The 497,600-nt window shown below is 41.4% G+C and overlaps 2 protein-coding genes across 5 annotated transcripts in view; both read right to left on the bottom strand.

The window, feature by feature from the left end:
* Positions 1-13,905: 13,905 nt before the first annotated feature.
* LOC308608519 (neuroligin-4, X-linked-like) lies at positions 13,906-339,073 on the bottom strand. 4 transcript variants are annotated; one of them, XM_081221709.1, is made up of 6 exons: positions 338,975-339,073; positions 336,650-336,777; positions 312,186-312,273; positions 222,245-222,447; positions 148,260-149,061; positions 13,906-14,297 (listed from the first exon to the last, which is right to left on the bottom strand). In XM_081221709.1, the coding sequence occupies exons 5-6, from the start codon at positions 148,729-148,731 to the stop codon at positions 14,137-14,139; spliced, it is 633 nt and encodes a 210-aa protein (XP_081077835.1). In that variant the 5' UTR covers positions 148,732-149,061; positions 222,245-222,447; positions 312,186-312,273; positions 336,650-336,777; positions 338,975-339,073; the 3' UTR covers positions 13,906-14,136. The 4 variants fall into 4 exon arrangements, 3 of the variants coding, with proteins under 3 accessions (XP_081077835.1, XP_081077836.1, XP_081077837.1); XR_014014188.1 differs by lacking the exons at positions 13,906-14,297; positions 148,260-149,061 and adding an exon at positions 189,022-189,142; XM_081221710.1 differs by lacking the exons at positions 312,186-312,273; positions 336,650-336,777; positions 338,975-339,073 and having other exon boundaries at positions 222,245-222,554.
* Positions 339,074-466,525: 127,452 nt separating this feature from the next.
* LOC308608562 (pseudouridine-5'-phosphatase-like) overlaps positions 466,526-497,600 on the bottom strand; it is a 442,308-nt gene continuing 411,233 nt past the window's right edge. Inside the window, exon 8 of the transcript XR_014014194.1 lies at positions 466,526-466,637. The gene's annotated coding sequence lies outside the window, so the exon portion shown is untranslated. The remainder of the gene's footprint in view (positions 466,638-497,600) is intronic.

Genomic DNA, 497,600 nt, shown 5'->3' with positions numbered 1-497,600 from the left:
GAAGTTTTCTTTTAAAAATCTAAAGTTAATTTTCCTTATAATGGACACTTTTATTTTCACTGGCCAAAGAGTCTGCTGGTAAAGCCATAAGATGAGGTCACCTTTCAGAAAAAATGGACACTTTTATTTTCACTGGCCAAAGAGTCTGCTGGTAAAGCAATAAGATGAGGTCACCTTTCAGAAAAAACATCACCCCTCTGTGAGCAGTGGGCTAAGGTCTCATGGGGTTCAGGCATCTTTGTTCCCCATCTTGTCCTGTTATCCATCCTCTAAGTTGGACCTCACCAGAGTGCAGGTCCCACCACTAGTGAGGGTCACGCCAGCATCCGTGAATCAGAGAGCAAGGGTACCAAATTCTTCCACAATACCTGGTTAAGTCTCTGTGCAAGAAACAATCCTCACTCACCAGTGTCTAAAACCAGAATAGAGTGTTCAGTGATCTCTTTGAATCAACAGGGAGCAAGAGTGAAAATAAAAAGTAAACAACACCCACCTCACAAATCCTGGACTCCAGCAAACCAAAGCTGCTCTAAGGGCAGTGTGTAAAGCCACTGAATTTGAAAAGTAACGGCGAGGCATGAGAAGAAAGTCGCTCATTTTTTGAAAAGTCTAGGAGTCACTTTAAAACTTGAGATGTATTGAAAATCCCTTCTTAAAAACCCACATGAATCAAAAAAAAAAAAACCCACATGAATCTTGTTAATTTTTAGGAGCCTCCACTTAGAGATGGCTTGTGCCCACTTTGCAACTCCCAGATAGGGCATCAAGGAGCATTTGTAATTGGATTTCATAAGAGAGGGAAAATGTGGACAGAAAACAGCACAGCAGCGGTTTTTGCTTTATATTTACAGCTTCATAATTTAAGAAGAAAATGTGAGATACGGCCCCGTGCATTGCTGGGACAAAGGGATATGTTCTGTAGCCAATGAGGAAAAATGCTTTTGCTTCTTTTAAAACTAGTAGGGAAGTTTTAAAGGTTCAGAATGATCATAATTGTTTGAAATACCCATGCAAAGAGTTGAAGAAGCAAACCTCTATTAGATACCTCTACTGTTTTGGTTTGTTTTTATAACTGTCAAAATCTGATAAAAATATAAAGATATGCAGATTTAGGGCTTCCCCGGTGGGGCAGTGGTTGAGAGTCCGCCTGCCGATGCAGGGGACACGGGTTCGTGCCCCGGTTCGGGAACGTCCCACATGCCGCGGAGCGGCTGGTCCCGTGAACCATGGCCACTGAGCCTGCGCGTCCGGAGCCTGTGCTCCGCAACGGGAGAGGCCACAACAGTGAGAGGCCCGCGTACCGCAAAAAAAAAAAAAAAAAAAAGATACGCAGACTTAAAATACTGTTTAAAACCTTCAGTTTTCATTCAAGGTCAAAGGCACACCACCAGCAAAACTGTCTCCATTGAAGCTAACCTACATGGAATGAAAATAAATCCTCCGCTGATGAGACTAGCATCAGTACATGTTTCGAGGAAAATGAAACCTTTAGTATTTGCGAAAAAGCAACAGCTGCAGAAGGGTTATTAAGCACGATTTCCATAAAATTAGGATGTTGGATGTTGACCACTAGGAGTTCACTCATTCTGCAGTAAAAAAAAAAAAAAAAAAAAAAAATGTTGACGCTCATATACTCTCTCCTTTGTGACTGAGATTTCATTTCACAATGTGAAGGCCAGAACACTGCCAGGAGAAATCATCCAGAAGATGTTTATTCTCTGGTAAACGCTCAGGAGACAAAGACACTGTGAGCTATGACCCCAGCCGGCAAGGAGCTAAGAAATCGGTTACCGGAAGTAAACATCATGCACGTGAAGAAACAAACCTGTACAGAACGGAGTGTGGATTTTTCGGTACAAAACGAGAATGCCATGGTGCCCCCTCATTCTCAGAGAAGGGAAGTATAAATCAGGTGAGTGGTTCTCAACCGGGTTGATGCTTCCCACCCACTCCGCACCAGGGGCCTCTTGGCAACACCTGGAGCCATTTTTGGTTGTCATGACTGTGGGCTGTGAGGTGTTACTGGCATTCTAGAGGGCAGAGGTCAGGGATGTTGTTCACACCCCAAAGGGTACAACGGAAACCCTCCACAAAGAAGAGACACCCATTCTAAATGTCAGCAGTGCAGAGGTCCAGAAACCATGAAATCGACAATATACTTAGAATTAGAGGTCATTTCTTTCCCCAGAACCAGAAGTTAAACAAACAGACAAACAAAATCCTCAAAAATACTAGCAAACCAAGTCCAGCAGCATGTAAAGTGGATTATACACCGTGACCAAGTGGGGATTTACTGCAGGATGCAAGGGCAGTTTAATAGTCAAAAATGGATGAATGTAATATAGCAAGAGAAGAAAAAAAAAAAAAACCACATGACAATGCTTTAAAAAATGAACTCAGGGGCTTCCCTGGTGGCGCAGTGGTTAAGAATCTGCCTGCCAATGCAGGGGACATGGGTTCGAGCCCTGGTCTGGGAAGATCCCACATGCCGCGGAGCAACTAAGCCCGTGCGCCACAACTACTGAGCCTGCGCATCTGGAGCCTGCGCTCCGCAACAGGAGAGGCCGCGACAGTGAGAGGCCCGCGCACCGCGATGAAGAGTGGCCCCCGCTCGCCGCAACTAGAGAAAGCCCTTGCACAGAAACGAAGACCCAACACAGCCATAAATAAATAAATAAATAAATAATAAATTTATTAAAAAAAAATGAACTCAAAAGGGATCTGGTCTAAAACAAGAGCTAAAACTGTATAACTCTTAGAAAAAAATATAGGAATAAAGTGGTGAGCGCTTAGGTTAGGTGAAGACTTCGTATAAGCGACACAAACAGCAAAGGCAGAAAGAGAAAAGAGATAAACTGAACGTCATCGGAATGAAAAACATCTGTGTTTCAAAGGGCACCATCCAAAAAGTGGGAAGAAAACAAAACGAGAGTAAATATTTGCAAGTCCTGTATCTGCTAAGGAACTTGTATCCCGAACACGCCATTTAAAAAACAAGCAAACAAACATAAAAACCCTCTTAACTCAATACTAAAAAGGTACATAGCTCACTCAAACACGGGGAAAGAATATGAGTACACATTCTCCAGGGAAGATACACGAATGGCCAATACTCACATGAGAAGATACTCAATGTCATTAGCCATCAGGGAAATGCACATCAAAAATGGCACCACTTTATACCCACTAGGATGGCTGTAGTCAAAAAGACAGACAAGAACCAGTGCTGGCAAGGATATGGAGAAATTAGAACCCTCAGGCTGGTGGGAATGTAAAATAGTGGAGCCACTTTAGAAAAGAATTTGGAACTTACTTAGCTGATTAAACAGCTTTATCATATGACCCAGCAATTTTACTCCTAGGTTTGTACCCAAGAGAAGCGAATACATATATCCCCACAAAAAACTTGTACATGGATGTTCATAGCATTTTATTCATGATCTCCAAAAAGTGGATACAAACCAAATACAAATCAGAAGACGAATGGATAAAGAAAACATGCTGTATCCATGCAATGGAATAAATATTTGGCCATAAAAAATAACCAAGTACTGATAATATGCTACAACGTGAATGGATCTTGAAAACATCATGTTCAGTGAAAGATGTCAGACACAAAAGAGCACACAGCATATGACTCCCTTTGTATGAAATGCCCAGGAAAGGCAGATCCATAGGGAGAGAGTAGATTAATGGTTGCCTAAGTCTGTGGAGACTGAGAAGAATAAATATTGGGGTTCTCCTTGGAGGGATGAAAACATTCAAAAATTAGGGTGTGTTGATGGTGGTACAACTTTGTGAATATACTAAAGGCCATGGAACTGTACACTTTAAATGCACAACATGGTATATAAACTATTTTAAATAAAGGACACAGACAGTGAAAGGCGGGAGTGGAGACGAACCAGTGGGTCATTTGCAAGAAGATGAAGAAAAATGAGGATGCAGCAAAGGCCACTGAAAGAATTCGGATCGTCCTAGAAAAGGCTAACAATGTATGAGTGGTCCTCAGGAGAACCGTGTTGGTGAACTCTGATTAAAATGGAGGAAGTTAGCAAACTAGAGATAAAGGGGGGAGAAACAGATAAATAGGACTAAAATAAATATAACTAAAAAAGTGGATAGCATGGGGAAAAAAGAAATGTAGAAATGGATAAGGCCATTTGCACAAGATTCTTTTTTGGAAAGATGTGAACTCTTATGCCTGGTTTAACAAAGAAGTATTACAGGAAAAGATGGGTGATATTTCCACATGGTATTATAAGTTTATGTTATAAAGACGGGACAAGAGGATATATATATGTATATCCACATATATCTCTCTACATATATCTCTGTATATATATATCTATATATACCTATCTCTATTTATCTCTATAATATATATATACCTATCTCTATGTGTATCTTTATATAATATATACCTAACTCTCTCTATATATCTACATATTTTATATACATATATACCTATCTCCCTATATCAATATCTATCTATCTGTCATATGCCTAAGAAAAAGCACAACTGAGTCATCTAAACCATTATTGGGATATATCAGTAAAGATGTAGCAGCCACTTTGAGAGACAGAAAACATTTCTCAATCCAAACTGGAAACAATTCTTTATTCCAAAATTGTTTTCCCAACTCCGGTACAAATCTTAGGTGTCTTTGGTAGAATTGGTAGTGTTTCTCAGGGAGATGATCTCATACCTCTGTCTAGAGTGAAATGTGTCTCCTTATAATAATGCATGTATTCAAGCCACCTGTGGATGACTAGCCCCACTGCACAGGACACAGCCTTTTTCCCCATAATATCAGAGCCTAGAATAAAAGCCTCTGTACTGAACACAACAAAAACCAGTGCCTGCAGTCTCAAATAATTAAAGGGATCAAGAGTCTTGCAATTGATTTATTTGCATGAAGACCCCAGCTCATCCATGTCTAATGGCTGTTATGTCAGAAGAATGCTGCATTTACCATTCTAAAATAGTTCTGATTTTTTTCTTTTTTTTTGCGGTACGCGGGCCTCTCACTGTTGTGGCCTCTCCCGTTGCGGGGCACAGGCTCCGGACACGCAGGCTCAGCGGCCATGGCTCACGGGCCCAGCCGCTCCGCGGCATGTGGGATCTTCCCGGATGGGGGCACGAACCCGTGTCCCCTGCATCGGCAGGCGGACTCTCAACCACTGTGCCACCAGGGAAGCCCTATAGTTCTGATTTTTTATACTGAGAATTGCACACTTCTTTCCAAAGAGCTATTATTATTATTTCTTTTAATCAAAGGAAAAACTGCCCTACCCATTAGATGGGACTTACCCTATCCCTCTGTTACTATGTAATCTTATTTGAAAAATACATTTTACATTGTTAAATGCACGGTGTATCTGCCGTTTCTGCATTACGTTTTGATGCCTAAGACATTCACTTCGATCCTTATGCCCCCAAGGATTTATTTTCATAAAGCCCATGACTGATTGACGTGTGACTGGACAAAACTAGGAGAGTTATATTAGAATAGAATATGCCCTTTGCGGTATCACTGCCGTGGTGAGTGTGGACATGTGCATATTCATTCCACGCTTCCTGTAAACACGCAATCCATACTTCCAGGCAAATGTGCGGGGGAAAAAAGAGAAAAATGATCTGCAGGCCACAATTTGTATAGTCCTGGAGTGTTTCAGCCTCTGTGGTCTTTAAAAGTCCCACTCTGATTGCCTCTTAGAGATTTTTCAATGATCTGACTTGGAAAGATTAATTCCTTGAATACACCTAGGGGAGGAAGAAAACGTACATAGGAAGAATGCAGGTATTTCTCTTTCAGGCATTGTTTAAAAACCATTTATCTGATGGAACGATTGCCAGAGACTTAATATCTAGCTCACCCCAATCAAGCTAATGGATCTTGGCTCTTAAATTCAAGACTCCTCCTTGGAACTTTCCAGTTTCTACGCTGCCCCATACTCAAATGCCCACCACACCTTTCCCTTTCATTCAGAGTGATGTTTATGTGTGTTTTTCCCCATGAAGACAGACACCCCTTTATCCTAATCAACGAAAAATGATCAACCCTTCTTTTGCTAGGTGAGAAGCAGAATGAGGAAAGCATACAAAGCAGAGATAGTGGTTTCTTTCATGCAGAATGGATCATCTTAAGAGACTCTGTTTTGGATGTAAACATGTCCAGGAAAAGAGCATTTTAAAAAAGTGTATATACCCCGTGTGATTATTACTGACATGACACCCTGGAATCAATTAACTGGAAAATGCGTGCTTATTAAATATAATAAGAGTATCCAAGCATCAAGTGCATCGGGGCATTGTGATTTCCAAAAATGGCTACGCATGTACAAGTAACAGGCCAACTTCTTTTAAGAAATTCTGAATCGTTCATAAAGAGATCGAGGAAATTCCCCGTCGCACACGCTAGTCAATAATTTTGTGCATTTGAGATTGAAAAAAAAAGTCTTTTCTGCCTCCTCATCACCACCCGCATCCTTTCACATTGTCTTTATTTGCTGCGGACTTTTACTTTCCTCTGTGGCCTCTGTCAACCTCACAGCGAGGGATGCTTTTTGTTCTGGTGCTCATATCAACCTCTGCATAAAAGGCATCTGTCTCATGTCAGGGTCTTTATTCCACTGCAGAGGCTTCCACATCTACCCCCCGCCGTGTGCCTGCAAAATCCCAGAGGCAAGAGGGATCATCCACAGCCAAGCCAATTCCTTAATTGCAGAACAAATCAAATTAATGCAATGGGCATTTTTAGCCACCAGGAGGCAGAAGAGGAAAACCCAAGTAAAGGATCATGGATACAAAACCTGGCTATGATGTTTTTGTCCAGAGTTCTGGTTCTCATCAACACACGAGCAACAACAGAGTCCAGACTACAGCATTTCCGAATGAGTATTAAATGCACAGAGAGTTGTGGATGAAGATGATGAAAGACATTGGGGGGGGGGGCCGGGCAAAGGGGAAGCATCTTGTTTATTTTCTTTTTTGCATAACTTTAGGATCAGGGAAGCTATGCCAGCCCTCCCTTCCCCCATGCACATGTGTCCATCCTATGACTGTGCTATCTAGGGGGTATACCTCCCTCTAACCCTCAGTCCGTCTTGAGCCACATCAGGGAGCTTTGCAGAAATGAGTCCAGGAGACTGTTACCACGCTGGCCGATCACCTCCCCCGCCCACCACAGAGGGTCTTATTCTAAGGGCTTTCAATCTTTCCGTCCACCCTCTTTCCGTTCTGGGGCTGTGACTGGTCCCACGTCAAGTGCCTGGCCTCTGCCTCCCCCATTTTCTCACACTTCTCCCAAACTCCCTGTACGTTTCCACTTTATCTTTTCCCTCAGTGCAATACTTCATCCTTCCTGTCTACCCATTTAGCTTCTTACAGCATTCTTCCATCCCTGAATAATGCACAGTTTCTCTCTGAGGATGGATAAAGGAAGCTTTTCCCGGTCACAGATCTGATCAGGGGAAATCTGAGCAGAGAGGGAAGAGGATGGACTTAGGGGGTAGCATGGAGATCCTTGAAGGGAAAGACGATATTTTTTTCTTTATAGATACCTTGATGAACTTTTGACTTGATAAGGAAGATGTGTTCCATGAGTGATTTAAAAGAAAATCCGACCCAATCGAAAAATGGGCAGAAGACCTAAATAGACATTTCTCCAAAGAAGACATACAGATGGCCAACAGGCCCATGAAAGGATGCTCAACATCACTAATTATCAGAGAAACGGAAATCAAAACTACCATGAGGTACCACCTCACACCGGTCAGAATGGTCATCACCAAAAAGTCTACAAACAATAAATGCTGGAGAGGGTGTGGAGAAAAGGGAACCCTCCTACACTGTTGGTGGAAATGTAAACTGGTACAGCCACTATGGAGAACTGTATGGAGGTTCTGCAAAAAACTAAAAATAGAGCTACCATACGATCCAGAAATCCCACTCCTCAGCATATATCTGGAGAAAACCATAATTCAAAAAGATACATGCATCCCAATGTTCACAGCAGCCCTATTGACAATGGCCAAGACATGGAAACAACCTAAATGTCCACAGACAGATGAATGGATAAGAAGTTGTGGTGTGTACACACACACACACACCACACACACACACACAATGGGATAGTACTCAGCCATAAAAAAGAATGAAATAATGCCATTTGCAGTGACATGGATGGACGTAGAGATGATCATACTAAGTGAAGTGAGTCAGACACAGAAAGACAAATATCATATAATATCACTTATATGTGGAATCTAAAAACATGGTACGAATGAACTTATTGACAAAACAGAAATAAGAGTAACAAATGTAGAAAACAAACTTATGGTTACCTGGGGATGGGGGGTGAGGGATAAATTGGGAGATTGGGATTGACATATACACACTACTGTATATAAAATCGATAACTAATAAGGACCTTCTGTACCGCACAAGGGATTCTACTCAATACTCTGTAAGGACCTATATGGGAATAAAATCTAAAAAAGAGTGGGTATATGTGTATGTATAACGGATTCACTTTGCTGTACAGCAGAAACTAACACAACATTGTAAATTAACTATACTCCCATAAAAATTAATTAAAAAAAAGAAAATCTGTAGTAAAAGATAAAAACAAAGAAAAGAAAAGAAAAGAAAAAGAATTCTTAGGGGAAAAAATGGTGAAAGTACCCAATAGTAAACGTCTTTAACTCCCAAGTGAAAGAGAAATATAAATCGGAAATTGACATTTTTCAGCAGCGGTACATAAGGCATGTTAGAACCACTAAATACCCCTGATGCAAACTGCTTGTGCACACGTGGAATTCAGATCATAGCTCTTTGAAGGCAGGTATCAAGCCTCTCCTCCAATGATTCCGGACCCCTTTTATGAACGGAATCTGACATGGAACAGCAATATATCAAACAGGTAAAGGTGAAACTGCTCTGGCCGATGTCAAAGGGCATCCTCCCAATGCCAGCCCAGCCAGCTTCCATTTCAATGGAGACTAAGACCCCACAAAGGAGACCAGAATGCCACGTGGCCACGCCATTCCAGCATGCATAGAGCTCAAGTCATGCGCCTTTCATTCAAATGCTCTTCCTGCTCTGCATTTATTTCAAACCATTTCCATCTTACATTTAAAGTTATGACACCAATGAACAAAAGTAGTCTTATGCAATTAATAACCTTAAAGAGAAAGGCAACTTCAGAAACACCATTACACAACCTTCCCTGAGACAAAAACTTTGAGGGTAGCTACACTTCTTGAAAAAATGAATAGGTCTTTCTGATGCTTTTTTAATCCTTGAAAAAGTCAGTTATATAAACCTATGGACAACATTTCAAAAGACTATAAGATACCTGTCAGGTGAGAAATCCACTGAAGTTGACACAGCAGGGAAGGGGACAGGGCACAACCTCTGAAAGAATGACATAGCCCTTAAGGATTTGACATAAACTGATGAGAATCAATTAGGTCCAAGATGGTGGAAGATTTGACTTCCAGTGGACCTTGAGCCTCGTTAAATGCCCACTGTAATACATGAGCATCTAAACGACATACCTATAGGCACCAGGACAGTTCCGAGGCCAACCATAAAGGGCCAAAATGTCGGTGGTGGCCCAATTCCTGGAAATCTCCACCACCTCCCTAAAATACTTGGAATAATCCTCCCACTCATTAGCCTATGAAATTACCCAGCCCATAAAAACTAACCACCCCATATTTCGTGGCCTCTTGCTTTCTGAGATGGCCCACACGCTGTCTGTGGAGCGTGTTTCTCCCAAGGCTGTTCTCGCCTTTTGAGACAGACTGCATTCTGTCTATGGAATGTGTATCTCTCTAAATAATTCCACTTCTTACCTATCACTTTGTCTCTCACTGAATTCTTTCTGCACTGAGACATAAAGAACCTGAGCTTCATTCAGTTCTGAGACCAGGTGTGTGATCTCAATCAAAAGACAGTGGGTTCAAGTCCTATTGTGGGTTCTGGCTGAGTTTGAGTCCCGGCCCATAGGTTCAAGTCCTAATCTGGGTTATGCGGTTTCAAAGTCATTCTCTGGGTCAACTGTCTTAATTCCATTTATTGGCCACAGACAGCAACAAGGCAACAGAATGGGCGTAAGAGGTTAGACACCTGACTAGCTGATAAAGCCTTAGATCTACTGTGTCTGAGAGCTTTGATTTTACAAATGCCATCGTTGGGCCCATGCACCATAGTAGACCATCAATGATGATTTGATGAAAATGCATCAGCGATGAAGGACCCACTTTGAGGAACATAAGAATACAGTGTAAGCATCGAATCACAATTTTGTATCTAGATCAACCATAGGCACATCTGACGTTTTGTGCGATGAGAGAAGCTGGATCTGATATAAAGATTTGCACTGTTTCCTACGGCAGTTCGGCTAATTAACACTGTTAGACCAGGGTTCCAATCCCTGTACCACTGTGAGTCCATCCCATCACCTCTGAGCCTTTGTTTCCCCAAAAGTAAGATAAGGGAACCCTTCCAAGGGAGTGTATGAGGATTAAATGAAGGAGCATCGACAATGTCCAGGGATGGCCACACCACGGGCTCTCCATGAGTTTCGTGGTAAGGCATATAGAGAAGACTGTTTCAAAGCAAAATAGTTTAAAGCCTGCAGGAGGCACCAAATCATAGGATAACCAAAAAGGTAATACCCTCTCAGCTAAACTAAAATCAGCATTTGAATGGAGGTCTAAGTAACCAACTGAAGATGCAAATTAGAGACAATTAACGAAGGAAAGCAAAGGTAAGAGCCACCCATAAATAAATTCCAGGTATTTCCATCAATAAGCCTCAGCCAGGAGATTCCTCTTATATAGCAATGGTCTTTGAACAATCATCATGAACAAAAATAGAGGCACTCAAGTTTTAGCTATGTATGCTTTCCTAATGACAAAGGTATACAGCAAGACCAACAGGAAATATGCTTTAAAAAGAGATCTCCTTTGAAAATAAATGGACCACCAGTTTGTTCATTAGACCTTGTGTGGGTATGAATAATTACTTTATAGCTGTGATGGTGCAGCCCAGTTGGCCTGGAATAATCCCAGTTTATTAAGAGCATTATTAACCATTTTCAAAGTGTCCTGGATTAGATAATAAATTACATGCTCATTGGCTAGCAAGGTTGTGTGACGCACTTCTGATTGAAGAAAATATTCATTGTTCAAAAAGCACGTGTGAAGATCCTGTCATCTGTGTCTTATTACGAGCGTCTTATCATTGCTTTTGTTTAATTAAGCTGGCTCCGTTGAGACGTCAGTATTGGACAGATGTTACCGTTTCGGCCAGTCGCAATTTTTTTCAGGGGATCAACAGTGATGTCAATAAGATGTCCAAGGCTATTAATAACACTGGAAGTGATCACCTGTCTGGGTTCACTGGTTCCTAGTGCTGGGCTATGAAACTTCACGTACATAAACCCATTGGATGTTTATATGGTACGTACAACAGCCTTGCCAGAGAGAGAATGGGACTACCTTTCAGAGAGTCTCCGAAAAAATCAGCTGACTTTCTCAATGTCACACCACAGACACCAAGTCGTTCATTCTCATCTCATTATAAAAATCTATGTTCTCTCCACGCCAGCCTCCTGCTTCCCTCTGACTATCATCCGTCTTCCTAAACCTTTCTTTTGGGTAGGAAAACAGCATTTGTTACTCTGTAAAAGAACGGTCCTCATCGCAAACGATGCTTTTCCATTCCTTGGGCAGAAAAATAGCATTTATGCATTTATTACTTTTGAAAAAAAAACCTCAAACACTATTTCAACATTTTGGTAAAAAAACATCTATTCCTATCACAGTGCTAATGGACAGGATCATGACCGTGCATGCTGTACCATTTTACTGGATCCTTTCTAAAAATATCTGGATGCCAAGGGTCTGAAATAGTTTTCGAGAGTGGTACTAGTGATTTCCTACAAGCAAAAAGTAAATGTCCACCGCACAGTTCTCCAGAGGATGGTAGCCCATGCAAGATCCCTGACGACAATAAACCAAGTCCCATTTAAAAAATCTCTATCACCCTGTATAATCAGCAAAGTTGGCACACTGCACTCCATCAGATAAAAGGGGGTCTGTGGTGCTGAGCTTCACACTAACTCATTCGCGGAATGTAAATAGACTGGCTTGGAGATGCTAAATTGCTTCTTTTATTTCCATGCCATAACTCTCACAGCCCTCTGTTATCTTACCAAGATTTTTTCTTTTTAACTCTCGGCAGCAAACGGTAAAATTAAAATTGTTCAATGAGAAAAGTTCTATAAGCAAGCTTTTTTCTTCTTTTCTTAAAAAAAAAAAATGAAGGTGTATATAATTCCCACAGTACTTTTCCAGATTCACAAATGGGCCAAATAGATAAGAGATCACTGTGTAAAGCTGCTTAATACCAGTTTGGCGTTAAACGGGGGAGAAAATCGATTTCTTTTGAAACCTAACCTTTTAAGTCACATCACCACCGTGTTGTGCAGGCAGGAGGATGCTTTGTTGTTCCCCTGAAGCAAGGACTTACCCAAAGCCCATTGCTTTGTTCAGAAAGCAGCGCCCAGGGCTGGTGATGCTACCGAGGGACACCCACACTGCCCTCTTTGAAAGGGCTGTTAGCAGGAAGCCCCGGTCCGTGGCTTCCTTGGCCCACCTCTTCCTTAGAATGGACCTTTTGTAAAACATCAAGAAACAGCATTTCCGGTTTCAAACACCAGTAGCCAAAGCAACTAGCCAGAGGCTTCTGGAAAACATTCAGAGAGGCATGCCATCCTCTCTGTCCAACACGAACGGAAATCATTCCAGAGATCTGGCTCCTAGCACCGACAAGAAAAGAAAAGGAAATAAAAACCACAAAACACGAAGGCTCTAGACTCTGAGGCTTTTTGTTGCGTTTCATCCTAAAACCCTGAAATTTCCAGTACTTTATCGATGCTCCAAAACGCCCAACTTTGCAAACATCTGTGGGTGATGTGCGTTTCTAAATTAGAAGGTCATCTACAACTCATCCCCTTACTCCAAGGTCTTCCATAGGTGAATGTTTTCAGTAGTGAATGAAATAAAAGGCTCAGAACAAAATTAAAACATCAAGTTGAAAATAAAATATTCTTAGTGATACTTGCCTCTTTGGAGAAAACATTTCAGCCCTGTTTCTTATTTGAAACCGGTCCGTTGGTCCATTTTATTTTTCATATCTTTTACCATAACCATCCTGTGACATACAGATCTCATTCTCATAGCCACCCTGCTGTAAACTCAATTTTCTGCATCCCCTCAATGCATTTTTGCCTTGAAAACGAACGTTGTTACATAGGCTAGGAATATTATTCATGAACTGACCAAGAACACGCTAAACCACAGAAGAAGGTAAGCTTCAAAATATTAACTTCAAACTATGTTATTTTTTTTTCCAACCCCCAGTTGGGGAAAAACGAATTTAACACCGAAACAACGCAGAGCTGCTCTTGAATCCCTATGCACTTGGCCAATGTCCTTTCATCATAAATCATAACATTTACATAAAATGAAAAGCCATCCAATTACAAAATTCAAATAGGAGGATTCCATCTCACATAAACGCAACAGCCATGCAACTCTTCAAGATACGACAGACACAGACAACGCATTAAGGAATTAAGTAACAGATTTTCTGACCAACCATTAACTGATTAACACACCTACAAAACCACAAAAGAAAGCTAATGTCTGTGGCCATTATCGACCATTACCAAGTTATCACCTATGACCAAATGCGTTATCAGACATGTCTCCAGACTGTGTTCATTCCACAGGGTTAGGTCGGCTAAGCCCACAGAAAGAAACGTGCTTTCAATAAAGTATCATGTTCATTTGATCACCCTGGAGGCTGCATGTGTTTGAGGCGGATCCTAGGAAACGAAATTCCTGGATTCAAAAGTGCAAACTTTAAACAACAACAAACAAACAAAACAGACGGCGCTGCATGAACATTAAGGGACACATATATCTTGCAGCATGAAGTGAGCTCTGTGTAGTAGAAATTTCTAGGAATTAGAGTAACACAGTTGGAATCAACGAGCCCCAAACCAAAAGCAGAACTTCCTCACGGCCTCCTGTGCGGTGCTCAGCACGACGGAGTCACTCACCGAGAATCCCCAGGCGGTAGTTAACTGTGATCACGATGACGTTGCCGTAGCTCGCGAGAATACTACCGTCAATCAAGTTGCCCGTGCCCTCCATGTAAGACCCGCCATGGATGTACACCATTACTGGCTTCTTACTGTTCTGATCATGGATGTCTGGAAAAGAAAGCCAAGTAAGGAAACACAATAAAACATCATGCTGATTCACCGATGCTAAATCAAGGGCAAAGGACGTGGGTGACTTTTCCTAGTTTAGACTGGACTCAATCACATGGCCCTTTTAAAATTAGGTATGTTCTTGGTAAGATGGCCTAACGAAAATGGTCAATGTTGTTATATTTTCTACTCACAGAAATGATGCAGGCATTGGAAGGAACGTGTATGCAGGTGTAGGTTTCTGTATGTACCTACAACACTAAAAATGCAAGGATGGAGATGAAATACATCTTCCCTAAAGAGTGCTCAAACCCTAGAAGGGCATCTATTACAAAATATATTTTTTATCATCTAACTAAGTGTGAAATCAACGTCAAAATTATAATTTATTTTTACTGTAACTTCTATCTTCAGTCAAAGATGAGCTTATAGATTCATTTTCAACTTAACAATGAGAACAGAAAACTAGTAGTGAAACTGTAAAGCTCTCAATACAGGGCACATGATGACAAAAAATAAATAAATGGTTAAACATGATCAACAGGACAGAAATGTGTAAAAACAAAACAAAATGTCCAAGCAAGTGTTTTTTCTCTAATTTACTGATTGCAGTAATATCCCAACTTAAGTGACAAAAAAAAAAAAAAAAAAAAGAGAGAGAGAGAGAGGAGAGCTGGAATAAAAATGGCACAAGATTCCAACCTCAAGATGAAAGTTTGGCAATGCTACATATTTTTACAGGGAATATAAACTCCCATTGTTACTTGCAACCAGAGTACCCAGAGTCATTATTATTTTATTTAACAATGATGTGAAAATCCTATTTTGCAATGTTCTGGGACAACAGAAGTTTGGAGACCATATGTCCATTTGTAGAGCCTACTTTCTGAAAAGTTGTGATTAAGTAACTTGTTTGGTGTAGATCATTCCTTGGGCTTTACTTTTAATACTGAAGAATCCTGACCTGGATTCTAATGATTTCTGGATATTTATGTATGTATATACATATATATGTGTGTGTCATTTAAATATCTGTATATCAAAAGAAAACCAAATGTATCCATGTACATTTTATTTTCATTTTTTCTTAAATAAAAACTTTTTTTTCCCTAATTCATGGAGACACTTTTGAACGATCAGAAAGGAATTTTAAGGAAACAAACCACCCTTTGGATGGTGGCTGCATATAAAAGGAATTATGATCATGATCTCAAAACAGGGTCCTGGCTGCCACCATACAGCATCCAGAAGGCAAAAGAAACCCAGGGGTCACAGTCAAGTGCAGAAAAAAGTGTCAAGGTGCCCATGTGTCTGCAGATATTTAATCTGCCGCAGAACACTATTTTCTCCTGTAAAACTTAAATAGGAAGTAAAAATCATTTTTTAATCCTTCACTTATCATATGCTATGTGGAATTTTTAAACAAATCACTGTCCCTATAGGCGTCTGGCATTTTACACTATCCACCCCTCTCTCTGGACTCTGATTTGCTGTGTCGGCCCTTATTTATGTTACCATGCTGCAGTAGGCTGCACGCTACTCCACTGTGGGAAAGGAAGAAGTTGAGATCTTGAGGGCTGCTTTACGGGGTTCCCTCAGAGAAAACGTTAGGGTAACAGCTCTTACCTCCGAGACACAAAGAACAAGGTTCTCATGACGTTGAGGAAGAAATAACCAGATGCCAGATTCATTCAAAGTTAAAAAAATAATCACAGTTTCTTGGTATTAAAGGAAAACTAGATGGCATGGTAACCGTCATAAAGGTGACTGGTGAGCACTGTGAAAACAGATCCTAATGATCAAAAGGGAAAAATACACTGAAAAGCCAGAAAAGAGCAAGATGCAAATTAACACCCATAGTTGGCTATATAGGTATACGGAGAAAACTACAGGTGTTCTGAGGCCTCACAAAGGAAAGGCTAGCTGCTGATTCAGGTGCAGGTATGATACTACAGGGCCATCAGAAGAACTTTCTTAGAGGGTTATTAGAAGCAGAAAGAACCCTATGAATGCAGGTTAGAAAAAAAAAATTAACTAACAGTAGTGTTGAGAGAACAGCGGGCATGAGAAAGCGACATGGGCAAAACTTCTTTTCTTGTAGAGCCACTGATTGATGAAAAAAATCAAAGAGGGCAGGAAAACCAAGCAAGTGACAAAAAGGGACTCTGAGGGCAGTTTTGCTTCCCAGCAAGGATAGCTCCCCACTGCACTTTAAACTGCCTTTCAGCCAGAGAACCAAAGGTCCATCGAGGGCCTTCAACATTTTAAGGTAAATAAACGGAGATCCATGCATTTTGCTACTCGGATGGGAAAAACATGTTTTCACCCAGCCTACACAGCCTTAGAGCCAGCAAAGCCTGACTTTAAACATTTTTTTTCTTTTTTCTAAACCATTTATTCTGCTGAAGGAAGAGGATACAACACGTTAATGATGGTTTAGATGTCATGTTAGCTTCCATCTTTAAAAATAAAATCACTTTACTTCTAGTGTATAATCTGTCAAACAATTTGAGATCCTTCAAGAAGAAACTCTCCACAACAGCTAAACATTTTTTTGGGGAAAAATGTTCTTAAAGCAGCTGTGGTGTGAAGACAAAGATGCATAGATTTAACTTTTTGACAAATTTCAATTCCACGCCCCCCCCCTTTTTTTTTCTTTAAAGCTGCTAAAAGGCAGTTCTGAAAGAAACAACATCTCTTTAAGACACTTTTTTCATGTATTTTACTGTGAGCCAGAGAAGATTCTTTGAAAACCCTATTTTGGAATCAGTACATTTGAAAAAAAAAAAAAACAGTAAAAACAAACAAAAACGGAAATGCCAGCCCCCTGAAAAGTTCTACTGAGGTGTCTCACTGTCCACAGAAGAAATTAAGACCAAAGCTCCAAAATACAAAATTATAAAATAACATTCAGAAGGAAGAAAAGAAAGCATACATGCATGTTTTTAAAATTTCATTTTCTCTTCTTGTGACCAAGCCAAAAAAAAAAAAAAAGAAAAAGAAAAAGAAAAAGAGTTTCCTTGTAAATGGCATTTTGTTACCCACTTCATACTGAGAAACATTTATACATGTTCTCCCAGGTGATTTGCAGTCATCTACATGGTCATTGGGATTAAAAATGACAGTGGTTTCCAAACAAGAAGAAAATAAAGCACACAAAAGTGTACTCACTGCAGATAAGGGAGGAAAAACAGGTTGAAATGAAAAAAAAAAAAAAAAAAAAGAACGATAGATATAAAATCATGCACCAAGGTCGAGCTTTGAAAAAAACAAAAAATACCTTCATCTTCACCACGGTCATTACTGGTTATATCATCAGCGTTTTTCTTTGTGTTGGCTCCTGGTGTCATATTGAGAAGGAAAATAAAGGGAAAAAAGAGAATTCAAAAACAACAGGTTTGCAAAAAAGTCAGAAGAAAGAGAGATACTACCCAGTAAAAGAAAAAATAATAATGTCATACAAAAAGTTGAAATCTGTTACATTTGGATTTCAAAAACATGAAATAGGGAGATGCAAAATGCATATAAACATAAATATGTCAACAAGAACAAATTCAAAATGTTACTTGCAAAAAATATTAGATACTCTGTAAAAATGCAGTTTGGGGGTTAAAATGATACTACTGCAAAAAAAAAACACAAACTAATGTGAGTTGAGAAAAAAGAAAATTATTTTAAAAAGGGTTTCCCACATTTTATAAAGAAATGCATATGAAGTATTCAAATGTTCCTCTAGTTTTAACATGTTATAATCTAGATAAATTTTTGAAATGTCACTGATACAGTTTGCTTAGGAAATTCCATAATGTAAGAAGAAACACATTTAAGCAATAAACATGAAAGAACTCTAATCAAAATATCTTAAAACCAACATTAGTTTCATGCATAAGAACTTAAAAGCACAACATTTATCATAAAAATCAGAAATGTCGCTACTTAATTTAAATCATGAAGACTCACCTATCCCCAGTAGCTAGAGAATACTGCACATTATTTATTCCTTTTGTCTACTGTAAACAAACTACCACTTTCAATAAGTATTTCTGAAGTCAAGATAAAACAGTATAAATAATTTTTTTCTGTGTTTGAAACACTTAAATATTGCTTGAATGTTATTGCTATTTGTATAAATAAATAAATAAATAGATAGATAGATAAATGAAGTCACCTACCTGGATGACCTGAAACATAAACCGCTTTGAAATTTCCATGTAGGCAAAATGAACAGAGGGTCCCTTAACCACACCAAAAAAAAAAAAAAAAAAAAAAGGAAAAAAAGGTAAAAAACAAAACTCTCCTATGCTCTCTATGCAGTGTGCCATTTTGGTTTTTATATTTTCCAGATACAAGAAGCTAAAACATTTAGTACCACTTGAGTTGTTTAATTAGCTCAACTGCCTTCTTTTTATAGACAGGCACAGCCCACAGGTATGCCTATGGCAGTTCTGGGTAACTCGAATTGTGGCCATCAATTAAAATGGTCTTTGCCTTCCTCCACGGATACACAGGTTAAGGGAGAGGAAACTTAGTCACTATCACCCACAACACTTGTAGCTGGAAAGCCTCTTTCAGTTCCACATACCTGAGAGGGGTTTAAACATATTTTGAAACCAAGATCTGAAGTTGCTGGTTTTATAGCTCAATACGGGTTATGGTCAATTTCATGTGGATAAACAAGCAGACCTGGGATGGTAGGTGAAAACCTGATTCCTTGTATTTGTTGATTTTTGAGATTTAAAATTTCCCACTGTAGACAATTTCAAGTTACCAATCTAAAGTCATTGACAAGAGCTTGGAAAAGAAATGCCCAAGACCTTTGAAACTCAAGCCTACTACTACTAGTTTCACGTCATCTACTTGAAAGTAGAATGGAGTCTTCTAGGAGACCACCTTTTTTCCTTACAGCACGTTCAAGTCCAATCTTTTAGAAAGTACCATGACACGAACGTGTCTGCCTATTATAGTCATCAGCTTAATATGGAAATCAATTCACGTCCAACAATTCCACTGCACTGAAAGAACTTAAAACAAACTAAAAAAAAAAAAAAAGAAAAATCTCATCAAATTAGCTCTATTGTCTTTGGGTTGTTTTGGTCAGAGTTTATCAATATAAAACTTATTTCAAAGCTATCTCATGGGCTGAATTTATGGCAAAATCATGTTAAGAAGCGTATAAGAAATGCCCTTCTTAGAGAAACAGGCTACACGGATGATCGAACTAAAATCCTTCTCAGTTCTGAAAAACATTTCAATTTTTTGAAGAGTTTCTAAGTTTGTAGAGAAACAGGTCACCTCTTTTATTAAAAGAGAGAAGACACTAGAAAAATAAAGGTGTAGTCAAAACACAGGCAATGGATTAGGGGAGAGAAAATGTTGTCTGATGAAGCTGATTCCCTCACAGAAAATGTGTCCCTTTAAAAAGTTTGACCAACTCTCCTGAGCACCAGCCTTCCCACAGCAGTCGGCATTAAGAAAGGTCTTTAGGGCTTCCCTGGTGGCGCAGTGGTTGAGAGTCCACCTGCCGATGCAGGGGACACGGGTTCGTGCCCCGGTCTGGGAAGATGCCACATGCTGCAGAGCGGCTGGGCCCGTGAGCCATGGCCGCTGAGCCTGCGCGTCCGCAGCCTGTGCTCCGCGATGGGAGAGGCCACAGCAGTGAGAGGCCCGCGTATCGCAAAAAAAAAAAAAAAAAAAAAAAGAAAGGTCTTTAATTAGGACTCCATACCTGGACTTTGCCTTTCCCATGAGCCTGTCCTAAAATCCCTGCCTTCTTCTGGATTTTCTTCTTATAAAACTCTTCTGTCTTCCCAGCTGCAGCTGGAAACTCAGGCGAATGACCGCTGGCCTGGCTCAAACCCAAACAAAGGCCATTCTGCAAGGTCTGGGGTGAGTTAAATGCCAGAGCTCTTTCCCAAGACCCAATTCTCAATGTCTTCAGGCTCACCATCAATGCGTGAAATTTGAGTAATCTGAAATTCTTCCTGGGGCAGGAGGAGAGGTAGTATTCAAGGAAACTTCCCTCCAAAGATGGAGGAAGACGTTCTAAAGGTTTACAATGCTTTGAAAATTGGTATAACCTAGATACATCACTGATTAAATGGTAATCCAGGGTAGTCTCTTTGACTCTTTACCAAATTCCTTTGTTCAACCAAGTGTGATTTTTAAGGGCTCTACGGAGGTATAATTTTAAATCATAAAATCAACTCATCAAGGTGTAAAGTTCAAGGACTGTTTTTTTTAGTCAATGTATGGAGTTGTGCAACCATCAGCATAATCCGAGTTTAGAATATTTCCTTCACCCCATAATGATTCCTGGTTCCCAACTGCAGGCATTTGATGTTCCTAACCTCAGTCTCACTTAGTCAACTAGTGACGTAGTCTAGATTTGCCATTTCTGTGCATTTCCTATAAATAAATTCATATAGTATGTAGTCTTTTGTGTCTTGCTTCGTTCACTCAGTATAATATTTTCAAAGTCCATCCGTGTTGTAGCATGCATCAGTATTTCATTCCCATGACTCATACAGATGAATAATAGTCTACTGTATGGCTACACCGCATTTTGTTTATCCACTCATCTGCTGACTGCCACGCCATTTGTCTTATTTCCACTTGGTGGCCAGTATGAACAACGCTGCTATGAACATTTATATGCAATATTTTTTATGGATGTGTATTTTATCTTGGATGGATATCAAGGAGTGGAATTGCTATGTCACATGGCACATTTATGTTTAGTACTTTAAGAAACTGCCAGACTGTTTTCCAAATCAGCTGCATCACTGTATAGTCCCATCAGCAGTATATGCAGGTTCCAATTTCTCCACCTCCTACCCAAGACGTGTTATTATCTGTTTGATTATATACATCCTAATAGGTGTCAGACGGTGCCTCACTGCGGTTTTAATTTGCATTTCGCTAATGACTTAATCATGTCAAGGATCTTCTCCTGTACTATCTTCTTTGGCGGATGTCTATTCAAATATTTTCCCCATTTTTTAAATTGGGTTCTTTGTTCCTTATTCTTGAACTGTAATTATATTTTTTAGAGACAGGTCTTTTGCCAGAAAGATGATGTGCAAATCTTTTCTCCCGGTCTGTGTCTTCTCTTTGGATTTTCTCAATGGTGTTTTTTTTTTTTTTTTTTTTTTTTTTTTTTTGCGGTAGGCGGGCCTCTCACTGTTGTGGCCTCTCCCCTTGCAGAGAACAGGCTCCGGATGCGCAGGCTCAGCAGCCATGGCTCACGGGCCCAGCCGCTCTGCGGCATGTGGGATCTTCCCAGACCGGGGCACGAACCCGTGTCCCCTGCATCGGCAGGCGGACTCTCAACCACTGCGCCACCAGGGAAGCCCTCAATGGTGTTTTTTGAAGTGCAAAATTTTTTAATTCTGATGAAGTCTAACTTATCGACTGTTTTTTTTTTTTTTAAAGCTTGTGTTTTTGATATCACTTCTAAGAAATTCCACCTAATGAAAGGCCCTGAAGATTTCATGTTTTTTCCTAGATGTTTAAAAGTTTTACTTCTTATATCTTTCATTTATTTTGAGTCAATGTTGGCATATGGTATGAGGGAAGGTTTGAAATGCATCCTTTATCCAACTGTCTCAGCACCATGTATTCAAGACACCCTCCTTTCCTCAGTGAATTGCTGTGACACTGTTCTTGCGAGTCAATTGCAAATAAACGTGAGGGTTTATTTCTGGACTCTTTAATTATATCCCCTTCTATATTTCTTTTTAAAAATATTTATTTAATTAATTAATTTAATTTATTTATTTGGTTGCACCTGGTCTTAGTTGCAGCTGGCAGGCTCCTTAGTTGTGGCATGTGAACTCTTAGTTTTGGCATGTGGAATCTAGTTCCCTAACCAGGGGTAGAACCCAGGAAAGCCCAATTCAGGCTGTGTCCAACTTTTTTTTTTTTTTTTGGTACGCGGGCCTCTCACTGTTGTGGCCTCTCCCGTTGCAGAGCACAGGCTCCGGACACGCAGGCTCAGCGGCCATGGCTCACGGGCCCAGCCGCTCCGCGGCATGTGGGATCTTCCCGGACTGGGGCACGAACCCGTGTCCCCTGCATCGGCAGGCGGACCCCCAACCACTGCGCCACCAGGGAAGCCCAAACTACAATTTTAAATTAATTTTATAGAGCAGAGTCTGACCCAGAAACATAATTAGATATCGCCTTTAATGTTCTATGTATATTTCATTTCCCACCCTTTTGCTCTTTTTCCATAAGCTGCTGCAATATTTGTTCTCTCAATTATAACTAATTAAATGGCCTAAAACCCAACTGAGTTCTCTTGAGTATCTAATTTAGTAACAATCATGAACTATGTAAACACAGGTGTTAGAGGACACAGGGAAAAAGATTCTGCTGTAATTTATTCCAGAGTAAACCCATCCCGTGGCTGCCGAAAAGGCATTTCAAAGTCCAGACAGGCCAGGAGTTTTCTCCTGGTCCCCAAAAGACCAGAACAATATTCCTTTACATCTAATAATTAGCATCTCCAGCAAACCTCAGCGGGGAAATGGCTAAATATTAAAGGGAACACTGAAATAACTTCAAACAAATATATTCCATTATTAAAATTTAAATGATTTTATACATAAAATATCTCAATGTCCCAAGTCCTGAAGGATGTCCATGTTTTTTACACCTGTTCTTCTGATGTTCCCTTTTAGTGCTTTATCTACATCATTTTCAAAAGTCAAACTATTTAAAATAGTACTTTGTATCATAAATGTAATAGGAACCCTCTGTAGACAACTTGGAAAACGTAGTCCAACCAGAGTCATTGAGAAAATGAAAGTCTATGGAAAACTTCTAGATGCTGCAGTTAACAGTTTGAGGCGGGAAACTAATTTTATAAATGTTCTTTTTAACATACATTAAGTTATGGTGCCACCAAACTATGCAAATCATGAAATAAAGTCACCAATGGTGTTATGTGATCACATTATCTACACAATATAAAGAAATGACAGAACCCCCCAAAAACCTTTCCAATTATTGCTCTTAATGCAAGATATCCTATTAAAATGTATTTATCAGCTCATATTGGTTTTTTTTTTTTTTTTTGGTCCCTTCCAAGGGCAAATTCCAAGCCCTACTTAATCTTGGTATCTCAAGGAAATATCTTAAACAGAGCCTGGCTGGCTAAATGCATTGTTTTCCATATGGAGGAAGTTGTATACTGGGGTATGGGAGAGATAAATGCTTTCTTGGCCATCACAGAGAGGTATGGGATGGATTAGTTAGTCACTGGGCTCAGAGGACTACTTCTTTAATGTAATCAATCCCGGTAGGAGACCAGCAAGCAAGTAAGATACCCCGGGCTGGCTCCAGCAACGAACTGAATGGGACCTGCCCCACCTCAAGCTGTCCTCATTAGCTTATTCACTGGTACACCCATTCCTCCTGCAAACATGTACTGACACTTCAGGTACGCTGGCCCCGGCCAGGGGAGGAGAGGCAGCTGAGGCAGACACATCCATCCTGAAGGAGGTCACTCCTCTCTGAGATAGGCTTGCACAGGATGACTCGGATGGGGGCTGATGAATGCCTTCATCCATTTACTCTCTTGACTGGGAGTTGTCTATGATGGGAAGGTGCTTGCTTGCTGAGGACGTGGTGGGTACCAGTAAGTAAGCACGCATGGGTGAGCTAGGGTGGGGGCTCCCTTGCTATAAGCAAAGGAGGTGGGCTGCTCTGAGTGGGAGGGGAAGGCGAGCAGGGGCCATCAAGACCCCAGGAGAGGGAAGCAAGGCAGGAAGCCCACGGGGATACCTCTTTTGTCACCCCTACACCTTGAGGATGGGCTGGAACAGAGACAAACACTTGTGGATGAAGAACGCCGCCTGCCATGTCAGTCAACAAAGGATGCTGCAGCCATCCAGCCCTCAGCCACTGGCATCCAGATGGGATTCAGGAGGGAGACAAGTTGGAAACTGGCCCAGGACAGTTCATGTGACATCAAAGGAAGGACTTCAGTGAGCCCACACTCTTGCATCTCCCCATACACAGAAAAATACTAAATTCATTAACTTGAGGTGCCTGGTTTTCATTAATTAACAGTCATCTTTTTTTTTTGTATTCAAGTGAAAATATACAATATACTATATGTTATATATATCAATGTCATAGTTATATATAATTATAATGTTATATATGTTATATATATTTATATTATGTTATATATAATACATTATATATTATAATGTATATATTTATAATGTCATATATAACACGTTATATATTAAAATGTTGTATAACATATAGTGTATTATATATTTTATTTATTTATTTATTCCCATTTTTTAAAAATTAGTTTCTGCTTTCTAACAAAGTTATACGTATACATCTGTTCCCATATCCCTTCCCTCTTGCAGTCATCTTTTGATGTTCTGACTACTTGGTCTTTGTTGCAAAAACTCCTATACATCCAGGCTCCTCCCCTACCTCTTTGGGGCAGCCCCTGAGTGCTATCTGAGTTGCCATGTCCCACACTTAAGTTCTCAGAAAGTCTGCCCAAGAAAACAATTCTCATCTTTTAGGTTGTGCGTTTTTATCAGTCCACACTCTCCACACATAAATCATAACACAGGTTCCAACCTCCACAGTAATTCACAGTAATTCACATTAATTAGCACAGTGAATCTCAAAGACAACATGAAACATTTTATCTGTGGGCCCATCCAATGTATGTGCCCCTTGAAAACTTGGCACCTACAGAAAAGCTCAACTTCTGCACTTGAAGGAATCAGCATAGCGGACTCACTCCTTCATGTGTGCTTCTCCCTGAAATCAGAATATCTAAACAAGACCGAGTTACATGACTAACAAAAATACATGTACATCTGGGAAGCTTGTCTAATGGAACCTTCAACAAAGTGATTCCCTGAAACCAGCATTTGGAATGATTTATCTCTCTTTTTTTTTTTATACATGCCATGGCAATGCAGGAAGGTCACGTTTGTGATCAGTCCTGAAGGCCCCTCTTTCATAACACGGGGGAAGGGTTTTGGTGACCAGAAAGCCTAGAAAAAAGAACACCTACAAGGGGAGTGTATGGAAATTTATTGCCCTAAAGTTATCAGCAGAGTTATACTTTGAAAAAAAAGGTCAGAAAGCTATCTCTGAATTTGAAGATCTCTGCTCCAGAATATATAAAGAGATATAGAATCACTGAGTTATAGAATGTAGTTGATTGGCAAAAGTTCCCCAATTTTACAATCCTCCCTGTGATTTTGTGAGTCTGTGTTCCCACCATTTGGATCTTGAAAGGCTTTATGATTTGTTTTTCCAACAGAAAAAAAATGATGATGGACCAGTTCCAAGTCTGGGACCCCCAAGTTCCCCATACCTGTGGAGTTCATAATCCAGGTGTGCCAGTGAAGCACAGATGAGCATCCCTGTTGAGAAAAACCTTGTCCAATGGGCACCTGTGACCTGCAAGCTGATCCCAGACACAAGAACCTCCCAGCTGAGGACACTCAAGATTTCCAACCCAAAGCACCATGCACTAAATAAAGGATGATTTAAAAAGCTGAGATTTGGTATACAAACAGCTCATACAACTCAATAACAAAAACCCAAAAAACCCAGTGGAAAAATGGGCAGAAGACCTAAATACACGTTTCTCCAAAGAAGACATACAGATGGCCAACAGATGCTCTGAAAAAGAAACAAGGGCTTTTCTACTCAGGAAAATCTGCATCAGGCAACACAAAGCAAATATTTATTTAAGAAGAACCTTTCTAGAAATACAAATAGACAATAGGCACATGAAAAGATGCTCAACATCGCTAATTATTAGAAAAACACAAACCAAAACTACAATGAGGTATCACCTCACACTGGTCAGAATGGCCATGACCAAAATGTCTACAAACAATAAATGCTGGAGAGGGTGTGGAGAAAAGGGAACCCTCCTACACTGTTGGTGGGAATGTAAATTGGTGCAGACACTATGGAAAACTGTCTGGAAGTTCCTCAACAAACTAACAGTAGAGCTACCATATGATCCGGCAATCCCACTCCTGGGCATATATCTGTAGAAAACTCTAATTCGAAAAGATACATGCACCCCAATGTTCAAGACAGCACTATTTACAATAGCCAGGACATGGAAGCAACCTAATTGTCCATCAACAGAGGAATGGATAAAGAAGACGTAGTACATGTATACAATGGAATATTACCCAGCCATAAAAAAGAAGGAAATAATGCCATTTGCAGCAACATGGGTAGACCAAGAGACTGCCATACTAAGTGAAGCCAGAGAAAGACAAATATTATATAATATCATTTATATGTGGAATCTAAAAAATACTACAAGTGAATCTGTATGCCAAACAGAAACAGACTCACAGACACAGAGAATAAACTTATGGTTACCAAAGGGAGAAGGGGGTAGGGATAAACTAGGAGTATGGGACCAACAGATACAAACTGCTATACATAAAATAGAAAAGCAACAAGGATTTACTTTATAACACAGGGAACTATATTCAATATCTTGTAATAACCTGTAATAGAAAATAATCTTAAAAATATAGATGTTTATATATATATATATATATATATATATATACTATATCTGAATCACTTTTCTGTACACCTGAAACCATACTTTAAAAAAAGAAAAGAAAAAAGGAATTCTGCCGCTTAATTTACCTTGGATTGTCATTTCAGGAAAATTAAAGGCATCTTTTTGTGATTACAGTAAAAATAGGTCTAATTCTTTCTAACATTCTGGCGCTTCAAAATGCCTCACTGCAATCATGGGAAAAATAAGAGCAGTGGTTTCTTTTTTTGGGTGGGGTATGTTTTCTTTTTCTCTGAGTGGCTTTGGAAGACAGACGGAGAAAAATATGAATAATAGTTTTCCTTTCCTGTTTAGCTGGAATTAGGAAGCATTGATTTCACACTTTGCCTGGTAGGAATCAAAATAAATCTAAAACTTTATAGGTGTCTAATATATGTCTATGCTTCTTATTAAAATCTCAGGGCACTGCACAGACTTCCATAAGCATTTTTTTTTTTTTGGCTGCATTGGGTCTTCGTTGTGGTGCACGGGCTTCTCATTGTGGTGGCTTCTCTTGCTGCAGAGCATGGGCTGTAGGAGCGCAGGCTTCAGTACTTGTGGCATGTGGGCTCAGTACTTGTGGCGCACGGGCTTAGCTGCTCCGCGGCATGTGGGATCTTCCTGGACCAGGGCTCGAACCTGTGTGCCCTGCATTGGCAGGCTGATTCCCAACCACTGCGCCACCAGGGAAGCCCCCATAAGCATTTTTTGTTACAAACTGTGCTACTGAAATATTTCTGCTCACAGGAATGATAGACAAATCCAATTAGATTTACATCCATCTCCCCCAATTTCATTAGCATTTTTACCTGACAAAATGTATTCCCCCTAACAGTCTCTATGAGTTTGAGATTAAATGACAATGTATTTAAAACTGGAACTAATTTAGTATTGAATTAAGCTTGACGTTTTTAATGCATCTTTATTCAGAAAACTCGTGTTGAAAATGAAATTGGCTTTAGTTTGCCCTGAGACACCTCTTGAAATATAGTTGTACCAAAAAAAAAAAACAATAAACCTGTGTGTGTGTGTGTGTGTGAGAGGGAGAGGGAGAGGGAGGGGGAGAGGGGGAGAGGGGGAGAGAGAGACAGAGAGAGACAGAGAGAGACAGAGAGACAGAGAGACAGAGAGACAGAGAGAGAGGGAGAGAGAGAATACACACACATATTCTTGCTAAGAGAGTCTGGAAGACTTTCAGTTGTTTTCCTAGTGTTAACTGTGATCAAGCTTCTTTATGTAGCCAGAACATACACCACTGATAATGGGTGAAATCTCTATGTGAGTTTTTGGTGTGGAGGACAAGAATTATGAGGAACTGGAACCTTTAGCTTATTCTCCTTTTTCTGTCTAGGTAAAAGAATAAACTGAAAAAGATAGAAATATAAGTATGTATAACTGAATCACTTCGCTATATGCGTGAAACAGACACAACACTGTAAATCAACTATACTTGAACAAAATAAATAAATAAAAGAATAAACTGTCTGTCTCAAAAGTGGCTTGTCTATCTTTACCAGACAAATGAGTTAAGCTGTCTTTGGCTTTCCTTGACTCTGCGTCTAACATGGGGACCTAGCAGGCAATCATGTCCTCAAAATCAAATGAAGTCTAGATTTGTACAAAATCATCCCACTCTTCAATGCCTGACTCTGTGGAAGCAGAAGATGCAAATGATATGACCCCAGTTAAAGGCCCCAAGAAATATATATTTTTTTAAGAATCACAAGGTCTCTGAGGAGTCTTTGGAATGTATGATCGTCATTACTTCAGATAAGGACTATGGCCACTTTATCCACTTTTGAACTTAGCTGACTGGCCACCATAGAGCTGTTCCTTGTTCTGCTCAGTTGGAAACTAAAGGACGTACTGATATAAACAACAGAGATGTCAACCAGAAAACAAACCTAAGGGAAATGACTCTCAACCCTTTTCCTTTTTCTTTTTTTTCTTTTGGCTGCGTTGGGTCTTCATTGCTGCATGCGGGCTTTCTCTAGTTGTGGCAAGTGGGGGCTACTCTTCTTGTGGTGCGCGGGCTTCTCATTGCGGTGGCTTCTCTTGTGGAGCATGGGCTCTGGGTGCACGGGCTTCAGTAGTTGTGGCACATGGGCTCAGTACTTGTGGCGCACGGGCTTAGTTGCTCTGCGGCATGTGGGACCTTCCCGGACCAGGGCTCGAACCCATGTCCCCTGCATTGGCAGGTGGATTCTTTGTCACTGCACCACCAGAGCACTCATTCTCTCTCTCTCTCACACACACACACACACACACACACACAGCCATGTGTACACGCAGACTGGTATGCAGCCTCCTAACACCCCAACACACACCTCCATCAAAGAGGTCGTTTTAGATCAGAAATGTGTCTGGTTCCCCAGCATGCTTGATATTTGTAAAACAAAGCCAAAGTGACGGTTTCCCTTAAAAGTGCATGCCTCCTTTTTCTATTAACACCCTAATTTTGTTTTTGTGTTATAGAAAATTAACATTCCTGTACTTGGTACTAACTACTGTACGACTAGAGTGGAATAAAAATAAATGGGAACATCGACATAGAATATGAAGTACCCAAATATTTATGGTGACTAAGCAAAACACTACCATGATTACACCCTAAAATAATGAAGACTAGGAAAACATTATACTATTTCCTTTAATCCAATCATCAGGAATTTTCTGACAGGGGAGCTTAAAAGAATCACTTAACCAGAAATAACCTGCCTAAGTCTCCCTCAAATCTACTGGTTCCGTAGTAAGATGTGAACGCTGCCTTGCACACAGCCAGTGATTCGTAAGTGCTGGTTCATATGAGTGCCAGGTGGTATTGTTTTAATGGCTCCCCAAGTATTTTCTGCATGTTTCTGCCTCCCAGATTCTGGTCACGCAGTGTTCTCTTACTAGATTCTGAGACTGTGATTCATCGAAATCTCCCTCCTGAGACTCACTGTCTAACTTTGAAAACCTCAGAACACCCAGTGCAAGTGCCAGCAACTGTATGGCATGCACCCCAGGGTCCACTCCACAGGAGGAAACCACCTCTTGATTCCTGTGTTCCAGCAATGTTTCGTGGGTGTCCCTGATGACACTATGCCTTGCATGACAATTACATGGGCGTGTCACTTATATGCCCCACAGTCCCCAAGGATGGCAGGTGTGTATAGATTCTTTCCTGTGCAACGAAAACCACTGAGCAGAGGAAGACCTTGATCAGGGAGGTGCCAACATAGTGCTGTGTTAGCATGAAGCGACTCATAATCCCTTGTTTTCTATATGACTCAAGGCTGATGACATGGAAGGCAAGATGTTTCCTTAAGCAAAATCCCATTTGGATTTTAAATGCAAGACATTTTCAAAGCATTTTCATGCATATCGTACATTGGGATGCTCAAAGCATCCTTGGGAATTACAGACGAAGGTTTGTGATCTGCACTTTTTGCTTTCTTTTATTTTTCTCATAAATTTAGATTTTAGGGGAGTTGCACATGTCAAGAAAGATTGCAAAGACAGTAGAGAGAGCTGCCATATACCTCATACCTCTCTTATTAACATCTGGTCCATGTGCTATAATGAGTGAGCCAATAGTGAAATATTATAATTAACTCAAGTCCATACTTTATTGAGGTTTCCTTCATTTTTACCAAATGTCCTTTTTTTTTTTTTTTCTGTCACAGGATCCTACATTCTATTTTAATCATTATGTCTCCTTAGATTCTTCTTGACTATGACAGCTTCAGACTTTTCCTGTTTCTTCTGACCTTGACACTTTTGAAGGGCTCTCAGCACGTCTTGGGTAGAATATCCCACAATTGGTTTTTGGTTTGTTTTTCCTTGACTTTTTTTGTGACAAGACTGGGGTTGTGAATTTGGGGAAGGAGGCTTGGAGGTCAAGGGTCCTCATCACATCATATCAAGGGTGCATGTTCTCAATATGACTTATCACTGTGAATGTTGACCTTGATCACCTGGCCAAAGTCACATTTGTCAGGTTTCTCCATCATAAAGTGACTCTTTTTTTGATACTGAGCTCCTTGTATATTTTGGAGATTAATCTTTTGTCAGTGGTTTCACTTGCAACTATTTTCTCCCATTCTGAGGGTTGTCTTTTCATCTTGTTTATGGTTTCCTTTGCTGTGCAAGAACTTTCATTAGGTCCCATTTGTTTATTTTTGTTTTTATTTCCATTTCTCTAGGAGGTGGGTCAAAAAGGATCTTGCCTGTGATTTAGTGTCCATCGACAGATGAATGGATAAAGAAGAGGTGGCACATATATACAATGGAATATTACTCAGCCATAAAAAGAAACGAAACTGAGCTATCTGTAGTGAGGTAGATAGACCTAGAGTCTGTCATACAGAGTGAAGTAAGTCAGAAAGAGAAAAACAAATACCGTAGGCTAACACATATATATGGAATCTAAAAAAAATGGTTCTGAAGAACCTAGGGGCAGGACAGGAATAAAGATGCAGATGTAGAGAATGGACTTGAGGACACTGGGAGGGGGAAGAGTAAGCTGGGATGAAGTGAGAGAGCGGCATGGACATATATACACTACCCAAATGTCAAATAGATAGCTAGTGGGAAGCAGCCACATGGCACAGGGAGATCAGCTTGGTGCTTTGTGACCACCTAGAGGGGTGGGATAGGGAGGGAGGGAGGGAGATGCAAGAGGGAGGGGATATGGGGATATGTGTATATGTAAAGCTGATTCACTTTGTTATACAGCAGCAAGGAACACACCATTGTAAAGCAATTATACTCCAATAAAGATGTTTTAAATAAATAAATAAAGCGACTCTTTTCTCCTCCTTGAATTTCATAATCTCTGAAAGGAAGTCAGCATGCAGACAAACCCAAGGAGCAGAGATTCATGCTCCAGTGCCTTGAGGGAGAGGATCTCCATAAATTATTTGGAATGCTTCTGCATGGGAGGTGTGTCTTCTCTCCCCAGTGGTAGGGAGAATCATGTCACCCTTTCCTCAAGAGATCCACGCCCTAACCCCCAGAACCTGATAATATGATATTATACACAGCAGTAGGGAATTCAATTTGCAGATGCCGCTGAGGATGATAATCACGTGACCTTAAAATAAGGAAATTTCCTGGATTATCCCTATGGAATCCCAAGAGTCCTTTAGAGTGCAAGATGAAGGGAGAAGACAATCAGAGTTAGAGAGAGATTGGAAAATGCTAAACTGTTTGGTGGGTTTTATTTTTGTTGTTTGTTTTGTTTTGTTTTTTGCAGATTAAGGAGGTGGCCTTGAGCCAAGGAATGCAGGTGGCCTCCATAAATTAAAAAAAAAAAAAAGAAAAATCAAGAGATAAGTTTTCCCCTAGATCCTCCAAAGGAACTCAATCCTGCCTACACCTTGATTTTAGCCCAGTGAGACCCACTTGGACTTTTTTTAATTAAATAAATAAATTTATTTATTTATTTATTTATTTATTTATTTATTTATTCTTGGCTGTGTTGGGTCTTTGTTGCTGTGTGTGGGCTTTCTCTACTGCAGCAAGCGGGGGCTACTCTTTGTTGCAGTGCGCAGGCTTCTTATTGCTGTGGCTTCTCTTGTTGCGGAGCATGGGCTCTAGCCGTGCAGGCTTCAGTAGTTGTGGCACACGGGCTCTGTAGCTGTGGCTCGCGGGCTCTAGAGTGCAGGCTCAGTAGTTGTCACACACGGGCTTAGTTGCTCCGCAGCGTGTGGGATCTTCCCGGACCAGGGCTCAAACCCGTGTCCCTTGCATTGGCAGGCGGATTCTTAACCACTGCACCCTCAGGGAAGTCCCCCGTTTGGCCTTATGACCTTGAAAACTCTATGATAAATCTGTGTCATTATAAGCCAGTAACAATGTGGTCATGTGTTACAGCAGCAATGGGAAACTCATATTTCCTGTTTATTTTTTCAGTCATTTAGGTCCATATGGGATTGTATGTATGTATGTATGGGATTGCATGTATTTTAATACAACAGTACTTAATTTTGTTCCTCCAGTTGTTCTAGCTTTGGCCAGTCAGAACTCTTTCAGCTGGTTTCTGTACCCCTTCAATACACCCCCATCGTTGTGGGTTTTTTCTTTGTTTTTTAAGCGCTGCCTTGCTTCCTGGCACAATAAGATGCTTCAGGATCTTCTTGTATCTCTTCTGCCCCATTTTTTTCTAGAATCAGACATTTCTCCAAGGAGTCCCAGTTCCTCCTATTTGACATCTTTATCTTGTAGGTCAAGAAGCTAAAGGAGATCAAATGAGCATGATTTGCCTAAAAGACACTAGGACTACTTGGTGACCCAGCTAATATTTACATAACAGGCTTTACATACATAGCTGGGTCTATCATACATGCTAGCCAGTTACAGAATGCAAATTACCACATGGCACTCCTTACCCTCACCGTACTGGTCCTCCTATTACTACAATGGTTATTTCAGTAGGACGCTATGGTTAACTAAATTTCCATGTTGGCTTAATACATGCAGGGCCCTGGTGCATATACTTTGTAACCATGTGAAAAACTTGTCAGCAACTATTTTTGCCCCAACGATAGAGATGACACAACTGTACCCCCAAACAGATACGTAAGTTGGTCCAGGAAAACAACTTGCCACAGTCTGGGTATTCAAACCTAGAACTCAAACCCATCCTGGCAATGCAACGTCACCATTTAGCAAAGAGTGAAAAGCATTTTATGCAAGGTGGTAGGTTAGTCCCTGACAAAGTGATTTCTGTTTTGCTCCCCCAAATACTGGGTTGGCCAAAACCCGAACAAACTTTTTTGGCCAACCCCAGTATATTATGACCCACAGATGAAGAAGCCAATGATGACATCCTGGGACCACTGGTCTAGCAAAGAAAATGAAAATTATATCTAAATAACTATGTAGACGAAGGACAACTCTTGTTCTGGGAAAGGCAAGAACCAGATGTCGGAATTTGAGTTTCAAAGGAGGGATGGGGAAGAAACGGTGCGTGCAAAGAGACCCTTTTGACTAGAGGTAGAAGTCTTAATTATCAGAATATCCTGTATCAAGGAAAGCCCATTCTTTAGGCAAGATTGTGGCACTGAACTTGAAAAAAAACGCTTGTGTTCTGAATACAGTCCTAGTTGTTACCGATAAAGAGATTCTTATGCTTTTCAAGCCACTGTCCCCAAGGACTCAGAATCTACATAAACAGTGTGATCACAAAATATGACCCAGCTTTATTAAACACATTCCAATAATCTCTGATTTACTTCCATTTTAATATTCTTATACATTTACATTAGCAAGATAGTGCTTCAGAAAATAGTCCTGGGTGGTGACTGCAGGATGGGGTTTTCTTTAATACAAATTAATCCCATAGGCTTAATGACTCTAAGCCAACCAATCCCTTCTATTGTAAATCCACAAAGCATTTGCTTCAGGCCAAGACGTAAGCTTACTATCTACCTAGGTATCTACAGATTTATGCGACATGAGTTTCGTTTTTGAAAGCATGATCATTTGAGAGCCACAGACAAAGTCATTGCGAGCCTAATGATTTCATTTCTTTGGTGATTATATGCAATTTCAAGTATTTATGGACATCTCCAGGTTATGGATTTTGGTTATGATTAGTCTTACTTTCAGTTGAAGAAATAGGGAATTACTAAGTCCAGCTCAAAATATTTAACAGCGTGAAGTGAGTCAATAAGAAGATGGTAAACAATGTTAAAATATATTCAACTGCCATCCTACACCAAGAAAAGCCATTCTCGCTCCCATGATTACATCTGCTTGCTGGTCAATATCCCAACCAGCTTTCACGATTTGGATGAAACTTCTCTGCAGGAACCTCTCTAAAGAAGTGACTTCCTAGGGACTTCCCTGGTGGTACAGTGGTTAACACTCTATGCTTTCACTGCAGGGGGCACGGGTTCGATCCCTGGTCAGGGAACTAAGATCCCACATGCCATGCAGGGCATGGTCCAACAAAAAAAGAAGTGACTTCCTGATATGGTGTCCAGGTAGCACCCTCAGATGCAAATTCCCCAACTTAAACACTCATGAAAACAAACAAGAAGATCTGAACGTCACAGCAAATCCACAACGGCAGAAAATCCAAGGCTGCTTCTGGTGGGTTTTCTATGAACCCATTAACGACACTGAAGAGAATTCAGTCTACTACTCAGGAATCTTCTGATGGCATTACGACACTGAGAATCATTCTATAAACCTTACAGGAAATCAATCAGTGAATCATTGAAATCTCCTCTCCCGCTGAATTCAGCCACCTATCACAAAGAAGAGTGTGTGTACAAACCACAAAACTGGGGAGATGTGCTCCTACCTCAGGGGGTTGACTGGTCATTATTTCAGGAAACCTCACTCCAACAGCTGTATATATACCTTCAAATTAAACAAATTTTACAGGAACCAAAACAAACAGCAAAGAGGTAGGGTTGGTGCATGGAAACGGCCAGTTGCTATCTGCTGCAGAGTTGGACAGTTCAGGAAAAGTCTTAGATGTCCAGTGAAGTTTTTCACACTCTCAGCAAGTACAGAGTATTTGAATGTTAAAACCTACTGAGATTGTCTTAGTAAGGGACCATACTGCCTGGAGATGAACATCACATTAGAAATTTGAGGAGTCAAACAGATCAACAATTGCAAAGGGTCTGCATTTCTAAGGAACCCCCAGGTATGTGTGCAGGTGCTCTGGGACCACCCCCACTGAATGACGAGGACCTCTGAACCCTTAGCAAAGGAAAGGACCTTTCACATATATATCCCTTCTGTTGGCAGACACCTTATCTGGGTGAATCTTGACTTGCTCCAAGATGAGGAAAGAGAAAAAATGAAAGACAGTGTGTGTTTTGTGTGGAAATAAAAGCAGCGCGGAACAAAAGATAACCAAAGCCTTTGGAAGATGCCATGGGAACATTTAGATAACCGTTTGCAGTTTTTCATGGAGCAAAATAAGATGCAGTTTCCTTGGTTCAGAGGCATGAAAAGGGACCCGTCTGAGACAGAAAGAAAAGGCTGAGGTGATAAAGGCTGATGGGAAGAAACAGCAAGTGGAGTGAAGGAATTCAAATCCAGACTCTTTGGGAGGAAAAAGGCACAAATAGGTACCTTAGATATGAATACAGGGAAATGGACACCGATATACAATATACAAGAACCGCATCGGTGTTTCCTCAGGTGTAAAGACCTTCAGAGTCTCCAAACACAGAAGATCCCATTGGATTTTTCCTTCTCTCCCCAAAACGTTCACACAAATGGCAACGATGAACTAGAAAGTGACCTCACACATTGTGATGTCCTCTGGCAACCAATTTGATAAACCACACAACATGTTAAACTGAACAAAAAAGAAAGAAAAGTATGTTGTCATCCACTAAACAATGAGGGTTACTCTACAAATGTTGAAGACCAGATCCACAGGAAGAAATGTAATACTTTGCTTGCTGCCAACAGTGGAAGGAGAAAAGTCAAACGGTAAGCAGTGGAATACGGTCAAAGGAGAAAACAGTATTTGCAGGATGGCAAATCACATTTGATACCATTAAAAGATTTAATGAAAGGATCAGCGGGTCGTCAATATCTATTTTGACAGGGATTCCTTTTTTAATCCAGTTAGTAAGGAGCTGATGTAACACTGCAGGGAACAGGCTTTGGGAAAGGCTGAATTTTCTGAAAATAGTAAAGAGGAAGAGTGATTCCTGTCTAAGATTATCTAACCAGAGAAAAACAATTTAGATCATCAACTAAGTAAGTTAGAATGGATGACTTCTTAGTTCTAACTGGATGAATACAACACACAAAATCAACTTCTATACATATGAATATTAACATGTTTAGAAAGAAATACTTTTCATAGTAATAATAAACCATTTAGTAATAACCTTAAGACGTATATAACTTAACACACTGTATAAAATATACAAAATTATGAGAGATATCAAAGAAGACTTGTACACATGTGGAAGCATTCAGTGGCAGAAACTGAGTAACAATATTAATATATTTTCAAAGTAACTTATTAGTAACTAAATTTGGGGGTAACTGAACAAAATTATTCTAACGTTGATTCTAACAAAACTTGCAAGTGTGAATAATTTTGGCTCAAATAAGGTATAAGGTTTTGCTGCTCTCATTATATTATTTATTGTATGACTACTAATGTTACAATGAGTATGATAAAGTCTTTCTTTTCAAAAAGTACCATTAACTGAATATTTGAAAAGAGAGAAATATAAAAACTTCATCGTAAGATAAAATTAACTCTGGATTAATTAAATATTTATTATATAAAAAGACAATGAGCATGTTTGTGAGACTATAACGTTTAGGTTCGTATTCTGAGCTGAAATTACATTTACTAATAAACAAAGGCAGCACTTATTAATAACGATGTTTGTATTATATATATGCACAAAAATAATTACGTAGCTTTTACAGTGACATTGTTTGAAAGCGGCCATGTACACACACACACACTTATATGATGTATATACACATACATATATAGGCATATACTTTTATCATTTACTAAAAATTACACAGGAATACCTTGTTTTATTGCACTTCACTTTTTTGTGCTTTGCAGATACTGTATTTTTCACAAACTGAAGGTTTCAGGCAACCCTGCATCAAGCAAGTCTGTTGTGCCATTTTTCCAACAGCAGTTGGTCACTTTGTGTCTCTGTGTCACACTTTGGTAATTTGTTATGGTGATCTGTGATCAGTGATCTTTGATGTAGCTATTGTAATTGTTTTGGCATTTTTTAGCAATAAGTTACTTGTAAGGTCTGTACATTTTTTTAGACATAATACTATTGCACACCTAATAGACCACACTATAGTGTAAACAGCACTTTTATGTGCACTGAAAAACCAAAAAACTTGTGTGACTTGCTTTATTGCATCACTCATTTTGTTGTGGTGGTCTGGAACCAAACCTACAATATCTCCGAGGTCCACCTGTATATTTATAGGTATACAAACATGTATGCGTATATATAAAAAAATATATTATTTAAATATAAATGATAGGGACTTCCCTGGTAGTGCAGTGTTTAAGAATCTGCCTGCCAAAGCAGGGGACACGGGTTCGAGCCCTAGTCTGGGAAGATTCCACATGCCGCGGAGCAACTAAGCCTGTGTGCCGCAACTACTGAGTCTGCACTCTACAGCTCGCAAGCCACAACTGCTGAGCCCGTGTGCCACAACTACTGAAGTCCATGCGCCTAGAGCCCGTGCTCCACAACAAGAGCAGCCACTGCTGATGGGAAGCCCGCACACCACAACAAAGAGTAGCCCCCGCTCGCTGCAACTATAGAAAAGCCCGCGCACAGCAATGAAGACCCAACGCAGCCAAAAATTAATTTTTAAAAATAAAATAAATAAATAAAAATAAATGATAAAAGCAAATGTATGTACATTTAAATAAATAACTGAATCACACAGGAAGTATGCATATAACCATATATATCTGTGCACACACATACATACGTATGCATATATATTTAAATAAAGATTAGCATAACTTAGGGAATATACATATTTATATATATTTAAATTAAAAAATATATATATGGTCAGAAAAGGAAGGGACCCAAAGAAGAAATGATATTGAGTGTTAGTAAGTCAGGAAGAGAGCAAAAGAAATCAACCCATAAAGAACATAAAACGTAAGAGGGAAGATGAAGAAGGAAGACCCAGATCTGTGTGGAATTAAGATAAAGGTTAAAGACCACATTCCTGAGATTAACAGCCCTGTCATTTCCAGAATAATACATGAAAAGGGGTAGACGCGGAGACCTAGGCTGGTAACTTTCTTCAAAATTAGTGACGCAAAGAAAACCAAACAGAATGACAAGGATCCCAGAGAAGAGCACAAATAGCCTCTGTGCAACGGCAGACATTTTTGGAGGCATCCGTCTGGACTGCATGTCCCCGCATCCCAGTCGAGGTGGGCCACGTCAAAGGCTATGCTGGCCCTCCCTGCCCTGCTCCCACCCCCGCACTTCTGGCTGTGATGTGAGGGTCAGGTGTGCAGATATCCTCGGATACTCATTTTCCCAAAGGAGCCAAAGGAACCAGGCAGTCAGAAACGCTCAAAGAGTCATGTGGGTACAGGTGCCATGAGGAAGCATCAGACTCAGGACGGGCAGAGAGCATTCTAGGCGGTGTTGGTCCACCCATTCCTGGTTCTTGGTCCTGCGACACTCCTTATGGACCCCCATCCTGCGCTCCAATGCACTTCTATATTCTTCATACAATCTGGGGTCTGTCTGCTTGTGATAAGCTCCCTAAAATGTCTTTAGGACCATGACAAACACGAAAAGAAAAATCTCTCTCACCTTACATTCTTTCTCTGGAATAGTTAATGGAGTCAGATCTATCATATTTTGGCAGAAAAACCCTTACCAAGCTGTCCTGTGAGAAAGTATTTTCTGAGACGCAAGTGTGAAGAAACTATATCCTACCTGAGGGAATCTTGTAAAATTCATATGAAGAAATGCTCCAATAATGGAACACACTGAGGAGAATGAAACTCCATCGAGCTCAAGAATTCAAGGAGAACCAAGTCAGAATTAAGCTTAAGGATGGGGAAATCAGGGCAGAGAAGTACTGAAAATCATACACAGAAGAATCATCATTCTAGATTCCTTATGACACAAAGTAAGAATGTGAAATAAACATTATTTGCAAAAAAGAATATTTTAGCTAATAATGTAATAAGAAACCATGTATAAAAATCACGTGTGATATTAAAAAAAAACACAACTGAAAATTTCAGGCAGTAACAGGAGAAAGTAGAGATACTACGAAAGTCACAAATTATCTTACTAACCTACTCAATTGGGGAAATTAATGCCAAATAGTTTTTTAAAATCTAAAAATAATCGGTGGTAGAATTCAGGGTACGATACTGTCATTGTGCTATATGCCTAATGATGTTTAGGCAGACAATTATTCTCCGTTTCATTTACCTTAGTACATGTTACCTTCCTCAGAGATGTTATTTTAGTCTGTTTGTGCTGCTATAACAGAAACAAATGTTGTATCTATACATATATATGCAAAAGAAAATGTTATTATAAAACACACACATATATTTTATTTATAAGCCGCAGACTGGGTGGCTTATAAATAACAGAAATTTATTTCTCAGAGTTCTACTTCGAATTTCTTTTCTCTTTAAAATTTTTTTTAATTTTTAAATTAAAAAACAATTATTTTATATTGGAGTAAAGTTGGTTTACAATGTTGTGTTAGTTTCAGGTGTACAGCAAAGTGATTCAGTTATACATATATCTATTCTTTTTCTAATTCTCTTCCCATGTAGGTTATAGAGGCTAGAAGTCGGAGAACCAGGTGAGCGCAAATTTAGTGGCTGGTGAGGACCATCTTTCTGGTTCATAGATGCCACATCTTCTTGCTGTGCCCCCACATGATGGAAGGGGTGAGGGACCCTTCTGGGCTCTCTTTCATAAGGGCACTAATCCCATTCATAAGGGCTCCACTGTCATGACCTCATCACCTCCCAAAGACCCCACCTCCTGACACATCAATCTGGGAGTTAAGGTTTCAACAAATGAAATTTGGAAGGGGACACATTCAGACCACACTACAGAAATATTTCTGTGCATGGATTCAATTCATACCATGGAATATTCATCCTTCAATGGCTAATGCAAAATCCCCATGTTGGAAACACTTCACGGAGCCCAGATCCAAGGTTCTAAAGGAGTGGCAGAGACTCTCCATTTATCCCCAATCACAGTGACAGAATGCTTTTCGTAGGAAGGCAAGTTGGGGTTTCCTGCAATCCATTTATTCTAAAACCCTAGAGACACAAAGAGACACTGCCTTTGCCCTTATGAAGCCCATCGTCTCCTGGAATATGCAAGAATTAATTCGATAATCACACCCCATTTTAAAATTCCTCCTGTGACAATGTGATGCATAGACATGGCACTATGTGAATGAATATATGACATACATACATCCTGGTGACCCTGTCTGCTCTGGTGGTCAAGAAATTTTCCCCTGAAGAAGTAAAGGAGCTATGAGCTGAGCTGGGAATTAAGAAGACCAAAAGAAAAGTGGGAAAAAAAAAAGGTTTCAGAAAAGGGGCAGGAGGGTGTCTGATGCAAGATGAGAGAAGAGGGTTTGGGTAGCATCGGACCACGGGCAATGCTTGGTCACTGCAGTGAACTCCAAAGCATCCCCAAAACTCATAACCACCTAGACTCAGAGTGTGACCTCCTTGTTAGGTATGGTCTTTGCAGATGGAATTAGTTAAGGATCTGGAGGTGAGGTCACCCCAGATTCAGAGTGGGCCCCAAACCCAGTGATGGGGTCCTTCTAAGGACAGGTGAGGCCAGTGGGAGGCACACAGAGAGGAAGATGGAGAGAAGATGAAGGCAGATAAGGATGTGCAGCATCTACAAGCCCAGGACCACCAAGAGTTCCTGGCAGCTGGGAGAGAGGCTGGGTCAGAAGGAACCAACCCTACAGACACCTCGATATTGGACTTGTGGGCTCCTCAGCTGTGACAGAATACATTTCCGTCACATTAAGCCACCAAGTTTGTGCCCATTTGTTGTAGAAGCCCCAGGAAACGAACGTGCCAGGCATTTAACAACAGTGAGGTGGACATCCCTTAAGGCATCCCCTAAGGACTCCTGCCCTCCTGCAATCCCAGCTGCCTGGATATGAGCTGGGTCTGCAAAGACAGTGCAAGAGTCATCCCTTGAGTAGGGACATGACCTGGGACATGGGATGGGGGGCCATGTGCCCGATGAGGGCATGCTGGATCAGATCCTTTCCTAACCAACTAGAGCAGAAGCGTCTCCTGCTGGCCTTGAAGAAGCAAGCAGTGGTGTAGGAAAGGGGCTTCGAGCAGCCCTCTGTGACAGCCCGCAAGAAAGGGGACCTTCATCCCACAACTACAGGGAACTGGATCCTTCCAACACGTGAGCGAGCTTGGGGGAGCAGCACAGGCTCCAGGAAGGAAAGCAGCCCAGCAGACACCCTGATGGCATCTCTGTGTCACTCTGAGCAGAGGACCCAGCGAAGAGGTGCCCAGATGCCTGGGCCACAGGAACCGTGAGAGAATTTGTGGACGTTGTTCTAAGCTACTGCGTTGGTGGCTTTCGTTTAAGTGGATGGCGTTTTTCTTTCATCTGTTCTCTCTGACGCACGTCTCAAGTTGTAGAAGGAATTTGTTGAGCCCACCCCATGCATTCCCTCAATTTCCAGGTAATGGGAGTTCTCGTACAGACCCAAGGACGGCAGGACTTGGAGGAGTGCCAGGGGGCACCAGCCAGCCATCTGGAGCCCAGCCGTGTGCTGGGGCATTTGGCCTGCCTGTCAGCTGCCCTCCTGCAGCCTGGAAGCGGCCCCAGCGCAAGCAACCCCGTCTGTTCAAAGCACACCCCGTGGGGCACCTCCAATGTCCATGGGCCAAAGAGTGATGTGCGTGCTTCTTGATTGGAACTAAAGAACACTGCATATTCCACGATCCAGCCATTGCTTCTAAATGCATAACAGATCAGAGGCATAGCCACCGTGCAGTGATTTCTGAGCAAAGGCATACATTCCATATGAGCCACTGACATATTAAATTAGAACACGGCTGAAACATGGAAGGCATCACTGGATCCCGTCTGAGTTTTCCTGGTTGCTTTGAAAACCCTGCGTGGCATGCCTTGCTTCTTTATCATTGCCTTCTTTGCTTTTTCATTCACTTCCCACCATCAGCATTCAAGAACCTGCCCCCCCACCCCGCCCAAGGCACTATCTTCACCCAGACACCCACCCACCCCAAAGTCCACCTGAGATTAATTGTCAAGGCTGGAAAGCCTGAGACTGAGGTTGAGAAAGGAAAGAAAGGTCCCAGGAGCCTGCATGTCCCCTCATGTGCCAAGCCCCCCTATGCCCTTTTAGTCTGTAAACATAGAAATCTGGCCTAACATGGGAGGCTTCAGTAAGGGTGCCTCCGAAGGTACACAGAGCAACCACTCGGTGAGAAGTGAGCATTCTCGCTTACAGCATGAATTCAAAGGGAACACAAGTCATTCACTTAGCAGCTTGTGAGCAATTTGGGAAGACGGTGTGTCTCCACTTGCTGTTCATGCAGCAGACTGGAACTCCAGAAGCCTGCTGGCTATCCCCGGCCAAACACAAGGGGAGCCAGCCAGGTCAGTGGGTCCCTTGCCACTCAGATGGCACAGAATCATCATGTCAGTGAAGGGGAAAAGGGTTTTTTTTTTTTTTTTTTTTTTTAAAGGTCTAATCCCTGTATTTACAGGTGTACGACTCTACGTTTCCATCGGGAGAGATGGCAACTTCTCAGCTGTACAGCATAATCCCACTGCCCTGAAGATCATTTAGAAAACACCACCAAATTTTCCAACGGCATCTCGTAAACAGAATCCAAACGAACTCTGGCCCCTGACCAAAGAATCTTTCCGTGCCTGGCACCATGCTTTACTGAAGAAGCTTTCCCCCCAAATGGCAAGCTAAATAAGCCATTTAAAGCAGAAATATTCCATTACGGTTGGATGCTTTCACTGCAATTAAAACGCAGCATCAGGATATAATGGCTCCAGGCACCAGGCAGTACCATGCATGTTTTACGTTTCACCTGGAACGCTGCCGTTTCTTTTATCATTAGTCTAGGATGGACCACCTTTGTATTAAAATGCAATCTGCAAAGGGAAAAATGATCTATATTAAGGGACGCGCAGAAGTTACGAAAAATCAATAGATCCCATGCACCGTTGGCATTAGTTAGGAAGTAACGATTATTTTCAAATAAAATAATTTTAGCTGCCATTTGTTCAAGAGGGAGTTAATACAGCAATTTTAATGTTTGTCCCTCAATTAGAACATCACATAATTTTTGGAGGAATCACAAGGTAAGCTGCATTCTGAATTTTATCACGTTGAACCATAGATCAAAAACCATTCTTCCAGCCACCCTTTTAGAACTCCTGGATGGGGGCAAAGGTACACATCTGGAAACAGCAGTGAAAGAGGCACTGCATTTTGAGTGTGGATCTCCATGTTGATTCCACGCCTGATAAAACTGCCAGGCTTTCCCTCCTCTGCAGGCTTCTGTGGTTCTCCCATGACATCAAACGAACATTTGCAGTTTGCCAATAGGCATCGGCCCACATCGTTCAGGTGTGGGAAGGGTCAGCTGTTCTGCTGTTAAGGCAGACACACGCTACAACGACAGAGGGCTGGTGGCCAGTAGCTATCCTCACTGAGCAGGAAAAAACTCTTCACTGCCTACAGCTCTCGAGCGTGTGGCATTTGGCCTTTTCTGCCCTGCCATCTTGGGTCCAAATCCAGCCAAATGGAACTATTCCTTTGCCCACTTGACTAGTCCAGTCCTATTTGAAAGGATGATAGTGCCGATGCAGACAGCCTGCTGCCAACATCATGCTTCTCACATGCCAGCAAGATCATGAATGAAGGATGCAGTACGTTTGTTATTCATAACCTATCCCTAGTTTACTAAACCCAAACGAAGCGTTTTTATTCCATCAGTAAAAAGCTACCATTTTAAGTGGTCAAACTCGTGCTGTGGAAAGACGGGTAAGTGAGACATGGGATGAAACTTAGCCTAAGAGATTTAAAATGAAGCAAACTTCAATGTCACGCAAGTGTCTTTTTAAATTTTTATTGAAATATAGCTGATTTACAATGTTGTGTTAGTTTCTGGTGCACTTTTAGCAAAGGGAACTCAATATCATGTAAAAACCTATAATGGAAAAGAATATAAAAAGGAATACACACACACACACATATATATAACATATGTATAAAATATACATATATATGTGTGTGTGTGTGTGTGTGTGTGTGTATATATATATATATATATATATAACTGAATCACTTTGCTGTACATCATGTAAGTTTTTTGATTTGTTCTCTGTGGGCTGAAGGATGAAGAGTCAACCTCCCTATCAGAATGGTGGAGCAACATGTATTAACTGGACAGAAATGATTATGTGTGACGTGCACTATTGCTTTGAAACCAAACAATTAGGGAGAGATGACTGGACATGAGCCAACAATGCAGGAGCATCTTTTCAGCCAGGTATTATGAGCTGACGGGCTGAACAAAAAAGAGCAGATTGGGACCAGTCCACTGTGAAGATAAATTCTATTAAGGAGTCTAACATGCACTGCTTTGGATACAAAGTCACAAAATATTTCATACGTCTCCAGGAAAAGGAGGCTATTGACAAAAATCAGCAGAAAGAGACGCACGCCCTCCAAATCCAAGCAAATGTCAACGGTAATTGGATCGGCCCAGAAAGCAACACATTCCTTAGCTACTGGGGAGTGGCTTCAGTGATGCTGTGAATATTTTTAATGATACAGAGTTAATGAAGTGAAGCAGCAAAGGAAAACAGAAACAACAGGACAAGACACTTAGGATTATCAATGGTGCTGGCTTAAAACTTTCAGGTCGTTTGAATAAATGGAACATGTCTTCACAGGGTCATAGTGGAAAACACGAAATATGCCAGAAAGCAGGTGCATAATGTTGATTAAGTAAGGTGCATGCGTAGTGGCTTTCTGCCTAGACCAAGCAGCGGTGCTTTGCCAGCTTTGGAAAAAGGGCTCCAGGAACCCAGTCAAAGGAAAATGGGTTCGGTTGGCTGTCGAGAGAGAGTTTGATTCTGCAGAATCAGGTTCAAGGAGTGAGGGCTGCACTGGGGTCATGGGATAACCAATGATTCTCAAGCATACCAAGGTCAACATGCCTACACAGACACTCAAAAGAAAGATAGAGTCAAGATGAAAACCATTAAGAGATTCCAAATTATTTAGAATAAGAATTAGTAAATGCCATGTTAATTGTTCATCAAGCAGATTAAATTACAAAGTGCCTAGATGGACAGATGGATGGATGGATAGATTAGATAGATTAACAAGTGGATAGATAGATAGATAGAAGAATGGATGGATGGATGGATGGATGGGTGGGTGGACAGATAGGTAGATAGATAGATGATGGATAGATAGATAGACAGACAGACATAGATGGATGGTTGGATGGATGAATGGATGAATGGATGAATGAATGGATGGATGGATGGGTGGACAGATAGGTAGATGGATAGATGATGGATAGATAGACATAAATGGATGGTTGGATGGATGGGTGGATGGGTGGATGGGTGGGTGGGTGGGTGGATGGACGGACAGACAGATGATAGAGATAGAGAAATAGAGATATCTTTTTCATATTCAAAGTTCATTAAAATGCACAGGTGTATATATAAGAATCACAGACTTTATGACCATGGGATCACTGTTGCAGACCATCAGGCTAATTTAACTTCATGCATCTCCATGTAGGCTCAACATTCTAATTTTAAAATAATCTACTTAACTTCTTCTGTAATTAATTACATGATGTTACCTAACAGAAGATATTACATAAATTGACAGAACTATTAACAACCACCACCAAAGAAGATTTTATTTGCAAATAAAAGAATGAATAGTGACAGGCAAAAAAAAAAGCCTCCAGAGGAGTCAAAAGCAACTCACTGACACTGTACTGTAAGATTCTAGTCAGACAAGTTCAAGTTCTTACCTAAAAAGTTCCCAATGTGATTGTCTGATCAACTTATCATCACAAGATAAAACTTGCATATATGGGGTAATGAACATTTCAAATTTTGAAATACCACAAAAAGATGTTATAGACACATGGAAATTGTCCAGTGGAACACAGAATCCTAGGGTATGGGGCAGAATTTCAAGTGTTACAGTCGCAATGAAGAGAAAAAGAGGTCTTTCATTCAGTAAAAGTGAACTATTACGTTAAAAGTATGTGTATGTGTATATACATACATACATGTAATAATTGAAGCACTGACAGGTTGGGTATGGGATAAATTAAAGTTTTCACCTCTAAGACAAATTTTTAACAGTTGCCATTTGCTGTAGACAATTTTGATATCCACATACACAAAAGACAATGTAATGTGTTCAATGTATTCACCTGTATGACTGAAGAAAATATACGATACAAATGAATGTACTTAAACACAGAAACAGACTCACCGACATAGAAAACAAACTTATGGTAAAAAGGGGAAAGGGGGGAGGGATAAATTAGGAGTTTGGGATTAACAGATACACACTACTATATATAAAATAGATAAACAACAAGGTCCTACTGTAGAGCACAGGGAAGTATATTCAATATCTTGTAACAACTTATAATGGAAAAGAATCTGAAAAAGGATATATGTGTCTGCGTGTGTATAACTGAATCACTTTGCTGTACACCTGAAACTAACACAACACTGTAAACCAACTATACTTCAATTTAAAAAATAAAAAGAGGGCTTCCCTGGTGGTACAGTGGTTGAGAGTCCACCTGCCGATGCAGGGGACATGGGTTTGTGCCCCGGTCCAGGAAGATCCCCCCTGCCGCGGAGCAGCTGGGCCCGTGAGCCATGGCCGCTGAGCCTGTGTGTCCGGAGCCTGTGCTCCGCGACAGGAGAGGCCACAACAGTGAGAGGCCCGTGCACCGCAAAACAAACAAACAAACAAACAAATAAATAATTAATTAAATAAAAAGAAAATTTAAAAAAGAAAATGAATATACTCCTAAATTTACTACAAACAGATCATTAAAAACTCCATGAAAATTATTTACCTGAGCAAAAAACAAAAGCAAAGGAATATGGAACAAAATAGTTACAGTATTTTGTTAAAATCCTGTTACTGAATTGCCTACTTGTGTTTTCTGCAGGTTTATAAAAATGACCCATTCGTTATTAGAAATTTTTATTTTTAGTATATGAGACACAAATGAAGTATTATGTTTTCTTTTTTAGGAAAAGACCTATTAAATTAACAGTTATTTAAAAAATAAAAGACTGACACTGGGCAATTGATACAAGTGTTTACTTGTAATTAAAATCACTGAACATGGGACTTCCTTTTTGGTGCAGTGGTTAAGAATGCACCTGCCAATGCAGGGGACATGGGTTTGAGCCCTGGTCCGGGAAGATCCCACATGCTGCGGAGCAACTAAGCCTGTGTACCACAACTACTGAGGTTGCACTCTAGAGCCCATGAGCTACAACTACTGAGCCCTCACGCCACAACTACTGAGCCTGCACTCTAGAGTCCGCGAGCTACAACTACTGAGCCCGCGAGCCACAACTACTGAAGCCCACATGCCTAGAGCCCGTGCTCTGCAACAAAAGAAGCCACCGCAGTGAGAGGCCCATGCACTGCAGTGAAGAGTAGCCCCCACTCACTGCAACTAGAGAAAGCCCGTGTGCAGCAACAAAGACCCCACACAGCCAAAAACAAATATAACTAAATAATTTTTTTAAATCACTGAACATGATTTTAAACATACAAGAAAAATTATGAGCACCGTACTTTTTATGTCAGCTATTTTGTTCATCTGAAGTCTGTGCCAACTGTATAACCTGCTTAAAAATAATAAAAGACAAGTGAGAATATACAACCAAACGTGCTATGGATTTAATATGATGGATGTGTCTATCTCTAGTAAAGGATGAATCATTAAAGATTTAGTATTAGTGTAATTCCCAAATCCCTGACCTTTGCTCTATTGATATATTAATCATGGAAATATAGAGAAGAAAACACGGAATTCATATGAGATTACTGATCTAAGTGAATTACATTTTGGAATTGGCACGAAAATATGCACAGGACCACAGTGGACTTAAGAATGTAGTTGGGCAATTTTCAGAAAAGCAGTGAATATGATTTGGTTTTGTTGGTAGTTCTACTTCACCTACCAGTGAAATGGAAATTCATGACCCATGTGTTTATCTATGAATGAATCTCTCCATTTACGGCATGGAGCAATTCTGGTACAGGAAGAGAAGCTAAGAAACAACCATTTATGGGAATCATATGAAACCCAGCTAACACTGGTTAGAGGGTAACAATGCAAGAGAAACACAAGACACCCCCTGACAATTTCAGCCCACGTGGATGATATTTTCCTCAATTTTCCCTTATTGTCTAAAAACCACCATCAGCACCTTAAACTATCTGTGTCACCTTCTTCTCTAATTATGTACCCCACACATGCTTGGTGGTTAATTATACATTCTCTGATTCCCTAATTGCAGCCTTGTTGGTTTTCCCGACAAGACTTTTCGCTTCTCGTGAGCTGCATGGAAATCTATGCTCCTTTTCTAAGCCAGTGCCTCACCTGCCCAGCACGATACATATTCGACAAACAGTTTGGGCTAAATAATAATTCACTGTCACAACACTTGATGAGTTATGATGAAGGCCAACTTCAGCTGAGACACCAAGATAAGATCTGGACCGAAAATGATGAGAACTTAAGCCGGCCACTTCTTTACTGAAAACATCTATTTTCTGCTCCTTTCTGTCTCCACAATATATGACACAAGGACTCTTTCCTGAGTCAAGGCATTTCAACCAATCACCTACTAGTTTAGCAGTCACCTAACTGATTATATAGCTGCCTTCATCACACTCTTCTGGGGCACAAATCGAACCCATGACAAATGTCTTCCGTTGGTGTGCAGACACAGCTGTGGCCACTCTCTCTAATTATGGAAAATACAAAAGTGTATCCTCATCCCTTTCTCTTATTTATTGCTTTCGTTCCAAGAATCTACATGGTTCACATTTTAGGGCAAACCCTGAAAGGCGTTCTAACTTACACATGGAGAATTATATGGGAAAAAGGCAACCTAGTAACTCTTTCCAAAGTCCTGTGCAAACTGGCAAATACATTTCTTTCATTGTCATTTCCAAGATGGGAAGGGTGATATCCGATCATTCCTTCTTCCAGTTATAGAGGCGTAAATTTGCATAAACCCCAATTCCCACACATCACTCTCTCAAATTTTGATTTTTGTTTGGCAAAACCCTAAACCTAGTGAAATCCAACTTTCCATCCAGTGCACGCCTACACCTTTGCTGGTGAGCAAAAATGAAGGAAAATGTAGACCCAGGATGGCTGGTCTCACTTTCAACTGCTGACCAAAAATCTGCAGTAGGTTCAACCAGGAGATCATACTAAATTTCCCTAATAAATTTCCTTTCACGTTTCCCTAAATCACTAACACCTGCTTCCTGTGTCCTCCAGTCTCTGATGCCCCTGGTCCCATCTTCATGGTTGGTGTATGAGCTTCCTTCCAACTATAATGAAAAAGTGACACTAATTTGAAGAAACTATCCATACATCTCCATCAACCCATTTGCCCACATGCCAGTAACTACCACAGCTGCTGTGCCTCCCTCCTTTCACTATAGGGAAGAGTGGGCTCACCATCTAAGGCTAAGTATCACACAACAAACCCCATCAACTCTTGTCAACCCAACAACAAAACACCTCTCTTGCTATGTGACAGCTGTTTTCCTCTTGTGTTATTGTTATACTGTGTTATTTTTCAAAGTGCTTTCTAACTCTCTGGGTGGGAAGATACCCCCCCCTCTGCTTGATGGCAGGGGTGGCCATGCCTTGCAGTGTCTCTCCCTGGGAAGAGTGTTTACTGCCCCACCTCAGTGACATCAGATAAGAGTTAGTTGATTTGCTTTGGTCAACAAATAGAATTGAGGAGTGTTACTTCTAAGGAAAAACCTTCAGAACCCTGTTGTGGTTCCACCATGTTTTCCTTCCCCTTTGCCATAAAGTCTGAAATGTGTCTGCTCCCTCGGCCTGTGTCCTAGAATAAAGACACGGAGAAAAGCCACAACCAATCCCTAGAGAACATGTGACATGAGAGAGAAAGAACACTTTGCGGTCACGTGTCACTGACATTTTAGGGATATCTGTTAACGCAGCATGGCTTATACCAAACAGATTGATACAAGATGTTGTTAGATCGTTCCGACGGCCTGCAGACATGCTGTGAGACCTTCCAAGTTGAAAGAAATACAATCATTTTCTCTTGGGTCTGTATATCCCTCCAACGACTGCCTAGTTTTCTACTCCCTTAGAGAAAAGCTCCTCAAAATTGCTGTCTTTACACCCTGACTCCAATTCCACTGCTTGGATTCTCTATTAAACCTGTTACAACCAGGCTTCTGTACCTAATAGTCTGCCAAAATTTCTATAGCTCCAGTAAAAGTTACCAGTAGCCTCTGGTTTGCTGTGCTGGTGAACTTGTTTTTCATTCCTCTATCTCCAGAACTCTCCTGGCGACCCCATTCAGTCTTGTGACTTTAGATACCATCTATGTTGGGACTTCGATGGCAGGCCAGTGGTTAGGACTTGGTACTCTCACAGCCGTGGCTCTGGATTGGGTAACTAAGATCCCACAAGCCACATAGTGCAGCCAAAAAAGGAAGAAATACCATCTACGTTGACTAGTCCAACATTCTTCTCTTTACACAGATCTCTCCCTTGAGCCGCAGACTCTGACATCCCCCTGCCTGTGGGATGTCTCTTCTCTGATGTCCCATATACATTTTCAATGTGAACTTCCAAACCCTACTGAATCCTCAAGATTCTCTCCACCAGATCTTTCTCCAGTTTCATTTGTGGGGATCTTGTGCTTGGATCAAAAACACTGGGAGTCCTTTCCTTCCCCCACATTCCACAAATGCAAATCATTTGCAAATCTTATTTTTTAAAAAATCTAACAACTTTTCTTCCCAATCTCCACCGCTCCCATCATAAACGTGCAGTCAAATCTCTCATGTTGACTCTGGTGTTCACCTTCTAACCTATCTCCTGCTTTCTGTTCTTGCCCCTCCAGGCTAGTCGCAACAAGGCAGCTAAAGTGGTCCTTGAAACCACACCTCCCCTTATCCTTCCTCTGCTAAGGCCCTCTAAGTGTTCTCCTTTTGTTCTCAGAATTAAAATCCAAGTTCTTCATGGCCTCATACCACCTTGATCCCCGTCGTTCACACTGGCGTTCCCCAATGCAACAGAAATGCTCCCACCCCAGGGCCTTTGCACTGGCTGTTCCTTCTGCGTGGGACACCCTTCAGGTACATCATCCTGGCTTCCTTCCTCACCTCCTTCCATTTTTTACTCACAGTCTTCCTTCTCACCGAGGAGTATGTTGACCACCGCACTTAAAAATGCACTTTCTGGTGCAATCCTAATCTACGTTGGCCTCTTCTATTCTTTTCACAGCACTCATCACTTCCCCCAAATAATACATAACGTATTTAATCCTTAAGTTTATTTTCCATCCTCCACATAGAATATAAATTTCACAAGGCAGGCAACTTTGTCTGTTGTGTACACTGATGCACCTGCAGTGCTTACAACAATACCTGACACATGATAAGCACTACAATATTAGTTGAAAGATCGATAGTAAAAATCAATTATTATAAGAGAGTATACCGTGAATATTGTTTGGGGGAATCGTACACGGCTATACTAATGTGTAAAGCATAAAAATGAATGTTTAAAGATTTTAGAGACCAATTTATTTGAAAAGTCAGATTTTCACATTAGTTGAGAGATAATCATTGAAGGACAATTCAAGAAAAGGTACAGATGTGCTTCACCAAATATAGAAATACTTGAGAAGTCCTTCCAAGGTTACTGAGGCATGACTCAGGCGGCTGCGTCCAGGGCTGCAGGTGGCTTTGACGTAATTTGCTCATGTGGCTTCTTGTTTCTGTCACAGGTGAACTTATATTTTATTTCTTCCCCATTTCTGTCCTATTTTTAGATATCATCAGTGAATCTAATATACTCCTTCAGCGTAGACATCTAACAAGTTGCCGAACTGTATCCATTCTCTGGTTTTCTAACAGTTGTTCCTTTATTTCTGTCACCTCCAACCCACGCTGTGGCTACCTACCCCCAACTCCTTCCTCCAGAAATCTGAAGAGTCCCAAAAGGCTCTTGAAAAGCAGGATTCACGTTTGCCAAGATTCGATCAACATTTTCTCTGCTGTCCTGCAGGTTGGTAGTGAAGCTTTCCTGGGAAAGGTGTTTCAATGATTATGAAGCCAACCTCTGACTTTCACAGGAGGACAAATGTCCACGTTGCCTCTGAAACACAGGAACCTCTGCTATTCCTCACCGTTTCTGGGACAAACGTTATAACTTTTTCCTGGGAGGCATTCCACTCCAGGAAACACATGTAGAGTCATCTCATCTTAACCCCAGGTAGGGAGGGGCATGCTCCAAGCTTGATGGAGACCATGACTGGGGAGAGAGAGGTGGCATCTTTAGGTGAGGTGTGTGTGCATTTGTGTTTTTGGGAACATATGCGGGAACAGGGCCCAATGGTGTAACCAACAAGAGATGCTAGGGTGTGCAGATAAAGCAGGCAGAAATAGCCAGGGCAATCAAAAGATGGATGAAAACTACCAAGACACAAATGGATCAGCAAAGAGGAAAACATCATAATTGCTTCCAGTTAAAAGCCACTATGGGGCTTCCCTGGTGGCACAGTGGTTGACAGTCCGCCTGCCGATGCAGGGGACACGGGTTTGTGCCCCAGTCCGGGAAGATCCCACATGCCGCGAAGCGGCTGGGCCCGTGAGCCATGGCCGCTGAGCCTGTGCGTCCGGAGCCTGTGCTCCGCAACGGGAGAGGCCACAACAGTGAGAGGCCCATGTACGGCCAAAAAAAAAAAAAAAAAAAAGCCACTATGTTTGAATTCAAAACTTTATGCAATACACAAAAGTAAAAAAGAAAGGACAACAGGGCACTGAATTGCACACAATGATCACTTTTTTCTTTGGCCACATCACATGGCTTGCGGGATCTTAGTTCCCTGACCAGGGATTGAACCCAGGCCCTCAGCAGTGAAAGTGCCAAGTCCTAAACCCCTGAACTGCCAGGGAATTCCCAATGATCACTTGTATCATATTTTATCATCCAAGTTTTTTGGGGGGAGGGTGGAAGATTTAGACACGGTTTCCTCTTTAAAGCTGAATTCCATATATAATCTCTGGAAATTTTGCTTTGGTGCCCGAAAAATAGAATCTGTTCTTTCTTTCTTTAAAAAAAAAAATCTCTCCATCCAAATCACATAAGACAGGTCAGAAAACGTGGCCTCAATGATTTGGTGCCTAAATGTTTATCTTGCACTTCTTGACACACCAAGATTATTTTTCTGTTGTTGCCAAGGCTGCTTTTTAAATAATTACATTTCTAACTTTAAAATGTCAACAACAACCGCAAAAAACAACAAAATAAAACATGCCAAATATTTTTCACCATCCAATTTAATTATATGTTCACTGAGGAAATAGAGTAGGTGGTCTCAACAAATTATAATCATAATCTTAAAATGGATTATTAAGTATACTACTCATTTTTTAAATGACACTATCTGTACCAGGTTTAATAATGTCATGACAGATAAGAGGTTTTAGTAAAGTATCTGTGGTTTTAGTAAAGAGAAGAGGTTTTAGTAAATTATCTGTGTTTTAATATGGTGTAGAATTAGGCGTGATGTACGCCATTCACCCCCAGGGTTGCTCTAGTCAACAGTGCGACTTAATTCTCATTTTCTTCTTCCTCAGTGATGACCTTTCCTTATGGACTTCCTCTACTTTTGAGATGCTCAGTGTCCTACCATTTTTGTCATTTGCAATTCTTTTCTTTTCTTCCTCTGTCGATCTTCTGGCCATAACTTTAATGTCACTCTCAGACCCTACCGATTTATCTCCACTTTCTCCTCTGCATCCCCTCTTCAGATCCTTGGTGGTCTTCCCACATGGGTCTACCCTGTTAACAGTCACTTTCACTGTTTAAATACTAGTCAAGACCATAAACAAGCAAATGCCCACAATTTTGCTTAAGTAGAAATCTCAGGGGACATGTAATTTGACAACCGTCCCACACATCAGCCTGACAGTTCTCAGTGTTCATCCTTAAGTGGACATGGCCTTCTGGGGAGTTTCAACTTCCCTGGCTCATGTCGACAGTTTGCAATGACCTTGTGGTCCTCATACCCTTCAGAGATGCCCATGCTCTTCCCATCTTCTCTTTTTTCTCATCTTTACATTCCTGCTTTGATTGTTCCTTCTCTTCCCTCTTACCTTTTCACCACTATTACTCTCATAGTATGGTGTTCTCCTGGCACCTTGGCCCCAGAGAGACCACACATATATACACACACACACACACATGCTAATAATAAAGGTTTTGTCTTTGTAGATCCCTTCATTCCAATGTTACCCTTAGATTGAGCTCACTGGAGTCAACTTCCATTGCAATGTTGCGTGTCCCTTCACAATCCAGTGACACTCCAGGTCCTGGCATATCTCTGAGCACATGCCTGGGTAGAATAGCTCCCCACAGTCCGGTGATGCCGTATCAAAGACCTCTGCCCTCTCCTCTCACGTGGGCAATAGATGGAGGACTTGAGATGATCTGCATTTGATGTTATTATTTTTTATCACTTTCATGAGGTCTAACTCATCCTGTTTGCAAAAAAATTAACACAGATGGATACAGATGGCACACATGTGCGTGCTGGAATCACTCATTTAAATGAACACTGCAGTGACAATCCTCTTCCATGTTCTGCTAGATTCTGTTCTTCTCCAAAGCTAAAGAGAGGAGAAATGATCTGTCTTCTGGCTCCATTTATTTTGCTTAAAAACTAAAACAAAAGCAATATCCTGTTTCAAATCTCCCATAATCCATCCACATATTCATGGCATTTTGCCCTCTCTCTGATCCGTATTTTGAAATCCAGTCTCTTTGTGTTTACCGTTTACAGTTTATGTTGGCACATAAAATCTCATCTCTGAGGAAAGCTCACAATCACAGTCAAGAAGTATTACACAGCGTGTATTGGAAAGCCCAAAGGGCTTTTATTAAAGAAAAAGGAGACATTTTTTTACTTGATGAGGAGGCCAGTGAGAGCTGTTTATGGATCAGCTGGTCAACTATGCCTACAGGAGCCCAGGTCATCTCTCTCTTGCTCGTGACTCCGCCATGTTTGGTGTTGAGTCTTACCCTGTCTTCACGCTTGCAGCTCCTGATGTAAGATGACCCTGCAGGTCACCTACAACTAGGTAAAGGGAAGGGAGGTATCTGGTGCGAGATGTCTTGTCCCTTTTATTAGAAGAAAGGAAGCTTTGTGAGAAATAGCCCCCAGTAGAGTCCACAGGTGTCTCCTTGGCCCTATGCATCTCTGATGCTCCCCCACAACGTACGCAGGTCGAGAGAGTGTATTGGGCCAGCCGACCAAGACGTGTCTAGTTCTAAGGACTGTTTTGCTCCAAATGGGAAATGCCACTGTAATGCCCAAATGTCACTGAACTAAGATTCGATCATTTTTCCAATTCATCACATCCTTCATCTGAAAGCAACAATGTAAATGAATGCTCCATCGCGAAGAATAAAGTCAAATGACACAGATGTATCTAACATCCAGTAGGGAAGGGTATCCTGCTTAAGTGCTACACGAGCTGTAAAAGAATTAAATGGAGAGTTCTGGTGCTGAGCCTTGAAGGGACAAGACTTATGAAAGCAAAAGTTTGAATAAAATTAAATAACAACAAAGATCCAGACCAGAAAATAATATTATGAAAGTACTAACAACTGTCAAAAGAAACTGCCGTTACAAGAAAGGTGAACTATCACTAATGAATATCAGTACTATTTTCTTGTAGGTTTCAAGCTTCCAAGATTAATGTTTCAGAAAGTAAAACTGAAAATTTAAGTAAAGCACCAACAGTTTAAAAAAATCAACTGGAAATATATCAAATAATCCAGGAGCTTATTCAGAAAGAGAATGTATAAACGATCTTTAATCATTTTAGAGAAGATGACATCCGTTACATGGATGCTATTTGCGATCGTAACAAGACGTGCCCTTTGGTGAGGTGAGAAGCTTCATTGTGAAAATTTATAATAATTTTATCATGTATCATACTGAAAGGCAAAATGGAGGGAAACTTCCTGGATGCCTAAGATAAGATAACTGAGGTAACTGAGCAGAACTGTTGTTTCCATTGATGGAAAATAATGATGCAGGAATGAAATAGGCATGAATCTAATACAATAAAAAGCCACTACAATCGTCAACAAGCTCAAACTTAATATTCATTAAGTTTTTTCCCCCTAAGTACCCGAGACCACACTATTTGTTAAAATGAGACAATGCCCCCATTCTTGAGATGTTTCCAGATTAACAGGGCAGGTAAATAGCAGAAACAACTATTTACAGTTTATATATTTACTATATATGCATATATATATGTATACGTATGTCTGTATAACTGAATCACATTGCTGTACAGCACAAATTAACACAAGATTGTAAATGCACTATACTTCAATTTGAAAAATAAAAAAGCCAAGAGTTGTAGCCAAGAGTTGGTATTCGTGGTCTTTTTGGATCACTGGTGGTGGAGGGAGGGAAAAATACGCCCCGTTAAGACTAGTTTAAGCTGAAAATTAAAGCCTTTATAACAGTGAAATGTTCTAGAATAACATCTAAAAGCAGTGGAGCCAAAGTTGTCCAATAAGGAGAACTGTTCTTACTGTGAGGAAGATGTGAACTGAAGATGCAGCCAAGTTCCATGTTTGCAGTTTTGTTCTTCCCGCTATGGCGATGGGACAGGAAGGAACCCCTCATCCGATGGAGAGCGTCCTAATTCTGGACACAGCCAGCCTCTCTGCACCTTCTTACACAGCATGACATCACTTACACACACTGGGCGCTTCATGTGGCTGGAGAAATACCTGAATGTCTGTTGACATCCTGCCCTTGCTCTGTGACAAGCAAGATCTGAGTTTGAACCGGGACAACAAGACTTCCTGCCCAACATCATTAATGGACATACTTGGAGAGTGCTTTTTAGCCTGGCTGCTTGAGAGCATAAAAGCAGCACCCAGGGAACCTTTGGAGCAGCCCAAGGATTAGGCTTGTCAATGCGACATCTCCATGACACATTCAGCACCACAGAGAGCCCATGACTACTCAACAGACTACCAAAACATCCACAGCAAATGCATGTCCTTTTGTCCCCCCCCTTTTCCCTGTGAGCAGAGACAAGTACTAGGGTCCAGCGGATGGTGTGGAGCACTTACGTGTCCTCTCATTTTCAGGGACCGTGAGAGAAAGCTGGACATAGATTTCCCTGATGTCTGAGGGAGCTTTGGCTGCCTGCATAACCTAGATGCCAGGGATATTTATCTTCAGCTTGTCTTTGTCTTTTCCCTTTAAAACAAAAGGCACTAATAAAGACCACAGGTGTGAGATTCTGAACTGCGACTAGTAGCCCTCCAACGGTTCCATTTCTAGGGGACTCCTCCATCTTTCTAGCCTTCGGGTAGCTTTACAAGTTATGTCCAGTGATCGGCTAATTCGAGCCCGTCCTCCCGACGTGAGTATGTGTGTCCGCTTCCCCTTAGCATCTGCCTTTGCCTCTCCCTCCCGCTTGCTGAGGTCACGTTGAGTCCCCCTTTTGAATCACCCTTGTGCGTATTAGCAGAGCTCATACTCTAGCCAGGGAAGCAGAGAAAACAGCTCCCTTGCACGGCTGCCTTGTTACCCTTTGTTACTCGTGCCTCATTCCTCACTGAACTTCTGCCCTAAGACCTTAAAGTGAGGTGTCCGACCCCCCCTCCTCCACCTTGGTCCGTTGCTACTCGGTGTCGACAGAGCCACCGTTCCAGAAACTAGGGCTGGTCACACCTGCAGCCCAGATGAGCCCCAGACTCTTCACTCTCACATTCAGGGGACTCCGGATCATTCTCAGATCTAGCCCCAGGTTCACGTTCTGCTCCCTCCTGGCACATACTCCACGTCCGATGATAAAGACCCCTTGGCTCTTCCCAAATTCCGTCTCACGCTTTCTTCTTCTGCCACTCTCCCACAGTTCTGCTAGAAACCGGTGAAGACAGCACCTTTTTATGACTTCTTTCCTAGCGCTACAATCTAAACAGCATTAAGCCTCCCCTGTATCCCCCCAGCACGAGTCTAGATCATCCCCTTGCCCTACCCTAGAGTTAGTGACATCCGTATCTTATTTCCCTTGCGGTAGAAAGTGAGTTTTTTACTTTCTTCCCCAGGGGCACCCATTGCACTGCTTTGTACAGATTTGGAACACAATAAATATTTGCTGTTGGAATGAATGAATGCCTCGTATAGAATGACAGCAATAGCAGCAAACTCATATATTTCAGAATTAGTATAAATTAGAATTAGACTTAAGAGTGTTGGTGGACTTTAGCATTGTCCCCGATGGTGAAGTTTTACCCAGAGGACCTATGCCATCTTTGCTAAATCTGTGTTACTGTGTACAAACAAAAACAGGACGGAGGCTCGTGAAAGAAAATTTATTCTGCCATCACAGTATTTTATGCTTTGAAGAAGAAAGATGAGGAATACATCTCTACCCTCATGAATACAGCAGAGGAGGAAAACACACACGGATGAGATGAATCAGGGGCGGTTATGAGACAGTATATAAGAAGTTCTGTCATCAATTAGGAAAGACGAAAATGAAGACACAGAGGAAAAAATTTTCAAAGCGTGGGGTGAAAGAAGATCAAGAAAGAATACTGCAAGAGGTCAAGGTTGGGCTGAGTTTAAAAAGTGATTACTGATCCCACATGCCGCGGAGCGGCTAGGCCCGTGAGCCACGGCCACTGAGCCTGCGCGTCCGGAGCCTGTGCTCCACAACGGGAGAGGCCACAACAGTGAGAGGCCCGCGTACCGCAAAAAAAAAAAAAAAAAAAAAAAAAAGGGATTACTGAGGAAGTACTAAAGGGTTTCTCTGGAAGGGAACAGGCATCAGAGAGAAAACTAACCGCTAAGCCAGGATGCTGTGACAGGGACTCTGCTCGCTGTTCTTGAATGCCCACTGGGGATCTCCATGGGTTCAAAGGAACACGATCCTCCAAGGCCACTGGGATGCCAGCCAACGTAGAAGGACACAGGAGAGGAAGCTGAGCTGGTCAGCAGAGCTGCAGCAGGCATCTGAGAGGTATTCCCTCCCAGGTGACAACTCAGATGCAAAGAGACACGATCTCTACAAGGTCCGAATCCATGGGGCTTAGCTTCTCCCTAGTGTAGAAACCCCAGACTTCACAGGAGCCAAGACTGCCTACAGATACCCCACGAGCAGAGATTCCAGAACCCCATAGGGAACCTGACAGTTACAGAAGGCAAGGCCCTCAGAGACGTCTAAGGTTGTGGCATCCTTAGATGTGAATTCTTTTTGTTCTTTATGGCTCCTCCCGGTCCAGATGTCTGAGCCCATTCGATCATCACAGCGATGGCAGGCAGTAGGGACAAGGATCCCAATTATACAGATGAAGAAACTGAGACTCAGCCCTTGGCCAGGCAGGAAAAAGCAGTGAAATCAAGAATCGGGAAGGAAACCTAGGTCTGTACGATGACAGAGCTCTTGTCCATATCGGTTCATGGAGAACCAACAGTCAAGATACAGAGGAAAGATGCTCAGAAAAAGTGTGACAGCAAAGGGACTTCTAGTAGCTAAAGAATCATTTCTGGAGAGCTTGCTGCATGCCAGGCACTGGACTGACACACCTAGCAGTCCATGACTGTACAGGCAAGACTGTCAAGGAAGCAAGTAATGCAACACAAACGCAACGCCTTTGGAAGTTACTGAGAAAGATGCACCTGAGTTGACATGGCTCCCCTGACCAACGTGGAGATAGAGACCTTCACAGAGGAGGTTTCATCTGTTAAGAATGTTGATAAAAGGGGTCCAAGGTCCATTGGATGCTGCCCTGGTCTTCACAGACTTGCTCAGTAGGGATGTAGACAGAATTAGATGCTAAAGAGCAGGGAAGCACTAAAGTGTTTCCAGTGGGAAAGAAAGGGACCACGCCTGCATCTTGTAAAGATAACTAGATGAGTCACTGAAGATGGAGGTTCCAGAGAGGGAGACGCGGCAATCACATAGAAGGAAGGCAATGGGAACGTGAACGGGAGCAGGAGAAGAATACAGGGAGGAGAGAGAAGAACTGAGGTCATGGGCTTCCCTGGTGGCGCAGTGGCTGAGAGTCTGCCTGCCAATGCAGGGGACGCGGGTTTGTGCCCCGGTCCGGGAAGATCCCACATGCTGCGGAACGGCTGGGCCCGTGAGCCACGGCCGCTGAGCCTGCGCGTCCGGAGCCTGTGCTCCGCAACGGGAGAGGCCACAGCAGTGAGAGGCCCGCGTACTGCAAAAAAAAAAAAAAAAAAAAAGAACTGAGGTCACTCTAGGAGCACAACCTGTAACTCCAGTGCTTTTCATTCTCTCATGGAATGGTTCCTCAAGCCAGAAACATGAAATCTTCCTAGATGTACCTCCTTCTTTCCCTCCCAATGCTCATCATTAAAATCAGTCTCCAAGACACACCAGCTCTACCTGCAAAAAATCTCTGCATGAGTCTAATTCCAATAGGATACCATGATATCTACATGACAGACTGAAAGGTTGGTTTAGCATGAGTGTCTGGGGGAAGCAGGAACATATCTTGCTTACCCTTTAGAAACTATCACAAGGGGAATTAATGTTTGGCATCATAGGCCTCTTACAATGTAAATACAGTGCAACAAAAATGGCTTCATAAACAGCCCCATAAACTGGTGTTACAGCAATCCTATCAAACTCAGCCATGACTGTTGGGAACTCCGTGGTGGTCCAGTGGTTAGGACTCAGTGCTTTCACTGCCTTGGGCCCGGGTTCAATCCCTGGTCAGGAACTAAGATCCCACAAGCCGCGAGGCATAGCCAAAAAAAAAAAAAAAGTCAGCCATGACCACAACAACTCTGGACACATACATGACCCCAAAATAGATTAAAAGGGCTTAATGCAGTATCATTTAGGAAGACAGAGCTTTTGATTGAATCTGGCAATTTTTCTGGTGGTTCCGATGTACTCTTTTAGAGTTTCATGGAAGCAAATGTCTTACGTATGTAGAATGGTCCAGTTCTGCTCATTTCTTAGCAGCTAAGCTTGCTCGATCGATGATGGAATAAATGCTCTGGGGCCAGAGTTGGGACCCTCTCTTCACCAACTCACAGATGAATTCCATGTGAAACTTTACCACACAATACAGTCTGCCATGTGATTTGAACAAAGTTGCAGATGGAAATGCTGGGTGTATTCAACCACACTCATTATTTCACCACTGACATAAAATACCAATCAATTAGACTAAGCCTATTGGTCTTTCTTATTTCCTCGACACAGGAAAACTGGGAGAAAGGAAGTCCCTTCGGCTAATGCCCTTTGCTTCTTTATGTTGTTGCTTCTCAGTGTTTAGCATTTATTTCAAATGGATGCCAAAAACAATTGAGGGATTATTTTTAGCATCACCTGTGATCAGAACCTGAAAGAACAAAGTCCTAAAAATATTTTCATACTACCAATATGTTCTTTCCTTAAAATTCTAAATTTAACTTTTCTTTTTTACCTTTCTCCTTTCACTTCCACCTACCTCTTAAATGTAAAAAGTGATGTACCACCTGCCATGCCTGACATTTGCACCGATGTGTGTTTGAAAATGTTTCTGTTCCAATTTTGGTAACTAACACAGAGAGAGAAATTTATATAATGTGGCTCAACATGTTTTTATATGATCTTATTTCATAATTCACTTTAGCATCAATATTAGTACATTCTGAAATTTTACAGTTTATACACCAATATCACCTCATTCCTCCTTAAAATGCTATCTAATCAACTTTTTTCCTAGCATGAAATAGGAATTGCCCTTTATTTTTTTTCTCACGCACCTTCTTCTTATTTCAGAAAAACTGAGCTAATTATCCAACCACCAACCCACTCAACCAAAATGGAAATTAATATCGAAGTCTGGCTTAAGAAAAGACAAGGAATTGCAGGAAGACACTTCTTCACTGCATGTTTCCTTGCTTGGCAAATTATAAGATGCTCTTAGCCTTAGCCCATCACCAGCTTTGGAAACTGCAAATGGGATTTACAGCAATGCATCTTTTCTAATCCCAAGAGCCACAGAGAAAGTAGTGTTCTCCATAGAGTGACCCTGAGCTCTTAACCGTCAAGTTTATTAAATTTCAGCAAAACCTGCAAGGCTCTTTCACGTGGTGAAAAGACAAATGTGTAGCCCAGAATCCTTGTCTGGGATATATTTGCCCTGCTCTTTGCATTGGTATATTTATGTCCTTCACCCATCACCATAAATTCCTCATCCTCACGGAGACCTTCCCTGGTCAGGCAACCTTCAGTGTCCCCATCACTCACGTAAGTTACCCTCTCAGTTCTCAGTTCCCTCATCATGGCTCTTATCACAAGCTGAAATTTGTTTTTCTTCAAATTTTCGTCTTTAAGTATAGCTTACTTACAATGTGTTAGTTTCAGGGGCACAGCAAAGTGATTCAGTTACATATACGTATGTATGTGTGTATGTGTGTGCGTGTGTGTGTGTACACTTTTTCATATTCTTTCCCATTATGGTTTATTATAAGATGTGGACTATAGTTCCCTGTGCTATAGAGTAGAACCTTGTTATTTATCCATTCTACATGTAACAGTTTGCATCTGCTAACCCCAAACTCCTAATTTATCCCTCCTTCACCCCCTTTCCCCTTTGGGAACAATAAGTTTGTTTTCTATGTCTGTGAGTCTGTTCTGTTTTGTATTGGGTTGGCCAAAAAGTTTGTTAGGGTTCTTCTGTAAGATGTTATGGAAAAACCCAAAGGAACTTTTTGGCCAACCCAATAAATAAGTTCATTTGTGTCATATTTTAGATTCCACATGTAAGTGATATCATATGATATTTGTCTCTGTCTGACTTACTTCACTCAGTATGACAATCTCTAGGTCCATCCACGTGGCTGCAAATGGATTTGGTTCTTTCTTATGGCTGAGTAATATCCCATTGTATACATGTACCACGTCTTCTTTATCCGTTTTTCTGTCAATGGACACTTAGGTTGCTTCCATGTCATGGCTATTGTGAATAGTGCTGCTATGAACATTGGGGTGTATGTATCTTTTCAAATTATAATTTTTTTCTGCCTATATGTCCAGGAGTGGGATTGCTGGATCATACGGTAACTCTTAATTTTAGTTTTGTAAAGAATCTCCATACTGTTCTCCATAGTGGCTGTACCAATTTAAATTCCTACCAACAGTTCAGGAGGGTTCCCTTTTCTCCACATCCTCTCCAGCATTTGTTATCCGTAGACTTTTTACTGATGGCCATCCTGACCGGTGTGAGATGATACCTCATTGTAGTTTTGATTTGCATTTCTCTAATGATTAGTGATATGGAGCATCTTTTCATGTGCCTTCTGGCCATCTGTGTCTTCTCTGGAGACATGTCTATTTAGGTCTTCTGCCCATTTTTGGATTGGGTTGGTTGGTTAGTTCAATAAGTGGAGGGACTCCAAAAGGTTCGTTTAACCTGCTCCCACGCACCTGTGCTGTCCCCGTTATAAGGTACTCTTCTCCTGGTCCTTCTCCACGAACTTCTGATCTCTTGTGACTTGTAGCATCTCATGACTGAGTATGTCCATCCTTGCCATGTTGGTTGTGACGGGGGATGAAGGGAAAGGCTTGTTTCCATGACGACAAAGCACTGCAACTCTAACTACATTCTCATAACAAAGTATCATCCCCAATGTTCGCTGTGTTATCCAATGATCCCAGCCTCTGAGACGAGATTCACCATTTCCTAATTAATAACACACTACAAGTACAGTATGGAGAATTTTAAAATCACACTGAAACCATTCAGGAGTGTTTTTCTATTGCTCCCTTAGAGATGGTTTGGGGGCAGCTGAACGAGGTAATTAAATGGTGGACATGCCCTTGTAAAGAAAACTGAGGTGTGCTCTCTTCTTTTATCCTGGTTGCAGGTATGATGCTAACTGTATGTGCACAGTAGCCAGAGAGTCTAGCTGTAAAAGCTGTTAGTCCCAGCCCTACTCTGAAGACTGCTGAGTCATTTCCTTGCCCTAATATTTTCCGTGTCCATGTCTACAAAATGTCGTCCGTCACTAAATAATCTCATGTTCTGGCCTTACTAGGAAAATTCAGATAAGGTTGCCTTTCATTGTCTACTCAAAAGCCAACTAGCAGAGACGCACGTCCTAAGCTCCTTATTTCATCTGGCTCCACCTCAAGCCCTGCCAACCCCCATCCTTCCTTAATCATCACAGGAGTCCCTTATGACCACCTGACCCACTGTATAGTCCCGAGTCTACCTTTTCAACTTCATTTCCCCACGACAGAACATGCAAGTCAGGATGGCAGGGAGCCACTGGAGCTAAGGCCAGCTCTGTCCTCAGTATTGGGCACATAGTTGCAATTAAATAAACCCTTGTTTCATATAAGAATAAATATCCTAACACACTTAATCGTATCTGGCACATAGTAAACAATCAATGTGAGTTGCATTTATGTGTCTAAAATACCAAGGAGACCACTGGCATCATTCTCTACGTCATCTTTGTCACACAAAGGGAAAAAGGAACTTAGCTGTATTGTAAAATTCACAGCTTCAAGGAATGCTTACCACAGTCCTATGATGTCTTATTGTCCCAGTGTTCCAGGGAGTTGCATTAATTCACCCTGGATCGCACAGGGGAGATTTCAAACAAGATCAATCTGAGTCAAATGTACACTTTCCTCAGGGTGAAAAGGCTCTCTGTTCTAGGCCATCTTCTCTACAATGAGTTGGGTGAAGCAGATATATCCCCACGTCATCCTGAGGACCTATCTACTTATTTAGGAGGGGAGATGATGCGAATGTATGAAAAATATAGTATGAGTCCTGTGAACGTGAAAATATTTGAGTTTTAGGTCCAAGCAAATATCAGTTCCATACAGATCAATCTCATGTGTACCAAGAAGAAAGCCTTATGTTTCAAGTGAGTGGTCCTGACATTCAGAATCCAAGTCAGAGGTTCTTCATCCTTTCTGGGTCACAGACTTTTTTGAGGAGACATTCCTTTCAAGGGAGAATACATTCTCACTTACTGAAGTGCCATAAATGTTAGGGGGGCTTCTTAGGCCCCCTGGGGATCCATGGGGCTTAGCTGACAACATCTAGTTCCAAGGATGCAAAATTATCTTTGGTTTGACTGAAAGGTGATATATAAAAGGTTCATGGTGTCAGACTTTTAGGACTAAGTGGAAATTTGAAACCTAAATGAACACATTAAGAGGTACAAACTACCAGTTGTAAAACAAATAAGTCACGGGGATGTAACATACAGCACAGGGAATATGGTCAATAATATTCTAAGAACTTTGTATGGTGTGTAATCTATAAAAAATATCAAATTACTGTGTTGTACACCTGAAACTACCATCGTGTTGTAATTCAACTATACTTTAATAAAAATAAATAAATAAAAGTAGCACATCTTTCTTTTCTGATTTAAATGTCTTCTCAAGGGGTCGGCATGTTTACTGATAGCCATTCAGGCCATAGAGAATAAAAGCAAACTCTCTATTATTTGGAAGGAGTATATTTAGCCTGGAAATTCTCCCTGGGAAAATAACAACCATGGTGCCTTTCTTTAGAAAACAAATTGACCTAGTTGATACCAGATTATAGTATTTAATGTCATACTGAAGCCTTGATAAACAATGGTCCGAGCGTTTCAAAACTCACAGACAGAAAAAGTGACTGTGCAGTAGACAGACAGAGGGGAAGATCTCGGGCAAGGATTTCAGACCAGAGGCTTGTCCATAACACTTCCCTCCCCGGCCACCAACTACTCGTTTGTCTATACGTAGGATCCACATCTTTATGATAAGGTTTAGACTACAGGATCTTTAGAGATGATTGGAAATCACAGTCTAAAGTCAGGGGTGCAGAGATCTGCATCACTTTTAAGATAATCAACTCATAAGAACCCTGTTACACTGCTGGTGGGAATGTTAAGTTGGTGCAGCCACTGTGGAAAACAGTATGGAGGTTCCTTCAAAAACTAAGAATAGAGCTACCACGTGATCCAGCAATCCCACTCCTGGGCATGTATCTGGAGAAGACCATAATTTGAAAAGATACATGCACCCCTATCTTCACAGCAGCTCTACGTACAATAGCCAAGATGTGGAAGCAACCAAAATGTCCATCGACAGATGAATGGATAAAGAAGATGTGGTACATATATACACTGGAATATTACTCAGCCATGAAAAAGAATGAAATAATGCCATTTGCAGCAACATGGATGGACCTAGAGATGATCATATGAAGTGAAGTAAGTCAGACAGAGAAGCACAAATATCATATGATATCACTTCTATGTGGAATCTAAAATATGATACAAATGAACTTATATACAAAAGAGAAACAGACCCACAAAACATAGAAAACAAACATGGTTACCGAAGGGAAAGTGGGGGGAAGAGATAAATTAGGAGTTTGGGATTAACGGATCACACTACTATTTATAAAAGAGATAAGCAACAAAGACCTTCTGTATAGCACAGGGAACTATACTCAGTATTTTGTAATAACCTATAAGGGAAAAGAGTCTGAAAAAAAATAGCTATTTATGTACGTATAACTGAATCACTTTGCTGTACACCTGAAACTAACACAACATTGTAAGTCAACTATAGTTCAATTTAAAAAAAAAGAGGCAGATAAAAGGTGGTCCAAAAAAAAAAAAAAAGAATATATGTAAGAGTCACCAGCAAAGCAAAAAGTCACCTGACATTACAGTATGAAACAGCAGAAAGTTGTGAATGTAACAGTAATTCTCTTTCCCCAAGGCCTACATGCACACTTTCACAAGCAACATGTATGTTGTCTGCAATTATTTTCCTTTTTGCTAGGTTATATTTGTTCTGATTGCCTTTATTGAAAAGCAATTAGCTGTCTGTTGAGTCTAATAAAAACATTTAGCTTGCTAAAAAAAAGTCATCTGATGAAGTAAAATAAAAACAGACTGCCACCAATTAATATGGTAAATATACTCTGCGTTTAGACTGTTAGAATAAAGCTTTTTAATTTTTATTTTATGTATTGGGTTGGCCAAAACTCAAATGAACATTTTGGCCAACCCAATACAATTCTACTTAAACAGTGTGGGTACCAGGTTTTCTTTGCTAACAGAAACAAAATACAAGGTGGGCAGAACAGCAAACAAGACAGCTGGTCTCCCTCATGGTGGAGAGGTGGCTAAGGCTACGTCCAAACTCCATGGACCACTTGATACTGTTCCCTGTGGTGGAAGGTTCCAGAATCACTCCAGGTTGGTAAAGTCCAGGCATCAGGGTGAGAAGGTACGTCTGGGCGAGACCTTCCGCCCAGTCAGCTGGTCTGCTGGACAGTGTGGTCCTGACAAGAGGAAAGGATTTGCTTCCCTGGGGAAGGAGGCTGAGAGACATGCCAGAGGCAAACCACTCAATTAAAAGCACAATGTCAAGGGCACAAAAGGACACCGGGTCTGGAAGGCATGACGCCATCTCATTAGAGCAAATATTTTCCTTTCATCATTAACTCCACCTCCTGCCCATGCTCTAGAAACCAGAAACCAAAAACCTGGAACAAATCCCAAGAGGAATGAAATGCGAGGTGATGCAAGAGAAATGAGGAAATGTTACTTTCCAACATTTGGATTATACTCCCAACAGGAATTATTCTTATTGAAGACTGAGAAGAAACACCAAGAGACCCCGTATGCTTCTTCACCTCTGCTATGATGCGTAAAGGCTTGCACGATTCATGTCTCATTCTCTTAAATTCTCAACACTTCACACAAGTAAATATTTTAATAATTCACTGAATAATTTTCCAAACTAACTCCACACACACACACCCCTTTTTTTTGACCTGAACTCACCCGAGGGGATCCTATGGTCCTAATATTCTGTAATTTGGCAAAAAAATGATCTCTCTCATGCATTTGTCAATCCAGATATTATTTGCTAAGAAATATTTAAGATAAATGAGCTAAGCATCAGAAACACAATGATACATCAAAACACACACACAGGGGCTTCCCTGGTGGTGCAGTGGTTGAGAGTCCGCCTGCCGATGCAGGGGACATGGGTTCGTGCCCCAGTCCGGGAAGATCCCACATGCCGCAGAGCGGCTGGGCCCGTGAGCCATGGCCGCTGAGCCTGCGCATCTGGAGCCTGTGCTCCACAATGGGAGAGGCCCACATACCGGAAAACACACACACACACATACACACACACACACACAAAACCCCTTTATCTCTCTGTCTCCAAAAAAAAAAGAATTCTCTCTCTCTCTCTCCTGCCTCTCTCTCCTTTCCCTCCCTCCCTCTTTCCCTCTTCTCTCTCCAAAACAAAGAAAAAAAATGAACAGGAAAAAAACTTTTTACTGGATTTAATAAGTGACTGGGAGCTTCCCAGATGGACAGTGGGGTGAGGACATCTGAGTACAGCTCATCAGAAGGAAGGCTGGGGGCGTACGGGAGAGCAGGGTGTGCTCAGGGGCCTGTGAGCTGTTTGCTCCAAGGAACAAGAGCACAGGGTCGATGGGAGAAAGCGGAGGGAACCGAACTGGAAGTGGGAGACACAGGCATATTTTAAAGCTCCTTCTGTCTTGTGCAAGGGTTCTCCCAGGTGGTAAACAGGGAGCAACTGGAGAGATTCGGTCATGATTTGCCTCCAGTTAGGAAATGAAGTCATCGGCTCTGAGAAGCTGGAAGACGCTTATGATGGGAGCATGGAGGATGGACTGGAGGGGCAGGAGTGACAAATTAAGGAGCCACCCAACTGAGATAATGAAAACTAGAAGAATAGCAGTCGCCATGGGCATCGAGCAGAGGGCACGTATTCAGGGATCTTTCCCAGGGTAGAAATGATGGGATATCAGAGGCCATTTACATGAGAAGTAAAACACAACTGAGTTCATACCTTGGACATGTTGATAGATTGGGTACCAATGACCAACCTGAGGGTGCAGAGAGGAATAGGTTTTAGGGGAAAATAATCGGTCAAACATATGGACATGTTGAGTTTGGAGGGTCTACGGAAGCTTCCAAGAGAGGCTTCTAAGAGCAGTGAAGGATGCAAAAACTGGAAATGAAGTTGGTAGTGTGGGTTGCAAATAGAGACAAGAATCGTTCACGTAGAGGTGGCAGCTGAAGCTACATGGATGGAAGGAATCACTGAGAGATGGAAGATCAAGAGGAGAACGGAGACAAGAACAGAATCTGGGTGAGGCCAATATTTACGAATAAAAGCAGAAGAGAGTGAAGGACCTCTCAAAATTGTGGAAGAGAAACAGAAGCAGACTGACAGACACAGAGAACAGACTTGTGGTTGCCAAGGGGGAGGGGGAGTGAGGAGGGATGGATTGGGAGGTTGGGGTTAGCAGATGCAAACTGGTATATACAGGATGGATAAACAACAAGGTCCTACTGTAGAGCACAGGGAACTCTATTCAATATCCTGTGATAAACCTCAGTGGAAAAGAATAGAAAAAAGAATATATACATGTATAACCGAGTCATTCTGCTGTAGAGCAGAAATTAACATAGCACTGTAAATCAACTATACTTCAATAAAATAAGTTAAAAAAAAGAATTGCGGAATAGAACCAGAACATAGTGATACTATGAAAGCCAAGGAGGGAAGACAGGGCAAAAGTGACAAGTGCCCATAAAAATGAGATTTTTAAGACCATGACTAAGGAGTTGTCACAGGGTTTGGCAGTGCAAACTTTCCCGGTCACGCTGCAGTGAGATTATTTAGCATGAGATGGGGGAGGGGAGCCAGTTTGGAGGAACTGGAAGAGGAAGAATGAAGTGAAAATTGTGATTTCGAAGAATATGACTATTAATGGAAGGAGAAAGATATGTCATCATGTGAAATGGTGCAGCCACTACGGGAAACAGTATGGAAGTTCATCAAAACACTAAAACGAGAGCTACTGTGTGATCCAGCAATTCCACTTCTGGCATTTGTCCACAGAAAATGAAAACACTAATTCGGAAGGATATCTGCACCCCTATATTCACTGCAGCACGATTTACAATAGCCAGGACATGGAAGCAACCTAAATGTCCATCCACAGAGAAACGGATAAAGAAGATGTGGTATTTATATATGCAGTGGAATACTACTCAGCCATAAAAAAGAATGAAATAATGCCATTTGCAGCAACATAGATGGACCCAGAGATGATCATACTAAGTGAAGTAAGTCAGAAAGAGAAAGACAAATGCCATAGGATATCACTCATATGTGGAATCTAATTTTAAAAATGATACAAATGAGCTTATTGACAAAACTGAAACAGACTCACAGATTTCAAAATCAAATTTGTGGTTACCAAAGGGGAAACATGTGGGGAAGTGATAAACTGAGAGATTGGGATTGACACACACACACACACACACACACACACACTACTATATATAAAATAGATAATAAGGACCTGCTGTAGAGCACAGGGAACTCTACTCAATACTCTGTAATGACCTATATGGGAAAAGAATCTAAAAAAGACTGGATATACATGTATGTATAACTGAGTCATTTGCTGTACACCGGAAACGAACACAACATTGCAAGTCAACGATACTCCAATAAAAATTAAAAAAAAAATATTCGGAGTAGAACTTGGACTTCAGTGATGATCTCCAGGGTGATGATGAAGACAGCTCAGATGCAATGTTGGGGAAGGGGTTAGGAACAGAAAGGGGAGAAGTTTGAGGAACGATAACACCCTAATGAGGACGTGGGAGATGGCTGAAATCTTCCAAATAGAGATCAGGAAGCTTATATGTGTCCAACCTTTCTAGTTCCTTTGAGTCCATGTTGATTTCAGAGAGAGAACACCAATGTTTCAACATCCCTATTAGGGATTTCCCTGGTGGTCCAGTGGTTAAGACTCCGCGCTCCCAATGCAGGGGGCCCGGGTTTTATCCCTGGTTAGGGAACTAGCTCCCGCCTGCCGCAACTAAAGATGCTGCAGGCTGCAACTAAGACCTGGTGCAGCCAAATAAATAAATAAATGCTTTAAAAAAAATTCCCTGTTAAAGGACTGAGGGACCCTCATCCTTTAGTTGTATGATGAAAGCACCCTTGCTCCAACTATTTATGTTATAGGCGGGGTTTCGGGCATTTATTGTTACCTGAGGTTCCCCTAGCCAGAGTTCACACTGCATTATTCCAAGTCTGGAGAGAGACTCTGTTAACACAGGCTCGGGGAATGTTTCCCAACGTTTTCAATACCGTCTCTGACGACGCTCCTAGCTTGCTGGACCACTGAAGCACATGGCGCCTGGCACAGAGCAGGGCCTGAAACAGGCTCTGGTTGATGATGTGGATCAAGCCAGACTTCAGAAAGCTAGCGATGCTGATTTACGGTGCCCCTTCTCAGGGGTGACGGACAGCTCAGGACCACTCTTCTTTAAAGGATCTGAGCCAGGCAAAGGGCAGGGTCAAGAAGCAGCCCACACACTGTAAGGTTAACCTGGAGGAGGGTGAGGGTAGCCTGGGGGGTTTTAGAAGAGCAGCACTCTGCTTGGGCGCACTCTGCCATTTCTTAGTTCCAGTGTCTTTATTTTATTTTTTTTTAACTTTTTATTTTACAGTGGAGTAGATTTGATTAACAACGTTGTGTTAGTTTCAGGTGTGCAGCAAAGTGATTCAGTTATACATAGACATGTATCCATCCTTTCCCTTTTAGTTGTCTGGGTTGTTACATGGGACCCTGGATGTTACACAGATTCACACGGGCTATTTCACAGCAGCGCTGTAAAAAGCAAGCCGGGAAACTCACAAAAGCACTAAAAAGGTTTTAACTAGTATTATTGTTACCACCACTATTACAATTACTTGCTAGAGGGTGGAGTATGTTTCCATAAACCTCAGAGGGAATCTGTCCAACAGACTGGATGCTGGTGGAATTATGAGAAGCATGCAGATGTGCGTCAACTCCCTAGGTCTGGGAAAGACAAACTGATGTGGAAGTTAAAGAGTGGCTTGGGGGAGGCCAGGGAAATAAGGTTTAGGGAAGAAAGAAAATGTTTTCATGTGTAATGGCTGCTTTCAGGATATGAAATATCATTTTTGAAAGCTAAGATGTTATAACTTATGTAGTACATTGCTCATTTCTCCAAGAACTGAGCCAAAAGAAGCAATGAATAATAGGAAACGTTATAATAAAACAGAACTACATGCAAGCCATAGGGTCCCCTGAGTTGATTCCCCTGAAATGATGAACCACAGGAAAACTGGGAATTTCTGAGATCCCTTGCCCAAATCTCAAAATCAGAGTGATGGATACAATCCATCCATCTTTCTCCGTACCGTTAAGGGGCTGGTCTCATTTATTGCAACGTATGGCTTTCCTCCACGCACAGAAACTTTGACTAAATTGATCTGGGCAGATATTATCCCATCAGCTGAGTCCCAATCCTAACCTGTGTTATTCTTCTCTGACCTATTAAAATACCTGCTCTGTCCATGGGTTCTCACACACACATAGATCTGCAGAGCCTTCAGTATGATCTTAAAAATATTCACATGTATAGTGAAGAATTCAAAAAGCACACAGGCGTAGGAACAGTTATAGTTTTCACTTTCTCTGCCAATCTCTACCTCTCCCCAGTGCAGACTACCTTACTCCACTTCATAGAGGTAAAAACCGTTAAGGCGTTTCTGGGCTTTTTTCCAGGCAGTGACATGCACAAACATATTCACGCATGGAACATTTTAAATATGTATGTGTACCTACCTGCACGTGCATGAATCTGTATATATGTACATACACAAGTAACTCTCTACGCACACACAGATTTCAGAGGTTGGTATGAATATTATGTATCTTCATATTTTGCTTTGTTTCTTCCCTTTCAAGTGAAAACTAGTTTACAAGTGTACACAGTAATTCATGTACTCATTCCCGGACTGAGAGAAATTTCAGTCTCAATGGACACTGAGGTCCATGCATGCTACAGACTGAATATTTGTGTCCCCTCAAAATGCGTATGTTGAAATCGAATCCCCAGGGTGATGGTATTTGGAGGTGAGGCTTTTGGAAGGTAATCAGGTCAGGAGGGAGGAGCCCCCATGAATGGAATTAGTGCCCTTAAAAAAGAGACCCCAGAGAGCTCCCTCACCCCCTCCACCATGTGTGGACACAGTGAGAAAATGGTCTCTGTGAACCAGGAATCAGGTTCTCACCATACACCAGATCTGTTGGCCCCTTGATCTTGGACTTCCAGCCTCCAGAACTGTGAGAAATAAATGTCTGTTGTTTATAAACCCCCCAGTCTGTGGTATTTTTGTTACAGCAGCTCAAAGGAGTGAAGACAGTGAATCTCTGCACTTAATTATATAGCATAGATTCCTGGGAGAGAATTGCTGAAGGGAAAAGTAATCTTTTTTTAAATTTTAATATATAATATCCAGTTTCCTTCAAAATTCTCCATCAGTTCATCCACCCAACTAGCAAAGTGTGAGAATGCTCATTTGACCACGCCCACAGATAAATGAATTTAGCTTTGCCATTAAGCTAGGCAAAAGTATAACAGCATCAAGTAAAATAAAACAAAATTGATTTGCCTTTCTTTAAATATGAATGGGTTCGGGCATTTCTACTGATGAGTTTTAGACGTTTTACTTCTTCAACTATGAGCTTCCTAATAGTTCTGACAGAGTCACTTGCAAGTTATTCCTCTCTATATTTTTGGTGCTATTTAATTTCCTGCTTTTATTCTCAATTTGCTGTTCTTATCTACACACAACTTCCGTATCTTCCCGGTAGCATTTCTCTGTCTACAATTCACAGTGGGGCAGGTATTTTGCACAAGCCAAAATTTGCAAATCCATGAGAGGGGAAAGGTGAAAAATGGCCAAAAATGCCAATGAAAGCAGTTTTGTTTTCTATGTGACATTTGTCATGCTCCACGCATGGAACGTTTTAAATTGCACATCCGACCTTTTTAACAATAGCAGCAAATGCCAAGAGGAAATGTTACGGTCTTCACTTTGTATCCTGACGCCCCTGCAGATGCCATTTTTCACGGTCCACGGCTAGAGTTTATGATAAGACCATCAAGGTACCTGAAACTAGCCATCAATATGTGAACAGTTTTCCATCAAGGGGAAAAGGAGGCACACATAGGGCACCGTGTCGGGGAGCGTGCCTGCCTTCCTCTGCTTTTATTCAGGAACGGTGCTGCGTGATACCACACAACTTGATCCGTGATAAAAAGGGAATCAGCTCTCAATATGGTGTTATGTAGTATAAACCAAGCAAATCCCTCTATCGCCATTTTAAGAACAGAATTATTTTATGCTATTAGGTGACTAAAGAGGGCTTGTGTAAGTCTTTCATCAATGACCCTTAGGGATGTAAAACTGGAAAGGAAAAAATAATCTTCCACTTTCTCCATCCAAGCACCAAAGCTACTATTTTATATGTAGCTTTTAAACCAAAGTAACGATAGATGCTGTTGAGTTTTGAATATGTTTGATGATAATATAAAAATATACAGATAGTGAATATAATGCCAGGTTCACATAGATAATGATTTTAAATTAACGAACACATCTCTTTACAAACAATGGGAGAACAATTCACATCAATACAATGAAGAAAAGGAATACGTCTGGTCATTTACATTTGGGTACACTTAACAAGGAAAGAAAAATAAATTAACTGTAAAAATTGTTGTGATTTAAGAATTAATGACCTAAAATGAAGTATTAAGAAGTGCCTCTCAATTATTTGAACTACATTTTCTTTAAGGAGAATAGATTTCTGGTTATATGGATTTGGTATTAAAGTAATTTAACGATACTGTGTAATAATCTAAATGGGAAAAGAATTTGAAAAAGAATAGATACATGTATATGTATAACTGAATCACTTTGCTGTACACCTGAAACTAACACATTGTTAATCAACTATACTCCAATATAAAATAAAAATTAAAAAAATAAGATAAAATAAAAGCCCTGGGCCTCCCTGGTGGCGCAGTGGTTGAGAGTCCGCCTGCGGATGCAGGGGATACGGGTTCATGCCCCCATCTGGGAGGATCCCATATGCCGCGGAGCGGCTGGGCTCGTGAGCCATGGCCGCTGGGCCTGCGCGTCCGGAGCCTGTGCTCCGCAACGGGAGAGGCCACAACAGTGAGAGGCCCGCATACCGTAAAAAAAAAAAGAAGAAAAAAAAAAAAAAAAAAAAAAAAAAAAAAAGCCCTATCTTTCTGAGTATAAAATAAATAAATAAAATAATCTAACTATTTTTTTGAAATATTGAAAAAAATAAACTAACATGGACATGCATTCTAAACTGTGAATTTACATGTGAAATTAAGGAAAACACAACTATTTAAAAATTTTTAAGTTTTCTAGGAAAACACATCTTGACAATCAATTTTTTTCCAAAACGTTTATCCTTTATTTCTTTCATGTATTTTAACTTTCAGTTCATGAAGCTAAAGCATCAGTGTAGGCACTGAGATTTTGTTTTGTTATAAACTGACCATGAAATGCAACCATCTTAATGATGACAACAATTATTGCAACGTCAAGAATCCCAGGGACGGAAATTCTCAAAGATAATCATTATTATTCAGCATAAAGAAATAAGTCGTTCTTTTGGTAACTGGCAGGACAGTACCCTAAGATCTGTTTTGATGCTTCTTAGTAGCCAATCAAGTTAAAGGTTTAAACTACTGCTTTCCAGAAGAAATAAACTAAAGAGATATCACCTTACAAAAGTAAAGCACGTACAGCATGTATCAAGTAAGGCCACAGATCCTTCAAATTAACAGGAGCATCTGTCCTGATACTGACCCATAAAAGTCCAGGAAACATGAATTTTACATCTAAAATGTTTCAACTATCTTCATTTCCTCATTTATCAGAGGAAGAAGATCAGCACCTATATGACATGAAAGGGCATATGCACCATCTTGCCCAGACCTACTTTCCCATTCGGGATCCACCATCCTCCCACTGCCCAGAGCTACGTGCCACCCTGGGTTTGCTCATGCCCAACAATGGGAACTTCACCCCGTTTGTTTGTTTGCACTCTGTTCTTTCCACTGAACCCTTTTTTCACTGGCTCATCAAAACCTGATTCAGCCATCAAATCTGAGAAGATAACATATGGAGCCTCCTGTCTGTCTCCACAACTCTTGTTACATGGATTCACACACAACGTATAATGCAACATCTCATTCACAAGAGGATCTCAAGCCTCAGAACTGTCTTGATCTGTCTTATGACCAAACTCTCTGCCCTACACCACGCCTGGTACCTAGAATGCGATGCATACACGTCTGTTGCCTTGGCTTTGTTTTATCACAGAAATTAGATGTGAGATTAAAGGAAAATAAAACTACCAAACCATCTTTCGGTTATGATCAAAATGCTTTGCTTACACAGGGAAGAAGTAAATAAACTATTTCCTCCAAGAGTATAATTGAGGGAACTTCTCCTTTTGAAATATTCACTGGGTGACAATGATTATGTCACCTGGCATCAGGGTTCATCCTATCTGAGACAGTGATGTAACCCATGGCAACGCCACGCACACATCACGGGGCAGTAGTGATGGAGAGGGACAGCTGTTTGGCTTTACCATCCAACCAGTCCAGGGGATCATTCCCCTCACCATGAAAACTGTGTTGTATCTCCTTGATCCTAGCTGCAATATCACATTTTCAAAGCTTGCATTGAGTTCTTTTGGTTGTATCCTCACAAATACAGTAGCACACCAGTAAAATTTATACAACTCAAAACATGCATGTTTCTGTACTATGTTTTAGGATTTTCTATTAACTGTTACCCCCTTAGGTATTCTATCTTAAATTATTATTTATCATTTATATTATTATGTGACATTTATATATTATATAGTTATATTATTTGTTATACATACTATGCTTTTTGTTGATTTATCCCACTTAAAATATTACTACTGAGTAATATTTTGCAAAGAGAGGACGCCTGTCATGATGGAAAAAGTTTTCAACATCGTATAATCATCAAAGTTTGCCAAGGTCCCTAAATCATTAGCACTTCCCTGATTTTCTTTTCAAATACGTATCATGCCTATGAGCATTTATTACAGAACATTTTCATAATATATATTTATTTATTTGTCATATATACATGAACTATTATTGATGTTACCATATTTAGATCATTATTCCTTGAGTAATATATTGCACCAAGCATGACTCTTAGAGGGCGCTTGCCCTAAAGGCAATAGCTTCTGAAATCATAAATCAAGAGGTTGCATGTGGTAGATAACAATGCTTTTTTAAATTTTTTTTAAAATTGAAGTACAGTTGATTTACAATGTTTTAATTTCTAGTGTACAGCAAATGATTCATATATATATTTTTTTCTTTTTCATATTCTTTTTCATTATGGTTTATTATAGGATATTGAATATAGTTCCCTGTGCTCTACAGTAGGGCCTTGTTGTTCATCTATTTTATCTATAGTAGTATGCATTTGCTAATTCCAAATTCCTAATTTATCCCTCCCTCACCCCTGTTCACCTTTGGTAACCATAAGTTTGTTTTCTATGTCTGTGAGTCTGTTTCCGTTTCAAAAATAAGTTCATTTGTATCATATTTTAGATTCCACATATAAGAGATATCACATGGTATTTGCCTTTCTCTGTCTGGCTTACTTCACTTAGTATGATAATCTCATGGTCCATCCATGTTGCTGCAAATGGCATTACTTCATTCTTTTTATGGCTGAGTAATATGCCATTGTATATATGCACCACACTTTCTTTATCCATTCATCTGTCGACGGACACTTAGGTTGCTTCCATGTCCTGGCTATTGTAAATAGTGCTGCTATGAACATAGGGGGTGCATGTATCTTTTCAAATTATAGTTTTCTTCAGATATATGCTCAGAAGTGGGATTGCTGGATCATACGGTAGCTCTATCTTTAGTGTTTTGAGCAACTTTCATACTGTTCTCCATAGTGGCTGCACAAATTTACATTCCCACCAACAGTGCAAGAAGGTTCCCTTTTCTCCACACCCTCTGCAGCATTTATTATTTGTAGACTTTTTGATGATGGCCATTCTGATTGGTGTGAGGAGATACCTCATTGTGGTTTTGATTTGCATTGCTCTAATAATTAGCCGTGTTGAGCATCTTTTCGTGTGTCTGTTGGCCAGCTGTATGTCTTCTTTGAAGAATTGTCTATTTAGGTCTTCTGGCTATTTTTTTGACTGAGTGGTTTGTTTTTTGATATTGATCTGCATGAGCTCTTTGTATATTTTAGAAATTAATCCCTTGTTGGTCTCATCTCTCCCAGTATGTAGCTTGTCTTTTCATTTTGTTTGTTGATGGTGTCCTTTGCGGTACCAAAGCTTGTAAATTTGATTAGGTCCCATTTGTTTACTTTTGCTTTTATTTCTATTGCCCTGGGAGACTGACCTAAGAAAATATTGGTACGACTTAAGGACAATGCTGTTTAAATCTCAGTTCAGATAGGAATTTAGAAAAGGAACACTTTTGATGTGAACCTCTACTTGCGTCTGCTGTAATCGTCCAATGTTTTCCATCTGAGTTTCCCGTGCTAGGAGGTAGTCTAGACAGAAACAAAGGGGAGGTTCAACCTAACTTTCCATTCTCTTTCCCAAAGTCTAAGTAAATCATTAACACCTCTCAGATTTCCTTCCAAAGTGTCTCTTAAATGACTCCATCCACTTCCCTTCTTGGCCGTTCTGGTCCAGGTGACCAGTTCCTCTCTGCACGAAGATCATCTCTCCTGGAGACACGAAGCTGGAACATGTTCTAACCTAATTTTAGTTTATACTTTGTCAATATTTCTAATAATCTTAGGGTTGAGCTAAACTTTTAGTGTTTGGTCTTCCCATGTTCCACTGTTACTATAAAAATCAATAGATAGATAGGTAGATAGATAAAGAGGCAGATAGATTCCACTATTAATATCGATTATATATTCCACCATTAATATATTTAGAGAAAAGCTAATTAAAATTATTTTCATCTTAAGAATTCCAAGAAGCTACCAGAAATAATAGAGTATAAGGTCAGTATCACATACCTGAGATGGAAAAATCAGTGAATAATTATAATGCCATATCTTTACCGTCCTATTTACTTTTGCCCATGTTTTTTCTCTTATCACAGCTTCATTTTAAGAGATGTAAAAGTACTTAATATAATTAGATTAAGGCACATGCTCATTCCCATAAAACACCAACTTTATGCTGCTCTATGAGGGGATATAAAAATAGCAATACAATTTCCTCTTTTTTCCATCAGTGGTGGATGTAAGATTTTAAGATTCAATCAAAGAGCATCTCTAGAAACTTTGTAAAAATACCAACATCTTATAATCTTACAACTTTAAAGTGAGTGAAATATCTAAAGCAGGATGTTTATAATATATGGTACATTTTAGAGCAGGGGCTATCAAACAGGGAGGGGTTTGCTCCACGGGGGATATCTGACAATACGTGGAGACGTTATTGGTTTTCATAACTTAAGGTGGGGGTGCTATGGGGATCTCATGGTGGAAGGCAGGGACGGTGCTAAACATCTTACGATGCACAAGTAGCCCCTCCCCCCATAATAAAGAAATATCCAGGGTAAAATGTCAGTAGTGCCAAGGCTGAGAAATCTAGTATTACGGTGAGGAGGCGGAGGGAGGGAGGGAGGAAAAGGAAGGAAGGAAGGAGGGAAGGGAAAAAGGAGGGAGGGAAGGAAGGAAGGAGGGAAGGGAAAAAGGAGGGAGGGAAGGAAGGAAGGAGGGAAGGAGGGAGGGAGGGAAAGAAGGAGGGAGGGAGGGAGGGAAGGAGGGAGGGCAGGAGGGAGGGAAGGAGGGAAGGAAGGAAGGAGGGAGGGAAGGAGGGAGGGAAGGAGGGAGGGCGGGAGGGAGGGAAGGAGGGAGGGAGGGCGGGAGGGAGGGAAGGAGGGAGGGAGGGAAGGAGGGAGGGAAGGAAGGAAAGAGGGAGGGAGTGAAGGAAGGAGGGAGGGAGGGAGTGAAGGAAGGAGGGAGGGAGGGAGGGAGTGAAGGAAGGAGGGAGGGAGGGAGGGAGTGAAGGAAGGAGGGAGGGAGGGAGGGAGTGAAGGAAGGAAAGTGGGAGGGAGGGAGGGAGGGAAGGAAAGCGGGAGGGAGGGAGGGAGGGAAGGAAGGAAAGAGGGAGGGAGGGAAGGAAGGAGGGAGGGAGGGAGGGAAGGAAAGAGGGAGGGAGGGAGGAGGGAGGGAGGAGGGAGGGAGGGAGGGAGAGAGGGAGAGAGGATGGGGAAATGGAGGGAGAGAAGAAGAGGACAAACCACTTGGTATTATGACGTCTAATATGTGTAAAACACAGATCATTTATTCCTAAAAGTAACTCTGAAAACCAGAAATGTTCATCTGCATGTTACTGTGAGGACATTAGTACCTTGTGAGATCAATGACTTGCCCCACGTGTGGCCGGTTCCAAGATTCTCCTACCTCAAGACATTCTATTTACATAGTCAAGAATGAGAGTCAGTGACGTGGCATCCTCACTGTTATAAGACTCGTTCTTATGTCTCTTGTCTTTATGTTCCAGAAAACAGAACCCTCCCAAAAAGAATATACATTTTCATATATGGACACAAAACTCTGGTTTCTAAACATGCCCCGTCTTCACACGATATTAAAGGAGATGCTGTTAACGGTGGAATATCTGCTCCTAGAACTTAGGCATTATGCAAAATCAATACTGGATGAGTTTTATCCACACCCACACAAATGGAATTACCCTTTTAATGCTATTTTTCTTCTCAACCTCCTATTTGAGATTAATATTCATTATTACAACATGGAGCTCTATTCCTGCCAACTGCTTAATACCACAAAATCCCTTTTCATGAAACCTATTCTCTTATGGACCTGTATTACAGGGTAAGAGACAGTCCAATTCTGTTTGAAAAAAAAAATAAGTGGCTCATAGGGTAAGAGCTTATGAGAGCTGGTTTTCACACCTGGCTAGGATAAACATCATTATTTCTCCCTCCCTCCCTTTCTTTCTTCCTTCCTTCCTCTCTTCCTTCCCTCCCTCTCTCCCTCTCTATTTCTTTCTCTTTCTTTCTTGATATGGTGAAACTTTCTGAAATGAAAAGCTTCCACTTACATCATCAGCAGATAAAACAATACTCCAAGAGAACCTCCCTCTGTAGAACAATTGCACCTGGGCAAGTCATGTTGTTAGTGAATTTCCAGGCTTTCTCACATAAGGGAAATATCCAAAGTTGATCTCCCCGACATATGCTGCCCCAACAGCATGGGCTAAAGAATACTTGAGTGTCCTGAATAATGAGAAAACTGGAAAGGGGGGTTTGCCATGAGAGAGCATGTCCATGGTTGCACTGACATCAGGGCATGGGAGCAGGCTCCTGAGGGCAGTCAAGTCAGTAAGCCGGGAGGGGGGGGTGCATTCTACCAAGGTGGAGAAGCTGGATCCCCAAACAGGCTCAAATATCACCCTCGAGCTCCCATCAGAAGGGCTAGCAAACGTGTTTGGGGAAAGAATCACCAATGGAGTCCTGAAAGTTCCCATACATTAAGAGCAAACAAACATGAACTCACAATCAGAGATCACTGACCACAAGAGCACTGAGATGTTTAAAGTACTGTATATAAAATATCAACAGCTATGTAGGAAATGTTTAAAGCAATAAAGGATGGAATGTAAAAAGATAAGCAAGATGTAGGAAATTACTGGGAAAGACAAGACTTGCAAAATGACCATGTAGAAATTAAACAAGTGGAAACTACAATTGTTGAAATAAACACCAATCAATGGACTAGCCAAAGAGAAGATCAGACACAGTAGAAAAGAGAATAAATGGAAGATAAATCTGAGAAAATTTTACAAAACACAGCAGAGATATGGAAGTTAACAATATGAAAGTGAAATTAGGGGACACATGTGCAAATGAGAATGCATATGATATATGAAGTTCCAGAATGAGAAAACAGAAAGAATGGAGAAGAGACATTATTTCAACATTCCTTCAATGCCTAGGTAAGTATTTAGAAAGTTCTGGTTTTATATATATATATATATATGTATGTATACATATATATATATATACACACACATATATACATATATATGTGTATTATTATTTTATATATATATATAAAATACACACATGTGTGCATTTAATAACTTGAATAAGTTGAACTATATTTCCCAAAGTAGATACTTCCTATTATTCATTTATACATACACATCCTAGCACTGAAAGGGATGACCTTAGTGTGTTTTATAGTTCACAAATAACAGAAATACCCTATTGAGAAGATAAAGCCAATAATGAAAGAATAAAATACTCTTTTTTTATGACCATTCATTTTTTCACTCTAGTCGTAAATAAACATCAAACACGTTCCAGTGTTCTTACTTGAAAGTTACCAAAGTTTACAATTCTAGTTCTAATCAATATTCTACTGACTGTGCGCCATGCAAAGTGATTTAAGGCATGGTCTCTTTCACTGTCAGCATAACCCTCAGAGAAGGCAGGTTTCTTTTCTCATTTTACAAATACCACCACTGAGACGCCAAGAGGCTAAACAGGTTTTTCTAGAGTCACATAACATGTAAGTTTTGCTAAAGAACATTTTGTTTTTATCATCACTCTACCTCAAAGTGTTAGAAATGGAGTCGGGCATCTAAGAGAAGAGAGCTGAAAGTCACTGCCCAATTCCAGACAGCTTTCTCTCAAAGCTGTAGGGACCCACTGCTGCTTCCACCAGACCTAAAATTAGAAGGACCCCACATACCCAAGCTTGTTTGGGATGGAGGCACTCCCCATGTCACAGGGCTTTCAGTGTTAAAGATGGGAAAGTCTTACGCAAACCATGATAAGTTAAGTCACCCTCCTGGAGATTTCCATCGTAGGCATGGAGGAGATGCTACAGAGGGTATGCGTTTCATCTCAAATATGCCTGATAATGGGTGAAGCAAATATCCCATAGGACATTTACAAAGAAGACCCCAGGGAATTGATCTCAGGATTAAATAGCTTAAGTCATTAAGTCATTTCTCTTTGTGGTCAGGGACTTGAAGACATAAATTTGGTAAGGAGTCAACAGGCAGTCTCACAGTGGAAATGGAAATCATTACAACCTCTGTGGATATAAATTTGGCAATATCTACACAGAGTTAAAATGCCGCTCCAGGTCTACGATTTTCCCACAAAAATATATAGATACTACTGGGTTCATTGTCATGGTTTGTGATAACAAGAAAAGTTTGTGAGGAGTACACTGTCATGGTTTGCAAAATTAATTTTTTAAACGTATCAAAAAGTAAACGTCCAGTAGTAAGGTGAAGGAATCTTACCAGGGACTGTGGAAGAATCATCAGCTGTGCGCATCTGTGTTGAAGTGTGAGGGAAGGCGGGGCTAGGGAGCATGAAGTTGCCATGTCAGGGTGTATACTTCCAGGATGCAACCTGAGGTGGACCACGTGTAAAGGCGTAGTGTTCATGAAAACAGTTGCATCCAATTAAACAAAAAGAACAGGTAACTGCTTCAAATTTTCAGTAGAGTATTATTTCCTAGGATATGTTTACCCTACTAGAACATCCAAAATGGCACAGTGTTCCATGTTTATGAGGTTTAGTTGTTACATTCTGTTAAAAAAGTAGCTAAGGCTTTAAGTGTGTGTGTGTGTGTGTGTGTGTGTGTGTAATTAAGGTAATGTTGACAAGTGCATAAACATAGGCTCTGAATTCCAGGTTTGAGTACATTGTACTCAGGCTTCACACTGTCCATCGATAATGTTCTACTCTGGAGAATACATGTCACTCTCTACTCCTGAAGCAGGTTTTTAGATGAGCATGAGGATAACGATGCCATTGAAAAGTAACAGGTTCAGTATGCAATGTCTCAATGCAATGCACAAATCCGTGCTTGTTAAACTCATAAATGGCACTTTACCTTTCCAGCAATGGCCACCTTAAAGAAGACGGAGCCTTTTCACAAGCCTCATTGCTTAAAGACTAAAACAGTTGTTTTTTGGTTTTTTTTTAATATGAAGTGTTATTGTCTGGTTTCTGTAGAGAAGAGATGTTTACCTTTTGAGATGATGTCATATAATTGCAATGACTATCAATAATTATTCAAAGAAATTCATGATCATGTAGGGTTTTAGACCAATTCTACCGATGTGTGCTAAGGAATCATAACAGAATTCAATAGATTATTGGTGCTCCACGTGTCAGAGGACAAAATACCGCCCTCTCAGCTGACAGGAGACATTTCTGGTTGTTACAACTGGGGGGTAGAGTAGATGTGGGCAGCAGCCTCTAGTAGGTAGGGGTCATGGATGCTGCTAAGCAACCTGCAATGCTCAGGACAGCCCCCTCCAAATGTCAACAGCACCCATGTTGATAAGCCTTGCATTTGGGAAAAAAATAGGTGGAAAAATCCCAATGGCCCCTGGCCTGGCTCCACACCTCCCCTGTGCGTAGCATCTGTATCTGGCCATGGAATCTCCTATGTCCAATGATTTGGAGTTTCAGATAGACATCTGGAAATATTCCTCACCATGAAGCTGATTATTCATTATACAAGTGAAAAAATAAAATACAACTGTCTATATATACAAGACAACAATTATTTTATGTCTTCCAGCCCAGGAAGAAGCTAAGTTTCACAGACAAATCCAGACTGCAGGGGACAAGTCTAGTTGACTCCAAATGGGATGCTGCTACTAAAAGTTCATCCTAGTGAGGGTCTGGAGAGCAGAGAGGTCAACCAGCTGCGAATCTAACATAGTCAAAGCCTGTCAAAGGGCAAGTCCTTCAATCTCCCTCACACTCTGTTTTTTGTGGGGGTTTTTTGTAATATATATTTTTTATTATTATTATTTTTTTGGCTGCATCAGGTCTTAGTTGTGGCACGCGGGATCTTTCATTGTGGCACGGGGGCGCGGTGTGCGGGCTTCTCTCTAGTTGTGGCACGCGGGCTTAGCTAACCCATGGCATGTGGGATCTTAGTTCCCTGACCAGGGATCGAACCGGCATCCCCTGCATTGCAAGATGGATTCTTAACCACTAGACCACCAAGGAAGTCCCTCCCTCACACTCTTTTCTGTGTTGTCACGGTCCATTAACATGGGTACTTTCCTTCTCATCCAGCCACACTGCCTGCATATCAGAGCCAGACTCTCCCAGGGATTAGCGGCGAAGCCGGAGTTGGAAAATGGAAACAATAATCGCATTATTTGAAATCACTGGCATCAAAAATCCACTCTGGAATGTCCCGAGTCAATGTCAACCTTTACCGTGTCATGCCCAGAATTCACCTTTAGAATACGCATCTTGTAAAAGAACATTAATGCCGGTAAGTTATCTCCCAGCACAAGGATTGAATGGACAATGCAATCGGCATTCTGTTTTGAAAAGGAAAGCTCATGTGTCCCAAGACTCCCCAAATGCCTCTCGTAGAAGAATGGACAGTGTAAGTCATTATGTGAGGAATTCAAGGTCAAAGATGTTAATTTGCTGAGAGCCTCTGTCTGTCTGACACCAAAATCTCCTGGTCAGAAGCAAGAACATACCATACAACCACGAGTGTGTCATCTTACCAAAGAGAAAACGTTTCAGAAATGGTTGGCTAAAACCAACCAGTTCTGACCTAGAAAAAGGAGGTTTCCGAATCACGTTATAAATAAAATTAATCTCTGAACTCATATGTTCTACTAGTTATGTAAACACACCTCAAGAATGCTTTCCTTATTCCCGAGCAGCTGGATTCCTATAAAGGATGGAAAGATTCTGTCTAATCACTGGGATCTGAGCTGTAAGTGCATTAACTAGACCTCCTGTGAGTCACTAACCTCACACAGGGTTACCTCAGCTATTAATGACGGATTCTCGCTATCCACGTGCTATGAAGCAAGTAATACCATTGAAACAGTTATGTGGCAGTTGGGATACTGAAAAGTTCTATAAAAATGTGACGAAAGATGGTATAACTTATATATTTATAAAATGCTGATTTCAAAGACACTTGTCCTTTTAGTCTATGGAGCTGTATAAAATAGGGCTACAGAAGACAGCATAGATTTTAAGATGTATTTACTTCAAGAAAGGATGATTGTGGAAAGACAGCCTATGGACTGGGAGAAAATATCTGCAAATGATGCAACTGACAAACAGCTCATACAACTCAACATCAAAAAAAAAAACAAAACCTCAATTGAAAAATGGGTAGAAGACCTAAATAGACATTTCTCTAAAGAAGACATACAGATGGACAAGGGGCACATGAAAAGCTGCTCAACAGCACTAATTATTAGAGAAATGCAAATCAAAACTACAATGAGGTATCACCTCACACCAGTCAGGATGGCCATCATCAAAAAGTCTACAAATAACAAATGCTGCAGAGGGTGTGGAGAAAAGAGAACCCTCTTGCACTGTTGGTGGGAATGTAAATTGATACAGCCACTATGGAGAACAGTATTGGATGTTCCTTAAAAAACTAAAAATAGAGTTACCATATGATCTAGCAATCCCACTCTTGGGCATACATCCGGAAAAGACAAAAACCCTAATTTGAAAAGATACATGCACCCCTATGTTCACTGCAGCACTATTTACAATAGCCAAGACATGGAAGCAACCTAAATGTCCACTGACAGAAGAATGGATAAAGAAGATGTGGTACATATATACAATGGAATATTAGTCAGCCATAAAAAAGAATGAAATACTGCCATATTCAGCAACATGGATGGACCTAGAGATGATCATACTAAGTGAAGTAAGTCAGACAGAGAAAGAAAAATACCATATGATATGACTTATATGTGGAATCTGAAAAATGATACAAATGAACTTATTTACAAAACAGAAACAGACTCACAGACATAGAAAAAAACCTTACGGTTACCAAAGGGGAAAGGGGGTGGGGAATGGATACGTTAGGGATTTGGGATTAACAGATACACATTACTGTATATTTATAAAATAGATAAACAACAAGGTCCTACTATGTAGCACAGAGAACTATATTCAATATCTTGTAATAATGTATAATGGAAAAGAATCTGAAAAAGATGCACATATATATATACACACACATATATAAATCACATACATACATAGATAAACGAATCCCTTTGCTGTACACCTGAAACTAACACAACATGGTAAATTGACTCTACTTGAATGAAAAATGTTTCTTTTGAAATTATTGGTCTAAATGTAGAAGGAAAGGCAAAAGACTCAAGATATCAGGGGTTAAGGAAGAGCTAGGTGGAGAGACAAAGAATAACAGTCAATTAAAAGCCATGAAAAGAGTATTCTACATGGTAGAAATCTGGGAAAGTATAGAAATTATTCAACATTATAAAAAAATAAAATCTATTCAAATGGGGGGTACAGTGAATTTGGCCCTTTGCTATAAAAACCAAAATAAGATTTGTAAGACAGGTTTCAATAAGGATTATTAAATATTAAATACATGACTGTTATTTGGGGATTAATATTTCAGAAGAGACAAATTCAGTAATAATATTAGTATATTAGTTTATCCAATTTTACATCATTTTCAGATATAAAATTTAAGATGTATTATTAGTTTAATTTTATTTTCAGCAGGAAAATGATGACGGTTTATACATGTCTCAGAATTGTAGTCTTATTGTGTGGATACATTTTGATATAGGAATAAATTTAACAAAAATGGGCAAGATTTCTACATTGAAAATGACAGATTTGCTCAAAAAAATTAAGAAGATTCAAATAAAGACAGCGCTAAAGCATGTTAATGAATTGGAAGGCTCAACAGTCTTAAAAGTTGTCAAGTTATTTAGAGTCATCACCATTTTAATTAAAAATCCCCAAATCCCATTTCTTTGTTAAAAATATTATACATTCTTTAAACATATATGGTCTTACACAAATTTTGCTAAACGTATTTCCAATATTTTATCCTTTAGGTTGTTATGATTAATAGTTTATTGTAAATTTCATTTTCCAATGGTTTTTTGTTGAATACAGAAATTAAAATGTGTGTGCGTCTTTAATCCTGAGATCTTGCTAAAATCACTTAGTGTTTTAGCTGTTTGTAAATGCCTTAGGAGTCTCTATATAAACAAACATGTCATCTGCACGTAAAGTTGACTGCACATATGTAATTCCCAACTGCATATATGTAATTCTTTTTTTTTTTTCTTTAACCTTACTGCCCAGGTGAAGACCTCTGATTCACTGTCAGATAGCAGTGGGGAGAGTGGACATCCTTGCCTTGTTCCAGATCTTAAGAGGAAAACAATTAATAGCCTGTAATTATGTTTTTGTTGGTTACTCTCTTGAAAATGCTTAATGTTCCAAAACATAAGTCATAGGACAAATAAAATCTAACAAGAAAGTCTTAATGGTATTGCTGAGATTGTTAACAGTTGGAATTCTGGAGATTCCCCCGCCCTAATCCCAACCAGCTAGCCTCTCTCTGTTGACCCTAGAGCAAAAAATTACGGAACCCCCAAAATGAGAGACGTGGTTTAACAACATGGGGGAAGAGGTAGTGAAAAGCTAAAAATGAAGAGAAACACAGTCAACTCTGAGCTTTTGTCCCAAACATGTCCCACGACCTTCACGTACTCTAAGAGGATGACTTCATCACGGATACTCTCCATTTGAAAAAAAATCCACATCACGCGTCAGTTCAGAGAGGCACTCACACATGACAGCTTAGCAATCACATACAACTCTAATCAGTTCAACCTCAGGCTTCAACAAAATGACAGAAGTCCTCAAAACAGAACTCGTAGCAAGATGCCACCTGAAGAATCAACATCTAGCATTTCAAACGCGTGACTGACAAGGTTTGACTGTTTGCCATCTGACTTTGGAAAGGCAAAAAAAAAAAGAAAAGAAGAAAAAGGAAACACTTCCACGGTGAGGACTCAATCACTCTGACCTAAACATGTGAAGAACAGAAACCAATGGAAAGCTAGAAAAGCACAAGGTATGAGGATGAAATTACACGCATTTGAGATTCATGAAGCCGGCCCAGCAAAGGTCTTCTGAGAATACCAACTCCCTGACACAGGCAGCATTTTCTAGCTGCCTCTATATCCCCAAGGTTTTTCATTGGGTTAGATGGTAGCAGACGACAAAAAATGTTGATCCAAAGGTTGAATATTACAGGAAAGAGGACAGGAGTTCAAAGCCTCATGTCTCTGCCCTACACTGTTAATGGCAGGTAAAATTCAAACATCTGGCCCCTCCCTGCTTTTCTACTTTTCCCTCTTGCCCAGCTCCACCTCTGCCCTTGTACCACACCTGTACTCTCAGATCCTGGATTATGCCAGCCCCTCTCTGACCCCGGGGTCTTTGTACATGCCAGTCTGTCTGCCACCAAGACCTTCCTACCCTAATGACCCACCACGATCCTTTGGTCTCCCTCGTTTTCTCAGTATCAACGCATGTCCTGTTGACCAGACCCCGGAAATGAGCCCCACCAGCACCAAATGCTTATCAAAGTTTGTAAGTATCCTTGTGGGTAATTAGTTGATTATTCTTCCTCCAAAACTAGACTAGAGTTTCTTAGCCTCCCTTGGCGCTATGGACCTTTGGAGTCAGAGAGTCCTCACTTTTTTAAAACTTTTATTGAAGTACAGTTGATTTACAGTGTTGTGTTAATTTCTGCTGTAGAGCAAAGAGATTCCTTTATCCATATATATATATATATATATATTCTTTTCCATGATGCTTTATCATAGGATATTGAATATAATTCCCAGGGCTCTACAGTAGGACCCTGTTTATCCATCCTGTACATACTAGTTTGCATCTGCTAACCCCAAACTCCCAATGCTTCCCTCCCCCACTGCCATCCCCCTTGGCAACCACCAGTCTGTTCTCTATGTCTGTGAGTCTGTTTCTTTTTTGTAGATAACTTCATTTGTGTCATATTTTAGATTCCACATATAAGTGATATCCTACGGCGTTTGTCTTTCTCTGTCTGACTGACTTCACTTAGTATGATCATCTCTAGGTCCATCCGTGTTGCTGCAAATGGCATGATTTCATTCTTTTTTATGCCCGAGTAGTATTCCATTGGATGTATGGACCACACCTTCTTTATGGGTTAGATCATTCTTTCTTGTGGGGATTGTCTGCTAACTTGAAGGACGTGAAGTGGCATCTTTGGCTTCTACCCACTAGACGCCAGTAGTAAACTAGATGACAATGCAAACTGTCTCGAGACATTGCCAAGTGTCCCCTGGGGGAAAAATCACCCCTGGTAATCTAAGGTACAAGCTACATCAAATTAGAAACTATGTCTGTTTTGTTCAACGTTCTATTCTCAGAGTAGCTCCACAGAGGACACATAGGAGGCACTCATGACAGTTTGGTGGGCAAAGGAATCAATCGGAAGTGACCGTGGGTTAATTTCAGATTTGGTTCTAGCTGGTGAAATATTACGGGACAGACAACTCACATCATCAGGTTTTATTTTATCAATTTCTACCAAGGTCTGAGCACTTCGTGGTTCTGAAGAATCTACAAAAACGCACAAAAGCCTGGCTCGTTTCCTCCCATAACTTTTGTGGTTGTCACGATGATTCTGTTCTTCCTTCCTGTCTCCCTGGTTCCTGATCACTCTCCCTGATGGCAGAACACATCTGTTCATTCCCTCGAGTACTCCATGCCATGAATCCATCACCAGGCATCCGCCTTTCAAAGTAGATGGGGGTAAGAAGTCCCCTGCCCACTCTGACATTATCCAGAACGACTGACATCATCATGTCTTGTGTAAAGCAAGTGCTCAATCAATATCTGTAGCCCTGGATTGAACAGAATAAATCAGCAGTATTTAAGACTTCCACACGAAGGAAAGTTAAGGATGCTGGAAAAATGATCAGAGGACCCTGTGACGCAGTCGATATGAAGGGAAGAGACTTGTCTCTGCTTATGTGTTGGGAAAAAATTCCTGCTTCATCCGTCTCTCTGAGCTTTGTTTTTGACACCTTTTAAGTCGTGAATGCCTTCCACACCTCGTTCACTGTGTGCTGGGCAAAATCTCTGTGAATGGCTCGTGCTTTGGTTTTATGAAAACAAAGCCAGAATCTTCAAGTAATCAGGTCTAATCATCTGGAAGGATGGAGTGTTAAAAAAATACAACATTATGTATGATGCACATAAAAGTCAATGGGAATTCAGTGGAGGCAGACTTATCTCTACCCAGGAGCAGCTGGCAAAGGTGTCTTACAGAAGAGTTATCTGCCATCAGTTTTTTTTTTTTTTTAGTTTGCGTTCTTTGTCTTTTTTTATTGTTGACTAGTAAGAGTGCTTTACTTATTTAAAATTTATTTATTTATTTTTTGGCTGCCCTGGGTCTTTGTTCCTGGGGGCGGGCTTTCTCTAGTTGCGGCGAGCGGGGGCTACTCTCCGTTGCTGTGCGTGGGCTACTTATTGTGGTGGCTTCTCTTGTTGCAGAGCACGGGCTCCAGGTGCGCGGGCTTCAGCCGTCGTGGCACGTGGGCTCAGCAGTTGTGGCTCACGGGCTCTAGAGAGCGGGCTCGATAGTTGCGGCGCACGGGCTTCGTTGCTCCGCGGCATGTGGGATCTTCCCTGACCAGGGCTCGAACCCGTGTCCCCTGCCTTGGCAGGCGGACTCTCAACCACTGTGCCACCAGGGAAGCCCTGCCATCAGTCTTAACATGTGGGAACGAGATACTGGAAAGCAGGGAGGGGAATCAAGGTAGAAGAACATCAGCCAGACCATAGCGATGACAATATTCTGATTCATTTATCCATCCGTGCACCCCACGTGTATTTATTAGGCAATTTATATGGACGAGGAACCACAAGTATGGTATTGAAGAAGAAAACAAAACCCTATGGTCTTGCAGTGTAGATCCTGGGGAGGACTGGCAGAGAGAACATACACATACAGTAAAGTGATCTCTCTCAGGAAATATGATCGCCTTCCTCCTGGCCCTACTCTATACCATCCCCAAGAATGACATGTTTACACCTGACACAGACTAGAGACTGAGTGTATTTCAGAAGACAAGGGACTTGCAGGAGCCCCAGGCAGCAGGCAAATTGTGTCATCCAGCGGGGGCATTTGAAAGGAAGAGGGGCATACAGCTAAGTGAGAAGAAAAGAAAAAGAAAAGCAAAGATCAGCAGAGCTTTTAAAAGGGAAGGCTGATGTGGCCGACACACGGCCCTCACGTGACGTCTGTCACGGTAAGCTTATTTTCACATCAAATATTCAGGGATGGATAGACAGACAGATAGATATGATAGACAGAGATGATGGATGGATGGATGGATACATAGATAGATGACAGACAGACAGATACATAGATAGATACCTATATAGATAGATACATAGATAGATGGATAGATAGACAGACAGATAGATAGACATGGATAGAGATGATAGTGATGATGGATGGACTGATAGATACACACAGACGTATGTATGCCTGTTTGTAGATGAGATCATATATATGCAAATATAGAATCCTGTATATACATATGTATACATATGGTATATATGTAAACATATGTACATATATGCACATACAGGATCATATATATGTGTGTGTAGACAGTGTTACTAGGTTACTTAACAAAGCCCTGTAAATCATGTGTTCATCTAAATTTCCAGTACATGTATAAAGACTCATTCACATGCAGAGAGGCTACTAATTAGACAGGGCCAAGATATTCAACCAATTCTGTAGGTAAATACTTTGATCATCAGCAAGTCCCTCAGTTGACATCACGTAAGGGTCTGACTTGCTGTCTGAGGAAGCTGAGGACTTCCTGTTTTGGGAAATTATTAAGGTTTGAAAAGACAAGAGAGCACTTCTTGGAAGTATGCAAGACTCACCTCCAGGGGGTACGAGTCGGGTGTTCCGAGGCCCCTTTCCTTTGGGGGCTTTCTGATACTAAACCCAAGAGAGTAGATATTCATTGAGGTGAATGTTAAGGTTTACTTACTTTGGTGACACATAAAATACTTATCGACACAAAACAAAGGAAGACAAAATGACATCGTGAAGCTCATGGGGTCGCCTGCTCTACGAGGTCGGGTGATTTGCCCGCTGTCTCCCTCTCTCCCTGGAGGATGCCCTGGACTCTAATTGATCCTTCCCTCCAGTTCCTGCGAGTTGGTACAGATTCCAACTTTCCCTCACCCTTCTTTGAGGCTGAAAATCCAGCTTAGGGTAACTGGTATCCAAGATAAATGCTTCCCCCCAAAGGGTGAGGACCCTGAGGCAAAAATAAAAGTTTACACATCATTCTGGATGGTCTGAGACTCAGGAAGCAGGGAGACTTCATGAGCCCAATGTCACTGCCTGCAACATCTGCCCAACTGTCTTACAGCGGATGGAACCATCCGTACCAGCTCTAACACAGCACTGATGCAGAATGCGAGCACCGTCACCTGGATGGACAGGTGGTCCGCCATTGGGACATAGGGCTTTCCTGCAGGATACAGTTACAGGTGGCCACCTGCTAACTGCTTCTGCTCACTACAGCTCAACACCTGTGCAACTGGATTTCAAGATGTGAATGCTTGGGTGGGGGAGGGAAGGATTGGGAGTTTGGGGTTAGCAGATGCAAACTAGCATACATAGAACAAATAAACCACAAGGTCCTACTGTACAGCACAGGGAACTCTATCCAATATCCTGGGATAAACCATCACGGAAAAGAAGATGAAAAAGAATGTATATATGTGCAACTGAGTCACTCTGCTGTATAGCAGAAACTAACACAACATTGTGAATCAACTATACTTCAATAAAATAAATATTTTTAAAAATGTGAACACTTAATACGTCATCATTTTATTTCAAAGTGTATTCCAATTTTATTTTTAAACATTAATACTTCATAGTCCTGCACTACAGGGGAATTCACACTATCTCTACAGTATGTGAACTGTTAGGGTGTTTCTACCCAAACCGTAAGGTTGGTATACTACACTTATTCCAGAATTCTGTGCCTATCAGAAAACAATAGTTATGGACTGTATCTGTGTAAGGCGTGTGTGTGTGTGTGTGTGTGTGAGGGATGCCTTTGTGTCTGAGTGGAGTGGGTGTAGGAGTGCTCTCTGTGTATATATATACATTCCTACTCACTTTAAAATCTATTCAATGTTTTTCAGATACTACATAGATCTCCACTTGAGGTTCCGAAACTTGTAGCATTTACCCTGAAATTCACCTCCTCTGCAAACTATTATAATTGCACATTTATTTTCTATGTATTCATAACCAGCTCAAATGCATTCTTGGAATTGCAAGTACCTACACATTTCTAGAAATACAGCGAAGAAACCTTATGTTCCCAAATGAGTAAAGAGAAGCTACTGCATAGCTGTGAAAGCTGTTAGCTTTCTTTGTAATGTTCCGTAAAGGCTTCAGACAGTATTACATACGGAGAAATATATTGTTTGCTCGTTTCACAGGTGGGTCACCTCTAACTACACGTGCCCCTGAGTTAGCCTGGGAGGGTAATATCTGAGCGCATTCATCATGTGTCTGTTTCCTTCCTCCTTTTCTCTCTCGCTTGCATCCTGCAGGTCTTTCTGAGAAAAATACCCACAGGAATGCCTTCGGGACCTCGTTTTCTCCTGGGAATGTTTACATGATGAGACTAGTGTCAGGACAAGAAGAGAGAAAGGATGCCCAGGTAAAGGGAGAGCGATGCTAGACCATCTGGAGAGACCCAGAGCTCCCATCACCCCTGGTTCTCTACGTATTTCTGGGGGACACGCACTGTCATTGGTAGGTAGACAATTGTGAACCACCCGCATGGCGGGTAAGGTACAAAAAACGATTTATATGGGGATGGAAGCGGGATCAAAGGCCCTCACGCACTGACCCAAACGGAACCAACAGATCTAGTGGGTGAATTGAAAAGGGCAGGCACGAAACACAACTGTCAGACATCTGTGCTGCCTGAGCTGGAGCAATAATGCATATGAGTGGGCGCAGAAATTGGATTAACAAAACCAAATGACTTTAGAGCATTTAATCAACGTTGGTTTACAAATATCTGCAAGTGTCTACCTCCGTTTTACAGGAACTTAACTAAGAGCCTCATATGTGTGAGTCTATCCATGTACAGCTTAGAATATGGAATAAAATGTTTAAGCTGATGTGATTTAAGGAAGTCAAACCACAAGCCAAAACCAGTGGCTTCAAAGAAGTCTTGCGTTAAGACCGTAGATAAGCGTGTTTTTGTTTTTTTTTTCTTTTTTTTTTTTTCTTTTTGCGGTATGCGGGCCTCTCACTGTTGTGGCCTCTCCCGTTGCGGAGCACAGGCTCCGGATGCGCAGGCCCAGCGGCCATGGCTCACGGGCCCAGCCGCTCCGCGGCATATGGGATCCTCCCAGACCGGGGCACGAACCCGTATCCCCTGCATCGGCAGGCGGACTCTCAACCACTGCGCCACCAGGGAGGCCCAAGCGTGTTTTAAATAGACAAATGGCCTAAAGATCCTCTGTGCTCCCCTTACTTATGAAGTCCCCCCCCAGCGACCGCCAAAATCTCTGGCATCCACTGATCTTTTTACTCTCTTCATAGTTTTGCCTTTGCAGACTGGCTTCTTTTACTCAGTAAAGCTCACTTCTTGGGAGCAAATAATATCCCACTATGTGAATGGACCGCAGTTTATTTATCCATTCACCTACTGAAGGACATCCTGGTTGCGTCAAAGTTTTGGCAATTATGAACAAGGCTGCTATAAGCATTGGTGGGTGGGTTTTTGTGTGGACCTAAGTTTTCAACTTCTTTGGATAAAGTCAAATGACTTTCGAATCCTCTTATTTTTAGCTCATCTGTGCTGTTTTGTTTCAGATGTGCCTTTTGTAAGCATCACATAACTTGGCATTTTTAAAAGCCAGTTTGTGGAGAGACAGATAATGAAGCAAATATAGCAAAATATATATATATATATATATATATATATATATATATATATATATATATATTTTTTTTTTGCGTTACACGGGCCTCTCACTGTTTTGGCCTCTCCCGTTGCAGAGCACAGGCTCCAAACGCGCAGACTCAGCGGCCATGGCTCACGGGCCCAGCCGCTCCGCGGCATGTGGGATCTTCCCAGACCAGGGCACGAACCCGCGTCCCCTGAATCGGCAGGTGGACTCTCAACCACTGCGCCACCAAGGAAGCCCTATAGCAAAATATTAATTGTAGAATCTAGGTAGTATGCATATGAGTGTATACTGTATAATTCTTTCAATTTCTCTGTATGTTTGAAAAACTTCATGAGAAATGTTGGGGGAAAAAAATGAAAAAACAAAAAATAAATAAATAAATAAATATTGTATGTGAACAGATGTAAGTGGGCCCAACACTTCTTGGTGCTTAGAAAGTATCACCTCACCTGCCTTATTAAGTAAATGATTACTTTCTTAATTAACGCGAAGGGGGAAATGATCATCTTGCTCTAACTGCCATAGAATCCCAGAACCATCCCTTGGATACCCTTCCCAACGATGAAGCGGGAGCTTAATTTACAAAGTGAACTCACGTGGAGACTCATCCCACCCCTTTCTCCGCAAGGAAATGTCATTATCTCGATGGGTGCCACTTCTATTTTTCAGCTTGCATAATGTTCTATAAACGCCGCCCAGACATCAGTCCTGAGAACTCAGGGAGGGAGACACATGACTTGCCACCTTTTGGAAATCAGCAAATATGACTTCTTACTGCAGCTACTGCATGGTTTCCAGGCTCTGTTGCATCTTTCTGCACATCTTATGTCCACTTGACCACTGACCACCAAGACACTGGACCTGGTACCTCAGGTCCACCACCGGTGATCTAAAACCCTTGAGAATGAAGATGCTTTGGGGGAAAAGGAGGGAATTTACAAGTTTTCATTTTTTTCATATATAATTGCAACAGCCCTAGAGGAACCTGGAAGCTCATCCCGTAATCAAATTCATTAATAATTCCACAGCAAACTATCTAAATGTCCACCACAAGTTGGAAAATAAAGACCTAATCCATCAGGTCAGTTTTGCCCCAAATGAGTCATAAGATCATTTTCACGTTTTGAACGGGTTTTGATCTCAAATTGTGCACAAGGGACTCAGGAGGTATATATCTCCTGATCTCCATGGGCCAGTCCTAAGAAAGCAGGCAAAATAAGCACCCAAGAACATCCCGTTTAGAAAAAGGGCTTTAGGTTAGGATCATTGAAGTTGGTTCAACACTTTGACAGTGGAAAGCCGTGCACGCTGCATGGGATCTGTTATGATGAATATGAATTAATTAATTAGGCCATAGGAACTTTCTCCAATCGTGCTGTAGACACACACAGAGGTGGAGAGCAGCAGTGGTCAGGGGCACAGTTATCCCTGCCTCACGACTTCCTGCATCTGAGTCCCTGAACAGAACATAGGACCCTTCTGAGCCTCAACTTCACCTCTGCAAAGGACAAGACACAGTTAGCAGAGGACCCCAAACCACTGGTTCATCATTCAAATAGACTGAATGAGTGATCCCCAACTTCCCCAGGTTGTAAGTGTACTGAACACAGTAAGCCCTGGAGCAATGGTAGCTGATGTTGCTATTGCTGTTACAGTAATATTTTCATTATTATGTGTGATTAAGTTTCAGCAGCATCCGGAAAACTAGATGTGGAATCAGAAGACCAGGGCTTATAATAAATGCTGGAATGGGTGTGAAGAAAAGGGAACCTTTGTACACTGTTGGTGGGAATGTAAATCGGTGCAGCCACTATGGAGAACAGTATGGAGGTTCCTTCAAAAACTAAAAATAGAGCTGCCATACGATCCAGCACTCCCAATCCTTGGTACATATCCAGAAAAGATGAAAACGCTAATTCGAAAAGATACATGCACTGCAATGTTCACAGCGGCACTCTTTACAACAGCCAAGACATGGAAGCAACTTAAGTGTCCACTGACAGATGAATGGATCAAGAAGATGTGGTACATATATATGATGGAATATTACTCAGCCAGAAAAGAATGAATTAATGCCATTTGCAGAAACATGGATGGACCTAGAGATTATCATACTGAGTGAAGTAAGTGAGAAAGAGAAAGACAAATACCATGCGATATCACTTATATGTGGAATCTATAAAAAGGATACAAATGAACTTATTTACAAAACAGAAGTAGACTCACAGACATGGAAAACAAACTTATAGTCAGCAAAGAGATAAATTAGGAGTATGGGATTAACAGATACACACCACTAAAACAGATAAACAATAAGGATTTATTGTATACCACAGGGAACTATATCCAATGACTTCTAATAATCTATAATGGAATAGAACCTGAAAAAAATATAACATAACTGAATCACTATGCTATACACCTGAAACTAAAACAACATTGTAAATCAACTATACTTCAATTAAAAAAAAAAAAAAAAAAAGAAGACCAGGGTTTACATCCCATCACGTCTCGTTTCCATGCTGCCCATTGGGAAATCGATTTCCCTAAGATCATCTCCTCCTACGTCAGCACCATTGGGCTCAAAAGAGCCTTGTTTACTTGCCCTGAAAGTCAGTTCATCAGGGCCCTGATTTCTTCGAGAGACGGTGACAAGGAACGGGAACAGAAAATGTGTTTCTTGGCGTTTCTGAGGACATGTGAAACATTCAATCTTTAGGCAGAAATTTCATTTCTCTTTAAGACAAACTGGAAATTAGAACACCTTGAAAGGAAGGAGTTTATCTAAGGCTGGGCTTGCTTGGTTACTCTTTTTGGCCATACTCAAGTCACTCCTTCAAAGTGAGGTTGCCTCTCGTTTCTGGCAAGGGATCTGCTGAAATACGGGAAGCTTTTTTGATTTTTTTTTCATTTTATTGGAGTACAGTCGATTAACAATGTTGCATTAGTTTCAGGTGTACAGCACAGTGATTCAGTGATACATAGACAGGTATCCCTTCTTTTTCTCATATAGGCTTTTTTGATCTTCTCACTGTCTAAAACATGGAGCTGCTTTGGTGACGTCCCAGGGCCAGAAGCATTGCTTCCCTAACCAGAAGGCTATGGTGACAGATCAAAGAATCGCCATTGAAAACACGTGCAGACACCTGGAAGAAACTGAAGAATTCTTGGAAGTCACTGTGGTTCGGACGACCTAAATGCTGAGGTGTGGATTTATTGTTTACCCTCTCCTTACTCACACAGGGGCCCATGGGTCTAAGGGCAAGTCAAGGATGAGCCTAAACTCAACACAAAGCATCTTTACGGTGAGCTTGAATTCGACACAAAGAATCTATTAGACTTTGATACATCTGAGCCTCACTCAAGCACAGCAAGCAGAGTTCTGGCTTCACTGGAGAGTTGCACTGGTTACCTCCTGGCCACCTGGCTTTTTTCAGCCATTCTTGTGGTAACCGGGGCTGCCCAGGCTTCAGCCAGCTTTCTGGAGGTGCAAGCTCACCTCACACCTGCAAACCTGTCTCTCTCTTCAAGCCTGAGGTTTCTCTGATGACTCCCAGAGAAACTTGTGGAAACCTACTTACACTGCCCAACAAACAGGCTTGGGGGAGATCACCTCCAGTGGACTCAGGAGAGAGGAAAGCTGTTGAGGAAACGGTCGCTCCATTTTTCCCCTGGGAAGGTCCTTCACACTGCTGGGTCCCTCACTGCTACGCCTGACATGTTATTCACAATAAACTGGTACAACATTTTCCCCGAGGCGTCTGCTTTTCGGGGAACCTGGGCTAAGAACATACTCTTCAAGTCAGCATTTTCTGTATTGCCATGAAAATAAAAAACCAAGAAGGACTGGATTTCCAAAGTGACAGCCACGTAGCCACGTCAAACACCCAAGTCTCATTTTGAATGGAACTTCCAGGCAAATCAGTTTTCACTAAAATGTAAGTGACGTTCGCTTCTTGTGGAACTTGCACTGGGAGTCACTGTTTCATAAAAAGATTGTTGGTGCGTGCGTGCAAAATAGGATTCCACTCCTGGTTATATATCCAAAAAAACCCCAAAAAGACTAACTCGAAAAGAAACATGCATTCCGATGTTCACAGCAGCAGTAGTTCCAATAGCCAAGACATGGAAACAACCTAAATGTCCGTTGGCAGATGAATGGATAAAGATGTGGTACAGGTATACAATGGAATATGACTCAGCCATAAAAAAGAACGAAATCATGCCAGTTGCAGCAACATGGATGGATCTAGAGATGATCATACTAAGTGAAGTAAGTCAGACAGAGAAAGACAAATACCATATGATATCACTTATCATGTGGAATCTAAAAAATACAATAAACTAGTGCATAAAATGAAAAGGATGGAGAAAAACGAGTAGTTACCCCTGGGGAGAGGAAAGGAGGAGGGGCAAGATAGCGGAAAAAAGAAAAAAAGTTATTACGGAATTATATGAAATCGTGTGTGAAACCTTTGAAAACTGTAAAGCACTCTAGAATTTAAAGAATCTTTTTTTTTTTTTTTTTTTTTGCAGTACGCGGGCCTCTCACTGTTGTGGCCTCTCCCGTTGCGGAGCACAGGCTCCGGACGCACAGGCTCAGCGGCCATGGCTCACGGGCCCAGCTGCTCCGTGGCATGTGGGATCTTCCCGGACCGGGGCACGAACCCACATCCCCTGCATCGGCAGGCGGACTGTCAACCACTGCGCCACCAGGGAAGCCCCTAAAGAATCTTTAATTCAATTAAAAAGACACAGAAAAAATAAATTAAAACAAAAGAGCAGAGGAAACATAATGCTTAGATGGAGAAATCCCTTTTCCAGACCACCCAAGGTATTGACTGCAGAATTTAGTGTGTGTGTTTTTATTGCCTGGTATTCCCCCCCTTCTCATCTCTCAGGTTTTGGCCAAAATTGTTCCTCCTCTAGGAAGCCCTGCAGGCTGTCTCCAAGATCAGCTCAGACGTGGCTACCAGCTGCTCCCAAGCAGATCGTTGTTTTAAAAGCAGCATGAGACCAACCTCATGTTAAACTAGTATTTATTTATTGTCTCTCTTCCTTTCTATCAAGAACTCTAACACCCGATGCATCACACAGACAATGTTAGAGACCTTCCAAAATCAAGTTAACACCTGGCCGCATACTGTACGTGTGGCCTGAAGCGGTGACTCACATAAAAGATGGGGGTTACGTAAGGGTGAAGCCAATAGAAGGAAAGCAAGAAGCACACAGAGGATGGGGTTAAACAGGACACGACCCAACTTTCGTAATGATGGGAAATATCAACAGGTTTTCCTGTATTAGTTGACTGGCTAATCCTAATGAACAAGAAGAATGTAGGAACTGATTCATCGATTCATTCTTCTTTTAAGTCTTCTGATCTCTAACTTTTGGGCCCATCGATTATAAACCCAGACTCTCGATAGTGGCAAACATGAGACGTGTGTTGATCACACGTGAACTTTGGGTTTATTCTCTTAAGCAGTCTGGGTGAAAAATGATGCCAAAAAAAACCCCAAGCAAAAAAGAAGTAGAATGTGCCAACACCGTAGCTAAATCTACTGTATATTTCTCTTTTGAAAGCAATGTTTTATTTTGTGACTGCAAACCTTTTCCGGATCCATTGGTAACAGGTCTCCTAAAGAGAGTAGTAACACCCCAGAGGGAAGGTTTCAGAAATAAGCCAGGTGAGATTCCAGCATCCCCTGATGGGTAGATGTGTCCTGGGTCTGGCCAGTCAAGCAGCAGAGAAAACACTTTTCTGAAGCAGAAAAGGGAAACTCGCAGGTTTCACTCCACCACAGGCAGGGCTGTGGATGTTTATACTCTCTTCAGCCAAGCCACATGGAAAGGTAAACGTGCAGCCCCAAGGAAGAGACCAAGAGCCACTGGGGAATGACAGCAAGATCTCTGTTAGCAGACAGGTGTGTCGCTGAGACAGATGGCACTGCCAGAAGCTTTGCTTACAGGTAAAGAACAAATCTTGGGTTAGAGGGAGCTGGAAGGATGCAGTGTAGACAACAGCTTCCAGAGTGCCCTGGCGTGGAAAGGCATCCGCAGCGCTCTCCCCTGCCTGCCGAGGTCCCTCTGCCCTCACACCCCCCACACAAGAGAATCCAGCCCACCAACAGTGAAGCTGAGCAGAAGAAGGATGCTGGGGACCCTCGCATGTGTACAGCTGAGCTATCAGTGCCCTGGGTGTCTGTGAGTCCCCCATAACTGGGCTCCCACCTTACTGGCAGGTACCCCTGGCAGGTTGGTACTTCCTGATGTGCTGCTCTAGCCACAGGGAACCTTCATTCCTGAAATATATTTAACTGTAGAATCCTGAAGTAGCAAAGCAGCAGTGAAAAGCATCATCTTCAAAGCCCGGGTTCTACGGAGTTAAGAGGACTCAGAAGGACCAGTCTCAGTAGAAGCATAGCTGGGCAAAAACGCTGGCAAGAAAGAATGAAAGAAATGCTGATCTCGGTCTTGGAGGTGCTCCTAATGTCCAGCCAAGAGAAAGAGGTTCCATGTGGCGTTGGGAGTCATGGTTCCCAAATCTTCGAGTGTCTCCTGTTGGCTGTAATTCTAAATAAAGACGTTGCAGGGATTGGGAATGGAAGTGAAAGGGAAAGTGGGAGCGGAAATACAGGTTTCCTCCGCTCTCCAAAAGTAGAGCTCGCCTATGGAACCTTCCAGAAGCCGAAATGGCATAAAGCCAAGAAGCAAGGTCCTCAGGGCACACCTTGCTCAGGGATGCACACGAGAAACCGAAGTAAAGCACGGACGTTCACAGACACGGTTCAAGGTTACGGCGGCTGGATGCTGGGATACGGAGACGCTGAGTGTGGTCCCCGGGGGAAAGTGCTCGGGGGCGCCCCCTGGTGGCCGGGGAGCACGCTGCCTCTTTGCTCATCCTGAATGCCATTTTTGCTTTTCGCCTTTTCTCTTCAAAAATGAAAATCGGGGCTTCCCTGGTGGTGCAGTGGTTGAGAGTCTGCCTGCCAATGCAGGGGACATGGGTTCGAGCCCTGGTCTGGGAAGATCCCACATGCCGCGGAGCAGCTAGCCCCGTGAGCCACAATTACTGAGCCTGCGCGTCTGGAGCCTGTGCTCCGCAACAAGAGAGGCCACGATAATGAGAGGCCCGCGCACCGCGATGAGGAGTGGCCCCCACTTGCCGCAACTAGAGAAAGCCCTCGCACGGAAATGAAGACCCAACACAGCCATAAATAAATAAATAAAATTAAAAAAAAAAAAAAGAAAATCCCCCTCGAATTCCTTTAGGTGAGCGAAAACAGGTTCTGGTGTAGGTCTTCCGTAAAAACACGGTGGTGTAAAGCGAACTTTCAAAAGTGGGGAGGCGGGGTGGTCCCTGTATTTATTCCACTTAACAAAGCCAAGCACCTCATGATACCCACAAGAGGGGTAAAGCCCTAAAAAGGTCGTGATGCACATCCCGGGGCCATTCCCAACTGTTATTTTGCGATTTACAAAGTGCTGCTGATTTCCTCAAGCGGTTGTGTTTCAGGGAAAGAAAAACTATCTGAAAGCGCGCTCAAGTCCAAGACACCCCTAACCTAATGTATGCCATTAGATCTTAAATTCATCATAGATAAAATATCATATGCTGGGGATCTGTAGAACTCTAACCACATCTAAACCATGACACAAATGAACTTAATGTATGAAACAGACTCAGAGACAGGGAACAGACTTGTGGTTCACAAGGGGGAGGGGGGTGGGGGAGGGATACAGTGGGAGTTTGGGATGAGCAAATGCAAACTGTTACATACAGGATGGATAAACAACAAGGTCCTACTGCACAGCACAGGGTGCTATATTCAATATCCTGTGATAAACCATCATGGACAAGAAAAAAAATACATATATATAAAAAATTTTGTTTACAGATTATTTGCTAAAACCTGCTGTAGATAAATAACACAATACTGGATTATAACCCAAGTATGAAATAAATATCCATTGGGTCCACCTTTGCAGAAGTACATGATTGAATAAATAAATGGGGGGGGGGAAACGGACACATCTCTCAGGCAGCAGAACTTCAAATGATTTAGCTCATGTGAAGATACTCTGCCCTCAAGGAGAGAGAGCGTTAAGTCCCATTCCTGAAGTGTGGACCGCACAGTACCGACTTCTTTCCAAAAAGGACAGCAGGCAAAGGCGGAAAAGTCCCTTCGTGGTAGAGAACCTGAGGAACGTGACCTCAGCCAGGTGATCAAGGTCACACCATCAGTGATAAGTCGCGTTGAGGACAGTATACCCCCTTGCTGCGATGTGACCAGAAGGGCAGTGCACCTCTGTGGGCTTCCTCTGCAGATCCACAGGCCCCGTCTAAGCATGAGGAAAACATCACACAAACCCTGATGGAAGGACATGCTACAGGATACCCGATCGGTCCTCCTCGCAACTGTCTAGGTCACAAAAGCAAAGGAGAGACTGTCACAACCAAGAGCTGTCTAAGGAGCCATAAAGGCTAAATGATCCTTGAACAGAACCACATAAACGAAGAAAACTGAAGCAACCTGAAAAATGTGTGAACTTCAGTCAGTAACACTGTATAAACACAGATTCCTTCATTGTATCAAATGTACCTTAGTGCTAGGAGATGTTACTAATAAGGGAATCCAGGGTGGTATATGGAAACTCTGTGTCTCCGCAACAATTTCGTAAATCTAAAACTAGAATTCAAAGTTTAGTTTAAAAACAATTTTTGACAATATTTTCTCAGGAGTGTAATTCTTACGTAGTGTGTTTTCTCAGGAAATAATTCACATACCTAAAAACTTAAAAGAAATATATTTCAATTTTATATTTCAATTTATATATAACATATTTCTTTAAATTTTAAACTTGAATATTTTAGTAGAAAAGAAGAATCTAAAAATAGAAAGTAGTGGAAAAAAGTATTTATAAAGGAAATCGGTAGTTCAGGTTTTTAAACTTACTAAGTATTACAGGAAAAAAAAAACCTAGAGGAATTTACAACTTTGCAATAAATCTCAAATTCTGAAAGAATAAAAAAGACCCACATTTATAGCATCTAGCATCATCAGGGTCCTTTTGAACACCCTGGCTCTGACCAGGTCGCTAAGGGTTACTTAATTCAGGTTGGGACATGCTTGGTTCTCAAAAAATACATATGATATGATTAACAGATAGACTTGGAGACTCCCCTCAGATCTGAGCTACTGTAGATTTTCACAGAATTAGAGCTGCTTCTCTTAAACCTATGAATCTTAAGGTGGTCAGCATTTTCATATTCCCTCGGTTTCTTCTCCCCTGTTTCACAATCACAGATTTAAAGCTTCAGAGACTTTAAACTGCTTTTGGCAAGAAGCGTGTAGGAAGGAATAGTCTCAGCAGGATATGCGTCACCTTTGTTTATTTATTGAATATACACTTACTGATGGAATTAATTATTGAGACAAATCCCAATGCTCAGCTCTTGTTTATAACCTGAGGCAAAAGCATCCTGCTGACCCATTCCCATCTGGGTCATTACCAGGTGCTGCTGACTTTTAAGCCACATCCTCCCATCTTCCCTGACATATGCCATCGGTGTTACAACCAAGTTAAACCTCTAATTAATGGAAAGCTCTTAACAAGAGCTGGCCTCTGTAAAATCTCTTCCTATCCAATTTGGCAATCTCTCTCTCTCTCTCTCTCTCTCTCGCACACACACACACTCCAAAATTTGATGACCTGAACTACTGAAGTTGAATTCTTCTGTTCATTATTGACTTTTCTGCTTTGTTACTGCAGAGTCAGGGAAACTAAATATCACATTGCAGAATATTTTCCTTCATACATACAATGACTAAAATGAAGATACTTGGTACAGTTGTCGGGGCTGACTGCAGATGGACAACGTATTGGTGAATCTGTGAATTACTTGATCCTGCAGGAAGTTCAGTAAACATCCTTGCCCACGTTCTAAACGTCTGCCTTCTCAGAAAGCATCACCTTCACCTTGCAAACCACACAAGCCCTGCTGATAAACTGCGACACGACATGTTCTCTCCTTCATTCAATCCAGAAAAACAATCCCTAACAGAAATACACACCGGCCACCATGTCTACAGCTGTTGCCATCTATAACCTAGTTTTGAAGATCAACCCATTTTCTAAAGTGGGTTTTCATCTCTAAGTGGCTTCCGGGAAGAAAAAAAAAAATTGAGGGATAAGGACCCTGTGATGACAGAGTGTGCTCTTTTATGAGCCAGCGGCGGAGAGGACCCTTTAATAATTCAGCAACAGGTACTCCAGGACACACTCATTACTAGGGGTGGAGGTGGGGCTGGGAGCAAAAGGGATGAATTTCACATGATTGCAGCCGTACAGAGGAGAACAAAACCATCCCACGCCGGGGCTTGAAAATATAGGCTGTGGCATGTGTCCTTTTCTTTTTTTTTTTTTTTTTTTTTTTTGCGGTATGTGGGCCTCTCACTGTTGTGGCCTCTCCCATTGCAGAGCACAGGCTCCGGATGCACAGGCCCAGTGGCCATGGCTCACGGGCCCAGCCATTCCGCGGCATGTGGGATCCTCCCAGACCGGGGCACGAACCCGTTTCCCCTGCATCGGCAGGCGGACTCTCAACCACTGCGCCACCAGGGAAGCCCTGTCCTTTTCTTTTGATAAAAAGCTGGAAAGGAAATCTGCGTTCAGTGCATGCCTTTCTCTAACAGAGCTTATGGAACGTCTGTGCTATTTCAGGTGAAGCTGGGCGAAACCACGCCTATGTTTTCAGGGGCTTTGAGTCTCCTTGGACAAAAAGACAAGTCAACCCAAGACCTAGCATCCCAGTGATCGAGTGGGAGCTGGAACAGTAAATACCAGGAAGAAGCATTCAAGAATAGGGACGTGCAGAGACCAAAAAAAGCACAGAGATGGATGGTCCCCATAGCGAGAGAAATGCTTGGAGGAGTGGGGAGGGTGGGAGGCCAAGGAAGGCATTTTGGACTTGGTCAGAATGTTTCCAGGCAACACTCAGAATCGCCCCTGCATCAGGCACATCTGACCACGCGACCTCCCCGCCCCAAGGCATGCCATCTGGGTGAGATGTCCAGTGGCTTCCTGTAAGCTGTTAGGATGTAGAACAGGGTCTACAGTAGGGTGGTCCCACCATCCCACACGGTTTTACCTTGTCGGTTTGCTCGTTGAGTTAGGGTTATTCTTACACAAGTAATAAAGAAGTTGATAGACACTATGAAAGAACAGAAGGTGGATTCACACACTCACTCTCATTCAACAAATAGTTATCAAGCCTTACTAAAGGCCAAGTTATCCAGATTCTGGGGCTGTGAGTTCTACAATTAGCACACTTCATTGTTCTAGCTGTGTGTGTGTGTTTAAACATTATAACTGTGGTTTAATGGACTAAACGCATTTGTTTCTTAGTACCTTTTGGTGTAATTTTGTGGCGCTGGCTTTTCCACATAACAACATCACGACTTTTCTCTGTTATTCTACGAGGACATTTCTACCCCCACAACTGCACTAACGTATCAGTTTAACAGCATCAGTCAGTGACTCTGAGAAGCTCACCTGCATTCCACACCTTCCAATCCCACCCCCTCCTGAAAGTGTACCATTGGCCACAATGTGGATGGACCTAGAGGGTATCAGGTTTAGTGAAATAAGGCAGACAGAGAAAGCAAATACTCTATTATCATTTCTATGTGGAATCTAGAAACTAAAACAAACAAAGGTATGTGTCGAAACAGAAAAAGACTCACAGAGAACAAATTAGTGGTTACCAGTAGGGAGAGGGAAGGGAATAGGGGACTAAGAGATACAAACTACTCTGTATAAAAGATACAAGAATGGATTATAGGGCTTCCCTGGTGGCTCAGTGGTTGAGAGTCCACCTGCCGATGCAGGGGACGCGGGTTCGTGCCCCGGTCCGGGAAGATCCCACATGCCGCGGAGCGGCTGGGCCTGTGAGCCATGGCCGCTGAGCCTGCGCATCCGGAGCCTGTGCTCCGTAACGGGAGAGGCCACAACAGTGAGAGGCCCGCGTACCGCAAAAAAAAAAAAAAAAAAAAAAGAATGGATTATACAACATAGGGAATCTAGTCAATATTTTATAAAAATTTAAATGGAATGTAAACTACAAAAGTATTGAATCATTAAGTTGTACACCTGGAACTAATGTAACATTGTAACTTAACTCTATGCCAATATAAATAATTAAATAGATACATAAGTAACCGACACGAAAAGAAGAATCCTAGCCTTTGCCCTCCGCTACCTGCCTCGAGTCTGCCCACAGCTTGGTTAGGTTTCCGGATCCATCCTTCTGGACGGCTCTCAAAGCATCACCTGTTGCCGGTTCCGTCCAGCTCCTGCCTCCCCGGCACCTGAGCAGGAGGGTGTGGCTGGAGAAAGACCTCATCTCAAGGCACGTTCCGGAGCCTGGCACAGTGCGCTCTGTCAACGCATCTCCCAGAGGACTGTTCTATACCCTCTTCAGCAGCTCAGCCTCAGTGTCAGCTGAAGCTCTGAGAAAGCGGAAGCACTCAGAAGAACACTGCTCCAACCTCCTGCCAGCCCAGCCTCCTGCATCTCAGCCCCCTCCCTTCCCAGGCATATGCACAGAAAGGTCCCGTCTTTCCCAGCTCCCCACTCCATGGGAGCACGCAACCCGTCGAACTCAGGGACGTCACCCTGCAGTCGTCTCTTTCCTCCTGTATTTTGACCTCCTGTCTTGACTCGATCACACACACGTGCTCCAGCCTTTTCCACCTTTGAAAATCTCCCCTCCTCCAACCCACCTTCCCTAAAGCTATTGATGGGCCCATCTCTCTGCTGCCATTTACGGCACAACCGCTTGAACGGATTGCTTTCAGTTTCTGTTCTCTTCTCTTTGCTCACCCCTTCAAAGACACTTCAGCCCTGACAAATCGATGACATAGCTCCTGCCAGGTCACCGTGACCTGCAAACGACAGGCTCAGTGGTCAGTCAGTCCTGACCCTCAAACCTTTATACTCATCCGCAGCAGTCAGCACAGTCAATCCTTTTTTTTTTTTTCCTAGAACACAGCAGGCATTGCATCATCGCATGCCTGCCAGAACCTAAACTGTTGTTCCCGTGTCGATCAACACCCACTGCCAGGCTCCTTGCAGAACCACCCCAGAGGAGGGGCGTGCGGTCTGAGCAGCCTGACGTGCGTGGACATGGCGCACCCCACACCGAAGCAGAAGCCTGAAGGATGGTTGCACGTTTCCCCTCTGCCACAGGTGCAGCTTCCTGGATTTGGGCGGTTCCCCCAGCTTGGATTCTGGAATGAGGACAAAGTGCAAAGGGAGGAGGGCTGACAGCGACCCATCACAGGGGTGACATCAACAGAAAGGAAATAAACCACTCGTACTGCAACTAACTGGGCTGTTGCTCTGGGGTTCATGCCGTTGGACTCCATGTGTCTCTTTCTCTTTCTCTCTCTCCCTCTTCCACTTCTTCCTTTCTCCTCTTCCTCTTTCTTTTTCTTTGACCACACGTGCTTTTCTACACTCATGTCTCTTGAACATTTGATTCGGTATCATAACGTTAAATCCCATATACTTTCTGACGTCTCTTCAACGAGCATCTCCAGCCTATGCCTCTTGCTTCCCGTCCACACTCCTACAGCCAGGTACCAATCAGACACCTCTTGTGGTTGTCCTTAATTTGTACACAGTCAGTCCCCATATTTCTACACTGCTCCTCCTACAGCCTCCCTGTCCTCAGGAAATGCCAACCCCATCCTTTCAGATACTCTGGACAGAGGACCTAGCATCAGCCTTGAGTTGTCTCTCATTTCACATCCACCATCAATCTCTTGGTTCTTCCTTGGAAACACTCCCAGAATCCGAACACTTCACCTGGCAGCTCCCTATACCTCCATCATCTCTTGACTGCATTATGACAAGGTCCACCTGAGTGGTCTCCCTACGTGTGCCCACAGCTCCTGAGAGCTCATGTTCCAACCAGAGCTCCAAGAAAAACGTAAGTCATAGCTTGTCCCTCTTCTGCTCAGAGTTCCGCCGAGGCTTCCCATCCCCGTCACTGGAAAACTAAAGCCCTTTCAGTGGCGTGCAAGGTCGTGCACGGTCTGACGGCAGGCATCTGTCTACTCTCATCTCCACTGCCCCCCCTTCATCCTGCAGCTCCAGCCACATGGTCCCCACGATAGTCCTTGAACACATCATGGTCTGTACCTCTTCAGGGACTTTGCACATGCTGTTCCCTACTTCCAGAAAGCTCTTCCCTCACTTCCTTCAGACCTCTCGGGGTGGCTTCCACCAACCTCTGCACTTAAAGCAACAACGTGTCAGCCCATTCGTGTTATGCCGCCTTGTTGAATCTGCATTATTTTCCTCCACAGCATGAATCGCTATTGAAAATACTAGATATTCTTTTCTTTATTCATTTAAATTCCCCAAAGGGGAAAGACACTGTCCACTGTAGTCTAGTATTTTATTACCTAGGAAAGTGCCACGCTCATAGTAGGTGCTCAATAAATATTTGGTGAATGATTAACTGAATGTCTATACTTATGGATAAAGTAGCTCACAGATAGAAGATATAGGAAGATAGGGATCTTAATCATACTCAGTGTCTACTTGGATAATTATATATATATATATATATATATATATATATATATATATATACACGTTAGGTCTCGATGAAAATATCAAGAGAAATGTTGTACTCAGTGAAGCGAGCTGGTGGATATGAAAATTTTTGAGTCAATACTTGGTGTTGAATTACTGATTTTTTTTTTCAGTGCAAAACAGCCGTATGAGAAAAATATAAATTCAGAGGTATTTTCACAAGAAGTACAAGAGTCAGGTAAGAATTAAGGAGAAAAAAAATCAGGCAACACACATTCAACCTGAGCGTTGGGAACACATTAGGGAGTGGTGGGGACTGTGGCTATGAGGCAAAGGGAATGCTGCCTCTGAAGGAAACACCCCCTCCTCATCCCCAGTCAACCACTGGCCCAGCATTGCCAAACCTTACATAGTTTCGACACATGTTGTAAATGTGGATTTTTTTTCTTTTTTTTTTTTTGTAAAAATTTTCAGCATCTACATATGGCCAGGAATTTTAAATCTGTACACTGCTTTTTCAGGGCTTGCAAAGCTATGAAAATGTGACCTCTGTAAGATACGATCAGGGCACCGTTATACAGATCTGCCTCAACTTATGACGGGGTTACATCCCAATCAACCCACCGTAAGCTGAAAGCGTCAGAAGTCGAAAATGCATTGAATACACCTAAGCTGCCCGACATCATAGCTGAGACCAGCCTGCCTTAAATGCGTCCACAACACTCACATGAGCCTACATTTGGGAAAATCAACCAACACAGATCCCACTTTACAAGAAAGTGTTCACTGTCTCATGTAATTCATGGCATACTGTGCTGAAAGTGGAAAACAGGATGCTTGGATGGGTCTAGAAGGGCTGTCAGTGTATCTCTTGTTTACCCTCGTGACCACATGGCTGACAGCTCACCACCACTGCCCAGCAACACGAGAGAGCACCAGACCGCACAGTGATAGTCTGGGAAAACCCAACATGCAAACTATGATTTCTACTGAATGCGGGGCACTTTCACACTATCAGAAAGTCCAAAATTGTTTTGCAAACTATGGTTTCTACTGAATGAAGATCGCTTTCACACTATCAGAAAGTCCAAAATTTTTTTTGCAAACTATGGTTTCTACTGAATGAGGATCGCTTTCACACTATCAGAAAGTCCAAAATTCTTTTGCAAACTACGGTTTCTACTGAATGAGGATCGCTTTCACACTATCAGAAACTCCAAAATTCTTTTGCAAACTACGGTTTCTACTGAATGAGGATCGCTTTCACACTATCAGAAACTCCAAAATTCTTTTGCATGTTCAACCACTGTTGCATCAGGACCGTCTGTATTTATGTTACCGTTGGTAGTGCTGGCGTACGTATTATGAGGAGAGCGACACTCCAGAACCAGCCCTAAGTGAAGAGGAGAGCAGTTAATTAATCCCCAGGAAAAAAAAAATATGCATTGTATCCTGTTACTGATTTGCAAAGTTGCTACCTAAGCTTCACTATACAGAAGAGAGGCAGGAATCAATATCTAGAGTACAAATGGGCATCTCTGAGAAGGACAGAGAAAGGTCAGTCCACAAAAAGATGGGCACTTGGAATGCAAACACTGCTTTAGTTGCCTTCACTGACCCAGCCCCCAGCACAACGCCTGGCACTTACTTGGAGCACAAGAAAAAACTCTGAGAGTCAGCTGAATGAAAGAACAGTATGGGAGCGGGGAAGTTCCTTAGTAGCGCAGTCAAGGCATCGTAAGGCTCACCGCTGCTAACTTCTGGCAGATGCAAACTAGTATATAGATGATGAATAAACGACAAGAACCTACTGCATAGCACAGGGAACTATGTTCAGGATCCTGTGATAAACCATCATGGACAAGAATATGAAAAAGAATGTATATATATGCATAACTGAATCACTTGGCTGTACAGCAAAAATTAACACAACATTGGAAATCAACTATATTTCAATCAAATTTTTAAAAAAATAGTTAACTGCTGGCATTAATTAAAAACCTCCCATGAGTCAGACGCTGTGCTACGAATGTGCACAAATTATCTCAGAAGTCCTTACAAAAGCACAATTTTTAGCTTCCCTTTACCATCAGATAACTGAGGTTTTTCAGAAGGCATCTCCACCTGCTGAATGCCGGGCCTCAGAAGAGCAAGGGTATTCAAAATTGGACTCCCTCACCGCATTTCCCCTGCACTTTTTTTTTTTTTTGGCTGAATCGGGTCTTAGTTATGGCAGGTGGGATCTAAGTTGCGGTGCGTGGGCTTCTCTCTAGTTGTGGTGTGCAGGCTCCAGAGTGTGTGGGCTCTGTGGTTTGCGGCACACGGGCTCTCCAGTTGAGGCGTGCAGGCTCAGTAGTGGCACACGGGCTTAGTTGCCCCGCGGCATGTGGCATCTTAGTTGCCCTGACCAAGGATCGAACCCAGGTCCCCTGCATTGGAAGGCGGATTCTTTACCACTGGACCACTAGGGAAGTCCCTCTATTCTATTTCAAGTGGGATGCTGGTGAGCTTATTGATCAGATTTGGGGGCACAGATCATGTTGGGAAGAGCAGTAAGCACTTGTATGAAAGCAAAGAAGAAGAAAGAAAACAAATACAAAGCAGGTGTGAGAATGACAAGTCTGCAATTGTCTGATGCCATGTAACACATGCCCAAGGAACTTCAGAGAATACAGTTGGTCCTGCAGGCATCACTCACAATAAATAATATCTGTGATGACAAACCTCAGTCAACAAGTCTGGGTCTTCTATCTTCTCACTTCTCTCTAAGGAAGCATGAATGTATCTTTCAATGAATTACAAAAAGCTTCATCCAAAGTCTTTACATTCCAGGGAAAATCCTGTTTAAAGGGCTAAGGCCTCTAAAAAAATACCTAATTGAAATAAAAAGCGTATTACCCTAAGGGTTTCAGGTAGGAGAAATCTTACTGTAAAGCACCGCCTGGGTTTCAACGTATAATATTCTAGAATATTCAAAATGCTTTCTGTGATGATCATCTTACGACTAAAGCCCACTGCACTATTTGTCTCAATTCAGGTCTTCGAGATGGTCATCAGGTCATTAAGTTCAGGATATGCAGACACCAATAGCAGGGCAACGATCAAAACACAACCTGACATAAGACAGGCATGTCAGGTTCTAATGCAACGAAAACTGTTGGCAATCCAAAAGCCCCAGACTTTTGTAGGTCTGTTGGTCCACAAGTTAACAATACAGGTGGAGATGCAACAAGATGTTGCAAGAGAATCTTCTTGGAGCCAGAATCAATTCTTTTTTTTTTTTTTTAAAGACATCTGGAAACTGTTTCTTTTTATTTACAGAAAGAGCAAAACCACTCTTCAAAACCCCTTCAGTCACAGAATTTTCCACTCCATCTTCTGAACAAGCCACCTCAATTCCTTTCTCAGTTTCTGTGATCCAACTCCTTACCTCTTCTGAGATCACTACCAAAATTGAGAAACGCTTGGAGAAATAAATAGCAGTTGCGTTCTGTGGTGAGATGAAGGTGGTGCCTAGGACCTGAGCCGCCCAAGATGAGCAAGATGGGTGAGCTTCTGGATTGTGTGTTCATCTTTCCCTCTTGCTGGGTGTAGGGATCGTGGCTTTGCCTCTCATCAGGATCCTGAATCAGGAAATTCATGGGGCAGATCTGGGAAAACCAAAGGTCCCAAGGTTCCCAGGAACTCAGTAGACATCTGGTTTCCCACTGGAGTTGTAACCGAGCAGGACCCTACAAAGCCTTCCCAGAATAGACCCCCGCCTGTGTCCTTCACCTGCCTTTTGTCTGTAGAAAAACTTCAGTCAAAGAATACATTTAATCAGAGAAGTGAGAAGACGCAGAAAGACAGGAAAACAGTCAAGCAAGACTAAAGGGTAATACTTTAGCCATTCAACAAAGTCAAGGACCTTTAGTTCTTTCTCAGGGTTACAGATCATATTCCGAGCCACGTCCTTTGAGCTATTTTGCAGATACTGAAACCTCCACCGGGCGGGAGAAGTTAACTGCATGCTGCCCACCAGCACACAGACCTCAGACCGGTTGGAACCAGAAGGTTGATGATGCCGACTCCCAATGACCTCACCACCAACCAATCAGAAGAGTGTCCACAAGCTGACCACGCCCTGCTCCTTGAACACTGTAAGACTTCTCATGACACCCTCCAGGGCGGGATACACAGTCTTGAGGGCGTTAGTCCACTGTGGCCCCCTTTGCCTGGCAAAGCAATACAACTATGTCTTTCTACTTCACCCAAAACTCTGTCTCCGAGATGTAATCCGGCCCCGATGGCAACTAAAACAACAGGCTAGTGAAACACTGGAGCATTCTCTCCCCATGCCCTCCGTGCAGCAGGCTGCATATTTACGACTCAACTTTGTGGGTTTCTCAGAGAAGAACCTGCCTGTAGATGGGAGAGGGGAGAAAAGAGCACAAAGTCCTTGGTTCAGGATCCAGAACAAGGATTCCAGAGGTCCTCCTAGGGGGACCCCTCTCCCTTCTCCAATATACCCAGAGGCATTAAATCGAGAGCAGGGCTTTTCAGTAGTCAGTGTATATAAATTACCCACCAAGGTATCTGCTAGCCCCAAGGAAATACATGATAAACTCATAGGAAATATTGTGGAGTCAGTCAGGAGCACAAACATGACAAACAAATAGAATCACCTATTTATTAGAAAGATGGATGACTGGAATAAATATCAGGCATTCACTAAAAGTATATTAAATACCCCCCAGTGAATAGCAACAGAAACAGTTATGAAGGGGGTCAAAAGAGACACCGGGCAAGAAAAGTAAGATGGGTGAACTGAAAATTTCAAAGAACTGGCTGAAACGAAAGAATTCAGCGAAATCAGCCAGTGAATACATGTGTGAACCAAAAGATAAAGTTATTTTCCCAGAAGACATCTGGGATGGAGAAACGGGAAAAAAATCCCTTAATGCCAAGATATGGAAGACAAATATACACATCATCTAAGAGGACATTCATAAAAAGACAGCAACACAGATTAAAAGGCTGAGAGGAATTCTATTAGAAATAACGGCCAACACTCAACTGTACACTTTTTAAATGATTAAAGTGACTCATTTTATGTTTACATGAATTTTACCTCAATAAAGAAAAAGACCAAAAAAAAAAAAAAAAAAAGAAAAGGAATAACCAAGCAGTAAAGAAAAATGTGTAAGGCTTAGGACTGAAAACTTGCAAGTTAAAGAACGAGCTTATTTTAAAAATAAAACCAAAAAATCAACTTCTGGACCAATTACCATGATTTTTAGTAACATTAAGGACACACGAAATATGTTTCAAGCTTCCAGTGAGAAAAACAGCAAATAATGTGCAAATGAAGGGAAATCACAGTAATACGGGCTTTTTCACACCAACACAGGATAGAAACGGCAACACAGGATCTAGGTGGAATATTACTTTCCACAAGTTAAAGGGAGAGGAAGGAAGCCTAGGATTTTATATCCAGTGAAAGCATCTTTTAAATGAAAAGGAAAACAAAATTTGCAAAAGTCTTATAAAATTTACTGCCTTAAGCCCTCTTGAAAATACTCTTGGAATGATTTATTTCTGCAAGGAGAGACATGGGTCCAGAACAAAGCATTATAATAAAGGTAAACACAGAGCATTAGTAGCCTCAGAAAACAGTCACTTAGAGCCCAAATTCCCTTAGCATCCAGCATGGTTGGGGGTGCAGGGGGCTTGAGGAGAGACATGCAAAGAACATAGTAAGTCTGTACCTTGTTCTGGGGAAAATTATGAATATTGAAACGTCTGATAGGCAATACTAAGAATAGTTATAGGTTTTAGGTTAAAATATAATTGCAGACTACAATGCAGAGGAAAACTGGATGAATCCACCCTATAAGAAGACAGAGGGAAAAAAACAGTATAACAATGAAGTTAGCAATAGAAACTCAGAGCTGTACAATGCAAGTTAGGAAAAGCCAAGAAAATAAATGAAAATCAGGCAAGCGTGGTAAACAGACTATACCAAAAGATGACATGAATTATAAGCTCTAGAAGAACTGTTACTGCAAAAATATAAGTGGGATAAACTGATACGTTAAGATTACAAGCAGTTTTATCAACCTATTGTTGACAGTAGATATATTTAAAACCGAGGGCCAGGTAAACGAGACAGAAGAGACTAAAAAGATAAGAGTATAAGATAAATTCATTGAAAAAATATCTGGGATGCAAATTTAGTATCAGATAAATAAATCATAAATGTCATGATGGGATATTAAACGCTGGGGCAAGAAGCAGATGACAGAAAAGATGTAAATGACAAACGTATGTGAGTCCCTCATAATAAAGCCTGAAACTGTGTAGAAAAGTAAATACTATATGTTATACATGCATAGGAAGTGTATGTAAGGTATATTATTAAATAACGTATTTATATATTATTTAAATATTATATTTGTAATATTATGAGAATTATACATTATACATAGTTATATATGTAATCTATAATCTATCTATATAGTATATAATAATTTAATTATATATTTATTTATAGATATTACATTTAATATTATATTATTATATATTACATATAACATATATTAGTATATATTATATTATTATATATTAATATATAATATTATTATATAATACATAACATTTAAGATAAAAGAAATGTAAGAAAAATAAAATATTACGAGAAATTAAAATAGCACCTTCTTGGAACCGATCAAATTAGGAGAGAAAACGTTATCTGATAGATATATATGGAAATCTACGCCCCTCAAAACACACCCGCAGACACATATTTGTAAATATGCATATGCATGTGTATAGCACAGTGTATGTGAGTATGTGTGTATGTGTGTGGCTTTCAAGCACACACAGAATGTTTACAAAATGTTCCACTCATAAGTCATACTTTAAAGAAGCAGCATGATACACCAATATATTCTTTGACCATAATTCAATAGAATTAGAAACCAATAGTTTAAAACATCCCATAAAAGTGTTAGGACAGGGCTTCCCTGGTGGCGCAGTGGTTGAGAGTCCGCCTGCCAATGCAGGGAACACGGGTTCGTGCCCCGGACTGGGAAGATCCCACATGCCATGGAGCGGCTGGGCCCGTGAATCAAGGCCACTGAGCCTGTGCGCCCGGAGCCTGTGCTCCGCAACGGGAGAGGCCACAACAGTGAGAGGCCCATGTACCCCCCCCAAAAAATAGTGTTAGGACATTAAATATGTCTGTGTGTACACCTTTAAGGTCATTCAATGATAATTTAGGCATCAACTATAAATATTTGACAGCTCTAAAGAAATGCTTACAGGAATAATTAAAACTTCAAATACATTTACAAGATAACAAGAAAGATTGGAAATAAATGAGCCATGGAGGCAAATAAAAAACTAGAATGACAGTAAAACAATAAACACCAAATGAATAACAAAATCATGTCTGACAGAGATGAGTAGAAATCTGTGAAATAGGGAACAAGAAAACAGTTAATTATGAAAATGAAACGTAATTTATTGAAAAGCTTTGTAATATAAGTGAACATCTGGTAACACTATTCGAGGAAAATCAAGAAATAATGAAAATAAATGAACGAACGGGGAAATCAGTGTAAGTAATCCTACATAAAGTAAAAATACAAACAAAGAAAACTTTAATAATATAAGCAATCCTGCTAAAAAACCTAAATTTAAATAGATGTTTGAGAACGTACCAATAAAACTTATACACCAATAGATTTAAATAAACTAGATAAAGACTATTAATAACACGAAGTAAATAAAAACAATCTCCCACATAAAACTCACCAGCCAAGATAATGTTCAGGCAATTCCTAGTATGCCTTTCTATTGACATTTTGTTCAGAAAATATAAAATGAAAGGAAGCAGCCACATATTTTCATAAGATTAGTTTAACATAGGTATCGAAAGCAAACGAGGACTGTGCGAGATCAGAAAACCCAAGTCTAGAAAGTGTGGATGAAAAACGTCGCCTGCCATATCAGTAAACGCAGGGTACTGTAGTCATCAAGCCCTCAGCCACTACAGCACAGCCCCACTCCCCCCGCCGCCCCAAGCTGAGCCCTGAGGGGACTCAGGATGGGAAAGAACATGATGCTCGCCCCCAGGTAGCTGAGGTGCAGATCAAAGGAATGCTTTCTTTTTTTTTTTTTTTTTTGGTGGTATGCAGGCCTCTCACCGTTGTGGCCTCTCCCGTTGCGGAGCACAGGCTCCGGACGCGTAGGCTCAGTGGCCATGGCTCACGGGCCCAGCCGCTCCGCAGCACGTGGGATCTTCCCGGTCCGGGGCACGAACCCGTGTCCCCTGCATCGGCAGGCGGACTCTCAACCGCTGCGTCAGCAAGGAAGCCCCAAAGGAATGCTTTCAATGAGCCCAGACTCTTGCCTCACCCCATACATACAAAGTGCTAAATTCATGAACTTGAGGTGTCTGGTTTTCTTTAATTAACAGTAATCTTTTGGTGTTCCAACTACCTGGATTTTGTTGCAAAAACTCCTCTGCATCCAGGCTCCTCCCCTACCTGTTTGGAGCAGTCCCTCAGAGCCACCTGAGACACTGTCTCCGGGGCTTGAAGTCCTCAAAAAGTCCACCGAATAAAACAAAACATAACTCTTAACTTTTAGGTTGGGCATTTTTTTTTCAGTCGACAAAATCAAATCAAATTCAAATAATATGATAAATCAAATTCACTTATGAATGTACTGCTATAAACATCCTAAGTGAAATATTAACAAACCAAATGTAAGAGAGTACTGGCCATTTTTTAAAAGTTTGCATTATGATCAAAATGGGTTGTTTCCAAAATGCACTAATGCAAAATAAATATATTATTCAATCAGGTGAATAGAAAAAAATAGAGAGAAATCATGTAATCAACTGCAGAGATGCCAAGATGTGTTTACAACATTCACTACCTATTTATACTTTAAAAGAAAACTTTCAACTTAGTAGAAAACTGGAAATCAAAGGTAATTTCTTTTATCTGATAACAGCCATGTGTAAAACATCTCTAGCCAAAATCACATTTATTTATCAAAGAGTGTTAGACTCATTTCCTATAAAATCATGAACAGGGATATAAGTTTGCACGAATGCAGTTCAATGCAACACTGGGTGTCCAGGGTCAATGCAATGACACAAGAAATAAAGGCAATCAAAGTATAAATATACAAAAGGAAGGGAGAAAATGGTCGTTATTTGTGGATAGTTTGATCACTGTTTTGGAAATCACACACTTTAATAGCTAAGGCACTACAAATAGTAGACCATCCAAAAAGATTGCTCAATGTACAATCAACGTACCAAAAGTCAAGACATTCTTTTATACCAGGAGCAGGAAATGACATAGAAAAGAAGGTAATATTTACCAAGAAAATAAATTGCCTAACGTATAATGTTAATAAAGCTAAAGTTAGAATTCAATCAGTAGTGAACTATGCCAGTTTATGGATGGGGCTACATGAATTTGGAAAGGTATCTGTTCTTCTTAAACGAATCTTTCAATTCAGTGCAGCTCACAACAAAGACAGCAGACGTTTGCAGAATTTGACACATTGATTTTCAATTGTATGTGAAAGAATAAACATCTTACAAAGAGGAAAGAGAACATTAAAGAAAGAAAAATAGATTATTCTATTTGATTCACATCTTGCTCTACTGCAGGAACTCACTGATGGATGGGACCAAATACAAAACCCACAGGTTGCCCTGTGTATATGGGGTGGACGTTAGTTTTTATTGGGTTAATTTTGGCAGGCTCTTTTTTTGAAATTTATTCTCTCTCCGCTCCACAGGGCTCTCTGCCCTGAACCCACAGGGGATCACTCTTGCCTCTGGCTTCCCCTGGCTTCAGACAAGGCAGATAACGAGCAGGCAATCTGGAAAGCAGAAGGAGACAGTGCCCTATATCTGTAAGACCTCCTGGCAGGTATGCCTAGCACAACCTCAATGGGTATTTGTAACTTCACATAAGGGCTCCCTACTATAGCTATTTCAGGGTTACTGCATGACCCTGTGCTGGTTTCCCTATACCCTGCCCCCAATCTTTTAATATACTCCTTTGTATGTGGATCATCTTTCCCTATCAGGACCCAGGCTGACACCACAAATCATTGGGAAGGGATACATTGTTTACCTTATATGCTGAACACATTGGTTCACGATTTGGAGGAAAATAACAGTGGATCCCTACCTCACACCATACATACAAATAAATTCTGTTTAGATTAAAAATGCATGGATCGGGGGGAGGAGTTGGGAGATTGGGATTGACACATATACACTATTGATACTATGTGTAAAATAGATAACTAATGAGAACCTACTGTATAACACAGGGAACTCTCTACTTAATGCTCTGAGGTGACCTAAATGGGAAGGAAATCCAAAAAAGAGGGGATATATGTATAGGTTATTCATTTTGCTGTACAGTAGAAACTAACACAACATTGTAAAGCAACTATATACTCCAATAAAAATTAATATAAAAAAAGGCTAGGACAAACCCTAACACTCCCAGAAAATTATGCAGGAAAACAATTTTGGGATCTCCGGGGAGATCAGGATTTCTTCAATATGTCCTACTTCGAAAAAGAGGTAAGGGAGGGAAAAAACGTCAAGGGTTCGTCACTAAATCGAAACTATTCATTTTTGTTTCAACAAAGGGCATCAGAAATAGCGATCGTGATGGGAGGAACTGGGGGAAGATATCTGTACTGGAGAAAACTATCGACGGTTGACCTTTTAAACCAGACCATGCTCACCTGTGTGCCTGGCGCCCTGTATGTCTTAGCTGGAGAACCAAGACATGGGGTCATGAAGGCAGGTGTGGCCTGAAGGATACACAGCTGCCTGGCAGGCTCCTCCTATCCCTGGCAGCCTCTCCTGTTTACACCATTGTAAATATTCTCAATATATAATGTGCCACCCTGTCATTGCTTTCTATTCTTGTCATAATAAGAAATAAAACTGAGAAGCCCTGGAGTAGATTATACAGGGGAACTTAAAAAGACTGCAAGTGCACTAGAAAATAACACTATTAAGATGCTTTTACAAAACAATACACTGAATATTTCCCCTATCACTAAATATTATCCTATAATGCAATTTTAATGGCTTGTATTCCATGCTTACATTGTATCTATAATTACATAACAAATTCTAGACTGTTAAAAACTGTTGCATCCATTTTATTTTTCTTTTTGCTACCCTAAGCGCTTGGCAATGAAAATCCCATATCCCGGCGTGTTTCTGCACATGTCCAATGACCTCCTGAGAATAAAAGTCCTTGTCGTGCCATGTATTCCTGGCAGACATTCCTAGCATTTGCTACCTATTGCCATGCTTTCTCCCAGGAAGATTAAGACAATGCGCAAACTGTCCGGCACTGCGTGTGTAGGCATTTCACCCCTCCGCAGCCCATGGGATGGAAGAGGAAATGATTCCGTGAAGTACAACAGCTGCAGAGAAAACTGAAGTCCTCCTTCCAGACACAAAAAGAAAACACGGGTCTGATATTTATGAAGAAATTTATGTCCATTTAACAGATAATTAGCATCTGCTATACTTTGCATGCCTCGGTCATTAGCAACTTCAAAGACTTATAGGGATGCATACAACCCTTGCCTGTCGGTGGAGTACTACTTGTTGGTTTAGAAGGGAAGCGGGTCCCCTAATGAAAACAGGAAAGGATGGAGAACAATTCAAAGGGCAGATAACCTCCCATACAGACAGGAGGTAGCTTTGAGGTCAGAGAGGCAGAAGAGGCATTTTGGAAAGAAGCTTAGTTGAACCCATTTATTGATGTGTGATGTTGCCTGTCTACATTTACAAGCCACACAGACAAACAGGCATCCCTAAGTATACTTGTGCCTCCAAAACATTCCACTCACAGGTAGCAGACTGCTTTTTAACAAGGTCTTTACCTTGTCCTTATTTTTCGCAACATTTCTCTCTTTCCATTAAAAGATAAAAGATGGCAAGTGTAGGAGTTGCATCTCTGTGCCTGAAAGAGAACTCTGCTTCCTTCCTGGGTCTCCATCAAGGGTGGGTGAAAAACTGAAGAAATCTGTCTGTGTGGAGTACTTTGTGGAAAAAATGTATGTTAACATTTCAAGATCCAATGAAAGAGTTCCCTCCCCTGCAAAAAAACCCCACAAAGCAAATATAAAACAAAATCATACACAAACACCCAAGACCGACAATTTTTCAATACTAAAATGTTTAAAAAATCCTATTGGGGGAAGGAACCCAAGTGCCCATCAACACTTGAATGGATGAATAAGATGTGGCCTGTATACAATGGAATATTACTCAGCCACAAAAAACAGTGAAATAATGCCATTTGCAGCAACATGGATGGACCTAGAGATAGTAAGTCAGACAAAGACAAATATTATATGATATCACTCATGTGAAATCTAAAAACATGATACAAATGAACTTATTTACAAAACAGAAATATACTCATCGACATAGAAAACAGTACAGAGGTTCCTCAAAAAACTAAAAATAGAATTATCATATAATCCAGCAATCCCACTCCTGGGAATATATCCAGACAAAACTCTAATCCAAAAAGATACATGCACCCCTAGGTTCACAGCAGCACTATTTACAAGGGCCAAGACACAGAAGCAAACTAAATGTCCATCACCAGAATAATGGATAAAGAAGATGTGGTACAAATATACAATGGAATACTACTCAGCCATAAAAAAGAATGAAATAATGCCATTTGTAGCAACATGGAAGGACCTAGAGATGATCATACTAAGTGAAGTAAGTCAGACAGAGAAAGACAAATATTATATGATATCACTTCTACATGGAATCTAAAATATAATACAAATGAGTCTATATACAAAACAGAAACAGACTCACAGACATAGAAAACAAATGTATGGTTATCAAAGGGGGGAGGGATAAATTAGGAGTTTGGGATTAACAGATACACACCATTACATATAAAATAGATAAACAACAGGGACCTACTGTATAGCACAGGGAATTCTACTCAGTATCTTGTAATAGCCTATAATGGAAAAGAATGTGAAAAAAGTATACACACACACACACACACACACACAGCTTTATATATATATAAAGCTGAATCACTTTGCTGTACACCTGAAACTAACACAATATTGTAAATCAACTATACTTCAATTTAAAAAACCTATTTGACTATCAAATGTATGGTATTCAATTTCTATACCAATTGTGGAAAAAGCTTCCTAATCTTTACAATATTCCCCATGGCACATTTGTTTCTAGAAATGTCCATCTTATAACTGGATTTTGCCTCAGTCCCTCATACGACAGTGTCATTATATTTTACCCTATTGAAATTCCACAAGAAACCTTCTGAAATGGAGAAAAGTACTCAGTGTGAATTCACTATTGCTGCTGTTTTTAAAGGCCAGACGCTTACCTAAAGCAGACGTGGTTTTGCAACCAAGCTTTCTTTTCATTTTTCAGATTTTGTGCCTCAGCTTTTTCCCACTAAACTCTGCTGCTGGCGGCATTAATTCTGTTTCACGCACTCCTAATAAATCACTGCGGCTCCACTCTCCTGGCTCTTCTGTAAATCTGGCAACAATGATGTTAATTGTGCATGAAAAATATATTAAAACTGTAAATCATCGCTATTTTCAAGCAGGATGGGAGGAACGAATCTAAAGTAACAAATCAATCCCTCTTCCCTTTGTCCGTATTTGGCCAGAGGCCATTATATTAAAAGCACAAAATCACAGGCTGTCTTTCATCAATTAGGCCTTATTGTTCTTTTCTGAATCTCATCAAGAACAATATAAAATGTACCACAAATCCCATGATAATGACCCACTGACTAATTTTGTTAATGCTGGTGGAAGATTCTCTTTGTATGGTGCATTCTTTGGAGTATTCAGATACGGGGACATTTCTGTACCAGTTGTATATAAAAGGGCCAGAGTATTTCTTTTTGAGGTTTCCTTCGAGCTATAATCATGGCAGAGAGGAAGGAGCTCTTGGGTAATTCTCTATCACTGCCTAACGGCAACGGCTAAATTCTGCTTTACATTCCATGCAATAGTAAATAGATTATTTTTTTCTACCAAGGATGAAAGACTGATCTTTTATTTTTAAAGGTACCTATAGATATTCCCTTCGAATCCTGCTACACGGCTCGATATAGACAGCAGCACAAAAAAATTTTTATAACCTAACTTGGGAAGCAGAAGCAACCATATATAATATCTACCAATAGACTTCTCTATGCCAAAATTAAAAATAAAAAGTGGTTGAAACAACAGTCTCCTGTTTTTCTTGCATGCACTCTCTCCTCTAAATGCTCCATGTCTGGATAAAGAAGCTCGGCAAACTAATCATCAGATAAATTAACCCATCCGTCAACTTGCTGGATGGGTGATCTAATCCATTCTCCCTTCTCTGATGGTCCTTGGAAAGGAGGTGCCCCAATGGGAACAAGTAAGTCTTTCACGGTCAGAAATTCAGGCTTCAGGCCAAGACAACGATGGGACATCACCTCTCTGCAGAATACATCAAATGACACCATCTAGATGTCAGCTGAGGCCAAGATGAACGAGTGAACAAAGAACGGGCCGTCTGAGTAATTCATCTCCAAATGCAAATCGGAGTTTGTCATCTGACTGCTTAAAAACGTTCCTTCACGGGACTCTGCCTGTGGACAAGACAACGCCCAAAGAGGATAAAGGAGATCATATGTGAAACACGCCTGCCGTAGTGCCCGGCACTTGCGCACGTGGTCAGGCAACGCTGGGCTCTCTCTCCCCTTGGTTGCCCCGCTGGAAATCTACTGCGAGTTGGCTGCAATCTGCCTCTGCGGGAAATTATCTGACGGGTCACACTGCTCTCTGTCTTCAGCGTTCCCCAAGCAGTCCAGCAGGTGGGCACCAGGGAGACCCCTGAACGCGCACAGTGCACAGGACAGCCGCTCACGACAGGGGATGTCAGCAGTGCTGAGGCTGAGAAGGGCCAATGGCGGGAGAAACAGTGGCTGAGTGCTGAGATATAATCACTTTGCCACCACGAACGTTTTAGGAACGTACGCGTTTATCCATGAGGAATGTGGACTTGCTAAAGATACTAGACCTACATATATATATATACTCTGCACATGTAGGTTTTTTTCATGCTGTTGTTCAGTGTTCTGCGATGAAGTCACATGAAGAATTCTTGCAAAGATGCCAAGAATGTGTTCCACAAAGAACAGAGTGAGGTCACCCTCCTATTCCACACTGAGACGGTCTCACCGTACTGATGCGGCCCCCGTGCAGAGGGCTGTGGATGAAATGGGAGACACATATTTATACAGTCACATCTCCCGTGCACCACACGTTAACCCGGGTACAGAGGATGTAGGGATCTCTAACATGTGAAAGAACAGTGCCCGTTGAATATCCTCTTATCCTCAGAGCAACCCCGTATCCAACACACCAGCCCTGGGTTCACTCCTAAAGCTTGCATGTCAAAGTCTGACATCTATTATTTAATCATCTAATCATTTAGAACCTAAAGATGATATTACGGATCGAGCCGTGGATGATGTATGTTAGAGGCCATGGGAAAATGACGGAATGGGTCTGTAATCTGTCCATGGTGTGTCTCAGGACATGCAGCGACCCATGCCTGAGGCAGGTTCTGAACACAGACCTCAGCTCCTTGTTCCTTCACGGTCAAGGAGTTCTAAGGAGACCCCTCTGTGTCAACTGTCAGCAGTGGGTGTGTCCCCAGCTACCACCTTCCATTTTCCATAGCTTCCGTCTATCACCTGCTAAGTTCTGGATTTGCTGGTGCCAGGGCAGGCATATGCTGGTTAGGCTCCCTGGCCGGATGTGTGCTAGCCACAGCAGGGCCCTGATGGGCTCCAAACAGATCCATGCTCCAGAGCCTGGACGCACAAGCTGCGGTCCAAAAGGAAGAAGAATTCAAGGCAGACTGGTTCTGCTCTCTGCCCTCGACTCTGGTTATAGCCAACTTGCCCCCGTACTTTAGATATTATTCATAAGCATGTACTTACATGCAATAAGTGAAAGCAGGCTACGGTGCTTCATTCCATGAATATATCATCAATTACCTCTCACCTGTCTTATTTATCTTTTATTTCCCCTATCATAAATGTAAATTCTTAGCCATAAATCTCTAGGAGCATTTAAAAAAATGATTTTGTTAACATGGACTGCTTGAGGCAGACCTACTGGTTCAAAAGTTATGGACATTTTTACTCTTTTCACACATCCTGCTATGTTGCTTTCCCAAAAGACATGCTTTTGCATATACCAATTTACAAAAATGCCTACCAAGAAAAGTCATGCAGACACCATAAAACTCTTAAAAGAGAACACAGCCAGAACATTCTCTGACATAAATCATAGCAATGTTTTCTTGTATCAGTCTCCCAAGACAAAAGTAGTAAGAGTATAAATGAACAAATGGGACCTAATCAAACTTAAAAGCTTTTGCACAGCAAAGGAAATCATCAACAAAACAAAAAGACAACCTACGGAATGGGAGGAAATATCTGCAAACGATGCAACCAGCAAGGGGTTAATATCCAAAATATACAAACAGCTCACACAACTCAATATCAAAAAAAAAAACCAGAAAAAAAAAGGGCAGAAGACCCAAGTATACATTTTTCCAAAGGAGACATACAGATGGCCAACAGGCACATGAAAAGATGCTCAACATTGCTGATTATTAGAGAAATGCAAATCAAAACTGCAATGAGGTACCACCTCACACTGGTCAGAATGGCCAAAAAGTCTACAAATAATAAATGCTGGAGAGAGTGTGGAGAAAAGGGAACCCTCCTACACTGTTGGTGAGAATGTAAATTAGTGCAGCCACTGTGGAAAACTAAAAAACTAAAAATAGAACTACCATATGGTCCAGCAATCCCACTCCTGGGCTTATATACAGAAAAGAGGAAAACTCTAGTTTGAAAAGATACATGTACCTCAATGTCCATAGCAGCACTTTTTACAACAGCCAAGACATGGAAACAACCCAAGTGCCCATCAACAGACGATTGGTTTAAGAAGATGTAATATATACACACAAACACTGAAATATTACTCGGGCATCAAGAAGAATGAAATATTGCCATTGGCAGCAACACAGATGGACCTAGAAATGATCATACTAAGTGTCGTAAGTCAGACAGAGAAAGACAAATATTATATGACATCAATTATATGTGGAATCTAAAAAATTGTACAAATGAACTATTTACAAAACATAAACAGACTCAGATATAGAAAACGAACTTATGGTTACCAAAGGGGAAAGGTGAGAGGGATAAATTAGGAGTTTGGGATTAACAGATACAAACTACTATACATAAAATAGATAAACAACAAGGACCTATTGTATAGCACAGGGAACTATATTCAACATCTTGTAATAACTTATAATGGAAAAGAATCTGAAATATATAAAACGGAATCACTTTGCTGTATACCTGAAAGTAACACAATATTGTAAATCAACAAAAAAACTCATGCATACACATTACCTTTGGCATAGAATATTGTTTTATTACACCTTTGCTGATATTATAGGTGAAACCGTGTTTTCTTTTATTAAAACACGTTTAATTACTCTTAAGAAAATTACATAGGCAAGAGTTAGACAGACAAAGTCAAATGCTGGTTTTTTCCTTTTACAAACTGGCCAATTTAGGTGAAGTATGAACCACCCCTGGCTTCACTTTCCTCACTTGTGACATGGTATTGTGGAGTGCTATTAAGTGTCCTCATTGATAGGGGATGTCCAAGCTTTAGTGCAAAGTGTCTGCTATACAAGCTCACTCACTGAATGCCACCTACTATCATCTTCATTACCATCACCATCATCAACACCCTCCTCACCTCTCTCACTGTCATTGTCATCATTTCCATCATCACCATGACCACCAGAATTATCAACACAAAATCATCATCTTCATTGCTGTCATCAACACCATCGTCAGTATCATGAAAATTATGACCATCACTATCATCAGCATCATCACCACCATCATCCTTATCATCATCACCATCAACCTCTTCATTGCCATCATCATCATCATCATCATCACCATCATGGTATCATCATCTCCGTCACCCTCATCTCTCCATCACTATCACCATCTTCATTGCTCTCAATAACACCATCATCAGTATCATCAAAATTATGATCATCACCATCATCACCACCATCATCATCACCATCATGGTATCATCATCTCCGTCACCCTCATCTCTTCATCATCACCATCACCATCTTCATTGCTATCAATAACACCATCATCAGTATCATCAAAATTATGATCATCACCATCATCACCACCATCATCATCACCATAATGGTATCATCATCTCCATCACCTTCATCTCGTCATCATCATCACCATCACCATCTTCATTGCTATCAATAACACCATCATCAGTATCATCAAAATTATGATCATCACCATCATCACAACCATCATCATCACCATCATGGTATCATCATCTCCGTCACCCTCATCTCTTCATCATCACCATCACCATCTTCATTGCTATCAATAACACCATCATCAGTATCATCAAAATTATGATCATCACCATCATCACCACCATCATCATCACCATAATGGTATCATCATCTCCATCACCCTCATCTCGTCATCATCATCACCATCACCATCTTCACTGTTATCAATAACACCATCATCAGTATCATCAAAATTAAGATCATCACCATCATCACTACCATCATCATTGTTATCATCACCATCATCTTTTTCATTGCTCTCATCCTCAGCATCATCACCAGCATCACTACCACCAGAATCATCTATTATTACTACTACTACTACGATTATTATCTATATTTATTCATCTATGGGTTGGTTGTTCACTTTGGTCACTGGGATGTTAGTCTTTTATTTAAATGGATTTGATTTTAAAGATCTACCCAAATAAACCCTTGTTGCATGTCCGTTAATTAAGCTGCCTACACATACAGTTTACAACTAGATCCCCTAGGAGGTCACTTCAAGAAGTTACCCTAGGGTAGGCTATTTGGACCATGGTTTCTTTAATTATTTCATCATTTTTTTTCCTATTTTTTTCCTAAGAGCAGAAAGGAGTATTTGTTTACACTCGGTTTAAAAATGTGTCAGGTCGAATTTTCTGAGGTCCTTTCTGTGCCTATTATTCATACAATTTCACATATCATGAAACATATGATATTTAAGTAGTGATATAACAGGACTATTATTATTATATATAAACACATCTTGCTCATGACTATTATAGAAAAGATCTTTGTCAGCATCACCTTTGGGGTCATTACAATGCATATTCTTGGGGCCCATCTATCATCATCGTCTTCAGGGTCATTAAAATGCAGATTCCTGGGGCCCACTCCCCCAAGTTAATGAGCCAGTGGGGGCCTGGATGAAGCCCAGGAATCTGCATGTGAAAAACTTCCTGGTTAGTTTGGGAACGACTGCTCTGTAGCATGAACCTCTGGACTCTGTCCTGCCTGTCTGTGTGCTAACTAGGAGATTCCCAAATGACTTCATGAAGGTATTTCTTTACATCAAAGGCCAGCAAACTTCTTCTATAAAGGACAAGATAATACGTACTTTAGATTTTTAACCTATATGGTCTGTTTTGCAGCTATTCAACCCTGCCACTGTAGCGTGACAGGAGCCACAGAAAGTGGGCCAATTATTGGGTGACGTTTTTTGCAAAGAGAAGCAGTAGCAGGATGCACTCAGCCTCTGAGTTAAGACTGTCCACTCCTGCTTCACGTTTTCCGCAAGGCAGTGAGGCCCTCTGTTAGCGCAGTACTTGTCCTTGCTGGGCTTCTCAATTTCCGTAAGAGCACATCTGCCGATATTCTCGGTAGCTCAGTTGATGACAGACCACGTTGCCGTGCAATTAACTGATCACAGTAGCGGCGCTTCGGAGGCTCGAGCAAAGACTTCCAGTTCACTCACTCGGTCTTTTAAACAATGCTCAGCTCAGAGAATCAGTATGAACATCAGCCTCTGGGCTCCATCCTTGAACACGTGATTCATGCTCCCCACAGCCATTCGGTCAATCACTGGTCCTTCCAATTCCTCCTTAGCGTATTCTGACCCTGCGAGTCTGGAGCCCATGTCCCTCTGGATAGTTCCATATCTCCCCAACTTGCTACGTCATAGCGTCGATTATACTTAATAGCGATTCCAGTCGGTTGTCCATCTTCTCCTGTGTCGTTGCAAGACAAGGGGTGGGCCCACATTCAGCAAAGTGGCCTGACAATTAGAAGCTGCCCAATAAGTAATGCACTGAATGCATGAATCCAAGGAAAAACTGTGTATGTGTTAATGTCAGGGTCCATAGAGTAGGAAATGTTAACAAACAAAGCCAAAGGAAGTCGGCGATGTGAGGTTACTAGTGGTGCCTGCTTGGATTTACAGAGCTTCAGGAGAACAGAAGACCAGGTTTGACCACATCCTGAGGAACCGCCCACCTCAAACCCTCACAAAAAAAGCTCAATGAGCAGCAAGCAGCAGCCGGGTATGACCTCCTGTGCTTCTTGCAGAATCCCCTAATAGAGAACGGAGGAAATGAACTAACTTGTCAACCAGTTTCCCAACAGCCGCCCACCACCCGCCATTGCAACTTTTCCCATTAAAGGCTTAGGCTGGAAGTCGTTCAAATACAATTTCACTTTCCACCAGATCAACTCCCCAAACTGGCTAATCCTTCAGCAAACCCAACCCTTTAGCTGGAATTTTTTTTTTTTTTTTGTGGCTGCACCAAGTGGCCTGCGGGATCTTAGTCCCTCGACCAAGGACTGAACCCGTGCCCCCAGCCGTGAAAGCGCACAGTGCCAACCACTGGACCACCAGGGAAGTCCCTAGCTGGAACTCTTAAAATAAATGGTGGGCAGATCAGGTTCCACCCTGTCCTAACCGGTCTGCCCCATGTCAGGTCACGTTTTCCATCTGGAGTGACAGCGTATGGTACCCGATTTTGCCATCAGCGAACACGTTCCAGACCCAGAAGTGTCTCTGGAGTGTGATGCCCAATGTGGATCACGTCTCAACGCAAATGTCCTCATCGGCTGGATGTTCCTGTCACTTTATACATATGTCACCAAGAGGTCCAGATGCTCACAAAACAGCAGTAACACCTCATAAGCAAGGTTTCTCATTTTCAAATCTCTAGGTCCTTCTTTTGGCTGAAAATAAAACAGTCTAGGCAAGGCTTTGCCACCCGTGCTCACTTCCTCTCCCATTAAGCCGTACTACCCGTTCTTGTCTGGCTACTATCCCGAACATGAGGAATAACAATGAACATCAGTGAGTTTTGCTCGCTCTGCATTTGACTTCCCTTTGGAGAACTGTCTTTTCTGAATCTACCCTAAGCTAATTCCTGCTGGACTCACCCATCCCTCTTTCCCATCCAGAAATGTCTACCTAACCCAGGCCATGCCAATCCAAGGGACTCTTCCCTCTAGATATGGAAACTGGTTCAAAGTTGGTCTGGGATCCAAGCTGGGTCCAAAAGAAAATCATCCCCAGGCCAATACGCTTCTCTGAGTTCAATGGTGACGTCACAGGGAAATGCTGGTGACCATTTTTTTTGCCACCAAATGAAGACAGCCTCTCTGAGAGGGAAGTCAACATAGAGAAAGAAAGATGGACCCAACCTCTCCGGTGACTAATGGCAATGATTCAGATCCGTGAGCACCATCTCTGAAGCTACAACCACTGCTAGAACTCTCAGTGCAAAGACCCAATGAATCCCTTTTTCCCCTTAAGTGAACTGAACTTGAATTTATTCACTTGCCATCTAAACATTTCTAAGTAATAACCAGTTGGATGAGCTCAAAATCCACATCCCTCCAACCAGTGGGACTTGAGTTATAATTTGGCCAACGTTTGAAATCCATTTATTTTACCTATCACGTTTGCATCCGTTATTGAATGCTTCATAAAAAATGAGCACAAACCTAAATGGCTTACAGCAATCTATTTTTTTTTTAATCACAGTTTCTGTGTATCAGGAATCCAGGTACAGCTTAACTGGGTTCTCTGTTTGAGCGCCTCTCATGAGGCTTCAAACGAAGGTGTTGGCCAGAGCTGGGGTCTCTTCTGAAATCTGAGTGACTGGGCAAGATCACATTCCAAGCTCATGTTGTTGTTGGTTGGATTCAGTTCTTTGCAGCCTGTTGAACTGAATGCTTCAGTTCCTTGCTGGCTGTTGATCACAGGCAGCCTTCAGTTTCCTTCCATGGGGATCTTTCCGACATGGCAGTTTATTCCAACAAAGCATGAAAACCGAAAAGGCCACAGAAATGATCTGCTGCTAAGACATAAATTCCAAGCCAGTGCAATGTAATCATGGCAGTGACACCCTATCCCCTCCATCATATCCCATGGGTCAGAGGGAAGTCCTATGTCCTGCCCACCCTCAAGTAGAGGGAACTCCACAAGAGCATGACTACCAGGACGCCAGGGTAACAGGAGGTCTTGCTGAGTCAGTCCACCACACACGTCTGCACCAGGTGGTGGTGATGACTGGAACTTTCCAGGGAAAGATGAGAACACTTAGGGCCTGACAGATATGGACTGAGATGTCTCAGAGGGGAGAGTTGGGCCTGCTGATGGCCTGAAGTGGATTCTCAAAGAAGAGAAGCAAGTGTAGGATGCAGTAGTCGGGTCAGTCTTTCCTCAGGAACGAGAGCTCAGTAGAAGGATGTCCAGCTCATTTTCTGGATCATTAATGCATAGAATCTTCCATTTGGAAAACCACTGCCTTGGGGGATGGGAAGCCAAGATGTTTTTCTCTGGTGAGGAGAGGGGGAGAAGACATCCAGGAGACCACGAGGGTGTCAGGAGAGCTTCCCAGAGACAGAGATGGTGTTAGGAACCGTGAACGTGGACGACAGCTGTTCTGGCTTCTTCTGGCCGAGGCAGGAGGTAAGGACAGAAAATACAAAGTCCACGTTGTATTAACATTGCTAGCACTGTTGGAACAAATGCCTGCCAACTGGGTGGCTGAAATCAACAGAAATTTAAAGGTCACGCTGTTCTGCAGGACAGACATCCAATATTAAGGAGTCAACAGGGTTGGTTCCCTCTGTAGGCTCTGAGGGAGACTCTGTTCCTTGCCTCTATCTCAGCTCTGAGTTTTTGGTGTTTTTCATCAATCCTTGGTGGGTTTGGGCTTGCAGATGCATCTCTCCAATCTCTGCATCTCTGCCTCCATCATCCCATGGTCCCCTCCCTGGGAATCTCTGCTGTCTCCATCCTGCTCTCCTCTTCCCCCCCTACTCCCTCTTTCTTCCTTCTCCTCCTCCTTTTTCCCCTCCTTCTTCCAATTTAAGCACTCAATACCTATGTATTAAATTCACCATTTGGTCATAGGGCAGGTGTGAACACCTGTGCTAAGACTCTAAGATCCAGGCTCTTACTTTTAAGAGCCTTTTTCCCCAAGAGAGACGAGAAGGGCAAAGTGTTCTTGGTGCTGTGTTGGACTCTCTTTCCTAGGAAGGAAAGATTTAGTTTCTTTCTGACGTGTTGAGGAAAACATCCACTTGGATGCCACAGGCGAAGCTTCACAGAGAAGGTATGGCTTCCTGGAAGTTTGTTTTTTCTTTTTATGGAGTCCTAGACATGAAAGAAGTGAGACTTACAGGGCTCTTTTTCTTCTTCTCCCACTCCCAACACCCACCTCTGGTAACCGTCAAACTGTTCTCAGTAATTATGAGCTTGGCTTTTTTGTTTTTTGTGGGGTTTTTTTTGGGGGGGGGGTGTTTAGATTTCACATATAAGTGAAAAATACAGTATTTGTCTTTGTCTGACTTACTTCACTTAGCATCATGCCCTTGAGATCTGTCCACATTGTTGCAAATGGTAGGATTTTCTTCTTTTAATGGCTGAATAATATTCCACTGCATATAGATCACATCTTCTTTATCCACTCATCCATCGATGGACACTAGACTGTTTCCATACCTTGGCTATTGTAAATCGTGCTGCAATGAACATGGGAGTGCAGATTTCTTTCCAAGTTAGTATTTTTGCTTTCTTTGGATAAATACCCAGAAGTGGGTTTGCTGGATCATGTGGTAGTTCTATTTTATTTTTTCAGGAACCTCCATACTGTTCTCCATAGTGGCTGCACCAATTTACATTCCCACCAACAGTGCAGGAGGGTTCCCTTTTCTCCACACCCTCGCCAACACTTTGTCTTTTCAACAGTAGCCATTCTAACAGGTGTGGAGTGGTATCTCGTAGTTTTGATTTGCATATCCTTGATGATTAATGATGTTGAGCATCTTTTCAAGCACCTGTTGGCCATCTGTATGTCTTCTTCAGAAAAGGTCTATTCAGATCTTCTGCCCATTTTTAAATTGAACTTTTTTTTTTTAAACAAATATGGTGTCTTAAAAGGACACCAGTCGTAAGGACACCAGTTTTAATAAGGACACAAGTCATAATAGATTTAGGGTCCTTGCTAATACAGTATGACCTCATCTTACCTTGATTACATTTGTAAAAGCCCTATTTTCAAATAAGGTGACATTCGTAAGTATTGGGGGGTGGTAAGAACTTCAACATATCTTTTGGCGGGGGACACAATTCTACCCATAACTCAGGTCAAGTCAGAACCTGTGACAAGAGAAAAGTCTGAAGACTACATACCCATGGCATGGTCTGTAAAAGTCTTTAAAAGATTCCAGCTGATATTCTGCAATCTTAGAATAACCATTTCATATCTCACAAACCCCCAAATTCCTCACAGTACCTTCTCATAGCTTATCTAATTTAAATCATGACCATAGTAATAATAAAAACAACTACACAATCTTCATTTGAAGAAAATGCTAGAGGAAGTTCATTTCCCCCTAAGTCTAGAGAAAGGCATATGAGATGTTGAACTCTTTTCCAACCTGTGAACTTTAATTAATTTCTTGGAAATGATTCCACCTCCATTAAATCAAATTATAGATGACTGCATTTATTTTTTAATTAATTAATTAATTAATTTTTGGCTGCATTGGGTCTTTGTTGCTGCATGTGGGCTTTCTCTAGTTGTGGTGAGTGGGGGCTACTCTTCGTTGCGGTGCGTGGGCTTCTCATTGCGGTAGCTTCTCTTTTTGAGGAGCACGGGCTCTAGGCACACGGGCTTCAGTAGTTGTGCCATGTGGGCTCAGTAGTTGTGGCTCGCAGGCTCTAGAGTACAGGCTCAGTAGTTGTGGTGCCCAGGCTTAGTTGCTCTGCGGCATGTGGGATCTTCCTGGACCAGGGCTCGAACCCATGTCCCCTGCGTTGGCAGGCAGACTCCCAACCACTGCACCACCAGGAAAGCCCAAGATGACTGCATTTAAAATCAGGCAACCTATGGCTTTCCCCAAACTAGGAACCCATTACTGCGTTGGCCATTCCGTCACAATTTTCCACCTCCTTCCTTTGTAACACCTCTGGGACATTGTATTTCAGGGAAACATGCAGTAAACAGATTTTGGCTGGGCTGCAGCTGGTAATTCTTGTGCAGGTGACGTCCTGTGAGAAAATCCAAGCCTCAGCTGCAAATTTCTTCATCCTGGTGCATGCGATCCATTTGCCATAGGAAGCAGAGGGACCATATTTTCTTTCATGTTCTAACTCGTATTGTAAAATATATTATTGTTTTCCAAAAAAAATTATGAAAACATGCAGTTTCAGGTTCAATATAGATGAGCCAACAGCTGAAGGCATTTGCCAAAAAAAAAAAAAAAAAAAAGAAAAAAACTAACATGAACTCCGGGTATACACAACACATATCATGATTTAAGAGCAAATGCATGCCTATGGGTTGACATTGGCAATAATTCTTGGTACCAAGATATCCACCTAAGAGTAAGACACGCAATTGATAGGCTCTCCACAGTTGGCTAGGGAGGAGGATGAGAGGGTCCTGAAGGCATCTGCAGGAGGAAATGAAGCCTGCTGAGGATGCTTGCAAAGAGACAAAGTGGAACATAATATCTTGTCTTCAAAGATTACCAAAGCAAGAGGCTGGGAGAGGAAGGAATCCTTTTGGCTTTGCTTTAGCTCTGTTGGTAGAGATGGCACATGGATAGATCACCAGCCCTTTCCAACGGTGAAAGGAGCTCCCTTACAAACCTGCAAATGTCTTCATCGGCCAGGTGCAAAAAGGGCTGCACGTCCAGGAACTGTCCATCATCCATTTGATCCATACATTCAAGTAGATGGTTCATTAAGTTCACAAATGCTTTCAAAGGTTTACAGTTTCCTGGGGTGTAGCCTTGTAAAATGACTGGAGTGAAGCTCTAGGAATATGGAGAAGGATGTTTCATCTCTGCTTAGGGCTTCAGGAGGTTAATGACCAGAGGAATACTGCACTGAGAAAGTCTGGGTGAAATGGGTCCCACAGCTCCTTCTATGTGGAAGATTTCACAGTTCTGTGATTTATGTGCTAGTTGATACCATCACTCACCCCCAGGTAATATGATGACTGGGTAGTAGGATATTCAATGTACCACAATACCTTTCTTTGAAAAAAATGCATGAGATGCAAACATCCTCATACAACGTGCTACAGTGGAATCTGATCTCATTATCTGATTTAAGCTCAGAAGGAACTATCTAATCTAAGCTACTATGTTTTTACTAGTGTAATTTTCTTAGGGAAGATAGTTTTCTAAGGTTTAATACTCTATTTTTCAATGTAAACTACTTTTTTAAAACACACCAAATATTATAGCAATATCACATTAGTTATCTGGAGGTACACACTATAAAATACAGAGTTATGAAAGTATTTCACCAGGTAAACATTTGGGGGGAGCAGTAAAGCTTTTAATGATTTTTAAAAAAAATTCCAGGCGATAAGTACATCTGAATTTGGTAAGAAAGGAACCTCGTGTTCTTTGAGTTAACCTTATTGCACAGTCTGTTGAGAAGAAAAATACGCATTAGCATTCCTTTGGATGGAATTCCATTTATGAATCCTCCAATGTCAAAAATATAACAATGCAAAAAATACCCAAGTGAGTACTTTGCATGTTAAGCTATACCATCAAAGCACCTTCCTATAATTCTGTCGTGACTTTATCCCTCCCTCTTTCCCCATTTTATACTTTTTATGTCTTGGTCCATCTAGAGAAGCAACAAACAAGAAGCTTCATTTTGGGGGATTCAGAAAGCCCTTATTCATTCCACAACACAGGAGTATATGCCTTGGATAGTCATCTCAAGATTGGTGGACACCTTTCCATCATGGATCCTCAATGGAAAACATAACTTTCAACCTCTTTTCTTTTTTCTTTTTCTTTTTCGTGGAAACTTAAAGCATTCCCTGCTTGAATTCACTGTGCCTACTGATCCGTTTCTGAAACTTTAGTTTTTGTTCGGACTCATTTACTTTCCCATCAAAGGGCTTACATTTCTCTACATCACCTCTTGGACTTACCCAAAGCCTTGCATATGTTAAATGCAAATAGTGACTTATCGATAGTTTTCAATGAATCACCTAAAGAGGTTGTAAAGAGAATAAGGAATGGAGGAGAGAAGAAAACACACAAAGATTCAGAGTTGGGATCTGGAGATCCACAGACTATCTGGCTGGGGTTAGAACTACAGTGAACACATGGGATGTGCAGATAGGGTTGATGGGATGTCAGGTGAATACGCTCATTTTTTGATGGAAAGATGGATTATGTCATGTCATAAAACAGATAGAACAGAACACAGCTCAAAGCATACATTTTAAAGAAAACTGATAGGAGTGTTTCGGAACATGTAATTTTCAGGTTGTGTCGAAACCAACTACAAAAGCTCCTTTGCTTGAGACAAAGCAATACTTTCAGTGTTCCTCTCTTTCTGATGGGAACACACACTCTTCCCCAGGGCAAACTTTGACTATTGTACACACAACCACATTCACAACAGACGAGAGAGCATCTTGATTAAGGGAAACTTCAGAGTGTTTGGAATTCAGAGAGGAAGGCAGAGTCTTGTCATCTCCATGTGCTTTTTGGCTTTTTCCAGAAAATTGTAACACATTGGATCTTAGGAATTACGGATGTTTTTTCCTGTGGGCTTTCTTCCAACATCCTACACACAAACACAGCCACGCAGACACACACACACACCAAAAACTATATACCAATGCTAGTCATCACCACTCAAAATAATCAGACATGTGATATCTAACAAGAAAAATTCTTTTCATTTCTTTTCTCTGTTTCCAATTGTGGAAACTCACTTCGCCAAGCCTAAATAGAATATTCGATTGAATAAATAAGACAGAGACTACCGTGTCTCTCGTCTTCATTTTGTCTTAACAAGTGGTTAGCACGTGAAGAGATCATTCTCTTTCAGACTCTCTCTCTGCCTCGGTTGCCTGTGAGTTCCTGGGTGATTTGTAGGTCTGATTTATTTATGCAGGGCTGCTGTTTTGCACTCCTCACAAATCCCCCACGGTCCTCAAATCCAAAGCTAATGAATTCTCAGCTCTGTTCACTTGCACTGCAGTTTGGATGTCACTGCACCCAAAATAAGGATTCTTAACCATAATGGAGAAAACATGAAACTCATTCTTTATGAAGACAGCAGCCTGGTTTAGGAAAACCAAACAACAGACTAGATAGACAGGAACCTACTCCCCATCTTGGCACTGAAGGAACTTCAGTGTTCGAATGACAGATACTGTAATGAGATGAGCACTGAAATACCCGAAAATTAAAGTTAAGAACATACTGATCTTTTCTATTTTATAATCATTTCTTACACAGTCGCTTACTCCAAAATCACTATAACTCTAATATTCACAGGAAGTACAGTACTATTATTATTCATAGCTGAGGTCACTCAATATTAAAAAGGTTGAAGGCTCTGCCAAGACAGTATGCAAAATAAACAACAGTGTCCAAACCAGCAGTGTCTTTGGCAACAAATGAATCTATTACATGTCCTGGAGGCAAGACTGCAGGAGTAAATAAGGAGGAGATTTCTGGACACCAATACATACTCTAGCAGACTAACTGCACCTCAACTTTCTATCTTGAACAGTTTGTTTGTAATGTTTATAATATGCATGCATAGCAAAGGGGTTTTTTAATACATCCTAACTCATTTGGACTTTACTTGTGAAAAAAATTATAAATTGCTAATGGAATTGAGTTAAAATTCATGTTTTGGAAAATGACAAGTGTAAGGGGAAATTCTCTTCTTTAGAGAACAGTTTTTCTGGATTACTCTAACAAGTATAAGGCACACTAACCAAATAGCATTATTCATAATATATATAATTTCTAAACCCACCACAGGATTATTTTTCTATTGGTGAATCTCTTAAGCTGGGAGAGAGACACATGTTGTCAGAAATCTACTCTAGTTTAACTGTGTTCACAAAATACTAAATTCTTTTCAATTAATCCTTGTCAGGGAGATATTTATTAAATAATCTTTCCTAATTATCTTCACTTACAAGCCACGTCTACACAACATCAAAAATCCCCCCTGACAGATGAAAATGGGAATCATTTAATGATTTTCACATAGCTGCATGCTGATGTGGATTGGCTAAAACATCTTTCTCACTGTGTTAACTTAGTCAGCTTTTAGTTTTTGCCACTAAAACTAAACTTTGCCACTCTGCATACAACTTTGCCACTCTGCCTACAACTGAACTAGACTTTGCCACTCTGCATACAACTGAACTATTTGTGACTTGATGAAAAGAGAAAGGCAATTAATTTTTCCGTTATCTCACAGGAAAAAATAGTGCTATTGTCGTTGGATGTTCTCAGATCCTCTTCCAAGAAATGAATTTTAATGCTTTCTTGATGATTAATTTCTGTACTTTAAACAGGATGCTAAAAATCCATTTGACAACTCAGGCTAAAAAAGATAAAGCTTAGGAATAATGCAGAACAAGATAATACTCTGCTCTTTAAAAAAAAAAAAAAGCCATTCCTGAAATAATGCCATTTGCAGCGACATGGATGGAGCGAGAGATTATCATACTAAGTGAAGTTAAGTCAGACAAAGACAAATATATCACTTATATGTGGAATCTAAAATATGACACAAATGACCTTATCTACGAAACAGAAACAGACTCACAGACAGAGAGAACAGACTTGTGGTTGCCAAGGGGGAGGGGGATGGAGGGGGGGGATGGAGGAGGGATGGAGTGGGAGTTTGGGGTTAGCAGATGCAAACTATTATATATAGGATGGATGAGCACCAAGGTCCTACTGCAGAGCACAGCGAACTATATTCAGTATCCTGTGATAAACCAAATGGAAATGAATATGAAAAAGAATATGTATGTATAACTGAGTCACCTTGCTGTATGGCAGAAATTAACACAACATTGTAAATCAACTATACCTTCTATTTTAAAAATGCCATTCCTCAAAATTCCCTTTTGTTAAAGCCATACTAGGAACTGTCAGAAGTGATGGAGGCTTGGTCCTGTTTCTTAAGCTGACCCCTCCAATACTACAGTAAATACTTATGTTTTAGACAATACACATTTATTATGTACTGGACATTATATTAGACCAATATGCATATGCAAATTAGCTGAAAAGTTCTGGTTCTCTTTTCTACTATTAACTATGCTCTACAAACATCAGATTACAGAGTCGTTATAGGTCAAGATACTAGACAAAGCACTTCGTATGGATTAATACCTTAAATCTCCCAGCTCATCGTTATTTTACACACAAGGAAACTGAGGCATGTACTAGCCAAGGAACTTGTCCATAATCACTCAACTGATGAGGGAACAGGCTGGCATTTGCACCCTGGCAGGCAAGTTCCTGACCAATCCTCCAAGCTGAGCTGAAGGAGTGAACCAAATTGACATTAGAAAGGGTACAGAAAAAGTATCTGCACCCCTCATGTTCATAGCAGCACTCTCCATAACAGTCAAGCAATGGAAACAACCTAAGTGTCCATCTAGGCATGGACAGATAAAGAATTTGTGGTGTAGATACATAATGGAATATCGCTGGGCCATAAAAAAAGGAAATTCCTGCTATTTGTGGCAACGCGGATGGACCTTGATGGCATTATGCTAAGTGAAATTAGTCAGAAAATGGCAAATACTGTATACACTTCTATGTGGAATCTACACAAAAAACACATGATGTCACTTGTATGTCTACATTACAAATATTACAAATGAACTTATTTACAAACAGAAATAGAGTCACAGATGTAGAAAACAAACTCATGGCTACCAACAAGGGGGAAAGCGGGGGAGGGGTAAATTGGGAGATTGGGATTGACATATACACACTATGTATAAAACAGATAACTAATAAGGACCTGCTGTAGAGCACAGGGAACTCTACTCAATACTCTGTAATGGCCTATATGGGAAAAAAATCTGAAAAAGAGTGGATCTGGGCTTCCCTGCTGGCGCAGTGGTTGAGAGTCCGCCTGCCGATGCAGGGGACACGGGTTCGTGCCCCAGTCTGGGAAGATCCCACATGCTGCGGAGCGGCTGGGCCTGTGAGCCATGGCTGCTGAGCCTGCGCGTCCGGAGCCTGTGCCCCACAACGGGAGAGGCCACAACAGTGAGAGGCCCATGTACAGCAAAAAAAATAAAATAAAATTAAAATAAAATAAATAAATAAAAAATAAAAAAGAGTGGATCTATGTATATGGATAACTGATTCACTCTGCTGTACAGCAGAAACTAACAGAACATTGTAAATCAGCTATACTCCAATAAAAAATTGATTGAAAAAATAAAAAAATAAACAACAAACAAACAAACACACCAAGCTCGTAGAAAAAGAGATCAGATTTGTTGCAGCCAAAGGTGAGGGTAGAGGAATGGGAGATGGAATGAAGGTGGTCGAAAGGTACAAACATCCAGTTCCAAGAAAACTAAGTACTAGGGGTGTAATGTACAGCGTTGATGACTCTAGTTACCACTGCTCTAGGAGATACAGCAACGTTGTCAAGAAAGTAAATCCTAAGACTTCTCACCACGAGGAAAAAAACTACTTTTCCTTTTTTTCTTTTTCTCGTACCTATATGAGAAGATGTATGTTGGCTGAAACTGCTGTGATCGTTTCACAATATGCGGAAGCCATACCCTCATGCTGTCCCCCTTAAACTTGTACAGCAATGTATGTCAACTATATCTCAATAAAATCGGGGGGTGGATAAGAATGAACGGACATTCTGTCAAATAAGTTCATCAATAGATTATTTTTTCAAAGGATAGAGAATCACTTTCCCCATAACAGACCAGATCTTGAGGTCTAGAGGGAAAGAACGGGGAGCCCAAAAGATTTTGCTAACATAGAAGAAGACATTTAGAGGTACAGCTGCTATCGTGAGGGACATTTTGCAGAGACAGATGAGGAAAGACAACCATTTGGATGTTTTGCTGTATGCCATTCAGTGACACCTACTCTGGACATCTGTTTTAGATGCCTGGGAAATCTTAAATGCCTGTTCATTATGTTGCTGTGTAAAATCAGTGTATCTTTTGAATATGACATTTAGGAAGAGTTGCCATAAATCTGTTCTAAAACGAGGAACCAAAAGTTGGGTATCTACTTTCTACAGGTTAAACCTCAAATCTGCAAAATATCCACCCACCAATTGGAACCAACTTTGCCTCCTTGATATATATAAGGGAAAGCAGCAAATTTTAACTACCCAGTGTTAAAATTAGTGTGTGTGTGTGTTTTTTTTTAACCAGTTATTCTGGAGGTCGAAAGGGTAACAAACGAATTAGCATCTCAGAATGGGTAGTAACTCAGAAAGCTCAGAATAACTCTTTAGTGATGTGTATGTTGTTTTCAATTAGGGTATTTATATTAAAGGCTGGCAAAACTCTATGAGTTTCCTGTTGCCGCTGTAACAAATTGCCACCAATGTTGTGGCTTCGAGTGGCAGATATTTAGGATAGAGTTCCACTGGGCTAAAACTGAGGGGTGGGCAGGGCTGTGCTTCTTTCTGGGGCTCAAGGAGAGAACCCAATTCTTGTCTTTTCCAGCTTCGACAGGCTTCAGGGTTCCTCAACTCTTGGCCCCGCCTTGTCCTCAAAGGCAGCAATGGCCACTGTGCCTTTTTTCCATGGCTTCCCTCTGGCCCTCATCACCGTTTCTGCCTCCTTATTCACGACAAAGGGTCTTTGTTTTTAAATATGGACCCACCCAGATAAACCAGAATATATTCACTCCATCTTAAAGTCAATGGATAAGCAAATATCACAACAATAGGGACTGAGTAAAGGGACAAAGTAGGTAATTAAATAGTTAATCCCACTAGGGGATTGTACGTAAAGAAGAAAGTATGGGAGACCCTGTAAATTAATGATCCCTCAAGAAAGCAGGCGTGCTGAACCACAAAGCCAAGCAGCCTTATTAGCAACAAAACCATGCAACAGAAGTACAAGACATGCCCCAAAACAATTAAAAAAAAAAAAATGGTGGCATGAGACCCACATCCTGCCCGGTGAGCTCAGTAAGTTAATGACCCCTAGGACATGCTCTCTGCACACATAAAAAACAATAATTTATGGAACGGTGACATTTCAAAGTGAAAGACCCTCACTGTACTGAGACCTGAAATAATTTTTCCATTGTGCCATGACAGTCCCAGCTTGACCATGTTGGGGACAAGAAAACTCCCCTGCCTGATGTGGAGGAGGAGCTAAGGACAGAAGCCTGACGTCTACCCAAGAATGAGGAAGAGGGGGGTCTTCTCCCCCTCCCCACTTTTCCTTTGATTATAAAACTGCAGCCCACTAAGTTCTCAGTGGCTCACAGCACCCTCTCGCCTACCTGCTTGTAAGGCTCACAAGTGTCCTATTCTGATAAATCACTTCTTATCTATCACTTTGCCTCTCGCTGAATTCCTTTTTTTCTTTTTAATATTTATTTATTTATTTGGCTGTGCTGGGTCTTAGTTGTAGCATGCAGGATCTACTTCCCTGACCAGGGATTGAACTCGGGCCCCGTGCATTGGGAGCACGGACTCTTAACCACTGGACCACCAGGGAAGTCCCTCGCTGAATTCTTTCTGCACTGAGACATAAAGAACTGGAGCTCCTCAGAGCCCGCCTGAAAATGCCACCTAGCAGTTTCAATTCCATCAGCAACCTTCATCCCCTTGGCCCTGTAAGGTAACATATTCAAAGGTTCCAGGGATTAGGACGTGCCCTTCTTTGGAGGAGGCATTATTCTGCCTACAACAAGTCTCTGTGTGTCTCTCGAAATTAAGCATGCTTGTCTCTGTTGCCATGCCAACATGTGAAGCTTGCCTAGCACAGGATAGGAACTCAGAACTATCACTGGTAGGGAAGTCAGATGGCCACACTGTTGCATGAATGCATCACAACAAATCTAAAAAAAATAATGGGGTACCAAAGTGGAATACTGAATTCCAAACAGCCAATACGGCTGTGCACACATTTAATGAAATGCACTGTTATGAATTAAGACATGCCCTAAAGCGAGGTCTTTGGAGAAATAGGCATGACGCCGTCATTTCCATGTGTTATTGTACAAGTGGGGTTTATTCATTTCGTAATAACCAATAATTAAATATCTCAACCTCCATGTTGATTCACAAATGGATGCAAATCATCTGTTTTTAAACCCTCAAAACTCCTGACCCAATATAGGCTGTGATTTTCTGTTTCTGCAAACACACGGGCATAGAGCTTCCCTCACCAGCAAAATTCCATTATTTATCTATTGTAGGGAGATCAAATTTACCTATTCAGCCCCTATTAGATTTCTGATTCTCCTGCCAAGATGGTGTGAGGTATCGCGTGCCAGAGTGCTCTAAAAAGCCCAGAGGAACCAACAGGTAGCACTGCCTTTATTCTTAAATTTAGATTGCTTCTCTATTAGGTGGCTTCTTTCACGTGTTTCTATTCCCAAATGCCTATTCAATCCTGAACCACAAAGAAACGGCCGAATCGTTTATGGGTTCAATCCACACAATTGCACATCTATGGGTCTGTCATCAAGGAAGCTACTGATTTGTCTTCCTGGGCGGTGTAACTGTACCCCGACTTTCAGAAGCAGGCATTCTATTTGAAGTGCATTCCTTGTTTGGAAGGCTAACGCTATAAAGTCACTGGTTCAGAGACACCAGCATATCAAATTTATGATGAAAGCAATTTTATTGTATTTTTTAAAAAGATTTTTTGTTTGATGTGGACCATTTTTTAACATCTTTATTGAATTTGTCACAACACTGCTTCTGTTTTATGTTTGTTTGTTTGGTTTTCTTTTTTGGCCATGAGGCATGTGGGATCATAGCTCCCCGACCACGGATCAAACTGCACCCCCTGCATTGGAAGACAAAGTCTTAACCACTGGACCGCCAGGGAAGTCCCATGAAAGCAATTTTAATCCTTTACCCTGTTTTGTTTCCACCACCCTGTCTTTGTTTCTTTTTCTTCCTTTCTTTGAATAGTTCATGATGAGAGAGACCATGACCCAGGTGGCTTTGAAATGAGAACTCTAATTGGTTTGGGTGGGGTCATCCGTCCTCTTACATACGCACCAAGCAGCTATTGCGCAGTAGGGCGGCTCAGCACAGGGCATGGAAGTAAGGCGTCCAGTGTCAGTTTAACCCCTTGAACCCTATTCAAGACCTAGACTTTACAAGGTCCTTGTGAGATCTGTCACCATAGTGACAATAGCCACATGCCAGACGCTACTAACATAAGGAAGCTCAACCCTTTCACTTTCTCTGGGCATTCTTTGTCATCTCCCTAACAGACACCCCCGTCCCGGTTTCTCGAGAAAGGTACCCATGCCACCTCTTTGCATCTGCACGGAGAAAGAACAATATGGCAGATGCGATCCGGCTTTGGAGATCACTGAATAATGTCATCGTTTATGGCAGACTTTCAGCCAAAGCTCGCTGACAAACATCTCCCAAGGATTAAAGGTCAAAAAAGGAAAAGACATGTCTGCATGAACGTTACCAAGGACAAGGACACACTTCAGTTTCTACAGTAGACAGTGGTGGCTAGGATTCCTCTCAACTACTTTTTTTTAAGTTCCAGGAAGATTTCATTCTATGTTTTTCCTTCTCCTTGTATAAAAAAGAGCACATGCAAACAAGAAACGAGAAATGGACTTTCATTGTAGACTAACTTGAGTCTGGTTGGTCTTTAGCAAACATTTTGATTTAAGGTCTACATGAACAAGGAGATATCCAAGTTTTACTAGTATTGGATTAAGTTAATATATGGAACATGATTGTTTCCACAGATTTTTACTGTTGTGTTATCCAAAAGAAAAGGGGCATTTTGTTCAAGCAAGAAAATCATTTTTCTAACGCAGTTAGAATCATCTGATGACACACACACATTTGCCATTTGATTGCAGTGAATACTGGCAGGAAATAAAGTCCAAATTTATATCAACAACATGGATTCTAAACAATCAAGTCCAATTGTTTTTATCAAATATCCCTTGCTTGTGTACTTAAAACAATCAGTGGTTCCCTTTAAGACTCAAAAAGTGCTAATATCTTCAGGCATTAAAGCCAAAGGAACCACTCCTTATATAATTTTCAGGTGCTCATTTCAGCATGCTAATGTTCTTAATTCTATTAGTTTCTCTAGATCCATTCCTTTACCGATGATTCAGGTATAACATAGAACACTACATGCTCACACTGGTTATCACCTGCAAATAAAGACTACAGCAATGCTAAAAAGGCAATCTATGCAAAGAATTAAGTCATTAATTATGATACTCTCCATCGATTAGACACTGTGTAAATTCAAGTCGAACAAATGGTACGTTACTGAGATAACTGAATATGAAAAAAAAAGAATGGTTATAGAACATATCATGCACAGGACATTATACAACCCTCTTGGCAAATCTGAGGCTGAGCGAGCAGGTGTTTTCTGTTTAGAATAAGTACTTACCATCCTCCGTGGGCACATAGATATTCAAATACAGGCAGTCTTCATTCTGATCTTGAACGTAGGTCATCAGAGTATCCAGATTGGCAGTAAACCAGATGGGCAGCATGTCGTGCAAGAGAGACCGCTCATCCAGGTGCTGGGGGCACACGGCAGCAAACTGAGTGGCGTTCCGAACGCCAGTCCATGAGGAGGGGGGTTCCGGGGGCTGAAACCGCCTCTCCCCAGTAGGAGGCGAGGCATAAGGGACCCCCAAGTATTGCTCCACCGGACCCAAAATCTCATTGGGCAGCGGTGTTCTCAAGCCCCGGATTTTGCCGTAATTGGTGTTGACCACAGGATACTGCGCCTGGCTGTCGATGAGCGTGAACTTGATGGCCAGGGCGGTGATCCACAGCAGGACGTTGGAGTTCACCATGACACAGACCGGGGTGAAGACCAGCGGAAGCCATAACAGTCCCTGGGGTCTCGACATGGTTCACCACCACATCCGTGGACGTCCGTGCGATGCAACTCCAAGCAAAGCAAGCCGTGAAGGGAGCCTGCAGAGAGAGACGGCTTTCCAGGGACCAAGACCCTGGAGAGGGGAAGGGCTTGCTGGGAAGCCTGTCCGATGGGTCATAGACAGAGCCCAAGGTTAACAGCAAACCCGGCGGTTTTCTCGGCAGCCCATTACAGGACAGCAGCCCTCTCTTAATCCTGGTGCTGAATTCCAGCCCGTGCGAGGCTCCAAGGAAGCGGTGACCATCCAACACCTCCCCGGGGCAACGATCACTTAGGAGACCTCCAAGGCAGAGCGGTCAGCCTAATGGGAGAAAAAAGCAGACAAGGCTAAGGAAGGCAAGACCACTGCCACCAAGGGCGTTTGCTGTGTCTTCCATGCAACCCTCAACATCACGCAAGGAAATTCTCATTCACTGATGAATTTGTATAGCGGCATCTGCGGACAGTAGAATTTCACCAGACAATCGCTTGTCTTAATTTCTACAGTGAGTCGCATCAGCGAGAACGATGCCAATACTCTAGAAACATTCAAGTCTTTGTTGAATGAACAAACACACTGCCAAAAGTTACACACATGACTGTACTGATATCTCCTAATTGCACTATTATTGATAATATTAGCCCATTCATGGACAGGCATTCCCAAAACACTGTTTCTCAGATGTTTAAGAAAACTGTCACTTTATATATAAAATAAACAAGGACCTACTGTATAGCACAGGGAACTATACTCGGTATTTTGTCATAACCTATATGGGAAAAGAATCTGAAAAAGAATGGATGTAGGTATATGTTTAATTGAATCACTTTGCTGTACACCTGAAACACAACGTTGTAAATCAACTATACTCCAACATAAAGTCAATATATTTTCTCCCATTCTGAGGGTTGTCTTTTCACCTTGTTTATGGTTTCCTTTGCTGTGCAAATCCTTTTAAGTTTAATTAGGTCCCATTTGTTTATTTTTGTTTTTATTTTCATTACCCTAGGAGGTGGGTCAAAAAAGGTGTCACTGTGATTTATGTCAAAGAGTGTTGCAAAGCAGAGACAGAGATACAGATGTAGAGAACAAACGTATGGATACCAAGGCGGGAAGGAGGGTGGGATGAACTGGGAGACTGGGATTGACATATATACACTATTGATACTATGTATAAAACAGCTAACTAATGAGAACCTACTGTACAACACAGGGAACTCTACTCAATGCTCTGCGGTGACCTAAATGGGAAGGAAATCCAAAAAAGAGGGGGTATATGGATACGTATAGCTGATTCACTTTGCTGTACAGTAGAACCTGTAATACAACACTGTAAAGCAACTGTACCCCAATAAAATTTTTAAATAAATTCATACATACATTAATACACTAATAAATACATAAATAAATGTAAAAAAAAACCTGTCACTTTTTCCTAAGGTATTATGAGTGGAGCTCTAAAAGTTTTCCAAGATGGGTAAAGGGAAGTGTGCATCCAGACCAGACTGGCTTCATGCCATGTGGATATTTATCAGTGAACATGAAGGGAGCAACATGCAATGGAAAGGGCATTGACACTGGATACTCATCCTTCTCGAGCCTCGCAGTGGCACGTGTCTGTAGGCTCCAGACATCATCGCCCTGAATCTCAGCTTCCTTGTAAGAAACTGAACAAGATGGTGCATCTCAAGTACATGCCGTAGTGCGTGTCACATCAAGACACCATTCATAATTAAGAGTGTTGATACAGCAATCCTGATGTTCACGTAAAGCACTGCATGCCTTCAAGGGTAAAACCTGCAGCCTATTTAAGAACCTTCTGGTACATTTGAGTCATCTTCCTACTGAGTCTGGGAGGAATTAACTTTTAAACAGTGACCTCCTTGGGAATTCCCTGGCGGTCCAGTGGTTAGGACTCCGGCGCTCTCACTGCCAGGGCCGCGGCTTCAATCCCTGGTCGGGGAACTGAGACCTGCAAGCCACGTGGCACCACCAAAAAAAACAAAAGGACCACCTCAATTTGTCCCTACGGGGATCACATGACAACTCTCCCCAGATAAACCACTGCGTGTATGACATTCAAGAATGTCGCACGTGAGTATTATAAATGATGCATTAGAGAAAGAAAACATTTCATGAGGTGTTGCAAGGACTCTACCTTTTTTTTTAATCAACACTTTTTTACTGAAGTATAGTTGATGTACAATGTTGTGTTAATTTCTGCTGTCCAGCAGAGTGATTCAGTTTTACATACACATAGTTTTTTTATATATTCTTTTCCAGGATGGTTTATCATAGAATACTGAATATAGTTCTCTGCGATACACAGTAGGACCTTGCTGTTTATCCTTCCTATACATAAAAGCTCACATCTGCTAACCCCAAACTCCCACTCCATCCCTCCCCCAACCCCTCCCCCTTGGCAACCACCAGTCTGTTCACTACAGGACTCTACCTTTAAATACAGCATTCTTCAGCCAAAAATAGACAGATGTGTTTCTAAGGACACAGATTATTCTGGGTTATCCAGAGTCTTTCTGGACTAGAATATAATTATGCATTTCATTTCAGGGAATGGTTGAGTAGAATATGTCAAACAGCTAATTTATTTTCTAATGAAACATATCTGAGCCAGATCTATCACGGAGCTACAATACGTCTGGGGGAAATTGTGTCATCCGTGACATCCTGGGTCACGTTAATCAGAGTTAGATGAAAATGCACTACAACACGGGATGGTAGCATTGAGAGTGAAAATTTGCATCACACCCGATGGCTGATTTATGTGTTTGCTTCTATCTTTGTACTGGAGACAACATTTGGATTTCTGCCACAGCATGATGCAATTGCTGAATAATTAAGAGACAGACAGAAAACGTGAAAAAGGTGTTGACTTGTCTGAAGTCTTGTCTTCCTGAAAGCCCTTCTGGCTTAGAACCAGCACCAGTACTTCCTTCTCAAGCTTTCCTCATGGTCATAGGAGATGCCAGTAATTTCTGATTCTGATAGACCTGGGTCCCCAGATGCTACCTGTCTGTGAGCTGGAGAAGTGAGTCAACCTCTCTGAGCTTTAAGGAGATGGCATGTCATGCCTCCCTTGTGGGGATGGGCTGAGCCACAAGTGAGCAAAGGGGCAGGGTAGAGAAAAGGTCTCCTCAATACCCATGAAATGCTGGGATTTTGAACACAGACCTGCTCAAAACACTCCCAGGTACAGAGACAAAATGCATTGAAGTCAGCCCAGGGTTGGCATGAAGCAGGTACAGAGCAAGTAGTTTAAATTCTTTGAGCCTCTCTTTACTTATTTGTTTCTAACTCTCTGGGAATTAACTGAGTTGGTCCACACAAGGCATCACATAGTCCCTGGACCACAGAATTCCATAAAGGTAGAATTCAGTTGGTGGATTTGTCCCAGGACTTACAACGTGAATGCCTTGAGGAAGTCTGGTCCACTCCATCATTTCTCCAGCTCCATGTGGAAGACAGCACCACTATGTCACATATTCGTTAAGACTGAGCAAGCGACGGCACACACAGACTTCATGCTTCACCTGTATGATCAAGCCTACCTCCCCACAAGGTTCTGAGGGCCAGAGAGAGACCATGAACCAGCCGGACCTAAGAGGAGGGGAATGGGGGGGGGGGCGGGTATCTGGACACTCATGAAGTCCAGGCTAGGCATTCAAAATAATCATACGTTCCGAGCTATCTTATTTCCTGATGCTTTGGAATTTGGCAGTTTGCACAAATGGAATACCACCCATGTCGAGCACTGTTTCTCAGACTCTGCACTGCCGACATGTGGGACCACATGCTCTTTGTGGTGAGGGCCATCCTGAGCCCTGTAGGGCATGTAGTAGCACCTCTGATCTCTACCCACCCGAGGTTGGTAGCACCCGCCTCTCATTTTTAACAATCAAAAATGTCTCCAGACATTGCTAAGTGACCCCTGGGGGCAAGATCATCTCAAGGTAAGAACCACGGGTGTAAATCATCAAATATGGGATTATGGTGGCCATGTAAATGACTAAGCACCTGTGGGTACATTTGAAAATTATCATCAGTGGCACTAGATTTATGTTTGTGTGTGTATATATATGTATATGTGTGTGTTTGTGTGTGTCACATTCAAATATTTGGCAACTGTAAAAGTTTTAGCAATGAAGATTTAAAAAATAAACCTATTTTAAATATGCATCCTCATCCTCATTTAAAAATCATTATAAATTTATTTTGGGGAGGACCAAAAAAAGACTTCTCATGTAAATGTCACACTGAAAATAATTTTACAAGGAGTGAAATGTTGTTATAGCTACACATAATATATGTGTACAGTTAGGATATGTATAATACACATATTTATAAATATGTTATCTATTTTCTCTATAATATGTATTTATATATTTTCAAATGTTTCCAAAATAAAAACAAGATACTACAAACGAAATTCTTGAGGAAAAAATGAAAAAAATGAGAACAAAAACTGTAACTTCACTGCATACATACAACTGGGGAGGTTAGGAAGGCCTCGATAGCATGTTCTCCCTGCAAAAGTTGCACACAGACTAATTTCTCAGAGTGGCATTTCGACTTGATTTATAAGTTGATTAGGTAGTTTAGAATGATCTCTACAGGACAGTCATTCTGTATGAGGTTGTAATGAAGACTTGGCTCCAACTACTCAGGCATGCTAAACTATAAATGAGTCAAAATAAAAATTGCAATAAATTTCTTTCCAAAGTGCGGATCACTCAAATTGAGATTGGTTTAATTTTACAATATATATTTAATTTAGGGGAGCCCTGATCAAATTTATCTTGGTGTTTTGGCCTTCCAAGGAATAAAATCATGTCTCCTGGGTGTTCACAGCCTCATCTTTCTGTGGCTGCGAAGTACATTACAAGACAGAACTCGGTGGATGCATCTACCAAAAAAAAAAACAAAAAAAAAAAGAAAAGAAAAGAAAGGAAAAAAACATGAGAGGATGAATGAGGTGGAAACAGCTCTCCCCTGATGTGACTCTCAGCTCCATCGAAGGTGTGGGACTCGCTATCTGCTACCAATAGCCTGCTGACACCAAGAGGCACTTGGAATATTCACTTTCATTTCACATCACAAAGCATCAGGAAACCAAGAACAATAGATGCTGGTAAAGTTAATGAGCTTGTACAACAATCCTGCCACACTGTTTCCTAGACAGTCTGCAACAGCCATTCCCCAAACTACAACCTGTAGACCTCGCTGGTTTTTTCTTTTGCTTTTGGTGAGGACACCAACGTTTCATGGTACCCAAGTGGGGTATGGTTCATCTTTTATCCTACAACACAGATGTCTACCGTGAGGTGGCCCAGGGCACCTGTTACCTACGTGAACAACCTCGACACTCTGCACATGGGTTGACAACACACACGCGCACACACACACACACACAATCCCTATTCAAGATTCGTTGATGCTGGCAATCAGCCAGTTATTATATTTTTTGTGTATTTTTTAATATGCTGGCTTTGATTTTATCTCCCAGATGGGCACAGTCACAACCTACTGTGTCTTTTGTCAAATCTTCTAGCTCTCCGCACATCTATCCATGTACTTCCTTTCAGTTCTAAAAACCAGATCCCATCAAAATCCACCCTTTTGAACCAAGAAGCTTAGATGTAAATAATTACAGAGTGAAGATGTCATATGTATTATCTTCAAGGTCGCTGTATGCCCAGAGGGGGCTTCAAAGCATCAACTCCATCACCTCCGTCACCATTTCTGTTCTCACGCTGAAGTTTAATGGCTCAGGAAAACAACAGGGCCACAGTTGTAGGAACTGAGTTTGCAACAAGAGCCAGAACCCAGACTAAACCCAGGAAAAAGAGTTAATGGCTTATATGTGGTCCAGTCAAGACACTGGACTGGGCATATATCTGGACAAAACTATAATTCAAAAAGATAGATGCACCCCTATGTTCACAGCAGCACTAGTTACAATAGCCAAGGCATGGAAACAACCCAAATGTCCATCAACAGAGGAATGAATAAAGAAGATGTGGTATATATATATACAATGGAATATTACTCAGCCATAAAAAAGAATGAAATAATGCCATTTGCAGCAATGTGGATGGACAGAGAGATTGTCATACTAAGTGAAGTAAGACAGAGAAAGACAAATACCATATGATATCACTTACATGTGGAATTTAAATATGACACAAACGAACTTACCTATGAAACAGAAACAGACTCACAGACATAGAGAACAGACTGGTGGTTCTCCAGGCCAAGGGGGAGGGCTTTGGGGGAGGGATGGATAGAAAGTTTGGGGTTAGCAGATGCAAACTATCATATATAGGATGGATACACAACAAGGGAACTATATTCAATATCCTGTGGTAAACCATAATGGAAAACATAAAAAAGAATGCATACATATGTATAACTACATCACTCTGCTGTATAGAAGAAATTAACATTGTAAATCAACTATACTTCAATTAAAAAAGGATTGACTGGATAGAAAGATACACCATGGATATGTAGGCCAGAGATATGATCAGGAATAAAGCATGGATGTTTTTTCTAAAGCAATTATGTGGACAACAGAATCTACAGTGGTCACCGAAATAAGACACCAAAACTTCGTCATAGATCAGTAAGTATTTCATAAAGATCACTATTCTAAGTTACTGGGACATAGTGGGAGATGAGACAGAATTCCTGCCCACCTGAAGATTATACTCTCATGAAAGTGTCCCTAAAAGGGGTGCTTTTTTCCTTATTCATTGTGTGTACACCTAAAGCAAGCACAAGGACTGTATGTACTAAAAGCTCATTAAATGCTTGACTTTCTGTGTCTAATTCAACTGATACCTAACATGATTTCCAAATCTAAATCAAATGTTCATAGAAGCAATACTACTTACAATAGCCAAGACATGGAAGCAACCTAAATGTCGACAGACAGATGAACGGATAAAGAAGATGTGGTACATATATACCGTGGAATACTACTCGGCCATCAAAAAGAATGAAATAATGCCATGTGCAGCAACATGGATGGACCTAGAGATCATCAAACTAAGTGAAGTCAGTCAGACAGAGAAAGACAAATATCATACAGTATCACTTATATGTGGAATCTAAAAAAAACATGATACGAATGAATTTACATACAAAACAGAAATGGACCCACAGACATAGAAAACAAACTTATGGTTACCAAAGGGGAAGGGGGGGAGGGATAAATTAGGAGTTTGGGATGAACAGATACACACTTCTATATATAAAATAGATAAACAACTAGGTCCTACTGTATAGCACAGGGAACTCTGCTCAATATTTTGTAATAACCTATCAGAGAAAAGGATCTGACACAGTATATATATATGTATATATACGTGTGTGTGTGTGTGTATATATATATATGTATATATATATAAAATGGACTCACTTTTCTGTACACCTGAAACTAACACAACATTGTAAATCAAGTATACTTCAATAAAAAATAAATTTCAAAAAATCTATTTTGATCACTATAGCCCTAGGGCAAAGAAAAATGTTCAACACTTAACAGAAAATTTAATAAATACATGTTTAATTTTTTTTAAACTATTTAGTACCAAACATGATGCCCAAATCTAAATCAAGTAATTTGCAAATATGTCCAGGGTTTGTGTGGAGCTCTCTCACCAAACTCAAGTCACAGATCACCAAGGTCAAACTGTCCTGTCGTCAAGACATCTGGTCTCTGAAAAATCTCATTTCTGTGCTCCTCTGTCTCCATGCTTTTGTTGCACAGTTCAATCATTAGTACCATCCCTTTTCTAGTTATTTAGGTAAATTCAAAGCCACCTGTGGTGGCTCCCTTTCCAAGATTCCACTAAGTCCTCACATCTGTTGAGGGTCTCAACACAGGACCAGAGATGTGGTTACTGGTAACCTCACTGGTTACTGGTCAAAGAGAGGAGAGATCACAAAGGTTTAGCGAAAATGCAAAAGCCCAATGGCACCAAGTGCTGAGCAAGGATGTTGAACAGTTCCCATGCCATGCCGGTGACAAGCAGTGTGGCCACACAGGAAAAAAATTTTGTGTCCCAGAGGAAAGTCGAGCATGCAGAAGACTTTGGTGTAGATAAGCATACACACACATATACACAAAGTATATAGTTCAAATAGTTTGTATCTGTCCCATAGAGCTTCTTGACTATTCATGTCGGGAGATATACACAGACATTTCCATTTGCAGCCTTAGTCATAATAGGAAAAGAACTGGAAGCACCCAGACACCCACGAAGAGGTGAATGGATAAGTGGTGGCATATTAAAACAGAATACTACACACAGTGAAACATGAAAAACGGATCTGTAAGTTAAAATGGATAAATCCCCCAAATAAAAAGCAAGTCACAGAAGAATACATATGGTGTGATGTTACTGATATGATATTACATAAAACTAAACAGTACATTACTTAGAGCTGTATTTGTACTGAAATACAAAACACAGGAAGGGTATTATTAAAACCAAATTCTGGGACAGTTAACTCCTATCCAGGGTCACAATTCACAACACAAAGATATTGGTAATGTTCTATTTTCTAGTATGGCCGTATGTATATTTGTTTAGCTTCTATGTGGGTATTTATATATTTCCATGTAGTGCACATTTTATGAGCATGGTTATTTCACAGTGCAAATTTCCATCAAGAGATGCATGTCTATACAGGTTTGCCCTCACTTTATTTTCCCAAGCACTTAAAAAAATATCTGAAATTTTAAATGAAAATATCTGAAATTTTAAAAGGGAAGGAAAAAGATCGACGCCAAGGTCACATGCCAAGCCCAAGGCAATGGGCCATCCGCCCACACAATCCATAAAAAGCAGCAGTGGCTGACAGCATTGCTACTAGAGTCAGGTCACCTAAGACGTTACTGCCTGGTCGCTAACTAGCCAGGCGACCTTTGACCCATCACTTAGCGCCCAGAGCTTCGGCTCCCTGGACCGCGCCATGAGGACCTGGAGGACGTTCCCTCTGCTGTTGCCTTCATCCTGAGGATCCTCTGAAACCACAGACGGCTATCCTCAAAGCTGAGTGTACATGAAATAGGGAAGCGGTGGGGAACAGAAAGTTCTCCAAGGAGGTAGAAAGCCATAATTCAGGGGAGACCATTGGCACTGAAGAATACGGGAAGACGCGTGGTGTCAGAAGCAGATACAACAGGCTTACAACCCTAGTTCTAAAAAATGGACTCTTCAGGACCACAAAACCTCTATGGGCAGGATAAAAATGTCACTAGATTTACATTCACCTGAATTCTACACCCAGATTCATAATGAATATTAATTCTTGTTTTCCCCGATATTCATGGATTCCTTGGACTCACTATCCTATACAAATAATCCATTGCCGGGCTTCCTTGGTGGTGCAGTGGTTGGGAGTCTGCCTGCCGATGCAGGGGACGCGGGTTCGTGCCCTGGTCTGGGAAGATCCCACATGCTGCTGAGCAGCTGGGCCCGTGAGCCATGGCCGCTGAGCCTGCGCGTCCGGAGCCTGTGCTCCGCAATGGGAGAGGCCCGCATACCGCAAAAAATAAATAAATAAATAAATAATAATCCATTGCCGCCTTCTCACATCTGACCATATGGAGTTATTTTGTAAGTTCGTACTGGAAATTATGCATACATATATATAACTATATGTATATAGTCTTAAACTATACACATATCTACATCTAAGCTAATATATGATGCACGTGTGTGTGTGCGTGTGCATATGTGTGTGTGTGTGTCTCCAAATCAACCCACTGAGGTATTAAGTTCCTTCTATTCAGGCACTATGCCTCCTCCATTCTTTGTAAATCTCTCCGGCACCTTGTGCAAGGCCCTTCATGCTGTACCTGATCAATAAAACATATTATACATGATGCCGATTACCCATTGCTAGATACTTCGGTCTAACTGTGAGCAATCTGAAAAATAGGCTCAAATACACATCGCTGGGCATCACATTTACTCATCCAGCTGTTAAATATCTGGAAGGAGTATGGGCAAGGATTGGGAACGTGCCTTCTGGACTTGGGCTGCCTAGAATTCAACGCCATCAGCCACCACTGAAGGCTGTAAACCATCAATGCCTCCACATTCTTACCTATAAAATGGGCACAGCATAGGATGTAACTTAAGGATATTACTGCACGTAGGTATATGGGCATATACGTGTGTGTGAATATATACACCACATATGCATATGTATGTGTACGTAAGTATATATACATTTGGAACAAGAAGTGTTCCCCAAAGAAACGAAAGCTAATTATAACTACCTCCTGAGGTTTTACTCAAGGCTTCCACTATGACCCACTTTGATCAATATGACGGTACATAATCAAACTCCCATCTGAATATAGTCTACATTCCAGATGATGAGGTCAAGTCTGTATTTAAATGACTACAATTAAGCAAATGCATGGTCCACTTCTTCCCATCCCTTCCATCTGTGGGACTGTGGGCTTCTGCAGGTTGGAATTTGGGATGGAGCGTCTAAGAGATGCATTGAAACTTCTAGATATGTAGAGAGAGCTGGCCCCAAGGGCTTCTGTCAGATGGCAACAGAGGGGTGAAGGACTGAAACTCAAGAACGTGAATACAAGCCTACCAGGATTTACAGACAGTGGGAAAGAGGTACCAGAAGGAACACACATTATTTCAGAGTCAATTCACATTCATTGCTAGATGATGAGCAATTGAAAGGCAAAGACCACAGACGATTAATAGTTAAACTTGGGAAAGAGAAGGTCCTCAGCAAAGGTTATTCAATCAAACGGAAGAGACAAGATACCAAAGGAAGTCATAAGGAACCTGGACAAGGCAGAAAAACGGCAAGTCAGCATTCACGATGCTCTCCTTAGCGGATTTCCTGTGGGTACCGTAGTAAACCCCCCTACCAGCGACTCCATTCGTACCCCCAACATAAACCTCCTGTGGGCCCCATGATTTAGTCCCTACGGTTTCTGCCTGTATGAGTTTCATCGTGAAGACAGTGTCTTGGGTTTGCCCTTTGACACAAGAATAAAAAGTGTTAGTCTGTGGCACTTTACCAGTTTCAGTCCATTTTGATGGAACCTAAGTTTAAAAACTAAGGTACAGATCCATTTCCGAGGATCTATTTGTGAGATCTCTGCAAGTAAAGGAAGGAGTCCCAGAGGTTAAGCACTCTTTATTTTTTTCTGCTTATTATATCTCTTTTAGTCATTTTTTAAATTGAAGTATAGCTGATTTACAATGTTGTGTTAATTACTGCCATATAGCAAAGTGATTCATTTATGCATATATATATATGTTCTTTTTTATATTCTTTTCCATTATGGTTTATCATTTATGGTTTATTGAATATACGTCTCTGTGCTCTACAGTAGAACCTTGTTGTTTATCCGTCCTGTATGTAATAGCTTATCTCTATCTGCTGACCCCAACTTCCCACGCCATCCCTCCCCCAGTCCCTCCCCTTTGGCAACCACCAGTCTGTTCTCTATGTCTGTGATTCTGTTTCTGTTTCATAGATGGGTTCATTTGAAGCACTCTGAATACCGTTCACTCTAAAAGGCGTTCCCAGAGCTGTATCACAGGGGCTGAAGTGATCTTGGTCACCAAAAGGAGATATTGATGACGAGACGTTGAGTGAGTTCTCCTGCAAAGGAAAGCTACTAGTGTGAGCAAAACAGAGGCGTCTATTTATAGACAGCCCAGTTTGACCTGGGGTTAGTACCTGAGATGTGGTTGGCCCTCACCCAGTCAGATGGGGGGCCTGGCGATCGACGGTTGAACACCTGGACACGTTGGGGTTAGTCTGGATGAGACGAACCAAGCCTTCCCAAAGGAGACAACAAGCAAGAACCATTTCAGGTGATGATGGTAAGGGTGTGTCTTTGGGTCTTTAACAAGTAGCTTTGAAATGGCTGTTTATAGCCTCTACCGATGAACTGAACAGTGTCCACCAATAGAGAGTGTCTTCAGGATGTTTCCTGAGACACCATCCATGACTCAAGGACTGGCTCAAGCTTATACAGACCCCAGCTGGAGGGTCCCACTTTTCCTCTGAAGCCTGTATCCTATTTACCTAAAGCATACTTCATCTTATGGGGAAGGCTGTTTCATCATATATGGGAGACCCTGCATCTTAGAAATTACTATTTTCAGTGTGATGCTCACTGTGACAGCTGGGACTCTTCTCTCCTGTGTTTCTGATGGTGCAGCGTCACTTCAAGTGATGCGAGCTGATGTGCTTATACACTGTAGGACTCTGGGTGATTAAACAATCCTGTTGCCACACACGGTACTCGCCAAGCATGACTCTGTCTGAGCTCCCAGAAGAGGCGGGTTTGTTTTCCGTCTTGACCACCACCACCTCCACCCGTTCCCCAGCACGCTTCCTCTGCCTTCCTCAAACAGGAAGATTCATCTGTGAAAACCAACCCTTTTCCCAGGGATTGAGACACTCCAGAGAGGTTTCCTGTCTTAGCATCAGAAACTACCTGAGCTGAGACCTTCCATCTCTAGGAATTGAGATGGTGTGGAATGTAGGTACTGAAACTCAAGAATGTCAGTTTCATCATCCAAGATGTGGAACGCAGGCCAGGGTTCTGCTTCCCTGAAAACCTTTGTGTCTCACATTAGCGTAGAGAGGGAGGAGAGGAAGGAAGAAAGGAGATGCAAAAGCAAGGAGAGGATTCACAAAGGGAGGAAAGAATAAGAAGTCTGTAGTCAAGAGACAGGGTCTGGGTCAAGACTCAAAGGCATCTCCTCATTAATCTAGCCCCAAAGCCTTACAAGCATTATAACAAAAGTAAAATCCATGCAAATGAAATTTATTGTGCCAATAAATGCAGTAAATAGCATTCAACTATCATGGCTCCTGACACCTTTACTTTTTTAAATAAAAAGGGGGGAAGATTGTAATCCACTAGATTCCTTACTTTATCTTCACACTCAAAGACTCTCACACTGTACCCTCTCTATTGGAGCCTAATTACTCTCTCATCCCCAGCCTCTAGCAAAATTCCTAGCAGGTTTTAAAAACAAAACCTGAATAAAGTAAATTTTAAAATCCCTTCCTCTATGCAGTTCCAAATTCAGAGTTTCTCTACCCAGAGTACCTGATTCCCATGCCCACCCAGGTGCCCCTGAATAGAACCCAGGGGTTCTATAAACTAGAACAGATGAGAGAGATTATATCTTTGTTTTCAGTAAATGTGAACTGAAATTTAGGCTTTGCTTCAATTATGAATGTAGGTGTAACATACACACAAACACACACTCAGTAACAGAAGTCCCTGTAACTGTGCCCCAACAGAAGTCACATATTTTCTTATCAAATTAATGCTATGGCAGATATCACAAAATGCTGTCTAGAGTCACCACTACTTTCCAGTTGTGACAATTATCAGCCTCCTAACTAGATCTGGTTACTTAATACACAAAAGAGAAGCACATAAAATACTATGACACATCTTACAATCCAGCAATCCCACTCCTGGGCATATATCCAGAGAAAACTCTAATTCAAAAAGATACATGGGGCTTCCCTGGTGGTGCAGTGGTTAGGAATCCGCCTGCCAGTGCAGGGGACACGGGTTCGAGCCCTGGTCTGGAAAGATCCCACATGCCATGGAGCAACTAAGCCCGTGCACCACAACTACTGAGCCTGCGCTCTAGAGCCCACGTGCCACAACCACTGAAGCCTGCACACCTAGAGCCTGTGCTCTTCAACAAGAGAAGCCATCACAGTGAGAAGCCCACACACCTCAGCAAAGAGCAGCCCCCACTTGCTGCAAACAGAGAAAGCCCACGTGCAGTAACGAAGACCCAATGCAGCCAAAATAAATTTATTAAAAAAAAAAAAAAAAGATACATGAAGGGACCTCCTTGGTGGTCCAGGGGTTAAAACTCCATGCTCCCAGTGCAGGGGGCCCGGGTTCAATCCCTGGCCAGGGAACTAGATCCCACGTGCTGCAACTGAAACAAGATCCCGCCTCAATGAAGATCCCGCATGCAACTAAGACAGAGCACAGTCAAATAAATAAATATTAAAAAAAGATACATGCATCCTAACGTTCATAGCAGCACTATGCACAACAGCCAAGACATGGAAGCAACCTAAGTGTCCACTGACAGAGGAATGGATAAAGAAGATGTGGCACATATATACAATGGAATATTACTCAGCCATGAAAAAGAATGAAGTAATGCCATTTGCAGCAACATGGATGGACCTAGAGATGATCATACTAAGTGAAGTAAGTCAGAGAAAGACAAATACCATATGATATTAGTTATATGTGGAATCGAAAAAAATGATATAAATGAACTTATTTACAAAACAGAAACAGACTCACAGACAAAGAAAACAAACTTATGGCTATCAAAGGGGAACGGGGGGAAAATAAATTAGGAGTTTGGGATTAGCATATACACACTACTATATATAAAACAGATAAACAAGGTCCTACTGTAGAGCACAGGGAACTATATTCAATATCCTGTAATAAACCATAATGGAAAAGAATATGAAAGATAACTGAGTCACTCTGCTGTACAGCAGAAATTAACACAGTGTTGCAAATCGGCTATACTTCAATAATAAAATACTATGGCACATTTGAAGAATATCTTGATAACTACATCAGTAAAACTGGTTTACTATTTTCAGAAAGGGTGTACATTTTTCCCCAAACTGACAAAGGGATCACACACACACACACACACACACTCCCGAGTAGGCATGGTTAAAATCCCTTGACGAATTGCCAAACTACCTGATGCCGCCTGCATCTCCAGCTACCCTGACCTGGTTACAGAAGGGCTTTCTGCTGGTGGATAAGGCACATGTGGCTGAGGGAATAAAGATCACCCGCCCAGCAGTCCTGTAACAAGGCTTTTCTGGCTCTTCTGCCCTCCCTTCAGAAAAAGCGCCCTTAGCGTAAGTCCCCTGTGAGAAGGTATGACACCTCCACCTGAAGGTCTTGCTTTGCTGTGGCCACATCTGTCCAGCTCAGGGAAGTCTTCCTGGGCATCCCTCCCCACAGACCTTGGCTGGAACCTGACACCACCTCAGCCTGGCTTCCCTAGTGGTCAAAGCTATGCCCACAACAAGTGACTGACAGGAATACTGGGGCCAGGAATTCACCCTTTAACTACACCACGTGTATACGGAAGAGGCAGGGACCAACTCCAGGGCCAGGGCACCCCTTCACCTCTGGAATGACTCCAGCAAAGCCAGGGTCCTTCTCTCTTTCTGAACCAAAGCCCCTTAAATTTCAAACCTAACACTTCAGAATAAAGGAATGTTGAAAACTCACACGTCTTTCTAATCCTAGATACATAGAACACAACAGCTAATGTGAGTTTCCATTTGAAATACCACAAGTGGACGGAGGGAGGGAAAGAGTCAGAAGAAAAGTTAATTAATTTGCCACTGGACTCAAACCGGTCAGAGAGGCCATCATCAAAATGTCTACAAACAACAAATGCTGGAGAGGGTGTGGAGAAAAGGGAAGCCTCCTGCACTGTTGGTGGGAATGTAAATTGGTGCACCCACTATGGAGAACAGTATGGAGGTTCCTTAAAAAACTAAAAATAGAGTTTCCATATGACCCAGCAATCCCACTCCTGGGCATATACCCTGAGAAAACCATAATTCAAAAAGATAGATGCACCCCAATGTTCACTGCAGCACTAGTTACAACAGCCAAGACAGGGAAGCAACCTATGTGTCCACGGACAGATGAATAGATAAAGAAGATGTGGCACATACACACAATGGAATATTACTCAGCCATAAAAAACAAACAAAATAATACCATTTGCAGCAACATGGATGGACCTAGAGATGATCATACTACGTGAAGTGAGCCAGACAGAGAAAGACAAATATCTTAGGATATCACTTACAGGTGGAATCTAAAAAAAGGGTACAGATGAACTTATCTACAAAACAGAAACAGAGTCACAGATGTAGAAAACAATCTTACGGTTACCAGGGAGAAACGGGGGGAGGGATACATTGGGAGATTGGGATTGAAACATACACACTACTGTATATAAAATAGATAGCTGATAAGGACCTACTGTATAGCACAGGGAACTCCACTCAATACTCTGTAATGACCTATGTGGGAAAAGGATCTAAAAAAGAGTGGATATATGTATATGCATAACTGATTCACTTTGCTGTACACCTGAAACTAACAACATTGTAAATCAACTATACTCCCATTAAAAAACAATTTGCCATTGGATGCTGGGTAACCAGAGTCTGAACTCATTAAAGCCACCGAGAAGAAATCCAGGGATGAACAGCATTGATGGAGGCGTGCATAAACCCACTGCTTCTCTATGTGTCCTACCTATTCCCTTATGGTCCATTTCCAAGACAAAGGATGCAGGAAGACTCAATGTTACATAAGCTCCAAAGTGTTTAACAAATGACAAAATCCTGAAACTCTAAAAAGGTAAGTCTATCCCTTTTGACTTATAACCTATACCACCTCCCTTTTGCATGTGAAAACTCTGTTGCTTTTCTTCAGTGTATATGTGGGAAGATTTCTTTCTTCCCTTCACCTCTTTCTGTACAGAGAAGGATATAAAAAGGTTGATTTTTTCTTTCACTACAATAATCAGATGCCACAGATTTTTTTTTCTGCGTTGAATGCTTTCCTTGGCTATTTTCAGACCTCCTATTAAGAGCTATTCTTTCATTCTGGCCTATTCCTCTTAACCCAATTAAACCCAATTAAATCCTCTGCTGTGATGGATCTATTTCCCCTACGTTTAATTATCCTTTAACTAGTCTCTGCTGCTGCATGTTCTTTTCCACTGGCCCACCCCTGACAGTATCACGAAGAGGACGTGATACACACACATATAAAACCTTGATGTTAAATTTTCATCTGGCAAATTCCCCTGAGTGGAAATTTACCAACAGCCAGGGTGCCATTTGAAGACTAAATTCCTTTGCAGCTTCAAATATTGGAGGAGCACAGGCTGTTTGCGTCAAAGAGATTTTAAAACGACCACATGCAAAACAATTTGCCTCTGTTAAGAATGACCTTTGAGTTAATTAGGTCATTAGGAAAACACTGAATTTATGGCAGCTGAGATAACTGCCTTCAATATGTATTAACAAATAAACTTTATGTGTGTACGTGTGTACGTGTACGTGTGCGTGTGCGTGTGTGTGGCTGCTTTCCCCGAGATTTTTAAAATTAGAAGCCTCCTTCTGAGGAGGCCCATTTGGATGCTTAATTTTACTCACAAATTAAGAACTTTTAAAAATATACTCAAGAACATCAGAAATTCATTAGCTTTAAGGATATTCTAAGAGTAAAGTTAGGAAGCCCGAACTCTTCAAAACAGGTAAAGGAAAACCATAAGAGGCAGGATGGAGACACAGCCCTGCATCCAAGGAGAACCATCTCCTGCTAATAGGCTGGTTTTCCAGATCACAGGACGGGACCTCAAGGCAGGAGGGAACACAGATGTCTGTAACCAAAGCCCAAGTACATAAGTTCCAGTGACATCCATCATTTAAGGCTCAAGGATTAGATCATATCACAAAGCCAGCTCTAACTGTCAGCACTGCACGGATTTCATAAGTGGGCTTCTCCTGGGATAAAAGGGACTTTTCAAAAATAAACACTTCGGGGATTTCCCTGGCGGTCTAGTGGTTAAGAAAGACTCTGTGCTCCCAATGCAGGGGGTAAGGGTTCGTTCGATCCCTGGTCGGGGAACTAAGATCCCGCATGCCACGTGCTGCAGCCAAAAAATAAAATAAAATAAAAAATAAACTTTGGTGAGTCCCTGGCTTCTCAGCTAATAATATAGAGACCTAAACCCCACCTGATATTTATTTATTAAAGTGCATTGAAGAAATGTAGGCTATACTAGCTGCAAAAGATAAAGCATGCTATTCATAATGGCCAGTGCTGACTGGTAGAAAATACTCCTCACTGGAGAAGCTCGGGAAAGGCCAGATTATACTGAAAGGAGTTTTGGCTTCCACGCCAGCATGCTCGACCACTGAACACATTTCTAGGGCCGGTAATGATGTCTCTCACTCCCGAGTGAAAGGACCTCATGGAATCAGACAGCACAATGCAAGGAGCTCCCCCAAGGAGCCACTTAGGATGACCAACTGCCCGGGAAACACTAACTGAGATAATTGTATTTAATTCAACTTCATGCGCCATTCCAGAAACAGGAAAAAGTGGAACAATTAAACTGCAACGGTGCCATTGAACCAACCCAGTGGGCTTCCTGTAGGACAGACAAAGCGCTCCACAACGAGAACATTCTGTGACTTCAGTTTAAAAAAAAGAAAAAAGAAAACCACCAGAGAAATGAAAGGCTTTTTGAGAGAAGCATTAGGTCATTTTTCAGCAATGACTGCCTTTCTATAAAGAACACATCCGATAATAAGGAATAAAAAACAACTGAGTAATGAAGTTTGCTCAGGTTATATCCTCATTTTATCTTTTAAGGGAAAGCGCCTTACCTCGGTGAAGGGAACCGTGGATGTGATTTTTAAAGAGGCAGGAATCTGTGTGACTGTAGGTCCCTGGTTCTCAAAGGTGGCTGTTTATTAGAATCCTCGGGGAGAAGTGAAAAACGCCACCACTCACGCTGCACTCCAGACGGACTCTGTCAGCGTCTCTGGGCTGGGGGCGGGTCGAGGCACAGGTGTTGGTATTTATCAAATCCTCCAGGTGATTCTAATGGGTCGCCCGATTGGCCAAATGATGCTTTAGAAAAGGGTATCCACCTGGGATACACCTGGGGCAATTGGGTCTTGTTTTATTTTATTTTTCCTTTAGAAAAATTTCGTTTCAACAAAGAAAAGACTCGTATGCTGTCTTCAAAGCCAAACTGTAAGTATTATTTCAGCAGCAACAATAACATCAAACAGCAAATTCCTCCCCCAAGGTCCACGCGCTCCCCCATCACCATGGCTACCTCACGAGGCAAAGATTCTCAGGTGTCTCAGCTTTACTTCTTAAACGATGCCCCATCGTAGTTCTAAACAGTTTGCTCCTTTTTCCTGACAAGTCTTTTTTAGATACTATCTAGAGATGATCCATCCTATGTGCCTCTAAATTTCCCAATACGGTTCCAACACTTTTGCTTATCTCATTTTCTAGTACAAACATCATTGTAACCGTGCAATTAATGGTCACTCTTGAACCAAGCTCTGTACTCTGTAACAAAATCTTTTTTTGAATCACCTGTTTTTACTGGAGACAATAACAGCCTCAGTTTCACCTTCATACTTTCTGTGAATCTACTGTTCATTTCTCTAAACGCTCCCAGAGAAATAACGCTCATCTCAAGGACTGTCTCCACGGGATCAAATGCTTCATTTCCTTTCCGTTTATTTTTTTTCCTTGATGTCTCGCTGGAGCATCCTTTTGTGCCCCAGTCTCCGCCCGGAATGCACTGGGGACTCAGTTCCTCTGGCTATTTTCTGTGACGTCCATTGTTTCTTGGAAACCATTTCCATTCATTATGTATTCTGCCATTTGAAGGAACACACGGCCTTCTGAGAAAAAAGGCATGAAAAGTGGATCTTTGGAGACCATACATGAGTTCAAATTCTAGACTCTGACGTCACATGGATAGTTTGGTTCAGAGTGGAGTTCTAGGTCGGAAATCAGTTCTATCTAGGGTTGTGGAAGTTTCTGTCGTTGAATCTTTGGGAAACACTTTGAAGGGCCTGTGGCATTCTAACTATTGATTATTCGGGGTTTTTTCTCTTTTTCTACTTGCCCTTCCAACCGCTCTGAGGATCCCAAGCTCTTAGGATCTTCTCTGTGTAGCTGCTGTTCGGAAATTTCACAGCAGTGTGCTTCGGGCGTGAATTTCATTTCATTCTCATGCTGGGCATCCAATGTGCCATGTAAGTGTGAAAGCTTAGATGGTCCAATGATGGGGGTAAAATGAAAATTATTTATAAGTCTTTTGTGCTCCTCTTATTCTTTGTCACCCTTTGCTGGAACCACTGTTTGGATGATGAATTCCTAGCTTGAGACTTAATTTTCTTTCTTTCCTTTTTTTTCCATCAGGTTTTATCCACAGGAAATATCTTCATATTTATGTCTGAATCCATTTTTTTTTAATTTGGCTATTATGTTACTTTTTCATAGGATTCCCACTTTTTTAAAGGATTGGTATTTTAGCATATCTCCCACAAGTTATAGATGAGAGGGTTTTTTTTTTTTCTTTTTTCACATTTCTAGTTGGTGCTGTGTATGTTTCCTCCAGATAACTTTTTTCCATTTTTCTTTTTTTTTTTTTTAAACTCTCTTATTGGAAGCTACCCTAAAATATCTAGGATGTGAGGCTATCTTTTCTCACTGATGAATAAGCTCTGGGTCAGTAGGCTGTGGTCCTCAGCAGGTGGACTTCGATACAGTGAAAAAGCAAGTTACTCAAATGGCTTTCAAATGCTACTTATGGAATTCTTTTCACTGCTCATTCAGTTTCCCCCTAAAAAGGTGCCTCCCATACGTGTCTGGACAAGTCTAGTGGCTTTCAACTTGGGAGGGAAGTAGAGGGCAGTAGGGTACCACCTGCCACTGGGATGCAGAATGTATGTAATTCCCTAATTGTTTTGTCTGGTGAATGAGTCCTCACTCCACTAATTCTGAAGTCCCTGGGTCCTTCTCTCTTGCATTCAGTTCCTCCAAATAAACACCTATTTCCTTGGCAGTAGGGGGAGAAACAGTGCTTTGCCACATGGATGGAAACCTCTGGTCTAACAGAAGATCAACTGAGTTTAGAGTTTTAAAAGAGGCTAAAAAATGCTTGCGTTCAATCGAACTTGGATTAAAAAAAATACGTGTGTTCAATCCATATTCTGTAACGTCCAAGGAAGTCATTTAGTTTTCTTACTCTGAGAAAAATACCACTAGACAAGGACCTGGATTTAATATAAATGGCATATAAATGGCAGGATGGCATAAAATTAGGTAGTATTAACAAACTAGTGAATACAACAGAAAGGAAGCAGACTCACAGATAATAGAGAATAACCTAGTGGTTCCCAGTGGGCAGAGGGGAGATGGGAGGGGAGAGATGGGAGGAGGGCAGTAAGAAGAACAAACTCTTAGGTATAAAATAAGCTACAAGGATATATCACAGAACATGTGGAATATACCTAAAGTTTTATAATAACTATTAATGGAGTATAACCTTTAAAATTGTGAATCATTATGTTGTACACCTGTAACTTATATAATATTGTACAGCAACTATACTTCAGTAAAAAACAAATCAGGTGGTATTACACCACCTTGAAGTAGGGAGGATGCACTTCATGAAATAGAATTCATTACACTGAATTAAATGCTTTCCAAAGTCATTGAATAAATAGCTGGATGTAATGTTTTTCATGTACATATCAAATCCTAAAGCATTTAATTTCTTTTCTTCATTTTTATCTGGCAAAGATGCCTCTAAGAAAAAAGGAAAAAAAAAGGGGGGAATTCCCTGGTGGTCCAGTGGTTAAGACTCTGTGCTTTCACTGCAGGGGACGCAGGTTTGATCCCTGGTCTGGGAACTAAGATCCCCCGTGCCGTATGGCCAAACAAAATTTTAAAAAAGGATTAAAACAATTTTTAAATAAGTAAAAAATTGGACATCTGCAGAAACATGGATGGACCTAGAGATGATGATACTGAGTGAAGTAAGTCAGACCGAGAAACACAAATAACATATGATATCACTTAAATGTGGAATCTAAAAAACAAGGGTACAAATGAATGAACTTATTTACAAAACAGAAATAGAGTCACAGATGTACAAAACAAACTTATGGTTACCAGGGGGAAGGGAGGAGGGATAAATCGGGAGATCGGGATGGACATTGACACACTCCTATATATAAAACAGATAACTAATAAGGACCTACTGTAGAGCACAGGGAACTCTACTCAATACTCTGCAATGGCCTACATGGGAAAAGAATTTTTTTTTTTTTGCAGTACGCGGGCCTCTCACTGTTGTGGCCTCTTCTGTTGCGGAGCACAGGTTCCGGATGCCTAGGCTCAGTGGCCATGGCTCATGGGCCCAGCCGCTCCACGGCACGTGGGATCTTCCCGGACCGGGGCACGAACCCGTGTCCCCTGCATCGGCAGGCGGACTCTCAACCACTGCGCCACCAGGGGAGCCCCGGGAAAAGAATTTTTAAAAAAATAAAAGAGTGGATATATGTACATATAACTGAATCACTTTGCTGTATACCTGATATTAACCAAACATTGTAAATCAACTAAACATTTAAACATGTTTTTTAAATGGGGAAAAGAAAACCAACCTCAAAAAAAGTAAGAAATAGGACTAAAAGTGAAAATTTACACAGAAAAATGATCCGGAATCAGGAGTGAGGGTAGGGATATGAGATGCTCAGCAAAATACATTTGGCAACATTGAGCTCTGACGTTTCCTCAGTGAATTTCCTCACTTTCTGCCATCTTTGTCACCCAAGCAATTCAAGATCACAAGCTGTATCTTCTCCTGTTCATTTTACTTCTAAAGGGTTCATAATGGCCATGTGTGTTTTCACTCAGCCCAGGGGTCTTTACTCAAAAACTGAGTGAGCATAAATATAGAGAACAGACTTGTGGTTGCCAAGGGGTGGGGGGAGGGGTAGGGATGGACAGGGAATTTGGGGTGAGCAGATGCAAACTAGTATATATAGGATGGATACACGACAAAGTCCTACTGTAGAGCCCAGGGAACCATATCCAATCTCCTGGGATAAACCCTAATGGAAAAGAATATGAAAAAGAATATATATGTGTATAACTGAGTCACTTTGCTGGACAGCAGAGATTGGCCCAACATTGTAAATCAACTATACTTCCATAAATTTTTTCTTAAAAAATTGAGTCGGAATCTCATTTATATCTCTAGCAAATACAATATTCAGGGACTTCCCTGGTGGCGCAGTGGTTAAGAATCCGCCTGCCAATGCAGGGGACACGGGTTTGAGGCCTGGTCGGGGAAGATCCCACACGCCACAGAGCAACTAAGCCCGTGAGCCACAACTACTGAGCCTGCGCTCCAGAGCCCATGTGCCACAACTACTGAGCCCACGTGCCACAGCTACTGAAGCCTGCGCGCCTAGAGCCCGTGCACTGCAACAAGAGAAGCCACTGCGACGAGAAGCCCGCGCACCTCAACGCAGGGTAGCCCCTGCTCACTGCAACTAGAGAAACCCTGCGCGCAGCAACGAAGACCCAACGCAGCCAAAAATAAATAAATAAATTTATATATATTTAAAAAAAAAAGGCACTTGGAATAGGTCCTAGCACAGAGGAAGAGCTATGTAATTGTTAGCCTCTGCTATGACTGATAACCCAAAGAGAGAAGGCTAAATTCAGGAGGCAGAAGGCTAGGGTGGCAAAGTCCAAGGGGAAATGACGATATGGGGGCAAAACACTTACCCTAATATGGTTCATTTAAATAAATACCCTATTTGGAACCCTCCTGCACTGTTGGTGGGAATGTAAGTCGGTGTAGCCACTATGGAAAGCAGTCTGGAGGTTCCTCAGAAAACTAAAAATAGAGCTACCATATGACCCAGCAATCCCACTACTGGGCATATATCCAGACAAAACTCTAATTCAAAAAGATACATGCACCCCTATGTTCACAGCAGCACTATTTACAATAGCCAAGACATGGAAATAACCTAAATGTCCATCGACAGATGAATGGATAAAGATATGGTACAAATATACAATGGAATATTACTCAGCCATGAAAAGCAATGAAATAATGCCATAATGCAGCAACATGGATGGACCTAGAGATTATCAATACTAAGTGAAGCAAGTCAGACATAGAAAGACAAATACCATATGACATTGCTTACATGTGGAATCTAAAATATAACACAAATGAACCTACCTATGAAACAGAAACATACTCATGGACATAGAGAACAGACTTGTGGTTGCCAAGGGGGAGGGGGGTGGGAGCAGGATAGACTGTGAGTCTGGGGTTAACAGATGCAAACTGGTATATATAGGATGGATAAACAAGGTCCTACTGTAGAGCACAGGGAACTATATTCAACATCCTGTGGTAAACCATAATAGAAAAGAATATAAAAAAGAATGTATGTAAATGTACAACAGAATCACTTTGCTGTACAGCAGTAGTTAACACAACACTGTAATTCAACTATACTTCAATAAAAAATAAATTAAAAAGATAATACTCTGTTTATCATCATTTTTGATGACACAAGCATAATACCTTGATGTGTGGTCAAGATGTATGAATAATTCTAGTCAATGGTCAAATCACAGCAGACAACGCAGGCAGAATCATGTCCTTTGAACACGAAACAATTGCTGGTTGATGGTAGGAACTCCAGAACTTTGTGAAGAACACCAGGAGGCATCTTTTCAATTTCATACACCCAGCATTTAAAAGGTGGGAAGATGACTGAGGCTGACAGAATTCAGATGGTTTCTTGGAGATAGGTAAGCCTTAGCTGTCTTCCTATGTGTTCTCACATATTACTGTGGATTCTGTGCCCGCCTGCAATAAAGCACGGATGCCCATCTTTTGGTCACACAAATGCAGAAAACTTGTGACTCCAAAAATAACGGCTGGGGTACGGATGAGGATACATTACCAGAATTCCATGTTGTAAAACATCTTAAGAAGGGTAGTTAGGCCATCTTGCTTATATGACATAACTTAGCGTGATTAAATGTGATCATGTTTACCAACTGAGTTCTCTGATACTTGACTAAGGATCACAATATGTTTTACTGTGAATACAGGTGGATTCCTATCTGCATTAATATATTGATTTTCCCACTCTCAACTCCCTGTGGGAAGGCACCAGCTCCTAGGATCCTTCTGTACACAATGGAGAAGATAATCACTGAAAAGGAGCCTACGGTGACTTTTCTCCAGCAACCATTTCAAGCCCTTACACCTCAGGATGTACTCCTGGAAAAGGGACAAGATATGCCAGCCGAACCTGTTGCTAGAATCCAATAAGACCACGACTGTGAAGGCAGGTTTGAAAACTGTCAAGCAACACATGCATGTAAAATCATCCTAGTGGGCACTGACTCATTTATTTGAAATAAAGTATTGCAATGTAGTGGTGGCCACCATCAGAACCACTGTGCAGGTGATTCCACATCATGCTTGGAGTCCAAAAGAGCTTGGGAAGAAAACACTCCTTCAATGACTTTTTCTAAAAAAAGGGTAAAATATAGAAATGCTAAGCATATATTCATCTTTGTAGGGGTCTGGTGTGGTGTGGTGTGTGTGTGTGGTGTGTGTGTGTGCACACACGCACACGTGCTAAAATAGTTTACTAACTCAGGTAAAATGACGGAAACCTAAATTCCATGGGACTGGCAAAGAGAGAACATCAACTCAATCTTCTGAAGTCCTGAGCTAAGAAAGCTCCCACAGACTGACTAAGAACTAAAAAACACCAAACCACTGATTATAGCATGACAAGGGAAAAGGGCAGATTTTGTGCACCAAGGTTACAAAATATTAATAAACTCAAGGGCAATGGGTAAGGCTTCAGCTCATGTCATCTTAGCATCAAGATCATTCCAGACACATGGGACTGGAGTATCCTAAAGGTCAACCACCTCCTGTGAGCGTCAAGGGCTCAGAGTAACTCATTTTTTAAAAGCATGAGAGTAGGCTAAAATTTAGAACGTTGTTACTTGTACAAATGTTGTGGCATTCCAATACGAGGAGAGCTATCTCGTGGTGTGCATGAGGGGGCACCCTGGTCTGATAACTGGATGAGGCTGCTCTGACTGTAATGTCCCAATGTAATCAATGCTGGGTTCACACCCTATTACACGGCTGTCACTGATGGCAGGTTTATCCGTCATGACCACTGGGCACTTGAATCCCGACCTCTCAGATCCGTCAGCTGGAGGGAGCAAGTACGTCTTTCTCAGGACTAAAAAGTAACTGCAAATCACAGAGATGAAAGCAAAGCTCGGGTTCATGTCGTGGGCAGAAAAGACGACGGAGAAAGAGGTGGCTTGTTCCTGCCGTACAGGGCTGGGCTGTGGTCTCCCTTTGATCCTTTCTTCCTTCCCAGAGACATTTCCTTATTATTCCCTGTCATCTAATAGTTACCATGCTGAACGCAGCTACCTTTTTTTTTTTTTTGGCTGTGTTGTGTCTTCGTTGCTGCGTGTGGACTTTCTCTAGTTGCGGCAAGGGGGGGCTACTCTTCATTGCGGTGCACGGGCTTCTCATTGCGGTGGCTTCTCTTGTTGCGGAGCACGGGCTCTAGGCGTGCGGGCTTCAGTAGTTGTGGCTCGCAGGCTCTAGAGCACAGGCTCAGTAGTTGTGGCACACGGGCTTAGTTGCTCTGCGGCATGTGGCATCTTCCCGGACCAGGGCTCAAACCCGTGTCCCCTGCACTGGCAGGCAGATTCTTAACCACTGCGCCACCAGGGAAGCCTGGCAGCTACCTTTTTAAGAGCACATAGGAAATGACTGATAATGTCCAGACACTAAGAGCCCTTCAAGTTTTAAGTAAATTTAGCTCCTTTTGTCTTAGAAAATTAAATGTGTAGCTTTAATTCCAATCCTGGCTCCACCACTGTGTGCTGTGTGCCCTTGGGCAAGTTGATTAACGTCTCTGGGCCTCAACTCCCTTATCTGTAAAATGGGAATAATAATAATAATAATAATAATAATACTTAGCTCAAAAAAATGTGTAGCTTTAGGAAATAAGTTCAGTTTAGAAATTAAAACAAGAGCCATTCGAGAGAACAAAAGGACTAAGTGAACTTCCACATGGGAGAGGCCTCAACTAAACCTTCCTTTATAAAACTACACCAGGGACTTCCCTAGTAGTGCAGCGGTTAAGAATCTGCCTGCCAATGCAGGGGACACGGGTTCGAGCCCTGTTCCGGGAAGACCCCACATGCCACGGAGCAACTAAGCACGTGCGCCACAACTACTGAGCCTGCGCTCTAGAGCCCGTGAGCCACAACTACTGAGCCTGCGAGCCACAACTACTGAAGCCCGCGTGCCTAGAACCCATGCTCCGCAACAAGAGAAGCCACCACTCACAGCAACTAGAGAAAGCCCGCGTGCAGCAACGAAGACCCAATGCAGCCAAAAATAATAATAATAATAAATAAATTTATAAACAAACAAAAAGCTGTACCAGGATACAAATTCAGATGAACGTGTTCCAGTGTAATGTGTTCGTTTATTATCATTAACATCGGACATGTCTGTTTACTATTTATAAAAAGAAAGTTAGCAGCAGAACTGGGTTAAGGAAAAAAAAATCTTTGGCTAGGCCATTCCTCAAAAAAGAAAAAGTTAGTGCTCATAGTTGCAATAACTCCAGTTAAGCAATTCTCCACATGACCTTCAGGAGGTCTAAATTGCTGACAGCATTTTTTTTTCTTTTAAAGTTCACTTTCATCTCTCGATGGTATTTTGAAAATATTACTCTTTAGTCTCTTCCCTGGAGCAGAATCCTATCCACCAGCACAAGGTTAGCCGTTCATTTCCACCACCCTGGCCGACATTTTTCTTTAAGTAAAGTGAAGGCAAAGCATTCTTGGAGGAAAACACTATTGCATTAGGAGACACCAATATTTTGCCTCATTCCCTTGGAGTGACAGTAACAATCATTCTCTGCGCTCAGGATGGAACATAATTCTCACCTCCCTTGGGGCACCGACAGTTCTCAGGAATATGAGGACTAACCCGTGTGGGATGAGGACTGCTCAGGTCACTTGGAACACCTGCCCTCTTTTGACAACTCCGTGTAGACTTGCTCAGTTTTAGCAGGAGGCACAAAGAACTCCCAAGAGGATCGTGACTTCTTCAATAATCTATTATAATTTACACAGATACACGCACTACGGAAATAATACAAATACATAAAAGTATAAGACACGGATGGCAGCGCAGTGAGATTACCTCTAAACACAGTCTTTGTCGCTGCTGTTTTATCATGACATTAATTTGATCAATATTTTTTCACTGTGTAGGGGACACTGTGTCAGATGAGGTGAAGGTTACAGCAATCTAAAATATCTCCAATACTTAGATTTTTCGTCTAGGAGAGAAGTGAGACACTAAAGAGGCAGGGGGACCCCATCATCACGGAGATGCTGTCTTCAGGAATGGATTTTAGGGGGGGAGCAAGGCTTCCCTGAGAAGTGACGTCCGGGTGCAGATGGAATCAGAAGGTTGAAATGAATTTTTCCAGCTGCAAGAACGGTCAGCTGAGGGAGCAAAGGGGGGCATCCCTGCAAGAGACATGGAGGTCTGAAAGGGAACAGGGCTGGGTCTGGAAGGTTCTGAATGGCATGATATGCCTGGGACAGGGGGTATGTGGATGGATGTCAGAGATGGGGTAGAGAGGGGAGCCTGAGGTCAAGTTACCAAAGGCCCCCAGTCTTTGTTCACACACGTGAGGATCTCGTACACACAGCCTCCATCGAGGGCAGAGGGCGAGATTCAAAGGGAGAGGAGAAAAGAAGAAGGAAGGGGCGTGGGGAAGAAAGGAAGTGAAGAGAATGCTAGCAAGCGGGGAAAACGAGGAACAAGGATGCTGGCAAAGAGGTGGAGGAGAGGGGACGTCCCCGGCGGTCCAGTGGTTAGGACTCCGAGCTTCCACTGCAGGGGGCGCTGTAGGTTCGATCCCTGCTCGGGGAGTTCCGATCACGCATGTCGCATGGCACAGCCAAACAAAAAAAAAAAAGAGAGAGAGAGAGACAGATGGAGGAGAGAGCATGCCAATGAAGGAGATGGATGGTGTAGGGGTCCCTGAAGGTGACAGGTGACATGTATCTCCTGGTCCTCACAGGCTCATAGCCTTCTAAGGGTGGCAGGTGGAACAATGCCCTCCAAAGTCATCCGCTTCTGACTTTCCAGAATCCCTGAGAACATACAACCTTCCCTGGCAGAGAACGTTACACGGACTGTGCAGACGGGATTAAATGAAGGGTCTTGAGATAGGGAGATGCCCCCGGGTTATCTGGGCAAGCCCAGTGGAATGACAAGGTCCTTTAAAGGAGGGGCAGGGGTCAGAGTCAGAGAAGGAGATGTGAGAACTGAAGCAGACAGAGGTGGTGATGGGATGTGGGACCATGAACCAAGGTACGCTGGAAATGAGAGAAGGCAACACAATGGATCCTCCCCATCGCCTTCCAGAAGGAACCAGCCCTGCTGACACTGGTCTTTGCCCCAGACATCTGACCTCCGGAACTGAATTTGTTAATACTGTGTCCTGTGTGTCAAACCATTAAGTTTGAGATCACCAGTTACAGCGGCGGTAGGAAATTAACAGATTGCAAAAAGAGTGGAAAGTGAGGAAAATGCATTTTCACTTCTTCCTTCAACAAGACTGGCTGAGAAAAATACAGCAGATGTAGCGGTGAGGCTTCAGGAGGGTGCCTTTCAGATGTGAAAGACGGACATTGCATCTCCCCGTAGAGGGGCCCTTAGAAAGAACTTGATCAGAAAGATTCTCAACCAGCAGCTAGCGGAAAACATTTGTGAGAAGCCTACACCATCAGAGCTTTAGAGTGGTCTCCCTAAGTCCTGAAACATTACATCATTTTGATGTTTCTTTCCAAAGCAGTTTAGCCGTTTCAACATGAAAAAGAATTATTCCAATTTATCCTGAAGATAGAAGATCAATTCATTGATCTTCAGCTGTGCAGAAACAAGATGGCGCCACTGTGGAAAATGACTTCCAATGTTGCCTCTGTACTTTGAAAGGCAATGCAATGAAATGGACTTTATCCTCAAATCAGTTCAATTCTGGTCAGATATCCCTGGATCCTCACTCATTCTGTGCTACTTTACTCCTTTCAAAAATTTTTTAAGTGGTTCACGTCACATCATTTCAGAGACGGGTTCAAAGACTTGACCACTGAAATGGTAATGATTTAAAAATACCTGCGAAGATTAAGCTACAGTAAACAACGGTCAATACTGGGATTGGTTTCAGTAAAATGCTCCAACAATAATCTGACATTTCCAAGCATAAAATAACAAATGACCATGATTCCACGCTCAGCCGCAATTTACCCTCATTCATTGCTTTTTGAGCAAGTACTTGGTTTAAGTATTTTAAAAATATAACTTACAATATCAAAAGAATTAAATTAGTTGAGATTTTAAAATAACTATGGATTATAAAAGACTCCATGTAAATACCAGCAGCAAAAGAGACCAAAGGAACACCTGTTGGGAAATTTAAACTCTGTAGCTGATGTATTTCCCATTTTCCCAGTTTACCCTCATGATGAATCTGCAACTTTGGGAAGGTGAGAAATTAATCAGGACACGTATCCAGGACGCAGAGTGCTCATCGGACACCATTTGCTTATTACCTTGCCAGATTTTGTTAACCTTCTTCCCAGAACAGCATAATTTGAATAAGCCAGTCAATTACCATTAAAAGGACAAGTGAAAGACTAACCATTCCCCAAGGACGGCTTACATTTTCTAAGTAATTGAGAAGAAAATATATCAGCTAAAAATCATAGTCCATTTCGAAGACTTAATTACAGATAAGCCAATGCTAAATAATTTATATTCTTCCATGCATATTAACCAGACCAGAACAAATAGCAGGAAAAAAAAAAAATCTCTAGAATCAACACTCCACTGCTTCCAAGTTGTTATCACCCGTAGCAAAATGTCATGAGACACGGCATATATTTTCTTCTCCACCCAGATTCACAAAATGCAAGGAGTAAAATAATACCGATTCATCCCTGGGTCAAAAGAAGATGTCTGGTTTCCTAAAGCATAACTAACATGAGCCGGACTGACTTTGTTTTCTCCATCTGATATGAAAGAATCACAGAAGGATTTTCTGCACGATGGAAAAGAGCCACATCCACTCAGAGGCTGGGCAGCTCTGGACCAATGTGCAGGGAAACGTCTTGCACAGGATAGGACCTTCTGTAGTTGGATAAAGCTGGCATCACGCAGGCTGAGGGCACAGGAGGGGGTAAGAGGACTAGTCCAAGGTCACTTGCCCACTTGCGCTCCTCAGCCCGGGCTAGACCTTATGGCTACTGGTTTCCAGGAAGCACCTGTCCCTGTTAAACTACAGCGTGAAGTTGACCTGCATTTATCCAGCATTTACTGAGAACCTTCTACGTGCCTTGTGCTGTGACAGGAACAAAGAAGACTGAATTTTCTCTACTTAAATTTCCAATCGCCTGCCAAGAAGGACCCTGGGAAGGTTCACGTAAAGGAACAGGACCATTTCTCCAGTCCCATGCGCTAACAGTACTCATGTAGATTATGTCACATGCTGCCTCATTTAAGTCCTAAGTGTTCCATATTCCCCATTGCCCCACATCATGCTTGAATAAATATTTAGGAACACAACGGAAAATCTTATTTCAGCAGAGTCATCGTGGAAAGGGAAAGAAGTAGGGCACATTAAAGGCGTGTGTTTAGGCAAACGATCCTTAATCATCTACAAGAAAAATATACCTTGTTAATATTTACTACAGGTCCACAGCACGCCCAAGTGTGTGACATGCAACAGCCTGCCACAGAAAGACAAAACAATTCCACTCCCTCTTCATATTAATTACCCACTTCAAGGAAGCATGCTGAGTCAGAATTACCTGGCTTGCAAATGCTCTCACGCACACAAAAATGGAATCAGTGAACTCCCTGGTTTTAACGGTATGGAATGCACTTCATTAAAAAGTTGAGCAAGGGACTTCCCTGGCGGCACGGTGGTTAAGAATCCGCCTGCCAATGCAGGGGACACGGGTTTGAGCCCTCGTCCGGGAAGATCCCACATGCCGCGGAGCATCTAAGCCCGTGAGCCACAACTACTGAGCCCACACGCCACAACTACTGAAGCCTGTGCGCCTAGAGCCCGTGCTCCACAACAAGAGAAGCCACTGCAGTGAGAAGCCCGTGCACCGCAATGAAGAGTAGCCCCCGCTCGCCACAACTAGAAAAAGCCCACGTGCAGCAACGAAGACCAAACGCAGCCAAAAATAAATAAATAAATTTATTTTTAAAAAAGTTGCTTGTGCTTAATCAAGCATTCCCTTCCTCTAGATCATGAAACAAATGAACAAAGGCATGGCAAAACCAGTCAAGATGGTTCCCCATGGTCAAGGTACGTAATTATGAACCTTAGCCTAAAGGATCAGAGAGCCATGGGAAGCTATCACTACAACAGCTAGCGGCGACCCACGCTAATCAGTGTGGCTGCACCATGTATGCTTTCTTGTGGATGGCCATAGGTTCTCCCCCTGGTGCATATACAGTCGGTTCACCTGTAAACTTCCAGGGAGCTCCCAGACCCCAGGGATGCATGCATCCCAGATTCCAGATTACAGACACCTGCTGTATGAGACTAGTAGTGCATTCATAGAACTCCTAATATGAGAGCAGATATCTAGAGTATTGATAATTTGTTATATGTTAATATTTGTTAGCAGTTTGTGGATCCAAAATAATCACCATGAACTACCCTCCCAACTCCCCAGAGAATCCGGTCATGTCCTTAAGTATGGATCAGCAAACTCACTGTAAAGGGTCAAAGGACGTAAAGGGTCAAATGACGGCCATGCCGTCTCTACTGCAACCATTGAATTCTGGCACTGTCGTATAAAAGGCGCTACTCCTAAAAACTGAGTCACCCACAGGCCACAGCTGGCTCACCTTAGCCTAGGTCATGTTCCATGGTCACTTACTCAAGACTGAGTTTATTGATCGCCTCCAAAAGTCAAACAAAATTAGCTTATGCATAAAAAAAAAACTTATAGGGACTTCCCTGGCGGTCCAACGGTTAAGGCTCCGCACTTGCACTGCAGGGGGTGCAGGTTTGATCCCTGGTTGGGCAACTAAGAACCAGCATGCCACGTGGCATGGCCAAAAAAAAAAAAAAATATATATATATATATATATATATATATATATATATATATAAATAGTGTAAGATGATCTCTTTAATGATACATTTGCCCCTTTTTTCCAGTCTAACATATACTTTTTTGGCAGAAAGGAAGCATTAAACTAGGAAAAAAATAGGCAGTGTAGTATTAGTACAAGGTAATATTACGGGTTTGGATAATAGTTAAGTAGAAAAGGATCAAGGAGGCCCCCAAATAATTCCTATTTATATTAGTTTATTGTTATATTTGTAACATATTTATATTATACATAATTATATATTACCTATATTATATTTATATTATTATTTTTATTTATTTATTTTTTTGCGGTACGCGGGCCTCTCACTGCTGTGGCTCTCCCGTTGCGGAGCACAGGCTCCGGACACGCAGGCTCAGCGGCCATGGCTCACGGGCCCAGCCGCTCTGCGGCATGTGGGATCTTCCTGGACCGGGGCACGAACCCACGTCCCCTGCATCGGCAGGCAGACTCTCAACCACTGCACCACCAGGGAAGCCCTATATTATTTAACATTATTATTTTTATCATTGTATTTAAGTCTATAACTCAGCTACTATACCAAATTGATTTACATAACTAATCTGTGTTCCTCGGAATCACAAAATGTTTTAATAAAAGATTCATTTGGACAATGTGTGTCCAGAACAAAGTAGCGTATAAACAAACTACCTCAATGTTCGAATGTATTAGCCCCTAGCATAACCCTGAGTGTCAGGATCTTCAATAGACTAGCAAATTCAGTCCAAACATAAAATGCCAAACATCCTAATTCTGGTTCATCCCTGGATCCCTTCACTTAGAAATGAAAATCATAGTTCCAGGAGTGCCATGAAAGGCATTGTTCTTGGTTGTCAGTTTTGAACTGAACTAAGCCATCTTTGGGAAAAAATTAAGGAATGTCTAACATGAGTTCACCAACAGCATCCCCGATGACCACGAAAATCCATTGCAAAGCACTTCCTTTAACAGGGTTACAAAACCAGAAAGGGTTCATTCAACGGTGTATGGAAAATTAGATGCAACGGGCATAAGTTGAAATGTTCAAGTATTCAGTAGGCTTAATGAATTCTTTCTGCTTCCTAGACAGATGTTTTTCTTCATTTATAATCATAAGTTCTTCATAGTGAAAAGGGAATGAATACATACATCTCTATTATTCAAGCATGTCAGAAGCCTGACCATCGAAAACATGCTAATGAGTAGCAAACCTGGATAACAACATAACTGCCCTGATTCACAGGTCTTTGTGTTTCCCCACTGAACCCTGTACCCCTTGTAAATGACCATCAGTCCAGTTAAAGAGTCACAGAGACTTTAGTTGTCACTTGGGGTCTTGAGGTTTCTGGGAAAGGAAAACTCAAAATTTTGTCTTTAGTTTTTCAGCCAAGCCATCCTTGGGAGACAATAAAGTTCCAACATAGCATCACCACTCATCAAGCCCACCCCAAAAGTGGCACTCCAAAGGCCTCCCCTTATCAGAGAAGCAGTCAGACTCTAGCACAAACGCGCAGATGGATAAACACCCAGTGCTTGCAAATGCAAGAGTATGGACACCAAGGGGGGGAAAGCGGGGAGGGGGGTGGTGGTGGGATGAATTGGAAGGTTGGAATTGACATATATACACTAATATGTATAAAATAGATAACTAATAAGATCCTGCTGTATAAAAAATAAATTAATTAAATTAAAAAAAACAAAAAAAAAGTAAGGAGTCTTCCCCAGTTCATAAATTCTCACTTCCTTCCCCCGATGGTGCGCTTTATATCACATTCCCTTCGGCTTTCATAATCCAAGCTGTCGTATTCGGAGCTGTGCCGTCTACAGCTCTGAGCCTGATGCCAGACCCATTACGACCACTTCTCCTCAGAACCAGGATGGGCTGGTTACATTAAACTGACTGCTCCTTGCACGGCAGCTCCGGAAATGATTACAATCAAGGCTGCATAGGCTTATTGTTCGAAAGGCTGGTGGTGCGACAAAGAAGACAAACACTTGTGCACCTTCAAGCCTTGGTTATATATTAATGCTCCTCCAGATTGAAAAAAGAAAATGACAATGAAAAAACAAAAGGGGGTTTCGAAATTCAGAAGACAAAGGGATTTACATAATGTGCTCTTATGGATTGTTGAACTGTATATCCTCACCTGTTTCATCTTCCAAATTTGCATGGTAACCCCCAAAAAAGGGGGACAGGAGTAGTCTTTCTTTATTCATTACAAATTACCTTTGGAGAAGAAAAACCTAGCACTTTGTTAATAGCAGGAAATAGGAAAAGGAGTTTGGAAATCTAGTTTTTAGAAAGAGGAGTACAATGAAGGATGTGACCTTGACAATTTTTTAGAATCCAGGAAAGGTGCAGAAGTTTGTTACAGAGTAAAAATAGGGAAATTAGGTGGTTAACTGTAGATACTCAAAAGCCACTGGTGGTCTAAATTCCGAAAAATGTTTAGAAGTTATGGCACTCAGAATGGTAAGAAAGTAGGTAAACAGCCAGTATTTAATCCATGTAATCATATAAGCGGCCTCAGCAGGGCTTGAATTGACCATTTACTTGAAATATATTAAAACACATCCTTTCTGAAATTTAAATGGGGTGAAAGGGTCCCAATTTTGACTTGTAAAATATCTTCATTAATGTATGCTCAGAAACAGAGATCGTCAAAGTATTCTACCCATTTCCCCTTCCCTGGGCTATGCTCTATTTCTGGCTTTCAGAGAAAGAGAAGGATCCCGTGGCCTCAGTGGGCCCACAGCCTGCATTAGAAAGTATGTCTGATGTTTTGGATCACACTCTTCAGGGGCAACACACAAAAAGTGATCAAATGAAATGCTGAGGCCATTCAAAGGCCCTGGTGGCTTGAGATGCTTACTGTAGAAGAAAGTGGGTTTTCCGTGGCCAGTGGGGATGAGGGTGAATTTCAGAAGGAGGGCTGACTTTCTTGCCTCATCAATGAGCTATACTCTGCACTGTGGCTATTTGGAGAAACAAATAATTATTGTGCAATCCTAAATTCACAAAGCATGCCAGTATGTGTGCTCCCAATGAGCTTAAAATCTCTGCTTTGTACTTCGGTGAATTTCAAATAGATTTTTTTTTTTAAAAAACAAAACAATTTTTACCACGAAAGTACTCTGAAAGCACTGCCAGATTTGAATTAACCAGGCTGTAAATGCATCCACAAAATAAGGCAGCGGAGATCAATGACTTTTTGTCATACTTACAATTACATTGTCCTTCTAAGAAGATGCTTTTAAAAACGCCACCATGGAAAATCTACTTGATTTCTTTTCCATCTCAGCACATTTTTCCCTGTTAAAATAAAACAGACAGACAGAGACAGAGAGAGAGACAGAGAGAGAGAAATACACTCAGTAAAAGAGTTGGTGCCATTCTTTCAAAACCCTTGTTACATTCCTTCTAAGCTTTCTTTTGGGTAATTACAAAAACTAGCTAGTAGTGTCATAAAGTAATTCTTAACTGATGCCCTAATAATTCAAGCAACTAGTCAAGAAAGGACACCTACACAGTTATGGTAAATTGTAGATTCTATATCCAACCACTTGAGTCCACAGGCCATTTGAGAATTCAGAATAAAGGTTGGAGGTCACCAATCTACTTCTCACCTGCTTTCACCTGGCCACCATTAAATTTTCATCGACGATGAATAATCAATTTAGTCCATGTCTCTGTTCGATGCAGTTTATCTAAATTAAGAATTTAAAATCCTTGCACAGTTTATTTTGCGAAAGCCACTCAATATGTTAGACGTCGTTTGTTTGCAAGAACTGATCCTCAGCCTGCAGAGATTTTTTTTTCCCCCTTACAGCAGTGGGTCAGATGGGCAAGATCCAAGCTGCCTCGTTCTCTCAGCTCTCATACGACAAGACGAGGCTCTAACTGATCAGTTCTCATCTTAGGACCATTTGGTGCATTTCTTGTCATCTCACCATGGAACCTTCTCTTTAAAGGATGACTCTCAAGCAACCCTGCTTCTTTCTGCTTACGAGTGAGAGGATCACAACAAAGCAAGTGACTCCTTGTGAGACATTTGGACAGACTACCCACGTAATCACTCACCATTTTACATCTCTAGGAAGGATGGTGAGCGGGAAAAAAGGATAAACCACTGAACGCATTTCGAGCCTTAAGGAATATTAGTACCAAGCACGTAAAGTGTTTGGGTTTCATAGCTAATGAGTCAGCCCATTACTAAGTTGTAGGAAGGTAGGGTCATAGTCTGATTACGGTTTTGATAGAACATGTAGTTACTATTTCATACATATTGTGGGTTATTTTTTTGGGGGGCGGTTTGCGGTACGCAGGCCTCTCACTGCTGTGGCCTCTCCCGTTGCGGAGCACAGGCTCTGGACTCACAGGCTCAGCGGCCATGGCTCACGGGCCCAGCCGCTCCGCGGCATGTGGGATCTTCCCGGACCGGGGCAGGAATCCATGTCCCCTGCATCGGCAGGCGGACTCTCAACCACTGTGCCACCAGGGAAGTCCCAATATTGTGTTTTTAAAAAAATTTTTATTGGCGTGTATAGTTGCTTTACAATGTTACGTTAGTTTCTGCTGTACAGCAAAGTGAAACAGTCATACATATACGTATATCCCCTCTTTTTTAGATTTCCTTCCCATTTAGGTCACCACAGAGCACTGAGTAGAGTTCCCTGTGCTATATAAGTACATATTGTTGGTTAAAATATATTTGTGGAAATGACTTCATATGTACCAACCATCTTAACTGCATTCATTATTGCTGACCCTTCTACAGCCGCGCAGGGTAGGTATCATAGCATGTATTTTGCATTTAGGAAAACTGATACTCAGACGTTAGCTCCCACGATACATTTAAGCCATGAGGCAGAGTCAGAGCTACGTCTATCCTGAGTTCAAAGACCACACGCTTTTCACAGAATCAAGCCGCCTCCTCATCCAAATCGAATAGGAACTGTTATAACAGGTGACATGTATATGGTGGGTCAACCTTTAAGATACCGTTTTATACATGGACTCTCTACTTAATTTATTGATTTATTTAGCTATACAGCATGGCTTGAGGGATCGTAGTTCCCAGACCAAGGATGGCCCCCGGGGCCCCCAGCAATGAAAGCGCTGAGTCCTAACCACTGGACCGCCAGGTAATTCCCATACAGACTCTTTTTAACCTTCTCAGTGAGCACAAAAGGGAGCGTTATCTCCACTGTTTGAAAAAAACGAAATCCAGGAGGTATTAGCGAACTGGCCAAGATCACAAAGCTGTCAAGGGTCCAGTAGGGCTCAAAGCAGGTAGTTCGGCTATCAGCATACATTGTCTCAAGTGGAGCCACTAATGTCTTTTCTCTGTGCCATGCTCAGTCCCCAGTCTGTGCGAATCTACACCTGACACAGTTTTCATCAGGGACAAAAAGGTTATTTGGTATCAGGACCAAAGACAGTCTCACTGCACGCGTGATGCATACAGCAAACACACACGTACTATTAGCTATTCTAACATTGCACGATTAATATCACAATTTCGAAACTGGCTCTGTTTCTGTTTCACTTGATCAGAGGTCATATCTTGGCTCACACCCACAGGTAATTGTCAAATTCACAGCTGCCAAGTTAACTAGCTGTGTGTCAGGAGATGTCTACAAAAATTAGTGAGTTATGTCTGGTAGCTGACTCTTTTCTGCCTTGGGATAGGGTTGAGAAACATGTATTTGAATTATTATTTTAGGGTGAGTTTTTGTTTGCCTCTTGGCTTGCTGGGTTTCGTGTATGTGTTTTTTAGGTGCACGAGGGAGAGAGAAACATTCAGTAACTAGTATGTGCATGAGTTTCCTTTTTTTTTTTTTTTTTTGCAAATCTGACACTGATGGAACAAAATATTCACATCCTGTAGGATTTAATTCCCATGTCAGGAATGATTCCATCCACGCTGCTTGCCTACCTCACCAACTCCACTTCTCTTAATGGGCCCCGGTCACTACCATCAGCACAGATTCCGTAACCCGAGCAGGACCCCAGGGGCCCTTCCCGGGACAGAGACCCCTCCCCCACATCTCCTGTGGCAGCTCCTGTCTGAGGTGCTATAGGTCTTGTATCTCAGGCCTTTTTCCTGAGTTTTTTCAGATGCTAAAAACCAGCACAAGGAAGAAATTAACAATTTGATGACCTCTAGCACACAGCCCCCAGACCAACTGGCACCCTTGTGACACTGCCCTGTGACCTCATCATCAACCCGTCAGAGAACCGGGCACGAGCTGAACACACACCCTGGGATGCCCCTCCCTCACCGGGCCTTGAAAAATGCTTTGCTAAAAGTTGTGGGGTTTTTGGAGAGAAGCCACCTGTCTCCTTTCACGGCCCTGCAGTAAACCTCTGTCTGCTCCAAACTCCGAAGTTTCGGTTTGTTTGGCCTCACTGTGCATAGGGCAGACGGATTTTTTGTGTTCGGTGACAATTCTACTATTTTTCCTGCTATGCAAGGCGAAATACATTCTCTCTCTTTTTTTTTTTCTTCTCAAAGGATAGCCCCACATGTGTGAATTTGCAACATAACATTCTCTCAGACGGCTTTTGGTATTAGAAACCTCCAAACACCAAAGGGTCAGAGAAGGAAAATGACCATTTATTGCGCCCGCCTATTATGGCATCTTGCTGCTAAGGACTGGTATCTAAGTAGAATGCTGATCACTAACACTGACCTATGTTCAAGTAATCACGTCTTCATTTTTCTCATTTGTTTTCTGCTATATGATTCATGGGGGGTCCATGAAGTCATAAGCTTTGCTTCATGTATCGGAAGCTAAGTTATAAGATAGAGCCGTGTGGCTAAGAAGATATTTCAAAGGTTAAAGGCTCAGTTCTCTAGATTAAAACACTGTTGATGTTACCAGTAAATTTGGGCTGGATGACCTATTACAGAAGTCCCGAAGACAGATAAATATGATGACAGATAGCTGATTATTTGGAAATTAATAAGAAATTACATTTTATGATTTGTTTTCATGTGAAACTACACCCTACCATATACAGACCACTTGTGAAGACTTACGCTATACTTAGTATGTTATTGACTCATCTATAAAAGCTTCTTGTAAAAACAAATATTGCCTGAGATGATTCATATTAAATGCTCAAGGGAAACCAATATTTATGAGTTACCAATATATTAGCAAACATTACCATAAATATCTTATGTCATTTTATTGGAATTTTACCATACAGAGAACACATTAGTCAAAGCATACAGACCTTTGGCGGAATATCAGACGTAGAAGCTAAGAATGATCTATTCCACGCTATGACAATGTTTCAAAGAAGCCTCTCCACATAATTTCACCTTTACAACTAAAGACTTGGGGCTTCATAGAGACATTCACAGCCATTCCAATTCGCCCTGGGTAGTAGGTCAAACAGATACCTAGAACATAAGGTGAAAGCGTATAAATATTTTCATAAAGGAGGACACTGACGGAGTTAGGACTTTTCAATAGGTTACGAATATGATTTTATTCTCTGGTACCTAAATAATGTATAGGAAACTCTGTCTAGAAATCCTAAGATATTTCACTTCGCGAATGCGCGTTGAACACAGGCTGTGCACAAGATATGACGATAGAAAAGAAATTCCAAAGATGAATGTGGCACAGTCCTTGTTCTCAAGGAGCTTGTGGTCTCCTGGGGGAAAACGTCATCAAGGCAAGGACTTAGATACAATTGCAGGATTTCCTATATCCAGAGATAAAGGAATAGAGAGGGCCATGCTCAGAAGAGGTAGCAACTCTGGGACACTCTTAGGATATGGCATGGAAGATGGCTTTGAAGGAGGACCACGTCTGTCATGGGGAAAGAAGGAGATGGTAGCTACGCTAGACACTCCAGGGTCCTCACGAAGTCTGTGCCAGGATTACACCTAAGGGGTCCCAAGGTTTCGACATCACTCATGACCAGTGTCTGCATCTAGCCCTGCACACACATACACAAAAACACGAAAATGTAAACTTCTTTTTAAAACCTAAAGATAGTTCAGAGGTATTTTCAATTAAAAAAAATAATAAAACTACTATCATTCATCATTTATTTAGTTGTCTTTTGAGTCACAGTGACCTGCTAAGTTTCTAAAAGAACAATGGGAGAAATAAGTTTAATTTTGATAGACGTCCATGAGTAGCTAAAAAAATAAAATAAAATGCATGCTCAGATGGGAAGAGTCCTTATCGGTAGGTTGTTAGCAGGGTTGTCCTGGATATGTCTAGATGTATATATAAATGTTCCAATTAACATAAATCACTTGAATTTGCACCCAAATTTTTCTAACCCAGACTTTATGTTTCTCTCAAACAGAACAATTTTCCAAACCACATTCATTTTTAAAAAGATGCATATTTAATAAAACATCTGTTTTCTGTCTTGGATTTGCTTCCAATTTTATGCAATGCTCAAATTGTTTAATTTTTACCATTAGGAAAATCTGGGGGGTGGAGAGAAACAGAAAAAATTTTCCTGAGAGTTTAAAGTGAGTAACTGAAAATACAGATAATCAACTTTACACAGTTCCACTTCCTCACGAATCAGTGCAGAATTCTGATGAACTCTCAAGAAATTAATTTCCTGTCCACGCTTCTAATTTTGATGCAAATCTTTACAACAAAATTAAAAAGTACTAAGGTCATCATCCAGTGAACAGTAGAAACAAACAGTGCCACAGAGTATATTTACAGCTTTCATGTAAGACTTAAAATAGTCAAGGTCCAAAATCCTTGACATTCCTAAAATGTATGCCTCTAAATTTTCTAGGCATGGATTAGAACGGGAAATTTTTCTATGACACTGTCTTTAAAAGAAAAAAATACAGAAAAAAATGTGTACAAATTCTAGGGATGTGAATACTGGCAAAGATTTTAAAAGATAAATAGGCATTTAGAAACAAATCACGTAAGTACGCTGAATGACCCATACATTTCAGTAAATCAGGCTAGCCTATAACCAACCTGAACCATCAAGGAAGAGCCCATCTTCCCGTAGACGAAAGACCAACTCCTCCGACCACAAATTGATTCAGTAATCAAAGGTGTTCTCTCAGTCTCTCTGACTTGGCTACATGTCTCAAAAAACTGTGATGCCTTGGTTGCTAACACTTGCTAACACGCAAGATTTGATGTCCTCTTTCCCTCAATGAATATTTATAGAGTGCCTAAAAACTACTCATTTCTTCAACAAATACCCAACGAGTACCCCATCTAGGCTGCACTCATGAAACGCACATTTTAAGGCGAAGCCGAAAAACATTTGAACACACACCACACGTGGTCAAAAAGGAAAAATGCAGTCGAGTGTGGGTGAGCACAGAGAAGGAAGTAAACAGCAGATGAAATATGAGAAGGATAGAGCATGCAACCCACTCGAAGTGGGAAGAGGGCAGGGGGAGTGGCACAGGCCGTGGCTAATTTGCTTAGTTGGAAACCGAAAGACAACTGGTAGACCAGCAGCGCAGTCATCAGAGAACACTGCAGGATGGAGCTTGCAGGTAGGCAGGAAGCTCATTCTGTGCAAAGCCGAACAGGTCACTGAAAGGAATTTGGAGTGAAGGCTAAGCATAATAAGAAGCCATTCTTTGTGAAATATTTTAGGCTAAGAAGGCGGAACATAAGGTCAAATAAATAATCTGGAAAGTCTGCCTCTACTGGCTATGTGCCTCTATTTTAAAGCACATTCGATGCTTCATTAACTTATTTCGCAAACATCTCTAGAGGTAGGTACTCTTGTATAACCCTCTTAACAGAGGAGAAAACGGAAATGTGAAAAAATCAGCTACTGCAGTTCAGACAGCTAGGGAGTATCAGGTGGTCTGGCTCCTCTGGTGGAAACTGGTAAGTACCACAGAGGCCTGCCAATAATGCACGTCCAAGTGAGTGGGTGGAACAGAACCGTGGCCCCATGTGATAGGCAAAGGGTGGTTACGTGTGAAATAGTGGAAAATATACATAGAAGTCCTGCCCCCTGTTCTAGCATGGAGCTCCTAAAACCCTTGTAATTTCCCAAGTGCTAAGAATACTAGCAGCATCTTTTGGTCTACTATTTGGTCTTTGGTTCCTGACTCAGAGCTCCTAAATCCCTTGGAATTTCCAGGGCGATAGGAGTGTGTTTTGTTCTAATGAGATGAGCCCTGGTGGGGTCCTGGGTGGCTTCAGGATGGGGGCTTAGCACCAGAAAGACCAAGCCATAGTGAGAAGCTTGGAACTGTCGGCCTCACCGTCCACAGTCTGGACAGGGAGATGGGCTGCAGACTGAGTCCATGATCAGTAAAGCCCACGTGACGAAGTGTCCATGAAAATCCCCAAAGCACAGAGTTCAGGGCGCTTCCTAGTTGCTGAATACATCCCCCTGCGGAGAGGTTGGGGCACCCCACCTCCGCGAGGGCAGAAGCTCCTGCTGTCAGGCTCCTTCCACAGCTGGCTTTCTGTATCTCTTCATCTGGCTGTTCATCTGTATCCTGTATCACAGCCTTTATTATAAAATAACCAGGGAAGCATTAAGGAAACGTTTCCCGAGTGCCATGAACTGTTCCAGGAATTAACGGAATCCAAGGAGGAAGTGATGAGACTCTCCGATGCACAGCCAAGTGAGTGAAAACTTGTGGGTAAGCTGGGGACCCACTGCCTGCAACTGGCTTCTGAAGTGTGGGTGGCGGGGGGGCATCCTGTGAGTCCTTCATCTGTGGGGTCTGTACTAACTCCATATTAGTGTCAGGCTGAATTGAATCACAGAACACCCAGCTGGTGTCACAGAGAATAGCTTGGTGTGCGGGGACCCGGGGTGGGAGGGGTGGGGGAACACCACACACATCTGTTGTCAGAAGTATTGTTGACTCTATGAGTAAAAGAATCACAGGAGAGTTTTTCCCAAGCAGTATGGGAGAGGGGAATACAAGGGCAGAAAGTAGAGACGTGGCGGTCTCCGGGGTGGAAGGTGTTGTTAACCAGGAGGGAGTAGGTGCCAACCTAAGCCGGATGGTCTGGAAGCTGGAACTTACGGAGCAACGTGAACTGCAGCAGCAGGAAAGTCAGAAAAGCTAAGTACAGCAATAGAGAGCTAGTAGAAGAAAGCCGGAGAGGAGAGTTCTGGAACGAAAGGCAGGATAAGTCCCTTAGCGGAGGGTCAATGAACTTGTCAGAGGCTGCAGAGAAGCTCCAAGGAGGAAGAGGGCTTTGCTGAGTGGTCAGCGCCCCCCCCGCCACAGAGGGCAACTGATGGGGCCCAGGGGTGCTGTCCGAAAAGAAAGCAGAAGGGATGTGAGGGTAAATAAAGAAACGTTCCTTCTTAGGAGTCCCCTCAGGGCATATGTGTCCGGACACCAACAGGAGTTTGGAAAGACGGTTAGAGCCATTGAGAAGGTCTGGATAATGAAAATGTCAGACCAGTTTCAAAAGGAAAAGACTATCAAGAAACTAGGTAGGGGGCTTCCCTGGTGGCGCAGTTGTTGAGACTCCGCCTGCCAATGCAGGGGACACGGGTTCGTGCCCCACTCCGGGAGGATCCCACGTACCGTGGAGCGGCTGGGCCCGTGAGCCATGGCCGCTGAGCCTGCGCGTCCGGAGCCTGTGCTCCGCAACGGGAGAGGCCACAAGAGTGATAGGCCCGCATACCGCAAAAAAAAAAAAAAAAAAAAAAAAGAAACTAGGTAGGATTAGGGACTTTCCTGGGGGTCCAGTGGTTGACTCTGCACTTCCACTGCAGGGGGCGTGGGTTCGATCCCCGGTGAGGGAACTGAGATCCCATGTGCCGCAGAGCGTGGCCAAAAAAAAAAAAAAAAAAAAGAAAAAGAAAAAGAGAGAGGGAGAGAATAGGTAGGATTAAAAAATGATCATCTGGGACTTCCCTGGTGGTGCAGTGGTTAAGAATCCGCCTGCCAATGCAGAGGACAAGGGTTCAAGCCCTGGTCCGGGAAGATCCCACAGGGCACGGAGCAACTAAGCCCGTGCACCACAACTACTGAGCCTGCGGTCTAGAGCCTGTGAGCTACAACGACTGAGCCCGTGCACCTAGAGCCCGTGCTCTGCAACAAGAGAAGCCACCGCAATGAGAAGCCCACGCACCACAACGAAGAGTAGCCCCTGCTCGCCACAACTAGAGAAAGCCCGCACGCAGCAACGAAGACCCAACGCAGCCAAAAATAAATAAATAAATTTATTTAAAATAAATAAATAATGATTATCTTTTACAGTCTATCCATTTCATTATAATCACCAAAAAACAGCACGTTCCCCATCCGTGTCATCGACGTGAGGATGTGGCATCTGACAGTGATGGGCGCCTCCTTGGCTTCTGAGCCTTCTCTCTTCCCTTCGGTAAAGTACCTAAAATATCAGCCCAACTTCCGACAGTTACTTCCTTGGCTCGTTCTCTGTCCAGTAGGAGGCCAGGTCCCGTCAATACCATATTCCCAGTGCCTCTTGGGAATGTGAAACCTTCTCCGTTTCTGCAGTCTCTGCCACCGTTCCATCTCAATGTACATTATTAGCCTGATGTCTTCGATGTCTACCTACATTGCTACCTGCCTCAATCCTATTCACCAGCACAACGGTGGCATTCCATAGATGATTCCACGCTGCTGAAGCCCTGACAGGGCTCTCACAGCCCACAGAAGAACATCCATTGGCTTGACCACTGAGTTCCACCACCCACAATGCTCTGATGTCAGTTTAATCGTCTGTACCCAACAACAGGCACTTGAAAGCGCGCTCAGCCCATCCCTCCACTCAACACTTGATGTGTCCACGTGTTTACTCACTGTCCCCTCTGCCCTTCTGAAAAAATCCTCTCCATCCTCTGAGATGCAGCTCACAAGCTGTCTCCTTTGGAAAAGCTTTGGTGCTAGCCTAGCTCGCAAGGTGTATCAACACCCTCCCGTTGACCCCTTCCCCAATGTACCTGGTCTGGACCGTGTGACCGGTAGCGTGCGGCAGAAGTGACGATGTGTCTCTTCCAAGGTCAAGGTATCAAAGACTACGGCGGGTCCTAGGATTCCTCTCAGCCACTCCGTCTTACTCTCCCTTTTCTCACTGCCCAGAAAGCCACTGCCAATGCCGTGTGACCGGCCCTAAGGTGAGGTCCACAGGACAGCTAACTGAAGCCCTCTGCTGATGGTCACACACGTGAGGCTCTCTTACGCCTTCAAAGAACTGCATCCCTGGTCCACAAGTGGACGGCAGCATCCTGAGAGGCCCTGCATCAGAACCACCCAGCTATGAAGGTCTTGAATCCCTGACTTACAGAAAATGTATGAGATAAGAAATATTGGCAGTTTGGGGTCATTCTTTAAGCGGCCATAGGCAGATACGGAACTGTCCTACGTGATACCAGTTTTCTAGTGGAAAATAAGATTCTATATTCTTCTCACGGCACGTAGATGTGCTTGCCTTGTGGTGTAGGTGTTTTCAAGGATTATTTTGTCTTCTCTAGTAAAAATGTTATCTCGCTGGGATCAGGGTCAGGGGTTGAATTTTATCAGTGTTTCTATGTTCTCTGGTATCTAGCACGGTGACCTTCTCAAAATAAGATGTGAACACATGGCTATCAAATGAATGAATGGATGGATGAATGCATGATGAGAAATGAATGGTGAGAAACTCTATTCAGTTTCTCACTCTCTGAAGGCGGAAGAGCTCCACACAGCCCAGAAGGACCAGAACTTTAAGACAGAAAGTGCTCCTGGATCCCTGAAACGGGAAACAATCACTGTCTTCAAGTTACTCTACTGCTTTGAATTACGAGCCAGGCATTTGGAGGCCACGGAGGAATAAACAACTTCTAGCCTCTGATGAGGCTTGATGGTGGTTATTATTAATCTTTACACCGCTCACGGTCCATAGCACATGGCAGACGTCCAATAAATATGCATTGGCTTGAATGGTCCGGGGACCTGAGAGCATAAAGATAACCTGTAAGTCCAGAGCAAGCCTGAATGCCAAAAGCAAACGGGGAGACCCAGAGATTTTAATACCACCTTCTGAACAGGGAAGACCAACATAGGAGGTGGCCGTCAAAAATCAAACGGGATGTCTGTGGACATGCAGCCTGAAAGGACTGGAATGCAGTGGTCCTCACCATGTGACCCCCGCACCGGCAGCAGCAAGTTCACGTGGGAACATACTGGGTCCCACCTTTGATCTGGCGACTCGGACACTCAGATGCGTGGATCCCAGGGGTCTGTGTTCAACAAGCCCCCCAGGGGATACTGATGCTGAATTTGGAGAAACACTGCATTCCATCATCTGTTCCAAAAGCAATAAAGATTTAAGACTTGAAGCCTTCTTCCAGGAATCATCTTTCCATTATTCTGAAATCAGATTACAAAATGGATGGGAATTGACCCCCAGGCCACAGACCTAAGGACACGGCAATCAGGCAAAACCAGGAGACCAGAAGCCAACTCTTTCATCCACATCACTTAGGTTTTTTCAGCACCTGCTCTGAACTCTACCCGCTTCTGTCCCCCAAGTCTCCCCCTCTCCCACCATCCCTTCAAGACCCTCCCAGTTGGTGGTTTCAGCTCCTTCCGAAGACGCCCCGTGAACCAGACCTAAGGCAGCATCCCCTACCAGGAACCCTCCCGTTCTCCTGGCTCTGTACGCATTGACTTTGCTACCTTAATTAAAGGAATGATGTCACCTGCACGTATGTCATCATCTGAGAAGCGCCACGCTCCTCCAACAGACCACGTTATCCGTGACGGAGCTGGTGTCGCCCTCTCACCTACCGACCGCCACGGGAAGTCCAGAGCCTGCCAGGCATCAGACACTCAATGCCCCACATATTAAACATACGATCGTGCTTCTAAAGGTTCTGACATTCACGCCGACTGGGAGATTTTTAAAGTTCCCATTCAGCCACTTTATAAAGGTCAAGAAATACCTCCTCAGGGAGAAGAAAAGAGAAGGCCTGAAAAACCGGACAGTAGGTCACGTCGTGCACACAAGCAGGGGAAAGACAAAATGCTTGCTCTCTTGCTTAATTGTTTATAATGCACAAGCTACAAGCGGAAAATATACTGAGGCAAACGGACGTGGGACCCTGTATTTCCTCAGCACCAGACACAGCAGAAAAAGAGGCAAAGATGAAATACGACGAATCGTACCTCCCTCCAGTTTCAATTTTAGTGCCATTTAGATGTTCTAACATAAGTGCCACCCTGTGCTTTACGATCCAGGCTTTGAACAGACTACATGTCACTCAGAGGTCCATCCCTCTGAATTCACTTTATTTTTTTTTTCCTTTTATTTATTTATTTGCTCTGTATTTTTTAAATTTTATTTTATTGGAGTATACCTGAATTACAATGTGTGTTACTTTCAGGGGTACAGCAAAGTGCATCAGTTATACATAGACATGTATCTATTCTTTTTCAGATTCTGTTCTCATATAGGTTATCACAGAGTATTGAGTAGAGTTCCCTGTGCCACACAGTAGGTCCTTATTAGTTATCTATTTTATATGGAGTAGTGTGTATATACCAACATGAATTTGTTTTAAATGACACAATTGTGAGTTGCAAACCCCCTCCCCTCCCAGTTTGCCTCTGATGTTTCACCAGGTCACAAAGACGTTTATTGAGAAAAATCCCTGAAGCCTGTGGTCTCGCTAATTATGGTGTAAAACGAGCCGTATTCACATCAAGAGTCTTAATTACAATGATCATGGCTCTCGATTCAGGTGGAATTAGAATGGGAAAGGACTTGGAGATGGGTCCCACCCGCTCATTTTACAGTTGAGGGGCAGGAATTTGTTTCCCTTCCAAGGACAGTGCTTACAAAGGGGGATCCCACGCTGTCCCAGAAGGCGTGACGCTGTGACAGGATGCAGCAGCATCCTTAAAATCTGAAGGAAATGGAGGTGATCCTGGGAGACAAGTATCCCCCCCGCACCCAACCCCGACTGGAGGAATGTATCGGAGAGACAGGACCAGGCTGCGAAGAGGCACAAAGCTGGGGCTGAGGGGTCACCTCAGCTCTACGCCAACGGGCTGCGGCATCTTGGATAAATCCTATAGGGAGCTTTGCATGCTGGTGTATGAGACTCCTAAGGCTGCTGTAACTAAGGGCCACAGGCTTGATGGTTTAAAACAACAGGAATTTATTCTGGAAGCCAGAAGTCCTAAATCAAGGTGTCCCAGGGTCTCCCTCCTTTTTGAAGGCTCCCGGGGAGGGTCCCTCCTGGTCTCTTCTAGATTCAGGTGGCTGCTGGCCATCCTTGGTGTCCCTTGGCGTGTAGCTGAATCCCTCCAATCTCTGCCTCAGCACTCACGTAGCCGTCTTCTCCCCCTGGGACTCTGCCTTCACTCCGGCTCCCGCTACGCATGCCCGTGTCCTCTCGCGGCAGTTTCCCCTCTTAAAAGGACCCTGGTCGTATTGGATCAGAGCCCACTTCGATGACCTCATCTTCGTTACACCTGCAAAGACTCTACTTTCAACCTCACGTTCTGAGGTCCTCAGGGTCAGGAATGCACCCTATCTCTTGGAGAAACACAGTTCAACCCACCATACTGGGTTTATTTGTGAGATGAGATGGTCGGGCTTATGAATTTTTGGCTTTAGTTTCTAAGCGTTAAACCTGAAGAGAAATTTACGAACACTGCTCAGTTCTCTCTTTCTCTCTTTCTCTCTCTTCCTCTCCTTCCCTCCTTCCTTCCCTCCCTCCCTCCCCCCACCGCACCTCCCACACACATTTGGAATTGTGGAATTGGAACACTCGGATGACTGGCTGGATGGATTTACCTTCAACCAGGTATTTATTGTATTTTTTATACAAAAACCACCTTCTACACATTTGCATGAAACCAGAATGTGTGCTATCTGCAGAATTCACATCCACACATGCATCCACCAGAAATGTGAGGATAACTGTTACCAGATTGCATGTGGGAACCATACACGTATAGGCATCAAAAGCAGCATAGCACAGGGAGATCAGCTTCGGTGCTTTGTGACCACCTGGAGGGGTGGGATAGGGAGGGTGGGAGGGAGACGCAAGAGGGAAGAGATATGGGGATATATGTACACATATAGCTGATTCACTTTGTTGTACAGCAGAAACTAACACACCATTGTAGAGCAATTATACTCCAATAAAGATGTAAAAAAAAAAAAAAGCCCTTTGCAATAAGTGCGTAATCAATTGACTTTTCCTTGTCTCTTTGTACTTTCCTGGAGCCCAGCTTCTTCATCTCTTTCCTTGTGGAGCAGACACTTATTTTAAGTCTGTTCCATTGATTAATTTGAACATTGTAGCCATGGCGTCAACATCTCAAACATATAACCCAGTCTTAAAAATGTAGACAGGGAAAAGTAAAACATTTCTATTTAGGAACTATGAAATGAATACAATGAAATAATATTCATTGTAGCAAACATAAATACTGAAGAAATGTGTAAGGAAGAAAGAACAGCATATGTCTCCACAATCTAATTTTACAGAATCAAAGTCTTAATCATTAGTTAGGGTATCTCATCCATTCTTTCAGGAACAATTATGGAGTTGACATCAGCAGTTTAAATGAAGCAAGGCAACGTACTGCTATTTTATTACCATCTGAATAAAAATCGCTGTTTTTGCATAATCCTTTTGTCATAAGAAGTGTAGACGGTGCTCATTTATTATTGAAATTTAAAACAATATAAAGCAACCTATTCTGCAGTCATTTATGACAAATCTTACACTGCCTTCTTTGGGGTGAGGGATATTAACTGAGTCTCTAAGGTTAACAATACATTTCTCAAAAACACATTTTTCCATACAAATCCATCCCATATTCACTCACAGAATATTAACTCTTCTTAGGTTGAAGGATCTAATTTTAATCCATCAATGCAACGGCTCAGAAAACATAACACCGTTTTCAAGGAGTCTGAAATTCTCTGCACAGAACGTTTCTACCGTTTCCACGGATGCCAATAACTTCTCAATAACGGACAGCACTCACCAATCTGTGCTCATCTATAGAACTGCAAATCATATTCTGGGCGTCAGATGCTCACATACTGTCTCCCCATCTACTGAGCTTTCCGACTGCAATGCGCTTTTGCCCAATTTTAGATAAGCTAGCTGCGTTTCGCTTGGCCCTTTGTTCTGAGAGATACCTATCGAGGATTTTTCTGTTCTTGTTTTCTGTTTTTAGTTGCTCGAAAGCTCTCCCTTACGTAAATCAATCCCATCTTCCTCTGTGATCAAGTGTGTGATAACCACTATCCGCAAACATCACCCTCATTACAACCGACACAATTCATAAAGTCGACTCTGTATGAAAAAAGAGCTTCCAAAATAAAACGGTTACTTCCTCTCATTGTGAATACTTTGCCCAGGTGTTCTGATCACACCCAGCACACATACGGGCTAACAGAATCCCAAAGACAATGAAATTCCCTGTGTAAAAACTCATTTTATAACAGAGGTCCTTCACTTTGATGCATTTTTACCCCCAGGGGACGCATGTGTCACTGACACCTCGAGGCTTGAGGGACACGACTAAGCATGTGACAATGCACAGGCCAGCCACCTACAAAAACGAATTAGCCACCCCGATAGCAAGAGCACCAAGGTGCACACATCTTTCATAAGAAAGGTGTATTCCTGCCGTATCTGAGTAAATCGAATCACATTTTAAATATTATACGGCACCTACTAGATTGCAAAATTCTCTAAAGCATCCTTCTGTAATAGACTCCAATGATTTTCTACCAACGGTAGTTTAATATCCCTAATCCATGTTATGGGAGCGCGGGTTTATGAAGCATGTGCATGTGTGTGCACACACACACACACAAACGTACAAATATGTGTAGGGCCTATCTTGCTGTTTCTTGCAAGACCATTTTTTAGAAAGGTTGACATGTCCTTCATTTTATTTTGCTCTGTAAGTTAAATATCTAATAAGTATCATTTTTCTCAAATATGCAGTCTTTTACCGAAAGGCTCTATGACATTGTGCTAAAGGATGAAATAAACTTAGAACCAAACAGCACAACGGTACTTGCCAGGGGCTGGGTGGGGTAGAGGAAGTGGGAAGATGGTGGTCAAAAGATACAAACTTCCAGTTAGAAGATGGATAAGTTCTGGGGTCTAATGTACAGCAGGGTGATTCTAGTCAACAATAATATCTTAGACATTTGAACATTGTTGAGAGTAGATTTTCAGTGTTCTCACCACAAAAAAAGACACGGTAATTATGTAGCACGACCAGGGTGTTAGCTAATGCTAGGGCAGTAATTATTTTACAATATATAAGTGTATCAGACCATCACATGGTACACCTTCCACTTACAACGTTGTGTATCAATTATATCTCAATAAAATGGTGGGGGAATAAGGATGAAACAAGCCAAGAGGGATGAGAGACCATCCTGGTCAGACACCTGCGCCTAAACTGTCTTAATCTGGGGCATAACTATGGCAGCATGAGAATGATGTCCAACTATAATTGTGTAGATTAGGTTGCTACTGCTTAGTCTTTATTTTTGTAAATGTGATACGTAGCACGGACTTCAATCAAACTGATATAATTTGGTTAAGTATGAGTTGGCAAAGGGGAAAAAATTGCAGGGGTATGTGTGTGTGTGTGTGTGTCTGTGTAATGATGAAACAAAGGTTACCCTCCCCCTCTCTCCATCTTTGCCGGTCTACAGTACTATGGGTACCAGATTAAATGAGGTCCAGTAAGCCCAGAGGGCACCCACACACACCTGGCCACATTTACACAGCTTTCCTTCTGGGGACAGCACTGCCTCAGGTAAGGCAGGCTTCCTCCCTAAGGAGCTGGTAAGCTAAGACCAAGTGTTATGGAAAACACTCAGGTTCTTTTAAAAATAACTTGAGTACTCCATTTTGCTGAATCTATAACCTACTTTCATAGAGAGTAAAAAGAAAGAGCAGTTCCTTCAAGAAGAATTTGCATGAAAATGATGGAGAGGGACACAAGCCCATGAAAAGAAACTCAAACGATGAATCAACCTACTGCGATGCACAGACCTTGGGTGAGCTAGCAAACCAGTAAAAAAAAAAAAAAAATCATCTTTGACTTTTATGACTTGATGGTGATACTGAGGAACTGTTGATAATTTTAGGAGTGGTAAAGATACAACGGATATGTGGGAAAAATTACTTCTTTTATTTTAAAGCAATATACTGACATATCGTGAGATGAATTACACAGTGCCGTAATGAGAATGGGAGAAAAGGGTGAGATTAAATAGGAACGCTTAGGCTAGGCATTCATAATTGTTAAGGGTGAGTGATGGGAACATGGGATTCATTATTCCATTTTCTTTCCTTTATTTCTTGCAAGTACTTGAAATCTTCAACATTAAAAGATTCCATAAGATTTCAAGCACATACAAAAGTTTTTTCTTAAAAAAATGACAAAAGAAAAAAGTTTACGAATCCAAACAATATACACATATCTACAAAACAAAATAAGTAATGCCCCTTTGATGAAGAATGTGGGATTTATATGTATGGCTTTGAAAATAAGTTATAGGTGCAAAACTATATAAACACTCTACCTGTCAAAAAATAAGGAAATTGCATATAAATCAGTGAAGTTAGAACACTCACTCACACCATACACAAAAATATACTTAAAATGGCTTAAAGACTTAAATTTAAGACATGACACCATAAAACTCCCAGAAAAAAAACAAAGGCACAACATTCTCTGACATAAACATAAACTGTAGCGATGTTTTCTTTGGTCAGGCTCCGAAAGCAAAATAAATAAAAGCAAAAATAAACAAATGCAACCTAATCAAACTTAAAAGCTTTTGTACAGCAAAGGAAACCACAGACAAAATGAAAAGGCAACCTACAGAACTGGAGAAAACATTTGCAAATATGTGACTGACAACAGCTTATTTTCCAAGATAAACAGCTCATGCAACTCAATAACAGAAAAACAACAACCCAATCAAAAAACGGGCAGAAGATCTAAACAGACTTCTCTCCAAAGAAGACATACAGCTGGCCAACAGGCACATGAAAAGATGCTCAACATCGTTAATTATTAAAGAAATGCAAATCAAAACCACAATGAGATACCACCTCACACAGGTCAGAATGGCCATCGTCAAAAAGTGTACAAAATGCTGGAGAGGGTGTGGACAAAAGGGAACCCACCTACACTACAGGTGGGACTGTAAACTGGTGCAGCCACTATGGAGAACAATATGGAGGGTCCTGAAAAAACTGAAAATACAGCTACGAAATGATCCTGCAATCTCACTCCCGGGCATATATCCGGAAGTGACATACACCCTCATTCGAAATGATATATGCACCCCAATGTTCATAGCAGCACTATTTACAATAGCCAAGACATGGAAGCAACCTAAGTGTCCATCAACAGAGGAATGGATAAAGAAGATGTGGTACATATTTACAATGGAATATTACTCAGCCATAAAAAAGAACGAAATCATGCCATTTGCAGCAACATGGACGGACCTAGAGATAATCACACTAAGTGAAGTAAGTCAGACAAAGACACACAAATATCATATGATATCACTTACACGTGGAATCTAAAAAACTGTACAAATGAATTTATATACAAACCAGAAACAGACTCACAGACATAGAAAACAAACTTAGAGTTACCAAAGGGGAAAGTGGGGGGACAGATAAATTAGCAGTATGGGATTAAGCAGATACAAACCACTATACATAAAATAAACAACAAGGACCTACTATAGCACAGGGAACTATATTCAATATTTGTAATAACCTATAATGGAAAAGAAAATAAATGATTTAAGACATAACCTCCTGAGAGAATTAATCATGAAAAGTAATGCTTATGAAGATTCACAACAATCCTAAAGAGGCTTTTGCTATAATATTTTGGGAAATGTAAAGTTCAGAGTGGCATAGATATATTGGGTTGGCCAAAAAGTTTCTTTGGGTTTTTCCATATCATCTTACAGCGAACCCAATAGATATATAATATGTACATAAGTAAAGATATGGATAGAGATAGAAATATGGATGTAATTCAGACATAAATACAGGTAGGAACAACATGATATAAGTAAAGTTACAGATATGATATGGTTATGATATAGATTGATACAGATGATACAGATACATAGATACTGATGGAATATGCATGCATATATATACACATATTTATACACACAGATAAAGATATACATATAGATAGATAACTAAAATATTAAAATATTCAGATAATTAAAATATTAAAATATATGAAAAATTCTGAGAGAAATTATACAAGTTGTTTAGTGTTTAACCACTGGTTTATGGAACGAAGATTGATGTTTATGTTTTTTTTTCCAAACTTCTATTCCTATAACACTCTTCATCCGTTCTTTGTAAAGAAAGTCACACTGTCCTTAGAATCTCCCTGAAAAGGCTACAGTGTGCTTTGATGACTTATTCATAAAATTCATAAAATGGAGAAGGTTTCTTAAGATACACTTAAGCGATAACCACCTGTGTGCATATTAAAATTTTATATTAAAACCCACACCATAATGTTAAGAGGATGAGATCACTTTTTAAAATATCGATCATGGTGAAAAGATGGCCACACGCCTATGGGCATTTCACAATCTAACCTCCACGGGGTGCCAGTGGAAATCTGGTCAGGAATATGTTCCCTCAACCTTATGCCTTTTGATAGAAAAATATTCGGATGAGCTGTGAGAAGGCGTGAACCCCAGGCCACTGTGAAGCCGTGGAAAGGGCGCCTTGCTTGCTGCCTAGGAGGGCTACAAATTAATGCAGTGAGGGACCGTGCAAAACACTGTGGACTCTGCCAGTCCACTGAGGTTTCCAGATGGAAGGCGGCCGTTTTGTAAGCTGAATACCCCCGGTCCAGCGGGGTGTGCAGAGCTGACCCACACAAGCGAGAGTCTCAAGCAAACAGCAGAGTCACGTTTGCTGCCGCAGATCTTCCAAGAACAGAATCCTCCTCCCACGTCCAAACCCTGGGTGGGAGTTTTCCTCTAGTCCTTCTACAATGGAGCATCATTTAGCAACTATCAAAATGAAAAGACTCTTGGGTGTCCAAGCAATAGCAACAAAGTACAGTAAGTAACAGACAGAGTAACAGCAACACAGTATTGGACTGTGATCCTACAATGTAGTTAGTATCCCAAGTATACAATAGATATCCATGAGTCCCGACAGATATAAAGGAATGATTCAGTGAATCAATAAATGACTGAGGGAGAAGGGAAAGATCTCCCTTTCAGAGGAATTCTAAATAATTGACGTCAATACTCCATCATCCAAGACATGCAGCTGAATCGCCCCACCTCCCCACCGTGAGGCACTTCAAATGACTGGCTTCCAAAGAACAGACTATGAAAAGGTGAGGGGGGTGGTGTGAGTCCACAGTGGAAAAACCCACTACCTCGGCCAGGGGATCAAGGTCAACATCAACAGGTTGCTAGGCTGTGCCCTTGACAGGATGACAAAGGCAACTGACTTTTGCGGGTTCCCTCCTCTAGAAATGTACCCCAGCCTAAAACATCACACAGACTGCAACTGGGAGACTTCCTACATAATATCACAAAACTATTAAAATCATGGAAAACAAGGTCACAGAAGAGAGGAGAAGAAGGAAACATGACGGTTAAATGCACCGTGTTGTGCTGGAGGGGATTCTACGACAAAAAGGGAGCATGAGGTAAAAACTGGGGAAAATGACATCAAGTCTGGCACTTACTTAACAGTATTGTGCCAGTGCTGGTTCCTTAGTTACAAAAGATGTCCCATGGTAAAGTAAGACATTAAGAGGATATGGGGTAAACAGGCACTCTCCGTACTTTCTTTACAGGGTGTTTTGTACATCTAGAACTATTTTTAATTAAGTTTACTTTTAAAAATGAAAATAGTACAGGCATACCTCGGAGATACTGCAGGTTCAGTTCCAGACCATTTGTGTAAAGCAGGTCACACAGATGTTTTGGTTTCCCAGGGCATATAAAAGTGATACTTATACTAGACTGTAGTCTATTACGTGTGAGATAGCATTATGTCTTTAAAAATAATGTACAGACCTTAATTTAAAAATAACTTACTGCTAAAACATGCTCACCGTCCTCTGAGCCTTCAGCGAGCCGTAGCAGTAACATCAAAGGTCGTGGGTCACGGATACCATCACACATACAGTCATAATGACAAAGTCTGGAATACTGTGCAAATTACCAAAGTATGACACAGAGACACAAAGTAAGTGAATGCTGTTGGAAAAATTGTACCGAGAGACTTGCTCGACACAGGGTTGCCACAAACCTTTGATTTGTAAAAACAAAAAAACAAAAAAACACAGCATCTGTGAAGTGCAATGACACCAGGTCTGCCTGAATTGCAAAACTGTCCTAAAGAAAATGGGTTCCGGGCTTCCCTGGTGGCACAGTGGTTGAGCGTCCGCCTGCCGATGCAGGGGACACGGGTTCGTGCCCCGGTCCGGGAAGATCCCACATGCCGCGGAGCAACTAAGTCTGTGCACCACAACTACTGAGCCTGTGCTCTAGAGCCCATGAGCCACAACTACTGAAGCCCACGTGCCACAACTACTGAAGCCCACGTGCCTAGAGCCCAGGCACCGCAATGAAGAGCAGCCCCCGCTCGCAGCAACTAGAGAAAGCCCGCGCGCAGTAACGAAGACCCAATGCCACCAAAAACAAACAAACAAAAAAACAAACAACAAAAAAAACCTATGGGGAGAGAGGAGACTGCATCCCTGAAAAAGTTTCATCCCTTCCTACAAATGTGTGAAACATGGCAAGGTGTAATAAACAAGTGCAATTAACTAACGTTTCAAAAAACTGGAGAGGCATTGGGTTCTTACAGATAATAATTAAGAATCCAGAGACAAGGAAGATCAGAGGCAGCTAAGCTGCTTTCATAGTAACTCAGAAAAACAAACAAACAAACAAAAAAAACACCTGAGTTTCAAGTAACAAGTTTTGCTTTCAGTTTTGGAGTTTTGTTTTTCCTGTGTCCTCTCCCCAAAGAGATTTCTCTTCTTCAATCGCTGTGGCACAAAATACAGAAAAGTAGGTTTTGAAAATGAAATTATGTGCTTTGCTTTATTAACGTGTTTGATGATGCCTCTGATTTCGTATGCTTCTCATAAAACTGGCAAAAATAGAGATATCAAATCCTGAACTTTCAAGTATTTAATCTTCATTTCCAGAATAGTGTTTAAAAGTACTGTCCAGCTGTGTGGTTCGGGGATAAATCACTGGACCTCTGTGTGACTCAGTTTCCTTCTGTGTAAATGAATGAACACAAATGATTATTCAGTTTCTTTCAAATCCTCATAACCTGTGATTCTAAGGTATTTTCTTATTTTATCACAAATATCCCAACCAACTATACTTTTTATATTTACTATAGGCAAGTCAGTCATGGTCTAAGCTCATTTTTATATTCCTGGAATTAAAGGTGGATAAAAAGGCATACTTTGCATCCTTCAACTCCCCACCCTATAAGCTGAAATAGGCCCCCCAAAATGTATAGTATCTGCTTGAATACTGTTTTTTTTTTTTTTTTTTTTTTGCGGTATGCGGGCCTCTCACTGCTGTGGCCTCTCCCGTTGCGGAGCACAGGCTCCGGACGCGCAGGCTCAGCGGCCATGGCTCACGGGCCCAGCCACTCCGTGGCATGTGGGATCTTCCCGGACCGGGGCACGAACCCGTGTCCCCTGCATCCGCAGGCGGACTCTCAACCACTGCGCCACCAGGGAAGGCCTTGAATACTGTTTTTAATTTGAAGAGAGGATTTGTTTTTCCTGCTGAGTAGGTTTGGAAGGATATCAGACCAGAAGAGGAACAGGAAGGAGGGGAAACAGCTGTGTTTCATCTGACCGGCTCCGGTGAGAAGCCCAGCACCACTGAGGCCCAGAGGGAGCCACCTGCTCCCCTACCTTGGCCATGACATCCGTAGCAACATGTGGGTAATTGCCTCTGAAGAAAGGCCACCCTCGAGGCAAACCGGAAGAAGTAAGGACCATCGCTTGGGAATAGATAGTTGTTTCAACACCAGTAAATCCGGGGATGCCCACCTAGGTGTGACTAAACTCCCCTGGGCCCAGCTCCACTCTTCAGGGATGCCCTTAGGCCCCATTAGATGCCGTGGGTTTTAAGACCGGGCTGTGCAAGGAACACCAAAGATGCCAGTCATCCACCAGAAGCTAGGAAAGAAGCACAGAACAGATTCTCCCTCACAGGCTCAGAAGGACCCAACCCTGTGGACACTTTGATCTCAGACTTCTGGCCTCCAAAACCCTAAGACGATAAATTTCTGTTGTCTAAGCCAATCTGTGGTATTTTGTTACAACAATCCTGGCAAATGCATACAAACACTGTGTTCTTTAATTCTTGAACCTGATAAAAATGTTAATCGCCACTTGGGGCATTTTCAAAAGGAGGTTTATCTCCAAAGCAATTTCAATACCCTTCTTTCATTTTACCTTCATAAGACCCTATTAAATAAATAGATACTAACATTCCAGTGTTAAAAAAAAAAAAAAAAAGACTGGGTTGTGATTTCTCTAAATTAACAGCATACTGGGGGTAGGGGAGGGATACAGTTCACAGTTAAATATAATTTTTCAAATTTCTTCCCCTTTTACTTTTCTCTTCCTTCAGTGACATTTAAAGAGAGAAAAGGTAAATACACATCTTGGAATGATTTAGCAATAGAAATGTTAACAGTCAAGTTCGGTCAATACAAATAATGCGTTTGGATTTTTCTGCCGATTCTGTTATGGTATTGCACAATGCAGAGCAACTGTTGCCTTTTTATTTAAATCTTCAGGAAGACATGTGCCGCGATAAAAAGTAAGCTATTAATATTTATACATATGTCAATATATATGTATGTGTTTATATAATTTATATGTGTAAATTACATATAGACATACATCTACTGATTTAATCCGGTCACATCTAAATGAACAAGAAATTGGCTGGCTCTACAAATGGCCAACATGTATCCTGATATTTCACACATATATTCATAGAACTGAGTAATTTCTTATCAATTTGGATGTGATCAGATTAAACACCCCAAAACCTGTGAAATTAATACACATGCTTACTGATGTTATTTTAATTTTGATAAATTTTAATAGCTGATTCTTGTTATTCATCAAAGGGAGACTTTTCAATCAATATAATCATCACATAAATTCATGGACATCACTTTATCTGTGAAATTGTTTTAGCAGAATCATCATGAAACACCTCCACACAAATCTGAAGCGAAGCAATGTGTAAAGCATGCGTTTCTCCCCATAATATGCTGCTGTTTCCATGATTTCTGCCATGAACCAAAATTGTCCGAAGATGTGTGCTGAGATGGGATTTTTCCCAGGACAGGCATTAAGACTCTCCTCCATTGTCATATTTTTATAACAGCTTTATTGTGATGCATCTACAACTCACCTACCTATCACCCTTTCACTGAGGTTGGTTGGTTTTATGTTCTTAACACACTCAGATTTCTCCCCCATTCTGTTTTGCCATCATAGCTTCTCTGTCTGGTAACTTCCTATGTCTTCTCATTTTAACTACTATTTAACATTGTGTAACCGTTACTTTTCCCTGACCCTTGTATTCAGGGAGAAGTATTTTCTCCTGCCTGGCCTGCTGGGTGACATCACAGCTGCTAACCCTCAACTCTGTGCTAAGAGGCAAAGATCAATCCATAAGGAAGGTTTTTGCCTTGTGTTCTGTATTTGGTTTTTGTTTTCAAAATGTCCTCTCCTTTTCCATGGTTCTGATTCTCCGGGAGTACCAGTTCCAAATAATTTTCTGTACTGTGATCTGAACTATTCCAGCGTAGGCTTGGCTCGCGGGTAATGATACAAGATGTAAATGCAGACAGACCCAGCCTGCTAGCTAAGGGCTGGGATACAGATGCCATCCCCGGCATCCACTAGGACATGTAGCCTTCTTTTCCCCAAGCCCCTGGTTAATCCTCTGACCCTTTATCAAATCATCTCTTTGCTAATTAACCCTAGTAGCCTGTGCTGTTGAAGAAGCTAAAAATTTGAAGGTATGTCATCTCCAGCTGAAAATTATAAAATTCCCTACCTTCTCAATATTTCAGCTATATGGCCCTAATGATCTCGCCTTCAACTATTTAAAAAAGATTTGAATTAAGTTGTTATTTTCCTTAACACTGGATATAGAACATGAGAAATTCAACACACACACAATACAACACACTGACACACAGACACACACCCCAGAAGGGAGATTCTCATAGAAAACTTCTTTGTTGTTAACTTTGAGTCTGTTTCCTGTCTTGTTGTGCCCACCCATCCCCCTCGCACTATTTTTCCTGGGCAGCTTTGTCACATGGATAGTACACGAAAGATAAACAACCTGGTCTTCTTCATTTGCCCCATGTCTCAGCCCTCAATCAATGCTGAATAAGTGAATGAAACGAAAAAAAAAAAAAAAAAACAAGTTCATTTTTCCAGATTACCTTGGCAATTTAAACACTTTCAAGTAATCTTAGATCCCCTTACCTCTGTGTCAATAAGATATCATAGAAGCCTGCTATGTGATTCCAGTTAGGTAATTTGGGTAACACTTGTTCCAAAGAATCTCAAATTATGCTGCGTCTCCTGAATCCATCAGTGTGAGGCTCTTCAAGTCCTTAATGTGTCTGTTTTCCGTGTAAAAGTCAAGACACGGGTATGACAGGTATTAGAGAGGCTCCCAATTATTTGATCTGGGAGCCTCTCTAAAGGAGAATCCCTTAACGAAGATGTGGTATATATGCATAATGGAACACTACTCAGCTATAAAAAAGAATGAAATAATGCCATTTGCAGCAACATGGATGGACCTAGAGATTATCAAACTAAGTGATATAAGTCAGAAAGAGAAAGACAAATATCATATAATATCACTCTGTGGAATCTAAAATAATACAAATGAACTTATTTACAAAACAGAAACAGACTCACAGACATAGAGAACAGACTTGTGGTTGCCAAGGGGGAGGGGGGCTGGGGGAGGGAAAGCCTGGGATTTTGGGATTAACAGAGGCAAACTATTATATATGGGATGGTTAAACAACAAGGTCTTACTGTATAGCACAGGGAACTATACTCAATATCCTGTGATAAACTGTAATGGAAAAGAATATGAAAAAGATTGAATATATACGTATAACTGAATCGCTTTGTTGTACAGCAGAAATTAACACAATGTTGTAAATCAACTATACTTCAGTAAAATAAATTTTAAAAACAGACAATCCCTGATTTGGGAGCTCTTGACAAAGACCTTAACTAGCTGAAAAATAGATTATACGAGGGGTGGTGGAGTTTGAGAACATTATCTGTGATTTTACAATCTTTGAGACTCCGGTACATCAGAATTCATGACATTTTTCATTATCACAAAAATGCTGAAATGTCTAACTTGCTTATTGATTTTTATAACGACCATAGGATACAGTCATTAATTAATGAGGCTAGATCCACCACCTTATGTTTAAAAAAAAACAATATTTGATGGGCCCTCAATTCTTTGTTGAATCAAAGTCATCTGTTTAAATATGTATTCACTCACACAATTTACTTAAAATGAAAATCAATGTTTCACAAATATAGGGTTTGACAACTTTTAAAAATATAAGCAGCTAAACAAATAGGGCATGTGAAGAATTCTATTAAGTTGTCTTGGAAAATCTTTGCCATTTCATTTTGCTATTCTTTCCAGACTGATAGAAAGAATTATCCTCTATCTAGTTACCTTCATTGGTCCTTTAATGTTTTAACGACCTCTGAGTTCTCATCAGTCAGCAAACAGAAGAAAGTGAGGGGGGAGGGGGGAAGGGGGAGGGAGGGAGAGATTAAAGAAGGAAAAGTCCGTAATACGTACCAGAAAACGGGAAGGGGTGATACACACGTGAACTAAATATCTTAACAACTTATTTATGAACATTCACACACAGGCAAGGATTTTTGAGGCGGTATATGCCTAAATCATCTCAACATTACCAGGGCTAAATTTCCTTCCAAGCTTGCAACTTGGACATGCTCAAGAAAAGTGATGAATGAAAGAAGGAATAGGAGTCAGAAGCTAGTTTCCAGAAAAAGATGTGCGTACCTCAGTCACCGAATTTCTTTCTTGTCAAGACTAAGGAGCTCCGTTCCTGAGCCTACCATATTGATTTCCCATCTTGAGCAAGGCCACACAAGACACCTAGCCAACAGGATCTAGCCCACAGAATCTAGCACACAGATGCTCAGATGGAGAGCCATGGCGGCCACCACCACTAACCCGTGCCCGTGGCGGGCAGCACTGATTTGCTGTGGCGTCTGTCCTGCTGAGATAGATTCTTGGGTCTTGTGTTCTAGGGGCAGCAGATGCCCATCCATTCAGGCAGGAAGGATACAGGGCTTGACCTGATACATATGCTTCCACTGACAGGAGGTTGCTTACTAAGTATCAACTAATTATGTTTCTGTGAGGGCTCGAATATGCTTGTTACCATAGGAACATTAATAACTCCTCAACGTCACTTGAAGGCCAAGAGGTAGTTTCTGTGGACCATTAAATGTAGATTCTGGGGACCAGCCTGGAAATGGTCTTACCAGATATGACACAGTTTCTTCTGGAAAATGCACATCAAACTATCTATTCATCCATCTATATATGTAGGCTCTACTTGTATTAATTTTTTTTTTTTTTTTTTTTTTTCAGTACGTGGGCCTCTCACTATTGTGGCCTCTCCCGTTGTGGAGCACAGGCTCCGGATGCGCAGGCTCAGTGGCCACGGCTCACTGGCCCAGCCGCTCCGAGGCATGTGGGATCTTCCCAGACCGGGGCACGAACCCGTGTCCCCTGCATTGGCAGGCAGACTCTCAACCACTGCGCCACCAGGGAAGCCCCTAATTATATATATATATATATATATATATATATATATATATATATATATATATAGATTTCTTATGTAAGTTAAATATGTATATACATTACATAATACACAATTATATTTATATAATACATTACATGGCTAAATGAATTCTTTTCATTATCTATATAAAGGCTCTCCAATGAATTTTAAGATAAAGCATGTCTTGGGACTTCCCTGGTGGCACAGTGGTTATGACTAGGCACTCCCAATGCAGGGGGCCCGGGTTCCATCCCTGGAACTAGATCCTGCATGCCGCAACTAAAAAAAATGAGAGATCCTGCATGTGACAACTAAAGATCATGCCAGAACGAAGATCCTGCACACAGCAACTAAGAACCGGACCAGCCAAATAAATAAATAAATAGATAGATAAATATTTTTTATAAAAAATAATAAAGTAGAATAAAGCATGTTTTGATGAGTCTTTCATCAATTATATAAATTGTATGCAAATACAAATATATAAATGCATAGTGTATACTATATATAGATAACTAACAAGGACCTACTGTATAGCACAGGGAACTACACTCAATATTTTGTAATAACTTAAAAGGGAAAAGAATCTGAAAAAGTGCGTGTGTATATATATATATATATATATATATATACACATATATATATATATGAATCAGTTTGCTGTACACTTGAAACTAACACAACATTGTAAATCAACTAAACTTCAACTTAAAAAATGCACAGTGTATACACAGTTATATAAATATATAAATACAACATAGCAATAATTATATACATACATATTTAAATGAAATTTAGCTAGTTTAGAGGATGAAGTCTTTCTAGATATGATCTGCCAATAAAATGACCCTGTGCAAGAAATAGCTTTGTGATGTTGTGGCTCTAACTGTCCTGAGACCACTTGGGTCCGCATGCCAGCCTACTGACATGTCAGGGACCTACGTCTGTTTGCAGTCTACGTGCAATCCTATTTCCAAAGAACCTGAGCCCATTGGCAAACTGACAACCCAGGAAAGGAAATCCTCTGGCATTAATTCACAGCTGCCGTGGCTTTCCTGTGAGCTGGGGTGTGTCCGTGCTTCTCGGTAGGTGCACCGTGGATGAGTGCTCCATGTGAAATTGGGATGCAAAGGGAGTGCGGGAAGGAGGGACCCCAAACCACAAAGAGACTATTATGAGCTTCTCAACTTTGGGGACTTCCAGCTTCTCGGTGTTCATGGCAAGTGAACTCTGGGCTTGTCTGCTGTGCTGATACGATGCTTCTTCGACTGCGCCAGGAGCTTTCGATGGCGACAGCCTCTCCACAGAGCCCTTACGTACCGAGAGACACAAAGGCTTGCATCGCCTACCAGGCAGATAAAAGGGCTATTTAGTTTCGCCTTTTTAAAAAAGAGTGTCCAGTGTGATCCTTGCAAAAATTGTCAATTTCTCCATCCCAGTATGTAACCTGGAGGAATATGGATGGACATAAAAGGGCAGCGTGTTATCACTCCAACCACACAGATTATTTCACCCTGGACCTGGACAATGATACCTTGTAAGAAACTCTTACTCAATCAGAAGAGAAAGCTTCAAGGAAAGTTAGAGAAAGCAGCTGCTTGCCCCTCAACATACACTCTCAAATTATTTAGGTCTCAGTGTCCTGTCATAAACCATCATGGAAAAGAACATGAAAAAGAATATGTATACATATGTATAACTGAATCATTGTGCTGCACACATGAAACTAACACAACCCTGTAAACTAATGTCTTCCCCCTCCAATGAGGAGTCTTTTCAGGTCCATCTCAGGTAACTTACATCATGAATTTTCTAATATCACTTACGTTTGGTGAATGATGGAGAGAAGAAATGGAAAATGACCAAGACAAAAATCCCATTTTTCATTTTGGTACTTTGTTTTTTTGTTTTGATCTAATGTGTTGCTGTGGCTGAGAAAAAACATTTGATGCAAGAAATTGCTCTTGGTTACGCTGGTGCATACGGGCATACCTATGTGTATAAATATACACAGACACACACAGACACACTTCCCTTCTTACTACATGCCTTTAGGCCATGAGGGAGTATGCATTCGAGTGAGAAAAGCAGTTAACAGTGACATACTTTATTTGCTTGAAAAAATGTGTTTCCTCAGACTCACAGATACAGAGAGAACGAAGGAGTAACCAGTGCAGAAGGAGAAGGGGGAGGGGCAAGATAGGGATAGGGGATTAAGAGGTACAAACTACCCTCCTACGCCTTTGGTGGGAATGTAAATTGGTGCAGCTACAATGGAGAACAGTGTGGAGGCCCCTCAGGAAACTAAAAATAGAGTTACTATGTGAGCCTGCAATCCCACTCCTGGGCATATATCCAGAAAAGACAAAAACTCTAATTCAAAAAGATACATGCACCCCAATTTTCACAGCAGCACTATTTACAATAGCCAAGACATGGAAGCAACCTAAATGTCCATCGACAGATGAATGGAAAAAGAAGATGTGACACATATATACAGTGGACCATTACTCAGCCATAAAAAAGAACAAAATAATGCCTTTGCAGCAACACTGATGGACCTAGAGATGATCATACTAAGTGAAGTAAGTCAGACAGAGAAAGACAAATATCATATGATATCACTTATATGTGGAATCTAAAATACAACACAGATGAACTTATTTACAAAACAGAAATAGGCTCACAGACATAGAAGACAAACAGAATACACTTTGCTGTATACCTAAAACTAACACAACATTGTAAATCAACTACCCTTCAATTAAAAAGAGGTACAAACTACTATGTATAAGACAGGTAAGCCACAAGTATACATTGTACAGCACAGGGAACTACAGTCATTTTTTCAAAATACCTTTTAATGGAGTATAATCTGTAAAAATATGGAATCACTATGCTGTCCACCTGAAACTAATAGAATTATGTAAATCAACTTAAATTTTTTAAAAATGAGTTCATGGCTGCCCACCACCTGGCCCATTCACAAAGGGTACTCGAGTAGGAAAAAACTGAAAACACTATAGGCACGCCACCTCAGTGGCTTGTGGTCTCCACACACACACCTCCCCAGTGCCCCGCACACCCCCATCCCCACTGGTTGTTTCTGAGACCGCAGTTTGACGCCGCAGGCTAAGTAGCCAAAGCTGGCGGACCGTCAAGGTCACATAATCCACGTCCCTGCCACGGGTCTAAACCAAACACTGGTGATGCTGATAGATGAAACCTGGAACATGACACCATGTGCAAATCCCATCACCGCTGTAAGAACACAACCAAAGAGATCTTTTCCATGCTTCGCAAAAATAAACAGCGACTCACGGGTAATACACCTCTCATCACTGCCCGTCACAGTTTCTTTCAGTTTGATTCTTTTTTTTTTTTTTTAAAGGATCCAAAAGCTTAACCAACTTTCTTTTTCACGTAGAAAAATCGGAGGTGAAATTCCCCATTTCAAAGAAGTGCACTTGGCAAAATATGACTTCTTCCGCCAACACCGCCCCCCCCCCCCGGAAACAAAGTTCCAACCAGCCAAACAAAAGCAAAAATGGTTACCAAAGGGGAAAGTGGTGGAGGGCTAAATTAGGAGTTTGGGATTAGATACACACCACTATATATATATATAACATAGATAAACAATGAGAACCTCCAATGTTTTGTAATAACCTATATGGGAAGAGAATCTGAAAAAAGAATATACACATATATATGTATAACTGAATCACTTTGCCGTACGCCTGAAATACAACAACTATACTCCAATTAAAAAAAAAAAAACTGAGAGATGAGTTGGGATGAGGGTGGATGCCTGCAGAAACCTAAGAGAGTCCATTTCACAGAAGGAAAGAGTAGAATGGGGGTGGTCAGGGGGAAGTGGCGAGTTACGAATCAAAGGTCATAAAGTTTAGATAAAGCAAGATGAGTATCTTCTAGATCTCCTGTACGATACTGGACCTACAGTCCACAGGACTATACTGTGCACTTAAACATGTGTTTAAGTGCACAGTATAGTGGATTCTCGTGTCACATGTTTTTACCTCAAAGCAATCAAAGAAAAAAAACATACCCTTGGGATGATGACTTCGAGATGGAAAGATGACTTCATCATCCAATCAGGGATTAGCCTCTGGAAACCAAAATGATCACCGATAGCAACATATCAAACCAGGAAGGTCCAGTTGCCAGCCAAAAAGGAGCGCTCTGTTACCGTGGTAAGTCACTATTCATAAATAAAACCACCAAACAAAACTCTAGGTTCTTTCCCTTCATTTCCAAACAGCTATGAAAGCACATATGCCATTTCATTAATACGATCCTGAAATAAAGATCTGCCTCCAGGGAGGCCCTGTAGGGCTTACTCTTCCTCACTTCTTCCCTAATACGATTACTCTTTTCTCCTCTGGAATCAATTCAATAACACCTCACCTTACTAGACATTTCACGCTTGTTGGGGTTTGGTTCCTGTTCGGTCAGGCACGCCTTCTGGGCAGTGCGGAGGGGGGGGGGGCGGGGGCTGGTGCAGAGAAGATGCTCATTCTGGAAACTGGCCAATTCCCACAGGCAGGTGGCGCTCAGGGGTTCCACACACACCTGGGGCAGGTGATCTCAACAGGGAAGGTCTGAAGGCTGAAATCAGAGCCCTAAGTGGCCTGGCTGTTCTCCACTCATGTGCTCATTTTATGAGCCCTTTATTTCCTTTTTGTGTCGTATACCCACTGCAGACATAAATCCTTCTCAGAGGTATTTGTTCAAAGCCTATAAATGGCCAACCTCAAACTTCTAGGCGGTCCCACTGTTTTTTTCTCCCTTATTCATTTGTCGTACTCTGAGGAAGGGTTTCCCATCCCGCCACTCACGGAGCACAGAACAGAAGACGCTTTGAAAGGCCAAATGTAGGTTGTTTAGAGAAAAATGACAAAACTGGAAAATATTCATGGCGTGAATGGCCCATGAATGGCTTGCAGCCCACAACAGATGACCTAATTGCCTAGAACCACGTGGGCTCAATTTTGAGATTTTCACTGCCTCCCCTTATCCGGCCCAAAGCGGAATATCTGATTTGAAACTGGTAGCTGACAAGTTTAAGAAAGCAGCTGTCGCTACATCCAAGGCCTAGTCTGTCTTCGAATTTTTTAACATAATTAAGCGGCAAATGAAGTGTCTCTTCTGAAAAGATACAGTATCCAGGATATTTTTTTTTTTAATTGGGCAACTGACTTAAACTAAACCCTGAGCGTATTTTTCTCATTTGGGAATAAGTGTATACTGTTAAGCATCAAAAGCATTATAGAAAATATACAGCTGTGGTTGATATATTAAAAATCTGTTCCTTGCCCTTGACTCTCACATACAAAAATCAGCTCTCAGCGGGTTTGGAATTTAAGTATATTTTAACCAGAGAAGCCTGTCATCACAGTGAGGGCATTAAAGGACTTGAAATATTTTCATATGGTGGCTTCACTGGAATCACATAAATTCTGTCAACAGGTTGTACTGTTGACAATACCTAGCTGTGCAATAAAGGTTTAGAATCTGGAGTACCAATTAAAACGGAAGAACAGTAAAGCCACGCCAGACTCTGTGCACTTGAATATTTACTTTTGTGAGAACCCTCCCTGGGTTTTTTTGTTGTGGTCCAGGCATCAAAGGCCAATATTCTAAAGAGCTCTTAAAGAGATGGTTGCACATTCTGAAAGCACTGTAATGTGTATAGAGAGGAAACACTCTCATCTTTGTACAGAGACCAAGAAGCTTTCCACAAATTACTACAAAGGAAAAAACATGAAAAGGCCAAGTTCAGAAATAAAGAAAAACCCCACATACTTACTGCGGGTCTACATTCCAGGCCCCAAAAAGAGAACTTTTATATTGCCCACATCTATTCACTTGTAAATTTCAGAGCATGGAAATACCTGCTTTATCTACCTTATGTAGCAAACCGACACTTATCAACTATCTTATATCTATTTTTAGATTTGGGTATAAATTAGCTGGGTTTAAGGCCAAATGTACATTCAGCACTCTTTTTATTTAGGGGAAAAAAAATACAAAGGAAAGCAACAATTCTTCCACCAAAGAAAAACGTGTCAAAACACCTTGAAAACGGCATCAAAGCACAGCCATTAGTATGAAAATGCAATTATCATTAACTCCCTGCTCGAAATCATGCCGGTTTCCAAAAAATTAAACCTGTCATTTTAATCCAGTAATTTAAAACTGATGAAGTAATTTTCCACTTGCTACTTATTGGCCCTCATGATTTTCTTACATGTGAAGGAAAATATTCTTTAAAATTGCCGTATATATATCTATATATAGAGATAAATATAGATATATATATAGATAGATCTCCAAGTACATTTCTTTGGGTAACAGAATATTGAAGTTTTAATCTAGGAAAAAAAATATTTGCAGAGGTCTCCGTGAGATTCTTATGTTCTTACTTTAGGGATGCATTTTTAAAATCCACATTTTTTAAATCTGGAAATAAGGGATGAATGCAGCCATGTGCCAAAACACTCACCCCCCCCCCACACACACACACTCTGCTGCATCTACACAGGGAAATCTACCCTGAGGTTTTCAAGGGCGGCTGTTAACCTCTTTCCAAAGCCCACTAGAGGCAACTAAAGGCATGAAAAATTCCCCAGCCCCTCTATCTGCCCCCAGAAAGATGTAGATTTCTGTGCCACCGGACCCCTTCTCCGGGCTCTCTCATTCTCTAGGAAAAAGCTAAGCATCGCCATTCAAACCACGCCGTTCTCTTAGCAGCTGAGGTTGCTTTGTTCTGATGGAAAGTCAGGTCTTGAAACCCCGGTTAATTTCTAGATGAAGTATATACCTACCGACGATGCCTTATGCACGCACTCCTACGTTGCCTGCAGAACCCTACACAAACTGGAAATTCTGCTCCCTCAGGATATAACTAAGTCTCCCCAAACTTTCTTTTCTTTTTTCGTTCTTTTTTCCTCTGCGTCCCGTCCCTCCAATCGTGGTAAAGGCTGACTCCGAAAAGGAGCTAGCTCGTACCACCTCGCATCACAAAACAGTTAAACGCAGCGCGCTCAGGATGTGGAGGCCGGGTCAGCCAGGGGACCCCTTCAGACAGCCTAGGCTAGGAGCACAGAAAGCCGTTTCCCCGAAACTGACCCAGTAGGAAAAAAAAAAAAAAAAAGGAAATCAAGGGAAGAATCCACACTACCACCTTGTGGATTCTGCTCGCAAGAACAGTACCTGCTGAGTTCGATACCCGCCGCCGGACACACCTCACCCCAAATCTCCCAAGTTGGGTCCACATGACGGAGGGCGAGCCGCGGGCCCGGCTCACGGCAGGCGCGCGCGCGCTCTCGGCTTCACTCCCGACGCGCGCTCCCAGAGCGGGCGCGAGCCGCCTTCCCCGGCCCCCGACGCGGCCTCCTGCGCCCCGCCCCCCTCCCGCCGGCCCGAGAGAGCGGCCTCGTGGCTCCAAAAATAGATGAAAAGAGGCCCACACCTGCTGGTCGGTTCAGAGAAGGGAGTCACACCAGAGGAAAACCCGCAGCCAAAAAAAAAAAAAAAAACCCACAAAAAAACAAAGCAGAAAAGGGCGAGGGGCGGGAGGGAGGCAGAAGACGTCCTCCGGGCGCCCCTCGCCCTCCGAGGGGGACTTCCGTTCCTAGGGCGGCCCCGGCCAGGCCCCGAGGGTGCGCGGGGGGACCCCCGGCCCCCGCCGCTTCGGGGAGAAAGGATGCTGTGTCTGGCGGCGGGCAGGCGCCGGAATGGTGCGCCGGGCCCAGGGATGCGCGGGGCCCCGGGCCCGGATCCGGGGGCGCACCGCCCGGGGGGGCCGGGCGGAGAAATCGAACCTACCGGTTCTCGGAGGGGCGAAGAAGCCGGGGGAGGGGAGGGGAGGGGTGCGGTCGGGGACGGGCGGGGAAAGAGGGGGCGTCTGGGAGACTGAACGGTGCCCGCGCGCCCTGAAGAGGCGGCGGGCTTCCCGGAGAGCCGGAGCGGAAGGGAGGGAACACTCGTGGGCTGGGGTCGGGGTGCAGCCGGGACCTCGGCCTCTCCTCCGGCCGCCGCCGGCCCGCGACCCCCGCACCGTCTGCGGCCGAGCGGCACGCCTGTTCGGCCCGCTGGAGCGGGACGGGGGTCAGGCCGAGCCGCGCGGGAAAGGGCAGGGGGCGGCGGCGGGGGTCGGGATGCAATCGGCTGGGAAAGCGTAGGAGCCGGGCGGGATCCAAAGCGCGGGACGGCTGCGAGCTTTGGGATACGGCGGGGGGGGAGGATGGAGCGAGGGAGGGGGGGAGGGTTGTCTGTTACGTGGCCCAAGGCTCTGCGGGTGGTCCGCACCTCCGAACCGAGTCCCCGGACCTCCGCCCCCCGCCTCCGGCGAGAGGACCGGCCCGCCGTGCGCCCCGCGGGCTCTGCTCCCGGAACGAGGGTTCTCCGTGGGCACCGACGGGGGTCCGCATCCCCGGAGACCCCGGCTAGGGCGCCCAGCGCCGGTCCCCGCAGCTGCCAACTTTTGTGGTCCTCGGGGAGAAGCGGGCAGCTCGGGGACGGCGCTCGGGCGGCAGCTGCGAGCCCCGCGCAGACGTGCAGGCCAGACCCAAAGGCTCCCGAAGCAGCAACGCCACCAACCGCCCTCACTCCTCCTCGCGCCCTCCATGTCCCGCCGCTTGCCTTCCCACAGCCCACACGCACGGCTGAAGGGCGGATGGCCGTGGGAGGGCAGGTGGCCCGCTCCCCAGCTTTGCAGAAACGGCGCTAAGCTATTTCGTCTTCACCCGGGGTCTCCAGCGCGCCCGGGTCGCTCCCCAGCAAAGCCCAACCAGGTCCTAATCAATCACGTGCGTTATTTCGTGCATCACACAAGCCGTCATCTTATTCAAGGCCAGCAGAGGAAGGAGGGGAAAAAAAATCGCTTAATGCAAACCCAGCCAAGCCTGTTTTCCCTTTTTCTCTCTGGTTAACCCAAAAAAATGCACCCGGGGAGGTGGTAGCTGACAGTTTCCTTAAAGAAGGAGGAGGAGAAAAAAGCCCGTGATGGCTCACAGTTTCCAGAAGTGCTCCTGGCTTCCCCACCAGTCCTGCTTTGCAGAGATCTGGCACTTTGCTCTTTCTCTCCCTGTACTGCAGATGTATTTTTTTTTTCTTCCTGTGTCCGCCACACTCTTCTGTTTATTTGTATGTAACACAGCGCTATTTTGTAAACACATCACACACGGCCCCAGAGCCGTTCAAATAGCTGATTGCAGCAAAACGCTTCCAAACCACGGTGGTCCCAATTTTTTTAAGTCATGAGAAAAAAAAATGTACTGTTTCTGTAGAGATGTGCACGAAGCTTGCACAGGACACGCCGTACATATATGTCCACACTCCCACCCACACCTAAGAAACGGAGCGACCGATGGAAGAAAAACTCCTATCCAAATTTTCAAAATTAAAAAAACATTTTTTTTAAATGTCGGATGAAGTGGAGCGCAAACGTTAGCAGTCGGGCTTATCATCTTTTGCTGGGAAGCACACATCAGTCAAAACGTTAAATAGGCTTTAAAAAAAAAACAACCCAGACACATCTTAAAACGGCACCTACCTTAGCCGTGGAAAAGCTGCATCGGCTGTAAGTGTTCTTTTTATGCATCCAGATTTTTCCAGGGACCGAGGCTATGATTCAGGAGGATGTACTAAGTCCAAGCGCCTTGGCTTTCTCGAATCCCAACTGGATTTGCTCCCCCGAAGAAACGCGAGGACCACCGACACTGCCGTTTGCAGGAAATTCGTTGTTTCTGTCGTAGTCTGACGGGGGAGAAGAAACAGGAACACAGTCGGAGAAGGAAGAGCCGCGTTACGTCTGAATAAGAGCTCTGTATGTAGAGACAGAGACCCGTCTGCAAGAAAGAGAGAGATTGAAGCGAGAGGTCCTGATGGCTCCCAGCTCCCCCTCTGCTATTGGACCAAACTGAATGAAATTTACAAAGCCAGCAGCCAATAGATCCCCGCGGTCGGCCCCATCGCTACAGAAACCACATCCACGGCTACAAGCGCATGCAAAGAGCAGCTAATCCCAGTGCAAACCAGCTGGAACAGAGAGATTCCGGCGCCGCCGGGGTGGTGGAACAGGTGAGCGCGCTTCTCACTGGGCCACTGTGCCAGAGCGCACGGGAAAGCTTCCCTGCGCTCTCCAGATACCCTTCAGGGACACCACACACGCTGCCGTATTTGCAAACACTTTTAACCCTTTAAGGCTATGCTATCCAAGGGTGCGTGCCAGCAGTGCAAGCTCTTGCCCGGGGGTCAGGCTGACAGATGTGTTACTGTTTCTGGATGGTATTCGGCTTGTACTGGGAAACAATGATAGATAGATAGATAAATTAGCAAAATTAGAATGAAGACCTGTAAAGGACACAACCTCTTTTATGCCCAGGCGATGGGTTAATACCTTTTGGCGTTTTTGTTTGTTTGGTTGGTTTTTTTTGCGTTGGGACTTCGTTGCCGTGCGTGGGCTTCTCAATGTGGTGGCTTCTCTTGTTGCCGAGCACAGGCTCTAGGCGCATGGGCTTCAGTAGTTGTGGCTCGTGGGCTCTAGAGCGCAGGGTCAGTAGTTGTGGCACACGGGCTTAGTTGCTCCGCGGCATGTGGGATCTTCCCGGACCAGGGCTCGAACCCCTGTCCCCTGAACTGGCAGGCAGATTCTTAACCACTGCACCACCGGGGAAGCCCCTGTTTGTTTCTTATACAGTAGTGGTTTTGATGAATGAACTATTGAAGAAGTTTCTAGCATCTGCCAGTTCTATTGAAATACCCCTCTTCACTTTTGGGATCCAGGATTTCATCTTTTCCAGCCAACTCAGAATTTGGTAATAGGACCTGGTATTTATCACTGGGTTAGAGGTAGCTGGCTGTCAGTCGCGTGATGTCTGAAGCTCCCCTCTGATAAATCAGGGAAGGCTATAGAGTGCTGTAGCAGTCTGAACACAGATTCTCAAACTAGACTGCTTGGGTTCAAGTGGCATATGACCTTCGCTGTGTGTTTAAATACTTCGTCTGGGTTTCTGCCTCTGTAACGTGGAGAAGACAAAAGTAATCACCTTGTGATATCCTTGTGATGTGATATGTGATACAGGACTAGGCATGCAAGGAGCTCCAAATAAATGTCTGTTTTTCTTAACCTTATTTCACGGGACTGTGGACTTACTTACTGAAGGAAAAACATAATGTCTTCCATCCATAGGACATTGTCACAATTGCTTCTGCATTTAGGCAGCAAACTCAGGCATCCAACCTGCTGTCATTATTTGGTGTGACGGCACAATTAGCGATTCCTCAGGAGTTTTAAGAGAAGGACTCTTGGGGAAGATAGCCAATAGTGGGGAAGGTGATAAACGCTGATTTAGGGGACCTAGTTTCAGGTCGAGTGTCTTAACCCTGCTAGCGTTCACCTGTTGGAAAGTCTGTTAGGTTCTGTGAACCTTAGGGAACAGATCCTTTAAACAGTGATGAAAATAGCTCTCTGTGGTTCCTTGGGACAAATAAATGAGATAACAGGCAGGAAAACATGCATCACCAAAAAGATGTCTATATACACCATACATACAGGTACAGAGAGAATGCTGTTTTCATCAGTTATATATACACAAAATAGATATATAATCTAATAATAGAAGAAATATACATATGTTTTATATAAATATATATTTTTCTTCTATCATTTAATAATTATTTAAGATCCAATAACATAATAGTATCGCTAATAAGTGTAGTTTTCCCCCCAAATTAGTAACACACATAACTGTAGACACAAAAATATAGATATAGACAGATATAGATGTCTCTCTCTATATATAGACATCTATTCTTCCCAAAGTAGAGTTTAGAAGCAGAGACTTGAGTTAAACACAATAACTTAGAGCAGGCCAGAAAGTCACTGGCTTTGCCGAGAAAGTGTGAATTCACTGATTTATTTATACATTTATCAGGTATCTCTTGAGCACAGGCATAATCCTAAGCGCTAAAAATGCATTTGTGAGTAACACTCATCCATTTATTTTTGAAGAAGCATACCGTCTAGTGGATAAGGGAGCCAACAGCGTAAGAAAAAAGTGATCACCAGAAGGTATGAAAGTACCTATGACGTATGAAGTCATAGGCATCCATGCAGATGGAACTGATGGAGAAAACAGTCTCCAGAGAAAGAGTGCTCTCAGCAGAGAAGGCACCGTAGCAGAGAAGAACCAACCTGCCTCCCTGTTCAATCTATTCCATTCGCTCTAACCTTTGTGCTCTGTTGTCTGTGCTTAGGCAGGCTGGCTGTGCATCTTTTGTAGAAGAATGTTGCCTAGAGCCTGAAATATACATGACACCGCATTCTTAAGGCTCTGCCTTGCAGGCTTGACCATTAAAGGCATAATAAAAAGTTGCGGAACAGAAAAGGACAATTGTGGGCTGTTCCCTGGCGGTCCACTGGTTAGGGCTCAGCGCTTTCACTATCGTGGCCTGGGTCCAATCCCCGGTGATGGAACTGAGATTCCCACAAGCGGTGGCCCGTGCAGATTGAAAAAAGAAAGAAAGAAAGCAAGTAACAATTGTTGAAGTTTTCTTGGAACATTGTATTGTGACCACAACCGGTCAATACCTCCTCGCGTTTTAGTAAAAAAAGAAGCCTGGATTCTATTCTACTGGATTCTACTCTACCTCCGGTCAGATGGTGCTTTGGGACATTTCTCAGTCTCCTGGCTTCCCCAATAAAGTCCTTATTCGTTGCCCCAACACTTCCTCTCTAGATTTATGGGCCTGTCGTGCGGTGAGCAGTGCAAGCTTGGAATGGGTAACAGAATGGTAAATAAACATGCATCAGGTGCAGCAGTTGGGGGAAAAAACATGGAAACAGCACGGATAAAGGCACAGCAGCGACAACCTGTATGTGGGGATCTGGAATACACAGGGTTTTGGGGATGGGCAGGGTAGAGAGGGTGAAAAGAAGAGAGATAAGACGAGAGGGTGAAGAATTCCTCTGAGACCTATTTATGGAGGGTCTTGAATACCATGCTGAATGGCTGGAATTTATCCAGCAGCCAGTGGGGCACCAAAAACATATGTTAAGCAGGGGGTAGGGGAGGAATCATCAGATTTATATTTTAGGGCAACTGCTCTGGTGGCGATGAGAAGACGGGGCCACAGGAGCAGGAGACAGAAAGCAAAGGTCCACTTTCTGAGACTGCTGCAAGGACGGATCCTAGAGAAGTGACGTCCTGAGTAAGAGGGAGAGAGAGAGACAGACAGATAGAAAGAGAGGAAGGAAGGAAGGAAGAAAGAATGACCCTGTTGAGATTTTTAAAAAGTACTTAAAGAGCCAGAGTATTATTTTAAGAACAAGTGAATGTATACTTGTATGAGTTTATAATTTCCCCTAATCCTGACTTCCTCACGTAACGCCAGGAAAAGCAAGAACCCAACTTAACCATCGGGAGAACAGATTGTACGATAATACAGCAAAAAAAAAAAAAAAAATGTTATACAGTTTTAAATCCGGGGTTCTTGGAAGAGAGAATTCTTCATGTTTCCATTTGGAATCTAATTATGGAGTATGGCGAGTTGGGGAGACATGTCATAAAAAGGTATTAAACAATAGGGTCCAGAGAAGGACCCATTGCTATAGGGGCTGGATTTGATTCACAAGAACGGGAAGGAGCCTGAGAAATAATCTATAAGGTACCATAGCTGCCTCTGATGCGTGCAGCAACCTTGAACGATTCTAACCTACATTCTGATATAACGTTCGTGTTCCCATGGGCCTGACATGTTCAACCCTAAATGCAATACTGCCTACGCCAGGTAGATGATCAGGCAATACTAACTCATACTGGCTCCATCAGTACAATGGGGAAAATAAAATAGAACTATGATTATGTAGGATAATAATTATTAGTGCAATACTAATATACACTACTTTGTATTACCACACACTATTGGAGATACAAATATGAATAACCTGTAAGGTGCTTAAAATCTAAGGCAGTGATAAATCAGGCTCTTCGAATACTAAAATCCAAGGTAGTATATGGTCTGTGCCATCTTAGAAGCATAGGAGAGGCATAGCAGGCTCCCTGTAGGGATGAGGAGAAAATTCTTCAGAGATAAACAAGGTTTTCATGGGGAACTGGAGAGGTGGGGAATCCTTCCAAATGAACAAATCTGGAAAAAAAAAAAAAGCCATGGAGTAGGTAGGGGCTCTGAAAGTTGAAGGCACCTAACTGTGAGCCAGGTAGCTTGTTTAGCTAGTCTCATTCCATCTTACTTTATACTCCAAAGTGCCCGAGGAACCTTGTCCTTTCAATGATACAAAAGTAGACTTCAGACCAGTTGAACTTGAATTCTCATGAATTCCAGGTTAATGTCAATCACTTAAATGAGGTTTTCACATAACTAGTTTACTAGTATGTACCTTTTCATACATGTAAATATCATTATAGAAATTTAGTTAGAAGAGACACAGAGATGGACCCCATTGGTTTTGTGGGTGAAGTGTTTTCTACGCTTTAAGGAGAGATGTTCAAGTTTGTATTTTCCAACAAGAAGGTTGTACATTCCTCTAATTCAATTTTTGCACCTGAGAAATGAAAATAAAAAATAAATAAAATCCTCCTGGGTGGCAGTCTGCTCCCAGGCCCTACAATGCTCTTGTCCTTCTGTTATTTTAGACCCCCCAAAACACCATTAATTATGCAAGATGCATATACTGTGTGGCAATATGCTCTGACTTTCCATCTGATTTTTAAAAATACTTTGCTAGTTATTATTTCATTGCTGGACATGATGAGCCGAAATGACTTTTAAATGGCCCTGATTTTTTAAAAAGGGTTCAAGCTCCTGAATTTCAGTACATTCATTGAGGCTGAGAAACCCATTAGCTACTGCCTTTGTATGAAAACCAAAGACACTGGATCCCAGTAAGTGGCCCCAAATAGAGTTTGTTTGTTTGTTTATTTATGGCTGCGTTGGCTCTTCGTTGCTGCGCGTGAGCTTTCTCTAGTTGTGGCGAGCAGGCGCTACTCTTCCTTGTGGTGCGCGGGCTTCTCATTGCGGTGGCTTCTCTTGTTGCGGAGCACGGGCTCTAGGTGCGTGGGCTTCGGTAGTTGTGGCATGCAGGCTCAGTAGTTGTGGCTTGCGGGCTGTAGAGCACAGGCTCAGTAGTTGTGGCACACGGGCTTAGTTGCTCCACGGCATGTGGGATCTTCCCAGACCAGGGTTCAAACCCATGTCCCCTGCATCGGCAGGCAGATTCTTCACCACTGCGCCACCAGGGAAGTCCCCTAGAGTTCATTTTTAAATGAACTTGCAGCAACTTTCCCACCGTTATTGCCTAAGTCTTTATAAACTTATTTCCAGGGTACTTATATATATAAGTATATATACATATATATATATATATATACACACACACACACACACACACGATACACACACACACATATATATTCAGGCATACATACATACATATACAGATGTATATATATAATACATAAAGTATATATGATAGAGAGGGGTTATATATTATATGTAAGGTTATATAATATATATATTTATATATTATAGTTTATAATTTTTAATATATTTATATAATGTAAATGGTTATATATAATACATATAATATACAGGCACACCTCAGAGATACTGTGGGTTCAGTTCCAGACCACCACAATACAGTGAATTTCTAAATAAAGTCAACAGGTTTTTTTGGTTTCCCAGTGCATATAAAAGTTATGTTTAGAGTTGACCGTAGTCTATTAAGTGTGCCATAGCATTATGTCTTAAAAAATGTCCATACTTCGATTAAAAAATACTTTATTCTAAAAAATGATAACTATCATCTGAGCCTTCAGCAAGTCATAACAGCAACATTAAAGATCATGTGGGTCACAGATACCATAACAAATACAATTATAATGTAAAAGTTTGAAATATTCTAAGAATTACCAAAATGTGACACAGAGACATGAAGTGAGAAAATGCTGTTGGAAAAATGGCCCCGATAGACATGCTTGAAGCTTGGTTGCCACCAACTTTCAATGTGTAAAAAAACAAAACAAAACAAAACAATATCTGTGAAGTACAATAAAGCAAAGTGCAATAAAATGAGGTATGTTTGTATAGCATTATATGTGACATATACAGGGTTTTATATATACATGTTATATATAACCCCTCTGTATAATATGTAAATATATAGACATCATATATACATATATAAAATACATTATAGAGATGTTTATATTCCCAGAATGGTTGATTGATTCCTGATTCTGTCCTTGTATGCTTGTTCTGTGTGCACACACGACCTCACTTCCTACTTTATACCTTATACTTCAGGTAATCTATATTTAAAAAGAAAGAAGTTTACTACTGTAGAGACAAAATAAGAACTGGCATAGATGTGCTTTGTTTATTGATGCAAAGAACCTTCTGTCTTACTAGTGACCTGTACCAGCTATACCAGCAGGGAAATAGAACTTCTCTGGTGAACGGAACATGGTTTATAATTTCAGTTTAACTAAGATGAGGTTGACCAAAATATTGTTAGCACCATTACTCTCTTGTATCCTTTCAAACTCAAGGTTTATTTTGGAATCTTTTCTTTAAAATCATCATTTCAATTTTTTTTTATCCTTCCTTGAGAGGAGAGGGAAAGTATTGCCAATTGTGCTTTGCATGTGACATGTAAACATATGTGGATTTGCATACATGTGGAACTAGAGCAGGAAGAAGATGTATATTAATACGAATGGACTCGTTTTGAATAGAGATCAACTTCTGTTCTAAGGCATTGGTACAAGAGTAATAAGATAATGTTTTCCTGGAATAGTCAAGAATGACACAAATGACACAGAAAACGGTCACACCTGTGTAATATCTTCGTATCAAGAAACTGATGTAAAATATGGCACAAATGAACCCATCTACAAAACAGTAACAGACTCACAGACATAGAGAACAGACTTGTGGTTGCCATGGGGGAAGGGGAAGGTGGAGGGATGGACTGGGAGTTTGGGGTCAGCAGATGCAAACTAGTATATAGAGAATGGATAAACAACAAGGTCCCACTGTACAGCACAGGGAACCATATTCAATATCCTGTGATAAACCATCATGGAAAAGAATACAAAAAAGAATGTATATCTAGACATATAACGAGTCACTTTGCTGTACAGCAGAAATTATAACACTGTAAACCAACTATACTTCAATTAAAAAAAAAAAAAAAGGAAAGAAACGGATGGTATCTTTTGGCCAAAACTTGGTGAAGAACTGAAATCCTCAGTCCAGCAGCCTGTGAGAAGAAACTGAATCCCACCAACCACCATGTGATAGAGGAAATGGATTCTTCCCCACTCGAGTTTTCTGCTGAGACTCCAGCCCCAGCTGACACCTGGATTGCAGCCTACGAACATCTTGTTGCAGAGGACTGACTCAGCCAAGCTATGCTCCAGCTGTAGCCGCTGTGTGTCCCAGTCTCTACATCTGATAATGTGTTACACTGTGACAGATAGCTAATGTTACTTAAACACATAGGTATGTCTGCATGTATGCACGGATGTATATGGATGTGGAGGGCTGTAAACAAGCTGCAGCGATCAGGATCGTAAAAGAATGTTGATCAAGTCGAACCAAGATGCTAAAGATTTTACAATTTGCAGCATGGTTGGGACAGCTCTTCGAGAGACACCACAGACGAATGAACCAGAGGAAGGAGTACGTCATCTGCTCGTGAAGGCTGACAAAAGGTATCAACTTAGGAAGAGGCGGAGCTTGACAACCAAATCTGTACTTCCTGCATCCAGCAAAATAGATTTTCTGTGCTCTGGCTGAGAACTGTTTCACACTCATCAACACCCCTGATGTTTGCACAATTTGTCACATCAGGGAATGATTAGGGAACCCACCCTCTATCTGGTCAGCTCTGTGCTAGCCAGGATGTGAGACTCTTGGAGATACTACGCAATTCCAAAGGATTTATAATTTCTTGATATAATCACTCATTCCCCCCACATCCTCCTGCAGAAAAATTCATTCCACCTCCCCTCATTTCAAAGTATGTTGACCTTCTGATAGCACTTAAACCACCTACTCCCGGTGGCACACAGAGGGCGTGTGTGTGTCTGTGTATGTGCATGCATCTTGTCCGCAGGACTGTAGGCTGCATTTAGATATCTATCCCTAATGCCTCACTTTAAAAATATTTACTATTTTTTAGAGTTACCATATGATCCAGCAATCCCACTCCTGGGCATATATCCAGAAAAGACAAAAACTGTAACTAGAAAAGATACACATACCCAAATGTTCATAGAAGCACTATTTACAATAGCCAAGACATGGAAGCAACCTAAATGTCCATCGAGAGATGAATGGATAAAGAAGATGTGGTACATATATACCATGGAATATTACTCAGCCATAAAAAGAACGAAATAATGCCATTTGCAGGAACATGCATGGACCTAGAGATGATCATACTAAGTGAAGTAAGTCAGACAGAGAAAGACAAATACCATATGATGTCACTTATCTGTGGAATGTAAAAAATTATACAAATGAATTTATTTATAAAACAGAAATAGAAAACATCACAGACATAGAAAATGAACTTATGGTTACCAAAGGGGAAAGCGGGGAGGGATGACTTAGGAGTTTGGGATTAGTGTATATAAACTACTATACATAAAATAGATAAAAACAAGGTCCTACCGCATAGCAACAGGGAACTAAATACAATATCCTGTAATAAGCTATAATGGAAAATAATCTGAAAAAATATATATAACTGAATTACTCTGCTGTACATCTGAAACTAACACAACATTGTAAATCCACTATACTTCAGTTAAAGAAAAGGTGTGTTAGTTTTAATATAACAAAATGAAATATAACAAAAGTTGAATTTTGTTTCCTCTTTTTCAGTTCACTTTCATCTCATAAATTGGGCAGATTTGTCCAGAAACATCAGTGGAAATTTACTGGGAAGGATAGATGTTACCTTGTCTTCCTACATCGCATTCCTGAGGGTTGAGATTTCCCCCTTGGGTAGACCACAATTAAATCATTTGCCAATGTGATCTAATCCCGTGTTACAGTCTTGAGCCTTCTGATATGAAGTCACATGGCTTTACTAATAACATGAAAGGGTTGAAGTCCCAGATCCACACAATCCCCTTGCCCACTGCATTGCCATTTGCTAGTCACGCTCGAACATAGCTAGCATGATTAAGGATTATAAACAAGCCCTCTCTGTTAGCAACTGGGGATCAAGAGTCTTTAATGGGGGCACCTAGCACATGGGTTGCAAGACTACAGAGGAATATATTTATTCCAAGCTGGCCAATTTAAAGAAAATAAGAATTATTTATAGATCATATTTTTTGTTATAAATTTATTATTTTTTTTATTTTACTTTTGGCTATGTTGGGCCTCCGTTGCTGCATGCAGGCTTTCTCTAGTTGCGGCGAGCGGGGGCTACTCTCCGTTGTGGTGCGCGGGCTTCTCATTGTGGTGGCTTCTCTTGTTGTAGAGCACGGGCGCTAGGCATGCGGGCTTCAGTAGTTGTGGCTCGTGGGCTCTAGAGCGCAGGCTCAGTAGTTGTGGCGCACGGGCTTAGCTGCTCCTCGGCATGTGGGATCTTCCAGGACCAGGGCTCGAACCCGTGTCCCCTGCATTGGCAGGCGGATTCTTAACCACTGTGCCACCAGGGAAGCCCTAGATCATATTTTTTAATTCACATGAAAAGTGTGTTTCATAGTACTAAGGACAAATAATCTCTCCCTCACTCTCTCTCTTGGTCTCTCTTGCTTCTCTCCCTCTTCCCCCGCCCCCCTCTCTCTCTCTCTCACACACACACACACACACACACACACACACACACACTTTTTTTTAAGACCGTGCAGCAGGAAGCAGGGATTAGATCTTCGAGCAAGTTCTCCTGTTTCTTGCAGGGACCTCACAGGTCCTCCGGGCTTCAGGATGCATCTTGTGTCTCCCTTGAGAAGCCCTGGACAGCCTCAGACCTCAGCCTCTCTCAGACCCGTCCACTTGTCCATGGGCACTTGGGGCTGCCTCTTCCAGGACAGCCTTCCCCTGGCCAGTCTCCAGGCCCCTGCAGCCACCCTCCCAAGCCTATAATGGTGGGGGAAGGATGAGACTCAGAGGCTCAGGGGTCCCCAGCCTGAGATGTTTTTGTCCATAAACAATCACTGTGGGATCTCCTTCATGGCGCAGTGGTTAAGAATCCACCTGCCAATGCAGGGGACATGGGTCTGAGCCCTGGGGTGGGAAGACCCCACATGCCGCGGAGCAACTAAGTCCGTACGCCAAAACTACTGAGCCTGCACTCTAGAGCCCACGAGCCACAACTACTGAGCCCACGTGCCACAACCACTGAAGCCCGTGTGCCTAGAGCCCGCGCTCTGCAACAAGAGAAGCCACCACAATGAGAAGCCCATGCACCGCAACGAAGAGTAGCCCCCGCTCACCACAACTAGAGAAAGCCCACACACAGCAAAGAAGACCCAATGCAGTGAAAAATAAATAAATAAAAATTTTTTAAAAAATAGTAAACATTTAAAGAAAAAGAAATGGGAAATGACAGTGACAAATAGTAATGGAAATGACAAGATCTGCATTCTCAACAGGGGTGATATGTATCACTTTCAAGGGGGTAAAAACTGGTTCTTAAGGGGCAATAAAAATCTTACTCTTTGAATATATATATATATATATATATATATATATATATATATATATACACTCAAAGTTATATATATGTATATTTATATATACACTCAGAATAAGACATATATATATATATATATGTTCCATATATATGGATATATATGGATATATATTCCATATATATGGATATATATGTATATATATTCCATAAGCAAATGTAGAGTATATCTGTGATCCACGGTATTAAAATAACATGGGGATGGGAACTTTGGAAAACATGTTTACAAATTCTTCCTAGGGGTAATGGGTGGATAATTAACAATAGTTTGATAAATACTGCTACAAGGCATCGAACATATGAGAGAAGGGACAAATTATATATTAGTTTCTTCAAATAGCATCAATAGCCTCTCGCCAAAAGTAAATGAAGAAGAATTTATTAGTGTGTACAAGCTCCATACCCTGCAAGACACTTGAATGAGTTCCAAAAGTGGTATTAAGGCATGGTCCTCAAGAAACGTTAATTGATACACATGGAAAACACATATGTGAAGCATGACATCACTCTGAAAAGTATTTAACCATCGGGTTTCTGGGAAACCTGATGTATCACTTGATGATTTCCATGGTGAAATACTTGGATCTTGGCCAGTTTCCTATATGAACATGAAGTCCCTGAGCCTGGAAATTGGAAGATGCTCAGGAGTGTTTAATGAATGAGAATTTCCTCCATGAAGCTACAGTAGACTTAATAACCTCAAGAGTGTGGAGAAGACCAAAATGCAGTCAAATAATTAGTCACTGATGAGTTTCAGGCATTTATTAGCATTTTAAATAATGTATTTAATTTTAAGATTATATAATTAAGTTTTTAATGGAGGGCTACCTTTATCAACCGCGTGTCAAAATTCCCAAAGAGTGAGCCATTGGTGATCTCAAGCCAGAATGAGTTGAGTCAGCCACACCTGCAGAGAATTAGGAGATGGTGTCCTTCATTGTATTGGATGTCCTTCAAGAACTTAAAAATTAATTAATTGATGCATCAGCTGTTCAAATTAACAGAAGAGTTCCAATTCTATTCCCTTTGTCCTATCCGTAACTACCTGTTTGTGGACTTGAACTCTTCTTTTGCTGAGTTTCTTTGGGTTTTGATGGTTTTTCACAAACTGACCCTGTTCCAGGTAGTTTTATTATTATATTATGTAAAATATTCACATGAACGTGACTGGTCTTGTGTAAATCCTTTTAATCTGATATCTGTGTCCTTTCACTATGGATCCAGAATTTTTTTTTAAAGCAACCATTCTTTCCAGTAATTGAGTTTTCATATTTTAAAAGACAGTCTCTTTAGCAGGTGGTGCTGGGAAAGTTGGATAGTCACATGTAAATCAATGAAGTTAGAACACGCCCTCACTCCATACACAGAAATAAACTCAAAGTGGCCTAAAGTCTTTAACATTAAGACATGACACCATAAAGCTCCTAGAAGAGAGAGAGCAGAGGCAAAACATTCTCTGATATAAATCATACCAATGTTTTCTTAGATCAGTCTCCCAAGACGACAGAAATAAAAATAAACAAATGAGGCCTAATCAAACTTACAAACTTTTGCATAGCATAGGAAAGCAGGGACAAAATGAAAATGCAACGTACGGAATGGGAGAAAATATTTGCAAATGATGCAACCAACAAGGGGTTAATTTCCAAAATAAACAGCTCATACAACTCAGCAGCAATAAAACAAACAACCCGATAGAAAAATGGGCAGAAGACCTAAGTAGACATTTCTCCAAAGAAGATATACAGATGGCCAAGAGGCACATGAAAAGATGCTCAACATCACTATTAGAGAAATGCAAATCAAAACTACAATGAGGTATCTCCTCACACCAGTCAGAATGGGCATCATAAAAAATTCTACAAATAACAAACCCTGGAGAGGGTGTGGAGAACAGGGAACCCTCCTACACTGTTGGTGGGAATGCAAATTGGTGCAGACACTATGGAGAACAGGATGGAGGTTCCTCAAAAAACTAAAAATAGAGGTAACATATGATCAATCTCACTCCTGGGCATATATCCAGACAAACTTTAACTCAAAAAAATACATTTACCCCTATGTTCATAGCAGCACTATTTACAATAGCTAAGACACAGAAACAACCTAAATGTCCATCAACAGATGAATGGATAAAGAAGATGTGGTGCATATATACAATGGAATATTACTCAGCCATAAAAAAGAATGAAATAATGCCATTTAAAGCAACATGGATGCAATAGAGATGATCATACTAAGTGAAGTAAGTCAGAAAGAGAAAGACAAATACCGTATGATAAAACACATGTGGAATCTAAAATATGACACAATCAACCTATCTCCGAAAGAGAAATGGACTCACAGACATAGAGAACAGACATATGATTGCCAAGGGGAGGGGGGTGGGGGGAGACTGGGGTTAGTAGATGTAAGCTATTATATATAGAATTATAGATATATGGATAAACAACAAGGTCCTACTCTATAGCACAGGGAACCACATTCAATACCCTGTGATATACCATAATGGAAAAGAATATTTAAAAAGTATCTATATATATGTATAACCAAATCATTTTGCTGTAGAGCAGTAATTAACACATTGTAAATCAAGTATAGTTCAATTTAAAAAGTTAGTAACTCTGCAAAGTGAAACTTCATCAAACCTACCATGTGAACATGCACATTTAGATTTAAATAAAAATGCAGATTTGGTTATAATGTGATTGGTGATTGTTTCCTGTCTTCTCCTGAGATCCCCCAATTTTCCAAAGGAGATGGGATCAAATTCTTTTGATTTGGAGGATGGGAGTGAGGATGATATGGGTGAGGGAGCAACTGAGGCATGGGATTTTATTAATAGGTTTAAGGAAAAGGTATTATTGGTTGCATTGGTAGTTCAATGCATTCGATAATATCATCCTATAATTTATAGATTGCATTTCTCCTTTTTAAAGATAATGTCTGAAGATTTTTTAAGAGCCTGCTTTAGAAGTTTTATATTTCGACCCAATGGACAAAATGCAAGTGATAATTGTTCTAGGCACACAAAAGCTCCCTGCGTATTGAAGATTCCCAGAAATAGCTCTTTACCCCAGTGACACAATCCAGGATGAGAACGTTGACCTGCCTTTCTCCGACTGGGGATGAATCAGGCATCGTTACAGCAGATATTCTGACTCACCTGGAGTCATCACGAGAAGATTCTACATCTGTCAGTCTAACTCGAGGGACTTCCCTGGAGGCGCAGTGGTTAAGAACCCGCCTGCCAATGCAGGGGACAGGGGTTCGAGCCCTGGTCCATGAAGATCCCACATGCTGCGAAGCAACTAAGCCCACACACCACAACTACTGAGGCTGCATGCTGCAACTACTGAAGCCCGTGCTCCACAACAAGAGAAGCCACCGCAATGAGAAGCCCATGCACCGCAAAGAAGAGTAGCCCCCACTTGCTGCAACTAGAGAAAGCCTGCATGCAGCAATGAAGACCCAACTCAGCGAAAACTAAAAAAAAAAAAATTAAAAAAAATCTAACTTGAGGGTTGGCAAACTTTTCATTTTTAATCATAAGCCAACGATATTAAATGATAATTAGGGCCTCCCTGGTGGCGCAGTGGTTGAGAGTCCGCCTGCCGATGCAGGGGATACGGGTTCGTGCCCCGGTCCGGGAGGATCCCATATGCCGCGGAGCAGCTGGGCCCGTGAGCCATGGCCGCTGAGCCTGTGCATCCGGAGCCTGTGCTCCGCAACGGGAGAGGCCACAACAGTGAGAGGCCCACGTACCGCAAAAAAAAAAAAAAAAAAAGATAATTAAAGAACACAAAATTAAAAGCAGTCTTTTTTCCGTGAGACTATGGAGGTTTGTTTTGTTGATGGAGAGGAATTGAAACATGTATCTCACACTTTAAAGGGATTAATAATGACAACACAGAATTTCAGTTGATTTTAGTAAAACCTTTTACACCATTCAGTTCTTACAATATCTCCCCCTTTCTCTTATTGAAGTAGACATTTCAGTAAACGTAATGTCGTGATTGAATCTGAACATTTGCAATTAATGATTATTTCATTGCATGAGTGGAAAAAAAAAAAAAAGACAGGCAGGAAACAACTGGTGAACTCAACTATAGGAATGTGCTAAATTTGATTTCTTCCATTCAGTGATACGGAGGATAAAATGCAGGAGGCTTTCAAAGACCAAGGCTGTTATGCAGATTGCAACACTCTACTTCTACAAGGTCATTCATATGTACTTTCATATTTCATAGAGTGTCAGTAGAAATGTTCTGTTGGTCAAGTCTGATGTTTTAAAAACACTTACGGAGAGACATAGATGTAGAGAACAAACATATGGACACCAAGGGGGGAAAGCAGGGGATGGGGACGTGGGGTGGCGGTGGGATGAATTGGGAGATTGGGATTGACATATATACACCAATATGCATAAAACTGATAACTAATAAGAACTGCTGTATAAAAAAATTAAATTAAATTTTAAAAAAACTTATGGAAATTGTTACTTTTTTTTTTTTTTGCGGTACATGGGCCTCTCACTGTTGTGGCCTCTCCCGTTGGGGAACACAGGCTCCGGACGTGCAGGCTCAGCGGCCATGGCTCACGGGCCGAGCCACTCAGCGGCATGTGGGATCCTCCTGGGCCGGGGCACGAACCTGCGTCCCCTGCATCGGCAGGTGGACTCTCAACCACTGCGCCACCAGGGAAGTCCTACATTTTTTAAAAACCTCTGCAAAGCCCTTGGTTTTTCGATGAGGGATATTTCTGGGAAGGCAAATAACTGAGATCAAAGATCTTTCTGCTGCTTTTAATGGCAAGCTTATTATTTCTTGAAATGTGTTCTCGTTTACCTGTGATTCACGGTGCACGGTTAGCCATTTTACTGGGGATGAACATCAGAGAGCTACAGTTAAGCTACGAATGTGTTTAAAACAAAAAATGTGCTACAGGCTATTTTGTCTCTACTTCCACAGCAATGTAGAACCGCAGTGAATTATATGTCTGTATGGTGATAAAGTCAATGAGCTTACCGCAGCACTTTGTGTGTGTTAAGAATAGGTAGGTAATGTGCAGTGTATGTGTTTATTTTAGGGTGTGGATAACCTTTGTGTAACAGCATTTTCCCACCAGAAGAATCAGTCATGGAATATTTCCACGGCTTCCCAAATGCTTGAGCCCTTAACCATCTTGAAATAATGAGCTTCTTACTGTTGTCAAATTGGTTCCCTCTTGGCAACATTGCATTTGCAGCAGACTTGAAGTTACAGAAGTGCCCTCAAATGCACGTGGGTGAGTTTTAGCTGGGAACCAAAAGATTTTCGCAGTCTGCACTGGCTGTTACCATATGGATGGAGTTGGCTACATCTGCCCGGGGAATTGGAGCACTACCCGTTTTAAGGATGGACAAATACAAGGACTCGGCATTTAGCTGAGAAAAAGAGTTTTCTGAAACCTACACAGCCACCAGGAACCCAGCTTCATTTTAAGGCTTGCAAATCTCACTGGGGGTGGTGGCCACATTGCTCTGTGCGTTTTCATGGCACCACTTCCTATCGAGATAAACAAATATATAACTTATTATAACCATTGGGAAGAGTGTCTTCCCTTGGGATTTGGAAAATAAGGAGGACAAATGATCTCTTATAGTCCCATCTCACACTCAAGAGTCTTCTGGCTAAACCATGGGTTGAAAGACTCAAGTGTTTAATCCCCAAACAAATCAATCCATACACAGCCCAAAGAAATACTGCCTTGAAAGACAGTACTGTGGATTTATCTTAGAAAACCTGAAGCCAAAGACAGTCGATTCTGTTTCCGGGTAAGTCAGAGCTTACCCAAAGCTGAAATTAAGGTGTTTTTTTTTTGTTTTGTTTTGTGTTGTGTTGTTTGCTTTTTAAAGAAGTGGACTGGCTGTCCTAATAGGTCTTCAGTGATCTGGATGGAAGAGACACTCAATTCGTTTTGGTAGACCTTGAAACTGAATAACCAATTTGGTCTGGCCATTAAGTCAGTTTTGATTTGGTCTGGGCATTAAGAAAAGCTTCAACCAATTTGAATGATTTAAAAAACAAAAAACAAACAAAAAAAACTTTTAAACTCAGTGCTGTGCACCATTTACAAAAAGTTTTGTTTTCAAGACTATAGAAAGAATAATAAACCACATTAAAGCTTGTTCCCCCAGAAACTCAAATATGAAGAACGATGTGAAAAACTCAATTGAAGAACGTTTTTCTCCTCTTTGATGGGATGGGATTTCCCACCCTGCATTGACGCTTTTCTTCCTCCCATTTCATTCTTTAAAAAATTTAGAGACAAAAATAGAAGAAACCTCTCCCCTAGTTACACTGGGCCTTAAACAATGAAGTCATTTATTTAAACAAGGATTATCATTGTTAGGCTACATAAGACTATTGCATGCATACCCTGTTCTAAATGCACTACCTGTTTCACTCTGCAGAGAAAACATCCAGCACGAAAAATTGACAACCCGATACCTCTTCGTTCTCCGTGAGGCACTGCGTTTAACATAATTAACATGCGTTTCCTGGAAGGATGGGTTTGCTCTATGCCATAAATTCCAACATAAACCGTCAGGATCACCATAGTTACCTGCAGCAGTAGACTCAGTGATGTGTGTGCCTGAAATATCTAGGAAAGTTGACTGTGGGGTTGGGCAGGTTTTTTTTCAGCCAAAAGATAAAAGGGTAATGAAAAAAAATTTTAATTAATAAAAAAAATTACAATAATTTAAAACAAAAACATCAAGAGAGAATGGCATCATAAACTTTCAAAGTCGTGGATTTATGCTCAAACGATCTGTCTGTTGATCATCAGAAAGAGGGTGCTTGCAATCTGCAGCTGTTTCCGAGGCCAAGGATGGGGAAAGCAGACGTTTCTAGGGCAAATCTGGTTCCTTTAAGCACCCCTTTATCAACTGACATCAACCTCTGAATTGAAGATTGAGTGCTGAGCGCACGGCAGGATGATTTTCACCTTGGGGTCGATCCCGTCGTGGCAACTAAAACTCGTGAATGATACCGTATCCGTTAATTACTTATAAAAGTCAGAATGAAGGACAGTCAATATGGTCAAACTCCATTTCTCTCGGGGGCGGCTTTTAGCAATGACTGGAAGACATTTCCTCATTCGAGGATCGAAGAATCGTATCCGAGCCACATCCCTTCCGTAGACCCTGCATTTGCAGGCAACAGCACATAGCGCGAAGATGGTCTCTGTTTACGCGCCTTTGGGTTTTCTGCTGAAAAATCCACAGAACTGGGCAAGAGAAGAATTACCATCATCACGTCATTTCACACAGGAGTTGTTTCTTGAAGGTGCACAATAAATGTGTGTGAATTAGGTCTCAAATCCTGTTTTTCTGATTGTACCACGGAAATGCTGCTCCTCTTGAGGTTGTAAAATTTTTTAAGTGTTATTTAAAAAATCAGCCAGCAGTGATCTTCACATACCGAGTGTCGAGAATTATAGCAAAGGAGAACCTTACCCTTAAAGACAAGGTTTGGAAAACAATGGTCCCTGGCACAGTTTAACATCTACCTGTATCTGTATGGCTACAAGCTTGGAAAGGATTGTACGTTTTCGATGGTGAAGAATAAACCAAAGAATCTCTGCTGACCCACGAAAATCATATGAAAGTTTAATTCTGGCGTCCACCAAGAAATCTTTACGGGCACACAGCCATGCCCGCCCATGCTTCTCTGTGCTGCGTGGATGCCTTCAGGCTTCATGCTGCCCTGGAAATGGAGAAGCTGCAAGAGACCAGAAAAGTCTACAAGAGTCACGATTCCTGCCTTCACAATCCAGGTTTAGGGAAATACCTTGACATAAATACCTCCTCGGGTGTGAAGGGTGGTATCTCTGGGCCTGGCCTGGAAAGAGAAAGACACAAGAAAGCAAAAAATCAAGTGTCCTCCATCATTGAAGGATCTGGGGTTTCCAAGGACAGGTCAGAGGGCGAGGGCCGGCAAAAGATACGTCAGGGATGAGAGTCGGGGTGGGGGAGTAGCTTGGGAAGATGCTGGAGCAGAACATCCATCCAAGTAGAAGGAGGGGGACAGTGTACAAGTTCATGGTCAGCGTGAAATTCCCGACTTGCCAAGGACAAGCAAAGATTGTTAAGATCTGAGCTTCCAATATTTATTCCATAGGAATTGGTCCTGATGTCCTCTCTCCTCAATGCTCTACACTTTCCATGGTCTTGGAAGACACCTTCCATTGGAAGGCCCTGTCGACCGAAAAAAAAATGCACAACCTAAAAGCTGAGAATTATGTTTTACTTGGTGGACTTTCTGAGGTCTTAAGCCCAAGACGCAGCCTCTCAAACAGTTCTGAGGGACTGCCCCTAAGAGGTAAGGGGGGAGCCAGGATATACAGGAGTTTTTGCAACAAAAACCAGGTAGAACATGAAAAGATGACTGTTGATTAAAAAAGCCAGGAGTCTCGAGGAAATGGATTTAGCATTTTTCTCTGTATGTGAAGATGCAAGAGGATGGGCTCACTGAAGTCAGTCCTCTGATACGCACCTCAGTTACCTTGGGCCAGGATCCTGCTTTTCTCCATCCCGAGTCCCCTCAGGGTGCCCAGTTTGGGGCAGCTATGGTGGTTGTGGTTGATGGCTTGATGGCTGCAACATCCTTTGTTATGGATAGGGCAGGCGCTGGTTTTTGTCCACAGTCTGAAGTTACTGAGGAAGGGGATGTGCACGAGAATGAAGCCATGGAAAGTGCAGCTCCGGCCCCAAGCACTGACGGCTCCGAGTTTGCAAGGCCCCACAACCCTATGAGAACGGTGATGGGCCACCAAGGCAGCATGTGGGATGAGCCCCCTGATCCCTGAAGAGGTGCCTATTACAAGGGGACCTCAAAAGACAGGAGGATTTAGGGCCAGGCTTGTCGGTGACACCCAGTTACATTCTGCGGTTACAAAGTGGAAAATACTCAGGTACATGGCCTGCATGATGGCAATTATCACCCAGTATCCTCCAATTATTAACTTGAATTTGACCTCTGCTCTTAGCTATTAAATGTTCGGACCACCAACGCCTGAATCACTCTCCAAATATATTTTTGAATACAGAAGGAAGATAGGAAAATAATCATGCTTTCGAAAAGCACCAAATGGATTCTGAAGAAAATCCAATTTCAGAGAAAATAATTAAATGAATGTTGTTTTCTCTTTAATTGCTTCACACTTACAATCAAGTGTGTTTGGGTTAATAGTTTTCGACTTCTAATTGAATTTTTTTTTTTTTTTTTGCAGCACGAACCCGTGTCCCCTGCATCAGCAGGCTGACTCTCAACCACTGCACCACCTGGGAAGCCCCTTGAATTTTCACAGCTCCTTATTTTGTTTGTTTTTTTAGTTTTTTGTTTTTTGTTTTTGCGGTATGTGGGCCTCTCACTGCTGTGGCCTCTCCCATTGCAGAGCACAGGCTCCGGACGCGCAGGCTCAGCGGCCACGGCTCACGGGCCCAGCCGCTCCGCGGCATGTGGGATCTTCCCGGACCGGGGCACGAACCCGTGTCCCCTGCATCGGCAGGCGGACTCTCAACCACTGTGCCACCAGGGAAGCCCCCAGTTCCTTTTATTATAAGATGAGGTTATAAGGAAAGGTGCTGACTTTTCAGGTACCATATGGTTTCTCTAGACTATTAGGCAATGTTTGAGGGGCCCAAAAGATGTTTCTAAGACTAATGCTTGTTTTGAAAAGGAAGATTCTACAGGCAAACTTGTGAGAAGCACAGCAATGAAGAGCAAATGCTTCTATCATAGAAGAAAATGAATCAATAATCCAAGTAGTGACAACTGGGCAGTCCTGTTTCCCTATGATTTTGACGTCCAGAGCCCAGGGAAACATAACAGGCTGACCATGCTACGCTATACTCAATATAGATAAACATGTCCCAGAAACTATGATACAACCTGTGGAAAATCAGAATTTATGAGAAAATCTGAATAATTTTAGGTCTGTATGAACACTAACAGTAGGTAGTCGCTATAACTGCCCTGAGAAATGTGTGAATTTAAGTTTCCAGAAGGCTTGTCCTCAAACCAAGAATTTAAAATCATTCTTCCATGTTTTTAAATAATGACTCAAACATTTTTTTCTCCATTCCATCTTCCATCCAGTGCGCCCTGAATGTTTTCATGTGTAGCAGTGGCACTATGATATATTTAGATTCTGTATGTATTTTACACTTTTTTGGGGCCACATTGCACAGGTTGCAGGATCTTAGTTCCCCCACCAGGGACTGAACCTGGGCCCCTGGAAGTGGAAGCACGGAGTCCTAACCATTGGACCACCAGGGAATTCCCTATTTTATGCTTACTTATTGTTGATATTTAATATAATTGCACAATGGATAGTAAACGATGTCTTGATGGTTTTGATTCTTTGGATTTTTTTTTGAGCTTTCTTTTGTAGCACATGATTCAGATCAGCACAGGTTAAATTTTGTAAATGACTCAGATGCCTTGCAAAAATAATACATAACGTCTTTTTTGGTTATATATATATTTCACTATCTTTGGGGGAATCTATCAATTAGATTAAGCTTGTTAATTACAAGCTTCCAGGTTTTATCCTTGCTTTGTTTTTTGTTTCCTTTCACAATACTTGAGATGCATTTAATTCTCCCACTAAAGATATGTTTTAAAAATACCTTCGGGGGATTCTGTCATTTTAAGCTTTATGTACGTCAAGACCGTTGTCAGCGTTAGAAAGCAAGTTTGTGATTACTGTGGATTTTTAGTGGGATGATTTTCAGACTATGTGATATCCCTAAACTCTATTCCCTGCTTTTGGTTTCAAGTCAATTGTATGTCAGTTTCATTTTGGTTTTTTTTTTTTTCCGGGTGTGAGATTTCCATTTCTATCATTTTCAAACTCTTTTTGTCATTTTGTTATAGGTATGTCACCAGTAAATCATTTAGAGATGCATTATTATTTTATTTAGTTAGTTTTAATCCAAGCAGAGTATGTGTGCCTTTTACTATGTTGAAGGGGTTTAAGCTTTTATATCTATGGTGATGACTGACGTAATGGTACGTATTTCTACTATTTCAAATTGTGTTTTCGTGTCTCACCCTGTCCTTTATCTGGCTTTTTAAAAAAATTTTTATTGGAGTATAGTTGCTTTACAATGTTGTGTTAGTTTCTACTGCACAGCAAAGTGAATCAGCTATACGTATACATATATCCCCTCTATTTTGGATTCCATTCCCATTTAGGTCACCACAGAGCATTGAGTAGAGTTCCCTGTGCTATACAGTAGGCTCTCATTAGTTAGCTATTTTAGACAAAACTGGGTCACTTGTAGAGACGTGGATGGACCTAGAGACTGTCATACAGAGGGAAGTAAGTCAGAAAGAGAAAAACGGATATCGTATATTAATGCATATATGTGGAATCTGAAAAAATTTGTACAGATGATCTTATTTACAAACCAGAAATAGAGACACAGACGTAGAGAGCAAATGTATGGATACCAAGGGGGAAGGGGGGTGGGTGGGATGAACTGGGAGATTGGGATTGACAGATATACACTATTTTTTTTTTTTTTTTTTTTTTGCGATACGCTGACCTCTCACTGCTGTGGCCTCTCCCGTTGCGGAGCACAGCCTCTAGACATGCAGGCTCAGCGGCCATGGCTCACGGGCCCAGCCGCTCCGCGGCATGTGGGATCTTCCCGGACCGGGGCACGAACCCGTGTCCCCTGCATCGGCGAGTGGACTCTCAACCACTGCACCACCAGGGAAGCCCCCATATACACTAGTGATACTATGTATCTGGCTTCATTTTATCTGTCTTCTTGATGTCTGGTGATTTTCCTCATTGTTGGTTTTGTTTCCTTACTTTTTCCTACTTGTTGTTTTCAATATTCAAATTTCCAATCTCTTAATGAACTTCAAAGCTCATAAGTATGATGATCCTCTTTCTGCACCAGACAAGGGTGGCAACATACTCCACCTAGTCAAACACCTACCCCCGCCCCCATTCCTTATTCATATTATTTAGCATTTCTACTCCAGCTTAGATATTAGTATAAAAAAATTATTTTTGGCTGCGCCATCCAGCATATGAAATCTCAGCTCCCTGACCAGGGACTGAACATGCACCCCCTACACTGGAAGCATGGAGTCTTAACCACTGGACTGCCAGGGAAGTCCTTTTTTTTTGGTATAAAATTTTAATATTGTATTACAACTGTTTTTGCAATTAATACATATTTATTTATAGATTTACCACTATAGCTCACAGTGGTCTTTCCTTATCTTTCACATTGAATCTAGTATTTCCTACCATGTTTATTACTCTGGGCTAAAATGTATCTTTTCATAGTGTCTTTATAAAGGATCTTTGGGTAAAACATTTTTTAGAGCCATTTATGCATGAAGAATATCTCTATTTCTTTTATTAACTGTTGCATTATTGATGGTTGTGATTGGAAGTTTATATTCTCAGATTTTGTGCACAAACATTTCAAATACACTGGGATAGACAAGATATTTCTAAGGTGACCCCAATGATTCCTGCTTCCTGGTGTTCATAACTTTGTGTGATCTCCTTCCATAGAGTGTCGGTGGTCAAGGAGATCTGTTTCTAGACATGGAAAATGTTAAGGGAGATTGCAGACAGTTCCACATTAACTGACTTTGAGTTCATCTACGGGAAGGTTATCATGGGTGGGTCTGACTTTATCCCATGGAAGATTTTAAAGGAGAGAATGGGTCCTCCCTAAGAGAAAGGCTCTCCCCATGGGTTGGTGAAGTTGAAGACCATACTGGAGATGTCTTGGGCTCCACCTGTGTTGGACAGATTGTAGGAAGACCCCCCAATGACCCCCCATCTTCTGGTATACCTTCTTGTATACGTCCCTGTCCTTGGGCATGCCCAGGATCTTAGGATGTGACTTCCCTCTTTCCTGATGCTACATTACACTCCATCTTGCTGGCAGACGCTCTTAGAGACATTCTCTTGCTGATGCTGAAGAAGCAGGGGGTCGTGATGCTGGGCCCACACGGTGAGCTGATGAGTTTGGCCTCTAGGATATGAGCGTGGCTTCTGCCTGAGAGTCAGAAATGGCCAGAGCGTTCAGTTCTACAGCCACAAGGAAAGTTAAGTGGCTCCTTCTCCTCTTGAACCTCCAGATGAGAACACAGCTGGCCAAAGGCTTGATCACTCCCTTGTGAGACTCTAAACACCACACTCACCCAAGCTGTGCCCAAATTCCTGACCCGTGGAAACTGTGAGATGATGGATGACTTAATTTAATAAATGCTTTAAGCTGCTATGTTTTGGGATGACTGTCACACAATTAGCAATAGTGAAGGAGTCCATGAATGATCCCATTACAACGTCCGTGAAGCAGAGAGTGTAAGACCTTGGTTCTGAATCCAAACAGCCTTTACTTCTCTCTGACTTATTCTGCTCCATCTATCAACTGGGATAAATAACAGCCCCTCCATCCTAGAGTCATTATACAGACAGTGTTGATGTTTAGAGCCCTGCCAGGGGGACCTAGGGTATATATTTAATAAAGCTATCATTATTATTTCATTGTTGTGATTATTATTCCAGGAACTGAACATGCAGAGTGGTTCATGTTGTTCTGCTAGTATTTTTTCTACTTCTTAGATCAAATAGGAATCTTAGTCAGACAGGAAGGACTTCCCTGACGAGCCATGCTTTCAGAACATGGGACCCTCTCTGGGTTGTGTGATAGGTTTACATATCAGGTCTCTACTCGTCCAAGGTCTCTGTAATTATGTGCCTTTTACATTCACCCCCAAACTTCAACAATCTATTGATGTTTGAAGTGAGCACATTGATTTTTTTCTCTCTCTCTCTTATATTACAATGCCAAGGGCTTTTAATAAATGAGCGGTGGCCTTTATGTGAACTAACACAAGTCCCCATGATGGAGCAGCTATTAAGATAGCAGCCAGACAGATAAGCAGAATCACTGCTAAGGCTCTGGCATTGAAACTCTGGTCATCTAGGCTTGTAAATGCTCTGACTGTGACCCCCGACCAAAATCTAAAACATAATGCTCTCCTCTAATTATGCAACTCTTAACGTCATAAATTTTTAAAAATTCTAATTGTGCATGACTAGCCTTTGTGTTATTTATGAAAATCTCTTATGTTCCCAAGTTACTTGATTTTATAAAAGGAAATCTTCAACTTTCCTTATGTAAATTAGTGCAGCCACTGTGGCAAACAGTATGGAGGCTTCTCAAAAAACTAAAAATAGAGCTACCATATGACCCAGCAATTCTATTCCTGGGTATATATCCGGAAGACACAAAAACACTAATTTTATTTTATTATTATTATTATTTTTGGTCACACCATGTGGCTTGTGGGATCTTAGTTCCCCAACCAGAGACTGAGCCCACGCCTTCGGCAGTGAAAGTTCAGTCCTAACCACTGGACTGCCAGGGAATTCCCCTAAAACACTAATTTTAAAAGATACATGCACCCCAGTATTCATAACAGCATTATTTATTATTGCCAAGACATGGAAGCAACCTAAGTATCCATCAACAGATGAATGGATAAAGAAGATGTGGTACATATACACAAGGGACTATGACTCACCATAAAAAAGAATGAAATAATGCCATTTGCAGCAACACAGATGGACTTGGACGGTATGATGTTAAGTGAAATAAGTCAGACAGAGAAACATAAATACTGTATGATCTCACTTACATGTGGAATCTAAAAAATACAACAAACTAGTGAATGTAACAAAACAGAAGCAGACTCACAGATACATAGAATGAAGTAGTGATTACCAGTGGGAAGAGGGAAGGGGGAGGGACAAAATACGGGTAGGGGACTGAAAGGTACAAATTATTAGGTATAAAATAAGCTACAAGGATATATTGTACAACATGGGGAATATAGCCAATATCTTATAATAGCTATAAATGGATTATAACCTTTAAAAACTGTGAAACACTGTATCATATACATGTACTTATATACTAATAATAAAGAAAGAAAAAGAAAGAAAGAAAGAAAGGGAGAGAGAGAGAAAGGGAAAGGAAGGAAGGAAGGAAGAAAGGAAAAAAAAATCATGCTATGTTGTGTCTGGGACTAGGACTTTCTCTAGCTCTCAGCCACTGTTTAATTCTAAACATGAGACTATTTTTTTACATTTTAATATTTTATTTAATTTTAATTTTTATTGGCTGCACCGCATGGCTTGCGCGATCTTAGTTTCCTGACCAGGGATTGAACCCATGCCCCCTGCAGTGGAAGCGTGGAGCTTTAACCTCTGGACCACCAGGGAAGTCCCTACACCTGAGACTATTTAAAAAAATATAATTGATATGTATGACCTCTGCCTTACCATTTCTTTTTCTTTTGTCCTGAAGAGGATCCCAAAAGAATTGCATACATCCATTAGACACAGGCCGACTTCTCTTGTGACTGTAAAGATATAATAATTCCTAGGGTGCCTTATGCTTTCACTCAAACTGGATCCTAATCATTTTTGAAACAGTCATGGCCCCAGAAGGGAGAAAAAGAGTCATTTGAAAGTTGGCTTTTTTTTTTTTTCTCTCTCCCTGATTTGATGGAGCCTTAACTTCTCATTTGATGGAGAACAGCTCCACCTCTGGAAAAACAAACAGACATGCTTTCTTGCATGGAAGTGTTTAAACACAAGGATGCTTGGGTTCTTCTGGGTTCACTGAGAAGGAGATTGCAAGATGCACCCTTGGAGAAGCAGACAAGACGTGATTCAACTGGAAAGGATTGTTTCCGGAGAAAAACCCGTGTGAGGGAAGATGCCCGAGGATCTGGGTAAGGCTGGGAGACCCAGCAGAGCTGAACGCAAAGTCTGACTTTCAGCAGAAGAGAGAGGAAGGGGGTAGGAAGATTGGGAAAGGCGGTTTGGGGTCCTGGAGCCAAAGTTGACCATCAGAGGAGTCTTTTGTCTCCCCAGAACTGCCCTGCCTGACACACTCAGGCATTAGGGGGCGATTAGTCTGGGGGAAGTATGGCCACCATACAAACGAGGTGATGGCTTTCGGAGCACAGCAGCTGGAGCCCCTGACAACCAAATTCTCTGCAGCGGAGGACCTGAGAACTACATTTTTTATGGCTCTTCAAGGGGCATTTTGTTGCAGAGAGTTTCTCCTGGACGCACAGCACCTGATTCCAGAGCACGGAATTGCAATGCACGAGTACCTAGGAAGCTGATTTCTTTTTTTTTCTTTTTTTCTGCATTGTCAGCCTCAACTGCTTTAACATGAAGTTTTGTGTGGTGTCCCAGCTTAAAATTTGCTGAGCTGTGGGAATTTGAGGGTCCAGCATGTGTCCAGGCTTGGTATAGTGGCAGCCCTAAGGATGCCTGGCCTGACAGGGCAGCAGGAGGGGCCCATCCAGAAGCTCAAGGCTGACCACTCAGCTGCCCTGCTGGCAGGGGCTGGGGAAGACGGGGCCAGATCTCTGGGGCTGGGTGCCTACTCTCTGCAGATGACTATAGCTTTAGGAGAAATGCAGTACCATGCCGGACTTCCTGCTGGACCCTCACATGTGAGTCTTCTGGTTATATTTTGTTTTATACTCTCCTTTTTCCCAGTAGGGGAAACTCACATACATCCATTGAAACGGCCTCATCTATTCTCTAAAATTGTGTCTACCAGAAATAATAAAATCTCACTGGAAATGCACATTTAAATTTTTATCTAAAGAGCATGGTTTTCTTCTGGAGACTGCTGCTCTATTTTGTGAACTTCCACGCAGCTGGGCGGTGGGGTCCGTGTCAACCTTTCAAATTTAGGTTTTGCTCTAATGTAATTTCTCCAGGGAGGTCCAGCACGTTTTTCTAGAAATTTCTTGAGCTTGGCCTCATCCGCAATCCAGATGTTCTTCCCATGACCAAGGAAATCGATCTCTCCCTCTTCATTGTCAGCCATAGACACTCTGGAGTGATATCAGGGTCCTGGCTGAAACTTATCCTCTCTCAGTTCTGGAGGCTACAAGTCTGAGATCTAGGTGTGGGCAGGGTTGGTTCCTTCCAGGGCTGTGCCAGAGAATCTGTTGCAGGCCCTTCCCCTAAATTCTGGTGGATTACTGGCCATCTTTGGTGTTGCGTGGCTTGTAGAAGCATCACCCCGATATCTGCCATCAGAGTCACATGGCATTCTTCCTGTGTCTGTGTCCAAATCTGCCCTTTGTGTAAGGACAGCGGTCCTATTGGACTAAGCCCGTCCTAATGACTTCATCCCAATTTAAATACACCTTCACTGACCCTATCTCTAAGTAAGGTCACTTTCTGAGGTGCCTGGAGTTAGTTAGGTGTTCAATTATGCGTTTTCAGTGTTAACCCACAACTCCAGTGAATCAGACATAACTCACCATTTCAGGACCCAACTTCAGCCGTGACTGGGTTGCCCAGGGATGCTCAAAACTTGGCAAAAGAGCGGCTCAATTCCATGACAAAAGTTGGCTCAACCTTTGAAAGAAGCATCCTGCTCCCACCTTGCCGTCAGATTTCCTGAATTACGCAGCACGATCTCCGAAATTCACTTGGTATCTAGAAATTATCCCAAGTCTGGCTGATCAAAGAAGCTTTGCTGAATGCCAAAGGTAATGAGTTCAAATTTGCATTCAAATTTGCATCATTGTATTATCCACCTTGGAAACTCTTCACTTCTTAATGTAGCATGACTATATAGAAGTCAAGTACTTTATTTTCTGCACATTCCTCACATGTGTTCTTAACAATTACAGCCTGTCTCCTCAGCACCAGCATTGACAATTGTTGGCACTTGAGAATATTTTAAGTTGGTCGTGCTTCCTGGAAGAATTTTTAGAACCTGGATTAAACCTGCAAGGCTAAGATCTCACGTTTTTCCCTTAGTAGTTATTTAACCCAAGTTTTATGGTCCATATTTACGACTAATGATTCCTTCTGTATCTATAAGCATAAAACACAGGTTTAAAGGTGTGCTCAGTAATTAAGTCAGTAGTTATATAACCGTCTGTGTGGACATGACAAATTATAACCCAGCCCTCAAAATGTAGGTTTCTTATGTAAAAGGTAGAAGTTAGGATGGGTAATCTTAAGAACTGGATGTTTCAAAGATATCTCATACCTTCAAGGAAAGGTTGAGATTTTCTTTGTCCAGAGATGAACTCATGATTTATCTTTATCATACATGGACTTGCATGTGAAGCAGCATTTAATTTTAAATTACTACTTCAGCAAGAGTGATGCAAATGAACAGAATCCACCTCCAGAATCCAGTAAGTCTCTTCTGTACACTGCCATAGAAAGTCCATGACTATTTTATTAAAATGGAACCCAGTACGGCATTGTGTTAAGTGAAGGAATTAAAGAGTATTTAACTGGCGAATTTATTCATTTATTTTTTTTTTGGTGGTACGTGGACCTCTCACTGCCATGGCCTGTCCCGTTGCGGAGCACAGGCTCCAGACGCGCAGGCTCAGTGGCCATGGCCCACGGGCCCAGCTGCTCCGCGGCACGTGGGCCCTCCCGGACAGGGGCACAAACCCGCACCCCCCGCATCGGCAGGCGGACTCCCAATCACTGCGCCACCAGGGAAGCCCTAACTGGCGATTTTAACTGACAGAGCACAAATGGGAAAATGAAAAGTCCAAGAATACACAGTTATATAAGTAAGAATTAAACATTCTTGGAGAGCAGATTCAGAGTTACTGTTCTCTAGAGGCTGATACAAATTTCTCTTCTAAGCTTCTGGAAACAGTGTAGGTTAGTTCAGAGCACACACGTGAACGCACACACACATACACACACACAGAGGCAACCTTTTTCATGGCTGCCTAATATTCCATTTACAAATGACCTGGACTTTACATTGGACTTCCATCAAGGGTCATTTTAGTGTTTTTCGGCACTATTACCAAACAGTTCTGTAGTGTCTGCACCCTAAAACATAGATCTCTCTGTCATATGGGTGTGTGTATTTCTGAGTGCGTCCCTAGAAGTGGAAGGAGATGCTGAGTCACAGGCCATGTGCATTTTATTATTTTATTTTATTTTTATGGGGGTATAGTTGTTTTACAAGGCTGTGTTAGCTTCTACTGTACAGCGAAGAGGAGTTCCCTGCGCTATAGAGCAGGTTCTCATTAGTTCTCTATTTCATACATATTAGCGTATCCATGTCAATCCCAATCTCCCAATCCATTTCAGCACCACCACCCACCCCCACCTTGCCCCCCTTGGTGTCCATACGTTTGTTCTCTACATCTGTGTCTCTATTTCTGCCTTGCAAACTGGTTCGTATGTACCATTTTTCTAGATTCCACATATATGTGTTAATATACGATATTTCTTTTTCTCTTTCTGACTCACTTCACTCTCTGCATGACAGTCTCTAGGTCCATCCACTTGGGTCTCTACAAATGACCCAGTTTCATTCCTTTTTATGGCTGAGTAATACTACATTATATTTATGTACCACATCTTCTTTTTTTTGGGCTGTACGCGGGCCTCTCACTGCTGTGGCCTCTCCCGTTGTGGAGCACAGGCTCCGGACGCGCAGGCCCAGCGGCCACGGCTCACGGGCCCAGCCGCTCTGCGGCACGTGGGATCCTCGCAGACCTGGGCACGAACCCGTGTCCCCTGCATCGGCAGGCGGACTCTCAACCACTGCGCCACCAGGGAAGCCCCCACATCTTCTTTATCCATTCATCTGTCGATGGACCTTTAGGTTGCTTCTACAACCTGGCTATTGTAAATAGAGCTGCAATGAACATTGTGGTACATGACTCTTTTTGAATTATGGTTTTCTCAGGGTATATACCCAGTAGTGGGATTGCTGGGTCATATGATAGTTCTATTTTTAGTTTTTTAAGGAACCTCCATACTGTTCTCCATAGTGGCTGTATCAATTTACATTCCCACCAACAGTGCAAGAGGGTTCCCTTTCTCCACACCCTCTCCAGCATTTTAAAATTTTTATTTATTTATTTTTGGCTGCATTGGGTCTTTGTTGCTGTGAGTGGGCTTTCTCTAGTTGCAGCAAGTGGGGGCTACTCTTTGTGTGGAGTGCGGGCTTCTCATTGCGGTGGCTTCTCTTGTTGGGGGCATGGGCTCTAGGCACGCAGGCTTCAGTAGTTCCAGCACATGGGCTCAGTAGATGTGGCACATGGGCTCAGTAGTTGTGGCTCGCAGGCTCTAGAGCACAGGCTGAGGAGTTGTGGCACAAGGGCTTAGTTGCTCCACGGCATGTGGGATCTTCCCGGACCAGGGATCGAACCCATGTCCCCTGCATTGGCAGGTGGATTCTTAACCACTGTGCCACCAGGGAAGTCCCGCAGCATTTACTGTTTGTAGATTTTTTGATGACGGCCATTCTGACTGGTGTGAGGTGATACCTCCTCGTAGTTTTGATTTGTATTTCTCTAATAGTTAGTGATGTTGAGCATCTTTTCATGTGCGTCTCAGCCATATGTATGTCTTCTTTGGAGAAATGTCAATGTAGGTCTTCCGCTCATTTTTTGATTGTGCTGTTTGTTTTTTAAGTGTGAATCTTCTTTGCCAAATTTCCCTCTCAAGGGGCTGATTCACACTTTTACACACTTACTATCAAAACATTTCCTAGGTGTTGTCAATTTTTTAGTTATCTATTGGAAGGTTAAAAATATGGGTTCCCACCCACGTTTGGATTTGCATTTCCTCCCTTATGAGGGAAAAAGAGAATTTTTTCACTTATTTAAATTTATGTATATTTCTGTTCTTCTCAAACTCTCTGTTCAGGCTTTGTTGTTTGTGGTTAATATTCTGGACATATTTTTTTTTTTTTTGCGGTACGTGGGCCTCTCACTGTTGTGGCCTCTCCCGTCGCGGAGCACAGGCTCCGGACGCGCAGGCCCAGCGGCCATGGCTCGCGGGCCCAGCCGCTCTGCAGCATGTGGGATCTTCCCGGACTGGGGCACGAACCCGCGTCCCCTGCATCGGCAGGCGGACCCCCAACCACTGCGCCACCGGGGAAGCCCTCTGGACATATTTTAAGTATGGTAGCCCACAGTCTGTTATACAGTTGAATGGTTAGTGTTAATGTGTTGCATTAGTCTGCCAGGGTTGTCGTAACAAAGTACTCCAGACCAGGTGGCTTAAACATCAGACATTTATGTCTCCCCGTCCTGGAGGCTGGAATCTGAGATCCAGGTGTCGGCAGGGCTGGTTCCTCCTGAGGCCTCCCTCCTGGGCGTGTAGACGGCTGTCTTCTCCCTGTGTCCTCACAGGGTCGTCCCTCTGTATGTGTTTGTGTCCTGATCTCCTCTTCTTATAAGGACACCAGTCCTATGGGATCAGGACCCACCCTAGTGACCTCATTTTACCGTAATCACCTCTTTAAAGACCCCATCTCCAAATACAGCCACACTCTGAGGTTCTGGGGCTTAGGGCTTCAGCCTGTGAATGTGGCGGGGGTGGGCACGATTCATCACATCACGTGTTAGCTGGGTGAGGCTATAGTTCCCAGAAGACTAATCAAACACTAGCTTATATATCGTTGTGAAGGTATTTGATCGATGTGGTTAACATCCAGAATCAGTAGACTTTAAGGAAAGCAGAGTGGTGCGGGGGATAAATTGGGAGATTGGGACTGACACATACACACTGCTACATATAAAATAGATAACTAATAAGGACCTACTGTAGAGCATAGGGAACTCTACTCAATACTCTGTAATGGCCTGTATGGGAAAAGAATCTAAAAAAGAGTGGATCTATGTATATGGATAAATGATTCACTTTGCTGTACACCTGAAACTAACACTACGTTGTAAAGCAACCATACTCCAGCATAAACTTTTTTAAAAAGATGAAGGAAAAGCAGATTACCCTTGATAATGGAAGGGGTTCTTTCCTGGTCAGCTGAAAAGCCTTAAAATCAGAAGTGAGATTTCCCACTGAAGAAGATATCCTGTCTCAAGACTAAAACATCAGCTCCTGCCTCACTTTCCAGCCTGCCTTACCGATTTTGAATGTCACAGCACCCGCAAACGTGGGAGCCAATCCCTTGAAATAAATCCTATGTGTGATCTATAAAATAAAGAGTGCATATAACATGTAATAGATAATATACTTTTGTGTTGATAATATAAATATATGTGATATGTATATACATCTTTAGATAGATAAATAGTTATCTCCTACATATATATAAACCACATATTATATAAGATATGGATCAAGGGGTTTTGGGGGTTGGTTCCTTCTGGGGGCTGGGAAGAAGGACCAGTTCCAGACCTCTGTCGTGGGCTTGTTTTGGGGTTTTTTCTTAATATATTTATTTATTTACCTATTTATTTATTTATTTTTGGCTGTGTTGGGTCTTTGTTGCTGCACACGGGCTTTCTCTAGTTGCAGCGAGCAGGGGCTACTCTTCATTGCAGTGTGCAGACTTCTCATCGCAGTGGCTTCTCTTGTTGCAGAGTATGGGCTCTAGGCGCATGGGCTTCAGTAGTTGTGGCACATGGGCTCAGTAGTTGTGGTTCACGGGCTCTAGAGTGCAGGCTCAGTAGTTGCGGCACACAGGCTTAGGTGCTCCACGGCAAGTGGGATCTTGCCGGACCAGGGCTCGAACCTGTGTCCCCTGCACTGGCAGGCGGATTCTTAACCCCTGCAACACCAGGGAAGCCCTGTGCATGTTTAATATATAGAACTTAATGACATGTGGAGATGGTATCTACACCCATGAAACCATTGCCACAATCTCTGCCATAAATGCAGCCATCACCTCCAAAAATTTCCTCCCATTCTATTTATTACTATTTTTTGTGTGTGATAACATTGAACATAAGATTTATCCTTTCAGTACATTTTTAAGTCTATAATACAGTATTGTTAGCTATAGGCTCTATGCTGTAGATTTGTCATGTATATTACCATGTAAATTTGTCATGTATATTACCAAAACTCTGTATCCTTTGAACCCTCCTACACTGTTGGTGGGAATGTAAGCTGGTGCAGCCGCTGTGGAGAACAGTATGGAGGTTCCTCAGAAAACTAAAAATAGAGCTACCATATGATCCAGCAAACCCAGTCCTGGGCATATATCCAGAAAAGACAAAAAGTCTAATTCAAAAAGATACATGCATCCCAATGTTCACAGCAGCACTATTTACAACAGCCAAGACATGGAAGCAACCTAAGTGTCCATAGACAGATGAATGGATAAATAAGATGTGGTACATATATATATATATAATGGAATACTACTCAGCCATAAAAATGAATGAAATAATGCCATTTGCAGCAACATGGATGGACCTAGAGATCGTCATACTAAGTGAAGTAAGTCAGACAAAGAAAGACAAATACCATATGATACCACTTATATGTAGAATCTAAAATACAACACAAATGAACTTAACTACAAGACAGAAACAGACTCACAGACATAGAGCACAGACTTGTGGTTGCCCGGGGGAGAGGTGTTGTGGGGGGAAGGATTGGGAGTGGGCCTCTGGACAGAAGTCTGCCCTCCTCCCTGGGTGCTGACACTGCAAATAGAGCAGACTTTCCTTTCTACCAACCTTGCCTCTTTACTGGCTTTTGAGCAGCGGGCAGCCAGACCCCACTTTCGGTAACAAAGAGAACAGTTTGAAAGACACTCAGCATTCTCTGAGCCCCTTGGGTGTAGGCAGATGTCTGCAGGTGTATGGGCTGCTTCCTTCAGGACCTATGAGCACAAAATCTGCACACCCAGAGAAAGGAGGAACTTTGTCTGGAATTCCCAGCCCCACTGAGTAACAGGGCTTTGGTCTCTGGAATCAGAGCAGCGCAATGCTCACCATGAAAACACTTCGGGAGTCTCCCTGTGTCCTGTTCAGTGGTTACCATCTGCCCGTGGCTGTCCCCGCTTGGCATCTTTACCACGAAACTCACTTCTTTTTGTAATGTGCACCTTACCACCCCCATCAGTGGAGTTAAGGTTTCCGTACTATTAGGAAACATAGAGCTTGGTGGTCACGGTAATGTCTTTTCCCGCAACATCCTAAGCGGAACGGGGGCCATGGAACAACTGTGTTGATTAGCTCCTGCCTGCGGGCTCAAAAAGAAATCAGGCTGGTCTCCAAAGAAAGCAGGCTTTGGGAGAAGAAGAACACCTGGGGGACAAAGGGCCACAGGAAACTGCACTGATGTTGATCGATTCTCTACCTTATCTTGAGAAGAGTGAATAAAAGGCAGGGACAGGAACTACTGAATACAGGGATACTAGTTGAGCGTGGCTGCAAGCAAAGACAGAGGACCCCACACTGGTGACGAGAAGCCCTTCTGTAAACTACTGGCAGCCTGAATCCGCACACCGCTCCCCGTTCTTTCGGTGACTCCCAAGTTCGGAAATAAGAGGTGAAAACGACATGACTTTTGTTCTGCATTGTCAGCCATGACATGTTACAGCCAGACAGACCCCCCCCCAAAACCAGGCTCCTCTTGTCAACGCAGGGGAAGCAACCCCACTGCTCGGAAAGGTCAGCGGGTTACTAGGAAGCTAGATGCACATTATTAATTCTTGCCTCAGTTATTTTTCACACCACGGAAATGATTCTAAGAATAACCTGGAGAATTATGTAACTTTCTTTGCCATTATACTCTTGCTTCCTTGATTTTTTTTTTCTTTTTAAACGAACTTCTAGATGGATCCACCATGGGCTGCTTTGGCTAGAAGCAATATAAAAGATGTTCATTTCAGTGGACCCTCCTTCTTCACGAAGTTCTAGAGCTGCTCCTGGGACTTATGACTTAATCTCTGCAGTCTTGGCAGTGCCGTTGAAGCCGTGGGTTAAGTTGTAAGATGAGTGTTTTAACATCTAGTGCTCTAACAGTGAGATGTAAATGTTTTCACTGCCTTTCTATAGCCCAGATTCTCCAAGAAAGTAAAACAGGAGAGAGACGGTGAGCTCATCATTTTGAGGATGGAACAGACCAGGCTGGCTTCACAGAAGAGAACAGACTGCAGGCGGAAAGCCCCCAGGCTAACGGAGTTGGAGAATTTTGGAGGCATGGACATCTTCTAAGTTGACTCCTGGATACCCACTGGTATGCAACCCAGACTTTGGGGGCACTGTACAGCCTGCAAGTCAAGATAACCTTCCCTCACCATGGTTCACCTTGTTTCAAAAAGGTTTTCTTTCATTCCTTTTTAATGAAAAGAAAGTACTCAAAGGCATCTTATTACGACAAGGAAATCTCAAATTGCCATTCAAATATACTCCGAGGTACCTGGTCCTGTGGATTTAAGTCATTAATGGAAGCAGAATGGGCTGGAAAAACAACTAGAAGCCCCCAGGAGTGCCCTGAAAGCTCCAAACAAGATAATTTACCTTCTTTATTTTTCGCAGATGGAGGACGTTGAATCCATTGTGCGTCCCTTTTAAACTCTACGTGAAATGCTCTAGTGAACGCAGGATTTTAGTGAGTAGAGAGCTGATTTATGATTTCTGTGTTTGCTCAGTTTTACTTATCATTGGAATTAAATCATTCAATGGAATCTATTCAGTTTGGTGAGAAGCAAAAACAGGTGGCAGGAAAAACATGTGCCATGTTTGAAATCTGTTTTTTCTAATGCTTTAGAGTTTCAGGGTCCCTAAATAGATCTTGTCGAGGGTTTTTTTTTCTTTAATTCCCATCTGTATTTAGTGTTTGTTTTTAAAGTAAATTCATTGAGGGCAGAACTCTACCTTCTTTCATCCATAAAAAAAATAGATTATTCTCATTTTCCATCTTGAGTGAACCATGATAGCAAGTGAATTAAGTTGACCCAGGTACACAGAGTTCATCCAAAGTTCAGTTTAAGGGGTCAGATGAAAGCGGGTAGGTTGTACTGACTAGTAAAATGGGCAAAAAACCTCTTAGAAGTATCATCTTAAAGAGCATATATTCCAAAGTGATGTGAATGTGAAAAGACACTGAATATCAATGAAAAATTTGGCCACACTGATTCAGAGCAAAAGCTGGGAACATATGCAAACCATCTGCTTTAAATCCTTCCTCTAAGTTTAGGAAGATAGGGTTTTTGCTATCAAATTCCTATTCATCTTATAACTAGGAATGATACTTAGATTAACGTAGCATCCTGGCCAACTCTGCTCTGACCTTTACCAGGTATGCTGCAGAATTTCGTTGCTGATACACAGTAAAATCAAAGGGAAATGTTAAGGGTCAGAACAATCGAAACTCTTTGAAGAATTATGGCCAATTTCCTATTTTTTTTTAATCCACAGAGTCTATTACCATGCTTGGCCCAAATGATGTTCTCAAATATACAGGTGACCCTTGAACAACATGAGTTTGAACTATGCAGGCCCACTTATACATGGACTTTTTTTTCAAAAGTAAATACTACAGTTCTAAGTAATCCAAGGTTGGTTGAATCCCAGGATGCAACCGGGGATACAGGAACCCAACTGTATGTTATAGATAGACTTTTTACTGTGCGGAGGGTCACTGCCCCTAAGCCCCACGTTGTTCGAGGGTCAACTGTGTCGTTATTGGGTGCATGACTGAATGAATGCCTCCAAGTTATACTGCACCTTGCAATTTGGGAGACCACTAGCCATCGAGATAGAAACATGAAGAGTTCTCCCCCTCTACTGAAAACCCCTCATAGCAGGGAGCTAACCATTTGTTGCCTTTCTGCAGGAGAGTAATAAAAATAATAAGAAAAACCATAGGATGCCTGGAATAGAATGCCCCAGATTCATCTTGTTTTCCAGAGAACCATAATGGAGGGTTTGCTACAGTTAATTAATACTGCTCCTTAAGAAAAGGGAGCCCTCCTGCACTGTTGGTGGTAATGTAAATTGGTATAGCCACTATGGAGAACAGTATGGAGGGTCCTTAAAAAACTAAAAATAGAGCTACCATATGACCCAGCAATCCCACTCCTGTGCATATATCTAGAGAAAACCATAATCCAAAAGGATACATGCACCCCTATGTTTACTGTAGTACTATTCACAATAGCCAAGACATGGAAGCAACCTAAAGGTCCACTGACAGAGGAATGGATAAAGAAGGGGTGTGTGTGTGTGTGTGTGTGTGTGTGTGTGTGTGTGTGTGTGTGTGTGTGTGTGTGTGTGTGTGTGTGTGTGTGTGTGTGTGTGTGTGTGTGTGTGTGTGTGTGTGTGTGTGTGTGTGTGTGTGTGTGTGTGTGTGTGTGTGTGTGTGTGTGTGTGTGTGTGTGTGTGTGTGTGTGTGTGTGTGTGTGTGTGTGTGTGTGTGTGTGTGATGGAATACTACGCAGCCATAAAAAAGAATGAAATAATGCCATTTGCAGTAACATGGATCGACCCAGAGATAGTCATACTGAGTGAAGTCAGTCAGATAGAGAAAGACAAATATCATATCACTCATATGTGGAATCTAATTTGAAAAGAAAGATACAAATGAACTTATTTACAAAACAGAAATAGACTTACAGATATCAAAAACTTAATGTTACCAAAGGGGAAACACTGGGGGGGGAGGGATAAATCAGGAGCTTGGGATGAAAACACACACACACACACACACACACACACACTACTATATATAAGATAGATAACCAACAAGAACCTACTGTAGAGCTCAGGGAACTCTACTCAATATTCTGTAATAACCTATATGTGAAAATAATCTTAAAAAAGAGTTGATATATGTATACATATAACTGAATCACTCTGCTGTACACCTGAAACTAATAAAACACTGTACATCAACTATACTGCAATAAAATTAAAATTTAAAAAAAGTCAGAGATCCACCATAGAACACTGTGCCTAGAACTAATGACATTGTGTTGTACATTTAATTTGCTAAGAGAGTAGATCTCACATTAAGTGTTCTCAGACAATAAATAAAAATACATATATCTTTTAAAATGCTGCCCCTTCATACTTCTGGGAAGAAAGAAAGGGAGTGAAATCACCTTGATCGAGCTCCTAGGATATGGAGAACAACCTCCAGGGCTTTCAGAGGTGCCTGCCCACTGCCTACTTTGGGTAATCACCTCTCCATAACGTATGATTATCTGCACTGTTCAAATAAGGAATTTGAGACTGAAGAAGGCTAACTGTGTTGGCAGTTTCAAGCAGTTGATACATGGAAGCACTGGGGTTCTAACCCTTATCTTCCACGCCCAGGTCCAGAGCTGTTCCCTCTTTACTGATATCTATCGAATGAACACGAATTAGTTCATGCTCCACTTGTCTTCACTTTAGAGATTTCTCTGGCATCAGAAAGCATTTAGAAACAAGACGCCGCCCTTTGCAGAATGCAAAGCAATTCATTTCCAACCCTCGAGTTCTCCCTTCTTTGCTTCTTGAAGGCATCCTTCCATTCAAGACGACCTTAGTATACTGTGTTCAGGGTTCACACTGAACTGAGCTGGTGGCAGTAAGCAAAGGGCTCTCCCTTCTCGGAAGGAGATTGTGACTTAGCCCGAACTTAATGTGTATGCGTGATCTCACAGTTTCTGCAGGTCAGGAGTTCAGGCACAGATGAATCCTCTTGGTAGAGGTTGGCGAGGCTTCCGTAGAGGTGTTGGGCTGGGCTGAGCTTTCATGTGGAGGACTGACTGGGGAAAAGTCCATTCCCAAGCTCAGGAAGGTCCCTGTAAGATTCTGTTGCCTAGTGGCTGTTGGTTTGATAGGCCACCATCTTGCTGGTTATCACCCAGAAGCCACCTTCTGCTTTTCTGGGCCATCCGCAGCTCACGTGGCCTCCCAGCATGACCATCGACTTCTTCAATGTCAGCAGCAGAGAAAGTCTCTAGAGAGAGTCTGCCAGAAAGATGCAGTTTTATGGTGTATCAACACAGGAGTGACATCATAACCCTGGGTGCACTTAAAGCGATGGGGGCAGATACAAGGATACAAAGGCCAGAAGTCAAGAAGTCAAGGATTATTGGGGTGGTTTCCTTGAAGTCTGTCCAGCATAGGAGGTTGACCAAACAATTATCAGTCTGCTTGTCACTATATACATTTGTCCAAGCCCACAGACTGCACAGCACCAAGAGTGAACCCTAATGACACCTACAGACTCTGGGTGATGATGATATGTCAGGGTAGGTTCATCCGTTGTTAACAAATGCCCCACTCTGCTAGGGGATGTTAATCATTAATCTCCCAAGTATGGCTTTCAATTCTTCCATCATCTGGCCTTGATCCACATTTCCAAGCTCTCAGCATGGCTGCAACACTTCTTCCCTTTCCCACACACGTCCTGCATCATTTCATGTCTTGCCTTTCCTTCTTTGTTCATGGGGCTGTTCAGCGTCAGGTCAGTGGGTATGCATCCTTGCCCTGTCGCTGTCACTGACTGGTTGTGTCTGGTGGATACCCGTTTTGGTTCCATCTAGTTTATCCCAGTAACTACAGCTGTTTCTCTCTGGGGGACCAACTGTTTTCTTCCCTTCAGCTCAACATTTCTGATAGACTTGAGTCCAACTCATGCTCCACAGTGGAACTTATAACCTAGAGTTTAGTCAACCAGGAGGTTATACTTCCTGACCACAGAGATTGGTTCACAGATCATCATGTGACCCAAAGTGAAGAAGACTCAATGAGAATTTGATGGGAAATGCTGAGATACAGATCCTTAGTCAAGTGTGAAAAGATATAGCTCTTGATGCTACTGGTAACCAGAACATTAACACTTCGCTGTTGAAGAAGAATTTTTAAAATACTATTATTTAAATACCCAAATACATATGTATCCTATGTTTATTTATATATCTATATTTATGCATGCATTGTATAGAGATCACATATCTGTATTATTTATGTTTTTTAAATATATAAAAACATATTTAGGTATAGGTTTCCCTGTATCATCTGACACTTCAGTACCATGTGTACCCAAGGAGCAGAATTCTCAGTCAGTCAATGGTTACTTTTTGATAGACTTGTCATCCTTATACAGTGATGCCGATATGGTTTTTTAAATACCTTACTGATTATTGCCCTTATTATTTTGTTTTTAAACGGGTAGAAAAGGGAGCCATGAAGGTGTTAGCATTATAATATGAAGTACAGGGAATTTCCTGGTGGTCCAGTGGTTAGGATTCAGCACTTTCATTGCCGTGGCCCAGGTTCAATGCCTGGTTGGGGAATGAAGATCCCGCAAGCCACGTGGCGGAGCCAAAAAACAAAAATGACCTACATGTTTCAAAAAGTTAATGAGATGGAAGACCAATGTGAACATCATTCAGTGAGATGAAAAAATGGAATCTCCAGCTTTTGGGACTCAGACTTGCCAATGGTGTGTGCCATTCTGATGGAAATGAACACCAAAAAAGTGTGAAATGCTGGTCTAGTGTTATTGATGATTTTGCCTAAAATAAATATTTCAGCATTCATTTTTTGTTTTATGGACCTAAAGTTCTCTTTTCAGCGTGGAGTTTGTTATCTGATTTTCTCATGTTCAAATGTTGTGTGGGACTTCCCTGGTGGTCCAGTGGTTAAGACTCGGTGCTCCCAGTGCATGGGGCCGGGGTTCAATCCCTGGTCAGGGGACTAGATCCTGAATGCATGCCACAACTAAGAGTTCGCATGCCGCAACTAAAGATCCCGCATGCAGCAATGAAGATCCCGCATGCTGCAACTAAGACCCGGCACAGCCAAATAAATAAATAAATAAATATTAAAAAAAAAAAAAAACAGAAAAAACAAATGTTGTGTTAATTTTTAGGAACATTTTGTGTAAGAAAGGAAAAGCTGCCTACGTTACTTAAAATCATACTCACATTATGCATGACACATACTCTACTCGGCTACTAGTACATGCCTGGGATTTTAAGAGAATGCATTTTATGATGTCCATGCCCTACCAAAAGAAATGTCCTGGCAAAGAATGCTACCTAAGGTTTTTCTATGTTGGGGGACTTCCATGTGCTTTTTAAAACAGTACCATTTTCCTGTTATTTTTCCCTTGTTCCCATTAATTCTTTTCCGCAGGAGCCTGAAGGATCTAAGCTGTCTTTAATTCTTTGTCACAATAATGGTTGCCTCTTTTTACATTATCAGTCTGAAGTATTACCAAGAAATAAAAAGCTCCTCTTCAGGACAGACATAGCAGCAGGGAAGTAGTCTTTTTTTTTCTTTCTTTCTAATGTTTGTCACGTTATGAAACCCATTTTGGTCGGATACAGGTCCATCCTGAATTTCCTCCATTTAAACTAAGTTCAGGGCTTCCCTGGTGGCGCAGTGGTTGAGAGTCCGCCTGCCGATGGAGGGGACACAGGTTCATGCCCCGGTCCGGGGGGATCCCACATGCCGTGGAGCAGCTGGGCCCGTGAGCCATGGCCACTGAGCCTGCGCGTCCGGAGCCTGTGCTCCGCAACAGGAGAGGCCACAACAGTGAGAGGCCCGCGTACCACAAAAAAATTGAAAAAAAAAATAATAAACTAAGTTCAGTCAGACTTGTGGTTGCCAAGGGGGAGGGGGGGAGGGAGGGATGGACTGGAAATTTGGGGTTAGCAGATGCAAACTATTATAAATAGGATGGATAAACAACAAGGTCCTACTGTACAGCACAGGGAACTCTATTCAATATCCTCTGATAAACCACAATGGAAAAGAAGATGAAAAAGAATATACGTGCCATATCTTCTTTATCCATTCCTCTGTCGATGGACACTTAGGTTGCTTCCATGTCCTGGCTATTGTAAACAGGGCTGCAATGAACATTGTGGAACATGACTCTTTTTGAATTATGGTTTTCTCAAGGTATATGCCCTGTAGTGGGATTGCTGGGTCACATGGTAGTTCTATTTTTAGTTTTTCAGAAACTAACACAGTATTGTGAAGCAATTATACTCCAGTAAAGATGTATGGGAAAAAAAGAGAGAAAAAGAATACCTATAACTGAGTTGCTTTACTGTACAGCAGGAATTAACACTGTAAAACAACTATACTTCAATAAATAAATTTAAAAATAAAAGGCAGATTCAATCAATGACAAGGTTCAGAAGGTAAGTGTTGTCACTCAAGCTCTAACAGACTTTTACTCTAAAACAAGAGAAGAGGTCCACAGATGAGAGCCAACAAGCCAAATCTAGCCCACTGCTTGTTTTTCATATAGGAGCTCAGGCTACTGAATAAGACAGACACATAAGAGTTTCCATATGACCCAGCGATCCCACTTCTGGGCATATATCTGGACAAAACTATAATTCAAAGAGATACGTGCACCCCATTGTTCATAGCAGCACTACTGACAATAGCCAAGATATGGAAACAACCTAATGTCCGTCAACAGACGAATGGATAAACAAGATGTGATATATATACAATGGAATACTACTCAGCCATAAAAAAGAATGAAATAGCCATTTGCAGGGACATGGATGGACCTAGAGGTTGTCCTACTAAGTGAAGTAAGTCAGATGGAAAAAGACAAATACCATATGGTATCACTTATATGTGGAATCTAAAATATGACACAAATGAACCTATCTACTAAACAGAAACAGACTCACAGGCATAGAGACCAGACTAGTGGTTGCCATGGGGGAGGGTAGTGGGGGAGGGGTGGACTGGGAGTTTGGGATTAGCAGATGCAAACTAGTATATATAGGATGGATAAACATCAAGGTCCTACTGTAGAGCACAGGGAACTATATTCAATATCCTGTGATAAATCGTAATGGAAAAGAATATGAAAAAGAATATATACATAACTGAGTCACTCTGCTGTACAGCAGAAACTAATACAACATTGTAAATCAACTATACTTCAATCAAAAAATAAATTAAAAAATAAAGTTCAATCTACTAACCACCTCCTTATGCGTATTCTTGTTAAATTATTTAGCCATTTGTTTTTTTATAAAAATTCCCTAAAATAAATACCTTTCCCTTTATCAGTATTGCCATCCTCAGACTCCTTAAGTTAAAACAAAAAAAACAAATAACTATTCTACTCAGGAGGAAATGGGTCTGCTGTAGTGCTTCAGACTTTTCAATGAAATTTCTCTGTATATTTCAGGATTTGGAAGCCACATTTTTACCTTTTCAAGGCCAGTAGATTTTCTGCAATGGAGTTCTTGCACCCCTGAAGGTTTTCTCAGAGAGGCAATGGGGTATTTAGATTGGTGCCAAGTGCAATGGCTAGCAAAGGATCCCATATCATATGACTCCTCATCCCACTTGATTTAAGACAGGCTCCATAACAAGCACATCTAGATGCACAAGTAGTACACTCTGTCCTTCCATCATAGGCTCTGTCATTTCCACGTTCCAATAAGTATATCAAAGAACTCTGAGACATACAGATGACCAAGAGGCACATGAAATAATACTCAACAGCACTAATTATTAGGGAAATGCAAGTCAAAACTACAATGAGGTATCACCTCACACCGGTCTGAATGGCCATCAACAGAAAATCTACAAACAATAAATGCTGGAGAGGGTGTGGAGAAAAGGGAACACTCCTGCACTGTTGGTGGGAATGTAAATTGATACAGTCACTGTGGAGAACAGTATGGAGGTTCCTTAAAAAACTAAAAATAGAACTACCATATGACCCAGCAATCCCACTACTGGGCCTATGCCCTGAGAAAACCATAATTCAAAAAGAGTCATGGTCCACAAAGTTCATTACAGGTCTATATACAATAGCCAGAACACGGAAGCAACCTAAGTGTCCATCGACAGATGAATGGATAAAGAAGGTGTGGTATATATATATATATAACGGAATATTACTCAGCCATAAAAAGAAATGAAATTGGGTCATTTGTAGAGATGTGGATGGACCTAGAGTCTGTCATACAGAGTGAAATAAGTCAGAAAAACAAATATCGTATATTAATGCATATATGTGGAATCTAGAAAAATGGTACAGATGAACCTATTTGCAGGGCAGGAATAAAAAGGCAGACGTAGAGAACGGACGTGTGGACACAGAGAGGGAAGGGGAGGGTGGGATGCGTTGGGTGATTCGATGTGACATATATACACCACCATGTGTAAAACAGATAGCTAGTGGGAACCTGCTGTATAGCACAGGGAACTCAGCTTGGTGTTCTGTGATAGTCTAGTTGGGTTGGATGGGGGTGGTGGTGGAGGGAGGTCCAAGAGGGAGGGGATGTGTGTATTCGTGTGGCTGATTCACTTCGCTGTGCAGCAGAAACTCACACAACGTTGTAAAGCACTTATACTCCAATAAAAAATAAGAATAAAAAAAAAAGGATTCCTGAGCTCCTGGGTGGTGTCAGCAACTCAGAAAGCCTTCATTCAGCACAAGTGCACATGTGCGTTCTGTGCATCGCTATACAGTAAGTCCCTTACACAGGAACCTTCAAGTTGCGAACTTTCAAAGATGCGAATGCGCATCTGGTTCCAGCAAGGAACCAGAACCTGTGCCATCAATGTCAGGGGTGAGTGACATTGCAGCTTGCCCTCCATCTCCTATTGCTGATGATGCATCCACTCTACCATCTCCCACCTCCTCTCTCCCCTCCAGTCAGTAACTCTTGTTGCCTGTTCACTGGATGCCAGCCCCTGGATGCCCACTGTTGTACTGGACTACGGTACTTTTCCAGGTACTGTGCTGTAAGATAAATATGTTTTCTTTATTTTGTTTTTTTTATGTATTTGTATGTAAAGTATTATAAACCTGTTACCATACAGCACTACATAGCCCATGGTGTTGGCTGGGTACCTAGGCTAACGTTGCTGGACTTACAAACGCTCTCTTGGAACGGAACTCGTTCGTATGTCGAGGACTTACTGTACATCCTCCAAACTCATCATGAGATACAGGCAGCACCTGCTCCCCAGTTTAGCATCCCCCCCTCCAAACTCTACTTTGGATTTCCCCACTCAAAATTTTGTGCAAGTATAACAGTTGTTCCACTGGAGAAAACTGCCTGATTGTAAAAATCCTTCAGCTTTATCCATCTGTTATCATTGCAGTTTTTCTTTAAAGGAATCATCAAAAGAGAAAAGTATCCAAGGGGATAGTACTGGCATAAAATAGCAGATAGCCAAGGAGATAAAATTTTCATCAAACCTTTTCGGGATTAGATGGGAAAATAAAACATCAATCACTGAAAGGTTAACTTCAAAAAATTTAGATGTAAACTGCTCTCTTCAGAGACCGTCCATATTTAATTTTTATGTTTTATAAAATAGAACCATGTTTTAATTAGTTGTACAAACACGGATTAAAACAATCTTCTTGTATAGCCATGCAAATTCACGGGGCTTGCTGATTCTGCGTTTACAGACGTCAAAACCCCTAGTTCTTGGCACAAACCATTCTTGGACTTTTTTTACAGGGAATTTTCTGGAAATAGCTGAAAACTATGGAACATGTTATGCACTTTCAGTGAATCTCTACGGGGCAGGCCTTACAATTTTTTAAAAAAAAATTTATTAATTTTTATTGGACTATAGTTGCTTTACAATGTTGTGTTAGTTTCTACCTTACAGGTCTTACACTTTTAAGGGTAGCAAGATTTGACTCTCTTTTCCTTAACTAGCAATATGAAAATAGTTTTCACAACTGAGAATGTTCTTTCCAAGCTAAATGCATGCACCTAACATACCTACACTGAAGAAAAGACACCCAATCAATATTCACACGGAAGTATCTACATTGCAGAAGCTGCTTAGGTGCTGAGGGTCGCCATTTGCTTTTCCTGGGAGCACAGCAAGACCATCTGCTGAAGAGACCCATGTTACTTTGCTTGTAACCTTGATACTCAAAATCCGGTCCGTGGGCTGTAACATCAGCACCGTCTGGAAGCTCGTTTTAAACAAGGCAGACTCTCAACCTCATCTTACACGTGCTCAGACTTTTCATCACAACAAAACCCTCCCTGCAGTTCGTGCGCACATTATCTTACGAGAAGCCACATGTAGAGAAAAACGGTAGACGTCTCTGCATCCAAGGGAGAGTCAGTGCGGGCAGGGTGGAGTCACGAGAGATGGAATTCTTTGATACAACAACTACAATGAATCACACTCACCAATACTTGGTGAAAGTCATTCTGTCCTATGACTCCTCAAGTCTATACCTGTGTTGGGACAAAGAAGCTTGGGCTTTGGGTGCTTCCTTAGTGAAGAATCTAAGCAGAGTTTGGGCTGGGGGTGGTCAGTTAATGACGTTACAAGGTTTCTTTTACAGGCTTCTCAACCAAATGCCCCTGTCTCTGGGGATAAGGGTGTCCGTCTACCTCCAAATGGTGGGTGGGGGCGCACCTTTCACCTGGGAGATGTCCCTCCTGCTTCAGGGAGACCGAGAGAAGGGTCAGCGTGTCCCCCTTGTATCGGCCATTTCTTAAGTAACTTTCATTAAAAATAATCAGTATGCCATGGAGGCATATTTTGGGGGTGGCCTGCCCTGGGCTCCAACACCTGTAATCGTCTCACTGTTACATGGATGTGTGCAGAAAAACCCACATTTACCCACACACAAAATCCCACCCCCTTCCCCTGCCAATCTCGGTTCACCTGGCGCTGTGTCTTGATGCCTGGTCATCATCCCTACCTACCTTCTTCGAAAGCACAGAAGAGAAACAGGCACCTCTTCTGCAAGCTCCAGAACGTGGCATTTGTGTCTCTCAGATTTAGAAAGGATGGGGCGGCATTCGGAGCCAAGAAGGGAGGCGTCCTTTCTGACGGTCGTATCAGGGCTCATCCACAGAGTCTCAAAATCAACACAAATCAGCTCGGCCAGACAGAATTTAACCTCTCCCCAGTTTTTATTTTAGGGAGCAGGCACGAAGCCACCTGCTCTACGTCAGCAATCTCCATCACTTTTGACCTAGGGAACCACTTTACCTTCTTCAAAATGATTGAGGACCTCAAACACCACCTTTAATGTCTGTTATATTTATCGATATTTCCCAAAGTAGAAGTGAAAACCTAGACACATTAAAAATACTTACTTATTAGCCTATTCACTTTACATATAATATAATGAACCCTCTGTATGCTAACATAAATTACATTTTTCATTAAAAATGACGATATTTTAAGAAATAGTGATTAGGGCCCCACTGCTTTGTGTTTGTGCAAATCTCCCAAGTGAGCTTGGTAAAAGACAGCTGGAGCCTCATATCTGCTTCTGCATTCAATCTGTTATAATATCACATGGCATGCAGCCTCTGGAAAACTTTACTGTAAACTCACGAGGGAATGATGGGGGAGAAAAGGCAACAGTGTCTGAGAGTTATTACGAAAAGTGTTTTGTCCCAAGGACCCCTTGAAAGGGTCTCGTAGACGCTCAGGGTTTCCTGATCGCGGTACGGACAACATATGCTTTAACTGGTTGAATGGTGGTTCTCGCAGAGACCAGGATCAGCTCCGTCATTTTCAGGGATCGGGGCAAAACGAAAATGGGGAGCCTGTGTATCAAACATCATCATGCATTTCAAGATGGCGACAGGAGAGCGTGAAACCAAGTGGGGAGCCTTCTAAGAATGGGTCACATGCAAATGAAGCTAGACCAGGTAAAGATGGAAACAAATTGTATTTTGCCCTGTAATGTGAGGGCTGAAGAGAACTGGGTTTGAGGTAACTTCAGGACACCACAAAATTCAAGTCCGTCTGGTGGTGAGGGCTGTTATTATGTGCGTAGGCAGGAATCGAGGAGGCTGGATGGCTTTCTCCTGGCTTCTGTTTTGTCTTCAGCTTTTGGCTTCCCTACCCTCCTTCCCCTCATAGAGGGGATACCTCCATGCTCTTCATTTTTTTCCAGGATTCCATCCACGTTGCATGATAACAGATGCTAAGCTCATAGCAGGGATGGGTAGGGTGAGGGGAAGGAGGTGTAGTGTTCTGTCTTCGTCATCCGGCCTCACATTTAGGCAGGTCCTGTGCTCACAAGGTTTGCACCTGAGACATTCTCAGCATCCCTGGCTTCCTTTCCATGGCAGCCCATGGATGTGTGGGCTTCACCTGGCATTGATGTTTGGTCTTGGGTGACACAGAGTTGATGCCCTATACCTGAAGGTAGCAGAGCTCTGCTTGTTATCAACACAGGATCCTCGACAGGATGAGAGGGTCTGTCTGCTGCTCTTGACCCAGCTGTAAAAGGGTTTTTGCCTGGACCCTGGGGGTGACAGGTTGTGCTGCACCTTCTATCAGTGGTTTAACATTTTTCTTCCTAGGAGGAGTGCAGGAAGCCTGTGGTGTCCGTGCCTTTCCCCAGGCAGCTGTTGGTTATTTCCTTCATGCCTGCAGCACTGAGGTGAGCTCTCCCACCTCTCCCACACGGCCTCTAATCCTTCTCATGAGGAAACAACAGGACCAGTTGAGATTCTCTAAGTGCCAATCCCCCTGGTGTTCAGGGTCCAGAGGATACCGGCAAAATTGAAAGGTACATTCATGACTTTCATTAAGATATAAACTAAGCAAGTGCCAAATAGCTTATTAATGAACGAGGGAATTAGTAAGACATACAATTGTGTTGTACCTTTGCACATCTACTGCGCGATAAAGAATGCTGGAATGAATTTACAAATGGATGTAAAATTGACCACCTGCTTGCATTCGTTGGCTGTTGTGTAGCTTAGCCAAGCCGGCATGTCAGAAGAAAAAACATCGCACTGGCAAATTCTACATGGTGAGAAGCACGTGCATTCCACTGGACATAATTTACATTGCTTTGGGCAGGAATTATTTGCATTGCTATCAATTTGCTATAATGTAGAGAGTTGTAAATAGCCTGGTCAAAGGCCAACAAAGGAATAAATGACCAAGATGAATGAGGCAGTTTGGACATTCATGACGTTTCAAATGGCTGCACCATTCTGCATTCTCACTACCAGTGAACAAGCATTCCTGTTGCTGCACATCCTCACCAATATTTGGTGTTGTCTGTGTTGCAGATTTCGGCCATTCAAGTAGGTGTGTAATGGTGTCTTACCCTTGCTTTAGTTTTCACTTCTCTGATGACATATGATATGGAGCATCTTTTCATTAAATCCCTTGTTTCTTTTATTGCAGGCAGACAGGTTAGCTGGTACCCAAAGCCGTGTTATTCTTTGGTTACAGTGAGAAATAAAATGGGACTCAGAGGCTTATGTAGCTCTCTGAAGGTTGCAATTTTGTTTGCAGTAGACAAGGTGTTAAAACTCAAAATACTTTCTCATCTCTCATCGTTGATCTTTCTGATTGCAGAACTTTGCCCTTCGTATTAAAGAAAACATTTTATAATGGATCTAAGTCACCTGTAGAAGAAAATATCATATCCGTATGGGTGTTTTATTTCCTTTAATTCAAGATAAAAGACGGCGGGGTCAACATATGAAGTTGCTATTTCTGGCAAACTCTTTTGTGTAACGTCTGAGTTATTTGGACAATTATCTCCAATGTTCTATCCTACAGTTTTTATGCACATAGAGTTTAATCTCCAGTTGTTTGCCTTGTCCTCTGTACTGGGGAAACTCATTCCGTTTAGCTTATTTCCACTAATTTGTTGACTGACATTTTCTTCAAGGGATGACTCAAACCTGAAGTAGTACTTTGCTGTTGCTTCAGGTTCTTCCTTGGTTTTGCTCTATCATGGCATTGTAGGGCCTGTCGTAGATAAAGAGCGAAGTTGTTTACTTTTTTTTTAATTTTAATTTTATTTTTTGGCCGTGCCCCGTGGCATGTGGGATCTCAGCTCCCCGACCAGGGATCGAACCCGCACCCCCTGCATTGGAAGCGTGGAGTCTTAACCACTGGACCGCCAGGGAAGTCTATACAAAGGGAATTTGAAAGAGCAAAGATAAAATGATGGGAGGCCATCCACATGCACTTACCATACACACTCCCTTTTTACTGGGCACACACGAAGGTGCCCCAAAGACACGGAATATATGACCATCTTGATATGCCTGGCTAATTACTGCTCTGCCTTTGTCTGTGACTCACAAGTAGGTCCATCACCTCTCACTCTGCACTAGGTCCAAGTCATACTAATTTTTCTCTAAGAAAGTGATTAGCAACTTCATTTCCTATAATCAAGAGGGCACAGAGGATACTGACGTGTATGTGTTTGTGACCTGATGGGGAATAAATAGAGAGATCACACTTGGCGAGTTAACAAACCCTGAGCTCTAGCCACGACTTGGCCGTGATCCCAATACTGTTAGCCTGCTGAGATTTTTTTAAGTACTTATTCCTTTAATTAATTAATTAATTAATTAATTGTGTCAGGTCTTAGTTGCAGCACGCAGGATCTTCACTGTGGCGTTCAGACTTCTCTCTAGCTGTGGTGCGTGGGCTCAGTAGTTGCAGCGCTCGGGCTTAGTTGCCCTGTGGCACGTGGGATCTTAGTTCCCCAGCCAGGGATCGAAGCCGCGTCCCCTGCACTGGAAGGCGGGTTCTTAACCACTGGACCACCAGGGAAGTCCCAGCCTCCTGAGATATTTAGAGTAATTAAATGAGTGACACGCATACAGCACATTATTCAATAAAGAGTATTATAGTTATTTTCGGGAATTCATGAATCTAATGAACATATGCTTTTAAAAATCATCCAATGGTTTCAAAGGGAACAAAAGATGGGAGAAAAGAACTAGATGTGATTTGAAGCCAGCATTTGTTTTGCTCCCTTGCCATGAGATGTCTTAAATGGTGGCAGGATGATTCATCGTGAGTACTAGCCATTAACTAAAGGTCTATTACTAAAATGGTCGATGGTTTTATCCTTTGATTTTCAATCTTGGTGACTACCATGCTCACGGCCCTGTCTACAATCCCATTTGAAGGACTTGCTATGAAGAGTGTTGTTTTAATGCCCTGAATACTGTTGACTGGACCAGAGGAGGGAATCTGACCCAAGAGTAAAAGAGAGCTTGGAGACCTCAGATGTGGAATGGTGTGCAGGGGAGAGACGGGCGGCTAATAGGCTCCTTTCGGAAATCTCAACTAGATAACTCTTTGAAAATGAGATCTGGAAGAATGACAGCTGGGTCTGTAAGAATGCAGAAGGAACACGAGGTCGGAAAGGGATCACGGCATGCAACACAGTGAGGACGCCCAGGCTTAGGAGTTAGGAGGAGAGGTTAAGAGGTTAAGAGGTAGACAGTAGGGGGAAGGAAAAGAGGAAAAGAAGTGAAGGAGCTGGTAACCAGGGGAGAAAGGACCAGACACGAGACACAAGCATAGGGGCTGTCGGTGTCAAAAGGAAGAAAGAAGTGGTCAGGCGTGCATGCAGTTAGTCCGGTGACAACCTGACAACCAGGTCCAATGTCTTTTTTCTTTTTTTTAAATAAATTTATTTTATTTATTTATTTCTGGCTGCATTGGGGGCAGGCTTTCTCTAGTTGTGGTGAGCGGGGGCTACTCTTCGTTGCGGTGCGCAGGCTTCACGTTGCGGTGGCTTTTCTTGTTGTGGAGCACGGGCTCTAGGCGTGCGGGCTTCAGTAGTTGTGGCACTCGGGCTCAGTAGTTGTGGCTCATGGGCTCTAGAGCGCAGGCTCTGTAGTTGTGGCACGCAGGCTTAGTTGCTCCGCAGCATGTGGGATGTTCCTGGACAAGGGCTCTAACCCATGTCCCCTGCATTGGCAGGCAGATTCTTTTTTTTTTTTAATTTATTTTAACATCCTTATTGGAGTATAATTGCTTTACAATGGTGTGTTACTTTCTGGTGTATAACAAAGTGAATCAGCTATAAATATACATATATCCCCATATCCCCTCCCTCTTGCGTCTCCCTCCGACCCTCCCTATCCCACCCCTCTAGGTGGTCACAGAGCACCGAGCTGATCTCTCAGTGCTATGCGGCTGCTTCCCACTAGCTGTCTATTTTACATTTGGTAGTGTATATATGTCTCTCACTTCGTCCCAGCTTACCCTTCCCCCTCCCCGTGTCCTCAAGTCCATTCTCTAGTAGGTCTGTGTCTTTATTCCTGTCTTACCCCTAGGTTCTTCATGACTTTTTTTTTTTTTTTAGATTCCATATATATGTATTAGCATATGGTGTTTGTTTTTCTCTTTCTGACTTACTTCACTCTGTATGACAGACTCTAGGTCCATCCACCTCACTAGAAATAACTCAGTTTTGTTTCTTTTTATGGTTGAGTAATATTCCATTGTATACATGTGCCACATCTTCTTTATCCATTCATCTGTTGATGGACACTTAGGTTGCTTCCATGTCCTGGCTATTATAAATAGAGCTGCAGTGAACATTGTGGTACGTGACTCTTTTTGAATTATGGTTTTCTCAGGGTATCTGCCCAGTAGTGGGATTGCTGGGTCATATGGTAGTTCTATTTTTAGTTTTTTAAGGAACCTCCATACTGTTCTCCATAGTGTCTGTATCAATTTACATTCCCACCAACAGTGCAAGAGGGTTCCCTTTTCTCCACACCCTCTCCAGCATTTACTGTTTGTAGATTTTTTGATGACAGCCATTCTGATTGGTGTGAGATGATACCTCATTGTAGTTTTGATTTGCATTTCTCCAATGACTAGTGATGTTGAGCATGTCTATTTAGGTCTTCTGCCCATTTTTGGATTGGGGTGTTTGTTTTTTTGATATTGAGCTGCATGAGCCGCTTGTAAATTTTGGAGATTAATCCTTTGTCAGTTGCTTCATTTGCAAATATTTTCTCCCATTCTGAGGGTTGTCTTTTGGTCTTGTTTATGGTTTCCTTTGCTGTGCAAAAGCTTTTAAGTTTCATTAGGTCCCATTTATTTTTGTTTTTATTTCAATTTCTCTAGGAGGTGGGTCGTAAAGGATCCTGCTGTCATTTATGTCATAGAGTGTTCTGGGAGGCAGATTCTTAACCACTGCGCCACCAGGGAAGTACCTCCAATTTCCCTTCTAGGCATGAACATCTTGAGAGTAAAATGATCTTTATTTGGATGGCCATTTGAGTGAATATCTATTAACTTCTGATAAATGAAACATAAATACATCAAATATTAAAGTTCGATTTTCCTGTATTACATTAACACAGTCTCAATGTGGAAAGCCTTACATTTCATATAATTAAGAACGGGGGAAAAACATCATAGTAAGTTCCCTGATACAAAATCACTATTAAGTCATGCCTGTTTTTCATCCCACAATTTTTTCAAGCATGTTTTTATATTGTCCTCTTTATATCAAATTGAATTTATTTAATACCTCATACCGTATTTGACATTTTCTAAATTTGTATGCCTTTCACAGTCTTTATTTTCGATCTATGACAACCCACTGAGTTGGTGTGATATGATTTATTTGAACATGTACCAACAGTCGACATTTAAATTACTGACCTGTTTTCACCCTCACTTTGTTTTATTTTCACAGATGAACTACAAGTATACATGACACCATACAAGCATTTTCCTTAAAGGCTCTGCATTATTTTAAAATAATCTTTTGGTATTTGTTGTGGAAAAACCTTGAGGGTAATCTATTTTCTCCTTCCATTTTTTTAGGTCGTGTATATTTCCTGCTCAAATGCATACAGATGATTTGTGCCTTTTCCATCAATTCTGGGTGAGCCCTCTTAGTCACCAAACTCAATTATTCTCTCAGCTTAGAAAAATGTCTTCTACGATGTGTTCAATATTTTCCTGTCTTCCACTGGTCTTTATTTCCCTAAGTTCCAACTATATTATTTGGAGTTTAAAGTAAGGTTCTGGAGGACACTTTAGCCTCAAGACATCAAATAAATTTCTCTCATTTCACTAACAGAAAAAATTCATCCATTTCCTTCCATGTACAGCGTCTCAAATTATCTTCCAAAGTACCACGTTGATCTCTCCAAGTTTCGCTGTTTCTTTTTACCCATGACAAGGGAATCTTTATCTTGGTGGAGCATTTCTGAATTCCACAAACTCTCTCTCTACATCCTCATGCTCTTCATCCGTCTCAGCCTATCGCTTCCTTGCCTGTTGCTTTTTTTATTCCTCATAAGCAATCTGATTCTATATTTAGTACCTCAGAACAGTCATTCTCCAACAATCTCTGTTCTTGCCACTCCAATCCATTCACTAAGAACGCTTCCTTGCATCCCTCTGAGAACTGCAACCCTTCCTTCACATGCGGAGTTTTGTCCTAATCCCTGTGTAATTCTCCGACCCCGACCGTTGACTCTTTCACCAGTTTATGTCTCCAGGTTCACCTCCTGGAGCCCTTTGCCTCTCACTTCACACTTTAGGTATTCTTAACTACTTGAACTTAGAAAGCACACCGGTCATTTCCAAGAACATCTTCCTCACAAACGTGAGGACCTCAAAGACAGCGGCAGGACCTTTCTCACTGGTACATCCTTCGTCCTCCAGCTCTTATTGGTTGCTCAAAAACCTCATTAAATCCATGAATGAATGGACACATGAATGAGAGCAGGAGCTCACACTTACACTGTTACCATATACTGGTCAGGATTCTAAGCCCTACAACCAATAAGGAGGGTAATGCAACTGGGACCACCAATGAGGAAGTGCTGGAGCCAGTGCATAAACTCACGGCGTCTGAGAGGCTTTTGCTAAAGGCATCACAATAATATTTCAAGACCCACACAATTATGGATGGAAATAATCTAAGTATTCACTGATGGAGGAATGGGTAAAGAAAATGTAAATACACACACAAACACACACACGCACACAGGAATATGATTCAGTGTGAGAAACAAGAAATCATTTGTGACAACATGGATGGACTTGGAGGGCATTACACTAAGTGAAATAAGTCAGAGAAAGACAATTACTGTGTGATCTCACTTATATATAGAATCTAAACTAAACAAAACAACAAACTCATAGATACAGGGAACAGACTGGTGGTTTCAGGGAGTGGGGAGTGCATGATGGGTGAAGGGGGTCAAAAGGTACAAACTTTCAGTTATAAAATCAACTAGTCCTGGGGCTTCCCTGGTGGCACAGTGGTTGAGAGTCCGCCTACAGATGCAGGGGACGTGGGTTCGTGCCCCGGTCCGGGAAGGTCCCACATGCCACGGAGCAGCTGGGCCCGTTAGCCATCGCCGCTGAGCCTGCACGTCCGGATCCTGTGCTCCGCAATGGGAGAGGCCACAACAGTGAGAGGCCCACGTACCGCAAAAACAAACAAACAAACAAGTCCTGCTGGGAGAAAATATTTGCAAACGATGTGATCAACAAGGGCTTAATTTCCATAATATACCAACAGTTCCTACAACTTAACAACAAAAAAATGAACAACGCAACCCAAAAATGGACAGAAGACCTAAATAGACATTTCTCCAAACAAGACATACAGGTGGCCAAGAGGCACATGAAAAGATGCTCAACTTCACTAATTATTAGAGAAATGCAAATCAAAACTACAATGAGGTATCACCTCACACTGGTCAGAATGGCCATCATCAAAATGTCTACAAACAATAAAAGCTGGAGAGGGTGTGGAGAAAAGGGAACCCTCCTACACCGTTGGGGTGGGAATGTAAATTGGTGCAGCCACTATGGAGATTTCTATTTTTAGTTTTTTGGAGGTTCCTCAAAAAACTAAAAATAGAATTACCATATGATCCAGCAATCCCACTCCTGGGCATATATCCAGAGAAAAACATGGTTTGAAAAGATACATGCCTCTCATTGTTCATTGCAGCACTATTTACAATAGCCAGGACATGGAAATAACCTAAATGTCCATCGACAAATAAATGGATAAGGAAGATATGGTACATATATACAATGGAATATTACTCAGCCATAAAAAGAATGAAATAATGCCATTTGCAGCAACACGGATGGACCTAGAGATGATCATACTAAGTGAAGTAAGTCAGACAGAGGAAGACAAATATCATATGTTATCACTTCTATGTGGAATCTAAAATATGACACAAATGAACTTATCTATAAAACAGAAACAGGCCATTTCCAACCATTATTTTATGATTGATAAAGTATCACTGATTTCCTTATTCAGCTGTGTTTCAGGAAAAGTAAAAATATATAAGAGAGATTTTGAAGATTCACTCAAGTCCAAGATACCCCTAACCTAATGTATGCCATTAGATCTTAATTCATCATAGATAAAATATCATATACTGGGGATTTGTAGAAATCTAACCACATCTATATGACACCAATGAACTTATCTATGATACAGAGACAGACTCACAGACATAGAGGACAGACTTGTGGTTGCCAAGGGAGAGAGGGGTGTGGGAGGGGTGGTCTGGGAGTTTGGGGTTAGCAGATGCAAACTAGTATATATAGGATGGATAGACAACAAGGTCCTACTGTAGAGCACAGGGAACCATATCCAATATCCTGTGATAAACCATCATGGAAAAGAATATGAAAAATTATATATATGTATAACCGAGTCACTTTGCCATACAGCAGAAATTAACACAACATTGTAAATCAACTATACTTCAATGAAATAAATTTTAAAACGTTATAAAAAGTAAAACAAAGTAGTCCTGGAGATGTAATGTACAGTATGGTGACTACAGTTATCAAGACTATTATATATTTGAAAGTTGCTAAGATGGTAGACGGTAAAAGTTCTCACAGCAAGAAAAAAAATCTGTAACTGTGTGGTGATGGATGTTAACTAGACTTCTGGTGGTAACAATGTCACAACATATCAAATTATTATGTTGTACACCTGAAACGAATATGATGTTATATGTCAATGATACCTCGATTTGAAACAAAAGGAAAAAGAAGAAACCAAGCCTTTGACATCTTGATCTTGAACATCTGGCTTCCAGAATTATGAGAAAATGACTATCTATTGTTTAAGCCAAAAAGGAAAAGTACAGCAAGGTTCCTTCCACCCAAAGCTTTGGTCCATATTAGCTGTCAGGGTCACTCTTTCGTCTTCCCTCATCCACCAGGCCCATCCTTATTCTTTCTCTTCACAGATACATCATCCCTCACAAGAAGCCTTTCCTACTGTCCTAGGGGGGTGTGCCCTGACACCCTGTTAGGTGTTCCTCAAATGTGTCCTGGGGTACTCTCCATATGAACCAGCAGAATGCCCCCAGTATAGTTTAAGCTCTACAAAGGCAGGAAAAATATGTCTTGTTCATCAGTCTGTTTACACGGTCGAGAGCATTATCTCATTGCATCTTAAGCAAGGATGATTCACCACCTCTCTTGAAGCCATTAAATATTTACGAACATCCCCTCTGAGGGAGGGAAGAGCTTGAGTGAGGTAAAACCCATAAAAGCCTGATGTCTGCAGAGAGTGTATCAGCTTTGAGCCTCGTCATTGGCAGGTTTGCTTCCAAAATCCAATTAGCATCACGAAAGTACCCGATGTGACTTATAAGAATAGGTTTGAAACAAATCAGCATGTTTGAACCAAGTTTCAGGATGCCGGGAGAGGAGACACCTCTATTTCCTGAGGTGCCGATGCCTGTCAGGAGCTTCTCAGATATGGTCCATTTAAATCTTCAGAAATAATTTGTAATGGAGATATGCATAGCTCCATTTTGAAAATAACAGAAGCGAACAGTGAGAGAGATCACCCAGCTACTGGTATGTCCACCAGGTTTCGACTACCCTTGCTCTGAGCTACTTGGTGCTGTTTTAATCATTTAAGGTTGAAACCCAGATTTTGCACCTCCATGAAAAGCTGGGGCTGCACTTTTTTAGGAGCTTTCCCTGATTTCGACCACTGTGTTTGCCTTACTGTCTCCCCCCTGGGCTCCACATCCTTCCAGGTTGTGACTGGTCTGAGGGCATTTCCCCTCAGAAGAGAGTTGAGATTCAACTCTCCCCGTCTCCGTTCATTGCGGAGGAGAACATCCCTTCCAAAGGCTTCTTCTTCTGCATGGAATGGTACCCATCTGGCTTCTAACACCACCCGCCCCTCTAAGAACTACCCTGTGCAAACATAGAAGTCTTCAACTCAGCCATGACATTTTTAGTTAAATTCACATGGAGTAAATGATCATCTTTCCAGTCAATGACTATGATGCCATAAAAAAAGTTTTCCCCTTCAGTATTCCCTAAATGTTACACTCTAGTCCATCTTTATCATGACTAAATAGAAACATGGAGATCATCTACTGTGAGGTGGAAACTGTTTTCTCCATGAACTTGGTGCTCATAGGGAATTCTAGAAACAAGACTTGCAATGACTCTGGTCATATATTTGCACTCACGTGGAGGGGTAATGCAGCAGCTGTCGTCAACTGGAGAGACAACACGGCTGCTGATGTAAAACTAATGTAGGTGTGCAGGTGATGGCCAGGACTCTCCATCTCTCATGGTAGAAATGCTGTCCACTTGATACCAGCTTCGGGTGGAGCTCTGTGACCTCTGTCTTGCTTCCCCTGATTCCTCATCCTTTCTCAGTTCATCTTGATCTTTGGACCAGACCCTCTCACCCCTTACTCTTTCAGAGTTGACTTACTGATTGGCAAAGTCTGGTGATGCCAGAGTCTCAAAAAAAAAAAAAAAAAAAACATCTCCTTGAAAATTCTTTCCTCAACAGCAGTTCTGTACTTTAAAAATATTTACTAACAATTAGTGCTATTAGTTTTGAATCAATAATCTATAAAAAATGTACTGAGCTAAAGATCTCACCACTTAGTTCTTTCCTGATCTACAGACAAAACTGATCTGCTGGATATGATCCATTTAACGTGAGGAAAAGGAAAGGTTTCCCAAGAGACACCAAAGGACTTGGAAGAAAGTGAGCACATGAAGCCCATGAATCCTTTCCTTTAGTACAGTACAGCTCCCAGCCTAAGCATTCAGTAAACACAGTCGCTGTCATGCTTTACATGTTTTTCTTTTTAAAATTTACACATTTGACACTGTCTAGATAATGTTGGTTTCCAAAACACATTCATTGGAAGTTGGCAAGAAAACAGACAAGGTCATCTGAGTTACCTTTCCTATTACTCAACCCTGAGATTCACTCCAATAAAAAGGGGGTGTAAGCTCCCAGAAATTTGGCTTGTGCCAGGAATCTACACTTCTGATAGCACTGTTTTTAATGAGTCCTTGGGTTTATGCAAAATTGACGTTCTTACACATTTTGGTCAACAAGCATTTATTGAAGTTTCTGGCCAAAGGTGGTTGAGTAAAGACTCTCCTTCCTTAAAATTTCCATAAAGAAAATAAATAATGAAAACTAGAGGGAAAAAAATAACCTTTCTCTCTCTCTCTCTTTTTATAACCTTTCTCTTTAATATATGAAAAGTTCCACAGACCCCCATCATAATAAGTCATGGCTGCAGACTGAACATGAAACCTGGATTTCCAAAAATTAAAAAAAAAAAATGATGGGTCCCTTTTTCTTAGAGAAGGAAACACAGAAAAGCCAAGAAAATTCTCCAGGGTCATCCTGCTAGCAAGAGGGTTCATCAGAAAGCTTGATGCTAGCAAGAAGGTGGGGAGACGGGAATAAGGAAATAAACCACCAAAGAGATGAAAGCCACCTTAGAAGGAAAAGAGAACAAACAAGACTCATACAACCAAAACACCATTAAGATTCTTTCTTGTGCAGAACGACCAACCCTCATTCTTTCATTTATTTCTGCAGCTCTACCAATTTGCCTGTTGTTTCATTTCTACCTTGCCTGTCTTAAGCCTTTGAGAGACCACATTTTCTTTATTATAAGCTTTCATGGTGACTAAGAATATTAATGCTTGACGTTATTGTAGAATTACTATCGAACACAATACATCAGAGAAAGAAATAAAATATGTACCTATTATAAAAGAGGAGGTGAAGTCATTATTTTTTGACGGGTTAGTTTTATAACAAAAACCTAAGAGAATCAACCAGAAAATAAAAATGAAGATATTAAGACATTAAAGGAGCATGGTTATTTATGACGTTAACACAGAAATTCAGTATTTTCCCCAGATATGAGTAATAATATGTTAGGGAATAAACTGACAGGAAGATAACTCATATTACCAAATAAGCAAAAAAATAAAGTACCTCAAAATTAACTTAACAAGCCATGTACAATATACAGAGAGAAAAATGTTGAAACATTATTGACACATATAAATAAGAGGAAAAACATGTTATTTTTCCTTGACTCAGTATTGTAAAGACGTCAATCTCCTTAAATTAATTTGTAAATTGAAGGTGATCTCAATAGAAATGCCAACAGGATTACTTTGAAACTAGAAAAGCTAATTCTCAGACTAATGAGGAAGGACCAGCCCCTCGAGATATTCAGACGTATCATAAAGCTACATTTATTAGAGCTACTTGATGTTGGTACAGGAATATACACAGAGAGCAACAGACAGGACAGAGGCCATAAGTAGATTGGACATATCATAAAGCTACATTTATTAGAGCTACTTGATGTTGGTACAGGAATATACACAGAGAGCAACAGACAGGACAGAGGCCATAAGTAGATTGACATACGAAGTGGAATTTAGTATATGTCAAAGAGAACATCCTAAATCAGTGAGGAAGAGAGTACATTTACAAATAATAGTGGGATAGTGATGTGGCCATCAAGGGAAAATACATATATGTGCATATGTACATACATATATATGAGTATATATGTTTATTAAACTATATTTGTTACTATATACAGTAACTATATACTATATATACAGACTATATATACTAAATAGTAACTCTGTGCAGACAGATAGACAGATAGATAGATAGATGACAGATATTTTCATTTCCATTTATTTACCAATGGCTTACTTTATTCCTTATATAAATTTAAATATGAGGGTAGAAATTCTAGAACGGAACAGAGCTCATTTTACAAGTACAGTGCTGAAGTGGAGACAACTTTCAAAGCAAGACATAAAACTGGGCACCATATTGATTTATTGATTTAGCCACTCTAAATTTACAATTTGTGCATTCAAAAATATATTGAAATTAAAAGACAAATTTTTAACAAGACATATCTCTTTGCCTAGTCATACAGGATTTGAGGACAAAGATGCTTCTATTTGTTCATTTAGCTATTTAGTATCATCAGAAGCCATCAGCACAGCACGCTGAATAAACAATCACTCTATACACATTTAATCATCAATTCATCGTGTTGATCAGAACTCCGTACTCTCAAATAGGAAATTTTTTCTCCAAATCCAAGCAGGAAGGAATTGGTTCACTTATCCTAAGAAAGTAAAAGAAGCTGAAGTTTCCAGAATTTGTCCTCTGTCTCAGCTTAATATAAGCTGTGGGATACAAGAGGAAAAATAAAACACCGAGAACTGAATCAATTATAAAAAGTGATCCAAGCTACAGAACTCTTTGATTTCCGCAGGTTTTTGCTTCTGGTGTTTTTTTTGGTAACACCTTTATTGAGATATAATTCATGTACCACACAATTCACCCATTTAAAGTACAAATCAATGATTTCTAGTACATCAGAAGAATTGCTCAATCATCACAGTAAATTTTAGAATATTTTCATCATCTGAAAAAGAAAACCTACACACTTTGGCTGCAATTCCTCATTACATCTCTTCCCAACCCTAGGCAACCACTCATATACTTAACATGTCCATAGATTTCCCTATTCTAGACATTTCATATAAATAGAATCCCATCATATGTGGTCTTCTGTGTCCAGCTTCTTCATTTAGCATAATGCTTTGAAGAAACATCCAAATGGTAGCATGAATTAATTCTTCATTTCTTTTTATGGCTGAATAATATTCCACTGCACGGATAGACCACACTTGTTTACCTATTTATCCACTGATGGACATGTGAGTCCTTCAGCTTTGTTCTTCTTTTTCAAGAATGTTTTGTCTATCCTGGTCCCTTAAAAGTCCGTATGAATTTTAGAATCAACTTTTTCCATTACTGATATGGGCCATTGAGATTTTGATGGGGATTTCAATGCATCTGTAGATCACTTTGGTGAGTACTGCTTATCTTAACAATATGAGGTCTTGCAAATCATGAACACAGATATCTTTCCACTTACTGGGGTCTTCTTGACTTTCCTTCAGCAATGTTTTGTAGTTTTCAGAGTGTAAGTTGTACATATTTCATATACTTTATTCCTAGGCACTTATATTATTTTCAATGCTATCATAAATGGGAATTGTTTTCTTAATTTTATGTTTCATTGAAAATGTACAGAAATTTGATTGAGTTTTTATGTTGATCTTATATCCACAGAATTTTCTATATACAGGATCATGACATCTTCAGATAAAAATCATCTGACTTCTTCCTTTCCTAGTCTGCATGCCTTTCATATTATTTTCTCCTTTAACTGCCCTGGCTGAAATGTCCAGCACAACGTTGAACAGAAGTGGCAAAAAAAAACCCTGTCATGTTTCCAACCCTCGGGGGAAAGAATCCAGACTTTCACCATTAAGTAAAATGTTAGCTCTTGTTTTCTGGACATGTCCTGCAGAGATTTTTCTATACATGTGAGAAGAGTACTCAAATCGAGTTAATGGTCCGTGTTCAAATTCTGACATATATACAAACACTCATTCTTACAAAATATAGCCACTGTGCTACTATTTAACAAATGATCTTAAACTGGCGTTAATAAAGTGCAAATAGCCAAAGAGCATTAGGAGAATTTGACATTTACCAAAATTCAAATTCCATTTTAATGCTTCCCCCAAACTAAAAAAAAATTAAAAAATAACAACAGACATAAGATTGACCCCATGATATTCAAATTCTAATGATATAGCAATACTAACAGCATTATTGGTAATCTTAAAAATTACTGAGGGCTTCCCTGGTGGCGCAGTGGTTGAGAGTCCGCCTGCCGATGCAGGGGACACGGGTTCGTGCCCCTATCCCGGAAGATCCCACATGCCGCGCAGCGGCTGGGCCCGCGAGCCATGGCCGCGGAGCCTGTGTGTCCGGAGCCTGTGCTCCGCAACGGGAGAGGCCACAACAGTGAGAGGCCCGCGTACAGCAAAAAAAAAAAAAAAAAAATTACTGAAAATAGGTTAAGAAAAATGTATTTTTAAATTATACTAAGTGGCTTAATTCACTTATCAGTTTCAGTTGAAAAACAATAAGGCTATCTTACAAACAGAAAGCACTTTTTTACAAAGTACTTTATAACCATTATCTCATTTTAACTCTCAGTTTTTTTGTTTTTTTGTGGGTTTTTTTGCGGTACACGGGCCTCTCACTGCTGTGGCCTCTCCCGTTGAGGAGCACAGGCTCCAGATGTGCAGGCTCAGCGGCCACGGCTCATGGGCCCAGCCGCTCCGCGGCATGTGGGATCTTCCCAGACTGGGGCATGAACCCGCGTCCTCTGCATCGGCAGGCGGACTCTCAACCACTGCACCACCAGGGAAGCCCTTAACTCTCAGTTTTTTAAAAAAATTATTTTATTGAACTCTAGTTGATTTATAATGTTGTTAATTTCTGCTGCACAGCAAAGCAACTCAGTTATACATATTCATAGATTCTTTTTCCTATTCTTTTCCATGATGGTTTATCACAGGATATTGAATAGAGTTCCCTATGCTGTACAGTAGGGTCTGGCTGTTGACCCATCCTAAACGTAATAGTTTGCATCTGTGAATCCCACACTCCCAGTCCATCCCTCCCCGACACCCTCCTTGGGAACCACAAGTCTGTTCTCTACGTCTGTGTTAACTCTCAATTTTGAGAGTAGTAAAGCACATATTCATTTGAGGAATGAGGAAACTGTGTTTCAGAGACATCTCTTAGCTTAAGTAAAGGACAGTGTCTTAGTGGTGAAGTTTGTCCTAGAAATTAACGTTCCTCATCCCCTTCCCCAGAGTTCTCAGCTCCACTCAGTGCTCCCACACTTGACCTGATGTTGGCAGAATTGCTTGTCAACCTTACCACCACCTGTAGTTTTCATCAGAGAGCAAAAACGGGAAAAGTTGAATCTTTTATAAAAAAAAAAAAAAATTAAAAGCTCAGGAATTCAAAGGAGCATTCAACGGAAAATAAAAACTGTATTTAAAAGTATGATTATGGGCTGTTGGCACTAATTAATACTGATTTACTTTTACTATTCAGGTGCTTAGCTGGGGTGAGTTAATTGATGTAGGATGCCAGTTCGAAACTTTTCTAAACACAAATTTTAGGTTAAAAAACGCTCCAATTTCCAGGATGGAAACTATTTTCTCAAGAGCTGGAGATCAACTATTTTCTCAACAGTTGGAAATCAACAATCCATAATTAAATCAATTTAAAAATGTTTAAAGAGACAGCAATGAACTCTAGCGAGAATTCAATATATAGTTCTGTCTTTAGTTTCAAGACCTCTAGAACATACTAAATAACTCGAAGATATTAAAGAAAAGAGTTTTTTTTTCCCTGAGAATTTTCCTTGTAAAGAAGGCATTTCATGAGTTCCCATGAGCTATAAAGTAAAATTGATCCATTCAGTCAATAAAGCGGGTTGACAAGATGAACTGTTATTCATCCATGATGGAAGCATTTTCAGATTTAGGGCCAGGAGGCATTTTTGAAAGCGACACTGCTTGTGAACATGAAAGTAAGGACACCTGCTTGTTAACGGAAAGGTAACTGATGACCCTGCAAATTTCCTGACAATCCTTTAAGTCTGATTTGTCCCAAACACATTTGCTTATGCCTCTGGCATTATAATAGCCAAATGCCTTCCTGCTATCTAGCCAGCCACATGGGGCAAATTCTCCTTTCAGGCACCATGGAAATGGCCAAAGAACTGGTGCAGCACTTGGGGACCTGGTACTGCAATTATCAGAAGCACCAGTGACAGCCTAAGAGCTACCTGTTTGCACTGAAATCGTACACACATCCTGCGACCTACACAGGCATAATCACATACTAGCTTGGACTTGCTGACGGCAATACATGGGTTTTTTTGGAAAATATCGTCAGAAGAGGGCATGAGTCACATCTGGGTTGTGTTTTGGGTTTCCAGACAGCAATCTGAGTTGGTCTGAGAAATAAATGGGGAAGTTGGCAAATATGCTAGTTCATTATTCTGCAGGTCTTTTCCCATGGTTTATTCCTTGGCATACCTAAGTCATGCTAAGGTTAACTTAGGGAAAGATTACAGGATGCTTTGGTCAGGATTCTCCAGAGAAACAGAACCAATTTCACATATATACACATATAATTCCCTGCTATATGTACCTATATATGCAGTTAATATACACACTATATTAACATTAAATACTGGTGTCATCCAGGGGAAGTAAGCATATCTAAGGGCTTCTGATGGGAGGCAAGTTGTTACAAACTTTCCGGAAGGAAATATACAGCAAAGGCTTTAAGCAAATGAATATCCTTTGACCTAGCAATTCCATTCCAAGAAATACATCTTAGGCAAACAGTCGTTGATGTGGGCAGAGATTTAATTGTATGTTCCTTCACCTTCTATTTATTAACAGTGAAGAGATGGTCAGAAGCTGAACGCCCCAAATGAAGAACCGTTAAATTAAGAATGAGTTGAACTTCAAGGCATCTATTTAATGAAGGTGTTTCAGGACAGCTAATGACGTAGACCAAAGGTTCAGTATATGAATTAAAAAAATAAGTGAAAACTATTGGCTGGATACAAATATAGATATACAGAGATACAGACACAGATACATTTGCCCCTGTAGGGGTAACTAAAAGAATATATACCCAACAGGTAACAGTGGCACAATTACAGCTAATATAACTTTCTTCTTTGTATATTCTGTGTGTATCAAATGCATTATTAAACAAAAAACAGTAACTTTACGGTGGAGAAACCTAACATACCACCTCAGCCAGGTTATGAAGTTTAACAGCCACTGTGATATCATGCTGATAGACTGTACCCTTCCTAGGATGTGAGGAAAACTGTAGCTGCCTTTCTTCCAAACCTTACAACCCTGATTATACCATGAGAAAAATCCCAACTGAGTGACATTCTACAAAATACCTGAGAAGTCCTTCTCCCAACTGTCAAGGTCATCTGAGAAACTGTCACAGACAAGGGGAGCCTAAGGTGACTGAGGACTGAATGGAATGAGGTGTCCCGGACGGGATGCTAGAACAGACAAGATCCGGATGTTTGGTAAAAAGGGAATAGGACTAACGCACGGACTTGAGTTCATGATCATGTATGCAGATCGGACCATAAGTTGTGAGGAATGTACCATAGCTTTGCATATGGAGGTGAACTTTGTGAAGGAGAGGGACTCCTTCAGAGTCTGTTTTCTAGTGGTAAAGGGTCTTCCAGCTTCAATCTCTTCACCTACATATTCCCACTGCCATGACAGATGGCACAGGGGACGGGTACCACGTGAGATGAAGATCCTTCTGGGAGTCCAACATAAACACCTTTGATGAGCAGCCAGTCTGGAGTGTGCCAAATCCTTGACCAGCCTCCATCCATAGACACAGTTTCTATGAATTTCCTTCCGTTTCTGTACCCCCATGGGTGTCTAACACCAGCCACGGGAGGAAAACAGTGGTTCCTACTTCCTGTATCCTACCATGGTCGTCGTCTACAACAGGTCCCAGCGCCCATGACAGCTGTCCCCAACCCTCCGCTGGGCGCTGGACAGGACCAGGGCTGAGAGCCCTTTCTCATCTCTCCGCTGGAGCAAGTCCCAGCCTATAGAGACGTCATGGTGCTGTAGCCCTGCCCGTCTGTGACGTCAGCGGTTTCTAGGAGATGGGCCATGATGCTCACAATTAAGAGGATGGCCACCTTGATTCATCTACAGTGCTGACAAGCAACAGTTGTCCACCTGCTGAAGCACACTGCTGACAAGCTTTCCCCCCAGAAGGAGGTCGATCTGTACTCCGATTAGCAACGGCGCTAAGAGCTCTCCTCCTTCTCCTGCCCCTTCGTCTTCTTCCTTAAACTGAATTTTTTTAAACTGCCTCTTAATATATTCTGATTATTCCCTTTTTGTTTCGATGGTCTGAGAGCTCCATTTTCCTGGAGCAGGTTTTTCCGGTTTACCTAGGCGACTGGGGCTGGGGGTGCAGCCAACAGAGCAGGTGTGGGCTCCGGGCAGCCCAGGTAGAGGGGTGCAGGAATAGATGGGACAGGGAAGGCCTGGTAGGAAAGGGGAGAGAAGGCAATCAGCTGTTAATGGGCAAAATATCAGAGTATGTTTCAGGGGAACGGACTTCAATCCTTACACCTTAATGATATCTTCAGATCAGCCGATTGTGGGGCTCAGCTTTGCCTCCTTACACTGCGGGGACTGAAAAGTCACCTCTGGTTTTGGCTCTACGACCAAATTCACAAAGATGCCAGGGACTGGTCCTGTCCAAGAGGGAGCTAAACCATGATTAAGTCACAAAGGCCGTGTAACGGCATTCTCACGGGATTTGGATTATTGGCTCAGTACCTGTACCTCCGGGCATGATTACCTGGGAGATGATGGAACAGAACCAGGAAGAATATCATGAGACATGGTGGGATGAGTGAATCGTGGCTGATGTGTTCTGTCGACGAAAAATGGATTCTTAAATCTTCTGTTCAGCCATTCCTCTGTTAGGAGGATCAGAAGAGATGGGAAGGAAAAGAAAAGAGGAGAAAGCGAAGCACGGTGTGGAAATGATACAGGGCAAGTAGGAGCACGGTGGTCGGGTCTGGAAGAAAGTAGAAAGTGCTTAGCTCTGACAGGGAGTGCAGAAGAATTCATACGTGACTGAACAATGGGGCTGACTCGTGGTGAATACCATTCCTTCAAGTGCAAAGGTTGGGGAAGAGGTTTTGTGGCCCATCTGAAGAATCAAATTCAACGCCCAGAGAGCGTGAGAGGAGGATTCACAGAGGGGTTGTAGGGTTTGAAGGTCAACCAGTAGGTCAGGTCGGATCAGAAAGGACAGACTATAAGATACTGAAGAATTTAAGTGATGTCTGGCAGGTAATGGAGAATTTAAGTGTATTACCCATGATGACTGGAATTATTAAGATTTTGGCAAAAATGTGGAGATTAAGGAGGTGAGGCTGGACAGAAGCTGAATAGTAAAACTGCATCAGTAGAGGGAAAGTCAACAGTGTGAGAAGTTTATATATTTAACTGATAGCATGCCCGGCAGGTTGGGCTCCCGGAAAATAGCATAGCTTTGAACTGGTTTACAGTCATATCTCAGAGAGAGCATGGGTTCAGTTCTAGAGCAGTGCAGTAAAGCAAGTCACACGGATTGTTTGTTTCTCAGTGCACATAAAAGTGACGTTTGGGGCTTCCCTGGTGGCGCAGTGGTTGGGAGTCCGCCTGCCGATGCAGGGGATACGGGTTCGTGCCCTGGTCCGGGAAGATCCCACATGCCACGGAGTGGCTGGGCCCGTGAGCCATGGCTGCTGAGCCTGCGCGTCCGGAGCCTGTGCTCCGCAACAGGAGAGGCCACAGCAGTGAGAGGCCCGCATACCGCAAAAAAAAAAAAAAAAAAAAAAAGTTATGTTTGCACTAGACTGTAGTCTGTTAAGTGTGCTATTGCATTATGCCTAAAAAAAGTACACACTTTAATTTAAAGATGTATATTTATATATATATACACACATACAGTAGAATATCACTCAGCCGTAAAAAAAAATGAAATAATGCAATTTGCAGCAACACGGATGGACCCAGAGATTATCACACTAAATGAAGTCAGACAGAGAAAGACCAATACCGTATGATATCACTTATATGTGGAATCTAAACTATGATACAAATGAATTCATTTACAAAACAAAAATAGACACAGACAGAGAAGACAAACTTATGGTTATCAAAGGGGAAAAGGGGGGAGGGATAATTTAGGAGTTTAGGATTAAAATATACACACTACTATATATAAAATAAACAACAAAAGTACCTTCTGTATAGCACAGGGAACTATATTTAATATCTTGTTATAGCCTATAATGGAAAAGAATCTAAAAGAGAATAGATATATATGTATCTGTATAGCTGAATCACTTTGTTGTATACCTGAAACACTAACTATATTTCAATAAAAAATTTTTTTTTAAATGCTTTATTGCTAAAAAATGCTCACCATCTTCTGAGCCTTCAGCAAGTCATAGTAGTAACATCAGAGCACACTGATCACACATACCACAGCAAATGTAGTCATGATGAAAAAGTTTCAAATATTGTTAAAATTACCAAAATGTGACACAGAGGCATGAAGTGAGCAAATGTTGTTGGAAAAATGGCCCCCATGGACTTGCTCAAGGCAGGGTTGCCACAAACCTGAAATTTGTAGAAAATGCAGTATCTGCAAAGCACAATAAAATGAGCTTTGCCAGTATTAGCAAAAATAAATGAAGATAGGCAATTTAACATTCATTTAAGAACGTTAAAGACAGATGAGAACAAATAGAAAAAATTAATATAAATAATAATGTAAGTTCATGAATTAGAGAAGAGGAAAATGTATTTTTTATAAAATCATGCTATGGGACTTCCCTGGTGGTCCAGTGGTAAAGAATCCGCCTTCCAATGCAGGGTATGCGGGTTCTCTCCCTGATCAGGGAACTAAGATCCCACATGCCACAGGGTGACTAAACCCACGTGCCGCAACTACTGAGCTCACGCGCCTCAACTAGAGAGAAGTCCTCCTGGTGCAAACTACAGAGCCCACGTGCTCTAGAACCTGCGAGTGACAGCTACAGAGCCCACACACCCTGGAGCCTGCACGCCACAACAAATAACAGAAAACCACATGCCACAACTAGAGAGAAGCCTGTGTGCCGCGATGAAGATCCCATATGCTGCAACAAAGATCCCGTGTGCCACAACTAAGACCCAATGCCACCAAATAAATAAATAAATAATTTTAAAAATTAAAAAAAACATGCTAGATATGATTTTTTTGAACATTTAAAAATTTTTTATAGAAGTATAGTTGATTTACAATGTTGTGTTAGTTTCAGGTATACAGCAAAGTGGTTCAGATATTCTTTTTCAGATTCTTTTCCATTCTAGGTTATTACAAGATATTGAATATATTTCCCTGTGCTATACAGTACATTCCTTTGTTTATTTTATATATAGTGTGTATCTGCTAATTCCAAACTCCTAATTTATCCCTTCCCCCCAGTTTCACCTTTGGTAAACATAAATTTGTTTTCTATGTGAGTCTATTTCTGTTTTGTAAATAAGTTCATTTGTATCATTTTTAGATTCCACACAAACGTGATATTATGTGATATTGTCTTTCTCTGGGGGACTTACTTCACTTAGTATGATCATCTCTAGGTCCATCTATGTTGCTGCAAAAGGTCATATGTGACAAACTCACAGCTAACATCATGCTCAATGGTGAAAAATTGAAAACATTTCCTCTAATATCGGAACAAGACAAGGATGCCTACTCTTGGCACTTTTATTCAACATAGTTTTGGAAGTCCTAGTCATAGCAATCAGAGGAGAAAAAGAAATAAAAGGAATCCAAACTGGAAAGTAAGAATTAAAACTGTCAGTGTTTGCAGAGGACATGATACTATACACAGAAAATCCTAAAGGCACCACCAGAAAACTACTAGAGCTCATCAAGAAATTTGGTAAAGCTGCAGCATACAAAATTAATGCAGAGAAATCTGTTACATTTCTATACACTAACAACAAAATATCAGAAAGGGTAATTAAGGAAACAATCCCATTTATCATCACATCAAAAAAAATAAAATACCTAGGAATAAACCTACCTAAGGAGGCAAAAGACCTGTACTTTAAAAACTACAAGACACTGATGTAAGAAATTGAAGATGACACAAAACAGATGCAAAGATATACCATGTTCTTGGATTGGAAGAATCAATATTATTAACATGACCAATCTACCCAAGGCAATCTACAGATTCAATGTAATCCTTATCAAATCACCAATGGCATTTTTCACAGAAGTAGAACAAGTAATTTTACAATTTGTATAGAAACACAAAAGACCCCAAATAGCCAAAACAATCCTGAGAAGGAAGAATAGAGCTGGAGGAATAAGGTTGCCTGACTTCAGACTATACTACATAGCTACAGTCATCAAAACAGTATGGTAGTGGCACAAAAACAGACACATAAGGTATGACTTTCTAGGGAACAAATGACAAAATATAATGTCAGATATATAACTATAAAAGATTTGTTAAAAAACTTAACTGATATCCAAAAAGAGGGAAGAAAATTATATATCAAATAGAGAAATTAAAACACTTATCAAAGATCTTTCACATATTATAGAACATTTGGAAATGAGGATGAATTGGGGTATTATTTTTGCTGACACATAAATTATCAAAATTCACTCAAGAAGACCCAGATTTAGGGGCTTCCCTGGTGGCGCAGTGGTTGAGAGTCCGCCTGCCGATGCAGGGGACACGGGTTCGTGCCCCGGTCCGGGAAGATCCCACATGCCGGGGAGCGGCTGGGCCTGTGAGCCATGGCTGCTGATCCTACGCGTCCGGAGCCTGTGCTCTGCAATGGGAGAGGCCACAACAGTGGGGGGCCCGCATACCACAAAAAAAAAAAAAAAAGAAGACCCAGATTTAGACCAATGACTCCAAAAGGAACTGAGAAGGCTGTCAGAGAATTGTCATAATATGTGATGAGTTGTTTTAAATTTTGAAGAATTACAGGATTCCTATGTGTTTATAAATTTCCAAGAATAGAGAAAGTAATAAGACCATTAAAAGAACAATGTCATTACCAAACATGGTTTAATTCAGGACTGCAAGGCAGATCAATATTCCAGAATCCAAATATATATAGCTCTATGTATAAATGACACATAGCAGAATGAGTAAGCAGTTTCCTTCACAAATTAGATAACATTAATAAATTGGATAAAATTCAATACCCATACCTAATAATTCTTAATAAAATAGCAAGAGAAGGAAACTTCCTAACATGATTTCAAAAAATACTTATTTCAGAAGTATAGTCATGTTAAAGGTGAAACACCAGACATTTTCCCTTAATGTCAATCAATGATATGACAAGAATTCTCACTCTGTTTTTGTTTACAATTTTTCTTCAGAAAATGATAATGGGACACATCTGATAGGAGAAGCAAAATTACTGATATATGAAGATGGTCTAATACTTAACCAAAAGGCTCAACTTAAAATAGTCAAAATGATATATGTTCATGATGAAGTCCAGTGATAAAAGAGTTCACTGTTTAAAAAAATGTTACTGTTAACTATTATAAAACGGAAAATCAATGTTTGCTCATGTTCAGCCCCTAATCAGTTAGGAAACATAATGTTAAAATGTTACAATAGCTACAAATAGAGAGAGGAACACAATTAATAAGTTTTGGGATCTATATGAAGAAAGATGGATTCTTAACTCAGGGGGAAGACAAAAAAAAAAAAGACCTGATTGAATAAAAATCCCTGACTAGATAGGGAGAGGTAGCTCCTGCAGGTCTAGCAAGGTCTTAACATTATAAAGATGAATTCCACTGAAAGCAAATTAATGCAAATTCATTCAAAATATCTTAGTACTAACTTGAAGAAATGTTTTAAAATCCACTTGGATGAATGTTTTATAGATTATTGAAGAAATTTTTGAAAAATTAAGCAAGGAGACACGTTTAAGACATTAAGATATTTTGTCAAGTTAAAACAATATATAGGGACTTTGCTGGTGGTCCAGTGGGTAAGACTCCGCGCTCCCAATGCAGGGGACCTGGATCAAGGAACTAGATCCCGCACATACGCTGCAACTAAGAAGCCCGCATGCCGCAACTAAGGAGTCTGCATGCCGCAACTAGGAAGTCTACATGCCGCAACTAAAAGATCCCTCATGCTGCAACTAAGAAGCCTGCATGCTGCAACTAAGACCCGGCACAGACAAAATAAATAAATAAAATAAATTTAAAATAAAAAACACAATATGTAGAAAACTACTTGAGTGTCAAGGAGAGGGGATATTTCCTATATACACTTGCACAGATATATAACAGAATACTCTGTACTCACCCAATAATGACAGAGCTCTAAACTGACATGGAGGATCAGAATATATTAAGTGAGGAAAACAGGGAAAGGCACAGTATGTACAGTGTGATCCAATTTTGATTAAAAATACATATATACAAGTGAAGTAAGTCAGAGAAAGATAAATACCATAAGCTATCACTTATATATGGGATCTAAAATATGACACAAATGAACTTATTTACAATACAGAAACAGACTCATAGACATAGAAAGCAAACTTATGGCTTCCAAAGGGAAAAGGTGGAGGGGAGGGATAAATTAGGAGTTTGGGATTAGCAGATACAAACTACGATGTATAAAGTAGGTAAACAACAAGGTCCTACTGTAAAGCACAGGGAAGTATATTCAATATCTTGTAATACCTAGAATGGAAAATCATCTGGAAAAGTGTGTGTGTGTGTGTGTGTGTGTGTGTGTATATATAAAACTGAATCACTTTGTGTACACCACATACTAACATGTTATAAATCAACTGTAGTTATATAAAATTATATATTAAAAATTATATAGGGCTTCCCTGGTGGCGCAGTGGTTGGGAGTCCGCCTGCCAATGCAGGGGATATGGGTTTGTGCCTCAATCCGGGAAGATCCCATGTGCTGTGGGGCGGCTGGGCCCGTGAGCCACGGCCGCTGAGCCTGCGCGTCCGGAGCCTGTGCTCCGCAACGGGAGAGGCCACAACAGTGAGAGGCCCGCGTACCGCAAAAAAAAAAAAAAAAAAAAAAAAAAAAAAAAAAAAAAATTATATAAATTAAAAATAAGAATGAAGCAAATTATAGGCTGTCTCTTCTCAACAGCCTCTTTTCTATCCAAAATAGAAGTCAAATGAGGTAAGAGGTGACAGCTAATTTGGCCAACTAGTCCTTTCGTGGATCTATACAACACCATTTATCAGGAGAGAAGCCAGCAAAAATGAATTAATGAGATAATCTGAAGCAAACAAATCCACTCGCTGTTTGCCAAAGCCTGCCATATCCTACTAGAATCTGTTGGGAAAGGGATGAGCTTAAAGACATGGCCTTATTTCATTCTTTCCTAAGACTGGCTGGTTATGTTTTAGTTTGTGGCAGGCAGGAAACTGGTGACCCCAAAGACACTTGCACCCTGATCCCTAACATGTGTGAATATATTACTTTACATGGCAGAAGAGACTTTGCATTTATTTTTGAGACTCTGCAATTTTGATTAAGCTCAGGATCTTGAGTTGGAGAGATTATTGTGGATTATACTGGGGTCCTCAGTGTGATCACAGGGATCTGATAAAGATAAGAGGGGGGCAAGGGGGTGATTCAAAGTGAGAAGGAATCCAACTTCTGTTGCTGGTTATGAAAATGAAGCAAGGTCCCCCTGAGCCAAAGAATGGGGGCACCTTTTAGAAGCTGGGAAAGACAAAGCAGTAAATTCTCCCTTAGAGCCTCCAAAAGGAATACAATTTTGCCAACGCCTTGATTTTTAGCCTGGCGAGACCCATGTCAGAAGGTCGACCTCCAGAAATGTAAGAAAATAAAGTTGTGTTGTTTTAAGCCAGTAAATTCATGAACCGTTTCTATCCGCCTATGAGAAAACTCCCCTTTCTGTAAAGGAACGAAACTCTAGAAATCAGTCCAGATCAGGATGGGCCATTGCCACATATCCAGATGTATGGCATCGGGCATGGCCTCATCAGTCTTGTCCTGCAGCACGATTTTTTGGATACAACCCCTGCTGTGAATTCCGTGGGGCCAAGAGATGTAAGAACTGATTGTCCTTCATGGAACCTTGAATCATACCAGATTTCTTCATTGAAAATGGAACATTTTAATACCAAAAGTGGTATGTTAGAAGGGGCAACATCAATTCATTTTAAGATGTAATCAAATCTTAAGCAGCTGTTTTTCTTAAATGGTTACAAATCCTCTGAAGATTTTTCTATGAGCTCTTCCTTCGACAGAAAGCCTCAGCTACAAATTTATGTATTTCTAAAGCAACAGAAGGTTTCTGTTTATACTGAAGCCATTTCTCTTCCTTTCTATTTCTTTATTTTCTTCTACAGCACACATAGGTATGTATTTATAACCTGTGTCATACAAGAGCTAGAAGAGGAAAATTGAGAACTTCTAATTGGTAATTAATTCCTGCATACACACAGTAACACACAAAAAAGGGAAGAACATTCTAAGTAACCAACTGGAGATGTTATGATATAAAACAGTAGTTCTCAAACTGTGGTCTCCACATCAGCGATATGAAAATGGTCCTGGCAACTTGTTATAAAAGCAGATTCTCAGATCCCATCACAGGCTTACTGAATAGAAGCCACAGAATCAAGATGTAGAAGGAACCTTGGCTGTTATGCAGGATAGTGTGATTCCTTGAAAGATAGGCTCAAACACATCATCCACAGTTTAGGTGGCGTCATGCCATTAAATTGAAAATTAGTACCACGTCTTTGATTTTCAAATCTTACACATACTTACATCCCCAAAATGGGAAACATACTAGAATCTCATTTCTCTTTACCCTTTAAAAAGGTAAAATACATATTTAAAAAATGTATACATCACAGGTTATTTGCTCTTTGTGATCCATTATGAAAAATAAAGGATAATTAATGAATAACATCCTCAATCTAATTACCCTTACACAGACTTGAACATTATCACCACTTTTTAAAGAAGTATCATTTTTTTTTCTATCTTATGTTTACTGCCAACTGCTTGCAAAATACCATAGAAATTATGGGACTCATGGAAGCATTATTACATTTTCAAAGAAAACAAATGATGAACTTCCATCTTTACAAAGGCATTTTTAAGGTTATATTTAAATTTAAATCACCAACAGATTATGGAAGCAGCCTGGATTTCATATGTGTTTATTCTTAATCTGTTATCTTGTTTCTAAATATCACTGTTGTTTGTGAATTTGCTTTGTCTTTTATAAAGCACATTTTTTTCTTCCCCTTTGCTTTTTCTATGGCCAATCTGTTGCTTTTCTCTTAAGCCTTCAGCTGTTAATTTGTTTCGTGTCACAATAACCTTACCTCATAATTCAGGTTTCAACATGGCTTGGGCTCTGAATTAACAGAATAATTGCTAAATTTCCATTTCACTTTGGGGTGTTCGGATGTAACTAAAGAGTGTTTCAAAGTCAAACATGCTTTGTGACAATTTCTTTTAAACCCTAGTCTTGAAAATTCTGCATGGGGATAGCTAGATAAATTGGCTCCTTAATTGAAGAAAACAGGTACACATTTTACCATCAATTACAAAGAAAGCTTTGCAATGCACATCTAAGTCAGCTGTAGAAGAAGTAAAGAATATCCAAACTATTCATCACAATCCCAAATCCTTTATTGTGAAGTCACTGAGAAAAAGTTTAAAACATTCATAAAAGCAGTTCCACCCTACACTGGCAAATAAATATGTCTTGAAGATAATACTTATGGTATAACTTAGTCACCATACCCCTCACTTAAAAAGAAATACATTGGGACTTCCCTGGTGGCACAGTGGTTAGGACTCTGCACTCCCAATGCAGGGGGCCCAGGTTCGATCCCTGGTCAGGAGACTAGATCTCCCATGCATGCCGCAACTGAGAGTTTGCATGCCACAACTAAGGAGCCGGCAAGCTGCAACTGAGGAGCCTGCCAGCCACAACTAAGACCTGCGCAACCAAATAAATAATAAGATAAATAAAATTTAAAAAGAAAAGAAACACATTTAAGGAACTTATGAATCCATGGTCTTTAAGGTTTTGCTAATTAAGAAGTATGCCTCTTGGACCAGTAGCATTGTCACTGCCTGGGAGCCTGTAAGAGATGCAGAACCTTAGCATGCCTCTTCCATCTATTATAGAATCTGCATTTGGACAAGTTTCCCAGGTGACTCATGTGCCCATTAAAATTTGAGAAGCACCTCTTTAAGGGAAACTATTTTCTGAAACATTGAAGATTTGGGGATTCCATTCTTAAACATCTGACTAGCTATTCTGGTCTTGTAGGAACTGTCGTGCATATTAAAGCATCATCAATCTTTGGTGTTAGGACACATGAGACGTGTGTCAGAGATGAGAGACAAACTTTGGACTTCAAGTTGCCACAACAACAAGAACAAAAAAAAAAAAGAAAAGAAAGGGATTTGCCTTTCTGAACCCCAGCCAAGCGACCCCCCTCTTTGGAAATATGAAGCGCTGACTTGTCACCTTCTACCTTTGGCTACTTCCTGATCCAAAGACATGGGCATCCCTATTTATTTTTTTTTCCTTTTATTTTTTAAGAAGTGCAGAAAGATAAAAATCTTTAAAGTCAGTCACTCTCATTATCTAATTTCTGGCTCTTTTAAACAAATCTATAATTCATGATTGCATTCATTTTACCATGTGTTCACTTTTAAAGGAGTAGGAAGAAAATCCTATTCTTTGTTGTTTCTTAAAAGAATATAAACCAATGAATCTAAAGAATATTATCTAGCATGAAAAAAAATTCATTCTTCAGACACTCAAAAGCATTTCTCTTTTCATTACTTATTAAACTACAGCATCCCAGCGCTATCTCTAGTGGCGATTTCTCTTTCGAAATCGTGGAAGAATAAACCCACCCCGGTGCGGACTTTCATTCAATGTGTGGGCTTAACAAGAGTCTCAAGATGCACGGCAGTGAAAGGAAGGTATTTATTCTCACGGCCGGGGCATGAGGCTTATGTATATGTTGACTGTGACTCCTCCTTTTTTTCTATTCCTCTGCTATCACAGAAGCACACTGCATACAGAATGCATGTAACTTTGTTACAGAGCTTTGATATAAGATACACATATACGTGGTATCAATATCAACAATATGTTGACAGATAATATATAATCACATAGGTGTATCTATAGATATGTAGATTCGTACACTGATGGAAATATATAGGATATAGAGAGATACCGATAGTACATATATTCCATATAAAGACTGGGTTGGCCCAAAAGTTTGTTCGGGGTTTTCCTTAAGATGTTACGGAAAAACCTGAACAAACTTTCTGGCCAACCTTATATATATAAGGCATATCCTTCTATCTATATACCATATATATTCTCCATATTTTATATCTATATCATATATACACACACCACACACATATATATCTCCCTATCCAATATACCCTATAGATACAGATAAACTGATTCTACACATAAGCTATACTTCTCTCCAACCCGTCACAGGTGTTGTAGAGTTATACCCAGTGAGAGGGATTTGTTACAGAGCTTTGCTGACACCCCGGCAGGGCTGGGCGAGCTGCTGCCGTGAGGCCGTTGTCTCTGCGCCCGATGCTTCCAGCTGGAGCCGGAAGCCCACAGGGAAGCAGTCAGGAAGGGAAGAGGAGCCCCAGGTGGGAGGGCTGGGAAGCAGGCTGAGCCCACAAGCACTAGTGGAACCACGCAAGGGTGGACCGACGCTGGACATGATTGCTGCCTTGACCCTGGCGATGAGGGCTTCCTGCGGAACGTGGGGCCCCTCCTCAGGGAGCTGACAAGACACCCACGCCTGACCTGTGACTCGGAGAAGCTGCTGCGGGGGGAGCCGGAGAAAGTGGAGGACGTGCAGACCCAGCCGCTGCTTCACACCAACACGGTGAGTCAGTAGATCAGAGACAATGGGGGTGACCCGCAAAACGGCGGCTTCTTCCCTCCCACCCTCCTGATCCACCCCCCACCCAAGGATGATCTCCTTTGTGGTGATTCATACAGGAAAGGGATTTCTGGGAAATGCCACTGAGCAAAGTCAAGATGACACGTTACAAAGGCACGCCTGCCTTCTCCTATTTCTCTGAGCTCATGGAGCATTCAAAAACCAGCACCTTGCCTCTTGAGATTGGAGAATCAGAACTTACATAAACCCAAACTTCCTGCTCCAAAAACACTGACCTTTCAGAATACAGACAAGAGAAAATGCCCAAGTAAGTGTCCTACTATAGAACCCTGTTTTCCCAACCCATGTGTCCAGTTCTGATCACCTGATGTAGTACCTTGAACTCATGTCTCCTCTAAATCCATCAGTATCCTACATCTGGATGATGTTGTTTTATAACCACTGAATTGGAATTATAAAGAAGTTATGGAGATGGCAGGGTTAAGCTTTATATGTAAAAGGGTTCAAGGCCGAAAGTGACTGGGTAACTCTGCTCAATATTCTGTAACAACCTAATTGGGACAAGAATCTGAGCAAATAGATACATGTACATGTATAAATGAATCGCTTCGTTGTACGCCTGAAACAAAAACAACATTGTTAATCAACTATACTCCAGTATAAAATAAAAAGTTTAAAAAATAAATTAAATAAATAAAAATAAGTTAAAAAATAAAAAAAAAGAGAAAGTGACTGGGTAATTAAAATGCTACCCTTAGTTCTTCCCACGTTTGGATTATACCATCAGGGTGGGGAGACCTCACCATTCTGACCTGCCCTCCTGGGAAACACATGAAACATATTCAGTTTCAATTGCTATACATTCAATTTCAAACAGCAAATCTTAGAAAATGTGCTCTCCTGAATCCACCAAATGTTTGAGTTTCTGGACACTAACCTGATTCTTCCGTCAGATCATTTAACATTTCCCTTTTAAGTACATGTTCATCCTTTTTCCACACTAACACAAAAAAACCCTTTTCTTTTTTCCTTTTGTTAGTGAGTAGCTGGAGGGCTGGTAATTACTCTATATGTTTAGTAGCAAGTATCATTAGAATTCTGGATTAAAAATAAGATTAATGATTTAATTTCAGCCTTGTCAAGATGACTCATTTAAAAAAAATACTGATGTGATATAATGCTATGAAAGATTTAAGCATAATTTATTGATAAAACCATTACAACTGGAATGAGAGAGCTATTTGTCTACATAATGGTTCCTGAAATCACAGACAGTACTTTCCCATTATTTCGCTGCAACATTTGTAATTCCTTTTTGGATTTACCTTTTTTTTTTTTTTTTAACAACCATACGTGGTACTTATTAAGTGCCAGCCACTGGTCCAAATGTCTTACAAACAGTGCTCACAATTGCCTTACAAGGCAGTTTTACTGTTACTCCTACATTATGCATAAGAAAATGTAGGCGTGGAAAGCTTCAGGAAGTTCCCCAGTGGAACACAGCAGGTGAGTCTGGGAGCCATGATACAAACCCACAGATTCTGGACCCTGACTCTACAGCCTCCTAACCCTTCCTCCACATCCCTTCTCTAAAACCAAGGGAAACTGGGCATGAAGACAGTAGCAAATACATCTTTGCATCTGGGAAAGTAGCCAGGTGGCAATATTCTTGGTGTAGAAAATGCTCTCGAATACAGAAAGCCAATAATCCTCATAGCCAGATGAAATGTTACAGAGATCTTCTCCTAACGAGGAATTATATAACTTGAGGGGTAGAAAGTTAAGACTTCTACTTCTTGGCGAGTTACCTTCCCAACAGAAACAAAAAGTAAAGCAATGGCTTTCAGGACATGGGATATCAATGAATGGATAACAGTGATTCCAGAAAGATGGGGAATAAATGAGATGAGCGCTCTGATATGCCCCTCCAAAAGGACTCGGTAGAACACTGCTCAGTGCTCACAGGGGACCACAAATACTGCCTGTCCCCACTAGTTGGAAGGAAAAGAGTCCCACAAACCATAAGACATTGCAGAGTGTTGAGGAAGGTGCAGCCTTGGTAAGAAGGAAATCATTCACCGTAGCCTGAGCACTGCTCAGGGTCTGCCTGCCAAACATGCTAAGCAAGACTTGAAGACATCCATCTCCCTCCAAATAGCTTAATTACAGCCCAGAATCAAACCGAACATTTTTATAGGAATAATAATTACTCAATTCCAAAGTGGTAAAATCTACAACGTTCTATCAATACATTCAAACATTTGAGAATTTGAAGTATAACAACAGAAACGATCCAAAATGAAATACAGTTGGCCCTTGAACAACCTGAGTTTGAACTGTTTGGGGCCACTTATAAGTGGATTTTTTTTTCAATAAATACTACACTGCTACATGATGTTTGGTGGATTGAATCAACAGATGCAGAACAATGGATATGGACAGCCAATTATCAAGTTATAGGGGGTTACCCAGGAGTCAGTGCCCCTAACCCTCAAGTTCTTTAAAGGTCAACTGTACAAAGACAGAAAAAAGCATAAATTAACTGTAGTACAGCATCAAGTATCCTTATATATTGGTGTTTGGAATACACGAAGGAAAGAGAAGAGGACTGAAAAGTAATTTGAATAAATAATGGCCAGAAAATTTCAAAACTTAAAAAAAGCTAGAAGCCTATATAGATCCAAGAATCTCAACAAACTCTGAGTGCAAGAAACGAGAAAAATTTAATCAAGACACGTCATAAACAAATTGCTCAAAACCAGTGACAAAGTCTTCACAAGCACCAGAGGAAAGAAGCATGTTTTGTATAAAGGACAAAGATCAGAATAACTTTAGACTTCTTAAATATGTAACAAACATATTTAAGGTACTAAAAAAAACACAACAAAACAAGTCACGTACAGTTCTATACCCAGCAAAAATATCTTTAAATCAAACAAAGCTGGAGAAAAGAAATGTATATAAATCCAGAAAAAATTCATGACCAGCAGACCAGCACTACAATAAATGTCCAAAGAATTCCTTCAGGCATAAGAAAAATGATATTAGATGGACATCTGCATTTACATAAAAGAGTGAAGAACACAATAGTAGCTCCTTGATAAACCTGTATTTTTTTTCTTATTTAAATATCTTTTAAAATAACTGATGGTTTACATAATTCAAAAAGACACATGCCTCCCAACATTCACTGCAGGACTATTTACAATAGCCAGGTCATGGAAGCAACCTAAGTGTCCATTGACAGATGAATGGATAAAGAAACTATGGTACATATATACAATGGAATATTACTCAGCCATGAAAAGGAATGATATTGGGTCATTTGTAGAGACGTGGATGGACCTAGAGACTGTCATACAGAGTGAAGTAAGTCAGAAAGAGGAAAACAAATATCGTATATTAACACATATATGTGGAATCTACAAAAATGGTACAGATGAACCAGTTTGCAAAGCAGAAATAGAGACACAGATGTAGAGAACAAATGTATGGACACCAAGGGGGAAAAGGGGGGGTGGGTGGGATGAACTGGGAGACTGGGATTGACATATATACACTAATATGTATAAAACAGATAACTAGTGAAAACCTTCTGTATAGCACAGGGAACTCCACTTCGCGGTACAGCAGAAACACAACACAGTAAAACAACTATACCCCAATTTAAAAAAAATGATGGTTTAAACAAAAACGATAGGAATGTACTGTGAAGTTTATAATACACGTAAAACTAAAACCTGACAACAATAGTATATGCTGCCATATACGACTGGAAAAATGAAAATATACTGTTGTACAAAACTGGACAGAGCACAGAACAGGAAACTACAGACCAATATTCCTCACAAACATAGAGTTGGAAATTCTAAATGCATGTTTAGCAAACTGTATTAAAACAGTGTAAAAAGGATAATAAATCGAGACCAAGGAGGATCATTTCAAAAATGTTTTAACATTCAAAATCAATGTCCTATTAACTAGTTTAAAAAGAGAAAAAGATCATCTTAATATTTTCAAAAAAATTTGTTGAAATTCAAAATGTAGTCCTAATTTTTTAAATTATGCTCAAAAAAAAAAAAAAGAATAAGGGCAAGTGCTCCACACAATAAAAGGCATCTACATAAAACGTACAACTAACAGCATTCTTAATGGTGGATTCTTCGCCCATAAAATCAGAAACAAGCCAACTGTGTTTGCTCTCAGCACTTTTTTTTTTTTTGGATTCCCAGTTTTAATTTTTTTAAGATGTTCAGGTCCGGTGAGTAAGATTTCACCAAAAGGAAACAGTCTTTCCTGAGTCTTAACTGACTGAAACAGAAGAAGCACAGGGCAGGGGATCTATGGGGACAAAATATGCAAGAAGATGTGAAGAGGTTCTGTTGCCTGGCTAAGCACTGCACGTGTAAGGTACAGGGGAGAACGGATGAAGTCATGGGAGGGAAACAAATCTTACTAATAATTCCGAAGCTGTCAGCACAGAGACTGTCACTACCATATAGAGAGAAAGTATGCAGACATGATATATTAATTTCTGGGTGAATGAGCAGACCAAGACCCTGTCAGCCACACGGCTGTACAGAATGCCCCAACAAGGTCACCTCAGGATGTGATCCAACCACATATCTGGCCAGCCCCTGAAGAATCAAGAAGTCATCAGTGCCCTTGAAACAACGTGTCCACTCTTTAAGAATAGGACCAGAGGGACTGCATCTGATACTTGCTCTCCAAGGAGGCCAGTCTTTTTTTTTTTTCCTTTGTGCTTAGTGTAGTGTCCCTTGCTCATACGGTGCCGAGTGCAGAGGCCTTGCACCTTGCACTCTTCAGACCAGGGTTTCTCGTGTGAAATGGCTGTGTCTGACACTTCGGCTCAGTAGACAGTGTGCAGAAGCACTGTCAGCCCTTCTATTCACCAATGCACTGAAGATTCTACCCAGTAAAACAAGGAAGAAAAGCTTTTAAACCTCCAGATCGGAAAGGAAGAATTAAAACTGCATTTGCAGATGATATGATCATCTGTGTAGAAAATCCAATGGTATATACACAACTACTAGAACTATTATGTGCATTTAGCATGGTTGTAAGATAAAAGATCAGTATCTAAATTATATTTCTATATACTAGCAATGAACACTCAAAAATTGAAATGAAAAATACAACCTCAATTACAACAGCATCAAATGTATGAAGTACTTTGGGATAATTCGGACAAAGGTGTGCAAGACCTGTGTACTGAAAACTACAGAAAAATTGCTGAGAGAATTTGAAGAACACCTAAAGAAATGAAAAGGTTATTACTTTGTTCATGGGTTGAAACATTATGTATTGCCAAGATGTCAGCTCTCCCCAAATCCATCTATAGATTCAACACAATCCTAGTCAAAACCTCAGCAGGATATCTTTTTGTCAAAATTGATAAACTTATCCTAAAATTTGTATGTAAATTTAAAGAACCTAGAATAACTAAAAACAAAACAGAAAAACTTGACAAAGAAGAACCAATTTGGAGGTCTCTCACGACCTGATTTCAAGACTTAGTCAAACTGTAAAAATCAGGACAGGATAATATTGGCATTAAGAAAGAGAAACAAATCAACAGAATAGGTACTTGAGGAATAGAGCTACACATATATGGCAAACTTCCCTTCAACACACACACGCACACACACACACAGAGTCAACACCTGAGGTCATCAGGAGCAGGTGTTTGGGGCGCACACCACTAGATCATCGTTCAGCTCCCCTGCAGACTAAATGATCAATACTGTTTCCAGCTAAGCCTCATGTCTTCTCGGCAAAGAATACGATGTAGCCATTTCTACCTGATAACAAAACCAATCCACTGTCTTGGATGTTGACCAGCCCAGATGTCATTTTACGGGTGAGAAAACAGGGCACTGGTAATTGGGGATCATTAGAGGTTGATTCAGAACAAGAAATCCGTCCCTTAATTCCAATCCAGTGCCCTGCAGATGACGGGCCAGAGAACAGAATAACTCAAAACTCCGCAGGACAGGTGCAAAATATGGTGCAGGTAAATATAAGCAGCTAAATTGTCCAAAATTAGCCTGGTACCATAGGACACTTTTATTTGATCTACCTTTAAATTTGTTGGCTTAAGACATTTATGATCTGATAAGCATCTTTAACAAGAATGAAACTAGGAAGGCTAATCATATTTTTTCTGAAAAAAATACCCAATTGAAAATGTGCTCTTTCATATTCTTATTGGTTTATTCTACTAGCTAAGCAATTTGCCAATTCTGTAAGTCATAAGCATAAAAAGATTAGCTTGTTTTTATAAATGTATTTTTCCTTATTGGGTTACATGCCACCAATATGTTCTAAAATGATGTGTCTAGGGACTTCCCTGGTGGTGCAGTGGTTAAGACTCTGCGCTTCCACTGCACGTGGTGGGTACGGGTTCAATCCCTAGTCGGGGAAGTAAGTTCCCACATGCTGCGCAGCATGACCCCCAATTTTTTTTTTAAAATGATGTGTCTAGGTCAAATACAATTAATATCATTCTACAAAAGAAATTAAGGCATATTTATAAAATGAAAATACAGCCATTCTATGACTCCCCTGGTAGCACAGTGGTTAAGAATCTGGCTGCCCATGCAGGGAACACAGGTTTGAGCCCTGGTCCGGGAAGATCCCACATGCCATGGAGCAACTGAGCCTGTGTGCCACAACTCCTGAGCCCACATGCTGCAACTAATGAGCCCGTGTGCTGCAACTACTGAAGCCCATGCACCCAGAGCCCGTGCTGCACAACAAGTGAAACCACCGCAATGAGAAGCCCGTGCACCGCAATGAAGAGTAGCCCCCACTCGCTGCAACCAGAGAAAGCCCGCCCGTGTGCAGCAACATAGACCCAATTCAGCCAAAAATAAATTAATTAATTTTTAAAAAAAGAAAATATGGCCATTCTATACGTTAATGACAATTCATTAATGATATATATCCATTTGTAATATTTTCAGAATAAAATTCAGTCTCAATTTTTTTATAGTAAAGAAAACTGAAAAGATTAGGAAGTAGTACAAAATAGGCATCCTGGGTTTTTAGGGTCTGATTTTTTTTAAACCCTAAAATATTTTCCTGTTCCTTATAAATCTCTTTAAATAAAAAGAAAATATCTTGGGGTTTGATCAGTGGCATTCCATTAGTCAGGATTCTACTGCATTTACGCATCCCTAATCATTGTCAACAGAAAATGTATCAGAAAGCTTTTAATGATCCATTGACTGGGACAATTAAAAATAAGAATTCAAGTATCTTAATTGCAAAGGAATTTTCAAAATTATTTACTGACAATTCATTATCAATTTTACCTATGGCAATAAACGAATGAGAGCTTTTAAGAGAGTATATTTTGGGCTTCCCTGGTGGCGCAGTGGTTGAGAGTCCGCCTGCCGATGCAGGGGACACGGGTTCGTGCCCCTATCCCGGAAGATCCCACATGCCGCGGAGCGGCTGGGCCCGCGAGCCATGGCCGCGGAGCCTGTGTGTCCGGAGCCTGTGCTCCGCAACGGGAGAGGCCACAGCAGTGAGAGGCCCGCGTACAGCAAAAAAAAAAAAAAAAAAAAAAAAAAAAAAAAAAAAAAAAAAGAGAGTATATTTTACAGCGAAAAACATACTCTAAATCTCTCTTACACATTTAAAAATTCTCGTGAAGTATCTGTTCTAGACATATGGGCTACTTGGAGACAGAATGTTTGGCTAAATATGTACTTCTCCATTACCATTCAGATGAGGTTATTACATGATATAATACATATAAATGGGCAACAGGGGACTACATGAGTCAGCACGTCCCTCCTCCTGAAATTAACTGAACATTAAATTACCTTGGTTTGACAGTGGAATAGAATATCAGCAAGCCTTATAATTCGCTATCATGTCTTTGTTTGTTTATAAAAGACAATTCTAAAGCATTTCCACCTAAAACCCTAATGCTCGTTCTGTTCAATTACAGAGGAGAAAATTTAACAGCCTGTGTCATCAGTAATTAAGAAATCAAGGTAGTGCTTGTTCCTTTGTACAGTGCAAATATAGAACATGGATGTGTATTCCCGTGGATGTATACAAATGCATTCAGAGGATGTCAAGTGGACTGAAGAGTGCTTGGGTAGGCTGATGCCTCTCAAGTTTTTTTTTTTTTTTAAGCTTCCAAGTTCAACAGCAGTTTTGGACCTAAAGGGTCCCACCAATTCTCATTGTTTTCATTTAAAAAGCATGTTTTACCCAATCACCATGGAAAACAATATGGAGGCTCCTCAAAAAATTAAAAATAGATCTACTATATGATCCAGCAATTCCACTACTTGGGAATATACCCGAAGGAAATGAAAGCAGTTATTTCCAAGAGATATATGCACTTCCCTGTTCACTGCAGCATTATTCACAATAGCCAAGATATGGAAACAACCCAACTGCCCATCAGCAGATGAATAAATAAAGAAGATCTGGTATATATATAAACAACGGGCTCTTATTCAGCCAAGAGAAAAGAAGATAGCCCGCCATTTGTGACAACACAGGTGGCCTTTGAGTACATTATGCTAAGTGAGATGCGTCAGACAGAGAAAGACAAGTATGGTCTGATTAATCTTATACATGGGATCTCAAAATGTCAAACTCGTAAAAATCAGAGAGTAAAATGGCAGTTACCGGGGAATGGGGTTGGGGGATAAGATCGATGTTGTTTAAGGTTACGAACGTGCCATGAGCAGTAAATAAGCCACAGAGATTTAATGTTCAGTATAATAAATATAGACGACAGTACTGTATTATAATTTTGTAATGTGATAAATATCACTACAGTGGCAATCATAGTATATTATATAAACGTATCAAAGCAACAAGTTGTACACCTTAAATGTACACAATGTTTTACGTCAAATATATTCAATTAAAAAAATGCTGTAAAGAAAACCGAAAGCAGTTTTTATACTGAAAAGGAAGATCTATGAGGGGGGTGGAATTACACTGGATATTAGAATACACACAATCTTTATAATGATGATGATGTTGAACTGGCACAAAAAAAAAAAACAAAGAATGGAATGGAATGGAGTAGAAAATAAGAGAAATAGACCCAAGGATATATAGAAATCTAGTATCGGATGAAGCTGGATCTCAAATCATTTGGGGAATAATGGATGTTTTAATGAATGGCTATATTGTAAATGTCTGCAGCCATTTGAAAGAAGATACAAATTAGATTCATTCCTTACACCGTACCCAAGAATGAATCCCCACTGGACCCAAGATCTAAAAGTAAAAAGAAATGAAACCACAAAAGTACTAGAAGAAAAAGTGGGAAAATTCTTTTATAAGCTGGGTGTAGGGAAATGGCTTTCTTAACAATGATGCAAAGCCCAGATTTAATAAAAGAAGGGATTGATAAATTTGACTACATAAAAAAAACAACCTTCACATGGTATAAAATTCCATAAATAAAATCAAAAACAAAGACGAATGAGGAGAAAATATTTGCACTATTTATTACAGATAAAGGACTAATACTCCTAATATACTAAGATATTGAAGAGCAAAAATAAAACAAATGGGGCAAAATATCACACTAGATAAATCTGGACAGAAGGTATGCTGATTGTAGCATTCTCACAACTTTCAACTAATGACAAGCTACAAGAAAGCTTTTAAAAAAAAAAATATTCCCTAGGAATAGTTTGTTCTTAGCACACAGTACACACTCAACAAATGTGTCTTAAATCAGTGTTGTAAAATGAATAAAACTTATATCGAATTTAGATTTATATAAAATTGAATTGGAATGTGCATATCATAAACGGGTCTTCAATAATGATTCCATTTAATTTTTTAAAGCACGTGTTTATAAAGGAATGCCTATTTGCATATTATCATATGGATGAGAATCAGAGCTAAGAGTCATTTTAGTCTCAAGTTATCCTTTCAGTGTTAGTAACTGTCAGAGTCTCTGATGTTCTGACGAGGGGATGGACTGACGAGGGGATGGACTGACGAGGGGATGGACTGAGGTCTGAACTCCCCGTAGGGAGTGAAGACCCAGCCGTGACTGGAGTCCCTTTTACTGCACGTTACTTTCCCAAATTTCCCATGAGACTTCACATTTAAGGAGCCATCACGAGTATGTCAGCATCAATTACACACAAAGGTGGCGGAAGTGCTATCTCACCAACGACCATCAGCATCATCGCTGAATGTCCTAGCTTACGGTCTTAATTGGTCATCACCAGAGGCTTTGCCCATCACTGTAGCCACCCTTCAACTGGGTCCTCTTTCCCTTTTGCCATCGTCACTTTAGTAAAATATGGGTGAATATGATGAAACTTACCCAGGCAGCCAGGAACTTCTCAAGGCTTGGTAGAACGAGAGGTGCACGGGGAAAGAACTGCAGTGTTCGTGGGTAACACCAAGGCTTTCTAAAGAAAGAGAGAAAGCGAGAGAGAAACAAACGGGAGTTAGAACTATTCATATGGAAGAGGGAGAAAGGACAAAAAGAGAGAGAAACTGCAATTAGTCACATGGAAACATTCTATCATTATCAGTTATATATCACCCAGAATCCATTCAGAGATGCACAATGAATAAAGTAAGATAACTTCATTGTCTCGCTTCTTAAACTCTCTCTAATCAAATATTACTTTGGAAATGCCCAGCATCTCCTTTTCAAGACTTCTGCAGCTGTGACATTCCTTCTCTGATAAGCGTTAGGGCAATGGAGTAAGATTCTTTGTTGCCTAGTTTTATACGTTTTCGCTAAAAAGTACAGCAGACAACTTGGAGTTTTACATATATGGATTTTCTCCTCACATGCTGGACATGCTTTGTGTTTGGAGAAGTGTCATCTTTCAGAAAAAGAGAGGCTTAAAGGCCCACCAGTGGAACCGCCAACACCTGGAATTCCGGCTGCGAGCAGGGGCATGCGGAGGGAGGCGTTTGCCAGACCGGGGGCAGCTCAATGACCACATTGGGGTTCTGCAGAAATACTGTTGTCTTGGAATTTCCTGGGATTAGGATGTGCTGGAGAGTTTTGCTACTTTTACTTTTCTGCTTGTAGTGAGAATTTTCATCAGCTGGTTCACATATCCTGTCTTCATTGGACAGCACTGTTTCATTGGATTTTTCTTCCTGTTCCTCGGCATTTTGTGAACACAGCTTCTAGGTCTAGATCACTTTCTACGGTGACTGTTCTAAAATGTGGTCTTTTAAATGGATGATTGTGGAGGGTGGTAGCATTTGGGAAGGGGAATCAATTTTCTCTCCTTGTTCCGTTTTTCCCTAGATGGCCATGCCTTTACGGGGACGTTATTTTGATTATTTCCCCAAGGCAATGCTGTCCTCCAGCTGCTACACCTGAACGCCTTTCTCTGAAGCCTGTCTCCTCTTATCACGTTTTGTGAGCCACAAAGACCCATGCTCAGTACTAGGGTGCTTATAATTTTTATAATGTTTATGTAAAACCTTTATTTTATAATTTACATAACATTCATATAAAATGTAAAATCTTTGTTTTGTAATTTATATCATATTCACACAAAATGGAATGGCTATAATTTATGGTTTAATGTTTTATAACAACATTGTGGGTTTTCAATCCATTTTATGGGCTGAAGAATGTTAATGGGAGTGGAAGTAACACACTCTCAAGTTCCAAATTCTTTGACAGAATTGTGCATTTTCTTTTCATTTCAGAGTCAATAAAATCTCTCATCTTATTGAAAACTGAAGCTAGTAGATTACAGTGCTTGGGAATCAATACAATTCATTTTTGATTCAAAACTGAAAGTGAAAAACAAAAATCAGTGAATTCCGGCATGAGAGTATGAGCGTGCAATCGCAGAGCGTAGCTAAGAAGAGCAAGAAATTTAATAAATAAAATGAGAATGATTTATTATCATCCATCCTTTGGGAAAAGTGTGGAATTAAGAAACGTATTTTAAAAATAAGCAAATGTGAAGGGACTTCAAAGAAACCGCAGCCGACTCTGCAGCTATGCGTAATAATGTACACAGCATAATACAAGAAACGCAGAATCGGTACTTTTCAAGTAAGACATTCCACTAATATTTGAGTTCCAATATTCTGACAACGGCCAGCGATGGCAGCTGCCTATAAAACTAGAATAAATGTTGTCGTAACACGTTGTTGAAACTTTATTTTTTTCACAAATGGGAACTATGTTTTGGTGTTTTCCAAACAGACAGCCAAATATTCACCATCCGAAGAATGAAGACACAGCTATGCTACACAGAGTACTGACCTGCAAGACAAGACAGCAACCTCAAACAGTGGGGCTCTTGGCCTTAATACCTGTGGCTCATCCAGTAAACAACACACAGATCAATGGTCCTGCCTTATCACCTCCCCATCAGAAGCTTCACATGCTGATTCTTCTTGCTCTCACCTACTTTCCCTACTCAAATAGATTCCCGCGTATCTGAATTCTAAAATGCATTCCTAGTTCACGTACCCAGGGCGTTCTACAATAAAATCAATAACCCTCAGACGCACATACATCTGTAGTAAGTATCATACCCAGCACAGCCATACCCAGGGCGTTCTATAATAAAATCAATAAACCCTCAGGTGCACATACATCTGTAGTAAGTATCATACCCAGCACAGCCATACCCAGGGCATTCTATAATAAAATCAATAAACCCTCAGGTGCACATACATCTATAGTAAGTATCATACCCAGCACAGCCATACCCAGGGCATTCTATAATAAAATCAATAAACCCTCAGGTGCACATACATCTATAGTAAGTATCATACCCAGCACAGCCATACCCAGGGCATTCTATAATAAAATCAATAAACCCTCGGATGCACATACATCTATAGTAAGTACCATACCCAGCACAGCCAATCTGTACCATCCTTGATAAATAACAAGTGCTGGCTTAGTATTCAAGAAAAAAAGAAGCTAAGTTTCTACGATTGCACCTCTTAACACTGTAGAGAACTCTTCAACTCTAGGATATGACTTCATGGAAGAATCCTTGACCCATCTCTCAGGTGCTATTTTGTCCAGATGTCTGCTTTGCAGCAGGGGGTGCACATTTAGAGGCCTCTACCCCCGGCTGTAACCGTGAAAGTCACTCTCTCAGGAGAATATTCAGTTTCCAGGAAAATAAATGTGGAAGATACAGACACTGGAAAAACGACCAACGTTTACTTTAAGCTGCAGCTGCTCTTATTCTGCAAGAAGTCATTTACGTGAAAGAGCCCTGGAGCTTTTCCACGTTTCCAGGAATTCTTCTTCGCTGAGACAACTCCCTCAGAGGCTGCAGAAGTTTGCTTTTATTGCACCTTCCTACATGCATCAGCTCAACAAAATAATTTCTACAGGTCACATGAAGTCTGTTCTTAGCCTGAGTGAATGAGAGCTCATTACATTTTAAGATGATTTAAATAACTTGTAAGGCCCCTTGGGTTAAACGGCCATGCCCAGCTATGTTGTAGAATTGGGGTTGAATAAACTATTTGGGGGGAAAATGGAGTTGTCATGGGAAGCAGTGGCTTGAAATAATATCAGTATAGTCCTGACTAGCCTGCACATGAAGGTCAAATCGAGATTTAGTTCAGGGATTCTGTGCTCAGAGCAGTAACAGGCGTTGACAGAATCACATGGAAGTGGAAGAACCCAAAGTCAGGAGGATAAAGATGTGGTCCTATTCCTACTTCTGTTACTTCTTACAGGAAAAAAAAAATCCCATTTTTCAGATAAGCCAACTGATTTCATAACTCCACACCCTCCCCACTTAATTATTTCTTCTCCAGCTTTCCCACCTTCTTCCAGCGCCGCTCAAGCCCCCGCCCCATCGATTTCCTCTGGAGTTCAGTTTTTAAATATCACCCCTTCACCGAAACGCTGCTAACCTACTCCAGGGATGTCTACATGCTTCTTCCTTTTGATGTGTCCTTGTTTTATTGGGTCCACTGCACTGCCGTGTATTTTACTTTTACATCTCTGTCATTCTGGGTATGTGTGTGTGTAAGAGGAGCATTTATTTATGCAGTAAGACGACATACAAAAGAAAACAAGAGAAGGATGAACACAGGATCGAGGACAGCCGCTTCCCTGGATAGAGGGATAGAAGGAGGTGGGGTGGGGAACCGGATAACAGCATGTAGGCTATTTTTAAGGTTCTGTTTTTGTGTGGTTGCCTCTCTGACGACTATAAACACACCAAGAAATGCATGAGCCATTTCTAGACTAATGATGAGAGTAGGTCGTGAGTCAAGACTCACGTTTCATGTACGTTTTTGGAACTGAGGTCCAAAAAAAAGAAGGTGTTACATTTACGTCATCTTTATGTATTTTCTACTTTCCCATTGGTCAAAGCTCTTCAAAGATATATGACAAAATTCTTAGTTCCTGTGTTAATGTGGGCTAACACTGCATTTCCTCATCTGTCAAATGGCATAATTACAGTATCTACTTCATAAAGATGTTGTAAGGATTAAATATAAGTACAGGAGAAGGTTCTAGAGAAAGACCTGACACAGAGCAGACACTGAAGAAAAGTTAGCTCTTGTTCATGGGATTATTAAATGAACTGTTTCTGTTGCCATTTAACCAGAATTCTGGAGGAAGACACGCATCTACTTTGGCTCAGGGGTCCTGGAATGTCAAAGTTACATGTGTTGCCATTCTCTTGGTCTCTCTTTCCTTGATGGTCACAACATGTCAGCTGTAGCTCCAGCCATGTCTCCATCGCAGGCAGGAAGAAGGGAAAAGGAGAGAATAAAAGGGAGAAGTCAGCTAAATCCATTTCAGGTCAAGGCACCCTTGTGGAAGCCAAAGCAATGATATCACTTAGCTTCAAGGGAAGATACACCACGCAGTCCTCTTCTACTGGGAGACATTACCACTCAGAACAAAGCAAGAGGACCACTCGGTCTGAGAGAAAGGACAATGAATGTTGGGCAGGCCACTTTCAGGAGCTCCCCGACTTCCACTCCTATCTAACCAGGCTTGTATTATCCTGTCCAGCCTAATAATCAGTCCCATTGAAGAGAAGTTGCAGACCGACTAAGCTTTGTTCTCTTCACCTGCAATGAAGACCATGTCTTGTACAGCAAGCAGTAGGTTGTGTTATCGGTAGAACTATACAATTCTATCAAAATACTCTGTTGGAACTATAAAATTATGAACATTTTCTGTTGTACTCAGCATTTATGTAAGTGCCAACTTATTCTGAAACTGAGCTGTCCTGACACCCAACTTACAGTCCATGCCTGTCTGTCGTTCTTCACTTGAGGGCTTGTCAGGGAATGTGGACATAGTCTTTGAATATTCCAAAGTCAGAAACCTCCTAATCTGCAGCCTCAAGGATTGGGATTTTAGGTGCAAAATTTCATTTCCAAGAATATCTATTCTGCCTGAGTAATTTTTCTGTGGAGAATCTCAAGCTACAAAAACACAGTATATCAACTGATCGTTTGCCTGAAATCAAGTGGAAACGCTCAAAGTTCCCCCTTGTGTGAGTATGAGCGACCCTGCAAAGTGTCTGAATTGTACCTAACTCCAAAATGTGAACTGTTTTAAATCAATTCTTCCATGGTGGTCAGAATTATGTCCGAGTAATGGATTTCCACTAGAATTCTAGGAATTAATAACTTAACCCACCTCTTTTTAAAAAAATCACTTTTACATACCACTTTTTAAATTTTAAATTTCACTTAATGTTAAAATGAGTGAGACATCCAGATAATTCAAAACTCATGAATGTTTCTTTTCATATTTCATGCTCATACTTTTGTTTTCTCCAGGTAAGATTTTTATGCACCCATCCAGTGTTTCCTTTATGCAAATAAAAGAGGAATATATAATCCTTTTAATGCCTTTCCAACACAAAAGTTACTTTTCTACATACATTAATTTGCACCATATTTTTTCATCTAACATAAAGAATTTTTATATACTTAGCAGGATTTTACCTGCTAGTTTTTAAACTTTTTAATCTGTCCAGTCCTACTCTGCTAAAAATCATTTTACCCTGCACATCAACATCCATGGCTTTACCTCTCCTGGGATTGTACTTTGCATTTCTTTCACCGAAAACAGGTTTCATTACCCTTAAAGACCAACAAAGCTAGGCTATGCATTGCCTCTGACTATCTTCAGAAAGTTTTGCAAGAGATAAACTTCCAAAAACTCCATGAGCACTTAAAAGCCAACCTGAAACATACCTGATAGTAGTCCCAAATCTAAGATGCATTCCAAACCACAAAAACAATATGATTTCAAGGCCCTCTGACATTAGAGAATCACAAGCCAAAATTTATGTCTGCAACACTCAAGATCCGAAATCAACAATCTCAAGAATATTCAAGGTGCCTTTGCATCAATTTTTCCCTGGGAAAGGTGACAGGGTAACAGAAGATTGATTTTCTTCTACCAATTCAGAATAAAATTGAAAAAACAATGGTCATTAGGGAGCTACAGGGTAAATGTTGATCGTTCTGGAAAGTTTAAGGAAGCAATACGTCATGACTGACTATTATAAAATCGTGGCATTGGAGACACATATTTTCTTGTTCATGTACTCCAGAATTCCAGAACCAGGACATATTCCTGAAAGTTGAAAGGTGATAGTTTTATGCCAAAAGGACTCACTGTTTACACACCAGGCAGGAAGGATGTGGAACTCATTTCTGGAAGGGTCTATAACAGATGGAGAGTATAAGTAGGCATAGAAGGACCATGATAAAATCAGACAGGATGAATCACAAGGAACGCAGAAAAAGAGTGATGATTTATGTCTATCTACAGACACATTACGTAGGATGTTTGCTTCATCTAAGCAAGAGCCTTTACACAACTGTCCAAGATGGAGCACCCGATGACTTGTGTGAAGTTGGTCTGAACCAGTACCCTGTGTGCTAGGCTCTCATCCAAGGTGTTCATTTCCCTTCAAAGACTGGAGACCCCTCTGTCCCCATCACTGGACCAGGGCTGTGGCTTTGCCTGGCTTCTTGGCAGTAGGTTGGTCAACAGCTCATCTCAGGACTCGGCCAACCTTGGTAGTCCAAGCAAGTATGGCTGGACCAAGGTAGGCAGCTAATGGATGCAATGAGGCTGTAGGTGAGGATGTGGTTTCAGAAGGTACAGCCGCCCCAGTCATGGAATCATCCCCAGGAGAAAGAGTTTATTGGGGACAGGATGATGGACGTTGGTACAAAGAGTTTATTGGGACTAGTGTGATGGAAGATGGTATAAATATTTTTTAGGTACAGGGCAAAGGAAGTTACTATAATTTGTATAAAACAAAAATTTTATTGGGAGTAGGATGAAGGAAATTGATATAGTTTACTGGGGACAGGACGATGGGCGTGGTGCAAATATTAATTTCTTAAGAGATCTCACCCGCTGTTTGCTTCTACAGCTAACTCTTGTTCCTAGTAGCTGGTCCCCTTGTGCGTTTTGTAATTTGGGTTTGTATACTTATGTTAACGTGTGCTTTACCTCTGAGAAGCCTTCTGCTCATTTTGAGCATACATCCATCTAAGGAAGAGTCACTTTCCAGGTGCCAGGCACCCTGTGTCCTCACAACACTAGGGCATTTTAAGGTAATCATGTTATTATTGTCTTGGGTCTTCTTAAATCGTGCAAGAAATGTAAGGTCTAACTTCCCAAACTCTGCAACAACAGTTCTATAGTTACAAAGTCTTGGAGGAAACATTTTTCCAACCTGGATTTCAGATCAGAAGAGTACATTTTCTTCTTCTTCTTTTTTTAAAAATATTTATTTTTTTATTATTTATTTATTTGGTTGTGCCGGGTCTTAGTTGTGGCAGGTGGCCTCCTTAGTTGCGGCTCGAGGGCTCCTTAGCTGCAGCATGCGGGCTCCTTAGTTGTGGCATGCAAACTCTTAGCTGCAGCATGCATGTGGGATCTAGTTCCCTAATCAGGTATCGAACCCAGGCCCCCTGCATTGGGAGCACAGAATCTTAACCACTGCACCACCAGGGAAGTCCCCTGTGTATATTTTCTTCTTATGTCCTTGTTTTAGCAGGTGGGTTTTTCTTTTCTAGTGCAATGTTTGACTGGCAAAAGAGCCTTCTGAGTTCCTGGCTGCAAAAAGGGATCTCAATTTCTACTCCATCCTTGGTGTAAGATCAAGGTCTTGTGTACTCCCTTTGTTACAAGTGGAAATCTCTAATCCCCTCAAAGAAGTTTTGAGTTCTCTGAATACTCTTATTCCCTGTCCTGTTACATTTCTCCCCCTGGCAATTAATTACTTCCACTTTCTTATAATCTGCTGTGTGTGTTTTTTTAAATCATTTTTATTGGAGTATAATTGCTTTACAATGGTGTGTTAGTTTCTGCTTTATAACAAAGTGAATCAGTTATACATATACATATGTCCCCGTATCTCTTCCCTCTTGCGTCTCCCTCCCTCCCACCCTCCCTATCCCACCCCTCTAGGTGGTCACAAACCACTGAGCTGATCTCCCTGTGCTATGCGGCTGCTGTGTGTTTTAAAGAATGTTTGCCACGCCTTACCCAGAATTTTTATGTATTCTCCAGTGGGAATGTTGCTTTGGTAAAAACAGTCTGCCATATTGGTAGAAACAAAAATCCTACACTTTTCTTGTCCGTGCGTCCTGCCTTTACTTCTCCTCCTCAGCTTCTTGAGAGAAGGACGCCAGCAGCCTCCCAATGAAGTTCATTGACTACAGACTTTTTCTTATTTCTGTCTACTGGCAATGACCTCTGAGCTTAATTTTATTGAAGTGTTTTATTTACACGCCAATACCCTGCTCCAAACCTTACTATGCTCTTCCACTGTCCGATTATAGAACCAAATTTTGAGATTTCTAGGTCTATTTCAGCTTTGACGGCTCTACTTGGACAAACTCATGTGGACCGCTTCCCCATGACTGGGCTCTTTTTGCATCAGGCTGATTTAAGTGAGGACCCTCAAAGCATTCCCTTCTCATTCTCAGTGCTGTTGGTCATCTTATCCTTTTCTTCTGTGAAACAACTTCTCTTCTTCTTTATTTCGGAGGTAAATCCAAATCACTCTGCAGGTCCATCCTTGTTTACGAGGCTTTTTACTAATCAAGGGAGCTCTGACCCCAATAATACCCTGAAGCATTTCTTGTAATTGCTCCGAAGGAACAGGTAAATACCAAGACTTTTACTGTTCGTTGTTTTATGGGCATTTACCTCATGTTCCCAATTAGTTTTAATTGTAACAGAGATTTTTTAAAATGATCCACTCATCACAAAGTGCCTATCCAAATGTTCATTGTACTTAACAGAAGAGCCACATGAGGCATGCTTTAAGAATGGTCTATGTAAAGTAGTTGTAAACTAATGTTTAATTACCTCTTTTTCTGAGAATGGAGAACACGGCATTTCTTCAATTAATTAGGATACTGCCTGCTAGGGTTGGGCACCACTGAGTTCATAGTAGATCCATCACTTAACATGCAGCATGGTGGGCGGGGGAGGTAAAGCATTCTCCATGCTCCCAGACCTTTAGGTCCATTCTTCTCTCCAAGACCGTGAGCTCATCCAGCAGATGCACCATGTCTCCATGTGCTGTATCCTAAACAGAAGCAGATGACACAGTATCCAAGCTAAACTTCACCGCCATTTGGTGCCATTCAAGAAAATGTTGTCCAAATAAACGGAGAACAGCAAATCCTTGATGTTTCAGAAATCTAGAAGGTAGGTGGGCTACTTCTCCTTCAATTAATCCTCATTAAGTTAAGTCTTCAGAATGGGCTTGATGAGAACTTGGGCAGGAGACACTGTGGAATTTTTTTTTCTGATGAGTAATTAGAGTTCACTCTTCCCTGATATTGAAAGACAGTGGACCTACACACTTCAAGGATCATGAAACACAGAACAGTATCCACATCCTATATTGAAACTTATGGATTCTAAAGAAGACTCATTTGGGTTGATGGAGGGCAAACAGGAATTAGTTAACCTGATGAGAACCAAAGAATAAGAAAAAAAATGGAAGCAATCTATATTCCTCCGGGAAGGTGACTATACATAACTAACAAAATTCCCTGGTTCTATTCCCTAAAACAGAGCCAAGAAAATAATGCATGATTTGACTTTTATAACAAGAAGTTATTTAATCCATGCCATTTCTCAGAATCTCTTTGGTCGAAAGGTTGCCAACTTTTACCAGCAGAAATCAAAGATCATATCTGCTTCTCAGCAAGACAGACTGTGCAACACCAAGATGCTGAAATATCACCGTTTTAGTAGGTTGGGTGCATTGGGGACCCTAGGAGAACACAGAGGAAGAAAATGATTGATTTTAACACACTGTTGATGGGCGAGGTTGCAATCCCAGTGGCATGTGAGGCAAGCAGACATGGTAACCACAGACATCATGAACAGCCCCGTGAAGGAAAGTGGCATGGCCATTGTCTGCAGGGGACTCCAGGAAGTTTCTTTTGTTGGAGCAAAACTGTTTTTCAATATTGAAGGCAAAAGACATCTCTGGTAAGGACAACCCTTTCCATCAACGCTTAGTAAATGTGAAGGAAATGGACTCACGTACCGAGTCAAAGAAAAGAAGAATGTTCTAGGTTGGAGGAACATTTCAATGACGTCAAGAACAAAACAAATTTCATGAAAGAGGAGTAAAGTATGCCTGTCTTGTTAAAGTTAGGACTTAAAAAAAAATTAAATCTCTCACTACAAGGCAATTTTCCTAAAGCCTCTCAACATGGGTCTACCTAAATTTTGAGAACAGTTGTTCTAAACCTTAAGAGACAAAAATCTCCCATGTATATACAGTATTTTATATATTGCTTGCATATTGTTACATAACAAATATTTGAAATACACCTCTTATTCTCACATTGATATATTGATTCATATTAATAACTCATAATAACGATATTGATGGCTAACTTTATATAGTGTTTACTAGGTGTCAGGCACAAATGCTTTACACACAAAATAGTAACTCACTGAATTCTCAAAAGCTCTAAGAGGTAAGTCATTTTTTATCATCATTCTATAGATGAGGAAACTGAGGCTCAAAGGTAAAGGAATTGCCCAAGACCGCAAAGGTTATAAATGATGAAATATGAAACCACCACTCTTACTCATTATGCTATAACTTATTATTTAATAATAATAATAACAGTAAATTCCCTAATTACAGTATAAAAAAGAAATAAATGGAAAGTAATATGTGATCATATAGTATGTATTTTCACCATATGACATAATGAAGTGGTCCAAAGCTTTGGGGGTTAAACTGCTTGTGCCAGTGACTCAAATACCACGAGCAGTGTTGGAATTCTTCTAAAATTGTTAACAACTCTTGGTAAGTTTCCAAACAAATAAACTGCAATTTTCCCTCTAATTACTTGGCAGATGTGCTCTTGGAAAATTCAGTGCCTATTGTAACTGTGCAAAAAAAAAAAAAAAAAAAAAAATACGCCTTGAGTTTAGATATAAAATGCAGTTAGGTTCTAGGTTCAGATAATTATGGAGAGCTTTTTTATGTAAACAGATACTTAGAGGGATATTTCAAAGTTGCGTGGGAAATGGTACAATTCTTTTTTTGCTTTTTTAAAATTACGTTCTGTTTCAACGTTATGGACACTGCGGAACTGTTTAATCATTCCTGGCTGCCGCCTGCTAAATGACAGTAGTGACACAAAATTATCATAATAACACTAGTAACAACAAAATGCCATAGCCATCTTTGAAGAGTTACTGTCCTAAGGAATCCATGGATAGAATTCGGGATGGCCTGAACTCTGCAATTCTAGGCAAAACGTTGAGTGCAGGTGCATTCTTCTTGGGGAGCTCTCAGTAACTTTCAGCAAATTCTCAAATCATAATTAACATCTATTCCCCCCAAAGTTAAGAACCATTGATCTCGGGTATTCCACGATAGTCTACTTTTTCCAATCCCTTTTCCATCTGGTAACCATTCTTTTTGGTTTGCACAGGACACTCTTGGCAAGTTCAAAACTTGCATGATTCTGACTGTTGGCTCAGCATCCTTCTCAACTTAGCATCCATCACAGACTTTGTTTTTGTTTTTTTTTTTTTTTTGGCCGCACTGCAGCATGCGGGATCTTGGGTTTCCTGAACAGGGCCTGAACCCGCACTCCCTGCAGTGGAAGCACGGAGTCTTCACCGCCGGACCACCGCGGAAGTCTCTATCACAGAGTTCTTATTTCCAATAAACGATGCCAAACACTGCCCACAGCTGCATTAAAATGAGCTAGGACAGATGGGGTGGAACACCACTCTAAAGTTCCCAGATTCTGCCGTGATTTTTTTGCTGGTTCTACGTGCAATACAGAGGTGGTCTGCAGAGTCATCGCTTAAACCTACAGTTACACTTGAAGGGCAAAAGCTGCAGAACCTCTTCCCCCAACCCTTTGCAGGGGCACGGTCATGAGCATCTCCTTTGAAGGACAGTATGCAGGGTGCTGGCTAATAATGCAACTTGTGTTGGGGCAGAAGCTGGTGCTGTGGACTCCTTCTGGTCTCCGATGATGGTGTCCAGTAGTACTGGCTATTTGGTATACCAGTTGAGCCACGGCCGCTGCCAGGACCCAGACTATACGTGAAGCCATCGGGGCAAGGTTTAGGGTAGCAACAGGACATTATTGGGAATATGGCAAATGTGTGCTGGAGAAAGTAAGGCTCAGTAGTACTGTCTTAGTGCATATAAATATTCCGTGAATGCCTGTGATGGTAGTTTCGCCATTAATGCTATAGTATAAATCCACGGTTACTTATTTGCGTTTGGCCATTCTGATAGATACGTACTGTCCATTTCACGGTTAGGGACTTCAGCTACCTGTCCAGATTTTGTAGCTGTATTCAGTGGGGGTTACTACGTACTGTTCCCATGTGTTACAGGCTGAATTGTATGCCCTCAAAATTCATGTGTTGACACCCTAGCACCCAATATAACTGTATTTGGAGAGAGAGTCACTAAGGTTAAGTGAAGTCATTAGGGTGGGCCCTGATCCCACAGGACTAGTGTCCTTATAAGAGGAGATTAGGACACAGATACACAAGGAGCGATGATCACGTGAGGACACAGGGAGGAGAGGGCTGTCTACATGCCCAGGAGAGAGGCCTCAGGAGGAAACAGCCCTGCTGACACGTTGATCTTAGACATTCAACCTCCAGACCGTGAGAAAATAAATTTCTATTTTTTTAAGCCACCCAGTTTGTGGTACTTTATTATGGCAACCCAAGCAGGCTAATCCACCATTTTAATGAGAACTAAAATGCAAGAAACATATATATACATATATGTATATATATATATATATATATACACACACATATATATATAATTGTTTTTCTTGTGATGAGGACCCTTAGGATTACTCTCTGTTAAGAAATATTTTTAATGATATGTGTGTGGGCAGAAATCCTTTTTAAGAGAACTAATATATAGCTCCATCAATTCAATAAAATTTATTTCTCAGTCAATAATTTTTTAAACAATTAATCATAAAGTTTATAAATTTATGCTTTTGTTTTTGTGTCCCCATTCCTCTCAAGAGACCTAGTGGAATGGTGAAATTATATAGTCACCTTATTCAAATTCCTGTTAACCCAGACACTCCCGAATTCCAATTCCTTTCCTCCTCATTTCTCTCCTTTAAACGGTTAGTCGTTTACAGAGGATATCGAACACCATTCTCTGACAGTCCCCTCGTGTGCGGCCTTCCCATAATGGCATTAACCATCGATTAAAATTTTAAAACGTTCCCTTAATGTTTCACAATATTAACAAAGTCTTTAATCCCTTCTGGAAAGTTAAATCCATATTTCTTCTTGGTGGACTGTGTGACAGCTATCGAACCAGCTCCCCAGTTGCCAGGCTCATGTGATTCCTCCCCGGGCATCCCTGTTGGTCTGTCAACCCTAATAAATGAATCCTGGCTGAGAGGGATGACTCGTAGGACCAACTGTAAAAGGGTTTTGTGTGAACGGTGACCTGTTTACACACTATTCCCTCCCGGGATGATGGAGGAAGGTATTCAGCACAAAGGAGTGAAATTTCAGAGTTTTTATCTGCAATAGGATTCTCTGTGTATGGGGACTTTGAAGGAGAGATCACAGTTGCCCTAGAGAGAGTTTCCCTCGTACAGTGACCATTCACGTCCACCCTAAAACGTGTTGGGGTGGGAGCCTGAGGAAGGCTGGAGGCCAGGACCTGGGGCAAGGAGACGATCTCCAAACTATCTCTGTGGCTTTGGGTAATGCCTTGAGCATCAGAGCCTTGGTTTCATCAACTTGACTGTAAAAAGAATTATAGGCACCCTACCTCTTTCCTAGTGTCAGAATGAAATAAAGACGTAGGCATAAAAGTGTTAAGTCCATTATAGAACATTATACAGTGATAAAGCTGAATGACCCCCTCGTAATAATAATTATTAAGTGGTGCCTTTTTGAGAATGGAAGCGGGGCTGTTTTAAATTCTGCCGTGTCCTTTACGTCTGGGATCCAGTATTATTATTGTACATTTGTCATGCATTCTCATGGTGATTGCATTAGTTCTCCTCTGTAACTGTTAATATGCGGGCAGGCTTCCAAACTCCTCCAAATGCATGCGTTTAGGATAACCATAAATCAACAGATTTTTACTGAAATAATGAGTTCTAATTATGAATATGAAATGGATTAAAAGACAAGACATGTCTACCCAGCAGTTGACCAGATTGGTGAAAAAAATAGGACTCTATGGATATTCATTCTCATGATTTATTGCAAGGATACATAAATCTGTGCTTTAGAAGTTTAAACTATATATTTTGCCCTTGATTTCTAAAACCTGCTAATAAATCCAGTTCAGCTTCTCATTGAGAAATCATTATTCTAAGCGTCAACTCCAGCTAAGTATGAGGACTTATAAGCCTGGAAAATACGTGTACAAAAGGAACCCCAGGGTTTGAAACTGTACCAATAAATCTTTAAAAAGAAAAAAAAACGTTTTTAAACAAATCCTTACCTTCCAGTTGGGATATAAGTGAAAGATTCAGAAATTATGACCTTAAATATATACAATGATGGCCAGCATAAGCCATCACCTAATCTGAATTTAACACAGGAGAATTTCCGAGTGGTAAGTATTAGGAATCACAGCGTGAGAAGTATTATTTTAAATGAACGTTTAAAGAGATTTCTACTTGGCAGGAGTTAGTAGGGGGATAGATGGTGTTTTGACCCCTTGCCCAGATCTTTACAGGGCAGATGGAGATCTCTTCCAGCCGCTGGAACGGGTGCTATTAACAGGTCACAGCCGCTCTCCTCTGTAGAGAGCTGCCCTTGGTGGAGAATAAGTTGCCCCGCCTGGAAAGTTACCCCCTACCTACCCACCCTGAAGACCCCACAGCCAAATGCCTCCTGACATGGGGGCTACAAATGGTGGTCCTTCTTGCTTCAAAGCTGGATGGTGCAGTCTGTGCTCCAGGGGCCCTGCCACCATGATATCAGACCAAGGCTCTATTTTACCAGGGGCTGGTCCTTTCTCATTTCTCTGCACCTTGCTTGCTGGTTTTTCCCTCAGTGAATCAATGGCACTCAAATTCCTGTCTCAGATTCTTCTTCTAGGGAACCCAACCAAAGACTCCAGCTATTTCCAATGATTCTTTACACGCGTGTTGCCATTCCAGTTCACCTGGATGACCAACACCCATTTAAGATAAGTGGGGTCAGCTTTCAAGTTGCAACAAATTCTTTCTTGTCTAGTGAAGCTCCTTGGTCAGAATCTCAACATCTGAACGTGTCAACAGGATCTTCTTGTTTTCCCATTTTGTGATTGCTCATACAAAATTCAGAGGTGACTGTGAGTGCAATTATTATCCTAAAAAGGGATACTGATGTTTCATTTGGTTTCAGTAAACGAAGCGAAGTCTTGGTCATTTGAGCTTTACGTATCAGTGTCTGTTTTTGTTTTTGCTTTTTGCGGTACGCGGGCCTCTCACTGTTGCGGCCTCTCCCGTTGTGGAGCACAGGCTCCGGACACGCAGGCTCAGCGGCCATGGCTCACGGGCCCAGCCGCTCCGCGGCACGTGGGATCCTCCCGGACTGGGGCACGAACCCGTGTCCCCTGCATCGGCAGGCGGACTCTCAACCACTGCGCCACTGGGGAAGCCCTCGGTGTCCGTTTTAAGAAGGGTGCAGACGTCTCCACCCAAAGAAGAGGCTGCAATGAGACATGGGCTTTCTGACTGCCAAAGCCCCTGTTCCCCCATCACAACTTGGAAGCATCATTAAGAAATACATTAAGAGCACAAGACGTTCTGAAATGAGGACACAGCACTTTGGTAGCTAGCAAAACATTCCCCGTTACTTGGCCAATGATGACGAATGTAGCTATGGATGAGGATGCTAACGATGGGGCTTAAAATATTCAATACATCAAGAACGTTCCGTCCAGGAGCTACTTAAACAGATCCAAGGCTATTGGTGACTCTTTGGCGATTAACTTAGAGGCATCTAACGTTTTTCCTTGGCAACATCTGCATCCCTAGCAAGAGAAACAAGATCTACAGAGCATCTTCTGTCATCCTCTTTTGGCTCTGAGGTGCATGTGCAACTATTATACAGAGATTTGCTTCCGTACATATAAGAGCAAGAATGGATGTTGAATTTACAGGGTGAGGATGAATCTTGCATGCTAAATTCAACATGGCGGATTTCTGTGGATATCTGTGATCCTCTTGAGGCACCAGCTGGCTCTTGGGGAGAAGTGGAAATCAATGATGACTTCTGACAGCACACGCTGGCTGGGGGAGGATCTCTGGACCACACTGCCTAGAATCAAAGCACTGCTTGCGCTCAGCACTTCTTGTTTGGTACCGATGCCTCTCTGGGCATCGGTGCTCACTGTAAAAATGGGTGTTAAGAGTAACTTCTGCTCATGGCTGTTGTAAAGCTTGAACTGTGAAGTTAGCAAATGTAGCATACTTAGAACGCTACCTGATGTGAAACACTCTAAATTCTGTGCAAAAATATTATTAATCAATATACTAATTATTATATATGCATTATTGTGTACTATATTCTATATACATAGATAATTATACATGATATTATATGTAATTATACCTTATAAATTATATTTATAATTATACATTATATGTAATTATACATTATATAGTACGTTATATATTATAATTATACATTATATGTAACATAATATATAATTACAATATAATTAATGATCAATTTGTTAATATACAATATAATATATATATATTTAATATATATGAAATATAAAATAATATAAAGTATATAATAAATGTATGTATATAAAAAGAGGCAAAGAAGAGACATATATCTAGACATATGTGTACATGTGTGTTGTATGTATCTAAATGGTACACGCAGTTAACAAGCCTCTTGTGTTCTTCGTTTTCAAACAATAATGACCTGACAAGGGCCCGTATGAGCCAGCACCATTTCTAGGCTGCTTGTCACAGGCCATCTTGTGTTGTCTTCCCACACATACTCCCCGAAACATCCAATTTTATACTCCTTTACACTGTATGAAGCATTAGATATGTTCATCACTCCACTGTCAAGATTACTCTACTCTGGGCTTCCCTGGTGGCGCAGTGGTTGAGAGTCCGCCTGCCGATGCAGGGGACACGGGTTCATGCCCCAGCCCAGGAAGACCCCACACGCCACGGAGCGGCTGGGCCCGTGAGCCATGGCCGCTGAGCCTGCGGGTCCGGAGCCTGTGCTCCGCAACGGGAGAGGCCACAGCAGTGAGAGGCCCGCGTACCGCCAAAAAAAAAAAAAAAATTACTCCACTCAGGGAAAGGAAGAGAAAGTCCAGACTAGAACATCTGATCACGGGAAAGAAAGTGACTTAGTAAGAATAGAAAGATACCATGGACAAGGATGTAGGCTTGTTAAATTCACGGCTAATGGATACTTACACTCCTGTAACTGATGCTAGGAATGAAATCAGTGCAACTCAACTGCCATGACTGAATCTCTTTATCTAAGTACATGAGCATATGCCCACGTGTTTGAACATATGTCCAAGATTCCCTGGGGCCTTAGTCCTTAAAAAAAAACTTCGTATTTTCAAATGGGAAGATCTCTACTATTTATCGCTTGATAGAGTGTTTGCTGATATATAAAAACGACATTTAAACAGAAAAAAAACATGAAATGAATGAAAGAGGAAAATAGGGAATTATTAATTGGATATTTCTCATTGCAGTTGAAACTTAGGAGAAACTATGTCACACGAGGAAAATAATGCGTGCAATTTTCCTCCTGTCCTAAAAATATGGTTTTGAAAAGATAACTTGAGCTGTTTGATATTTTTGGAATGCAGCCTTGTATGTGCGGGGAGGGGGATGAAAAGAGTTCTGAAGGGGGTGGAGGAAAGAAAGGTGTGATCAGTTTTGCCATAACTCCTTCATGCTTTAGTTACTTATTTATTTATTTGGTTGCACCGGGTCTTAGTGATGGCAGCCAGGCTCCTTAGTTGTGGCTCACCAGCTCCTTGGTTGCGGCACGTGGGCTCCTTAGTTGCAGCTGGCGGGCTCCTTAGTTGTGACATGCGAACTCTTAGTTGTGGCACGCATATGGGATCTAGTTCCCTAACCAGGGATCGAACCCGGGCCCCCTGCATTGGGAGCACGGAGTCTTAAACGCGGTGCCACCAGGGAAGTCCCTCGTGCCTTCTTTATGTTGGTTTTTAAAACATAATAGCATGTTAGAGAAGTACTGTATTTTGAAGTCCCCTGTGGACCTGCCCTCAATTTCATTTCCCTTCTTCTCTTCCCAGCAAACTCAGTTTGGTTTTCACAGTGTCCTGGATCCCTGAATTGTGTTATCATTCTAATACATATGTGTCTACCTTTCTATCAATGTTTATCTATTCATCTTTCTTTCTTTCCTTCCATGTATCTATCCACCTATCATCTATCTAATCTATCACCTATTTATATCTATCCATCTCTCCTTCCTTCTTTCCTTCCTTCCTCCCTTCCATATATCTACCCATCTATCTATCATCTATCTCAAGCATCTATCTCATCTATCATCTAGTTCTATCTGATCTACCTACCTACATCTATCCATCCATCATGTATATGTCTATCCAACCACCTTCCTTCCTTCTCTTTTCTTTCTTCCTGTTTCTTTCTCTCCTTCCCTATATCTATCCACCTATCATCTATCTAATCTATCGTCTATCTCAATCATCTATCTCATCTCTCATCTATTCATATCGCTCTACATACCTACCTACATCTATCCATCATCTATCTATCTATCTACCACCTATCTATTCATTTTTAAAACTTAAGCAAATGGTATCATGCTGAAGGTCACTTCTTTTATTCATCATTCAACTTGAGACTCATTAAACTGATACCTGTAACTACAGTTTATTTATTTTACTTATAATTATTCCATCGTGGGTACTTTCTAATTTTTCATTATCACGAGCAAGTTACTGTGAACATTCTTGTCCATACTCTGTGCACATGGCCTGAGCTTCTGTGGAGTAGCAGCTGGCTGGAGAGCTGAGTGCATCTTTAACTCAACTGATGCTTCGAGAAGTCTTCCCAAAGTGGTTTGGTCAATCCACACGCCCTGTAACAGTACGGAGATCCATTTCTGCTTCACAATTTCCTCAGTGCTTGAGACTATCTGACTTAAATTTTTGCCCAACTTAAGGGAGTCGTATTCATGTTTTAACTTGAGTTTCCCTGTCCGTAGTAATGCACATAGAATGTTACTGCCATTCAGGTTCTTGTCTTCTAAGTGCTATGCATTTCCTATTTTCCATGGAGGTTTTTCCCCTCCTCTTCTTTTTGACTGGTCGTTATCTGTGTGTGTGTGTGTACTTTTATATACTCTTACAAACATGTATATTCATTTACTGTCATTTTAAGCTTTAGATATGTGAAGGCTGTCGTCAGCATTAGAATGCAAGTTTGAGATTATTATGGATTTTCAGTGGGATGTTTTTAGGATGATGGGATGTCCCTAGCCTCTATTCCCTGCTTTGGTCTTCAAGTCAATTGTATGTGATAGACATATAATATACGTATATTCTTATATATATGAGTGTATTATAATATATTCTTGATAGTAATCATAAACATTTGGGGTGAATAGTCTTCACAGATTCTTGGCTCTTCTCTTTGTTGATGGTATATTTTATTTTTAGAAGTATTAAGCATCTGTGTATTCAAATTAACCAATTAAAATAATTGGTTCTTTTTGTGTCTTAAATTCAGGAAAGACTGTTCCTTCACGATGCCGCTAAACGCTAGCTGTTTCGTATCTTTCTTAAATAGGATGCCTAATAAGGCTTTTCCTATTACATAAGGACAAAAATGGGACAACCATTTAAGAAGATACCAACATTAAAAGCATGTTATGCTGTTGTTCTGGACTGAGCACATTTGGCTATTATTGGAAGCAACTGCTCCATAAACACCAAGTTCACCATTATCACATTACACAGATATATCAGGGTATGTTTCCAAAGTACTTTTATATCATTTTTATTTGTTATTACCCCGTGCCCTAGTTTTAATTGGAAAGCATTCCCTCTCAGTACAAAATTCCTAATTAAATCCCCAGACTACACTATGAAATCTGTCCCCACCTTTTTTTTTTTTTTTTTTTTTTTACAGGAAGTAGACACCATTTGAAGGAGGAATGCATGCATCTTAATTAGGCTGTTCATCTTTGCTCAACTAGGAACCCATCACTGGATTTTGGAAAAATAAATTCTACCCAAGCTTGTTCTAAAGGTTTCTAAATTGGGGTTATTGTATTCTATAATTCTATGTCTTGTGAAACAAGCTTTACAAAATTCCCCTGGCTAACCTTGAGTAATAAGACAGTCACAAAAGGACACAGTGGTATGATTCCATTTATACGAGGTGCCGAAAACAGTCAAAATCATAGAGGCAGAAAGTAGAATGGTGGGTGCCAGGGCCTGGGGGAGGGGGAATGGGGAAGTCGTGTTTCATGGGGCCAGAGTTTCAGTTGAGTGAGATGAGAGTTCTGGAGATGGATAGTGGGGATGCTTGCACAACAGTGGGAATGTACTTAATGCCACCGAACCGTACATTTCAAAATAGTTACAATGGTAACTTCTATGTTATGCGTATTTTACCACAATTTAAAATATTTTAACCCCCTTTAAAACTGATCAGGGCACTCTCATTGTACACAGATAGCGTAGGTGAGCAAAAGAAATGATATCGCCTGAAGAAGTGATTTCCATTGGTCATTCCAGCATCCTCATGGTTTATGTTGGTCCAAGTTTGTACGGGTCACACACAAAGAAGCAGACCCTTGCTAAGATATTTTCTATGAGCGTTTTCCTTACTGAAATATATTGCCTTGTAACACTGTACACTTAAGGTGTACAACATGTTCTTTTGATATATTTCTGTACTGTAATATGGTCGCCATTGTAACAATAGTTAGCACCTTCATCACATCCCATAATGATCGTGTCTTTTCAAGATATTTTCTATGGAATAGTTGCAGTGCTGGTATTTCAAGAAGTACAGAACAGGTAATGGAAATCGAGCCATTTGTGTGCTAATTTCTAAAAGCAAGAGCTGGAGAAAAGATAGGCATCGTAGCGATGGTTATACCTGGCCAGAATCTTAGAGCTCTTCCAGCCCAATTTCAAACTCCTGGGTGTGGATAGAGGGGAAAACAGGTTAACAACCACAGGAAGATCGCAGGTGGGTGAAGAGGCTGGAGATCCGGATCTTCCGGCCTTGGGGTTAAAACGTGCTCCACCTTCAACATCCAGAAACCAGTGATGCGTCTTCCGCCATGACCTTTACTGATCTCCCGTCTCCTGGCACTTTGATGAGATGACACTGGACATCTCGTCCATTATTTTTCTCTATAACATCAGTTTTAAGGTTCAGCAGGGCAACTGTTTCCTGACCTACTTTTTCTTTACTTTGATACTCAATACTTCATTTGACGATGTCGACTGCCTCACACATGAGGATGATTTCTGCAAGAAGCATTTGGGCGTGCTTGGCTTGGGGCTTCCAAAAAAAAATGCACAGAAGCGTCTGTGATATAAGTTGCACCTGTTTGGCGATCTTTAAAACCCGCTACTCGGTAGAGGGTCATCGATGCAAATCAGGAAAAGTCTAAAGTTCACACTGGAGACCTGGCCACACATCTTTTATCCTTGAAGCTCCTTCTGAGGATGACGTGGTATTGTATATATTGCTTGTTCTTCTTCTCTAAATCCTGTCTTGTCAAGGGCAAGGTCAAGAAGACAGTGCACGGGACTGCTTGGCCATCATGCACGTGGCAGCTGACCCCACAAATCATGGGCCTTTTACGAACATCTCGGACAAAAGATGATTCTGCCCTCATTGAGTTTAACCAAATCGGTTCCCAGCCCAAAGCTCCCAATAGGATAGCACTTAGAATGACAGTTGGGGGGCGGGGAGTCGGCTGCATCACACAAGGTAACGCATGTGAAATGATTCCATAAGGTTTAACACATGGCTTTCAGCGATTGTGATGATGGATGCTATTATTACAATGAAAATCACTACTAATGAGATATTTTAGACCATTTTTGATACTTTAAAAATAGGTCTTAGCAAACTACAACCAGGGTGCCAAATCTAGCCAGCTGCCTGTATCTGTGTGTTTTAAGGGTTGCTGAGTTAAGAATGGCCTGAACATTTCCAAATGGTTACATTTTCAATGGTTGTATATATACCTGTGTTAATTTCCTCAACTTTGCATCTTAGTTCACCAAGTCGAATGTCTAAACTATTTACTTTAAGAAGAAGTTTGAAGAACTCCGCCTTACATTTTATACCCAATCAAAATATGGGCAGAAGACCTAAATAGACATTTCTCCAAAGATGACATACAGATGGCCAACAAACACATGAAAAGACGCTCAACATCACTAATTATTAGAGAAATGCAGATCAAAACCACAATGAGGTATCACCTCACACCAGTCAGAATGGCCATCATTAAAAAGTCTACAAATAACAAATGCTGGAGAGGGTGTGGAGAAAAGGGAGGCCTCTTGCACTGTTGGTGCGAATGTAAGTTGGTGCAGCCACTATGGAGAACAGGATGGAGATTCCTTAAAAAACTAAAAATAGAGCTACCATATGATCCAGCAATCCCACTCCTGGGCATATATCTGGAGAAAACCATGTTTCAGAAAGATCCATGGGCCCCTATATTCATAGCAGCACTATTCACAATAGCCAAAACATGGAAGCAACTTAAATGTCCATCAACAGATGAATGGATATAGAAGATGTAGTACATACATACAATGGAATCTTAGTCAGCCATAAAAAGAGAATGAAATAATGCCATTTGCAGCAACATGGATGGACCTAGAGATGATCATACTAAGTGAAGTAAGTCAGAGAGAGAAAGACAAATACCATTATGGTATCACTTATATGTGGAAGCTAAAATAGGACACAAATGAACATATCTATGAAACAGAAACAGAATCACAGACATAGAGAACAGACTGGTGGTTGCCAAGGGGGTTGGGGGTAGGGGAGGGATAGAGATGGACTGGGAGTTTGGGGTTAGCAGATGCAAACTATTCCATATACAATGGATAAACAACAAGGTCCTATTGTAGAGCACAGGAAACTATATTCAATATCCTGTGATAAACTGTAATGGAAAAGAATATGAAAAAGAATATATATGTGTATAACTCAGTCACTTTGCTTTACAGCAGTAATTAACACAACACTGTAAATCAACTATACTTCAATGAAAAACAAAAAAGAAATGTAAATGCAGACATGTAATCTCAGGGCTCACAGGAACCCTATGATATAATGAGCGTCGTGTAATAGGAAGAGGTCCGCATAAGACGACCAAATTCCGTTTATCCATTACCATCTGTGTCCCTATATGAGCTTGCTCATCTGTAAAGGAGAAAGTAAGAAAGAGGGGATGGTGGTACTAAAAATACCACCTAGTTTAAAGCCTAGACAACTGTTGAAGGAATAAAATGCAGCGATGTATATAGGAAATCCTTAAAGCTGGAGTAGGATAAAGTGAAGGAGATCTGAAAACCTACACTGAAGGGTGTGTTGCGAAGTGCAGCCCCAGCTCAGCTCAGATGACACAGTCCAAACCACCCAGATGGGGACTGGACGCTCGGATGCTGAATCTGATGTGTCAGCTTGACGGGGCCACGGGTGCCCAGACAGCTGGTTAGACATTAACTCTGGCTGTGTCTGTGCGGGTGTTTCTGGAAGAGGTTAGCACGTGAATCAGTGGATGAGGTACAGCAGACGCCCTGACCCTAGTGTGGGTGGGCGTCACCCAATCCCTAGAGAGTCTGCGTGGAACCAAAGGCAGAGGGAGGCTGACTTTGCTCTCTTCCCGACTGTGTGAGCTGGGACGTCCGTTTCTCCTGCACTGGGAGTTACACCATCAATGTTCCTGGTTCTCAGGCCCTGGGGCACACCCAGCTCTGGCTTCTGTCTAACCAAGTCACTGTCATTTCCCCAAAGACACCCCGTGCTTCGTCACCTCCAGCCCCATCACTCCACTTTTCATCCCTGCATCACCTCCCCTATATATTCTCCCTCACCTTATGAAATCTCAAGGCTCGCCCATCCTGCAAAAAAACAGAAGTCCCATCCTGAAACGAAAGCTGCCCCCCTTCAAAGCATACGAGGTCAGTCCCCCGTCCAAATCTTCATAAATGCTGTTAAAAAACAATGAGCTCACAGGGCTTGTGTGTGCAACGCCCAACACAGGATTTGAACTTTTACCTGCATCAGCCTTGAGCCTTTTAGTGTGTCTTCATCTCATCCGTGTGTGCTCCTTGCAGGTTCCTACGTGGCAGGGTCCCTGGGGTCTGCTTCCTTGTACGCCCCACCCTCTGCAAAGCCTTCCGCAGCTGAAAGGTACACCGTACGTGCCTGTCAACGGACTGATTCATGGTGTGATGGGTAAGACCCACTTCCTGGTAACCATTTAAGGGCGCTGAATCTCTCCTGCTGTCAGCGGCCATTCCATAATAATACCCAATCCGCAGAACCCATGAATCTCACCCCTGGTATAAACACTTCTCTAAACAGCACTGTTTCTAGGTCTGCATGACAGGCTCCTTAAGACAGGACCACCCAAAACTCAAGGGCACACAACGCGTGCCCTGAGTGTTCATGTTGTTTCACTGCCGTGCTTTTCAGTAAAGCCTGTATTCTCAGGTCTTGCTACTGCTGCAGGGTCCGAGAAGTACCTCCCTTGGATGGGATGGCGATTTCCACGTTAGGCTGGGGCAACTAAAGCGAGGGCACGGTCTCCTGAGAATTACAGAGCGGTTGTCAGCCTGGGCCTCCCACTTATGAGAGGTGGTACGGAGCCACGGGGACCCACTTGGAGGTCCGCAGACAGGGCATCCCCTCTCTCCCTACTCTGCTTCCATACCTGCATGTCCATCCATTGGGAGCATCCCCCGTGCACCTGTGCCCTTGTCCACCAGGCGTGAACTCGGACGCACCTGCTCCATGGATTCTGAGACAGGGTTGGGGAATGCCATACAAATTAATCTGATAGAAAAGGTTTATATATTGCAGGTTATCACCTCTCCTGAGGCTTTTTACCGCCACTCTTCCCCCTCACTTTCTTGTCGCTGTTGCTGCTGTCTTTTCCACTCACTTTTTGGACGAGACCCACACACCTCTCTGTACTGGGTGCCGCACATGGCAACGTATGTCATCATTTTACTTATACCCACCAGCCCTAATTTCGGGAGCCCCTGAGCAGCCTGCTTCATCCTTAAACCATACGCGATGTGGCCAACTCTGCATTCCCTCTATATTTATCAACCTTTTTTATTTTTAACAATTTTAATTTTTAAACATGGCTGATTAGCCTGTTAAGATAATGGCAGAAGTAATGCTGTGTAACTGAACATAAAGGTTAGAATATTTCCTTTTCAGTCCCCCCACCAGCCCCCCACCGGCCCCCAGGCTCATTCTGGATGTATCAAGTTATTCGGTAAGATTTCTTTTAGCTTCCAGCTTCCAAAGAAATGCCTATGGAAAGCAGAAATGGTGCCTGAGCAGAAACATTTAAAAAATTATTTGGGCATCTCACTAAATACCTAGGAATTGGGTCCAATCTAAAAATAACTCGGTCATAGTTTTTCTTCCTGTCGTTTTGAGACCCCGTCGTCCTATAATCTTGGAGCCATGCTCACCAGTAACAAAAGGAGTATTCTCTTTGGTGCCCTTGTTCCGTCTGCTTAAATCATCCTTTTATTCAATTCATGTCTCAGGAATTACGCAGTGGTGGAAAGTAGCGATGATTTGGAGGCATGGTGTCTATTAAAAATTGAGCAAGCGTTCGCCCCTCTTGGTCACCAGTGACCTTTCTGTATCTAATCTTTTGCTCGGCACCCGTTAGCAGAGCAGACTCTCTTCACTTAATTGCTCAAGGCTTTCTAGAAAAACCAGCTGGCCATGGCCAAACTTCAATAGACTTCAAGAGACAGCCAAACTTCCCAGGCTGCTAGGAAAGCACGGGGAAATCTGGGCTTCATGCATTTTGGGCAAAGCTCTTACAGTGCACACGTGTACACAAAGAGGCTCCAAAGGGGGGCTTTCCTGAAGCTTGAAACTAACAACCAGTTCAGGAAAATTAACTGGTCACCTGACATTTAAGAAAAGATCTCGTGCAGATACTGGTCTGTCAGCTGGTCTCGTTCAGAAAGAGTTATTGATCCAGCAGTTGTTTATTGATTTTTACACCAGTCTTGCTCTTAAAAAAAAAAAAAAAAGAAACAAACTCTGCAACTAACTTACTTTATCTCATATGCGAATAATACAATTGTAAGCAACAGCAGGATGTTTCCCAGAATTCAAATCCTTCGCAGTGGTCTTACCGGTTCTTTGCTTTACAGGTGTGAAGGAAGCCTAATTTACCTAGGAGAGGGGTCTGCATGTACGGCTTGCAGCCTCCCTCTGCTGTAGGTTTGGGATATGTACCACATGCAACAGACATAGAATTATGAAAATGGAACCCTGGGCTGTCAAACTGTATCACATCCATGGTGCTCTTGTACATTCCTTACAAGTAATGCGTCTTCTTACCTTTCTCTGCTGTGCACAGAATTCTTATGTGCGATTTCCCACAAATTCAACTCTCAAGGGACTACAGGAAGCGGCAGTCTCTCCCAGAGGCCATCTGGAGTACTCCAAGAGTGGTGCAGTTTCATTGGGTGGAGCTACCGATCTCAAGCCCCTGAACACATCTGCCCCAAGGCCAAGGGCCTCCCGTGGTCCTCGGTCCTCAAAACTGTGGCAGCCCACTGCCCCTGGAAACCCTGTTGGTGTCCAGACATCACAACGGGGTGGTGTGCCCACTCTGGGGATCTTCTCCTGTTGGGAGGACACGAATGGTCTGGTGAGCATGGAAGGTTTCCAACCGTGTCCACCCAGAAGAGCAAACCCTGACAGGCACATGCGTGTGAGAAGGCGCCCTCCTAGGCTGCAGAGCAAGATGCCTGATGAGATTTAAGAGTCTCCAGGAGGAGGCAGGGGTGACGGGATGCTGAAGAGGGTGGGAGTCTTCCGCCGCCATCAGAAATGTGCGAATGACATTTAAGCCCATGAAGGGTCCAGGGATCAAAGGGGTGATAGAAGCAAGGCCCGCGAGCAGGATCTGGGGGGCCAGATGTTTTCATCCAGCGTCAGGGCGGGGAGAAGTGGGGAGGGCACGCAACCCTACAGCCTTTTACAAATGCTAACGAACCTCAGTGGCCTGGAGGACGACGGGCTCCGGTATCAGCCCCCAGCTTCCTCTTTCAAGGGGAGGACTGAGGACCACACAGCTCATCGCCTCTGAAAGAGAAGGGATTTCCACGTTCAAGATGTAAATCGAACCCCTTTCATCCCATTCACTCGCTCCTCCCTGCAGAGGATCCTAGTTCTGGAAGCATTTTCACAGCCACTCCCCCCCAGCCCCCCACCCCAGCACAGAAGCGGACAATCGTTGCACATCCTATCCCTACTGATGGGGGGCGTGGTTTACGGAGCACGTGCGTAAATGCGCGAATAGCAGCGCACCTTCCAGGGATGCGCAGACACAGAAGGCCGCCCCCGGGAGCAGTGGGTCCTGGGCTTCGAGGATCACGTTTGATGAAGTGATGTGCTGTGCTGTCCGGCGTTAGAAGGATCTTAAACAGCTTTTTTTTTTTTTTTTTTTTTTTTTTTTTTTGCGGTACGCGGGCCTCTCACTGCTGTGGCCTCTCCCGTTGCGGAGCACAGGCTCCGGACGTGCAGGCTCAGCAGCCATGGCTCACGGGCCCAGCCGCTCCGCGGCATGTGGGATCTTCCCGGACCGGGGCTCGAACCCGTGTCCCCTGCATCGGCAGGCGGACTCCCAACCACTGCGCCACCAGGGAAGCCCCTGAACAGCTTTACTTTTAAAGGAGAGGAGAGCGTCGAGCTTTCCAGGCCTCCCTACGAGCAGGGGGATCCTCGGGCTTTCAGGTCTCTTACTGGCTCATTTTCCCGGCCAAGAATGCCCCGTGGAATCCTTTGAACGCCCTGCCAGTTGCAAAGTGCCCTCATTTTCATGGATGCCCTTGAATGAGCCCTTTCAGGGAAGCTTTCCCACAGCCCGGAAAGCCATCTGGGCGCGCCCGCTCGGGTTTCGTGCGTCTTGGTGCCAGCAAGAGAAGAGGCACAGGCCTCCGCCTGGCTCCTGAAAGCATTCCTGGGCTGGCGCGTCATGGGTGTGAGAAACCGCCTGAGAGGCTCAGAGGGAAAGCTGTCCCCCCAAAAGAGTCCCCGAAGCCACTTTGAAACGAATCTTCTTGAAAGAATCTTACAGGATGGGGAAAGCAAGTCTTTCAGAGACTTAACACTGTTTATCAAAATGGTGTTTATAAGGGAAATGAACGGCCACGTGTAAACACCCTATCTCTTCTGCAATTCTACGTCCCAAAATATTGATGGAAGAGGTAGGGCTTTTCTTGCATAAACAAGGCCACCTAGTAGAAAAATGTAACGCCTAGACTTTTCCCAAATTATCTCTGTGTTTATCAACTCATGGGGGACAGACGGGGTTGGGGGGAGCCTGGCATTTAAAGCTTATTGTCACCATTAGGAGGAAACACAGGTTATTCATTCTTTCGTTCATACAAATGTAAGGTGTCTGGCTGTGCTTAGCAGCTAAGGGGGAACGCAGGAGTACCTGGGCACCCCTCCCCAGGGGACTTGGACAATGTCTAGAGACAGCTTTCACTGTCTGAACGGGAAGGCTGTCACTGGCTTCTAGGCAGTGGAGGCCAGGGATGCTGCTAAACATCCTACAGCGCCCAGGACAGCACCCCAAGGCAAGTGGCATCCGACCCAGAAAGTCAGTAGTGCCGACGTGGAGACACCCCGACGATGAATAAGAAGGCAACAGCCATCTCAGCCTTTAGGAGTCACTTTGGCAGGTGACATCGTGATATCAAAGCTCAGTTTTTCCTGTCTGGTGAGAATTGTGTGCACCACGCAGACGAAGGATTATCTCAATATCCCTCATATTTAGTGGTCAGAGATGCAACAGGCATGATTCAGTGGCTAAAATGTGGCTAAATACGCCAGGTTAGAGAAACTGCATTTTCCACCTAAATCCTCTCGGGATCCCACCCCCTGCCCCCCAGGGCAGGGCCAACTGGACCAAAACCCAAGCCCCTGAGACTAACGCATGTTTTGTCTTTGTTATTCTGTTGGCTCCATCCGACCGGACTCCCTGTCTTCCTGTCACGCTCCTGTGGTTTGCAGGGTACAAATATCCCCTGCTCGTTCTCTTGGTTGCTTTGGGTGTAATGTCTTTCTGAACCTGTACAGGTGCAGCCAATACACGACACATTAAATACTGTAATTCTACTGGTACCCTCTCCTCTTCCAAAAGTACACCTCTACCTTTTACATCTATTTCCAAATTTCTTGTCTCTGTCTGTATAAGGCATCCCCCCCTCATCCTTTTCCCCACATATTTCTCTCCTAATCAGAGGTAGGTAGTGTGTCTCCTTTTAAAGCTCACAGACAATTTGAACATTACATAGGAAATCACACTTCTCCATCATCCTGCTTTCTGAATCCTGCAGGGGTGGCAGCTTCAATCGCTCTCTGCGCTGCATCACTTCCTGCCTATTCCTACCTATCGAGGATTAACCTGTTGACATGTCACGTGAGGCCATGTGAAATATGGAAAACATGCGTGCGTCCATCTAGACGGCTTTTTACCTCTCAGTGGACACTCTCTGTTGAACTGAGGCTGTTGTCTGAGGATCTCACACATAAACAGTTCTTTCCTAACTCTCTGCTCATATTCTCACCCACAGAATGAGTTCCCCCCTTCCCTCTCTCTACCCAGATGCTACACAGCTTTGAGTTCCAACCCAAGGCCATGGCTTCCTTCTCTTCTGAGCCCTGACTAGTTCTAGCACCTGTGTGGCCCCGGATGATCACAGAATTTCAGAGCTGGAAAAGGATCTTGTGTGTGACCTGCTGCTATTCTTTCATTTAGTGGGTGAAAGAAAAGGAAAAGAGAACATCATCACGTTGTCAAATATCAGGTCCTAGTATTGGTAGCTTTTGTCCCGAGCTTATTTTTGGCTGCCCTGCTGGAAGACAGGGACGGTGTCACATCCATCTTCATCTGAAGCTACGTCTCCCTGTGCTGAGCACGTGATGGGGCGCTCGTCAGTCAGGCACAGCGTAGTTTCTGTGTATGTGCTTTATTCTTTCATGCATGCTTCTACCAGAGGAACTCACCCTACAAACCTCATGCCTGGCAAATGTTTAGAGGGTTTTGGAAATAAGTGGTGAATTTAGCCAACAAAAGTCAAATTCAAAGCGAGGACGCAAAAGAATTCTCTTTCAGACTATTGCTTCAGACTAATGGGCAGATTCATTTCTCCTGCCCTGGAAACTGCATTTGTTTGCATCAACTCTTAGTGACTTCCCAGACGCAAACAGCTGGAGGCCACTGTCACCCTGAGATATACTTGCTTAAAAGTGTGCATCCAGTTTACAACCCCTCCCAAATGATTCCCTTTTCCCCAAACCCAGCTACTTGCCATTTTTTTCCATCTTCTGACGCTCATTACTTAATTCCAAAGATGTGCTGAGTCATGACTTCTATTTCTAGAGAGTCGAGCCTCCCCCTTGCCTAAGAGTTATTCTCTTAAGTAACATGTGAGTTTTGACTCATTCTATGTTTTTCTCAAAGAAAACAGAGAGTTTGTGACTCAGGTGTGGTCATTCTGGTATAATAAAATCAGTATCTTGTTTTCTAGCTCTTATGTTATTCTGATATTCAGGGCTGCTGCAAGCGCATGTGGGAACTGGTTTTAGGGTATACACATTATTTCATCCAGAAATTTTACAATATCCTTTATCTTCCTTAGGGGCCATGGTCTCAGCTGCCGCTCTGCTCAGCTCAGCATCCGGCTGCCTTGGATCCCCATCTCACACACTACAGACCTGCTCTTCCTTGAGGAGCCAGAGGAAGGAGGTACGGGAACTTTCTCCTTGCTCTCCTTCTGGAGAGCTCAACCATGCTCCTCTGAGAGCCTGAAGACGGAACCGAGCTTCCAACACCCTCCCCAATGGGGAACCAGGCATCCACTGTGCACATTTGTTATTCTAGAAATCTACCTTGAGGTTATGCAATTTACAATGCTTTTCAGGAAGAGGAAAACCACCCGAAGCAGTAACATTTGTAGCCAAGCCTCAGCTTGGAAGAAGTGGCCCACAAAGATGCAATCATCCCCAGCAGCTAAGCTTTGCCCTCACCTGTCCTCCAAGCCGCTCATATAATAAGTTAAAATGCATGACTCGTAACCTCCCTGCAAACGGTTCCACCCAGGAGATACACTGCTGCGGCCACTCCCCTTAAGCTGTTAAAAGAAAAGTGCCTAGGTGGACCATTTATAAAGATACCAACAAACAGAACTAATACAGAATCAGCCAGGAATCTGAGTCCCTCCTGAGCCGTACTTTATGGAACGATACACCTCTCTCTAGTTTTTACCCTTCTGTCTACGCAAACTCAATTCCTCTAACACGTACTCATGAACCATGTCTTATACACGTTTTCCATCCCTTTATTGTGTGTGTGTTTTACACCCAAGGAAATATCACTTAATTTCCAGGTAAAGGATGAGAGAAACTAAAATGATGAAGAGAAAGACCATGGCATGATTGCAACCCATCCTGCTAACTTAGCCCCCAGTTTAAAACAGTACTCCTACTACTACTATTTGAAAATGTACTTTCATAAATAACTAAGCTGCGTGATTACTTGAGCATGGGCGCTCTATTTTTCACGGGATGTTAGGTCAAGCGTGATTGTCTGTTATTAGACAGTCTCTTACCTCTTGTTCCATACAGGAGACACTATACCCTGTGTCAGAATTTTCCTTTTCGCTATTCCACTTGTGGACCGGACTCAGGAAGCTCAACAACTACTGCAAACCACACAGAAATGCAAGAGCCTGCAGTCCCAAAGAATTCCAACCTAAGACATGCAGGGTTTGCTCTGGTCAAGGCAATAGTGAATTAATTGTGGTCTTATCTATTCTTTGCCTGGAAAAGAAGACACCAAACCCAGCTGCGTGAATGACCTATGTCCTTGTTATCATGCAAACCATGGAACTAAAAACGTTCTGGTGACAGGGCCAGCACATATTACTTCTAGCAAACACACACAACTGGACTCTAAAAAATGTACATACAACATCATCACTGTGGAATTAGATATGCCTGAACGTGATTTTAAACTGTGATGTAGAACAGAGTAAATTCTGAATAAGTACATTCCTACTAAAATATACTTACCTTAAGATGAAAGAAACTGACCCCCGTAATTAGTGAACACTATGGTTAGTAAAGTTCCTTTGAAAATATATGGAACACAAGCTTTCACAGGGAACAGAAGTGCATAAATACATGATATTTTATACTGAGAGTAACTGCCTTTCAAAATTTTCTCTGTATTTATTTTATATTGGATCAATTTAAGATGTTTTATGAGAGATTCACTCTATAGAACAGACAACTATATTCAATACCTTGTAATAACCTATATTAGAAAATAATTTTTTAAATATCAATATATATATAACTGAATCAGTTTGCCATACCCCAAAGCTAACACAATATTGTAAATCAACTATGCTTCAATTTTTAAAAAAGATAATTTATAAGAGGAACATAATAAGAGATTAATAAATTTGTATTGACTCAAAAATTAATAAACAGATATATTAAAGTTGGTTATTTTGGAAAATATGATATTATATTTTTCTCAAAATTCACAAATTGATCAAATTCCAGTAACAAGATTTACCTACATTTACTAGATTTGCTATTATTATCATTTAATATCTAATTAGTGTTAAGAAAAATAACTTAGGAAAGTCATACATGTTCTTTCTAGAAATAAATAACTGCTAAAACAATAATTGCTAAAAGAGTAAGTTTCTCCAATCTAAATATAAAAGGGGGCAAGTTAAAAGGTTAAAATCCAGTTTTCTACTTCCAACAAAAAGTGAATGGCTCATTCACAAAGAAAGAAAACTACAGGCCAATATCACTGATGAACACAGATGCAAAAATCCTCAACAAAACACTAGCAAACAGAATCCAAAAGCACATTAAAAGGATCATACACCATGATCAAGTGGGGTTTATCCCAGGAATGCAAGGATTCATCAATATATGCAAAACAATCAATGTGATACACGATATTAACAAATTGAAGGATAAAAACCACATGGTCATCTCAATAGATGAAGAAAAAGCTTTCGACAACATTCAACACCCATTTATAACAAAAACCCACCAGAAAGTAGGCATAGAGGGAGCTTACCTCAATATAATAAAGGCCATATAGGACAAACCCACAGCCAACATCGTTCTCAATGGTGAAAAATTGAAACCATTTCCCCTAAGATCAGGAATAAGACAAGGTTGTCCACTCTCAATACTATTATTCAACATAGTTTTGGAAGTTTTAACCACAGCAATCAGAGAAGAAAAAGAAATAAAAGGAATCCAAATCAGAAAAGAAGAAGTAAAGCTGTCACTGTTTGCAGATGGCATGATACTATACATAGAGAATCCTAAAGATGCTACCAGAAAACTTCTAGAGCTAATCAATGAATCTGGTAAAGTAGTAGGATACAAAATTAATGCACAGAAATCTCTTGCATGCCTATACATTAATGATGAAAAATATGAAAGAAAAATTAAGGAAACACTCCCATTTATCACTGCAACAAAAAGAATAAAATACCTAGGAATAAACCTACCTAAGGGGACAAAAGACCTGTATGCAGAAAACTATAAGACACTGATGAAAGAAATTAAAGATGATACAAAAAGATGAAGAGATATACCATGTCCTTGGGTTGGAAGAATCAACATTGTGAAAATGACTATACTACCCAAAGCAATCTACAGATTCAATGCAATCCCTATCAAACTACCAGTGGCATTTTTCAGAGAACCAGAACAAAAAATTTCACAATTTGTATGGAAACACAGAAGACCCTGAATAGCCAAAGCAACCTTGAGAAAGAAAAATGGAGCTGGAGGAATCAGGCTCCCAGACTTCAGACTATACTACAAAGCTACAGTAATCAAGAGAGTATGGTACTAGCACAAAAACAGAAATAAGATCAATGGAACAGGATAGAAAGCCCAGAGATAAACCCATGCACATATGGTCACCTTATCTTTGATAAAGGAGGCAAGAATATACAATGGAGAAAAGACAGCCTCTTCATTAAATGGTGCTGGGAAAACTGGACAGCTACATGCAAAAGAATGAAATTAGAACACTCCCTAACACCACACACAAAAATAAACTCAAAATGATTAAAGACCTAAATGTAAGGCCAGACACTATATAAAACTCTTAGAGGAAAACATAGGCAGAACACTGTATGACATAAATCACAGCAGCATCCTTTTTGACCCACCTCCTAGAGAAATGGAAATAGAAACAAAAATAAACAAATGGGACCTAATCAAACTTCAAAGCTTTTGCACAGCAAAGGAAACCATAAACAAGACCAAAAGACAACCCTCAGAATGGGAGAAAATATTTGCAAATGAAGCAACTGACAAAGGATTAATCTCCAACATTTACAAGCGGCTCATGCAGCTCAATATCAAAAAAACAAAAACCCAATCCAAAAATGGGCAGAAGACTTAAATAGACATTTCTCCAAAGAAGATATGCAGATGGCCAGCAAACACATGAAAGGATGCTCAACATCATTAATCATTAGGGAAATGCAAATCAAAACTACAATGAGGTATCACCTCACAGCTGTCCGAATGGCCCTCATCAAAAAGTCTACAAACAATAAATGCTGGAGAGGGTGTGGAGAAAAGGGAACCCTCTTGCACTGTTGGTGGGAATGTAAATTGATACAGCCACTATGGAGAACAGTATGGAGGTTCCTTAAAAAACTAAAAATAGAACTACCATAGGACCCAGCAATCCCACTACTGGGCATATACCCTGAGAAAACCATAATTCAGAAAGAGTCACGTACCACAATGTTCATTGCAGCTCTATTTGCAATAGCCAGGACATGGAAGCAACCTAAGTGTCCATCAACAGATGAATGGATAAAGAAGCTGTGGCACATATATACAATGGAATAGTACTCAGCCATAAAAAGGAACGAAATTGAGTTTTTTGTAGAGAGGTGGATGGACCTAGAGTCTGTTGTAGAGAGTTAAGTAAGTCAGAAAGAGAAAAATAGATACCATATGCTAACACATATATATGGAATCTAAAAAAAAATGGTTCTGAAGAACCTAGGGGTAGGGCAGGAATAGAGACGCAGACATAGAGAATGGACTTGAGGACATGGGGAGGGGAGAGGGTAAGCTGGGACAAAGTGAGAGAGCGGCATGGACATCGATACACTACCCAAATGTAAAATAGATAGCTAGTGGGAAGCAGCTGCATAGCACAGGGAGATCAGCTCGGTGCTTTGTGACCACCTAGAGGGGTGGGATAGGGAGGGTGGGAGGGAGATGCAAGAGGGAGGAGACATGGGGATATATGTATATATATAGCTGATTCACTTTGTTATAAAGCAGAAACTAACACACCATTGTAAAGCAATTATACTCCAATAAAGACGTTAAAAAAAATTGAATGGCTCAAAATTATTTCCACAAAATAAGTGGAAATAATTACGGATTTGGGGCTACATCTTTTTCATATCCTCATTCTCTGAAGAGCAAATGAAATAGGATTATCATTGAATAATATCAGTCAATTAATTAAAGATCCAGAATCCAAATAACAAATGTTTAGAAAGACTGAATACCAGGACTGTCTATTTATAATTACCCTGGAGCACTTTAAAAAAAATTATTTAAAGTAGCTAAGCTCCCTGTAATTCCTGTGGGTAATCTAAGGACAGATTAATTTTTCAATTATAAATATAAACATCTGTGTCAGGATAAAAACAACTTTATAGTTTATGTTTTTCTTCTTTATTTAGGGTTGATTATAAGTCTATTTCTTTTTTTTATAACTTCATTTATTTTTTATTTTTGGCTGTGTTGGGTCTTTGTTGCTGCATGCGGGCTTTCTCTGGTTGCGGCGAGCAGGGGCTACTCTTGGTTGTGGTGCGTGGGTTTCTCATTGCAGTGGCTTCTCTTGCTGTGGAGCACAGGCTCTAGGAGCACGGGCTTCAGTAGTTGTGGCACGTGGGCTCAGTAGTTGTGGCTCTCGAGCTCTAGAGCGCAGGCTCAGTAGTTGTGGCACACAGGCTTAGTTGCTCCGCGGCATGTGGGATCTTCTCAGACCAGGGCTCAAACCTGTGTCCCCTGCACTGGCAGGCGGATTCTTAACCACTGCACCAGGGAAGCCCCTATAAGTCTATTTCTATCTTGAGAATATTAATGCTTTTTTAAACATGCCCAACTGAATTAAATCTTACATGTTCTAAGATGATGTGTCAATGGAAATAAGACATGGTATTTTTGTTTGTTTGTTTTTTGGCTGCACTGCATGGCATGTGGGATCTTAGTTCCCCAACCAGGGATCAAACCTGTGCCCCCTGCAGTGGAAGCACGGAGTCCTAACCACTGGACCAGCAGGGAATTCCCATGGTATCTTTAAAGTACAGGTTCTGAAAGCCTTGGCGTTTTGCCAAACTTAGTACTGAAAGGAACATGCTGGAAGCCATTAACACACTGAGCTAAACGTCGGAGAGGCTGAACCTGGTAAGATGAGGATTCACGTGTTTGGCCTAACAGGGAGGTAGGACAGCAAACATCCTTCAACACCAGCACCCATGTAACAAGGCTTATTAAGGACAGCAAGGGCTGCAGGAGAAGAAAGCAGCCTGTGTGCACTACAGGAAGAAAATCTCACACCCACAGACGCCTCCCTGCTGGACAGCACAGAAGGGTGAACACAGGTAAGACGGATGCTTCCATAAGGTTGGCTGCTAGTACAAAAGGAAGAAGAGAACAGAATGGGCAAGTGCCCAGAGTGGACAGGTGATGCCCTTGAGTTCTGCTGGTTCCAGAGGACTGACATGGCTGGGTCCCCCCAACATCAGGAACTAAAGAAGCAACCCTGAGCCATTTCAGATAAGCCACGCTCAGGAGGGCTCTTGATAAGTTGATTGTTCCACCATCTGTGATTCCTAAGACCCCGGGGACCAGGGGGAATTTAAGTTTGCCACTCCCATGGTCACCTCTGTCAGAAAAGCGTAGGTTCCAGTCCCCGAGCATTAAAACCGGGCACTAACCTCCTACTTGATGACAACTGCCCTACCTTAGCCCATGACAAAACCATGCCAATGTCATCGACACTCGTTTTCTGCTAAGGCAGGTGAGTGGTCCTCCTTACTGATCCCTTTAGGGAATTTCTGTAGAGTCATTCTCAGTGTGTGTGGCATCACACCGGCTTCTGGGACACTCTTTTTGTTACTGGGCAGCTTTGAAGAGCCCTCAAGTCTTGGACATCAAGAGAATACCAAGAGAACAGAGACCAATCTGAGCCTTGATAAACACTTTAAGTGGAAATGGAGCTTACCCCACACTAACATGGGTCTGGTCTTACACTGAAAGGTAATTTGGAGACGACTGGTCAACTGTGAACGCGTGATCGTTATACGAAGCTATCCGCCTGAGATTAGCGATTACAAAGAGAAAAAATTACTTCTTGTTAAAAATCCTACAAATCTCCCTATTTGTTGTGGGATCACCTAGCACTAGACTCTGTAGGCCATGTGAAAATACAGGCCCCGTGTTGCCAGGTCTTCCAATTTTTAAGAGAAACATAAAATCAAATTATAAAATCAAAATTTAACCAATGTTAAATGCTAATAAATTACATTCATAAAGATAGCAGTTGCCATCAGGGAAAAATGGGTGAAGGGTACATAGTAACTCTCTACTTTTTCTTGCAACTGCATGTGAACTTATGACTATTCCAAAAAAAAAAAAAGAAAAGAAAAAAGCTTACATTAAGAAAAACAACAACAAACAACAACAAAATACTGTGAAAAACACCTCAACACTGTGAGCTGGGAACTCTGTAACCTCTGATGTATAAAACAATGGCTCTGGCTGAACTGCCATGATATGACTGTTCTCTTTTTTGTGGTTACTGTTGACATACATTTGCTCTGGCAAATAACTGATCTCATGAAAGGTTTTACCTTTAAATTTGGCAAAAAGCAGCTTATATTTGTAATGTATACCCATGATTCACTGAATGATAAAGTGTGTGTGTCTTGGAATTCCCTACTGGTTTCCAAGGAAGCATGTCCTTTGACACTCTGTAATAGTGTTTTTTAACAAAAATGTGGATTTGAGCACAAAAATGAACTCAGGCTGTGTAGGTAGAAGCTATAAGGGACTCTTATCCAAGGTTCAAAAATGCTTGTCCAAAGCTAACTGTAAAACAAAACAAATCAAAATTATATTTGAATTACAGACTCTGTGCATCATAAAGCAGAATTTGGGAATCTACTTTCCCATGCCAAGTCTAAACTTTGTTTCCTGCGGTGTTTAGGTCATTTTCACATTTAATAAATTTGGCTGGTCTCTCTGAGGAACTTCTGGCATCGCTATTTTTTGAGATACATTTTTGACTTTCTACGTTTGCTCGTAAATGTGTTGAGGATTCCAGAGTTCTGCTGATTTGGATCCTGATGGTATATATACCTTCATTTGTACATGAGAATAGCAGTTTTATCAGTTCACTTAGTTATGATTAAGGTCCAGGCAATCAGTTCCTATTAGCCAAAATCTAAAATGTGATAACACCAGTGAAAATGGCCATCATTAAAACACTCTACAAATAGCAAATGCTGGAGAGGGTGTGGAGAAAAGGGAACCCTCCTACACTGCTGGTGGGAATGCACGTTGGTATAGCCACTATGGAAAACATACATGTAGGTTCCTCAAAAAACTAAAAATAGTTGCCATATGATCCTGTAATCCCACTCCTCGGTATATATCCAGAGAAAACCATAATTCAAAAAGATGCATGTGTTGGTGGGAATGTAAATTGATACAGCCACTGTGGAGAACAGTATGGAGGTTCCTTTAAAAACTAAAAATAAAACTACCATACGACCCAGCAATCCCACTACTGGGCATATACCCTGAGAAAACCATAACCATTCAAAAAGAGTCATGTACCAAAATGTTCATTGCAGCTCTATTTACAATAGCCAGGAGATGGAAACAACCTAAGTGTCCATCAACAGATGAATGGATAAAGAAGATGTGGCACATACATACAATGGAATATTACTCAGCCATAAAAAGAAATGAAATTGAGATATCTGTAGTGAGGTGGATGGACCTAGAGTCTGTCATACAGAGTGAAGTCAGTCAGAAAGAGAAAAACAAATACCGTATGCTAACACATATATATGGACTCTAAGAAAAAAAAAAAAAGGTCATGAAGAACCTAGGTGTAAGACAGGAATAAAAACACAGACCTACTAGAGAATGGACTTGAGGATATGGAGAGGGGGAAGGGGAAGCTGTGACAAAGTGAGAGAGTGGCATGGACATATATACACTACCAAATGTAAAACAGATAGCTAGTGGGAAGCAGGCGCAAAGCACAGGGAGATCAGCTCAGTGGTTTGTGACCACCTAGAGGGGTGGGATAGGGAGGGTGGGAGGGAGAGAGATGCAAGAGGGAAGAGATATGGGAACGTGTGTATGTGTATAGCTGATTCACTTTGTTATAAAGCAGAAACTAACAGCATTGTAAAGCAACTGTACTCCAATAAAGGTGTTAAAAAAAAAAGATGCATGCACCCCAATGTTCACTGCAGCACTATTTACAAGAGCCAAGACACAGAAGCACCCAAAACATCCATTGATAGATGAATGGATAAAGAAGATGTGGTACATATATACAATGGAATAGTACTCAGCCATAAAAAAGAATGAAATAATGCCATTTGTAGGGACATGGAATGACCTAGAGATTATCATTGAGATGATCATACTAAGTGAAGTACGTCAGAAAGAGAAAGACAAACACCATATGATGTCACTTATATGTGGAAGCTAAAAAAATGACACAAATGAACTTATCTACAAAACAGAAACAGACTCACAGACCTAGAGAACAGACTTGTGGTTGCCAGCAGTGGCGTGGTTGGGGAGAGATAGACTGGGGGTTTGGGATTAGCAGAGGCAAACTATTACATACAGAATGGATAAACAACAAGGTCCTACTGTAGAGCACAGGGAACTCTATTCAATATCCTATGATAAACCATAATGGAAAAGAATATGAAAGAATGTGTGTATATTTACATATATATATACACACACACATTACATATATATGTATAACTGAATTACTTTGCTATACAGCAGAAACTAACGCATTGTAAATCAACTACACTTCAATTTTTAATGTGATTATATACAGTAAAAAGCACAGGAGGCAGACTATCGGAAGACATCATTTGGGAACCAGCAGGAACACTCCTTCATGGGTTAAGGCAAACTCGGTGAAGGGAAATAACACCTAATGCTCACTGAGCACGTACTGCACCAGGCTCTTTGTTAATTATTTTTATCGGCTCATTTAATTCTCTCTTCCAGCCTGAGAGGGAAACCTGTGTCCTGTATTTTCTCTCAGTGAGAAGATGAAGAAATCGTGATTCAGATGGGTTAACTGGCTTTCCTAGAGAGACTCTTCTGCATAGCTGGAACGAACTCCAAAGTTATGCTTTCAAATGCTCCAAAAAGCTGCCTAAAAAATTGTTTTCGTTATTTCTTCATCTCCTTCTCTGTTAAAAAAAAAAAAAAAAAAAAAAAAAAACTTCTACCTCCTTTCACAAAATGTTTGGGATCCAGGAATTTTTAAGAAGATATGGTAAACTTCAAATCACTATAATAATATGAGACATTACGTTGATCATTTTAAACGTACAGGCAATTTTTTCGTTATGTTGGAAAGTGTGTCTGGTGAAAGAACCAGGACTGGATCTCTTTTCAGAACACTCCTCCTGATGGATAATTAATAATTCCACCCAGAAAAGTAAAATGGGATGCTGGGAAAATGTGATATGCACACAGAGGGTATTTGTGGGTAAATGGGTATTTCTGTTTATCAGAGCTGTAGGGCGATGTTTCCAAAAGGATATTTACTAGAACAAAGGTTTCTCAAAATTATCTAAGGTAAAAGGACCTCTGGCCAAAGAAGTTTGGAAAACACTGCATATGAATACTGTTTCCTGTGAAGTCACAACACACAATATTGTGCCGAATGTAACGTGAGAAACGTACGTGTTTACGTGTAGTTTACTCAGTGTTCCCAAGCTTTCCTGGCAAGGGGGATTATTTTTTTATGGAATATTAATTTGTTAAGGCTGCTATAACAAAGGACCACAGATGGGGCAGCTTAAACAACAGACATTTATGTCTGCCAGTCCTGGAGGCAGGAAGTCTGAGATCCAGGTGTGGGCACGGCTGGTCCCTCCCAAGGCCTCTCTCCTGGGCGTGTAGACGGCCGTCTCCTCCCTGTGTCCTCCCGTGGTCGTCCCTCTGTGTGTGTCTGGGTCCTTATCTCCTCTTCTTATAAGGACACCAGTCCTATGGGATCAGGACCCACCCTAATGACCTCATTGTACCTTAATGACCTCTTGAAAGACCCTGACTCCAAATTCAGTCATATTCTGAGGTCCTGCTTAGGACGTCAACATATGCATTTGCGGGGGTGGGCACGATGCAGCCCATCCATAGCAAATACCCACTAACACTCTTCAGAACAGTAATCCTGAGAACACACTGGGCACGCAGGTGTTGAAGACAGTCAAGACTTCCTTGAAGTGGCTCTGAAAATGGTCTGCAGGGATTTGCATGAAGCACAGTGTTTGCTCCACCATCCAAAGCAATCAGTTCCTCTTGGACGTAACTGCGAAGAACACTGATAAGAACGTTCAGGGGTTCCCACAGTGTTCCCTTATCGAGTTGGTGCACCTGTTCTTAAAAATCTATCCTCTAACAAACAGACTCTTCAAACAGATCTTCCGTTTCACGGAAAATAAGAATCTACCGTCCAAATATTCACAGCAATGCCGGCACTTTGCCTGTTAACTCCGGATCACAAAATGTCTCCAGCATAGCCCTTGGCCCGTCTGCTCAGCCCTTGCGATTATAACTCGAAAGATCGTTAAGTCCCGAGTTCCATGGGACTGTCAGAGGGAGAGAGGTGGTTGAAGATGTGCTCTGAGTCATGCACCCCTATTAAAGCAATTATTGGATCAGCTATAAATCCAGCTGGATAAACCCTGAAAGGGAAAATCCTTTTAACTTCCCTTCGCCTATAATGAGTTCACGTGCCTTCTCTCCTGGAGCTCATATTTACCGGACAGAATAATGTCGAGAGCTGGTCAAGCCTGAAATGACTGAATGGAAACGTCTCATTCTGAAAATCCACAAGACTGATTCTCCACAAAGCCTTTCTGTGGGAAATAACACGTCATCATTCAGAAATTACTGGTGACAATACTTGTCCGTATCACTTCTCCAGGCTACTTACCGGTGGGCTTTTGGGGTGTCTGTGCCAGAGCAGCAGATAAGGTGCAGGGAGATGAGAACCCTTTCAGTAAACCACAGGAAGTTCTTGACAAGAAGAACCCTTTTCTATTTGCAAGGGTTATGAAAGCAAGTTAAGGAATGTCAACTTGTCTCTGCGTTTGTAAGAGCAAAAGAGAAAGTAGAAATTATCCCATGTGGTCCAGCAAGGGATGGAGAAGTGTTTTGCATCTGCTCACCTTGGGCAACCTCCAGCAGGAGAGAGTGCAGGATGCCACTTTCAAGTGTTGTCTTTCAAACTGCACGGAACACCTGAATCTCTTGCCTTCTTAATGGACCTAAGACGTTACCCTTTCCAGGAGAACCTGGATTTTCAAACCGTCTTCTCTTTGTTTCCCAAAGAACAGGCTTACTCTATCACCAGTTAAGTGGAGAATCAAGAGTGCTTTTCTTTTATTTTGTAATGCTTTTTACTGACACACTGGTGCAAGAACCTGAACTCCACTATTTAGTCATGCTTTCTCTGTAAGTTTAAGCCGGGGGGCCAGCCTCAGAGGCGTCCAGTATCAGGAAAGCAAACACATTTTAGACAAAATGATTGTGTATCATGGAAAACGCCGGGAATTCAGCATTCCATTTTCTGGAGAATGTAATTAAGATTGCATTATATTTCTGAAATTGTTGAATGTAAAAATTCTCAAATCACTCAATAAGCCTCTACCATTTGTTTGAACCCACTGTATAGGTCGGTCATTTGTTTAGCCTATCTGAATGGATATGTAGGATTTTGTATGTCGGAAAATACAGTTAAAGCAACTAGTTCCTTGTGTATACTTGAAAGACTATTTTCTTGCATGTAAGTGATCTGAAGCAGTGCAGAATATACGAAATCTACAGGCTGCCTTAAGTGTTATAAAACTGGCCACACACCAAATGCATCCGGTATTCACTGAATCAAAGGTACGTTTTGGGCTTCCCTGGTGGCGCAGTGGTTGACAGTCTGCTTGCCGATGCAGGGGACATGGGTTCGTGCCCCGGTCCGGGAAGATCCCATGTGCTGCAGAGCGGCTGGGCCCGTGAGCCATGGCCGCTGAGCCTGCGCGTCCAGAGCCTGTGCTCCGCAACGGGAGAGGACAAACCAGTGAGAGGCCCGCATACCGCAAAAAAAAAAAAAAAGGTACGTTGTATTTATTTGCCTTCAAAGGTAATCAAAGGTATGTTTTATTTATTTATTTTTCTTTTTAATTCATCTGCATTTGTGACAAATTTTAAAGCGGAATGTGACTTGAGCACTACATCCATTGACGAAACCTGCTCTGAGTTACTTAATATAAAACGTACCACCTTGAAAAGTAACACGAGATGTTAGCGATAATATTTACATTGCTGAAATCTGTAACAGTGGAAATGTCTTCTCCATCATTTATTCTCCAATCTACTCTTCTTGTTCGTGACGTGACAACAAAAGTTAGGAGAATTCGACCTTTTCCTTTCCTAGGCAGTAGGTTTTCTCTTCACCTTCGAAGCGCGCTCTCTCTCAGATGCATCCTTTGTTACTTTTATTCTCATTCATTCATTGATTCATATATCCATCCAGCTGTCCAGCATTCATCCATCTATTTATGTAGCATTTCTTAAGCACTATCTTTGGGCTAGGGAATTTTACATACCAGATAAACTCATTCATTCAAGAACAGTGCTGACGTTTTGAGCACTGGGAATTAAGTAGTAAAAAGCGAAACAAACTAGAGGACACATCCCAACTGAGTATCAATCAAAACCACCTGTTGTCCGATACAGGACTGTTATTGCAGGCTCTACGTGGCTGACTTTAGACTGTTGTCTTAACGTTGTTTGGCTTGAGAGTAAAGATGGCTTTCGTGTACCTTTAGAAGGTCAGTGATGCCGGGTGATGGTGAAATGGGGGCAGCCCCTGCACCACAAAGAGACGTTCCAAGAAAGCTTGTACAGTCAAAGGCTAAGACAGCATTCTGTGTGTCGAGAGGACCAGATGCTTCTGTGAGTGCCCTGTACTGGGTGAAACATGCACCGGGAAAGTAAGAAAAACAGGAGCAAAGGCAACTCAGTCAGAAGGTGAAAAAGATCTCGAGTCACTGACTATGTGAGAACCCTGCTCAGGCGTGGAGGAGTCGCGTGAACTCGGATAAGCCATGGATCCTTTCCACTCTCCTCAGTTTTCTCAGCTGTAAAATGAGAACTGGGCTGGGGTTTGGGGTGAGCTGGAATAAGAAAGGGCAAAAAGGGCACTGGAAGCTGTGATGATTCTGTACCTAAATCTCAGCGTGGTGTGAATGAATACCTTGTCAGCCATGAGAATCTGCTGGGACAAACAATGTTGGCCATTCTTTTTTGTTGGCGTGTCCGAGAGACAGACTGTGCTTGGTTATCTCAATACCATACATACCACAACCTGTCACGCAGTCACATTGTTTCAGAATCTCTTGCAGTAACAATGTCTTCTCTGTTTCAGTAACAACACACATTTAAAATCGCTTACCCTTTCCTCAGTTTCTCAAAGTTTGACATTACGGTTGGTCACAATAGCACACAACGTGGTTTCCATGGAGAAATCTTTCTTTTCTTCCCATGTTTCCGTACAATTAAGCACAATGCACGTCAAAGAGCACAGAAAGCGTTATCTGTGGAACGCAGCAGGTTTATTTGGGTCTTTCTTACCACAACTCCAAATGGGTCTTTTAAGATCTTCCTGGGAAAGTGGCATCTGTTGGTTATGCAGTGCTATCCAGACGTACCCTCACCTTTGATCTTGCTAGATGCTAAATAAAATCAATGAAGCGCTGGCTGAAATCTGAACTTAGAACACAGCCCATCAAATGATGGCTTCTTATAGTTAAACAATGTAGAGACCTGTTATTGTAAATTCTAATAATTCTAATTTGAAAAATTGTAATAGTTCTAAATGAAAAGCCACTGAAGATTATTATCAGAGATGAGGGACAGATTTTTATTTCTGGCAATAAAACTAGACTTGGATTTAGAAGAATGAGGTTCTACCTGTGTCACTAACTGTATTTATAACTTCTAGAAGGTCACTTGAAATCTTTCACATTTCTCACCTTTAAAATAAGGAAATTGCACTAAACCTCTCTACCAGTTACTCTTATCCTGAGATTTTTTTAAGCCTATGGTTTTGACACTTTTATTTGCAAATAAAATTGAAGAGATAAAATTCATGGTAGAAATTGCATTGACTGCACGGTGTTAAATCGTTTTTTGATAATTTGCCTTAAAATGCCTCTTTATAAGCCTCTTTATATATAAATATATATATTTGTGTATGAAAATTAACTTTACTTGCCACCTCATGTGGAAGGTTAGCATTTTAAGGCCCGTATCAGAAATCTAGAAGTAGCCATAAAGGATATATTCCAAATATACTTTTGAAATCTGTAACAGAAGTTCCTTTTTTATCATAAAACATATTAGAAATAATTTTTCTCTGGTGATGGATGGAGACAAGGTCTGTGGTTTTACCGTGTGGTACGCAGAATAATGCCTGGCTCCAAAGATGCTCACATATTAATGACAGTACCTGTGACAATGTTCCCTCACATGACAAAGGGGAATTTAGGTTACAGACGGAATTAAAATTGCTGATCAGCTGACCTTAAAATAGGGAGATTCTCCTGGATTATCCAGGTGGACCCAACAGAAGCCTAAAGGTCTTTAAAAGTGGAAGAGGGAACTTTCCTGGTGGTCCAGTGGTTAGGACTCAGCGCTGTGACTGCCAGGGCGTGGCTTCAATCCCTGGTCAGGTAGCTAAGATCCCACAGGCTGTGTGGTGGCCCGGGGTAGCAGGTGGGGCAGGGAGTGGAAGAGGGAAGCAGAAGAGGTCAGAGTGGTGCGGTGTGAGGACTCCAACTGTGGTTGCTGGCTTGGAAGATGAAGGACGGGACCACAAGTCAAGGAAGGCAGGTAGCCTCTATGTGCTGGAAAGGACAAAACATGCATTCTCCCCTACAGCCTCCGGAAAGAAGGAAGCCTTGCCCACACCTTGCTACGAGCCTACGGAGACCATGCTGGACCTCTAACCTACAGGACAGTGAGATAATGAATCTGTGCTATTTTAAGCCATCATGCAAGTGTCAAGGTGTCTGAGCAGCCGTAAAGAACTAATACACCAAGCAAATGTGCATGCTTTTGACAGACTGGCCAGCTCTGTACCCAATACCTCAGGACAATGTGCTTGGTCTACAGTCCTGTTAGACTCATGCCAAGCTCCTCCCCCCAACAGACAGACAGACAGACAGACAGACACACACACACACTTCAAAGGGAGACGTTTGCCCACACCAACCTAAATCTTGCCTGATCCTGCCTTCATCAGAATAAGCACAGAGAACTCTACTCAGTACTCTATAATAACCTCCATGGGAAAAGAATCTGAAAAAGAATGGATACATGTATAGGTGTACGTGATTCACTTTGCTGTACACCTGAAATGAATGCAACACTGTAAATCAACTAGACTCCAATAAAATTTAAAAATATGTATCATTCTTTCTTGATGTGTATCTTTTGTGAAAAGGGCTTGTGTCTGAAGACAGAGACTGGAGACTTTCTTGAGTTCCTGAAAATGTGCCTGTTGGGCTATGAACGTGTGTACCGTTGGCAGGGCTGATCTTCGTGGTGACTCAACCACCCGACAGCCAAGGTACTGGGCTGATATTAGGTCCAGAAGCTTCTGATATTTATCAAAAGGACCTGAGAGTCACCAAGCTAAATTAGCCTAGGTCAGGTGAGGAAAAAAAAAAAAGAAAGAAAGAAAGGCTATGGGTTTGACCATAATTAATTTAATACAAAGGAGCATGTTCTGTTCACTACCGTCAGCACTGTGGACATATTTCGCAAACACTTAATTCGTAAATGAGCATTCTGGAAATCGACAGTTTTCACTAATTTAGAGAGCTTCTCCATCACTTAGCCCCAAGTCATTAATATTATATTGTCACTAATTGGCTATAATACTCATCAGCCTGAGGTCAATTATACACATAATAGAACTCACATGAACACTCTACTCCTTATTGGGAATCAAATCCTCATCTTCATTGAATGATAAATAGTGACAACGTGCCTACTAATTGGAATATGCAACACTGAGATAAAGGGGGTAGGTAATCCCATCCTTCATTTTTAAAGCAATCTTCTATTTTACCACCTTCTAGATTTAAACGCCGTGACTGCGGGGGCTATCTTTTGCTTGCCTTGGTGTCTTTCAAAATGCCTGCCCAGTGTCTTGGTTAGCCGTGCAAATATTTAAATGGAATGGCAGACCTCGGAGATATTGCAGGTTTGATTCGAGACCACGGGCAATAAAGGAATATTGCAATATAGCAACTCACACAAATGTTTTGGTCTCCCAGTACACGCAAAAGTTATGTTTAAACTAGACTGTAGTCTATTAAATGTGTAATAGTATTATGTCTAAAAAAACCCAATGCACGTACCTTAATTTAAAAATACTTTACTGCTTGAAAAAATGCCAGAACAATTACAACCGTAAGAGCGAAGATCACTGATCACATATCACCATAACAAATAAAAGTGACGAAAAATTTTGAAATATGGCGAGAATTATCAAAATGTGGCACAGAGACGTGAAGGGAGCAAACAGCACCAACAGACTTACTTAGCACAAACCTTCCATTTGTAAAAAACACAGTATCTGCCAAGTGCGATAACGTGAGGTCTGCCTGTATTCAAAAGTCATGGCTTAGATTCTGAGAAGAAATAAGCAATGAAGATTTTTAAGGTAAAGAGTTGAAATCGCAATCATGAGGTTATATTCTATTTAATGAGACTTTTAGATACGGTGTATTTAATTATGTGAAAACGAACATCGAAAAAAGAAACTTGAAAGGAAATATGCCAAAAACTATTTGGCACTTATTTTAAGAACTTCAGGAGTCATGAGTGATTGTGTTTTCTGCCTTTATTTTCTTTTCAGCACCCTTCTAAAGTAATGTGTACTGTTTGTCAAAAGAAAGTAATAATTTAAAAACTTTACAAAATGTGTTTTAAAATTTTGAGTATGCAATTTAAATAATCCATGTCACTATATGAAGGACTAGTTCAAAAATGTTATTTGCTCAGCTTTAACAAATATTCCACAACTTTCCAGGACACACAAAAAACTTTGATATTGACCCAAATATCCATATTTAATGTGACAGATACACTTTTCCTTCCAAGTATCTATGGCTTATAATTTAACCCACTAGTAACTAATTTGGTTTCTGGGAACTTGTATAGGACTTAATTTATGTTCACAAAAACTGGCCGTAAGAGAAAAACTGAAATTCAGATAATCACACATATTGAAAACACTTTGTAAGCACTTGGATTAACTGAATTCAACTTAAAAAGAAAATGAGCACTTTGACAAAAAGCATATAATTGTATGTATTTAAATCATTATGTACTTCTTTGGGTTAAAGGAAGGTGTCACAAGGTCAAATTCAATATGAATACCAAGAAGCATTATAACAATTCACCATCTCCAAGTATTTTCTCAGTTCCTTCCCTTCTATCTCAGTGAAAACACTGGCAATGAGCTGAGGAATCTTACATGCATGAGTGTACATCTCACACACACACCAAAGGAGCTAATGTAAAAGGAAGCAAGAAGTTTTCACCTACCACATGTTCTCTTGGAAAGTTTTATCAGATAAATAGATTGAGCAATTTTTCTAATGATAATTACCTTTTTTCAAATACTTAACATCCAGATATGTTTCTTTATAGCATGGCTTGCTCTGTAAGCCATCACTGATAATTCCAAGATTCTCCAGAGATGATGTAAAATGGAGAAAACAGATGCTAAATATGGCTCCTGCACTTACTATGTGATATTTAAGCTTCTCCAGGGCAAGCATCTTTCTGGTTTATTTTCTGCTGTATCCACAGCAACTAGAGCAGGGCTTGGAATATAGTTCAAGAAAAACGTACTGAATGGACAAATAACTGCAGCTATCCAATAATACTTTCTGCAGTTAGGGAAATGTTCCACATCAGTGCTATCCAAAATGGTAGCCATTACAATTTTCACAGAACTAGAACAAATAATTGTTCTAGTTACTAGAACGAAAGACCCCAAATAGCCAGCAAAGCAATCTTGAGAAAGAAAAACAGAGCTGGAGGAATCAAGCTCTCTGACTTCAGACTATACTGCAAAGCTACAGTCATCAAAACAGTATGGTACTGCCACAAAAACAGAAATAGAGATCAATGAACAGCGCAGAAAGCCCAGAATAAATCCACACACTTATGGCCAATTAATATATGACAAAGGAGGTAAGACTATACAATGGAGAAAAGACAGTCTCTTCAATAAGTGGTGCTGGGAAAACTGGACAGCTACATGTAAAGAATGAAATTAGAACATACTCCAGAACACTATATACAAAAATAAACTCAAAATAGATTTAACCCAAATGTCAACCAGACACTATAAAGCTCCTGGAGGAAAACATAGGCAGAACACACTTTGAAATAAGTCACAGCAATATTTTTTTGGATCAGTCTCCTACAATAATGGAAATAAAAGCAAAAGTAAACAAATGGGACCTAATTAAACTTAAAAGTTTTTGCACAGCAAAGGAAACCACTGACAAAATGAAAAGACAACCTACTGAATGGGAGAAAAGATTTGCAAATGATATGACTGATAAGGGGTTAATATCCAACATATATAAACACCTCATACAACTCATCATCAAAAAAAAAAAATAAATAAACAACCGGATTTTAAAATGGGCAGAAAAACTGAACAGACATTTTTCCAAAGAGGAACTGCAGATGGCCAACAGGCACATGAAAAGATGCTAATCATCAGGGAAGTGCAAATCAAAATTACAATGAGATACCACCTTATACCTGTCAGAATGACTATGATCAAAAGGAACACAAAATAACAAATGTTGGCAAAGGTGTGGAGAAAAGGGAACCCTCGTACACTGTAAGTGGGAATGTAAAATGGTGCAGCCACTATGGAAAACAGTATGGCGGTTTCTCAAAAATCTAAAAACAGATATAGCATATGACCCAGCAATTTCACTCCTGGATGTAAATCTGAAAGAAACAAAAACACTCATTTGAAAAGATACGTGCACCCCAACATTCACAGCAGCATGATTCACAATAGACAAGATATGGAAGCAACTTAAGTGTCCAAGAACAGATGAATGTATACACACATGCACACACACACACACACACACAGTGGAATACTACTCAACCATAAAAAAAGAATGAAATACTGCCATTTGCAGCAATACAGATGGACTTGGAGAGCATTATGCTAAGTGAAGTAAGTCGGAGAAAGACAAATACTGTATGATATCACTTATATGTGGAATCTAAAAAATAAAACCAACCAGTGAATATAACAAAAAAGCAGCAGACTCATAGAACAAAATAGTGGTTACCAGTGGAGAGAGGGAATGGGAAGGGGTAATAAAGGGATAAGGAATTAAGAGGTACAAACTATTAGGTATAAGACAAGCTCTAAGGATGTACTGTACACTGCCGGGAATATAGCCAATATTCTACAATAAGTATAAATGGAGTATAACCTTTAAAAATTGTGAATCACTATATTGTACAACTGTAACTTATATAATATTGTACGTCAACTATACTTCAATAAAAAAATAAAAACAAAAAGTTCTAATCATAAAAAAGCTAATATGGTAGCCACTAGTCATATGTGGCTATTGAGCCCTTTCAATGCGGCAGATGTAAGTGAGGAACAGTTGTTTAATCAAAGAAAATTTAAATGGCCACATGCAGCTAGTGGTTACCATAATGGCCTGGACATGGCTAGGTGTTTACACTTGGTATTTTTAATACAGGAATGAAATGTTTATTTTCTCTTCCAGCGACTAGTCTATGTGCATTTAATTATCTCACAGAAACACTTACCAGACAGCGCTAGTAAACGAAGAACCAAATCTTACTTTAATACGATTCATTAATGGTGTTTGTTACCACACAGAAATTCTGATGAATCCATGTTTCTTTGGTGACATAGTTCTATTGCCATAGTTAGAAAGATCATCCCAGTCCAAGATGATAAATTCTCCCATCCTTCCTTCTAGTACACTTTATGGTTCAATTGTTTATATGGAAATCACTGATCTATTTGGAATTTATCCTTGTGTATGCTCTGGGACATAAGATCATTTTTAATGTTCCCATGTGGCTAGCCAAACAACCCAATACATTATTCAAATGTATCTGTTTCCGCGGATTGATGGGCTAGCTATTGGCGTCCAAAATTCCTAAATGCATTTTGGCCTATATCCGAACTGTTAGATCTGTTCCACTGGTCTGTCTCTGTGTCTTTTTGACAACGTCATGTCTTATCACTGAGACTTTATAATATACTACAATACTACTTCAAAGGCTTTTAGTCATCCTCACTGTTCCTATTTTTCAAAAGTTTTCTAGTTATTCCTCTTTGTTCATTTTTCCGTATGTTCTCCTAATTGGTTGTTGTTTCTCTATGTGAAAGTCATTTATGTTTATACATTACTTTGTATCCCACACGGAATCCCCAAACGGCAAGCTAGGAAGACAACACTGCCATTCACATCACAAGCAAAGGGCTGAACTTAGTCCCCGACCTAGGAAGTGATAATTACAAGACTGACAACCAGTAGATGGTAAAGCATATGAACTAACAGTTCACAGAAGAAAAAAGGGAATAAGATGGGTTTTGAAGAAGAGGAGGGATGCTTGTTAAAATAATAAAATTACTAAATAAACAACTCTAAGTACTGTAAGATACTGTTTTCAATCTGTCAGAGGTGGGTGAAGGAAACAAGAGTACATCAAGGGTCCCTCAGTTCCTCCAGGGGGATGGCTGTCTTTCTTATTTTACCTGCACCCAACCTCCCAGTGCAACATATGTGATAAACAGCTCCACATACATCTCAAGAAGAACATTCTGTGTGCAATTACAAGCGCTTGGAGGCTGGCTTCTCAGCTGTGGACACCTCAGCCCCTTTAGAAGGCAGTTTCTGGGGAAGGGACACCACCTTGAGACCACTTTTGCTGGGACACATCCCATGATCCTATCCCTTGATGCCGTTTCTCTCTCTTTGATGGAGAAAAGAGAACCAAGCCTGCTGTATGTGGAAAATCTGGATGTCTCTTAGCCATGTATCACTTTCAAAGCAACAGCGAATGTTTTCTTGCCTCATTTCTGCCGGTGCGTGGAGCTCACAGGAGCGGCTAAGTGTGGCAATAAAGAGGAGAGACCAGACTGGAAAAAAGGAGACCATTTGAAACTGTGTCGCCATCAGGTAGAGAGGCTGAGTACTTGGGAGAGAGGGGTAGGATGACTGGCAAAAGTGGACCCTGCTTTTGCCCATCCAGAGTGTAAACAAATAGTAATAAAAATAACAACATCAACAACAATAATAATAAACAGGTAAGATAAATTGGTGGGGGAGCATGATCATGCTACCCCCAAGATCTCATGGAGGTTGACTGTGGCTTTGATTTGATAGAGAAGCCACATTTAAAATGCAGAGACCCAAGCCACAGTAACAAGTTCACCAGACCTGCACTCTCCAATATGGCGGCCACTCATCATAAGAGGCAATGAAGCACGTGAAATGCGGTGAGTCTGAACTGAGGTGGGTTGTAAGGACCAAATGCATACTGATTTCAGAGTCTGTGAAATATCTGCCCAATACACTCTTAATATTGATTACCTGTGGGGAGATGATAATACTTTGGATACACTGGGTTAACTAAAGTATGCTGTTAAAATCATTGTCACCTATCTTATCTACATTTTTTTAGTATGGCTACTAGAAAATTTCAAATGACACATGTGACTTGTATTACATTTCCACTGGACAGATATCGTATGATATTGCTTATATGCAGAATCAAAAAAAAAAAGGATACAACTGAACTTATTTACAAAACAGAAACAGACCCACAGACGTAGAGAATGAACTTACGGTTAGCAGGGGTAAGGGTTGGGGGGAGGGATAGATTGGGAGTTTGGGATTGACATGTCCACACTGCTATAGTTAAAAAGGATAACCAACAAGGACCTACTATACAGCACAGGGAACACTGTTCCATATTATGTAACAACCTAAATGGGAAAAGAATTTGAAAAAGAATAGACACGTGTATACATAAAAGTGAGTCACTTTGCTGTACACCTAAAACTAACACAACATTGTTAATCACCTGTAGTCGAATATAAAATAAAAAGTTAAAAAAATAAAATCAATGCCATTTTATTTACATTTTTTTAGTATGGCTACTAGAAAATTTAAGATTACACATATGACTTGTATTACATTTCCATTGGACAGCACCATTCAACGCAACCCACACTGATTAATTCACTTCGCTCTTCAGCTCAGTTACTCCTGGCTTTGCCCCAGCAGGCAACTCTGTGTCTCATTTGGGGCAGGAAGATGGTCTGGGTCCCCTTGGGTGTTCATGGATGCGTCCCTAACTTTATCCCCTGAGCATTCCCTCTCCAGTGGGCTTCCTGTTTACCCCTTGGCTCTTTAAAGCCCTGACTTTGTTCTCTTCATAACAAAAGTGTCCTCCTGAAGTCACTAGATTTATACCTTTCCTGAATCATGTGCTTTACCCCCTTTCCAAATAAAATATCTCCCTTCTGCTCCATACTCTATCTCCAACAGGCTTTCACCCATTACAAAACTGTCCTATCTTGGAGTGAGAAAAGAGGTGTTCTAACATCCGTCCTCCCTTTTCTCAGTTCAGAAGACTTGATCTCTCTCAAGACACACTGATCCCCCCAGAAAAACTTCCTTCTAAAGCCTTTTTCGTGGGAGTGGATGGAACACCTGAAAGATGTTGGGTGCAGGACTGGGATTAAAACCTGGGTTTCTAGAACCTTCTTCTCAAGTCCATTCTAATCCTAATCTACCTCAGGTGTGTGTCTACTTTATAAGAGTGAGGACAGAGCCGTGACCCCTGCTGGGACATCCAGGGCTGAGCTCTGGCAGTCTTCCTGACACTGGCCAACCCTTCAAACAGCTACAAGGCCTTTCCAAATGAGTCAGGGGCACAACTTTGTAAGTAAATCGAATGTTGATAAGACATCAGAATTCGTAAAATTCCCAGAATATATTTTAAGCATTTCTCAAAAAAAAAAAAAAAAAAAAGCTTTTTTTCCTGGGAGAGAGAGATTTGGTCACTACTCTGTGACATGTTGCCAGCTTTATACTTTTATCAATGTTGGTCTCACTCCAACCAGATCTTTCCATAAATAAAATTTTATCTGAAACAAAGCAAACAGTTATTTTAACATGTTGGCAGAATTGTCATGGACTATTTTAAGGAGACTTTAGAATACAATGTTTTACAACTGGTAAACCTAGAAATGGTGGGAAATGACAGTTTTTGACACCTCAATGTCTCTATCCACCCATTTGAACCTCTGCTTGGCCAGACTCGACCAACGGGAGTGTTTTAATCTCCTGTTGAAATGTAGATCTTAATTTAAACGTTCCATCCAGAAGGGACCTGTCTGCAGTAGAGAATTACTGTGAGACTTTGGTTTCTAAATACCCATCTTTAAAACATAATTAGGGGGCACACACGGCAGAGCTCTGAGAAAGCAGTCACCTGCCAAGGGTAACAGAGCAGACATTCTAAAACTTTGTAAATCACAGTTAAAATCATCAATCACAACACATCTCCTCCTTGTCAGATGTCTTCATCAGCTCAGGCTGTCATAACAAAGTACCACAAACTGGGGGCTTAAACAGATACTTGTTTTTCACAGTTCTGGAAGCTGGAAGTCCAAGATCATCGTGTGGGCAGGTTTAGTTCCCAGTGAGGCACTCTTCCTGGTTTGTACAGCTGCATTCTTGCTGTGTCCTCACGTAGTAGAGAGAGGAAGCACCCTGGTCTCTTCCTCTTCTTATAAGGACACTAATCCCATCACGGGGACCCCACCCTCATGACTTAAAGCTAATTAAATCCCAAAGGTCCCACCTCCAAATACCGTTTACTGGGGATTAGGACTTCAACATATGCATCTTGGGAAGGGAGACACAGACATTCAGTCCATAAAACCAGGAAAAGTGAGTGAAGACAGAGCATGCCTTAGTTCTTTCTTAATTCACTCTTTGGGAATCTGAATAATGCTCCCCCACCACCCCCCGACAAAGATGTCCGTGTCTTTTTCCCCAGAGTCTGAAAAAACATCACCTTACATAGCAAACGGGACTTTGGAGATGTGATTACGTTAACAATCTCAGGAGAGGGAGATTTGCCTGGAATATGCAGGTGGATCTTTATAAAAGGGATGCATGGGAGGCAGAGAAGATGTGATGCTTGGAATGATTCAGGTCCATGAGCGAAGGAATGCCAGCACATGAAATATACCAACAGTGACAGGTGTATGCAAAGTACTCTAAAGCAAAGGCATAAACTAGGAATGGAGGGCTCGTTACGGGTAGATGTGGGAAGAAGAGAATATAAAGTGGACTTAAGAAATAAAGGAGGAACTGGTTTTAGGAAAACTGATTGTCTAGATGGACTAGTCTAGAATGGAAAAGGCAAATAGAAGGGAGGTGGTGTTTAAAGAAACGCAGAAAGAGGAATTAGTACTTGATGCTGGTAGGTCTTTCAGTGTCAACGATAATCAGTTCTATATCCACTAAATATACGCATAACACACAGAAACCACATAATGCACTATGAGTATTATAATTCAAAATAACTGACTGTCCATGCACGGAGAGACATCACTGCTTGCGTGAGTGCATGCTGTGAAGTTATGATGTGGACCTCCAGGAAAAGCAGGAGTATTGGAAAAGACCTGGGCACCAGATCTGCTGAGAGGCACGTTTTTACCACGAGGGCTTCTTTAGGCTGCACCTCCTGAGTATCTGTTTCTCTCCTCTGGAGTGATGTGCCATTTGGGGTAACTCAGGGGAATCTGATCCTTTTATATCTTGCCATTTCATTCATCAGCAGTGAGGTCTTCAGCTGTGTGTGTCTTGGTCAAAATCCCCGACCTTCTGTACTCCCACCATGCAAGGCTATTTTTGCTTCTGGCCTTATTCTTAATCATTCTTGCTGTGTCAGAGATTTAATTTTTTATTATTTTTTTAATGTTAATGACCATTATTTATTGGGAAGTTGACCTCTGCAGTATTAAATATCTTTTTTTTAATTGGAGTATAGTTGCTTTACAATATTGTGTTTGTTTCAGGTGTACAGCAAAGTGAATCATATATATATATATATTTTTTTTCGTATTCTTTTCCATTATAGTTTATTACAGAATATTGATTAGAGTTCCCTGTGCGATACAGTAGGTCCTTGTTAGTTATGTTTTATATATAGTAGTGTGTATATGTTAATCCTACAGAGATTTAAACAGTAGAAGGTGGTTTTACGAAGATCAATAGACTCATCAAAGGGGGCGGGGGAGAACACTGATTTGCAGTGTCTGCCAGTTTCTGTGGTGTCACTACTCCCACTGTGGCTGATTTCAAGCTACTACTGCGATGTGGCTGAGTGGGGAGATGGGAAGAGATGGACCCAGTTGAGTTTTGTGGGGACCACCCATAGTAAAGCAATGCCAGTTATCACCGATTGAAATCAAACCACATAGGACCTCTTAGGAAGGCTACCTCTTAACACATGGAAATCTGAGGAGACTCCATCACCTATAGTATAACGGCAATAAACTTGTAACTGTGAGGTTCTACACTGGGTATCTCAGTATATAGCTTGGACGCACACAAAAAATGCAATGCACAGAGCAGGGAATCATGCTGCTGGGTTTCAAATCTGGTAGTATAAACCCACCAGCAGTGATGTGCATGAGATTTACAGCTTTTCTCATGCCAAGAAGTAGCTGGCGCTTGTCATCAGACACGTGAAGAGGAGAGGAATGTGGAAATACTGACAGCCTTATAGCAGTCTACTAAAATTAGAGCCGCGCTCCAGGCAGAAGACAGATAATTCAGGCATCAGAGTAAATCCGACTCAGGTCTCACTGAACAGATCACGGCATCCATGAACAACAAACAGGCTTGAAACACTTAGACCTTTTATCCTTTAGGGGAAAATCTGGCTTCCAGATAAGCATTGATATGTGTTTTGAAAAAGTAGAAAGTCATGCTTCTATTACTTCAAAGGTATTTTCAGGTGACTTTAAAAAATCTTAAGGAAGATGTCAAGGAGTTGGATTATTCCTTCATTTTGTTGGTTTTAGTGATAGTGGTTATTTGGCTAAATATATTTCTATGTGGGGACATTACACCAAACACACATCAATGACAAAAAGCAGCCTGGTTGAGTTAAGGGCAGGGAAAATGGTGGTTTTACGAAGTTACCACGTGGAGTGGAGACGGTGGATTCTGACGGTTGAGTGCCCCGGCACTTCAATGCAGTATCTAGACATACACTTGTTTCTTTGCAACTTTAAAAATGTTTTCTTTCCCTCCCAAGCACATAGCATTCTTTGTATTCTGTACTGAAGATCAAGAACTAAACACTTTGCTTTTATGTCTCTCCCATGGCGTACTTTTAAATTAAGTTGGTCTCCGGCTATTCTACGTATTGTAATCCTCTGAGTTTAGTTTTCCCAACCATAAAGCCTACAGCTTACCAACATACTGTCAGATGCTGCCGAATGCTTGGAAGCCAGAGCCATTATCTTACTCGACATGTGGATATTCTCATGCCTAAGATAAGTGATTAGGTCTGTAACCTTTTATAGCAACTTGTTAGACTTTTCGTAGGAAATCACAGTGAACTTTTTTTTCTTGTTCATTTTCAAATAATATGAAATGATGGGAATTAAAAAGTAGAATTTTAGACCTAGGATGTCTTGAAATGAGGTTTTTAAGACCAAGATACAAATAGGTGTTTTAAAGGGTATATAACCAGTGTCTTAGGTCAGGTTTTCTGGAAGAAGGATTCTTGTGCATGTGAATTTTTGAGGGAGAACTCTCAGGGTGAGGGCAGGACAGCAGAAGAGGGAGGGGGTGAGGGAAGCCAAGGTAGACATGGTCCAATGTGGAAGTGACGGTCCCAGGTGGACATGTACTTCAACCGGATCCCACAGGGAGGTCTGGAGCAGGACCTGCATCTCACAGTTAGGACCACGATCTTAGTCTGTTGTGCTATCACAGAATACCAGAGCCATAGCCTGGGGGGCTTACAAACCAAGGTGTCTATTTCTCACAGTTCTGGAGGCTGAAAGTCCAAGATCAAGTCATTGGTAGATTCAGTGTCTGGTGAGAGTTTGCTTCCTGGTTCTTGGACAGCATCTCCTCCCTGTGTCCTCACATGGTGGGAGGGGTGAGGGAGCTCTCTGGGTCTCATTTATCAGGACACTAATGACATTTATGAAGGACCCACCCTCAGGACCAAATCACCTCCCAAAGACTCCACCTCCTAATACCATCCCACTGTCAATTAAGTTTTAGCGTATGAATTTGGGGGGACACCAGCATCCAGTCTATAGCATCCACCTTGAGGCAAAAGTACAACCTTCTGTTTCCCAGGTTCAACCTGTCATTGGCTGCAGGCAGCAGGTGTTGGTGGGCTGAGCAAAACCTCCACATGGAGATGATGTTTGCGAAGGATTTTCATAGCAAAGAAAACTGGTTATGATGTATGTGAAGGAAGAGTATACAATAGTATACAATCTTACCCAGGCACAAAAATATGGTGAACCTAGAGGAGAGAGAAATACACCAAGGTGTGATTAGTGACTGTCTCTGGAAGGCACATGGCTGTCATTGTCTATGATTTTCTGTGTTTCCAATGTTGTCACAGTGCATCTTGTATAGTGAATAAGAACACACACTCAAGATGTGTTCAAAACCTTGCACGACAACACAACTAAGGTCTGACTTACCAACCTTTAGAAAAGGGGTTGGCAAACCATGACCCATGGACCAAATCCTGCCCACTGCCTGCTGTTATAAATAAAGCTTTACTGGGACACAGACATGCCCATTCACTGGTACCATCCATGGCTGCCTTTCATGCGGCTGCAGAGTTGAGCAGTCACAAATGAAGACCATGAGGCCTCGCCAACTCCTGCTTTAGAGCACTATTCCTCATCTGTAAAATGGGATAACAATCCTTATCTCACAGAATTCCTGAATGGTTTCAGAGAGAAAATGTAAGTCAAGAGCTAACTCTACAGATGGCCAATAGGCATGTGAAAAGATGCTCAACATCACTAATTATTAGAGAAATTCAAATCAAAGCTACAATGAGGTATCACCTCACTCCAGTCACAATGGCCATCATAAAAAGTCTACAAGTAACAAATGCTGCAGAGGGTGTGGAGAAAAGGGAACCTCCCACACTGCGAGTGGGAATGTAAATTGGTGCAGCCACTATGGAGAACAGTATGGAGGTTCCTCAAAAAACTAAAAACAGAGCTACTATATGATCTTGCAATCCCACTCCTGGGCATATATCCAGAAAAGATGAAAACTCTAATTTGAAAAGATACATGCATCCCTATGTTCAGAGCAGCACTATTCACAATAGCCAAGACATGGGAACAACATAAATATCCATCAACAGATGAATGGATAAAGAAGATGTGGTATATATACATATATATATTATAATAAATATATTTATTTATACACACACGTGCACACACACACACATGCACACACACACAAACAATGGAATATTACTCAGCCATAAAAAAGAATGAAATATTGCCATCTGCAGCAACATGGAAGGACGTAAAGATTATCACACTAAGTGAAGTAAGCCAAACAGAGAAAGACAAATACCATGTGATATCAATTATATGTGGAATCTAAAATATGACACAAATGAACTTATTTACAAAACAGAAATAGATTCAATAACACAGAAACAACCTTATGGTTACCAAAGGGGAAATGGGGTGGGGGGGATAAATTAGGAGTTTGGGTTTAACATATACACACCACCATATATCAAATAAACAACAAGGTCCTATAGTATAGCACAGGGAACTATATTCAATATCTTGTAATAACCTATAATGGAAGAGAATCAGATAAAAGTGTGTATATATATACATATATATATATATACACACAAATAAATATATACATACACACACACATATATTTATATATATGTGTGTATAACTGAATCACTTTGCTGGATATCTGGAACGCTGTAAATCAACTATACTTCAGTTTAAAACTGCTGTATAAAAAAATTTAAAAATAAATAAATAAAATTCTAAAATTCAAAAAAAACCAAACAAACTATACTTCAGTTTAAAAAAAGAACTAATTTGGGCTTCCCTTTTGGCTCAGTGGTTGAGAGTACGCCTGCCGATGCAGGGGACATGGGTTCGTGCCCTGGTCTGGGAAGATCCCACATGCCGCGGAGCGGCTGGGCCCGTGAGCCATGGCCGTTGAGCCTGCGTGTCCGGAGCCTGTGCTCCGCAACGGGAGAGGCCACAACAGTGAGAGGCCCACATACCGCAAAAAAAAAAAAAAAAAAGGAACTAATTTGACTTTCCCTGTGTGGCGGTCACGTGTGGCGGTCACATCTATCTCTGCCACTATTTTCTAACAGAAGCACAGCTAGTCCTAGTGCCCTCTTATTACAAAGAATAGAATGACACCCAGAGAACGACAGTGAATCACTTACATTCCCATTAATCTTCAGAGGCTTGTGGAACCAGACACACATCTGACTCTCATACAGAACCTTTTCAATCGATTCATGACTCCCATGTACTAAGTGGATTATTTATTTGCATGTGTACACCAGGTTCCCTCTAGAAACATACAAAGTTGCTTATATAGGTTCATTAACTTTTGATATCATTTTATCTTTCATATAGGACTGATCTGCTCAAGGGTTTTTTCATCATTCGTGGACAATGTGGTTTTTAAGGTAAATCCTACCAAGTGACTGTGCTAACAATGTTTGAATGTGTTTCTTCTATATATTGTACACAGATACAACTTTTTGTAAGCGTATTTATGTAGGAAACTTTTGCTAGAAGAAAGGATGTAAAGCACACCAGAAGTCACTACTTGCGCTCCTAAAGAAGGTACAGTACCATGCCTGGGGATTCTATTACATAACGCTGTCCTGGAGAGCAAAGGTCATCTGTAACAGACATTTTATTCAGCTGTTCCTACTATAATCACTGGTCCCATAGATGTAGGCATGAAAATAAAGAATCAATGTGGCTGAATGAAGTATATTTCCTATGTCTTTACTTTTCACATAAAAATTTCATCTGGGGAATCCTTAAGTATGAAATGCAGGTGGTTCTAAAACTATATGAAGAGCTGCCTCTCAGTGTTGTTTCCGTTTCTGTTCCTCCAACAAGCTGTTATCTTCTCAAATAACTGAGCATGTCAGGAACGGTAAGTTATAATGGCTTAGGATGTACCAGAAGGGCAGACCAGAGTTAGGATGCATTCTGACATGGACGGCAGGTCTTATTTGGAAATAGGGTGCCCATCTGTAAACCATGACTCCTAGATGCAAGGCACCCTCTAAGAAATCTGTCAGTCAGACAGTCCCTGTATTAAATGAGCATAATATTTTTGTAGAAGATATACATGTTTTCAGCAAATACCTACAGTACTGGGAATAGGTGATACCTTCAATGAGTTCAATGACCATGACTGGGTATTTCTTATTTACCAGGTCCTTTACTAGAAAGAGAAGCAGAATACCCCATTCACTCTCTTCTGCTTGATATTACAAATTGTCTGCGTGAAAAGACTTCAAAATTAGAAAAGTAACCAATAAATAATTGAAGAACTTCTGTCCTTGGTATGGGGGGAGAAGCTGGGCTTTGCATCAGCCAACCAGACGTGAGTACCATACTGGACGTTGTTTTATCCTCCTGCCCCTGAAGTTAAAGATGGGGAGAAAACTTAAGACCACAAGCCATACCAGTGAGCTGGGTGAACGGTTTACAGCAGCCTACTGTCCACACACTGAGAATATGTTGGACTCCTCCATGTCTCAGCCATCCACTGGGTGAGTGATGGAGCTGCGGTGCCAGGTTAATGGTGAAGGGTGGTATGGACCTGCCACAGCACAGGCATCTCGACTGAATTCAACTCAGCAAATAATTATGGCCTATCTATTACGTGCCAAGCTATGAGTTAGACACTATGGGGTATTCAAAGATGGCCAGACACTGACGATGTCCTTAAGATGCTTATGAGGTTGGTGGGCGGGGGGAGCAGAGAGAACCAGGGTTAGAAGGAAACCCAGGAAAAGCTTCCAAAGGACTATCCTTAAAGTATGGTGGTGAGTCAATGAGGAACCATCCAGGAAGAGTGTGTATCACAGAGGGAATTGAATAGAGGAGATTTGTTACATAGGTGATCTTGAGGGATGGTGGAGAAACTCAGAGACTAGTAATAAGAGAAAGCTGCTACTACCCTGAAGCTGGAGGGTCAAAGGTGAGGAGTGACGCTGGTGATCCCAGTGGAGGCTACAACCATGGAAAGGGCAGGCCTTTGAGTCATGGGGGAGATAGACCAGGAGAACGGTGAGAAATACACTGGATTCCCCCTTGCTCCCATCAGCCAACCTCCCGCTGGTGTCATGTAGGAGGAAGCCCGGTGGCATGGATCCTGGGAAACACTGCCTGCAGGGTTCAACCTCCCTATGATGTGCAACAGAGCAGGGAACTGCAGAGGAGGGGAGGTGGGGCAAAGAACCCCAAGGCACACAAAGATGGTCAGTGACGGACAGATACAGCACGATGGAAATTCAAAGTCAGAGGAGCTGGACACAATGAGAAAACGGCTTCCAGGATTCTAGACTGTGGAGAGCTTTGTGTCCTTCATGACATCAGTTTAGAAATATTTCATATATTGTAAGGAAATCAGAAGTACCTATAACATTTTTCTAAAGAAGAGATACAGATGGCCAAAAGACACATGAATAGAGGCTCAACATCACTAATCATTAGAGAAATGCTAATCAAAACTACAATGAGGTATCACCTCACACCTGTCAGAATGGCCATCATCAAAAAATCTACAAACAATAAATGCTGGAGAGGGTGTGGAGAAAAGGGACCCCCCCCCCCGCCCCTACACTGTTGGTGGGAATGTAAATTGGTACAGCCGCTATGGAAAACAGTAAGGAGGTTCCTCAAAAAAACTAAAAATAGAGCTGCCATGTGAGCCAGCAACTCCTCTCCTGGGTATATATCTGGAAACAAATGAAAACACTAATTAGAAAAGATACATGAACTCCAGGGCTCATTGCAGCACTATTTACAATAGCCAAGACATGGCAACAGCCTAAATGTCCATCACCAGATGAATGGATAAAGAAGATGTGATTATATATAAATACATATATACAATACACACACACACACACACATATATATATATATACACACACACACATATACAGAATGGACTATTACTCAGCTATTAAAAAGAATGAAACTCTGCCTTTTGCAACAACATGGATGGACTTGGAGGGTATTAGACTAAGTGAAGTAAGTCAGACAGAGAAAGACAGCGTACAATATCACTTATATGTGGAATCTAAAAAATACAACAAACTAGTGAATATAAACAACAACAACAAAAAGCAGCAGACTCACAGATATAGAGAACAAACTAGTGGTTACCAGTGGGGAGAGTGGAGGGAAGAGGGTGAGATAGGGGAAGGGGAATAAAAGGTACAAACTGTTAGGTATAAAATAAGCTACAAGGATATACTGTCCAACACGGAGAATATAGCCAATATTGTGTAATAACTATAAACGGAATATAACCTTTAAAAACTGTGACTCATTATATTGTACATTTGTAACTTATATATTATTAATACTGTATATCAACTATACTTCAATTAAAAAACCCAAAAACCAAACAAAAACAAAAAGTACCTATAAATATATTTTATCTGAATCCAGGACCTAGGAAAGCAAACATCCAGCAGACGTCTTAAGGACCACCTTCAAACAGAGGTAAGTTTACCATCTAAAATGTTTACTACTTGCTTTCCCTGCTCTTGTCTTTGGCCTCAGGTCATTGTCAAATGTCATTCATCCTGATACAGGAAAAAGTATACAAAGTTGAACCAGATAAACAGCACCCTGGTTGGTTTTATCTGCCAACTGGTTGAGTTACTTAGGTTCTAGGCTGCATCTAGATTGTTGTGTTTTGGTCTCTATAATTTTTCCAGCTGGAGGAGATCAGATCTATTTCTATTTTAAGTAACAATCATAATAATTTAGCTTGGTTTCATGCTGTTCTCCTTATCGGAATGACTCAACATGTTCCACATTATTTCCATCAGCTGAAAAACATCTTGACAAGAAAAACTTGTGTGTATTCTAACTTTCTCTGGAAAGGGCTGGATAGTAAATATTTTTGGCTTTGCAGGACATACAGTCTGTGTTAGAATTACTCAACTGGGCCATTACGGTGTGAAAGCGGCCACAGATGATATATAAAGAAATGAGTATGGCTGTGTTCCAATGACTTTATTTACAAAAACAGGCTGTGGGCTACAGTTGGATGACCAGTCATCTAGATGTTATTAATTCAGTGCCTATACATATGCAGGTGTATCTGTGTGCAAATATCCATGAGCTAGTCTTACTCTAATAAAAAGTAAAAAGGAAAGTAAGGTTGTCCATGTTGACTTTTAATAAAATCACTAGTGTTAAAAGAAGATATTTTCCATGGACTTCCAAGGCTGCCCTTGAAGATTAAACGTCTAACGGGTCATTCTTTAACTGGTTTTGTTGCTTTATAATGTGGATTCTTTATGTTAAGCACATATCAGTCAGTCATAACAATAAGTAATGCTATGCTCGTTTTACACATTGGAAACTAAGACTTCAAGAGAGCGACTAATTTAAAAATCCTTTGTTATTAAGGGTGAAGATTCGAATCTGGACTAAGATCCACAGACAAAAAGTTTCTGTGCCTACTATAAAAATACTCATAAGGCTAATTTTGTGAAGCATATTAAGCATTTCATGAGAAAAACAATTTAAGATCTCTTCCCTTACTTCATAATATTTAATAATAAAAGAAGAGATGGAAACAGATGTAATTCCACTTACAAGTATCCTTAATATGGACGGTGGGACACCAAATGCCAGGACGGATATGTAGGAAATTCATCACTCATTCGGTTTCCACTTTGGGGAAAATTAAGTAGATACCTGAACTCTGGCAGCGCTGATTTGACATCCCATCGACGCCAACTCAATTACCTGGCATTTCTGTTGCAGAATTATGCGCTCAGGAAAGCTGATAGGTCGAGCTGTGTTTCACCACTTAGCAAGATCCAACGCTCAGTTCAAGAAGCTGAAATTAACTGCCTCTCCCCAGCTGGTGAAGAAGCAAGGTTCCCAGACCCTTTCTACAACAGTAAAGTGAATTAATTTGTTTACACACACTCCGAGGAATCTGTCTTCTCTACCCACCCAGGGCTTCCTTAAACTGTAACTACATTCTCTCTCCTCCCTTGACTAGTTTTTTACTTAAAGAAACAATGTAGCTTGAGGGCAAATGGGGGGGGGGAATGATTTATCCAAGGAAGAGGTGAAAACCAGCAGTGTCTCAGATATCGTCAGAATTACTGAACAATTTGCCATCTGGGTGTGGAAGAAGAGAAAAGATGCATTTCTTGGCTTTCCATGATTTAAGAACTTTTTAAAGGAAGTTGTCAAAAGACATTGTAGACGCTCTCACGTGTTCTACTTTAAGAATCTGGGTCTTGGACTTGATAAAGGAGATGACAGATGGACATTTCATTTTACACAATTTGAAAACGGATGAGGCATAATTTACTGGGTTGATGTTTAATCAATTTAAAAAAAAAATCAGTGGACGCAAGAAAACATAATTATCGAGCTCCTTCCCTCATACTGTTGTGCAAAATATAAAGGTGGGTGCTCCTTATTCTTCTAAGGAGGAGGGATGGGAACGATGTTTTGTACACAGAGTTTTTGGTTTTTTTTTTTTAATGTACATTGTTTCATTTACATCCACAGCAATCTCAGAAGGCTGGTGTCGTGATCCACTTCTTAGAGGTGAGCAACTGGAGGAGAAGCCACATCGCCACACGGTTGAGTTATGATTCAGAACCTGGCTTGCTTGACTCAAGAACCTGTGTGCGCTGCATGATGTCACGTGGCTTCGTGGTGGAGAGGAAAATGCACGTGTGTGCTTGTGGGAATGTATGCATGTTATGTATACAGAAAGTGACACACGCACATGCACATGCACACAAATGTATGAACACCAAGCACAAGAGATAGGCAGCTGCACTGGCTGTGGCAATATTCCTATCTTAGCTGGCATCTCAGAGTGGATGGAGAGGAATCAATACAGAAGCCAGTCACGTAAGTTATGAGAAGTGGAATGTTAGTATTTCATGGCATTAACGTACGGGGTCGGGAAACTCAAGGAACATGGAAGCTTTGATCTGACCAGTTTGGTTGGAGCCAAGATCTGTCTTGAGATACAGAGGTCTGAGTCTACAAGGGGACAGGGATTCGAATCTCCAGCATAAAGGACACTGGGCTTTAGATAAAGATAGTACTGGGAGGAATTATCAAACTCACATCCTTGAAAGTCTCCTTAAGATCTCATCAGGGTATATTTCAGCCCACCGAAAATTTTACTTTTGTGCAAAATGATTCCTTCATGATGGCATTAGCAGAGAAAGATCCATTCTGTAACGGCTAAATTTTAGAACCAACGAAAGAAAAAGTCGGATTTTAGAGAGTGGAGGGGGTTTTGTACTATTTGATGAAAAAGTCTTAGCTAGACCCACATGAAGAAAAATTCCAATCTAAATATATGGAAACAATTTCAACATGGAAACTAACTGTGGGAATCACAAGGCTTACAGAAAGTGGGAGAATTGATTCCAAGAACAAAACAATGGGCTTCTGCCTTAGGAAAGATTCCATCCTGGAAAGGTCATTCCACCCTCCGTCATCAACTTACTATAACTGATGCAGGATGAAGACCTACGGCTTAGAGATCAAAAGCTAATTCCGATCTCGTGACTTGAAAAATAGAGTTCTTCTTGAAAAATATGAAGATGCTGAAACCTGTCTTGGCTACTTGATTCTCGAGTGAAGGTGACCTTCAATTAGGAATGCAAAACTCCACTGCCCGAGTGCCATCAGAAAATAAAACAATACAGAAGAAAAAGAATCCCAGGCACTACCGCCTGAAGAACAGATATGACTGAACAAGGACTGCCGAGCCCGCTGTATCCACCCAGTCGACATTTTTACCGAGAGGAAATCTTCAACAAAAAGAAGACTTAAAATTATGACATGCTGAAGGCTGTGACACTAGAAATGACCTTTAGAAAGATGTATTTTCTCTTTCCCAATCTCTTTAATAATTCAGCCAATGCTATCTCCAGTCCAGAGGATGTTTTAATGTGTGACTTAAACGAGTGCCCGATAATCTGAGTTAAAAATTGGTCGTGAAAATAAAGGCAGGATGAGAAGTATTTAGGAAGAAGGTAACACATCACACACATTTTTTATAACTTTAAACTTGTAGGAACTTCTGCATGTTTAGTATGTATTTACAGGCAAGTCTAGACACAATTGGGAAACATTTCTGTTTTTTTTCAAGGATGGAAACAGAAAGCTACAGATGTTATACTGGCAATTATTTGAATTTAACCTATGTGCCTCAGTAATAAAGCTACAATATAGATTGTTGGTGAAAAGACTTTAACTGCTTACTAGTTTTCCGATGTTGTCTTATTTAAAAATTTATTTGACGTATAGTTGATTTACAATGTTGTGTTAGTTTCTGCCGTACAGCAAAGGGATTCAGTTATGCATATATATATTCTTTTTCATTATGGTTTATCACAGGATATTGACTGTAGTTCCCTGTGCTCTACAATAGGACCTTTTGTCTATCCATCCTATATATAGTAGTTTGCATCTGCTGACCCCAAACTCCCAATCCTTCCCTACCCCACTCCCCTCCCCCTTGGCAACCACAACTCTGTTCTCTATGTCTGTGAGTCTGTTTCTCTTTCTTAGATAAGCTCATTATGTCATATTTTAGATTCCACATATAAGTGATATTATATGATATTTGTCTTTCTCTGTCTGACTTGCTTCACTTAGTTTGATTATCTCTAGGTCCATCCGTGTTGCTACAACTGGTATTATTTCATTCTTTTTTTATGGCTGAGTAATATTCCGTACCCATTCATCTGTCGATGGACATTTGGGTTGTTTCCATGTCTTGGCTGTTGTAAACAGTGCTGCTAAGAACATAGGGGTGCATGTATCTTTTTTAATTATATCAATAGTTTTGCCCAGATATATGCCCAGGAGTGGGACCGCTGGATCGTATGGCACTGATGATGTCTTTCTGTGTTTTGTGAATATTGTGAATGGATCCCCAGATTTTGCTTGTCCAACATTCAAGGTTTTGACAGCCGTATGGGCACATTATTAAATGTATGTATGACTATATCATTATTCACATGAGGATACTAGGGTCTGAACTTTAGTGCTTGATTCTGAAAGCCAAGCATGCTCTTTTCTCTTTCACCACAACTCCTTTCAACATAACATGCATACTCTCTGTGAATGCTACAGATGCTAAAATGTCCCAGCATAAATGCTTGACCTCGTAAAAAGGGATGGGCACGTACTGAGTCCAAGATTTCATCCGTGGAGTGGGCTGGGTATTAGACGGCCATTATTATTAAATCCTTACAGCCACCCTGTAAGGTGAAACAAGTCAGCAACCTTCCAAGAAACTTGTCTGACTCCAGGTTGGTCTATAAGAAAAGTCCCATTTTGCCTCATACTATGTGTTTTGAAAACTTCTGAAAGGTGTGGTCAAGTGCTGTGTAGGTCTTACAGAAAACTGTAGCAATTTGGGGCAATAAAAGCCACCTGGAGACCCTGAGATTTCTAATACTGAGCTACACGTTGAGTTGATCTCCACTCAGGGCTAAACGGATGCCCTAAATTTTTTAGGTTTCAATGAGAAAATGTTGTATCTGGTTCCAGAGTCAGTTAGAGGCCAATGTGTGATTTAAGTAAAATACCTTGTTATGTCTTTTCCTTTCTTTACATTTCTTGAGAAACAGAATGATAGGAACAAGTCAATACATGGAAGCCTAACCTGCCAGCATCTCGGTCCCTATTTGAGTGCATCCAAATCTTCAAAGAGAATCTCGTAGAACAAATGCAGAAACAAACATTATCTGACTCCTGGCATGACTTTCTCAAAATTCCCTATGTAGTGCTCTTGCCAGAAAGCTTAACCTGAGTCTAATCATGAGAAGGAAGCACCGAGACAAATCCAGGTTGAGAAGCAGTCTACAGAACAGCCACGAACATAGACCCTTCAAGCCGATCAAGTTTTTAGAAACAAACCAAAAACTGCAGAGGGGCAATCGGGATTTAGAGAGGGGAAAAAGACAGGACAGCCAAGTGCCAAGCATAATTATTAACTAAAGCTTGGGTTTATATACAAGTATATCCAAATTATTTATGTATATGTGCTCTGCATCATGTGTATGAGATTTTGTGATAAATGGAAGTTTAAAATTTTAGATATTATTGTATCCATTTTAAATGTCTTGGATGTGATCATGGTATTATGATTACATCGGAGAATGCCTCTGTTCTTAGGAGTTGCACACCAAAGTACTTATCAGTAAAATGTCAGTAGGTGCAAATGATTCAGAAGGATCTGAATATACATACACATATATATGTATATAACTCATATATGTGCATTATATATGTATGTATTTTATACGTATTTTATATATAGATATACGTATGAGAGGATGCATAAGCAGAAAAAGGGAGAAAGCAAATGTGGGAAAAAGGTAAATATTAGTAGCGACTCAAGGAAGTATATGCATGTGTTCATTGTATTATCACTGCAAATTTTCCATAGTTTTAAAGTTTTTCAAAATAAAAATGTGGTGGGGGAATGAAATGCAGATCTGACAATCACGGAGAAAAGCCTAAGTAAAAGTTACTAAGTGCTTTCCGGGCTTCCCTCGTGGCGCAGTGGTTGAGAGTCCGCCTGCCAATGCAGGGGACACGGGTTTGTGCCCTGGTCTGGGAAGATCCCACAGGCCGCGGAGCGGCTAGTCCCGTGAGCCATGGCCGCGGAGCCTGTGCTGCACAACGGGAGAGGCCACGACAGTCAGAGACCCACGTAACGCAAAAAAAAAAAAAAAAAAAAGAAAGAAGTGCTTTCCATAGCAGCTGTTCTCTACACTCTGTACTTTGGTTACACCATATGGTCCACATATTTTAATATAACTGCAATTGTTTTCAGAGGTAACAACACATTATTCTTCTGTCTCCAATGGTGATTTTTTTTTTTAACTCTGATGTAGCTTCTCATCTGGGAAACATTTATTCTGAGGCAACGCCTGTGAATATGGCAGGTAATCAAAATGGCAGCAGAACTTGGTAGGGAGAGAAGGGAACGAGAGTTGGAAAATTAAACGAAGCCTGTGAGTTCTGGTATAATTCAGAGACTCATGGTCATGGGACATTGAACAAGTAATTGGATCCCTATGCTTCAGTTTCCCTACATGCCTGGTAGTCAGTTAACACAGTGCATGTACAAGTGTGTTACACTGGTAAAGTTCGAGATAAGTAATGGGGCTCCTAAGTGTCATAGAGATGATGGGTAAAACAAACATTAGCAAACTGGGAAATAACTGTCTTTGTTAGGGTCTAGACTTTTTTCTTCTTCCAGTTTTATTGAGATATAATTGACATACGGCACCGTGTAAGTTTCAGGTGTATGGCGTAATGGTTTGACTTGCATGCATCATGAAATGATTATCATCATAAGTTTAGTGACATACCTCATCACATATAGATAAAAAGTTAAATAGACATTTTTTCCTTGTGATGAAAACTCTTAGTATTTGCTCTCTTCACAACTTTCATGTATAACACACAGCAGCATTCATTATATTTACCATGCTGTACATTATGTTCCCAGTACTTATTTATCTTTTAAGTGGAAGTTTGTACCTCTGAAGCAATTAAACTGATTGTTTTGGGTATGCCATGTGTTGTCTTTTAAAAACAATTTATACCAAAAGAATTGTGAAAATACTGGGGTAATGACAACACTGACAAATTACACTTGGATTCATGGGTTGGGTCCATTATTTTAAAAGAGATCCATTAAGTGATTCATCATGCATTTATGTAGAATTACATTTGTATGAACATATGCACTTAGGTTCACAGTGATAAAAGCTTCAACCATATGTGTGTGGGTTTATCTCTGGGCTTTCTATACTGTTCCATTGATCTATATTTCTGTTTTTGTGCCACTACCATACTGTCTTGATTACTGTAGCTTTGTAGTATAGTCTGAAGTCAGGGAGCCTGATTCTTCCAGCTCCATTTTTCGTTCTCAAGATTGCTTTGGCTATTTGGGGTCTTTTGTATTTCCATACAAATTGTGAAATTTCTTGTTCTAGTTCTGTGGAAAATGCCAGTGGTAGTTTGATAGGGATTACATTGAATCTGTAGATTGCTTTGGGTAGTAGAGTCATTTTTACAATGTTGATTCTTCCAATCCAAGAACATGGTATATCTCTCCATGTATTTGTATTATCTTTAATTTCTTTCATCAGTGTCTTATAATTTTCGGCATACAGGTCTTTTGTCTCCTTAGGTAGGTTTGGAACAGGATAGGAAGCCCAGAGATAAACCCACGCACATATGGTCACCTTATCTTTGATAAAGGAGGCAAGAATATACAATGGAGAAAAGACAGACTTTTCAATAAGTGCTGCTGGGAAAACTGGACAGGTACATGTAAAAGTATGAAATTAGAACACTCCCTAACACCATTCACAAAAATAAACTCAAAATGGATTAAAAACCTAAATGTAAGGCCAGACACTATCAAACTCTTAGAGGAAAACATAGACAGAACACTATGACATAAATCACAGCAAGATACTTTTTGACCCGCCTCCTAGAGAAATGGAAATAAAAACAAAAATAAACAAATGGGATCTAATGAAACTTCAAAGCTTTTGCACAGCAAAGGAAACCATAAACAAGACCAAAAGACAACCCTCAGAATGGGAGAAAATATTTGCAAATGAAGCAACTGACAAAGGATTAATCTCCAAGATTTACAAGCAGCTCATGCAGCTCAATAACAAAAAAACAAAAAACCCAATCCAAAAATGGGCAGAAGACCTATATAGACATTTCTCCACAGAAGATATGCAGATTGCCAACAAACACATGAAAGAATGCTCAACATCATTAATCATTAGAGAAATGCAAATCAAAACTACAATGAGATATCATCTCACACCAGTCAGAATGGCCATCATCAAAAAATCTAGAAACAATAAATGCTGGAGAGGGTGTGGAGAAAAGGGAACACTCTTGCACTGCTGGTGGGAATGTAAATTGATACAGCCACTATGGAGACAGTATGGAGGTTCCTTAAAAAACTAAAAATAGAACTACCATATGACCCAACAATCCCACTACTGGGCATATACCCTGAGAAAACCAAAATTCAAAGAGAGTCATGTACCAAAATGTTCACTGCAGCTCTATTTACAATAGCCAGGACACAGAAGCAACCTAAGTGTCCATCATCGGATGAATGGATAAAAAAGGTGTGGCACATATATACAATGGAATATTACTCAGCCATAAAAAGAAACGAAATTGAGATATTTGTAGTGAGGTGGATGGACCTAGAGTCTGTCATACAGAGTGAAGTAAGTCAGAAAGAGAAAAACAAATACCATATGCTAACACATATATATGGAATCTAAGAAAAAAAAAAAAAAGGTCATGAAGAACCTAGGGGTAAGACAGGAATAAAGACACAGACCTACTAGAGCATGGACCTGAGGATATGGGGAGGGGGAAGGGTAAGCTGTGACAAAGTGAGAGAGTGGCATGGACATATATACACTACCAAACGTATAACAGATAGCTAGTGGGAAGCAGCCGCATAGCACAGGGAGGTTTGTGACCACCTAGAGAGGTGGGATAGGGAGGGTGGGAGGGAGGGAGACGCAAGAGGGAAGAGATATGGGAACGTGTGTATGTGTATAGCTGATTCACTTTGTTATAGAGCAGAAACTAACACACCATTGTAAAGCAATTATACTCCAATAAAGATGTTAAAAAATTAATTAAATTAAATTTTTAAAAAAGCTTCAAGCAATTTCCTAGAAGTTGCCAAGCAGTGGGATATTCATGAAGTGGGGTGAAACTGAATAAGAGTAAATAGTGATTCATTAGGGGTAGAATAGTGGATATATTTGGGCAGATGATGAGATTTTACAGAGAAAATAAGTACATGGAAAATGTTTGGGGAATCGGCAGGCTATCCAAGTAAGAACTCTTCAGAAAAATCCCCTTTAGGGCGATAATACCATTTTCATAGTCATTAATTAGTTGCTTTTCTAAGGGTAGTTCTTCCATAATCATCAATAATCCCTCTTGGTTCAAATACCCTTGAACCTTAAGACTCAGCTTTTAGTTTTTTGAAATCAGATTAGAAGACGGGATTAGCAGACATAAGCTATTATACATACAGTGGATAAACAACAAGGACCTACTGTATAACATACAGAACTATACTCAATATCCTACAATAGACCATAATGGAAAAGAATAGGAAAAAAAAGAATGGGTGTGTGTGTGTATATATGTGTGTGTGTGTGTGTGTGTGTGTGTATGTATCTGAGTCACTTTGCTGTACAGCAGAAATTAACAACATTGTAAATCAACTATACTTCAATTTAAAAAAAGAACAGAAGTACAAAATACAGCCACACTCTTCCCAATATGTAGTTGACTTTGTTATTTTCAAAATCATTTTTCCACACCCATAAATATCTATGGAGCAGAAGCAGTGTATTTTATTAATTTCCCCTTCTGCCCTATTTTATTTCAGCCAATCTGACTTCTGTATGCAATGCTCTCCAATTTCCATGCTTGGTATCTGATTCTATTTTAACTGCCCATGTCCAGAGAACCTCCTTCCCGCCATGGCTGGGATGTTACTTTCCTTGAGTGAGATCACATGGACCCATGTGAAGAACTCATAAATAGGCAGCTGACCTGAACATCTCTGGGGCTTTCAAGTCACCCACCTACCCTGGGTTTTCCTGAGACTGATGGGGAACCATGGCAGGAAAACCAGGCAGAGCAGATTCATGTCAGCAGGGAGAAATTTCTACCAAATCAAGACACTGTCAAAGATGGATGCCCATCAACTGACGAATGGGTGAACAATATGGTGTATCCGCGCAACGGAATATTATCTGGCCATAAAAAGCAATGAAGTACTAATACATACTACCACAGGGATGGACTTTGAAAACATTATTCTGAGTGAAAGAAGTCAACCATAAAAGGACAGAATAGTATGATGCCATTTACATGAAATGTCTCGACTGCGCAAATCCATATAGACACAGAAAGTAGACCAGTAGTTGCCTAGGGCTGAGGTGCATGAGGAAACTAGCACTGGAACTGAAGGAGGCACACTGCCTTCTTGGCAGGTCATGAAAATGTTCTAAAATTGATGGCAATGGCGGTGGCACAACTCTATATATATTCTAGAAGCCATTAGACTCTATACTTTGAATGGGTGAATTGTATGACTAGTGAATTTTATCTCAATAAAGTTGTTACCATAAAAAATATATTGAAAGCAGCCTTTGAGACAATGTAAGCAGGACACTGAAAGTAGAAATTGGTGATGTTACTCAGTCTCTGATTTTTTTTTTCTGAAGCCAATGACTTGGTGTGCTAACACCTGCAAGATACATACCTGCAAGGCTTATAAAAGATGTTTATGGTGAGACATAAATGTCCACTGCTCTGCGGGGACTCTGGGTCGTCCACGCTCTAACTGCTACCCCAAGCAGAGCTGAACAATTCCGTTTACTGTCTCGGACAACTATACACGAGAACCAGGAGCACTGCTGCCCTGGGAAAGCTGTCTAACACGGATGGTGTGTGTCTTCCTTGATTTTTCCCAGGCTACAAAATGAATCCATTTCACATGCTGAATACGTAAAACAGGAAATTCAGTGTTTTGTCAATGCGTTTATTTTTCAGTCTCAATAATGGTTTGCTTAATAAAATTAGTCAATGAAAAGGGATTTTGGTGGGACATATGTCGACATTAGCAGATTGAGCAACGGTGACAGGCGCAATCTTATTGCCACATTAGTTTTCACAAATTTGAATTAAATGCTCCCAGGACAGTGGAAATACCCTCCTAAAATAAGAGTCCTTGGGAACAAGTTGGAAGAACGCTGCTCTAATTGGCACATTTGCCATTAACTTTTGAGTACCTCCATTTTGGTTTCCTTTTCTTTAAAATGAGTCTGCTTCTGGTGTGCTGACCTCATTTTTAAACTCCAGCTCTCTCTCTCTCTCTCTCTCTCTCTCTCTCTCTCTCTCTCTCTCTCTCTCTCTCTCTCTATATATATATATATATATATATATATATATATTATATAGTCAAGTGTTTATATATTATACATGTGTGTATACATTTTCTTATTTCACCTCTCAGGAATGGACCATTTGACCATAAAGCATAGAACAGAAAATTTTATAAAACATGATTTTTTGCTATCAGTAACCATACTCTTCATTTTAGCTGTAGAATTTTGTATCGAAAATTGGATTTATTCACACAGAATCAAAATGAACCCACCAATCATGCATTATTTGACTACCATGAATTATACACCCCCTCTATACACACACACACACACACATGTTCATGTGTAATATTTTTTTATTGGTCAAAACTTTTCAAAATCTCTGAACTCTGCCTTCTCTGTGCACATAGCTTGAAGAAAGCATCTCTTGGGTCTCAGTTTCCTTCTCCATCCTAATGTCACTCCCCTCCCTCTAGCTGTCTCCTTTGTTTTCTAAGGTAATACAGGAGACTTCTAAATGGTCTCGTTTTGGGGACTTCCCTGGCGGTCCAGTGGTTAAGACTCCGTGCTGCCACTGCAGGGGGCCCGGGTTTGATCCCTGGCCGTGGAACTAAGACGCCGTGTGCCACATGGCACGACCAAAAAAAAAAAAAAAATCAATTGTATTTCTAAGTGGTCTAATTTTCAGTCCTGCCTGATGGAGCCCACCCTACCTTCCAGGGTCATGCAAAGAAGCTCTTCTGAGACGCGCATTTCAGCGGGTCACATATTAGCTGAGACACCTTGGTCACTTTCCCGTTCTTTATATCCGGGGACCAACACCCACCCCTGCAAATGGCCAGTCCTGCTCCAATTATGTAATCCCAGCCCTCTGAGCACCACTGTCCTGCTCACACTGTTTTCATTTTTCTTGAGCTTTTTCCCCTACCCCGAGACGTTTTCCCTGGGAGTGGTGGGGTTTCCATTCCTGATTGGGAGTTAAAAAACAAAACAAAACAACAACAGAAAAAACAATCCTACCTAAATGCAAAGCTTGACTTTCAGCTGTTTCAGGAAGATTTTCCCATCATCCCACTGTCTCCCTCTACAGAAAACTCCATCTTGTATGGTCACCGTGCCCATTAGATATTTGCTATGCGGTGTTTTACAGTTAGTTGTCTTTCCAGTTGACCTTTGGAAAGGTGAATTTCCATCCTGTCCTATGTGAAAGATCCATGACCAGTGATGGTTTTCACATATTATTTGCACTCCTTGTATTCATGCACAGAGTATGTGCTGCACCCACACCTGTCAATGTGATGGTGTAAACAGAGCTATCCCAGAGCTGAGTAAGAGGAAACGTTCACATAACTTTGGTGTCCTTGCAATGAAAGAAGAAAGCACGTTTGGGCACAAGACTAACATCACATCCAGGGAGGTCTAATTCCTCTGCAATTCCTTATGTGACAAAAGGGGGTCAAGTACCAAAACAGCGGCCTCACATGATATTTTTTTCTCCGTGTTGCACTGATATGTGAAAGTATTTTTGTTCAGTGCTGCCAGGGATCTCTGGGAAGGATAGTATTCCTTTTCTGTGCCTCCGTAGCAAATTTTCTTTTTTGAAAAAAAAAAAAAATTATTTATTTATTTATTTATTTATTTACTTTTGGCTGCGTTGGGTCTTCGTTGCTGCATGCAGGCTTTCTCTAGTTGCGGCGAGCGGGGGCTACTCTTCGTAGCGGTGCACGGGCTTCTCGTGGCAGTGGCTTCTCTTGTTGTGGAGCACGGGCTCTAGGTGCACGGGCTTCAGTAGTTGTGGCATGCGGGCTCAGTAGTTGTGGCTCCCGGGCTGTAGAGCGCAGGATCAGCAGTTGTGGTACACGGGCTTAGTTGCTCTGCGGCATGTGGGATCTTCCCACACCAGGGCTCGAACCCGTGTCCCCTGCATTGGCAGGCGGATTCTTCACCACTGTGCCACCAGGGAAGTCCCCTCCAAAGCAAATTAACACCAACTTAGCACCCTAAAAGGACAGCCATGTATTAGCTTGCGGTGTCTGTGGATGAGATTTCCTGGACTAATGTGGCTCAGCTGGTCCTCTCCTTTGAGTTTCACAAGAATACAAAGTGCAGGCAGGGCTCTGTTCTCTGTGGAAGCTCTTTCTGGGGACGCACTTCCAGACTCATTCGGGTGATGGGAGGAACACAGTTGTACGAATGAGGTCCCTGTTTCCCGGCAGGGTTCTCAGCTTCTAGGTGAGCTGAGAACTGACCGCATAATACAAGATATTGTATTTGGAGGTCAGCTGATTAAATTTTATCTCCATCTGCAAGGTCCCTTCTCAGCAGTGTCTAGGTTAGTATTTAAGTCAATCAACAGGAAACATGACTCTTGAACACACGTCTTTTTAAGCAGAGATGGATACAGCTAAACCATGTCCAGAGACTCGAGAAAGCCAAAATTAAACCATGGATGGCATGCGAGCAGAAGCCACAACCAAGATGGGGTACACTGATCACAAGGGGTGGGCCACACGACCTCAGGCTGAGAAGAAATGCACATCTATGGCCGTCTCCTCCAAGCTGGAAGGGGAAATACAGAAAGCACTTTGGGACAGTGGTTGCACCTGTATCCCCAGCTCTTCAACTCTTCTTGAGGCGTATCAAACTTCACGCCATGTGATATGTTCTCTTATCTCCCAGTGTTTTCCTTTGCTTTTCTCTCCACCTGGGCTGTTCTTTCTCTTGGGATGTTCGTGGCGATCCCCAACTCACTCTTCCAAACCAAGGTGGTCCTCCCTTTTCCGAGACCCCTTTGCTGGTCCTCTCTGGGCAGAGGGCCCAGGGCCACATCATCTGCAACGTCACCCTGCCAGGAGACCCCCACTTCTGTTACATGTAACATGTGTGCTGGCCCTTTCTGCCTGCCTCTCTCCCCTACGCTACTGTAGCTCCCTTCTCTTTATTTCCATATAGATTTTCATTGGGTTTTGAGATATGGGAGTCACTAAATCAATATCTATAGAATGACGAGCTATTATTAACCATTAGGGAGCAGGCTGGTAATAAATCGTGCTGTTGAACCACAGTGATGAAGAGCACATGTAATTATTAGGTTGGACCTTTGGTGTCTCATAATAAACCAAAAGTTTAACCCATTTCTTTAGGGAAAAATGATTTAGAGGGTAACAAGAGCAGAAACATACAATTTAATTGAAATATTTATGGTATATTAACGTGCCAAGTCTAAGGAGGCAAAAGAGGAATGCTGGAGAAAGCCACAAGTTGACTCCAGGGGGAAATAAAAACCAACTTGTGCTCTGCAGAGTTGCAGCTAATTTGCTGTAATGAATGCAATCACTTGGTGACAACTCCAAAAACAAAGGACACTGCCACTGGAGTCTTAGACCTTTAAGAGCTGAGGAGATTACAGTACACTCGACCACGGAGGCTGTGCGGGGAAATCAGATTTTAGAAACTCTCCCTGTAGTCAACTCAGGTCATTTTGAATCAAGTCTGTGACACAAGGAGTATTTTACCCAGAAGAGGTGCTCACCACTGCACAAAAGCATTTTAAGTTCCTTCACATCCGTTTTCTATATTGGCCTTTGGTCCCCTTTGTACCTGCTTGAAGTATGAGGAGGAAACATCCATGATTTCAGCACTAAAGCAGTCAAGAGCTTGCCTACTCATTAGTTAGTTTAAGGGCTCCATAAACTGTGGGTACCAGTTTACTGTTGAATGATAAACATTATATAGGTGCGTGTTTATTTTCTGCCAATGTTATAAGAAATTACAGCAAACTTAGTAGCTTATAGCAAGCCCCACTGCTTTTTTGAAAATTTATTTTATTGAAGTATAGCTGACTTACAATGTTGTGTTAGTTACTGCTATATAGCAAAGTGACTCCGTTATACATATATACATTCTTTAGCACCTTCTTTTCCATTATGGTTTATCACAGGATATTGAATATAGTTCCCTGTGCTGTACAGTACGACCTTGTTGTTTATCCATCCTATATATACTAGTTTGCATCTGCTAATCCCAAACTCCCAGACCATCCCTCCCCCACCTTGACAATCACAAGTCTGTTCTGTCTGTGAGTCTGTTTCTGTTTCACAGATATGTTCACTTGTGTCATATTTTAGATTCTGCCTGTGACATCACATGGTATTTGTCTTTTCTCCGTTTGCCTTACTTGACTTAGTATGATAATCTCTCTGTCCATCCATGTTGCTGCAAATGGCATTATTTTGTTCTTTTTTATGGCTGAGTAGAATTCCAGTGTGTGTGTGTGTGTGTGTGTGTGTGTGTGTGTGTGTACACGTATCACATTTTCTTTATCCATTCATCTGTCAATGGAGACAGGTTGTTTCCATGTCTTGTAAGCCCCATTTCTTATCTCACAGCTCTGTAACCACAAAGGACAGCTGGTTCAACTGGGTTCCCTGCTCTGGGATCACCCGAGGCTGAAATCAAGGTGGTAGCCAGATTGGCTTCTTATCTGGAGGTTCTGGGGGTGGAATTCGTTTTGAAGCTCAGGCAGGTTGTTGGCTAAACGCACGTCCTTGTGTGGAACTGAGGTCCCCCTTTCCTCACTGGCTGTCAGCCTAGAGCTGTTCTCCAATTCTGGACCCATCCCATCCCCCCCCCCATTCCTTGACTCATAACACACGTCCTCCATCTCCAAAGCCAGCTGCTGCTGACCTACCTAGTGTGCTTCATGCTTCAAAGCTCCCTGCCTTTTCTTCTCTTCTTCTGCTGCATTTCTCTGAACACAGCCAGCAGTGGTTCTCACTAGACTGAGCTACTCAGACAATCTAGGATCATCAGTCCACCTCAAGGTCCACGGTCTTTCTTTCACCTACAAAGACCTCTTTGCCATAGAATTCGTTTGCCAGAGTATGACAAATGGAGTGGCTTCAACAATAGAAATGTGTTGTCTCACAGTCCTAGAGGCTGGAAGTCCAAGTTCAAGGCCTCTCTCCTGGGTGTGTAGACGGCCTCTCCTCCCTGTGTCCTCACAGGGTCGTCCCTCTGTGTGTGTGTGTGTCCTGATCTCCTCTTCTTATAAGGACACCAGTCCTGTGGGATCAGGCCACACCCTAGTGACCTCACTGTACCTTAGTTCCCTCTCTAAAGACCCCATCTCCAAACACAGTCACATTCTGAGGTCCTGGGGGTGAGAATTTCAATCTGTGAATTTGATGGGCTGTGGGGACACAGGTGAGATACAATAGCCCATTGGAACATAACATATCCAGAGGTCCCATGGATTAAGACGTGGACACTGGCGGCGGTGGGGTAATATCCAGCCTCCCACAGAGCTGAACTCTTGACAACCAGCAAACAATTAGGTATACAGTGAGAGGTAAAACCTAAGAATTCCTGACGTGGTTCTGAAAATAACAGTACAAGTTTTCATGGACAGCTTCATGACACACAAGATGACCCTGTGGTTCTGGACATCCTAACGGAAGGGCACCCCGACATTTACGTGGGCTCACTTGCCAGTTCAGCTCTGGCTCATAATGGAACCGGTCAACTATGACCTTGGTTATCTTGATATACATAAAAACCCCTTTTGTGTCATTATGTTTAGCTTTAAATAATCTAAGTTTCACGCTATTATTCAGCTTGACACCATCTGGTAAAGAGATCCCTGTGTCCAATACGGCAGCACTAGCTACCTGGGACACTTTAAGCTAAAATGGAGATTAGCTACCATTAAAGGTTGAAATTCAGTTCTTCATAGGTACCCAGCCACCTTTCAAGAGCTCCAGAGCACGTGTGCCCGGTGGCTTTAACCCTGGGCAACAGATACAGAACATTTCCAGCACCACTGTCAGCCCTGTTGGACGGCCCTCGTCTAGACAGAAATATTACGATATTTTCATGATGTGATTCCCTCAAGGTTATGTAACCTGATTAAGGATATTACAGTCCATATGTTGATATCTTATTAGGGCAATATTTATGATGATTAATTTACACAAAGGAATAATTATCTACTAAATACAGACTAAAGAGACGAAGGCCACCACTTATGCTGAGGATGCCAGCCAATAAGGAAAGGTAATTGCCGAAGATAGATGTGTCTGTCTCCTGCATTTGGCTCCACGTTCGGACAGATTTCCAGAAACGTCAGGCCGGGTTTCATCACTGATGATGGATTATGCCATGCAGACTCCCAAACTCTTGGTTTCCAAGTGATTGTTTTCAGACGTGATCTTCCTTGAAAACAAAGTTCAAGTAAGAGCTGGCGAACTGTGAAAATCACCTCCTGATGCAGACACAGGCAGGGCTTTCAATAAAGAGAAAAAACTTTCCTTCAGAGCACGTTAGCACAGCCTCGGGCTTTTACTATTTACCCTGTGGCCAAGAGCTGCGAACCACCATGACAGCCCTTCAATTTCATTTATGTACAGACACCTCTAAATGCTTAAATACATTTTGTTTGTTTGTTTGAATTCACATACCCAACAGAGGCTTTAGAACAATTTTTAAAGTTGGACACCTCTTTAAAACAAAGGATGGTTTTGTATAAGTCCTGGTGGTAATGTGTGGATTTGCCTTGGATATCCAGAAGTTTGAATGACTTGAGTATAAACACAGCGGTGGGGCTCGGAGGAGAGGCTGTTTGTATTGATCTATGCATGTTGGCAGCTTACGGTCTGAGAAATATCTGGACGTTTGGTGAACTCACTGCTGGTATTTGTAATGTATGCGTACCATCCAAACGCACAGGCGCGTACCATCCAAACGCACAGGCGCGTACCTCGCTCTCTGGATGCACTCACCCTACGTGCACAAGCCTGGTGGAGAGGGATCTTCCGCTCCATCGGAATGGGAAGTCCTGGTCCATCATGATTCTGCCGGCCTCCCTTATTAGACAAATATAGCACTGAAGCAGCTTACCAAACTCCAAATTCTCTCAACACCAGGAGAGCCTTGACTCTACAAACTCAAGCCCAAGTGAGTTACCCCTCTGTTTCCACAGGCATAGAAGAAAGCTCCAAAATTAGAACTCCAGAACCTCAGGTCCTAACACCACTGTCTCTCTGTTGTGTGGTGTTCAGTAAACCATCTAACTATTCTGAGCATCTGATAGAAACTACAGGTACAAACACCTATCAAGCAGGGTCCTTGGAAGTACTAGACAATGAGAATAAAGCACCAAGGATGCTTGCTCAGAACATACTATAACCCACGGTAGGGGTCAAAAGACATTCTCTGTCAAACACCAGAAAGTAAATATTTCAGGCTTTGTGGGCCATTCAATTTCTGTTTTTTGTTTTTTTTTTTACATCTTTATTGGAGTATAATTGCTCAATTTCTGTTGTTGAGTACTCCGCTCTGCTATTGCAGTGTTGACGCAGCTACAGACATCCTGTCCACAAATGGCTACAGCTGTGTTTGCCTTCTGGGTGGTCCAAAGCGAAGTTCTGCGGTGATCATCTGGAATCAAGACTAAATCCTGGAATGTCTTTGGTCCACAGATCATGCGCATTCCTTGCACACACCACAGGAAAAGAATCCTTCCAGGATATGTACGATGATGGTGACTTAGTAACATCCTTGACACGATGACAATAATGACCGTGATAAGGCTAAGCTCTTGATACCTGCCAGACGTGTAACCTTCCCAACACGATGAAGGAGATAAAACAGCATCTTCATTTTCCAACTTCATGAAATGAGAGGGAGACAGAGGTGGTCCGTGGACGTGCTGAGTGGTCATGTCAGGAGCCGAAGCGCTGAAGCCCTTCCACAACACTGTGGGTTAGTCAACCCTGGCTAAGGCTAAACTGCCCCGTGTGGGGACAAACATCAGGCACATGAGCATTCCTGGTCCTTCACTCACTGCCATGTGACCTTGGAAAGGAACTTTACTATCCAGTTCTCTATTTCTTTACCGTAAAAGTGAAAATGAAGTAACAGTATGTACCTCGTAGGGCTGATGTGAACTAGTTAATTTTTTAAACACTCATAAAAATCACTGCCCATGGTCGGTGCTTATAAATATTAGCTACTAGAAGGTGGTTGGATGCATGTGTCTGCAGCTTGGTGAGAAGCGAGGACCAGGGATCTAAATTTGGTTGTCAGCCCAGAGAGATGCTATGTAAGGCCATGAGCCCGGGTGATAACTCCTCTGGTAAAGGGGTAAATAGTTTCTCCGTTTCTTAAAAAAAAAAAAAAAAAGAAAGAAAGAAAAAAAGTGGAAGAGGGACTCTATGGGAAAAAGGAGAAACATGAGGCTTAATTCCATATAGCTGGGGCACAGAGAATCAAGCCTTTTCCAACGGAATGTCTTGTCTGGGAATGGAATGGCTGATCTCTTTCCATGGCTACCTCATTTAAAGTGTGTGAACCATGGTCCTTCTCCCTAGTATATGGGTTTCCTAAGGCTCCTGTCACAAATCACCACAAACTCAAGGTGTGGGTAGGGCTGGTTCCTTCTGGCGGCTGTGCAGGAGAATCTGTGCCATGTTCCACCCCCAGGTTCTGGTTGTTTTGCTGTCAATCTTTGATGTTCCTTGGCTCCTATGTGCATCAGTCCAACCTCTGTCCCCAGCTTCACGTGGCCTGCTCCTCTCTGTCTCTGTATCCAAATCTCCCTCTGATTTCTCTTACAAAGATACTACTCACTGGACTAAGGACCGACCCTACCCAGTATGATTTCACCTTAATTACATCTGCAAAGACCCTACTTCCCCAAAAGGATGTATTTGCAGGTACCAGAGGTTAGGACTTGAACATTTTGGTTGGGGGGCCGGGGCGGGGGGGACACAATTCAACCAGCGCACCTGGTGATCACCAGCTGAGATCATGATTCTAGAAAACATGAACAAACGGTATAAACCTGAACCCTGAATCTGTAACATGAAGCCCCACTTTATCACCAAGTAAACACTATCGCACCTGGGACTGGAAGGCCTAGTTCTTGGCAGCTGAGCGAAGAAGATAGGCGAGAGCTAAGATGTGGAGTTAGACCTTCTCATCCTGGAGGGCCAGGCAGGTGTGGACCCGGCTGCCTGCCTGGCTGGGAGGAAATGGGAGGTGTGGGGCAGGGGATCATTCATCAGTATCACAGAAGAGCACAGGAGGGCAGCCCGTGGACGCAGTGCGTGCTGGGCGTTAGCAGGGCCCCAGGCCATGGTCCATGTCCAAGACCCAAACTTGGCTGTCACGCGTAAAATGGAAACATCAAGGCAGGACCCCTGTCTTGATGGGTCCAGGGTTCTAAGGAAAGCAGAGAGGGCTCGGGCAAAGGTAGTGGGCTCTGGGCTTGGAGCTCAGGTGGGGACCCTGTCTTGGGCCAAAAGCCAGTTATCCAAGCAGGAACGGTAGTCACAAAAGATGACAAGACTGAGTTAGAAGGTGAAGTCTTTCAAATCTTTCTACCTTAAGTGGAAACTGAAGAACAAGGTGATGAGAAGGAAAAGTAATGAACAATTGAACGTGCAAAGTCAAGGGCAGCCATGTGGCAGGGTGTTGGAGAGACTGGGGATAAATCTGGCTTTCCCAGTCTTCCTTTTATCACCAAAAGTCCCTGGGAAACTCTTCTCTGGAGCTTTCCTGACATCCTGAGAAAGAGTCAGAAGACCATGACCCGCCCTTTGTCTTGGGCCCTTGAATATCAACATCCTGATGTCAACCTGCAAATCAGCGTGGAAAATAAGGGCAGAGCATAAATTCTTGAAAGCAACGCTCTAAAAATAAAATGCAATGGAAACTCATGTTTTAAACATGGATGGCTCTGGCACCATGGCAGTCCTTTGATATAGATGTTTTGCTGTAGGCTGAATTAATTAATTAATTTGCATCAGGCCTCCAAACTCAAAGTGCTTCTTTCGAAACTCATATGCATTTCCACAAACAAGTCTGTGAAACAGAAGGCAAAGTGGGACAGCAAGCCCCGCCTTGCTTAGAATCTGCTAGATGGCTTCAGTTCGGCAATCCGTACAGCAAATCTTTTGACACAGTGGATTTTAATGCTTCATCGAAACATTTATTTGTCACTGGGAGGGATCCAGAATTCAATACTGAATACCGCTTTAAGATATTTATTTTACGCTGTGGATGCACTTGACGTATCGTGGTGCAGAAATTTCGACTTTGTTGTATGACAGATTTGTGGATGTTCAAGGTCATTGTGATTAGTTATCACTGATGAGAATGTGGATTTTTATTCAAAGTTTTATTCTTTATACTACGCCAGACGCTCATGATCTGGAGACGAATATTACTGAAACCCTTATCCTCAAGAGGCTTAAAGATAGAGATGGGAAACACACTAAGAAATATTTACACAGTATGGTTTAGACCAGGGATATGCAGGCTGTGGCCCGCAGGCTATATTCAGCCTGCAACCTGTTTTGTATGGCCTGTAAGGTAAGAATTTTTGAAACTAAAACCTGGTTCTTTGAGAAGATAATGTTGATAAACTTTTAGCCAGCCTCATCAAGAAAAAAAGGGAAAGGGCCCAAATCAATAAAATCAGAAATGAAAATGGAGAAGTTACAACTGACACCACAGAAATATAAAGAATCATAAGAGACTACTATGAACAACTATATACCAAAAATGGACAATCTAGAAGAAATGGAAAAATTCTTAGAAAGGTACCATCTCCCAAAACTGAACGAGGAAGAAACAGAAAATATGAACACACCAATTAACAGTAACAAAATTGAATCAATAATTTATTTTTTATTTTTTTTAGCAACACTGCACAGCTTGCAGGATCTTAGTCCACCAACCAGGGATTCAACCTGTGCCCCCTGCAGTGGAAGCACAGGGTCTAAACCACTGGACCGCCAGGGAATTCCCAAGAATCAGTAATTTAAAAACGTGCAAGAAACAAAAGTCCAGGACCAGATGGCTTCACAGATGAATTCTACCAAACATTTTAAGAATTAACACCTATCCATCTCAAACTATTCCAAAAAATTGCATGGCAGGGAACTCTTCTGAACTCATTCTATGAGGCCAGCATCAGCCTGATACCAAAACCAGACAATGACATCACAAAATAAAGAAAATTATAAGCCAATACCACTGATAAACATAGATGCAAAAATCCTCAACAAAGTATTACCAAACCAAACCCAACAGTACATTAAAAGAATCATACACCATGATCAAGTGGGATTTATCCCAGGGATGCAAGGATTTTTCTATATCTCCACACCAATCAATGTGATACACCACATTAACAAATTGAAGAATAACCATATAATCATCTCAATAGATGCAGAAAAAGCTTTTGATTAAATTCAGCATCCATTTATGATAAAAACTCTCCTTCTGGAGAGGGAATATAACTCAACATAATAAAGGACATGTATGACAAACCTACAGCCAGCATCATACTCAACGGTGAAAAGCTGGAAGCATTTCCTGTAAGATGAGGTACAAGACAAGGATGCCCACTGTTGCCACTATTACTCAACCTAGTTTTGGAAGTTCTAGCCATAGCAATCAGAGAAGAAAAAGAAATAAAAGGAATACAAATTGGAAAGGAAGAAGTGAAACCGTCACTGTTTGCAGATGACATGATGCTACACAGAAAATCCTAAAGATGCCACCAGAAAACTACTAGAGCTCATGAATGAATTCAGTAAAGTTGCAGGAGGCAAAATTAATGCACAGAAATCTGTTGCATTTCTATAGATTAACAACGAACTATCAGAAAGAGAAACATCACATCAAAAAGAATAACAGGGCTTCCCTGGTGGCGCAGCGGTTGAGAGTCCACCTGCTGATGCAGGGGACGCGGGTTCGTGCCCCAGTCCGGGAGGATCCCACGTGCCGTGGAGCGGCTGGGCCCATGGGCCATGGCCGCTGGGCCTGCACGTCCAGAGCCTGTGCTCCGCAATGGGAGAGGCCACGGCAGTGAGAGACCCGCGTACCGCAAAAAAAATAAAAAATAAAAAATAACATACCTAGGAATAAACCTACCTAAGGAGGTAAAAGACTTGTACTTAAAATATTTTTAATAGTTTGAAAAAGACTGAAAGAGAAATAGTTTTGTAACATGTGAAAATTGTATGAAACTCTACTCTGACAACACAATCTGCAATCATAATCTGTGGTATTTACTCAAAGGCGTTGAAAACTTAAGTCCACAAAAAAAAAAACTGCACATGGATGTTTATAGCAAATTTATTCATAATTGCCAAAACAAGAAAGCAATCCAGATGTCCTTCAGTAGATGAATGGATGAATTGGAGCATCCAGACAATGGAATATTACTCAGCACTAAAAACAAATGAGCTATCAAGCCATGAAAAGACATGGAGGAATCTAAATGCGTATCAGTAAGTGAAAGAAAATCTCAGAAGTCTGCGCACTGTATGGTTCCAACTCTATGACATTCTGGAAAAGGTAAAACTATGGAGACAGTGAAAGATCAGTGATTGTCAGGGGCTGGGGTGGGGGATGAACAGGTGGAGCACAGGAGATTTTTAGGGCAGTGAGACTACTCTGCATGATGTTATAAGGATGGATACATGTCATCATACACTTGTCCAAACCACAGAATAAATGACACCAAGAATGAACCCTAATGTAAACTACGGGCTTTGGGTGATGATGTGTCAATGAAGGTTCACTAATTCTAACAAATGTACCATCTGATGGGAGATGCTGATAATGGGGAAGGCTGTGCATGTGGGAGGGCAGGGGGTGTACAAAAACATCTCTACACCTTCCATTCAATTCTGCTGTGAATCTAAACACTCTCTGAAAAGTGGCTATTAAAAACTGTATGATCGGGGCTTCCCTGGTGGCACAGTGGTTAAGACTCCGCCTGCCAACACAGGAGACATGGGTTTGAGCCCTGGTCTGGGAAGATCCCACATGCCGCGGAGCAACTAAGCCTGTGAGTCACAACTACTGAGCCCGTGTGCCGCCACTACTGGGTCTGCACTTTAGAGCCCATGAGCCACAACCAGTGAGCCCACATGCCTCCTCTACTGAAGCCTGTGCGCCCAGATCCCGTGCTCTGCAACAAGAGAAGTCACCGCAATGAGAAGCCCTCACACCCCAACGAAGAGTAGCCCCCGCTCGCCGCAACTAGAGGAAGCCCACACACAGCAACGAAGACCCAACACAGCCAAAAATAAATAAATAAAATAAACTTATAAAAACAAAACAAAAACTGTATGATCCATCCATATCTCTGCAAATGACCCAATTTCGCTCCTTTTTATAGATGAGTAATATTCCATCGTATATGTGGACCTACAGACTGTCATACAGAGTGAAGTTAAGTCAGAAAAAGAAAAACAAATATCATATATTAATGCATATATGTGGAGTCTAGAAAAATGGTAGAGATGATCTTATCTGCAAAGCAGAAATAGAGACACAGACGTAAAGAACAAATGTATGGATACCAAGGAGGAAAGGGGTGGGTGGGATGAATTGGGAGATTGGGATTGACATATATACGTGATCGATACTATGTATAAAATAGATAACTAATGAGAACCTACTGTAGAGCACAGGGAACTCTACTCACTGCTCTGTGGTGACCTAAATGGGAAGGGAATCCAAAAAAGAGGGATATAGGTGTACGTATAGCTGATTCACTTTGCTGTACAGTAGAAACACAACACTGTAAAGCAACTGTACGCCAATAAAAATTAAGAAAAAAACTATATGAAACTCAAATATCAGTGTCTGTAAATAAAGTTTAATTGGGATTTAATCACAGTGATTCATTTATACATCACCTGTGGCTGCTTTTGAGCTACACTGGCAGAGTCCAGCATCTGAAACAGGAACCACACGACCTGCAAAGTTAGAAAACTGTAATAGATGTAGTAGACCTGCAGATGTCTCTCTGTCAACTTGCACACCTAAGTATAAGTCACTGTCCAACTGCCTCTAGAATAGAGCTGTCTGTTAGGAAGGCTCACACCAGAGACTTAAAAAAAAATGAGTAAGTTCCTTATGCCAAATGGTAATGAAAATGTTTCAAGGAAGCTGAAAGGCACACCTACATTCCCCTCTTTGAGGCACGAGCAGTTAAAAGGCATCCAACCGGATGTCAAGCACTGCAGCATCTACTTGTCCACAAGGCAGGACCAAGACGTGCAACCCGATTGCAGAGAAACATATTGGGCTTCTCCATGGTCCGATGCAGAAAGAATATATTGAACCACAAAAAATGGATGACTAGATTCTCTACGCTGCTCCCAAAGATGACGAAAGATGGTTTGCTTCCCCAGTGGGAGTTACTTATGGGTGCAAAGCTCATCAGGGCCTCAGGACCTCACTGCCTGCTCCTTGCTCAGGTGGCCAAATTTCTTTCTAGATGACAAATGCATGTGCCAAGAAGCATGAAGCGCACAGGTGTGAAAGGCGCCTTGCTGCACTGGCTCTCCTGGAGGAAAGCCTCGGGGGGCCCAGCTCAGTCCTCCACGTGTCCTTGACTTTGGGTGCAAGTGCTTGTGTGGCTCTGTGGTAAGGGGCTGGCAGGCACCATCAAGGGGGAGGCATTTCCTTCTGGGACTTCGACAAAAACAGGAATGACCTTAATTTGATATTTATAAACCACAGCAACTGGCTACCAATGGCTTAGTCACGGAAGTCAGCTCGGCAGAGGTCAGCTAAATGGACCACACCAAACGGACATGTTTTGGAGACAGATGGGATGCTGCTTCGCCCAAAATGTGTGTATCCTTACATCCAGGAAGAACGCCTTTCCAAAGCAGAGGCACTTTTTTAGAACACAACTTCAGCAGGTAGTTACTGCAACTGGCTGGGAGGTGAAAGCAAGGAATTGGAAGCAAATGCTTTCTACTTAAAAAAAAAAAAAATCCAGCCCCGCCCAAAAGCCCTTGTATCATTATTGAGACGAGGTGAAATTTATATTTTGATTACATGAATGCTCCCCAAAATGGGATGCCATTGTTATCCATAAGCTACAAAAGCTCTGTCTTATCTCCCTTACTGAATAGGCAAAGCAGAAGTCCAAATGTGATTTTGGTTCATGTATTTTTCTTTAATGACAAAGGCAAAATGGGGGAAATGTGTGTGGTCATAATGCAGCAGCCTCCTGCTCTGGAGGCCTGTGGTTAACAGGCGGCCTTCCTCTCTCTCTTTCCCTCCAGCAATTCTTCCTGCTATGCTGTCCATCTCCCTGCTCACTCTGTGCTTTTGTCCCTGCTGGGTTCCTGCAGCTCCTCTGCGTACGTACGGCCATTGCTTTATTCCGTAGCCACACAAACGGTATACCCTGTGTTAGCGGGTAAAGCAGTTACATTCCTAATCAAATAAAACGAATGAGCTCAGGAAATAGACTAGATAATTTCTTGTTAAGAGCAAGCATCCCTTTGAAAAAGACCATAACATGTCTCCAGTTTTGTATGCCAAATGGGTCTCTGAATGAGTCTGACCCATTTAGCTATTTTTCTAAAAGTGACAGGTAATGCTTCTCCAAATAATTCAATTGATGGGGGTGGGGAAAGAAACTTAAATCATCTGAACAAGTGTATCAAGCGTATTCCTTCAGATCTGTTGGGAGTGTTCAAATCCAAAGCATATTCTTGTTTTCTTGGAAGGAGACCTGGAGATTTTTTATTCATTCAGTCAATTTTAGCACTGTTCACCTGCAAGGTTGAAATCAATTTTTCATCCTTTCTGTAAGTTGTACTAAGTTTCTCCTCCAAATATCAAATATTTTTCAATAAGCCTTGCACAATGAAATCATAATACCTATAAATCCTCTTCTCTAAGAAGGTACTGGGATTTTACCTGCTCTTCAAATTAAGATTTGTGGGCCATCTCCATTAGAGGTGACTTATTCTAAATAGGACCCAGGCAGTTCATCAGTTGCCATGAAACAGGAGTCAACTATACTGTGCTGGACCGCACAAGGGCAGACTTTCATACTGACAAATAAACTCTGCTAAATCTACCCTGTAGATTGTTGATGCAGTATGTGTTCATCAGTGCACGGAGCCCCTTGTAATATTTTCAATACAATATTCACAAGTAAAAGGTTTTCATTAAGACCACCTTGGAATATGTGTCTGAATATCACAGAGAGGAAATTAGAACACTAGGAGAAGACCTATCTCTAAAGGCACACGTGGGTAGGAGGTAATACTTCATTCCTACAGTGAACATTCCAATTGCTTTCTTTGGAATTTATGCTTTATTTGCTGGTGAGGAAATGCCTCTTGAACTATATTTAAAGGGAGGTTGCATGAATATTTAAAATGATGGTACCAGCCAAAGGAACATTTTCCTTATGGAATGAGCAACAGAGAAATAATTCTCCACTCGACTTTCCCAGTAGGGTGTCAAAAGCCGTCAGCTCCTTCTCTTGAAACGTTGGCATTCAACATTCTAGTTGTTAAAATAAATAGATTGGGAATAAATAGCCTAATCCTAGTTTTTTATACGACTGCATTAAAGAGACTATTAGATAGACCCACCAAATATGGAAAGTTATCACCTAAACACTGAAACAAATTTAGTAGAATGACCACGATGATGACTAGCCTACTCTTGGAATTTTTATGCGCTGCATCCTCACAACCCCCATGCAAATGGATTGCGACAATTATCTCTGCTTTGCAAATAAGGAACTGAGCCATAGAGGTGTCAAGTAATTGCTTGGAATTCAAACACAAGTAAGGCAAGGAAATGGGTTATGAACCCAGGTGTGCCTAGTGGGCATGAACTCCTAACCATACCCCAAATTGTAGAGCATGACAATATTAGGGATTTCATAAAAATAACTGTGGTAGACATTTAATAAGTACCTGCTGTATACAAAAACACAGGGGAAAAGACTGTGCATCTATAGGCAAGACAGAAACCCTCCCTTTTTTTTCTGCTTTTTAATATTTCTTTCTTTCTTTCTTTCTTTCTTTGTGCTGGGTCTTAGCTGTGGCAGGCAGGCTCCTTAGCTGCAGCATGTGGGCTCCTTAGTTGTGGCATGCAAACTCTTAGTTGCGGCATGCATGTGGGATCCAATTCCCCGACCAGGGATCGAACCCAGGCCCCCTGCACTAGGAGCGTGCAGTCTTAGCCACTGTGCCACCAGGGAAGTCCCAAGACAGAACCCCTTTGAAAGCTTATGATGCATGGGAGAGAGAAATGAAATCAAATACTTGTAGGATACAATTTTGGTCAATAACAAAAAACATGTAATTTAACTAGGATATACATTCTCTAAGGATTACCTTTAACTATATTTTGTGTTTGTTTTAAATGAGACTATCATAATCCTGCATCTATAACATCAATGAAGTTTTTATACTTCTATTTCACTCTATATAAAGTTTAATTACAAAGGACTCTTTAAATTCATAGGTGACAAATCTTATTCCAACTTACAATTCCTCTCTCTTGTATTAAGATCTGGGATTAAAGCCATTACAAAAAAAAAAAAAAAAAAAAAAAAAAAAAACCTCTCCAGAATTGGCCAGCATCTCGGGCATTTTTCTGAAATTTACATAGCTGCCAATCAACTCTATTAATAGATATTTTAGCATCAAAAAGAAAACTGGGGCTTCCCTGGTGGCGCAGTGGTTGAGAGTCCGCCTGCCGACGCAGGGGACACGGGTTCGTGCCCCTATCCCGGAAGATTCCACATGCCGCGCAGCGGCGGGGCCCGCGAGCCATGGCCGCGGAGCCTGTGTGTCCGGAGCCTGTGCTCCGCAACGGGAGAGGCCACAGCAGTGAGAGGCCCGCGTACAGCAAAAAAAAAAAAAAAAAAAAAAAGAAAACTGGACTAAGAGTCCGAAGATAGGGAAAAATACTTAATATACTACTTGTAGTATTTTAATAAAAATATTGCTTGACCCCCGTTTGATCGATCTGCAAACAGAAATTATAGTACCTTAGCATTTAGTTCACAGGATACACATAATCAAAGGCAGCATTTGTGAAAGTAATCTGCTAATTATAGACAGTCAAATTGACACATGAAATTAACCATCACACTGAGGATGAAGCTTTTATTTCACACATCTGTGTGTCCCCTCACGGGGAGCCTACAACCTGGAATAAAACAACTGGCCAACAAACGTTTGCCGAATCAGTGAATACATTTCAGCATCCTCCTTCTCTAAGACGTTTGCTTCTGATGCTTCAAGATTTTTCTCCAACACAAAAGCACTGTGCCTACCTCACGCTGAATCTTAATATATTGTAGTTATTCCTGCCCTGCCACTAGGTTCATCCGTACTGTTGTTTTAGATTCCATACATGTGCATTAGTATACGTATTTCTTTTCCTGTTTCTGACTTACTTCACTCTGTATGAAAGACTCTAGGTCCATCCACCTCACTACAAATAACTCAATTTCATTCTTTTTTATGGCTGAGTAATATTCCATTGTGTATATGTGCCACATCTTCTTTACCCATTCATCTGTCAATGGACATTTAGGTTGTTTCCACATCCTGGCTATTGTAAATAGTGTCGCAATGAACATTGCGGTACACGTATCTTTTTGAATTATGGTTTAAAGATGCAGACATAGAGAACAGACTTGAGGACACGGGGTGGGGGGGAAGGGTAAGATGGGACAAAGTGAGAGAGTAACAGTGATATACATATACCACCAAATGTAAAATAGATAGCTAGTGGGAAGCAGCAGCATAGCACAGGGAGATCAGCTTGATGCTTTGTGACCACCTAGAGGGGTGGGATAGGGACGGTGGGAGGGAGGGAGACGCAAGAGGGAAGGGATATGGGAACAGATGTATATGTATAACTGATTCACTCTGTTACAGAGCAGAAACTAACACAACATTGTAAAGCAATTATACTCCAATAAAGATATAAAAAAATTTTTAAAAACAAAAATAAAATTTAAAAAATCACGGAAAAAAAGTATATATATTGTAGTTAGTCATCACTTTACCCCCATTTCTTGCTTGTTTGTCAGTCTCAACTTGTACATCAATTTTACTGACAACGTCTTGAAGACAGAAATTAGAGCCATGACATTCACATCCAGTAAGGGAACCCAGGGAAAGGCGTGGTACCCAGTGAAGGCTGCACAGATCTTGATGCTGATGCTGATGCTGGCAGTGATGCTGATGGTTATGACGAGGTAGATGAGGCTGACCACCACCAAGCAGTCACCCTACATTCAAAACCAAAGCTGAGCTCACCGACTGGCTGACTTCTTTACCAGAGATGGGCTCACCTATTGAGGTCTGATTCTAAGCATGGTGGGGGGAAAGTCATGACCAATTCCAATTTTCTCAATTTCTGGAACAACAATAGTTGGACTGTTGGATCACCATCAGACGGTGTCCTGGTTGGAGCTTAAGCATCACATAGAAAAAGCAACCTAAGCATTGCCATACACATCAGGAACTAGTGTATAAAAGGAGATTCAAACACTGTAGTTTTAAAAATGTCTCTTTATGTTGCTGGCCTCCACAGTGTAAAATATTGATAAATAGTATTTTTATTAGTCCTGGTCTTTTATCTTTAAGTCAGGAACTGAGTTAGGGAGAGTTAGTGGTCCTGCAGTAACTGGTAAAATATGGATATTATAATTTAAACTGACTTCTTGCTGCTAATATGTCACTAAATCGTGTAACTACATATCTAACCATGAATTAGTAAACACAGGTTCAATGATTGCATAATGACAAGCTTCTACCCCCGCTGCTCCTGATTTTTTTAAACACAGAATTAAAGGGAGAAATCTTTAGGGTGGATATCCACTGAAGGATGTAATAGTAGGTCAGAAACAGATTAAATGTCATTAGAACCAAATGTTACTAGAGGCAAAATCCTTCACGATGACAGAATAATTTTAGAAAAACAAACTCGGTAGTATGCACTCGTTTGAGATTAAAGATATGAATGGGTATGTGTACGGATTTGTGACCAATATAACTAGCACTATTACAGATTTACAGGAGGTAACAAGTTACTTTCAAAAATTGCAAGGTTAAGTGTGAATCTGGGGAAGAATGTAATTATTAGCTATTCTGCAAAATGTACTATCTCTGCAAATAAAATACAATGTTATTCATGTTCTATTTTTAGTCCTCCATGTCTGCACTTGCTATGGGGTAATAATTACTGAAGGCTGGCTTGATTTATCTTTCACCACCTCATTTAGGTCTGACCTACCTTTTCCTCTTCTTTCACTTTCTTTTCCTGCTAAGGTGGAAGGACCCTTCACATAACAAACGCTGCAGCTTCTTTTACACAGAGAGATGCCCCATCTGAGTACCTTAGATTCCTTCAATTGGAAAATAAACCTTTTCTTCTGTTTTCTAAAGTAACTGAGGAGTTTTCCAGAAAACCCCATGGATAAGGCAATGCCTGAACGCTTTTGGTGAAAAACTGAAACAGGAAATTCTGGAAACTACCCCATCTATGTATTTGCAGTGTACAGTGGGATTCACGCAGGACTAGCACCATGCTCTCCATGGAATAGGAGACCAGTTCTGCACTGATCAGGCACTGGTATTTGAAAGCAAATTACAGGTATTCCTATCACCTGTATAACTGTACAAAGCAGAATTCATAAACTTTTAAGATGTGAGATTAGAGATGATTTTGGCAAAATCTTATTATCTATTATCTCTGATGGTCTGGTAAAGTAATGATAATGTTTCTTAGCATACACTGATAGATAAAACATGCTCAAGTCATGTGGCTGAAAAAATAATGTGTGTTGTTTAATAGTAAAGACACAGTTGGTCTAATGGCACTGCTCCTTGGGTCTTTGATGGAAAACTCTAGTCATGTGAATTGTTCTTATGGTGAACTTTCCAAGAAAAATTGTATTTTTTGCCATTAAATGTCTGGTTCTATGTGGTTTCTCTATTTCTCTCTGTGAGAAAATTACCCTATAGTATAAAAGTTAATTTTGGAATCTTTCAGCAAAGAGATACTCGATACTAAAGATATTAATAAACATAACCCAGAAAAGACTGATGGTTTGCAATGCATGGACTCCAAGCAAATATCGTGGTCTTTAAAATGAGATTGATTGTCTCACTGTGGGCACAATTTTCTATAATCCAACACTCTGCAAACACAACTCAGGATTAAGATTTCTTTTACTATGATTTTTAAAAAAATCATTACGACCTGGTCAGCCAGATTGAAATAACTAGAAGCAAAATTCATCCCTTAAAGTACCCTGTGCATGTCCATTTACTAGGGAAATTAATGTTATTTAAAATGTGCCATATTTCACCGGATGAAGATGATCACTGCAAACCTCCAGCCAAACATTAAGTTATTATCTGCGTTGATACAATGTATTTTATCTCATAAAAGAGTAGACACATTTTACTATCCTTGTCTAGGATAATATTCTGATGGCAAAGTTCTCCTGAATCCAGGCCGTAGAAATACAACAGCTAAAGGTACGTGATTTCATGATTTCGTAAACAGGTGTTACATTTCATGCAAGTTACTCACGGATTATCTAGGATATATTATGACATATTCTTCATCAAGACAAAAATCAATCAGTCCTCATGTAACCAATGATTCAGTCTACGGCTAGTATTTCAGCTACTATTCACAAAGATTTCCAAGGAGACCATCTGGACACTAAAATGTGGAAAATACCGACTAGAATTGCAACAGCAGTTTAGTTCCTAAATTTTTATTTTTGCTACATTTGTGGCATTCCTAAATCCACCCAGAATGGATGGCTTATTTTATTAAGCCATTCCCTACATGAGAAAAGTGGAGGGGTGAATGTGATGTAGTACACTATATCATTTTTCACTCCCAAACCACATTTCAGAAAAGAATTTCAGTGGTTTAGGTATCTACATACTCCAAAATGGCCTGTGCTGCTGAGAATCACTGGAGAATCTGAGAATATCACAAATGACAGAAGGAAAAACATCTTGAAACTGACGTGACAGGGATGGTCACCATGATTTCTATGGTGGCGGGCAGGGAGGGAGGGCAGGAGGCTCTGGAATTAATCAGCCATTATTAAAACTTAGTCTCGCACAAGCTTGACAGACTGTATTATTTTAATCAATTTTTTCATTCAACAACTATTGAGGGTAGGTATTGTGGCATATAGACAATTAGGCTTCTGTGATAAGGAAAGGTTCCTGGTTTCAAGAAGCTTGCAATGGAATGACACAGATAAATGAATACAGGATTTTGATGTAGGTGACATCAAACCCTAACCCTAACCCACACCATGATGGTGTGGACCAGGGGCACCGGGGTGAAGAGCTGGCTATGAGATGGCTGCTATGGAAACTTCAGGATGCTTGAAATGGACGTTTCCAATACCCCATGCCCTCTGAGAAACGCCAACACGAAAGTAAACGTGCCAGTGTTTTATTAGGCGAAATGCCCGGGTGAAAAAAGAAAAAAAAAATGGGGATGGACCTTTGTGTCTCTTCTGTCCATTTCACGTAACTGGTCTCATACAATAGAGAGCACTTTGCAACTGTCTTTTTCACTTGGCGTCATGTTTCGAGCTTCATCCACACTGTATCGGGTATCAGTACATCTCTACTTTTCACTGCCAAGGAGCATTCCAGTGTAGATATGGATAATGTTTATTTTCCCATTCATCAGTTGATGTGTTTTCACTCCATGTTATTAGTATACCTCAGTATACAATCTCACGTTTGTTTAAAAAAGATCTGTTTCACTTGTGGAGGCCCAGGGGGAGGGCAGGTGGCGGGGGGATGGACTGGGTGTTTGGGATTAGCAGACGCAAACTACTATATTGGGTTGGCCAAAAGGTTCGTTTGGGTTTTTCCGTAAGATGTTTCGGAAAAATCCAAACGAAGTTTTTGGCCAACCCAATATATAGGATGGATAAACAACAAGGTCCTACTGTAGAGCACAGGGAACTCTATTCAGTATCCCGTGATAACCAGCAAGGAAAAGAATATGAAAAAGAATGTATATGTGTATAACTGAATCACTTTACAGCAGAAATTCAGACAACATTGTAAATCAACTATACTTCATTAAAATAAATTTAAAAAAAATATCTGTTCCATCATATTTCTCTGTCTCAATCCCCATGCCCCCCTTGCTCTGGTACCATCCTGGGGTTTGTCCCCTAGGACCACGACAGGTGGCTGTACAAATTCATCTTCACCTTGACTTACCCTGAATTGCTCATTTTCAGCCTTTACGATCAGGCCCAACCCAGCCACTCACACCAGGCTTCTTAAGAGCATGATGTGTTTATAGCCTTAACATCTAGTTTCCCACTTCTGTTAAACCAAAGGAGACCATCGTATTTCTCTCCCTACACATGGAGTGCACGCCCATCAGCCCCAGAATCTCTGATAGACTTACTACTCTGGCATGTAATGCATCACCCTCTGCTTCTCTTGTATCTAACAAGTCGTCAACTTCGTAGAAGTCCAGCTCAAGAATTTCACATCAGTGTGGTCAGTTAAGACCCTACTGAACCAACAAGTGTCCAGATAACAAGAATAAATGCCAATGAACTACCTGAAGTTAGACAAGGATAAATATAAGCAGGCTGATTCTGGAGAGGAGTTGGCACTTGGAAAAAACAAACCCCAAGATGAGATTTCCATTCTTGCACATTTTAGCCTAAGAGCATGTCACAATGAACACGTCAGCTAAAATTCTAAAAGAAAGCCCACCATTGTTCTGGTCAAAAGAAATAGGAGAATGTTCTAATTTCATTCTTAGAACATTCTCTAACACCATATACAAGAATAAACTCAAAATGGATTAAAGACCTAAAAGTAAGACCGGATACTATAAAACTCCTAGAGGAAAACATAGGCAGGACACTTTTTGACATAAATTGCAGCAGTGTTTTTTTGGATCCGTCTCCTAAAGTAAAGGAAATAAAAGCAAAAATAAACAAGCGGGACTTAAACTTAAAAGCTTTTGCACAGCAAAGGAAACCATCGATAAAATGAAAAGACAACCTACTCAATGTGAGAGAAAGTTTGGAAATGATATGACTGATAAGTGATTCAACATATATAAACAGCTCACACAACTCAACATCAAAAAAACAAACAACCCGATTAAAAAATGGGCGGAAGACCTGAAAAGACATTTTTCCAAAGAGGACACGCAGATGGCCAACAGGCACATGAAAAGATGCTCAACATCACTAATCATCAGGAAAATGCAAGTGAAAACCACAATCAGATGTCATCTCACGCCTGTCAGAATGGCCATCATCAAAAAGAACACAAATAACAAATGTTGGTGAGGATGTGGAGAAAAGGGAACCCTCGTACACTCTTCCTAGAGATGTAAATTGATGCAGCCACTATGGAAAACAGTATTGAGGTTTTGCAAAAAAACTAAAAATAGAACTACCATACGACCCAGCAATCCCACTACTGGGTATATATATCTGAAACAAACAAAAGCACAAATTCTAAAAGATACATGCACCCCAAAGTTCATAGCAGCACTATTTACAATTTATATATATAAAACACAGTGGAATATCAGTCAGCCATAAAAAGACTGAAAATTTCCACTTGCAGCAACATGGATAGACATGGAAGACATTATGCTAAGTGAAATAAGTCAGACAGAGAAACACAAATACTGGATCACTTGTATGTGGAATCTTAAAAAAATGCAACAAACTATTAAATGTAACAGAAAAGAACGAGACTCACAGATACAGCGAACAAACTAGTGGTTACCAGTGGGGAGAGGGAAGGGGGGAGGGGCAAGATAGGGGGAGGGGAGTAAGAGGTACAAACCATTAGGTATAAAATAAGCTAAAAGGGTGTACTGTATTGCACTCAGAATATGCCAATATTTTATAATAACTTTAAGTGAAGTAAAAATTTCAAAAACCGTGAATCACTATATTCTTTTTCTATTACATAGCATCCTCTATCCGCTGCATTCTCTTTAAGTATGTACTGATACACATCAGGGGCTTTACCCTACCCTGGAACTGGACAATTATTACATCACCAATTCATAATGTAAGTAAAGTAAAGAATACGCAGTTCATTTAAAAAAAAACAAATACCACAGCAATGTCTACAAAACTTTCAGGATTGGAGGCAAGTTAAAACATTTGTTAAAACCATAAACACTTTTTAAAATGGATAATCTGCATATTTGAGACCAAAAGTAAAATTTTCTGGATGGGAAACCATGAAGCCTTGTAAACATATGTAGAGTCCTTTCCTCTGAAGTCTATGTGGCCCCTGAAACTTTGGGAAAAGTAGAGACAGCACACATGGAAACTTCACCTTTGAGTTACAATTGAATCTAGTCACCTCATTAAAATGCAGGCTTTTTCAACTTTCCCATAATCTTGGAACCAAGCTGTATTTTTCCATGAACTTACCGTGACTCATGGGAACAACTGAATGTGCCTGTGTGGTCCACATAAAACCAAACTACCCCTCAGAAAGAGGGGGTCACACGTCTAGTGTTCCAGGCAGAACGAAGAATCACAATTCATAATTTTATCGGCAAACACAAAGGCCAGGTGGATATTTATGAAGGCTAAAACTCTGTAAGGAGTTCTAAGTTTCGTTTCACACTTTTGATTTATTTTTCCTGTAAAGAGCGCACACTGGTGTGTATTTTGGTATTCATTCACTATAGCCCTGTACTAGAACATTTTTCCTAAGTCTTTATTTTTTTCTCTCGTTTCTTTCTCAGTGATCTTATAACAACCCTCTGCAACATGACTTACGCTTTTGAGTTTATTATTAATAACCCTAAGAAGGTGCTTTGCATCTCCACATTAAGCTATTTTCCACTGTGGATTGTATTTATAAGCCTTGATCTTTGAAGGTTCTCAAAGACAGGAGACCTTGTTTTGCAATTTTATATTTCAGATATTTTTATCCCAAGTGCCTGATATAGTTGTACCATCAACCTGTTCATCAACTGCAACATCCCTTTTTTTTCAAATATCAAATAATTTCCTTTAAACATCATTCATGTTTTTAATGGAGGGCCATTGTTATTGTAGATCAGATTCTAGGGAAAGTTTAGTAAGTCTGTGATTTATAAAGGAAGAAAGAAAAAAGAAATCCACTGCTCACAATTAAAAACAACAGAGAAGTGCCTTTCAATAAAAAGCTGGAAGCGTAATGTTTTCCAAACTGTCCTTGTGTCCTTCCATGGCCATCACATTACTGTGATGAGTCTTGGAAATGCATAACTACCTGTATTATACTATCCTTTTATTTTAGGGATGGACAATATCCTCAAGCTAACTGGCTTTCTTGGACTTTGATTATCTGCCACCATAAGCAAAGAGCTCTGCCTTGCTTAGAGCAAAGGCTCAGCATCAGACCCCCATCTTTGCACAGAAGACCCAGTTCTCCAACATGATTGGCAGCTGTACTACATTTGGGCATCGAGTCCTGTCTGCTCTCTCTGTACAATGAAACATGCACCCCCGTCTCCAAATCTGCTGCAGACTGCATGTTTGTGCTTTCCCAAAATTCATGTTGAAATTTAACCCTCAATGAGATGGTATTAGGAGGTGGGGTCTTTGGGGGTGATGAGGTCATGAGGGTGGAGCCCCTATGAATGGGATTAGTGCCCTCATAAAAGAAACCCCAGAGAGCTCCCTCACCCTTTGCAGCACATGAGGACACAGTGAGAAGACAGCTGTCTGTGAACCAGGAAAAGGGATCTCACCAGACACTGAACCTGCCTTAGTCTTGATCTTGGATTTCCAACCTCCAGGACTGAGAAAAATACATTTATGTCTTTTATAACCCACCCAGCCTATGGTATTTTGTTATAGCAGCTCGAAAGGACTAAGACAAAACCTGATGCCATTTCCACTGCTTATCCATAGATGATTACAACCAGACACCCTGTCCTCCCTGTAAGCACTGAAGGTCCTCCCTCTGTGTGGGCAAGAATGGATTTTTGGAGATCAACACCGGTTGCTCACCTGGGATCTATATGCTCCCCAATCACTGCAATTTGATCTGATTACAGGAAACATGCATTGACAATACCACTTCCTAATCTCTCTCTCTCTCTCTCTCTCTCTCTCTCTCTCTCTCTCTCTCGCGCGCGCGCGCGTGTGCGCACACACACACACGCACACACACACACAGTCTAGGGGAAACAGCAAGGGTATCCCCTTTTGCTTAATCTCCTGTCTGTCTACAGAGCAGACCTCCCATGAACATTTCCACACAAAGCTCCTCCTGGCTTGCTGGCTCTTCCCCCTGGCAGGAGGAAACTCTATTAAGCAGCATGTACTTCACAGAACAATGTTGTTCACTGGCCAACTCTTGTGGTTATTATTCCTTGATGATAACACCTCTCGTGAACGAAGACACATGCCAGATGCTACACTAAATATTTTACGTGTTTAACCCTATTTGTTCATAACATCCATAGTGTGGGCATTTCTATTTTTTTTCTCCTCTCATTTTACAGTTGAATACATTGAGTTTTACAGAGGATAAATGGCTATCTCGAAATGACATAGCTAAAAATAGAGCTGGTATCTGACATGTGTGTTCTAACATGGTCCTGTACCCTCCTTCTCACCTAGAGAGTCCCTGTGACTTAAACCTGTGATATTCTGATTAACAAGTTAAGCTGTTCACTGACAAGGATATTTTGATTATTTCTGGGGAAAAAAAAAAAAAAAACCTTTTATGGGCACCGTCATTGCAGCTTTACGCTACCCAGTGTACATATCTAAATAATTCAGGAAGGATCCCAGGTGACTTGTGAAATTCCCTCCCTTTGTTTTTATTTCAGTCATTCTTTGAGCGTAAGGCTTTGAGCGTGTACTTCAATGAGATGCTACAGATCAACTCACTCAAGCTTCCTATATTGTGTACTTTCCAGAAAATGGCATTTTCCCCAGCTTCGTAAATCTACATGAAGCCTCCTTTTGAACTTTAGTAATTCTTCCTTAACTGACCATCGCTGGTTCCTAAATTCACTGTTTTAGAAGAGTGGAGAGTTCAGTAATATTCAAAACATTCTCAAAGCATCATGATGAAGCAATGATGTTGGTGGTATCTTTATGGCAAAAATAGTTATGTGTCCATGGCAACGCTACACCGCCTCTTAGACTAGATTTTGAATGTTGATTTAGATGGAAGAGAAAATCGTATTCTGTTTATTTTTTCATTTCACTTTGAATTCAGCTTTTAACTAGTCACCATTTAATATGTGATCCAAATAAACTCATTTTTCTCCCATAGGTATATAATATTAACAAGACTGACTACTAAAAATGTATAATACCGTACAACCAATTTTGTATTTTCTAGTTATGTTATTCTGATAAAAAATTTTCTTATACTAGGTCAACGTAAACTATAGATTGGACACTTTGTTGAACTATATGTAGAAATTTACAGTTTTCAAATTTTTAACTTTCCCTTAGAAGTTATTTATGTTGTGAAATTAGAGACTGCTAATACCTTTTATTGACCCCATTTAAATTGACCCAGAGAAGAATGCATTTACCTATACACAATCTCTTTGAAAATGGAAAAAATACAGAGGTACTATACTGAATGGGATTTGGGAATCATATTGCACTGAGAATAAGTATCAGCTAAGCTTGCACTTTCGAAGTGAAAATGTTCCTTAAGGTTTAGAGTTTCAAAAATATCCCAAATTTTAGAATGGAGAGAGTTTTTGAGGGAAAGAAGAACTGTGAGAAAAACCCTGAAAACATTTTAAACAGAAATACTTTCAATATTACCTAATGTTTCTACCCAATAATAAAGGAGTAAACATTTTTAAATCTTATGTCAAGAGTTCAGGGATGACCTTTAGTGGAAATATGCATCCACTGGCATACCCTTGAATCAAGGTACTTGTTTAATAGAGTTAAATGAGATATACAATGAAACAAGCAAAAACATGGCTTGTAGAGATTCTTGTGGCTCAAATTCTGACAGAGGCATCGCCAGGGTCAACTGTGCTAAAGAACTAAAGCGTTGGCGTGACACCACTTGCACATCTTGCGCTGAGCACCATCACGTTATTATATCGTATCCAACGCAGACAGCAGAGACGGTGCAAGAGCATTATATGCAGTTTAAGGTCACAATAGTTTGCCCACATCCCGCTGCTCTGCTGCTTCTTAACACCTACATGCATGACACTGATTAGTTCCCTGAAAACACTGCAATACCGTTTTTCTCCTTTGTAAAGTACACGTATCACTGGACAAAGTATATGTGAACATAATATTTTTGGTGAACTGTACTCTACGTTTTGCATACCCAAAACCTGGGTCAGCGGTGCAGTGAACACGAAGAAACATCCCTGACTCTTTGCGAAGAAAATCTCTAGAGGGAGGGTAAGCTTATGTCTGATCAACAATGTCTTAGACACCAAGCAAAGTTCCAGTCCAAGTCTACTCTTGAGGAATGAAGCAATCAGCACCGAATTTCCCCAGAAAACATTCCCTATGTCTCCACTGTCACCAGGAATAAGGCAGGAGCCCAGCTAATACCCAGCTCACACAGCGAACAGCTGTGGTACCCGGCAGGTCACCTCACAGCGTTATGGGAAGTGCTCAGATTTAGCCCTATTATTATCCCAAAAGGAGCTGCTGTTATTGAGACCCTATGAAGGATCCCCTCAGGGAGCAGGAATCGTCTTGTCTTACAGTGTGAACATGCGTGAGGCTCTGCACAAGCTTCAAAGGACCTCCAGGAATCCTGAGCACTAAGAAAGAGGTGTTTAGCATTACAGTAAAGAGCTGCCTGGGAGAAACCAAGGCTTAATAGAGCAACACAGGGGAAATGGCATCCTGGAGTTCGGTTTTGGTCAGAAAAAGACACTTCGAGACTTTTTGTGAGAAAGCAAGTTTGCTTTTAAAAGGGTAAGATTGAGCCCCAAACTCGGTTCCTATCGACATTTATAAATGTGCTATCGACCACAAATTCATCAAAAATGTTAAACTTTGTTGAAATCTTTCTTGCCTGGCTGGAATACCTCCTATCATGAGGAATTGCATGGTTTTGCCTACTCATGTGAAAACAGACACCTTTTGGGGTCGTCGTACCAACATGATATCTTTCCCGTTTGGTAAAGGCAATAATAGAGGGTATTACTTCTCTATTCTCACGTGACACATTATCCCAAAATGCAGTGGCTTGAGACAACTCACGTGGATTATCTCACAGCTTCTGTGGTCAGGAATCTTGGCCCAGCCTAGCTGGGTCTTCTGACCACAATCATCTGAAGGCTGCACAAGGGAAGGACCCACTTTCCAGCTCATGCAGTTTGTTGGTAGGATTCAACTCTTCTCAGTTTCTTAGACTGAGGGCCACCGTTCTTTTATGACTGTCGGGCAGAGGTTTCCTTCAGTTCCTTGACTCATGGGCTTCGCACACGTGTCAACATGTATCATCAAAGTCTTCAAGCCAAGAAAACAACAGAAGTAGTCTGTTACCAAGGTGGACGTCATGTATTACTTTTATGACCTCATCACCTCTGAGTATCCTATTCATTAGAAGGAAGTCTTCAGGCCCCATGCACACACAAAGGGTAGGAATTACACAAGGGCATGAACACCAAGGAGGTGGGGATCGCCACAGCCATCCTAGAAGCAGCCCACAGACCTGCCTCACAGGACTGACAAGAGTACTCGAAGAGATAATCAATGGAAACACTTAGCACTGGGTAGATAACAATCAATGCATTAATACTCTAAGCGCGACCCACATCCTTAGCGTTTTTTGAGTTCTTTCTCAGTGTTTCGGATTGGGTTCTAAGCAAAGTTCCAAGAAAATATATTGGGAAATCATTTCCAATACTTACTTCATCCCCTCAAATGAAATACTACTCACCATGGCAATCAGATTTTCTTACATCTATTTATAAAGTGTTGACTTAAAAGGACAACAAAATGAAATAAAGCAAAAAAAAAAAAATTCGATGCCTGTTTAGCTCACAGGAATGATAAATCCATACCAAACAGTGTATCCTTAGAGATAAATTCCAATAATGGATGACAGACAAGCATATCTACTATACAGTTGTTTACTGCATGTAATTTTAAATTAGAGTCATCATTAGGTTTTCAAAAAGGTTATAAGAAAGTACATGGTCACAGTAGAAAATACTGAAATGGTTAGTGACGCAAACAGAAGTCTGCAACATCAAGAAGAACACATCTTGCTTTTTTAACAGCTTTATGCAACTGTAATTCTGAGACCATACAATTCACCCACATAAAGTAATGTACCTCTAGTGGTGGTTTTCAGTGTATTCACAGACTTCTGCTACCATTATCAGAATCAATTTTAGTCAATTTACATTTTAACATACAACCCCCTAGCCATTTTGTCTAGGCATTAACATACATTTTCATAACCTGAAGTTGCACCTAATATGTAGTGAACATTCCCCATGTCCATAAATATTCTTCAGGTGCATGCTTCAGAATAGCTACATAGTCACTGAAGAAAAAAATCTTATTTCTCTTGACGGTCTACTTTCTGCCAGGCATTTTTTTGAGTAACGGATTTTGTCATTTCATCTTCACAATAATCTTATGAAGTGCTTACTATTCTTTACAGAGAACTGAGGATCGCAGAGAAGGTTAAGGTTCTTGGCTACAGTTGTCAACATGGTGAGTAAATGAGAGATGTTCGCACTGAAGGGATTTGACTCCACTTTCTTCACACGATATAGTATCATATGGGTGGCTAAGCCAATGGTGTTGAAAATTTAACTGGTTTCAAATTTTGAGATATTTTAACTGTATCAGCTGTCTGATGGTGCATAAAAACCTACCCCCCAAAATGAGCAGCTGAAGCAGTAATTTATCTCATAGATTCTGTAGGTCAAAAACCTCGGAGTACCTTAACTGGGTCTTCTGGCTTAGGAATTCCTAAGGCTGCAATTAAATGTCACCTGGGGCACCTGGGATCCACTTCCAAGCTTGTTGACATAATATCAGCAGGGTGTAGGTCCTCACTGGCTGTTGGACAGATGTGGCATTTCTTTTACATGTGATCTTCTCCATGGGACAGCTCCAAATATTGCAGCTGGCTTCCCTCAGGGCAAGGAAAGCAGACATGATGCCCAAGATGGAATCCTAGTCTCAGAAGTGACATCCCATTATTTTGCTGTATTCTTTGTATTAGAAGAAGTGACGTGATGTGGCCGACACTGAAGGTAGGTGACAAGACGAGGGTAGGAATATCAGGAGGTGGGGATCATTTGGGGCATCTTGGATGAGGGCTATCACAACAACTAATGCATATTTGTAAATACAAACATATATATATATACACACATACATGTGCACATGTGATTATTTAGGAATAGAAGCAACCAACTAAGGTGTGTGTGTGTGATTAATATGCACTGACAAAATGACTACAGAGGGCATAGAGGTAGCCTCTGCAAATTCACTTAATCCCCTTTCTTAATGCCACCCAAATTTTTATTTCCATATCCATCTCTTATCCACAGAGGCCATATACCCCAATAGAGCATGAACCTACTCACACCATGGCTGTGGTGAGCCTCAGCCTCATGGAGGGCACATGACCCAAATGGTCCAATCAGAGCTTATCTTGGGACTCTAGCTTCTCATGCATAGATAGGCGCACTTCCTCTCTTCTGTGGACACGGTGGTGTTTGGTGTGATGGCTGGATTGCAACAGCCATTTTGGCACTATAAAACAGAGCAGCCTGAGAATGAAGCCAACCCTCAGACCAAGACAAAGCCAAAGGGGTCTCAACAAAAATGGAATACAAGCTTCTGGATATGCCAGCCTTGAAAATTGCACTACAACTGAATTCAAGTTCTACATAACAATATATCAATACATCAATCTTTTTGGAAGCCAGTTTGAGTAGTTTTTCAATATAAATTGAAAAATCTGCCATCCAAAATCATCTAACTAAGGAATAATGTCTACAGAAGCCGTCTGCTACAATTCACACATCTAAAATGTTGGGTGAGCTGAGCCATTGACAAAGACGCAGAGAGAGAACTCTTCTATTCTAGGTTGGGAAGTCAATTAGCACTAATGTGTAGTTATAAAACACTAGTTAAATCACCACCAATTATTTCTTGGGACTCAGCTTCTATGCCCATCAAGGTTTAGGGGGCCTGGGAGGAAACATTCAGGGGTGTGGGAGTGAATTCGCTACTTCCTGAAGGTCTCAGAAATGCCTAGAAGCAAGAGATAAGGTTATACTGAAACAGGACCATGTAAAATCAGAGTGGGGGAAACGCAGGTTTTCTACGAGACACTTTGATGCCTATGGAATAGTATTCAATGTGAAAAGGGCAACTCCATTCTCAACGTTATGAGACCAAAAATAGACAGAGTCATCTTTATCTCCTTTCTCCCTCTCACATTCTTCAGTTAAGGTCAAGACTTATCCGTAAACTGACCACTTCTCACCACCTTCTCCATCCCAACCTGGTCCTAGCCTCCATCAAATCTTCCCCAGTTTACTGGGGTCACCTCCCTCACAAGGGTCCCTGCATTGACCTGACACCTGACAGTCTATTCCCAACTCAGCGGCAGGTTAATTCTTTTAAAATGTAAGTCCATAATGAATCATTAATTTCATTAAATCCCTTGAATGGCTTCCATCTCGCACAAACTAAAAGTTAAATTCTTTACAATGGCGTTGAAAGCCCTACTTGGCGTGGAATCCTGGTACTTTTCCAGTCTTATCTCCACCGGCTGACTTTGCTCCTTCTATACCCCGTGCTGTTTTCTAAACACACTAACTACATGGTCGCTCTCTGCACTTGAGCTTGGGGTCCTCTTGCCTGAAATGCCGTCCCTCAGGTATCTGCATGATTTCCTCACGGGATCTGCGTGATAAATTGTGCCCTCACAGGGTTGTTCATGGGGTTATTTTGGATATGTATCACAAGTTTTGTATAATGGCACCTATAAATCTTTATAGTTATAAGTCCATGATATGGCTGTGCAGTTATGAAGGCTCCCCTTGAACATGGGACAGATATACTCTATATTATTTTACGGTTTTATTGAGAAAAAATTTTAAATTGAAGTACAGTTGATTTAAAATGCGTTAGTTCCAGGTGTACAGCCAAGTGATTTGGTTATACATATATGTGTATATATATATGTATATATACGTATATGTATATGTATATATATTTTTCAGATTATCATCCCTTACAGGTTACTACGAAATATTGAGTATAGTTCCCTGTGCTACACAGTAGGCCCTTGTTCATTATCTCTTTTATATATAGTAGTGTGTATATTGTTTACTTGAAATATGAAGAAATATTTCGGACATGCAAAATACACATCAGCTTGTTTTGTATGAAAGATTCACTAACATTGTAAACTGAGCTGGAAAGCTTTTACCCTTGTTACATTTCTAAAAAATTGATTAAAACTAAGGGTATGCTCGGGCTTCCCTGGTGGCGCAGTGGTTGGGAGTCCGCCTGCCGACGCAGGGGACATGGGTCCGTGCCCTGGTCTGGGAAGATCCCACATGCCGCGGAGCAGCTGGGCCCGTGAGCCATGGCCGCTGAGCCTGCGCATCCAGAGCCTGTGCTCTGCAGCAGGAGAGGCCACAACGGTGAGAGGCCCGCGTACCGCAAAAAACAAAACAAAACAAAACAAAAAAAACTAAGGGTATGCTCTTTATAGACCTTCTGACAAGATTCACCTGTAAAACTGGGCATGGTGCTTTTTAGAAGGGTTAGAGTCTGTTTCTGATTCTAAAACATCATGGGAAGTAAATAGAGCAATATCACATTTGCAGTTCAATAGTGTGCAATACACTGAGTTACCCACGAGACAGGTGGATTGGAAGTCCAAAGTGAGCCACAACTGTTTTCCCTTGGGGATGTCTTCTGAACAGTCCCTGTTTGTCCTAAGAGGTCAGGTTCTCTAGACCAGAGTTTCCTTGGAGTAAAAATGGGTGTTTGGACAAAATTCCACTTCCCAATTGATGTCTGTTATCCTAACACAATTTTAAATAGCATCCATTTTCCCTCTCAAAATCATCCTCCTTTGTTAGATCAGCTACATATCATATGGGTACCTTAGAACTGGATGACTTCTAGAGTTCTTTTCATACGCAAATATGAGAAATTACCTTTAATATTCCTTCCAACTAACTTCATGTTTGCAGTAAGAAATTTCACATTGTATAAATCATTAATGATTAACAAACACCATTAGTTTCCTCTTCAGGAAGTTTCAGGCAGTGGATTACAATGTGATTGAAATTTCATGTGTAAAATTTCTACATTAAGTAGGTTTGAAGTGATTTTATAATTGTATAATTTAATCTTTCTACAGAAATTGTGTTTAGTAAATAGAACACTTATTTAGTGCATATCATTTTACAGAAGATGACAAGTAAAAATATTAAAATGTCTGGCACCAGACAAGAAGACTTATAATATATTCTTTTTCTTTTTATTTTTTTAGATTTCTTTTGATGTGGACCATTTTTAAAGTCTTTATTGAATTTGTTACAATATTGCTTCTGTTTTATGTTTTGGTTTTTTGGCCACACTGCGAGGTGTGTGGGATCGTAGCTCCCCAAACAGGGATCAAACCCGCACCCCCTGCGTTGGAAGGCAAAGTCTTAACCACTAGACCTCCAGGGAAGTCCCAAGAGTGATAACCTATTCTTGAGTCTAAAAGCACTACATTGCTTCTGAAACCAAAGAGACCAAGACAAAAATGACTTCCTTTCTAAACTCATGTTGAATTCCCTGAATAAGACTAACACAGTAGCAAACAAATAGTCACTTTTGAATATTTTCCTGAAACATACCAAAAGAATGTCTCCTTGTCTTCCTAACTTCGAGAGAAATAATCAAGCAGCTAAAGGAGGTTTCTCTACCTAAATTTTCTCTTTTCCCTGCATTCTCTTTCACTCCTTGGCCTTCCCTAATGGAACCCATTTAAAATATGCATCTGGGGACTTCCCTGGTGGTCCACTGGTTAAGACTCCATGCTGCCAATGCAGGGGGCCCGGGTTTGAACGCTGGTCAGGGAACTAGGTGCCACATGCCACAACTAAGAGTTCGCATGCCGCAATTAAGGAGCCCGCGTGCCACAACTCAGGAGACTGTGCAAATAAATAAATAAATATTCTAAATAAATAAAATACACATCTGTTATTTTAAAATATTAGTGTTGTCATTCCTGGGGTCACAAAGTGACAGGTAACAGGAAGACAAAAGATTCGTGTGCGGGGAGCCTGAACCGTGACGGCGGAGCAGAAGGACATGCGCTCACTCCCTCTTGCGAGAACACCAGAATCACAACTAGCTGCTGGACAGTCATCAACAGGAAGACACTGGAACTCACCAAAAAAGATACGCCACATCCAAAGACAAAGGAGAAGCCACAATGAGAGGGTAGGAAGGGTGCAATCACAATAAAATCAAATCCCATAACTGCTGGGTGGGTGACTCACAGACTGGAGAACACTTACCACAGAAGTCCACCCACTGGAGTAAAGGTTTTGAGCACCACGTCAGGCTTCCCAACCTTGGGGTCTGCCAATGGGAGGAGGAATTCCCAGAGAATCAGACTTTGAAGGCTAGTGGGATTTGACTGCAGGACTCTGACAGGACTGGGGGAAACAGAAACTCCACTCTTGGAGGGCATATACAAAGTAGTGTGCGCATAGGGACCCAGGGGAAGGAGCGGTGACCCCATAGGAGACTGAACCAGACCTACCTGCTGGTGTTGGAGGGTCTCCTGCAGAGGAGGGGGATGGCTCTGTTTCACCGTGGGGACAAGGACACTGGCAGCAGAAGTTCTGGGAAGTACTCCTTGGTGTGAGGCCCTTCCAGAGTCTGCCATTAGCCCCACCAAAGAGCCCAGGTAGGCTCCAGTGTTGGATGCCCCATGCCAAACAACTAGCAATACAAAAACACAACCCCACCCATTAGCAGAGAAGCTGCCTAAAATGATACGAAGTTCACAGACACCCCAAAATACATCACTGGATGTGGCTCTGCACCCCAGAAAGACAAGATCCAGCCCCACTGACCAGAACACAAGCACCAGTCTCCTCCATCAGGAAGCCTACACAAGCCACTGAAACAACCTCACCCGCTGGGGGCAGACACCAGAAAACAATGGGAACTACGTACCTGCAGCCTGTGAAAAGGAGACCCCAAACACAGTAAGTTAAACAAAATGAGAAGAGAAATACGCAGCAGATGAAGGAGCAAGTAAAAACTCAACAGACTAAACACATGAAGAGGAAATACACAGCCTATCTCAAAACAAATTCAGAGTAATGATAGTAAAGATGATCTAAAATCTTGTAAATAAAATGGAGAAAATAAATGTTTAACAAGAACCTAGAAGAACTAAAGAGCAAACAAACAATGATGAACAACACAGTAAATGAGATTAAAAATTCACTAGAAGGAGTCAATAGAATAACTGAGGCAGAAGAAGGGATAAGTGACCTGGAAGATAAAACAGTGGAAATAACTGCCACAGAGCAGAAGAAAGACAAAAAGAAGGAAAAGAATGGGGGACAGCCTAAGAGACCTCTGGGACAACATTCAAATTACAGGAGTCCCAGAAAAAGAAGAGAAAACAAAAGGGTCTGAGAAAATATGTGAAGAGATTATAGTTAAAACTTCCCAAACATGGGAAAGGAAATAGTCAATCAAGTCCAGGAAGTGCAGAGAGTCCCATACAGGATAAATCCAAGGACAAACATGCCAAGACACATATTGATCAAGCTATCAAAAATTAAACACAAAAAAAGTATTAAAGGCAGCAAAGGAAAAGCAAAAACGAACATAGAAAGGAATCCCCATAAGTTTTTGTTGTTGTTGTTGTTGTTGTTTTTTGTTTTGTTTTTTTGCGGTACATGGGCCTCTCACTGTTGTGGCCTCTCCCGTTGTGGAGCACAGGCTCCGGACATGCAGGCTCAGCGGCCATGGATCATGGGCCTAGCCACTCCGCAGCATGTGGGATCTTCCCGGACCGGGGCATGAACCCGTGTCCCCTGCATCGGCAGGCAGACTCTCAACCACTGCGCCACCAGGGAAGCCCGGGATCCCCATAAGTTTAACAGCTAATCTTTCAGCAGTAACTCTGCAAGCCAGAAGGGAGTGGCACAATATATTTAAAGTGATGAAAGGGGGGCTTCCCTAGTGGCACAGTGGATAAGACTCCATGTTCCCAATGCAGTGGGCCTGGGTTTGATACTGGTCAGGGAACTAGATCCCACATGACTGCCACAACTAAGAGTTTGCATGCCACAACTAATAGTTCACATACCACAACTAAGGAACACAACTGCTGCAACTAAGACCAAGCACAACCAAAAAAATAAATAAAAATAAACATTTTAAAAAATCGATGAAAGGGAAAATCCTACAACCAAGATTACTCTACGCAGCAAGGGTCTCATTCAGACTTCATGGAGAAATTAAAACCTGTATACACAAGCAAAAGTTAAGAGAATTCACCACCACCAAACCAGCTTTAAACCAAATGCTAAAGGAACTTCTCAAGGCAAGAAACACACAAAGACCTACATAAACCAAACCCAGAACAATTATGAAAATGGTAATAGGAACATACATATCGATAATTACCTTCAGTGTAAATGGATTAAATTCTCCACCCAAAACTAAAAGACTGGCTAAATGGGTACAAGAACAAGACCCTTATATATGCTGTCTACAAGAGATCCACTTCAGACCTAGGGACACATACAGACTGAAAGTGAGGGGATGGAAAAAGGTATACCATGCAAATGGAAATCAAAAGAAAGCTGGAGTACCAATTCTCATATCAGACAAAATAGACTTTAAAATCATGACTATTACAACAGACAAAGAAGGACACTACATAATGATCAAAGAATCAATCCAAGAAGATATAACAATTGTAAATACTTAGGCACACAAGATAGGCACACCTCAATACATAAGGCAAATGCTAACTAAGAGCCATAAAAGGGAAACAAAATAATGTTAGGGAACTTGAACACCCCACTTTCACAGAACATCCAAGATGAAATAAATAAGGAACCACAAGCTTTAAATGACTCATTACACCAGATGGACTTGATATTTATGGGACATTCATTCCAAAAACAGCAGATTTCACTTTCTTCTCAAGTGCACACAGAACATTCTCCAGGACACATCACATCTTGGGTCACAAATCAAGCCTCAGTAAGTTTAAGAAAATTGAAATCATATCAAGCATCTTTTCTGACCACAACGCTATGAGATTAGAAATGAATTACAGGGGAAAAAACATAAAAAACACAAACACATGGAGGCTAAACACTACGTTACTAAATAACCAAAAGATCACTGAAGAAATCAAAGAGGAAATCAAAAAATAACTAGAGACAAATGACAATGAAAACACGACGATCCAAAACCCATGGGATGCAGCAAAAGCAGTTCTAAGAGGGAAATTTATAGCTATACAAGCCTACCTCAAGAAACAAGAAAAATCTCAAATAAATAACCTAACCTTACACCTAAAGCAACTAGCAAAAGAACAAACAAAACCCAAAGTTAGCAGAACGAAGAAATCATAAAGATCATAGAATAAATGAAATAGAAACAAAGAAAACAATAGCAAAGATCAATAAAACTAAAAGCTGGTTCTTTGAGAAGATAAACAAAATTGATAAACCATTAGCCAGACTCATCAAGAAAAAGAGGGAGAGGACTCAAATCAATAAAATTAGAAATGAAAAAGGAAAAGTTACGACAGACACCACAGAAATACAAAGTATCCTAAGAGACTACTACAAGCAACCCTATGCCAATAAAGTGGACCACCAGGAAGAAATGGACAAATTCTTAGAAAGGTATAACCTTCCAAGACTGAACCAGGAAGAAATAGAAAATATGAACAGACCAATCACAAGTAATGAAACTGAAACTGTGATTAAAAATCTTCCAACAAACAAAAGTCCAGGACCAGATGGCTTCACAGCTGAATTCTATCAAACATTTAGAGAAGAGGTAACACCCATCCTTCTCAAACTCTTCCAAAAAACTGCAGACGAAGGAATACTCCCAAACTGATTCTATGAGGCCACCATCACCCTGATACCAAAACCAGACAAAGATACTACAAAAAAAGAAAATTACAGACCAGTATCACTGATGAATATAGATACAAATATTCTCAACAAAATACTAGCAAACAGAAACCAACAACACATTAAAAGCATCATACACCACGATCAAGTGGGATTTATCCCAGGGATGCGAGGATTCTTCAATATACGCAAATCAATCAATGTGATACACCATTATTAACAAATTGAAGAATAAAAAACATATGATCATCTCAATAGATGCAGAAAAAACTTTTGACAAAACTCAACACCCATTTATGATAAGAACTCTCCAGAAAGTGGGCATAGAGGGAACCTACTGCAACATAATAAAGGCCATATACGACAAACCCACAGCAACCATCATTCTCAATGGTGAAAAACTGAAAGCACTTCCTCTAAGATCAGGAACAAGACAACGATGTCCACTCTCACCACTATCACTCAACATAGTTTTGGAAGTCCTATCCTCGGCAATCACAGAAGAAAAAGAAATAAAAGGAATACAAATTGGAAAAGAAGAAGTAAAACTGTTACTGTTTGCAGATGACATGATACTATACATAGAGAATCAGAAAGACGCCACCAGAAAACTACTAGAGCTAATCAATGAATTTGGTAAAGTTGCAGGATACAAAATTAATGCACAGAAATCTCTTGCATTCCTATACACTAATGATGAAAAATCTGAAAGAGAAATTAAGGAAACACTCCCATTTACCACTGCAACAAAAAGAATAAAATACCTAGAAATAAACCTACCTAGGGAGACAAAAGACCTGTATGCAGAAAACTATAAGACACTGATGAAAGAAATTAAAGATGATGCCAACAGATGGAGAGATGCACCATGTTCTTGGACTGGAAGAATCAATACTGTGAAAATGACTATACTACCCAAATCAATCTACAGGTTCAATGCAATACCTATCAAATTACCAATGGCATTTTTTATGGAACTAGAACAAAACATCTTAAAATTTGTATGGAGACACAAAAGACCCCGAATAGCCAAAGCAGTCTTGAAGGAAAAAAAATGGAGCTGGAGGAATCAGACTCCCTGACTTCGGACTATGCTACAAAGCTACAGTAATCAAGACAGTATGGTACTGGCACAAAAACAGAAACATAGATCAATGGAACAAGATAGAAAGCCCAGAGATAAACCCACACACATATGGTCAACTAATCTATGACAAAGGAGACAAGGATATACAGTGAACAAAAGACAGTCTCTTCAGTAAGTGGTGCTGGGAAAACTGGACAGCTACATGTAAAAGAATGAAATTAGAACACTCCCTAACACCATACACAAAAATAAACTCAAAATGGATTACAGAACTAAATGTAAGACCAGGCAGTATAAAACTTTTAGAGGAAAACATAGGAAGAACACTCTTTGACATAAATCACAGCAAGATCTTTTTTGATGGGCTTCCCTGGTGGCACAGTGGTTGGGAGTCCGCCTGCCGATGCAGGGGACACAGGTTCGTGCCCCGGTCTGGGAAGATCCCACACGCCCCGGAGTGGCTAGGCCCATGAGCTATGGCTGCTGAGCCTGCATGTCTGGAGCCTGTGCTCCGCAACGGGAGAGGCCACAACAGTGAGAGGCCCGTGTACTGCAAAAAAGATCTTTTTTGACCCACCTCCTAGAGTAATGGAAATAAAAACAAAAATAAACAAATGGGACCTAATGAAACTTCAAAGCTTTTGCACAGCAAAGGAAACCATAAAGAAGATGAAAAGACAACCCTCAGAACGGGAGAAAATATTTGCAAACAAATCAATGGACAAAGGATTAATCTCCAAAATATATAAAGAGCTCATGCAGCTCAATATTAAAGAAACAAACAACCCAATCCAAAAATGGGCAGAAGACCTAAACAGACATTTCTCCAAAGAAGACATACAGATGGTCAAGAGGCACATGAAAAGCTGCTCAACGTCACTAATTACTAGAGAAATGCAAATCAAAACTACAGTGAGGTAAAACCTCACACCACTTAGAATGGGCATTATCAGAAAATCTACAAACAACAAATGCTGGAGAGGGTGTGGAGAAAAGGGAACCCTCTTGCACTGTTGGTGGTAATGTAAACTGATACAGCCACTATGGAGAACTGTATGGAGGTTCCTTAAAAAACTAAAAATAGGGCTTCCCTGGTGGCGCAGTGGTTGAGAGTCCGCCTGCCGATGCAGGGGACACGGGTTCGTGCCCCGGTCTGGGAAGATCCCACATGCCGCAGAGCGGCTAGGCCCGTGAGCCATGGCTGCTGAGCCTGCGCATCCGGAGCCTGTGCTCTGCAAGGGGAGAGGCCACAACAGTGAGAGGCCCGCCTACCGCAAAAAAAAAAAAACAAAAAAAAAACAAAAACTAAAAATAGAATTACCATATGACCCAGCAATCCCACTACTGGGCATATACCCAGAGAAAACCACAATTCAAAAAGACACATGCACCCCAATGTTCACTGCAGCGCTATTTATAATAGCCAGGTAATGGAAGCAACCTAAATGCCCATTGACAGACAAATGGATAAAGAAGACATGGTACATAGATACAATGGAATATTACTCAGCCATAAAAAGGAACGAAACTGGGTCTTTTGTAGAGACATGGATGGATCTAGAGACTGTCATACAGAGTGAAGTAAGTCAGAAAGAGAAAAACAAATACCGTATATTAACACATATATGTGGAACGTAGAAAAATGGTACAGATGAACCGGTTTGCAGGGCAGAAACTGAGACACAGATGTAGAGAAGAGACTTATGGACACCAAGGGGGGAAAGCTGCAGGGGGGTGGTGGTGGTGGTGGGATGAATTGGGAGATTGGGATTGACATGTATACACTGATGTGTATAAAATAGATGACTAATAAGAACCTGATGTATTTAAAAAATAGAAAAAAACTATTTATTAGGTTTATAGACAAGTGTGCAATTTAGAAAAAAACACACTACTGTTACCTTGAAAAAAAAAAAAAATCTGAATCCTGAAAAAAAAAAAAGATTCATTTGCGGGACTTCCCTGGCAGTCCAGTGTTAAGACTCCATGGTTCCACTGCAGGGCACATGGGTTTGATCCCTCATTGGGAAATAAGATCCTGCGTGCCATGTGGTGTAGCCATTAAAAGAAAAATAAATAAGTATATTTTTTAAAGCCTTATCTTTAAAAAAAAAAAAAAGATCTGTCTGCTTTTGAAATTCAGCATGGTCTATCGTTCAGTAAGTGCTACCATCATTGTAATAATGTATCTTGTGGGCAATCAGCCAGGAGTAGGCATTCCATGCTTTTAAAATACCAGGGGTCCCATCCCAAACGCAAGGAGGGACACTCAGGCTACAAAAGAGATAAGGAGAGTCAAAGCTAATTTATAAAATCTGGTGCTCTGTGAAACTCTGCTCGAGATGTTACTTTTTGCTCTGATGAAAACCTGTATTTTATGGATTGGGTGGATTGTCCTTTGCCTCAAAGGCTATTGGTAAGAAGTCATATTGCTCCACTTAACTCACACTCCTGTGAGATACACTGGGCTGGATCGTACTGGGTACTGGATATATCAATAGACCGCGTTCTAGGAGATGCAGACCGTGGATGGCTCTGCCCTACTGTGCCCTTCTCTGGATGGTCAGAACAACAGCATCTCATTACATTACCAGCTGTGACTGTAACTCTTTAAATGAGGTCACTTACTCACCGTGCTGTAACACGCCATTCAGACATGCTCAAGTGTCCCATCTCAAAAAAGTGCCCCTAACGGTCAAAAGCAAAGATGCCTGCTCCGGAGAAAGCACTGCGATGGTTTACAGATCAGGCCATGACTCAGTCCTAGTCACCTTGTCTGTGGTCACATCCAGATGAACTAGGCTTGCTTAGCAGTGATACCTGGCTGTCCTCGATCCCAATGGTGTTGTAAAGTCTGCCTGCGAAGCGAACAATCCAAGTCTACGTTTGAAAAACTGCATTTTCATCCTAGGTTTTACAGGAATAAATGGCAATGTCACCAGCCCTAGATTCTTCCTGGAACCATGACATTTAGCGTTTTTTTGGTCCCAAAGGCTTATTTCTTAAATCACTCAAAGTGTCAAGAGTCCAACTTCGCTGCTAAGATGTAGGTTCTGGGAAGTTCTTCAAGGCTCAGTCGGATCGCAGTCGCCGGCAACTGCTAGAGGATTTTATTTGAAAGAAAGCCTTATAGCTCTGAGAGAAAGTATGAATTCATACTCAGAGGAGAGACGTCATAAAGAAGAACTCTCCCAAGGATTGGGCCCAGGGTGCTAAACTTGATGTCACCTGGTCACAGAGAGGGTGTGGATTTTAAAGCAATTTGTCAGTGAGGAAAATTACCTGTCTCTTCAGAGTCTGCTTTAGAAACAGCTTCAGTTTAGTAATCAAGCCCACTGATTTTGGCTCCCCTGAAAACTCAACTGTTTCTTGTCAGAAGGCCCATCATCAAAAAGTCTACAAACAGCAAACATTAGGGAGGGTATGGAGAAAAGGCGGCCCTCCTACACTGTTGGCAGAAATGTAAATTGGTACAGCCACTATGGAGAACAGGATGGAGGTTCCTTCAAAAACTAAAAATAGAGCTACCATATGATCCAGTAATCCCACTCCTGGGTATATATCCACAAAAGACAAAAATTCTAATTAGAAAAGACACATGCACCCCGATGTTCACTGCAGCACTGTTTACAATAGCCAGGTCATGGAAGCAACCTAAGTGTCCATCGACAGATGAATGGATAAAGAAAATGTGGCACATATATACAATGGATATTACTCAGCCATAAAAAAGACATAAAAAAGACTCTGAGGACATTATGCTAAGTGAAACCAGGAAGACAGAGAAAGACAACACTGTATGATCTCACTTATATGTGGAATCTAAACAACAACAACAACAACAACAAACTAGTCAATATAACAAAAGAGACGCAAACTCACAGATATAAGGAACAAACTAGATGAAAAATCTGAAAATGAAATCAAGAAAACACTCCCATTTACCATTGCAACAAAAAGAATAAAATATCTAGGAATAAACCTACCTAAGGAGACAAAAGACCTGTATGCAGAAAATTATAAGACACTGATGAAAGAAATTAAAGATGATACAAATAGATGGAGAGATATACCATGCTCCTGGATTGGAAGAATCAATATTGTGAAAATGACTCTACTACCCAAAGCAATCTACAGATTCAATGCAATCCCTATCAAACTACCACTGGCATTTTTCACAGAACTAGAACAAAAAATTTCAAAATTTGTTTGGAAAAACAAAAGACCCCGAATAGCCAAAGCAATCTTGAGAACGAAAAACGGAGCTGGAGGAATCAGCCTCCCTGACTTCAGACTATACTACAAAGCTACAGTAATCAAGACAGTGTGGTACTGGCATAAAAACAGAAAGATAGATCAGTGGATCAGGATAGAAAGCCCAGAGATAAACCCACGCACATATGGCCAACTTATCTTTGATAAAGGAGGCAGGAATGTACAGTGGAGAAAGGACAGCCTCTTCAATAAGTGGTGCTGGGAAAACTGGACAGGGACATGTAAAAGTTTGAGATTAGATCATTCCCTAACACCATACACAAAAATAAGCTCAAAATGGATTAAAGACTTAAATGTAAGGCCAGAAACTATCAAACTCTTAGAGGAAAACATAGGTAGAACACTCTATGACATAAATCACAGCAAGATCCTTTTGGACCCACCTCCTAGAGAAATGGAAATAAAAACAAAGATAAACAAATGGGACCTAATGAAACTTCAAAGCTTTTGCACAGCAAAGGAAACCATAAACAAGACCAAAAGACAACCCTCAGAATGGGAGAAAATATTTGCAAATGAAGCAACTGACAAAGGATTAATCTCCAAAATTTATAAACAGCTCATGCAGCTCAATAGCAAAAAAACAAACAACCCAATCCAAAAATGGGCAGAAGACTTAAATAGACATTTCTCCAAAGAAGATATACAGACTGCCAACAAACACATGAAAGAATGCTCAACATCATTAATCATTAGAGAAATGCAAATCAAAACTACAATGAGATATCATCTCACACCAGTCAGAATGGCCATCATCAAGAAATCTAGAAACAATAAATGCTGGAGAGGGTGTGGAGAAAAGGGAACACTCTTGCACTGCTGGTGGGAATGTGAATTGGTACAGCCACTATGGAGAACAGTATGGAGGTTCCTTAAAAAACTAAAAATAGAACTACCATATGACCCAGCAATCCCACTACTAGGCATATACCCTGAGAAAACCATAATTCCAAAAGAGACATGTACCAAAATGTTCATTGCAGCTCTATTCACAATAGCCCGGAGCTGGAAACAACCTAAGTGTCCATCATTAGATGAATGCGTAAAGAAGATGTGGCACATATATACAATGGAATATTACTCAGCCATAAAAAGAAACGAAGCTGAGCTATTTGTAATGAGGTGGATAGACCTAGAGTCTGTCATACAGAGTGAAGTAAGTCAGAAAGAGAAAGACAAATACCGTATGCTAACACATATATACGGAATTAAAAAAAAAAAAAAAGTCATGAAGGACTTAGGCGCAAAACGGGAATAAAGACACAGACCTACTTGAGAATGGACTTGAGGATATGGGGAGGGGGAAGGGTAAGCTGTGACAAAGCGAAAGAGAGGCATGGACATATATACACTACCAAACGTAAGGTAGATAGATAGTGGGAAGCAGCCACAGAGCACAGGGAGATCAGCTCGGTGCTTTGTGACCGCATGGAGGGGTGGGATGGGGAGGGTGGGAGGGAGGGAGATGCATGAGGGAAGGGATGTGGGAACAGATGTATATGTATGACTGACTCACTTTGTTATAAAGCAGAAACTAATTAAAAAATTAAAAACAAAAACAAAAAAAAAAAGGAACAAACTAATGGTGACCAGTGGGGAGAGGGAAGGAGTGAGGGGCAAATTAGGGGTGGGGGAGGACGAGGTACAAACTACTAGGTATAAAATAAGCTATAAGGATATATTGTACAACATGGGGAATATAGCCAACATTTTATAATAACTATAAATGGAGAATAACCTTTAAAAACTGTGAATCACTAGATTGTACACCTGTGACTTACATAACAGTACAGCAACTATACTTCAATTAGAATAAAAATAAAAATGGTTTTGCACTCAAATGGCCCTCTATCTTGCAGGGATCAAGTCCATTGTCACTTCATTCATGAAGATGTTCCCGATTTTCCTATTTGGAAGTCAACTTTTTTCTCTAAAATCCAATATTCTGCTATTCCCCTTAAACTGCATGTTTTATACTCTACCTTGAATTATATTTATCTGTGGGTTTGTTTTTTAACATTAACTGTGCCACCATCCTGTTCCACGTTTTATTCTAAAGCTCTTAGGACAGAGTCCTGCAAGCAATACATGGAAGACAAATAGCTGTCTGATGAATTAATAATTTGCTTCAATGAGTCTTCAAATATAAATTTGAAGCAACCTGTAATTATCACCAAGTTTCTCATACATTACCAGGCCATATAAATAACTGAAAATGTCTGCATCACAAAGAGTTTCTGCTATAGCATCATCCAAGAACCCTACTTTCCTCCAATGATGAACATGGGTACCTCAGGTCAAACCCTCCCCTGCCCTCACTAGCAAATTCATGTCTTTCGGTTTCTAACCCTGAACATCAATAAGGACTCTGCTTGAAGCAAGAGGTGGTCGCATTAATCCATTTACAAGGCTTGCCGCTCTGATATATTTGCAAAATTACTCGTGAAATGTAGGTTGCTTCCCCACAGAAGGCATTAATCCAAGCCAAAGTCTTTGTCTAATACAACTAATTATCCTTAAGACTAAAGGATAAGCAAACAGTTAATGAATTTGCTAACTGTTTTTCCATTCTTTGGACCTTTATATGGTCTTTCGTTGTCAAAGATACTGTAATTAAGGGGAAAAAAAGAACAGCTAACTTCCATTATTTCTTTTACTTTTCTCTGCTTTGTCCTTTTCTCTACAAGTCAACAGAGCATATAAAAAAAAACAGAACATAATTTTGTTCAATGAAAAAAGGTATTTGTACTTTTTTAATTGACACACAGTATATGTTCAGTTATACATCACGTGGTTACGGAAAAGCAAGCGCTAAGGTGATGATGATGAACTGATCGTTGAAGGGGTCTTGAGAGATCTACAGGCCAGGAGGATGCACAGAGAAGTGACGTGGATGCTCTGATAAAATGGGTTGGTGGCAGTATGGGGGTAAGTGCAGGAAGCTTTCTGTCGATGCACACAAGCATCTCCCACAGTAAACACGGGCAAGAAAGGGGCAGCTAAGGCATGACAGCAGGGTGAACGTGGCTTCTAGGAAGGGAAAAGGGGAGCAGGACAGCTGGTGTTGGGAGACCTCCGTCCAAGAGAAGAGCTTACGTAAAACCTCAGAAGCAGGGCAAGATAGCACATTAATAATCATGAATGGGACTTCCCTGGTGGTCCAGTGGTAAAGAATCCGCCTTCCAATGCAGGGGACGCGGGTTCGATCCCTGGTCAGGGAACAAAGATCCCACGTGCCGCGGAGCCACTAAGCCCACGCGCCACACTACGGAGCTCATACGCCTCAACAAAACAGCCCGCGTGCCGCAAACTACAGAGCCTATGCACTCCGGACCCCACATGCCACAACTACAGAGCCCACGTGCCCTGGAACCCTCACGCCACAACTAGAGAGAAGCCTGGGAGCCAAAACGAAGAGCCCGTGATGCAATGAAAGACCTCACATGCCTCAATGAAGACCCCGCGTGCCACAACTAAGACCTGATGCAGCCAAAAAAAAAAATAACCTAATATTTTTTAAAATAATAATAATCGTTAATCATGACACCAACAGGACCCTGTGGGGCTCCTGGGCACAAAAGGTTTTCTGTGTTCCCCTGTGTCTTGATTATAGAAAATAGGCTTCATTCAGCCCCCAGGACCTTCCCTGAGTTCCAATGGGGCAGGTTCAAACAGATGCTAATCAGAGAAGGGAGGGGATGCAGAGACAAGAAAGGAACAGCCAAGAAACAACAGTGCAGCCTGGGGGCAGGTCCTGGTTCCCCCTCAAGGGATACATGTAACAATATCTATCAACTGTTTTGCAGAGACTGAAAGCCCCACCAGGTGGAAGAAGTTAACTGCCCTGGTTTCACAGAGGGCTGTGAATTTCCCAAAACAAGCTAGAAGGGTCCTCCTTCGGATCCATCTGAGGTCCAACCCACAACCAGGTGGATGTTTTAGGATCTTCCCTAACACTCTAGCCCAGGTAGCTGCTGCTCATTTCCCTGTGATGGATTCGGTTTTTCTTTTGAGCGGCCAAATGCAGTGAGACGACCGTCAACAGCTATACTCAAATACAGCTCCTGAAAGGACACCCCAGGGTCTCCCTGCTGCCCTATTTTTTTTTTTTTTTTTTTTTGGCGGTACGCGGGCCTCTCACTGTTGTGGCCTCTCCCGCTGTGGAGCACAGGCTCCGGACGCGCAGGCTCAGCGGCCATGGCTCACGGGCCCAGCCGCTCCGCGGCATGTGGGATCCTCCCGGACCCGGGCACGAACCCGCATCCCCTGCATCGGCAGGTGGACTCTCAACCACTGCGCCACCAGGGAAGCCCCCCTGCTGCCCTATTAATGGTCCCTTTTGTGTCTGTGTCTTATTCAACCCACCATCATCTCGGCTTGACTTCTCTGGCCTTGCCATCACATTGCATGGTTTTAAATATAGCAGTGCCCCCCAAATATCTTTGAGCATCTCGTGTCGGATGAAGAACTGGCCTATCTAAATGAATGCAGCCCCAGCAGAACTCCTGGTTCCGTCCAACACAAACTAGGTATCTTGCCAATCTTTCCTACAAAGTGAATGGCACATTCAACCAGCAAAACCACCCAAAGTCGAGCGCCGTCTCAGCGTCCCTTCCCAAATGTGCTCACGTGCCCGACTGATACCATTTTTGTCCAAGCTGCCATGACGTCTAAGGGGGCTCCTGGAGGATCAGAGCAGGACTATTTGCAAGCAGTTGCACGAGTGGTCTGTATCAAACTGTTATCGATCCCGTGACTAAGAGGGCTTCCCACAGAAGACAGGAGAACATCCAAGCTCCATCCTGGCATCTGGGAGGACTGCATGACCTGCTCCCTTCCTAGCTTTCCCATTAGGACTAACCACCTTCCCCTTGTTTGCTGTGATCCAGCAAACACCCACCTCCTTCTTCTCTTCCTTCAAACAAAGCTCCTGCCTCCCTCAGGGCATCTAGTACTCTGCCTACTGGCTAAAGGTCCAGCTCCCAGTTCCTGTGATGGCTCCTACTTCGAGCTCGGTGTCACGTACGGCCTTCTAAGAGCTCTTGATCTAAAGGACCTCCCTCACCCACCTCATCTTGCCTCACCCAGTTTTATTTTCTTTAACCGCACTCAGAATGTCCAAAAGAGCCTGTTCGTTCATTTGTTTGCTCCTGTACTGCTAGACCTCCCCTCCCCCACCCACCCACTAGAAGATAAGATCCATGGAAGCAGAGACACCTCCCTGTTTGCTCACTGCTGTATCCCATCACCTAGAGTGACGCCTGGACTTAGAAGGCATGAGATGAATATTCGTTGAATTAATTATTTGCTTTGCCAAAAACCGTCTTCAAGTGTTCCGGCACCCATGCATATGCATTACGCATTTCTCTCAATAAATATACAGCCCAGGATGATCAGACTGATTCATCAATTGAATGCGGACTGAGACACCACTGATACATTAGGGGTGTAGAGAAAGTGGTGTTTGATGCTTGGCTATTCTCTTACTAGGTAGCCTCTTGTCCAACCCATCCTCATAGTGGAGCCTAAATCCTAGGGGTGCTACCTTCATTGATAAATTGTTTAATCTAAGTTGCAATAGTCCCCCCAGATTAAATTGCACTTCAAGATCCTAGAAACAGCGCAGAGTGCTTCATTAGAACACAACTTTTTACCCACAGGGTGTTATTTGAACCTGCATCACAGAAATTGGTCCTAGGTGACTCCAAAACACAGAGATCCAAGCGTGCAAAGGGGCAAAACTCATAATGATTTTACTTCCTGGGTCTGCAGTTATTGGGGTCTTACATTTACTTAAGCTGTTAGAGCAATTCCTTTGTGGTGGAAATGAACTCACTTGCAATCTTATAAAAATGAACATTTCATTTCATGACATGGTCTCTAACCTCTTTCCAGGACGACCATTCTCCCGACGCTGGCAGCTGAACGGCCCTGGTGTGATAACCTGATTTATGCAGAGCGGTGTCTCCCCCGTCCCATCTCCCACACAACAGAGAACCTCAGTCTGGAGGTGGTTCAATAACTAATTTAACCTCAAACCTAATTCTTTTAATGATTTATCCGTCACAGCCCCTTAAAATGCCTGTGTCAAATGCAAATGCACAGCTTCGGCTTGGATTTAATTAACGTATACAGCCTTCATTTTACCTTAATGAACCACCATATAGGTGGACTGAATACTTATGAATAGACATAAATTTCAGGTCCAATTTTCTCTATCCATGAAGAATAAAGCCCAGTAAATTACAAAGTTATCAACCCACTGAGATATGTGATATTCTCTTCCTATGACGGGGTGGGGCTGGGGAAGGAAAGATAGGAGAAAAAGAAGAAAGAGAAACGAAAATTAATATTCCTAAGGACCTATGTTGGTACTTGGAAAGGTGAGATGATTTCTACAGAGATCTGTTTGGTTTTGAATGCTCTCCCCCTTTTGTTCCCCAGTATGCCACGCTGCCGCTTTCCAGAGCTGGTCAACGCCGAGGAGTATAGAAAAGAACTGAATTCTCATAGGGTCGGGGAGCAGAAAGATCTGGGTTCTGGACCCAGGTGTGTTCACTGAGTGGTTCTGGGTAAGAATCCAAATTTTGAGGACCCAGGGTTTTGCCCTTATTGACGTAGGCCTTTGATCAGGACGGTCTCAGATGTTAAACTTCAATTCCCATGAACCAGAGAGCCTCAAAGCTATTTGTTCTTATTTCTGGGAGTCAGAACATCATGTTCGGTGTGAAAGGACAACTAAGATGGTCTGCTTTGGTTGTTACTTCATAAAGATGGATACTGTCAGAGAAATAATGCCACAGAGATGCACCTAAGAGTACACAGACCTCATTGTGACGCAGCACATGTTTATTCGCTGAAGTAAACATGCCAAAACTTAAGGGTTTTTTTTTTCTTTAAAAAAATGAAAGTTTCTCTCTTGGATGAAGGTATCATACTTGGAGTTTAGGAAATAGGAGAATATTTATTTATTCATGTAGTTTAATTTATGTCAGCTTAGTTAAGATGAAGAAAAGGGGAAATGGGGAGGATTTACGTTCATGTCCTGGACTAAATATACAATTTTATGGTCCCTGTTTGTGTGTGAAAAGGAAGGGATGAAATACCTCCTCTTCTGTCAAAGTAAAGCAACATAGGGGTCTCAAAAAGTCTGAATAGGGGGGCAGGGACGTTGAATAAGTGTATACTTTAGCCTGAAAATTCTGGTTAATGAGACATTTAGGCAGAGGTAAGCCAAACTTTGAAACTGTGGATAGATTTTGCTTTCATGAATTTATTACTTTTTTTCTTCACCAATGACTCTTTTTTTTCATTGATCAGAATAGTTTAAATGATAAATTCAGATAACACAGAGAAGTATCAAGAAGATTCCAGAAGTCACCTAAAATAAGCATACTCAACATTTAGACAATACCATCTCTACATGCATATACACACCAAATGTAGGTAAGTTGATTAAATGCATAGAATCCATTTTTAAATGAGGTATGTCATATATGCTTAGGAGAAAAGATAGGACTTTCACAGAAGAACATAAAGTGGAGTTAAGTTGAAAATACTGATATTCAGAAAGATATTTCTTCTATTGTACAGTCTTCTCATGAAAAAAAAAAAACCTTTAAAAAGGTTGGAGATACTGTTTTTGTTAAGGGCATGTTTTAGCTTTATGGGCATCAATTGACTCTCCCCTATGAAAGATGAAGGACTTTCTACAAATACCTTCCTGGTATCTTCTCTCTCCTCAGCTTTCCAATTTTGTTAATTTTAGTGTCATTTTGAAAAGGGCAAGTTTTGTAATAATCCAATTCAGTTGGTTTTCAAAATTCTCTCCATAATTTTACCTTGGAACTATATTAGGATGGATTCAGTACACAGCAGCACCCCTTTTGATAAAGTCTCAATTTCAGAATTACTTTCACATTATTTGTTTAAATGGTTTCATTCTTCAGTAGGTTTTTTTTTAAAAGATATTTTCCTTTGATGTGGTCCATTTTTTAAAGTCTTTATTGAATTTGTTACAAGTCTTTATTGAATTTGTTACAATATTGCTTCTGTTTTACGTTTCGGTTTTTTGGCCGCGAGGCATGTGGGATCTTAGCTCCCCGACCAAGGATCAAACCTGCACCCCCTGGGTTGGAAGGCAAAGTCTTCACCACTGGACCACCAGGACGTCCCTTCAGTAGAGTTTTTAACGACGATGTCACAGTTACTGTCAGATGTCCTTTATAGACCAAGGACCATTTGGAAGACCACATTCTTTCAAATGATATCCATTGCTCCATTACACTCTGACATCGAACGTCTCCAGGAAAACGTCCAAGGCCAACCTGTTTTTCTCTATGTTACATAGGACTTATTTTGCTCTCCAAATGACTTTGATTCTCTCTTTGTTTTTCCCATTTGGCAACATCACTAGGCTAGATTTTGGTGAGAGGTTCAGTGTGTAACAGCTGTTCTTAAACTAACTTTTGACCACAAGATTCAAGTGTCCCTTTATTTCAAGAAATTTCTTTTGTATCACATCTGTTTTTTTGGATACCTTTATATTTCATTCTTTAAAAAACAAGAAGACTTTATTTTTTAAATTTTCTACACAATTTTTAAAGGTTACACTCCTATTACAGTTATTACAAAATATTGGTTGTATTCCCTGTGTTGTACAGTATGTCCTTATAGCCTGTCTTACACCCAATAGCTTGTATCTCCCATCCCCCACCCCTAAGTTGCCCTCCCCTCCCTCCCCACTGGGAACCACTAGTTTGTTCTCTGTATCTGTGAGTCTGCTTCTCTTCTTGTTATATTCAGTAGTTTGTTGTATTTTTTAGATTCCACATATAAGTGGTATCATATGATACTCGTCTTTCTCCATCTGACTTACTTCACTTAGTATGATCATCTCTAGGTCCATACATGTTGCTGTGAATGACATTATGTCCTTCTTTATTTTATGGATGAGAAATATTACATTGTGTATATGCACCACATCTTCTTTATCCATTTATCTGATGATGGACACTTAGGTGGCTTCCATATCTTGGCTCTTGTAAATAATGCTGCTATGAACACTGAGGTGCATATGCATCTTTTCAAATTAGTGTGTTTGGGTTTTCTGGATAAATAGCAAGGCATGGAATTGCTGGGTTATATGGTAGTTCTACTTTTAGTTTTTGAATGGAATTTTTCTTCTGTTCTCACCTTCAGGAACACCACTTATGTACACATTATACCCTCTTTGTCTCTCATTGCAATTGTCCTCCTGATTCTGAACATCTCTATCCTTTTTCTTTTCTTTTTTTTTTTTTTTGTGGTACTTGGACCTCTCACTGTTGTGGTCTCTCCCATTGCGGAGCACAGGCTCCGGACGCGCAGGCCCAGCGGCCATGGCTCACGGGCCCAGCCGCTCCGCGGCACGTGGAATCCTCCCGGACCAGGGCACGAACCCATGTCCCCTGCATTGTCAGGCGGACTCTCAACCACTATGCCACCAGGGAAGCCCTCCTTTTCCATTTTGAGTGACTAAGTCAAACCTATCCTCTGTGCTGCAATATTTTAGTCTTTTTAAGTCTATTTTATGATATTCCAAATGGCTTTTTCAACCTTCGTAATTCTTATTTTTCCTCTTTCATTTCTTTCACTAGCTTTAGCAACTTCATTTACATACTCCTCTATTGTTTCGTAATTTTTTTTGGAGACATTTTCTATCTTTCAATGCATTTTAAAAGAGAAATCATGTATTGAAAATTTGTTGCAGATGATGAAGAAGTAATTGTCTGAAATCATCCTTTCCTTAAGTTTATCGTTCATTTCCTTTTTGGTTATTTATATTCCTTGTTCCCTTGTGTGACCCCGTCTCACCTGCTTTCTTTGCAGTTTAGACAATTTTCTGTTGGCCCCCCTTTCATTTGGTCTTACCTTAGAATAGGTAATTAGCAATGCAAGGGGTCTGCCTTATAGCTTTAGTTCACTCTGTTCCTTTAAACTCCCTCTTTGCAAGTCAGCTCTTTGCCACGGGGAGCAGGTCTCTTTCAAGATTCGAGAGTTCAGGGAGCTGGTACAGATTATAGGGAGACTTTATCCCACAGTCAGTAGATACAGTTGTAAACTTAAAGTTAAGGATGCAATCATCTCAACTTGCTTCACCTCAGGCAGCACCGTAGAGGCAGGAATCTAAGACCTATGGCAACGATGGGAGTGACAGCTTTTTAAAAATGGAAATGCTTTCCTCGTTTTTATTTCCGTCAACATAATTGCATCCTGAGCCAGTCCTAAGCATGTTTTCTGCTAGGACGAGGTGGAGGCAAGTTTACAGTCAGATTTCCGTGTTGAAAATAGGATCTTGCAGCAAGTGATACAGTCCTGACAGACAGACTTTGTTGAGGGGAAGGATTTACATATGCCCATTTGCATTCCTCTCTAATTACTGGATATGCCTTTCAGGTCTCTGACACTTTTTTTTTTTTCCTAGGAGCTATTGATTCTGATGGAAGACAGACTGTCAGTATCTCCCTCTCCTTGGCTAGATTGCACACTTAGCCAGGAAGCAGTTTGTCTACTGGCCTGGAGTTCTCATTTCTTGGTTTCACTGAAGACAAGGTTTTCTTCCATTTACTTTTTGAGAAAGGGATGGAAGTAAAACAAAAAATGCCTTTATCATATTTAACACCAGTAGTGGATTTTTTTATTTAAATGATTCATCTTAGAAGAAAGTCTGTAAACGCTTGACTTTTCACACCTAATGATCATTTTAAAGTGGTTCCTACATTTCTACTAGAGATATTCACAAGTGCCCACTACACATCTGTGATTGTCCTGAATGTGTGTCAGTGAATAAAAGAGCATGGTCGCTACCTTCTTAGAGTTTACCAGCTTAGTTTGAATTCATCTTCTCCACAACTCCCAAGATCCCTTATTTCTAGCAGAATTAGCTTTGTAACCCAATTTGCCATTCTGCACACAAAATATCTTTCCTCATGTGAAACAGAACTGATTCCCCATCGAAGATAAATAAGCAAATCTATATTTGAGGAGTGCCAGCTACGTTCAATACCCCTCTCTCTCTTCTTCAATCCAATCCAGATTCATTTCCAAGTTACTGTCCTTTCTCATTTTATATCTGAGATTATATATATATACATATAATTTTCAAATCATTTCTTTACATAGTTGATTCTATTGAATGGAGTTCTTCATTTATATTTTTCATGTATATTTAGAATGTATGTTCGCATTAAGCATGCTTGGCATTCAGCACTGAGTTTAAAGTGAATCAGATATTCAATAAATATTGATGGACGTTCCATAGTTCTGGGGAAGTCTGGATGTCCAATTTGCAAGAAGGAAAGAGCCACTTTCCAGACTCATTATTTTTTCCAATTTAAGGTCTTAACAACTGACATGATTCGTCTAGAATATAGTAATTAAGATTTGTTTGCGCTAGTTAATAGTCATGCAAGCACCAATGTTTCTGTTAGAAAATTAAGCAATTAAGATGACTATTGCTCATTATGGATGGCAATATAAATGCTTATTTCCAAGGGGGAAGAGTTCTAAATATTTCATCAAAGTGCCTAATCATTTAATTGGGAATCTTCCCTACTGATAAATGATGCTTAAATCATGCAGATATAAACACACTGCATTGTCTGGAAAATTGCATCAATGTTGAATTTGAGCTTTTTAAAAATTTTATTTTATTTATTTTTTTATTTTTGGCTGCGTTGGGTCTTCGTTCCTGCGCGCAGGCTTTCTCTAGTTGCGGCGAGAGGGGTCTACTCTTCATTGCTGTGCGCGGGCTTCTCATTGCAGTGGCTTCTCTTATTGGGGAGAATGGGCTCTAGGCGGGCGGGCTTCAGTAGTTGCGTTGCATGGGCTCAGTAGTCGTGGCATGGGGGCTCGGTAGTTGTGGGTCACGGGCTCTAGAGCACAGGCTCAGTAGTTGTGGCGCACGGGCTTAGTTGCTCTGCAGCATGTGGGATTGTCCCGTACAAGGGCTCAAACCCATGTCCCCTGCACTGGCAGGCGGATTCTTAACCACTGCGCCACCAGGAAAGCTCTGAATTTGAGCTTTTAAATGGAAAGAAAGTATTCTAACTAAAGAAAATTACTACTCTCTAAATTCCTCAGGCATGTCTAAAAATACCGAGAAAATGAAAGAGCATGTTGTTATTAGGGCTCACTTAAGTCTGGCATAGACTCAGGAAAAGAAACAAATACAACTTAAAAACAATCACAACTCCATTATTTGGAATTTATCCTAAAGAAATAATCAGATCTACGAAAAGACTTGTGTATAAGGATATTTACTATAATTTTACTGATAGTAGCGAAAATCGGAAACAAGTGCAAATGCTCAACAAAATGAAATTAGTTGAATAAATTCTATGGTACTAATCGGCCACTAACAGATTAAAATACGTATCACATTGGAAGTTTTTTAAAGTACAGCATTTTAGTTTTAAAGCAGGATGCAAAATTGTATATACAGTATGATCCTAAATTTGTAAACATTTCCTAAGATGTATATGTCACATATCATATTTAAATATACATTACAGGGACTTCGTTGGTGGTCCAGTGGTAAAGAATCCGCCTTGCAATGCAGGGGACACAGGTTCAATCCCTGGTCAGGGAACTAAGATCCCACATGCTGCGGGTCAACTAAGCCCACGTGCCGCAACTAGAGAAGAGAAAACCTGATGCCACAACTAGAGAGAAGCCTGCGCACCACAACAAGTGCCCATGCGCTGCAACGAAAGATCCCACGTGCCTCATCAAAGATTCCACACGCCACAACTAAGACCCGACACTGCCAAACAAACAACAAACAAATAAATAAATATAAGCATTCTTGGCCAGCTCCGGTCTCCTATCTCAGGCTGGCACAACTGCTTGTGCAAGAGGAAAACACACTAAAAAGGAAAAAAGAAAACAAGGTGCAATATGGAGTATTCTAGAGTATGTCAGAAAGAGAAAAGTCCTAAGGATAAACAGAAGCAGAGCATGGCAAGTGGGAATGATGCATTGGACTGTCCGTGGAGGGAAAGCCTTGGAAGGTTCCCTGAGAAGATATGTGTGGAGTAAAGATCCAGAGGGAGGTCGTGAAAGACAGAGAAGAGAGAAACAGCAGAAAAGAGAAACTAGGAGCAGGGAACACACCTAGTGCCCAAGAGAAGTATGGCGCCTGAGAAGGATGGGAAGCCTTCTGCCATTTAGAGCAAATGAGTAAAATTACCTGACGCACATATTCCTAGGATCACTGACCATCTAGTGCCGCCAAGAGAAAGCTCCCACTGCATGTGCCAACCTGCCCCATTGGTCTTTCAGAGCTGCCCGATATTTGGTATATGCGCCAGCATTTTCCAAGTTACTCCCATTTCCCCAAATCCACCTTGTTCTTGACTACACGGTACCTCTGGGCATCCTGGTTCCTCTGGTGCAAAAGCTGTGGTTTCTACTCTTTGATTAGCCAATTCCGACTTGGGCCTTGAAACCCCCAATGAGCGTTGTATTCTTGGTCATGACGCGAATTGGTTTCTAGTTTAGCATCTTTTTACTTCTCTGCCTCTCATCTCAGATGGTGAGTGTTTTGAGGACGAGAACTCTTCTCAGAAGAACTCATGGTGATCCATGAATTAAAAGGAAGAATATTTGGAGAAGACAGCAGAAATCCCAAAACCAAATTTGGAAAATGGCAAATAGAGTGCTCAACAGGAAAAAGAACAGATCCCTGGAAAAAGACGCCCAGAAAGGGGAGATGGTAGATGGAAGCCCCTTGTCAATTCTGCAAGCAGAACAGACACTTCTCTGTCACCATGTTAGTTTATCCTCCTATTATCCTCCACAGACCTGGTCCAAATTGCATGCATCAGGAGTCTTAAGGATGGAAAATTTGGTAGGAAAGAGGGCTGTGCAAGAACCTTAGGATGACTGGGTTTCTCAGAGATGTTTTTACTGGACACATTTTTGAGGGCTTTGAGGGGCTTTTGATTTTGAATATATAAGGTTTGTCAACAGGAAGGTAGATCCTTCTCCTTATTCCTTGGGCCACTTCATGCCTTCACCTTGGACAACAGTCTTAGCTCATGAGACCCCGAGACCTGAGGATGTAACTCCGAGGAGACAGGGTCCACTTTCCCTGTTCAAGGTCGCAATCCTAAAGAGGAAATTGTCTGTGAATTTTCATCCAGTTCAGAAGTGGAGGCTCTGATGATGATACATGGCAGAAATGAGGACAGTGCATTGGGCTGAGGCTCCCTTATCCTTTGTCATTTTTAAAAAATTAATTTATATTTATATTTTTGGCTGCACTGGGTCCTCATTGCTGCACATGGGCTTTCTCTAGTTGCGGCGAGCGGGGGCTACTCTTCCTTGCGGTGCACGGGCTTCTCACTGTGGTGGCTTCTCTTGCTGTGGAGCACAGGCTCTAGGCGTGCAGGCTTCAGTAGTTGTGGCACGTGGGCTCAGTAACTGGGGCTCGTGGGCTCTAGAGCGCAGGCTCAGTAGCTGTGGCGCATGGACTTCACTGCTCCGCGGCATGTGGGATCTTCCCGGACCAGGGCTCGAACCCACGTCCCCTCCCTTGGCAGGCAGATTCTGAAGCACTGCACAACCACGGAAGTCCCACCCTTTGTCATTTTTAACATGACATGGCAGACAGTTCAGGACACTGAAGAATCACAAAACATAAAGAAATATCAAGCTTGTTTACCATGCAATTCCTCCACAGAGGCTTCCATTTACGGATTATGGGGGTCCAGCTGACCTCTAAATGAAGATGTGGTCCAACAAGATGATGGACCATTTGAGAAGGGTCTTAGTGTACACACTGATTTTTATTCTATTAAGAAAACACTGCACAACATAACTGAATTAAAAGTAGTAATTTTTAAGGTGTTCATTATGAATACCAATTTGACTGGGTTTTTTTTTCCAGATATCAATTCATGGGGAGTGGAGTTAAACTTATATAGGGACTTGTACATTCTCATGAATTAAGTCTGCTTCAGAATCAGAATTTTTGAGATGCACGGAGGGGAAAAAAATGGGGGGGATTTATGCTAGGTAGTACTCCTGATAACCTTTTACCTAAAAATGCCCATGTTATAATTCATGGTTCTCTCAAAGGTTTCCTTTTACTGACAAGTAGGTTCAGACTTTTTTAATCTATTTTGGATTTAAATAAATTCACTCAGTAAGTTCATACTCCATGGTGTACACAAGAGTTCTCTGGCATTCATGAAAAATAAAAGTACTTTAGAACACATTAAAAAAAAAGTGGGTATTGAAAATGAAAGGAAAGTTATGGTTTGCTCAGTGGTCTCCAAGTATTTCGTTTAATCAAATGTTTAACACGGGTCATCTCCCCTACTCTCTCATCCCACAAGACCGTTCATTTTGCTGGTTTTGGACTCCACTTTTAATCAGTTCGGGCACTCAGTCCGTGCACTTAGGGAAATAATTTCCCTATTTCTATTTTCTCCTGCAGCAGCAAAAGAGGAAATGTTTCCATTTCTAAAAGTTATTTGAGATGACTTCCAGTGAAGTGGATTGTGTAGATGTATGGAAAGGAGCATGAGTGTATTTTCCAGGGCAAGATGGTTCTCAATAAACACTCACATTTCCCCCTTGTTTTACAATTTTCAAAACCATTTCACATACATTATCTCATGATGAGATTCAATCCAAGGAGAAAATTAACTGGAAATACAGTTACTTCTATGATTTGAGCAACTCTGTTATTTTTGTGCGTTTCTCTGTACCAGTGAACACACAGGGTAGAAATATAAGTAAACAACTTACAAATATTTTAAAATGCCATTTACAAAACAAACAAACAAAAAAAGACACTTTGACTGAATCTCCATATTTCCGTATTACTAAGCAGAATTTTCATAGTATTTTTGGTATTCAAGCTACACAAACTGTCTCTATCTTGATGTATAGAGAGATTATACATATAGTCATACATAGAAATTATACACGTAAATATATTCTAATTTAATTTTTAAAATAAGGAGCAAAATTCTTGAAGCGAATCTGAAGAATAATGAAGGGACGGACTGGTGACTAGATATATACATATATACGTGTATATATAATGTTTTATTGGAGAAAAATTAGAAAACATTCTGATTAAACAATTTTCCAAAAAAATCAGCCAATAGTCCACATTAGAGATAAGAACTGTAAATCTTACTTGAGGTTTTAGTTTCCCAGTCACTAAACAATATGTTTGATTGTATCTGTGCTTACAATCAGATATAGTCTTCTCTTATATGGCAGAACTGAACAGAACATTGTAAATCAACTCTACGCCAATAAAATAAATGTTTAAAAAAGCACAGGATGGGTTTCCCTGGTGGCGCGGTGGTTGGGAGTCCGCCTGCCAGTGCAGGGGACGCAGGTTCGTGCCCCGGTCCGGGGGGATCCCGTGTGCCGCGGAGCGGCTGGGCCTGTGGGCCATGGCCGCTGGGCCTGCGCGTCTGGAGCCTGTGCTCTGCAGGGTGGGGGGGGCACGACAGTGAGAGGCCCACGTACCGCAAAAAAAAAAAAAAAAAGCACAAGATGATACCATCACACATGTGAATTTCAGATATGGGTTATTTAATTAACTCACATCTATCCTGGGGAAGTAAGCTCATGCTGCTATTTTGCTACTGTAAATTTCCTTGGGATTATGTATTTCCCCATTTGTGCTATTCTCCTTTGGGTTACATTTCTAAAATTATGTCTACAGAGAAAAATTTTAGACTTTTTAAAGGCGTTTTATTATATAATTCCAAATGGCCTCCCAGAAAGGTTACATAAAATTATTCAAATGTCCAAGAGTACTACTCTTCACCACATAACAACACCCACATTTTCTATTTTTTCTTGTAATATGTTAATCTCATCGTGGAAAATTTACACAGTGTTTAACTCTAAGCATTGTTTGTTTATTAGTGAATTTAAATATAAGACATGAAACACCACAAAACTCCAAGACGAGAACAGAGCCAAAACATTCTCTGACATAAATTGTACCAATGTTTTCTTAGGTCAGTCTCCCAAGGCAATAGAAACAAAAGGAAAAATAAACAAATGGGACCGTATCAAATTTACAAGCTTTTGTAGAGCCAAGGAAACCATAAACAAAACAAGAAGACAACCTACGGACTGGGAGAAAATATTCGCAAACAATGCAACCGACAAGGGCTGAATCTGCAAAATACACAAACAGTTCACCCAACTCAACAACAAAAAAACAAGCAACCCAATCAAAAAATGAGCAGAAGACCGAAATAAATATTTCTTCAAAGATGAAATACAGATGCCCAACAGGCACATGAAAAGAAGCTCAACATTGCTAATTATTGGAGAAATGCAAATCGAAACCCCAGTGAGGTATCACCTCACACCAGTCAGAACGGCCATCAACAAAAAGTCTACAAATAACAAATGCTGGAGAAGGTTTGGAGAAAAGGGAGCCCTCCTACACTGCTGGCAGGTATGTAAACTGGTGCAGCCGCTATGGAGAACAGTATGGAGGTTCCTTAAAAGAGCTACTATATGATCCAGCAATCCCACTCCTGGTTATATATCCAGAAAAGATGAAAACTCTAATTAGAAAAGATACATGCACCCCAAAGTTCATTGCAGCACTATTTACAATAGCCAAGACATGGAAGCAACCTAAATGTCTATCAACAGATGAACAGATAAAGAAGATGCAGTGTGTGTGTGTGTGTGTGTGTGTGTATATATATATATACACACACACAATGGAATAGTACTCACCCCTAAAAAAGAATGAAACAATGCCATTTGCAGCAGACAGATGGACCTAGAGATTATCATACTAAGTGAAGTATGTTAGACAAAGCTAAATACCGTACGATATTGCTTATACGTGGACTCTAAATATGGCACAAATGAGCTTATCTATGAAACAGAAACAGACTCACAGACGTAAAGAACAGACTTGTGGTTGCCAGTGTGGGGGGTGTGGGCGAGGGATAAATTAGGAGTTTGGGATGAGCAGATGCAAACTATCATATATAGAAGGGATAAACAACAAGATCCTACTGTATGGCACAGGGAACTATATTCAATATCCCATGATAAACCATAACGGAAAAGAATATGAAAAAGAGCATATATATATATATATATACACACACACACATATATATATATATATATATATAACTGAGTCACCTTGCTGTACAGCAGAAATTAACACAACATTGTAAATCAACTACACTTCAATAAAATAAATTTTTTAAAAAGCACCAGGTGATACATCACACTCATGTGAATTTCAAAGTTTACATAGACTCACAATAGTGAGTGATGCTAGGATATGAAATGGTGGTACCCAATGGAACTTTTTGGTGGTGATAAAAGCTTCTAGTCTGTGCTGCCAAATATTGGGGCCACAGGCAGCCACTGAGTACTTGAAATTTGGCTACTGGGACTGAGGAGCTATATTTTAAATTTTATTTCACAGTCATTAAATTTAAATGACCACATGCGGCTGGCGGCTACCATATTGGATAGCACAGATATAGAACATTAGGGGAATGTTGGGGGGAAGGGTGTAAATTAATACCAGCTCTTTGAAACATGTACATACAGTTGAACATACATATCCCTTAAGAGCCATCAATTTCACTTTTAGGGATATATGCAAAATTGTGCTCGCCAGCATTATTTGTAATAGCCGCAAATGGGAAACACAACGAATGTGTGTCAAAGGCAGATTCGATCAATAAATGATAGTATTTTTTGCATCATGGAACACCACATATCACTGAAAATAAACTAACCACCACTAAGCACAACAGCACTGGTGGATCTCACAAATGTAACGTTAAGCATTAGAAGTCAGATGCAGCAGAGTAGTCTATGATTCTAGTTTTATAAATATTAAAAGGAGCCTAAAATAACCTGTGGCATGAAAATTCATGATTGGGAGAAGTGGGCAGGGGATGAGATGCTGGGAGAATCTTCTTGCAATGGTCAACTTTTTGACCAAGGAGATGCATACACACATTATTCACTTGTGATAACTCAAGCTTCGTATGAATGATTTGTGCACTTTTCAGTTATGTACACTCTATTTTCACATAGATGGTGAACACAAAGCAGAGAATGACATATTAGCAACATACTAATGACATATAAGATTATACCATAGTGTCAGATGTGAACATCAACATGTAAAGTTGTAAAAAAAAAAAAAATTAGGGATCCCTTCCCTAATTTGTCTTAGGTATACACGAAAGTCGTATAATAGATTTTTAGAGTGCTGTTTGATTTTTAGAGTGCTGTTTGACTAAGTAGAACATAAAAACGGTTAAGTGGTAAGAAAACATGATGTCATTGGTTTGAGTGGCAATGTTCTCTTTCAGAGAACCAGACAATAGTGGCGTGTCATAAGATCAAGCTTCTTTGGGTTCAAGGAAATGTGGTATCTACTTTATTTTTGAGGTTTCCTAAAGCCACACGAGACACCTCCACAGAGTGGGCACCGTACTACAGGATGGGTCACACACCCATCGTAAATCAAATGCTACTCCCGTCGAGGGCGGATCAGAAGTGAAGGAGCTGAGAAGAAGAGGAGGTGACCAAGGAGGCCTGGGGTGAGCAGTGGTTCCCAAAGGGAATGTGACAGATGTGTAAACAGGAATAAGAAGGGAACCTTCCGCGTTCACTCCATCAGAACTCCAGGGGAAGGGCTTCCCTGGTGGCACAGTGGTTGAGAATCTGCCTGGCAATGCAGAGAACACGGGTTCGAGCCCTGGTCTGGGGGGATCCCACATGCCGCAGAGCAACTAGGCCCGTGAGCCACAACTACTGAGCCTGCGCGTCTGGAGCCTGTGCTCCGCAACAAGAGAGGCTGCGATAGTGAGAGGCCCGCGCACCGCGATGAAGAGTGGCCCCCGCTCGCCGCAACTAGAGAAAGCCCTCGCACAGAAACGAAGACCCGACACAGCCATAAATAAATTAATTAATTTTAAAAAAAGTTGTTATTGAAAACTAGACTTACATGTACCTTGGTCATTCATTCAGAATAGCCCTTTTAAGTTGTCACATATCTGAAAATATGACAATGATTTACTGAAAACGTTCACCCCTGTGTCATGACCTAAGGAACCGGATTTGGTAGATGTGTGTGACCATGCCCACTTAAAGTTCCTAGTCTGACAACACAAGTGCAATCCGAACTCCAAGTTTATATTTTAAATGTTGGTAGGTTTGGATTGTAGAGACCAGGAATGTCCATAGACTGTTTCACCTGAATTCATGATGCTTTGTTTTATTTATCCTCAAATCAACTGGACTATCTTTGACAAGCTCGGCATCATGGAAGATATTGTGTAAAGACCTCTCGAATCTTGAGTCGGTGTCTTTTAAGATAATTACAATGTCCGAGGAGTTTTCAGAACCGCAAGGCATTCGGTGATATTTTAGCCTTGTTATTTCCATTCTTCTTCTGACAAGAACTTCACCGTATGAAAAGCACCATTGTTTTTGAATTCCATCATGATCAGCAATAAAAATGAAATCCAAAGAATGCATAAACTTTATCATGCTTTTCTCTCCCCTGACCTTTCCCAACTTCTGCTCAATTTGATGTAAACAAAGGCGGGCATTCATGATCATATATTATCAGAAATTTTATTCTGTGAACAGCAAAAGCAAACATACCCTTCTAGACATTTGCACTGGAACACTGGCAGGGGTCTCTCAGGATGAATTTCTCCATTTATACTTCCAATTAGATGTGTGATTCTGTTCATGTCTTTATCCCCAACTCCACCCCCGTGCGGCCCAGTGTCCACGGAAAAGCTGACTGCATCTTGGAGTGTCTGACTGAACCAGAGGCAATCCCTGTAACCTTGCTATTGTCCACCTCAGGAGTTGGGTGTGTTATCTGATTCTTGCTAATCAGATGAGGGACGTCTTCTGCAAGGGTCACAGGAGAGTGTCCTCTTAACTAGCAGAGATGCACAGTAGAGATGTTCTGTTTGCTGCTACGTCACATCTCTCCGTCCCAAAGCCAAGCCTGTAACTCCGAAGCTGAAGACAACCAACTCCCAGGATTGCAGAGCAGGAAGACAGAAAACACCTGGATTCCCGATGACCTCACAGAGTGGGTTGATTCTCTCATCTGAAGTCCACCTTACCCCCGGGCTTCCTGAGAACTAAAATCTGGACCTACCTGACCAGCTTATCAGACCCAGTGTCTGGCAGGTGGATGGAAACAAAATGAGGGCAGTTTATCACAGCTGACCAAATACAGTACCTATCCCTCACTATGCTGAAACTGTTTGAAATGAGACATTTATTTCCCAATACACCTGACCTGTTTATCTCTTAAAATACTTTTAAATAATGGGAAGGAAATTCAAGCAAGTAAAAGATATTGTATGCTAAGTCCACAGATGCCCACGAAGCCCACCGGATGCCCATTGGATTAGCTCTATGACCTTAAAGGATGAGATTCCCTCCACCTTGATGAGAAGCAAACCAAGCTGGCTAAAACAAAAGAAGATCTGCCCAGCTGAGAAGCAAGGCAGAACTAATTTTTAAAAAAGCAAATGTTTCTCTAAAATGTACTGGTGTGTATCTGACAGAATACCTACAAAACTTTTTTGGTTCAGTCGTGGCCGAACCCTTTAAACATATTAATTTGACCAAAGAAGAAGCTTTTTTTCCCCTAAAAGAAGAATGTGTCCCTGAAGATGAACAAGACAGGAAATGAGTAGCTAAAACTACTTCTAAAGGAGAGTTCATTCCTTTCCCATAATTCTGGGGTAACTATCGTATCCAGGGTACTGTGTGAGGTCCCTGGAAATCACAGATGACAAGTCCCAGATTCTGCCATCCGTGGAGACAACAGGGGTCCTATGCAGAGAAAAGGGAGCTCGTGCACACGTGAACATTTATTTGTGCACACGCAGGCTGATCATGTGGGGCCAGAGAGGTATCCTGCATCGCGAAAACCAGATGACAGGCAAGGGTCAAGTCAGTAGAGTTTGGCAAGTCCAGAGCTAGCCTGTTTTGACTTCCTCCGCTGACCAGTGTATTCACAGCCTCTCTGTCTGCTATGGACTCAATGTTCGAGCCTCCACATTAAGTCACTAACCTCCCAATGTGAACACGGTTAAAATCAAGGACACTTGCCAAACAACCAAATAGGCAGAAATACGGTTCAAGGCCTAGAGAAGATGGAGAGATGATTTCTAGCTGGGGTGATTGGGGAGGTTGATTTGAGAGCAACGTGGGCTGGGTTTCTTCCCACCAGGAGCAACATATAAAGCAAACAGGGTTGTAGAAGTTGGACCTCTTCCATCGGGCGGGTCCTTCCAAAAGTGTGTTCCACTTAATAGAGACCTTAGAATCCTTCCATGTTCAAAGCGTCTTCCACTGATAGCACTCGGTGCGCTGTACCCTTCTTTGAATGATCGAATGCACACCAGTTCATTCAAGGTTCTGAGAAGTCCTGCACATGGTGATCTAGAATTTCCCAACAGAATTTCTCAAATGCGTAACGAGTCAGCCATGGCCGCTGAGCCTGCGCGTCCAGAGCCTGTGCTCCGCAACGGGAGAGGCCACAACAGTGAGAGGCCCGCGTACCGCAAACAAACAAACAAAAACACCCAAAAACAAACAAAAACTAAACAGTGCTCAGTCTGCTGCTGCTTTTCTCACTGTAACTTAGTAGATAACAATCCCAAAGGTTCGACAGACTTTGCATAAGTGTGGAATTGTCAGAAGTAGAAACGCGGTACAGACCAAATTAAAATAATTTCTATTTCATTTAGATGTGGCTGGTCTAATGACAAGACCCACTTAAAAACAAATAATATTTACTTAAAATCTGTCCGACAGTATTTAAAGATAAAGACACACATTAGCAGCAGTTTCTAGAGCTGGCCGAGAGCATAACCTGCTAAAGCATGACCACACACTCCACAAATTTATACGCCAACAGAAGTTGCCACCCTAGTCTGAAAATTCTATGTAGATGGTGTCCTTTGTTGGGTCTGAGCTCTGCTTTGGTCTTGCATAAATCTTTGACTTGGGGAAGATTACTGATCTCACAACCAAAGCCAATAAGAGTGAACAAAACTGAGGTGGGCTTATTAAACCAGGAACAAAAGAAGGATCCCCATAATAGATATGATTATTGGAAATTCTGCACAATAAATGAAACCCAGAGTGGACGTTAGAGGCACCAATATTGGAAATGACAAGGCAAAGTTGGATTTATTTACAGATACTATGACAGTCTGCCTCGCCAAAGCAAACGGGTCCGCTCTTAGAAGATTAGGCACATGGATTAGTCCCAGAGTATTTTAATCTGTTTCCCCTGTCAAACGTAAGTAAAAAATACTGAAGCTCCTGACGCAACAGGACACAGAGCATGAACCCAGAGACGCACTCCGTGGGAGATCGTTTCCACCAGCCCCAACTCATGTTCATTATATCAGGAACCACCCTTCACCTGTGGCCCCTCCTCGGTCAGCAGGACAGGTGAAGAAATTTGTCCTTTTTTCTAACAGCCTTGGAAAACCACGGAGGCTTTAAGCAGGTACGGACATGATCTAATTGCTGTTTCAGACAATTCTCTGACTATAGCGAGAAGGCCGGCTTATGGGGAAAAGGCCGAGAGCAGAGAGGCCAGCCAGGAGGAGGTGTTTGCTCCAAAGGCGTAAATTTAAAAACTTCAAATCTTCCAAGAAAACTGTCTACTCGCAGCGCTTCCGACACCCAACGTGTGGCTCTTCCACACCAAGCAAGTCTCTAGTTCTCCTGGGACACCAGCTGGGCGCCCTCCACTTCAACTCTGATAGGAGCCCGGGTGCGCGCAGACCTCACGGGGTAAAGACTCGGTCCCCCAGGACGGCTCCCCCGTCAACCCCAGGCGCAGGGACTGGGTCCCCAGGCCGCCCACACGTGTGTCCGACAAGGCTACACACGGAGGGTCCCCGTGACGCCCTCCCCAGAGAACTCAGGCAACACGCAACACGTGGCTGACTCACCCGTTTATCAGAAAGGGACGAACGGCCAGAGACGGCGGTGGAGGGCGAGGCCCGGGAGGGCCCCGAGCGCGGGAGCGTCTGTCTCCGCGGAGTTTGGGGGGTGTCCGTCTCCCGACGTGCGGACGGGTTCCCCAACCCGGAAGCTCTCGGAACCCCTCTACGTAGAGATTTTACGGGGCTGCCGCCAGGCACGACTGTCGAAAGCCTCGCGCAACGTGAGCCGCTCGAGCCCCGCCCCCTCTGCGCGCCGTGGCGCCTGGGGGCGGGGCTGAACGGGCCCACCCTCCGGTCACGTGGTTGGTTCCTCGGGGCAACCGGCCCGCGCCTCCCAGGGCTACACCTCAGCGCAGACTCAGGCGCGGCGCGGCTCGGCTCGTTCCGAGGGTCGCAGGATGCTCCTCTGACCTGCGTCGCTCAGGAAGCTCCTAGGGTTTCGGGAGCTCTGCGCCAGGAACCAGGAGACGGGAGGGATGCGGCCACGAGCCCAGGGACGCCTGGAGCCCCCAGAAGCTGCAAGAGGCAGGAGGGACCCTCCCCTGGAGCCTCTGCAGGGAGCGCGGCCCTGCCCACACCTGGATCCCAGACTTCTGGTCCCCAGGACTAGGGGAGGATAAGTGTTTGTTGTTTAAAGCCCCCTGGTTTTTGGTAATTTTTTGCGGCAACCCTAGGAAATTAGTACAGCCCTGTAGTATATACGGAATGTCTTTTACTCCATACCTTACCTCTTTCAGGGGTACTTACTTTTTAACTTTTAGTTCCAATTATTTTATAAAAGACTTGGTAATCAAATGAAGGGTGGAAATTCAGATAGCACCATGCAGGTAGGGAGATGCTTGTTTGGAAGAGCAAGCCTTTGTCAGCACACCGGAAATGCCGCTACTTAGGAGAGGAGAGAGATCCTCCTGACACCTCTGCCTGACCCCTTGGTTCACAAGCACAGGTTACAGGTGAGCTGCATGTACAGCTACAAGAACCACCTGTGGGTGATTAAACTTGCCAAGTGCCTGTGATGTCCATGTAGCTAGTCCTCTAATGCATGCCTCTCGTGTCTGTATTCCTAGTTCATTTTCAAACAAGGTAAGAGGGATTTTTAAATTAATATTAATAAAGGGAGAAATAACCTCTACTGCACAATTCTAAGAAGACATAAGGGGTGTGATGGGAACACCAGCAGTGGTGCCTACACCGATGTTATTCTTTTCTTAAATTCATGGTTATCAAAGCCAGAGTGAAAATATTGCAAAATGCCGAGACGTGGATAATTAAACAATACAGATTTTGAGAAGGAGAACACCTTGATGGAATGAATCATTATGAATCAGCAGATTGAAGTATAGAATTATTTGAACTGTTGAATGTAACGATTTAGTTAAAATGGGAGAAATATATTGTAGAAAGTGGTTCTCAAGATGGGGTGCCTGGACCAAAAGCTATCAGCTGCACCTGGGAACTTGTTAGAAATGCAAATTCTTGGGTGTCACCCCAGACTTGCTGACTCAGACCCTCAGGGGACCCAGCCTGCTCTTTACTAACAAGGCTTCCTGGGGGGCCCGTGCCACCCTCTGCTAATATGTGGCTGGAACGGAGTCGTTTACCCTTCCATCTCTGCAAGCAATGCTCCAGAGAATATGACCATGGTAGAAAAACAACAGGACATTGCCCCTTAAGAGAATCAAACATATAACCTTCAAACGGTTCGTTAAAGAGACTGGCAATTTGGAAATCTGCCTTTTGTTCTGAATCCTTAGCCACACAGATGAAGCGTGTACTTGAAAGGCTGGCAGAGGAATTTGGCCGCTGATAATTTAATTGGGCTGCTACCTGGTAGACAGCACTTTGCTGCATGAGGGTCGCCAGGGTGATGGCTGCCTGGAGGGGGGTGGGGACCTGGAATCAAGGCTGATGGTCTCCCAGCCAGAAGCAAATGGGAGCGGAGTTGCCCCTATTAGTCTGCTTATCCCCTGACCTCCAGGAAAAGTCATTAGTGGCCCCAGAGGACCAGACCAGCTTGTTTCCAGAGCCACATCCTGGGAGCTGTGCCTCCCCAGCAAATATCTGGATGACTAGAGGGGGATAGAAAATTCCAGAGAGACGATGAAAAGCGTATTATCCGTTCTCTCCACGGGAAAGAGTGATATCTATCAGTGGGTTCCATGTCCCAGTTTCACAATCTTATTTAGGTTTCAAAACTGCCTCGCAGACCCAGCTGTGTGGGTTACATAAAACCTGCTGGACTTATTACTGATGACAGGCATAGCACATGTCAAAAAGCATGCACATGAAATTAAATTATCTCTTTGATAATGACAGGATTGCAATCAGCGAATGAAACTTGTTTTCTCATTCAGTTATGCCAGAAAGGCTCCATTCCACTGAGCTGTCTCTCCCCCTTTCTCACGTGGAAATCATACGGAATATTTGCATGTGTGTGTGTGTAGGGAGTGCTTTGAACGGTCATATAACAGCAAGCAACTGGAAGTTACATTGACTTCTCCGAGTGTGAGAGAGAACTGAAGATAGGCAAGAAGCTGCTGGGTCAATTCCAGGTAACTGAAATTCAAAAGTGAATTCTTTCCTTTGACTTAATTATGATACAGGACAAAGTGAGGAGAAGCTTGGGAATCTTGAATATTGACATTCAGTTTAAAAACTAATGAAATTATATGTTTCAGAAATCTATAAACAACATAGATATAGCATCTCTCTCTGTCTCTCTCTCACACACACATACACACACACACATATCTTAGGTCTTTAATTTATATACATACAGATAACTGATACTATGGCTCTGAGTATGGTATTTATAATGTAATACGTGTGATTTTGACTATTCTTGACATTCTTTTTCAGAAAAGGGACATAAATTGGAAATACATTACATTTATGCATCCATATACACTCTTCAAATATGCAATCAAAATGAGAATATTTCCTGTGAGACTAAAAATAATAAAACTGTATGTAATTCGAGAGGTGGGGAAGAATCTTAAAATGAACATTAAAACATAATAAAGATAGAGATAGAGTCTATCCCAGAATGCCTGCATTCCTCTCCCAGAATACAGTTTCAAAGAACGATGAGAGAAGATGCTTTAGAGAGAGAGGATAATGATTTTAGAAACGAAAGCAATTCCCAGGATAGGTCTTTCAAGAGAAGGAGCTGGAATTGTACCTTAAGCAAAGTTTCACTGTCCTGTTGGTCTCTGGGGCATCCCTGGGGTGGACTAGACCTGCCCTACCCACTTAGAAGGAGCTCATACAGAATCAGTCTAAGACCTATGTCAACTGATGGAGGAAACGCAAAAAAGGTACACAGTGGGATCTTGGACTTTCTCCATAGATTAGGTGTCACTTCTTGTAGTTGATGGCTCTTTCTACCTTTTGAATTCTGGGTGCATTTTTTTAAGCACCAAGAGAATGTTTAATCTATTCTTAGAATTCAATGGCCACAACAAAAACCGTATATCAAAACCCCACAGCTACCATCATGCTCAACAATGAAAAAGTGAAAGCTTTTCCTCTAAGATGCAGTACAAAGCAAGGAGGCCAATTGCAGATGACATGATCATATAAGTAGAAAACCCTAAAGACTCAACCAAAAGATTCTAAAAACTAATAAACAAATTCAGTAAATTTGCAGGAAACAAAATCAACACACAAAAATCAGTGGCATTTCTATATGCAAATAATAAACTACACAAAAAAGAGAATTAAGAAAACAGTCTCATGAAAAATAGCCACAAAAACAATAAAATACTTAGGAACAAATGAACCAAAGAGATGAAAGATTTGTACACTGGAAATTATACAATAATGATGTAGGAAATGAAAGAAGACACAGATAAATGGAAAGATATTTATGTTCATGAGTTGGAAGACAGAATATTGTTAAAATGTCCATGCCACCCATAGTGATTTACAGATTCAATGCAATCTCTATCAAAATTCCAGTGGCATTCTTTGTAGAAATCGAAAAAAAACCCCAACACTCCTAAAATTCATATGGAACCACAAAGACCCTGAGTGACCAGAGCAATCTTTCTCTAAGGAAACTGTGAAGAGAGAGTATATACAAATTAGGAGGCCAGTGATGAGAAGCACCCCTGCCTCATCATTCTGGATACACTCTGAAAATTGGTACAACTGACATCTTCCCAACAAGCCCCTTCATGCAATATGCTTCATGTTCTGATAGCCTGAAATGTTCCTTTAAAAGCCAGGATTTCAAACTTGATGTAGCTATGTTATTTTAGGTAACATCTAACAGTAAATATTCATGACCAATAGAAATGATTTCCTTAAAGGAGAAAAAAAAATAAATGGAAGATTTCATTGAAAATAGAAATTGGTTCTAATCCCAGAATAAAAGGGATTACTCGTAGGAATATTGAATTATAATAAATTTTGGCTTCCAAGTATACTGATGGTTTGCGGATAGAAATATTTCAAATGCTTAGGTTTTTTGTTTTTGCCTGACATTTTCAAATGAATGGATCTGAATATTCTGTAAAATTTCAATAAAGTATCATCACAAGTCTATTATTTCTTCAGATTCATTTGTAATATTTAATGAGGTTGGCACATAAAGCTCCATTAATTCAAAACAGACTTGATGAGTACAGGGGAGAGGGAGTAACTTTTTTTTTTTTTCTTTTGCGGTACGCAGGCCTTTCACTGTTGTGGCCTCTCCCATTGCGGAGCACAGGCTCCGGACGCACAGGCTCAGCGGCCATGGCTCACGGGCCCAGCCACTCCACGGCATGTGGGACCTTCCCGGACCGGGGCACGAACCCACGTCCCCTGCATCGGCAGGCGGACTCTCAACCACTGCGCCACCAGGGAAGCCCGGGAGTAACATTTTGAGACAATTTTTTTCTCATCCCACAAATGGGTAATAAATAATGAGGATTCTGGAATTCTGTTAGGCAGATTTACATTAATCCTACTTTTTAGTTTAAAAATATGTGTTGAATTAGCACATTGCATTTATCGCCAAGGAACTTATATAAAAACCTTTCAGTGTCAATTATTTCACTTTTCATATATATATATATATATATATATATATATGAGAGAAAGAGAGAGATTTTGCTATGTTCTTGAGCACTCCTGAAGTTGTCACTATAACTAGAAGGATAAGCAAAGAACACAGCAGTGTGACTGCATAGATCATACGACTGTTGCCAAAGAAGAAATCATATAGTCATCTCCACACTCTATATCCATAAATACTGATATGTGTACATATATGACATCATACATTCCTCCACATACTATATATGTATGATGTCATATCTATATAGCTACATACCTCTCTATATATGCATAGATAGAAAGATAGGGAGAGAGAGAGATAAGATAGAAAGATAGATTAGAAAGGGGCTTCCCTGGTGGCACAGTGGCTGAGAGTCCGCCTGCCGATGCAGGGGATGCGGGTTCATGCCCCGGTCTGGGAAGATCCCACATGCCGCGGAGCAGCTGGGCCCGTGAGCCATGGTCGCTTAAGCCTGCGCGTCCGGAGCCTGTGCTCCGCAACGGGAGAGGCCACAACAGTGAGAGGCCTGTGTACCGCAAAAAAAAAAAAGATAGATTAGATAGAGATCTGTCTATATATTTATATAATGTAAATATATAGAGATCTAGCTATCTAGAGATAGCTAGATCTCTATATGTCCTATTGTCTCTGTTCCTCTGGAGAACTCAGATTAATGTAACAACCTTTGCTTTTCATTCCTGAACAAATTTGAAATGTTTATATATAGTTTCGTCATCTCTCAGTAGAGATGGAGACAAGACTCCAGCATTTCTTTCCTTTTCCCTGTTGCTGACTTTCTATTAATGACAAGACCTAAGTAGCTCTGAGCAGGTAATTAATCATGAACCCCCAAGTCAAGAATGTTAAGCTTGTGAGTGGTGACTGCAGAGAAAAATATTCTGTGGTTGCCCATTAGAAATGCCTTTCATTCCAAGGAGACCGAATGTGGCTTTTCAGACTGTTCATTCGAGTCAAGTTCAAGCCTGTGATTGCGCTAGAAAGCAGACAGGATCCAGGCCCAAGAAGGATTACTGGATAAGGCAGGAGAGACTTGTCCACGGTGGGCCGTGCTCAGAGAAGAAAGAGCACCTAACTGGCTCCCGTCCACAGCTTTTCACCCCACAGCACACTTTTCGACGACGTGTGCCCTGTTCTGAATCTGCACCCCAAGTATGGCCCCTTGGGTTGCAAGTGCCTCTGTTTAACTCTCTTTCTTTCTCTCTCCTCCTTAGAGGAGAAAGATGAGCTTTATCTGGCTTCAACAATGTCTAACAAATAAACCGCACCTACTTGAATCATTCCATGATAGATGCTGTTTTTCCTTTTGTAATGGTCCCCTTCAGGTACTCTTTAAAAAACAATAACAAACAAGGAAAACAAAATATAGGGAACGCCAATGATTCTCAACCTTGGGGTGAGTTTGTCTGGCCCCCCCACGGAGCACTTGGCAACATCTGGAGGCATTTTTGGGTGTCACAACCAGGGGGAATTGTAGTACTACTGGCATCTGATGCACACAGACCAGGGATGCTGCTTTTCATCCTACAATGCATACGATGGCTCCACAACCAAGAATATATATAAAAAATAATAAACGTAGTGAGATAGTAGAAAGAAAAAAAAAGGACATAGAATTCTGCCAAAAAAAATTTTTTTCAGTCCAAGGTTGAGAAACTGTTGGACTCCAATCTCCCTAAATCTAACTTACAGTGGAAGAAACACCAGAACAGAACTGACATAGTCACATAACCCTTGACAAACACAGTCACTTGTAATAAATCTAACATGTAGATGGGATTCTTGCAGTGCCTAGAATGTTTAAAACATTTTTGTACACATTAATTAAGTTGCCTTGTTTTAATGAACCTTTAAAAAACCCCAATCATGTGCCAGGACCTGAGTGCACAAAGGTAAACACAATAAATAAAATAAAATAGAATCTCAGAGGATGCTTGAAGCCTGGTACAGGAAGTAACCCTACACACTACAAATCTGTCTGACTTAACAACAGGGTGACCCCAGGCTCCGCGTAGCCAGGAGAAGGAACTAACTAACCCTCCGGAAGCTTGAGCATCTTCAGAAAGTTGGTGCCTTGGATGTGGGCCTTGAGGGACTGGAGGTACCAGATGAAAGAGGTTAAAAGAGGGAAGCAAACGCAAACTCAGTGAGTCAAAAAAAAAAAAAAAAAAAAGGAGCAGCATCTTTTGAGACGTGAGCAGGTAGTGAGGCTGAGATCTAACTCAGCAGGACGGGGAAATTAAACACAGGCCATATTGTCGTGGTTTTAAATGTGATTGGCAGCCTGGGAAGTGCACACACTGACCTCAGACACCACTTTCCGAATGTGTGTCAGGCACAAAAGCAAGGGCCTAAGCAAATGTTTTTTTCTCCTATTATTTCGCAATAAAAGAGTTGGTTTCTGTCAATCTTTGGATGTCTGGCAATGATCTCTTTCATTCACATTTAATTTTCTTTATTTTTTAACTTCAAGAAGCGTAAGATGTAAACAGCTTTCAGGAGATGTTATACAAGCCGGGTGATGCTTTTCAGAAGCTGCATGTTGCCGTGCAGACACCCTGTTGGGTTGCAGGGGCAGTGTACTGTGGAGAGGGGTTAAATTAAGAAACAGATTTCAGCCGAGCAAGCCAGGCAACTTGGTGTATTCTCACGCGGGTATTCAGGCTACCCCCTAAGACTCCAGTCTTGCCTTTGTGTCTGGGCTAAAGATCTCCGGGTTTCCTGGGAGAATGTTTTATTCCTTTCACGAGTTTCTACAAGTTACTGCTCCTGGCTGAACAGCCCTCCCTTCTGTCCCAGAAAGAGTTTTGCAGCTGAAACCTGTCCATCAGTCTGTCTCCCTACTGCTGTGTCCTACGACCAGAGGATGTTCCTAAGAAGCAGCTCTTGGTTACTTTGCAAAGTCCCAGAAGGACAAACAAATGATAAGGAGAAAAATGAGCAAGCAGGTAAGAAAGAGAGAACGAGAGAGAGAGAGAGAGAAAGAGAGAGAGAGGAAGGAAGGAGGGAAGGAGGGAGTAGCCCAGCTCCTCAGCCCGACTCTCCCCTGCAGTCTGGGACCTACCGCCCTCCTCCATCTATAGCTGTGATGCCCTTGCCTGCTTCCTCTCACCATCTCTGACAGCCAGGCCACCTACTCCGCCCTCACCAAAGGTTTGTCCAGATCTGTTTCTGCACCCTCCAAGTCCAGCCAGGCCTGGATGAGCTGACCGTCTGTCATCTAAACAAACACAGGGAAACGTGTGACCTGATCTCTGCTTGTGACAAGTGACCTAAATCCAGTGGAGCCTGGTCCCATCCTAGCCCCTCCTCAACCACGTTCTTAGTCTCCTGTTGGCCACTTACTTAGCAGAATCAACAGAGGCCACTGAGCTCTGAGAACCACTCCAGCGGGAACCACTGTCGCCGAAGAGGCCGCCCGCACGTGGACTGCAACGGATGCTCCCGCCCTGAGATGCCAGGCAGCTTAATTCTTTAGCCTCTCATTCACCAGCCATGCTACGGAGCCACACACATTTAATGCTCTGTCGTCAAGCTCTGTATTCAGAGGACAGAGTAGGCAGGAAGCAATGTTTCCAAGCGACAGGCTGGTAAAGGTGTGCGAGTGGACGTACCTGGTGGACAAGCTGGGCTGTAGTAACAGTCACGTCATGCCGTGTGTCTCCACATCACTCTTCACAGAACTCAGAGCAGTCAGATGTCATCTCTTTATGGCTTGGAAAATTCCTGCAAACCAGCACAGAATTTCATTATGAGATTTAGGGAACCATTATTACCAAAAATGTGGTTTTAAAAACATTAGGTAGGGCCTCCCTGGTGGCGCAGTGGTTGAGAGTCCGCCTGCCGATGCAGGGGATACGGGTTCGTGCCCCGGTCTGGGAGGATCCCATATGCCGCGGAGCGGCTGGGCCCGTGAGCCATGGCCGCTGGGCCTGCGCATCCGGAGCCTGTGCTCCGCAACGGGAGAGGCCACAACAGTGAGAGGCCCGCATACCGCAAAAAGAAAAAAAAAAAAAAAAAAAAAAAAAACAAAACATTAGGTAGTAGGCTATTAACTATTACACATCCAAGTATTGCATGGTATAGATTGAGTATAGTTAGATATAGATACATAGATACATACATAGATACAAGATAGATGATAAGATAGATAGATAGAAAGAAAATGGACAGATGGAGCTTCCCTGGTGGCGCAGTGGTTGAGAGTCCGCCTGCTGATGCAGGGGACGCGGGTTCGTGCCCCGGTCTGGGAAGATCCCACATGCCGCGGAGCAGCTGGGCCCATGAGCCATGGCCGCTGAGCCTGCGCGTCCGGAGCCTGTGCTCCGCAATGGGAGAGGCCACAACAGTGAGAGGCCCGCGTACCGCAAAAAAAAAAAAAAGGACAGATGGATGGATAGATAGATATGATTGGTAGATACATAATAGATGATTTATATACACAGGTAGATGACAGATGATAGATACATAGAATAGATGGTAGGTAGATAGGTGATAGATTATAGATAGAATATAAATGATAGATAGATAGATAGATACATAGATAGATACATAGATAGATGATAGACAGATATATGATAGAACAGATGACGGAGTCGTATCCTTAATGGAATGGTAATGTGATGGGTAAGTGATTGTAAAGCAAAAATGTAATATCAATGGAAATATAAAAAGCTATAGAATAATATTATGAAGTGATGTTTGTATGAGCATTCTCTCAAAAGATGCTCTTTTTACATTTTCAACCTAGACTTAAGTGCGTCTAAGGCACCACAATCATTGACAGCAATGACAGCAAATTCCTAATACATCTCCTGCCTTGTCAAAGAAATATTAAATTATGAATTCACTCTGGACAAAAGTGAGATTAATTGTAGCTTATAGCTGGGTAACTAATCGGTATTTATTTGGGAAAAGATCCCAGGGGCTGTCGGCTTTCATTTGGCTCTAAAAAGAGAACGGTATTGGGTCACACTGTGAGGAAAAGAACAATTCAGGAAGTAAGGTGATGTGGATGACTCTTATTTCATCTTTCTGCCTTCATTTGTTTTTAACTTTAACTTGGTTTTAATTTAAAATAAAAGTAATGCATACGCATGTTAGAAAAAGTCTCAGAAGAAAAAAGGGATATGCAAAGAATAAAACATGGTCAAAACCCAGACCAACAATCAGTGTACAGGTGTGTATATTTATATACTTAAGTATGCATATATATGTATATACATATTATTTTTCCACAAGTGGAGGATATTATACACATTCTTGTGTACTTCATTTTCTCTCTAAACAGTTTATCTGGGAAAACTTTCCATTTCATCATACATATATCATTGCATCATAGTAATCTTTTTTGTGGAGGTATCATACTTTATTTTACTAATCTTCAATTATGTCCACCTGGGTGGTTTCAAGTCCTTTGTTTTATAAATCATGCCAAAATGAGCCTTTTTATTTGTTGAGCTATGCACATATTTGAATATATGGGTAGCATAAATATCTAGATTTGGAATTGCTGGATCACATTTCTTTCCAAAGAGATCACGTCATTTTATGTTCCTACCAATAGCTTCCGTTTCCCTGCATCTTTGCCAATACTATATGTATTTTCAAATATTTTGAGCTTTCTCAAAACAGCAGAGTAAAAAATATATCTATATATCTATATCTAATTGTTGTAATTATCCTGTTAATATTATGAATGTGGTTGGACAGTTTTTCTTATGTTTATAAGCAAATAGTATTTATTCTTCCATGAGATATCTGTTCACGTCCTTGGTCCACTCTTTCTGCTGGGATCTTGGTCTTTCATTAAATTGTAAAAGCTGTCAATAGCAGGCAAACGTGGCTTTGTACATAATATTTTGCATGATTTTATACTTTTGATGTTTCTTGCTATTTATGCAGGAATTGTTGGGCTTTGTTTTTCAGTTTATATTATCAAATTTATCAATTTCTTTGTTACAGTGTCTGGATTTTTGCTTTCCTTAGAAATGCCTCTGGTACTCTAAGATTATTTTTTTAATATTAAAATATTTCAATAAAATATTAAAAATATGTTAAAAACATACCCCTTTTATGTTTAAATCTTTGGTTTGTGTACTACTATTTCCTTTGTTGGAAGGGGTAAACGTACATCCCCCCACCCTCACAAATTTTTAGCTATTTGACACAATGTATTGATACATAAGGGGTGGGTGATTGTTTTAGGTGTCCTGGCTTGGTCTGAATTGCCATCTGTATTAAAAATAAAATTTTAGTATGTACTGGGGGCAATTTTAGGATTCTCTATTCTTCTATTGATCTGTCTAATCACACATCTCTACTGAACTTTTATTAATATTGTTTAACACCATGCTTTGATACATACTATTACAGTCTACAAGTGCATATGTATTAAGTTCCCATGGAAAAACTGTGAGGAATATAAAAACATTTCTTAAAAAGCAAGAGCATATATTATGTGTTATAGATCATATATATAGTACTGAATAAAATTACTGAATTTTCTTCTTGTTTCCAACAGCTTTTTAGATTACATCAATGTTTTCCACATATACACTCCCATCTGCAAATTACTGCATTTCCTCCTTCCTAATTTGTATTCCCTATTTCTCTCTTTTGTCTAACTGAATTGTGCAGTAATTTCACAACAATGTTAAATCATAACAAATTGGGCATCCTTATCTTACACCAACTTTAATAGGGATCTCTTTAATGTTTCCACATGAATTAAAGTGCTGGTTCACAGCTGAAAATACTATTTTTTCATAATAAAATTATCAGTCCTTTTTCATTACACATTTTACCCGGAGGAGACACTGAATTTTATCAGATTGGTTTTGGCACATACCGATCCCATGGCTTACGTCCTCTGTGATTTATTATCATGGTGCATGGCATTCACAGATACGGAGCCATTCTTGCATTTTATGGAATGAGTTTTGACACTCATCATAATTTTGAAATTCAACAGTACTACAAGGCATTTATTCTTCGGTATAAAGAATATAGGTGCCAGGGCTGGGGAGAGACCCTGATGTGAGGGTCCTGGGATTCAGAATGGAATCGTGTTGAGTGATCTCCACTGTGTTGGGTGAGTTGATTTAACATCCAGCCATTGGCTCACCTGAGTGGCGGACACTGGGCACTAGAAAAAGAACAAGACAAAACCCACTTCTCACCTCTCAGAGCCCAGAGATTACCTTTAATCTCACTTTGCTCATTTATAAAGCCATTTGGGCTTTTTCTTCTTCCTAGTTCTCTAAGATTATTTTTATTTTTATTTTTATTTTTATTGAGGGCTTTTAAACACATAAAATTCATTATACTTCATCTGAATGGAAAGGGTGGGAAACCCCCAAACATGTTTTGACCAAATTTATTTCAGCACTTTGGAAATTTGGAGACAAAAGCCTAACTTTTAATTGATCGGAACTCAACGAAATTGAATCATTAGAGTTATGAGAGTTTTATTTGCACATTCCTGCCATTCCGCCTTTCCCTCCCCCCACAATGTTTGATCACATTTTCCTTTAAATGTTTCTGGTGAAGCAGACTCTGAAATATTAAACTGAGCTCCTCCTTCACAAAATGACAAAGAATACTAATTATTCCCAATGATCACCTCATTTAAACACACCAGAAGAAAAATGTTGAAAAAATATAAAGAACGAATCAACTATAATTCATTGGAAAAGCATAGTATTTATAATCACTTTTGAGTGACCAGTAGTAGAGCTACCCTAGTCCCACATTTTCACTTTTCAACAAGGAACATACTAAATTCAGAATTTTTGCTTTTAGAATTATTTTTATTGAGAATTAAAAAAAAAAAGCTTTACGGACTTTTCTAATACAAAATATAAATTAATCATAGTGGTCCCACGTTCCACATGCTGTATTACATCCTGGGGATAGAGTAGGAGCATGCCTGAAACACCCACTGAACTTATACCCCAGTGGAGAGACACCAGTCATTAAAGACACAGCCATACAAACCAATAAAAAATAATAATGTGGGAAAATATGGCTCAGATGAATATTTAATAGGGATCACTGCAATTCAGACCCAGAGATCATTCTTCCTTAGCAACAGTATGAAGAGTGAAATTTCAATGAAGAGTCTTAGGATAGCCTTAGTTTAGTGGTCTAGACAACAAGCAACTGAAAGTAAGTGCAATAAAGCAGATGTATGTGTTCTTCTCCCCAAAACTCTACACTTGTGGCACCATATTCTTATGAAACATACAGGGTTTATTCATCCTTTCTGCTCATTCGATCAGGCGGTCATTTGTCACGCAATCCTTCATCTGTTCACTCAGCAGGTGCTTATGGGGAGAGAGGAACGTTATCTAATTCCAGGAGTACAGGAATGAGATCAGCCTTTCCTCTGAGCGCCGAGTCCGAGAACTGGGGCGATAGATTAAAATAGTCTAGTTCCACGTATCGGATGCAGAAAGTAGAAAATGCTATGAGAGCAAGAGGGTCCAATAAATGGTGAAGCCAGCGAGGTGTGCAGAAAGTGTCACAGTGCGCCCAGCATGCTCACACGTTGCTGCTTTATTTAACTGCAACATCTCCCCAAGGACTTAGCACCAGTTCACAATTGTGGAGTCAACATCTGCAGAAGTTGAAGGGCTGGGCTAAATGCACACATCCAGCAAGTGGCCTGTTCTCCCCTATCAGAGCCGTCTACCTGTCGTTACATGAGACCACACCAAATATGTTCATCTACAATAAGCATTACCTGGGCAAGCCATTAAGGCAAAGTCCATAATGTCTCCTGCAATGCATTTTCTCCTTGATCTATTACATGATGGAGGTCACCACGGGGCCTTCTTTGCTCCAATATTTAATGCACGAGGTTAAAAAGGATCTGATTACACAGGGCAGTGGCATGGAGGCAAACTTCGGTTGGCATATGGAGTTGTTTCGTGCAAAAACAGAAGTCTAGATACCTGCTTTTATCACCATCAAGTAACTCCTGACTGTCTTAACGGGCCTCCTTCTGAAAACGCAACAGAACAAAGCAAACGGATGATGGTCCTGAACTGGCAGATACATGTTTCTTTAGATTCCAACTCCACTAATGGTAACTGATTCCTACATAAGGCAGTGGTGAGAATCACACAGGGATAACAGATTAAGGACATGGAAAGCTTGGACTAATAACGTGGATTCTGCGTCCAACACTGAATAGGTCTGATTATCGTTATCTAGTTTCGCCCTTGACACACTAGAGAAAGTCTTCAATTAAAAATTAAAATGCTCTTTACATTCCTGTGAAAACACAGAAATAAAAGATGGGATACATCCCTAAAGGGTACTATTATGCATTATTCAAGTTTACCAGGCAATCGTTTGCTTTATATAACTCTGGCTTTAGCTTTTAAAGGTAATTCTGGAGAAGAAATTGTGCTGTATTTTTACCTACAAAAGTTTGCTTTCATGAGAGCAAACTAGTTTCTGGCATAAAAATTTCATTTGAAAACAGCTGAAAGAAGATCACGGAGGAAACGGAAAAACAATGATCCCACGCTCTGTACCCACATTGCTAGATGCTTTTTTTACTCTATTATTTGAAAAAATATTTTTGAGACAAGCTATATTTTTTTGGGTGAATTCCTCCAAGGTTCTCTCTGTTGTTATGGCTCTTATTTACCACCAAATTGAGTGATAACGTTACAGGAGCAAGATGGGTGGGTCTTTGGAAATGACCGTTCCATTGCACCCCTGAACTTTGGGGTTCTAACCTTGGAAAGTCCCACCTGCTGCTTCCTCCAGCACACCCACAAGAAATGCCCAATCTAGAAATCAAGAGCATCTTCTCAGAAATACAAATCAAAACTACAATAAGGTATCACGTCACACCAGTCAGAATGGCCATCATTAAAATGTCTACAAATAACAAATGCTGGAGAGGGTGTGGAGAAAAGGGAACCCTCCTGCACTGTTGGTGGGCATGTAAATTGGGGTAGCTGCTATGGAGAACAGTATGGGGGTCCCTTAAAAAACTAAAGATAGAGCTACCATATGATCCAGCCATCCCACACCTGGGCGTATATCCAGAAAAAACTCTAACTCGAAAAGACACATGCACCCCAATATTCATAGCAGCACTCTTTACAATAGCTAGGACATGGAAGCAACCTAAGTGTCCATTGACAGAGGACTGGATAAAGAAGATATAGGACATATATACAATGGAATATTACTCAGCCTTACAAAAGAAGGAAATAACGCCATTTGCATTTGGGATTAGCAGATGCAAACGATTATATAGAGAATTACATATTACATATAGAATGGATAAACAACAAGATCCTACTGTACAGCACAGAAGACTATATTCAATATCCTGTGATAAACCATAATGGAAAAGAACATGAAAAAAATGTATGCATATGTATAACTGAGGCACTTTGCTGTACAGCAGAAATTAACATGACATTGTAAATCAACTATGCTTCAATAAAATAATTTTTTTAAAAAAGAGCATCTTCTGGGATGTTACTGGGGTTTTCTTAAAATACGGAACTTTATTAAATCTGCTTGCCTTTGAAACTAGATGGGTACAATTGAAATCTTTCCTCCTGAGATGTCTCCAAGCACATTTTAATTGGATTAAGTGACAGATCGAATAAAGAGAAATAATGTTCTGCTAATGAGCATTATTATTACTGGTATTCTTCATAAGCCTCTAGGGGACCAGACCAAACAGATGTTTCTAATGATGACTTTCAACATATACAGAAATATTTCTATCTATATTCTGAGGTGTTCTCTGCTTTCAGCGATTCAAAGAACGTGGCCAGCTTCCCTGGGGTTATTTATTGTTTCCTTTTGCAGTTTCATGTCCCATGGAGTAAGTCCTAACACAGTGATCAAGGCATCATGACTAGTATTATTTATCTAAATAGGGAACTTTTATCCTCAAAATTGGCAAAATCTGTGAAATACAAGTAACTACTCAAAAATGCATTGAAGCAGGTTTTTGACTTCTTCCTTTACTCTGTTAACCAGACTTTAATTAAAGAAACCCCAGATATGAGTCCAGCCTGTAGTCAAAGAAACTCATATATGAGTCCAGGTAGCTGGGGATAAGATGTAATAACACCTCGACATCTGTGAGATTCTATTAAGTAAGTTAATACACAAATTATGAGAAATACAGATTCTGCTTCATTCAATCCTCAAGTAACTGATTGGATCATTTTATGGGTAAAGAAAACAAGGTGTGGAGAGTGTGAACAACATGCCCAGAGTTGTGCTGTATAATAAATAGAGCCAAGACAGGACCTTCATTTCCAAAACTGGGTTGTATCGCAAGTCACAGTGGTCACACACAATTCTCTCCCCATTCAAAGTCACAGGTTCATGCAGGTCTGTGTGGTATACTGGCAGGGGGAAAACTCCAAGAGGAAACAGTTTTCTCTGCTAAACCTGCTTTTCAATCTTACTTGTAAAATTATTTTATTTATAAATACTTGGGGTAAAAAGAATGCACGCAATAAGGGGAGAAGAAAAAAGAAGGCATTTATTGGATACCTTGGGATTTTTATAGATTAAAAATCTAAGACAGATACCAGAAAAAAAAAAGGAAATGATACCTAAATGGCCAAATACACACACACACACACGCACACAATATTTTAAATATAAATGTTTATATATTACAAATATGTTGATTTGTTTTTATATATTATATATGATGTCTAAGATACAAATGTTCATATTATATATACATATATCTTTTCGTTTTTGCTCACTGTGATTTTCATGTTGTATGTTTCTCAAATATATATTTATATACACACACACATATATATATTTTTAAAGGGTACTCAACTTGGTTAGTCTCAGGGAAATTAAAATTAAAACCAGTACATACCAGAATGACTAAATTACTGAAACTTGGAAAGACTGGCAATAACAAATGTGGAGAAAGTGTGGATTAGCTGGACATTCACCAACGTTTGCTGACCCCAAACCATATTTTAAAGAGAAATTCTCAAAACGGAGCGAGCGTTCCCTGCCACCAAGGCCATGAAAGAATCCAGTCCCCTACCTCTTTATGGAACCAACTAAGAGAAGCATCTAAGCAAATATTACATTTGCTGTTTCACAACAGAAATGACAGAGCTCAGACCCAGAACTGCGTTCAGATTTAATCATCCCTATCTAAAACCAATCACTGGCTGCAATTTAAATCAATTTGCTCTGCATTAAAACTTCAGGGGAAAGAGAATTTCCCTCCTGATAACCCGCATCAACAGATAGTAAGTTAAGCTCACAGAGAAAAAACATACAGGGTTCATACCATGTAGTTTCTACCACACATACACGGGCTCTATTTTATGATACCTCTCAGCTGAAGAGGAAATAATCCTTCAGTGTATCTTGCAAATGACAGTGTACAAGTTTTAAATCAAAACAAAAAGCATGTTAGATCTGGTTTCTTTCCTGCTGGCCCTTCAGACTTCCATTCGCCCTTTGCTGTCATATTGTAATGCGCTGTTAGGAAACATCGTGACACTTTCCAACTCCAAGAGTTACCCATCACCTTAGAGCCAAGAGGGAGGTCTGTTCTTTGCCTAGGATTTAACTATCCCCATATTTCTATTGTGTGTTTCTTTTCCTTTCTACGTGCGTCAGGTAAGACTTACTGTATTACAAATGACCCATGGTAAATTTAACTTCAGCATTGGATATTGTAAAGCAAATATTTAGCTGACCGATGCATGTACTGTGATATTCTCACCTTTTTCATGTTGGGTTAGTAATGACCTAGAAAAGTTATTGGGGGAGTTACCTCTATGGGTCTCTGAAGCAGTAGCTCACACCATATGTCACTGGTCCTTTCCGTCTGTACAAAGAGAAACCTATATTATTAACAAAAATTTACCCCAGGTGGTGTTTGCAGCACCTCTGAAGCTTGTATACTGGGATAGAATCTCCTTTCTCTTTTCTTCTTTTTAGTAAGAGTCTTTGCCTAATGAACAAATGGTTCTGATTTATTTTCAATGTTTTGTTCATTTATTTGTTTTACTATATTCTGAAACACCTTTTGTATCAGCTAATGTTGTATTAGTCTGCCTTCCAGAGGAAAGCCAGACTAAAGTGATTTAACCGGAAAACACTTATGTTTGCCAAATAACAAAAAGTAGGTAGGTAGGCAGTCTAAGGTTCAACATAGATGTTAAGGACCCAGGTTAATTCTATCTTCCTGCCACTCCAACCTTCGAGTTTGGTTTTCTTCTTCATGATCATACAATGGCTGCTTCACCTCCAGGATTGCATCTGCATTCCAGGCAGACATCCTCATGAAGTTTTATCAGATAATTCAGGAAAGAAGCTCTTTCCAGCTGATACATCTTCACATGCCCTGCCACTAGCTCTTCTCAAGAAAACCCTGGGCTTCCCTGCTGGTCTTAGAGAGCCTCTCAGAGAGGAGGGGGGTGGGGAGAAATTATTTCGCAAGCATCACATCTTGGACTCAATTCAGAATCCTAGTGTCTCCCTAGACATATCACGTTCGTTTATTCCCCCATGCCCCTCTGCTTTCACATATGATGGTCGGTTTGCCTAGAGGAGGGATTCTCCAACTTGAATGAGATAGGACCACTTAGAAGACTTCTCCGAACAGATAAATGGGTCCGTTCTCTGAGGTTTCTGGGTCAGCACGTCTGGGATGGATCCTGAGAAACTGCATCTCTAATAAGTATTAGGAGATGCTCTTGCAGTGGGTAGAGGTCAACCCTTTGAGTAAAAGCACCCGCCCTCTCAATCAGCTATAGTTCAATAAAACAAAACAAAACAAACAATAAAAGCCACCTTCCTTCTACCTTTCTTCTCTACCCAGATTCTACTTATCTTGTAAAATAAGGTCAGATTTCACGCCCTCTATGCTCCTTTCCCCAAAGCTTAGAAAGATGGCCTTGCATTTCCCCCATACCTGCATCATGGTCCTTAGACTTGATTTTGCTACACTCGTGATTAATTTCCACATCAGACATCCCCCCGCAGAGCCTTACATCTTGGTCTGCTCGCTGTGACTTTCCTTCATGTTGTCTGCGTCTCCCAGTGGTCAGGGCATCTTTACGGTTGAAGGTCTTGTTGGATCAACGGTGGCTGGACTGTATCAGTCAGGCCAAGAGAAAACCCTTGTGGTGCAGGCAGAAGTCTGAATCCCACTACAAGATCCAGTGATTCCCCCAAAAAAGTGGGAGCAGGAGGTTGAGAGAATCGTTGGCAGCCTGGTGCACATCCTTTTTGCATTGGATGCACAGAGCGGGTGGATGGCTTCTCTCCATGGAGTGGGGACCAGAAGATGCATTCTGGCCCCAGCACTAAGGGTCTCCTGCAACGACTTCAGATACATCTCCTCCCCCTCCTATTCTTTCCTCTTCTCCCCTCCTCTCCCTCCTACCTCCCGCCTTCTTTCTTCTTTTTCTTCTTTCTCTTAAAATTCTTGCTTTTCCTCCATCTCTTCCTCCTCCTCTTTCTTCTTCATACGATTGATCTCTGATTTTTTTTAAATTAACTGATCTCTGATTTTAGCTTGGCGGGGTGGGGGTGGGGGAATGCAGGAGCCTAGCCACCTGGGAAATGACACAAAAAATCCCAGCAGGTGAAGGTACCTGAAGCAGGTTTACTGGTCAATAGGTTCACCGACAGGGTAGCCGCTCCCCTGTGGGTTTGTGGGTGGGTCTTGGCAGGCTGGCTGAAAACTCCTGGATAACTGATGCTAGGAATCACTGACCCTGGAGAGGGCCGATCTGAAGCCTCCACCCTGCCCCGGTCCACTTCTAACACAGGCGGCACCCTGTCTTCATTGATGGATGTGGTCTTAGGGCTTTAGCCTGTGGACTAACGCTGCAGCTGGCTGTTCCAAGAAGCGGAGGAAGAAGAGTTGCAGGGCTGGGCCAGTTTTTCTGTGGACCGTCTTGCTCTATCGTTTAGTTTTTGCTCCGTTCCTTCTCCCTGCAAGGGCTGGCGTGGTCTCCTGTCCGCTCCCTTCCACCCTGAGCCAATCTGGGGTTCTTTTCTGCTTTCCTTTCCCTCTGGTGCCCGAGTGCCTGCACCTTCCTCAGATTCTTCGGTGCTACCATTCACTTTTTCCTCTTTTCCACAGTATAATGGATTTATTATCCTCTTCCTATCACTTATTTTCATTTAGAGACCTTTTCCCAGGAAAGTGAGGTAAATATAGATGCCCATTCAATCGGAGTGAAAGATAAGACTGCTTTTCTTTGAGATAAACGAGTGGGCTTGGAATCACTGATTCAGTGAGGAGGTACATTTTATGAAACATGGGCACATACTTCCACAATGCCATCCAGGAAGGAGTGTGTTTATAGGACCCTGAGCAGGGACCGAGAGTCTTTCAACACTCACTCATCCTTTGGATTAATATTGACTAAGTCCTCCTGTGTTTCAGGAATATACAGTAGAAAAAAATATGAATCTCACCTTCCTGATACTGATCTTTTAGTGAGAGAGACTTAAATTTTAAAAACAAACCCATTATGAACTGCCAGTATATACCTCTCCTGGGTATATATCTGAAAAGAAAGGAAAACCCTAATTAGAAAAGATACGTGCACCCCTATGCTCACAGCAGCACTATTCACAACAGCCAAGACATGGAAACAACCTAAATGTCCATCGACAGATGAATGGATAAAGAAGATGTGGTACATGTATACAATGGAATATTACTCAGCCCTAAAAAAGAAGGAAATAATGCCATTTGCAGCAACATGGATGGACCTAAAGACGATCATACTGAGTGAAACAAGTCAGACAGAGAAAGATGAAGACTGTATGATCTCACTTATATGTGGAATCTAAAAAAATACAACAATCTAGTGAATATAACAACAACAAAAAAAAAGAAGCAGGCTCCCAGATATAGAGAGTAAACTAGTGGTGACCAGTGGGGAGAGTGCGGTAGGGGTAGTTTGGGGTGAGGGGCTGGGGGGTACCAACTATTGGGTGTAAGACAGCCTACAAGGATGTTTAGCAGAACACGGGTGATAGAGCCAACACTTTGTAATCACTGTAAATAGAGTGTAACCTATAAAAATTGTACAGAGAGTTTTTAAACTTAAAAAGACAAACCAACCAACCAAATAAACAAAAAAAAAACACCGAATCTGGTATGTAACTATGTTATTACAAATTATGATAAAGGTCGTGAGGTAGAAGTATTGGATATTATATGTAAAAAACGAGCCCCACTCACAAATTTTGGCCATTACATATTTTAAATGTTTAACAATTTTGTAGGCAAAAATTACTTAGAATTATAGTTCTAGTTTATCTACCTTTGACTTCTAATGACATTAAATATTTTGTCTTATTTATTTATTTTCCTTTCTGAACAGGCTTCACATATTTAATCTTCTCTTTAAAGGCTTTACTTATTTTTAACATTTATTTATTTATTTATTTTGGCTGCGCCAGGTCTTAGTTGTGTCACGTGGGATCTTTAGTTGCAGCCTGCACACTTCTTCATTGTGGCAGGTGGGATCTAGTTCCCCGACCAGGGATCGAACCCCGGCCCCCTGCATTGGGAGCGTGGAGTCTCACCCACTGGACCATCAGGGAAGTCCTTAATCTTTCTTTTATGTGAGCATCTTTGTTGCTGTTGTTTATTGATTTACAGGAGCAATCGATAGATGAAGAATTGTAACCTTTTCTCTCGGATACATGTTGTGATAATCACATTTCTTTGCTTTTTATCTCCTTAGTTTTATACTCAAAATTCTTTCAAGCACACACTAACTTTACCGTGAGTGGAAAAGCTTTCTCTAACAAAAATCAAAATAAACCTTCATTTATATTTTCTTATCATTCTTTTACACCTTCCTAAATAAGATTCGTGTCCCCCCTGGATCATTTGGGTGTGTGGTGTAAAGTGGGGATCTATCTTTTGCTTCCTTCCTTCCCTCAGCAATTGGAGATATTGCCTTTATATTTTAAATATCCACAAACACGGGCACACACCTACACCCCCTGACCAGACTCCACGGGCTCATTTCTGGGTGTGTTATTTTCATAACTGAAGCTATGTTATGCTCTTGTCAACGTTATTCTGATCCTTTTGTCTAGTTTTTCTAACATGTGCCCCCATCTATAAGCACGTTCACAGCAATTCCGATGCACACCTTTGCCTTCAGCCCTTTTCCACCCCGATTTCCTTTCCTGAGTTCCTTTTTAAGTTAATTTCTTGGTTGTCGGCATTACATGTCTAAGCATGTTATTTTCGGGAGAGCACGGTCTTTCCGAGCACATTATTATCCGGAGAGGATGGTCTTTCCCTGGGCTTGCGCTGGTGCCTCTCATGAGTAACCACCTGGTTGTGGGGAGCCCTCCAGCTTCTGGGAGATGTTTCCCCTTCGGTCAGAGGTCTGGGGTGCCCAGCACAGTTTACAGTCTTCGTACGGCGGGAGGTGTTTGCAGGATTTTACTTGGTCCTGGGGGCATCCCTTTGATCTGGAGCCTAAGGTTCCTTCTTTGGACAAGTCTTCTTCTTCCTGTGCTTCTGTGGCTTCTGGTTTGCAGGGTGTCCTTCAACCTAGGTAGGAATTCTGAGTCGGCCATCTATCTATTTTTTACTTAACTTTCTGTCCACTGTTCTCTCCAGTTTTCCGCTTTCTGGGTTTGCTGTTACTTCCTCATAATTGTTTTTTTATTTGGATAGTTTGGTTTTCTTTTTTTTTTTTTTTTTTTTTTTTGAGGTATGTGGGCCTCTCACTGTTGTGGCCTCTCGCGTTGCAGAGCACAGGCTCCGGACGCACAGGCCCAGCAGCATGGCTCATGGGCCCAGCCGCTCTGCGGCATGTGGGATCTTCCTGGACCGGGGCACAAACCCGTTTCCCCTGCATCGGCAGGCAGACTCTCAACCACTGCGCCACCAGGGAAGCCCAGTTTGGTTTTCTTTAGCACCCGTCTGCTGCTGTTCATTGTCTCCACCACTTTCTTTTTTTTTTGGTCTCCCTTCTTTAATCTCTGATTTCGATTTGCTTCTCCATGACTTTCATTTCTAATTTATACAGATACTTCCTCTTGAATAGTGTGTGTGTGTGTGTGTGTGTGTGTGTGTGTGTGTGTGTGTGTAAATTGATGAGAAATTTTCAAATAGTTACTCCTGCTTCTTTCAATCAGTTCTGGTATATAGATAATCCCTTTGAGTGAGGCAAGCTTTTCAATTTCAATTTTTAGCTATTTATGTAGAGAAAATCTGAGTGGGTTCATGGAGCTGTGATGTCCGAACTCATATTGATACTCTAGCCTGAAATCTCCAAATATATTTTTAACATAATGGGGACCAACTGTATATATTTTTTATATCCTGCTTTTTTCACATAACATCAAATCATAAGCATTGTTTCCTTCTGTGGCTACACTACATATATCAAAATACGATTATGTTCTTTAGTCAATTTACATTTTGCTTCCAATTTTTTTGGTATAATAAACAACATGATGATGACCATTCATGCACACAAATCTCTTTAAGTGCATTCTGCCAGTGCCTTCAGAAAATATTCCTAAAACTGAAATGATGTGGTCAGAAGTTATGAACATTGTAAAGACTCAATGTCAGCGCTCAAGTAGCTTTCCAGGAACATTCTAAAATGTTTGCAATCCTACTAAGAGTATATCAGCTGCCAGCTTGTTAGTTAAAATGCTTTTCAGGTTTTCCTGCTATAACGCAGGAAGTTGTTTTTCATGTTAACAGCCATCTGCTTTTTTTTCTTCCCTTTTCATTTATAATTTGTGTCACTTGTCCATTGTTTTGTTCTGGTATTAGGTAATTTCTACTTCTAAGTGCTCCTATAGGATGATAAACTCTTACAATATCTATTTTTTATGTCTAACAATTGATTTTCATTTTGTGGAATGGTTTTCCTGATACATTTGGTTTAAAAAAATTTCATCATCTGGGATTAGTCAAATCAGCTATGCTTGAACTATCATGACCTGGGATGGTCATATTGGTGCCTGTCTTTATTACTCTTTGTTGTTCTGGAAATAACTGCATGTGGGGATGCAGATATGATTCTTATAACTGTCACAGCTATATTTTTGACAATGAAAATTTTCCTATGTTGCTACTTCCATCATTTATTGCAGCTGTTTTTCTAGAGTTAAAAATAAAAAAGAAAAGCACAAAAGGCTGGTTAGCTCAGTGTATGACTTTATTTCACTTTTTGAGCCACTGAATCTACAATGATGTGAATCTTAGTAGGTCAATCATGGCCCTTTCACTCATTTTGACTGTTTGTTTATAATTAACAAGGAATGTCTGCTTTGGTATTATTTTCTCATAGCCTTCAACTTACTGGGCTTACATTGAGTTAAATTAAGTATACTTTTTATAGTTTATACAGAGCAAGTCTACACTAATTTTGCTATGCTCTGTATTTTGCGTTCTGTGGAGGATTGGTTACAAGAAATTAACCAACAGACACATGAAAATGGAACCGTCAGTAGCGTAAAACAGTGTTTCCCAATGTACGCTTCATGGACTAATTTTCTGCAGATGAAATAAGTGTAGGAAACACCAATCTTGGAAGTCCTCCCATACAAACAGTCATACTGACCATAAACATATGCAACACCCTGGCATCTCTTGGTGAAGAAGGCTGTTTTAATTTTTTAACCCAGCACTGCCCAAACGTATATGTTCACAAAGCTCTCCTTTGCTTGTGTATGTTGTATATGTGAGTATATGTGTGTAAAACACCTACTAATATCGTGAAGAATTATCAGCATACAGGCAACATTTGGGGAAATGATTCTCTACATTGTAGCCCACCAATAACCTCAAAATTTCCCTTCTACGTTACTGGAATATACCCGCCCCAAGCAAGATACGTTAAAAATAGATGTTGCAATAGATTTTTGTTGCAATGTCAAAAGCACATCTCAACCAGTTCACACCAGACGGCTCAGGTATTTTTTTTAATGTGTGTTGGTTCCCTAACACAGCTTGGCTCCATCGTCGTCATCTTCCCCAGATCCTTCTTGACTTGCAAGAGACCAGCAAAGAAGATTTTTCTAGGAACTCTTGGGTCGTCTTCTCTGGGAACCAACAGTCTGAGGAGATACAGGACTAAGCTTTCTATGGGCTTTTTAGGGGTGGGTCAGTTTGGTCCATATCCTAATGCTCCAGGGGAACTTGGAGCATTCCTGGGAACGTACCTGAAGTCGGGGAAGGAGAAATTGGCATTTTGTTCTCCATGTAGAAGTGCGTTATCTCCAAACCCGCCTGCAGCCAAGTACTCTATCATTATATTATGCTTGCTGGAAGTTTCTGGTACAAAAAGTAATTTTCCCTATTTGACATGGTTTTGTGTTCATTAATTTTCCCCCCGTACACTTTACTGTGATCGCATTATTTTCCTCTTCCAATGTTCATATGATATTTTAATAGATTACATAATATTGAACCATCCTCTCGTTGCTGGAATAAATGCCATTTGGAAACAGTGTGTCTTCTCCGACCAGTGCATTAAGATTGCTAATGTTTTATTTTTATTGTTGCCTTTGTATGCTTGATGGAAGTTTAATTATTCTGTTTTTCGTTTTTCTTCGCATTTAAAAATATCCGTGTTATAGCAGCCTGACATTGTGAAGGAAACATTCTTTAAACTACACTCACAGAGAATTCACAACGTGGGAGTCGTGTGTAACTTGAACTTGAAATTGAACTTGTAACTTGAAATTTTCATAGAACTTGCCCTTCAAATAAATCAGAAGTCATGAAATTTGGGGGATATATTTCTTCACTACCTTGTAATTGGCATTATGAAACTGATGAGTTTTTCTCTTTTTTATTGAGTTAATATTAGTAACATTTTTTTTTCTAGGAAATAAGCAGCTTATCCTATATAACTAATTTGTGGTAGTAAAGTTTATCAGTATTCCCTTTTGTCATTTATCAGCAGTACCTGATCTAACGCTTAGGTATCTTAACAAGGAATGATTTCATCAAAAATCCTCCAATTCCTGATGGAACAGAATGCCATCAATGAGGAGAATATCTTCTTCCTTCTGTAAGGATGCCATTTCTTTGCACCTGAAAATTAACTAATAATCTAAAACTATCATGATTGTTTTTAATATTTCTTTTTTTTAAAAAAAGGTGGGGGCTTCCCTTTTAAAAAAAAAAAAAAAAAGGTGGGTGGGACCTTGAGAGTCTGCCTGCTGATGCAGGGGACACGGGTTCATGCCCCAGTGCAGGAAGATCACACATGCCGCGGAGCGGCTGGGCCTGTGAGCCCTGGCCGCTAAGCCTGCGCGTCCGGAGCCTGTGCTCCGCAATGGGAGAGACCACAACAGTGAGAGCCCCGCGTACCGGAAAAAAAAAAAAAAAAAGGTGGATAGGAAAAATAAGATGGAAGGCTTTTAACTCATCCAGTTGCTATTCATTACTTACTGTTTGAACCTCAAGGCAATTTTCTTAGCAGTTTCATTTCCAGGCTGTCATTAAGGAAACGATCTTATCAGAGCCCCTTTCCATTATGTTCTAGTGACAAATAAGTGCCAGCAGGTGTGTCTGGACAGTAGTGATGCAGATGAGCCCAGACTATTAAACAGAAACCTATAGGAAGAGCCAAGCGTTAACAAGAAACTCATTCCATGCTAACACGGAGAGCTTGACTCTTGAGAAATGCATGAAGGAAGATCTTTTATATGTGGTTACGTATATCTGAATCACTTTGCTGCACACCTGAAACTAACACAACATTGTAAATCAACTACACTCCAATATAAAATATGATTTTTTTTTAAAGGAAGATCTTTTAGATGAGGTCTCAGTAGCTCACGCTTTTGGGCAGCCACAACCCTCTGGCCCAACGGAGTTGGGAGCAAAACTCAACTACCAACACAACATTGGAAATCAGCTATACTCCAATAAACATTAAAAAAAAAAAAAAAACTCAACAAGAACAGTGTTCCTCCACTGGAGCAAGCATTGCAAACACCTGCAAGGCCCCACCTGCAGAGGTTTGGATTCTGTAGGTGGAACAGACACGCAGAGCTACAGATTGGAACTACCCTGTAGTTCTTTAGCTCATGAATTCTTGATTACTCCCTCTGTGAATAACCCAGCGGCCCTAATCACTGCTCTGACAATGCTGACATTTCATCTTGCAGAAGGGATATTGTATTGTACTTTTAGATAAGTCTCTGTGTTCCAATAACCTTCTGGCACTCAGACTTGCTAGGTTACCTTTGCTGTAGAACTACACAAGATGTTCACGACGGTGTCAGAGAAACCTCTTGTCCACAAATACCTTCCTTCCTAGCACTTTCTGCATGCTACCCTGACCCTAGCCAAATGTCATGCTGTGTCCATTCTGATTGGTGACTCACTGTCATCTTTACCAATTCCATAGCTGTGGGCTGGACGTCCTTCTATGAACCTGTCACTTTACTCAGAATAGTTACATTTGGAGATTCCCCGGCAGAGATTCTTATGGATGGTTTACATTTGGGGGCTTTGTTTTTATTTCTTCTCTATAATATATCTACACCTTCCAAGAGAGAAAATCTCATGAACAGCATTGACTCTGAGGCAGTTTAGGACCCTCATAACTCAGCTAATTCATTCCCCATCCAAGAGGTAGTAAAACACAGGCTTCTTCATGACAAGTCTCTACAAACTTTCATAGAATAGTGTAAATCCTTTCATTAACACAGAAGTTAATTTTTTAAAATTTTTTGCGGTACACGGGCCTCTCACTGTTGTGGCCTCTCCCGTTGCGGAGCACAGGCTCCGGACGCGCAGGCTCAGCAGCCACGGCTCACGGGCCCAGCCGCTCCGCGGCACGTGGGATCCTCCTGGACCGGGGCACGAACCCGCGTCCCCTGCCTCGGCAGGCGGACTCTCAGCCACTGCGCCACCAGGGAAGCCCAGAAGTTAATATTTTTGAAGTGCTCTTAAGTATTCTTATCTTATAACAAGGCCAAGGAATCTACATTGGGTTCATAATTGACCTTCCTTTTGAATACAAAGCTGATGAAAGACTATTCTTTTCATCTCTCAATACTTCATTGCTGTTATGTGGGGCTTTATTTTCCCGAGCCGGTTTAGTCAAATAATTTTGAGTCAAACCTAATGACTATTCAACTAGAAGATGTCCAGATAAAGAGATCACTTCGGTCATTTTCATGAGAAACCCCACATACAATATTACTTCACTATCTTTCCTTGGAATTGTTGGTGCTTTGGGTATTTATATCCTGATTTTTTTTTCTTTTTTATCACTCTCAGTTTTGCTTTGTTTTCCTTTAGACTCCAGATTCCATGAAGTCATTCTATGGTGTATATCAGAAAGCCCTGCATACTGGAGATTGAGTACGCTCATTTAAGGTTCCAATGACCTAGGATAATTTTTAGTAAACTTCCCTGCTCTACACAATGAGGAGGAAACTAGATTGCAGAAGATTGTATGGCACACAGTCCTGAATTCTGATCATGGACTTGGTGTTTACTGTCCATAGAAACTTGGGACAAATTACCAATCTGACTCATTTCCAGTTTCTTCTGCTACCAAATGGTGACAGTAAGATGATTTTCTCTGTCTGCCTAGCAATTTTTTTTTCTGTAAAAATGAAATAAGACCGTCACTCTACAAGAACTCAGTAGATGCTAAAATGTCATATTATCACAAGCTGGGTTTTGTAGTTGGCCTGAGACATATTCTTATCTATCATAGCTAACACCATGCTTCTAACCAGGTCTGAAGAATGATAGAACAATGAGAATGCCCACTCATGGATCTCTTTGATGTGAAAAAGTTTCATTTCGGTCTCTGTCAGTATTGGGAAATGTTTCTACTTTTTCCTTATGCTTCCGCAAAAATTTTTTTAAAGCACTGGCTTGTTTTGCATTGTATGATGAGCTCCAAGAGTTGGGACAAACAAACATTCATGTAAACATCCAAATGGATTCATTTATTTATTGGGTCAGGGATGCTCAAGGTTATCCTTATATCCAAGAATAACGGTTTGGGGAAAGATCATTAAACACCTTAGTACAATCTCAAAACGCCCTCCTTGTTTTTCTAAGGTCGATGTGTAGACACGGAATATGCAGCACAAGATGGGAAACGAGTGATGGGATGGGGGTTTGGATCACGGAGAACTTCTGATATGAACCACTGTGAACCTTGTATTTAGCAAGAGACAATAGGAATGCAGACATCCCAGTGTGCCTACGAGTGACCGAGCTTCTGAAGCACTCAGGTGTGTCGACTCAATGATTCTGAAGCTTTGTGATTAATTAGAGATGTATAAGGAAAAAATGGAAGACCTTATATCTACCTAGCCTGCTTACATGCTGTATGAACATAGTCACCTGCTTGGTGCTATTAAGAACTTTTGTGAAAAAATCTTATGTTTCCCTCCTAGAGCAATGCCACAATCTTGAAGTCTCAGACAGTCAAACACCTCATTCCTCTGGACCGGCTCATTAAGCCCCCCTAACAGACCGTGATAAAACAGGGTATCTCCTTACAGTTTTCTATCATAATGAGTCATTAGGGAAAACTGGAGGAGCTCTACATTTTCAAAGGCAATACTGTATCCACGAACTGTATGTTGAAGAAAACCAGAATGTACGTAGGAAATAAAAGGAATATGTAAAACTCTCTAATGCACATCCCTCTCTTAGTGGTGTATTTAAGCTCAATTTTTTTTTTTTTTTTTTTTGTGGTACGCGGGCCTCTCACTGTTGTGGCCTCTCCCGTTGCAGAGCACAGGCTCCAGACGCGCAAGCTCAGTGGCCATGGCTCAAGAGCCCAGCCGCTCCGTGGCATGTGGGATCTTCCCAGACTGGGGCACGAACCCGCGTCCCCTGCATCGGCAGGCGGACTCTCAACCACTGCGCCACCAGGGAAGCCCTCAATTTTTAATTAGATCAAAATCTGGGATTCAAAGCCACGATTCCATGAACAATGGCCATGTTAGAAATATGTACTGTGTTGCTTTTTTTTTTTTGGTCCCTGTGCACATTCTGATGAGAAGTCCCTATATTTAGATTTGTTTTGTCAGTTCACTTGCACTGTTGATTATTATTATTACTTTAACCCGGGAGTAGAGTGTGTCATGATTAACTGCAGAATGCTGGGAATAAAAACATAATTGTCAGTTGACGTACGTGAGGGACGTAAGATGGATCCTGTTGGGAGTAAGTTGTACTCTAATGTAAAAAAATCACTCAAATAACTTGTGCTTTTCAATTAAACTCTGTAGCACAATAAAAGGATCAAAATATGGCTGCTGGCATTGCATTAATATTATGAATATACCCTTACATGAAAATTGCCCATGTAAGCACAAATGGGTATGGGAAATCTGAGTGTAGGATGCAATTCTGAAAATTGTAATAGACACTCCGTTACCAAATAGAGACAGATTTCAGTGTAGGCATAGTTCGTGCCAGCAAGTATTAGGTTTAGAGAAAGAAGTTCGCAGTGGAACCCAAGAATTGAAATAATCTATGTGTTATGGGACGTTTAACCTGGTAAAACTATCTTCTAATAGGGCACAGGTCAGAAATGTAAGAATCGGTCCATAATGGCCCACTTGTGATCACAGCAGAAAATCACATCAGTTTTTCCTTAGATCGTCTATGGATAGAATGCATTCATACAATGAAGTAGTGATAATCAATACATATGAACTACAGACCTCAACCTGAATGAATTTAGTAACACAACATTATAAATCAACTATACTCCAATTCAAAAAATAAAATTAAATTAAAATGGCAAAAACATAAATTGTACATGTAAATTGTTACAAAAAAAATTACCAGCCATAACACTGAATTAAAAACAAACAAACAAACAAAAAGCAAGTCTGGGACTTCCTTGGCGGTTCAATAGTTAAGACTTTGCCTTCTTATGCAGGGGCTGTGGGTTCCATCCCTGGTTGGGGAGCTAAGATCCCACATGCCTCGCGGCCAAAACACCAAAACGTAAAACAGAAGCAATATTATAACAATTTCAATAAAGTCTTTAAAAATGGTCCACATCAAAAAAAATATTAAAAAAAAAGCAAGTCAAAGAAATTGTCCAGTGTGGTCACCTTTATATAAATATCAAAAGCATGAAAAGCCGAATAGTATATTTATATTACTAGTCTATGTACCTATAAACGCCTATATACCATATGTAAACATATTTGAAGTATTTGATACTTCAAACACATTTGAAGTTCATAGAGATGAACATGTACACGAGGTGACGTGAGAAAACAGAAGAAGCACCGCCTCCTTCCTCTCTGGCTGCTCAGTGAAACCTTCCTGCAGAAATGCGAAGCTGGGGCCCTGAGTCTTCAGAGAAAAGTGCCTCGCGGAGGGGTAGTCTGGGACGAAGGCGTGGAAATGGGAGGGAGACCATGGCGCCCTGGGAGGTATAAGAAAGTTGATGTGTAGGGCTGGGGTGGGCGGGGAGATGATGAAAGGGGATGGGGAGAGATGAAGGATGGAATGAACACGCGGGTGGGATTTCATTCCACGTTTCATGAGTATTCAGTGTGTCCCGGGCACCATTTAGGCGCAGGTTGGGGCATGGCGGCTGTCCAGATCCAAGGGCAAAGGGTGTGACCTTACAGACTTGGAAGTTACATCCGTGAATCATTTTGCTTGATCTTATTTCATTTCGGACCCTCCCCATCCCAGCCAGGCATGCTGGGGACAACCTAGCGAAGATTCAGAGGAAGGCAGAGGACCACGGCGGGGAGGCTGTGTGCTGTGCAGACACGATGCACACCTGAAAAGAGCAGGCGCCCAGCTGATGACCAGGTAGCAAGGACTCCGATCCTTGGTTAAGACGAACCCAAGGGAAACAGGTGTGGTCAGAGGAACCCCTGGAGGTGGGTGTGTGCCTCATATTATGGTGAGAAGAATTTAACTGGACACCAAATAGGATATAATGGGGCGAAACTTCTGATCTAATTTTGGCACTTCTACTCAGCAGATCTCAGCCAAATTTGCTGTCTTTTTTTTATGATAAGGAAGCATAAGAAAGAGAAAACATCGTGCCTCAGCTAAAAAGATACTGTGGCCTTTTAAGACAATAGCATATGCACATACACACACCACTATATTTAAAACAGGTAATCAACAAGGACCTCCTGTAGAGCACAGGGAACCATACTCACTATTCTCTGATAACCTACATGGGAAAAGAATCTGAAAAGGAATAGATACATGTATATGTATGACTGAATCACCTTGCTGCACACCTGAAACTCACACAACATTGTAAATCAACTATACTCCAATATAAAATAAAAACTGAATTAAAAGAAAGACCATAGCATGCAATGAGACGGTGACAAAAGAGGAGAAAAACACCCCATGGTGAGTTGTTTCCATTTGGTGTCAGGGAAAGGTTTAGCCCGTAAGAAGGACAAGGTGAATTATAGATTTGGTTGAAGATTTGACCCAACTACAAGAAGTGGTCAGGAGAAAGGCAGCCTCAAGTGGGTTCTTTGTTAAAACTGGACTGTGTATTATATTTTAGATGGAAAAGGACATGCCTATTCAAATTACGCTGCAGCATTCCTCATCAGAGGTGTTAGGACCAGAATGTGCCATCCATGTCCAGGGGCCTGGCATGGAAGAGGTGATGTCTACCTGAATGAATTCAAGCCACACGTGTGGCCACGGGGGAGGTACGGAAGTGTAGCCCAGGGAAAGCGTGGGAGAAAATAAAAAAAATTAATTTCTCATAGTGGACACAGATGAGAAGCAAAGGAACATGGTAAGGATGAAGGGGGGGCATAGCAGAAAAAGAACAAGAGGCAAAACAGATTTCCTTCAGAAGGAGCAATGGCCCCATTGGATACCATACTACAGAGCTCATCCAAGGGAAGTAACACAAGCCTGGGTTATTTTGCTTAAATTCTTAAAAGACCGCGGCTCAAAATATGGATGTTCATGACTATGAAGAATGAATTAAAGCATCCCCAGTACGTGACTGTGCTTGAATCCTCCATGGTGTAGACATATGCAATTGTGAGACAAGGAAACAGGACCAACCCTTTCCCATCATTATTGTAAGAAACGAAAGGTGTGAACCCAGTACGAGAAGAGCACAGCCCAGAAGGCTGCATGTTAGAATGCACGTGCTGGTTGAACGTACTTATAAACTATAGTTACAGGAAAAGTAAGTAAGCCTACAGTAGCATCTCTGCCAGAGAATGGAGTGGGGCATGTAAAGAGTAACACTCAGAAAGCTAAACACAGAATTACCCAGTGATCCAGCAATCCCACTCCTAAGGACATACCCCAGGGAAATGAAAACACCTCCACGCAAAAATGTGTACATGTGTGTTCATGGCAGCATTATTCACAAGAGTCAAAAGGTGAAAACACCCCAAGTCTCTATTAACAGATGAATGGATAAACAAATCACGGTATATCCATACAATGAAATATGGTTCAGTCTTAAAAAGGAATGTAACACTGATACATGCTACAGTATCCATGGTTCTTGAAAACATGATGCTCAGTGAAAGAAGCCAGTCACGAAAGGACACAGACTGTTTGATCCCATTTACATGAGAAATGTGCAGATTTACACGTTAAATCCACAGAGAGGGAAAGCGGATTAGTGGTTGCCAAGGGCTGGTGCGGAAGAACACAGAAACGAGGCGTGACTGCTGAATGGGTAGGGGTGTCCTTTTGGGGCGATGAAAACATTTCGGAACCAGACACGGGTGATGGTTGCACAACACTGCGAACCTATTAAATGTCACTGAATTGTACACTTTAAAATGGTTCATTTTAAGTTATGTAAAGTTTATCTCATTGTTTTTTACAGATGAAGCTCTCCTGTGTGCCACAGAAATAACATGAAACAAAACCCAATAATCTGAGGAGCATCTAAGGAATATAGATAAAAGCTTAGAGAGCATTTTTTAACAGTTTAAGACAAACAAAGGAAAAAGAATACAAGTCGTAGTTTTAAAATGCCCGAGAGTGAGTTGCAGGATGTTTTTTCCTGTTAATTTTAGCTTTATTTACTTTGTAACTCTTTCGTGTAAGATAATTAGAGGCTTCTTGAAAATTGCCAAAGTTTTAGTCAGGAGAGTTCTGTATACCCTCCACACCACTTTTTCCAATGTGAACATTATATCGTCAAAGGACAATGATAATACCAGGAAATTATTGATAGGACACTATTAATTAAATCAGAGATCTTAGTAAGATTGCTCCAGTTTTACTGCTAGCATTGAGTTACGGACCGGGATTCCACATTATGTTTAGGGTCTCCTGCAAACTTTGACAGTTCCTTGGTCTTTCTTCGTATTTCATGACCATGGGGGACCCCCTTTTGAAAAACAATAGTCACTTATTTTGTATCCTGCCTATGGGGTGTGTTCACAAGCTGTAAAGATCTCCAAAGAAGACCTCAAGTGTTTTAACATCCAGGGAGGCATCTGAGGAATGGTCGTCCAGGAAACAGGCAGAAAGAAACAGCAAAAAATCAGATTCGCAAACATGGGGGGAAAAACACTTTTAAGAGGTACCACGCGGAGCTGCAGAAATAAATGCAGTCTCTACAAAAGGGTGGAAGGGCACGTTGAGAAGGTAGATGAAGGATGCCAGGGAGGTGGGGAAAAGAAAGACCTGACAGACATTATCCCATGTTGCCTGTGGGCAGTGTGGACTGTGGTGCAAAAGTTCTCAAGAGCAGTTTTGGTCCATGTTTTAGCACCTCAGCATCCCCGCCTGTGGTCACGTCGGCATGACGAGACCATTCGTGATGGGACCTCTCTCTGCTTCTTCCTCTGTCAAGTGTTGAGATGGGTACGAGGTTCTCAAGAGCGGTTTTGGTCCTTCTCAGCATCTCCGCGTGCCGTCACGTTGGCATGACAAGATCATCCGTGATAGGATCCCTCTCTGCTTCTTCTGTCCGGTGTTCCCTGAACTCTGGGGCTTCCCAGAGCCCTACACGGCCACTCTGCCATGCCCTGGCTCTCTGACGCCTTCCACCCGGCCAACTCTTGCCTGTGGATTCCGTGTTTCCAGTTCCTCATCCATAAGTATCTTCCCTGCATAAACTGCAAGCCTACTCCTACCTCCGAGCTCGGCTATCTCCGGTGTCACACTCTTTACCAATATTATTTTATCACGGACGCGTGTTTCCAATTCTTCTATGAATATTCTCCAAACCTCCTATATTTTTCTTATAAATGCAATTTATTTTGAAGTAGAAGACCATGTATTGCTAAAAATAATGAGACCATTTCCTCCTATTTCATTATAGGATGTACCTTATCTACATATTCTAATCTGACATTTAATTCTAATAGACTGCGATTCATGCCCAATAACTACCGCCTCTAACTCCTACCTCTGCTCCTGACGTGCATATACGTGACTAGTTATTTTCCAAATAAATTATTTGCAGGGTGATTTTTTTTAACCCCAATGCATACTTGTCAGTAGCAAATTCCCGTACCACCTCTAGTTAGATAAGGGTGTCTCTATGTTATAGTACATCCTCCAAAGCATTATCAGCTGTAGGCTCATTTTTCTAATTGATCCTTTGAGCCTTTGCTATAAATTATTCAACATTTCAGGAAGGCTTAGAGATCCTCAAGGCAAAGGTATTTTCTCCTTGCTACAATCCACTCTTGGGAAATTTCTGGGTAAAATCAGTGCAGACAGGAAGTTGAGCCAGGTTTGAAAATCTTCCACACTCTTCAGTTGCGTATGCTGGGTGCCCTATCACTAACAATTCCAGTAAATACTAACGTGTCTATGACTGGTCTGGACAAATTCTGCCAAGAAGAACCCTTTCCAAACAGTTCACAGGGATGAGACTCTGTTCTGATGCACTTTTCTGTTCCTTCACATCTCCTTCTTTTGTGCTTTGTTCCCATGGTCAAGGGTGGTCGATGATGACACCTGGAGCCCAACACAAGATGGGCTCAGCCTCGCCAAAGACAGAAGAAACGCTTCTTTAAAAAGCCTTGTGTGGGAACTTCCCCGGCGGTCCAGTGGTTAAGACTCCACACTTCCATTGCAGGGGGCACAGGTTCGATCCCTGGTCGGGGAACTAAGATCATGCCACATGGCACGGCCAGAAACATAAAATTATAATAAGATAAAATAAAATGAGCTATACTAGGGTCGGGGTTTAAAAAAATAATGTGTATTGAAAAATAAAGTAAAATATAAAAAGCCTTGTGTGTGTGTGTGTGTGTGTGTGTGTGTGTGTGTATGTTTGTAAGAAACACGGCTCCAAAGATGTAGGGCAAAATTCACTGTGTGTTCATAACAATGTGTGATATGAAAAACTTACTCTTCACGTGACCTTGCTTTATCTTCAGGTGTTGATATTGCGTTGGCCAAAAAATGTGTTCAGGTTTTTCTGTAAGCGATGAAAAACCCGAACGAAGTTTTGGGCCAACCCAATACTTGACCCATAAACAACGTATCAGGCGGAGGTGCAACTCTTTTCCCCTCCTTCGTATACACACCTGAGATTATGTGGACAATAAGAGAAATTTCAACACATAAAGTAAAATCTTTCTTCTTCTCCTCCTACTTGGAAAAGACATTCTTTATATCTTAAGGAAAGCCCTTATGTTCAAATGATTAATAATAGTTTAGCTGCCCAATGCTCATTTTTTCCCATCTAAGATAGCCTTTTAGCCCAGAACATTTAAAATGTTCGCACCTGAAACACGAATACCTCATCCATTTAAAGGGAAAGACAACCTTTGGGAGAATATTATAATCTTCCAAGTGGTTGTATGCAGCTGAAAACTCTGGGTCTATGAAATGGCCCCTCATTGACAGAAAGATGATTGAAAATATTGGTCTAGAAATGGAATTCAAGAGCACGCAGTTTTGTGGAGTGGGATGATGGTAAATATAAGGATACTGAGGTAGAAACTAGCTTTGCCACTTCAGCTATAAGCACTGAAATATCACTTGCACTCTAGTAATTCTGGGTTGGCCAAAAAACTCGTTTGGGTTTTTTGTAAGAGGGTACAGAAAAACCTGAACGAACTTTTTGGCCAATCCTATGAGATGTATTACAAAAAACATACTGTTATTGCAATTTAGGTGGAAGATAGTTGAAAATGAAGGAATCAAACACGCCCAGCTTCCTGTGGAATATATGGCAGAGGCGTAACCACTGAGTAGATTCTCAACTGAGACAAAGACATATTTCAGTCTACAAACAAGAACCTGTCCAATTTTATAATCTCCAGTGAATATTTTCATATCCCTGAGATCTGTTGAGCTTTGGAAGGGTTGATTATTTTTTCTATCCCATCACAGCTCTGGGGGAAAATACTGTTACTTTAGAGTTGATACCTTATTTATCTTGCACTGAGAAAGATGTATTTACATGTATTATGATGCTTCGAAATGATTAATTAGAACTGTTACAGAAAAATGGAGTGCCTGGGTTCCAGCCATGAAGCAGACAGATTACCATTATGCCGTTTAAGTAATACTTTATAAACCCATTTGTCACCCAGAAGAGGTGTCACATGTAATCTGATTCGCTGGAGGTAATGGATTAGGTGAAATGTACTTACATTTTCAGTAACACGCGCGAAATAACTAACTTAACCCATCGGCAAACTGCATTCTATCTCTTAAATCTTATTACGCTCCCCGGGGCCAACAGAAGAATAGGTATTTGTATTTCAACTGACATCAGAAGGGGCTAATGTCACGATTAGCTACCACAGATTTTATTCAAACCGGCCCCGTTTAGGCAGTTTGCTTGACATACGAGGACTTGTATGGCCATATCCACATATGCACTTGTGGCCTTGTGTCAAGGAAGCATTTCCTTACTTGAGACAGATATTATAACTAGGAAAGCATCTACACCAAAGGTTCGGAATGTCTGATTAATCAACAGTTCTTAACAATCTTGAATGGGCAAAGCACCATGCAGTGGACAGTTTGCCATATTTTGGCTTCTTAAGATCGACCACTTCTAGAGGCTGTGGAGGCCAAGATCAGGGAGTTACCACGGTTATGCTCTAGGGTCTCATGAGCCCCTCTTCCTGCTTCATTTAGTGCATCCTCACATGGCAGAGAGAGACAGGGAAAGGAAGCCAGCTGTCTTCTCTGACGTCTCCTGTTGGAAGGGAGCTAATCCCGTCATGAAGGCTCCACCCTCATGACCTCATTACCTCCTGAAGGTCCAATCTCCAAAACCCATCACATTGGGGATCAGGGTTTCAACAGATGAATTTGGGGGGGGGGGACACACAAACATTCAGTCCATAGCAGCATCTAAATGTCCTTTGTGGAGAACTGTCTTGCTCCCATTACATGTAAACTGAGTGCAAAGGTAGATCAAGTTGGGACTTCCCTGGTGGTCCAGTGGTAGAGAATCTGCCTTCCAATGCAGAGGACGTGGGTTCAATCCCTGGTCAGGGAACTATGATCAAACATGCCACGGGGCAACTGAGCCCACATGCCACAGCTACTGAGCCCGCACACCTCAAAGAGAGAGCCCGCGTGCCACAAACTACAGAGCTCACGCACCCTGGAACCTGCGTGCCACAACTAGAGAGAGATAACCCGCATGCCACAACTAGAGAGAAACCCGAGCAGACCGCACGCCAGCACAAGAGGATCCCACACGCCTCAACAAAGATCCCGTGTGCTGCAGCTAAGACCCGACACAGCCAAAAAAAAAAAAAAAAAGAAAAGTAAATAAATAAATATTCGTAAAAGATCTATTTAAAAAAAAAACAAAAAGCTGATCAGGTTGACCATCTCCCTTTTAGGAAACCAAACGGGACAGATGTACCCTCTTCCTGAGAGGTGGGAATTTGACCTAAGCCCCTCTATTCAAGGCATCACCTCTTGAGCACATGGCGAGGATGAGATGCATGGTCGAAGCACAGTCACTGCAGACCAGTCTGCCGGAGAGAAGGCTTCTGGAGACCTCTAGAGATCTCTTGGTTACCCCCGATCCCAAGTGTTGACCTCCAACCTCACGTGGATTTCATGAACCTTCTTGATAATCTTTCTACCAAATTGCAAAATGAGCTTCACTCGCTTTCAGCCAAAACCCAAACTGATACAGACATGTCCAGTTGGAAAAGATAAAAATCTGGAACACTTGCATATAACTCATCTCATGGATATAAACTTCATTCATAAAGCATGACTGTAAAGGCAAACTTTACAAGGAATTAAGTATCTCTCATTTTTAAAAATTGATCACGTTCAACAAAACACTGGAAGGAATGCTAAATCGTGTAACTTTTCAAAAGGTAAACTTTAATGTTGATTCCATGTAAGTATCAACATGAAGATGGCTGTTGGATGATTTGGATTAAAATTCACAATTGTGGCATTGCCTCTGGTGGGTCAACATGAATGCCGGTTTTCGCCATCCGATGGAGGGCAGCTTCTTGTTTTTTTTTTTGTTTTCTTTTTTGTTTTTATAAGCAGGTTCTTTTTTTAAAATTTTTATCTATTTATATTTATTTTTGGCTGTGTTGGGTCTTCCTTTCTGTGCGAGGGCTTTCTCTAGTTGCGGCGAGTGGGGGCCACTCTTCATCGCGGTGCGCGGGCCTCTCATTGTGGCAGCCTCTCTTGTTGCGGAGCACAGGCTCCAGACGCGTAGGCTCAGTAGTTGTGGCTCACGGGCCCGGTCA

This window comes from Mesoplodon bidens (genome assembly GCF_964165515.1).
Source record: "Mesoplodon bidens genome assembly, chromosome: X".
Taxonomy (NCBI): domain Eukaryota; kingdom Metazoa; phylum Chordata; class Mammalia; order Artiodactyla; family Ziphiidae; genus Mesoplodon; species Mesoplodon bidens.
Note: the sequence above shows the minus strand (reverse complement) of the source record. Positions and strands in the feature narration are given on the sequence as shown.

What these genes read in the sequence shown, in the direction of transcription:
- LOC308608519 (XM_081221709.1), bottom strand. Translation starts at nt 148,731, where the DNA reads ATGTCGAGACCCCAGGGACTGTTATGGCTTCCGCTGGTCTTCACCCCG. An exon ending in CTATGTGCCCACGGAGGATG is followed by an intron (nt 14,298 to 148,259) that starts GTAAGTACTTAT and finishes TTTCTTTTCCAG; the next exon opens with ACATCCATGATCAGAACAGT.